Source organism: Dromiciops gliroides, chromosome 1, assembly GCF_019393635.1.
Source record: "Dromiciops gliroides isolate mDroGli1 chromosome 1, mDroGli1.pri, whole genome shotgun sequence".
NCBI lineage: Eukaryota > Metazoa > Chordata > Mammalia > Microbiotheria > Microbiotheriidae > Dromiciops > Dromiciops gliroides.
The window spans coordinates 604,634,299-605,211,014 of record NC_057861.1 but is presented as its reverse complement, the minus strand read 5'-3'; the positions used below and the strand labels follow the sequence as shown (position 1 = coordinate 605,211,014).

At 38.5% G+C, this 576,716-nt stretch overlaps 8 protein-coding genes, 1 long non-coding RNA gene and 2 pseudogenes across 34 annotated transcripts; 4 read left to right on the top strand and 7 right to left on the bottom strand.

The window, feature by feature from the left end:
- Window positions 1-69,484: 69,484 nt before the first annotated feature.
- IDNK (IDNK gluconokinase) lies at window positions 69,485-85,707 on the top strand. Of its 2 annotated transcripts, XM_043976298.1 has the most exons (5): window positions 69,485-69,623; window positions 73,695-73,725; window positions 75,074-75,160; window positions 80,305-80,348; window positions 84,606-85,707. In XM_043976298.1, the coding sequence occupies exons 1-5, from the start codon at window positions 69,574-69,576 to the stop codon at window positions 84,955-84,957; spliced, it is 564 nt and encodes a 187-aa protein (XP_043832233.1). In that variant the 5' UTR covers window positions 69,485-69,573; the 3' UTR covers window positions 84,958-85,707. The 2 variants fall into 2 exon arrangements, with proteins under 2 accessions (XP_043832233.1, XP_043832234.1); XM_043976299.1 differs by lacking the exon at window positions 73,695-73,725 and having other exon boundaries at window positions 69,491-69,623.
- Window positions 85,708-96,579: 10,872 nt separating this feature from the next.
- Window positions 96,580-148,927, bottom strand: UBQLN1 (ubiquilin 1). Of its 2 annotated transcripts, none has more exons than XM_044002762.1 (11): window positions 148,458-148,927; window positions 117,171-117,322; window positions 111,193-111,308; window positions 109,195-109,457; window positions 108,361-108,519; window positions 107,921-108,167; window positions 105,593-105,735; window positions 102,866-102,949; window positions 101,018-101,133; window positions 99,879-100,047; window positions 96,580-98,571 (listed from the first exon to the last, which is right to left on the bottom strand). In XM_044002762.1, exons 1-11 carry the CDS (start codon window positions 148,611-148,613, stop codon window positions 98,419-98,421), a joined length of 1,758 nt encoding a protein of 585 aa, XP_043858697.1. In that variant the 5' UTR covers window positions 148,614-148,927; the 3' UTR covers window positions 96,580-98,418. The 2 variants fall into 2 exon arrangements, with proteins under 2 accessions (XP_043858697.1, XP_043858692.1); XM_044002757.1 differs by having other exon boundaries at window positions 96,580-98,574; window positions 148,458-148,926.
- Window positions 148,928-231,985: 83,058 nt separating this feature from the next.
- Window positions 231,986-300,590, bottom strand: GKAP1 (G kinase anchoring protein 1). 8 transcript variants are annotated; one of them, XM_043983851.1, is made up of 13 exons: window positions 300,455-300,590; window positions 283,544-283,803; window positions 280,652-280,795; window positions 263,342-263,419; window positions 260,532-260,664; window positions 255,414-255,436; window positions 249,050-249,211; window positions 242,299-242,400; window positions 239,382-239,445; window positions 235,783-235,853; window positions 234,822-234,899; window positions 233,341-233,452; window positions 231,986-232,355 (listed from the first exon to the last, which is right to left on the bottom strand). In XM_043983851.1, exons 2-12 carry the CDS (start codon window positions 283,757-283,759, stop codon window positions 233,387-233,389), a joined length of 1,137 nt encoding a protein of 378 aa, XP_043839786.1. In that variant the 5' UTR covers window positions 283,760-283,803; window positions 300,455-300,590; the 3' UTR covers window positions 231,986-232,355; window positions 233,341-233,386. The 8 variants fall into 8 exon arrangements, with proteins under 8 accessions (XP_043839786.1, XP_043839779.1, XP_043839797.1 ...); XM_043983844.1 differs by lacking the exon at window positions 300,455-300,590 and adding an exon at window positions 299,417-299,552; XM_043983862.1 differs by lacking the exon at window positions 300,455-300,590 and adding an exon at window positions 299,417-299,552 and having other exon boundaries at window positions 249,059-249,211.
- On the bottom strand, window positions 284,678-285,361 carry LOC122740968 (60S ribosomal protein L19-like). Its single transcript, XM_043983920.1, has one exon. The coding sequence runs from the start codon at window positions 285,335-285,337 to the stop codon at window positions 284,747-284,749; it is 591 nt and encodes a 196-aa protein (XP_043839855.1). The 5' UTR covers window positions 285,338-285,361; the 3' UTR covers window positions 284,678-284,746.
- LOC122740971 lies at window positions 299,469-322,350 on the top strand. Its single transcript, XR_006354798.1, has 3 exons — window positions 299,469-299,567; window positions 316,898-316,989; window positions 322,247-322,350. It is a non-coding gene; the product is annotated as an uncharacterized LOC122740971 (long non-coding RNA).
- Window positions 322,351-324,918: 2,568 nt separating this feature from the next.
- On the bottom strand, window positions 324,919-433,755 carry KIF27 (kinesin family member 27). Its single transcript, XM_043983829.1, is given in 19 exon segments — window positions 324,919-328,566; window positions 331,753-331,908; window positions 335,447-335,645; window positions 340,417-340,623; window positions 345,006-345,221; window positions 345,888-346,064; window positions 356,063-356,179; window positions 358,584-358,781; window positions 364,854-365,059; window positions 373,215-373,370; window positions 378,062-378,195; window positions 380,118-380,287; window positions 383,180-383,386; window positions 392,395-392,538; window positions 396,804-397,780; window positions 415,326-415,473; window positions 415,475-415,527; window positions 428,235-428,625; window positions 433,629-433,755. Coding segments are annotated over 18 exon segments (4,245 nt in total). The 5' UTR covers window positions 428,533-428,625; window positions 433,629-433,755; the 3' UTR covers window positions 324,919-328,084.
- Window positions 433,756-436,777: 3,022 nt separating this feature from the next.
- C1H9orf64 (chromosome 1 C9orf64 homolog) lies at window positions 436,778-473,493 on the bottom strand. The gene is made up of 4 exons (XM_043979587.1): window positions 472,706-473,493; window positions 470,187-470,446; window positions 446,620-446,815; window positions 436,778-437,651 (listed from the first exon to the last, which is right to left on the bottom strand). The coding sequence occupies exons 1-4, from the start codon at window positions 473,040-473,042 to the stop codon at window positions 437,419-437,421; spliced, it is 1,026 nt and encodes a 341-aa protein (XP_043835522.1). The 5' UTR covers window positions 473,043-473,493; the 3' UTR covers window positions 436,778-437,418.
- A 16,233-nt stretch (window positions 473,494-489,726) lies between these two features.
- Window positions 489,727-490,654, top strand: LOC122736931 (annotated as a pseudogene).
- An 8,220-nt stretch (window positions 490,655-498,874) lies between these two features.
- On the bottom strand, window positions 498,875-512,992 carry HNRNPK (heterogeneous nuclear ribonucleoprotein K). Of its 12 annotated transcripts, none has more exons than XM_043975158.1 (17): window positions 512,847-512,980; window positions 510,230-510,308; window positions 510,038-510,121; window positions 509,284-509,381; window positions 508,690-508,746; window positions 507,159-507,202; window positions 506,186-506,258; window positions 505,556-505,627; window positions 504,939-505,052; window positions 504,424-504,552; window positions 503,243-503,550; window positions 503,061-503,115; window positions 502,443-502,547; window positions 502,023-502,038; window positions 501,866-501,948; window positions 500,899-501,068; window positions 498,875-500,149 (listed from the first exon to the last, which is right to left on the bottom strand). In XM_043975158.1, exons 3-17 carry the CDS (start codon window positions 510,093-510,095, stop codon window positions 500,116-500,118), a joined length of 1,416 nt encoding a protein of 471 aa, XP_043831093.1. In that variant the 5' UTR covers window positions 510,096-510,121; window positions 510,230-510,308; window positions 512,847-512,980; the 3' UTR covers window positions 498,875-500,115. The 12 variants fall into 12 exon arrangements, with proteins under 12 accessions (XP_043831093.1, XP_043831094.1, XP_043831095.1 ...); XM_043975159.1 differs by lacking the exon at window positions 512,847-512,980 and adding an exon at window positions 512,475-512,600; XM_043975160.1 differs by lacking the exon at window positions 512,847-512,980 and adding an exon at window positions 511,706-511,839.
- A 111-nt stretch (window positions 512,993-513,103) lies between these two features.
- On the top strand, window positions 513,104-533,559 carry RMI1 (RecQ mediated genome instability 1). Of its 6 annotated transcripts, none has more exons than XM_043975151.1 (4): window positions 513,104-513,424; window positions 520,944-521,000; window positions 522,570-522,652; window positions 530,889-533,559. In XM_043975151.1, the coding sequence occupies exon 4, from the start codon at window positions 530,918-530,920 to the stop codon at window positions 532,781-532,783; it is 1,866 nt and encodes a 621-aa protein (XP_043831086.1). In that variant the 5' UTR covers window positions 513,104-513,424; window positions 520,944-521,000; window positions 522,570-522,652; window positions 530,889-530,917; the 3' UTR covers window positions 532,784-533,559. The 6 variants fall into 6 exon arrangements, with proteins under 6 accessions (XP_043831086.1, XP_043831089.1, XP_043831085.1 ...); XM_043975154.1 differs by lacking the exon at window positions 520,944-521,000 and adding an exon at window positions 521,059-521,099 and having other exon boundaries at window positions 513,104-513,282; window positions 530,889-533,558; XM_043975150.1 differs by lacking the exon at window positions 520,944-521,000 and adding an exon at window positions 521,059-521,099 and having other exon boundaries at window positions 530,889-533,558.
- Window positions 533,560-555,413: 21,854 nt separating this feature from the next.
- LOC122752590 lies at window positions 555,414-556,189 on the bottom strand (annotated as a pseudogene).
- Between the last annotated feature and the right edge of the window lie 20,527 nt (window positions 556,190-576,716).

Genomic DNA, 576,716 nt, shown 5'->3' with positions numbered 1-576,716 from the left:
GAAAAGAAAGGAGAAAGAAACGAGGAGAGAATGAAGAAAGGAAAGGAGAAAGGAAAAGAAGAAAGGGAAAAGGGAAAGAAAAAAGGAAGGGAGGAAAGAATGAAGGAAGAAAGGAAGGGAAATAGACATTTATTAAATGCCTCTGTGCCAAGCACTGTGGTAACTGTGATAAACACTTTACAAGGATCTCATCTGATCTTTACAACAAACCTGGAAGATAAATGCTATTATTATTCCCATTTTACAGTTGAGAAAACTATAGCAAAGAGAAGTTAAGTTTCTTTCCCAAGGTCACACAACTAGTAAGTGTTTGAGGCTGGATTTGAATCCAGGTCTTCCTGACTCCAGGTCCACTTCCATCGATTGTGCCGCATAGCTGCCTTGTTTTGATTCCCCTCTACCCTTATCCCTAGCTGCTAGTGCCATCCCATCCAAGATTATTTTGTGTATGTATAACAGAAGCCTGGCCACTGAACCTTGAGCTTAAGAAAATGCACAGAGTGCATCTGATGCAATTCCCCAAGTAGAAGAGGCTGGGGAGCCTGCTTCTGAGATCATGGAACTGGTTTCACTCTACTAACCATGGGTAATGAGTAGTCTTTTTGACTGTAACAGCCAAATTGGGGAGGTGAGGGAGGGTCAGTCCAAAAGTCACTTGTGGGGGGCAGCTAGGTGGTGTAGTGGATAAAAGCACCGGCCCTGGATTCAAATCCAGCCTCAGACACTTGACACTTACTAGGTGTGTGACCCTGGGCAAGTCACTTAACCTTCATTGCCACACACACATACAAAAAGTCACTTGTGGCCTCGGGCCTTCTCTTCAGGGCTACTTCTTACTGCCTTATGGCACCCAGTGAGAGAAGAGACTCAATGCTGTGAAGGGAGAGGCCTTGGCCCTTGGAGGCCACGTGCGAAGCATGAAAAACAGCCTTGGTTCTTTGCCTTGGTATTTGTTCTTTCGTTTTAGGTGAAAGGGGTTGGAGATGAATATGATTTTGTGAACATCAAAAGGTCAAGAGAGTTAGCCACCCAAAGTCCAGAAGTCAAGTAGAAGCCAGTATTTGCAGCCAATCTAGCACTCTGGGGACTCAATCCAAATGCAGCCGAGATGAGGACTCAATTCAATAGTTATGGCACATTTGGAAATGAAGTTGGTGGGATTCATGCTATTTAGAAACAGCATCCTCTCAGCCCACTCTGTAATCTGTTCTTGCTAAATCTTCAAAGTAAATAACTCTTTACAAAAGTTAATTAATGTTAATTAAGTACATGAAACTGGGTTGCTTGTCACACTTGGAGCTACGGGAGGGCAGGACAGAGAGAACACACCTGTGGGAGCTCAAGCCAATAGAAGTAGGTGAGAGATACCAACCACAGCCCCTCAAGGGTACCACTAGAATTCTTCTTCTGGGGCAGTGAGGCCAGAGAGTACTTGTTTCATAAGTGTGTGTGTGTGTGTGTGTGTGTGTGTGTGTGTGTGTGTGTGACATGCACTTATATGAGTACATGCTGTCTCCCCTGTTAGAATAAAAACTCCTTGAGTGTAGAGTCGGTTTCTTATTTTTCTTCATTTCCCTACCATCTAGCACAGTGCTTGGCATATAAGTGCATAACAAATGCTATCTGGGATTAGACAGCAACTAGTCATAAGGTTTTATCTTTGCCAAAGTAATTGTTTCTCTTTTGACTTGAATAGGCAGGGAGAAGGCAGGGGAAACAGGGACAATTGCAAACCTTCCAGACTGATAAGGGGGTAGAAGGAAAAAACTAAAGCTACCCCTTTTTTACTCAGTTCTGAAGAGGGATCTTCACATCTGTGACTGAAATGGAAAAGAGCTACAAACAGCCTGAAAATTAAGGATAAATTGTCCAAGGAGCTTCTGATACCAAGATGATCTGAAGTCCCTGAGCCTTCAAGATGTTTAGCTCCAGCAGAAGAATACAAAATGAGCCAGGGAAAAAGCATCTTTATAAAATCTGGCCTTAAGACCAGCATTATATTCAACAGTGACTGTTAGCAGTGCAAAGTTGGAGAGAAAAGTACCAAATTATTTCTTAGAATTATTCTGTCCAAACTCACTTTACCTGTGTCAACATAATACTTAGTCCTTGATAATATTAAGTTCAGATGCTTTGATAAAGAGGTGTGTTTTGGTTTGGGGTATTTTTTAAAGATAATGAGTAGAAAAACAAGTTAATGTGGATCTCAGTTAACCATGGTTCTTTTACCCTGGCATTGCCAATCATGCAATCAAAATACTTCCATATGCCTGGTGAGGGGGCAGCTAGGTGGCACAGTGAATAAAGTACCGGCCCTGGATTCAGGAGGACCTGAGTTCAAATCCAACCTCAGACACTTGACACTTACTAGCTGTGTGACCCTGGGCAAGTCACTTAACTCTCATTGCCCCACCAAAAAAAGCATATTTACTGAGGAGCATAATAGCTAACACTTATAAAGTGCTTTAAGATTTGCAAAGTGCATTACAAATATTACACATATGCCTGGTGAGACTACATTCCCTAATTACAAGCTCACTCCTCAAGCAGTTCATAATCTTTTTTTTAATTTACAAAACAGAACAGAAAGCCTAATGGCAGAATCTAGGGAATGGATAGAATTTCAAGAGGAACAAACCCATGCACTGGAATTTGAACTATAATACACTGAGGACATGGGTTCAAATCCTGATTCTTCCATTTATTATTGTCTCTGTAACTCAAGTCATTTCAGATCTCTCAAGTGAGTTTCCGACAGATGCCAGATTAGAATCAATTCACAGTTGGATTTTCTGAGAAGTGCTTAGAAATGATATTCCATATTCTTGATTCAAGCAGGACTAAGGCTTTAGGTACTGGACCTAGGGGAAAGAGTTCCCATTTTGTTGTGAAAGTTAATGAGCTGCCAATAGATAAGTGGTAAGAGAATACAAAGAATTTCCAGTAGGAAAAAAAAAAAGTGCAACCACATGTTAAAATGGACCAAATCCCTAATAATAAGAAAGATGCAAATTAAGACAACTCTGACCCATCAAATCAGCAAAGATGATTTAAAAATTTTTGTTGAAGGGGCCAGAGGATGACAAGGCATATGAACATATTCATGATAGAGCTACAGATTGGTATAACTATACTGGAAGCAATATGGAACTACGCTAGAAAAGTGGCTAAATTGTTCATATCCTTTGACCCAACATTACCAGTATTGACCATTCCACCCAGAGATCAAAGATCAAGAAAAGGGTCCCGTTTATACCAAAATTTTTAAGCAGAACTTTTTGAGGTAGCAAGAACCTAGAGACAAAGTGGGTGCCTGTCAATTTGGGAAAGCCTGAACAAACTGTGGCATTTAAGCATAATATGATTGTGTCATAAGAAATGATAAATATGAAGAATTTAGAGAATGTTGGGAAGACTTGGATAAACTCATGCAGAAGAAAGTTAGCAAAAACCAAGATAACAATAAATATAATGGAAAATAGCAACAAAAGCTATCAGAACTCAGATCAATGCATCATCCAATTTTGATATCCTGAGAACTACTCTCAATAGAAAGATGGGACCCTCCAGATGTAAAATGATACCTATTCTGTCAGAAATTATTTAATAATAACAATCTTTACCATTCTTAGTTTCTTTATCAGTTGTAGTTTCCAAAGTGCCTGACATACATTATTTCACTGAGTTCTCACAACGAGCCTCTCATCTCTAGATTTTCATGATACTCCTCTTTCTTTGGTCTCTTCCTCCTATAGGTTTGATCATTTTCTTAGTCTTCTTTGCTGTATCTTCATGCAGGTCACACCCAATGAGGTTGATGCTATTGTCCTCATTCTACAGATAAGGAAACTAAGGCTCAGAAAGGTTAAGCAAATTGCCCAGGGTCCCAAACTAGCAAGTGTCTGAAGCATAATTTGAACAAAGTGGGGTTCTATAATATGTGTGTTGGGAAGTTGAGGGAGGATGGTAATTAATTGGGAAATGACTATCACATTTTAAATAATCAATAAATCTTTTAAATGACAAAAAATTTTAGAATAAAATGAATAAGCCTAATATATTCTTCTTTTGTTGTGAGGCAATGGGGGTTAAGTGACTTGCCCAGGGTCACACAGCTAGTAAGTGTCAAGTGTCTGAGGCTGGATTTGAACTCAGGCACTCCTGAATCCAGGGCCAGTGCTTTAACCACTGCGCCATCTAGCTGCCCCCTCCAGCCTAATATATTCTTAACCAAGTAGAAGACCAACTTCCACTTGATGGTAAGTCACACAGCTGCCTGTAGGTGGGGCTAATTTTTTTTTCTAAAGGTATCTTTCAATCGGCTTGGTTAAGTCCTCAACTGAGACCTTAGATTTATGTGGCATGAAGTATACTTCTAGTATATCTGAAGATTTTGGAAGATACTGTTTTGGTGTGAAAACCTTTTAAAAGGGCAGAATGGTAAATGGTACAAATTGCTACTTTAGCCATATAAGAATTCCCTGTAGAATGATGATTTTTAGTAGGTAGGTACCCTGTGATGATGAGACACACTAGGCCGTTGTCTAATAAATATGCCTCCCAGAAGGTGAATAATTTGACAAATTATAAGGAGTTTAACCCATTCCCTAATTCTATTCACTATTCCACTCACCACAGAGTCTATGTGAACTTTTTTATCCCTCCTTAAGCCTTTCCTATCCCACCCTCCCACACTCTCAGCTGAGGACCTTGCCTCATACTTCACTGGAAAAATGGAGGTCATTTACCCAGATGTCCCTCTTCTCTCCTTGGTCTAATCTCACATCCCTCAGACATCTTTCCCTGTTGTCTCCTCTTTCACTTGTATCGATGATTAAGAGGTGGCCCTTCTCTGTGCCAAGGCAACCTCCCACTGTCCCTCATCAACAAGTGCCCCCTCCCATTGTATCCAACAGATTGCCTTTGCTATCATTTTCACTCACTTTCTCTATAATCTTCAACCTCTCCCTATTTACTTGGGGCTTGCCATCAGCCTACAAACATATCTATGTTTTTCCTATCCTTAAAAAAAAACCCTCATTTGACTTGACCCTCCCCACTAGCTGTCATCCTCCTCTTCTCACCCTCTCAGATAAACTCCTTGAGAAAGATATCTACCCTGTGTATCTCCTCTTGCTTTCCTCTTTTCTATATCATCTGTAATCTGGCTTCCTGCTTCAACTGAAACCATCCTCTCTAAAGTTACCAGTCATCTAATTGCCAAATCTAATGGTCTTTTCTCAGGCCTCCCCCTTCTTTACCTCTATGCAGTCATTGACATTCTCGATCCTTCTCTTCTCCTTGGTACTTTCTTCTCTCTGGGTTTTCATGATATTGCTCTTTCCTGGTTCTCCTAATCTGATCACTAGCATCTTGTTTCACAGCCTCCTTGGTAAGACTACCCCCTAGAGTTCATAATTCTACCATAATGAGGTGCTACTTATAAAGAGAAGGGCAACTAGGTGACACAGTGGATAAAGTGCCAGGCCTGAAGTCAGGAAGACTCATCTTCCTGAGTTCAAATCCGGCTTCAGACACTTACTAGCTTTATGTGACCCTGAACAAGTCACTTAACTCCTGTTTGCCTCACTTTCCTCATCTGTAAAATGAGCTGGAGAAGGAAATGGCAAACCATTCCAGTATCTCTGCCAAGAAAACCCCAACTGGAGTCATAAAGAGTCAGGTATAACTGAAACAACTGAACAACAAACTTATAAAGAGCACTGAGCATTTTTTCACTTAAATCACAAGGGACTAAACAAGTACTATTAGCTTTTGGTCATCTGTACCAGAGAGACATCTGAATTTCTGAACCCCCTTCCAACCCCAAAGGCCGATCATTATTCCCCCATCCCTCTCCCAAACTGGTTTTTAATAACTTTCAAATCAATTCTTTTTATTACTACTCAAGTATTATCTTTTATTCAAGCCATCTTTTCGTTTTCTAACTACTGCCCCCAGATTATTCTCTTCAGGGAAAAAGGCATGTTAGCTTTTTTTAGTTTCATTTTGGAAGGTTTCAAAGTTAACTCCATCCCTCTTTATCTTATTTTCCTGTAAAATTAAGTAAATTATATTCCATACTTTCCAGCAGAGGGAGCTATAGAGAAGCCCTTCCTAATAGCAATAGACGGATGGAAATGGATCTGTGATTTAATCTTGGTAGGGAGTTCCAAGTGAGGAATTTCCACTAGGAATGCACGCTAGCATCTGTTCTGTAATTTATAGCCCAGGAGAGTGGCATTAGAAGCATTAATTTAAAGTTCAAAAGAGTTCTCTTCCTCCTCCATTTCGACTTTCAAGCTTCCTCTAAAATATGGCACATTTTTCTTTGTAAATTCAGATTTTAAAAATACATTTCCTCCCAGCTCGCTCAAAGGAGCAATTTACATTAATCTATTATCGTATTTAATGTCCATGACTTGGTATAAAATTCGCATTGTCACTAGAACTGATATGCCAATCCTCCAGTGGTTCTGTGATCTCATCATTATGGATATTCCCTGTAAGGATATAGAAACTCCTGCCTGCCTGCCTGTCCTGTGTCACTCTTGCACATGCCCCTCCTGTAAATGTGACACAGGGCATAGCATGCTAGGGGTTTTCTTCTCATTCTCTCCACCTTGCCCAGATACCAGTGGAAAAGATTAGTCATCTGCCAAACATCCCCCACCCTTACTTACCGTGAGATAGGTCCATCTTTCTTTCCAGTTATCCCTTGCTCTGGAAGAATCCTTTGTACCACTGCCCCCCATCATCCCTTATTTGTAATGTGCTACAGCTGGATCATGCCTACCATAGGCCTTTCCACTACTCTTTGTGGCTTCTCAATTTCAATTCTTTGATGGTATTATGGTATTATTCCAGGCCCCACAACATGACCAGCTGATACCACACAGAAATCACTGCTGCATACCATGGATGACCAAATGGTATATGTTTACCATAGTCAGCACTACTCTCAAGGAAAACAACTCAAGCCCAAGATTTTTATGTTCTGAATAACAGTTGAAATAGCATGAGGACACATCTAAAAAAGCTTTGCCCAACAACTAAAAAAGGCTACTCAACCCTCTGGTATTTTTTACTAGCTAACCAAATTTTCCTCAGTCCTTCCTATATTTGTGCATGTCATCAAAATGATGCTCTAATGGAGGGGTGTGCTGGAGCCGGCTCAAACCAGGTAGACTAATTATTCAATGTTTGTTAAGGCATTTATTATAATTACACTTACAAACCAGATTAACAAAATATTGACCAGCTGAATTAAATATTAGAAAGGTTGCTTCATTTAAACCAAATTTTAGTACACTATAATCCTTAGATTGCCTGCATAATGATACTGGATGATCCCTCTAAATATTTCTTACAGGGGCCCTTTTTTCCTTCTTTAATTTGATTTCCCATTTTTTTCAGTTGTCTCAGCCTTTTCTCTCTGCTTTTTTCTTATTCTTCATATTTGATTTCTTTCTCTTTTTAATCCAATCAATATGGTCAGTCCAAGTTTTTTTAAATTTTCAAAAAATGTTACAAATCAGGCTTGATTTGTCTTGTTGATCATCCAAGACTAAATAAGAGAAAATTCTAATAATGAAGAATAAACTTAAAAGTGAATCCTTCATACATTTTTTTTTCTCAGAAATCCAATTGTTAAAAACACTTACAGCATATCCCTGTGCTACTGATAAGGAGCACCAAGAGACTCTCACACTAGATTTATGGCCCTGGGGTCAATGATTTCTTATTGACATTTCTATTTAAAAGATTTCTTCCACAACTAAGCTCTCTTTTCAACTTTAACTAACCTTTGATCCCTGAGTCCCTGACCTAATGTTAACATATATGGTTAATGACCAGTTTCCTGCCTTATTGACATTTTTTTAAAAATCCCAGCCAAGAACATGTACCATTCATTTATCCATTCATTCAACAAGAAATTACAAAGTACCTATATGTAGCTGAGAGGAAATTGGGGTCCTGAAGTCAAGAAGGTCTGGGTTTGAGTCCAAAAATATATGTGTGTGTATATATGCGTATGAGTATGTGTATGCATATGTATATGCATATATGTATATGTGTGTATGCATGTGCATGTTTATATAAATATGTGTATATACTTATATATTATATGTACATAGAGGTTTACAAGTTGTTTCACTGATAGGAATGTGAATTCTTTGAGGAAAGATGCTGTTTTTTCCTTTTTGGGGGGTTTTCAGCACTTAGCATAGTATCTAGCATATAGTAAGTGGTTAATCAATGCTTAACTTCATTGTGGCTTTCTTTGTATCTTCAGTGTTCAGCATAGCTCTTGGCACACAGTAGGCGATTACTAAAATCTTCTTGACTGACTGACTGGCATATGAGAGTCACTATGTTATGGCTTGGTGACAACATAGGACCAGCACACTAATGCTGTTTGAAAGCAGGAATCCTCTATGTCAGCCAGGTAAGCGTCCAACAGCAGCAATGCAGGCCAAGCGATTAGGACCTGTCCAAATGGCTGCCTGAGAGTCCTTAGCCAGGAAACCATTTCTTTCTTTCATCTCTTAGCAATTTTTTTCAAAGTATAGATTGGAGCCTTTCAGATGAAGAAAAATGAGAGTCCATTATTGACAAATTCAAGCCAGATCTGTTGAAGTTCCTATAGTCTCTCTGTGACCCCAGCTATGTATGAGCTGCTGTAGACAAAGGCCATAAACCACAGGGGCTGGCTCAGACACAGAGAATGAAATGGGACTCCCCCAATCCAATTTTTGCAATCGATGAGTCTCCATAACTCATTGCCTGGTGCCTTCCAGCTCCCGAGTCACTTCGGCTGCTATTCCTTCCAAAACGTGCTCGTCTCCAAGGTTAGACTTTGCAGAAGGTTTTCTGCAAATAGCTATCAGTGGGGAAGGATGTTTCCCTTCTATAAGCAGAAACAGAGAGTAAATGATAGGTGCTGACTTTGTTTTGCCTAACTGTATTTTTGTTGGTGGTGGTGGCGGGTTTGTTTTGGGGGGGAGGTGTTTTTGTTTTTGTTTTTGTTTTTGTTACAAGGGAAGATTCGATGGAATGATGAGGCAGGGAAGCAAAGGCCAAAGTCATCTGGGAGAGATATCACTGTAAAAAAAAAGATTATAAGTAAGATTATTTTTTTTGTTTTGTTTTGCTTTTGTTTTTGTTTTTTTGCGGGGCAATGAGGGTTAAGTGACTTGCCCAAGGTCACACAGCTAGTAAGTGTCAAGTGTCTGGGGCTGGATTTGAACTCAGGTCCTCCTGAATCCAGGGCCAATGCTTTATCTGCTGCACCACCTAGCTGCCCCCACCCCAAGATTATTTTTCAATTAAAATAAATAGGTATCAGAATACTGATATAAACATTTTGTGGCTAAACTTAGTCTTTGCCTTTGTCCATTATAGTACACCATCACAGTAGGAAAAGTCTTTCCCTGTTTTCCCCATACACATTGCTGTGTGGAGGTGTGGGACTAGCTTTCAAGGTGTTTATTTATTTGGAGAGTTGAGGGAGGGAAAAAGAAGGGAGAAGGGGCTACCCCTGCAATTGTTGTTCGTCCTTCATTCTTGGGACCTACAACATTATGGAGGTGACGTCTTGACTTGCGAGTGAATTGGATTTAAGTGAGGCAGAGTCATCAGCCTCACTCTCTTCTCCAGAGTCATCAGAGTCCAGTGGCAAGATGTAAGTAAAAATGATTAGTGATGACCCCACCTGTGATCACATTAATGTAGGAAGTAGCTGGTGAAAAAAACTCCCTATACCAAAAGAGATCTCTCTGTAGACTTAGAGGGTCACCAGGAGTCCTGAGAAGTTAATTTGCCCTAAATAGCTAGTTTGTGTCAGTGCTAAAATTTGAACCCAGGTTTTCTTGGCTCTGAGGCCAACTCTCTATCTTCTACAACTTACTGTCTCTCAGAAGGAACATATCTTATAGAGTTACCTCTATACCCCAAAATAGGTCTCTCCAAATGGTATATCATGATGCCTAAAATTCCACCATTAGATATCCATTCCTTTGGGCCTAGAAGGTTTCTCATTCTTCAAAAGTTGCTTGGGGGGCCACTAGGTGGCACAGTGGATAAAGCACTGGCCCTGGATTCATGAATACCTGAGTTCAAATCCGGCCTCAGACACTTAACACTTACTAGCTGTGTGACCCTGGGCAAGTCACTTAACCCCCATTGCCCTGCAAAAATAAAAAGGGGGGGGGTGCAGCTAGGTGGCACAGTAGATAGAGAACCAGCCCTGGATTCAGGAGGACTTGAGTTCAAATCCGACCTCAGACACATGACACTTACTAGCTGTGTGACCCTGGGCAAGTCACTTAACCCTCATTGCTCTGCCAAAAAAAAAAAAAAGTTGCTTATTAAAATGTAAATGTTACTGGGTGAGGTAGTAGTAACTGAGCATAAAATCATGTGAAAATGAGATACATATCTGAGGCAAGGGAGATAGAGGAGAGGCTCTGGATAAAAAGTTGAAAAAAGGTAGGAAACAAAGGCAGTCCTGCCTACCTCACAAGTTCAGGGAAGTGGCCCAGGTCAGTTGCAGCCACATGGTTTCTAAGAAAAAAACACACATTGTTTTTAAAGTTCTCATGCTTGAAACCAGAGTTTAGTGATATTCAAAAATCATGAGGGGCAGCTAGGTGGCACAGTGGATAGAGCACTGGCCCTGGATTCAGGAGGACCTGAATTCAAATTTGACCTCAGACCCTTGATACTTACTAGCTGTGTGACCCTGGGCAAGTCACTTAACCCCTGTTGCCCTGCCCACCCCCCAAAAAAAATCATGAAATCAATTTTAGCTGTTTTTTTAAAAACATGCTCCACAATATGCAGGAGTCAATAGGTAACATTGAATCTATTATACTTTTTTGTTGGTTCATTTTGCTGAATTACATTTTTTTCTATTTTATTTTTTGTTATGAGTTTGCTCTCTGTGAGGAGGAAAAAGAAGAAATATACTGAGAAACATGGGTGATGTAAAAACAAAAGGTAGTGATAAAAATTTCTTTAAATAAAGGCATGTTATAAATTTTACAAGTGCCCATATAGATGGAATAACTATGAGTTTCATACTTACAATCTTTGTTGTTAAATTTCTTTAATGTTTTATTTGGAGAGGGCTCTTAAAAGGGTTGAGCAATATTTAAAACCCCACTAATGGCAATTCTTCTCAATTGTAGCTGCCTAAAAAAGACTGGCAGCTCCCCCACTCCTCTTCTGTTTTGGTTTAATGCTATTCAGTAGGGAACCAAGTGCCACACTGTTTCTACTAAAGGAGGCAGTTACATCTACCAGATGGAGACCTGGCCTGTGAATAGGAAATTTGGCTCTTCTAGGTCAAGTCACGATTGATTCTTCTGCCTGTCAGTCTCCCCTAATACAAAATGGAGATCTCTCACAACCAAAAGAAAGGAGATGGTCCCTTTTGTCAGGGTCACAAGATCTCTGACTGTCAGGGTCCCCCAACCTCCGATACAAACACATCTTATACAAGAGGTGATTGCTCAGAAGGTATTGCCAAGAACAAAGCTTCCACTGACCTTGTCATATAGGTTCATCAGGTCAAATCTCTTTGATGATTTCCCCTACCTACCCAAAAACCCCAGGAAGCTCATAACAGTTTGGCAAGGTAGACCTCCCAGGTAAATAGTAAAACAACCAGGAAAATACTCCAATAGACCCAAAGAGAAAGCCACCCTCACCCTACTGCAGCAAGGCCCTATTTCTCTCCTCCTTTTCCCCTAAGCCCTTTAGTGTGGTAAGAATTGGTTTCTAAATATGAGTGGGGAGAAGGAAGCCTTGCTACTCCCTGCTTATATTTCCTGGCTAAAGACAGCTGCACGTGTAAAAGAGGGTGCTTCCTTTCTGTTCCCTCTGCTCAGCTGCATTCCCTTCCCTGTTGTGATCCTGTAATGTAGCTGTTTCAATTAGCACAGAACCAAAGGCTGAAAGAAATTGGGCAAATGGCAGATTTATTAAAAATTGAAAGCATAAGCTATAATATTAGTACTATACTTCATATTATTTGAAAATATTGATGCATATAGCAAACACCTCGGGGAAATCACTTAACCAGTTGTGGCCTGAATTGCTTCATCTATAAAATGAAGAGATTGGAACAGGTGACCTCTACAATCCCTTCTGATTCTAAATGAACCCTCTACCATATCCATGACACTGATGGATATAACAAGACCAGCATTTTTTGCAGTGGTCAGAGTGCTAAACAAAGGTCAACAATTTTGTTACTGACAGGCAAGTATAAAAAAAGGCAGAAATGAGGAGAGCAGAGATCAATAAGCCTGACAGCTATACCTAGATTTTCTGTTCCTGAACCTTGCAAGCAAATCAGAGAACATTATACTTGCTGAGAGGAACCTAGAACCACACAGCTTCTGTGGAGTTTTGCTAGGTAAAGTCCCTAAAATGTGTTTGGAGGATACAAGATGATCATTAGGAGTTTAACAAGAGTTAAAATGACTTTTCTAACACCAAGTCAACAAGTGATCCAGGGAAAGAAACTTTATATTTAATAAAAAAAAGTCAAAGACATAGAATAAATCATTATCCTAGGGCTTCTATTAGTTTTTTTCTAGCTGCCTGGCTGAGTATGGTTGCTCACAGACCTAGATTCTGTACTAAAATAGCTTTAGTCCTTCTTTGTCAGAGAGAGGCTTACTAGTTATTACATCCCAGCAAATGGAAGCAAAGAGTAAAGATGACTCCCCCAAAGAGACTGAAGAGCAGAAGATAGTAGCAGAGAGCAGCACAGTGAACATAAAACCAGAAGAGACATCATATCCAACAGAGGTAATTTAATATAGAGCAGAAAAGAGATACCCAACAGAAAGCAACATTGATGACACTACCAGAATTCATTGGTAGGTCTTCTGTCAGATATGTAAATTGCCCCAGATACCCATGTACCTAGCATGTTTGTCCCTACACTAATATGCCCTGTTCCCACATAGTATACTCTATATGCATGTTGTTCATATGGATTCCTGCATGTGTACCCTACCCCACTGATGGTATGAAAACCTGCAAAAGAATATCATCCTATGTGTAAGGAAATGATCTTTCTTATCCTTGCTTTGCTATTTAATTAAATGTCTTTTCTTCCATCTAATGTGTCCTTTCTGGTTGATTTAGTAAAAGAAACACACTAGTGGGGTTTCAAGAGCTATGGTTCTTAGTTGCCAGATGGGTCAGGCCCACAACATTCCTTGAATCTGTGGTGACATTTAAGACCTATTGTGAAGAGGGGGACCCTAGCTTCTACATATAGGAGTAAGCTTGGCTGTGAGCTCTATTTGGCCCCAGAAGGCAGTAGAAGCAGTAGGGAAAGCTCAATACAAAGGAAAAGTCATTACAAGCAGAACCAGCTACTTTGGAAAGTAGTGAGTTCCTCATTACTAGAAGTGTTACATTATGGGCTAGCACTCGTCAGAGATGCTGAGTTGGGATAGGAGAGGATGGATAGTGATACCATCAAATGAAATGGGAAGTTAAGAAGAAAGGCTAAGGGAGAATAGGAGGAGTTCTGTTTCAGACAAGTTGAGTTTGAGGTGATTGTGGGACGCCCAATTAGTAATGTCTCTCAAAAAGTTGGAGGTGTTTTCCTAGAACTCAAAAAAGAGCTTGGGGCTGTAAATATTGATTTGTAAGTCATCTACCAAAATGTCATAACTGAAGCCATGAAAGTGACTGAGATCACCCAGGAATGAGGGGAGAGAATGCAAAGAGAAGTGAGCCAAGGAAAGAGCTTTGATGGAAACTCACAGTCAAATAAGCAAACTAGACATTAAATTTTAAGAACTAAGAAAAAAAATATTGCAACAAATGAGGGTGGTCAATGAAGACATAGAGGAAATGAAATGACTTGGGCCTTGAAAGTGATTGGATCTGAACTGAAGCTATTCCACCTCAGGGAATGGTATCAACAAAGATTCTGAATTGAAAATGCACAGGAAATATTAGAGTGATAGTGAAAAGGTTTTTTTGGAAGAGAGGTTAGGAAATAGTGGGAGTTAAGGCCAGAGAAGAAGATTGGAGCCAAATTTTGAAGAAAAAAAAATGGAATCCCACCTAAGCAGTTTGTACTTAATCCTATAGACAATGTGGGATGGTAGAAAGGTTTAAAGCAGGGGAGTGACGTTATGAATCAGTGCTTTAAGAAGATTACTCTGGCAACAGTGTGCAAGATAGATTAGAAAAATTAGAGTAAGGTTAGGAGTCTGTTGTGATAATCCAGGCAAGAGGTAACAAATTCCTAGAATAGATGGATAGCAACAGGAGTGAAGAAGAGTCATGCAGTAAGAAGGAAAAACTAATAGGGGTTGGGAGTTAACTGGATGTTGAGGGGCAAGGGAGGAGGAAAGTCAAAGATGACTCCAAGGTTTTGAGCCAAGAGAATAATAATAAGATTGATAGACAAGGGGGCAGCTAGGTGGCGCAGTGGATAGAGCACCGGTCCTGGAGTCAGGAGTACCTGAGTTGAAATCCGGCCTCAGACACTTAACACTTACTAGCTGTGTGACCCTGGGCAAGTCACTTAACCCCAATTGCCTCACTAAAAAAAAAAAAAAAAAAAGATTGATAGAAAAGAGAAGTAAGTGAAGATATGAAGTCCATTTGGAGGAATGAGATGATAGTTTCAGTTTTAGACATGCTGAGTAATAGCTTAGATTGACACATTATTTTCACAAACTTTAAAATGCTTTTGAATCTATTATCTCACTTTAAACTTAAGGATGCTAGAAGTTCTTTGAGTACTTGAGATGGTTTTTTATAAATTATTTCTTTTCCAGGTGGCCTTCCATTTGGAAATAACTGAGTAACTTATTAAGTGAACACAAAGGTACTTTGGAAACAGGAACATACAAAATGGGGAAGGAAGTATTAAGGCTGTGAGTCAAAAAACTACAATCTACAGCTATGTCATGAACATAGCCTAAATAGCTTTAAAAAGGGAAAAGCTTTTCTCTCTGATCATTGACATACATCAAACAAATGTGTTTAGCACAATATACATTAGAGTTATTTTTGAGTCAAAATTTGTCAGTACCATAGGCATCACTGCTGTCAGTCTGGACACTCTGTCAATTTCTCTAATAAATGATTCAGGATTCTCCACTTGTTACTGCTACCTTGCCACCCACCCCTTAACCCTTTGTTATCTGGCTTCTGACTCTACTCAAACTAGAGGTTACTCCAGAGGTTACCAATGACTTCTCAACTGCAAACCGTAAAGGCTAAATCCAATGACATCTTAATTGTTAATCCACTTGTTTAATCTAATAGCCTTTTTTCAGGACTCAGGCAATCAGAACTTCCTGCACCACTAGAAACCATGGAACAAACCTTCCTTATAAATGCCTCTCTCCCCCTCTTAACCTCCATGAAGCTGCCCTACCCTCTCCTGGTTCTCCTCTTACCTATTTAAGCATTTTTCTTTATTTGGCTTCAGCATTTATCATCATTCTCTCACACATATACATATACACAATATATGTGCACATATGTGTATACCTATACACATATATGCATGTGTATACTATGTATCTACATATATACATGTATAACTTGCTTAGCTGTGTGAACATGGGCAAGTCACTTAACCTCTGCTTCAGTTTCTGCCTCTGTATTGTTGGGGAACTCAGGAGGTTCTCTGTTGCCTTAAATCTTTCTCTTGTAAATAAATCATTTGTTTCTTTTTGGCTACATCTAATTTTCTCCTTACTCCCTTCTCCCAGTTTGTCAAAGTTTCCTGACCCATCTGTAACCTCCCCCATCTCCTTGGTCCTCATTCTCATCTTCTGCCTCTGAACTGCTCCCTTTTTCAGTAGCTTCTTCTAATTGCATGAGGAATTGGGAATCCTCAAGACATAATTTTATAACATTATATATAGTGGCATAGGAAAGTGGGAGCTCCTGTTTCGATCATATAATAGCTTCACCAACCTTCTCCCAGGATTGTATTGTAATGTTAGCTCCTTCTAGGAACCATGGTGCCTGTTCATATACTAACTTAATAAATTGCTTTAAGGTCTTTCTATTTACCTTAGCCCCTTTTCCTACAGTTACTATCTGCAGAGTATATACATCTTTATTGAGGTCTTTTAAACCTCGAATTACATTTTGTCTCGTTCTGGATCCGAGCCGATGTCTTTCAACCGGGCGAAAATTAATTAACCCGAGCTAGGAGGTGCTCAGAGTTCTTTCGGATCCTATCCCCCACCCTGGTTTCTCACCAGATCCTGTAGCACGTGCTTTCCTTTTCCCGGGGGGTCTTCTATATGATCCTCAATGACACAGAGCCTCCTACTCTGGGCACAGCTTCAACTGTCCCTCCAGGGTCCAAGTGGGGTCCCTGTTCGGGCACCAGTTGTCGGGATTGCGGGCCAATGCCCTAATGATGGGGGTTGAGGATCTGAGACGATTAATCATTGACACATCAGCACCACATTATGTGTAATAAACTGTGTGCACTTTATTATTGGGACAGCTGAGTATTTAAGGCAAAAAACCACAAAGAAATCAAATAAAGTCTCTGGAATAAGTCTAGAGAATAAGAGTAGTTTTTCAACCTTTCAGCCTTGACCTGTCAGAACTTGTTCTAGGCTTTAACAGAGGTTTGTACAGCTGATTCTTCAGACCCCTGGGAGGCCAGCCAAGCATTGTTTCTGGAATCTCTTGCTGCCTCAGTGACCATGGCCCAAGCCTGGGGAGGGGGAACTCAGAGGGGCAACAGAAAGCCTCCTGGGTTCTCCAACACTGTATAATGGTTAAAATAACAATGCCCACTTTCTGGGGCTGCTGTGAAGATAAAATAACTTTTTTTTTTTAGTGAGGCAATTGGGGTTAAGTAACTTGCCCAGGGTCACACAGCTAATAAGTATTAAGTGTCTGAGGCCGGATTTGAACTCAGGTACTCCTGACTCCAGGGTCAGTGCTCTATCCACTGCGCTACCTAGCTGCCCTTAAAATAACATTTCTAAGGAGTTTGCAAACTTTCAAGTTTTTTCAATACTAGCTATTATTACTACTGATTGTAAGCATTTTTAAGTCAAGGGATGTATTGTTTTTCATCTTCATTTTCTCAGTGCCTAATACAGTTAGAAATGTAATATATGTTTAATAGATATTTATTAGATGAATGAATGGACCAGGTAAAACTGTAAAATGGGCCAACTTTGTCATCAGAGCCCCAAGCCTTCCCCTTTCTGAGTTCTTGACCCCCTTCCTATCATTCTCTCCTCCTTCTTTGAGGATCCAGTCTTTCCCCTGTGACCCAATAAAACTTGTTCTCAAGAAAGGCTCCATTACTATTCTCCAACTGATAAATGGTCAAATGATATGAATTGACAGTTTTCAGAGAAAGAAACACAAGCTAGCAAATGCTCTAAATCACTAATAATTGTTATTGTTCAGTCATTTCGGTTGTGTTCAATTCTTTGTGACCCCATCTGGAGTTTTCTTGGCAAGGATACAGGAGTGTTTTGCCTTTTCCTTCTCCAGATCATTTTAGAGATGAGGAAACTGAGACAAACAGAGATAAGTGACTTGCCTAAGGTCACACACCTAGCAAGTACCTGAAGCTGGATTTGAACTCAGAGAAATCTTTCTGACTTCAGGCCTGGTATTCCATCCACTGCACCAACTAGTTGCCCCACTAATAAAGAAATGCAAATTAAAATAATTTGAAGTAGTACCACATTAGATTGGCTAGATTGACAAAAAAGAAAAGAAAAATGACAAATGCTGGAGGAAAACATACTTTAATGCACTGTTAGTGGAGCTGTGAACTGGTCCAACCATTCTAGAAAGAAATCTGGGACTATGCCCAAAAACCTATTAAGTTGTGCTTACCCTTCAACTCAGCAATATCACTACTAGGACTATTCCCCAAAGAAATCAGGGAAAGAGGAAAAGAATCCATTAATACAAAAATATGTATAGCAGCTATTTTTATGGTAGCAAAATATTAAAAACTGAGAGGCTACCTATCAATTGGGGAATGGCTGAACAAGTTATGGTATATATACTATTGTACTAAAAGAAACCATGAAAGAAATGGTTGCAGAAAAACCTCAGAAGACTTTTATGAACTGATGCAAAGTGTAGTAAACAGAATCAGGAGAAAAATTCATACAATAACAATATTGTAAAGATAATCAACCTTAAAAAAAAGATAATCAGCCTTGAAAAACTTAGAAACTTTGATCAACACAAAAACCAACCACAATTCCAAAGGACTCATGATGAAATGTGTTATCCAATCTAATAGAATCAGATTGCAGGCTTAATCATATCTTCTTTCCTTCTTTCTTTCTTTCTTTCCTTCCTTCTTTCTTTCCTCCTTTATTTCTTTCTTTTCTTTTTTCTTTCTTTCCTTCTTTCCCTTTTTCCTTCTTTCTTTCTTTCTTTCCTTCCCCCTCCTTTCTTTCTTTCTTTCTTTCTTTCTTTCTTTCTTTCTTTCAACAGACTGGATTTGAACTCACAAAGATGAGTCTTCCTTTCTCCAGGCCCAGCAATTCTACCCACTGCGCCACCTAGATACACTAATCATAGGATTAGAGAAGGGTAAATATTGTTCAGATTATTGCCATGAATCGAAGTCAAAGTGGCCTAGAGTTTGCATAATGCATTCTCTTCTCTTTTATTGAAAATAACAACATTTGCCCTTCTCCAGATGCAAATATTGAGCAATACAGGATGTCAGGGTCCTATGACCTCTTACTGGAACAGTTCCATATTCTCTGACTCAAATATGTTCATTAGAATAGGAGGATCCCTCAAGGAGGGACAAACACACACACACACACACAGACACACACACACACACACACAACTGGGTGGAGTAATATATTTAATCTGGGCAGTAAATGAGCCTAACACTCATCAGAATTGGCTCAAAGACCTCAATCTCATTAGAATTGGCTCAAGGAGGGAATAATGTACACAATCAATTGGGTAGAGTAATCTCTCTAACCCTGTAGGAAAATAGGAGGGGAAGGAGATAAAGAGAGAGGGGCAAAAGAAGGAAGGGCAGAGTGGGGGAGGGGACAGACAGAAGCAAATCCCTTTTGAAGAGGAATAGGATGAAAGAAGATGGATAATAGAATAAATATCATGGGGAAGGGAATAGGATGGAAGGGAAACAGTTAACAATAGTAATCATGAAAAAGAGAAAAGGGGGAAAATTGTACAAAAAATATTTATAGCAACTCTTTGTGGCGGCTAAGAATTGAGAATCGAGGGAATGTCTATCAATTGAGGAATGATGGAAGAATCTGATTGTGGTGGAATGGTCTTGTGCTATAGGAAATGACAAACAGGATGATCCCATAAAAACCTGGAAAGACTCATGAACTGATGTATAGTGAAGTGAGCAGAGCTGGGAGGACACTGTGCATAGTGATAGCAGTATTATTCAATGAGCAATTGTGAATGACTTAACTACTCTCAGCAATGCAATTCAAGACAATCCCAAGGGACCAATGAGGAAGCTTACTATGCAACCCCATAGAAAGAACTGATAAAAAGAACACTTGTGGATTGTACATATATAACCTGGCTGTGATCTTGTGGAGGGGGGAGGAAAGGGAGGGAGGGAGAGAGAAAAATTTGGAACTCTAAATCTTATAGAAATGAATGTTGAAAACTAACCTTACATGTAACTGGAAAAAAATAAAATAAATGTTGCTAAAAAAAAAAAAAAAAGAATAGGAGGAGCTCAGATGTAATAGATGCAGTTGTCAAAGATAGCTGTTGCTGGCCTTATGTTACAGAGTCATCACCACCCAGCCCTTTTGTGAACTTTGTGCCCAAAACCTAAGGCAACTTTCAACACAGCTCAATAAACAGGACTTTACCATGCATACACATAACGTAGGTTAAAAAAAAAAAAGACATATAAGAAAAAGTCACTCAATTTAACTGAGTTCCCACAGCCATGTCATTCTTCCATTAAGAGACTTACCTAGTCAAGGGCAGAGAGGTAGTGAAGTGGATAGAGCACTGGCCCTGGAATCAGTAGGATTTGAGTTCTGTGATGTTTAAAATATAAATGTGTTGTCTAAAAAATCTAATGTGTGGTCACCTTAAATTAGAAGCTTTAGCACCAGTCTTTGGGCATTAAGCATTTATTAAAGCAGAAAGTTAAGAAAATGCCTATCTAGTCTAGAGTTCCAGCCTGGTCTGGTTCTTCCTCAAGTCCTCCACCATGAGCCTGCTTCAACCATGAACTGCCTAATTATCCTCATGCCATTATGAGAAATTAAAGAATCTAATATAATTGGTAGCAGATGTCGAGGCCAAATCCAACATTGTGTCCATCATGACATCTGAGACAATTATGGGGTTACCACAAAAGAACAGAGAAGTGATGGGAGATGAGCATTCCCACATAACCTACCTCCCAGGGTTATTGTGAGGATGAAATGAGGTCATACTGTAAAGCCTATCACATAGTATGTGCTATATAAATATTAGCTATTGTTATTATTAATTGTTGTAGTATCCCTCCTTCCCACTGTGGAAATTTATTTTGATTTGGGGACCCTACCTTTAGGCTGAGATTAGAAAGCCTTAGGCCCTCAGGGTCTCTCCCCCTCCTCCTCAGCTTCAGCTGAGTGAAAAAGCCCCGTGGGCTATACAAGACACCAGGTCAGACAGCTGGGGGGAAAAAAAAGCCCCCAGCTCCGACCTGAGCGGAGCTATCTGAAGGATCCCGGATGGCCTGTGCTGAGGCATAAGGCTCGAGAGCACACACCACCACCCCCCCCCACCAGCTGCAGCTCTGGCTGGTGGATTAGCTTGGTCTGTGGGGGCAAAGGAAGCCCCGAGATTTGAGTGGAGAGAAGAAAAGGTATATATAGACCTGGGAGTTAGATAGAAAAAGAAGGAAGGAGACTAGAGGGAGACGGACTAGAAAAAGAAGGAGCGAGGATGGACTAGATAGAGAGACAAGATTAAGGAGAGAATGGCTGACTAGAGCAAGGGAGGAGACTTGAAGGACGGATTGGACGGACTAGAAAAAAAGAAAAGGAGGAAGGAGACGGACTAGATAAAGAAGGACAGACTAGAGGACAGGCTGAGGACGGACTAGATAGACAAGACTCAGGGGTTCGGACGGACAAGAAGAGGTCAAGAGGCGGCTGAGGAGACGGCAAAGATTGGAGACTAGAGACAGGGCTACAAGGATGCAGGAGAAGACGAGAAGGACTAGGAGCAGGCAAAAGAGAGGCCGAAGGGCAAACTGACAGAGCAGACAGACAGAAGGTTACAGGCCTTAATACAAACCAGGGAAAGTGTAACGTGCCCTGAGGCTGGAGGCGGCTAAGGCCCTTATTGTATTCAAGAAGTTCCAAGCGCAGCAGGTGCGAAAGAGACGCAGTGGAAAGAGATCGCAGGAAAACAGTCAGGTTGTACTTTATTTCCCTGTATTCCTAATTTGAAATAGTATCTCATAAATAAACTCTGCTTGGATTGTTTAGTTAAGAGGCTTCTTAATCCTGTGCTTATCAATTTGGGAGTAGAGCAGTGTGGTAGAACTTTATAAACAGCCCACATTAAATTAAACGCAGTCAGATAGCCAGTTAGTCAACAGTCCCCAGATTAGTCCTCCAGTCAGCTTCAGCCCCCAAAATTAGGCTAGTCATCAAAAATAGTTCTACATTTTAATGGCGACCATGAAGGGACTTACGGCCCAATTATAATTTTTCTAAATTTATCATTTTTCATAAAATCATAATTTTTCATAAATCCAATTATATATAATTTTCCAGGTTAGTTATAGTTATGAATAATTAATTTTGTACACCACCTTCCACCCCAGGAGGACACAAGCTTAAGGACAGGGATTCCTGTGGTTTTTGTCTTTATACCTCTTAGCACCAAGAACAATGCTTTATATGTGGTGGGTGCTTAATAAATGTATTTCACCATCAAAAATGTAAAAACCTCCCAATTGCCTCACCAAAACAAAACAAAACAAAACAAAACAAAATGTAAAAGCCTTCCTTATACCCTAAAGCAGAATAGTCTTCAGGAAACAGAGTACATTTAAAAATTTTCCTTTCTATTTCTCACTCAATATTCACCTATTCTGTCTTATTGGTTTATTACAATATACTTCCCGCCTACAACCAGATAATGAAATTTCATAAATGAAATGTTTTATATTTAGATTATAGGTTATCTAACCTATTTCATAATGAGAGCAGGGTGATAGCTCAAGCATGGCAGGTATATAGGTTAGTGAGTCAACACTTTTCTAGTTCATTCAGAGCTATGCAATTCTTTCAGATGAATCATGTTCAGTTCACATCTAACTTAACGAAGCAGCATAACTACTTTTACTCTAAGCCTATCTACTATGCTGAGGAAGGCTGGATGTCATAGTCAAAGGGCACTGTCTAGAGCAAGGATACTTAGGGATCCATTTTGTGCTCTGGGACCCTTTGGCAGTCTGGCAAAACCTTTGGACCCCTTCTCAGAATAATGTTTTCTTTTTCTTTTTTCTTTCTTTCTTTCTTTTTTTTTGTAGGGCAATGAGGGTTAAGTGACTTGCCCAGGGTCACACAGCTAGTAAGTGTCAAGTGTCTGAGGCCGAATTTGAACTCAGATCCTCCTGAATCCAGGGCCTGTGCTTTATCCACTGCACCACCTAGCTGCCCCCAGAATACTGTTTTTAAGTGAATAAAACAAAATACAAAGGATTACAAAGAAAACCAGTTTTACTGAAATAAAGTTGTGATTTTTTTTTTCCCATCCAAATTCACAGACTCACTGAAACCTATACATGAATTCCAGGTTAAGGATCCGTGATCAAAATGGAACCGTCACTTTTGTTCTTTCCAATCTCTGCACAGGGCTGCAGCAGAATAGAGTGGAAAGAGCACAGGACCTGGATTTGCTACTGAAGGAAAAATCAAATAGAACAAACTCTTTAAGGACTGAGTAAAGCCGATAATCCCCAACCCCTTAACAGTGGAAACTGTTGTCCTTGGATAACAGACACCGGCAGCTTTGTCCAAATGGTGACCTCGACCCTGCTATCTTAGATCGAGCAGACTTCTTCAACAACTGCAGAAGTATTGGGTTACGTCCTCTTCTTTCCTGCCCTTCAACAAGCTCCCCTTACCCCCGACTCTCTAAGAACCTTGCTTCGTATTGTACAGAAAAAAATGAGTCCATTTACCTTAAACTCTTTCTTCTCCCCTCTTCTTCATCTCCAATTACTCAGGTGCCTTCTGTCCCTCTCTCTTCCTTCACCTGTCTCACATGATGAAGCAGTCTTACTCCTTACCAAGGCTAACTCATCCCATTCCGTTTGGTTTCCCCTAACAGATTGCCCCCTTTGTCATCCTCATTTTCACTAATGTTCAGTTTCTCCATCTATTGGTTCATTTCCTACTGCCTACAAATATGCCCATGTTCATATCCTAAAAACCCTCACTTGACCCATTTTCCCTGGCTGTCCCTCACGTCAGAACACTCTCCCTCCACTGTGACTCCCCATCTCCCTAGCTTCCTTTAAATCTCAACTATAACCTCAGCTTCTCTAGGATACCTTCCCCAACACCTCTTAATTCCATTGCTTTTCCTCTGTCAATTCTTTCCTATTTAACCTTTATATAGCTTGCTCCATATGTATTTGTTTTCACATTGTCTCCCCCATTAGATTGTAAGCTCCTTGAGGACAAGTACTGCCTTATGCTTCTTTTTTATGTCTCCAGCACTCAGCATAGTGCCAAGCACATAGAGACCCTTAATAAATTTTCAACTGATTGATTCTGATAACAAATCCTATCAGCTGCATGGAAAATATTCTCTGAGAAACCCACCTTCCCTCCTCCTTTTCACTTGGCTGATTCCCCCTTTATCACTCTCTATCTCCTATGAGGGATGTTACTTTCTACCCTAAATTTCTGGGGAATTCTGCTGATTGGCCATGTACCCTAAACATGCCTGAAAAGTTATTAAAACTAAATCTCTAGAAAGCTAAAGATGCTACCACCAAGCAGTCTTCCTTAGTGTGCTAATAATTTTTTTTTCTTTTCCATTTGAGTATTCAAGTTATCTGACCCAATGAATCCAACTGGTGGGTGGAATTCTCCCTAGGCTCTACAGGAACTCAGGCTGAGAAATTCCCCAATATTATATACTGCCTATTTTACTTTGAGCAAGTAAATTGACCTCTCTGAGTATGTCTCACCTTCATCTGTAAGATGAAGGGACTGGATTAGATGAATGCTAAAGTCCTTGCCAGGGCAATGAGGTGGCACAGTAGATAGAATGCCAAGCCTGAAGTCAAGAAGAGTCATATTCCTGAGTTAAAATCTGACCTCAGACACTTACTAGCTAAGTGTGGCCCTGGACAAGTCATTTAACCTGTTTGCCTCAGTTTCCTCATCTGTAAAATGAGCTGGAGAAGGAAATGGCAAACCACTCCAGTATCTCTGCCAAGAGAACCCCAAATGAGGTCACAAAGAGTCAGATACAACTGAAAATGACTAAACAACAACAAAGTCTTTTCTAGGTTTAAATCTTATGGTGTCCCTAGGATAAAGAGAAGGCCACAGCTATTAATTTCTTTTTCATTTCAAATGAGGCAAGTAAGTGTTAAACCACTAAAAATGTACCACAAAACCACATCACATTAGTTGAAATAGAGTGATTTGTCTTTGCTACTTTATTTTAGTGACAGGGTGTCGTCTGACCCAGTCACTAGAAAATAAAAAACCAAAGCTGAGCTGAATTCTAGATGGTGGTACAAACTTGCTCTATAGCTTTGAAAAAGTCATAGAATCATAGAATGTTATATCTGGAAGAGACCCAGTGGGGTCATCTAGTCCACCACCACCACCCCATTTATTAGAGAACAGAACTGAGGATAACACTGGGAAGAGACTTGACAATGGTCAGGCAGCTAGAAAGAAGTGGAATTGGGATTAGGATCCAGGTCTTCTGACCCTCTTTCCAATGTATTGCTCATCTCTCTTTTTCTATGTACCTCTCAGATGGTGCTCCCTTAAAAAAAAAAAAAAAGCTTTAGTAATATCTATTCTTAAGGCTTTTAGGTATATAATTAACTCATACTTTAGTTTGTATAATATCCTTATAGTTACTCCATTCCATTGTTGATGATTGCTTTTTTAAATAACTGTGTCCTACATGAGGGATATATTAAGATTAATTTAAGTCTATTGCCAAGTCCTCCAGATACTTCAACTAGGCTCCCCCTAGGAGGAAGTGAAGAGTTGTAAATACAGACACCAGGAGAATAAGAGGAATGAAAGAACTAATGTTACTAAACCTGGATTTTGCTCTAGGTATTGGAGAAGTACCACAGGATTACAAATTTAGAGATGGAATAAACCTTAGTAGCCATCTGGTTCACATCCCTTATTTTATAGACGAGGAAACTGAGGCCCAGGGAAGTTTAAGAGACTTGCCCAAAATCACACAGGTAATGTCAGAGTTGAGATTTGAACTGTTGACCTCAGAAGAGCCAATACTCTTTCCACTATACCATGCTGTTTCCTAGGGAGGTGAAGGAGTTGTCATGCCCCCTCCTCTACCTCTAGAGACAGGATTCACTTTTTTGGGGGGGTCATGGAAACTTTGGGAAGTCTGGTGAAGCCTATGGGCCCCTTTTCAGATTATTTTTCTTTTTTTTTTTTAGTGAGGCAATTGGGGTTAAGTGACTTGCCCAGGGTCAGACAGCTAGTAAGTGTTAAGTGTCTGAAGCCGGATTTTAACTCAGGTACTCCTGACTCCAGGGCCAGTGCTCTATCCACTGTGCCATCTAGCTGCCCCAGATTATTTTTAAATGCAGAAAATGCACAAGATGACACAGGAAGTCAGATATATTGAAATACAGTTACCAAAGCATTAAATAATAATAATAATTTACAGACCTCCTGTAAATAGGTCCTTAGGGACTTATGAACTCCAGATAAAGAATCCCTAAGGCTTTGGGCAATTTTCTTAAAGTAGATGAAACCTGAAAAATGCAACCTTGAAGGAGTTTTGCAACAACATAGTTACCACTAGAGGGCTCAGCAGAAACACTGCATATAAACTAGTCTACAGAGAGTAGGCTCCAAAGTGGGGACCTTTTAGCACCTTAAGAGATCTAAATACTATCATTCTTTGCAGATGATATAATGGTATACACAAAGAATCCTAAAGAATCAATTATAAAACTAATTGAAATAATCTGCAACTTTAGAAAAGTTGTAGGATACAAAATAAACACAAAAATCATCAGCATTTTTATATACTACCAATAAAGTCCAGCAGCAAGAAATAGAATGAGAAATTCCATTTTAAATAATTGTGGAGTATACAATACTTGGGAGTCTAGCTGCCAAGACAAACTCAGGAACTATATGAATACAACTGAAAAACTTTTTACCAAATAAAGTCAGATGTAAACAACTGGAAAAATATTTATTGCTCATGGATAGGCTGAGCCAATACAATAAAAATGACAATTCTGCCTAAATTTAGTGACTTATTCAGTGCCATACCAATCAAATTAACAAAAAATATTTTATAGAGCTAGAATAAATAATAACAAAATTCATCTGGGAGAACATAAAGTCAAGAATATCAAGGGAATCAATGAAAAAAATGGGAAGAAAGGTAGCCTAGTTGTTCCATATCTCAAACTGTATTATAAAGCAATAATTATCAAAACAATCTGGTACTGGCTAATAAATAGAGTAATGGATCAGTGGAATAGGTTAGGTATACAATACATTATAGTAAATGACCATAGTAATTTAGTGTTTGATAAACTCAAAAATCCAAGCTTTTGCAACAAAAATTCATCATTTGACAAAAACTGCTGGGAAAACTGGAAAACATTATGGCATAAACCAGGTATAGACCAACATCTCACATCATATATCAAGATAAGGTCAAAATGGGTACATGGTTTAGACATAAAGGGTGATCACATAAGCAAATTAGGAGAGCAAGGATTACTTTTCCCTGTCACATCTCTGGATAAGAGAAGAACTTAAAACCAAACAAGATCTAGAAAGCATTACAAAATGTAAAATGGATAATATTGATTATATAAAATTTAAAAGTTTTTGCACAAACAAAACCAATGTACCCAAAATTAGAAGGAAAGAAAAAAACTTGGGGAAAAATTTTTACAGCAAGCATCTCTGATAAAGGCCCCATTTCTCAAATATATAGAGAACTGTCAAATTTATAAAAATACAAGTCATTCTCCAATTGATAACTGATCAAAGGATATGAATGGGTAGTTTTCAGACAAAGAAATCAAAGCTATCTAAATTCATATGGAAAAAGTACTCTATATCACTGATTAGAAAAATACAAATTAAAATAACTGAAGTACTACCTCACTTCCACCAAATTGGATAATATTACCAAAAAGGAAAATTATAAATGTTGGAGAGGATGTGGGAAAACTAGGACACTAATGCATCATTGGTGGAATTGTGAACTAGTCCAACCATTCTGGAGAGTAAATTTGGAACTATGCCCAAAGGGCTATAAAACTGTGCATACCCTTTGATCCAACAATACCACTGCTAGGTCTATATCCCAAAGAGATCAAAAAATGGGGGAGGAAAGGACCTACTTGTACAAAAATATTTATAACATCTCTTTTTGTGATGGCTAAGAATTGGAAATTGAGTAGATGTCCATCAATTAGGAAATGACTGAACAAGTCATATGAACAATACATACCACAGTATATGATTGTAATGAAATGTTATTGTACTATAAGAAATGACAAGCAGGATGATTTCAAAAAAACCTGGAAAGACATGAACTTGCATTTATCCCCTTCTCTCTACTCCCACAGCCACCACCCTCTTTACCTTACATCTGGACTATTGCCAATGTTTTTATAATTGGTCTTCCCACCTCCCCATTCCAATTGATCCCCTATACAGTTACCAGTTATTTTCCTAAAATACAGAACTGACCATGTCACTTTTTACTCAATAAACACTAATGGCTCCCTATTGACTCTAAGATAAAAAGTTATTTCATCTTCAGCTCATCTTTTCTCAATATCTATTTTGTCTAAAACTATAATGTGCACAATTATTAGTACAATAATATATGCATGTAATTTATCTTTTTATCATTTACATATCATGTATAAGTGAGTAAATATAAACATATTGGAGACATGGGCTAAAAATGTCTTACTGATAGGGGTTCGCCACCAAAAAAGTTTAGAGGCCACTGCTCAAGAGATATAAAGAGAAGAAAGTATTCAACTAGAAGCTATCCAAGGAAGCAAAGGACCTTAGATTAATTTGATCACCACCTTGAACTTTTAAAAATTAAGTTGTTGTTAAAAGCTCTTGGATTTTTTGGGTTGGGGTTTTGTTATTGTTTTGTTTTTTCCTTTTTTGCAGGGCAATGAGGGTTAAGTGACTTGCCCAGGGTCACACAGCTAGTAAGTGTCAAGTGTCTGAGGCTGGCTTTGAACTCAGGTTCTCCTGAATCTAGGGCTAGTGCTTTATCCACTGCATCACCCAGCTGCCCTGAAAGCTCTTGTTTTCATATCACCTTCATTTCCTAATAAATCCCTTCACCCTTCCCTGCCCAGGGAACCATCCCTCATAGCAAAAAATGAAAAAGAAAGAGGGAGGAAAAATGCAGTTCTGAAAACCAAAATAACAACAAAGTCTGAAAGTATATGGAATAATTCATGTAGATACCTCTAAAAAAAAAGAGGAAGCTACATCTTCTCATCTCTTCTTGGGGGAAAGGTTGGTCATTAAAATTAGAATGCATTTACCTTCAGGTTTTTGTTCTCTCCACTGACATTGCTATAGTCTTTGTGTTTACTGATTTCCTGGTTACTGCTTACTTCGCTTTGCATCATCACACCCACACAAGCCACTCTGAAGGCCTTATCTTCATCTTTTCTTACCATTATATTTCATTACATCCACGGACCACAATTCATTTAGCCATCCCCTAATCAGTGGACACTGGCTTAGTATGTAGTTCTTTCTTTCTTTATTGATCTATTCTTTTCTATTTGTATCCCCAGAACTTAGCACAGCGTACATGTAGAAAGTGCTTAATAAATGCTTCATTCATTCAGGGGGGAAAGTGTTGCAGTGTTGCTATGAATATTGTTCACCATTTTAACATTCACAGGAACAGATGCTAGACCCTGAATTTGAAAAGCCAAATAGAAAGAGACAGACAGACAGAGAGGAAGAAGGAGGAGGAGGAGAAGTTGGAAGAGGAGGAGGAGAAAGAGGGGGAGAGGGGAGAAAAGAGGGAAAGAAAGGAAAAGAGGGAGAGGGATGGAGAAAGAGAGGGGAAAAGACAGGGACAGACAAACAGACACTCCAGGGATATCCAGTCCCATAAACATTTATTGGTTTTGACACACTGAGAACAGCAACAAGAGGCACCAGAAAAGGAAGGGGTGTGCAGAAGTTGATCTGTTTTAGGTACTTTCCTTGGAAGGATAGCTGAATCACCGGAAGAGAAGACAATAATTGCTCATTGAAGCTCCTCAGAGCTCCAAGTGGGGTCATGCACTGGTTATTGAGACTGACTCCTAAACTGGCCCTCGGCCCTGTGCTCTACCACAGGACTAAGTATTTTTCATCTTTTTAGAACTTTGGTTAGATTTCCACATGTGGCATCAAATGCAGACCAAACAAAAGGATTCAATATTCTTCATCTCCTTCTGTGAGTCTAGATGGCTCCATTACCAGCGGGAATCTCAGTACAATAGACTGCCAAAAGCATAGCTGTCTTGGTGAAAACTGCCAGGTTTAGCATTTTCAGGAAGAGCAGACCTGGGGAAGATGGTGTGGTGAAAAGGAGGGGAGGGAATGAGGGAAGGAATTTAGACCAATGTCCTCCTTCCTCCCCCATCCTTCAGAAGGCTATCAAATTGATGGAAATTGGGGGCAGCTAGGTGGTGAAGTAGATAAAGCACTGGCCTTGGATTTAGGAGTACCTGAGTTCAAATCCAGACTCAGATACTTGACATTTACTAGCTGTGTGACCCTGGGCAAGTCACTTAACCCTCATTGCCCTGCAAAAAATAAAATAAAATAAAATAGCTATAAAGTGGACATTATATTTAGGAATTAACTTTCCAAGATATACAAGACAAATATAACTACCAAAAAAGATGTCTTTAAACAAATAAGAACTCACACTTCAGCAGCTAGTTGATGCAGTGGATAAAGCACAGGCCCTGGATTCAGGAGGACCTGAGTTCAAATCCAGCCTCAGACACTTGACACTTACTAGATGTGTGACCCTGGTCAAGTCACTTAACCCTCATTGCTCTGCCCCCCCCAAAAAAAAAACCTTCATGCTTTATATTGTTCTATTCTACCGTACTAACTCTATTTTGTATTATATTACAGAGTTATGTAGAGTGAGCTCCATGGGGACAGGGACCTTTGTTTTATTGGTAGAATGTAAGCTCTTTGAGGAAAGGAACTGTTTTGTTTTCTTTGTATCTTTCAGTGCCTAGCAAGGTTACTAGCATGTAGCAGATACTTAGTAAGCGCTCATGAATTGAACTGAATCTAAATTACATATGTTCCCCACAAATACTAGCATAAAGCTATGCAAAAGAACTTAAAGTTCTTTTCACCAAAAAATATAATGTTTTGTGGTTCCAGAGTGCTTGGATGCTTTACAAATTAATAAACATATTAATGTGACCTATTACTATTATCTCATTTTATCTTCACTGTGAAGAATAGTGGTATTATTATTATTTAACTCATTCTACTCATTTTTTTTTCTTTTCTTTTTTTTTTTTTTAGTGAGGCAATTGGGGTTAAGTGACTTTGCCCAGGGTCACACAGCTAGTAAGTGTTAAGTGTCTGAGGCCGGATTTGAACCCAGGTACTCCTGACTCCAGGGCCGGTGCTCTATCCACTGCGCCACCTAGCTGCCCCCATTCTACTCATTTTTAAGAGAGTTAAATATAAATGATTATGGGACAAATTGATACCCAGCTATTTTTCTTTGGGGGTAACTAGGTGGCACAATGGATAGAGAACATAGAGTGACAAGCCTGCTGTCAGGAAGACTTGTCTTCCTAAATTCAAATCTAGCTGTGTTACCCTGAGCAAGTCACTTAACCAGGTTTGCCTCACTTTCCTCATCTATAAAATGAGCTAGAGAAGGAAATGGCAAGCCACTCCAGTATCTTTGCCAAGAAAATCCTAAATGGAGTCACCAAGAGTCAGACTTGACTGAAAACAACTAAACAACAATTATTCTTTTATATTTAATGTTTGCTGGAGTTTTGAACAGGTGGGTAAAAAAATGTATTTTTTGTTACTGGATAAAAGTATTAGGAGGTAAACATATACTCTCTAGATTTACTTAGAGTATCCTTGGTACAACTCAAATAGCAGAGAGGGAAAAAAGAATGATATGCAACTGATTCAGTTCCCATAGGATTTTCATCTCCTCTGCTAGGTCTTTATATTTTGAAAACTTTTTGTTTAGACATGTAGGTAAACAGAGTGCTAGGCCTTAATTCTGAAAGATCTGAGTTCTAATTTAACCATAGACACTATCTGTGTGACCCTGCGCTAGTCACTTAGTCTCTCTCTTACCTCAGTTTCCTTAACTTTAAAATGGGGATGATAATAGCACCTATCTCCCAGGATTGTTGTTAAAACTAAACGAGAGGGCAGCTAGGTGGCACAGTGGATAAAGCAATAGCCCTGGATTCAGGAGGACCTGAGTTCAAAGCCAGCCTCAGACACTTAACACTTACTAGCTGTGTAACCTTAGGCAAGTCGCTTAACCCTCCTTGCTCTACACACACAAAAAAATAAAAATAAATACAAAATAAACAAAACTCTTTAACTTGATATAGATCTCTATACTAATTTCAATAACTTAAAAAAAAACACCTTTTGGGGCAGCTAGGCAGCACGGTGGATAGAGCACTGGCCCTGGAGTCAGGAGGACCTGAGTTCAAACCTGGCCTCAGACACTTGACACTTACTAGCTGTGTGACCCTAGGCAAGTCACTTTACCCCAATTGCCACACACAGAAAAAAAACAATAAAAACAAACAAACAACAACAACAAAAAAACAACCTTTGGGGGTTTTCTTGGCAGAGATAATTGGAACGGTTTGCCATTTCTTTCTCCAGCTCATTTTACTTATGATGAAACTAAGGGAAACAGGATTAAGTAATTTGCCCAGGGTCACACAACTATTAAGTGTCTGAGGTCAAATCTGAACTCAGGTCTTCCTGACCCCCGGTCAGGTGCTCTATCCACCACCATACCACCTAGCTTACCTGCCTAGTACATAGAAGGTGTTTTAAAATATTCATTTTCTTATTTCCATATAAGTTGAAGGTTATGATATTCAATATAGTGACATTTTTAAAAAATATTTTTTTCTTAAGTTTTGAAGAATAAATCTTAAGGGGGGCAGCTAGGTGGCATGGGCTGTATTGTACAGTTTCTACTGTTTCACTATATAAGCTATAATCAGCACTAATTGCAGCCTCTATGAGAATAATCTTTCTGCAATTTCTTATGGCAATGCCCTGATCCTAAATTGCCAACATAAACCCCTCTGTTTCCACAAACTAATCCATGTGAATAAACCATTTGTTCAATGCTCCTTTGTCAATATAGTGGTGGCTGAGTTCAGGTGGACATCACCCACAGAGTATCTTTTTTTTTGTGTGTGTGTGAGGCAATTGGGGTTAAGTGACTTGCCCAGGGTCACACAGCTAGTAAGTGTCAAGTGTCTGAGGCCGGATTTGAACTCAGGTACTCCTGAGTCCAGGGCCGGTGCTTTAACCACTGCGCCACCTAGCTGCCCCCCACAGAGCATCTTTTGATTCTCTTCTTGGGACCTTGGTTTTTTCATAGGTTTTATTCCATGTTCAACCACTTTTGTTAACATTGGACAAATCCATTTGTTTGTACCTGTTACCAGCCTTTACTCTTGACTGGTGAAGTAATGTCTGCTTGTTCCAAAAATATTTATCCTTATTATTGTCATTTCCGTCTTACAGATCATAGAATCACAGATTCAGAGCTGGAAGGGACATCTGAGGCCAAACCTCATTTTGTAGATGAAGAAACTGATACTCAATACAGTTAAATCACTGTTCCAATCACCTTGATGTAGGAGGCCAAAAAGGGGTTCACAGAAAAACCCAAGATCCAAGCTCTAATTCAGATATTAGCTCCAAAAGGGAGTTAGACCCCAGGTAATGGATAACTTACAAGTCAGGATGCTAGGTTCTCTTACCCAGAGAAATCCTTACCCATAATGGGAACAGAGGGAGCTAGGCCATGAAGACTTAAATAAAATGACAGGCTATAGAAATTCTAATGAAAAATGAAGATGTTTGGAAACTAGCTATGGGAACCAGGAAGAGACATGCGCAGAAAAGGCCAAATTTGACCCAGATTCACCTTATGACTTGTAAACCCTAAAAACACACCTCCATAAAAAAAAAAAAAAAAAAAGAACTGCGGAGTATAGATGCTAAATGAACCGTACTATTTCTTTTTTTTTTTTTAGTGAGGCAATTGGGGTTAAGTGACTTGCCCAGGGTCACACAGCTAGTAAGTGTTAAGTGTCTGAGGCCGGATTTGAACTCAGGTACTCCTGACTCCAGGGCCAGTGCTCTATCCACTGCGCCACCTAGCTGCCCCTATTTCTTTTGTTTTTGATGCTGTTGTTTTTTTCTATTTTGAGGTTTTTCATCATTGCTCTGATTTGTTCTCTTATAACATGACTAATGCAGAAATAGGATTAATGTTATTATGTTTATATATATATATATATATATATATATATATATATATATATATATAACACCTATATCAGATTACGTGCTGTCTAGGGGAGGGGAGGAGAGGGAGAAAAATCTGAAATTGTAAAGCTTGTATAAACAAAAGTTGAGAACTATCTTTACATGTAATGGAAAAAAATAAAATACTTTATTAATTAAAAAAAAACCACGCCTCCACAGAAAAAGATACCAGCCTCAGGGGGTTGGTTTAGGACCCCAGGAACTCCAAATTAGGATAAGCCCTACACTGTACCTCCCAAAGGTAGAGAATATTATAATGAGAAGGACAGGCCCTCCCCTGTACCTCCCTAAGGTAGAGATTATTATAATGAGATTGATAATCACTTTATCCATACTATAAATATAACTGTCTTTTCTTTCTCTATTCAAGAGATACCTTTCCACTATTCTGGTTCTCTCCCTGTGGTCACCCACAGTATTGCAATAAAACTTGGGAAACTGAGTCACTGAGTCTTGTAATTCTTTTGGGACGACTCACGATCAATTTGACCCCTAATTCTATCCCACATAAACCTAGCTAGTAAAAAAACTGCAGTCCAGATCTTATCAGTACAATGTAAGCCTCTTAAGAGCGTGACCAGAGATCTGGTTTTTTCCTTTGCATCCCTAGGCCTAGTAAAATCCAGCAGATGTGAGGGCAGCTAGATGGCGCAGTGGTTAAAGCACCGGCCCTGAGTTCAAATCCGGCCTCAGACACTTGACACTTACTAGCTGTGTGACCGTGGGCAAGTCACTTATAACCCCCATTGCCTAAAAAAAAAAAAAAAAAATCCAGCAGATGTTACAGTGGATGTCAATTTGGCTGGGAAGCAATTCCCCCATTCCTGATTCTCCCGAACCATCTCTATCTCCACCCATTAGAACTAGTTCTCTCCTCCATTTCACTTTTTCTTTCTGCAGTGGAGTGGTGGGGAAGATCAGAGGAAGTATCAAGGCCCCTTGCCAAAAGCAATCTGTTGGCTGAGATATAAAGATATTGCCTCGTGAGGATTTTAGTGTAAGGCAAGGCTCCCAGTTCTATGTGGCTTCTTTCCTCAGCAAAGTTAGAAACCATAAAAAATACAGATTATTAATATAATTCATAAAGTTCAGAGACCCCAGTAATCTTTTGATTGCCAGTCTGGAAAGGAGGGATTCCAGTCCGCTGAACTCTATGTAGTCAATTTTCCCCGGGCTTATCTCATCCTCTACAGCAAAAACACCAACTCAGGACACAGTTAAAATTGTCTAGAAAACCATTATTATACAAATAACTAATAAGCAAAATGTTAAAAAGCAGAGGAGTTAGTAACAAACCATGCCACCCATTGCATGCAACAGTAAAACAAAGAGGAAAAAAAAACAGTAGTGTTAAATTCACCATTTCCCAGCAGTTTCTCTCAGAAGAGACATTGTTGAGTCACTCCCTGGTGAATTCTCTTAATAAGCTGAAAAGCAAGCCAAGCAAAGGAAAAGCCTCTAGCCACAACAAATCTTAGAATCATTCTCCTGCAAAGCATCCTCCACCTGCTGCTGCTGTCTCCTCCAGTTCTCTCTCTCCAATCATTCCTCTCTCTTTTTTCCAGAGAAATTTTAAAACTATCGCTGCAGTTTAAAATCTCTGTCCCATAGTTCGAATCCTGGATCCTTCATTCTTGAATTGGGAAGAACTAAAACTCCCAAGGCCTTTAATGACTTACCCCACCCCCCTTGAAAGGTAGTCCATCCAATTGTTGCCTGAATGACTTTTACACTGGTGTGTTGCCTTGTATACAGCAAGTACTTAATAAATGTTTGTTGACTTAAATGGAATTCTGAATAACCTTTCCACCCTACCATACAACTGCTAAAAAAAAAAAAAAGGTAAAGAAGTAGTCTCGGGCTCAGCAGTTTTAATCAGAAACCTCTGATACATTTTAAGAGGAAATGACAAACTGAAGTGAGTCCATGGAAATTATTCTAAAATGACCCAACTATCTCTGACATGTTGTGTTCAATACAAGATACTAGATTCCACCTGAAGACCTCTAGTGATAAAGAGCCTATTGCCTCAGTAATTGTTGGGAAACTATCCCTTCTATTGATCCACAGTCGGACTTTCCATCACAGATTCCCCATCAGCTCTTTCTGTTTTATAAAGCAATTTCTTACGAATTTGACTATGTCAGTACAACTTTAGAAGATCTGTAATTTCATCAGTGTGGGCATTACCACACATGCACACCTCAACCCCTCTACACCTTTTATAAAAGGGAAGGGGAAAGGATTGAACATTTATATAGTGCCTACTATGTGCCAGGCACTACGCTAAGTGCTTTACAAATATTGGCTCATTTGGTCCTCACAACAACCCTGCAAAGTAGGTGCTGTTATTATCCCTACTTTACAGTTGTGAAAACTGAGGTAAACAGAAGTTAAGTGACTTGCCCATGGTCATACAACCAGTAAATCAGTAAATCAGATGAGGTCAGGTTTTGAACTTGAGACTTCCTGACTCCAATTTCAAAGACAATTTCATGAATCTCTGCATCCAAAACCAAATTATCAATAACCTTCTGATCATGAGCCTCTCATAACCTAACTAGAGTAGCTTTTGAAAGATGGACATACCATTCCTAGGCTTATAGTCAAAGCCCTTCCACCCTGGTAAGACCTACCAGAGCTTGTGCCCCAGTTGTTGTTTGTCCTTCATTCTTGAAGAGGACCATGGCATCAGGTGATGTCATGACTTGCACTGAATTAGATTTAAGTGAGGCAGGGCTGTGAAAGGTCACCAGCCTCACTCTCTCCTCCAAAGCCATCTGGATCCAGGGGCAAGATATAGATCAGGATGATTGGAGATGGCCCGGATGTTTAAGGCAATTGAGATTAACTAACTTGCTTGGGGTCACACAACTAGTAAGTGTCTGAGGTGAGATTTTAACTCAAGTCCTCCCAACTTCAGGGCCAGTTCTCTATCTACTGCTCCACCTAGCTGTCCCTGTGCCCCAGTAGGCTAGCCCTTAAGAACCGAGGGTCGGGGCAGCTAGGTGGCGCAGTGGATAGAGCACAGGCCCTGGAGTCAGAAGGAACTGAGTTCAAATTCGGCCTCACATTTGACACTAGCTGTATGAACCTAGGCAAGTCACTTGACCCCAACTGCCTCAAAAAAAAAAAAAAGAAAGAAAGAAAGAAAAGAAAGAAAGAAAGAAAGAACCAAAAATCACCCCACAACTCGGGTTGAGGCAATGCAATAGGTTATCAGTGCAAGTGAGGCTTAGGTAACATAAATCAGTTCCCCAGGACCCAATCACTCCAGGGTGAATTAATAAAAATTATTATTTTGAAACTACAAAGCTGAGGATCAGACCTTGATGATCTAATCAAGGGAAAAAACTCCATCAGACCAGCCTGAAACCAGCTACTGGACCATTTCTTTGTTTAAAATTGTTACAGGCATATGCCAGAAAATAACTTCAAATGGTGGTTACTCCACAGTACTACTGAGCCTGCTGCCTAATTACGCCTTTTATGTCTCCTCTATTTATTAGAACCAATTGTCTTGAAGTAAAATCCTACCAAAGAAACCACTCAGATTTCTAATTTGTTCAATCCCTTAAGGTGAGAAGGGAACATCTCTCCCAGACTTGAGTGGGTAGGCTCAGTCACCAAAGAAACAACTATACATTTTGGGGAGAACATATAGGCTGAATCTTCTACTGATTAAATATATAGGTTGTCTCCTTCTTTTGAACATCAGATTCACAATGTAGAATTATAAACCAAAGCCAGGCTAGAATGAACCTGGTTTTTAATTTGAAGAGAGTTAGTCTCCCATACAGTTTGGAGTCCCCTGCAGGGGACTCCCATATGGGACTTCCCAACACAGGAAAGGAGTTCCCTTCCTTCTCTATCCCTCAACCTGCTAGAACACCAGAGCATTAGCCCCAGGCCCACCCCATGGGGCAGAATGGAGAGAGAAGGAAAAGACTCCTTAGGAAAAAAGAAAAAGAGACTCCTACTGGACAGTAGGGCAGCAGAGAGTGGGGAAGAAACAAGAAGTTTTAGCCCTTGGGGGCGGCTAGGTGGCAGAGTGGATAAAGCACTAGCCCTGGATTCAGGAGTACTTGAGTTCAAATCCAGCCTCAGACACTTGACACTTACTAGCTGTGTGACCCTGGGCAAGTCACTTAACCCCCATTGCCCCACCAAAAAAAAAAAGAAGTTTTAGCCCTGGATAGAGCAGCTGGCTTGAAGAGTATACAAGAAACCAGAGTTCAAATTCAGCCTCAGACACTTACTAGCTCTGTGACCCTGGGCAAGTCACTTAACTCCAGTTGTCTTTAAGGAAGGGGGGGGTGGAGTGGGACAGCTAGGTGACACAGTGGATAAAGCACCGACCCTGGATTCAGGAAGACCTGAGTTCAAAAACCAACCTGACTCACTTGACACTTACTAGCTGTGTGACCCTGGGCAATTCACTTAGCCCTCATTGCACCACAAAAAATAATAATAATAATAATAAAATTTAAATTAAAAAAAAAGAGTATACAAGAAGACTACTTCCCAGTCCCTGAGAGTCCCTATAAATTTACTACAAAAGATGTTCATGCTGAAATGTCAGGTCAGGGCTTATTATTCAGGAGACTGAACAAATGACAGTGGTATACCTAGGCTGTGTGAACAAACAGTCAAATAATATGACCAACCCATTCGCCAAAAAAGGAACACAAGTAGAAAATACTTGCAAAATGGAACCTGAAATTTTTAAATTACAGATTACAACAGCACCTAGATGGTATAGTAAATAGCATGCTGGAGCCTGGAAGAGACATGTGATCTTCTTGGTCCACTGGGAAACATTTCCAAGTGTAGCCCAAACCAAGTTAAAATGTCATTGGGAATGGGGAAAGCTAGGTGGCACAATGGATAAAGCACATCCCTGGATTCAGGAGGACCTGAGTTCAAATCTGAATTTAGACACTTGACACTTACTAGCTTTGTGACCCTAGGCAAATCACTTAACTCTCATTACCCCACAAAAAACAAAAAAACAAACAAACGAACGAAAAATGTCATTGGGAAATATTTAGTAAAATCGATAAAAATACAATAAAACACATTGTTTTCCAAGTCAATATGTGACTGCTAGGATCCTTATGTATGGTTTATGACCCATTTGATTCCCCAATTGCATTTTTTATTTGTGTGTGTGTGTGTGTTTTGGTGGGGCAATTTCACCCATAAAATTGACAAAAAATAAATGGATAAAAAATAAGGCTCAGTGTTGCTCAGTCTGTGAGGAAACAGGTATATTCATAATTGTAGGCCTGTATGACACATAGGCTGGATGTGCTCTAGGCACACCTGTGTTCATATATTGTTGGTCACTTTGTAAATTGATGAAATATTTCTAGAGAGTAATGCAGCAAACGAAATAAGAATCCTAAAACTGACCACATATTTTGATCCAAAAAAATCATATTACTGGGAGTATATCACCATGAAGTAATTACAAGGGGAGGAAATGGTGTGGTCAAAGATATTTATACCCGGTTTGTAAAATAATAGAAGAAACCGGGGGGGGGGGGCAGCTAGGTGGCACAGTGGATAAAGCACCAACCCTGGATTCCGGAAGACTTGAGTTCAAATCCAGCCTCAGACACTTGACACTTACTAGCTGTGTGACCCTGGACAAGTCACTTAACCCCAATTGCCTCAACCCCATCACCCCCCAAAAAATAATAATAGAAGAAACCTAGAAACAAAATAAAGATACGACAGATGGAAAATGGTGAAAAGGCCATGAAGAATGACAAATATGAGGAATATAAATGAGATATCTATGTGTTTGTGTGTATATATACCATGTGGCACTTGGAACACTGCAGTTGAAATGCAGTTCCTTAAACTCACTGAAAGGCAGTTTGAGATTTTATTAATTATCCAGTGGGGAAGTATAATATCTGAGTTGTCTACCTGGGGGCCTTCCACTCAAGCCACCAATCAAGGGGTTTCATCCTAGGCTCTGAGTCTACCATATTGTCAAGGAAGTTCCCACACTACAATGACACATGGCTCCAAAAGATGAAAACATTATTACAAATTGAGTTATAATGTTAAAATAAAAGACCACAAAAATAGCCTCACTAAAATTATTTTTAAGATCAAAAAAAATTTCTAAAAACTCATGCTGCCTGGGCCCTGAATATAACTAAAGGATATCACCCAAAAATATTTTAAAGAAACCTACTGTTCCACCCCCTTCTCACATCTCAGTCAGTGCATTCACAGCAGACATTTGGCAGCTAGTCTGTCCACATAAGTTTAGTAAATATAATATTGAGCACTTCCATGTGGAGCCCTCCATTCCGATCATCTCCCTAAAGTCTTCCCAATTCCCCTCTCTGTTCTTCAAGTATGGGTGAGTGAATTCCAAAGCACACTTACCTACCAAACACGAAAAAAGAATAAGGGGTTAAGGAGTTTGTGTCCAGGACCCTGGTTCCAGGCCACAAAGTACAAACTTTGGAAAGCAAAGGAGGTATGTTGCAGGACATCAACTTCTCCACCTATGGCTTATCAGTTGAGTCAGGTTATTATTAGCAGATGACCATCTCCAACATTCAGAAAAACCTCTTATCTGATTTTATTTCTGCTCTCAGGTCTGGATCACCTCCACGGCATTGTTCTCAGCATTAGCCTAAGGCTTTTCTGCCTCTGGTCCCTGGCACCACAGATAGAGACTTGACCCACGAAAAGTCAGGGCCATGCAGTAATCAATACCAAAATTATAACCCTATTCTGAAGGCTCTTCGCTCCCTGCTCCCTGTCTCTTGGACAATCCAACTCTATGTTGAGATTAACAAAGGAATAAATAAGAACGTGAATAAATTAGAGAATAAAATTTTGAAGTACAATAGAAGGGAAGAGAAATAATGAAGAGAACAAAGAAAAAACCTTCAAGAAAAAAAAAAGATTCAATAAAAAGAATAAACAAAGTTGGAAGAAAGGAGAAGGAGGGAGACTCTGAATTAACCACTTAACTGAGGTTAAGAAAAGCAAGAGAAAAGGAGAAGAAACACATAACTAAATAAATGAACAAGAGAAAAAGAAATCAGTAATTTAAGTAAAACCCCTACAAAAATAGTGGAGGAATAATGCCCTAACCCCTGTCCCCATACAGATTAGGATCATTTTGCTTAAGAGGTATTAAGGCCATCCTCAAGACTTGACTGAGTCATGGGACTTAAATTGTTAATTAACATCACTTTCTGATCTCCTAAGTACAAAGTGGACACCAAGGAGTTCCAGGACCTTTCTGGTACTTGATGGACTGTTAGGATGCCGTAATATAGAGGATATTCAACAAGAATATTATAACATTTAGGTCAGGTAAATGTAGTCCCTCTGGTCTCTAGTGGGAAATGTGTCTGTTCGGCAGGGGAGGGTTTAGTGACTTGTACAGAGATAGCCAACCATAAAGCTATGACTGGGGACACCGAAGCTATTCAGTGTTCTAAGTACAAGGGCACTAATGAGAAGCCAAGTGAAGAAACCCCAGAAGGCAAGGTCAAGAAAAGAATTAGGCCACCCCATCCTTGGTGGCACAGCAGATAGAGCACCCGGCCTGGAGTCAGAAAGACCAGAGTTCAAATCTGCCATCAGACACTGTAGGTAGGGTACAAGCAACTCCCTACAGGAAATTACAAATTTGCCACAAATTCTATTGGAATTTCTGGAAGCAATAAAGCAAGAGTTTTTAAATCATAACAGAAATTAATTAAGAACTTTTACTGCTAGATTCATTCTTGAAAACATTCCTCTTTCAAAGAATTACTCATAGGGGCAGCTAGGTGGCACAGTGGATAGAGCACTGGCCCTGGATTCAGGAGGACCTGAGTTCAAATTCAACCTCAGACACTTTACACTTGCTAGCTGTGTCTCCCTAGGCAAGTCACTTAACCCCAATTGCCTCACAAAAAAAAAATAATAATTACTTGCCCAGACAATCCAATCAAAATTTAAGTAAAAATTTTTGTTATTTGGCACACAGAGTCATGGCTGAGAGAAGAAGCCTAGGCTTCAACTCCCAGGGAGGTACAGGTTTATGGCATGTTCCTTAATCAGACAGCCATAGAGGAATGGCTGGGAGAAGAAACCTGGATTTCAACTCCCCTAACAAAGGGGAAGATCACAATTTTATAGAGGCAAGAAGGGGGTGGGGGGAGAGACTTAAGACTGAAAAGTTATGACAGCCTGGAAAATGGTGATATTAGCTATTTGGATATATGAGTCATAAAAATTCCACATTTCTAACTTGAGATTATTGTCACTACCTGGTCCTAATCACATAGCAAACATGACTGGCTCCCAACTAAGCTCATGTAAATTCAAGGAGCCCAGCTTTCTGGGTGGCTGCTTTATTATCTGTTTGACCAACCACTACCTGATTAATCAACTACTTTGCTTCTCCTAGGAAAGGGTAATCTTTTTAATTTTCTTTTGGTGAGGCAATTGGGGTTAAGTGACTTGCCCAGGGTCACACAGCTAGTAAGTGTTAAGTGTCTAAGGCTGGATTTGAACTCAGGTACTCCTGACTCCAGGGCCCGTGCTCTATCCACTGCACCACCTAGCTGCCCCAAGAGTTATCTCTAACTGACCCCAGCAAGCTGATCAACTGTATTTCTCCATGGTCATAGTGTCCCCCTCAGGGCCAAAGCATCCCTAACTGGACCCAGGCCTTCCATGCTGCTACTACACAACCAAGAATAATTTGACCAAAAAAGTTGAGTATAACGTTACACAAAGAAAATGTTGTTGTTGTTGTTGTTTGTCCTTTGTTCTCAAAGAGGATCATGACATGGGGGAAGTGATGTCATGACTTGCAGTGAACTGGATTTAAGTGAGGCAGGGCTGTGCAAAGTCACCAGCCTCACTCTCTCCTCCAGAGCCATCTGGGTCCAGTGGCAAGATATAATCAGTACAACTGGAGATAGTCCCCACTGCAGTGGGAGACCTTGGCCTTTTTAAGCTAAGGTCTTTTCCAAGTCTGTTTGACTGAGGCAACACCTATTCAGTGATTAAGGCTAGGTAATAAATGGCCTATTTTACCTAGTCAAAGACAAATAAATGAATTAATGAATGGACAGATAAATATATCCATATGTGTATAGATGTAAATAGATGAACAAATGAATGAATAAATCAATAAATCTGGGGGTAGAAGATCCTCAATGTTTCTGGCCAAAAGAGAAACAATTGCTATTTATACTCACTCTGAGCCATCAAGAGGCAAACAATGGCCAAATAAGGCTTGGGCAGGCACCTATTATTGGCCAATCAATGAGAGCCAGAGTGATTTGGGTTTAAGGCATGGTCCTTTAAAAAGAAAGCTAACCTGTAAACCCCAAGACATCTTGTGAGGTTTCAGCAATCAAAACTTCTATTCCTTTGGGCAGAGCACCCCAGGTAAGGGTATCATTCCATATATGGACAGAGGAAGGGGACAGAGAGAAGAAAAAAGAGGAGGAGGAGGAGGAAGAGAAGAAATGAAAAGGAAAGTAGGAGAAACAAAAAGGAAAGGAGGAAGGGAGAGGGAAAGGGGAGGGGAGGGGAAGGGAAGGATAGAGAGAGGGAGGAAGGGAGGCGCTGCATTGCCCAACTGGAGCTTGCCAATTGGGTCCCAAGTAGAACAGCTATTATTTATAGAATGTTGGTTGTTGTTTGTCTGTCATTCTTGAGGAGGACCATGACATAGGGGAGGTGATGTCATAACTTGCCATGAATTGGATTTCAGTGAGGCAGGGCTGTGCATACCTTTAATGAAAGAGGACTTCCAATATTACTGTTGAAAAGACCAAAGCTGAGTACATACTATAAAATGCAAATAGAGGAGTCAAAAGAAATATAGAAAAGCAAACAGATTTAGAGAAGTAAAAGAGACTCTATGATGATGAAGTGTTAATATTCTTAAGGGAAAAAAGAAATGTCCCCCTTGAATCCTAATGTCTTTAAGAGTCATAAAGGGAATAAGAGAGAATAAATTGGAGTTTCATCATATTTTGATCACTTTAGGAGAAAAAAAGAAAAGGGAAGGAAAAAGGAATTATACAAGGAAATAAAGATGGAGGAAAGTAGTAGAACTTATTTCATATGATCAGGATGTAAAAAGCTATACAAAAATAGAAGAAGGGCTGGGAAAGTGAGGTATACATGAACATCATTCATGTGAATTGGACAAAAGAACATTGAATACTTACATATACATATATACACAAAAGATCTTGGTATAGAAATACATTCAAGTCAACAAAATATCAGATGGGGACAGAGAGAAAGAAGGGGATTAAAAAGGAGAATAGATTCAGAAAGAAATTACTCCAAAACAGGTAATAATGGGGATCACAGTGGGTAATAAAAGAAATATTTAGAACCTGTGATTAGAGACTAGGATGGGGAAACAAAGAGGAGTAGTGAAATTAAAGCAGATTACATAAAATATAGATTATTAGTGTTAGACACACTCCACTTTCTCAATACCCTATTCTTCATTGTAAAGAGGAGTACTGGGGAAATGGGGGGGGTGGGGGGAGTATAAAAGGATAAGATGAAAGGAATTAACACTTAACAATAAAAAATGAATGGTATAAACTTACCCACAAAATCTGAGGAAAGTAGCAAAATGAATTAGAAAGGAGAATCCAATATGGTTTTGTTTTTGTATTTTTTGTGGGGCAATGAGGGTTAAGTGACTTGCCCAGGGTCACACATCTAGTAAGTGTCAAGTGTCTGAAGCCAGATTTGAACTCAGGTTCGCCTGAATCCAGGGCCGGTTCTCTATCCACTTTACCACCTAGCTGTCCCAATATTTTTTTTCAAATAAGAAACCTACTTGAAACAGAAAAATTCAAATAGGTAAAATAAAAATCTATTTTGCTTCAGATAAGTATAAACAAAAATTATGGGTAGTGATCGTGATCTCAGACAAGACAAAACTAAAAAATAGATTTGATTTTAAAAGAGAAATGTGTAAACTACATTCTGCTTAAAGGTAACATAAACAATGAATTACCATCAATACTTAATATATATTCCCCAAATGGCAAAGCAATCTCAATCCTTAAAGGAAACCAATGATGCTTAATATACAGGAAGAAATAAACAGTAATACTGGCTGAGTACTTCCTATGTACCAGACTCCATGGTAGGCCTCTATGAGCATTTATTGATGTCTATTATGTGCCTAGCACTGTGTTAAGCTCTATGATAGATGAATATCACTAGAATTAAAATACCATTATAAACACATTAAGCTGCACCTTGGGAAACACCAAATGAAAGCTATAAAAATGGCAGCTAGGTGGCGAAGTGGATAGAGCACTGGCCCTGGATTCAGGAGGACCTGAGTTCAAATTCGGCCTCAGACCCTTGACATTTACTAGCTGTGTGACCCTGGGCAAATCACTTAACCCCAATTGTCTCACCAAAACAAAACAAAAAATGTGTTGAAAAAAGGTGGTGAAGACTTCCTGAAGGCTGAAGAACTAATCTCCAATATGTTCTTAGTCATCGTTATTGCACCCCCCCCCAACCAAGGCCATGAGGGTTAAGTGACTTTCCCAGGGTCACACAGCTAGTAAAGTGTCAAGTATCTGAGTTCACATTTGAACTCAGGTCCTCCTGAATCCAGGGCCAGTGCTTTATCCACTGCGCCCTCAGTTATTGCTTTAAGTGGCTTATGACATAGGCCTACAGTTAACTTAAAAGCAAACACTACAATTCACAGAATTTCCCTATAGCAAATATATCGACTCACAAAGGAATGAGCTGATGTTCTTACACAGCACACTATTCCATCTGAAGTACCCTGAATGTTGTGAGAGATCAGATGCTTTTCAGAAACTTTGCATGGGGCAAAAAAGCCATCGCATCCTTTCCTCACCTGGATTATTAGGTGTGCCTTGATTCACTTGTTTCACCCTGAAACATGGGCATCAGTATCTGATATTAACTGGCTGCTACCCAACCTGCCAAGCTCAGTTTAAGCCAAGTGTAAGCTAGTCATGAAACAGCTAAATTAAATTAATGCTACAGTGGAGCGATGGGTTGAACCAGGGAAGAAAGAGGGGGTTGTACCATGAGCAGAGCACAAGAACACATTTGAAAACCAAACCAACAAACAAAAACAATTGAACCAGAATTCTCTCATCCAGAAATCTCCATTGAACTGACAAACATTTCTTGCTAGCTATAGCACAACGATAATTGATCTCCATAATGATTAGCTTAAGACCCTTCAAGTAGTGCCATGGGGCATACGAGACTTGGAGTCAGCAAGACCTTGGTTTAAATCTCACTTTGGACACTGACAAATTATGTGATCCTGGGCAAATCACTGGGTGTGTTTTTTAATTCTCTCTGTGCCTCAGCTTCTTCATCTGTAAAATGAGAGGGTTAAACTTGAAGTCTCCTATGGTCCTTTCTTGTTATCTATCTATATCTACGTTGCTATCTAGCACTTCTTGAATCATCAAATTGTGAACAGGTTATTTTATCGCCATGTATTTTTACTGATTCTAATTCTTTGAAAAATGTTAACACATGAAAGGTGCGTAGGTTAATAATCCCTTAATACATATATTTGATTAATCAAAAAACATTATATTCCTCAACTATTTGCATAAATGGAGTTTTGCTAAAGCAGAAAAATTGAAAAGAGGGGAAAAAAGCAAATACTGGGGCTAAACAATGAATGATTGAGCCATTTCTATTGATTTAAGAGCTTAGGTTCCTAAGGAGAAGCAGGACTTTGGAAAAGCTGGGATTTGCTCTAAAAGAAATATTAAAGTGCCTTTTTTTCTCCAAGAGGAAAAAGAAGAAAAATATTTGGGAGAGAAATGTGGAACAAAAGTACCATAAAAAAATACAAACCTGGGGCAGCTAGATGGCGCAGTGGATAGAGCACCGACCTTGGAGTCAGGAGTACCTGAGTTCAAATCCAGCCTCAGACACTTGACACTTACTTAGCTGTGTGACTCTGGGCAAGTTACTTAATCCCAACTGCCTCATCCAAAAAAAAGAAAGAAAGAAAGAAAGAAAAATACAAACCTGTGATCTCTTTGTTGTGGGGAACTCCCACCAGGGAAATTCCTTCTACCAATGATGTTAACAAATTCATCTATAACCTGTAGTCCTAGAGTGTTGACTGGAGCACTGAGAGGCTCAGTTGACTTGCCCATGGCTAATACATGTCAGAGGCAGGAACTAGACCCAGGTCCTCCTGAATCCAAGTATGGCCTTCTAATCCTTATTCAATGCTTCCAAGCCAAATATTAGTACCGCTTTTTCCCCCAACAAAATCTGTCTTATACAAAAATTAAAAGTGATTTATAATCAGGAGCAGAAAATTAAAATAAGAGTGATAGAGATGAAGCAAGAAAAAATGATGTTTAATAGATATCTGAACTGAAAAGTACAAAAAATTCATAGTAAACATTTAATACAAAATTTTGTGCAAATATTCTCCAGTAAAATCTATAGGTTATTTGTTTTTTTCTGAACAAAGAACTCCCATTTTAGGGCACGTTTTATATTCTGACCAAGGTGGTAACTATTTCTTTCCTGCCACAGAAGGATATTAAAAGCCTCCAAAAAATAATTGCAGGGTTTTGTGTCCTCAAAATAATCATCATGATTATTATTGTGTTATGGTGGTATTGAATCAAAAGATAAGGGGCGGGCAGCTAGGTGGTACAGTGGATAGAGCACCGGCCCTGGAGTCAGGAGTACCTGAGTTCAAATCCGGCCTCAGACACTTAACACTTACTAGCTGTGTGACCCTGGACAAGTCACTTAACCCCAATTGCCTCACTTAAAAAAAAAAAAGATAAGGGGCAACCTATCTCTTTTTGATGGAAAACAAACTGAGCTAAACCAGCTGCAGCACTCATAGAGGTGATAAAGGCATTAATCACAGTTAAGGATTTGTTTAGCCCCCTCCCCACAAAAAATGTCCTAAGTAGTGACAAGAACAAAAATGGGCACCACTGAGATCACTGGCTGCCTCCGTCATGGCAGGGCCAGTTTGTTATCCAGGAGGAGTGAATTTAACAGCCTCCAAGGTACATGAGTCCACAGGGATGGAGAAGAAGATGAAAGTCAAGATCAGTTGAGATTCTGAATGAGTCAGAAGTCACTCACTCTTATGTGGTCACATAGTTGACTTTCATGCATGTGTTTAGGGAATGGCTTTTCTGGTGGGAGGCTCCTATAGATAAGCCTTTGACAACCAGGAAAAAAAAGCAATTAGGGGCAATGGGAAAACCAAGTGGCCCCTCCAGATTCAGGGGTTAGTGGGTTCCTTAGTGCAGCTGTTGGCAATTGATCTATAAAGTATCTGCCTCTCCAGGGCAAAGCAATTAGCAATAGAGTATAAGGGCTGAACAGGAGCCCACTCAATCCTGCTTCTATGTTGGAGTGAGCTGGCAGTTCGGGGTCTGAGCCTCGAATCCATGAGTGCTTCCTGCCTTCTGAATGTTCCGCAGTCCTGGTCTGATCTGCTCAATCTGCTTTTTGTAAGTTCTCGGGGTTCCGACTGGTCCCTCTAAGGCCCTGTTTTTGTGTTTGTGTTCTAGCACTTAGCACCGCACTAAAGTACTTAAAAAATGTTCTTCCTTCATTCAAGTAGAGGCACGTATAAAGTAGCTACACCAGGAGAACAGGGTTGTAGACTAACCAACCTGCTGTGTGTGCTCCTGTTCTCCTTGTCCTAATTCTCCCTCTAGTGGCTCTTTGGGGAACCCACTCTGGTCCTCAGGAGGGGAATTGTCCAAAAAGCCAGGGAGTCTCTGCCTTAGGTTAAAGCCCAGGTTTGTGATGTCAGATAGTAGCAAGAGGAAATATACCCATATAATAAACACAATTCCAGGTATGACTTAATCCTTATGCATGCAATCTAATGTTTTTTAAATTAAATTATATATGTCTTACTGGTATAAATAATACTATAATAATGCTTTGGGGAATATCCTCTCACTTGATCCTCACAACACCCCTAAGAGCTAAGGTTATTATCATCATCCCCGTTTTACAGACGAGGAAACTGAGGCTGCTAAGCATAACCTCAAAAACTAGAGTGACTCTCAGTCACAGATAATAAGTGTCAGAGGCAGGATTTTCTTGACTCCAGGTCCAGTGCTCTATCCACTGCCTCTTCACTAACAAATTCTCACGGGGAAGATTTTAAAATATGATCTTCTGTGAAATAACAGCAGCTTTTAGACGTCTGTCTCTTGTTACTATTGAAGAAACAAGTAATCAGATTCCTTATTGATTCTGCTCGTTTCTTGCCATTTCATCTCTGAGTCTTTGCACAAGTGGTCCCTTACATCTGGAATGTATCCTCAGTGGAATGTACTCACAGTTCTTTCTTTACATGTAAATATGCTCAGTCTTCCCTAGCTCCTAAAAAAAAAAATTCTTGCCACCCACACATCCTATTTCTCTCTCTCCTTCCTTTAACTGCTATTCTAGAAGGAATACTCTAAACTCTAAACCCCATCTCCAGAGGATCTTGCTTTTCATGCTGAAACAAATGCTAAAAATGTAGTCTGACCCCTGCCACCCACCTTCTAGATGAGGTGGGTAATTGAAGGCAAGAGAAGCCTCTGTTCTTGATATAGTATTTAAATGTTAACCACCCTTGTTTTTATTGATATTCTTTCTTCTCTTAGCTTCTATGATCCTAGTATCTCCTGGTTCTCTCAACTATATGATCATTCTTTTTCTGGGTCACCTTACTCTTTGGGGGGGGGGGGGCTGTGGGTAAGGCAATTGGGGTTAAGTGACTTGCCCAGGGTTACACAGCTGGTTAATGTCAAGTGTCTGAGGTCGAATTTGAACTTGGGTCCTCCTGACTCCAGGGCCAGTGCTCTATGCACTGCGCCATCTAGCTGCCACTGGGTCACCTTACTCTTGCTCCCCAACCTCAATTCTAGGTTTGCCTTCTTTTTATTCCCTTCCTGTACCTATCAGCTTCCGTGGCTTCAATTATCACCTGAGGCAGATAATTCTCAAATCCCTTCCCTGAGCATTAGTTCCATCTCCAAAAATGTGCTGAACCGAATCCACCTGTGTTTCCCACAGGCCCTCAATTTCAATATGTCCAAGAGCCCTCTTTCCAGTCTCTCAGGCTTGAAACCCAAGTCATCTTTCCCTTTCCTCTTTATTCAAGGAGGCTACTGACAATTCTGATAAATGTTAACTGAATAAATGTTGCCCCTACAATAGTCTTCTCTACTCAATGTTGCAGCTCTAGTGCCGGTCCTCATCATTTGATAGCTTGACTATAACAGCCCATAATTAATCTCCTTCACACAGGTATCAAATTATGCCTTCCTAATCTACAGGTCTGACCATGTCATTCCCTAATTGAAAACCTTCAGTAACTGCCTATAAGATAAAAATGCAAGTTGGCACTGAGCCTTGCCCTTACCCTACCCTGTACACACACATTCCAATCTCTCCATTCATGCACTTCATGCTATTATTCACCTTCACGTATTCCAGGAATCCTGGACTATTAAATCATGTCCTGTTCTCCCTCCCTGCCCCTGTGCCTGGAGCATGATGCCTCCTTACCTGGGTCTGCTGAAAGCTTTATCTTCCTTCTGCATCACATCAGTTGCTACCTCTTTCTTCCAGGAAGCCTTTTCCAATCTATTCTCTTCTTGCTATCCAGCCTTGATCCAAGTTACTTGACCTGACGTTAATTGCCTCTCTGCCTGTAAGATGGGAGTAGCCAAAGAAATCTAACCAAATACCCAAAAGCAAAATCTAGGAACCAGGTACCTGTCGTCAGGAAAGCAAAATTTGTCAAAACTAAAATCGTTTGCACTTCCAACAGGGGAAGCTAGGTGGTGTGGTGATAAAGTGCTGAACTTGGAATGACCAGGGTTCAAATCCTGATTCCAATGAGCTTTGGCTTTATGGACCCTGGGCAACTTATAACCTCTCTTAGCCTTCAATTCCCCAACTGTAAAATGGAGGGGGTGGGGGGAAGGAGGGGTAATAACACTTCCCTTCTAGGATTGTCATGAGGATAAAATAACATATAGAGGGCTTTGTGAACCATAAAGAGCTAGCTTTTGTTAATGGGGACAATGCATCCAGGATGTGATAAGACCATAAATTGGTTCAAAAGAAACATCTCTACTTGTTTAGAGACTTGTACCACACTCTTTCCCCTAAAGAGCTTTTTGACTGCCTGCTCAGAATTTCTTCAGTAATATTAACCTTCAGAAGGCTGTGAGATTTTTTCAACTGAACAAAAAAAGAGTAAATGAGTAGGTGCTAAAAATATAAGGACAAATATGAGCCTCAGTAGCAGAGACCCCCAGTAATATAGGCTTGGTTTAGGCAGAAGATGGTTCTTTCCAGCCCTAGCTATTTTCATGGGTTGAACTAATACCAAGGCCTCTGACACTACTGACCTTTAACACTCAGTACCAGGGTCGTGAAGTTCTTCTAATAAGAAGCCTAGTCTTCTAGAGGCCCAGGGTCTCTTCCACAGCAGTAAGTGCTTGATCCATCAAGCCTGTACCCTAAGTCCTGCACCTTTCCACTTAATGGACAGAATGCTGCACTTAGAGTCAAGAAGGCCTGAATGCAAAATTTTCCTTAGACATTTAATAGCTACATGACGCAGGGCAAGTTACTTAACTTCTGTCTCAATTTTCTCATCTATAAAATGTGAATAATATTAATTATAGCACCTACCTCCTGGGTCTATTGTGATGACCGAATAAGAAAACACACACACACACACACACACACACACACACACACACACACACACACACACACACGACATTCCCTGAAGGAAACTAGAGATTTTATAAGGTAGCAAAAAGGAAGGAGCACCTCTCTAGCAAGGGGGATAGCTGGCAGGTGCAGCTGGGAGATGCATCCTCACATACAGAGGACAAGTAATAGTTTTCTTTATGGAGAGACTGTGCAAGAAAACTTTGTACAATAAGCCAGCAACAATGTGGAGCCCCTGGAACTTTTGGAGCTGGCAGTGATGCAGTGAGGCTTGTCTTTTAGGGGTATCAGTTGACAGATATGGGGAAGGGTTTTTTTTGTTTGTTTTGTTTTGGTTTTTTGTGGGGCAATGGGGTTAAGTGACTTGCCCAGGGTCACACAGCTAGTAAGTGTTAAGTGTCTGAGGCTGGATTTGAACTCTGGTACTCCTGAATCCAGGGCTGGTGCTTTAACCACTGTGCCATCTAGCTGCCCCCATGGGGAAGTTTAATAACAGAAGGGAGAGACTAGAGGCAAGGAAACAAATTGGAGAGTAGCTGTTGCAATAAGCTAGAAAAGAGGAGGTAATAAAGGCCCACACTAGAGAGATGGCTGTTCAAGTTGTGGTGGCATATGCAAAAGGGACATTGGTGATGGTAGAGTAAAAAATCTGGTGACTCACTAAATAGGAGGAATGAAGAGTTAAATTTGACTCGGTGTGAACCTGGCTGATGAACAGTATGGTAGTTCCCCCCCCCCCATCAGAAGTGGGAGAGTTGAAAGGCAGGTTTGAAGGGAAAGAAGAAATACCACTTGAGTCATGTTAAATTTAAGGTGGCTACAGATTAAGTGGGAAATGTCCAACAAGTGGGTGATGATCTGGGACTCGGGCTGGACTGGATCTGGGATCCATTTCCATATATTCTAACTGACCCCGTAAAAGCTCTTGCCAATATGGTATAGAGAAAAGGCCCAGGGGAATCAGAGAATATACCCACAACTGGGGCCAGGACATAAATGTTCCAGCAAAAGAGATCAAGAAGCAGACAAATAAGAGGAGAACCAAGAGACTAATGGCATAAATCCTGAGAGGCAAGACTATCCAGAAGGGAGGTCAACAATAGCAAACATACCAGAGTCAGGAAGAAAGAAGATTGGTGGGCGTGAGGCAGGGGAGAGGGGAAACTATCCAAGTAAAAGTTGGTACCTTTAGAGAGCAATTTCAGTTAAATAATAAGGTTCGAAACCAGTTTGCAGAGTATTAAAGTGGAGGCAATTTATTCTGGGACTTTTGCTAGGAAAGTGAGGAGAGTTAAGACAGTAGCTTTTCTTCAATGTTTCTTCCCTTCCTCAAAGAAATTTTAAAACTAAAAAAAACCTTTGACTCCACAACTTCTCAAGTAAACGTCGGTTCTCTCTTGGTTCTTTCGTGATCAGACATCAAACATATAAGCTATGCCTCTTGCTTCCCTTTCCTTGATCTGCTACAACCTGGCTTTGACTTCCTTACTAAAATGGATCTTTTATAAATTAAGTGGTAGGGGGAAGGAGTGGGAGAGTGAGTGAACCTTACTATCCTCAGAAATGGCTCAAAGAGAGAATAACATATATATTCAAGTGGGTATAATAACATATTTTTTTCCCTGAAGGAAAGTGGGAGGGAGGGAGATAAATGGGGGGGGGAGAAGAAGGGAAAGAGGGAAGGGCAGATTAGAGAAGAGAGCAGTAAAAAACAAAACACTTTCAAGGAAGGTGAAGATGTTCTGCATAACTGCACAAGTATGACATATTGAATTGCTTGATTCTGTAGGAAGGGTTGAAGAGGGAGGTAGAAGAAAAATTTAGAATATAGAATTAGCTCAAAGACCTTAATCTCAGAGTAGGCTCAAAGAGGAAATAACATTCACACCCAATTGGGAGGAGTAATCTATTTAACCCTATAGGAAAGTAGGAGGGGAAGAGGATAAGGAGGGAAGGGTGAAAGAAGGGAGGGCAGAGCGGGGGAGGGGGCAGTCAAGCAAAACACTGTTAAGGCAGAATAGGATAAAAGAAGAGAGTAAATATCATGGGAAGGGAATAGGATGGAGGGAAATAGTTATGATGATTGATTATAATGACAATGTATGGTACATACTTTGCTGGGCTATTGTGAAGAAAATTCTTTGTCAGGTTTAAAGTACTATATAAACATTATGATGAACAGGATGCTATCAGAAAAGCCTGGAAAAACCTACATGAACTGAAGCAGAGTGAAATGTACTGTATACAAAATAATAGCAATAGTGTAAGATCATCTGCCGCAAAGCATGTGGTTATTTTCAGCAAGGCAATGATCCAATATAACCCTGAAGGACCTTCCAGAATTGCAACCTATCTATAGAGAAAGAACTGATGGTATCTGAAAACAGAGTAAAAGACATTTTAAGAATTTTTTTTCTTTGACAATTCCTTAATCTGAAGCTTTGTTTAACTGTTTTCTCTCACAGCCTAGCTAATGTGGGGATGTTTTCCATGCCTACTCATGTACAACTGATATTGAATTGCTTGAGTTCTTAGGGGTGTAGGCTGGGAAGGAAGGGAGGAAGAGAAGTTGGAACACAAAATTTTAGAAAATTGATGTCAACATTTGTTTTTACATATATTTTGGAAAATAAAATTCTAAACAAACAAAAAAAGAAAGTTAAGTGGTTACCTCTACATATACATGGCATTTTTATTTCCAAGATGTTGGGGGGGAATTCCTCTTTCCCCCAAAAAAAGTTATTCCCCACCCACTCTGTCTAAATTCCATAAATTGATTCTTGTGACTTAGCTTTTCTCTTCCTGTTAAAAATGGCACTAGTGGGGCAGCTAGGTGGTGCAGTGGATAGAGCACCAGCCCTGGAGTCAGGAGTACCTGAGTTCAAATCCGGCCTCAGACACTTATCACGTACTAGCTGTGTGACCCTGGGCAAGTCACTTAATCCCAATTGCCTCACTAAAAAAAAAAAAAAATTTAAAAAAATGGCACTAGCCTCAGGAATAACACTTAAAAACGTCATGAATATGCCTTAATGTAAAGGAGTTTAAAGGATCCCTTCTAAAAAATTTTATTTGTTTAAATTTTAATTTATGGAGAGGCTCTTGACAATGGGAGGGTGAAGTACAAAGACCTAGACCTCTGAGGGAGGTAGAGGTAAATGGTACCTGGAGTTCATAAAGATGATCAAGAAAGTGGAGGTTTTGGTGCTAAAGATAACTAACAGCTACTTAATAGTTATATAGTGAACCTGCCCTAATTATCAATGACTTCCCTTTTGCTAAATCCAAGGGCCTCTTCTTAGTGTTCATCTTCTTTATCTCTGTAGCACTTAATATTAACTATTCTCTGAGGCCTTCTTTAAAATGAAGGAAGATCACATGCTGATCTATGACAAGCACTGGGGTCCTTTTTGTTCTGATCCATGACAGGATATAGCTTACATGATGGCTCTGCCAAGATTGCAAACCTACTCACCCAAATAGCTCCTGTTGGAACTTATGCTATTACATTCAGCAGGGCCAACTTGAGTTACAACCCCAAAAAACTTGGGTACCTCTCTGACTACCAGTCATAAGTAAGCAATATAAAGAGATATACAGGAGGGGGTAGCTAGGTGGTGCAGTGGATAGAGCACTGGCCCTGAATTCAGGAGGACCTGAGTTCAAATCCGACCTCAGACCCTTGACATTTACTAGCTGTGTGATCCTGGGCAAGTCACTTAATACAGAGAGAGAGAGAGAGAGAGAGAGAGAGAGAGAGAGAGATACATACATACATACACAGGGAGATAAAGGAGATCCTTTGGCTCTCAGTGATTATACCTATGCATTTCTCTGTCACCTCTGCTGTGCCTGTCTAAGTCTGACTCTCCTTCCTTTAGGAAATGGTGCCTAATCTGATCAAGTTGCCTCAGTGGGGATTCTCAAGAAAAGTCCAATGTGTGTATGTGTTCATTTCTGATCCAAACTAAATTAAGTAGGCTATATTTTTCTTTAGTCTTGGTATCATTCCTTTCACACCTGGCTTGCAAGTAAGCAGGAGGTTGTCCAAATAATTGTTCTGCTGAGTAATTCTCAATGTTTCCTTTATAGTTGAGTTAATCAACTAAAGGTCTTCTGAGTCCTACTTTCTAGAACAGAGGGCCACAGCCATTACTGTGAATTAGCTTAAAACTGGATCATGGGGAGCAGCAGCATGGAATAGTGAACAAAGATCTGGATTCAAATCTTGCCTCTGATTCATAGTATCTATGAGATTAAAACAAGTCACTTAATTTCTCAGTACCCCTAAGCAACACTGACCAACTCAGAGTAGTCGTGGTTCTAATAGAGTGTTCTCACTGGGAAGCTTTGTCATTGAAATCATAGATCAAATTAAAAAAAAAAATTTCAAACCATAAATGACCTTAGATTATCTAACCCAACTTATATTCTATGATGCCCCTACTTTTTCAGAGGTCTCTTCTCTCTCTTTTTTTTTTTTTTTTTTTAGTGAGGCAATTGGGGTTAAGTGACTTGCCCAGGGTCATACAGCTAGTAAGTGTTAAGTGTCTGAGGCCAGATTTGAACTCTGGTACTCCTGAATCCAGGGCCAGTGCTCTATCCACTGCGCCATCTAGCTGCCCCTCTTTTTTTTAAATAAAGTATTTTATTTTTTTCCCATTACATGTAAAGATAGTTCTCAACTTTTGTTTATACAAGCTTTCCAATTTCAGATTTTTCTCCCTCCCTCCTCTCCCCCCCCTCCCCTAGACAGCAGGTAATCTGATATAGGTTTTATATATATATATATATATATATATATATATATATATATATATATATGCGCACACACACACATATACACACACATAATAGCATTAAACATATTTCTGCATTAGTCATGTTATAACAGAAAAATCAGAGCAATGACAAAAAACCTCAAAATAGGAAAAACATCACCAAAAACAAAAGCAATAGTATGGTTCATTCAGCATCTATACTCCACAGTTCTTTTTTTTTTTTTTCCTGGATTTGGAGATCCTCTTCTATCATGAGTTCCCTGGAACTCTTCTGCACCGTTGCATTGGTGAGAAGAATCTAGTCCATCACAGTAGATCAATACACAATGTTGATGATACTGTGTACAATGTTCTTCGGGTTCTGCTCATCTCTCTCATCATCAGAGAGGCCTCTTCTAAAGATCAAATTTTTTTTGCAAATCAAGGCTAGCCCATGAGTTGCTTATTCCTCATTCTCAGAACACCGTTGGCCTCATGATGTTGGGGTCAAGGTATAGTGTGTTTGGCTATATGTGATCAGCTCAAGATGAGTTTGGAGGGCTGTGCCACATGTCAGGCACAAGGGATACATGAGAACATTTGGGTTAGAGATGGATTTGCACAGCTCATTTCCTTTCTACTTCTGTGATACTGCTCTGCTCATGGAGAACCGTGCCTTCTTTGTGGGAACACCATGTCAACATCTCCCATGTCTCTCAATAGATACTGAAGTTTTTCAGAGAAACCTTGAGAATGTTCTTGTACTACTTCTTCTGACTGCTGTGAGTATTTGCCTTGTGTGTATTCCATAAAATACTCCTTTGGGTAATCATGGGTTTGGCCTTTGTGCTTCATGGCCAGCCCAGGAGTGGTGCTTTCTGCAGCAGAGTTTGAATGCTTGGCAGTTGAGCTCCAGAGATGACCTCCGTGTCTAGTACCTTTTCTTGCCAGGTAATCTTGAGATCTTCCTAAGATGATTCAAGCAGAAGTGGTTCAGATTTCTGGTGTGGCACTGATACTGTCCAGGTTTCGGCTCTGTAGACCTTCAGTTTGGTTAGGAAGCTTAATACCTCTTCTCTCCCACACTTTCTTTCAGAGCCTCACAAATGCTGACTTACTCCAGCAATGCATGTGTCAACTTCACCATTTACGTGGCTGTTCTTGGAAAGTATAGTACCAAGGTAAGTAAATTGTGCACTGTGAATACACAGCATTCAAAGTTTCTCCATTTGCTGTGACCAGTGGTTTAACATGTGGATGGTGCAGTGCTGCCTGGTGGAGAACCTCTGTTTTCTTATCCGTGATTGTCAGGCCAAATTTAGCCCAAATAGCAGAGAATCAATCTGTGCTCTTTCATCTCTGCTTCAGAGGATGATCACAATCATATACAAAAAGTCAAGCACCAACTCCCCTTCCACTTTGATGTTGGCTTGTAACCTTCTCAAGATAAATAATTTACCATCAGTGCAGTAGCTAACAACATTATTTTTGTCCTCAATGAAGGCATCTGATGTCATGGAAAACATCATGCTAAAAAGCACACAGTCCTGCCTCACTGTCATTTGTGAGGGCCTATGGAAGATCATAGTGAAATATGGTCGCCCAGAGAAGTTCATCAGTATTTACACCAGTTTCATGATGACATTGTCTACAAGTAAGGTTCAAATGAAGTGTGTGTGCCTGTGTCAGGGTCAATGTTGTCTGTGTCTGTCAACTCCTCACTGAAACTCTTTAAGATTATAAGTTGCAGATGAGGTGAGATCTACATTGGCAAAGTGATTTTTTCCCCCCAGGGTAACACCACCATTTTAGAAGATGCATCTTAGTGAAGACAACAAATATACCAACTTGGGTGACTATTGGGTTTTTCCCCCAGGTGGATATGTCTTCCTTTCCCATTTCCCAAACAGTGCCAAAATGACTATGGAGACTAAAACAGAGAAATCTAAAATGAGTTAAAAGGTGACCTTAGAAACTGTACTAGATTCTATTATAACTCGCAATCCTTATGATCAGTGTGCAGCTCATTTTCCCTTTTCCTTTGCCAGATGAGACCTTTGTCCCACCTTAAGGGTGGAGGAGATTAACACAGGGAGACAGTAGATTTATGACCTTATGTATATTTCTCCTCTTGGAATGGAGGCAATCAAATTTTGTCCCTGATCTCCAACCTTGGGGGCAGGGGGAGGGGTTGGATGGAAAACTCTTGAAGATTTTTAAGAACAGTTGATATCTCATTCAATCCATATTGTAGTCCTATGAGATAAATACCATAGATAAGATCCCCATGAAACTAACTTCTTAAAGAAGTTAGCTGATATAGCCAACATAGCAAAGTTGTTCAGAGGCAGAATCCATCTCTCCTATTGCCAACTTTCAGTGGCCTCAGTTGCTTCATCTGCAAAATTAAGACGGTTCAAATAGGGGCAGCTAGGTGGCGCAGTGGATAAAGCACTGGCCCTGGATTCAGGAGGACCTGAGTTCAAATCCAGCCTCAGACCCTTGACACTTACTAGCTGTGTGACCCTGGGCAAGTCACTTACCCCCCATTGCCCCTCCCCCCCCCCCACACACAAAAAGAGTTTGCTAATAAATGTTCTTTACACTGATTCCAGGGGGGAAAAGGTACACATGACTTACTTAAGTTTAATCTGCATTATTAACATTTTCTTCATCATTTTAATTCTAGATAATCAATAAAACAAGCCCCAAATTGAAGCTTTTGCCAGTTTCTGAAGTGTAAATGTTCCCACTGAAAATTTTAAAATCAGCTCTGATATAAGCTGAATCCAACATACCATTGATCCCATCTGATTTATCCAATGGTGAATTTTGAGATGTTAAATTAGATTATGTAAATTACCACAATTGCAAGGGAAGCAGATAGTATGCCTTATCCTACTATGTTTTCTTTGCATTCTTGATGACATAGCTGTAGAACACACAGGAGGTTTAGATCAAAGTGTAATAGTCTATGTAATATTTAATTATTGCAAGTATCCTTGAATTACATAAAAGGCAGCAGACCATTGCCAAGAAGACCTATTTTTACCTTTCAGACATTGTGGCTCTTCATCTTTTGTTATGAACTTGGGTCTGATTAGAACTGAGTTGCTCATTACCTTGTAGGCTGTCAGTTGTATAAGAAACTTCATTGAGAGCATTGTCGCTGAAATAAGACGGGATATTCTTCAATTCTTATCCTTTTAGTAAAAAAAAGAAAATAGAATAACTAGCATTTATATAACACTTTAAGTTTTGCAACGTTCTTTGTAAATATTTTATCCTCCTAACAACCCTGGGAGGAGATGCTATTGTCCCCATTGCATGAATGAGGAAAAAATGAATCTAAGAAGTTAAGAGACTTGACCAGGGTCAGACAACTATTTAAGTGTCTAAGGTAGATTTTGACTGACTCTAGATGCAGCTCTTTATGCACTATGCCACCTAAATGACAGAAGAAACATTCCCTCTTTGCCATTAAAAACAGTATCCCCATTAAGCTCTACTAACCTGCTGCCTGTGTGGGGAAAATGTCATCCTTTATTCTTTCCTCAGAATTTTTAGTCTTTGGCTAAATAGAAAAACCAAATTCACATTACTTAAATTAATTTCATATATTGGAAAGAATGTTGGCACACCTATTCTTGGTACCTTGATATCAAGAACAAGCGTAGTCTCCTTCATTATAACCCTTCTGGATAGGAGTGCTTTGAGCTATTACCTGCCTCATATGGCAGCAAAGGGCTGAATGAGGCTTAAAATTAGTATCTTTTAAAAATGAGGAACAACTAAATGCTTTTGAATGTTGCCCAACAATTCTCAGCAGGACCTGGTACCAGTTAAGTTTTTTTGGGGGGGTCTCTTTTTTTTTTTGCTTTTTTTTTTTCCGCTTCTTTTCCCCCCAGGGCAATGAGGGTTAAGTGACTTGCCCAGGGTCACACAGATAGTAAGTGTCAAGTGTCTGATGCTACATTTGAACTCTGGTCCTCCTGAATCCAGGGCCAGTGCTCTATCCACTGCGCCACCTACCTAGCTGCCCCTACTAGTTAAGTTTTTATAGAGTCTGTGATAACACTAAATTACTTCAGATGGGATGGGAATAAAATGTGGGATTAAAGGAACAATGATGAAATACTTTGAAGCCATGATTTCATCAGCATAAATATTCCCTCTACCCATATCGAATACTATAAAATCATAGATTTGAATATATATGCATATATATGTATGCATGTGTGCACATGTATGTAATATGCATATACACACACTTGTCCAAGGCCAAAAATCTTCCATTAAGAATATAGCAAAAAAAATTTATATATATATATATATATATATATATATATATATATATACATACACACACACATATATCTCAAATGATGGAATGCATTTTCTTTAGGATTAAGTTCAATTGCTACTTGCATTGCTATTTGATTCTGATAGTCAACTAGAGAAGGTATCTTAATTTTTAAGATTAAAAATTAAGGGGTGGGGGGGGTGTTACTATTCTATTTTCACTGTAGCCTGGACTTCTCTTCCTAAAATCCCAACTCTTGAAAATTTTCATGACGGCCAGGAGTACATCTTAAATTAGCTGCATGTTTTCTAATACATCAGACCATCCTCCTATGCATTAAAGTAAGAGTATAAAATTTTGTTTGGGATTGGAAGATCTTATCAAGTTATAACACTTCGTTATTTTATTCTCCATAACATATGGTGCGACATAAAGCTATGACTACCTTCATTGTGAGAAAAGCCTGAAAAGTTAAATTATGCATCCAAGATTAACAAACTCCAACTCCTTTATTTTTCCTCTCCAATGAGATCCTATTAGCCATTCTTCCATATAGCTACAATTTCAGTACTGGCTTTGGATTTCAATTATAGTGAATGTCAATATGGATGTTTCATTTCTTCCAGCTGTGTATGTCAACACACTTGCCAACAATACTCGGTGAAATTTTTATCAGTTAATGCTAATGATTGAACCAAAACAAGGTTTGCTTCTTTGTATCTGCCCACCTCCTTGCCTAACCTTCCACTATTATCACTATGGAAGTAGGAGACTGCATAGAACCAAAGGACTTGTGTTATTAATTGCCCTATGAAGGGAAGAATAGTATAATGGATAGAAGAGGAGTTTTGTAGGCAGGTAGATTCAAGTATAGCTGCTGCATCTCATACATACTATATGGCTCTGTACATGTAATGGGCTATATGTCATTGCCTAGGACAATTCTGTAAGACTGCATCAGAAAAATTGTCAATATGTATCAGTAGTGTTGCCACCAGAAGCTTCTTCTTAAGTTTACTTTTTGTTAACTTTAGGATCAACAACAAATTTAAGTAGACAAAGACTTGTGTGATAAATTTCTAGGGCCTACAGTTTTGTTTTGGGTTTTGGGTTTTTTTCTTTCTCTTTTTAAGAGGACCTAGGCATCATGTGACAAACAAGATGGAGGACTAAATATTTTTTCTAGTCCTCATGAACTCTCAGAACTCCCCAGAAATAAGAGATTGAAGTGTTTCCAAGGGCCAAGGTAACCTGATGAATTGACAGCAGAGAAGGCTAATTCCTAACATGCTCACCTGGCACACCTTCCCTCTCCCAGTCCCAAGACTTTAGCTGGTGATACTAATTCTTTCTTGCTGCTGCTGCTGATGTTTGTTTCTTTTCTTTCTTTCTTTCTTTTTTTTTTTTTTGCAGGTCCAAAATATGAATTATATATTTTTTCAAACCACCACATTCATTCCAAAGCCCGTTCATCTTTTTCAGCATCCCAAAGATACAATAAAATGGCAAATACACTACACTACGGACATCACAGGACAGTTGCCTATAAAACAACCTCTGTTGTTGGGCTCTAGCTTCAATCCCTTACAGGTCACCATCTTCACCCCATTCACCATCTTCACCATCTTCATCATCATCTTCATTGGGGAGTGCAGTTGTCTGAGCAATCTGTTTGTAAGTCATGCTCATGCTGGGCTGTCAATGCTGGGTCCACAACAATCTCTCTGGGGCTGCTCCTGATTCACTGACTGTAGCCCCGGCCTGTGGTACCCCGGGGCTCCTCTGACCACTAGTTCTCTAGTTAATGAGGTTCCCCCAAAGGAGGATGCTCTGTGAACCACGGCTTCTCCTTGGACCCGGGATTGTCTTTTCAACACCTGGCTATAGGTCCAGCTGATCTTCATTAGGCCATGCCAGGCTGCGCAGAAACAGATGCCCACACCGAGGACAAAGGCCAGGACACCTGTGAGGAAGTAGGCAAACAATTCAATCAAAGCCTCCATGCCCAGGGTGCTGCTGGGTCGAGTTGCATCGGGTCAGGTAGGCCCGGGCAGACAAAGTGGCGTGGCAACTGTGCGAAGGTGCAAAGAGCCACCTGCTCCCTAGACAAACTTGCTGACAACACATGCCTCGCTGTTTGTGTTTCTAAAAGCATACTATCTCCCCCCCCCTTCCCCACCTCCCCAGCATTTTGCGACATCAAGCAGAGAGGCCTCTCAGCCCACTCCCCAGTAGAAATAGAAGGTAAGGGAAAGCAGAAACATACTCAGCCTGGGTCAGAGCTCAGCTAGAGAACTAAGGAACTGTGGAAACCTGGACAGGGCATCAGCATTGTGTGGGTTGAACCAATACTGAAGGGAAGAAGGCTGGCATCCACTAGAAGTCTGAGTGCCCTCAGAAGTCATTTGGGGCTAAGACTGAGGCTAGTGAAAAGTTTCTCCTCTATATTGGAAGGAGACACCCCCACCCCCTTTTCAAAGTAACTTATTGCTTTTATATCTTTCTCCCAGAAATCATGAGGGCAATACCCAATAGAAATGGGAGTCATGGCAATGACCTTTGAGACCACCTTTGCCCTAAGAAGCCTGAGGATATCATTAGCTGAGGTCAAGATGTCTTCTTGCTTCAGTGTGTGTGTACATTGGAAAGTAGTAAGATAACAATTCCTGAGGTCTCACATGTTTCATGAGGTATGAGATAATTAGTACTTGGATTGACAAATGCCATATAGGTGACAGTGGCGGTGGTAGTAAGTGGTTTGTTTCCTTCCCCTTCCCCCTAGAAGTTATTCTTCAGTTCTGAAGTATAATAGATGGACTCTGAAGTCCTTTCTGCCATCAATTCTTTCCCTGTAAGTTCAATAAAGACTTATTTAATTCTTTCTACAATTTCAGGTTGTATAATAACCAATATGTCAAACAAAAGAATTTCCAGAGCCTTTGGAACATATCCCAAAGACTGTGTCCCAGTGGTGACACAGCAGTACTATTCTGACTGATTCTCCAAACAGAGCCAAGGGATGGCCTGTCTGACTATGAGAATAAAGCTACAACACTTCTGGAAGATGATTCAAAATTCTCTGATCACATCTGCATTATGAGGGGGACATTACAACCTGTGGTAGCAAACTTGTTCTAATTTGATGGAAAAAGATGATCTATATCTCATATCACCTGTGAATTATCAGTAATGACCCAACCAGAGATAAAATTAGTGTTTATGCCAAGCTCCTGACACAGCTATGGAGGGACCTAGTAACAAAACTGGTGATCAAAGAGGCATTGGTATCCATGCATGCATATTCCAACTTTGGTTAACCAATGATGACTATGTAAAGGGATAAGAAAACATGGAGGTTCTTTCCTCGGGAATGAAAGAATCTATTGTAGTTAACCAATCTGGATAACGGGTGATAATACAATCGGAGCCTACCTGGACTTTTTTTTTTTCTGTGAAAAAATCTCTAAGGATTCCACAAAGGATTAATGGTAAAGTGTACCATCCACCTCCAAAGAAAGAACTGGTATTGATGAAACATCGACTGAAGCATGTTATTTTTCAATTTCTTTCATTTTTCTTTTATTTATGTTTACTTGAAGGGATTCCAAAGAATGACCCAAGTAATTCCCAGCTATCGTCTCCAAAATACAACCACTTCCCTAGAACTAGTCGTTACTCAATATGCTGAGTCAAGGATCATCTCTCTAATGGTAAAGTGAAGACAATCAGATCACCCCATTCTTGTGTTGACTAGTGATAGTCAATCCCAGTAGTTATCATGGACCCTTCCTTCTCACCCCTGCCCTCACCTACTCCAGTCCTTTAAATGCTACAAAAGTAACCAAGAAAATGAGGGCTCTCCATAAGTGACTCTAAGTGTTACAAGGATACTTCTTTATACCATTGTGGAATAGCAGAACCTACATCCTAATACAAGGACCAAAACTGCAAAGCCTTTCTAGGAAGGCATTAAAGATGGTCTGGTGGGTCATGTTAGGGTTACTAGGTACTATGACGAATTTTGGTTTGTCTATCTGGACAGGCTGCTTCAGCCAAGCCAGGAAACCATGTTTTATCATTGGAATGAGGTCCAAGAGGAGTCTCTTTGTAGCAAGGCAGTTGGGTGATGTAAATTTGTGTGACCTTTGTCGTGGCAATGGAAAAGGGCAACAACTTGTATATGGATTAAGTCCATGTTTCGAACATGACGAAGTAAAAGATTATTGTAAAATAGTGATCACACTATTACAAGTGACTCTTAAGGCTGGTGATCACAGTATGGAGGAGAAAAAGTAGAATAGAAAAACTGGAATCGAATTGCATCTTGGAGATTTTGATTATGTGAGTACTACTGCTGTGCTGAGGTACTCTTAGTACATCCTCTGACAGTTCGAGTTCTTAGCCTATTAATGGAGTACACCTTTTGTATTCAGCAAGGAGCAACTTAGTACCTCAAACAGTCGGGGGGGGGGGGGGGTTGATACTCGGTCCCCTTTCACAAAGAAAGGTCAGGGAAAAACTCCAATGTTGGAGACCAGGATGATTCTAAAGCTGTTCTTATGCTATGACATAATAAACATTTGCATGCATATTCCTCTGTATAATATTTGGGTGCTAGTGTTTTCTAGGTAGTACCATGCTATCTTGATATATCCAAGCTATAAATGCTTAGATCAAAGCATTTATTAGGCACCTGCTGTGTTCCTAGAACTGTGCTAGATTATATGGATATATTGGGGGGGGGGAATGTAAGTCCCTCTCCTCAAGGAACCAGCATCCTACCAGATGGCCATATAAGTATATACAAAATACAAAGCATTGGAAAGAGGGTACCAGTAATTCAGGGTATGGGCTACAAATCAAAGAACAGGTTTGTGTAGAAGGGGTTGCTGGAACTAAGTTTGGAATGAAAAGACGCATTCTGATGTGGGAAGGAGGAACAATCATTCCAGGCATATGGGATGATCTATGCAAAGGTACCAAGATGGGAACTGATATGCTGGTGTTGAACACCAAGGAAGCCAGTCTGGCATAATTAGTTTGGGAAGGGCTTTAAAAGACAAACAAATAATTTGTTTTAGGTTAGAATAAATAAGGATCCTTTGCATGATGAGTAGGGAATTGGTATGTTTGGTGACTTGTGAAGATCTGGGATTACAGGGGTGGGCATTGCAATAGCCCAGCCAAGATGTGACTAATTATTTAAGGTAGTGGCTAAGTCCTGAAAAGGGGGAAAGAAGTGAGACATCACCCAAGTAGAATTGCAAAGACCTGGGAAATGATGAGTTATATAGAATGAGAGGGAGGCATCAAGAATGACTAGAAAGACAGCATCACCTTGGAAAGGAATAAAGATGTTCAGAAGGTTGCTTTGGGAGGAAAAACAAGTTCTGTTTTGGACACGTGTTTAAGATATCCAGGGGACAGTCAATTATAAGTGCCCAATAAGAAGTTGCTGATGTGAGACTGGAGCTCCACAGAGACTGGAGCTGGATAGATGATGTTAAATATAAATATGAATACAATTGCACCATATGAAATGATTTTTTAAAAAATGAGAGCTATACATACAGCAAAAGCAGTTGAAATTTATTTATCCAACCTCAATACATACAATAAAGGACTCTAATTTTGTACTTCATTTATATTAGCGGTAGGAAAAAAAAAGTAACAGTGAATGAAATGGGAGACTTAAAGTACTGTGATGAGGCAATTGGGGGGGAGGGAGAGATGGAAAGGTGTTTGGACGAGAGATATGTAAATGGTTACCCAGCATTTACCAATAGCTTACAAACCTAAATAAAAGCCCTCAAGTCTCTTCTCAGTCCATTTTTAATACTGTCTTTTCAGAGAAACCTGGGAAAGATTTTGAACAGAAGCCAAGTGAAGTGAGCAAAAACAGAATAACATATGCAGGGTTGGTTTTTTGGGTTTTTTTTTTGTAAAAACAAACCACTTTGAGGGACTTTAGAACTGAGCGGTGTTCTAAACAGCCAAGATTCCAAAAGCCCCCAAAAGTCAGGCAGCCAGCTAGCATTTATTAAGCACCAGATACAGTGCTAAACGTTTGCAATACAAAGAAATATAAAACACCCCAAAAAAGTCTTTGCCCTCAAGGACCTCACACTCTAATAGGAGAGAACACAAAAATAACTACCTACAAACAAGATCTAGTTAGAAAAGTCAGGAGTGGTCTCAGAAAGAAGGCACCAGAAAGAATTCTTGGAGAACATGGGATTTTAGCTACAACTTGGAAGAAGCCAGGAAGGAGAGACAAGGAGGGAGAGAATTCCAGGCATCGGCACAGCCAGCAAAAGTGCCTGTAGTTAGAGATGAGTGTCTCAAGGAATTGCAAGGAAGTGTCATGTGATCATAGACTACATGATGGGGAGTAAAATGTAAGAAAACTAAAAAGGGGATAAGTTATGAAGGACTTTGAATGGTAAACAAAGGATTTTACATTTGATCGTGGGTGTGATTAGAAGCAACTGGAGTTGATTGAATAGAGGATTGACACAGTCAGATGGGTGCTTGAGGAAAAGCACTTTGTCAACTGAGGACAGACTGAAGGAGAAACCTGAGGCAGGGAGACCAACTAGCAAAGACTGGGTGACTGGAAAGATGGTGGTACCCTGGATAGAATAGAGAAGTTTGAAAGGCGAGAGGTATTTGGAAGCAAAGATAAGATCATTTTTTTTTGACACATTTAAACTGTCTGTGGAGTATCCAGTTCAAAATGTCTAACAAACAAAAAACATCCAACAAGCAAACAGTAAGAGATTTGAGACTACAGGTGAGCCTGGGGCATGGGGGTGGGCTATAAGTTATATGATCCAAGATCCAAGGGGAGCCCAGGCTATTTGACTTGAGGTCCATCAAGTACAGAGGAAGGCTAAGTTAGGGATGGATCTGTTTCACGTAAATGAGCTAGAATAGATGGAGTAGAGCCAGAGTGAGGGATACTTAAGGCAAAAGCTTAAGCAAAAGCAAAGAAAACTAAAAGATCTTTCTTATGTTATCTGGAAGAGCTGGCTAATTTAATCAAGTTAAAGGCTTTGTTCTGACTTTGAAGCTATCTCCCTAAATCCAGTATAGATAATCCAATTAACACCACATTTGGACCTCTCTTGGTGACTCCTACAGACTAGTTATCCCACTGATGAGTACTAAAAAAACGAATACAGGGCAGCTAGGTGGCACAGTGGATAGAGCACGGGCCCTGGATTCAGGAGGACCTGAGGTCAAATCTGACCTCAGACACTTATCACTTACTAGTTGTGTGACCCTGGGCAAGTCACTTAACCCCAACTGCCCTGCAAAAAACAAAAAATGAATACTACATGACTGAATCTTGATCAGTGCTGAATTGACTTGTATTCTTGGGCCTGATCTTAGAAGTCTTTTAGCATTAGAAGGTCTTCACAATCTGGCTCTGTCCTACTTCCCCAGTCTCATGACACATTATTACCCCTCACTACACACTGCAGTACAGACAACAGCTGCCTTATTTCTCATTGACTGATCTCTATCTCCCATCTCTGTGCTATTCCAGCAGACCCTGCATTTCTTATTGATTGGCTGATGAAAATCAGGAGAAACTGATAGACAGAAAATACCATTTGCTACATATCTTATAGGTTTTTATGGTTCGGAAGATGCCAAAATCCAGCATAAGGAAACAGAGAACACAATAAGACTTTACAGCAAGCATGCTTTAAAATACTGTAGTGATAAAATGTATGATATTTGTGCATTAATGTATCAAGACATATAAAAGATTCACACAAAACTAGTGGTCCCAAGACCTTTCAGGAGGTAGAGACCTTAGAAGGGACAGCATGCCCAGCTTCTCCAGGTTTACATCATTCCTTCTGATTTATATAAAACAGGTAGCCCTCCATGCCAAGGCAGCTCAACCACATACCTGAAGGCCCATAGGTTTTTGTTTGTTTTTTTGTTTTTTCGCAGGGCAATGGGGGTTAAGTGACTTGCCCAGGGTCACACAGCTAGTAAGTGTCAAGTGTCTGAGGCCGGATTTGAACTCAGGTACTCCTGACTCCAGGGCCGGTGCTCTATCCACTGCGCCACCTAGCTGCCCCAGTCGGTAGTTTTTTTAAAAAATTGAATAGGGTACTGAGAGGTGTCCCTGGTCCGGCAGCTAGTCGAACTTCAGAGGCCAAAGTAGCCTCTAAAGCTAGCTCTCCATCCACTACTTGCCTGTCTCCACTTTTCACACAACAGGCATCTAAATGTTGAATGTTATATTGAATTGCATAGGTCAAAGCTCAGTAGCTCAAAGAGATTCCTTTGGCAACCCAGCTTCCCAAAGAAGCCCTAAGCAAATGGCTCTTGAATAATGATAAAAGTAATAAAGTAATAAAGTTCTGGACCCAGCTCTCTATCGTCAAGAATAAAGGTGGAGGTGGGGCAGCTAGATGGCTCACCGGCCCTGGAGTCAGGAGTACCTGAGTTCAAATCCGGCCTCAGACACTTAACACTTACTAGTTGTGTGACCCTGGGCAAGTCACTTAACCCCAATTGCCTCACTTAAAAAAAAAAAAGTGGAGGGAGAACCTAAAAGTTCCCAACTGTTTAGTTAGGGGCGAACCCAGTGTCTTGGGCTAGAACCCTGGCAGCTGAGCGAAGGTTTCGAGTGGGGCCGCCACCCTCCAAGTCCAAAAGCCGCTGTCACTCCCAAGCGTCCTAAAACCCTTGCCCTCTCGGAGGAGGGACTAGGGCCCAGGTGGCTTTAGGACGCCAGCAAAAGCGGGCAGGGCTGAGCGAGTGCCCGAGGGCTGGGGCCGGAAAGCTGGGGCGGAGTCATCCCGGGACGGGAGGCGGAAGCATGGAACCTCCCCAGGTGGTGCTGGTGATGGGAGTGAGCGGCTCTGGAAAGTAGGTATTTGGGTGGGGATCGCGCGCGTCCCCACGCAAGGGCGGGAGGAAGCAGGAGGTCGGGGATGAGTCTGCAGCAGGCGCGGAGTGGGTACTGGGAGCCAAGGCGGGGAGGACGGGCGCGACGTCAGGGGAGAGGAATTGCTGTGTGTGGCGGCCGAGGCAGACAGAGCGTTGGGGACGTGGAGCTGGGTCTCCCCGAGCTCACCTGCAGGCTCCAGCGGCCGCGCTAGTAAGCTGCATGGGGTCAGTTAGGGATGGCTGGCTCCCCAGGCCCAGGGCAGCCGCGCGGCCCCGGAACTAGGTGCTCGCCCCGCCCAGACCCAGGTCCACGCACTGTCACGTCACGCGTGACCGCCCCATTCGTGATTCGGATTCGCCGAGTGCACCGCGCTGACACGCTTTGGACGTGTAGAGGGCCCAAAATAAGAGCCACAATTTCCCCCTCCCCGCGCCCCCCTCCCCGCAAAAAAAACCAAAAACCCTAGAAACCTCACTGGCCGGCTCTAAGCAGGCCCAGGTGACCCACATAAGTTTTGCCACTAAAGACAATTGTGCTTGTGTAGAGCAACACCCACCCACGTGCTGAGTGAGCCACATCTTTTTTTTTTAAACAGACTTTAGCACCCTAAAGACATGACTTGGCTCTTTCCCTACCTTCTGCCTGTTTCCTCCATCCCCACTCCCCACCTTCCTTAGCTAACGTTTAACAACCCTATAGTCTAACTTAGTCTAACTAAGGCAGACTTTTTAAAAGGTAGACCAGGCAGATGGAAAGGATGGCTCTAAGGGAGTGAATTGGAGTTATTTGGGCTGTAATTTAAGTACAGGTTTAAATGAAACCCCGTGCAGCTGGTGGTTGGCACATGGTAGATAAAAGTTTAATATGTACTTGTTGATTAATTTCTAAAATGACAGTGAAAAAGTCATTTTACCTCGAAACTGAAATGTCCTTATCACCAAACAAATAATGCCACCTTCGGTTTTTTAAAATTTATTTGTTTAAATTATTTTGTTTTTATTAGACTTGAGATCAGGGCTGTCTTTTGTCCTTGTAAGACCAGCACTTGACACGGTGTGAGGGCCCTCACTCAACCTTAACTATGATTGATTAATGAAAAAGTGACTTGAATTGGCTCTTTATACACTCTAAACCCTCCAACAACTTCTCAGGCAGTTGGTAAAGAGTTGTATTTGCAATCCGGAAACCAAAGTCCCATTTTCTACTCCGACACTATCTGTGTGACCCTGGGCAAGTCACTTAACATCTCTGATCCACGATTTCCCTCTATATAAGAGGGCTAAAAGCATCTACCTCAAAGGGCTCACTCATATATGAAGACACCTTGCAAAGGCATCTTATAGCCAGGCAAGACAGGAAGCATTGATTAAGCAGTTAGGTGCCAGGCTCAGGAGTGTCGGGTGGAGGGATGCAAATACAATCTGTAACACAGGAAAGGGATAAGACAAGGAGGATGAGGGTACCTGGAGTAAGGAAATGGTGTAGAGGCCTGGAAGGTCAAAAACAGAGAAGGAAATAGATGAAGGATGAAGGACCTGGGCCCCGCCCCCCCCCAATGGAGACCCTGGAGGAACCAACCAATAAGAGAAGGGGGCTGGCATGACCGCCTTCCACCTTATGGTTCTTTCTTTCTCTCTTTCTTTCTTTCCTTCCTCCCTCCCTCCTTCCCTCCTTCCTTCTTTCTTGAGGGTTAAGTGACTTGCCCAGGGTCACAGCTAGTGTCAAGTGTCTGAGGTCAAATTTGAACTCAGGTCCTCCTGAATACAGGGCCAGTGCTTTATCCACTGCGCCACCTAGCTGCCCCCATACCTTAGGGTCTTTTGAAAGCTGCTCTGGCCAAAAACAATTCTTTAGCCAAAAGGAGCCTCTCTGAACTTTGCTGTTTTAGGCCTCAAACAACAGGTAGGTGATCCATTACCAGACCCAGGTACTCTCATACCCCTTTCAGCTCCCTTTTGTGTGTCCAGTTCTTTGATTAGAATGTAAGCTCCTAGGGAGCAGCTAGGTGGCGCAGTGGATAAAGCACCGGCCCTGAATTCAGGAGGACTTGAGTTCAAATCCGACCTCAGACACTTGACACTTACTAGCTGTGTGACCCTGGGAAAGTCACTTAACCCTCATTGCCCGGCAAAAATAAATAAACAGGGGCAGCTAGATGGCGCAGTGGATAGAGCACCGGCCCTGGAGTCAGGAGTACCTGAGTTCAAATCTGGCCTCAGACACTTAACACTTACTAGCTGTGTGACCCTGGGCAAGTCACTTAACCCCAATTGCCTCACTAAAAAAATAAATAAATAAACGAACGAACGAACGAATGAATCTTTTTTTTAAAGGGGCAGCTAGATGGTACAGTGGATAGAGCACCAGCCCTGGAGTCAGAAGGACCTGAGTTCAAATCTAGCCTCAGACACTTGATGCTTACTAGCTGTGTGACCCTGGGAAAGTCACTTAACCCTCATTGCCCTGCAAAAATAAATAAACAGGGGCAGCTAGATGGCGCAGTGGATAGAGCACCGGCCCTGGAGTCAGGAGTACCTGAGTTCAAATCTGGCCTCAGACACTTAACACTTACTAGCTGTGTGACCCTGGGCAAGTCACTTAACCCCAATTGCCTCACTAAAAAAAAAAATAAATAAATAAACAAACAAACGAATGAATGAATGAATGAATCTTTTTTTTAAAGGGGCAGCTAGATGGTACAGTGGATAGAGCACCAGCCCTGGAGTCAGAAGGACCTGAGTTCAAATCTAGCCTCAGACACTTGACGCTTACTAGCTGTGTGACCCTGGGCAAGTCACTTAACCCCAATTGCTTCACCCCCCAAAATAAATAAATAAATAAATATTTAGAATGTAAGCTCCTTAAGGATAGGCACTGTCATTCTGTCCATTTCTATGCCTTTCTAGTTTGGTAGGTTCAAAAAACCCCTAAATTCATCTCCATGAATTTAATGTGTTGTAAGTAATAATACTGCACTGAATCCCTCCCTCAATAAAATTCCATCACCTTACTTTTTAAGAGGGGAAAACATTTTAATAAGAAGCTGAGGGGGAAAAAAAAAAAGAATAGACTGAATTACCTGGTGACAAATGTAGAACTTAAAGGGACCTTAGAAGTCAAATGGCCCAACCCCCTCATTTCACAGAAGAAGAAGAAAGTGAATCCCAGAGAGATTAAATGATTTTGAAAAGACTTGCCCAAGATCAAACAGGTGTAAGCAGATATTTGTATCTTCAATAGTTTGGGGGAAAGAATGTCCAGCCTGGAGTGAGAGGGTCAGGGTTAAAGTCCTTCCTTTGATAATTAATGCCTGTATAATTTCAGGTAAGTCTTGGTAGTCTCCCTGGTCCTCTATTTCCTCATCTGTAAAATGAGGGGATTGGCCTAGATGACCTGAGATTCCTTCTAGCTCTAAATTTATGATCCTACAAATTCATCTATGATCCTTACACTCTGCATCCAGCAGCCTTTCTAATATAATGTTGCATTTTCCAGTCATGTAAGGTTTGATCAGATAGCCCAATGGTCATTGCCTTTTTTTTTTCTCAAAGCTAAAATTTATTCTGTACAAGGTTCCACTGTACATTAGACATTCTCTTTTACTCTTGATTATACTGCAAGCAAGTGTACACCATCCCCTTGGCTCAGGTTTACAGGTCTCCCTTGGAGCAGGCCTGTTTTTTGTTTTTTTTTAGTGAGGCAATTGGGGTTAAGTGACTTGCCCAGGGTCACACAGCTAGTAAGTGTTAAATGTCTGAGGCTGGATTTGAACTCAGGTACTCCTGACTCCAGGGCCGGTGCTTTATCCACTGTGCCACCTAGCTGCCCCTGTTTTTTTCTTTTTAAATTGGTAATTGCTACTTAATTCTTTGTTCAACTTACTGAGGTCAGCTAAGGCCAAACAGTTGATGATCATTATTTCTGTTTATAATATTTTAAAATTCCAATACCATCTATAGTAACAGAGAAAGCTATTTCTCCCCATCTCTCAACAATAGGGAAGAATATAAAATGCCAGTAGTCTAAACATTGGTATATTTTTTTTACAGATCAACAGTGGGATCACTCCTGGCAACTGAGGTACTGTTCTGTTCTGTGTCCTCATAGGTGTATGGGCCTGCTCTGTTATCTTTTTCTCTGTCAGCCCTCCTCCTTCTGTCAAATTAACAACCAAGGACCTTCAATTCTCCCTACCCATTATTTTTATTTATTTATTTATTTTTGCAGGGCAATGGGGGTTAAGTGACTTGCCCAGGGTCACACAGCCAGTAAGTGTCAAGTATCTGAGGCTGGATTTGAACTCAGGAACTCCTGAATCCAGGGCCAGTGTTTTATCCACTGTGCCACCTAGCTGCCCCCCCCCACCCATTATTTTTATTTTTTATTTTTTTTTAGTGAGGCAATTGGGGTTAAGTGACTTGCCCAGGGTCACACAGCTAGTAAGTGTTAAGTGTCTAAGGCTGGATTTGAACTCAGGTACTCCTGACTCCAGGGCTGGTGCTCTATCCTCTGAGCCATCTAGCTTCCCCTACCCATTATTTTTTTAACCTGACCTATCATTACATTGGTGTTCATAGCTCCTGATGAATAATTACCTCTTACAAATAAAAACTGGTACCAACTTTTCAACTTAGAGATTTCCAGGGTTACCTGGCCTACTCACTAGGAGGTTGAATGACTTGCAAGAATGAGACTTAAACCCAGAACTCCCAGAGTCTGAGGATAGCAAAGTATCCTCTTTGCTACACTGCCCCTCATCCCCTTGTTCCCTCTATATCAGGGGTTCTTAACTTAGGGTCTGTGAGCTTGGTTGTTAACAATATTTTGATGACTGTGTTTCAATATAATTAGTTTCCTTTACAGTCCTATGTATTTTATTTTACAAATTTTAAAATATTCTGAGAAGGGAGTCTTGTGTTTTACAAGGGATGCCAAAGGAACCCATGACACAGAAAAGGTTAAGAACTCCTGCTCTTACTGTGCATAAAATGCAACCACTTCTTATTTGTTTCATTTTCTATCTTGGTGTTTAAAATATTAATGCATGAAGGAACGAAACGATGCCTACAGGTGGAAAGCACCATTTGAAATGAGTGTCAGAAGGCAGAAGTTGTGGGTTTATTGCCATGTGAGACAGAGGCAGTAAGGTAGCACAATGAATAGAGCATAGACATGTGAAAGAGCCACGTTCAAATCCTGCCTCAGACACTGACTAGCTTTTTTTGAGTCTGGGCAAGTCACTTACCCTTTGTCTATCTCAGTTTCCTTATCTGTAAAATGGGGATAATATTAGCCCCTACCTCAGTGGGTATTATTATAATGGGAGAAAGTTACTATCATTGTTCTTGACCAGGCAGGGTTGATAACTTTGATGATTATAATTTGGACTATTCAGCCTCCCATGTGTGATGTTTTTATTTTTTTAAAGCTGGGGTGGAAATTCTATGATGCCGATGACTACCATCCTGAAGAAAATCGAAAAAAGATGGGGAAAGGAATACCACTGAATGACCAGGTAATTTAATGCTACACTGTGATATAGAAGAAAGAACACTGGACCTGAAGTTAGTCAGAGGATCTGAGTTCAGCTCTACCACTTAATTCCTAGATAAGTTTTGTCTTTTTGCAGGTAGGGGAGAGGGGAAAAATCATTCCATTGATGTAGGGAGTTCCTACACCATGGGCAATGCATAGTCTTATGGGAGGTGATGTCCCTTGTCCTTGTTCACATAGCCAACATGTGTCAGAAGCAGGACTTGAACCTAGGTCTTCCTGGTGCCAAGGGTCATCCTCTATGCAGTATGCCATATTTCCTCTTCAATGGAAATAATACTTGAGCTACCTCTGAGTGAAGATCAAATAAAATAGTCTAAAGGCCTTCCTTCCCTTAGCATTGAGATCAGGAGAGCATATCCTAGGATGGGTTAATAGGCTTATTTTACCTTTGCCCACCAGTCATGAGCAGAAGAGTCAGACTCCAGAACAGGGCAGATATCAAAGATCACTTGGAGGCCAGAGGGATAAAGGTAGGGAACATTCATGAAGTGTGTAAAAGGGACTGGAATCAAGCAGATGCAGACACAACTATTTTCACTTTCTGTGGGCTTGACCCATCCTCACCCTACCCCCAATCTGATTTCAAAGCCAAATTATTACATTTTCTTGGCTATTCTCTATTGTCAATGTGTTTATTACATGTGGCCCTGAACCAACATTATTAGGTCTCTCTGTTAGGTATTGCAAGGTATTGGATAACTCTGAAGACTGCACTTTCTGTTCTGTAAGGAATCCAGCCAGGGGTATGGTGGTAAATGTTTAACAGTCAGCTTTTTGGGGGGGGAGGGGGGAAATGTATCCATTATCCACTTTTAAGTTTAATTGCATTATTAACATTTTCTCCATTACCTTCTTAAATTTCAACAGTGAACTAAACAACAAATCAAGTCCTGATTTGTAGTGTTTGCCAATTTATGAGGTGTAAATGCTCGCCCTGAAAATTTAATAATCGTCTTTCTCAGCTATTTCAAGCTTGCTTCCATACCCCCATGTATATAGTTTTCTTCTTTCAGAGTATGCATCTTTGACATTCAAAATTAGATTCACAGTATTTGAAGTTAAGAAAGATAATTAGGATAAATGGAACTCCTCTTTAGATACAAGTATGTGTCACGAATAACTACAAACAAGATATGAATGATTGTGTTAATAATTTGAATGAATGGAAGACAAATCAGGGGCTGCCCTTTATTCACTTGGTTCAAGCATAGTTCAGATGAGGCCAGAGTTTCAAGTAATCAGGTAACCAATAAGCATTATATCTACAACAGATGAACAGATTTAATGAATTCATTCCAGAACCCAAGAACTATTCAGCCCCTGACATAAAGGGGACTGGCATGCAGTAGTGAAAGAACACTGGCCTTAGGATGAGAAGACCCTGGCCCAAGACCCAATTTCATTGCTTACTAGCCATGTGACCTCGGGCAAATTATTAGCATCCCTGAGACCTCAAATTACTCATTTGTATAATATAAATACTTACGCTATAGGGTTCCTGTGGGGAGGGGAAGTACTTTATAAATGTGCTATATGCATTTTTTTTGGATCCCGTGATTTCATTATTGTAGGAAGCTTTTAGTGAAGAATTTCCTCTACCAGTGTAAGATGGCACCTTTTCTGCAATTTAGAGAGTTGCTCAGAACCCAGAGAGGTTGAGTGACTACCCAAGGACACATAGCCAGTATGTGGCAAATGTGGAAAATGAACCCAGAGTCTTCCTGACTTGGAAGCCACCTTTCTATCCATCATGTTCCCCTGCCTCTCAAATTATGATTATCTATTATATTTTAGTACAATTCCTTGAGAATAGGGACTGTGTCTCAGTCATCTTTGAATTTCTCCCAGTGCATCACACATGCTTTGCACATAATAGATTGTTGATTGGTAGATTGATAGGCAGGAGAATATGGTTGGGTCAGAACAAGGCCATCATGACTATTAGAAAGAACAACTCTAATCCCTGCTGATGATGTACTAGTATTGTTAGCATTCTAAGAAAAAGAGAGAAAATTAAATTTGTTCTTTACAGTAGAATAGGAGAGTTAAAGCAAATATAGAAAACCTACCCTTTACCTAAACTTCCCAATATAAATACTGAGAATAAATTGGGCCTTTACTATGAGACCCACCTAGGTAGAGCAATGGATAGAGCACCAGGCCTGGAGTCAGGAACATTTATCTTCCTGAGTTCAAATCTGGCCTCAGACGCTGTGTGACCCTGGGCAAGTCACTTAACCCTGTTTGCCTCAGTTTCCTCATCTGTAAAATGAGTTGGAGAAGGAAATGGCAAACCATTCCAGTATCTTTGTCAAGAAAGCCCCAAAAGAATCAGACACAACTGAAAAAATAACAACAAATGAGACCCATAGTAGCTATGTGGAAGCCTCACCTAACCCCAGAATGTTGTGAAGTGGTTTTGATGCTATTTCAGCTCAACAATTCAAAAAATAAGGAGAATCAAGACACTTATGGTGGGATGCAAACATAAATAAGAAGTGTAGCATCTGCCCTTATCAAGCTTGCAATCTAGCAGGCAACTGGGTGATGCAGTAGATAAAGCATGAGATTTGGAGTTAGGAATACCTGAGTTTGAATCCTGCCTCAGACATTTACTAGCTAGGAAGACCTCCATGTTGGCTGCTCCAGCACTATGGAAAATTTAAAGGAAAACATGGTCAAGATTTGTAAAGGATAAGAAGGCATGGATGGATAGTAATCTGTCCCACTGTAGGGAATTGATGATAACAGAAAGTCAAGGAAGATGTAAAACGGTCCTTCTTATTAACTTTAGCATGTTAGATAGCTACTGAAATGTGTTTAGTCATAGAGCAATCATGATTCCAGAGGACCAGTGATGAAGCATCCTACCCACCTTCTGACAGAGCAGGATGGAATTATATTGCAGAATGAGACATAACATTTTCAGGAGTGGCTAATATGAGAATTTATTTCACTTGACCGTGCATATTGGTTATAAGGAAATTTCTTTCTTTTTTCACAGTTTATCTTTTTCTTTTGGAAGGTGAGGAATAGGGATCAGGAGGAGAGATGGGGATAGCGTTACCAAAAAAGGAAAAAAGAAAAAGAAGGATCATCAAAACATATATTTGAAATGCATAGAAGAGAACAGAAGGAAGGTCAGAGGAATCACATGAGCAGGAAAGCTTTGAAAGTAAAATGTTGAATTTGTTATATACTTTAAAAGAAAAGCAAGCTATAAATAAGAGACCCACAATTTCATCTACAATCCTCTCTTTCTGTTCTACTATCAATATGGAAGTGCTTACTGCAGTCAATATTTGTTAAGTTCAGATTTTTTTAATGGAGAGGAGGAAAGCTTCAGTGTAGTTCATGTAGCAAAATAATAAAATAGGAGTAAGAAATTTTTTGAAAGATGGAAAGGAAATTACTACTATGGCACACTTGTCTGAAAGTTAGCAACTTTTATGAAATAAAAGTTATTGACATTTGAAGCTAGGTACCTTCATTCACATCTGGGTTTGAAAAGGGGTGTGTGTGCAGTGTTTATCAATTGGGGAATGGAAAAATAAATTGTGGTATATGAATGTAATGAAATAACATTGTGATATAAGAAATGATGAAAGATACGATTTCAGAGAAACCCCTAGGTTTATAAGACTTATATGAAGAAATATAGATTAAACTATGCAGAACCAGGAGGACAATTTATACAATAACAATGGCATTGTTAAGACAAACTTTGAAAGCCTAAGAACTCTTATCAATGCAATGACTGGCCATGAATCCAAAGGACCAATGATGAAGCATGCTACTTACCTCCTCACAAAGAGGTAGTGGACTCAGGGTGCAAATTAAGACACATTTTTTTTTTTTACATAGCCAATGTGCAAATTCTTTTTGCTTGGCTATACATACATAAGGGCTTTACTTTGGGGATTTTTTAGTCAAGGGAAATGAGAGGAAACAAAAATAAATGCTTATTAATTGTAAAAAGTATCATAAGTGGGCAGCTAGGTGGTGCAGTAGATAGAGCACCGCCCCTGGAGTCAGGAGGACCTGAGTTCAAATATGATCTCAGACACTTGACACTTACAAGCTGTGTGACCCTGGGCAAGGCACTTAACCCCAATTGCCTCACCCCCCCCCCAAAAGTATCAGAAGTAGGGTTCAAACCTAGGTCTTCCTTATCCTAAGTTAGCCCACTAATAACAATAGCTAGCATTAATACAGTTCTTTAAAGTTCGCACAACGATTTACAAATATCTCATTTTATTGTTACAACAATCATGGAGGGACAGAGGAAGGTGCTATGATTATCCCCATTTTATCCCCTAATCCCCATTTTACAGATGAGAAAACTGAAGCAGTTTAAGTGACTTGCCTGGGTCATATAACTAATGTCTATGATTACATCTGAACTCAAGTCTTCTGACTCTGGGTCCAGGGAACTGCCTTCTCCTCAAGCTAATCTCAAATCTTTTAGCTATCCCCTGAAGCTTCTCATTTCCCTTAGTACAAGGCATTCGAATATGTTATGTAACACTGAAAGCATGACTGTTTTTGTACCCTGCCAGTTGCAGATTCTTATCTCTCTTCCTGCCCCACCAGCTGCAAGAACTTCTGGGTAATAGACTCCAAAGGCTTCTCTCTTGTTGCCTTTTGTATGAGTATAGACAAATGGCAAATCAATTATGATCCATTAAATACATATTTGGTTATCATCTGTGTGACTCCTTGTCATTTTGTAAATTTGCCTCCCAAAAAGGGTCATGGAATATACAGTATTTGCATGAAGAAAATGTATTCTCCAAGTACTCTTGGAGTTCTCTCCAAGGCTTGTTGGTTAACAGGTGGTACCTGACCTATATAGGTAAACATAGGTAAATGGTTTTTAAATGGGGTCACTTTCTAAGTGGGCCGATAGTCCTTCAAGTAAAGCATGTTAATGACTAATTAGACCTGTGGGTTGATTACTCACTCCTGTTCCTAGTTCCCCAGAAGTACAGGGGAGCTTTAAGACATAGTCTATGTTAGGAGCTTTGAGATCATTTTATGAAATATATACTATGAAACCAAACTGTAATAAGAAACATTATTGTTTGTTTGATTTGCTTTCAGGATAGGATTCCATGGCTTTGCAACTTACATGACATTTTATTGAGGTAAGAGAACAGCTGACCAATGATGTATGCCCATTGTAGAGAAAAGGTATAAAAGATATAAAAAGATTAACTAATCAGTAACAAAATATCCCATTGATCACGCATCCTCCAACTCTTTGGTCTCAGGACCCCTTTACACTTTTAAAAGTTATTTAAGACACTGAAGAATTTTTGTTTATGGTGGTTATATAAATAACATCTTAGTATTATTATGAAAATTGTTTTGACCTCATAGATTCACAGAAAGGGTGTCAGGTACCCATAGGAGTCCTTAGACCACACTTGGAGAACCACAACCACCCTGAGAAAATAGGGGCTATTATTATCCCCATTTTCCAGATGAAGAAACTGAGGCAGAGAGAGGTGAAATGACTTGATCAGGGTCACACACCTACTATGTATCTGAGGCTAGATTTGAAAGCAGGTCTTCCTGACTTAAGGCCTGGCACTCTATCCACTGTGCTACCCTGCTGCCTGTATGACTACAAAGCAATGACCCTGGTTTTGTGTAGTGCTTATAGGAATCAGTATCTTGTACAACAATACTTCTTTCTGTTCCCAACTCAAATTAAAAAAAACCAAACATATTTGATACAGATGTTGAGACACACTACATTATAGAGTATGGAGAACACTTATCCATGTGAGGATTGGTAGGAAGGACTAAGGATGTTTAGCTTGGGGAAAAAAAAAGATTTTGGGATATGGAGTATGGGGATATAGGAGAAAAGCTTTCAAGTGCCTGAAGGAGTATTATATGGAAGAGGAATTCAATTTGTTCTTCATTGTCCTAGAGGACAGAACTAGGAACAAATGAGTAGAAGTTGCCAAGAGGCAGGTTTTGATCTGATAGAAAGCCAGTTAACGCTGAATAGAAAATGCAATGGACCACTTTGGGAGCTAATTGGCTTTCCCCTATTAAAAAATTAAGTAGGGTCAGAGGCAGCTAGGCAGCGCAGTGGATAGAGCACTGGCCCTGGAGTCAGGAGGACCTGAGTTCAAATTTGACCTCTGACACTTAACACTTACTAGCTGTGTGACCTTGGGCGAGTCACTTAACCCCCATTGCCTCACCAAAAAAAAAAAAATTAAGTAGGGTCAGCTAGGTGGCACAGTGGATAAAGCACCAGTCTTGGATTCAGGAGGATCTGAGTTCAAATCCAGCCTCAGACACTTGACACTTACTAGCTGTGTGACCCTGGGCAAGTCACTTAACTTTCATTGCCCAGCATAAATAAATAAATGAATGAATAAATAAATAAATAAATAAATGATTTTTAAAAAAATGAATGCCTGAATAAAAAGGTATTTGTTATTACAGCGAGCCACCCAATTAACTCTCCCCATATTAAATTTGGCCCCTACATAAGGCACTGGTCCTGGATTTAGGAGGACCTGAGTTCAAATCCAGCCTCAGACACTTGACACTAGCTGTGTGACCCTGGGCAAGTTACTTAACCCTCATTGCCCCCCCCCCAAATAAAAATGGTTAGGCTATGTTGGGAAGTACTTATTTTCATTGATGTGAATGGGATATTATATATGCCTAATTGCCATGCAGTATGATAACCATTGTGCTGATTACTAAGTATGTGCCAGATCAACTTGGTTATAAGTTTTATTCAGTTACAGCACAGAACAGTACCTGCACAGTTTTTATAAACAGCTTGCTAGTCTTCAGGATCCAATCAGAAAAGTCCCCTGTGATTTCAGTGGTGTGGGGTACTTTCTCTACTAATACAGCTTTGTATCTTCTCTTCAACTTCTCTAGTTTTGAAGAGTTACCTCTTTTTTCTTTTCTTTTTTTTTTTTTTTGAGGCAATTGGGGTTAAGTGACTTGCCCAAGGTCACACAGCTAGTAAGTGTCAAGTGTCTGAGGCCGGATTTGAACTCAGGTACTCCTGAATCCAGGGCCAGTGCTCTATCCACTGTACCACCTAGCTGCCCCTAGAAGAGTTGCCTCAAAGGTTAAAGGATGTTCACGGGCTTCCACAGTACCATGCTGCCCCTCCTTTCTGCTTCCAGCTTTGGAAAAATTAAAGAGTACATTGTTTATGACACTCCCTTTAGAAAAATCCAAGGATATATTTTGCCTCTGAAACAGCTGGGTGGCAAAGTAGATAGAGCTCTGGGCCTGGAGTCAGGAGGATAGTGCCAATCTGGTCTCATACACTTAAGTGCTATGTGGCCCTGATAAGTTACTTAACCTGTCTGCCTCACTTTCCTCAGCTGCAAAATGGGAATCAGGTGGAAGTCAGCTACTATATTCTTCTGGTGAGGCAGAAGACCACCAGGGCTTACCACTAGTCCTGCTAGTATATCTTAATTAAGGTTGTGCCCCCCAATCCCTCTGCCACCTCTAAACCCTCCTGACTGCTGGAATTGCCTTCTAACCTAACGGTGCAACCTTTTGGCCCCTGGGCTTTGCAAATAGCCTTACCATTTCACACTCAGATTTTCCAGGCCTTTCCATCCATCTGACAGCTGAACTTAAGTTTTACGTTTTTCCCCCCATTAGAATGTGATGTCCTTGAGAGCAGGAACTGTATCATGTATTTTGTTGTTGCTGTTTGTAGCCCCACTACTTAGCAGTGTTTGGCACATAGCAAACACTTATAAAAGCTTTTTCAATCATTCATTCATTCATTCACTATGGACTCATGCCATAATTTCCTGAACCATTCATTATTGTTGTTATTGTAACACACCCTTTAGATTCTTGTTTATATTTTGCTGGAGTGTTTTGTAGGGAGTATCTCTGGAAACTTGCAATGAATTTGATTATTCAGAGGTTAAGGAGACAGGGTGGCAGAGGGGAGATAACTAGTCTTGGGGTCAGGAAGACCTGGGTTTGATTCCTGCCCTAGATAAAGCACCAGCCCTGGAGTCAGGAGGACTTGAATTCAAATCTAGCCTGACACTCGATGTGTGACCCTGGGCAAGTGACATAATCCTAACTGCCTCAAAAAATTTTTTTTAAATACTGGCCTAAAGGTTAAGTTAACTAAGTAACTCACTGGGACTAAAAGTTACAGAGTAAGCACCAGTGTACATCATCTGCATTAGTCAAAGAAGTTCTCCAACCTGATAAAATCATGGGTCCAAACAACAACAAAGAATTCAGAGGTTAAGTCTCTCTTTTCTCCTTCCTTCTGCTGCCCACCTCTGACCATTTCCTTGTGTTTCTCATCATTACCACAGAATAGGATAAGAGAGAAACTGAGAGATTAAAATCAAGTAAATATTGCTGTTCACTAATGATTTGTTTGAGGACAGTTACTGCAAAATCAATTAAGTTTTTGTATTCCCAGTGAACTCCATGAACAGAGACATTTGTTAAAAGGCCGTGCATAGGGGCAGCTAGATGGTACAGTGGATAAAGCACCAGCCCTGGATTCAGGAGGAACTGAGTTCAAATTTGACCTCAGACACTTGACACTTACTAGCTGTGTGATCCTGGGCAAGTCACTTAACCCTCATTGCCCCACCCAAACAAACAAACAAACAAACAAAAAAAGCACCAAGTTAATTCTTTGGGGCAGCTAGGTAGCACAGTGGATAGAGTACTGGCCCTGAAGTCAGGAGGACCTGAGTTCAAATCCAGCCTCAGACACTTAACACTTACTAGCTGTGTGACCCTGGGCAAGTAAGTCACTTAACCCCAATTGCCTCACCCAAAAAAAAAGGGGGGGGGGGCTGTGCGTAAATGCAAGGCTATCAATTCCTTGGCATCTGGATGTTATAGTGGAAAGAGCACTGGACTTGGATTCAGGAAGGCTCAAATTCACATCTGCCTCAAACTGTGTGACCCTGGTTGTCAGTCAACCTATCAATGCCTTAATTCCCTCAACAGCAAAATGGGAATCGTAATAGCACCTTCCTGGGGCAGCTAGATGGTGCAGTGGATAGAGCACAGGCCCTGGAATCAGGAGTACCTGAGTTCAAATCCTGCCTCAGACACTTAATACTTTCTAGCTGTGTGACCCTGGGCAAGTCACTTAATCCCAATTGCCTCACTTAAAAAAAAATAGCACCTTCCTCATTGAGATTTTGGGAAGATCAAATGAGAATAAATGCAAAGTGCTTTGCAACCCTTAAAACTATAAAGGTTACCTATTATTATTCTAAATCATGTCTTTGGATGTGGCTTCAATCCAATGATAAGCAAATGAAATTAAAACATCCACACATTACAGATCCTACTGACTTTTCCTGATACCCCTCCCACACACCTTATTTATTTTATTTTTTAAATAGAAATGTGTCCTCAGGCCAAAGCGTGGTCCTTGCCTGTTCTGCTTTGAAGAAAATGTACAGAAACATCTTAATGAGAGGAGAAAGTGCTGCAACTCCCAAGTCTGATGGGCCAGGAGAGAAAGAAGGCTTCCCAGAGCTGAAGCTCCTTGTGGTCTATTTGAATGGGTCTTTTGAAGTGATCTCTGGGCGTTTAGCCAAAAGAAAAGGACATTTTATGCCGCCAGAGCTGCTCCAGTCCCAGTTTGACACTTTGGAACCTCCATCAGCACCAGAAAACTTTTTGTCACTTAGCGTAGACAGAAGTGTCAAGGAAATGATTCCTTTTATTGTGGACAATATAAAAATTAAATGAGGGGGGCAGCTAGGTGACACAGTGGATAGAGCAGCGGCCCTGGATTCAGGAGGACCTGAGTTCAAATCTGGCCTCAGACACGACACTAGCTGTGTGACTCTGGGCAAGTCACTTAACCCACATTGCCCCACCAAAAAAAAAAAAAATTAACTGAGAACCCTTTGGGAGCAATCATCAGACCTGAATTCAATTTAAAGAATCATTATGCCACATCTCCCAATAACACATTCCTACTTACAAAATATCTTGATTCTCTCATCTGAATGCCAATTCTACAGTGTACTGCAGATTGCTTAGTATGCCTTTCAAAAAATATCAGAATTGTTTCCCAAAGTATTTTTGCTTCTTTCCCCTGACACCTCCTAATGGAATCCTCCCTTAGAACAAAGAAAAAGTGGGTGAAACCCAGCCAACAAAGTGACTGCAACTGGTCATATGTGCAACATTGTCTATCTGTATGTAACCCTCCACCTCTCTACCAAAAAGAGGGAGGCATTTTTCCTTCTTTCTTCTCTAGGAACAAAACGGGTCTTATTGAGTTTGGCAGCAGTCTAGTGTTTTATTTTAAAATTTGGTTATTATTGTGGTCATTGTGTATTTTGTTCTATGATCTTTACTCTGTATGAGTGCACACAAGTCTTTCCATGTTTCTCCAAATTCCTCCTATTTATTATTTCTTATGGTGTGATAATAGGCTTTCAAATTCCTTTTAAAATAGTTTGTTTTGGGGCAGCTAGGTGGCACAGTGGATAGAGCACTGGCCCTGGAGTCAGGAGGAACTGAGTTCAAATTCGGCCTCAGACACTTGACACTTACTAGCTGTGTGACCCTAGGCAAGTCACTTAACCCCAATTGCCTCAGTAAAAAAAAAAAAAAAGTTTGTTTGGGGCAGCTAGATGGCACAGTGGGTAGAGCACTGGCCCTGGATTTAGGAGGACCTGAGTTCAAATTCGGCCTCAGACACTTAATACTTACTAGCTGTGTGACCCTGGGCAAGTCACTTAACCCTCACTGCCCTGCAAAAACAAAAACAAAATAGTTTGTTTTAAATTGCTTTTAAAACAATTTGTCTATTTTCCAACTGATGGGTAACAACTTCATTTAAAGTTTTCTTACTACCACAAAGATTGTTGCTGTGAATATTTTGCTGTATATGGTATCTTTCTTATTGTCCCTGATGTCCTTAGACTATAAGTCTAATAGAGACAGATGGCTGGGTCAAAGGGAATTTAGAGTTGAATAATTTTTTCTTTTAATAATCTGTGAACAGTTTACTGTCTTGGCATAGTTTAAGGGATCTCCAGTGCTTTCAGAGATACACTGGTAATATGTATGTGGGATCTGAGGATAGTTAAAATGAAAGTTTTAATTGGGATTTTTATTCCATTTATGATGACAGCTAGTGATTAAAGAAAATTTGATTAATCATATTAGAAAACACTGCTGGAAATGGAATGGATAAATAAATTAATGAATGGATAAATAAATTAATGGGAAAGCATTTTTTAGAGTTTACTATGTTTCAAACACTAAGGATACAAATACAAAAGCAAAAATAGCCTGTCCCCTAGCTTACATTCTGTTCAATCGTTTTTCAACCGCGTTCAGCTCACTGTGACCCCATTTAGAGCTTTCTTGGCAAAGATACTGGAGTGGTTTGTCATTTTCTTCTCCAGTTCTCTTTACAGATGAAGAACTGAGGCAAACAGGGTTAAGTGACTTGCCCAGGGTCACACCACTAGTAAGTGTCTAAGGCCAGATTTGAACTCAGAAAGATGAGTCTTACTGACTCCAGGCCTGGCACTCTACCTACTGCACCAGCTAGCTTCCCCAAGCTTACATTCTCATAAGAGGAAATTATATACATTGCAGAAAGGTGGTGAAAGAGGCCATAGGGAAGACATCAACATTGTTAAATACTACAGAACGGACAAAGAGGATGAATACTGAGAAAAGGCTATTGTATTTGGTAATCATGATAAAGCAGTTTCTGCAGAAGTTGGTGATTGATAAGAGTGACTTTTGGCTAGTCATTCAACTTTGAAGAGGCAGTGTGACGCTGTAGATGAAGTGGTAGAATCAGAAAGACTTTAGAATCCCACTTTTCTGAGACTTACTTAACAACCTGGCCCAACAACCAAATGGAGACTAAATTTTTAGGGAACAAAAAAGTAACAGTATGACGGGAACCACAGCCTCCCAGCTGTTTTTGATGAAGCTAATTTCTGATTATCAGGAGGATACAGTGGGAAAAGGCAATGAACATGAATTTGAGGACCGGGGTTAAAATCCTATCTCTTCCACTTACCTGTGTGGCCTTGGATAAGTCACTCAACCCCATTGAGACTCGAGTTTCTTCATTTGTAAAATTAGAGAATTGAACTAGCTGGCCTCTGAGGTCCCTTCCAGCTCTAAATCTTTGATACTATGATGATCAGGATGACAAGGGAAAATGGTTTGTTTGGGTTGTTTTGGGTTTTTTTTTTTTTTGGGGGGGGGAGGAGGAGTTTGACTCAGAAAGGGGAAAACTCCCTAGGGAAAATGGCTAACAAAATTCCTCAGGGGCTGAAACAAATGCTAGTATTTTGTAACTATTAATTAGTCACTAATTAATTAGTTACAGCTGATGCTTTGTTTTGAGAAAAATAACATCCAAATCAACCAACCAAAAACCACCGCCTGACCAGAAATAATTAGGAACTGGTCATTTGCAAGTCATACCCAGAAGTTCCTGTAGTGCTAGCAAGCCAAACCTCAATGCGCCACAGGGTGATGTGATAACTTTCTAGGAAAATGAGAAGAGAAAAAGCAAATGAATAGTAAGCCGTCACAAATACTTTTTTCCAAAAGAAATTCTGATGTAACTACTTCAAACTGAGCCTTCAAATTGTGAGACAATTAGGTGACAGTGGATAGAGCCCCAGGCCTAGTCAGGAAGACCTGAATTCAAATATGGCCTCAGATACTTACTGTGTGACCTTCATCAAGTTACTTAACTCTCCTCAGTTTCCTTAACTGTAAAATGGGAATAATAATATCATCTACCTTGACGGATTGTTGTGAGAATCAAATGAGATAATATTTGTAAAGCACTTAGCAGAATATTTATTGTTTGCCTCCCTGAAAAAAAAAATAGAGGTAGCCCTGGGGTTGAAGAAAGAACACAGGGCTAGGCATCAAGGAACCTGGGTTACAGTTTCAGCATTGCCTGGGGGTTTTTTGTGTTGTTTTTTTTAAGGCAGTCAGGGTTAAGTGACTTGCCCAGGGTCACATGGCTACTAGGTGGCCAAGGCTAGATTTGAACTCAAATCCTCCTGACACTAGGCTGGTGCTCTATTCACTGCACCACCTAGCTGCCCCTCAGCTTTGCCTCTAACCAACTTTGATTATGTATCTTTGGATAAGTCACTTCACCTCGTATTTTTCATCTGTAAAATAATGTCTGGACTGGATTATCTCTAAGCCCCTTCCACTTCTAGTCTGTGATTTAGGTAGATGAGCTTTTTTTTTTTTTAAACAATTTTAAGATTTGGGGCACACTATCTCCTACTACTCCTTCCAAGATGCAATGTAGTATTGCCAAACCACATTTCTGAGTTACTGCTTAAAACTTAGGGCCTTTCTCTTTGGATTAACAAAGCCAGAAGACAACCTTCACTAAAACTTCTTAGCTATTCCTGATCCTTTTGCAGGAGAATAGATATGAACAGTGAGTGACCCCTGCCTGCATCTGCATCCAGGCTGAATATGGCAGCCACCCTAAAAAGGGTTGTTGAGGGGGCAGCTAGGTGGTGCAGTGGATAAAGCACCAGCCCTGGATTCAGGAGGATCTGAGTTCAAATCCGACCTCAGACACTTGACACTTACTAGCTGTGTGACCTTGGGCAAGTCACTTAATTGTCACTGCCCACCAAAAAAAAAAAAAAGACTAAAAAGGGTTGTTGACTTCTTTGTCAGGTACCTCCTCCTTCCCTTCCCAACCCCAACAGCAGTAGCTCTTTTTCATTTCAGGAAACAAGGGCACGATCATACAATGGCTTAGGTAAGTCAGGCATTCAGTCAATAATCATTTATTAGGTACCTAATAGCACTGGGGAGGCAAAGAAAGGTAAAATTCCTTGCTCAAGGAGTTTACAGTCTAAAAGGGGAGACAATATGCAAACAAATATATACAAGTTATAAATAGGTAGACAATCAATAGAAGGAACACTAGCATTAGGGAAGATCAGGAAAAGCTGCAATTATTCAGTGTCAGTGAGACTAGAATTTAGGGTTTTCTGATGCGGAGTCAAAATACATCTATCTCCCAAAGTCACAAAGCCAAATTATCACCATCATTACCATCCATCAAACAGAACGAATAAAAAACAAAAATCAGACCAGGAAACAAGATGAAAAATGAGCAAACCCTGCCCTCCGGTGGCCTAAGCTTGTAGGTGATTTACATTTAAAGATCTCTAAAACAAACCTCCGAGTAGACTTCAGATGCCATCTTATCTCCATCCCGTACCTGTCCTTCCCAGAAGAGTCATTCAGTCTTTCTCATAAGATGTCTAGTCCAGGGAACCCATTATCTCCCAAGGCATTCCAGTCCCCTCCTTGACATAGCTCTAATTGTTAGGTTTTTTCCTAACCTCAAGCCAAAAGCTTGCCCCCATCCACCCAATGCTCCTAGTTGGGACCGAGGAAAACAAGTCTAATCTCCCTCCAAATGTTTCATGACTGCCTTCATGTTTCCCTCTAGAATTCCTTTCCAACCATTCCTTCACGTCACTAAAATGTGTAAAGGTACAGTTTGATTCAGGGTTTTAAAAAATATATTCATACAGAGCTTGAGTTAGGCACCCAGCCCACCCTGACCACATTTTCTTTTTCTTTTTTTGCAGGACAATGAGAGTTAAGTGACTTGTCCAGGGTCACCCAGCTAGTAAGTGTCAAGTGTCTGAGGCTGGATTTGAACTCAGGTCCTCCTGAATCCAGGGCTGGTGCTTTATCCACTGTGCCACCTAACCTATCCCCGACCACATTTTCTACCTAGTTTTGGGGTAGAAGATGGGAAACAGAAGAGGGAAAAATATGAGAGGAAATTAGGTTTAGGGTGGTGGGGAGGAGAAATGAGAGAAATGTAAGGGTGAAGAAAGGATGTGGGAGGAACATTCAAAAGTGGGGGAGGGCAGCTAGATGGCGAAGTGGATAGAGCACCGGCCCTGGAGTCAGGAGGACCTGAGTTCAAATCTGGCCTCAGACACTTAACACTTACTAGCTATGTGACCCTGGGCAAGTCACTTAACTCCAATTGCCTCACTAAAAAAAAAAAGGGGGGGGGGAAACAAGCTTCCAAAGAGCCATCATTTCTCACCATCAACTCTGGCAAAACAAGTCAACAAAGGAGGGCACTGGGGCACAAACCACAAGTTAATGAAGATCAAAGGTACTTTGGAACCAATCTGGAAGTGGGGAAGAGTCCCACCATTTTGCCTTCATGATATAGGGAGAATTTATAGGCTTAACTAGCTGGCCTCTTGTTCCTCAAATGCATCATTGAGTCACCTAGTATATGGTGTAATAGGAGTACTAATCCTGCCTAATCTGTTCATGAACTTTGCCCTTTTTTGGTTGCATGTTTTTCGTTTTGATGCTTCTTCTTTTAACATCAGTCATTTCTCAATAAGGGCAGCTAGGTGGTGCAGAGGATAGAGGGCCAGCCTTGGAGTCAGGAGGACCTGAGTTCAAATTTGGCCTAAGACTAGGTGTGTGACCCTGAGTAAGTCACTTAACCGTATTTGCCTCAGTTCCTCATTTGTGAAGTGAACTGAAGAAGGAAATGGCAAACCACTCCATTATCTTTGCCAAGAAAACCCCAAAAGGAGTCAAGGAGAGTTGGACACAGTTGAAAGGACTCAACATTTAACCTCTCCATTATAACAAAGGAACAGGGAAAATAAATCAAGACCTCTTGCAAAACATTCCATGTTGTTCAGCTGTTTGCCATTTCCTTCTCCAGCTTAGTTTACAGAAGAGAAAACAAAGGCAAACAGAGTTAAGTGTCTTGCCCAGGGTCATACAGCTAATAAGTGTCTGAGGGCTAGATGTAAACTCAGGAAGATGAGTCTTCCTAACTCCAGGCCCAGCATTCTATCCACTGCACCACCTAGCTGCCCAATATTTAATCACAAATGATTAAATAGATGGAAAGATAGACTGAAGCTGAATTGTGAAGGGCTTTAAGTTAAGCCAGGCCTTGTGCTAGGTGCTGAGGATATAGACAAAAGTGAAGTAGTCCCTGTACTCAAAGAGCTTACAATCTAGTGGGGAAAACAAGATTTCTACACAGAGGGGGAGGGGAGAGATGTAGGAGACTCATAACAAAACAAAGTAGCCTTGGATGGAAAGGTTCTAAGAAAGGATCATTCTCTAAAGGCCTCCAACAAAAGGTGGCATTTGAGCTGTTTTGAGGAAAAACCTGGGATTCCTACAAGTAAAGGTAAGCTAGGGTACTCTGAATATTCTGGGGGATAACCAGTATAAAAAGTATGGAAATAGGGGAAGCTAGGTGGTGAAGTGGATAGAGCACCAGCCCTGGAGTCAGGAGGACCTGAGTTCAAATCCGGCCTTAGACACTTAACACTTACTAGCTGTGTGACCCTGGGCAAGTCACTTAACCCCAATTGCCTCACTAAAAAAAAAAAAAAGTATGGAAATGGAAGATGAGACCATCATTGTATAAGGAACAGCAAGCAGGCTAGGATGGGAGAAAGGAAAGGAAATGGGCTCAGGTTGTAAAGAGTTAAATGCCAGAATTGATAACTGATCCTAAAGATAACAGTGCCATTGGAGTTACATGGAGTAAAGGAGTGACCTGGTCAAACTGGTACTTTGTGTATTGAAGTACATGATGTAATGAGTAATGAGAGACTTGAGGGACATGAAATGGGTTATTGCAATAGTCCAGCAAAGAGGAATTTGTACTTTATCCTAAGGGCAATGGAAAGATTCTTGAGTATAGGCATAACATGATCAGACTTGAACTTCAGGAATATTAATTTATGGAGAATGGAGTAGAGGTGAGAAGGCTATTGACAATTATTCAGCAATTTATCTTTCCCCCTAAAACACACTCCCTCCTAATTTCCTTTTAGTCACCCAAATTTGCAACCTAGGCATCAACTTCTCAAATCCCCACATTCTTATCTCACATGCCTTTCTAACTCACACCACAGCCATCTGCAAAGTGGCAGTAGCCTTGAAATTGTTTTCTTTGTAAGGAGATCAAAAGACTGAGAACTGAGAAAAGGCCATTAGATTTGGCAATAAAGAAATCACCTAAGCCCTAGGAGAGAGCAGAAGGAAGATACTATATGCAGGGGTCAAGCTCTTTGAGAACACAAAAACAGCCAACCAGCCAATTACAGCTTGCAGGCACTTTATGTCTTTCGACCTACTTCTCCTAGCTTGCCAGAACAGTATCTCAGCTCCAAATCTCTTCCACAAGTTCCCAAATGACAACCTTTCAAAACCATTTCGAGAACTACCCTTTCAACAAACTACCAAATTGGTGACACTGGCTTCCTAGCTGTTCCACAGAGAAGATGCTCCATCTATCTCTCTGCCCTGGGGCATTTTTTCTGGCTCCCAAGCCTAAAACACTCTTTCCTCAACTGACTTCCCAAACTTTAAGTCTCAACTAAAATCACATCTTTTATAGAAAGCCTTTCCCAGTCAATCCCTGTTTAATTCTAATGGTTTCTTTCTGTTGTTTCCTATTTACCTGGAATGTAGCTTGCGTATTTACATCTATATATTATATATAAACATATCTATAGAGAGATATATTTGTTAACACCTTGTCTCCCCCCTTAGACTGTGAGCTCCTTTGAAGTCAGGGACTCTTTTGCTTCCTTATATATTACTAGGACTTAGCACAGTGCCTGGCACATAGTATGAAGTAGTATTTATTGACTTTTTCCTAAAACAATGGATCCATTTACAGCCCTTCCAAATTAAACCATTTTTGCAAATGTGGAGTCACTTGTGAAACCTGACATTGGAATTCACATTGCACATTATTAGTGATTTGGAGCTGTCACTTGGTTGCTGACAAGTTTGCAATTCTTTTGAAAATGGCTATTATTTCACTGTTTATGATGCCAATTGGTTTTGGCAAGTCACTAGCCCTCTCCAGTGATTCTAGTCTCATCCCTTCCAGCTTTGCTATTCTATTGCTATTCTATTATTTTTTCTATTCCACAACCAGGGTCAGGGCTTTTCCTTCCCATTGAATCCCTGGGAATTGTAAGTCACACTCAAGTACCCAAGGAACATATCTTAATGAATAAGCAATGGTGCTAGATGGCTTTGTAGTAATGAGGCTCATGTCCTGGGTCCTACCCAAAGATGTTTACAATCTAGTTAAGGAAACAGAAAATAATGAAAAATAGTCATGTAAAGGAGCATATACTAAGTAAAAATCAAGTTATTTAGGTAATGAGTTTTGTGGTTCACAAAGACAAATCACTGAGCTGGGGCAGCTGAGGAAGGCATCATGGAACCAACGTATCTTGAGTGACGCTTCAAGCAGACCAAACTTTAGGGGAAAAGGAGAAAGGCTTGATTGAACAAAACAAAAGCAAATAGCATGTTTGATAAAATAGCACGCTTAGGTAAGTTTGGCTCAGGCAGTTCATAAACAAGAGGCAGGGGATGGCCAGACTGTAGAGCCTTGAAGGTAGGCTGTTTGGATTTTGATCTGCAGGCAATAAAGGAGTGACTGAAGATGTGGAAGGGATGTATTTTTACACCAAGTATTTTCTATCCCAACCTCCTAACATGTCCTAAGCTTTACTGCATCTGTGGCTTGGCTCACTGCTCCCTATGCCAAAATGTTCTCCCTTTTTCATTGTCTCCTGAATTCCAAACTGACCTTTTAAAACCCAACTCAAGATGATAGCTCACCCATGAAGCCCGTCCCACGTAAATAACTACTTTCCCACCCAGACCTCACAGCATTTGTGTACTCTAATGCATTATGTTTCATAACTCTAATGCATTTGAATTTAGCCGTTTGACAAAAGCATTAAATACGTATGTGCAGGACATTGTATTAGGTCCTGGAGTTGCGAAAGCTGGAAAAAAGAAAGCCAGCCCCTATTTTGTAAGTCCTTACACTTTATTTGTGTCATTTATAATGGGTACAAGTAAGATAGGATATTTCAGAAGCGAAGGAGAGGTCCCAAATGGCCTAGGGAAATGTGATAAGGGAAAAATATTTTTAGTGGGGGAAGGCATGAAGGAAATCAAAAACTTCAGGGGCTGTACCTAGGGACATTCCAGGTACGGATGATGGACTATTTAACTGCAAAGAAGTAGTCAATCAAATTTGGGGGATATTAGAGTGAGTAAATTGAAATAAGAAGGTAGGTTAAAGCATCATCCAAGTCATACCAGCAAAATAGTTATCCCCAAGGCTGTTCTAGTACCCTCCTCCCCTCCCTCTATACTATTACATTTGATTTCATCAGCTCCCATGAATTCAATTATCTCTAATGCTGATGATTCACAGATCTATTTACCGAGCCCTAAACTCTCCCAACCTGCAATCTCCATCTCCAATTGTCTATTGGACATCTCACAATCTGCAAATCTCATAGACAACTTAAACTCAGTTATGTTTGAAACTTTTTTTTGCCCAAAACCCTCTCCCCATCTCCCCAACTTCCCTATTACTGTAGAGGGTACCACCATTCTCAAACGCACTCAGGTTTGAAACTTCGTTATCTTCTCACACTTCATCTCTGATCTCTGACACTGCCACCACCCGGGTGTAGGTCCTCATCATCTCATGCCTGGATTATTGCAATAAACTTTTGATTTATCTTAACTGCTTCAAGTCTTTTCTCACTCCAGTGTATCCAACCACTTAACTATCCAAAATAAAACAAAGCAAAAAAACCTTAAATCTGATCATGCTTGCTTCCCTAACTTTTCAATACACTGCAACAGCTCCAGGATCAAATATAAAATATTACTGAGCTTTTTAAGCCCTTCATAAGCTGACCTCTTTCCTACCTTTTCCATTTTTTATACCTTAACTTCCCCCCGCCACTCCCAACTTATATTCTACCTGTCCTCCTTGCTGTTCCTTTCTTAAGATAGCCTATCACAGGGGCAGCTAGGTGGCGCAGTGGATAGAGCACTGGCCTTGGAGTCAGGAGTACCTGAGTTTAAATCAGGTCTCAGACATAACACTTAACTAGCTGTGTGACCCTGGGCAAGTCACTTAACCCCAATTGCCTCAATTTTAAAAATTGCTCCTTGAGAAATTTTTATTATGTTCTAAGCTGGTTAAAGGTAAGTACCACAGCTGGCCATCTAAATAGCTCAGTAGATAGAGCTATGGGCCTAAGAATCCAAATTCAAATCCTGCCTCAGATACTCACTAGAACTCTGTGACCCGGGGGGTCAAGACTGTTTACTTAACCCACTAGAGAAATAAATGGCAAACCACACCAGTATCTTTGCCAAGAAAACCCCGTAAGAGGTCAAGGAAGAGTGGGACAACTGAACAAGAAACCACCTCTGAAGCCCTATTTCATATGATGTCACACACGAAGGGCACCAAGTTAATGTTTGTTATTGATGTTTTGTCATGTACAGATTGAGAATGCCACTTACTAGCTGTGTGACCTTGGGCAAGTCATTTGACCTTCATTGCCCCACCCCTCCCAATGACATAGAATTTTAACTTGGGAATCAAAATCCTATAAATCGAAGAAGGGAGGATTCTTACCACTTGGCAAAGCTAAAGAACTACATTATTTTAAATTGAACATTCTCAGTTCAGTAGTATGAGGAGTTACATTTTGAACAATTGTAATTAACAGACCAATCTAAATATAACAGTATTAAGGAGTTTCATTTTTCATGCTAAACCTAACTTAAACCTAATTAATAGAAACAAATATAGAATGACTCAATTTTGGAGAGAAAAGGTACTGGAAAAAACCAACCACCAATCCAGACCCTTTGTTTTAACAAAAAACCCGGGGGCAGCTTGGTGGCACAGTGGATAAAGCACTGGCCCTGGATTCAGGAGGACCTGAGTTCAAATCCGGCCTCAGACACTTGACACTTACTAGCTGTGTGACCCTGGGCAAGTCACTTAACCCCCACTGCCTACCAAAACAAAACAAAACAAAAAACCAAAGAGGTTGTGACTCACTCAAGGTCACACAGGTGATTAATGGCAGTTTGCCTAAAATCCAAGTTTCCTGACTTGTTCTTTCTGTTACAATCAAGTTCCAACCAATGTGTGTATTTCTACAATTTGTGGCCGGGGAGACTTTCAAAAACAGAAAAAGTACATGGAAAAAAAGAGTTAAACTTTGGGCAGCTAGGTGTTGCAGTGGATAAAGCACTGGCCTTGGATTCAGGAGGATCTGAGTTCAAATCCAGCCTCAGACACTTGACACTAGCTGTGTGACCCTGGGCAAGTTGCTTAACCCTCACTGCCCCACAAAAAAAAAAAAAAAGTTAAACTTTTAAAAAGCTTGATTGTATTTGCTGCTTTTGGGGGGGAGGGGGCTTAAAATCATCTTTTCTCACAAAATAAAGAAGCAAGACAAATGAAGTGTAAAAGCTAGAGATTTATTGTTATTTTGTGATTAATAAATTGTCAAATTGGCTATGACACTTTCCCACAACTAAATACCACCATTCACCAGTACAGAAGTTGGTACTTAACCAGACTGAGGAACAAGGCAGAAAGAGCAGACATGTGAATATCATTGCTAATTCAACTTACACTCTTCGTGCCTGTGTACTACACATTATTCCCACCAAGGAAAAGTGTTCGAACAGATTAGTGGGGCAATATGACCTCCACAACCTTTTTTGTAGCAAGCAGTTACAGAAGTAATAGAATTGAACTTCAATATTTCCCTTGATTTTATTGGTCTGCACCCATGTTACTTGAACATATTTCAGTTTTTTAAAACTATACACAAGGGAAAAAAACTGACCTAAGAGAATACTGAACCAGTCAGTCAAATATATGACTAACTTCTAGGTCATCTTTGAATTGGTCCTAAAGGAATGTACCACCCTAACAGTTTGAGAATTAGGCAAATAGGACTTCTCTGGAAGAAAGGCTGTATAAAGAAAACCCAAATGTTCTTATTATATAGTTAGGAACAGCTCTTGATCTTTCATTTGTAAATTATATTTCTATACTACCCAATATCCATTTCAATTCAAACAGAATCTTGGTTACCAGGTATGATCCTGGTCCAATTTGGAGATAGATTTCCCCCAAAATGTCTCCTTTCTAAGCCTCTGAAAAGCATAATGTTCAACTATTCTTATAGGACTACCAAAACACTTCGGAAACAAGTGGCTCACAAATCATTTTTAATTCATTTATTACCTGTGCACAAGAGAAATAGCTGATAAACCCAAAAGAAAGTTTTATTTTTACATGGTGGTTAAAAGTAATCGAAATATCACGACACTTTCAGTGAAAGTAACATTTCTAATTACAAATCATAATGCATGTTAGAATTGCTATGGTAAAGCAGAGAAGCCTTAGGCAAAAGCACTTTCTGGGAATAATATAGTGCTTCTTCAGTCTGCACAAAGACTAAAAGGTAATTTACAGTTGATCTGTGAATGTAGAGACAATGTTACAATGTAGTTTTCTGTACAATTAAATGTATACTTAAAGAGCTAATCAGGATCAGCATTTTTACTATATTTTAAATGAAGTTGCCTAAACAGCACTTTTGCTGACAGATGTTTATCAAAGTTGCTGTAAGATTCTATACAACTAGGGAAATATTTGTTTTCATATTTAATTGTTCTCTCTTTTTTTTGGTTACAAGTGTCCTGCTCAGTTATTCTATTGCAATGGATGTTTCTCAAAATGCACAGTTTCCGATGTGCATATTGTATTTTATACAAATGAAGCAAAAATGTTCAGTAAGTGGTATAAATCTTACAGCACTCTGCTAGCAAAAATACATGCCTAAGTCACAATACGCAATATTGTACCACAAATTATAGCATCAAATAATTTGTTTCTTTTCAATACTTTTTATTCTACATAAATTACTACCATAGGCTAATGTTTAAAAAGCAAATAAATTGGACAGTTGCAGGACAAAACCTGTTCACCCAACTGTAAAAGCTGATATCTTGTTTCCAAAAATCACAATAAATGCAGAACAAAGAGAAGTGTTTGATGCATGCAACACCTTTGAGTGAAAAAGCATTGATTCCCACTGTTGGAAAAAATAAACAAACAAACAAACAAAAAACCTACTGCACTCCACCTTAAAATGCATTGCATTGGTTTAGTTTTTAACAGGACAGAATTCCAAGAGTCAAAATGAAATAAAGCGGGTATTTTAAAGATTTAAGAGCCGTTATCAAAAATAAATTACATTTTTTCAAGATACAGAAATGTTGCTATGATGGCTGGGAGCCCAGTAGCCTTTCGATGGCTGCATTGATATCTCCTCCTGTTGCTATTAGAGCCTGTAAGTTTGCTTCACGGTTCAAGAAACCCATTGCGCTGAGCTGTTCCAGTTGCTGCTGAAATCTGACTTCTGGATTTTGTAACTGCTGAGAGAAAAAAGTTAACAATTTACAAAGAAAAGTTTTTGACTTTTTGACTTTAAAACAGAAGCCAATTCAAAAAGAATAAATCAAACAAAGTAGTTACCATGCATAAAAGAAACAGAAAAAAAAGGACCTTAATGGACCCCCAATTATTGTTGTTTTTTTGGGGGAGAGGACACATTTCCAAAAATTTGCTGGTGTAGGGGAAATAACAAATACTTATACATCTACCTGAGGAAAAGAACATAGCTTAATGAATGCTATTAAGTATATTTATAGATACTTGATAATATTCAATAAGTTATTCATTAACTAACCAGTTAAATGATTTCATTAAAGCATGATACTAGTGAAGGCACAAGGAGTTACGTTCAAACCCAAAGTTGCCAAGGTCTTATACCCCCCAAAAAAATTTCATTTAAATGATCACAGACCAGAAAGAACCCCTAATAGTATCCAACCATTTTGTACATCAGATGGAGATTAGAAATATCAAAACTATCACCAACACAAGTAAAACACTGTTACACTGATTCCACATGATCACTAACTCGACACTGTGTTTGGCAAAGTGGATTCAAGTATAAAGAATGAAACAATGCCTGCTCATTTTAATGAGCAAGATATGAATGTATGTATGTATATAAAAGAAAACTAATACAATAAATGCAAAAGATTATACTTTAAGTGAACATTCAAAATCCCTTTATTACAAAGAAATTTTTGTTGCAGCTATTAATTACATTTTTAAAAAATCTAAAATGGAAAAAATTCAAAGTGAATTTTATATAATCAGTAGATTAGCATTCTCATCTTTGCCTATGAAAACCAGAAGACCTTTGGTAGGGTTTTTACAATTTTACAAATAATCTCTAACTACATATTTTTAAAAGTAAGATTACTAGACAAATTCCCAGAAAATTTTCTTAAACCAGTGTTTATAGTTGGTTTGTATTACAATGTTTGTCAAAACCCGGTAATATTAAAAAAAACAGCTAAAAATTAATCAACTTTAATGATGTTAATAAACCTTCCATTATAGAAATTCCTCAAAGAATTATCTGAATTACATTGCAAAGCTTCTGGAATTTAAAATTTAATGCAATTTAGGGGTTTTTTTTGTTGTTGTTTTGTTTTTTTGCGGGGCATTGGGGGTTAAGCAACTTGCCCAGGGTCACACAGCTAGTAAGTGTTAAGTGTCTGAGACTGAACTCAGGTACTCCTGAATCCAGGGCCAACACTTTAACTACTGCGCCATCTAGCTGCCCCCACAATTTAGGTTTTAAAAAATAGGAGAGGACCATTACCTGAGGGTTTGCCCCAGCAAGAGCTTGCAACATTTGCTGAATAAACTGTTGGTGTCCAGGTTCTGTAGTTCCTGATGATGGACTTGTGTTTTCACTAGGTGCCGAACTAGACACATTAGTTCCTGTAGAGCTTCCAGTGTTTCCCAATCCCCCCAGGCCAGGAGTAAACCTGAGCAAATTATATAGAAGAGTAAAATTCACGTAGCCTATTTTTACATGGGAATGCAGCAATACCTGCCTTTTTAAGATTCAACTTCACCAAAGACATACAGAATTTCAAAGGAAGAAGCCTTATAGGGTTAACTTTGTATAACATTCCCTCAACAAGGAATTGCCTCTACAACACAGCTTGCAACAAAGAGTCCACTGTACTTCTGGTTAGCTCTGTTAGTTTTTCCTTATACTGAACCTAAACCTGTCTTTCTGCAACTTCTACTACTTCTTCCCCATGGTGTCCATTAAGGCACCAAGCAGAAGTATATATATATATAAAATTTTTTTTGCAGGGTAATGAGGGCTGAGTGATTGCCCAGGGTCACACAGCTAATAAGTGTCAAGTGTCTGAGGCCAGATTTGAACTCAGGTCCTCCTGAATCCAGAGCTGGTGCTTTATCCACTGTGCCACCCAGCTGCCTCCCAGAAGTATAATTTGACTTCCACATAAGACAGTCCTTCAAATGCTTAGAAACAACCACCACATCTTCCCTGAAGTCTTCTCTCAGGTACCCCACCAATTCCTTCAATACAATCCTCACATGGAATGGTTTTAAGTAACCTTCCCCACAGAACATGCTTCCACTTAAAAATGTCCCTCCGAAATGTTTAATGCCCTGCCAGGCATTAAACAGTACAGAAGGGAGTATTCCCTTCCTTCTGGACAATATGCTGCCTTTAACATAACCTACAAAAGTCTCTTCTTTATAAATTATGTCACCCTGGTGACTCAAACTGAGCTTTCAGGTTTCTTTTACTGTACTTTCCGGTCTAGTCAACCAGTAATGATTGCACCTATAGCATCAAAGGATAACAGGACAGCTTTAAATGGCTTCCTCTCAGAATGAAAAAAAGTACTTTGATAAGTCAAGGATTGAGGGAGAAAAAACAATTTTTTAAAAAGTATTTTTCCCTAGTAATCTTACCCTGGTATGAGCCCTGGTGCTTCTGTTGCTAATGTCTGTAGACCCTGCTGAATCTGTAACAAGGCCTGCATCGCTCTAGGGTTGGACATTGCTGATAATGTGTCAGGATTCTGCATCTAAGTAAACAAGAGGAAAAAACCCAACAGTAACAATGTGAATCAAAATATGTAAAGATGGATTATAGAGTCTTTGTTTTACTTGGTTCACGTGAAAAACTTATTCCTAAATTCTGAACTATCTTTTTTCTACCAAACAATCTATTAGGCAGTAAAATTTCAACCCTGACTGATCAAATCATTACTAATCTGGTGCCCAATGTAATATTACAGAAGATAAAACATTATTCTAGAAGCAAAAGAGATGTTATGTTTCCCCCTTTAAAAAGAAACAAATTCAGAATAACTATTCAATGAATTAAACATCAATATAATGTGACTTCAAAATTTTGTCACTGACATACTATTTTGTCAAATTTATTATTGCCTAATAATTATTCCTGAAGTTGAAGCAAATTTCAGGATAAAAGTGTTAGGATCATAAAAAAAAAAAAAGAGGGAAACTTAAAAGTCATCTAGTTCAACCCTTTCATCAACCAGTGAGAATAATAGAGGAGGAAACTGAGGCCTAAAAAAGTTAAGTGATTTGTCTGAAATTCTAACCCAAGTCTCCAAATCCAGCAGTTCTTTCTATAACTCTACATTTAGACCTCCTGAATGTCACAGAAGCATATCATCCTTGGTTAGTTGTATATGTTATGTGTTATGTCATTAAAATATCATTTAAAAAATAGCCTTTATGATTCTATATTACCCCAAATAATACTTTTGTAGTTGTGTATTAAGCATTAGGTTCCAATCCTTCCACCTCTCAAAAATGTATCAATTCATAATATTTACATTCTCTGGAAATATTAAACATGGAAAAATTAATGCCCCCTAGACTGATTTGATGTAGATTAAACACAACAGCCAACAAACTGCAGTTATAATTGTTCTACTTGTCATTAAAAAATTCTAACAATCAGTTTAAAAATTTGCCATGTTGGTCCAAATACAATCTGTCCCTTGATAAGTATAAAATGAAATTTTTAAAAGTATACAAACATAAACTGAAAAATAACATGGATTTTAGGCCACATTATGGTCCTATGCATCAAACTTGGAGAACAGAAATCTAAGTTCAGACTAATACACTACTTTAAAATACTGAACACTAACTCTAGGAAGTTCAAGGATGAATCAGGGTGCTTCTATTCCCTCCATCAATACAAACAGCAATAGCTCCCTTTGCCTTAACTGGCAGTGTTTGCAAGTTACTGTAGCCAATCTTCTGGTGAGGAGATATGAACTACATAGATCGTCTTCTTTTAATTAATTCCAAGTTTATGAGGAAATATACTCCTTTGTCATATGGGCATTATACATTGTATAAAATAAACCAATGAGAGAAGAGAATAGTTCTTTTCTATTATACTAGATACATTTGTTAATTACTTTGTTAATAACTTTAAAGTTAGAAGAGTATGTTGAAGGGTTAATAAAGCAGTAAAGTGAAAAGGTTGTATATTATTAGTGAAGCCTCCAATATGCCAGGTACTGAAAAACAAACTGCCTCCATCTCTTCAGAACTTAGATTTTAAGAAAATTAAGCAAAGAGACCTGTTTGTAGCAATGAGAAATGGTTAGAATTTACATTAAGCTAAATCATATGTAGACTGACAGCAATGACCAAATCCTATACTGAATGTTTTGCTATCTGCTAGACAAGAACAATGACCACAGTTGTAATGAACTTTTTCCAGAAAGTCGTTTTTGAGAGACAGTTATTGCAGTTATCTAGCTTACTCACTTGTTGGAGGAAAGTTGGGAGCTGTTGTCTCATTTGTTCTTGAAGCTGAGGATTTCCAGCAAATAGGGGATTATTCAGCATCATCTATGGGACAAGTGTGTAAACAATTTTAACTGGAAATAATTTGAAAGCAGTAATGCACCTTGTTTTGTATAACTTATTCCTCAAAAGCCTGCACTGGGGTTTAGGTTGAATATGTGCATGACAATAACCTTCCACAAATTCAATCTCTTATTCCAGTAGTGTTTTCTCTCAATCACAGCATTTTTTTTTTTAATGTGAATAGTATTTTGGGTGACTATGGAATGCAATGCCTTAAGGTAAATTCCTTGGAACTTTCTTTGGGACCACTATTTGTATTAGGTTGCTTGGAAAGGGCTGCTGTTAAATCTAGAAGGTGACCCTAATAAATGCCAAGAGGAAATCTAGCCCCTAAGTTAAATTGGCCACTGCTAGCAACAGGTCTCCAGGAAAAGGCTCAAAATCCTTTACTTTTTACTTGGAACAGGGCTTACTATCAGAGATGAGAAATATAACACTGTTATAATGTTCAGGCAACTAACATACATGGATGTGCAACTAAGAACTAGTAGACATGTAAAGTTTTGAGAAAGAGTATAAGCTTCTATCACTTCTTTAGTGGAAAAGTTTTAAAGTTGGTTTTAAAGCCAACCAATAGATATTTAAGGTCCCCTTTGGGGAAAATAAGACATGATTTCTATGGGAACATAGAAATAAAATTACAGATTTATGGCTAAAAGGATTGTAAAGGTCATTTAGTCCAATCCCTTTGTTTCACAGATAAATTAAGACAGAGATGTTGAGTGGCTTGCCCATGGTTATCTTGGTAACAATCTACAAAGACCAGGTTTGAATCCTAATCCACTGTCTCCAAGTTCAGTGATCTTTCCAGTGCAATACTCCTGCAATAGTGCTTAAAATAATGTATGCAGGAACAATTCCTAAAGGATTAATTCATTTGTCCTCTTCTAGTTCAAGGCCCGAAAATCTCTTGTCTTTGCTACCTTCATCATTGCTACCAGAAAAGTAAAAGAAGAGAACATGTTACCTTATACATGCTCAGTGGATGTGTACATCTGTTATAAAGTATCCAACTAGAGATATTTAGAATCAAAGCAAAGCAAACCATGCCAACACTTTCCCACTTCCTTCATTAAAAACAAATTACAGGGGCAGCTAGGTGGTGCAATGGATAGAGCAATGGCCCTGGAATCAGGAGTACCTGAGTTCAAATCTGACTTCAGACACTTAACACGTGCTAGCTGTGTGACCCTGGGCAAGTCACTTAACCTCAATTGCCTCACTCAAAAACAAACCAAAAAAACCCACCAAATTACAGCACCCACTGATCATAGCACGTTTTCATTAACCAACAGAACTGCTTTACATATGGTTACAGTTCTATCCCTTAATATTTGTAACTTATAAACTTACTATTCAATTTTACTTAATATCACATTTCAGGATATATATCATTTAAATTACATCCAAGCTGAAAAACTATTTTATAAATCTAAACTATTCAAGAAAAGCATATCTGACTTCTGTAATATTACTAATTTAAACAAAATACTAACATGCTAGAAATAAAAAGAAACAAATGCTATCATAACAATTAATGGACAAAGAAATCTTTCTTACTGGTTAAGAAGAGGTACAAAGAAAGAATACTGTCCGTTTAGTATACAGTGGACTTTAAGTCACTCAATGACTTAAAATGAAAAGACTTATTTTATTTTATTTTCCTTGATACACACAAATTAGTCTGGCCATGTATTAAATGTTAGATATTCTAAAGTCCATGTTAAAATGCCACAATATTTTTCCAACTTTAGCTGGCATTTTAGAAGCACAAAGATAGAAGTATTCTGCATAGACAACACAGATGCAAAGATGAAGGTTATTATCATCTGATCATTTACAACTGAAGAGGGGGAAAAACATGGATAAAATAAAAGCTAAATCAAGAGTACTATCTCTCAGATTAAAAAAGTGTCTCTGATACTACTGGTGGCCCAGTACCACAACAGGTTAAAAAATAAACCAGATCTGTAATAGGTTTGGTCTTTGATTGGGGGTGGGGTGGGGTATATTTTTCAGGGATAAGAATAAAAAGAAATGGAAGCAGGATCTTTAAGTGTCTGATGGGTTCTTTCTCACTGACTCCTATATATGAAAATTCCATATATGGGTGTCTGGTTCCACTTTACTCATAGCAGTTTGCCTCTTTAGAAACCAAAGAGTCATTGAAATTGAGTAAAACAATTACTTATGGAGAAAGCCTTAGGGTCATCATTTGTAAAGGTTAGTAATTAAATGAAAGGATTCCTAGTAACTTTTTCTTAGCCAGGCTAAGAAAAACAAGTTTAGACTGCATTTCTACTATTCTTAATCACCAGTTAAAAGGAAGCCTCATCTACATCTAAATGTAAATAACTTTATATTTAGCTGAATTTCAAATTCAATAACCTTGATTAAATAACAATCACAAAATACAGTCTATCCCCTCCAAACCTAGCATACTGTTAATTCAAAACTTTAGCAGGGTCTCATTTCAAGAAGGTTCTCACACATAAATTACTTGTTGGAGGGCAAAATAACTGAAGATGCATTTAACAATGTGCCCATACACAGCTATGCCTTGTACCTATAATAAAAATGACTACTCTTAATCAATTCACACAACATGGAACTTCTTGAACGTACCTGTGCAGCAAGATCAGGATTCTGGCTTAATGACTGCATCATGCTCCTCATGTAGGGTGCAGATAACATGTTCTGCATAAGCTGTGGATTTTCAGTTATCTGTTGCAATAAGCTCTGCATTCCTGGTGTGTTGAACATACCAGCTTAAAAGTAAAATAAATAAATTATATGCAGTATTTTCCTGTGGGAAATCCACCAAATTCTAACACAATTAGAATTGCCCAAATATATAAATGTTTGAAATTAATTTCTTTAGCACTTTAACTACTGTACTGTAAACTATTTTCCATATTTTAAATATATAAATATATAATGTAGATGCCAAAAAAGTATGTGGCAATCATCATGAAGGAGACATTTACGAAGGTTTATAAAGTGGGGGAAAACGACTTGCTTTGGAGAATAAGACCTGGATTCAAATCTTGCCTTTGGCACCTGTTTAATTTTGGTCAAGTCACTTAATGACTTGACCTCAGATTCCTCATCCGTGATATGAGGTCATCTTCAATAGCCTCCAAAAGCCCCTTCCAATTCTAAATGTATGACCCTATACCTATTCCTTTAAATAGCAACCATCTCCCTATACAAAATTCAGGGCAACTATAATGTCATTAAAAGATGAGAATGGCAAAGCAATAATTTCTCTCTAAAAAGGTATGGTATGTGAAACAGTATCTCAAAAAACTAAGAGTATGTTTTAAAGTATGTGGTACTGTCAAATGGTTCAACATCATCAACTGTTATGATTTTGTCAGTGGAAATAACATCAAAGAAGGAGCATAAACATCTGCTTTGTCACTATAAAGGACCATGGGACCTTTACATTTGGCCTATGCAGCTGAAACAATAGGTTTTGTCTTTCCCATTAGAAAGTGTACTCTCTTAAGAGCAGGGACTGTTTGTATTTTTCTATTTCTATAATGCTTTACACTTAGTAAGCACTTAATCAATGCTTTATTTGTTCAGTCATCTCTACAGACAAAATTCTATAAAGTATATGTCTTATTTGCCTTAAGCTCCCTTAGAGCATGAACCGTGTCTTATTTTTGTAGCTTAGAAATCAAGTATAGCTCAGTCAGTCCCTAACGCAATGCTCTACATATATATAACAGTGTATTTTTGTTTTTAATCTGGAATGTGATTTCCCTGGTATAGGAAATTCCTAATGAGGACACTTCTACAAATGCCATCAACTCTTCTACAAGTTGAAATGTTAAGAGAACTGCCTGGAATACTAAGAAATTAAATGATATCCCCAAAGTCACATAGCCATTAAGGAGACAGCATGGTATAGAAAAAGAGCAACAACTAGTCCTGGAGTGAAAGGACTTCAGTTTAAAACTGACCTCTGACTCTGAGGGTAACCCTGGGCAAAAGTCACCTAATTTTCCTGGGTTTCAATTTCCTCATTTGTCAAATGAGAGGATTACACTATATGGATTTTAAAGATTCCTCCCTTGCTCTAGTTGTATGATCTTATATCTCACTGGTGGGACTTGAAACCAAGTCTTCCTCCCTACAATGCCAAATCTCTATCCAATTAGAAAGAACAACAAGCTCTCTCTCTCCACAAAAGATTCTTATAAATATCTACAGACTCAGTGATCTAGGCCAAAACAGCCTAACACCTGAAATTTTTAGGATTGCCTTTTTTGTACCTCCTCCTTCATTTCCTTCCTTGCTGAGAAACATCCATATAAATGTTTTTAGGACATGCTGTCCTCCAGAATTTAAATCCTCCATTCACACAGAATTGAATCTACAATCCCTTCTGTTCACTTACGTCTCATGGTAAATTCTAGACACTAAACCAAAGTTTCATCCCCTGGATATTATAAAAAGACTGGATAAAACTAAACCACCTTCCTATTTAACATTGAAATATTTCTAGGAAAATGAAAAGAATTATCTCATCTTCTACAAGAAGCAGAAATCTAAATGAAGATGATTAAATTGACAAGCTTAGGATCTTAACAACTCTACCATAAATTTTATTACTTCTTTCATTGTTAGGCTCCCGACATAGAACTGTGTACAACATGTTTTCCTTCACACCATAGTAACAATAAGAGGATATGATAATGTGAAAATGCAACACAAATTTCAGTTCTCCTTGGATTGCACCACTATGACAATGAAAGAACTAAACCATATCATTGTGCACTTGGGTAATTATCATTTTATTTTACAACCTAAGCTTTCAAAATGAAATAATTTTAAATGACACAAAATACAAGGAAAATAGTGTAAAGGGAATAAAAAAGAAAGATCTTTGCACTATTTGGATAATTAAAGTTGAAAGGTAAAAAACAAACATGTTGAACTTACCTCCCACTCCAGGTCCCAAATTTGGCATAGTGTTACTTTGTCCAGTAGAACTAGTAGTGCTGCTGCTAACATTGCTACCAGTGCCACCAACACTGCTGGTGGTATTACTGCTGGTTGTTGAACTCTGGGTACCAGACTGTGGAGCCCATGGATTAGGCAAAGGATCTCTATTCTCTGTACGGGAAGGCTGACTTCCTTCACCAGAAGGTGAATTACTCACCAATGAAGCAAATGGGTTACCACCAAACTGTAGCAGGAACAGGGAAAAAAAAATACAAGGATCATCAAGTTTAAGCCAATTGCTAAAACTTTGCTTTAAATGCTGCCTCAAGGTCTTAACACAAAAAAATCTTATTATGAAATGTACCTCAGTCACACAATTCACGAAATCATAAGTAGAGCCTAAGTTTATGAAATTTGAGAGTCTATTTATTTCTCACCTGTTCTTGTGCTGCATTCAACATTGGTTCCTGAATATCAGTGTACATACGCCTCAAAGCATTGTATCCACCTGGTATACTTTCAAGATTACTCAAGGCTCTGTCTTGATTTCTCATCATTTCCTGCATCATTGCTGGATTTCTTGCAAGTTCTAGTGTCTTCAAGAAAAAAAAAAGTTCCAACTCACCAAAAAATACACTGAGGTACACATAAACTACTTTATTTCTATCCATTTCACAGGTAATTTAACAGTTTTTTTCAGTCCATTATAGTTGAAATACCTTAATGTTTTTCCATCAGCATCTTACTCTAAAGAATTCACATTAAGACTATACTTGGAAAAGCAAATAGTCTCATATCAATGACAAATACACTAACTAATAACAAACTGGATGATCAAATAAACAAATAAACAATACATGCTTATCCCACATAGATGCAGTTAGGGAAAGTCATTCAGACTTTAACTTTAGTGTTAGGTATACAACACAATTCACATACAATGTGACACTTGGTTGCCATAATGGTTAAATGTTATGTAACCACAGCCTAGTCACTTAACATTTTAGTATCCCTTAGGAACTGAGACTAAGTTACAGACAAGTGCAGATCTACATTGGTAGAGGGAGTTCCCAGAAAAAAGAATAATGCATGTTGATGAAATCATGAATTCAGAACCTGCCAACTCTATCTATCTATCTATCTATGTATATATATATATATATACATATACATGTACCCATATACACACAGTTATATACACACACATTTATGTGTATACAAATATAAATTTTGAATGGCATTTCTTGTACTGAAAAGAATTTTCAACATACTTGTCTCATTATATCTGGGTTGTTAATCATGTGACTAATCTCTGGGTTTCGTTGTATTAACTGCTGCATTTGAGGATTGGCCATAATTAACTGCCTCATCAGGTCAGGATTTGAAAGCATGCTCTGAACAAAGGGATTTTCCATAATCTGGACCATCATTTCCGGATTGGACATGAGCTGCCGCTGCATTTGACTTTGTAGTTCAGAGAAGTTGGATGTATTCAAGCCCAAGCTACTAAGACCTGCAAGACCTCCAAGGCCACCTAAGAGCAAAGTGAGGAAAGCATAAATACAAAATCAGTAATTGTAGCATTGATTTTTAAAGCTTTTTAAAATTTTCATATTTAAAGGGTTTTTCTGGTCTCCAAATACTAAGGCCTAATGTATTTTATTTATGTATTCATATGTATATAATTTATATGTATTATTTTTTATGTGTTTATGTATTTCTTTACCCCAAAGGGAATTTGTTTACTTCATTGGTTTGCTACATTGGTACTGGTTTGGCAGAAACTGTTAAATAAATTCTACAAAAGATGCCAAATGTGAAATGTGTAACAGCTGTCCTCACAAATACTAAATCTACAGAGTCAGTTTTATACCTGTTACCCTGCAGTTATTAAAAATCTATACTATAATTCTGCATTCTACTTTACACAACCAAAAGTAATTCATTTTATAAAGCACAAGGGGGGAAAAACTTTTATCTTTTCAGTTTGTGTGACTTCTATCAAATAATGAATTAATCTAATATTTAGGTATAGTGAAACAGCCAGAAAACTCAAGAATATAAGAAAATTTGAGAAAGGGGGCATGAGCATGAAAAATATGAATACCACTATAACAGCTGCCCTCTACAATAAACTCTGCCTAAAATAAATGAAACTGTTAACAATCAAGTATCAGAACAATAATATAGGCAATCAATGTTCCTAAGTTACCAAAACATAAGTTCCCAAAGGTTGGTGAATGGAATAATTCATCCACAAAAGACTTGTTCTGAAAATGTTCAAAAATTCTCAAATAGTCCAAACAAAATAAAGCAGATGGTATGGGGCTTTTCTATGTGAAACTAAGGTTTGGAACATTATTTCTCACCTACTATTCTAAGATAAACCTGAGAAGCTTATGATTTACAATGCTACTGTATACTAGATCTTGTCTTGGCAGAGACTACAGGTGGCCCGTGATCCTGATTAAGTTCATTCTAATCACTCACTGATCAATCAGCTAAGCATTTACTGAGTACCTAACTACCTGCCAGATAATGTGCACAGAGATTGGATACAAATACCGTAATAATATACAAGTTCTGATGCATAATACCTCTGTTATTAAAGGTGCTCAAGTACTGACTATATTTTGAGAACTTAAATCTATTTTTATCCCTTCCACTGGTAATGCTGTCAGTAACCCAAGAAAAAGTGATAGATGGAGTTTCCAAGTCATTTCCTAGTTGAAAAAGGTCTTGTAGATCACCTATCCAACCCTCTTATTTTAAAGTAGAAGCCATGGGGCAGCTAGGTGATGCAGTGGATAAAGTACCAGCCCTGGATTCAAGAGGACCTGGGTTCAAATCTGGCCTCAGACACCTGACACTTACTAGCTGTGTGACCCTGGGGCAAGTCACTTAACCCTCACTGCCCCACCATAAAAATAAAAAAAAATTTAAAAATTAAGTAGAAGCCCAAGTTTATTTAAATATTTAAACTTCCAAGTATAACTATGTAGGTCAAGATAGAAAGAATTCTGTCTCTCTTTTAATTCTCTGATAAAAGAAAGTTTATTCTGAAGGTATGTTTTGTCCTTACCCTTTAAAGACTAATAACACAACAGGGGTCTTCCATATTTTAATACATTTACTTCCTTTTGTAGCATTTAATTATAAATGAAACTATTTTACTACCATTTTTGTAGTAAAATACCTAGAAATTTACCAATAATTTCCCCCCTTTCCTCTACTAAAGTTTACTAAAAAAAATAATAAAAACATTTTACCTAAACCAAAAGGGTTACTATTTGTAGAAACTGGTGTGGAGTTACTATTGGGAGATGCTGATGTAGTAGAATTACTTCCAGTGGTGTTTGTTTGCTGAACTGGATGATCCTGAGGTCTAGGAGAAAAAAATTAAACCACAACTTAATTACTATTTTAAAAAGTTTCTGAAATCCATATGCCCAGGTAGTAAAGGGTCAATTTTGGGTATGTTTTTATTTGTTGTGTTAAACATTTCCCAGTTATATTTTTAAAATGTTTCCCTCTAGGCCTTCCCACACCCAGTGAAAAGGGAAGCAATGATGTCCATTTGACATGCAAAACATATTTACATTAGCTAGGATGCACAAAAAAGAAAGTGTAAAAAAAACAACAACAAAAAACAAACAAAAAAAAAGAAAGCTTTGATCTGCACTAAATTATTAATCAATTATTAAACAAAGTATAAGTCTTTCATGGTTACAATATTGCTGTTACTGTGTACAAAGTCCTTCTGGTTCTGCTTACTTAACTTTGCATCAGTTCCTGTAAGTCTTCCTGGTTTTTCTAGAACCACCCCTTTGACAATTTCTGCATCAAACAGCATCCCATCACAAATCATATACCACAAATTGTTCAGTCATTTGCCAATTCAAGGCATCCTCTCAATTTTCAATTTTTTGAGCTGCTATATTTTTGTACATATGGGTCAGTCCTTGTCTTCCTTCTCTGTTCCCTTTCAAGTACAGGATTTAGTAGTGGTATTATTACTGGGTACAGTTTTATAGCTCTCTGGCATAGCTCCAAATTGTTCTCCAGAATGGTTGGACCAGTTTGTAACACAACAGTACATCAGTTTCCCAGTTTCCTCCTTTCCAAACAGTCAATGCTCAAACTAATTCAAAATTATAAGTTAAAGAAACAACCAATTAGCATCAAAAACATAAAATAGATTGCTCAAGGGACAGTGAAAAATATTAGGAAATATTCTGAGTAATGAAAACATTTAGAGAAGCTAGCTCCACACCCCTCCCCCGAAATAAGTCAATGCCAATGGGTACTTTAATTTTAGGGAGGAAAAAAGTTTACAATAATAAAGCCATTTTAAAATTTTTTCCCACTTTTATTTTTTTTTCAATTACATGTAGTAACAATTTTTAACATTCATTTTTTTAAATTTTGGGTTATAAATTCTCTCTCCTTCCACTCCCCACCCCCACCCCTACCTTGAGAAAACAAATTGATAGATTACACATATGGAATCATGCCAAACCTATTTCCACATTAGTCATGTTGTAAAAGAAAACAGATTAAAAAACAACAACAAAAAATAATTAAAAAAAAAATTTTTTAGTGAGGCAATTGGGGTTAAGTGACTTGCCCAGAGTCACACAGCTGGTAAGTGTTAAGTGTCTGAGGCTGGATCTGAACTCAGGTACTCCTGACTCCAGGGAGTCTATCCACTACCCCATCTAGCTGCCCCAATAAAGTTTATTTTTAAAGTATCCTTTGATCTGCATCCAGACTTCATATGTAAGTCATTTACAGCTGATCATCATACAATATTGTTGTTACTGTGTAGAATGTTCCCCTGGTTCTGCTCATTTCACTTTGCATCAGTTCATTTAACTCTTCCATTTATTATAGTACAATAGTTTTCTAGCACAATCATTTACCAACTAACCAGCAATTCCTCGATTCATGGGCATCCCCCCCATAATTTCCAATTCTTTGCCACAACAAGAAGAGCTGCTATAAGTATTTTTGTACACATAGAGGTCCTTTCCACCTTTTTAAAAAACCTCTTTGGAGTACAGACCTAATAGGGAGGTCAACAGGCACGAACACTTTTAGTCCTTTGGGTATAGCTCCACAAATGGCTCTTCAGACTAGCTGGATCAGTTCACAACTCCACCAATAGGCTGTGTCCCAATTTTTCCACATTCCTTCCAACATTTGTCATTTTCCCTTTCAGTCCTATTAGCCAATCTGACAGAATTGTATGAATTTGCAGTTCAATTGCTATTTAAAGACTTTTCATATAACTATAGAAAGCTTTTGTTTTTTCTCCTGAAAACTGCCAATTCTTATCCTCTGACCAATTTATTAATTGGGAAATTACTTGTATTCTCATAAATCTAAGTTCTCTATATATTTGAAAAATGAAGCTTTTCTGCATGCATTTGTGATGTTTTTATGTCTTACTACAGGGTCAATTTTTGTGAAGGTCCCATGTATACAGCTGAAAGGTTTACTCCTTTTTCTTCCCAATTGATTTTCTCCAGGTCTATCATACCTAAATTGTCTAAAATTCTATTCATCTTCCTAACTTTCTCTTAATTCGATTTTTGCTTTCTCTGAGATCATAATTGCTACTCCTGCCTCTTTTTTTTTAAACTTCAGGTAAAACATAATAGATTCTACTCCAGTTCTTTATGTTTATCCTGTGTCTCTCTGTTTCAAGTATTTCATGTAAACAAATTATTGGGTTCTGGTTTTTAATCCAACTCTCTTACCTGCTTCTGTTTTATGGGTGAGTTCATAGCATTCACATTCACAGTTATCATCACTATTTCCCTCCATCCTATTTTCCCCTTGAAGTCTGTTTTGTTCTGAAGACCTCCTCCAATCTGCCCTCCTCATTATCAGCACCACCTCTCCTTCTTATTCCTTTTCTCCTACTTTTCTGCAAGCCAAGATAAATTCTATACCCAACCATATGGTTGTTATGTTATTCCCTCTTTGAACCAATTCTGTTGAGAGTAAGGTTAAAGCATGGGCCTCCACCACTCCATCATCTCCTCCAATTATAGAAACTCTTCTTTTTAAGCCTTTTTTATGTGAGATAACAAACCCATTCTACCTCTCCTCTCCCCCTTTTCTCCCAGTGCATCCCCTTCTCATCCCATTTTATTTTTTAAAATCATAACATCATAAGTCAACTCATATCCATAACCTCTACATATATTCCTTGTAACTGCCCTAAGGATAATAACCTTCTTAGAAATTACAAGTATCATCTTTCCATATGGTAATGTAAATGGCTTAATCTTATTAAATCCCTTTCCTGTTCACCTTTTTATGCTTCTCTTGAGTATTTTATTTGAAGTTCTAAATTTCTATTTAGTTCTGGTCTTTTCATCAGAAATGCCTGGAAGTCCTCTATTTAAATATCCATGTGAAAATCCTCTATTCCATCAAATAACCATGCCCCCACCTTCACCCCAAAGGATTATACTCAGTTCTGCTAGGTAGGTGATTCTTGGGTTTTAATCCTAGCTCATTTGCCCTCTGGAATATCAAATGACAAGCCCTGACTGTGGCTCTACAATATTTGAATAGTTTCTTTCTGGCTGCTTGCAATATTTTCTCCTTTGGAATTTGACCATAATATTACTGCAGGTTTTCATTTTGGGATCTCTTTCAGGAAGTGATCATTGGATTCTTTCCATTTCTACTTTATCCTCTGGTTCTAGGATTTCAGGGCAGTTTTTCTTGATAATTTCTTGCAATTTTATATCTATGCTCTTTTATTTATTGTGACTTTTAAGTAATCCAATAATTTTTAAATTATCTCTCCTCAATCTATTTTCTAGGACAGTTTTTTCAATGAGATATTTCAGTTTCTTCAACTTTCTTCATTCTTTTGATTTAATTTTATTGGTATCTCATGGAATCATTGGCTTCCACTTCCCCAATTCTGGCTTTTAAGAAATTATTTTCTTCAGCAAGATTTTGTACCTCCATTTCCAGTTGGCCAATTCTGTTTTTTAAGGTTTTATTTTCTTCAGTATTTTTCTGTGACTCTTTTATCAAACTATTAACTCTTTTCATAATTTTCTTGCACCACTCGTTTATATTCCCAATTTTTTCTCTACCTCTTTTATTTGATTTTTTTTAACTCTTTTTTGAGCTCTTCAAGAAATCGTTTTTGGGCCTGTGACCATATCACATTTTTCTCTGAAGTTCTGCATATTGCCATTTTAATTTTTTTGTCTTCCTCCGGTTTTGTCTTGATCTTCTGTCACCATAGTAATTTTCTATGATCAAGTTCTTTTGTTGTTGTTGTTTGCTCAGCCAATTTCTTCTTATAATGTTGTTAAAAGTTGGGCTCTGCTTCCGGGGTGGTGGGAACACTATCCCAAACTTCAGGTTTTTCATGCTGATGTTTTCAGAGCTGGTTCTGGGGGGATCCATAAAAGTTTTCAGTTCTTCCAAGGTGGTATGATCTAAAGAAAAGTGTGGTCAGTGCTCTTCTGGCCTTTATTCTGGTCTGAGAGTGACCATATGCACCCTCCTCTACCCTGTAACTGTGACCAGACCCCCGCTTCCCTGTGGTCATAAGTGTTTTCTCTTCTTATGACTGTAATTATGACTTGGGTTTTGAGGTTGCAAGTGTCAGTTCCTTGGACCTGAGACTAGGGTCACCACCCCCTGCAGCCAAAAGCCCACTAGTGGGCTAATACTCATCTATGCCCTGGGACCTGAAACTATATAGGAACAATACAGCAGGGTCCCACACCCAGCCTGGCAAAGGGTCTCCTGTAATCTCCTCATCAAAGCTGGTACTGTCCCTAAGGCCCACTACTAGCTTGCCAGGGTAAGGCCTATGCTGCACTACATTCTAGGCCACTACTACCCTGATTAGTAGATCTTTCCTGCTGACCTCCTAAGTTGTACTGGCTACAAAATATATAAAACCAAACCTGGTTTTGCTGCTCCAGAGTTTGATTTGAGGAATTATCTTAAAGTTGTTTGAAGGGGAACTGGGGAAAGCTCAACTAAGTCCCTGCCTTACTCTGCCATTTTGGCTTCACCCCTTCCCCCAGCACTTTTAAATGCAAAAGTCATCATTTTATAATGATTTTTAAAGAGTCTCAAAAACCCATGGTGGAAATATTAAAAAATGACTTCCTTCCTGGAGTTTTTGTTAGCCTATTATTTGATAATGACTTAATGAAAATCCTCAACTTCATGTAGCAAATGAATAAATGTATGTTTCTGGAGGAAAGCAGTAATTCAATCTAGTAAAAATAAATCTATTTGTCATTAAGGTTTATGTTACATATACTGTTGAGAATTAAAGTTAATACAACTTCACAGTTCCAAAGAACAGTAGCTATCTTCAAAGACTGCCTTGCAAAAAAAAATTTTAAATAAATCAGAACTACAGATCAGATCAATTACTGCCCTACCCCAATAAACTAAGAGTTTTGTGTCAAGTAAGTACATTTGTCCTGATTGCTAACATTCAGAAGAATAACCAAAATTCTCTTAAAGATTAGCATTTATTAATTTTAGTGACACTTTGAAATTTAACTTTTCTTACAGATAGCAGAAAACTAAATATACTGTTGGAAAATGCCAAATTTTATACTGTCACAGCCTTCAAGACTGATTAGTTCCAGCTATATTTTTGCCACTAACAGATTTCAAATGATAGGATTCCAGTTGCAAATATACTGATTTCAGTTTCAGTTTGTTTAAAATAACATTAGTTCCATAATTCAGTCAAAATTCAGACATACAAAACATTAATGAGTTTCAATTATCACAATATTAAAAATCAGTGTGGGGCAGCTAGGTGGTGCGGTGGATAGATCACCGGCCCTGGAGTCAGGAGTACCTGAGTTCAAATCCGGCCTCAGACACTTAACACTTACTAGCTGTGTAACCCTGGGCAAGTCACTTAAGCCCAATTGCCTAACTTTTTTTAAAAAGGGCATAAAAAAAAAAAATCAGTGTGGCAAAGTACTGGGAGTTAAAAAAGAAAGCCACCACTAAGTTATTAACCCTTTAATCACCAGCTAACCACTGGTTAATACTATATTCTTAAACAACTTTGGTCTTATAACATATTAATTATAGTCAACAGTGGTAAAAGAGGAACTAAATTTCTCAGAGTTTATAATTAGTTCCTTATTTCAGATAAATACTATATTGTCAGGAATAGGGAGATACTGAAAGAAAAACATTCCTACAATATTTATTCAAAGCTTACCTGTTTTGGGTTTTTATGACAAGGTGAACAGTAAGTCCATCATGTATTCCATGCTGGCTCAAAGTATCTTGATCTTTTAAAATTTTTCCAGCAAATATTAACACAAGTTGATCAGGATGGGACTTGAATCGTTTGGAGATTTTTTCCTTAAACTAAATAAAATAAAAAGTGAAATTAATATGCATTACAAGATTTAATGTGATTTTAAAAACAAGGTAGTAGAAAATCTGTAAGATATCCGTACGAGACTTTAGAGTTAAGATCCAGGCAATGACCAATCATGACTAGAAAACTGATGACTCATGCTTCCTACTTCTTGACAGAGATATGATGAACTAGTGGTGCAGAATGAGATGTGCACTTTCAGACAAGACCAATGAGTGGATGTGTTTTACTTGACTATACTTATTTATTATAAGAAGAGTTTTGTTTTGGAGGGAGGATAGGAATAAAGAAGGGAAAGAAATAAGAACCAAGAAAGCATTTTGATTGTACATATATAACCAATATCAGATTGCTTTCTGTTTTGGGGAGGTGGGAGGGAAGGGAGGATGGGAGAAAAATTTGAAACTAAAAATTCTATGAAAACAAATGTTGTAAACTATCTTTACATGTAACTGAAAAATAATAAAATACTTTTTATGATTAAAAAACATTTAATATACACAGCACACAAAAGGGAACACAAATAAGCAGGACAGTGTTTGAACAACCATGTTAAATTTAACAGATTTATAGTATCATACAAGCCTCCTTATAAATACATGTTCATGCTTCTTGATGTTTATTAAGTAGGAGATAATACAAATAATCTTTCTAAGAAACTGCCCACATTTTCTGATCTCTCAAGGAAAGAACTTTTTCATAATTCCTCAATTCATTATAGACCTTTATATTCTGTTTTTACTATCACCAGCAATAAGATTTGGGTGCCACATTTTAGGAAAGATATTCATAAGCTAGAGAATATCCTGATAATGGTAATGGGTAAGTTCCTACCACATGAGGATTGATTGAAGGAACTGAGGTAGTTTAATGATATCATAATATTATCTAGATTTAAGATTCACAAAAACATTCCACATACTTTATTTCATGAGCTGTACAACAACCCTGTAATTGTTCTTATTTTACACATAAGGAAATTAAGTGTCAGAAACGATTTGAACCTAGATTTTCCTGACTATAAGTCCTGCAGTCCATCAACTATTCCACAGGAGACACACTAGTCAGCCTTAAGTATTTGAAGGTCTGTCACAGCAGTGATCAGAATTGTTCTAGTTGTCCCCAGGAGAGAAAAAGAAAACAATGGATAGTTACAGAGCAGCAGACTTCAGAGTTTGACAGAAACTTCCTAATAATCAGAGGTAACCAAAAGTCCCTGGCACCTCCCCCCCCTCGCTCCCTTTCCACTTCAGTTCTAACTCTTCAAGCAAAGAATAAACGCGACCACTTATTCAAGTATTCTATAAAGGGGTTTCTTTTTCAGGTATGAGTTTGGACTAGATGGCAACTGAAGTCAAGTCCATTCAGCTCTGAAATTACATAGCACCATCACTTCTTCAAATATATTAACTCTGTCATCTCAATTTTTTTGATCACCATAAGCAGCAGTCCAGGATTCTGATGATCTCATATGCTAAAACTACTGTTAACTTCCATCTCAGACCCCCTTTCTATTTCCTACCCAAAGCTCTATCCCCCTCTAATTGACATAAATAATACCAAAAATCAACATCGTAGAAGGTTGAACTCTCTAAGCCAACTCCTTCCTCCTGGTCTCAAAATAGCTTTTCACTCAGTTCTAACATCTTCATCTCTTTTTCTAAGCCATGTCCTTCACCAGGTTACTTACTACATGATAGTCTCATTTTTCTTTCCACATCTACTCCACTCCTCTCAAATAACCTTTTGTCTAATGAATTATTAAGGTCGGTCTCTTGGACTTTTCCCAGAGAATTCCTCAACATTAAAATGCATTGTTTTCCTAATTTAGGTCACATTTACTTATCTGGGCATCTTCCAAAGTTACTTAAATCCTGCATCTTTCATTGAAACCTTCCCAAGACACTAAGTTTTCCCAAAGGTCTACACACCCTGTTTTTATTCAATGACCCATAAATTTCATCTATTAAGGTGTGTGTGGGGGGGGGGAATTAATCTGTATTGGCAGGAAGATTCATCTATATCAATAATGATAAAATCATGAGTTTCAATTTACTTTGTACAGGTTCCAGGTAATGTTCTTATAACAGATAATTTTTGTCAGGGTACGAATCTCAATGACTTTTAAACACTACAAAGCCACAAATAATGATAGTACAATGTAAAGATAATCACTGGCTCTAGAATCAAGGCACCTGGGGGTCAAATCCTACATCTGACCTCTGGGCAAGTCACTCACTAGACTTCAGTTTCCTCATCTGTAAAATGATAAGTTTAGAGTGATGGCTTCTCAAGTACTTTTGCTAATAATGGTGAATATGAAGAATTCAGAGAAGCATAGAAAGACAAACTGGTATAAAGTAAAATAAGTAGAACTACGAAAATAACACCCACAAAGACAACAACAAAACTCAGAAATGAACACTGTATAATTATAATGACCAAACTGGACGCCAAATAAGAGATGAAGAAAGGATTCTCCCTTCCTTATTTGCATAGGTAGGAACTTGAGTGTAAAATCATGCAGCTGTGGTCAGATTCTATTGACAAGAGTAAATTGTTTTTACTTTCTCTTCTTTTTTACTCTTTCTTACAAGAGTAAGGCTCCTTAAATAGTAGAGATGGGCTAGCCTCCACAATGAATTAGTAATTCTATTATGGATATAGGTGTGTATGGAAATGGGTAAAGATATAAACTAGAGTTTTAGTCCTTTTCAAATGCTTCTTAACTAAAACCTTCAAAGTGGCAGTTAAAAACAGAGAAATTGACATATTTATGAAGTCAAGGAAGTACATGGTCTTGGGAACTGTTTGAAATACAGTATTAGAACTCTACTTATGGGGGGTGATAAAGCTGTGCATACCCTTTGACCCAGCAATACCACTTTTGGGTCTTTTTCCCAAAGAGATCATGGAAGGGAGAAGGGGACCCACATGTACAAAAATATTTATAGCTGCTCTTTACGTGGTGGCAAGGAATTGGAAGTTGAGGGGTTGCCCATCAACTGGGGAATGGCTGGACAAGTTGTGGTATATGAATACAACGGAATACTATAGTGCTGTAAGAAATGATGAACAGGAGGAGTTCAGAGAAACCTGGAGGGTCTTGCGTGGGGTGATGATGAGTGAGATGAGCAGAACCAGAAGAACATTGTACACAGTAACATCAACATTGAGTGTTGATCTACTGTGATGGACTATATTCTTCTCACCAATGCAATGGCACAGAAGAGTTCCAGGGAACTCATGATGGAAGAGGATCTCCAAATCCAGGAAAGAAAAAAAAAGAACTGCGGAGTATAGATGCTGAATGAACCATACTATTTCTTTTGTTTTTGATGCTGTTGTTTTTTTTCTATTTTGAGGTTTTTCATCATGGCTCTGATTTTTTTCTCTTATAACATGACTAATGCAGAAATAGGATTAATGTTATTGTGTGTGTGTATATATATATATATATATATATATATATATATATATATATATATAAATAAATAAAACCTATGTCAGATTACCTGCTGTCTAGGGGAGGGGGGAGGGAGGGGAGGGAGAAAAATCTGAAATTGTAAAGCTTGTATAAACAAAAGTTGAGAACTATCTTTACATGTAACAGAAAAAAATAAAATACTTTATTAATTAAAAAAAAAAGAACTCTACTTATGGGGATATATATAAAGCCCACTGAGTGAAGATGTCTCTCAGGAACACGATATTAGTTCTGTTAAATTCAAATTTCACCATTTTGGCAAACATGGCATGGGGTAAGATAGGTCAGGAACTTTTCTCTGAACTAGGTTGTGATACTATATATACTCAGAACCAGGAAAAAATAAAATCAACATTAAGAAGATGACTAAATGACTAACTTTTTTAAAAAGTTCATTAAGTTCATTAAAAACCTAGTCACACAACTTCACAGAACAAAGGGAAATGCTATATATTCAGAGTAGTCTATGTCTGGTTGGTCAACTCAGATATGTCAAAATTCAGAAGAAACCCCATTAAAGGTTACTTCATGAACTCCTGAAGGGGGCTTATGTTTCTGGCTTAGATAAAATATAAAGTGGTCCTTCAGAATCTGGGCCTCACACTCTGGGTTAATGGGGAAATCACAAGGGAAGGGGGGAGGCTGAGAGCCAGGAAAACACAATGGGCTTCCACTTTTGTGTTGTACTAAATGTTAAGTGAGCACTAGATTATGGCCATTCAAGTATCAGATTCCATCAGGGTAATTTCAAGAAATGCAGGTTACAGCAATACCTTAAAGGCATGGACTATTTCTTTTTGACTTTGTACTTGCAGCACCCAGCATAAGGACTTGGTCACTTTTTTTTTTTTTTGGGGGGGGGGTTAATATTACCATTTAGTGATCACATCCATATATTCTTTCAGAAACCTAGTAATCTAAACTCAAGGGACTTCTAGGTGCTAAGGTGAATAGAGCACTAGCCCTGAAGTCAGGAGGACTTGAGTTCAACTGCAACCTCAGACACTTACTAGCTGTGTGACCCTGGGCAAGTCACTTAACCCCAATTGCCTTAAACAACTGGGGCCATCTCCAGTTGTCCTGATATATATCTTGCCAATGGACCCAAATGGCTCTGCAAGAGAGTGAGGTTAGGGGATACAGGAGGACCTGAGTTCAAATCCGACCTCAGACATTTGACACTTACTAGCTGTGTGACCCTGGGCAAGTCACTTGACTCCAATTGCCTCACCAAAAAAGAGAGGAGGGGGGTGGAGGGGGGGGGGGGTAGTGACCTTGCTTGCACAGCCCTTCCTCAAGTAAATTCAATTCACTGCAAATCATGACATCACCCTGTAATCACAGGCCTTTTCAAAAACAAAGAACAAACAACAATAACAATCTAAACTCAAGGGGCAGGTAGGTGGAACAGTGAATAGAGCACTGTCTCAGGAGTCAGGAGGACCTGAGTTCAAATCTAACTTCAGATACTTACTAGCTGTGTGACCCTGGGCAACTGCCTCAAAAAAATAAATAAATAAACAAAAGAAATTAAAATCAAACAATAAACTCAATGACATCAACTAAATGCTTTCTTACCATCCCATCTTAGGGTTTTATTCTCTAATAACCCTTTCCATTTTATTATTCCCTGCCAAAAGAACAATCACTTTGGTAAGAGTTCAGTAGTTCTTCCTTTTCTCTATCAGGTTAGCACTGTCCTTATCCTTCATTATTCATCAGCAGCCTGGGCAGATCTTGAACTTCAGCCCTCTGGACACTATTCTTACAGTGTCTTTATTTTTGTATTCATCCACAGCTACCTGTCCCTATTTACATATTCCATGAATTTAAAAAAATATATGGGAGAGAACGGTTTCTCATTTCTTCATCTTTACCCTCAATCATTTTCTTTCTCAGAGAAATCATTTCTATTTGTACCACGAAAAATCTGTTCTCAAAAAGTTACTATACACCTTGAGTTGGTTAAGCTCTATAAAATCTTGGGCAGTGTCCTTTCTTTTGTTAACTCTAAAATGTCATTTCCTTCCAAGGCTTCTGCTATTGCTACGAGTACAAATTTTTCCTTTTAGATCAGTATCAAGTCCAGAAGAGCAATTAGTGTCGTTGCCCTCCCTCTTCACCTTTTTTAAGAATAAATTGTAAAGAAGTTAAAAAAAACCAACCAAACAAAAAGAACTGGGGGCAGCTAGATGGTACAGTGGCTAAAGTACCAGCCCTGGATTCAGGAAGACCTGAGTTCAATTCCAGCCTCAGACACTTGACACTTACCAGCTGTGTGACCCTGGGCAAGTCACTTAACTCATGGCCCCACCCAAAACAACAACAACAAAAACTTGCACTAATTGCTAGAACACTCCGGGAAATATGCAAATATTGGAATTTTTCTACCACTATTTTCTACTATTTTGACAAATTTAAGAACCGCTTCTAGAACTTAGTCATTTTTAATTGCTGGGTCAAAGGTTTGTAATTGCACTGCCACTAAGATACTGTTTCTGTTTTGTAACAACTGGAGTGACGCCCCCTGCTGGAGAGTTACTGTAGGAAAGTTCTGCCATGAGGAGAAGGTGTCTGAGGGCAAGCCATGTGGCTTGGGAGGTCAGTTTCTTGGCATCAGAAGTGATGTTTGATGTTTCCAATTGAGACAGGAGGCTTGTGGGACAAAGAAGGGGCAAGGCACACTCTTTTCATCAGGCCTCTCGTGGAGAGTGGAGCAAAAATGCTGACTCCCTGAGATAGATAGATGTAGGCATCTAGGCTTCTTTCTCTTCACCAAATTCTTATGCTCCTTAATAAATGCTTAAAAATCTAAACTCTTGCTAAAGCTTCTAATTCACTTACGATCACTCATCAGATTTTTAGACAGACTAGCTAGAATTTTAGCCCCTTACAGTTTCTCTGATTCATCTTCATTCAAATACTCTCCAAAGCCTTCCTTAGCCCACATTGCCTTCCCCGACCCTTTGCTATATTTCCTCCCAGAAATCATCTTCGTGTATTGTACTACATAACTTCTCCTTGTAGTGTTATAAGAGCTAACGTTTTTACAAAGCTTTAAGGTTTTAAAGTTTGTAAAACACTTTACAAGCATTACCTCATTTGATAAAACAACCCTGTGGTTGTTGCTACTATCACCATATTAAAAATGAGAAAACTGAGACTCAGAGAAGTTAAGAAACTTGACTTGAGTTACACAAGTTTGCAAGATTCCAAGGCAGAATTTGAATACAGTTCTGTCTGGCTCCTTATCTAATACACTATCCACTTCCCCCAAACTGGCACAGGAGGTACAACTGAATTAAACCTCAAGAAATTCATTGAAATTCTCTGGGCTTCAAGTCTTCCTTTGAGGGTTAATGCCTCTTTTTATTATGGTTCCCAAGAATGTTAATGTCTTGCCCAGGGGTTGGCAAACTACAGCCCAAAGGCCAAAATTCAGCCAACCTCCAGTTTTTTACCACCACCCCCCAACCTAAGAATGGCTTTTACATTTTTAAATAAAACAAAACTTATTTTGGAAACCATTTTTAGCTCAGCCTTACAAAAAGTAGTTTGCCAACACCTGGTTTAGCTAAAGACCAGGGCCCTAGAGTCAGAAGCCTTGCAACAAAATAAGGATTCTTAAATTTTTTTTGTCCTAAACTTCTTTGGGGTAGTCTAGTGAAGCCTATAGATGCATCCTCAGAATGTTGGGGTTTTTTTGTTTTTTTGTTTTTTATTGAGGCAATTGGGGTTAAGTGACTTGTGCTCAGGGTCACACAGCTATTAAGTGTTAAGTCTGAGGTGGGATTTGAACTCAGGTACTCCTGACTCCAGGGCTGGTGCTCTATTCACTGTACCACACCTAGCTGCCCCCTCAGAATGTTTTTTTAAATCCATAAAATTACAGGATTACAAAGGAAAGCAATTATATTGAAATACAGTTACCAAAATATTTTAAAAACCAATTCAGGGGGCAGCTAGGTGGCGCAATGGATAAGGCACTAGCCTTGGATTCAGGAGGACCTGAGTTCAAACCCAGCCTCAAACACTTACTAGCTGTGTGACCCTAGGCAAGTCACTTAAACCCCACTGCCCTGCAAAAAAAAAAAAAAAAATTTCAGGGGAACCTCCTACAGTAAATAAGCTTCTCTTAAGAAGACTTGAGGCAGCTAGGTGGGGCCCAGCTATTGGTTTTTTTTAATTGGGGGGGGGGGCGGGGCGGGGCGTCGACGGCACTATGGAATTAAATCCTAGACAGCTCTTCAATCTCCAGTTCCACTTTCTACTTGCCTTTTCCATCTTTGTTGCATTACCCATCTGGTGGGGCAGCTAGGTGGCACAGTGGATAAAGCACTGGCCCTGAAGTCAGGAGGACCTGTGTTTGAATCTCTCCTCGGACACTTACTAGCTGTGTGACCCTGGGCAAATCACTTAACACAGATTGCCTTAAAAACATCCTGGGCCATCTCCAGTTGTCCAAGATACCCAGATATCTTGCCACTTGATGGCTCTGGATTAGAGTGAGGCTGGGGTCCTTACACACTTAAATCCAATTCGCTGAAAGTCATGACATCACCTCCTAATGTCATGGTCCTCTTAATGGTCGAAGGACAAACAACAACCCATCTAGCTTTGTTAATCTTTGTTATAATCCAGCTTTTTAAATTATTTTATTATGTCTCAATCTCCTATATAAAACTTCCCATGGTAATATTCAGGATGACCACTTGAAGATCATGAACCACATAATTTCTCAACTCCAAACAATTTCCTTCTCCATTCCACTATAGCTCCACACCAGTATTGGTCATCCCAGGGACACCACCCTAAAGATCCTAAAACACTGAAATTTCTCTCTCCACCACAAACATCTAACAACAACCATGGTTATGTTCTCTTTGTTAATTTCTTTATCCTCAATGTAGCCTCCAGTCCTTTACCCCTTCCTTATTCTCCCCATGCTAACTATGCTTTCACCCATTTCCACACCCAAGTAAATACCCAGAGTCAATTATTTTAACACTACCCTACAAACCATCTAACCTTTGTCTTTACCCTAATTCTCCCACTTGCTAACCCTTAAACCTGGGTTACTCCAGCCTTTATTTCTCCACTCCAGCTATTGGGTTGATAAATTAAACAGAATAGAGCAAGTTATGAAAATCAAACTAATTTTACCCATCAACATGATGTGTAAACTCACCTGGTCTTTCACTGGTGCCTAAGTAATCCCTTCTACTCTATTTATGGACTTCCTCTCATTCCATAGCACTGTTCTAAATCATCTATATGCCCAATAGTGCCCAACACTTCAATGAGGTGATGAGGCTTAATGACAAAAATCTTCAGCAACCACTCCTAAATCACTCTATATGGTCATCATCCTCATCTCCCTATCCCACCTCACCATTGGGTATCCAAGCTGATGGTGACCTTCAACCTTATCTTGCAGGAGGTCAAGTTTCCCTTCTACTTCCTAGCCATCCCCAGGTGCTCTTTCCAACTACCCTTCATGGTATTGTCTTCTATTAGAATGTATGGAAGGCAGCATATAGTAAGCAGTTATCAAATGCTTAGCGTATCTATAACTATTCTCTTTTCTCCTATATGAAGAAATACTTCCAAGTCATAGTGAATGAATGAAAATGCATTTATTAAGCACTTATGTGGGGATACAAAAACAAGGAAGTGAGTCTTTGCTCTCTTAAGCGCTTTCATTTGGGGGGAGGACAAACCCACCAAAGGGGAAGTGGAGCTGTAACCTCAAGTAACAGAGCTTATAGTAAGACTAATCTAATTGAACATGTTTTTTATACAACGTTCAATTCAAGTGAATGCCCTCCCAACCCCTTTCAACCTCTTCCAATGCCCTCCCAACCTCTTGCTCCAAAGATGGAGCCCTTCTCTCATCTCACTTCAATTGCCATGCCCAGCTCCATTTCACTTTTTAAAATCTTGTAATATAGCTTCTGTCCCCATCACATGAGGAAAATGGCTCTCTCAAAAGGTCACCAATGGCTTTCTTAACAAATCCAGTGGCCTTTAGCACCATATAGGAACATCCCCTCTTTGTGGAAACTGTTACCAGATGCACCACACCTTCCTAGTAGCTCTCTCCTATGTCCCTAACTACTCTCCCCTAGTTCTCTTTCTGATCGCTTACAATAGGTGTTTTCCTGACCTATTCTCTCCTCTCTATACTCTCTCTCCCTTAGCATCCAAACCATAAGTGGATAAAAATGAAATGTATTCCTTTATTTTCCAGCTATGCTACAGGGTGCCATAGCGACCTGACACCTGGGATTTGTGGAGCTCTGCAATTGGTAGTCAATAAATACCTGCTGACTGGCAGAAAAGTTGTGCAGTTAATTAACCTATTCTAGTTAAAAAATTTTTTATAAGAACATGGGTTTTTAACAGAAAGGCAGGTGTCTTGCTCACAGTTCATTTTTTAAAACCTACATATTCCTCCAAGAAAGACTGTCAGATAATATGTTTAAGTTACCTGCCTGAGACACTTTTCTTTGAGCAAGATCACACAAGTAACAGGCAAACTGACTAGATTAGACATTGGATTCCTCAGTGTGGCACAGTGGAAATAACAAAGGATTTGAAGACAGGGACTTAAGTTTGAATGCCAGTTCTATAAATGACTAAGTGAACTTAGGCAAATAATTTTCTCTCTCTAGGTTCCAGTTTCTTCCATTTGTAAAATAAGGTCTTTAATAGAGGACCTCTTAGGTCCTTTCCTTCTCTATCCATCTCTAAGTCCTATGATGCTGTGCATTAGGGCTAATTTACCCTAGCCAGAAGAATAAATAGCAATTAAAAAAAAAAAAGTTACCCAAGGAAATGTTTAAACTGCTCTTAGACAAATTGTCATTTATAAATAGCTATTTAAATATAAATAATGTATATACCAATTATGTTATCATTACGTATATGTCAGGGCAATACCCCTAAATACCATTCTTTATAAACACCTAGTTTGCTCAGTTCTAGGTACTGTTTTGTTCCTGAGAGAACATTTCTTTAAAAATATTCTCGAAGAGGGGCAGCTAGGTGGCGCAGTGGATAAAGCACTGGCCCTGGAGTCAGGAAGACCTGAGTTCAAATCCGGTTTCAGACAGTTGACATGTTCTTGCTGTTCCTCACAAGACACCCCATCTACCAATTCTGGGCATTTTCACTGGCTATCCTCCACTCCTGGAATGTTCTTTGTCTTCATCACTGCCTCCTGGCTTCCTTCAAGTCCCAAGTAAAATCCTAATCCTTCTTCATTCTAGTACCTTCCCTCTATTGATTATTTCATAAGTATTCTGTATACTGTTACAGCTTGTTTGCACACAGTTGTTTCCATGTTTTGTCTCTGCCATTAGATTTTGAGCTGTTTGAAGACAGGAACTGTCTTTTGCCTTTCCTTATATCCTTAATGCTTAGCACAGTGCCTGGCACATAATTGATGCTTAATACTTGAAAAAAGAATCCTCTCTACAACATTCCTGACAAATGGTCATTCAGCTTTTTTGAATGACAATTTCCGATATGGGAAAACCCAGTTGTACCATTCCACTTTTTGATATCTCTTAACAGTGAGGAAGTTTTTCCTTATGTCAAGAATAAATGTGTCAGGAGCAGCTAGGTCGCAGAGTGGATAAAGCACTGGCCCTGAATTGAGGAGGACCTGAGTTCAAACCCAACCTCAGACACTTGACACTAGCTGTGTGACCCTGGGCAAGTCATTTAACCCTCATTGCCCCACCAAAAAAAAGAAAGAAAGAAGAAGGAATGTGTCTCTGCAACTTCTACCCATTCCTCTTAATTTCTCCATCAAGTATTTACAAAGCACCTATTATGTGCCAAATATTTTGCTGAACACTCTCCAGTTTATCACCTTTCCTAAAATACTCCTTGTGTGGTTTGGCACAGCATACAAAGTACAAGAATGATATTTCATTACTCCAGGACAACACGCCTCTCCATATAGCCTAAAGTTATTCACTTTCTTGGCTGCCATATCACATTGTCAAATTATACTGCATTTAGACCCAACTCGCTATTCTATACTTATGAAATTTATTACCTAATATAAGACTTAATTTCCCTATTAAAATATTACTTTATTTTTTATTCAGTGTGCTTGGCTATCCTCCCCAGATGTCACCTACAAAGTTGGAGACCATGCCATCTATCTATCAACAGCACTGGTTAAAAAAAAAAAAAGCTACACATATAACCTATATCAGATTGCTTTCTGTATTGAGGAGGGGGGAGGAAAGGGAGAGAAAAAAATTGGAACTAAAAATCTGATGAAAACAAATGTTGAAAACTAGCTTTACATGGAACTGGAAAATAATAAAATACTTTTATGATTAAAAAAATAAGTTCCAATGATCATGGTTCCCCCAAAATAATAGTTCATAGGTCTACATCCAAAACAACAACATTATTCATACAAAGTACATAACTGTACATGGATCTATTAAAGTGTTTATGATTTGGGGGAAAAAATGCTAACTGCAAAAGGCAAAGCGTATATACCTGGGCCACCTCACTGGAAACTTCCTTTCAAAATAATGGTTTATCCTGATCTGCCTATTACCAATCTTTTAAACATTTTTCTTCTGGTAATTCCAATATGGCTGAAAATCAGAATCAGACTTGCAGGCAACTCAAAAACTAATGGAAATATACTAGATCCAAGTAGGCTAAAGAATATCACCAACAATAATCCAGGGGGGGGAATATCAATGACATATATGACCAAAAAGGAGATAAACTGAGTAAGGAGAGTGAGGGAATAATATAATAGATGGATAGCCTGACCGGTGCACTGTTGTCCACAGAATATTAAAAAGAAGCAGTAGAGTCGGTGTGCTGAGAACGTCAAGAGGAGTTCTGAAAATGTATGTACAATCTACCTCCTGAGATGACTCATGATACAGAATAAGACATATTTTTTGTACCTGGCCATTGCAGGAATGTTTTGCCAGATTGTGCATATTTGTTACAAAGGTTCTGTTTGGCTGTAAATTTCCTCAATGGGGTAGGAGAGTTGGAGGTAGATTATTGTTCATTGAAAATAATAAAAGGGGGGAGGTGCAATAATTACATAAGATAAACAGTAACATAAAGTTGTAATCTGACTCAATAGACAAGAGTTAATTGCACTAATTGTGAATCCACTGCTATATAGTGTATAATGGGGAAAAAAGGCTGATACATAATCTAAATAGTCAATCTTTTATAAATTCCATTTTGCTTTAAATGTAAACCAAAGCAGATATATCTTCTTAATTGTGTTTTGTTTAGCTTAACATTAAAAGTATTTTGCATTCCAAAAAGCATTCCCCAAAACTGTACATTCCATTTGAATCTATAATACTGTTACTAGGTCTATGCTCCAAAGTGATCAAAGAAATAAGAAAAGGATCCACATGTATAAAAATATTTATAGCTGTGATGGAAAATAATCTGAAATGGGGAGATAGATGCCCATCAACTGGGAAAGGGTTGAATAAATTATGGTATGTGGATATAACAGTGTATTCTTGTACTTTAAGAAATGGAAAATTACTTCAGAGAAATCTGGAAAACCATGTACAAACTGATAAAAAGTCAAGTAAGAGGAATCAGGAAAACAAGGCACAGAGTAACAATATTATAAAGATAAATAACTTTGAAAAACTTAGTAACTCTGATCAACACAATGACTAAACAGATCTAGAGAATTCATGGGAGAACATGCTATCCACCTCCAAATAGAGATATGATAGACTCAATGCAGACTGGGATGTATTTTTTTTTACATGACCAATGCAGAAATTTGTTTTCTTCATTATAGATGATTGTAACAGATTTCATTTTTCTTGTTTTCTCAATTGGAGGTAGAGAGTGGGGTGGGGAAAATGTGAACTTGAAAATAAAATAAAATTGAATGAAAATAGAACAAGTCTAAGTGGGTATTAATGAATATTTTGCCTACTGACTTAATAATCCACCCAAATTAAAAGTTCATCCTCAAACCTGTATTGCCCTTTTAGTCCCCGAAGTCTATAAAGTATGGGTGATCGATCATCTTTTGAGTTTCAAAGACCAATTCAGTACTCTACAGAAGTGTTTTTAGCACACCTTTGATGCAAGGAAATGCTGGACTGGAATCTAACAGCAAAAGACAAAGCAGAGGCAAACTTAGGAACACACACAAAGGAGTTCCATTCCTCACTGAAACAAATGAAAAATTAACAAGTTGTCAAATATTTAAAAGTTTAGGACAAAACCTACTTCAGTTATTTATTACTACCACAGGGGAGGTCTCGGAATAATATAAGATCCTGGAGGTCAACAAATGGTTTGTTGTTGGAGGGGAGAAGGGGAGAGTTGTTCTTTGTATTCCCAAAACCTAGACTTGTTTTGTTTCCTTTAAGTCCAGTGAAAAATCCCCCAAATATGAGTTTGCTAATCATGACACAGACTTTGAAGATAAAAATTTGGTTATCAGATACATTATCAAAGAGACTGAAGAATGAGATAACAATTTTACACTTACACAGGAGAGAGGAGGAGTGGGAAGGGAGGGACACTCCCTTAACCTAACCTTTCTAGTCTTATTACACCATATCCCACTCTCAAATACTCTGCAATCCAGTAATAACACTGGCCTCCTTGCTGTTCCCCAAATCAGACACTCCATCTACCAATCCCTGGGCATTTTCCCTGGCCATCCACCATGCCTAGAATGCTCTCCCTCATCTCTTCTTCCTGACTTCCCTGGCTTCCTTTAAGTCCCGGCTTTTCCCAATCCCCCTTAGTTCTCGTGCCTTCTCTCTGTTGATTTCTAATTTATCCTGTATACAGCTGTTTGGACAGTTATATACTGTCTCCCCCATTAGACTATGAGCTCCTTGAGAGCAGGGACTGTCTTTCACACCTTTCTTTGTACCCTCAGTGCATAGCAAAGTGCTGGCAAATAGTAGGTACCTAACGTTTCCTCTGAAGGACTCATATTCCCTTATAGCTCTCTGCTTATCTACCTTATCAACTTGAAAAGTAGCATCTTCCTGTCAGTTGTTTCCAGTTTAATCTTAGGTGCAATTACTAAATCTGTACAGGATATAATTTAGTGTTTATAGTCAAGTTAACTCTTAGCCAGTCAACGAACATTGCTACAGGTCTACCATGTGCCAGAAACTGTGTTGAGTAATGGAGACAAAGAAAGGCAAAAACACTGTCTCTGTGTTCAAAGAGCTCACATTCTAACAGAGAAAATACGGAAATAGAAGGTAATATCAGAAGTAAGCAACTAAAGAACCCAAAAAAGACCATAAACAGAAGATACCACGAGTTGAGTCTTGAGGGAAATGAAGCATTCCAAGAGGTGAAATGAAAGAAGAGTGCACTGCAGGGATGGGGCAATAGCAGCAGAGGCCATCATTTCCAACTCCCAGACCCACACTCACATTCATTCTCTCTCTCTCTCTCTCTCTCTCTCTCTCTCTCTCTCACACACACACACACACACACACCCTCCTCTTCCCAAGTTAGAAGGAAGATCAGAGAGCTCAAAAACCAGTGAAAATGGTACTGTAGGGGGCAGCTAGATGACGAAGCTGATAAAGCACCGGCCCTGGATTTAGGAGGACCTGAGTTCAAATTTGGCCTCAGACACTTGACGCTTACTAGCTGTGTGACCCTGGGCAAGTCACTTAACCCTCATTGCCCTGCAAAAAGAAGAAAAAAAATTGTACTGTAGAGTGCATGGAGAGTAAACTGTTGTTCAGTTGTGTCTATCTCTTCATTATGCCATTTGAGGTTTTCTTAGCAAAGATACTGGAGTGGTTTGCCATTTCCTTCTCCAGCTCATTTTACAGATAAGGAAACTGAGGCAAACAGGGTAAAGTCACTTGCTTAAGTTAAGTGTCTGAGACCAGATTTGAACACAGGAAGATGAGTCTTCCTGACTCCAGCCCTGCCATCCTATCCACTGCACCACCTAGCTACCCCTGAGTAAAATACAGTGAGACTGAAATGGTAGTAAGAGGACAGATTGTAAGATTTTAAACATTCCCCCCAAAAGCTTTAATTTTTAAACTCTTTAGCAAGTTCAAATTCTAACATAAACATGTCAGTACAAGGTACTCTGGGAAAGAAAAAGGAATTAAGTACTGCTAATGAAATAAGTATTTCCAAAGAGACTCACTAAACAAAGTTTTGCATTACTTTTTCTAAATTAGTGCTTTCTGTACTTTGTAACAATTGGAATGACGCCACCTGCTGGAGACTTACTGTAGAAGAGCTCTGCCCATGAGGTGAAGGTCTTTGAGGGCAAGACCATGAGTCTTTTCTTTGGCGTCAGGAAGTGAGGTTTGCTTGTGGGGGGAAGAAGGGGGAGCCTGGCGCTCTGACTCTTCTCTTTCCTGTGGACTTTGGTGGAGAGCGGAGCTAGAAATGCGCTCTCCTTTTAATAGACAGATGAATGTAGGCCTTTCTCTCTTTCTTTACCAAATTCTTATTCTCCTCAATAAATGCTTAAAAGTCTAACTCTTGCTAAAGCTTATAATTTATTGGTGACCACTCATTAGATATTTTAGACAGACTAGCTAGAATTTTAGCCTTTAACAACTTGACACACTGAAGACATTAAATACAGAAAAAGTAGTGATGCCCTCTATTTTACCAAAATAGGCTATCATGAACTTAGAACCTCCTGATTTATTTGAGGTGCATAAAGATATAGATCAAGAATGAAGGAATCTAGAGCCAAATACTGTTTGTCATCCCATTTAGAACACAGAGGCACTGAATAATATGGATAAGTGTTTTCTCTTACAGCAATGATGTATAAGCTGTTTTATCTCATAGTTAGATAAGGGGTGTATGTAGTAAGTAAAGAGATGCCTTCTCATTCAAATACAGAGGTTACTTTAAGCAAACACTTCATCAGAGGTTCAAAGGTTCATTATTAGGCAGTGGTCCACTATGGTTTTTATCAATTATCTCTTTACTCATTTCTTCAGTCTTTCTCTATTGATTCCTTTCCCCCAGCCTACAAACATAGTCAGGTCTCCCATATCTTAAACAATAAACATCTCTGTAGGTCATCCTATCCCTTGTAAAAAATATTTTAACACCAATCTAATCTGTGAACTCCTACCTGACTCGCCATTAAATGTAAAAAATATATATATTAACTGCCTTACTAATCTGAAAACTTATAACTTGCTGAAAAATTATAACTGACCAGTAAGTCCTGCCGCAATGGCCATTCTGTAAAATTTTATAACTGCCTTAGCTGTAATTATCTTGCTGGCTATCTGACTGCTTTTAATTTAATATGGGAAGAGCCAATTGGGAGGCTCCCCTCCCTCACTGCATCTCCCCACCTGATTAGAAAAAGATTAGGAAGCCTCTTTTCAATTTAAGCAAATACCAAGGTTTATTGCAGTGAATAAACTTAGGGGAAAAGACAAAGAAAAACACGACCTGTAACCTTAGTGGCTTCGCCTTTAACTTTCTCTATCCCCCTGCATCTCTCACCTTGTGGGTATGGCTGCTGTTACTGTCTCCTTCTCAGGTAGCTCTGAGGTCCCAGTCTCCATTCTCCGAAGCTCTACATCTCCCTGCATCTCGTCTCTTACCTTCCTAGTCTTCACTACATCCCCCTTTCACTCTTCCTCTGCAACTGCCAATCCTCCCTTCATAGCTCCCCTCCTGCATTTCTTCTCCTACCAACCGACCCTCTAGCCTCTCTACCCCCCAGGCTATATACCCCTTCTCTCCCCTCAAACCTCTGGGCTAGGGGTGTTGTGTGAGGCTTGTGCCTGGGGCAGTTTCAGAGAGAGCAATCGAACTGGGGGAGGGGCAGCCCTTTCACTTACACCCCTAAGTTCTAAATTGGATGGCAAAACATCTGGCTCTGAATTCCAGAGCCCCAGATACACATAAGTCATTCACAATTCAAGTCCTTTTCACTATGAAGACTCTTGAAAGAATAGTCTATAAAATTGCCACCTATACTTCCTCACCACCCACCCACTCCTTTTAACTAAAAGCAATACTAATTCCATCCCTATATACACTCTACTAAAACTGCTCTGAGAGCCATGGACTCTGTTACTGGACCTAGCATCAAAAAACCTGGATTTGAATACTGGCTTGAATACTGTGTGATCTTGGGCAAGTTACAACATTCTAGATCTCTGTCTCCTCACCTGTAAAATGAAGGGGATGTACTAAATAACCTTTGTGGATATAAATCTATATTATGATCCTTGGGTGGTCTCCCAGATTTCCATTACTTAAACAATTGCTTCTATGCATATGATTCCCAAACTGTTATCTCTAATCCTTATTTCTCTCACCAGGAACCGACTCATATTTCCAAATGGTTTGATGTTTTATTTCTTTTGGGGGGAAAGAGGTCTTTATATCACCAGAACCTTGGAGGGAGGAATGGGGAGTGAGAGAGAAACAGATAGATATGTTCTCTGGATATCTTCTAGGTATGACAGTTATCCAAAATAGAGGTGGAAGAATATAATAAACTTGTTCTCCATGCCTTCGAAATTACAGGAAATGGGGGCGGCTAGGTGGCGCAGTGGATAGAGCACCAGCCCTGGAGTCAGGAGTACCTGAGTTCAAATCCGGCCTCAGACACTTAACACTTACTAGCTGTGTGACCCTGGGCAAGTCATTTAACCCCAATTGCCTCACTTAAAAAAAAAATTACAGGAAATGTTATGCCAATAACCTATCATGTAGTATTGTTCTTATATTTTAAAATATATCTGAAGACTTAGTACTTAAGCTAAATATTAATAAGACAAAAAAGAACTAAAGAAATAATTAGAAAAGAGGTAAAATTATCACTATTTCAGTTTACATGATGGTGATTTACTGATAGGAAATTCTAGATTTTCAGGAAACATAAATGTTTAATATCTTAAAGTAGCAGGGTACACAATTGATCTACAAACACTAAACACCCGCTTATGTGCCATGGACTGTGCTAGGCATGGGGATACAGATACAAAAAAAATGAAACAATCCCTACTCCCAAAGAGCTTACATTATACCAAGGTAGACATGTACATATATAAACATATACAAAATAAATACTGAGAATATTTGTAGAATAAATTACAAGATAGTTGAGACAAGGCTTCATTGCAGAAGGTGGCGCTTAAGCCATGTCTTGAAGGAAGAAAGAAGTTTTACAAGGCAGAGGTGAGGAGGAAATACATACAAAAGAACAAAGGCAGTAAGAGTGCCATGTGTAAGCAACAGAGGGAAGAGCTAGTCTAGCCAGTTGGTTGTAGTTTGTTCTTTGTTCCAAGAGGACCATAACATCCAGAGATGATTTCATCACTTTCAATGAACTGGATTTAAGTGAGGCAGGGACATGCAAAGTCACCAACCTCACTCCCTCCAGAGCCATCTGGGTCCAGCAGCAAGACACAGATCAGGACAACTGGAGACTGTAGTGTAAGAGAAGGGAAGTGTATAAACCTGGAAAAATAGGTTGGGGTTAAACAGAAGTTTTTATTTTATTCTAGAGACAGTAAGAAGCCAGTCATCAAAGTTTACTAATTAGGGAATGAAACCATCAGATCTATGCTTAAGAAGAAAACATTTTGGAAATTGTGTGAATGAATGGACTAGGGTGGACTAGGGTGGACTAGGAGACAGGTAAACTAATTAGGAAACCACTGCAGTAGTAGTCTGGGTAAGAAATGATATAGGCCTGCACTCAAGTACTGATTGTATGAGAAAAGGGGGCCAGATGGAAGAAATGTTTTGGAGGGAGAAACAGTAAAATCTGGCAGCTGACTAGATCTCTGGGGTGAGAAACAGTGAGGATTTATTAAGGTAACAATGTTGTTATGAACCCAGAAGACTAGAAGACCAGTGGTGCCTTTTGCGGATATTGTAATGATTGGAATGACGCCACCTGCTGTAGACTTACTGTAGAAGAGTTCCACCCATGAAGCGAAGGCCTTTGAGGGCAAGACCAGGAGTCTTTTCTTTGGCGTCAGGAAGTGACGCGGGCTAGTGGGAGGAGGAGGGAAGAGACTGGCGCTCGGTCTGCCTCTTGCCTTTGGACTCTGGTGGAGAGCGGAGCTAGAAATGTGCTCTCCCTTTAATAGATAGGAATCTAGGCCTTTTCTTCTCTCTTTACCAAATTCTTATTCTCCTTAATAAATGCTTAAAAGTCTAACTCTTGCTAAAGCTTATAATTTATTGGTGACCACTCATTAGATATTTTAGACAGTTTAGCTAGAATTTTAGCCCTTAACATATAAAGAAGTTAAGAAGATAATTAAGTTATGTTTTGGACATTTTGAGTTTGAGATGCCTTTGGAAACACGGAGTTTAAAATGTCTAATCAGGGGCAGCTAGGTGGCGCAGTGGATAGAGCACCGGCCCTGGAGTCAGGAGTACCTGGGTTCAAATCTGGCCTCAGACACTTAACACTTACTAGCTGTGTGATCCTGGGCAAGTCACTTGACCCCAATTGCCTCACTAAAAAATAAATAAATAAATAAATAAAATGTCTAATCAGAGTGTGTGTGTGTGTGTGTATAATATGTCAAGAATAAAGGGCACAGTAGAGAATAAACTGAAAATAGAGAGGTAAAGGCATCATAAGAGATGATGTACTTATCAAGAGATAATGTGGAGAGGAAAAGAGGGAGCCCAGGACAGTGCCTTGGAGGAACCCCTATAGTTAGGGATGAGATAGCAAAGGATACTAAGGAATGGTCAAACAGGTCAGAGACAACCCAGCAGAGATTAAAGCCATAAAAACCCAGAGAGCTGAGAGTATCCAGTAGGTGATAATGGTCAACAATGTTAAATGCAGTAGAGAGGTCAAGAAAGGTGTGAACTTAAGACCCATATAGTGATGGAACTATACCTGTGATTTCACTAGACTAGGAAACTTCCAGATTTTCCACTAAGAAAAGTGTCAAAAATTTTGATCAAGGAAATGGAACACTTGTGGATAGTAGTTGGACACAGGGTGTGATTGAGGGTGGGTGCGTTGGGGGGTGGGGGGTGAAATGAAGGATTAAGAGATTAAGGAATAGGGAGGTCAGGGAATATATCAACATGAATGATGAAATCCCTTTGAAGAGATAAGAGGAATTGGGAGGTTAGCGAATATCGAGATTAATGTTTAAAATCACCTAAAATAAAAAAGGGCAGGGGTTGAAAAGGAGAAGACAGTGAGGTGCTGTGACCTGGGGTCTACTATACATCATCCACCAAGGTCTGTATAAGGTAAAAATGTTAAAAGAAATTCAATAAAAATTATCAGAATTTCTATAAAGTACTAACAAAAATCAGGAGCAAAGGATAAGATTTCCACTAAAATAATTACAAAAGGAATATAACATCTAAGAGTTATCTCACCAAACTATATGCAAGTGTTTTGTTTTAATTACAGAATTTTTTTTATAGAAATAAAGAATGTTCATTGTTCAAGACTGGGCCATGGCAATAATAAAAATTACATTACATTAAATTAAAAAAAAACCACATTAAATCACAGATTTAACACCATACCAAACTAATTCTACTTCAGACATCTGGATGGAATAATTTTTAAAAATCATTTGGGCAAACAGTCAAGAATTTCAAAGGAAATAAAGACTAGGAATGAAGGAAGCATAACACAGTTCTAGATCTGCAACTTTACTACAAATACTGAAATACCCTCAAAGAGACTGAGGAACTAGGAGGTTAAGGAATACCAAATCTGAATGTTTAAATCACCTAGAATAAAGGCAGGGTTGAAGAGAAGTACTTGGAACTAGTTAGTAGGAGTTTTTTTAAGTACTTGGTACTAATTAAAAAACACAGAAAAGGGGCAGCTAGATGGCTCAGTGGTTAAAGCACCGGCCCTGGATTCAGGAGTACCTGAGTTCAAATCCGGCCTCAGACACTTGACACTTACTAGCTGTGTGACCCTGGGCAAGTCACTTAACCCCCATTGCCTGCCAAAAAAAAAAAGGGGGAAAAACACAGAAAAGCAAACAGTAAGGCCTAAAAGACAAACAGTACTCCACAATTTGATAAATCCTAGTACACAAATTACTAGGGGAAAGATCTCCTGTCAAACAAAAACTGCTAGGAAAAGTATAAAGGAATCCCCAGAAAACATGCTTAGACTATCTCCAAAAGTATAAATGATCTAAATATAAAGGGTCAGAACAGTAAAAATAACAACACGTAAAAAGGCAAACTAAAGCATATGAAAAATACTCTTCAATCATAAGAGAAGTGAAAATTAAAACCACTGAGATTTTTAATCTCACATCAAAGAAAAAGACAAAAACAATATTGGAGAAGCTGTGGGAAGACAGGTACAGTAATATACTGTTAGTAATCTCTAAACAGGATCAATCACTCTGGAAAGCAAATTGAAATTGTGCAAAGTTATTAAACTTTAGTTCATAATTTGTGGCCTAATGATCATACTCCTAGGGAATACCCCAAGAAGGTCAGATAAAAAAGCCCCATGAATAACAAGATATTCAGAAAGCAACATTATTAGCCATAGCAAAAACCAGAAATGAAACAGAGTGGGATTAAAGAATGGCTGAATAAATTCCCATATATAAACGTAGTATTGCTGCATAGTAGGAATGATGAATATAAAGAACTCAGAAACAAGAGAACAAGACTTATATGAACTATTCAAAATTGAGAAAACCTATAAAAGTACTTCAATAATAAAATTGAAAAAAGATTAAATGCAATGACCAAAGTAGGGTCCAGGAACTGATGGTAAAACACATGTCCTTTCACTTAGTAAAAGTTCTGCACCTAGTCTGTTACATATTCTAGTAGTTGAAGTTGATGTTTTAAACTATTTTACTTTGTCTTTTTTTTTAACTCAAGAGGGGGGAGGGTTTGCAGGGTATTAGGAAGTGATTATTTTATAAAAATAGATATAAATGGATGAGTAAAATGTTAAATTAAATTTTCCTGTGTCCGATTTGGTTCTCTTTTGTACCCTGAAATTGAAGAAATTGTTAGAGGGTCCATGGGACAACTTATGATGTGATCAAGCTTATCTCTGTCCACCCAAAAAGATTTTTGTCCATACTTCTCTCAATTCCTTGCTAACAAAAATCACTAGGTGCCATAAAATGCAAATCAACTCAAAGCCACATTAAGTGCATAAATAAAAGGCAACGTGCTGAATATCCAATACAAGACTGCCTCTCCCCTCAAAAAGCTTCTTTTATTGGGGGACGGGCGGGGTGAATGGGGGGGGGTGTTAAGGTATATAATACAATAAAAAACTGCTAAATACAAGGAAATTTGAGGACCAAGAGAATACTAACAACTAGGTGGATCAGAAAAGACTTGCAAAAGATGGTACCAGAGCTGAACCTTAAAGGTAAATCAGAATGGTAGAGATGAGAATGGAGGCATATAAGATAACTTAGATGAAAGCATTAGAGGCAGAGATGGAATGAATGGCCTGTCTGAGCTTCAATTTCCTCATCTGGAAAATGGGGATATTACCCCCCAGATTTTACCTCAGTTTTAGTGAGTCAAATGAGATAACATTTATAACACCCTTTGTAAAGCTGAAAGCACTATATAAATGTCAATTACCATATTAGTTCACTTTTTTGTCATACCATCCATGAAATTCTTCCCTTTTTCACTTAGTACAGCATCTGGGACTAAGTAGACACAATGTTTACTGACTAATTTGGCATCTTCTTCTCTGAGTTATCTTAAAAGTTTCTTGAGAGCCTTCAAATCTGTGTGAGATTTGGTTTCTTCTGGGTATTTGGTCAAGTCCTACAACTTTTCCTTTTTATTATCTTGTTAACTGCCACTTCCATCTTTGCTACTTCTCTCCAATAGGAATGCCTCCCTTCTCTCCTGATAATGCTACCACTTTGGAGCAGGCCATGATCACCTCAGCCCTGGAGCTGGTGGGTCTGCCTGGCTCAGGTCTCTCCCCATTCCAATCCTCCACTCAGCTAAAAATGATGTTCCTAAAGCATGTCACACTCCTACTTAATAAGCTCCAGTGTCTCCTTATTGCCTCCAAGACAAATATGAAATCTTCTGGCATTCAAAGTCCCTCATAACTTAGTCCCCTCCCCCTCTCCCTTCCACCATATTTCAGTTTTTGTACACCCTTCTTAGCCCCCTCTTCAATCCATTAAAACTCTGACCTCCTTGCAGTTGGGTGAACAAGGTAATCCATCTCTTGGCTCCAGGCTCACTGTCCCCATGACACTCCATCTCCTTATCTCCATACTTCCTGGCTTCCCTAATTTCCTTCAATTCCCAACCAAAATCCCTCCTACAAAAAATCCTTCCTATCCTTCCTAATCCCACTTAATTCTAGTTCTTTCCGTTATTTCTCATTATCCAGTATATTGTTTATTTGTAAGTATTTATTTACTTGTTAGTCTCCTCCATTTGCTTTTGAGCTTCCTTGAGGGCAGGGACTGTCTTCTGCCTCTTTTTGTTATCCCTAATGATAGCCTAGTTCCTGGCATCCAGTAGGCCCTAAATAAATGCTTACTGACTGAAATCGGATGCTCAAAGTCCAAATGTGATAGTTCCATATTCATCAATGCTTTGAATAAAATATCATGGAAATACCAGTTCTACTTTGCTTATTCTATTTTTTTTTTAGTTCATCTATAATTGCTCTTGGGATGATCTACACCTTATGTCTCTTCTCTTGGTCTCTGTCTCTGTCTATTCTCTGGCTGTCTCCTTCTGTTTTCCGCAGATTTTCCCCCTTCACAGCTTTTTATTATTTTGTGAAGCAAAAAATGTTCATAACCATTACCTTAAAACTGCATTGTCCTTGGGGGATCACACATCTACTTGGGAAGAAGGTCAAGTCATAAGTTATTTTAAAATACTTGCCATTTTAAGATATAGTAGTCTGCTATTTAGTTCAGAACTAAGTTCCTGAGTTAACAGTTTTTCTTCTTCTAAAATAACATTCAATACACCATAAACAATCCATATGCATGACAAAATTCTCCCCACCCCCACCCCTCAGCTAAGACTACTACAGGTTCTCTTAATCACCAGACATTCTGGATGGTCAACAAGCACTTAAGAAAGTAATGGGGGACAGCTAGGTGGCAAAGTGGATAGAGCACCAACCCTGGAGTCAGGAGGACCTGAGTTCAAATCTGGCCTCAGACACATAACACTTACTAGCTGTGTGACCCTAGGCAGGTCACTTAACCCAGATTGTCTCACAAAAAGAAAAGAAAAGAAAGTAATGAGGATGGAAAGGAAGGTTGCTGGATATGGGGTGAAGTCAGAAAAGGTCTTACCACTGATCCAACCATTCTGCAGAGCAATTTGGAATTATGCCCAAAGGGCTATAAAGCTGTGCATACCCCTTGACCCAGCAATACCACTACTGGGTCTTTTCCCCAAAGAGATCATAAAAAAGGGGAAAGGACCCACATGTACAAAAATATTTATAGCTGCTCTTTTTGTGGTGGCAAGGAATTGGAAATTGAGGGGATGCCCATCAACTGGGGAATGGCTGAACATGTTGTCGTATATGAATGTAATGGAATTCTATTGTGCTGTAAGAAACGAGCAAGCAGATTTCAGAGAAACCTGGAAGGACTTTACATGAACTGATGATGAGTGAGATGAGCGGAACTATGAGAACACTGTACACAGTATCATCAACATTATGTGTTGATCAACTGTGATAGACTCGATTCTTCTCAGCAATACAACGGTACAAGATAGTTTCAAAGGACTCATGAAGGAAAAGGCTCTCCAAATCCAGAAAAGGAAAAAGAAAAAAAACCTGTTGAATATAGATGCAGATTGAACCATACTATTTCTTTTGGTTTTGGTGCCGTTGTTTTTCTTTTCTGAGGTTTTTCCTTTTTGCTCTGACTCTTCTCTTATAACATGACTAATGCAGAAATGTTTAATGTTACTGTACATATATAACCTATATCAGATTACTTGCTTTCTTGGGGAGGGGAGGAAAGGGAAGGAGAAAAACTTGAAACTAGAAATCTTATAAAAACAAATGCTGAAAACTATCTCTACATGTAACAAGAAAATAATAAAATACTTTTATAATTTAAAAACAAACAAACAAATAGAAAAGGTCTCGCCATTCGAGCTGAACTTTAAAGGGAGCCAGAAACTCTAAGAGATGATGCTGAGGCTGAGTATTCTAGCCAGGTTGGACAGTCTAAGCAAAAGCAAGGAGTAGAGATGAACTTCTGTGTACAGGGAACAGCAAACAGGCCAGTTCAGCTGGAACACACTGGGAGAGAGTAATGTGTAATAAACCTGGAATGGCACACTGAAGCTAGATTGTGAAAGGCCAAATGCCAAACCAAGAAGTCTAAATTTTATCCTGGAGCAGGGGTTCTTAACCTGGGGTCTGGAATTCTATTTACAAAATACTGATAAATATATTTCAATGTCATTGGTTTCCTTTGGGATCCTGTGTATTTTATTTTACTCATTAAAAAACATTCTGATGTCCATAGACTTCATCAGACTGCAAAAAGGGTTGGGGAAAACAAATTCTGTTGTTTAGGGACATGTTGAGTTTGAGATGCCTATGATACTTCCAGGTAGAGATGGCCAGAAAACAGTTTATTGAGGAACCATCCAGTCAGTCAAATATTATCAATTCACCTTTATCAAGTACAAGAAAAAGCTATACTAAGAAACATAAAATTTACTTAGAACTGGTCTTTTAAACCTAACAGTCCTCTGAACTATTATGACACAACATATTTGTAAACATATTTGCACACTAAGAAACAAGCAATAGTGTGCAAGTATTTCTGGTTACAAGGACTAACTTTTACATTTATATAATGCTTACAAAACACCTTTCACCACACACTCTAGAATACTCTTGCCTTTGTACTTTAATTGAAAAATGATTCAAGCAAAGCCATGTTTCAATGTATTTGAATTTCTAACCAAAATGCCAAAACATTTTTTCCTCACAAAATATGCTTAGAAGCTATAGATAAACCGAAATAATGCCAAACATCTATAAAAAGTACTTTAAATTACATAATTTTAAACAAAACAGAGATTATATTAGCTAATTTGTTTCTAAATTTTAAAATTTGAACGTACAATTTCATACATACGGCAAACTCCTAGTATGAGAACATTTTTCAGTAATATAGATCAGCAATTCATTTATAATTTTCAGGATTAGAGAGTTCCCATGGGTACAGAGAGATTTAAGTGACTTGCCTATGGTCACAAAGGAAGTGTCTTGTCAAGACCAGCCAGTCTATCCACTATTTCAGGCTGGTCTTCTCCTATATACAGGATGTCCTAGAAGACTTAAGATTTTTCTAGGACACTTTTAAGTACTTAAAAATAAAACCACAAATATCAAATAATTAACCTCTAAACTCACTTGATAAAGTAAGGGTTTTTAATCTGGAAAAACTAAGTTTAGCAGTTTATATATTGGGATTTTTCTGTAAAAGCTGGAAACCATGAACAGCTAAAATAAACTGCCCAACTAAGAAATAGGTTTTATTCACCACTATAATGACTTTAATTTGTTACAACAGTTTTTGCAAAAGACTTTAGTTAACTTGCTTTAAAATAGTTCATCTTAGTGGATTTTTTTTTCTAAGTTGAAAGGTGCTAGCTTTGAAAAGACTGAAATATAAATATGACTCTTCAATAAAGTAAAAAAATAGTATCTTCTCAAAGAAAATATATGTAATGGTAAAATACTCCCAAGCACACATAAAACTTTATTTCCTAATGACACACAAATATTTTAAAAATGAAATCTTAGTAGAAGGCATGTTAAAGATGATATGGTCATTAACTGAATTCTCAACTAACAGAAAAATTCTCAACTAATAAAAAGAACACTTTTTAAAATTTAAGGCAGAGGTCTAAATACTAGTTCATAAACATTTCATAATGGAGTTTGGATCATTTTTTCCGAACTCCAATTTTGAGTCGAAGGCAAATTAAAAGGAAAAAAAGATGACCTTCTAGAGTCAAATCAAGGTTATGGGTGTGCCCCTAGGATTGATAGGTATTCAACCTAATCTTTTTTGTCTCCTGCATAAGGTGAAATAGTATAGAGTAAAGAGCACAGGAAAGGAGTTGAGATCCCAGTCACCATTTGGTCATTTACCAATTGGTAATTTTGTCACAGTCTCTCAGGGCCTCAGTTGCCTCAATTTGTAAAATGGAGCTAACGTTTGCTCCCCACAACATCAGAGAGTGGTTGTTAATCAAATACTATATAAACTGCAAAATTCACACAAATGTCAACTATTATTGTAAACAACTGCAAAGAAATTCAATGGCTTTGGGGTCAAAGGACAAAAGTCTGAATCCTGACTAGGAAACTTACTGTGAGACCATGGATAAGTCATTTAACCTTCCTAAGCCTCAGTTTCCTCACCTGTCAAATAAGGTAATGGTCTTTTAAGCCCCTTCCAGCTCTAGATCTATGACTCTATGAATTAAAGTATATTATACCATTTTTACTAAAGCAAGAAAACTTATCAACATATTTTTGCAAGATACTTTGTGACAAATATTTATTAAACACCAAGCATGTTCAATGTACTGCACTAGGAACTAGGATGAGACTTTTCTAAAACTACTTCATTTCCCAAAGCATTCCAGGTAATAGGAAGTCATACTCAAAAATTGGCTACATTTATCTTATTAAATGTATCTTTGGCAAAGCACTCAAAACATCCTAACACTTGTTGAACATAAAACTATTGTGTATTGAGAATTGACATTCAAAAAACTAACCATTTCAGATTCTGCAAGACCCCCTGAAAAATGTTTGTCTTTTTAGTGCAAATTAACATCCACCTTAATAATGTACACAAAAGTAAAGATCAGCATCAAAAAAGCAGCATTAAGTACTCACTCTATCAGATACATAGCACCACATAGAAAGTTATAAGTTTCTGCGCTTTGCTCACCTCTAAAGGAAAACAACAGACTTGGACAAGACATTTTATAAATACAAAATAAAATATAAAACAAATTAAAGAATATTACCTAGAACCATTAATGTAGAGCAATTTTTAAGTTGGATATAATCTTATTTACTTAATAAAATGTGAAAGCTTTAAAGGTCCCTTCTCTAGGGGCTTTCCCCACCCACCCCAAGACAAGAATTCTCAGGATAAAAACTGAAGTATAGGGGACAACATCCAAATAGCATACCTAACCTAGAAACTTTAAGGCACCGTCTCTCTCATTTCTTGGATCTGTCATTGCACTTTTTGTCCCTCTCCCATGAACATATCATATGATAATTTGTATCATAGTTATTTGTGTCCCTGTCTTACCTTTTCTACTAGATGTAAGCTCCTTGAGGGAAAGAGAAGTGTCTTATTTGTCTTTGAATCCCCAGCTGCCTTGTAAATTGTAGGTGGTTAGTAAATATTTGCTGAATTGCAATGATCCTAACTTCTTTCTTAATCTCATTTTTGGATTGTCTCCCTAATGTCAAAAACAAAAACAAAAAACGATGGAAAAACCTGTGGCAGATAGCCATTTCCACTTTGGTTCAGTTTTCATCCTAATGGTTCAAAGTTTGCTGAACAACGCTTTTGATAATATTCATTTTACTCCACTTACTCCAATAATTAAACTGCCTAATACATATGGGCACCATTAATAATGGCTACTTATAGAAGAAAAACATTCCAGGTGAACATGCATATTTTTAGTACTGAATGAGGACTGGAACACAAGTCTTTTGATTCCAAATCCAATACTACTTAAAATACTACACTGCCTCCTATAGTACAATTGATAAAAAGGTAGAATTGTTTTATTAAAAAGATTAGAATGAATCTGTAGCAACCTGAGGATATTATTTCTTTATAATTAAATGTAAAAGCTCCAAGATTAAATAGTACTTTATTTCAAGATGGTATTCGAGAACACTTTCTTCTAATGAACAGCTGCAAATTTTACTCTTATGTACTTTACCCAAAAAATGGTCTGTTCTGCAATTTCAACCAGTTTCACTGAATATATTAAAAATACATCGACTTGTACAATATTTTAACCTTCAAACGAATTCTATTGTCTTTAAAATTCTTAAGTCTTAAAAGGAATGTTATTTGTAGTCTTGACAACTATCAAAGATCAGTGGATTTTCATCTATGCTAACACAGGTTTTACAGTACAAGAAAAAAAATAAAGGCTCACAGATTTCAAAGTTTTAATTTCATGTATGTCCTAACACTGAAAATTGGTAAGATCCTTATAGGCTCAATATCAAAAGCTGACTAAAATGGATTTTCCAGTTTATATAATTTTAGCTGTAAAGTTACACTGTAAGTAAAAGACGGTTCCTTCCTGATTACTTGCTGAGAGAATCATCAAACTTAGTGAAGTGAGGAGGCTAGCGTACTGGAAAGAAAATGCTGGGGCTTCAAACAGTAATTTGGAAATTCAATAGATGGCACACTTTGCACTAAGCTGATATTGATTCCGTCCGGTTCAGGGTAAAGAACAAAGTTGGGAGATGTATATCAATACTTCATAAACCTCTGGTTATGAGTCTCTAACACCTTACAGTGTATACTAAGCTGTTTCAGAAGCAGTCGACTAATTCCTTTCATTAGTCAGTGAATGGCCTTTAGTTCTTTGGAGCTAAATACCAAAATTAAAGTTAAGGTTGGGGGGGGGTTCCAGTTTTTAAAATTAGTGATCTGGAACCAAATCGGTGGGGCCCAGACTGTTTAGGTTATTCTCAGCACCAAGATACTGCGGAAATCAGATTTTAAATTGCTTATCCATTCCTATTCAATCTATACTGAATTCATACCACTAAATTCTACATAATTAAAAAACCGTCCTCCTTCAGATGAACACCTATGCCCAAATAAATGTTTTAAAAAACAAAACCCAGGTGAAAGAAAATCATTCAGCCGGGTAGTATTTATTCTTCAAATTTGGCCGGGCGCAATTTCTACGTCATCGAACTCAAAAAAGAAAAAATGTTAAGAGGGGTGGAAGCGATTTCAGCAGTCAAAAGGCAGAACTGCACACGTGTTCCTCACCCCAAAGCCTACCTTAACCCCGTAGGCTCGACATTCATCCCTAACAATGAAACTTTTCTGGTCGGCAGCTACCCCGGGGAGTCGAAGTAAAGGCAAACCTCCGCCCCCGCCTCGCCTTTCCCCACCCCCGCCAGGCCGGGATAAGAGCCCAAAGCCAGTCCGTCCGATTCCTTTGTGAAGAGTACGGTCGGGGAGGAGGGGGGGAAAGGACCGGCGGCGACCCCCTCCTTCCTTTCCTCTCTCTCGCCAGCTTCGAGAGAGGCCCAAGCCGGTTTAAACAACCCCAGGATGGGGAAGGCCCGCGGGCAGGCGGGCGCTACGGGGCCGTCCCCTCCACCCGGCCCCGAGGCTCGGCCGCGGGCCTGGAGATGGAGGCCGCCGCCACCCCACCTCCCCGCGCCGTCCCCAACACGCTCAGGCCGGACCCCCCCCCCACGCCCGCCAGACTCGGGCGTTCTCCCGTGTAGTGTCCGGGCCTCTACCGAGCTGCCCCGGTTCCTCTGCGGGAGCGCGTGTCGGTGGGCCAAGAGGCGGAGGTTACAGGCCTGGGGAGGGGGGCCTCACCTGCTGGACGGAGCTGGTCTCGGGCACCGCAAACTCCTCCTTCTCCTTTGGGGTCTTCACAGTGACTTTGATGATCTTGGGGTCGCCGGCGGGGGGCGCGGCACCGTCAACTGCGGCGGGGCCCGAGGGGCCGCTGCTCTCGCCGCTTTCGGCCATGGCGGCGGCGGTGACTCAGGCGAGGAGCGAGGCCTCGCTGCGGCGGCGGCGGCTGCTGCCGGGCCCGGAGGCTGAGGGGGGTGGGGGGAGGGGAGGGACGACTACGAAGGGGGGAGGGGGGAGCGGTAGGAAGCCCCCCCCCGCGGGTTGAGGCGCTGTAGGGGCGCTGGCGCGGGTCCGGCCCTCGGCGGCTGCTGCTGCTACTGCTACTGCCGCGGCCACCGTTCGGTGCTCCGACCCCGCTCACACACTCACTCGCTGCGCGACACCCGCCGCCGTCGCCGCCGCTTCCTCATCCCCCGCCCCCTCCCTCCCCTCCTCCCCTCCTCCCCTCCTTCCCCCTCCCCTCTGCCCTCGGCGGCGCCGCGCGAGGCACTCTGGGAAACGAAGCCGGCGTCGCCGAGTCACTCTGGGCCGTCACCGACTTTAGTTTCCATCCTCTCCCTTTCCTGTCTCCCCCAGGCTACTTGACACACAAACTCTCCACCACCCGAGCTAAGAACTTTCTAGTAACTTCTCCGGGCACGGGGCGAGATCTGGGGTTTGTTTTTGCAGGTGTCTGTGCTGTTTTTCTTTAGATAAGTAATCGTAAAAAATGAGAATGCCAGCCTCCGTAGCGTCGCACAGAGATGACATCACAGGCCGGGGAAGGTACTAGAAAGGGGACTCGTCCAGGAGGCAGGGTGGGCAAGCCTGCGCCTGCGCAAGTGTTTTCCTAGCGGTCTTCCCCACCGGTGACCCTGACGCCTCCACGTTACTCCTCCTCCTCCTCCTCCTCTTTTACCCTGTCCCTCTCCCTGCTCCACCGAAAGCTGGGATACCCGTCCCGCCGCTTTTATATCTATTCCCAATAGAAGAAGCGAACGATTGTTTGTGTCCTTGTCTGCTTGCGACGTCATAAGAGAGATGCTGCCACGGGGGTCCAGGGTGGTGTGCAAACTCGCTTTTAAGGACCTGACCACCCTCTCCCCGCCCCCACGTGGAAGAGAGCAGACATTCCTAGGCGATCGTGGAGAAAGATGCCATAAACGCCTGCAGTCCAATGTATTACGCAACCTCCCCGTCTTCTTTCTTCACTGATAGGACTTTTCTTATCTCTCTACCCGGGTTGGTCAAGCAGATCAGACCACTTGTGTTGAAAGAGTGCCCTCTGCTCGCCCTAGTTAACTAGCCTGAGTCTACTGCGGCTTTATTGTTGCTGCTTCCACCGGTCATACTTGTCTCCAAGATTAGTTTGGAGCTGGAGGGAGAACGGAATGACCCAGCTTTGGCCACCCACTTGGATCAATTTCAGGCCACTGTTGTTTTCATTCTCTGTTTCTGTGTGGCAAGCGAATTGCTGCCGCATTCACCTTATCTATGGTGCTGAAGATAAGGTTAATGTCCAAATGATCATTTTCGTGGTAAATTTGAGGATGGATATTAAAAATAGTTCCTGAGTAAATTTTTAATGGGATTGTTTTCTTCTGGGAAACTGTAATTGGTAGTTAAATAACTTGACCAAAAAAAATTACCATTTGCAAACCAGAAACGACCATTTCCCTCAATTTTGGGAGTTGTGAATATGAAAATGCCATTCTTAAAACTTTGAGTAAACAAGAAAAAAGGCATTATATTTTGGCTAAGTGTGGTCCGTGTACCTCACTTTTCCATCCCTCCCGAAGGCAGTAGCAAGTTATTGCACCTTGCTGTAAGAATACTGCTAGAACAATTCAGGAAAAATGCTGCAGAGCTCCTTTGAAATATGAGGCTAGCCAATAGTGAAACAAGAGAACAATAACAATGTGTTTAGAAGATATTAATTGCAATTTGGTCTCATCGATTTCAACTAAGTTTCTGCCTTCTAGTATTATGAAGCTATCTGATCGATAACGTGTCTTTCTTGCAAGGCATTGAATCATGTCTTATTTATCTTTATATCTCAGTTCTGTTCAACTGAACAGTATTCAATAAACATTAAGCTCTATAATGTGCGTGATACTATGCAGTCAATACCCCTACTCCATAAACTTCCTCACATGGAATACAAAATATATAAATAAGTAAACGAATTTGAGAAGAGTTCTAACAACCGCACTCATAAGGAAAGGTTTCCTTTAGAAGGTGGCACCTGAGCTGAAACTTAGAGAAAATAATAGGCAGAAGTGTGGAGGGGGTGTGCATTCCAAGCATATAGGACAGTCTGAAAGCACAGAGACAGGATTACTGGGAACATTTAGTAGGCTAGTCTGGCTGGAACTCTGTGCAAAGGAGAATAATATGAAATGTCTGGAAAGATTGTATAACCCAGGCTGGTCTGGGCATGCCCAGTTCATATGACATAGAGGTGACCTGAGGGGCATATCAGGATTACCGGCCATGGAGTGCTTTGGGTCCCCTATGTGGGTGTGGGTGTAGGTAGCCTTCTTTGATTGGCTGCTACTTCTTTAAACCTGGTGAACTGAGTCATTGGCCTCTTTTCTTTGTGCTCTTTTCTGCCACCCTTTTCTGCTACTCTCCTTTTGGCAACACTTGTCTGCTACTGACAAGCCATGAACTGACCTGGTGAGAGAGGAGGGATTCTTACTTTTTCCTCTCTTTTTTCCCTGCTCTGAGAAAGGGGGGTTGGGGGATGGGGAAGGTGTTTCTGTTGTGTTGTTTGTCCTCAGTTTTTTGTGTCCAGAAATGATCCTCACAGCACCCCACAAAAAGTTCAAGCCATGGTGATCTTGGAGCCAGGATTGAAGGCAGGATGGATGGATGGTGCTGTTTAAGATGCTAATGGAACATCAAGGTGGAGATGGATTCCACTTTCTATCTACAGCTGTTCTTGGTTTCAACTTCATGGAACAATATACACCTGCTTGCAAGCTCTCTCTGTCTCTCTGTCTCTGTCTCTCTCTCTCTCACACACACACACACACACACACACACACACACACACACACACCTTCCAGCTTTCTTTTATGTATATTGCCTTCCTCCATTGGATTGTAAGGTCCTTAAGGACAGTCACCTTTCTTTTTCTCATTTGTATCCCCATTGATTAGCACAGTGCCTGGCATGTAGTAGACACTTAAGAAACATATAGTGAATTGAATTGACTAACCCAACTAGCATAAGAAAAAAAATAGTTGAATGAGGAAAAAAATCTTTTCATCAAATATCTCTAATAAGTGTCTGATATCTAATGTTACAGGCAACTGACTATAGGCAACTAACAAATATATAAGACCAAAAGCCATTTCCCAATTGATATATGGTCAAAGGATAAGAACATACTTCTTAAAAGAGTAACTAAAGACTATTTACTAGTTTTTGGTGCCAAGCTTGGCACCAAAGAAGAGATGTAAGAATTTATCTTCCTCTTTTTTACAGAGGCAAGGACTATAGAACAATTCACATATAATCATACTTAATTGTATTGATTGGTACTGCTAAACTGGTTTGGGTTTTTGTTTGTTTTTGTCCTCTTTTTCAATACTAGAAGGGGTAGTTGAAAAATGGTATCTTTCAAAAAGAGCCAAATTTTTATGAGTTCAGGAGAATGGAAAGAGGGTGAGAGAAAATAGTCTAAGATAAAGGATGAAGAGCGATTCCTTAATGATAGAACAAGGATTGTAGAGTACATAATGGAAGAGGAACGGAATAAAGAGAGGGGGGTAGAGACTAGAGTTGGGAGAGAGCTAAGTCAGTTAAGGATTAGAGAAAGGAGAATGATTGAAGGGGAAGGGGGTTTTCACCTCAGGAGATTGTTATTTAGATTCACTGGGTGGTAGGATTTTTCTGTCCATAGGGCAGGTTTCCCTATATATAGTGCTAATTGCTTGGAACTCCCACCTTCCAGAGTCCCTTTTAATAGGGTGGTACCAGCTTATTCTCTAGCTAAACACCAATGAGCAGGGAATTGAAGCAGGGGAAAGAAAAGATCAGTCAACTAGACATTATAAATAACTGCTGGTCAAGTTCTGAGGGAACTAACCATTCATATATAGCCTTATTCTGAGATTGTAGAAGATAATACATATACAGAAGATACTCTGAACATAGACCCACATGTAAAATATGTACCCTTTGGACCTGACATCTTGGTATCTGAGTATTTAATGGCTTCAGAAGGTGTTTTTCTCAGGCCATTCAGTGAAGGAAGAATAAATACTACTTTTACACATGAAAGTAGGTTTCAGGGTGAGGAGGTTTTTAAATTTAGTCCCAGATAGGGGTTGGCCTTACCTTCTTGGATCCAGAGACAGTGAAGGAAGGAGAATGTTCTGGAGGGGAGGAAGGATCATCAGCGGCAGGCTTTGCCTAGCCTGGCCCTTGGTAGGAAAAAACAAACCAAAAAAACATGTTTTCTTAGACTGTACTGGGAGGCGCAGGGAAGAGTAGATTTTTCTACCACATGTTGCAGTCTACTACCATCTACCTGGCCCTCATCCTCTCCTGGAGATTATCTAGTCCAACCTTCTCATGTGAGGGCAGCTAGGTGGCACAATGGATAGAGCACTGGATTTGGAATCAGGAAGACTTATCTTCTTGAGTTCAAATCTGGCCTCAGACACTAACTTTGTGACCTTGGACAAGTCACTTAAACCTGTTTGCCTCAGTATCCTCATCTGTAAAATGAACTGGAGAAGGAAATGGCAAACCACTCTAGTATCTTTGTCAAAAAACAAACGGGGTGACAAAGAGTCAGAAACAACTGAAATGACTAAACAGTAACAAACTCCTCATGAAAAAACTGAGTGGAGGAGCTCCGTGATAACAGAAGCTAAAGCTAAGGTGGCAGCATCTTCTTGGTCTGGATATGCTGAACAAGAAAAGGACAACCTCTATTCATAGCAATAGATTCTGAGGTAAGACCTTGAATTCAGTCCCTGAGAGGGAGCTGGGGCTTCCACCCTCTCAGGCTCCCTCATATGTTCCATAAGGATGTCAATTTGCCTTCAGTATGTTTGACAGAAATTTTAAAATATAATTTACAAAGAAAAAATAACCAATTCCAAACGACAGAAGCTCCATATTAAACCCCAAGCATGGAGTATATATTTCTATTCCATGCCTGCAGAAGGCAGCTAGTCATTATGTCCTAAGTCATGATCACTATAGCAATGTCCTAAAAGTACTTCAGAGCCCCTTTGGAATAGGAGAGTAAGCAATAGGAAGACATGAAAGAAGGATAGCAATGTGTGATTTTCTCACCTTTTGATATAAGCTAAGTTTCTGCCTCATCAGAGGCCCAGTTCTATGAGGAAATCAATTGATCTATAGTTATTGAATGCCCTTCTACATTCAAGCACTAAATCATGTTTTATTGATCTTGGTGTATCTCTCAGCAGCAGGCATAGTGCTTTGCACATACTTAGTACTCAATAAATGTTTGTTGAACTGAATTGTAATAAAGCTGGAAAGCAATAGGAAGAAGGTTGGGATTTCTGCAAACATATATTGGCAAATCTTCAGCATAAATATGGAAAATATTTTGGCTAAATCATCTTATAGCATCCCTTTCTAACAGTCACTATCAATATTTGACTCAAATAGCTATCATACTATGTGCCATGGCAATGGTCTGGACTCTAAATCAAACAAAAGGTGCAAACTAGGGACTGATCACTTCTTACTAGTCTACCACTTGTCAAATTCACTTTAAATCAAAACAAAATGTGAAAGCAGAATATGGTGATGGTGGCAGTTTGTTACTGTTGCTGTATTTCTAGAGTTTCTGTCACATCATAGAATCATAGAGCTGGAGAGAACCTATTCCTATCCTACAGATGTAGAAAATAAAGTCTAAGGATGTTAATTGATTTCCCCAAGATCATACATATAAGTAATAAAACTAGGACTAGAACAAAGGTCTTCTGAATACTTGAACACTAGTCCAAAGCTTTTCTACAATACTACTTCCTTTTACTAAGCATTTTGGATAGAGTAGAGATTCTGTACCATTACCAACTCATAAGAGAGTGGCACCAAAGGCAGTAACAATTCAGAGATAACTTCAGAACTCTTTTTTTTCTTACAGTTGTTTCTCCTGTTGTTATCTTGAAAAATATATAACATTTAATTTTTGTCTATTTGTCTCTTTGTGATTTTAATTTAAACAACAACAATAATAGCAACACATTTCAGTGGTCTAACTTGCAAGGGTTTTGTAAGATTAGAAATATGTCTAAAGGGCCTTAAAGAAAAGTGTTGACCATGGATTATAGAAAGACACTGATCCTTGGAGTCCAGCAGAAAGCTACATTAACGGAGGCCCACTCTCCCAACCCCTTCATCCATGGCTGAATAGTCTTATCACACACCAAAACAAAGTGTAAGAAGCCAATGGCAAGTGAATATCAATCAGAAAAATAATAATAGCTGATTTTAATATAGTGCTATATGGTAGAGAAAGGGCCTTAATTTTATTTTCACAACATCCTATAAGATAAGCAATGAAGTTATTATTGTTCCATTTTACAAAAGAGGAAACTTTCAGGTCATGTGACCAACAAGATGTAGACTAGACATTTCCTCCAAACCTCATGACCTCTCCAAAACAGGAATTATGAACAAGAGATAAAGCAATTTCATCTGTCTCCATGATCTATGATAATAAAAACCCCAATAAGGTAACAATCCAATGAATGAACAACAAAGAAGGTTAATCCTTTTTCCTAACAAGGAATCCTCATTAGTCTATCCTAATTCCTAACAAGATCATTCAGCACCCACTCCCCAACTGCCCACCATGTTCCAGCAGAGCTGTATAATCCAACATATACACTTGCAATAAAACTCAACTCTGCTCTCTCAGTGCCAAAAAACCCCACAAATCAAAAGACAGAAGCTTGTCCTGGAGTACAAAGGAGCTCAAGCAAGAGAACTGAGGAACAGAAGAAATTAGGGCAGGACACATGACTGTGGCTATATGGTATTCCACTAAGTCTGAAAGGAAAAAACCAGTTCTGTTCCCCCAGAAATCACTTAAGGCAGAGAGAAATGAGGCTAGTGAAACATGAATTTGCCTAGTGTGGGAGGACAGATTTGAGGTTTAGCCTCCAGGGAAGCTACCATTAAAGAAAAGGAGTCCAAAAGTGAGCAATAAAGGAATATAAGGGGAAAAGACAATTTATCAAAAATCTCAGGAGGAAGAAAATTCAGTTAAACACTTTGAACGTAAGCCTAAACTACATTGTGCTAAAAGGAACCATAGCCAACACACAACACATATCCATATTTAACTTATTACTATAGTTATTTTATTATATTAAATTATTTAAATTATTACTAATATTATGTGCTCCAGATGCCTTAGCATCTAAATTCATAAAGGAAACATTAACTGAACTATAAGACATAGATAATAATACAATAGTAGCCGGATATTTTCACGTCCATTCAGTTGTATGTAAATCTAACAGAAAGATAAAGGGCAAATAGAGAATTAAACAAATTGCTGGAGATCACTTGTTGTTATTGTGTAATTTAAAATTCTAAATGTGGGTTCTAATCTGTCCCCGCAGTTTTGGAGGGAAACCAACTAAAATCACTGATAAATGAATTTAGGTTTTTTAAGGGTTTATTAAAAGATAGTAAAAAAAAGAGAAAGATTGAGAACAGATTTCTTAATCTGGCAATCCTAGCCTTCCTAAACCTCCCACTTCCGAAGTTCTCTGCCACCATGCCAAAGTCTTGCAACAAAAGAGAGAGAACTCTCTTGCCAGCGTCCACTTCCTCTTTCATCTTCCCCTCCCAGAAATGGGAGGTTCTTCAAGCTGATTGGCTAGTGTCATTCAAATTCATTGGTTCACTGGACCTGAAGGTGGTCTCGATGTAAAGTTCAACATTTTTAGCTTCTGAGAACAATACCTTCTTAAGTACCCTTAAATACCAGCCAGATGTGCTTACAATCTAGTAAGCCACTCAGCAGTCAGTCGTTCTTCCCCAATTCAATCAGTTTGGATCAATCTCCAGGTGGGCCCCTGAATATCTGCTAAATGTCATCCATCTATCACATTCCATTATCTTGACACATTATCATTGCTTTGTTCTTCATTCTGAAAGAGGACCAGGACATCAGGAAGGTGATGTCAAAACTTGCAGGTGAATTGGATTTAAATGAGGCAGGGCTGTGGAAGATCACCAGCCTCACTCCTCCAGAGCCACCTGGGTCCAGTGGCAAGATATATATCAGGATGACTGGAGATGGCCCTTGGAAAAGGTAAAGCTAAAAGACTTGTGGAGTCTTCTAAATTGGGGTCTTTAAAGAATAAATGTATTTCTCACCAGCACTTGGAACTTTTACAAAAATTGACCATGTATCAGGACATAGAGATATTGTAAACAAATATAAAAAGACAGAAATAGTAAATTCATCCTTTATGGACCACAAGGCAATAAAAATAGTAACTAGTTCAAAGAGCATAAAGAAACAACACAGATTCAAATGGAGACTTAACAATGAAATCTTAACTAATAAGTGAGTCAAAAAATAAATCGTACATACAATAATTGTGTAAAAGAAAATGAAAATAGCCCAAAACCCCAAGAATCAGGGGGTGGGGGGGAGGGGAGAGCCAAGATAGCGGAGGAGAGACATTAAACACACAGAGCTCCTGATACAATTACCCAAAAATCAACAATAAAAGAGCCCTTGGAACAGAAAAACGCATAAAAATATGGACTGAGATTGTTCTCCAGTGATAGATAGATTACAGGGGGCCATGAGTAAAGTCCAACTGCACAATCGTGCTGACAGAGACCCCATCCATGCCACTGGAAGAATTTACCCCAGAGCCTCTGAATCAGCTACAGCACCAGCATCTTCTAGAACTGAGAGTGCAGTGGGGTGAGAGGGCTGAAGGCCTGGGGGGCGGGGGGAAGAGTGCAGGGGTACCAGCGGGACCTAGGGAGGAATTTGGTTGTCCCGCCCCAGTGGGGAACCAGGAAAAAAAATCCTGAATGGTGGGAGGCCCAGGTGGGGGAGGGGCACAGGCTTGTTGAAGCTAAGAACCACACCACAGAAAGCTTTGCTGATTGGTTGTTTAGTAAGTAGGCTTGGGGGTTATCTTCAGACCAGAAAACAGGCCAGGCAAGAGTAAAACCTGTCCTCCCTCAAACCAAAACACCTGGGACCCTCTGAAGCTGGGAACAGTAGGGGAACCAAAAAAACAGGGCCCCCCAGTGGAAAGTTTAAAGTCAAGTAAAAGATGAGCAAGAAGAATTATAGAAAGCTTATTCAGTGACAAGGAAGATCAAGGGGCACCATCAGATGAGGAAATCAACTACAAGGCCTCTACATCCAAAACTTCCAAGAAAAATATGAACTGGTCTCAGGCCATGGAAGCTCTCAAAAGGGACTTTGAAGAGAAAGTAGGAGGGATAGAAGGAAGATGTAGAGAGAGGGAGGAAAGAATGGAAAGAGAATGAGAGCGATGCAGCAGAGTCATGAGAAAAAAGTCAACAGCTTGAAAAGTCAAATGGAAAAGGAGATTAAAAAAACCTGTCTGATGAAAATAATTGCCTAAGAATTAGGATTGAACAAATGGAAGCTAGTGACCTTATGAGAAACACAGGCACAGTAAAACAAATCCAATTGAGTGAAAAAATAGAGGGCAATGTGACACATCTCCTTGGAAAAACAGCTGACCTGGAAAATAAATCCAGGAGAGATAATTTGAAAATCATTGGACTACCTGAAAACCATGACCAAAATAAGAGCTTAGACACCATCCTCCAAGAGATTGTGAGGGAAAATTGCCCTGATATTCTAGAAGCAGAAGCTAAATAGAATTGAAAGAATCCACCTATCATCTCCTGAAAGAGATCCCAAAAGGAAAACATCCAGGAATATTATAGCCAAATTCCAGAATTCCCAGGTCAAGGAGGAAAATATTGCAGGCAGCTAGAAAAAAGGAATTCAAATACTGTGGAGTTCCAATAAGGATAAAGCAAGATCTAGCAGCTTCTACGTTATAGGACCGGAGGGCATGGAATGTGATATTCCAGAGGGCAAAGGAACTGGGACTACAGCCAAAAATCATGTACCCAGCAAAAGTGGGTATAATCTTTCAGAGGAAAAAATGGGACTTCAATGAAAAAGAGGACTTTCAGGCATTTGTGATGAAAAGACCTGAACTGAATAGAAAATTTGACTTTCAAATACAAGACCCTGGAGAATCGTAAAAAGGTAAACAGGGAAAAGATATCATAAGGGACATTAAAAGATTAAACTGTTTACATTCATACATGAGAAAATAATACTTCCAACTCATAAGAACTTTTTCAGTAAGGAATACACAGAGGACTCATTCTGAAATGAATATGAAGGGATGGTATTTGTAAAGCATTTATTTTTATGTATCCTTGTTCTTTGTGGAGCAAACCGGGTGGGCTGTCTTATGTCTGGAGCCAGATTTGGGCTCTGGGCCTCCTGGGCCCAGGGCTGGTGCTTTGTCCATTGTGCCACCTAGCTAACCCATGATGACATCTTTAAAATAGGGGTGAGGGGTAGGAGGAATAGACTGGGGGAGGGAGAAGGGGAGAGGTGGAATGGAGAGAGAGGCAGCTAACATGAAGGAAACAAGAAAAAAGCCTATAGAGGGGAGGGGAAGAGGAAGAGACAGGGAATGAGTGAACCTCACTATCATCAGATTTGGCTCAAAGAGGGGATAACATACATACTCAAGCAGGTATAGTAATATATTTTTGCCCTGAGAAAAAGTGGGAGGAGAAAGAGATGGGGGAGGGGGAGAAGAGGGGAAGGAGGGAAGGGAAGCTTGGGGGAGGGAGCTGTTAAAAGCAAAATACTTTCGAGGAAGATGAAGATATTCTGCATAACACCACATGTATGACATATATTGAATTGCTTGATTTCATAGGCAGAGTTGAGGAGGGAGGGAGGAAGTAAAATTTAGAAAGCAGATTTAGCTCAAAGGCCTTAACCTCATCAGAGTGGGTTCAAGGAGGGAATAATACACACACCCAGTTGGGAAGAGTAATCTATATAACCCTACGGGAAAGTAGGAGGGGAAGAGGATAAGGAGGGAAGAGTGAATGAAGGGAGGGTAGAGCTGAGGAGGGGGAAGTCAGTAGCAAAACACTTGAGGAGGATTAGGGCAAAATAAGATAGACAACAGAGTAAATATCATTGAAAGGGAATGGGATGGGCAGCTAGGTGGCACAGTGGTTAAAGCACCAGCCCTGGATTCAGAGTACCTGAGTTCAAAATCCAGCCTCAGACACTTGACCACTTACTAGCTGTGTGACCCTGGGCAAGTCACTTAACCCCCATTGCCTGCAAAAACAAAAAACAAAGAAAAGGGGAAATGGGAATGGAGGGAAATAGTTATGATGATTGACTACAATGTCAAAAACCCCAAAAATTTCCAGGATACACCTAAAGCAATCTTCAGTAAAGGAAATCACATTCTAACAAACATACATTAATAAAAATAGAAAAAATATTAATGAACTGAATATGCATTTTTAAATTATCCAGCTAATAAATAAACTTAAAATAAGCAGAAAAAAATAGATATTAAAAAATTAGGAGGAGACAGATATGCTGGCAACCAAAAAAACCCCATAGGAACAAAAAATAAAACTGGTTTTTAAAAAACCTTGATTTAAAAAAAAGACTATAAACTTGATAAAGTTTTAGCCAATAGGATAAAAAAATCAAATCAATAAAAAGCAAAAAAAAAAAAAAAAGGTGAGTTCCCCACAAAAAACATTTTACAGATAAGAAAATGAGGCTCAAAGAAATGGAGTGAACTGGAACTGGATCCAAATCCAGTGCTCCTTCCACTATAGCACAGCTATCTTCTATTCACAAGATAAAAACATCTCAGAATATAATAATGTTTTTTAAAAAAAGAAATAATAATGTAAGTCAATGGACAAATTATTTTATATTTCACTGGTCTGGTTTGTATCTATATTGCATTAAGCTAGATCAATTTTGTAAATTAATAATATGTGTATAGCCCTTTGGCAAAATTTTCTCTAGTATGGACCAATAATTTTATGGGTATAAGGAACTCCAAATAAGCAAAGTCCTTCTTTCTCCAAATGCTATCTGTAACTACCTGCAACTTAAAGTCTTAGAGGACCTACCTGGGGCACTATGGAAAGGTGAAATGACTTGACCAGTTTGTGTGAGAGATGGGACTTGAACCCAAGTTTTCCTGACTCCAAGGCTGGTCCTTGGAGCTACATCTTGCTGCCTCTCTGTTGCTTATTGTTATTTAGTACCTCTGTGGCTTATTGTAAATGGCTTTGAATATAGCAAGAGTCAAAGCAGGTACTCTCAAAAGTATTAGGATTACTTGGAGAAAAAAACCCTGATGTTATAAGGTCTCCCAAAACCAGTATTTACACTGCATTTCATAATGACATCATAGGATAGTGAAGAGTCCAGGATGACTCCTAGATCGTGAGCCTGAGGGACTGAGAGGATTGCGTTGTCTTCTACAGTGATAGAGAAGGTAGGAGGTGAGAGGGTTTAGGGAGAAAGGTATGAGTTCTGTTTTGGACATTTTGAGTTAAAGATGTCTACCTGAAAAACCAGTTTGAGATGTCTTGTAAAGCAGTTGGAAATGTGAGACTGGAGGGTCAGCAGAGAGATTAGGGCAAGACAGACTAGAGATGAGAATTATCAGCATGGAGATGGTAATTAAATGCATGGGAGTTGATGAGATCACCAGGTGAAAGCGTGGAGGAGAAGAAGAGAATAGAGCCTGGGACAAAATCCTGTGGGACACTTTATGATCAGAAGACATGACCTGGATGAGGATCCATCCAAGGCAATTGAGAAATGGTGATCTGTCATGATGGAAAATGCTATCTATATCCAGAGAAAGAACTGATGGAGGCTAAATGCACATCAAAGCAGACTTTTTTCACTTTATTTTTTCTTCTTCTTTTGCAAACTATAATTTTTTTTGCAAACTGCTTCTTCTTTCACAATATGACTAATATGGTCTAATACATAGGAAATGAACCAGAAAAGAGTAATGTTCCAAAAATCTAGAGAGAAGAGAGTAGCAAGGAGAAGAGGGTGATTAAGCAACAAAGACTTCAGAGAGGTCAAGAAGAATGAGGACTGAGAAATGGCCATTTGATTTGGCAATAAAAATCATTGATAACTTTGGAGAAGGTAGTGTTGGTGAAATGCTGTCAGAAGCTATGCTGTAAGGGGTTAAGAAATGAGTGAGAGGAGAGAATGTGAGGTACCTATTTTAGAAAGCCTTTCCAAGGAGTCTGACCACAAAGGACAAAGGAGATAGAAGACAATCATTAGCAGGAAAGGAAGGATTAGCTAAGAGTTTTCTTTTTCTTTTTTTTAACAGGGCAATGAGGGTTAAGTGACTTGCCCAGGGTCACACAGCTAGTAAGTGTCAAGTGTCTGAGGTCAGATTTGAACTCAGATCCTCCTGAATCCAGGGCCAGTGCTCTATCCACTGCGCCACCTAGCTGCCCCTGAGAGTTTTCTGAGGATGGGGACGTGACATGGGCATGTTTGTTGACAGGAGAAAAGGGAGCCAGCAAGTAAAGTAGAGATTGAAATAAATAATAGTGTAAGAATGATAGAAGAAGCAATCTGTTGGAGGAGAGAAGACGAAATGGAATTACTTTTACAGATAGAGTGGTGGACCTTACTAAGGAATAAGACCACCTTTTCATGTGAGATAGGGGTGATGGAGGAGAGAGCAGTAAAAGGCATCTGAGTGATTGAAGATGAGGAAGAGGTAAGAAAAGGAAGCTCATAGTGAATGCCCTCAGGCTAAGGACTAGCAGGGCACAATTGACAATATGTTAAGGGGCCAGGGACTCAAGAGAAGAGGACAATATAAACTAATTTACCAAGTGTTCAAGATGAGAAAAAAGAGAAGAGATGGGCTAGTGCAGAGAGGGCTTAGGAGAGAATTGAGGAGTTGAGTGATTAGAGATTGAGGGAAGAATGAAAAGTGGTATTTGGTAAGTGAAGGGAAAGGGAGAGTGGACAGTCAATTGATTATGGTCAGATAAGTGGATTTCAGAATTCTTGAACATGGAGGTGGTATACTTGTGGGTGATGCTCAAGAATATGACCATCTTGGGAGGCAGCTAGGTGGCACAGTGGATAAAGCACTGGCCCTGAATTCAGGAGGACCTGAGTTCAAATCTGGCCTCAGATACTTGACACTTACTATCTGTGTGACCCTGGGCAAGTCACTTAACCCTCATTGCCCTGCAAAAAAAAAAAAGAATATGACCACCTTTGTGTGTGTCTAAGTTTGAGTGAAAGGAAGTGAGGTGATTAAGGAACTACTGAGTGATTAGGGTATTTGAAGGAGAATCAATACATATGCTGAAGTCCTCTAGTATGAAGGCAGGAATTGGGGAAGAGAGAAAAGTTGTGAACCAGGTACCAAACTCATTAAGGAAGGAAGAGGAGAGGGGCAGCTAGGTGGTGCAGTGGATAGAGCACTGGCCCTGGATTCAGGAGTACCTGAGTTCAAATCCGGCCTCAGACACTTAACACTTACTAGCAGTGTGACCCTGGGCTAGTCACTTAAACCCAATTGCCTCACTAAAAAAAAAAAAAAAAGGAAGGAAGAGGAGAGGAGTGACTTGGAGGTCTATAAACAATAGCTACCAGTGGTTAGCTCATTACTTGTAAAAAAAAAATCAATTGGTAAAAAACTCCAAAATTTAAATATTAGGCCTAAATTACTAAACCCAGGCATTGTAAAATAGCTGGTTTGGCCATCTACACCATCTTTCTGGATATGTTAGCCTTATTAACTCTAGCCTGTTAAAGATCCTAAAGATCTTAGAAAGGATTTTTAAAATCAAATGGGGCAGCTAGGTGGCACAGTGGATAGAGCACCGGCCCTGGATTCAGGAGGACCTGAGTTCAAATCCAGCCTCAGACACTTGACACTTACTGGCTGTGTGACCCTAGGCAAGTCACTTAACCCCAATTGCCTTACCAAAAAAAAGCAAAAACAAACAAAAAATCAAATAAGAGATTGAAGAAAAATTTGGACTGGTTGTGGACATCTTTTAAAAGATTTAAATTGGGATTTCTTGAATATTGTCATCTTAAGAGAAATTAAAATGAATCCTAACATCAGATCTCAGCTATGGCCCTGTGAGTACAGTACATGAGCATCACCAAAAAGCTCAGAAAGCTAAGAATCATATAACAAATAGCATAACATTTTTTTAAAAATCTATTCAATTTCTCTTCAGTTGTCTGTAAAGTGCTTGGTTCTTCTTCGGAAGCTAAGGCCACGTTGAGGTGAACCCTCACTTCAGCCTGCGACTAGCACCACTACAAACAAGTCTCTCCTCATCCATCTCCTGAAATGGCCGTCTCCGAGCTCGCTTGCATTACCCTGCCCTCATCCTTCACGACAATGAGGTTATAGTCACAGAGGATAAAATTAATGCCCTCATTAAAGCAGCAGGTATAAATGTTGAACCGTTCTGGCCTGGATTATTTGTAAAGGCCCTGAACAATGTAAACATTGCAAGTCTCATCTGCAATGTAGGAGTTAGTGGACCTGCTCCAGCAGCTGGTGGTACTGCCATTGCTGGAGGTGCTGCTCCTGCTAGCACAGCTGCCCCAGCTGAGGAGAAGAAAGAGGAAGCAAAAGAAGAAGAATCTGAGGAGTCTGATGATGACATGGGCTTTGGTCTGTTTGACTAAATATATTTTTGAAACATTAAAATAAAAAGCTTAACTAAAAAACAAACAAAAAAACTATTCAAGTTTAGAGTCTTAAAGAAATTGTGGAAAAATAGAAGAATAAGGAAAGAAAATACCTAGGTAGTAATAATCAGGAAACTATAAATTCCCCCATAAATAATCTAAAATAACGCCTCTAAATTTTAGAGCAGCAGAAATAATTAAAAGTCAAGGTAAAGAAGTCATCCAACCTAAGTCAACTTGGAAGGGCTTTAGAAAAGATCTGACCTCTCAGTGTGATGGTCTAGTCTGAATGAAGATCTAATACCTGCAGGCAGACACTTACCTAGTCAACAAAGAGCAAGCCTTGGGGGCAGCTGTTTGGAGTGGCAGCTTTAGCCTTGAGAGCTTTATCATTACTAGGTAGTTCATTTTAAGTAGTATTTTATTTTTTTCCAATTACGTGCAAAGATAATTTTAAACATTCTTTTTTTTTTTTTTTGCGGGGCAATGGGGGTTAAGTGACTTGCCCAGGGTCACACAGCTAGTAAGTGTCAAGTGTCTGAGGCCAGACTTGAACTCAGGTACTCCTGAATCCAGGGCCGGTGCTTTATCCACTGCGCCACCTAGCCGCCCCACATTCATTTTTTTTATGTAAAAATTTGAGTTCCAAATTTTCTCCCTCCTTCTGTCCCCTCCCTCTTCCCTAAGATGGTAAGCAATTTGATATAGGCTATATACGTGCAATTGTGTAAAACATATTTTCATATTAGTCATGTTGTAGAAGAAGAAACAGAACAAAAGGAAAAAAATGAAAATAGTATGCTTCAATCTGTATTCAGACCCTGGAGATGGAGCCAAGATGGCAGAGGAAAAGGCAGTGATTTCCCTGAGCTTTCTCCAAGACCTCTCCAAATACTTTCAAATAATGTCATAAGACAATTCCTGGAGAAGCAGAAACTACAAAAGGACAGGGTGAAATCATTTTCCAGTCAAAAACATCTTAGAAGGTCAGCAGAAAAGGTCTATTGTACCAGCATGAGAGTGAAGCACAGCCCCATGCAACCCACACCAGCAAGAGCCAGCCCAGGCAGGGCACCATAGAGAACCAGGCCTTGGGAGTCTCTGAATCAGCTACAGCAACAGCTGCTTCTGGAACTCAGCCCACAGATGGTGAGGGGGTCAAGTAGTTGGCCAGGGGGAGATTACAAAGGTCTCTTTGCTGGTGCTGAGGCAGGACTCTTTTGTTTTGCCTATGCTCAGATCCAGGTTGCAGTCTTAGGTGATGGCCCAGGTGGGGGAGGAGCACAGGCACACTGGAACTTGCAGCCACAATACAGCAGGATTCTGTTCCAGATTAGAGGACAGAGAAGAAGGCCTATGGTTGCTTACAGACCAGAGCACAGGACAAGGGAGTAGTGAACGTGCCTCTCCTTGAATCATACCACCTTGGAGGAATTAGGGACTTACAAATTCCTAGAAGTATCTTAGAGAACAGCTGCCCCTGAAGCTTGGGACAGTGCACCCTCCACCCTGGAAGCAGTGCCCCACTTTAAGAAGGAATTAAAAGTCAAGAAATAGGCTGGGAAAATGAGCAAACAGAAAAAAATCCTGACTTTAAAAGTTTCTATGGTGACAAGGAAGATCAAAATACACCCTCAGAATATAACAAAGTCAAAGCTCCTACATCCAAAGCTTCAAAGAAAAAAATGAATTGGTCTCAGGCCATAGAAGCACTCAAAAAGGACTTTGAAAATAAAGTAGGAGAGGTAGAGGAAAAAATGGAAAGAGAAATGAGAGTGATGCAAGAAAATCATGAAAAAAAAAAACCTCAACAGCCTACAAAGCTGAATTGGCCAAATGGAAAAGGAGGTATAAAAACTCTCTGGAGAAAATAATTCCTTAAAAATTAGGATTGAGCAAATGGAAGCTAATGACTTAATGTATTCAAACCCCATCAGTTCTTTCACTGGATGTGGATAGCATTTTCCATCATGAGTCTTGAAATTGTCTTGGATTGGGGCAGCTAGGTGGTACAGTGGATAAAGCACCAGCCCTGGATTCAGGAGGACCTGAGTTCAAACCCAGCCCCAGACATTTGACACTTACTAGCTGTGTGACCCTGGGTAAGTCACTTAACCCTCATTGCCCCTCAAAAAAAAATAATTGTCTTGGATCATTGTATTGCTGAGAAAAGCAAAGTCAATCATAGTTGATCATCACACAATGTTGCTGATACTGTGTATAATGTTCTCCTGGTTCCTCTCACTTCACTTTACATCAGTGCATGTAAGTCTTTCCAGGTATTTCTGAAATTCAACTGCTTGTCATTTGTCAAAGCACAATAGTATTCCTTTACATTCATATACCCCAACTTGTTCAGCCATTCCCAGTTGATGAGCATCCTCTCAATGTCCAATCTTTGTCATCACAAAAAGAGCTGCTGTTACTAGGGTAATTCAAAAGAATATACATACATAGAAGACTTCAAGTTAAGTTAATTATGATGGGATTATCCTAAAAAATAAATTTGGGTGGAGAGAGGTAAAATGGAACAAATTATCTCATCCAAAAGATGCATAAATAGAAGAACTACATCAATAAAGAAGAGTAGAGGGTAGAGAGCAGGTAGTAAAAAAAGGTGAATACACCACTAATGAAAATGAAATTAAAGCAATTATTAGGAGTTATTTTGCCCAAATATATGCCAATAAATTTAACTATTTAAGTGAAATGAAGAATACTTACAAAAACTTAAGCTGCCTAAGTTAACAGAAGAGGAAATAGAATATATAAATAAACCCATTTTAGAAAAAGAAATTGAACAGGCCATAAATGAACTTCCTAAGAAAAAAGCATCAGGACCAGATAGATTTACAAGTGAATTCTACCAAACATTTAAAGATCAAGTAATTCCAATATTAAATAACTTATTTGGAATAATAGGAAAAGCAGGAGTCCTTTTATGAAACAAATATATTGCTGCTACCTAAACCAGGAAGAACAAAAAAATAGTAAAAAGAAATTATAGACCAATTTCACTAATGAATATTGATGCAAAAATCTTAAATAAAATACTAGCTAGGAGACTACAACAATATATCACAGAGATTATACATTATATCCAAATGGGATTTATACCAGGAATGCAGGGTTGGTTGAATATAAGGAAAATTACTAACATAAATAATTATATAAATAACGAAACTAACAAAAAATCACATGATAATATCAATAGATGAAGATAAAAGCTTTTACCAAAATACAATACTCTTTCCTACTAAAATACACTCAAAAGCATAGGTATAAATGGATTTTTCCTTAACATGATAAGAAGTCTACCTAAAACCATCAGCACGCATTTATCTGTAATGGGATAAGCTAGACACCTTTCAATAAGATCAGGAGTGAAACAAGGATGACCATTATCAAAAGTATCATTCAATATTATACTAGAAATGCTAGCTATAGCAATAAGAGAAAAATTATTTGAAGGAATTAGAATAAACATGAGGCAATGAAACATATCTCTTTTTGCAGACAATATAATGATATACTTGGAAAATGCTAGAGATTCAACTAAAAAGCTAGTTGAAACAATTAATTATAGCAAAGTATCAGGATATAAAATAAACTCACATAAATCATCAGCATTTCTATATATCATCAACAAAGGCCTACAAGAAGAAATAGCAAGAGATAGTTCATTTAGAATAACTGTAGACAATATAAAATGTCTGGGAGTATATCTTCCAAGACAAACTCAGGAACTACATAAACATAATATTAAAATATTTAAAAACAAAGTCAGATTTAAATAATTAGATAAATATTAGTTGTTTGTGAGTGGGCCAAGCCAATATAATAAATATGACAGTTCTACCTAAATTAATCTACTTATTCAGTGCCATCCCAACTAAATTACCAAAACATTGTTTTATTGAACTAGGAAAAAATAACAAAATTCATTTTCAAGAAAAAAGGTCAATATCAAAGGAATTAATGAATAAATGTAAAGGAAGTAGGTCAAGCAGTACCAGATCCTAAACTTTATTATAAGGCACTAATTATCAAAACTATCTGGTAATGGCTAAGAAATAGAATGGTGGATCAGTGGAATAAAGTAGATATACAATATGTAGTAGTAAATTATAGTAACCTTGTGTGTCATAAATGTAAAGATTTAAGCTTTCAGGATAAGAATTCACTTTTTGGTTTAAAAAATTGTTTGGAAAACTGAAAAACAGTCTGACAGAAACTAGGTATAGACCAATATCTTCTATCATTTTCCAAGATAAGGTAAAAATGGATACATGACCTACATATAAAGGGAGATATAAGTAAATTAGAAAGACATGGAACATATTAACTATCAGATTTATTGATAGAAGATGTTTATGAATAAACAAAAGATAAAGAGGGGGCAGCTAAGTGGCAACAGTGGATAGAGCACCAGCCCTGGATTCAGGAGGACCTGAGTTCAAATCCAGCCTCAGATGCTTGACACTAGCTGTGTGACCCTGGGCAAGTCACTTAACCCTCATTGCCCCGCCAAAATAATAATAATAATAATAATAATAATAAAAGATAAAGAGCATTGAGATGTAAAATGGATAATATTGATATTAAATTTAAAAGGGTTTATACAAATAAAACAAAAATTAGAAGAAAAAACAGAAATTGGGGGAACTTTTATAGGTAGTTTCTTAGAGGCATCATATCTCAAATATAAAGAGAATTTTGTTAAATTTATAAGAATACAAGTCATTCCCCAATTGACAAATGATCAAAGGATATGGACAGGGAGTTTTTGGAGGAAGAAATCAAAACAATATATAGTTATATAAAAATGCTCTAAATCATTGATTAGAGAAATGCAAATTAAACCATTTTGAGATATCATCTCACATTTATCAGATTGGATAAAGTGATAGAACAGAAGAATGACAAATGTTGGAAGGGATATGGAAAAATTGGAATAGTAATACAACATTGATGGAACTATAAACTGATCCAATCATTTTGGAGAGCAATCTGGAATTATACCCAAAGAGTTTTAAAACGATGTATACCCTTTGCCTCAGCAATGTCACTTTTATATCTATTTACCAAGGTAATCAACAAAAAAGAACCTATATGTTCTAAAATACTTATAGCTGCTCTCTTTGTGATGGCAAAGAACTGGAAATTGAGGGGATGCCCATCAACTGGAGAACAGATTAATAAGTTGTGGTACATGATTGTGATGGAATCCAACTGAGTCATAAGAAATGATGAGCAGGTTGGAAAAACACGAAAAGACTTATATGAAATAATGAAGAGTGAAAGGAACAGAAACAAGAGAACATTATGACCATGTACCTTTTGCATAATAACCAGTGTAGTTTGGTCAACTACCTGAAAAGTTATCTTCTCAACCTTTCTCAATAGCTATTCAGTTTCTGTCCTTTATTTCTAGTGGGGTCTTTTGAAATACTTTACTGTAGACTTCATTTACTTTTCAGTTTGAGGAACCCACTGTACTGTGGCCTATAGAAACTGAGCTTAAAAACAAATGAAAAAACCCCAAAGTTTGGGAAAATATTTGGTTCAATTACCAAACCTAGAGCCATATTTCACCTTTATTTTTCATTTTTTAAGGGAGTAGAGGAAAAAATGTTTTATTAGAACCCAATCTGATGTAGCAATAAGCCAAATTAAATTGAGATGTATTTATTCATTTCCATGGTAACCAAGTAATTTAAACTTTACAAAACCAATTTAGCACCTACTAGAGAGAAAGAGTAATAGTTACTATCAGTTCATTTTCTAGACTTTTCATAAAGATTAATATGGCACTGCTCAGAGAAAATAAAAATCCAATTTGATGTTGTGTTTGGTTGGTCATAGATCCTCTTCCCTGGGGGAGGGGGACAGGTTCATATTAGATCTATGGGAGGTGTAAAGGGGTGGGAAAGAGATCTAATTATTATTTAAGCATTATCACTGTGGCCTAAATGCCTTAGATCTGTGATTTCATTTTATGAGTTCATAGATCTAGAACTGGAAAGGATCTCAGAATGTTATCTAATCCAACCTCTTTATTTCACTGATGAAGAAACTGAGGCAGAGAGGGATTGAATGACTTGTCCAAGATCCCACAAGCAGAATTGGATTAGAACCCAGATCCTCTGACTTTAGTATAGGGTTCTTTTCCACTGTTGCTGGCAGTGAGCACCCTAGGCTGGACTCAAATCCAGTCCCTCTGATTCTAGAGACAGCATGCTTTTCATTGCAGCACACTACTTTTATCAATATGGGTGCTCTTTCTACCAACATAGCTCATAATCCCTGCTTGCTTTTATAGGTGATTTTTCATGAGTTGCTATGGCCCCCCTCAAAAAAATCATATTGGGGGCAGCTAGGTGTTGCAGTGGATAAAGCACTGGCCCTGGATTCAGGAGGACCTGAGTTCAAATCCGGCCTTGGACACTTGACACACTTACTAGCTGTGTGACCCTGGGCAAGTCACTTAAACCTAATTGCCCTGCACCCCCCCCAAAAAATCATCTGATAGCCAACCTAGAGGGAAGCTTAGTTAGGTCAGTCTTTGGACAGTAAACACATATAGTATGTTAATAAGCCTTTGTAGCATGGCAGGAATTACCAGAGCTCATGCTCTACTAGCATAGCCCTTGCGAACACAGGCCCACCTTAATATCATGATGAGTCATCTGGAACATTACTTAATTTCTACCACCTCAGTTTCCTCATCTGTAAAACAGGGGTGATAATAATAGCACCTACCTCCCAGGGTTGTTATGAGGATAAAATGAGATAATATTTGTAAAGCACTTTGCAAAGGCTAAAGCACTATATAAATGCTAGTTATTGTGATAATAATTATGATTACTTACTTAATTTCTGTATTTGCATAAGCTTCCTAATATTAATAGCAGGCCTAGCCCTGATCAGAAAATAATTCATTTTCCAGAATGCCAAGGTCAGAAGATTCATGTTCAAGCCAGGGGTACTAGGAGAAAGCACCACAATAAGGAGAAGAAAAGGTTTCTGGGCAATTCCTCAGCAAGTAGTAGGAGCTTCTAAGATGAGACCAGGTAGAAATAGCCATGAGAGAGGGGCAGAAGAGTTCCTGGATCAAACAGAGCCAGCATCAAATTGACCCTCTTCAACAAACACCACTCTAGTTCTTATTGTTCATCTTTCATTTGCAGAGAAGACCAATGGTATCATGATGGGTAATGTCTTGACTCGTGAGTGAATTTGATTTAGGTGAGGCAGAGTTGCACAAAATCATCAGCCTCACTCTCTCTTCCAGAGTCATCAAAGTCCAGTGGCAAGACCAAAAAAGTCTGTGATGGCCCAGAAGCAGACCTTGGTGTCTTCAACGTCTGACCAAGCTCTAAGCGCTCCACAACACTTGCTTCAACCACCTTTATGTCAGTTGGAACAAGTTGCTGTCATCCATTAGGTGATTCCATTAGGTGAAGTCTTCACATGCTCGGGGTTGTACACCCCTAACTCACCAATGGGTGTGAGGTTTGTTGATTACCCTCAACCTGGTTTGGCCCATCTGCAAACACATTTCATTGGGGTGTGGTCATTGCATGTGCTACAGCTTTTTGGAGCCACAGGTGAGAATTGGGTGACAGGTGGACACCAAAGGGAGATGAGCAATGCTGAAAAGAGCTAGGAAGACCTTATACCAGAGGTGATGGCCCTCCCTAAACACTGTATAAACCCCACTCTAGTTCTAACCTGTGTATTTGGGGAAGATACTTAGAAAGAAGGAGAATGTGGCTGATACTGTATATAAGCTGTCTGAAACTTTCAAGCCTTCAGAGGTGCCCATAAAACTTCCAGATGATCTAAGATTCATTTATTTGCCAGAGCCTTTCATTTGTTTGTCAAGGCACAACACCCTCCCCGAAATTCACCAACCATTTCACATGTTGTGATATCTATAAACAAGGTTTTCCCTGCTTTTATTTTTTTTTCCTTCCCACTGATGTTATGAAATCAGTCGCATATAAAGGATATCCTCCTGACCTTGACTGCTCATATTAGTTGAAAGATACCTATGAAGCAGTTCTGTGGCTATGGAATTCCCATGAAGATTTAGGACAAGAGTTTTTTTTTTGGAATGTCTATTGGTTAGAGATTCAGAGGGATTTAAGATTTAGTTTAGTACCTTAATTTTAGGCAAGGCTTCAAATAAACAGTGAAGAACAGTATTCTCACAAGTTAACCAACACGCAGATAGGGAATATTCAAAATTTTGGGAAATTTCCCTTTTTCTATGTGGGGTTTTGATTTTTATGGCATTCATTTGTCTGGGTCCTTTTCTCCTCTTTGACACCTGAAGTTATGAGAGTTGTTAGCCACATGAAAAGACTTACCTTGGCCCTAAGGCTTACAGGTACAAAATGCAGGATACTCCTATCATTCTGTACTTGAATTCAAAGAAAATTTCCAGTGGTTAAAGAAAAGAAATCCAAGTCTAGGAATTTATACATAAATTAATCTACATTACGAGGCAAAGGCCCAGGGAATTGTTCATTTCTCTCAGCATCTCCTTACAATGTCTCAACAGGCTTCCTTCAAGCACTGCATTTTGGAAGTTTTTCTTTTGAAGCAGTTAATAACAATAATCATAATAATAATGGCTAACATTTATATTGCACTTTGAGATCAGCAAAACACTTTATAAATATTAACCTATTTTAATCTCACAACAGACTTGAAAGGTAGGTTCTATTATTATCCCCATATTACAAATGAGGAAGCTGAGGGAGGTGGCAGTCATGTGATTTGCCCAGAGTCACACAACTAGGGAGTATCTTTGGGAACATATTTGAACTCAGGTTCTAGTTCTAGCACTCTGTCTACCTCACCACTTAGCTGCCTCTTAATTGAATCATCTCTATGCTTATAAGGCAACTAGGTGGCTTGGGGGATAGAATATTGTGCTTGTAGTCAAGAAAACCTCAGTTCAGATCTGGCCTCAGACTTACTAGCTGTGTGACCCTGGGCAAATCACTTAACCCTGTTTGCCTCAGTTTCCTCATCTGTAAAAGGAGCTAGAGAAGGAAAGCTCAAATCACTCCAGTATCTTTGCTAAGAAAACCCCCAAATGGGGTCATAAAGAGTCAGATACAACTGAAAGGACTGAACAACATAGACGTGCATTAGAATCTTTCTGACTTTGCATTTCATTTCCTTTTGCTGTCCTCGAAGACTACCCAAAAGATCCTTATGGACTATTTGAGGTTTACAGGCCTCTTGTATGACAGCAGCAACTCTGGGGTTGATAACATACTTGAAACAGATTCCAAATAAAATTGTTTTGTATTCTGTTTTATCAGGTTAAAGGATCCATGAAGATTGTATTTGAAGAAATATAATCTGAGATTGAAAGTGACTCAAGCTAGGAAAATATTTCCTCACAAGGTATCTATGATCCCAGCAAAGGTAGGTTACACTACTTCTGCAATAAGTGTAAGACTTGCCCTCGAGCCTATGTATCTGTTTGTCACTAATTGTACCAGTACCTAACCCAGTTAGCTGAGAAGCCAAGGGAGTAAGTGTGAGAACACTGAATACACAGGAAGGTAATAAGAGTTGAGAAAAAAAAATGTTAATGGCTTAATTGTAATCTTATGTGCAATACTCTTGTATGTGAGTCATACAAGAGAATGAGTATCATTAGTTCCAGTCTGAGTCATTTTGATCATGATATCAGTTGAAAAGCATTCAGTGAAAACACACTAAATTTCGCATTTTCCCCCAAAGCAGAATCTGTACTACCTGAAAAAAAAATTATAAAAAAGATATCTCACTGTGGCAACATCTGTGCTGCCCTTGCTCTACTTTCCTAATCCTATCAGTCAATCAATAATCAACACCTACTATGTGCCAGGTATTGTACTAGGCCCTGGAGAAACAAAAATGAAAATGAAACAGCCCTTCCTTTCACGTAGCTTACATTCTGTCAGGAGAGGTAACATGTACTTATATAAGTGCATTGTGGGTTTGCTTTAGCCACACTGTCTGAGGACCTAGTCTGTTACATTATTCTCCCTCACTTCAGGCCCCTGGAATTTTCTGGTACCCTGAGGGAGTCTGGAGTAGTCTCTCTGTTCTCAGTCATTGGCTTGAGATACCATTAATTGTGTTTTGTCCATTTGAAGGGCCCAGTGATTAGACCCCAGTCTCATTAACAACTATCAGATTAGCTTTTATAAAGGAATATTTGCTTAAAAAATATAGCAAAAACAAACATTTAATCATTTCACCTCCTCAAGGGAGAAGAGGGGGAGAAGGGAATAATTCTTCCTCATACTATCTCTGTATCTGAAGAAGACAGGGCGATCAGGCTGACATCTTAGCTCTGTTCCTTCATAGCAATAGTCCCACCAAGTTCAAATCCAAAGCTTTTTTGGTTTAGTGTTCTGGGTTCCTAGTTTCTCAGGACTTCCCTGCTAGGTTGCCTACTAGGCAACATCAACCTGGAATCCAGGGCTCAAGATTCCTATATCTCAGGAACTTAGGGTCAGGACTTCACTCCTTACACTTAGAACAAGGGCAAAGGAAACAAAAGCAAAACCCCAAGCCTATTTCTCTGAGCCAAATGGCCTAAGGGAAGGGTGGAGTTGGGTTACTGGCCTCATCCCTCATAAAATGAGATCAACTTCTGTGAGTAAAGGATTCCTTCACTCCCTAGACAGAGACTGCTCAGTTAGGCAGTAGTAGTTTTTTCTTGCAATCATGGGTTTGTTTTTGTTTCTTTGTTTGTTTGTTTTGAGGGGCAATGAGGGTTAAGTGACTTGCCCAGGGTCACACAGCTAGTAAGTGTCAAGTGTATGAGGCTGAATTTGAACTCAGGTCCTCCTGAATCCAGAGCTGGTGGTTTATCTACTGTGCCACCCAGCTGTCCCTGCAATCATGTTTTAAAAGCCATTCTGGTTATACTGCCAAAGGGGGAATAGTCTGCACTTAACCACATGGTAATCCAATACATAATGTCTATGCAAACAACAGTTCTCTACCAGGAGCAGGTACCAAGTGTCTCCATATGGGTAATGCCATTTTAGGTGGTCTAGATGCATGCCAAACCCTTTTACTTAAGTACATCTATGGAATAAATACAAAGTCAGTCCAAGGTAGTTTAAGGAAGGCCTCAGGAAAGCTTTCAAGGTGGTCCTTGAGTTGAATCTTAAAGAAAGAGAGGCACTCCATGAGTCGAAGGTGTGGAGGGAGTGCGTTCCCAGGATGGGATCCTGTCAATGGAAAGGCATGAAAATAGGACACAGAGTATAATATGTGAAGAGCAGCAAGAGGGCCAATTTGACCAGATGGTAGGTATGGGAAGAAAAACAAAGTATAATGAGGCTGGGAAGGAGTCTTTTACAAGTCTCTTGAAATGTAATATGATATATTGCTTGCCTTCTCAATGAGTGGGAGAGGGGATGGAGAAGAGAATTTGGAACTCAATTATTTTTTTAAAATGTTGAAAAAGCAAAATAAAAGAATAAAAAAAATACTGTTTAATAAAGTGTCATGGGGAAAGAGATGGTATGGAGGTTCTTAGGTATTCCTCTTTAAAGAATTACACCTGGGCAGCGAGGTGGCACAGTGGATAGAGCAGCAGCCCTGGATTCAGGAGGACCTGAGTTCAAATCTGCCCTCAGATACTTGATACTTACCAGCTGTGTGACCCTGAGCAAGTCACTTTACCCCAATTGCCTCACAAAAAAAAAAGAAAAAGAAAAAAAAAGAATTACACCTTTTGCACACAATCCAATTGCAATAAAATATCTTTATTTGGGTGCTTAGAGAAAGTGACCAAAGGGAAAACTTCCCTCTTGAGGAGGAGATGGCCTAGAGACAGACATCTTTTCTCCTCCTCCCCAATGGAGGGGAGGCCAAAGCTTTTATAGAGGGTGGACCGGATGACCGACCACCTGACAATGGAGTGGTGGTGATCCTGACTTCAGGAGTTATCTCTGTCCCCTAGTGCAGGTCAGGCAGCAGCCATGCCTAATGGGCTTATCTCTCTTACTTCTTAGGTGTGTCTGTCCTTTAGCTTCTGAAGGAGAGTTACTCCAGACCCATATCAAAAGCATTCAAATCAATGAGATCATTCTATTTATATCTTTACATTTATACTTTACATTTACATATATATAATACACACACACACACACACCATCTCACAGGGTTGTTGTTAGTCTCAAACAAGATATATAAAGCTCTCTATAAAACTTTTGTAAAAGGAGAAATGTAATATGATAAAGTAAGACTTTCTGGAAATTCTATATACCCCATTGTGTGTGGGGTAGGTTAATTTTAACCAAGTACTCAATAATAACAACTCATATTTATGCCATGTCTTAATAAGTCTGCATTAAGACGTATATGTGTTCTATACTATAAAGTGGCAATCATAAAAACTATTTGGTACTGGCTAAGAAATAGAGTGGTGGATCAATGGAATAAGTTAGGCACAGGAGACCCAGTAGTAAATGACTGTAATAATCTCCTGTTTGATGAACCCAAAGACTCCAGCTTCTGGGATTAAAACTCACTTTTTGACAAAAACTGCTGGGAAAATTGGAATAGCATGGCAGAAACTAGACATAGACCAACATCTTACACCATATACTAAAATAAGGTTCAAATGAGTACATGATTTAGACATAAAGAGTGATACCATAGGTAATTAGGAGAGGAAGGAATAGTTTACCTCTCAGATCTATGGAGAGGAGAAGAATTTATGACCAAACAAGAGATAGAGAATATTATAAAATATAAAATGGATGATTTTGATTACATTAAATTAAAAAGGTTTTCTACAAACAGAATCAATGCAACCAAAATTGGAAGGGAAGTAGAAAGCTGGGAAACAATTTTTGTAGCCAATGTTTCTGATAAAGGCCTCACTTATAAAATAAGTAGGGAACTAATCCACATTTATAAGAATGCAAGTCATTCCCTAATTGAGAAATGATCAAAGGAAATGAACAGGCAGTTTTCAGATGAAGAAATCAAAGCTATCTATTGCCATATGAAAACATGCTCAAAATCACTGTTGATTAGAGAAATGCAAATTAAAATAACTCTGAGGTACTACCTCACACCTATCGCATTGACTAATATGACAAAAAAGGAAAATAATAAATGTTGGAGAAGCTGTGGGAAAATTGGAACACTAATGCATTGTTGGTGGACTTGTGAACTGATCCAACCATTCTGGAGAGCAATTTGGAACTGTGCCCAAAGGGCTATAAAACTGTGCGTCCTCTTTGACCCAGCAATACCACTATTAGGTCTATATCACAAAGAGATCATAAAAAAGGGAAGAGGACCCACATGTACAAAAATATTTATAGCTGCTCTTTTTGTGGTGGCAAGGAATTGGAAATTGAGGGTCTGCCCATCAATTGGGGAATGGCTGAATAAGTTGTGGTATATGAATGTAATGGAATTCTATTGTGCTATAAGAAATGAGCGGGCAGATTTCAGAGAAACCTGGAAGGACTTACATGAATTGATGCTGAGTAAAATGAGCAGAACCAGGAGAGCACTGTACACAGTACCAACGACATTGTGTGATGATCAGCTGTGATAGACTTTGCTCTTCTCAGCAATACAATAATCCAAGGTAATTCCAAAGGACTCGTGATGGAAAATGCTCTCCACATCCAGAAAAAAAAAAAATGAACTGTGGAATCAGGATGCAGATTGACCCATACTGTTTTTACTTTTTTTGTTTTTTTTTCTTCTTTGAGGTTTTCCCCTTTTGTTCTGATTCTTCTTTCATAAAATGACTCATGCAGAAATATGTTTAATGTGATTGTATATATATAACCTATATCAGATTGCTTTCTGTTGTGGGGAGGGGGGTATAAGGGCTAAAATTCTAGCTATACTATCTAAAATCTAATGAGTGGTCGCCAATAAATTATAAGCTTTAGCAAGAGTATTTAAGTATTTATTAAAGAGCATTAGGATCAGAGAGAAAGGTAAAAATCTAACTATTTCTAAGAGACCCTATCATCTGACCCACCATGGTGAGGTCAGAGACAGAACCCCTCCCCCAGGGTCCACTTCCTACTTCATGTCCTCCTCCCAGAAATGGGAGGCTCCTCAAGTTGATTGGCTGGTAGCCTTGACAGACAGTACCCACAAGCAAATATCATTTCCTGACGCCAAAGAAAAGCCACATGGCCTTGCCCTCAGAGGCCCTCTCCTCATGGTGGAGCTTTCCTACAGTAAGTCTCCAGCAGGTGGCATCATTCCAATCATTACAGGGGAGAGAAGGGAGGGAGGGAGAAAAATTTGGAACTAGATATCTTGTAAAAACAAATGTTGAAAACTATCTTTACATGTAAGCGGAAAATAATAAAATACTTTTATGGTTAAAGAAAAAAGAAAGAAGATAAAAAATTAGTGCCCAGCTTAGCTGAGGAACTCATTTTGCTGTCAAAGTCTGGGCTCCTTAATTAATGATGTATAGATAAAATAAGACCATGTTCATAATCACTTGACATATTTACTACATTTGTTTGTTTCCTGTGAGATCAGTAAATATTACATGTAAAAGAACATTCAAGAGGAGTGTTTGATATACTTCAAAACAGATTTGGTTGTTGGTCTTTTAGAATTAAAGAGCAAAGCTCATGCATTTTAAATAAATGTTTTTATTTCCGTTTTGTTTTGTAACCATCTTAATTTCTGAGAATCTTATATGGTTCTTAATGAATGTAGTTTTGAAGTTTACTGATAATATATCTGAATGGAATGGAGAAAAAAAGAAGTATTTATGTTCTAAAAAAGTTATTTGCATTAACTCCCCACCACCCTCCAAAACTGCTTAGACAAATTGAGAATTGCTGACCTATTTAGAATGTACCTCATTGTGCTGAAGTGAATTAAGCTGGAATTACAGTAAATGCCTATCAATTAAGGAATGACTAAACAAATTGTAGTACATATATACATATATATTATACATGCACTATATACAATAGAATATTACTCTGCCCATAAAATAGGATAATTATGAAGAACAGAGATAGGCCCAGGAAGACATATGAATTGATATAAAGTGAAGTAAAGAGAGCTCAGGAAAACAATATACACTATCACTATGACAGTTTAAATGAAAGGCCTTTTTTACAGTGGTGGTGGACTGTGGATATGAAATATTGTATATCATTCTGCTGATATATGTTGGTTGGTTTTGTTGAACTGATTTTTTTTATCTTTCTTTTTTATTCTTTTTTTTTTTTTGTGGGGTAATGAGGGTTAAGCGACTTGCCCAGGGTCACATAGGTTTTGGATTTGAACTCAGGTCCTCCTGAATCTAAGGTCAGTGCTTTATCCACTGTGCCACCTAGCTGCCCCTTTTTTTATTCTTTGTAATAAGGAATTGGTCTCTAGGTAGGTGGGGAAGGGGGAAGGAATATATTTAGAAATAAAGGTGATGGATATATTTAGCAATAAAGGTTATATAAAAACAAAAAATGTAAATTAAAAAAAAATATTGAGTTCTAAAGGGTCAAAGTATGAGAGCCCTAACTCTGAATAGAAGTGAACTCTAATACAAATTCATCTGATATTAGATCTCAGCTTTTCATACTTAAACTGGTTAGTAGATACTAGGATTTCTTAATAATATCCATGTTTATAAAGATATCAATATATTAAGTAAAATCCAAACCTTATAGATATATATTTCGTTTTCATCATTATTTAGAATCTACTTAAAGATAAATTGAAATTCCAATCTTTCTTCTTGGGTTCTAGTCAACCAAGTAGGAATTTTACCTCTTCTGGGTTGAAATAATTTGCCCTTTGTGCCACTTTCAAACCAACTTGTCATCTAAGTGGTGGCTAGTCACAAAGACTGCCCAGGGCTAGGTGGCGCAGTGGATAGAGCACCGGCCCTGGAGTCAGGATGTGACCCTGGGCAAGTCACTTAACCCTAATTGCCTCACTAAAAAAAACAAAAAACAAACAAAAAACCCCAAAACAAACAAACAAAAAAACCCAACAAAGACTGCCCAGGCCTGGAGTGGGCACCCCAGTTGAACTAAATGATCTGATCTGAGGCTTCACCAGATCTGACACTTCAGAAGTTGTCTTTGTGGTCTCCCTTCTGAAATGATTCAGGATAAAGACTTGCTGCCTTATAACAAGCTGGTAGTGATTCTATAAGGGTGGCACAGTCATGGATCCTGTTAACACACAGATGAATTCAGTACTGACCAACTGTTTATTGGTATCATCAGTCACAACCAAACATGAAATGTCATTTTCTTTGGAAAATTTTGTTCTCCTTAAAGTAATATATCATAAATCTGATCTGATTTTTCTGAAGGTATAGGTTTGCATCCAGAGAATCTCTTTCTAACTACAACAGTATTAATAAGCTGCAAGAAGTCTTATCTTCCAAAAAAAAAAAGTGTTCTGGCACTTTGAATAAATTAGGATAGTTACCTGTATTGGCCAAGAGCCACTGAAAAGCTAATCTCCCATCTCTATAATCATTCAGGGACAGAAGGGGAAAGGAAAACCTTCCCTTTCTGATATTTGCAGAAGAGATTCCAGAGCTGGATTCACTCCATTATCTGGGTAAAATTGACAGTGCTTTTGTTTTAGAGCATCATAAGGCTTTAAAGGTCTCTCTGTTTCTTCTGTTTTTGGTACTAATCGCCCCTCAAGCAGAGTCTTCTGTAGTCTAATGAAATGTCTAGAATAGACAGAAGGAACTGAGAGTGAATAATGTGGATGTATCTACATCAGCAAAATGCATGAAAAATGTAGATGAAAATTAGGTGCCTTTTGGGGACTGCTTATCTTCTTTTGAACCAATGGGTCACTTCTCAGCAAAATCGTGCTTCTGGAAAGGGCATGTCAGTTGACTATCTACTAACCATCCCTCTGACTTCCCAGAGTCAAATACTATACCCTTCCTTCTACTCTGTTGTGTCAAAGTCTTTCCTCCTTGAGGGAAGGGATGGTTTTAGTCTTGTATTTGCATCTCCATTACCTGGCATATCCTAAGTGCTTAACAGATACTTTTCTCTTCATTTATTCAACAAGCTACACTTGTCTTTCCTAGCTTTACCTTCTGTATAGTTTTCTGTCTCCATGCTATCATCCTCTTCTCACACATACACATTCCAGACACCAAATGTCTTTCTGTTCTCCTCCTCCCTTCTTTTATTGAAACTTTGTCTCTGGGAAGAGTATCTCATTACAGTGACTAGTACTTTAGTGTTTTAGTATAAGTTTAATTCAATGTTACCTCTCCTGACAATATTTGCATTAAAAGCCCTATTTCAAATTGTGGAATGAAAGACTTTATTCACTGTGAAAGGAATTTCAGGTATCAGGGAACAGGGGCTATTTTGGAGGGTTCAAGGAGGCTTTTCCCAATGTCCAGGACAGTGGGTCACATAGATGATTGTTTTCTCCATCCACCCTCAGGTCAACTCATCTAGTAAGGGAATAATGAAAAGCCCATTATGCTCGAGTCAAATCAAATCAATTCAACAAGCATTTATTAAGAAGTAAGCTAAAGGGGCAGCTAGGTGGCACAGTGGATAGAACACCAGCCCTGGAGTCAGAAAGACATGAGTTCAAATGTGACCTCAGATACTTATTAGCTGTGTGACCCTGAGCAAGTCACTTTACCCTAAAAGCCTTGCCCCCCCCCAAAGAAATGAGCTGAAAACATTCCCAACAGTTTGGAGACCTTAAACCGGATCAACAATGAATATATACAGAGAATATCTTTCTGAAACCTTTTCTTCTTTAAGCTTTAGCAAAGAGAATTACTGAGATGTTATAGTAAAACCAATTGGTACAGAACGCCCCCTCCAGCGCACCCCCCCAAAAAAGCCTTGGGCATACTCTCCCATAAATCAACACAGGTCCATGGAACTAGGAGGCTCAAAAGTAGAGTAAGGTGGTAGTGAGGCATATGTGTAGGATTCATACCTGGCAAAGGGAACTCTAACTCCTGGTACTACAAGTCCTTTCTTGAGTCCACAGCTTTTCTGGTACAATGAATGGGTCATGCTCTTTGAAGCGGTCTCCTTCTTTGCATGACTGTTTTTCTTCTCTGAAACCTTTCCTTCATAGCTGAGATATTTTACTGAATCAAACTATTACCATGAAACTGGGGTTAACTCCTTAGACTAAACAATTGGAAATTCCCAGCAATTTTCACTACAAGCACACATCAGTTTTGATTGAGCATGTATACTTTAGGAAGTGAAACAAAGCACCCTCAGAGGGTTATAGAAGACCCTGAAATTTGATTTATAAACCACACCTCAATTTACAATTAATGTAAGTCTGGAAAAACATCTAGTAGAAACATAAACGGGAAAATAATTGTATGTCATCAGGTCTCCTGTTCAATGAAAGAAGCCTTGATATAAGGAACAAAACTAAGAATTTCTGGGTAATATTTATCAGTTGTCAAGACTGTTGTGAGGTAGTCATGTGGCGAGGATGAGAGATGGTAGCCTGAGAATAGCCCTGATATCCTTATGATGTCAAGAGAAATTGAGGGGCGGCTAGGCAGAGCAGTGGATAGAAAACTGGGCCTGGACCTGAGTGCAAATTTGGCCTCAGACACTTACTAGCTATGTGACCCTGGGCAAGTCAATTAACCTCTACTGCCTCTTTTTAAAACAAATTACATCAAGGGAAATTGAAAGGGGCTTTCAGTATATCAAATGGACCTTCTATGGCAAACTTATGGGAGGATCCAGAGCTGTATGGGATCTTTTTTTTTTTTTTGTGAGGCAATTGGGGTTAAGTGACTTGCCCAGGGTCACACAGCTAATAAGTGTTAAGTGTCTGAGGTTGGATTTGAACTCAGGTCCTCTTGAATCCAGGTACTCCTGACTCCAGGGCCAGTGCTCTATCCACTGCACCACCTAGCTGCCCCTGTATGGGATCTTACAGGCTGTTGAATGTTGGTCTAAGTCATAGGGAGGGGGAAAATATCCTCATTAAATACATGAGGAAACCCAAGTACAGAGAAATGAAGGGTCTTGCCCAGGGTCACATAGCTAGGAATTTTATCTCAGACCTTCCTGTCCCCAATTCCAGTGTGACTTATCAACTGTGCTAAACTACCATGGGTCATGCAGGAAGGACAGGCATGGATGAGCTGCAATCTACATTCCACATCCAAATAAATGAGATCACAAATCCACTGGATGGTTGCTTTAGTATCAGTATGATTATCATGTGATACCACTCTCCAGGCACAGTTGCTCTAATACAGATGGAAGAGTTCTCAAGCACAATAAAATAGGACATTCTGTCTTGTGTGCCTGAGAGAACAGTTCATCTAAGCCCTGATGGATTAGCTCGTTATCACATTTGTAGATCTTAGAATAGAGGAGAATCCTGGAAAACAAGAGTCATTGTGGGGTGCAGATGGGGAGGGGGAGAAGGGGAATCCTTTTCTCTAACTGTGTGGGATCTCTGAATTCTGATAGATTGTAGGACTGCAAATTTATTATAAATTTACTAATTTGGAGCAGCTGGTGGTGCAACGGATAGACAACTGGCCCTGGAATCAAGAGGACCTGTGTGAGAAAATGGATAGTTGTCTCCTCTCAATGTGGATATAACAGTCAATCATACTCCTCCTGACCTGTTTGTAGGACAAAGGTCTCAGTTCCTCTCCTCCCCCTCAGGCTAACAAAATCACATGGTTCAAGGAGCCCTGGTCTCAATAAGGTCTGCTCCAGAGTTGTGTCCATATAAGGAAGTATAAGGTCCACTCCTGAGTTATGCCCATATAAGGAAGAAAGGTGGGAATACTGCATTCCGATTAACTAGTTTTTGTGCATAGATTGTAACCCTTGAGTTATCAGACCAATGATGAAAAAGGGGAAGGTCCATTCACGTTAGAGACTAGGGTATAAAAGAGGGCCTGCAAGCCCCCTTTCTTTGCACCCACTAGCTGCACACTAGGGTGCCTCCTCATGAGAAGGAAATAAAAGAGCCTTTGTCACATTGCTGCTGAGTTCCTGAGAATTATTGAGAAGAGGATTGATTTTCTGATTTTCCCTCACATGGGGCAGCTAGGTGGCGCAGTGGATGGAGCACTGGCCCTGGAGTCAGGAGTACCTGAGTTCAGATCCGGCCTCAGACACTTAACACTTACTAGCTGTGTGACCCTGGGCAAGTCACTTAACCCCAATTGCCTCACAAAAAAAAAAAAAAAGAAAAAGATTTCCCCTCACAACCTGAGTTCAAATATGACCTCAGGGGCAGCTAGGTGGCGCAGTAGATAGAGCACCGGCCCTGGTTTCAGGAGTACCTGAGTTCAAATCCAGCCTCAGACACTTGACACTTACTAGCTGTGTGACCCTTGGCAAGTCACTTAAACCCCATTGCCCCCCCCCCAAACAAAACAAAACAAAACAAAACAAAACAAAACAAAACAAAAAAACAAATATGACCTCAGATACTTCCTAGCTATGTGACCCTGGGCAAGTCACTTAATCCTGATTGCCTCCATAAATAAATAAATATCCAAATTTAAGTGCTCTATAACTGCTAATGATGTGCTCTATTAAACCTAAATTAATATTGTACCCATTCACCTATTTCCTATAGTGCCTTTTCTCCCTGCTAGGTGGCCCAATGGGTAGAATGCTGGATTTGGAGTCAGGAAGATTTGATTCTAGATAGCCTTCAAATCATGGTTGATACAATTGGCATCAGTCATGTGACTGCTTGAAAATAACATCAATTATTCAACTGGCATATTTCATTTCTAAACTGTTATAGGCTATCTTTGTTTCAGTTAGCCTTGATAAAAAGGTCAGATGTTTTCTTCTTGAGTAGTTTTAGAAATAATTGTATTATTATGAAAATTATGTAAACTGACAAGGGTGTGGGGTGTGTGGGGGTGAGGTGGGGTATGTAGATGGGCAAGTAGATGGGCAAGTAGATGGGCAAGTAGGTAGGATAGCAGGTAGGATAGCACATTTGACCTGAAGTCAAAAACCATGTTCAAATCCTGCCTCAGACACTTACTAGCTATGTGATCCTGGTCAACCTGTGTTTGCTTCAGCTTCCTCATCTGTAAGATAAGGCTGATACTAACAATCCCAGGATTGTTGTGAGAATCAAATGAGATAAAGTGTTTTGTAAACCTTAAAATGATATATAAATGTTACTACTACTACCACCACCACCACCACCAATACTACTACTATTACTACAACTATTACACTTTCACTTTGCTTTCCTCCTCAGGACAGCTTATGACATTCCAGAGAATCAAGTAGTCACAAGACTAGAAATGACCTTAAGAATCTGTTTCCTCAGGGGCAGCTAGGTGGTGCAGTGGATAAAGCACTGGCCCTTGAGTCAGGAGTACCTGAGTTCAAATCCTGCCTCAGACACTTGACACTTGCTAGCTGTGTGACCCTGGGCAAGTCACTTAACCCCTATTGCCCCGCCAAAAAAAAAAAGAATCTGTTTCCTCCATTTCCTAGCCTTCATGCAGAACTCTCGTCAAACAGTCCACAAACTACCTTCATACTACATTTGAGTGTCTCATAACTTTTATGTTGCCTTTAAGACACTTTAATTAACTAAAAAAATGATGAAATGTGAATTCAAGGTATTATGATCATTTGCATTGTTGCAGGGAGAAGTTAGATTTCTGAAAAATAAATACATCTTTTAATTTTTTTAGGTTTTTTTAACTTCTTTTTAAAATTTTAAATGTTTATATTGATATTTTCTATTTCTTATATTACCATAGTATCTCATGTATCCTTATCCCTCCCTGTCCCAGAAAGCCAATCCATAAGACAAATAATATTTTTTGGAGAGGAAAAAAAATCTGCACAATTTATTGATACATTGCAAAAGTCAGAAAGCACGTTTGTTGTGTTAACACCTGTGGACCTCCCACTTCCTCAAAGCTCCTCATCTCTCATCTCTCTTCATTTGAATCCTACTCAGTCTTTATACTTTTGTTACATTTACTTTGATTTTTCTGATGGGTATTTGTTTCTTTCATTTACATTATTGTAATATATATATATAATTTTCTTGGCTCTGTTTACTTCACTCTGCATCAGTTCATTAGATCTTTCCATACTTCTCTGTATTCATTATACTTACAGCCCAGTTACTTTTTTTTTTTTTTTTAAGAATAAGGTGGTAGTTTATTTAGGGGCAAGGGAAGGGAAGGGAAGGGGGGGGCGGTGGGTGGGGAGGGAAACCATGAAAGAAATCCTTGGACTTCTCATGGGGAGATAGGCACAAAGCATGTGGCTCAGAGGTACCAATCTCCTCAAGCAGGAGACTGGAAGGTACTTTTATAGAGGACTGATGTGGGTGGACCATCTGCCTGTGGAAAGTTCCTTTAGTGAGGGAGGACCATCCCCCACTGGCAGTGACTGGAGGAATTGGGTGAGGGGTAGCCATGATCTCTCTTCAAGACACAAAGGCTGCAGCCACACCCAAATTTATCTCCCCAGGGGTAAGGGAGACCAGAATGAAGGGTGGAGGGCCCAAAGCTAGCTCAGTCCAAACTGGTTCCACTTATCTCTCTAGGGTATCTGTCCTCTGGTTTAGTTTCTTCAAGGAGAAGATTCTTTGATGTGCCCCAGAGAACTTCTGGGGTGCTTTGCACCCCATGACATTTTCCCACTTCTCTATATATAAGGAAAGAAGAGGAAGATTCTTCTGAAACTGCTTCCTGCTGACCAGGGGTCGAAATCACAGCGCAAGGGAGGGGGAGGGGAGAGAAGAGAAGTGGAGAAGGCCTAGAATGCTTGGAGCTATGAGGGGCCCAGAGAATCCAGAGGGTGGGAGGCGATACATAGGCACAATGGGTATCTGCCGTGAATCCTTGAGCCTAGATGGAACAGACTTAAACAAAAAAAAATTAAAACTGACCAGAGCAAAAACGAAAAGGGACTTTATCAGATTAGGAGTAAAGTGTGACTGCTTTTTTTTTTTTTTCCAGTGGAAGGTGGAAAGGCTGAATGCAGGACAGGGTATGGCCTAGTTCCGTGAGGGGCAGTGTCTGTCTACATTTCGGGTCCTTTTATCCCATCCCCACTTTGTGCCTTGATGGCATGCTAGGACCTGAACCAGAGAGTAAGACAGAGGTCGCCCCAAAACCATTCCTAGGCTTGCCTCCTATGTCCAGCTTGGTCATGGGCCTGACAAACTGCTGGCCAGGAGAGCAAGCTGTAGAGCGCTGGATTTTCACTAAGCCGATCTCTTGGGTGCTGCCCTGGGGACAAAGAGGTAGGAGAACTGGCCTCACCTTCATGCAGCGTCCTCCACTTCTGTGTCCCGGTTTACTGCAGCTGCCAGAATCTCAGCCAGCCGGAATTCTGCTGGTAGCAGATGTGGTGATGGCTGCTGCTATTATAGAAGCTTGGTCTATGGAGCGGGCATGAGCCATCTTTTCTCTCTCTTTAGCTACTGCAAGGTCGCTGTTATTAAAAATCTTAAAAGCAATATCAAAGAGTTGTGAGGATGGGATCTGGGGACCCCAGTCTAACTTCTGGAGTTCTCTCCTAATGTCAGGAGCAGACTGGCTGATAAAATGAATATTGAGGACAGTTATTCCTACATCTCTTTGGGGGTCTAGGTTGGTATATTTCTTCAGAGAGTCCACTAAGTGGCTCATGAAGACAGCAAGATTTTCGTCAGACCCCTGTGTTATCTCCCTCACATTTCCATAATTGACTTGTTTCTTAACCCCCCTTCTCATTCCCTCAACCAGGCAGGTGACCATGTGATTTCTATGAGCCCTGTCTTCCCTGTTATCATAGTTCCATCTCAGTTCTACAACTGGGACAACTGTAAATCCAGGGACCCCAACCCAATTTCCAACCTGCGAGTGTTCATCCCCAACTTGTACCGCCAGGTCCCAAATCTGTTTTTTCTCATCAGAGGTACAACAGCTGGCAAGAATAATTTGCAAATCGGTCTAGGAGAGGTCAAACTCCAGTGTCACAGACTTAAAGCCATCTATGAACTTTGTGGGGTTTTCTGAGTAGCTCCCCAATTTCTCTTTAATCTGAGATAACCCAGAAACATGTAGTCTGAGGGTCTGAGCGTGGTTCAGACATCTAGGAGTCCCAGGCTGCTCTCTGTTGTCATGCAGACCGTCTCTACCTCTCTGTGACTCAAACGGAAGGTTGAGTCCGGTGGGAGAGGGAGAAGAGAAACCCAGAAGGGAGGGCCCTACCTTCAGGTTTTGTGTGCCAAGTGTGGTCCAGACGTCTGGTTGAGCTTTCGGGGAGGGAGGGAGACTCGGACTGCTCTCCGCTGTCGCGTGCGAAAGCTGATCCTCTCTCTACCTCTCTGTGACTTGAATGAGAGGTTGAGTCAGGTGGGAGAGGAAGAAAGGAAACCCAGAAGGGAGGTTCCCACCCCCCAATTTTGTGTGCTAAGAGGAAAGAGGAAATTCCCCGTGTCCCTTTGGATGTTTGGGCACCAAAATGTAATGGGGGAAACGGGGTACGGGGTAGGATTAGGGGTTGGGGTTCTTAGGAATTCCTCTTTAAAGAATTACACCCTCTTGCACACAAAAATAGAATAAGGTGGTAGTTTATTTAGGGGCAAGGGAAGGGAAGGGGCGGGGGAAGGGAAACCATGAAAAAAATCCTTGGACTTCTCATGGGGAGATAGACACAAAGCACGTGGCTCAGAGGTACCAATCTCTGTCCTTCATTCTTTAAGAGGACCATGACATTAGGAGGTGATGGGATGACTTGTAGTGAATTGGATGTGTTATGGGCCTGGGGTACCTCAGAAGTTTTCTGGGGGAAATCAAGGAAACTTCTTGAGAAACTAAGCCAAAGGACAGACACACCTAAAGAGATAAGCAGTACCAGATCTGGACTGAGTTAGCTCCAGGACCACCACCCTTCATTCAGTCTCCCCCACCCTTAGGGGAGATAAGATTAGGTGTGGTTGCTGCCTTTGTGGCACGAAGGGGACAGAGATGACTTGAGAGATCAGAGCTGCCTCTCACTCAACTTCCCCCAACTACCACCAGTGGGAGATGGTCCTCCCCCAATAAGAGAACTTTCCACAGTCAGATGATCACCCCATTGAACCACCGTAGGTCCTCTAAAAAAAGTATTTGCCTTGGGGGCAGCTAGGTGACACAGTGGATAAAACACTGGCCCTTGATTCAGGAGGACCTGAGTTCAAATCCGGCCTGAGACACTTGACACTAGCTCTATCACTTAACCCCAGTTGCCTCACCCCCCCCCATCCCCCACCAAAAAGAGGAATTCCTAAGAACCCCTACTCCAAACCCCCATGGATTTCTCCCATAACAGATGGAAGTGATTGAGGGCTGTGCAAGGTCACCAACCTTAATCTCTTCTCCAGAGCCATCTGGGTCCAGTGGCAAGATACATATCAAGTTGACTGGAGATAGCCCCAGATGTTTTTATGGCAATTGGGGTTAAATGACTTGCCTAGGGACACAGAGCCAGTAAGTGTCTGAGGTAAGATTTGAATTCAGGCCCTCCCAACTTCAGGGCCAGTGCTCTATCCACTGAGCCAAACCATTTTCCAATTGATGGGCATCTACTTTCTTATTCTTAGCTATCTGAATTTTTTCTTATGGATGGCTTCTTTAAGGTATTAACTCAGTAATGGATTCCCTGGTTCAAAGGGTATGGATATTTTAATTACTTTATTTGTATAATTCCTAAGTGATTTCCAAAATTGTTGTACATTTCACAGCTCCACCAAAATGCCTATTTTTTGACTGTTGCCATTTTGGGTGGCCAGGGGTGGTGGTGTCATTTTTGCAAATTTGCAGAGCATAAGGTGAAACCTCGGGACTTTTTTGATTTGTATTTCTCCTGTTATTAGTGACTTGGAGCAATTATTTCACATGGTTGTGAATACTTTTAAGTTTCCTTGAGGATTATTTATTCATATCTTTTGGAGAATTATTTGTTCACATGTCTATTGGGGAATAGCTATTAGTTTGTGTATGTATGTATTTATATATGTGTACATTTGTGTATATTGTGTAAATACATAGTTTATGTATCTTGATATCAAACCCTTATCAGAGAAATTTGATACAAAGATTTTTTCCTATTTGATTAATTCCCTTCTTATGCCAAATACATTAATGAGTAAGCTTTTGAATATCAGGTTCCCTCTTTTGCTGTAAACATGGTATTATGTTCCTTCAGTTATTTTACTTCAAATTTTTTTAAGTTGGTCTTGCTCCTCACTAGCTCTCTTCCCTTCACTGTTGCCCTCTTCTTACCTGATGTCCCTTTTCCTTCAGCATTTTATTAGTTTATTTTTCTGTCTTTCTTTTATCTGGTAATATATGTCTTCTTCCTCTTCCTGTCAAGTTGATTCCTTCATTTTCTTCTCTTTAGCCAGTCCTCTTGGTTTTTAAATTTATTTTTTTGTATCCCATACAAAAAATATTTCTCTCACTCTCTTCATTGTCTCTTTTCTTTCTGTTTACTCTAGACTTTCATTCTCTGATTCAAGAGTCCCATAATTATCTGGTCTTTCTCTTTTCTCTATTCTTCATGAAATCAAAGTTCCCAAGGCATCCATTCTTCTTCTTCTTTTTTTTTTTCAGGACAATGAGGGTTAAGTGACTTGCCCAGGGTCCCACAGCTAGTAAATGTCAAGTGTCTGAGGCTGGATTTGAACTCAGAACCTCCTGAATCCAGTGCCGGTGCTTTATCCACTGCGCCACCTAGCTGCCCCTTTTTTCCTTTTTTTTTTCTTTTTTTTTCAGTGCTTTATCCACTGTGCCACTTAGGTACACCCTAAGGCATCCATTCTTTAGACTCTTTCCTCTAGGCAATTTCTGCCACTGCCTTCTAGGACTTGCCCCTTGGATCCCCCTCTTCCATTGTGCCTCATTTTGAAAACAATTACAATTATTGCAGGTGTTAGAGAGGACACTGTCCTATGGTAGGGCTCCCTCCATCACCCTCTCCCTGATAATCCTTCCTACCACTGATCTATACCCTCTCTTGTTGACTTTTTTTTTCCTAGATTTGCTAAATCTACATTTCCTCCTTGTGTTTGTGAGAAGTTAGAATCCCGTGTCACTTATTTCAAACAGACAGCAAAGCAACCTCTGTTCTGGCCCCTCCTCAAACATTCCTAAAGGGTCCTGTTGTGAGTAAAACTATATGTGGGGGGCAGCTAGGTGGCGCAGTGGATAAAGCACTGGCCCCTGGATTCAGGAGTACCTGAGTTCAAATCCGGCCTCAGACACTTGACACTTACTAGCTGTGTGACCCTGGGCAAGTCACTCAACCCCCATTGCTCCACCAAAAAAAAACCCAACTATATGTGGTCGCCTTATTTCTGTCCCAAGTGTAGGGAAAATTAGCTGGGGTTCATCATATATTTGTTACTTAGAAATCAGAAGCTTTGGCTCCAGTTTTGGGCATTAAGCATTTATTAAAGCATACTACGTATTAGTAAAAAGAGAACACTTGGGTCAGAAAGTTAAGAAAAGGCCTATTTAGCCTAGAGCTGCCTCCTGGCCTGCCTCTTCCTCCAAGTCCTCCACCACAAGCCTCTTGGAGGCCAAATTGAGAGTGGAAGCTTCCTCTACATCTTGAGGAGAGGCGGTCCTTACACACTGCTTCAGACTAATTGACTAGCATCACCCAAATCCATTGATTCACTGGACTTGAGGGTACTCCCATGCTGAGTTCCGAGTTCACACCCTCTGAGAACACACCCTCCCAAAGGCCAGGGAGGTGTGGTTTTAATTGAATCAACTTTAAGTGAGTTAATCAGCAAAATCAGTCAATCCAATCAATCTTTTTTTTTTTTTTAAGTGAGGCAATTGGGGTTAAGTGACTTGCCCAGGGTCACATAGCTAGTAACTGTCAAGTGTCTGGATTTGAACTCAGGTCCTCCTGACTCCAGGGCCAGTGCTCTATCCACTGTGCCATCTAGCTGCCCCAATCCAATCAACCTTAATCCAATCAATCCCCTCAAGATGGAGCCTTTGGCCTCCAAAACCCGTTATTTTCTTACAGTCCTAAAGTAGGAAAAAAAAAACTGGCTGGATCTGGTTGGTGCTGGTTGAGGTGGGCTAAGTGAACTTTAGTAAACCCAATTTCTTTCTGCATATGCTTCATAAGTATTAATGATTTCATGAATATTAACTTTGCCTCTGGGGGGAATTTGACGACAATTTTCTGAACATGTGATGTATGGAAATGTATATAATAGGGGGAGAACATATGAAGGGGTTGAATAGGTAGACTTCCAAGAAGACTGTGAACTTCCCATCCAATTGGAAAAAGAAGAGCTATCTTAAGATATATAAGCTTGTCTGTGGCTTTGTTCAAATGCACTCTTCTGAGCATAGACAGGGGTGCCTATTCTCTTGAGAATGCAATAAAAAGCCTTCATCCATGCTCTGATGCAGGTCTGATTATTTGTAAATAATTTACTCCCAACAGTGTCCATCCTTTGCTCCCCACTCCTCTAGATGCCAGTTGTTCCCAGGGGTTGCAACTCCATACCCATCTCACAGGACAAGTAGACTTTTCTAGCACCATCTCAAAGGCTCCTCATCCCGTGTAAGGTCCTTATCTTCTTTCAAGGACCATCTCTTTTCACCCATAGGAGCATTCATCATTGGCATACTCTCCCACCTCAAAAGTAAGGCTTCCTTCCTCCTCTCCTCCCATTTTTAGTCTTTCTTCCTTCCTCCTCACCCACTCCCCTGCAGGCTCTTTTCTTTCTGAGACCACAGAGGTCCCCTTTTTCTCTTTGCTGGTACTTGATTAGACTCTGGCACATCATTCATTCCTCTCTATACCCCTTGCTTCCCTCCCTCCTCTGACTGCTACCTTCATATGCAGTAAAGTAGTTCCACCAAAAAAACACATCAATTCCCCTGAAGGCAGAGTGTTGCCATGGTCTTTCTTAATAGCTCCGGTTCATCTCTTATTGCTACCAGATTTCTGCCTTCACCCCTGTGTACATTTAGAAAGAAGTCTCTTATTGGTATCTCTGTTGTCACTTTGTTGCAGTCACAGTCCTTGCCTGCTGCATATATTCACTCCTGAATCTCTGTTGTCTGGGGTGTTTTAGAGGCAAATAATCTCTTCTGGTTTTCTGCATCTTCTTTTTAAGATTAAGCCTATATTACAGAAATGGAGGAGATAGTAAGAGTGCTTATTTTTGAAGGGAACTTCTCTAAATGTTACTGAAAAACTAATCTAATTTCTTTCTTAAAAAAAAAAAAAGGACCAGTGTAATAAAAGAATGATGGCCACACAAAATCAAAATTGGAAGAGATTGGAACCAACCCCTTTAGATGAAACAGGATAATCCCCTTAACAATAACCTAAGGGGGTAGCTAGGTGGCTCAGTGGATAAAGCACTGGCCCTGGATTCAGGAGTACCTGAGTTCAAATCCGGCCTCAGACACTTGACACTTACTAGCTGTGTGACCCTGGGCAAATCACTTAACCCTCATTGCCCCACCAGAAAGAAAGAAAGAAAGAAGAAAAGAAAGAAAGAAAGAAAAGAACAATAACCTCATGTAAGTAGTCATTTAGCCTATCTCTGCTTGAGCACTTCCAACAAAGGAGATGAAGTGTCTTATCTAGAGGGAGGTAGACCTTGGGGAAACAAATATTAGGAGCTTATTCTGGACTGTGCTTAGAATCCTCTGGGTTTTCCCTGCCCATGTATTTCCCAAAACTTTCCTAAGTGGCTAGACCTTGGATTTTTTTTGGGGGGTGGGATGGGGCTTGATTTCCTACTCTTATATGGGCTACCGTCTAATGTTGGGCTTCTGTCACTGGATTCATCTAGCCTGGTTAACTATGTCATTGATGCAGTGGTCTACACCAATGCGCTCATGAAGGAAAGGTTCTTTCAGGGCTCTGCTAGTGAACAGAAAGAGAGTTTAATTAAAATCATCTCCAGAATGGTCCATGAGTTAAAACACAGCTCCTCCCTCCCTCTCCCCAAGACAAGGACCCCTTTTCTGCTGGTCAGTTGGAGATGAGCACTATTTTCCTGCTAGTGAAGGACTTCCTTCTGAGAGCACTTTTCAGGGTCTCCACCTTCTTCCTGGGCTTGGGCTTGGATCATTTCGGTACTTCTGGATGCTTTCTAGGTATCTTTGGATGGGCAGCATTTCCCGCACCAGTGGTTCAGCTTCCCCACTGGTCTGTAATGAATGAATTTCTTCAGGTAGTCACAGAGGTGGCCCAATTTCTTCTTGGTCTTGGCTGCTGCTTGTATCAGCTCCTCCCTCCTGCCTGGAAATCCTCCTCCCTGCTTAGGGGATCCCTCCACCAGTCACTTCCCAGGTGTTCTCTGCTGTTCCTTGTTCTCCTAGGATATTTCACCTGGACCCCATCCAATTCATAGATTCACTGAGCACTGAGATTGTCTCAAATAATCACACTGGATAAGTGACTCCTGGGTAAAAAAACATTTTCATAGCCACCTCACTGGCATTCATCAAGTTGAAGAGCACAGGAGTCTTGATATGGGCTGGAATTTGGGGTCAAATTGATTGTCCCAAAAGAATTACAAGACTCAGTGACTCAGTTTCTCAAGTTTTATTGCAATACTGTGAGTGACACAGGGAGAGAACCAAAATATCGGAAAAGTATCTCTCGAATAATGAAAGGAAAGACAGTTATATTTATAGTATGGATAAATTGATTATCAGTCTCATTATAATAATCTCCACCTAGGGGTGTTTCAGGGGAGGGCTTATCCTAATTTGGAGTTCCTGGGGTCCTAAGGCAACCCCCGAGGCGGGTACCTTTTTCAGTGGTGGTGTGTTTTGGGGGTTTACGCGTAATAAGGTGAATCTGGGGACAAATTTGGCCTTTTCTGTGCATGTCTCTTTCTGATTCCCATGGCTAATTTCAAAATATAATCATTTTTCATTAAAATTTCTATAGGTTGTCTTTTTCCTTTATTGTTATTTTGACCTGACCCATTCTGGTCTGTTATGGATGTTGATCACTATGGGTACGAGAACCTAACATAAGTTATCCATTAACTGGGATCTGACTCCCTTTTAGAGCTAAAATCTGAATTAGAGCTTGGGTCTTGGGTTTTTCTATTAACACCTTTTTGCCTCCTACATCAGTCTGAAGGTACTTGGGCTCTGTGAACACCACCCAGGGTTTCCAGACCAAGGGGATCTTGGTGCAACACAGTTCCATAGGCTTGTCCAGAAGCAGGTGGCATGCAGACAGGAGCATGGCCATAGTTGGATCAGGCAGGAACACTAGGGGTAGCTTGGTGGCACAGTGGATAGAGCACCAGACCTGGAGTCAGGATGGCCTGAGTTCAAATCCAGCCTCAGACACTTACCTGTTGTGACCCGGGGCAAGTCATTTAACCCTGTTTGCCTCAATTTCCTCATCTGTAAAATGAGCTGGAGAAGGAAATGGCAACTCACCCTTGTATCTTTGCCAAGAAAACCCCAAATAGAGTCACAAAGCATCAGACAGAACTGAAAAAAAATGACCAAACTGAACTGAATGAGAGAGAGTTCAGGTAACTTTGAGGAAGGATGGAGATGCTAAATTGAACTCCTTCCCGGGTGAAAAGCAAGCTGCTCTAGTCTTAGCAAACTGACTAATCTTAGGCGTAGGATTAGAGAAAGAAGTGTCAGGGAAATCAGTAACCCCATATCAGTCATCCTGGGCCTGGGCTACTTGGTTTACAACATTGACAAGGGCAGGAACAGCTGTAGTGATAGATATAATGACTTTGTTCAGCTCTCTAGAATACACTGTAAGCTGCCAGATGCCATATGCCTTTCTTATAGGAAACACAGGATTATTGTAAAAGGAGATGATATAATGAACTTCCTTCATCTATATCTCAAGAAAAGAAATATCTATCTTACACACACACACACACACCCCTACAGACCACATATTGGTTTGGGTAATTCTCAGGGTTTCCACTTGGCCCTCCCCACAGAAATATGCACAGAGGTCACTGAAAGAACCTGCACACATAACAACTCCCAAGATCCTTCCCATGATGCCCCTATTCTCCATGGTCTGTCCTCTGTAGCATCCCTTGAATGATCCAGATAAGGCAGGGGCATTAGAGATTCCTAGGCTTGGGTGAGATGCTCAATTTCTCTACAGTTTTGCTAGCACTTCCATGGACTGGCTATCAGTTTCTTTCTTTTGTTTGTTTGTTGTTGGTTTTTTTTTGCGGGGCAGTGGGGGTTAAGTGACTTGCCCATGGTCACACAGCTAGTAAGTGTCAAGTGTCTGAGGCCGGATTTGAACTCAGGAACTCCTGAATCCAGGGCCAGTGCTTTATCCACTGTGCCACCTAGCTGCCCCTATCAGTTTCTTTCTTATGAACTCCAGTTTCAGGAGTCCTACTCAAATATTCCTAAGGGAAAGGGTATCTGTGCTCTCTAACCTTACCTAGAGGGGCTCTGTGACTTCATAGAATTACCCCTAGAACCCAAGTAGCAAATTGGGCAAATAAGGTAGGGGAGGAGGTTAGGGAGAGAGATGTTGTACAAACAAAACACCATATGAAATCCAAGGGAAAACTTAATTACTAACTATGAGGATCAGAGAAGGGGATCAGCACATCTTTGGTGTATAGATTGGGATTTTGGTATATAGATTGGGAATTGGGTTTTGCTGTATAGATGGGAATTCAATGGGCAAAGAATTCAGGAGTGCATCAGGTTGCTCTCCTCTGGACTACTCCACCATGTCCCAGAAACCTATTCATCTTGGAACTTACTTCTCAAAAGTGTCCTCTGTCCTTGGAGCCTCTCCTTCTGATTGGACGCCTTCTCCTAGAACATTCATTTTAGCAGGGCACTTAGGTCAGTCATCTCTTCATTTCCCACCAGACAGCACTTCCGTGGACTATTCCATCATATCTCCTACCTTCTCTCCCCTCCACCCTTTGCAGCTTCCTTCTATGTACTGTCTTCCCCATTAGAAGGTAAGCTCCTTAGGGGCAGCTAGGTGGCGCAGTGGATAGAGCACCGGCCCTGGAGTCAGGAGTACCTGAGTTCAAATCCAGTCTCAGACACTTAACACTTACTAGCTGTGTGATACTGGGCAAGTCACTTAACCCCAATTGCCTCACTAAAAAAAAAAGAAGGTAAGCTCCTTGAGGTCAGGGACTCATTTTTACTTGTATTTGTATTCCCAGTGCCTCGCACATAGCAAGTGCTTAATAAATGCTTGTTGACTTACAGACTGAATGTGCAGGATAGGGGAAAGTGAATATTCCAGACATAGAAAAGAACATGAAGAAAGGAATGGAAGCAGGAGAGGGCAGTATGTGTGGAGGAGATAACAAGTTTCCCTATCTTTCTAGAGCAGTAGTAAGCAATTTTTTTTTTGATCACATACATGCTCCTCTCAATAAGAAAGGTCTGAGCACACTCCTCATCTTTGTATATTGACTTATTTATGTTACGTATACATATTACTGTGCTAATTTTATGTGTATTATAAAACTTGAATAGTACAAAATAATCTTAAAACATGAATTTGAAAAGGAGGAGATAAACAAAGAATAATAGTTAACCCTAGAGACAGTAAAGAACCACTGGAATTTATTGAGTATCAGAGTGACATGGTGAGGAGTGTACATTAGAAAAAACACTGGCTACTGGGTGAAGGATAGATTGAAGAGGAGAGAGACTTGAGGCAGGCACACTGATTTAGAGGCTTTTGTAATAAATCAGGGAAGAGGTGATAAGGGCCTGAACTAAGGTGGTGATGTGATTAGAGAGAAGATGAATGTGAATGATGCTGTGGAGGTAAAAACAACAAGTTTGGGCAACTGACTGGATATATGTGATTAATGAATTTGGGTGCCTGGGAGGATAATGATGAATGGGTTTGGAAGGGAAAGATAATATAATGAGATCTGTGAAGTAAATTGCAACTCATCCTATGTGATTGATTTTGTTCCACCTAAAACAAAAGTAGTATGGGAGGAGACTCTTACTCCTCAGCAATTGTCCTAGGAGACAAAGCCAGCTGAGGGGGCGAATCCTGCATAGTCACAGTGATGTTGTTGTTGTTGTTGTTGTTGATCCTTTCTTCTCAAAGAGGACCAGTGACATCACAGGATGATGTCTTAGGATGCAATGGGTGAGCTTGGCCTTTCTAAATTAAGTCTTTCTCAGGTCTCAGTTCATCTGAGGCAACACACGCTCAGAGGGTGGGACTAGGTAAGAATTGAGACAAAAGTTGGCCCAATTTACCATCACAAAACTATCAATTTGGACAGGGAAGACCCTTTACTTAGTCAAAACAACATTAAGTCAAGATAGGAAAGTACTTAATTTAAAAAAATGTTTATTTAATATTTCATTCTCCAAGAGGACCATGACATCAGGGTGATGTCATGACTTGCAGTGAATTGGATTTAAGTGAGGAAGGGCTGTGCAAAGTCACCAGCCTCACTCTATCCTCCAGAACCATCTGAATCCAGTGGCAAGATATGTATAGAGATGGCCCTAGATGGTTAAGGCAACTGGGGTTAAGTAACTTGCCCAGGGTCATAGAGCTAGTAAGTGTCTGAGGTGAGATTTGAATTCAAGTCCTCCCAACTTCTGGGTCAGTGCTCAACCCATTGTACCACCTAGCTGTCCATGACTGTACTGTGTACTGGGAATAGAAAAAGAGGCAAAAGGCATTCTCTGACCTGAAGCTGAAGGAGTGCACGATATAATGGGAAGACCAAAAAAAAAAAAGCTATATTTAAGAAAAATAGGAGGGGCAGCTAGATGGCGCAGTGGATAGAGCAACGGCCCTGGATTCAGGAGTACCTGAGTTCAAATCCGGCCTCAGACACTTGACACTTGCTGGCTGTGTGACCCTGGGCAAGTCACTTAACCCCAGTTGCCTTACTAAAAAAAAAAAAAGAAAGAAAGAAAAATAGGAAATAATTTGGTTTGGCGGGGTGGGGGGGTTTGCGGGGCAATGGGGGTTAAGTGACTTGCCCAGGGTCACACAGCTAGTAAGTGTCAAGTGTCTGAGGCTGGATTTGAACTCAGGTACTCCTGAATCCAGGGCTGGTGCTCTATCCACTGTGCCACCTAGCTGCCCCCAAAATAGGAAATAATTTAAAATAATAGTTTAAGGAGTTTTTGTGTGTGTGAGGCAATTGGGGTTAAGTGGCTTGCCCAGGGTCACACAGCTAGTAAGGGTCAAGTGTCTGAGGCCAGATTTGAACTCAGGTCATCCTAAATTTAGGGCCAGTGCTCTATCCACTGTGCCACCTAGCTGCCCCTAAGGAAATATTTTTAAAAGGAAGGTACTAGAATTAAAAGGGCTGAGAAAGGTTTCCTACAGAAAATGATGTTTCAGTTGGGACTTAAAGTAAACCAGAGAATCATGGAAGTGGGGATGAGGAAGGAGAGCATTACAGGCAGGGATGATGTAATCAAAGAAAATGCCCAGAGCTGAGAGATAGAGTGTCTTGTTTGAGGAATGGCATGGAGGCCAGTGCCACTGGATCAGAGTATGCGACAGGGAGTAAGGTATAAGAAGGCTGGAAAAGGTAGGAGTGGGGTGGGCTATAAAGGGTTTTGAATGTCCAACAGAACATTTTGTATTCGATCCTGGAGGTTATTAAGTAGGGACAGTGATGTGGTCGGACCTGTGGTTTAGGAAAACCACTTTGTACACTAGATATCTTTCTATTCCTCAACTTAGGAGGCAGCTAGGTAGCACAGTAGATAGAGCACTGACCCGACTTAGAGTCTGGAAGACCTGAGCTTAAATCTGGTCTCTGACCCTGGACAAGTCCCTTAACTACTCTGTCCTTCAGTTGCCTCAACTATAAAATCAGATAATAATAGGGTCTACCTGCAAGAGTTGTGAGGATCCAATGAGATATTTGTAAAGCATTTAGCACAGTGCCTGGAATATAGTAGGTAGCACACAGCAGACATTTAAAAAATGCTTGTTTGGGACGGCTAGGTGGCACAGTGGATAAAGCACCGGCCCTGGATTCAGGAGTACCTGAGTTCAAATCTGGCCTCAGACACTTAACACTTACTAGCTGTGTGACCCTGGGCAAGTCATTTAACCCCAATTGCCTCACTAAAAAAAAAATGCTTGTTTATTTCCTTCCTTGGGGAAAAATGAGCTAGAATCTAAGTTTTAAGTAAATCTTCCCCAGAGCACTGGTAAGGGTATAACAAAGAATATAAGAAAAAGGAACCTGACCCCTTTCTTTACTGGCCAGGAAGGATCCCCCAAACTAACCCTAGTTTGAATTGTGTGTAAGAGTCCATAGAAGATGGGTATCTCAGTGTAGAAGGTACAAAGGCAAGTGGGCCAGATCCTTTATGCTAGCAGTGGTTAACAAAGAGAAGTTTTATAGATTTTCATCAAAGTTCACTTATTAGATTCTCAATGATTAGATGTGATTTCCTAACATGTTAACTTCAATTTTATAAGAAAGAAATAGATTTATGGAGTTTCTCTTTTAATTAAAAGACTGTATAAATTATGCTGGGTCATTTGACAAATTAGTCCAATAAAGACAAAAACATGGAATATTCTGGATAAAATAACTGATGAAGTCAAGACAGGAAAGTACTTATTTTTAAAAATATGTTTATTTAATATTTAATTCTTCCCCCCACCAATTCCATTTAAAAACAATTTTTAACATTCATTAAACTTTTTTTTTTGAGTTCCAAATACCACCCCCCCCTACCCCCCACCTTTTTTCTCTTCCCTCTTCATTGAGAAAGCAAGCAATTCGAGTGCAGGGGGTAGCTAGGTGGGATAGTGGATAAAATTCTGGGCCTGGAGTCAGAAAGACTCATCTCCCTGAGCTAAAATCTGACCTCAGACACTTGCTAGGTCTGTGACCCAGAGCAAGTCACTTTTTAAATTATTTTTTATTTTTTTTTTAATTTTTTATATTTTTTTGTTTGTTTTTGGTGAGGTAATTGGGTTTAAGTGAGTTGCCCAGGGTCACACAGCTAGTAAGTGTCAAGTATCTAAGGCCGGATTTGAACTTGGGTCCTCCTGACTCCAGGGCCGGTGCTCTATCCACTGTGCCACCTAGCTGCCCCCAACTCACTTTTTTTAAAAGAAAATTTTTATTTTTTATTTTTCTCAATTACATGTAAAGACATATTTTGAGTTCCAATTTTTTCTCCTACCCTCCTTCCCTCTCTTTTCCTGAAGTCAGCAAGCAATTTGATGTTATACATTACTATCATTTTAAACATATTTCTACATTTATCAGAACAAAAGGAAAAAAATACAAGAAAGAATAAACAACAACAACAATAACAACAAAGCAACAACAAAAGTGAAAATAGTATGTTTCAGTCTACATTCAGACTCCATATTTCTTTTTCTGAATATCAAGAGCGTTTTCCACCATAAGTCTTTTGGCACTGTCTTGAATCATTGTTTTGCTGAGAAGAGCCAAGTCAATCACAGTTGATCATTACAAAATGTTGTTGATACTGTGTACAATGTTCTCTTGGTTCTGCTCATTTCATGCAGCATCAATTCATATAAATCTTTCCAGGTTTTTCTGAAATCCATCTGCTTATCATTTCTTACAGCACAATAGTATTCCATTACATTCATATACCAAAACTTGTTTAGCCATTCCCCAATTGATGGGCGGGCATCCCCTCAATTTCCAATTCTTTCCAATACTTTACAAAAAGAGCAGCTATGAATATTTTTGTATACATAGGTCCTTTTACCTTTTTTTATGATCTCTTTGGGATTTACCTAGTAGTGGTATTGCTGGATCAAAGGGTATGCACAGTTTTAAAGCCTTTTGGACATGGTTCCAAATTGCTCTCCGGAATGGTTGGATCATTTCACAGCTGAGCAAGTCACTTAACCCTGTCTGCCTCAGACTCTTCATCTGTAAAATGAACAAGCAGCTAAGTGGCACAATGGATAGAGTTCTGAGCCTGGGGTCCGGAAGAGGCAAGTTCAAATCCTGCTTTAAACACCTTAAACACTGACCTTGGGTAAGTCACTTAACCCTGTTAGCTTCAGTTTCCTCACCTGTAAAATGAGGAAATGGCTAACCATTCCAGTGTCTTTGCCAAAAATTTTTTTGAGCAAAACAGGGTCACAAAGATTCAGATACAATTAAAAAACAACCAAACTAAATGTGTAGTCACATAACAGATATTTTCATATTAGTCATGTTGTAAAAGAAAACACAGGACAACCTCCCCCCCAAAAGAAAACCCCAAGAAAAATAAAGTAAAAAAAGTATACTTTGATCTTCATCTAATCTCTGTCAGTTCTTTCTCATGAAGATGGATAGATAGCATTTTTCATCATAAGTCTTTCAGAATTGTCTTGGATCACTGTAATACTAGGAATAGCTAAGTCATTCAGAGTTGATCATTGTTACAAAAGTGCTGTTACTGTGTACAATGTTCTGCTTCTGCTTATTTCTTTTTGCATCAGTTCATATAAGTCAAGAAAGTATTTTACATAAAGAATGGGGAAGGCTGCTATCCTTCAAATGTCCTTAATTTAACATGAAAGAAAAGAACAAAAACTGATTCCGTCTCTACATTTTTATACATGGTAAGTGGAGACAGTGTTAAAGAAGTAGGAAAAACTACAGTAGAAAGAACTAAGAGGACTCTGGTTCAAATCTCATCTCTGATACCTACAACGCATATCACCTTAGGCAAGTCACTTTCTCTATCATCTGCATTTCATTTTTTTCTCATCCTGTAAAGTGAGGTGATTGGACTCAATGGAGGTCCCTTCTAGCTCAATATCCAGAATACTATTAATATAGGCTATATAAAGTTTGACTATACTTAACTGAGAGTATATAGAAGCTGTATCAGTGATAATGACCCTTCCACACATGAGACTATTAAAAAATTATTCTTCCTTGTATTACTGTCATTATTAAGCTCTAGCCTGATTGTGTGGTCTGTCATTTAAATATTCCAAGTCCTGTGTAACCTCTCCATTTCTCCTATTTACACATGGAGTCATCGAACCAGATGGGGGCCATTTTTCCAACTCTTTCATTTTAAAGCTGGGTAAACTGAGGTTGGGGGAGATTACATAACATGTCCAAGGCAGTCAAGATTTGAACCCAGCTCTTATCATTTTAGAGCTCCTGCTTTTTCCACTAAATAACGCACGCTTCTCCTTGTTACTTTCCTGAGTTTCCTCTCCAACTCAATTATCCTGTTTGAACTGTTAGCCTCTTTATCATCTTTAAAATGCTTGATATTTTTCATCAGAAAATTTGTCAGAGAACCTTGGGTTCATCAGAAAGGAGACAAATTTCTATTTGATCATACAATTTTCATAACCCCTGTCTCAGGACTTCAAATTCTCATAGGTTTGGTGAGCCCCCCCCCCACCACACACATGTTCAAAAAATCTTTAAAATTCTATTATTGAGTTCAAGTGACCTCTTTTTTTGTTTGATTAAATTTTTTAATTTATCAGAAAATTTCAAATGAGAGATCAGATAGCTTGAGAATACAAAATAGATTTAATATCTTATAGGACAATAAACATACCTATATGGCTTTTTCAGTTAAAAAAGTGTGGTAATTTCTTCAGAGTGTTATGGGAAGAATAGGTGGGGGTTTGGGATAGGGGTATGGGATAGGTGTTGGGGTTTAGGGTAGGGGTTCTTAGGCACTCCTCTTTAAAGAATTACACACTTTTGCGCACAAATCCAATTAGAATAAAATAATAGTTTATTTAGGGTGCTAGGAAAAGGAAACCAAGAGAGAAATCCTTGGACTTCTCATGGGGAGAAGGCATGGCACAGAGCGTGGCTCTGAGATACCTATCTCCTCAAGCAGGAGACAGGTAGATATTTTTTTTTTTAATTTTTGCAGGGCAATGAGGGTTAAGGATCTTACCCAGAGTCACACAGCTAGTAAGTGTCAAGTGTCTGAGGCCGGATTTGAACTCAGGTCCTCCTGAATCCAGGGCCGGTGCTTTATCCACTGCCACACCTAGCTGCCCCCTTCAGATACTTTTATAGAGGTCCGATGGTGGTCCGATGAGGTGATCGTCTGACTGTGGAAAGTTCCCCTATTGGGGGAGGACCATTCCCCACTGGTGGAGGCTGGAGGAAGTTGGGTGAAGGGCAGCTCTGGATCTCTCAAGCCATCTCTCTGCTCCTCAAGCCACAAAGGCAGCAGCCACACCTAATTTTATCTCCCTCAGGGGTGGGGGAGACTGGTTAGGTGTGTCTGTCCTTTGGTTTAGTTTCTCAAGGAGAAGGTGCTTTTGATTTACCCCACGAAACTTCTGGGGTATCCAGGGCCATTCAAATGAGGTACCCAGGGCCATAACAAGAGAGATATTGATAGAAGTTTGGCTTTTTTTTAAAGCTCCAAAAATCTTTCCTTACTGGTTGTTGTTTTTTTAAATGATACTATTCTCTCTGATTTATGTAACATATAAGTCATATTTGCCAGAACCAATTAAGACTCGTTTTCAGGTATCTGATTCAATAAGTCATCAAAATCTGTCATTGATGATAGAGAATAAATAATACACAAAGGTTTGAGTAACTCTTTCTTAGGCAGCTAGGTGGTGCAGTGAGTGGATAGGATGCCAGAGCCTGTAGTCAGGCAGACTCCCCTTACTGAGTTCAAATCTGACCTTAGATACTACTTAGCTGTGTGACCCTGGCACTATTTGCCTTTGTTCCTTCATCTGTAAAATGAGCTGGAGAAGGAAATAGCAAACCACTTCAGTATGTTTGCCAAGAAAACCCCAAATGGGGTCACAAAGAGTTGGACACAATTGAAAAATGACTCAACAACTCTCCCATAACAATATAGGATGAGTAATAGTCCTATTTGATTCAATGTTTCACCCAAATTTGGGAACCAAGGACAGGGGTTTTATGGGGTAACAGAACAAAAGGGAACTTAATGTAAATGAACCCTTAACAAAAGAAACCATAGAACTGCTCCTGAGTTAAGTATAGATGCTACTTAACTCTAAATAGAACCTTCTTAATGTAGGTGGACCCTTTTACATAATAACTCCAAGGAGTAAAATGAGGAACCATTGGGAGGGGATAGTTTGCTTGGGGGAAGATGGGGGAGGTCCATAAGTCAATCAAGAGTCTGGAATTGACAAAGATTGGTTAGCTCCAGGCAATTTATTTAGTTCAATCCTTCAAAGGTTAGTAAAAATAAATATTTTTCTTTTCCATGTGAGTTCATGGAGCCCCTATGTGGATACATGTATTGATACATCTCTTCCATGCACCGCAGGTTAAGATAGTCCAATTCCCTCATTTTATAGATGAGGAAACCGAGACCCAGCTAAATGAAGTACCTTGTCCCAGTTCATACAGGTAGTTAGTGACAGAATCAGAATTTGGGATTGGATCATTTGACTCCATAGTTGTACTGTTTCCATTTGGGGTGGCTCTGATGGAAGCATCCTGTTAGATCACATATGATTTTCAACAAAAATGAGGCCCCAGCTTCTAAAGACACAGTTTTACTCATCTCCATATGGAAAGGAACTAATGGTTAGTAAGGTAGAGTGTTGTGCTTTTTAAAATATTGTGGGGCTATGGGGCAGCTAGGTGGCACAGTGGATAGAGCACCGGCCCTGGAGTCAGGAGTACCTGAGTTCAAAGCCGGCCTCAGACACTTAACACTTACTAGCTGTGTGACCCTGGGCAAGTCACTTAACCCCAATTGCCTCACTAAAAAAAAAAAAAAATATTGTGGGGCTAGCCTGTTTCTGTTCTAAATTATTGGGGAACTTGGCTGGGTTTTTTCTAATATATTGCTACTTATAAATTAGAGGTTATTACACCAGTTTAGGTAGTAAGCATTTATTATTAAGATCACATATTACTAAAGTATTGACCGTGTGTCTGACTAACTTCCTCACTAGTTACATACCCAGCACATTTTGCCAAGAGGGCGCAAAGAGAACACATAGTTCATTGAAGCAGGTCCCAGGTGGAAGAGAGAGCATTTATTTGTTTTGGTTTTGGGGTGGTTTTTTTTGTGGTGCACTGAGGGTTAAGTGACTTGCCTAGGGTCACACAGCTGGGAGAGCATTTATTAAATCATATTAAATATTTGGAAAGCATTGACCCCATTTAGCACAAGCTGAAAACCCCCCAGCACTATATTGTCTCCAAGAGAGAGCACATGGCCCCAAGCAGAGTTCAGAAACCTATATTTCCTAGAGAGCTACCAGACAGTCTTCATCACCTATCATGCCACCCAGAATGGTGTTCACTTCATGATCCCAGTCTCTTTTCCTCTTCTGATAGAGGTGGCTCTTACATACTGATCAAAGCTAATTGGCTAGCATCATTCAATTCCATTGGTTGACATGACCTGAGGGTGGTCCATATTAAAATGAGCTTTACTGTGAGAAAATTATTAATAATAGGGGTTGCTGAGAGAGCTGGGCCTGACCTCTCTTAAGGTCAAACCAGAGTCAGGAAGTTACCTCACTCAAAACCACACCTACCTGAAAGCCTTGTTCCCGCCAGAGAATCTGTTCTTTGACCTCAGCATGACCGCACATCCAGTGAACCAATAGATTTGAGTGACATTAGCCAATTAGCTTTGAACAATGCTTATGGGAGACTCTGCTCCTGCCTTCAGCTAGGGCCCTTTGGTGCAGGAATGGGGTGAGAGCAAATACAGCCCTCTAGGCTTCCCCATTTTCTCTCTTCACTCTCTTCTATTTCCTGGCTAGGCTTTCCTATCTTTCAGAGCCATGCATGCTCTTTACTAATATTTAATATACTTTAATAAATGCTTAATGCCCCAAAACTGGTGCAGTGGCCTCTAATTTCTAAGTAACAAATATATTAGAAACCCCAGCTAATTTTCCCTACATTTGGGACAGTAATTAGGGCCACCATATATAGTTTTACTCACCACATTACCTATGACCTAATGATGTAATAATGGGGAAGTGTGCAAAAAGAGCAGCTCTGAATAACAAGGCAGATGAAGCCCAGGTGTGGCTAATCTCATCTAGTCAATCTCCATTTCTATTGATCCACTCTTGGGCTCCTCACTGGTCCCAAAAGAGATTAGTTAAAGTTTCTACAAGTGGGGGTGAAGTGAAAGCTGACTAAGACTGTGTCCCTGTGTCCCCCCCACCCAAGAAATCCATTATCAAAAATTATTTTCTCACAGTGTAGTGATGCTTAAGTGTTCAGACTTCATGTTTGTGGGACTTTTTAATGTCCTTAGGTGACCAGGAGTCTGCATCAAAGGAGGCAGGGGCCAATCCAGACTCCAGGTGTTCTTTTAGGAAAAACTTACCCCTGGAAAGTGGAAGGGAAGAGGAGAACCCTGGTAAATATTGGCCCTATCATTCCATTGCACCAGAAACTATAGAATATTAGGTCCAGAAGGGCTCTATACAGATCACATAGTCCAATTCTATCATTTGAAAGATGAGGAAACTGAGGCAAAAGGTGTGTGTCAAGATAATGGAATGTGATAGATGAGATTTAGCAGATACTCAGGGGCCCACCTGGAGATTGGTTTAAACTGATTGAATTGGATAAGGTGACTGATTGTTGACTGTATTACTGGTTTACTAGATTGTAAGCACATCTGGCTGGTACTTAAGGGTACTTAAGAAAGTAATTGTTCTCAGAAGCTAAAAACTTTGAACTTTACATCGAGACCACCTTCAGGTCCAGTGAACCAATGAATTTGAATGACACTAGCCAATCAGCTTGAAGAACCTCCGATTTCTGGGAGGGAAAGATGAAGGAGGAAGTGGATGCTGGTGAGGGAGCTCGGTCTCTTTGGCTGTAAGACATCTGCATGGTGGCAGAGAATTTGAGAAGTGAGAGATTAGTTAGTAATGTTAGGATTGCCAGGTTATAGGAAATCTGTCCTCAATCTTTCTCTTTCTTTTACTATCTTTCAATAAACCTTTAAAAAACCTAAACTCGTTTATCAGTGATTTTAGTCAGTTTCCCCCTAAAACTGGGGGGACAGATTAGAACCCACATTTAGAATTTTAAATTACACAGGTGAAATGACTTGTCTGGGTAATGAATCTACAAAGCAAGGATCAAAAGACCAGGAAGGTCATAACATCACAAGAGTTGAAAAGGACCACAAAGGTTATTCTGCCCATCCTTAGTTGATGTAAGAATTTATAATTTATAATCTATAATGTCCACTTCAACAAGTAAGGTGTACAACTTATGTTTGAACTCCTCTAATGGTGTTCTAGATAGTCTTTTCCCATTGTTGAACAGTTTTGATTTGGTTCTTAGAAAAAGTCAATATCTGACTCCTTTTCACCAATGGATTTTAGTTCAGTCCTTCAATGCTACATGGAATTCACCTAATCCTTCCTGTGACACACAATCATCAAAGTAAAAATTTTTTTTAAGAAAAATAATTGCTCTTCAGGCTCCACTCCTTATTTTCAGCACTTTTTCTGCCATACCATAGGAGCCTCTTCATCATAGAAGTTCACTTCCACCCCTGAATTTCTCAGACCACAAGTATACTCAGTTCCTGTGCCCCCTTCCTCTGATTGGTTTCCCCTACAACTTCCATTTTAAGGAAAACATCCAGGTCAGCCCTGTCTTCATTCCTTCCCAGGCTCGATTCCTGACTCCCCTGAATTTTACTATCACATTGTTCCCCTCCACCCCTTCCCAATGCACAGGGTATATTTGATGAGTAGTCTTCCCTCATTAGAATTTAACCCCCTCCAGGGCTGGTGCTCTATCCACTGCGCCATCTAGCTGCCCCAGCCACCAGTCTTCTAATAAAACTTGGGAAACCAAGTCACTGAGTCTTGTAATTCTTTGGAACGCCTCAAGATTGATTTGACCAGGGGGCATCTAGGTGGCACAGTGGATAGAGCACTGGTCCTGGATTCAGGAGGACCTGAGTTCAAATCTGGCCTCAGACACTTGATACTTACTAGCTTTGTGACCCTGGGCAAGTCATTTAACCCTCATTGCCCCGCTCCCCTCCCCTCAAAAGATTGATTTGTTCAATCAAACCCAGCCCCTACATTAAGGGGCCTCAGTTTCCTCAATCATAAAATAAGGAGGTTGGACAGAGTGATTTGTAGTCTTTTCTACCTCCAGTGTTCTCATATCTCTGTTATACTCTCAAGAATGTAATAGAACAAGGGGAAAATTGAGAAGGATAATAGTAGAGTAGGTAGATTCATGGGAACTATACTCGCAAAAAAACATTTTATAGGACAAGGATTCTTAACTGTCATGGCTCACATGGACTTAAAGATTCTAAGCTTTAATAAAACAAACAAAGACAAACACACACACACACACACACCCCTTACATTTGCTTTCCTCCCAGGAATGTATTGTCAGGTTTTTGTTTTTATTTGTTTTGATTTTTATTTTTGAAAGAACCTTCAGAAGACTTTTGATGCTGAAGAAAACTTCCAATGCATTTCTTTCTCTATCTGGGTTTAATTAATCAAATTGATCGTGAGATGTCCCAAAGAATTATAGGACTTAGTGACTCAGTTTCTAGTTTTATTAAAATATTGTGAGGCCACAGTGAGAAAAGTAGGTTATGTCCTCATTAGCTTAACCTCCTCCTTAGGGAGGTTCATATCCTAATTTGGACTTCCTGGGGTCCTAAGACATCTTCCAAGTCAGGTACCTTTTTCACTAGGGGTGTGTTTTGGGGGTTTAAACATTATAAGATGAACCTAAGGACATATTTGGTCTTTCTGCTCATGTTCCTAAAGACATTTTCAAACTTGTCAGAGCCCAAGGGTCCCTCTGTTTAGGATATCTCTTTACTTTAAGATCTAGTTTAGGGGGCAGCTAGGTGGCGCAGTGGATAAAACACTGGCCCTGGATTCAGGAGGACTTGAGTTCAAATTTGACCTCAGACACTTGACACTAGCTGTGTGACCCTGGGCAAGTCACATAACCCTCATTCCCCCCCCTCCCCCAATCTGGTTTCTAGGTACAGTTTCTGTTTCCTGTCATCTGGGAATATTAATGGCTATTAATGATCCCTGGTTACCTTCCCTAAGCTTCTGTTGATATTGTTGGTTGATAGGGACTTGAACCCTCTTAGTTACTTTATTATTGATAAAATCTCAAACCTTAGTTTCTCTGTTAACCCTTTTAGCTACTATTGATCAAGTTTTAGGTTATCTGTTAACTCCTTTTTAGCTACAGTTGATAAGAACTCAGGTCTTAATTAGAACTCAGGTCTTAAGTTATCTGTTAACCCTTTTTAGCCTCCTCCATTACTATTGTACAGAAATCCCTTAAAATGCCAAATTTCAAGTCTTGTCAGATTGAATAACTATTCAGCTCAGAATCTTAATGTCAGATTTTTCTTTTTTCATTATAAAAATGATGGGTTAGGGCAGCTAGGTGGTGCAGTGGATAGAGCACTGGCCCTGGATTCAAAAAGACCTGAGTTTAAATCTGGCCTCAGACACTTGTCACTTACTAGCTGTGTGACCCAGAGCAAGTCACTTAACCCTAATTTCTGGTCCCCCCCCCCAATGATGGGTTTTTCTTTTTCTTTTAGGAGACTGGGTTGGGAAGAAAAGTGCTGAGGGAAGAAAGACTTAACAGGGGGGGTTTCTCCCTGGTTTCTTTGGGCCTGTAGGGTTTCATTTTATTTATTACACAGGGAATCTATTAATGACTTTTTAATTTAACAAATTAGTTATAAGAAAAAAGATTTTACATCCTTGTTGGAATAGATTCAAATCAGAGGGTGTTTTTTCCCTTAGAATATTGACTTTTTGCTCTTTACGTGGTAGCAAGGAATTGGAAGTTGAGGGGGTGCCCATCAATTGGGGAATGGTTGGACAAGTTGTGGTATATGAATACAATGGAATACTATTGTGCTGTAAGAAATGATGAGCAGGAAGAGTTCAGAGAAACCTGGAGGGTCTTACGTGAGCTGATGATTAGTGAGATGAGCAGAACCAGAAGAACATTGTACACAGTATCATCAACATTGAGTGTTGACCTACTGTGATGGACTATATTCTTCTCACCAATGCAATGGTACAGAAGAGTTCCAGGGAACTCATGATAGAAGAGGATCTCCAAATCCAAGAAAAAAAAAAGAAAGAAAGAACTGTGGAGTATAGATGCTGATTGAACCATATTATTTCTTTTGTTTTGGGTGCTGTTGTTTTTTTTTTCTTTCTATTTTGAGGTTTTGCATCACTGCTCTGATTCTTTCTCTTGTAACAGGATTAATGCAGAAATAGGATTAATGTTATTATGTGTATATATATGTGTGTGTGTATATATATATCTATATGTATATGTATAGAGATATATAGATATAACCTATATCAGATTACCTGCTGTCTAGGGGAGGGGGGGAGGGAGGGGTGGGAGGGAGAAAAATCTGAAATTGTAAAGCATGTATAAACAAAAGTTGAGAACTATCTTTACATGTAATGGAAAAAATAAAATACCTCATACATTAAAAAAAATAAAAAATAAAAAAAAGTAGAACTTAAAAAAAAAAGAATATTGACTTTTATTTGTTCACACCCTACTTAAAACGTGTATTTTTGTGGATTACAATTCATTTTTCCTACAAAATTATGTAACTATTTTATCCCTACTATGCTTTCCTTATTCTAATACAATCCCTTGTCTCAAAGATTTACATGTAGCATAGTATGTTCTTAGGGCTTCTAACACCTTATGTTATATGACTAAGGCCTTGAAAATAAGCAATTGGGGTGGGGGAGGGGGGCTGTCAAAACACAAATTGTGACATTATAATAATGCTATTTTTGTTGTTGTTGTTCATCCTTTGTTTTGAAGAAGACCAATGACATCCAGAGATGATATTTTGACTTGTGTATGAATTGGATTTAATTGAGGCAGAGCTGCACAAAGTTTTCAGCCTCACTCTTTCTTCCAGAGTCATTGAAGTCCAGTAGCAGAACAAAAGTCAGGGCAATTGGTCCTGGATGCCATAGTAAGTGTAGGGGACAGAGTTGATTTTATAATCTGGAAAACCTGAGTTTAAATTCTACCTATGACAGTAATGGGGTTATAATGCCAGAACATCTTTATTCTTTATTTTTGTTGTTGTTTTTTTTTTTTTTTGCAGGGCAATGAGGGTTAAGTGACTTGCCCAGGGTCACACAGCTAGTAAGTGTCAAGTGTCTGAGGCCAGATTTGAATTCAGGTCCTCCTGAATCCTGGGTTGGTGCTTTATCCACTGTGTCACCTAGCTGCCCCCTATTCTTTTTTTTGGTTTGGTTTTTTTTTTTTTTTTGCAGGGCAATGGGGGTTAAGTGACTTGCCCAGGGTCACACAGCTAGTAAGTGTCAAGTGTCTGAGGCTGGATTTGAACTCAGGTACTCCTGAATCCAGGGCTGGTGCTTTATCCACTGCGCCACCTAGCTGCCCTGCCCCCTATTCTTTAGACTTTAATGTAATTAAAATGATTAAGTAACTTATTTCATGCAGATGCCATTTCCCCAATTGCTTTTTATTTATTTTTTGCTTTGTTACTTATTTAAAAAAAATAAACATTTTTATTTATAGTTTTGAGTTCCAAATTTTATCCCTCCTTCCCTCCCTCCCCTGCTCCCTGAGGCGGTGAGCAATCAAATATGGGTTATACATGTGCAATTAAGTCAAACATTACCATAGAATCTTCACCCCTTTTCCTTACATATAGAGAAGTGGGGAATGTTATGGAGTTAGGATTATTAAAGTTTAACTGGCCAGCTGACACAGGTCTTTTCCTTGAGATAAACCTTGAAGCAAGAGAGATAAACCCATTAGACGTGGCTGCTGCCTGAGTGGCACCAGGGGGACAGAGATGGCTCGAGATCGGAGTGACCTCTTGCCCAACTTTCCCCAGACAACGATACCACCAGTGGAGGACAGTCCTCCCTCGGTGATCACCCCGAATAAGGGAACGTTCCACAGTTAGATGATCACCCCATGGGTCCTTCCACCATCAGTCCTCTAGAAAAGTATTTGCCTTTCTCCTGCTAGAGGAGATAGATATTTCAGAGAACTCACATCTCTGTGCCATGCTATCTCCCCATGAGAGAAGTTTGACTTCTCTCTTGGTTTCCTTTCCCCAGCACCTAAATAAAATATTCTATTCTAATTGGATTTGTGTGCGAGAGGGTGTAATTCTTTAAAGAGGAATTCCTAAGGACCCCAATACCCTTACCCCCAACCATTTCACCCATAACATTACCCAGCTGCATTCAGGAGATCTTGTAAACACCCTTCTTCTTCTTCTTCTTCTTTTTTTTTTTTTTGCAGAGCAATGAGGGTTAAGTGACTTTCCCAGGGTCACACAGCTAGTTAAATGTCAAGTGTCTGAGGCTGGATTTGAACTCAGGTCCTCCTGAATCCAAGGCCAGTGCTTTATCCACTGTTCTACCTAGCTGCCCTTGTAAACACTCTTCTGATATCATTACTCCCCACAAATTGGATACGAGTGATCAGGGGTTCTGATTGGTCCCTTAGTTCTTGTGATTTGAAGGAAGGGTGGTGCCGGCTGCATCAAAAAGCAATTGAGTCGGGGGCAGCTAGATGGCGCAGTGGTTAAAGCACTGGCCCTGGATTCAGGAGTACCTGAGTTCAAAGCCGGCCTCAGACACTTGACACTTACTAGCTGTGTGACCCTGGGCAAGTCACTTAACCCCCATTGCCCCGCAAAAAAAAAAAAAAAAAAAAAAAAAAAGCAATTGAGTCAAGAAGAGCTCTGTGAGCCATAAGGATCAACCAGAGCTAGCTACCAGTCTTTTTTGAAGGAAGGCTTTCTGTTAGCACAGACAGTGCCAGCTTTCTTGTGGACTTCCCACAAGTGGTGGGAAGGGAGTTCTCTCCCTTCCCCCTGCCCCAGCAGCTATGGAGTCACATGTGGCAATGGGAACATGTGCTTGCCTGGGTGAACCTGAGGCTAGACCTCAAATCCCTGGCTGCTCCGTCTGTGTTGTGTTCCTTTCCCTATGCGCAGGTAGCCAAATAGTGAGCCCGAGAGATGAGCATTTCCACTCCTGATGGCTGCTTAGTTGGCACAAGAGTTTGGCAATTCTGGAATTGGGGGCTGACTGCCAGGGGCAGGTGATTCTTGCCATTGCAGTGCTTCTCAGGGAAGAAAGAGTACCATTGGCAGGAGGCTTCTGAAGCAGCCTACTTAGAGGGTAACCTGTATACCCTACTGGGCTCCGGACCTGTGAGCTTCACAGGCAGGTCAGACATGAAAGTAAAATGCCTGTTCAATATTCCCCAAAGTGTTTTAAGCTTTAACTATTAATGCATGCTTATGAGTCTTTTGTGTTTTAAGCATTTCTTTTGTGATAGAGAAAAAAAAGTTGCTCTATATCTTAGATCTACTAGTTTGTACGGTGCATAACTTTCTAAAATATTTAAGATTTTCCCTACCCACGACTCGGTGTGGGGGACATAATGAGCCACAGAGAGAAAGAAAAAGGTCCCTCAAGACTGAACCTGGTCTACCTAAATCCAGAGCAAGAACCCTTTTTCAGGAATGGGCATCCCAACCATGTGTGAGAAATAGACATTAAAAAGATTAAAAGATTTAATGTTAGATTTTTAGCCAGAATGATATGTAATCAAAACTTCCAAATGGCAACAAAAACTTATTGCATTTCATTTTCTTTAATACTTAGGTCAAAGAATAGCAAAAAGATATAGTGGATAGAAAGCTGTGTTTGGAGTTGTTAGGGTTCAAGTCTTGTACCTGATACATACTCACTGTGTGACTATGAATAAGTCACTTCTCAGTACTATAGGCAATTCCCTAAGACTAAGTTATAGGTGAGTTGCTAATCTATACTGGTGTATTGAGTTCCCTACACTAACCGATTCTGATCCTTCTCCCCAAATAGGAAAAAAGGAATGAAAATCAATTCTAATGGAATCGGCTGGATAGTAAACAATTAAAACAAAAACTATCTGCTTTAAAAATGCAGGTGTTCCCATTAAAAAGGCCTAAATTTTCATAGATTGAAGCATTCATAGATTATACTAAGCATCCTTAATGGTTACTTTATGAAAAGAATCTTTAGCAAACAACTATATATGGTAGTCTTATTTATTAAATCAAATTAAGATAAAAAAAAAAACCCTTACGGGCAGCTAGGTGGCACAGTGGATAGAGCACCGGTCCTGGACTCAGGAGGACCTGAGTTCAAAGATGGCCTCAGATACTTAACAGTTACTAGCTGTGTGACCCTGGGCAAGTCACTTAACCCCAATTACCTCACCAAAAAAAAAAAAAGTAAAAAAACCCAAAAAACCCTTACAACCAAAAACGTAGCCTTCCCAGATTCATTTAAGGAACCATGAAGTGTGTTTTGCCCCTAAACCTGGAAATAAATCAGGAAAGGACAACCTATGGCACTGGTAAAAATGAATGTGTTGCTGATGTAATTAGTGATGGTGCTCATATTCCTATTGTGCACCCTTCATGATTTCTTCTCCAACTTTTTCCTTTTTCTCTGAAAATGCCTTGGTGTAGTTCTTGGTCCCAAAAGTGACATTTAGAGATAAAGAAGAGTTGAAGACTCATGACCAAAACATTTAAAATCTTTAGTGACCACCTCTGTATTGGATCATCTCTTCTAACATCACCTTCAAGGTTAAGGTTTCCTTCTGCCTAAGCAAATTATCCAACTGCATCTCCTCTTAGTCTGCCCTCAGTGGAAATGGAAGGTCTCTGATGTGATCATCATTATCAAAGGCAAGGGGTCTAATGAGCACTGAACTGAAACTCGGGAGACCCAAATTCTTATTTCAACTCTGACACCAGTTGACTTTGGTTGTCATTTAATCTCTTGACCATGGTTTACTTTATCTATAAAATTTTGAAGTTGGCCTAGATTTGTCCCCTTCATCTGTAAAATTCCATAGAAATCATTAAACCTTTCAAATTTTCATATTTACATTTTGTATTGGTTTCTTATTTTTAAAGAGGTATCAAAGGAAATTAAGTGGAAAAGAACTGCTAAGTAATGAATTATTTGCTGGATCACTAGAGGGGAAATTGCTTATCTTTAGAAAGTAAAAGTCTTCTCATTGGTCTCCCTGCCTCAAGTCTCTCCCTGTTACAACTTACTTTTCACTCAATTCTCAAAGTGATCCTTCTAAAGAGCAGGTCTGACAAGGTCAGGCACTGCACCCCTCTCCCCCTGTTATTAAACACTAGTGGCTATTATCTCCACCATCAAATATAAAATCCCCTATTTAAAACACTTTGCAATCTAGCCTCTTCCTATCTTTCCAGTTTTATTATACTTTATAACTTTCCATCTACTCTGTGATCCAGTGACACTGGTCTGTCTCCTTGCTGTTCCTTTTGTTTTGTTTTAGTGAAGCAATTGGGGTTAAGTGACTTGCCCAGGGTCACACAGCTAGTAAGTGTTAAGTATCTGAGGCCTGATTTGAACTCAGGCACTCCTGACTCCAGGGCCGGTGCTTTATCCACTGCACCACCTAGCCGCCCCTCCTTGCTCTTCCTTATGCAAAATACTTTATCTCAGGACTGGGGATTTCCACTGGCTGGTCTCTGGACCTGGGATTCACTGGTTTCCCTGACTTCTTTCAAGTTCCAGATAAAGGCCCACTTTCTGCAAGAAACCTTTCCTGATTTCCCTTGGTGCTAGTAGTGCCTTCCTACTGAGACTACCTCTAATTTATTCTGCATATATTTTGTTTGTATACAGCTGTCTTTATGTTGGACTGAGCCCCTTGAGAGCGGGTGCTATTTTTGCCTTTCTTTGGGCATGGTAATGGGCACATAGTAGGAACTTAATGCTTGTTGACTTGACCAAAAGCTGCCAACTACACTAGTAGGGAATTATTTTCCTCTGGCTCCCTTCTAGTAAAGGTAAATATTAGTCATTAAAGGAAGCATTGACTGCAACATAAATGTTGTCAACTCAAGAGCTAGTGGCTGCTTTTTTTGCTGTTTTGTTTTTGTGGGGCAATGAGAGTTAAGTGACTTGCCCAGGGTCACACAGCTAGTGTCAAGTGTCTGAGGCCCGAACTGAACTCAGGTCCTCCTGAATCCAGGGCCAGTGCTTTATCCACTAAGCCACCTAGCTGCCAGTGGCTGCTCTTTTAAAAAGAGTTGACCTCTCACTCCTCATACCATGGGCCACCTTGAATAAAAAGAATTTAGTGAATCACACTCATAAAATATGATGGTGGATAAGATTAAGAAGCATATGAAGAAAATATTACAAAAGTGATTTTTAGGAAGAACTAGCTGATCACTGCAAAGAAATAATTTCTTGTAATAACTGCCAATTTCACACTTTTAGTAAAGGACCTTTTATAACTTTTATAACTTGAGAGAAAGCCAAGTAAGTGGTCCAGGACTGACTTAATAAAAAGGGGGTATTCTTATTACCTAAAAGCATAGTGGTCTATTAATGTCACAAAAATTATGTGATAGGAAATGTGCATTAACTAGAGCAACTTTAGTTGCTGAATTTGTAGTAGCCATGGCAACTTACAGCAATAGGGATGTGATACAGGTGCTATTGTAATGATACTAATTTTCAAACAGTGTTAGCATCCCCTAGCAAGAAGAACAAAGCTAGACATTACTTTTCAGGACCCACAAACCACCTCTAACTCCCATCATTGTAACTTAGGGATAAAATAACTTGACTTCATTAGAAGTGTGTATTAATAAGATGGTTAAAATCTATGAAAAAGACATTTTTTTCATTTTCCTTCCCCCTGAGAGTAAAAATCAATGTCTTTTATTTTAAAAGACGGCAATCAGTTTTGAACAGAAATGTATGGATTGTTGGGAAGAGATAGAAAACACTCAAGGAAAGCAAGTCTTTTAATCAACAAACATGCAATGGGGAAAACATTTCATTTAATGGCAAGAACTTGAAGATAATCCCAATAATGGAAGTACAAGTGTTGTTGGGAAGAAAAAAAATTACAATTGGAAAGCTGCCACCAAGAAAACAATATGGCACAATACAACTGCTGGCACTTGTAACCCCAAGGTACTAAAATAAAAAATAAGCAGTAAAAAGTCTTATCCCTTTACAATAAAGGAAAAATAAAGTTGGAAATAATGAAGTTATTTCCACACTCCACTAGATGGATCATGCTAATTAATTACTTTGTAAATCAATTACAGTGAATTCTTTACAACAAATAATTTGGTACAATGGCTCTTCCTCATACCAGACTAACAAATTTGTCTTTAAAATAACAGGACAAGACTATAACATTATACAAACATTACTGTAATTTTATCTCATGCCTAGCAATTTCAAATAATTCATTAACAATGTTACAGATTTATTCTATAAAAGTTAAAATTCTTGTGCTAAATTTCTATCTTCATTTTATCTTTGCTGATGACTCCCACACCCACAATCCATAATAGTCCAATGGATTTGTGATCTCATTGATATGTGTTTCTCCAAAGATTCATTCTTTGTCTACATATTAACTGGATACATGTGTGTGTTGCCCATCTGGAGACTTATTTTTATCATCCAAAAGGAATATTTATCCTATTTGGAGTTTCTGCTGAACATCCTTTATGACAGTGGTGAACACTTGTGGAAACCATGTAACTCAATGTTTGAGCACTCATTTATTAGTAATCAGTGAGCTATCAAAACAGTTCATTTCTTTATGCCTGCCCTTCATATGCAAATCTTGTCCACATATTCCCATAAATCCACCACAGGGGGTGCCCCAGTACCGTGAGGGGAACTCTGCATGTTCTCTTAGCATTGCGTGACTTACCAGTGTGGTTTATAGTATGTTCACTGTTTATTCTTTGCTTTTATTTTGTGACCACCCCATTTTTTTCTACTAATTTCTCTGATAACATCCATTAACTACTTCCTTATTCTTTATTTGTAATGTTATTGCAGCCAGCTCATACCCTTCATGCGCCTCTCCATTGTCCTTTGGGTGATTTTCACTTTTAATTCTTCACACATTATAATATCCAATTACAGCCACCCAGCACTAGAAGAATACTACTGAAAAATTTTTAGTTTTTATTTCTGGGAGGAGCTTGGTGTCACTTAAAAAAACTGCCATTTCCAATATGCATTCTAGTTCACTTTCTTGTTTCATTTTAATTCTAGGTCCAGTTCATTGTTTTTAGTGTCTAAGAGGTATGCACTGATGAGCTAGCTTTACGGGTTAGCCTTCCACCTACGTATCATAGTTTAAATGATGGGCATTTTTTTTCCATTTTTCTTTTTTATTTTTGCGGGGCAATGAGGGTTAAGTGAATTGCCCAGGGTCACACAGCTAGTGTCAAGTGTCTGAGGCCAGATTTGAACTCGGGTCCTCCGGAATCCAGGGCCAGTGTTTTATCCACTGTGCCACCTAGCTACCCCTCCATTTGTCTTTTTCTATGTGGATAGTTAGGCTGAATTCTTTTGAGTAATTAGGGATATGAATTAGGGGACTATACAATGTTCCAGAGTTTAAATTAAACAGCAGCATCTACAAGGCACTTCTAAGTTGTATGGGCAACTTACCCATATTTTTTCTAAAGGGGATAATACTTACAGTCTGTCCTTCGTAGGGTTGTTGTAAGGATCAAGTGATGAGATAACGTATATAAAATTGGTTTAAAACCTTAAAGTTATGTATAAACTTATTAAAGTTTTCATCTTGGTGGTGGAGTTAAAATTGAGATAATGGGGCAAATCACTATCCAACTCTTTTAATGTTTCTTATTTTACAGACAACTGAACAAGGGGTATAAAACAGCTTTTTTATAGCTGAATAGAAGTATTAAGATGTAGGCTCATTTTGTGTAGGTTCCCTAAAAGTAGCCTTAATTCCAGTATCAGACAGCACAAAGGGGATGATGTGTACTTCATATTGTTCCTATGTGCTCTTGATTCCTTTGTCAGGTCTCTTCATTTATTTATTAATCAATTTTTTTTTTTTTGGTGGGGTAATGAGGGTTAAGTGACTTGCCCAGTCACACAGCTAGTTAAATGTCAAGTGTATGAGGTTGGATTTGAACTCAGGTCCTCCTGAATCCAAGGCCAGTGCTCTATCCACTGTACCACCTAGCTGCCCCCCAGGTCTCTTTATTTAAAAAGCTTTTCATTCCATGTGGCTTGGAAATTATTAGCATTTTACAAGGTTACATCTATTAAAAACACTTTTTATGGATCAATGGTGACATCCAAGTGACTGCAGCTAAGTTAGTCTGTGACAAATATGGGGGGGGCAGTGCTCAGAATAGTTCCTGAGAGTTGATTGTTAAATTTTCAGTATTAGGAATTGGCAAACACTTCAAATTCAAGCTTGATTTGTTGTTCTGTTAATTGTATAGACTAACTGATGGAGAAAATGTTAATGAAAATTAAACTTAAAATTGTATTATTTGCATTCTCCCCTCCCCCTGGAAAACTGATTGATTATTGAAGATTTACCAGTATACCCACAGTGATAATGCTCCACTTTCAATTGTTTATTGGTTGGTTTCTCAAAGATACTTTCAGATCTCCAGTTTTAGCATGGGGATTTATGGTCGTTTCTGATATATAATTCTAGACACTAAATCATGTCTTGCTAGTAATTTGTTAAATGCTTAAGCCTATTTGCACAGCTGCTACCTTTTCCTTACATATTCTGCACTGATAAATGAGTATAAGCTCCTTAAGGTTAAATCTTCTGTAATTTTTAGTGTCTATCAAAGTCCTAAAATTTTCCATTTCCATAAACAAATTTGCATGTCTCATTTTATTCCCTGATTCTTTGTCTATCACTGGCTGAATTCTTTTTTTTTTTTTAAGTGAGGCAATTGGGGTTAAGTGACTCACCCAGGGTCACACAGCTAGTAAGTGTTAAGTGTATGAGGTCACATTTGAACTCAGGTCCTCCTGACTCCAAGGTCGGTGCTCTATCCACTGTGTCACCTACCTGCCCCAACTGGCTGAATTCTTGTGTATGTTGCCCAATAAGAACCTTATTATTATTATCCTTAAGGAATATTTATTCTATTTGGAATCTTTGCTGAACATTCTTTTTTTTTTTTTTTAGTGAGGCAATTGGGGTTAAGTGACTTCCCAGGGTCACACAGCTAGTAAGTGTTAAGTGTCTGAGGCTGGATTTGAACTCGGGTACTCCTGACTCCAGGGCCGGTGCTCTATCCACTGCACCACCTAGCTGGCCCTGCTGAGCATTCTTTATGACAATGATGAACACTTGTAGCAAGTATAGATGTTTTTAGCATTAATTTTATATTAGTAAACAGTGAGTTGTCAAAACACAGTTCTCTCTCCTTACATCATTTAAGGAATTTTATATGATTTTGATATATGCACGGGAAGCATCTTATTGGAGGATGAGCCATTAAGGCAATGTTTTGCTCTAACAAATCAAATGCTTTTTATAGTAAGGAAATAATATTCATAGTGGGACCTGGTATTCTCAAAACGTTTCAATCAACTGTATTGTATTAAAATGTGTTCTCTGGTAAAATGTCATTTAAAAAAACCTGACTACTCCCTTTTTATATCTTCATCAAGAATAACAACAGTAATAACAAAAATAGCAATGAACAATAAGTAATTTATAGGAACCACTAAACTTAATTTAACTAAAGTTTTGATATAGAATAATACAAATAAAAACTCAGATCCTATCTTATATCACAGCTGAATTATCAAAGATAACAAAATATGATGATATTCAAAGTTGGATTGGCTATGGTAAAGCAGGCACATAATTAAACTGCTGGTGTAACTGTGAATTGGTCCAATCTTTTTTTTGGAAATCAACACACACTTATATACTAAGAGTTACAAAAATGTGCATATCCTTTGACCCAACTGTCCTACTACTAGGACCATACCTTAAGGGGATTACTAGCAAGAAAAAAAAAGACCTCTGTACAAAATGTTTAGCAGCAAATCACCCCCAGGAAAATATCGCAGATGGTTGAACACATTGATAGTATGTGAATGGAAAGGGATATCATCTTGTGGGAAATAACAAAAATGAAGACTTCAGAGACATATGAAAAGATGTAAAGTGAAAGGAGAACCAAAGGAACACTATACCTACTAACCACAACTACGTAGCTATAAGCAACAAATCCATGTTAATCAGATGATCAAAAGGGATCAGATAAAAAGGAAAAAAGTATATGGGAAAATATTAAAATCAAAATGTACAACTTTTTGGATGGGGTTAACAAAAGGTAAATAATTTTAACTCTTATATCTACGGTCATTAACAATGTCTTCTTTTAGATTTATTTTGGTTCACTTTTCCCTTGTTTCTAGTACTGTTTATCTAAATGCCTATAATTGTCAATGAAATTTGAATAAAATTTACATTAAAATTCTGATTAAACTTTTAAAAAAATGTTCTGATATCTGAAAAGGAAGCTAGTTCCTTTTCATACAAGGCAGTTCAAATCTGAAGCAAGTTTATTTTATAGTTGTATGATAAAATTCCCATTGTATACACATGGCAAATATTTGATGGGAAGAAGCAGAAGATTACCTTAAAAAGGACAAAAATATAGGAAGGTAACTGAGTGAAGAAAATCTTTTGGGTAGAAGGCAAAGGGGCTCAAGAGAACACAGCATTACTATGTCCTCCCTGCCCCCGCCTCCCCATCTCTATAGAGAGAACCATGAAACTTAGAAAAGGGGAGGCTAAAGGAATTATAAAGTTATGCCTTTATTAATGATATCAATGAGGGACAGTTATTTTCATAAATAATCAAATTTGTTGAATGAATGATTGAATGCAGATGAGCAAAGCTACTTATAAAGACTTCTGCCACCCATTTATTCTGAAGTTTTGGGACACTGTTAGGAGCCTTCTGATTTTCTGAGAGATCCTCAAGTTAGAAAGTAGTGCTGTTGTACACCAAAACTCAAGATAAAGCCTGATTATAACATGATTGATAATGACTAAGGATTGTACCTAAATGTTGTTTAACTAATTTAATTTAAATCATGTTCTATAATTCTATGTTTTTTCACATTGGAAACGTTAAGAGCAACATTTTTATTTTTAAAGGCATCTTATCGCTCTCAGTTATTTATTGCAATGGAAAGCTTGATCATTCTGTTCAAGGATCATATGATCAAGGCAACACTGCTTACCTTGCAGTAACATCTAACAATGAATAAACAACCTTTTGTTATTTTTGTTTTTTGCAGGGCAATGAGGGTTAAGTGACTTGCCCAGGGTCACACAGCTAGTAAGTGTCAAGTGTCTGAGGCCAAATTTGAACTCAGGTCCTCTTGAATCCAGGGCTGGTGCTTTATCCACTGCGCCACCTAGCTGCCCCTAAAAAGCTTTCTTATAGGACGGCTATCTGAACTGAACCTTGAGGAAAGGTGCAGCCCTGGGGACAGCCTAGACAAAGGCATCAAAGTGGCATGATGAGTTGAGCAAACAGTGAATAGATTGCTTTGGCTAGAAAGTAGACTGAATAAATAGGTATTGGGCAGCAAGGTGGCACAGTGGATAGAGTGCTGGGCCTAGAGTCAGGAAGATCGGAATTCAAATCTGACCTCAGAAACTTATTAGTGCTGTGACCCTGGGCAAAGCTCAGGGTTTGCCTCAGTTTCCTCATCTGTAAAATGAGCTGGAGAAGGTAATGGCAAACAACTCCAATTATCTTTGCCAAGAAAACCCCAAAATGGGGTAAAAGAGTCAGACATGACCAAAATGACTAAACGGCAACAGACTACATGAAGGAGAATGATGTGAATTAAGGCTGATAACAAAGTCTGCAGCCTGAATGTTAAACGTTCCAATCTCAAGATAAGAAACTTAAATGTAATTTTGGAGGTGATAGAAATAAAGTGTTGCCAATAATTTCTGAGTAGGGCTACAACATGATCAAAGGTATGTTTTAGAAAAATTATTTTGGCAGTTGTGTGGAAGATGGATTTTTTGACGGCAATGTTACAGACTGAAGATATTCTGTGGAGGCAGAACTGACAAGACTAGGCACCTGAATGGATAAGGGACATGGATACCTGGGTAAGATTACCTGGCTTCTAAAACTCTTAACTGAACTAAAATTGTACCCCCCATAGTTACCAACAATCTTAATAGTCAAATCTTAGTCTTTTCTCAGTCTCATCCTTCTCTACCTCTCTTGTTTTTTTGTTTTTTTTAGTGAAGGCAATTGGGGTTAAATGATTTGCCCAGGGTCACACAGCTAGTAAGTGTGTGTTAAGTGTCTGAGGCTGGATTTGAACTCAGGTCCTCCTGACTCCAGGGCCGGTGCTCTATCCACTGCACCACCTAGCTGCCCCTCTACCTCTCTTGTATTCAACACTGTCAACAATGTTGCATCTTCTTCTGGATATTATCTCTACCCCAGGTTTTTGTGAGACTGTTCTCTCCTAGTTTTCTTATTTGTCTGACTGTCACATCTCTACACAGGAGACTCCCAGGTTCTATATATCCAGCCCTCGTCTCTCCTGAGCTTCCATTTTGCACCAATCAATCAGCAAGCATTTACTATATGCCAGGTATTGGATTAAACACTGATGATATAAATAAAAGGCAAAACCAGTTCCTGATGGAAGGTTAACTACAGAGGGGAAGCCATTAGTAGTTGGTAGTACTGATGCAAGGGGAATCAGCCTAGGTGGTAGGGGGGAATAAGGACCAAAAAAGGAATCCTTTAGTAGGTAGCGTTTGAGCTAAGTCTTGAAGGAATCCAGGGAACTGAGAGTAGCATCACAAAAACGATCAGAGGAGAGAGTTATCAGGAAGAAATAGGAAGAAGGGTGAAGAATGATAGGGCATACCCCTGATTACAGTTTAGAAGAGACTGGGGACAGGAAATCCAGGCACCTAATGTACATAGCTTTTCCAAGGAGTTTAGCTGGGAAGGTAGACTGCTAGCAGGATCTAGAGGTATTGTTTTTTAAGGACAGAGGTCGAGACCTGAGCTATTTGTAAGTAACAGGGAAATAAGCAATAGGGAGAATCTGAAGATTAGAGAATTGGGGCAATCTGCTGGGAAATATGGGAAGCGATGGCATCAAGGGTCTATGTAGAGAAGTACCACTTCATCAAAAACTATACTGAAGAAGATAGTTGGAGAATGATGTTAGGGGAATGTGAAGTTAGGAGAAGGGGAATAGAGGCCCCATTTTTACAGCCAAGTATTATGTGAGATCCTCAACTGGATGAGGACAATGGGGTGTTCTGGGAGGCTTGAGGAGAAAAGGGGATTATGGAGTAAGACTGCTTTGTTGTACTGAGGGCCCTACTGAGATTAGATAACATAAATTTATAGTAGATGCAGCATAGTTTTGTGACTTCTTGCTTCATTCAGCAATAATGCAGGACTGAGGTTTAGTTTAGTCAGCAAGAGGACAAGCAAGCAAGGGAATTCAGAGTTGAAGTAGTTTACCCAAAAGGTGATACTGGAAAGAGAAGAGGGTGTAGCCAGAATAAAAAGGATGGCTTGGGAAAATATGGCAAGTTGGAGGGACTGAGGTCATGGTAAGAACAAAGAATGAGGTCAGAGGTAATAATCAATGGGGAGAAATGGAATGACAAAAGATCATGATAGGATCTATAAGGAAACTTCTGAGTTGTTCAGTCTGAAAGTGCATTGAAGCAAATGAGTGAAAGCTGGAAAAAATAACTTTCTAACACATAATCTAGTAGAAACTCTGAGAATGATGATATATTACATTAGGAAGATTATACTTTAAATAGGGGTTGAACTAACAAATTAACCAAGTATATTCTTCTTTCATTTTCCACTTCCCCTGCAGTGGGTAAGAAGAATTGTGCTGGTTAGACTGAATATAAGAGGTACATCATGGAATCTCGGACTACATAATTTAAAGAATAGATTACCTTGTAATAGCAAGAGATGGAAGTTTGATTTTAACATCCACCTACGTAATGTGGCAGCTAAATTTTGTCTTATGACAATGATAAATCATACTTAAATGCAGTTTATTAAGTAAAAACTGATTCTATGTGATGGTTACCTTTCAAATACAGTAAGGAACTTTTCTGATGTTATGCACTTGAATGTGCTGTAGGCATCCCAAATACAGTAAGTCCCATCTGGAATTACCTTCCTACCCAGACCCAATCCTTTCCTAATTCCCTATTTCTGCTGGGAATACTAACATAGTTTTAGTCAGTGAAGTTAGCAACCTCATCAGATTCAGCCTCTACACTTCCCTTTCTCTGATACCATCACCCCATATCCAATCTGTTACGGAGTCTAGTTAATATTTACATAGAAGTTTATAAAATCCTTCTGTCTTATACTCTACCATAGTCACTGTCCCCATTCAGGTACTCATTACTCCACCCCTGAACTAATGCAAAAGTATTTTAATTTATCCCTGCTTCCAATCTTTCCCTTTTCCAATTCGTCCTTCAAATACATCAAAATAATCTTCTTAAAGCACAAATCATCATTCTTTTCCTTGAGAAGCTCCTTATTGCTTCTAGGCTAAAATATAAATTTCTCACTTAAAGTCCTTCAGTCTGGCCTTTTACATTACTCCCCGCCATATGCCCTACATTCCAGTCAAACTAACGTGCTTATTAACTCATCTAGCATTCCTTTTTCTGCCTCCATGACTTTTGAGTAGGCTGCACTGCATGCCTGCAACATACTAATTTCCAACTTCTGAATCCTATAACCCTTAGTTTCCATTAAGGTTCAATTTAGGTACTCCTTCCTACAACAGGGAATCTTAATCTGGGATTCAGGAACTTTAAAAAAGTTTTTTGATTAATTAAATTTCAACTTAATTGGCTTTCTTTTTAATCTTAGGAATATTGTTATTATTCAATGCATTAGAAAACTGAATTCTAGGAAGGGATCCATCCAGAGGCTTCATACTTTACTAAAGGGATCCATGAAGAAAAAGGTTAAGAATTTCACCCTTTGGGGAACACTGTCCTGACCCTCCTAGTTGTTAGTGGGTTTTTTTGTTTGTTTTTTTAGTGAGGCAATTGGGGTTAAGTGACTTGCCCAGGGTCACACAGCTAGTAAGTGTTAAGTGTCTGAGGCCAGATTTGAACTCAGGTACTCCTGACTCCAGAGCCAGTGCTTCATCCACTGTGCCACCTAGCTTCCCCGTTAGTGGGTTTTTTAAAGGTGAAGTTTTTCTTCTCTTTTCTTTTTTGGCAGGACAATGAGTTAAACTACTTGTACAGGGTCACACAGCTAGTGTTAAATGTCTGAGGCTGGATTTGAACTCAGGTCCTCCTGAATTCAGGGCCAGTGCTTTATCCACTTCGCCACCTAGCTGCCCCCTAGTCTTCTCTTTTTTAAGTTTGTTTTTGTTTTGTTTTTTTAAATCTGTGTAAATGCTATATTCCCCTAGTGGAATGTAAACTTGGATAGGAACTTTGTTGGTTTTCCCCCTTGATTTCTGCACCTAGTAGTATCTTACACATAGTAGTTAGATTAGACTAGTTGCTTTGGACATGTGAGACCAAAACCTAATGAAATAAATTTGCTAGTTTTAGCAGGAAATGTTAAAAGTTCAAAAGAGCAAAAGTTACTATATATGAGAAGCCACAAAAGAAATCACAAGGTTAAATGCCGATTATACTTGCTGTTTCCACCACTGTTTTTATAACTCTATGAGCCCACATTACAATTCTAACTACCTCAATTTTTCATTACTGACATTCTATTGATTACCCAAACTGTCATCCTGAAGGATGTCTCAATGATTATGGATTCATTAGTTGACTTGGACACCTGCAATTCCAATTCCAACAAACCATGCTGTCTGACTCTACATTTTCACTGGCTGTCTCCCTGTGCTAGAAGTTCTCTCTCTCCTCACTTCCATCTCCTAGTTTCCTCTTGGTTCCTGATAAAATCCTTCCTTCTACAAGGCTTTCCTGATCGCCCTTAATGCCTGTGCCTTCCTGGGCTTATGGCCAATTTCTCCTCTATACTGTCTGTACCTAGCTGTTTACATGTTATCACCCCCATCAAAAAGCTTCTTGAGAGCAAGGACTTCCTTGCCTTTCTTTGTAGTCTCAGTGCTTAGAACAGTACCTAGTCTACACTTGTTGACTCCACTCCAAGATGAACTACTGTAAGTGGTTTATTGTTTAGTCATTTCAGTTGTTGTCTGATTCTTTATGACCCTATTGGGGATTTTCTTAGCAAAGATACTGGAATGGTTTGCCATTTCCTTCTCTAGCTCATTTTACAAATGAGGAAAGTAAGCAAACAAGGTTAAGTGACTTGCTTGGGGTCATAGAGCTAGTCTCTGAGGCTGGATTTGCACTCAAGATGAGTCTGTCTGATTCCAAGCCTGATGCTCTCTCCATTGCGGTTACTAACCTTCCCCCTTTGGTACTTTTCTCCCTCCTTCCCTTTTCCTACTCTCCACTCCGTCATTAATGGCTGCTTTGAGACAGAGGCACATGAGAATTTCGTGTGCTTCAGGGTTACGAGGCTCAATTCTGGCTCTAAAGTTCCTTACTCAAACCTTGAAAGAGCAGTGATTCTACCTGTAAGCTTGAGACAGCATTCCTGGAGAAAGGAATCTTGCCTTCTCAAGAGGATGAGAGCTCCTGAATGCCAGACTCTTCCATTTATTACCTTTAATGCTTGAGAATGAGATCTGGAGACTTAACTGGAAATTTCCCAGAGAAAACTCTGGGAGGAAACATAATGAGCCACAAGGTGTTTTAATGAGGCAGCACATACTATCAGCCTTGATGGTAGTTCTAGAGCAGAGATAACATTTTTCTTTTCAGAACACTTATACTTGCAGCATACTTTTAAAGATGATATTAAAGCTGAGAGCAGATATGGATTGCTTTAAACCATTCATTTCTGTTTTGGGCTCTATTTTAGTCATGAGACATAACTCCCCTCAGAGTTGCTCAGCAATTATTCTTTTCTTTTATTACCTAATTCTTCAAAACTGTTCAAACCTTACCCACTCTTCTCAAACTCTCAGATTAACCTTGGGATCTTGGCAAAGTAGTAAATAAGGAATCTGATCTAAATTTTCTCACAGGTGGTGTTCCTACTTACCAAGATAATCTGCTCCTCAATCCTATTCTACTTGCACTCTGGCTCTGGAACTGCTCAATCACCCATTTTTTGTTTTCTGTGTCTGCAATCTCTACACCTCTTTGGACATTTAGTCCTCTCTAGCCCACCTGATCGATCCCTTAGTCTAAATAAAATGTTCTCTCAATCCAGTTACTCTCTCATGGTCCACATGTGCTGCCATAACCTTTTCACTCAATCCTTTGCATTTTGGCTTCATCCCCTATATCTGATTGGAATTGCTCTCAAATGTTATCAGTGACCTCCTAATCACTAAGTGAAATAGCTTTTTCTTAGTTCTCATTCTCCAGGACCTTCTGAAGCCTAATGCCCTCTTTTTGGATCATCTCTCCTCTCTTGGCTTCTACCTCTCCTCCTCTTACCTCCTCAATGAAAGCCTTCCTAAGGTTCAAGTGAACTCAACTTTTGTTGTCCATTAAGAGCACAGCACTATGCTAAATGCTAGCCATACAAAGACCAAAAGCAAAGTCTGTGCCCTCAAGTTACTTACATTCTACTAGAGGGAACAAGTACATGGGAAAAAAGTAAACACAAAATACATATAAGAAATAACTTTTTTGGGGGTGGGGGAAGAGCACAACTTGGGGATTAGGATTCCCTTTGTAGAAGATGGCAATTAAACTGACTTGCAATCAGTCGAGACCTCAACTCTTATTTTGGCTTTAACATTCCCCAGCTTTATTAAGTGGCTTTCCCTCTTTGAGTGCCCCCCATTTTGTTCATGACCCTCTCTTCTTCACACGCTCTTCCTTAGTGCTCTTATTTGAGCTGCACACCTGTGTTTCCAAACACCTATTGCCCCTTGGTTACCTACCTTTCAATTTAGCATGTCCCAAGCTGAATTCCTCATTGCTCCTCTACAACATGGTAGTTCTTCTGACTTCCCTACTATTAATAGCACTATGATTTTCCCAGGAACCCATACTTGTAATATGTTAGCTCATTTTTGATACCTGCCTAATATCCCAACAACCTGCTAAATGCTATCAATTCTATCTCCTTAATATCTCTTCTGTTCACCTTCTCCTCTCCATTTGCCGTTACCTCCAACCTTGTGCTGGTCATTTTCCTTTTCTTTGACCACTGTGTAACAGTCATTAACCATCCTAATACATAAGTATGATGATATTGTCTTCTACTGCCTCACAAAGTTCAAAGTTATTGAGTTAAAATCTTTGACAACCTGAATCCAGCCTGTTCTTTAAATTTCACTTCACCACTACTTGCTTCATATTTCCAGTACTTTAGTCAAACCAGTTTTCCATGGTGCATATCCCCACCCATGTGCCTGTTTTTTCTGTTCCTGAGGCCTCAAGTCTCTTCCAGTTTACATGATTCTCCCTTCAAAGTTCAGTTCAAACTCCATCTTTCCCATGCAACTTTCCCTAATTCAAAGGATCAACCAAAAACTCATCCTTTCATCCTGTAAACTGTTACAGCATTTTGCAACTCACTCATTTTTATACGTCTACTTTTTTTCTACTTACTATATTGTAAAATTTGAGGATGCTAAAAAAGAGTTGTGGGATTGCTTATTGAACTGCAACCCAAGCTATTCTTGTTGATCTAATGGCCCAATATTATATTACTCATGTTGATAATAGTACTAGAAACCTGATTTTATTATACGTTGCATTGAAAGGCTCTCTCTGAACACCACTGCACACTGCCAGTTAGTTACTAAGAACAAAGAACTCCTGAGTGAAGAAGAGCACATCAGGGGCACACTGTACCAAATAGCTCTGTCTCTCCTTTTATTACCTTTCCCCCTAACTTTATGGTTATCTCAGTTCATTACTTTGTTCTTACACAACCGCAGGGAAGTCACTCAACATTTCTTGCTTTAAATTGCAAAATCTTTAAGACAAGTCGGTTGGACTAGGTGGCTGCTGAGGTCCTGTCCTGCTCTAGGATTATGGTCTTACATGTCATTTATTTTTGTCTTATTAATTGTATTTTGCAAAATAGGTTCATGTGCTATATTAAAACAGAACTCCTAAATGTGACAGAGAAGACTAATATTCCTTGTTTAGCCTGCTCTTACATATACACCCACCCACATACATATAATATGTATTCAGGCAATGTGACATAATGGATAGAGAGTGGGCCTCAAAGCCAGTTAGACCTGAGTTCAACTCCTGTCTCTGATATATAATGGCTTTATTTTTTTGGGTAAGTCATTTAAAATTCTCAAGGCTTTTTAGATCATTCTTAGGACTTCAAGTTGCCAAGAACATGATGAGCTGCAATGACAGTGGCAGTTTCCTCATCTGGGAGTTCTCTAGACCAATGAAATCACAGATCCAGGCCCTATTTGTATCCCTCTACTTACATCAGACATCTTGTACTTAGCAGTTACCTTTGCAGGGGCATTATTTCCTCAGGGAGCATGTCTCATAATGAGTCACACTATAATAGCATCCTACTGTATTAAATTAATTTAAAACAACTAGAAAAACATCAAGCAGATAAACAGCAGCAGTTATAGCTTTGGTCTAATGTAGTTTATCTTGATAAATACTAAGCTAATACTTCCACACATTACTGGGACCTTAAAAAAATCAAACATACAAATGGAAGAGTAAATTTTATTGACTGATGAAAAACTAAAGTGATGAGCATGGACAGCAAACAGTAATGATTCACTGAGTTTTTCTGGAATTCTACTTTCCTACTTTTCACTTTAAACAACAGAAAAATGAAATAGTTTTAGATGGTTAATCAATTAGTCATTTTAGTTTTCTTCCCCAACAAAAACTGCATAGTTCAGCAGTTGTACAGCATTAAATATATACATTTCTTTCAAAACCCTGAAAAGTTTGTGCGTGCATGTGTGTGTGTGTGTGTGTGTGTGTGTGTGTGTGTGTGTGTGTGTTGATGTCAATGGCTAATGGGATCACCTACACTGGTCAGACTCGGAGTTTCTTTTCCCTTTTCTGCCACCCTGTAAAGAAAAATGAAGCAAATTATTTAAGAATTTTCTTCTTTGGACATTTTAATTTTAAGAATGAGCATGATCAAGGAAAATTTCTGGTTTAAAGAAAAGGTAGCTTCTCTGAGGTCATTTTAAATTTGAGCACTTTTACTAGGAAAAAATGTAGTTGAACATTTTTACAGGTTAAAGTGGCTTTTGGGACAGTTTTATCAACTCAAACCATGCTTAGTAAGTTCTGTTTTCATAACCACAATATTATTTTTTAAAGGACAATTTTTTTTCCTATATCAAGATTAAAAGAAATTTAAACAATATATCCACAACTTAATCCCTCACACCAGAGGCAAAATCTTTATTGAACTGGATTTAGGCAAAAGAAAAACAGTTTTAAGGCCTAAAAAGCGATCAAATAATTACTTCAAGGGTTTTAAACAAGAGTAGCTTCCAGTTAAAAGATTAATTTTAAAATCATTTAGTGCTTTGTGTTTCTTAAAATACTGGGTATGTATTAAGTTTTACTGGGTCACATCTGGCTCAGACTTGTTATCTGTTACAAATGGCTGCCTTTTCTATTCCTTCTACACACTCACCAGGAGTCTGATTGCCTCCTTTATTTCCTACTGCTCTGCTCTTTGTTCCCTTCTTCTGAACAACCATTCAAGAACATTTAGGAAGTATTCACTAATACAATTTCCCCCAAAATAATTTCTAACTGGATAAAAATCCTACTATACTTTTTATTTTTTTAAAGGAACAGTATGAAAAAGATTGGTATGGGCTGTGAGAGACCTTTGTGGATTGTAGAAGGAAACATTTGGAACCAATAATCTACATAATTAAACTGGGGGAAGAATGGAATTTTATTTTCCCTCATAAGAAGAAAAGTAGAAATAATGAATGCTGCTACCAAAAAATAGCTCAGTGAGGTATATTTTATGCAAACTAGGAACCACTTGCAAACCACTTGCATGCTCATACAGCATAAAACTCTTACCTTGCTTCTCAACTGGCAACAGTTTTTCTATAGGCAGAGGCCTGGATCAAGGGCCTGTTCCCAAGGCCTCCCTTCTCCCTGGGCTGGCAAACTTCAAAGCTAGGGCTGTAGCCTGGGGAGCACATTGGCAGCACAATTTTCACTGGTCCTGGGATGTCCAGGCCATGGAAAGGAATCTAACTCTAATGTAAAAAAGTTGGGCCTGCTCCAACCTTGGGTTTTATAATGAGGGTTTAACATGATGGTAGTAGGTGGGGCTAGTGTAGGCTACCAACAAAAAGCCACTGCTACTGATCTCAGTTGAGAAGCAGCCCAAACCATGACTTGACTATGTTTGAAAGAGTGTGTACTTTTTTCCTCCCAAAAGATTTCATTTGTTACTAACAGATTTTAAAATGCCTTAAAAAATTTAAATAAAAACCACACCCACACCCACACCCATACACCACACCTATGTATGGGCTAAAATAAAATTTTTTTCTTCTAACTATACACTTTATTTATAAACTTTTTTTTTGGTGAGGCAAATGGGGGTTAAGTAACTTGCTCAGAGTCACACAGCTAGTAAGTGTTAAGTGTGTGAAGTCGGATTTGAACTCAGGTCCTCCTGAATCCAGGGCCCATGCTCTATACTCTATGCTATAAACTATTTAAATGAAGAAATTATTGCTGTGTAATGAATTGTGGGTAAGTTAACAATCTGTGGAAATGGTAGCTGAAGCTAAAAATAATTGCTCTTGGCTTTCATCATTACTTAATACTTAAAATGTACTTCTATATTTCACTCCAAGCATCTGTAATTTTATTTGTTTAGGAACCCCTTCCATTTATACTTATATCCCTCTATAGATTAGTAACTAAAGTTGCCACGGCTGAAAAATACTTCACCCCATGACCAACCTGGCTACAAGCCTCTCTGAGCTCAGCTAGGGGCTTTTGTCTGGTCCGCAGACAAAGACATACAGTCTGTCATGGTTTGGTAAAGATTTCCAAAGTTTGTACCACTGGCAGGGCCTCTGAGAACCCAGGGTGACCTCTATAACATTATCATGGTAGTAGGACTTTAGTTGAAGGGACATATTGCATACACTTTTAAAAATAGAATATTTCATAGAATTCTGAATAGCATTATCCCTTCTCCTGAGTTGAAAGCAAAATCCTTTAGTGTTTCTTAGATTTTGAGTTCCCTCAGTTATTTCTACTTGTATCCATAAAAATAGCCTTAAAATCTTCTTAACTTTTAATATTACCTACATAGTAATCAATTTTGTAACATATTTGGTAAGTTGAATAAAATTTAACTGTCACATAGTTTCTCACAGATCCCTTACTTAAAAATATAAGTTATGCATCCTGATCTCTATGTCTCAGTTTCCTCATCTGTAAAATGAGGGGGTTGGAATTGATAGTCTCTAAGGTCCTTTACTACTTCTCCATCTATGATCCTCATGAAACCTTTCACAGAATCATAGTAAGCTTACCTGGTATTTTGTTAATTCTGCTTGTAATGCCTTCACTTTTGATCTTTCTTGCTCTAATGCAGCATGAAGTGAAGTCACCTGCAACCAAATAATCAGTGAGAAAAAAAAGTACTTCCCTTTACAAAAATGACTACTGCAAGGATTGTAAACAGTGACTGACAGGAATAATTTTTAAACACACACACACACACACACACGTCATATCAAGTTCTAGAGAAGAAAAACAACTCATTTTTAGAAGACAGCAGAATGGAGGCCATCTAGTCTAACCTCTCAATTCTATAGATTAAAAAATGAGGTGCAGTACATCTTATTTTGATATTTTTATTTCATTAACTATTTCCCAATTACATGTAAACATTCAGTTTTAAAAATTTTGAGTTCCAAATTCTCTGACCCCCCACCCCATTCCTTCCTTGAAAAGGAAAGGAATTTGATATCAATATATATGAAGTCATGTTAAACATATTTCCCTATTAGCCATGTGGGGCAGTAAATTTTATATTTTAACAGAGCTATAGCTCAGAATATTTTCCCTATGGTAAAAAACAATTTTCAGGGTTGGGGTAGCCAATGGTGGCACAGAAAGAAGTTTGACTTGCAGGTATGGATGTGCCACGAGAGAGAGGCACTATAACCCTTGTCCCTGGTTAAGAAGAGAACCATTTTCTACAACAGGGCTGGCAGCAGCTACATAGGCATGGAGGGACTAAAACCCCATGGGGGTTGAAGGAAAATGTGGATCCTGCAAAAGGAGCACCATGGTGATAGGACACTGTGGGAATGGACCTGGGGAAGTTGAAACTCAAAAGTGTGGGTCAGAAGACTGTACGGTAAACATGGTGTTTGCCAGAGGGAGGAAGATCCTCCCCCTCAAACCCTTACCCCGAGTCATGTCCATGCCCCAGAGCGAAGCCTTATTTGTTCTATGGTCAGACTTAAAAATCACAAATTTCCTTACCTGTAAGGTTAGCTCATTTTTAATACTTTGTGATTCATCAACTTGAAGAAGTATTTCTGCTTTATCTTTCACTGACAAAAAGGAAAAAAAATAGGAGTTTTAAAAATGCCAAATGAAGTATACACAGGAGTCAGGGTAAGTTTGTCTTAAATATTAAAATTCAGCAGTTCTCACACTGTGTTTTGGGGACCCCCTAGGGATCCCCAAGACCCTTACATAAGGTTTGTGAGGTCAAAACTGTTTTCATAATAATGCTAAGATTATTATTTGCTTATTAAAATACTACTCCCTTTTCCAACTACATAACTGTGAGACTAGATTTTCTTAAGAGACTTCACTCAAAAAAATATATTACAACAGATTGAATATGAGAATCCAGCTGTCTTTTATTAAATCAGGCATTAAAAAGATCTGCAAAAATAGGTCCAACAATGGCACTCTTTTCACTAAATCATTTTGGAAAACAAATTTTTAAGAGTGTTAAAGGGGTCCTAGGACCTAAAAGTTTGAGAACCACTGCTTAAATTTAATCAAAAAAGTTATTGACAACTGAATACTTAATATCAGTTTGCCATAAGTTTCTGGGAAATGTTCTTTTCAAGAGAGCTATGTCATATATACAGGCATATTAAGATATTTTAAAAATCATTCTTCCAGTTAAAGAAGAGGGGAAAGAATGTAAACAATTGACCTGGGGCAGGTGGGAAGAAACCTTAATTAAATACCCTATTATTTAACCTGGATTTAAAAAATAGGTTGAAAAGTATTCCCTGTCAAAAGATTTTGCTGTGCTTTTGTTTATGGTACAGACAGTTTTTTGGTCTATGGTAAAAAAAAAAAAATCTAATCCAATTTTTCAAATAACTCAGTGTAGATGGTAAAGACCATAATAGTTATCTTGAGGAATTCTGTTTGTTTGTGTAAGGATACTTTATATTTATGGAATGAGCAACAGGATCCATTTTATGACCATTCGTTTCACAGGAGTTTATTACAACAAAACAATACTCCTCCATTTGGGACAGAAAGAGTTCCTTAAGTCTTATGATAAGAGAGTCAGCTATAGAGAAGCATGGAGAGACTATAGCCTCAACTTGAGAAATCTGAATACAAAGAAAAATGGCCAAAAAAAAAGCTCCAATAACAAAGATGCTCTATACCAGTGATGTCCACTGTAATTTATGCTGCTTTCTTATTTTGTGGATATCAGCTCACTCATTACAGTTAAGGTAAAGTGTTTAACCAGATTTGGAACACAAGAGGAAATGTACATAAGGGAAAAGTTCACTCATTTTCTAATTCAGTACAAGAAAGTACTGATGTCATCACACACACACACACACATATGCATACATAGTAAAATCATATGTATAACTTAGATCTTAATTTCTCCAGCACTTCAATTATTCACTAGTTAGATAATGGTGGTCAATGTTTTGTATTTTAGAAATCTTGATATGCATGCTAAATATTCCAAGTCTCCTAGTCAGTTCTGATCCTATAAGCCCATGTTCAGTGATAATCTCCTGTACCACTCACTAACAGTTCTTTCTTAATATGAATCACAATATATATTCTTTGCAACCTTTGGCCCTTAATTTGACTCATTTGCCCTTTGCATCTTTGTTCCCGATGGGAGACTGACTCTTAGTCGGTAGACTAAGGTAAGACTTTAGATCTACTTAGATGCCCTTTCCATATGTTGCTTCTATAATCCAATACAACAATAGAGTCCCATTACAAGAAGAGAAGAAATGTCCTCAAGAGCAAAGGAGTAGAAAGAAAGTCTCTGCCTGGAGGACTGTTATAGACTCTAATGTAAACTGAGGCTTTAGCTACAATTCCTAAAGAATGTCCAATTCAAATGCCTAATCACATAAGATGTGATCTTGGTGCTATGATGGATGAAGTTATTATTGGAGATTAAGTCTTGGTAAATCAATAACTTCTAGTCTACAGAAAAAAGAAATATATTGCAGTTCGGGTTAAGATGGTGTTCAAGGAAAAAGGTTAAATCAATACTTTAATGTGGTGCCGACATATGTTAGCCTATGTTCCTTTCATGAGGTATAGTGAAAGACTTTCCTCTTGGCATTAATAGCTATATGGGAAAGGAAAAGGGAAGGGATAGTCTTAGATCATATGTTCCTTATTTGTTCTTTCACATGATTTACTCATATGTAACATCAGACAAATAGAAAATAAAATCCCTCCCAATTCTGTAAAGATTTGAGATTTTGCTTTTGGTTATTTGCTAGCAGACTATTCTGGGCCTTTTTTTATTGGCCATTGCTTTAGTGACATCTGTGATCAAGCCACTTGACTTTACCACTGCTATATAAATTTCCACCTGTTAAGCAATGAGCCAAGTCCTTCAGTAGGAGTGGATCTATTAATTACTAAAACTGAAAATGAAACTCCAATTTTGGAATATTTCTTTCCTCACTAGGACGAACACATATCTATAACCTTTTTTGTTTGCATATAGAATTAATAGATCACAAATTTAGAGCTAGGAGGGACCTTACATGGCATCTGAGCCAACATTTTCATTTTACAGAGAAGGAAATGGAGATCAAGAGAGACTTATATGCCCAATATCAGGGACAGGATTGGAAACCAGGTCCTTTTTGACTCTAAACTCATTGTTCTTTCTATGTATCACATTGCTTATAATCGCTTAGATTTCCTGTTAGAGGTTCAAGTCCTCTCTCCCTTTACCTTATAACATTTGTTAAAAAACATTATTCCATAGACTTTATCCACCCCAGCCCAAACGCTAATTAAAGGATATCTTTAGACTAATTATAAGAAATTGCCCTCTCTTTCAGTTAATAACAGCCACTTACATCTAAGGTTTCTGAATGTCTGGTCAACACCAAGCTGCCCAAAAGAATAATCCTGGGTTCCTAAATATTATCCATGAGCTTAGCTACCTGCACCTTGGACAATCTCTCGCTCTCTCTCTCTCTTTCACTCACACACACACACACACACACACACACACACACACACACACACACACACAAACTGCTCTCAAATTGCATTGCTGCCGAAAATTCATGGTTGCCTATCCTCTACAAACATAGGAGTTCACTGTTGGTATGGAAACATTAATGTATCACTAGCCAAGGAAATGCTTCTCTGGAGCAGCAAGTGGCATAGTGGATAGAGCACCAGCCCTGTAGTCAGGAAGACCTTAGCTCAAATCTCGCCTCAGATACTTACTAGCTGTGTGACCCTGGGGGCAAGTCACTTAACCCTGACTGCACTCCTCCCCCCCCACATGCTTTACTTCTCTCAGAAGTAAAAGAAGCATTCTCTTAAGGTATATTTGAGAATCTCTCTATAGGTTACAGTTAATAATCTCTAAGAAAGTGAAATTCAAAGATCCTATCTAGTGTATATCATCTTAAAAGGTAGTGAAGTCTTTCAAGCATGGCCAGTAACAAAATGATCAAAGATGATTAAGTATGACTATGTGTTTGGGAATCTGTGGGTTAATATTGTTAAATTTATAAATTATATTTTAAAAATAGGAAATATTCCAAATATGATTGTTTTAATCTAGAAAATATATGAAGATATAAATTACTTACTTTCACCTTCTTGTAGCATTTTCAATAACTGAGCATTTCTTGCTTTTACTTCTTTATATTTTGCCTAATTGTCAAAGAGAACAAGACTGTTTAGTTTTAAAGGTAAACAGTAAAGCATGTGAATCAAATTACAGCAACTTGTAAAATAAAAATTCTAGACTTCCTCATGGACGTAATTTAAGAGATAATGACTTATGCAGGACATTGTCTACATTCTCAACTAAGGACCTGATTTAAAATGACTATATAATATCTGTATAAAATATGCAGATATTAATGTTACAAATGACTCAAAATGAAGGGTGAAGGGATGAGGGCAAAGGAAAGAAGTTAATACAAGAGAAAATTTTCCTTAAGGGATTTTCATTTTTTATTTTCAAAAAGAAGTCCAGACAAGAAAGTAATTTATTTTCAAAATTATTTCAGATAACACAGACCACACTAATTAAACACATTTCTTTTCTTTTTTGCAGGGCAATGAGGATTAAGTGATTTGTCCAGGGTCACACAGCTAGTAAGTGTCAAGTGTCTGAGGCCGGACCTAAACTCAGGTCCTCCTGACTCCAGGGCTGGTGCTCTATCCACTTCGCCACCTAGCTGCCCTTAAACACATATTTCAAAGCACAAATTAGTTCACAAGTTGAAACCTATGTGACTGAAATACAATAGGAATTTACTGAAATAGGCCTGGTACCTCCTTTTCAAATGTCTTGTGTACTCTTCTTTCACTCTAACAATTATACACAGATAAATGTTAATTTATGAACATAAAATATTGAAAACATTTCTTCAAATTACTGTCCATACCACAAAGACTCTTTCACAAATTGTCTTAGACGAGAAACTTAAGCTGAAGTCCTGTTACAGGTTCCACTAGTAAGGATAGAGATTACTAATAAATTTAGGAAACTGCATTTTAAAAAAAACCACCTAAAACTGTTATATAAGGAATTTCTTTTTTCCCCCTTAACACATATTGAAAAGCACATCGGTTATTTGATAACCTAAGTTCTCTCTATAATCAACTAATTAGTTAATAATATCTAATGAATAACAGATATAAAGCACTGCAAAGGATTTGGCACTATGGTAAATATAAATAATTATAGTAAAAGCTATAATTTACATGCCATTTTAAAATTTGCAAAATGTCTTATTTATACATTGTCTCATTTGAGATTTACAACCAACAAACCCTGTGAGGTACATAAAAATGGTAGTATTATCATTATTTTATAGATGTGGAAAACTGAGGCTCAAAAAATCTGAATGATTTGGTCACTAAGGTAGTATCACACAGGATCTGAACCCAAGCCTTCCTAACTCCATGTCCAGAATTTTATGAACTATGGCTTAGAGGAATTGTAAAGACTTGAACCAGAGCAGCAGTTCTTAACCTGGGGTCTGTGAATTTGTTTAATATTTCAATAACTGTATTTCAACCAAAAATGGTTTCCTTTGCAATTCTATATATTTTATTTTATGCACTGTTCTGAGAAGTCCATTGGTTTCACCAGACTGTCTGGACTAAATGGGCTCAAACAGCCCTTCCAGCTCAAAATCTGAGTTTTAAGCTTAGAATTTAATTAAGGAGGTATGCAATATAAATACAAAAATATAAGAGATCAAGAGGCACGTATAACATGTTACAGTGGTACTACTATATAAAGTACACAATTTATATATGATCAGGTAAATGCAAAGGCTAAATGAGAAAGATGTTGCAAAATCATGAGAAGTTTCACCAAAGAAGTAAATCCTAAACAGATTTGAAGATGGGGACAGACATACTGGAGGGCTATGAGAAGTAGGACCCCAGGGGGTCCACAGATAGATTTCATGGGGTTTGTGGACTTGAAGGAGGAAAAAAGACATCTTTTTTTTGGTTTTTGAGGGACAATGAGGGTTAAGTGACTTGCTCAGGGTCACACAGCTAGTAAGTGTCAAGTGTCTGAGGCTGGATTTGAACTTAAGTCCTCCTGAATCTAGGGCCGATGCTTTATTCACTGCCCCACCTAGCTGCCCCCCAAAAGACATCTTTATTTCAATATAATTGGTTTCCTTTCTAATTTTATATGTTTTGTTTTATGCAGTTAAAAACATTATTCTAGGAAACGGTCCATTAGGTTTCACTAGATTGCCAAAGGGGTCCATGAAAGAATAAAGGTTAAGAACCACTGCCTTGGAGGTAGGAAAAATTCATTGCATGGGGTGGAAGACAATCAATCAATCAACAAGCATTTATTAAGTACCTATATGTGTTAGGCACAAGGGATAAAAAGAAAGGCAAAAGCACAGTTCTTTCCTTCAAGGAATTCATTCTAATAGGGGAGACAACATACACAGAACTATGTACATATAAAATTTATTCAGAATATATTACAGGTAATCTCAGAAGGAAGGTACAAATAGTCGTAGAGTGAATTGTGAAGGGGCTTCTGCAAAAGGGAGGATTTGAATCTGTCTTGAAGGAAGATAGGGAAGCTAGGTATCAGAGGTGTAGAGAAAGGTAATTTACCCTGAAGGGTAAAAACCAGTGAAAACCATAAAGTCAAGGGATGGAGTGTTATGCTGAATAACAGTCAACTGATCAATGTAGTTGGAACACAGAGTTGGTAGAAGAGTAAAGTATAATTAGATTGGAAAAGTAGGAAAGGCAAGGTTATACAGGGCTTTAAAAGCCAAAGATGATTTAACATTTGATCCAGGAGATAAAAGGTTTGTAGTAAGCCTAAGTATGATTACAATTCAGATATAATATCACTGATTATGGTTTTTGAAACTCACACAATGATGGAGCTAAGAAAAAGACTCTGCTACCCATGAAAAACTCTTATAATTACTTATAACTAGGCCAAATTTAAGAAAACAAAAATAAATAATACATTTCACCTTGCAATAGTAACTAAACACAAACCTCCCACTGAGTGATGTTACTTTTCAATTTCTGAATTTCAGCATCTTTCCTTTCAAGTTCCAACTTTAGTCTTTCAGTTCTTCCATCTTTCAAGTATACCTCCTAAAAAACAAAACAAATATAAAATCCATTGTTTAGAAGTAGAATTTTCCCATTATGCTTTGTTTTAAAAAGTCCTTTTTTGGAAGTAAGGTTTAGCTAAAAAGGAAAGCCTTGATTTGGGTTTCTTTTTCAAGAGTAAACTCAAGTTCCCACACTCCCATTTCCAGAGGTTCACCTTTTTCTCTGTTAATATATCAATAACCATTTATAATCTAAATTAAAATTTTGTAATCTAAAACTTTAAGTATATCACATAACAAAATCTCATCTCTGAAACATTTGTAGCTTCCTGAAATAATCACATTAGGAATACCCTGTTGCTTTTTCTTTCCTCTAAAAGAAAGCCTTCATAACTATGAAAAAATTCTCTCTGCTCTTCCTTTAACACAACTGAACAGAATAGTATCAAAGCAAAAAAGTGTCTGGATTTAGATTTCATTCGTTTAGGAATATACAAGAACAGAATATATTTTCATTAACAACTTTCTGAAAAATTACTCTTACTCTTCTCATAGTCCTTATTCTTCAATGCATCATGTTCAGTTAGGAATAAATGTCAGCACAACACATCTTTGTGGGTATTCCCTCCATAAATGCAGACAAAAATCCATCCATCTAAACATCTTCTACAGTTATGGGTGATACTCACTCATAATCCATCCTCCACAGATAATCTGCTAGTTTGCAGGAGGGCTTCCCCTAGGTCTCATATCTCAGACCATTGCAGAACTCAAGTATTTCCTCAGCCTTGTAATTCTTGTCCTTATCACAGATCTCCACAATGACCTTATGCTATTTCTAAGACTTACAGAATCACTGGACATATATCATAGCCTATATCTGCCCAAAATAAACTCTCCATGTTTTCTGAAACTTCTTATTTTTCAGAGGCTGGTCTTCTAAGATTCACAATCCTATATCATCACCAGGAAAACATCTGTGTCAAATAGGTGAGTCTTTGTGCCAAGAATAGCTTAGAAGTGATGAAAACACTGAACAATATCCCAAGTATAGGGGCAGCTAGGTGGTACAATGGATAAAGCACTGGCCCTGACTCCAGTTCGAATCTGGCTTCAGATACTTGACACTTTGTAGCTGTGTGACCCTGGGCAAGTCACTTAACCCTCATTGCCCTGCAAAAGAAAAAAAAAACCCTGTATAACCAGCCCATTCTTTTCTTCAAATTCAAGTTTTGGATCCTTATTGTCCATGATTTTTCCATTCTTTCGATATCCTTCCCACCAAGATAGCTTATAAAATGATTCCTCAGCGCTTCAAGATTATGTCACCTCCAGCGCAAATGTCCTAGGTGTGTATAGATCATCTGCCTGGTTTAATCTTTTGACTTCAGGTGCCATTTTAACTTCCTCATGTAGCATATTAGAAACCAGCAAATTAAGAATCCAAATGTGTTGGTTCCACTGCCACTGATGATGAAAATAAATTCTTATAAGAAATTGTGACATCTATTCCTTTTTCCATTTAGTGTTGTCTTCATTCCAGTTTAATATATGAACACTCTTGGGATGCTGTGGCTCAGTTGGGTCTCAAACCCAAACTTTCTATAGACTTGTTTTTCTTAAACAAATCTACAGAAAACTCTATTTAAAATCACGCTTACCTGGGTTCTTTAAACTTTTCTTTTTCCAATTTTAATCTTCAGCTTCACTTCCAACTTAATATTTTTTGAATGTGCAACAAGAAAGATGCTGTCTACTCTCCATTCTGTCCAAACTAAAGTCAGAAAACCTTTCACTCATGTACTGTCTGTCATACCTTTAAAAAGCAAGGAAACAACTCTGCAAAGTATTACTACTTGTCTGCAGACATTCCAAAGTGATGTGCTGGGTAAATGCTCTTCATTCACCAAACTTCTAAAAATCCTAAAAGGCTCAGTTTTCTCATATTTCCTATAAAAGTCATTTTTTATCTATGGAGTAAAAACACAGTGAGATGTTTTAGACTATGATACCATTAATACATAAAAATACTCAATGCTGAATTTAGATGCCAGTGCTTTTCCTTACACCTGACCACAAAGTAGGAAAAGCCTAATATACATTAAATAAATTTGTTAAAATCTGCAAAGGTTAAAAATTCCACAGAGAAATACAAGGAGGTAATATTATCTACTATTAAGAATTTTTATCTAAACATTCTTAATCAGAATCCTAATTATTGCTTCTCAAATTCAGAGTTAGAAGAAACAATTTATATTGATTTTTAGACCCCACACCTTATTTTCCATATGAGAAAACTGAGGCATAAGGATATAAAATCTTTCCACAAGGTCACTCAGAGGCACAACCAATGTTAGAGTCTAATTCTCCCAACTCCGTACTAACCATTCTCTTTTATTTATTTTTGTTTGTTTGTTTTGCGGGGCAATGAGGGTTAAGTGACTTGCCCAGGGTCTCACAGCTAGTAAGTGTCAAGTTTCTGAGGCCAGGTTTGAACTCAGGTCCTCCTGAATTCAGGGCCAGTGCTTTATCCACTGCACCACCTAGCTGCCCCAACCCCAACCCTTCTCTTCTTTTTTTTTTTGGGGGGGGTAAGGCAGTTGAGGTTAAGTGACTTACCCAGGGTCACACAGCTAGTAAGTGTCAAGTGTCTGAGGCCACATTTGAACTCAGGTCCTCCTGAATCCAGGGCCAGTGCTCTATCCACTACTCCATCTAGTTGCCCCAACCCTTCTCTTCTATATCACAATGCTACCCTTAAATTCTGAAATGGCAGAGCTTATCCTCATAAAAGATTTTTTTAATCTTTTTTTTTTTTGGTGAGGCAGTTGGGGTTAAGCGACTTGCCCAGGGTCATACAGCTAGTAAGTGTCAAGTGTCTGAGGCCAGATTTAAACTCAGGTCCTCCTGAATCCAGGGCCAGTGCTTTATCTACTGCGTCACCTAGCTGCCCCTTTATAAAACAAGTTGTTATTATGATCTACTATGAGCAACATTTTGGATGAATTCCTTAAATGTCTCAGGTCTCATTTTTCTTATCTGTAAAATGAAGGGGTTCACACATTGATTACTTCTAACACTCCTTTCAGCTCTAATTCCTAGGAATATGATTTCTGATTGATGCAGATATTACTATTCTAAAATTTTCACATAACTGGTCTTAAGATTATTTTGTTATACTTATTTTAAAAGGATTCAGCCTTTTTTTTTGCCTCTTCTGGCATCAAGGCATTTTATTGGAAAGTACAGTACCAATCTACATGGTTTTGACCTCAAAATATAAGGATAAATGCCACACACTTCTGACCCCCATCTTTACTACTTCAATACTTTAAAGGACCCATGATTTTGTCAATACAAGCCCTTCCTCCACTAATGCAGAACACAACTTTTCTACTCTTTTAGTATATGGTTTTGGGGCCATGGCCAAAAAAAGCACTTAAAAAATAAAGTTGACGAAAAAGGTCAACTTGGGCTGATTCTCAAACAATATACAGTCTGTAGCTGGGCACATATGAGCAACCCCTCCAGCTTTGTAGTACCTGCTAGAATTTGTGCTCTTCTGGAACAGCATTCAAACAACCAGGTCAACTTGACAACTAAATGAAGCCCTAGATAGGATCTCAATATATAACTTCCACTCTATTAACTCAACATGAATCTAACATTACTTAAAGCACTCTTGAACTTCCAGCTGTACCTCACCTTAACCATTTGTATTCTGAAACAGCTTTAAAGAAAGCAATATTTTGCAAATTATATTATATTTGAAATATACCAAGGGAACTTGTTATTCAAAGGCATTCTAAAATCATTTTATAAAAAAAAACTTTGTAAAGCCCCCCAAATTTATGTCTAATTTGGCTGTCTTGCAAATTTGGATGTCCACACACTAGGTTTTAAATGGAGTTCATCTATATTTCACATTTCCAACTTCAACAATTCCCAAGAGTAATTAAAGGTATTGTTTAATAAATGTGTATTTAAAGACCTTCTTTAAGAAAGCTCTTACAACATATTGACATATTATTAACTTTATGTAAAGTTAACCTTATCTTAACATGATTAACAGGGATGAATGAGGCTTTTGTTCTGGCATCACTAAAGAGGATAGAAACTTGACCACTTAATCAGTCCTATTATGATGGTAACATTCACAGGCATTTCTTCATTTCTAATCAAGTTAACACTTGACTACACTCTTAGATTTGGCCTTCAAAAAGCAGAGACTAGAGGGACAGATATAAGACATTGGACATAGACTCTCTGGTTTCTCTGTAGGGAATTCTATGCTATTATATAATCACTCAAATGCATAAAGGAACCAAGTTGTCCCAGAGATAACAGCATGTGAAAGTAACAGTGAAGCCATCCAGGAGTTCTTGGACTTAAGACTTTTGAACCAAAGCCCCTAGATCAGCAAAGACTTTGGAAAATGGGAGGTGTCTTGGGAATAAAGAAGGCAAAGGGTGTCTCAATGTGGGGGGAGGAAGACGAGAACAAACAGTCTTCAAACTGTAGGCCATATGGCTTGATTTCAATTCCTCAGAAAATCCTATAACTCATTACTAAAGAGAAAAAGAAATGGTGTAGAGAAATGGTACAAAGAGCCAGAATGCTTTCATTAACAAGTCACACCAGACTAAATTATTTCAAGCTAGTTTTGTGGAAAAGACAGAAAAATTGGATTAAATGATAATACAATTAGATGGATCTGGAATTGGTTGAATGGCTGGACACAAATAGTATTAATAGTTCAATGTCAAGAGGACAGAAGGTCTCCAATGGATCATCGAAGGAGAGATATGTGCTTGGTTCTGTGCTGTTTGACATTTTTATCAGTGAGCTGAATAACAGTACAGAAGGAATAGTTATCAAATTTTCACAGATGAATAAACATGGGAAGAATAAATAACATAGAGAATAAAAGAATAAGCTTTCACAAATATATCACACTAGGATAAATCTAATATAATGAAATTCAACAGGGCTAAACATAAAGTCTTATATTTGGTTTTACAAAATCAACTTCATTAATACAGAATGAAGGAAATCTATTTTAAGAATATCTTGAGGTCTTAGTAGATTGCAAGCTTAATATGAAATTGGCAATATAATGTGGGAGCTAAAACAGCAAATGTGATTTTAGGCTGGCAGAAGAAATAGTTTGCAGGAATAAGGATGTAACAGTCCTCTCACACTCTGCCTTAGTCACACCAAATCTTTAGCAGTGTTCAGTTCTGAATGATAATAGTTTAAGGAGGACACTAATGAGCTAAAGCAGAAGAAGGTAATCAGGATGAAGGAACCTGGATCCATGTCATGAGGATCAAATATAAGAATCGGGAATGTTCTACCTAGGAAGAAAGCAGGAGGGATATGAGAGCTGTGTTCAAATATTTCATGGGCTGTAATGCTGCAGAGGGATTAGAATGGTTCTATGTAGAAAAACCAGCAACAATGGGAGGGAGTTGCAAAGAGACAAATTTTGGTGTAATGTCATAAGAAAAACTTCTCAACAATTAGAGCTGTCTAAAAGTAAAATGTATTACCCATGAAGGGTAGTGGGTTTCCTTCATTCATCTTCAGGAAGAGCTTGGATAACTTACTGGTTATGAAACTACAAGGAATTTTTTCACATATGGGTTGAACTAGATGGTTACTGAGGAAAACCAAGGTAAAGATCCATTCTGTCTTGATTGCTTATGGATTTCCCTTAGCAGTTTCTACCTTTTGTATGTAACGACTGGAATGACGCCACCTGCTGGAGACTTACATGTATAAGATTAAGTAAAGGTTGTCCTATATCTAATAATTGGTTACATGAGTGCTCACATAGGAACTGAGGGCCCTTTACCTTTTTCTCTTTTTGTATAGCTATTGCTAGCACTTAGTATAAGATAAGCTATTCTGCTAAAAGTATGAATAAACCTTAATATTGGCTTTTATCAACTAATTCTAGCAATATCTTCTACTGAACTTAAAGGAAAGGTGACTTAGAAATATTTTTACATTTTATAAGTGTTCAATAGGGAAAAAAATGAATGTAATGGAGCAAAGTGGCAATACAAACAAAAACACCCCAACAACTCATACACTGAATTACAATTAGTCCCATTCTCAGCACTACCCCCAAACCTCTTAGCTAGTGTCACCTTTATAGTAAACTCCAATCAAATGAACTCTTTGCCCCAACTGTCCAGTGAAATAAACATTTCATCTAAAGGTGGCAACAATTTTACAGACCTGAATCTAAGAAGACCACTTTTTTACTATCTTCTCCCTTTATCCATTAATTCCTTCAGCCCAAGCCCCAGTCATTTCTGCAAAGATTTTCATGGAAGCAAAAATAGCTAACATATATACTTAAAAGACTTTTAGGTATTATTTGATCCTCATAACACTGTGATGTAGGGTAGTAAAAACATTTTGAAGTTGAGGAAAATGAAGATTAGGAAGTGAAAAGATTTGTCAAAGGTCACAAAGCTAGGAGGTGGACAAAGCTGGAATTTCTGGAACTCAAGGTACATATGCTTTTCTTAAACTGAATTTCGAAATAAAATGATAAGGTAAACTTAAGGAGGGCTGAAGCAGCTAAATTTTTTACTCTAAAAAGTTATAACTGAATGCCATTGATTATATCTGGAAAATACACATTTTAATTTCACTAGTAAAATGTTCGTTCCTACTTTACATGCCTGGCTGTGTTCATGGGCTGTACAATTATCTGTTCCGTTATATTCTGTGAGCTGTTCTCTTCTCTTTTCTCTAATAAGAATTTTATGAACATCATCTTCCAGTCTATTGAAGAATCCTCCATCATGTGATAAAGTCTGGGAAGAACTCAATTCCTGCCAAAATGAATTATGATTTACTATCATTCCACACATAAAGGTCAACATAATAGAACTACCCACCCACCAAAAGTAGGGCAGAAAATGAAAAGCTTAATGCTACTATGTATAGAAGTAGTCCCCAACTTCTTCCCTTCCTTTTCTTGCACCTCCCTCCAGAAAGGAGAAAGTAGAGAGGCACAGAATGCTACTCAGGAAGCAGCAGAAACACAATGGCCTTACAACTATCTTTGGTACTTCTTGAATGCATAGACAAAATGGGTAGGTTAAAGAAAATTTTCCAAATATTTTCCCAACTATGTACTGCTAGAACTTTCAGTCTCTGGATAGATATCTCACTTCTCCCCCTACCTTCCTATTTTGGAGATAGAAAGGTGAGAAAAGGCTAAGCGCCAAGTCACTTTTATTCCCTAAATTATACTTAATTCCTGTTTTCAAATAAGGCTGCAGCACCACCAGTTCCTCCCAGTTTTTGATAGGCTTAATTCACTCATTACTGAGGCTTTTCCCTCCAGTTTTTTTTTTTAATGCAAAGTGTCTAAAGGCATTTGTTTTGTATATTCATATATTTCAAACTTCAAAAGGTCTATAACTTCATTGGAGAGATTATTACTATTAGTGGAGACTATTACTCCTTCATTCCTTAGTCTGACATTTAAGTCCTTTACATTCTGGTCTTTTCCTACTGCTCCAGGCTTTATTGAAATTACTACCTTCCATATACTCTCAGGACTAGCCCACTTGCTGTTTCTCATACATGACACCTGCTCTCCCACCTCTCTGTATTTGTACCAGGCTGCTCCCATGTCTAAAATGCACTCCCTTATCTTACCTCTGTCTCTCAGAACTCTTCAAGGACACCTAGGTGAAAAGTCTTTTTTGATCCTACCAGTTGCTAGTGCTCTTCCTCCCCAACAACCTTTTAACCATATTATATAAATTCTGTATAAACTAATCTTATTACACATATATGTATGTTTGTCCTTCCCCTGTCCCAGCTCCTACCCTTCCCATTAGAAGCTCCTTGAGGGCAATGATTATTTCTACTTTTTCTTTGCATTCCCATTGCGTAGTATAGAGGCAAGTGCATAGTAGGTGTAAATGCCTGTTGACTGATTTAAGTAATTTCATAAGTTGCTGTACCCCTAATTCTGTACAATTCTGTACTAATCGCCAAAGTTTAATAGAATTAAGATAATTTAACATTTGAATTGTTTTCAAAAAACAAATTTCCAAAAAAATATACTATAACAAAATATCATTTTAAAGGGACTAAATGCTTCTCTGCTCCATCCAACATCCCCAATTCCATCTTCAGAACTAAACTTACAAATGCCAATGAATTTTATTTTGATATACAAGTTTCTTAGCAGAGGACAAATAAAATGAAAGACAACATAGGTTAATTCACCAATCTAATTTTCTTTATGTATATATTAATTTTAATTAGTGAATAAAACAATGAAAATTATTTTGAAGAAGCAATTCAAATTACATTCTTTAAATATTCTTCTAATGATGTTAGATCAAGGATCTATCTGGGGGGAAAGGCTGCTGACAAAATTTAAAAGCTCTCTTCTGCCCACTTTGGCAGTTTACAACTTGCTTCACAAGCACCTAAACCAAAGACGGGTGGCATTTTGTTGTTGCTTTTGAGAAGTGTAAAAAAAAAAAAATTAACTTGTCCTAATCTGTAAATTTTATAACTGGACTTATATGAAAAATTATAACTTTAGAAAAATAATTGGGTCTAAAAACCTTTCGTGGTCGCCATTCAAATGGCAGAATATTTTATCTAACTGGGCTCTAAACTGACTGGGGAGACTAATTTGTGGATGTTTGACTGGCTGGCTATCTGACTGCTATTAATTTAATATGGGCCGTTTATAAAATTCCCCCACATTTGCTCCTCCCAAATTGATAAGCAAAAGAGGATTAAAAATGCTTCTTTTAATTAAAGCAAATATGGGGTTTATTTAGGTGAATAAACTTAAAGTTAAATGTACAAACAATGACAACAAAATCACAATATGACCTGTGAATTTCTGCCAACAAACTCATTTGCTGTGCCTGCAACTTTCTTAGCATTCTCCTGCATCTCCGGTACCAAGCGACCTTCTTCTAGCGTTCCCCCTTATCGTCTAACTTCCCTCTCTGTACATAGTTTCAGTCTCCTTAATGACAATGTCCACGAACCCCCTTTCTGTACTTCCTGATGAACCCCTGCATCTCTCTCTCGCTGATCTCCCTCTTTTCTCTTAGTCTTCCGGCGTCCTCCCTCTGTCTGTCTCTCCCCAAAGCGTCTCTAGCATCCCTTTTTATTAACTTTCTCAGGTGAAACTCAGGGCTGGTGCTGCCCACAGGCCAGCTGAGCCCCATGTTGCTCAGGGAGCTGGGGCTCAGCGAAACAAACCCCAGCGTCCCTGAGGGTTTCCATGGGCCTTTCTACACCACACCCATGGCTCAGGTTTTTTGGTGTGCACAGCTTAGCCTAGCTCCCTTCTCTATAGGATCCCTTTATGTTGCTACCACCTTTTCTTCCACCTAAATTTTTTTCTACCCACTATCTGAAACATGTCATCTTTCATGTAACCTTCCCTTATTCTCCTAGCAATTGATTTGTAAGTTCTTGGACTTCTCATGCAGCACTTTTTATGCTTCTTAAGCACCTACGTAAACCAGTTATTTGTGATTCATATATACTTAATAGGCTGTAAACTCCAAGAGGATAGGCACAATGTTTTATCTAAACTTTATACCTCTTCCAATCCCAGCACCAGGATATAATGGGGAGGGGGCAGAGAAAATATCTGATGAATTCAATAGTAATCCTCTAAATTTTTAAAGGTTTTTACTGTTATCTAGAGGGAAATTGATAGGTATTTATGAAATTACTAAATTTTTAAAAGCTAACTCTGATCTTGAATCATATGTAAACAGCCCTATGCCTGACCTTTCTTACTTCCTCCTTGTTCATGGACTCGTTTTTGTTTCTTGTTCCTGAATTTACCACATCCATACCTTCTATATACTTTTTAAAGTCCTTTTCTATGTTTCTTCTATACACACCATGTCCTCCCATGCAGAACTTGCAGACCCCAATTTGTAACAATGCTAAAAATAAACACTAATAATATAAACTGAAAAAGAGATGAAATCACTTTATATTTCTTTTTCTTTCTTTTTTTTTGCAGGGCAATGAGGGTTAAGTGACTTGCCCAGGGTCACACAGCTAGTAAGTGTCAAGTGTCTGAGGTCAGATTTGAACTCAGGTCCTCCTGAATCTAGGGCCGGTGCTTAATCCACTGTGCCACCTAGCTGCCCCCCCCACTTTATATTTCATTTAAGAGAAAACCCCCCAGACTGCCCTATCCATCTTAATGTCTACCTTTCTTCATGACAGAAAATTCTATCAGATCATTCCCTGTAGAAGTTTGAAGGCATTAATAAGTTCTGGGAAGGGCAGCTAGGTGGCACAGTGGATAGAGCACCGGCCCTGGAGTCAGAAGGACCTGAGTTCAAATCCGGCCTCAGACACTTAACACTTACTAGCTGTGTGACCCTGGGCAAGTCACTTAACCCCAATTGCCTCACTAAAAAAAAAAAAAAAAAGTTCTGGGAAGACTTCACAGAATAGACTAGATTTTGAGGAGAGGAACAGGATTTGCATAAGTGGAAAGGCAAGAAAATGACATTAAAGGGAAGGGATACAACAGAAGTAAAGGCAGACCAGAATACAGAGAGTAGTGAGCAGCCTTGTGGGAAGGGTTTAAACAAAGTAATATTAAAAAATACACTTAGTAGTTATGGCAGGGTGAGATTATGAACAGCCTCGTAAGTAAGGTAGAGAGTTTAGATCTGATGTATTGGTCAAAAAGAAGCTACTGATGATTTCCAAACAGGAAAATTACATGATAAAAAAAAAAAAGTTGCTTAAAGAATTGGCAGAAATTTATAGGATGAACTAAATGAAGGAACACCTAACTTTACCTAAGAGATTGCTGCAATAATACAGACTGAAGTAATAAAGTATAGTAATAATATGTTCAGTTTTAGGATATAAATCAGTAATACACTTTTGTTAGAGCCATCTGCAAACGTATAGTAGCTCTGATAAATTCCTGAAGAAATGGTATAACCTACATAGATATTTAAGCATTCTAGTCCTAGAGAAATTAAGAATCCCAAATATAATAATTTAACTTGATGGTATATTTTAAATAAATATGCATAATCCTTTGACTAATTTTCTACAGGGTTATGCAAGAGAACTAAAGGTAAATTTTCAAAGGTACTAAGTTCCTTCAACCATATTTCTTGTTCAGATTTCAGTCGTGTACAACTCTTTATGACCCCATTTGGAGTTTTCTTGGCAAAGACAGTAGTCTAGTAGTTTGCCATTTCCTTCTCCAGCTCATTTTACAGAGGAGGAAATTGAGGCAAACAGGGTTAAGTGACTTGCCCAGGGTCACTCGGCTAGTATCAGATTTGAACCCAGGATGAGTCTTCCTGACTCCAGAGCCAGTGTTCTATCCATTTTACCATTTAACTCTTCCCTTAACCATATTAGGATTCTCATAGAAGTTATCCATTAACAGCCCACTTTTATTCTCTTAGAACACATTTTAGAAATATAGCAAGCAATGGAAAGATAGCCAGGGATGGGTATATTCAAGATAAACACCTATTAGGGGGCAGATAGGTGGTGCAGTGGATAGAGCACTGGCCCGGGAGTCAGGAGGACCTCAGTTCAAATCTGGCCTCAGACTCTTGACACTTACTAGCTGTGTAACCCTGGGCAAGTCACTTAAACCCAATTACCTCACACACACACACACACACAAAAAAGATAAGCACCTATGCCTAATCTGGTGGCTAGCTGCTTATTTTCCAGGTTATATTATACAAATTGTAAAACAGTTTTAAAATAAGTTAAATAATAACTTAATTCCACATATACACAAAATTTTCCATCTCCAAAGATGATCAACACAAAGTGATCATTTTAAATTGTATCTAGGCTCATAAAGAATTCTGCATGACTTTACATAAACTCTAAAAATTATGATTAGATAAAAAGATAAATTATTGTGCTTTAAATTTTAGATGTTCTTTTGTAAAAGTGTTATTATAATAATTATACATAATTATAAAGTGGTTTTTATAATAATAATAATTTGTAGATTTTTTCCCTTGGCCTAATAACTGAAAACAAAGTAAAAAAAAACCCATTAAAATAAAAATATATTCTAGACAGAAATCAAAATACATTAATAACAAATTAATTCCTTATTTGTGTTGATGATGGGGACTATGTTAATGATAAAGACTGCTGATAACATTATACACAGACATGTAGAAAAGCAATGACACACTCAATCTCCCTAAAAAGAATTCAGAAAATGACTAATATTTTGTCAGAATTTAGTTATTTAAATAAGACAATCCTTAATTAAAAGAACAAGCATAGTTTCCAGCAGCAATACTCCCCAATCCTATCAAATCTGTAGAAGCTATAGGGAAACTAAAAAGCACTAAGCCACACCTCAACAAACAGCTCTCTGGAATAGAAAATTATGTTAATCTGATAGATGGTGGAGGTTTGTACTGCCCTCTAATGGTAAAGAGATATAAATCACATTGTCTTATAACTTCCAAAGTTTCCTTTCAAACATACATTTCGCTTCCAGACAAGTTCACTTCCGTAGAGACCAGCACAGTATGTTTTAAATGGCTACATAAAAATTATTATTTTCCTTTACTACAGAACTCCTCACTGAAGTTTTGACCTTAACTGTGTAATACATTCTGACTAAACAGGAAAGGCTGCTGTCAGTACTTTATATTAATATGAATTTTCATATTTACTAAGATGTAGTATATTCCTTTTTTTTTTTTAGTGAGGCAATTGGGTTAGTTAAGTGACTTGCCCAGGGTCACACAGCTAGTAAGTGTTAAGTATCTGAGGTCAGATTTGAATTCAGGTACTCCTGACTCCAGGGCTGGTGCTCTATCCACTGCACCACCTAGCTGCCCCTAGTATATTCTTTTTAACTCTTCAAAATTGTTGCTAGTTTTATTCAAGATAGCATTATGATTTAATGAATGATTCACTTGGCAATGTGACAAAATCATTAAATATTAAAAGCTTTTAATAAAGAAAAAGTACCTCCTGTGGCAAATGCTAGTTAAGACTTACCTCAGTTTTTTTACTAAGATGATCTGTAAAAGAAAAGAAAAAAGATAACTCCCTAAATAAAATGAAAACATTTATAATTTAAACATATTGTAATCAAAATGAATTCACTAAGTATCTTCTCCCACCTTCATACACATACCCAGGATATGCCTTCATTCCCAGAAGTGACTCCTTTCACATCTACTTATTGAAATCACCTTACCTTCCTTTAGGTCCTATATTGGGTACCACCTTCTTTACTAAAACATCCCTTTTCTAAATTATAAGTCTGAGAAAATTGAGTGTCTTTCTCTTTCTCTCTCTCTCTCTTTTGCTGGCCAATGAGGGTTAAGCCACTTGTCCAGGGTCACACAACTAGTAAGTGTAAAATGTCTGAGGCCAGATTTGAACTCAGGTCCTCCTGACTCCAGGGCTGGTGCTTCATCCACTCACTGCACCACCTAACTGCCCCTAAAACATCCCTTTTCAAGTTATTTTTCGCTGTTTATGTTTCTTTACAATACTCTATCTAGGCTCCTTCTCTTTACTTTTATCTTAATCTATTCTTGTACTTATCGAAAGACAGCATAGATTATGTTTTTCATCTTTGTATCCTCACCACCTAACACAATGTAGTTGCTTAATAAATGCTGAATTGAATGAATGCAGTTTGATCCTAAGCCAGGTTTTTAAGAGATATTTCAGTTTTTGTATTTTCTCAAGACATATTATTAATTTTTAAACAAACTTTCCTCCTCTTCAAATCAATTTAAATTTTTATTTTTAAATAAAAAAATAACAAAAATAATAATGGCTAATATTTATATAGTATGTAGTACGTGCCAGGCACTGTGCCAAGAGCTTTATAATTATTATCTCAGTTCATCCTCACAACAACCCTGGGAGGCAGGTACTATTATTAACCCTACTTTACCGATGAAGAAACTGAAACAAACAAAAAAAAGGTTAAGTAACTTGCCCAGGGGTCACAAAGGTAGTCTAATCCTATGCAAGGGGAAACATGGCATAGTAGAAAGCTGGTCTACTAGTCATCAAAGACTTCAAAAGAAGTCCCCCCATTTCTGACATTCACTGGCTAGATGAATCTGGGAATGTCAGTTAACCATTCAGTGCCTCAGATAACTATCTAATTCTACAAGGTGTAAAGCAGTTGCTGAAATGGGTTTCCTCACCAGGAGTTCCTTACACCCAATGAAATCACAGGTCTACAGATACAGACAGATAGATACACACACACACACAGACACACACACACACACTCACACTCTCTCTCTCTCTCTCTTCTCATAAAGTTACACTGCACTGTACAATATTAGGGAGCGAAAGTCAGAAAAATCAAACCATAGCTTTTGTCAACTCCCCAAAAAGCCAGTTAAGAGTTTTCAAAAACACTTTTTTTATTCACTAATTTCATGGGGAGAAAATTTCAAAAAGTTCGAAATATTAATTTTGGGCTCAAGTCTTAATATTCACAGATAAAATAAAAATAAAGACCAATTATTTTTTTAAAGAATTTTTAAAAATAACTATATATAGTTAACAGCATTAAACATTCACTGGGTGCTACAGTCCTGATCAGAATTTAAGACACTATACAGCATCTGACACTGTAAGTTATAGACCACAGGTCAATCTGCCTTAGTAGTTTTCTTCTAAATAGGAGCTCCATATACCAATAAAATCACAGATGTAGACCAAAAAAATCAAGTGTAGAAGTTAATTATACAATCCACACTCTAAAAGGACCTTACTGGTTATCTCTTCTATCTCATAACTATTGCCATTTTCTTCTCTAGCTCATTCTACAGGTGAGGAAAATGAAGCAAATGGGGTTAAATGACTACCTCAGAGTCATATAGATAGGAAGCATCTGAGGGTGGATTGGAACTCAGGTTTTCCTGACTCCAGGCTCTGCACTCTATCTACTGCTACACCCAGCTGCCTTGCCTGGCACATAGTAGTTGCTTAAAAAACAATTACTGGTTTTGCTTGACTAAGGTAATTATTAGGAAAGATTGGGATATGGGAATCAGAGAATAGTAGAGTCATCCAGAAATGGTAGTGATTTTTAAAATATCAATAAGCATTAAAAATATATCATTAAGGGGGCAGCTAGGTGGTGCAGTGGATAAAGCACCAGCCCTGGATTCAGGAGGACCTGAGTTCAAATCTGGCCTCAGACACTTGACACTTACTTGACCTTGGGCAAGTCACTTAACCCTCACTGCCTGGCCAAAAGACAAAAAAATTAAAATAAAAAATCATTAATCTACTTCTTTTCCAGACACCTAGAAAGTGTTCCTCCTTTCTTATAGAAATTCTAATAATAATAATGGTGATGATGATGATGATAGCATTTTTATAGTGATTTAAGTTTTACAAAGCACCTGCAAATATTATCTTATTTTATCCTCACAAAAACTCTGGGAAGGAGGTGTTATTATCCTCACTTTATAGATTAGGAAAGTGAGGTGAACTGATTAAGTAAACTGGGACAGGGTCATGTAGGCAGACTGTATTTGAACTCAGGCCTTCCTGACTACAGATCCAGCACTCTATTTACTATAATAGTTACTGTGCTCTGCTATGTGCTTCTCTTTGTATAATACCTCCATAGACAGAAAAGTGGGGGCTAATAAACTACCCTTCTAAAACAAACACACACACACACACACACACACACACCCCAATTACTGACTGACTTCCATCCCATAGGTCTCCCCTAGGTGTCTCTCAAGGCTCTCTTCTGTGCTCTGTTCTCTTCCGGTATACTATTTAACTTGGTGATCTCACTAGTTCCCATGAAACTCAATTATTTTATCTAATGATTTTCATTTTTAATGAATAAAGATGATTTTCAGAGTCATACATCCACCTGCAGTCTCACATTACAACCTCTCTCAGACATCCTGAAAGGGATATCCCATCAGCATCTCAAACTCAACATGACGAAGATAGAGCCAATAGTTTTTTTCTTTAAAATGTGCTCCTTTTCAACCTTCCTTATTACTATTAAGGGCATCATTACCTTTCCCAGGGACCCAGGTTGACAAACTAGGTGCTATCTTCTCATACTCCACATATCCAATCTGTTGCCAAGTCTTCTTGTTTCTACCCTCACAATATCTTTCCTATACATTATTTTCTCTCCATTCTCACAACCAACATCCTGGTGCAGGTTCTCATTACCTTAAGTTTGGACCACTGAAATAGCCTGATGGTTAGTTTCTTGGTCACAAGTCCCATTCCAGTCCATCCCCTGCTCAGCAACCAAAGTGATCTTCTAAATTCAATTCTAACAAATCAACCCTCTCCTTACCCCTCTCCCCCATCACTTATTCAACAGACTTTAGTAGCTTCCTTTTACCTGGCCCTTTCCCACCATTCCAATCTTTTAATGCTTACTTCCCCAATCCATGGATTCTAAGATCCAGAGAACAGTGGCCTTCTTGCTGTTCTTCCCCCATAACACTCTATGAACTATATACCCTTTCACTGACTGTTCTCCATGCTTGGAATGCTTCCTCCTCACCTCTGATTCCTGAATTTTTTACTTCCTTCAAGACTCAGCTCAAACCCCATTTTTTGCAAGAGGACTTTGCTGGTCTTCCTCCCTCTGTCTCCTTCAGCTAGGGCCTTCCCTCTGAAATCACCTCCTCTTTACATTGTATATGTCTTATATGTGTATATGTGTGTGTATATCTATGTACATATAAGACATACACAAATACTCACACACATGTGCGTGCACACATACATATTAGCTTAAATGTTGTGTCCTCCCTTAGAAGACAAGATTCCTGAGGGCAGGGACCCTAATTTTTTAACTTTATTTACACTATCAGCACTTAGCACAGTGCCTGGCACACAGTAAGTTCCTTAATTGGCTGAAACATCTAGGTTGTAATGACCTCTTCCTTCTGCCTTAAAATTCACATAAAACTTTGCTTTTAAGTCTCAAATGAACTCACCTTAGGATACTGTATATCATACTGCTCTATGCTGGTTTCTTATCCTCTAATTATATGCCCCTTGAGGGATGAGATTCTGTTTCATGTAATTACGTAATTTTTGTACCTCCCTCAGCACCTAAGCAAAGTGCTCTCTGCAAATAATGCTTTTTTTTATTTATTTATTTATTTTTTTAGTGAGGCAATTAGGGTTAAGTGACTTGCCCAGGGTCACACAGCTAGTAAATGTTATGTGTCAGAGGCCAGATTTGAACTCAGGTACTCCTGACTTCAGGGCCGGTGCTCTATCCACTGCGCCACCTAGCTGCCCTCAAATAATGCTTTTTAAACAGAAGTCTAGTATACTATAGAATATCCTACACTTTTCCCCCTGAGTTTATTACTGTGGCATTATTTTTGTTTGTTTGTTTGTTTTTTTGATACTGTGGTATTATAAACAAGGCCAAAACAAATACTTTAATTTTAAGACTAGGTTAATAGTAGACAAATAAATTTCTCTATTTATAAATACAGCACATTTGCTAGCATCCATTTCATGATGGGTTTACCACTTCCTATATTAAAAATAATGTGGTTTTTTGGGTTTGACTTAAAAACCACAGTGAGTAATGTAATTCCCCTTTGTACCCACTAGACACACTAGCTAAAAGTTAAACACTATTAAGGTGGTCCATCATAAAAGATTTCTTATTAATAAGCTCTATTCTGAAACTAGCTATTTTAGTCTATTCTATCCCAAGACAACTTCAGGAAAAAGTTGATAACAGATGCAGTTGTTTTGGGCTAGTGCAACATATCCAAAGTAAAATGAAAAAAATAAGCATCTCAAGATTTCATTTTATAAGCACATGATTCAATTTCATTTAATAAGGCTAATAAGATGACAGATCAAAGAATTAAAGAAAACACTGCTATGTATTAAAGCATTTTGTTTTAAAATAAGTATTAAAATTATCTGAATACTTTGAAATGGGTTTTAGCATATAGAAACTGATTTTTTAAAATGTAAATTGTTTACATGGAAACAAAATTCATATTTTGGGAAAATTCAGGAAAGTATTTAAAAAAAGGTTTTTTAGTCACAGATGAAACAAAAAAAATTATACTTAGAACTCTGAATGTTTAATTCACATAAAACAATGCATACCTATATTTGCTTCCGACTGAAAGTCTTTCAGCGACACTGTGAGTGGTTTGTCTTTCCCCTGGTGATTCTTTCTTTTTTCTTTTTTATTCATACCTTTTGATTGAGGTGAAGCATTTTCAACATTTTCATATTCCTGAGATGGATTAAACATAAAAACAACTGCACTAATTTTATTTTTCAAATTCAATTAATCAATTTGTAATTAGGTTATCACTAATGTTGTATGTTCCCAGGAGAAAAAGTATCATACAATGAATTTTACCTTGGGTTTAACTAAATGAAGAGTGACTGTCCCTATTCCAATACCTGTTGTTATTGGGGTTTTTTAAACAGACCGACTGAAAAAAAGTATTTTCCAGAGTCACAAAGGTATAAAAGAAAGTATTTTCATAATATAGTATCTTAAAATAACAAGTAGACAGCCTGAACTATTCACTGACTTCTTCAATATCAAGAGAAAGTGAGGAAGGCAAGAGAACAATTTACACAATGACTATAATAATGTAAAGAAAAACAATTTTAAAACAACACTGGACTTTGATCAATATAATGACCATCATGACTTCAGAAGGCTAATGATGATGAAGCTTACCACTCATCTTCTGGGAAGAAAGGTGATGGACAAGGAGCATGGAATGAGACATACACTATCTTTTTTTTTTCTTCTATTTTGGGAGGCAATCTGGGTTAAGTGACTTGACCAGGGCCAAACATGTCTGAGGCCATATTTGAACTCAGGTCCTCTTGACTCCAGGGCCACTGTTACATCCACTATGCCACCTAGCTAGCCCGAGACATACATTATCAAACATCACTTAGCTTAATTATGAGTAAAATCTCCTTTTGGGGGAGATGGGTGAATTAGTGGGTAGTGACAGAGATGCAAAAAAATATAGGAAAAAGCATCAATAAAACATTAAAAATACATACAAGTAAAAGAAGTTCAGAGGGGAACACCTCAAGGTAAAAATTTTTTTTTTAAGTGAGGCAATTGGGGTTAAGTGACTTGCCCAGGGTCACACAGCTAATAAATGTTAAGTGTCTGAGGCCGGATTTGAACTCAGGTACTCCTGACTCCAGGGCCGGTGCTCTATCCACTGCGCCACCTAGCTGCCCCTAAAGGTCAATTTTGTTACAACAATATTAAATTAATAAACACTTCTAAAAATCCTCAAACTGTGTTAGCAAAACTCAGTTTCATACATAATCTTTTTTCTCATAATATGTGAAAATGTTCATGTTTGTGGATAGTTATTAGGTTTAAAATAAAAAGAAGTTTAAATTTAAAAATAAAATAAAACCAAAAAATCAAGGAAGGCCTCCATCATGTTGGGTGGACCCCTTATGGTGAACTTATGAAAGGATATGGAGAAGACACACAGGATGGGCAAGCATAGATGGATTGTGACCTGCATTATATAAGGGAACATCCAAAACAATAAAATATAGGTGCATTTTTATTTTAAATTACACAAAATTAATGGTTGAGTCTTTTGAACTATGAGTTGATTAGAAAGCTGCCTTCCTTCCTTACTGTCATCTTATCAATCAAAATTCACTGTCACCAATAAATGAAACCCTTACTGCAAAACTTATTGTAAATACTACAAATACTGAATTTGAATATTAGATCATGAAAATAACTTAAGACGACCATGTTTTATAGAATCATTTACTCAAGAGTGTACTACACACACACACACTTGCGCGCTCTCTCTCTCTCTCTCACATGACACAGCTAAGGCTTCAGCTTTAATGTTAAAATAAGAAATCAATAGTCTTATATTCTATTTCTTAAACGGAGTTAGAAGCTTTCCAGGGAAACTTGAGTCTAAGTAATTAAATCGGTATAGTAGCTTATTCATGTTATTTTAGCAAATGTTTCATACGCCTGAATGTCAAAGTAACAATAAGTATTACAATAAATATTTTTAGTAAGAGAACAAAGGATAGGAAAATGAAAGTAGAAATATTTTAAAACAAATTTCATTCTTACTACTAGCTTTAACCTTTTTCTCTAAAATGCCAAAGAGAAAAATATATCAAACTTCACTTCCTCTCTTTTCCTTAGTCTTGGATACAAGGATGAATGGACAGTTAAAAGGATAAAAAAAGCAAGTAAGAAGGAGAGCAAGCAGGAAAGGCAATGGATAAGAAGCCCTGCCTACGCCATTAGGAGGTTAGCTGTTTTCAAAGAAAAACTTAATAAGGTTACCTTTTTTAAAAAAAATTAAGTCAATTTAATATGAGAAATGCACGCTTTTTTCCTAGTTTAAGCAGAGCTGATCAGCAATAATCTTCTTTTTAAAAACACTTCAACACACAACAAAAGTTTCTTTTAAAAAATTTAGCTCTAAGAAGCATGTCTACACAGTGTCTAATATTAAAGATGAGTGACAGTTATAAATTCTGAGCCCCAAAGGCAAAAATATCAGAAATGGCTTCCTTTGACCTTTGTTAATCACAAATTAAAGGGCTCACCAGGAGAGAAAGGTCCCCTCTTTTCTGAAGTCCCTATATTGAAACTGATTTGCAGCATTTCGTACCTTTGTTTAAAGATACAAATTAGAAAATTACAAGTTATTTCCTTTCTTCATTTAAAAATAACAGCATTTAAAAAACAGATATTGCTCAACTTACGCTTCTTTCATTCTCTCTAAAAAGGAATGAGAACATGTAAAAAGTTCATTATAAAAGAATTGACTCAAGATAAAATTTTAAAGTTCAACTTAAGACTTGAGAATCTGATGGTCAAAGCTTTAATATTAGACATGCATTTCTAAAATCTGCAGCTGAATTAATGTAAATACCTTTTTGTGTTCTTCATATTCTAGTTTGCTTAGCAACAAAGCCTTTTCAAGATCAGCTTCAAACATTTCAGATGTCAACTGAAGGTAAGGAAAGAGAGACTTATGATTAAGTCAAATGTCAAAAGTAACAAGTATTAAGTTGTACAATATGTCCAGTGTAGATGTACAATATACAATATGTATGTGTACAATGTATCAAATGCCCAGGTAAATTCAACATTTATCCAATGCTTACAATTTGCATGGTACTATAAATGTGTAAAAAAAAAAAGGTAAATGTGCATAAGATTAGGAAGCAAATAGGTTAAGCATAAAGGGAGAAAAAAACAGAGAATACAGGAGAATTCTCCCAAAAGGATTATACTAATTAATCAATGTGGCTAAAATAAAAGTACCTTAATTTTATCAAAGAAAAAAAAGTCTTCCAAATTTGACATCTGCTTTCCCCTTCAGTTATGAATGATTTGCTATATAGTCTTGACCTCATTATTAAATTTAAAATAATAAAACAGAAAGTCTAAAAATAAATCCTTTGTTTAAGGCAACAACGATCAAGTTATATGACAACATGGGCAGAAGAAAGAACCTGTGTCTGACTTAATCTGTTACCTCAGCAGGTCATTTCACTTTCTCTCAGTTTGTTTCCTCACCTGAATGAAATGGTCTCTCACACCTCTCCCCAGCTCTAAATTTAGGATCCTATTAAGCTTTATTACATAGTATATTATTTCAAAAGACCTGCAATTTAATAATTGTGGATATTTTCTTCATCTACAAATACAGATCACAACTCTACCACATCCTAACATGGTCTTTGGCCATTTACCACAGGAAAAAAATATCCGGTAATCACTCCTCTGAAGAAAATCTCATCTGAACTTAGGTATGGGGTCCTCAAGCAACAGGCATACATCTGTGGGCCAGTATCTTCTAGAAACTGTAACTCACCAGCATAGTCTTGGACACTTAGGAGTCCCTTTTACACCCGTTACAAGGCATAAGAATAGGACTGTAGTGGAAAATATGAAGCATTACTTAAAATAATTCGAGAGAGCAGTTTTTATCCTGACAACCAATTATGTTGTCCAAGGTATTTATCACAGGTACAGAAATTTTTAATGAACATCTTATAGGAAGTGATTCTCCTACTACCATTTCACTTCCTTACTGTGCTCACTATCTTGACTTTTTACACTCTTTCCTTTGTTCTCTTTACTAAGACTACACAAAGTAAATACCAGCTCTTTTACTGAATATCTGTGTAGCCTTCGGCAAGTCCCAACCTCTGGGCCTTTTTTTTTTTTAATCCCTAAAAATGAGAGATTTGGCCCAGACTGTGATTAATTTCCTTGCCAGACTGCTGCCAAACAACATCGGATTTTATAATTACTCATTTTGGTTTCCTTTTAGTGATTTTCCCCCCAATTTATATTACTGTAGTCATTGTGTATATTCTTTGAGTTTTTCTTATATTTCAGTTATCAGTTCACATAGAACTCCCCTTGTTTCTCTAAAATTCTTCTTTTCATCATTCCATACTGTATAATAGTCCATTACTCTTATATAAGTTTGTTCAATCATCCCCAAATTAATGCATACCCACCATTCCCAGTTCTTTGCTATCCCAAAAAGTGCTGTGAATATTGTGGCATATTGGATCTTTCATTCTGTCTTTGATATCCTTGGAGTACAAGCCCAGTAGTGAATAAATTACTGGGTGAAAGGGTGACTTTTTCTGAATATTTCCAAACTTTTTGCCAAAATAATTAGACCAATTCTGGGCTCAAGCAGTATATTAATACATATCCACATAGCTCTTCCAACACTATTTCTGGTTCTTTCTATCTTTGCCAATTTGCTGGTTGTGAGGTTAAACTTCAGGATTGTTTTAACATCTATTTCTTAATATGAGTGATTTGGAGAATGTTTTCATAAGGTCATTAATGATTCGCAGTTCTTTTGAAAATTGTTCATATCCTTCAATATATTATATATATATATTTGATATACTGGGAATGGCTCTTAATCTTTTATATTTGTGTCATGATTTCAGATATCAGACTTATTATTGCTATTTAATGGAAAGATCCAATCCCCCTCATTTTAGCTGATAGTTTCTCTTCTTATTCTATCTATATTGTTTTTGTTAATTAAAAAAAGCTTTTTAAACAACCGAAATTGTCTATTTTGTATTTTATACAAAATCTTATCGCCCCAATTGGTTACAAATTCTACCCCAACCTATCATTGTGAAAGCTACCTCTTTGAGCACTCTATTTTTTAAAAAATGATGTAACCATTGTTTAGGTTGTATATGCTTATGGAGCTTATTATGAATCATGGTCTTAGATGCTGGCTTAAATCTAATTTCTGTTAAACTGCTTTCCAGTTTTCCTAGCAGCTTCTGTCAAACAGGGGTTTCTATTTCTATACCCTCTCACCCAATAATTTAAAATTCTTTGGTTTATCAAACATTAGACTTCTACTTTTAATTGCTTCTAGTTCTTATTTATCTAGTCTGTTCCACTGATCTACTTTTCTGTTTTTAAACTAGTACCAAATGGCTTTGATTACTGCTTCAAAATTACCCCTTTCTCATTCCTCATTATCAATGATAATTCATAGCATTTAATATTGATTATGAATAAAATTAAAACTAACTTGATCCATGCTTTAAATGAGAGGAAATATTGGGAATGAGAAATTTTTGAGGGTAGTATTAATTTTATAAATTTGTTATTTTACATTACATAAATTATATGTGATAGAAGAATGTATTTATATAATTTAACTTTCCTTAGGGATCTATTTTATAGCAGGTTCAGTTAGGCAAAAACTCTGATCCAATTATTTTTGGTAAGGAACATATTGAAATACAATATTAAGCAAGTGAATGCTTAGATTGATACTCCCTCTGTTCAATGATTTGTAAAATCTGTTCATTTTAGCATGTCACTTCAGGGACAAGAAGGTACTATACTGATATGGTTTCTAAGGGTATATAAGTAACTACTTTTTTTCCCTTTCTCTCTCTCTCTCTCTCTCTTTTTTTTTTTGGCAGGGCAACGACGGTTAAGTGACTTGCCCAGGGTCACCCAGCTAGTAAATGTCAAGTGTCTGAGGTCGGATTTGAACTCAGGTCCTTCTGAATCCAGAGCCAGTGCTTTATCCACTGCACCACCTAGCTGCCCCCAGTAACTACTTTCTTAACCCCTTTGAACATGAAAACTCCTTTATAAATGAAACCCAGATGTGGTAATTCATACTCCAACATCAATTTGTACTGAAAATTTTAAGGAGGTTAATTTAACAAGATGTGAGTTCTAATATGTTCCTGTTATTTCATGTAGTTTTCAGCACTTCTATTGAGTATGGCTACATGAAAATAACATGAATAGTACTAAGATGGGAAAAGCAGCCAAACAATCAAAGCATATATAGGGGTAATATATGCAGAAGGGGGACCCACTTTGAGGGCCTTCAGGGATCAAAGAAGGGAAGATACCTACTTTCTCGGTTCTATAAAATCTTTATGGCAATTCTTCTGTAACTGTGTTGAAGGTATCCTTAAGGAAAATATGAGGAACACAGGCTTTGATGATTTAATTTTCCACAGCAGATAACTTCACAATTACCAAACTGACCAAAAACTAGAAAATCCCAATGTGTGGCTTGTTGATTTAGAAAAAGGATTTGACATATTACAGCAAAATTGGTCTTTAAAGTCCCTCAACAATCAATTTCCCATGCATATATTAAGATCATTAAAGATTTCTTGACAGATACTACTACAAATATACTTTTTTTTTTAAGTGAGGCAATTGGGGTTAAGTGACTTGCCCAGGGTCACACAGCTAGTAAGTCTTAAGTGTCTGAGGCCAGATTTGACCTCTGGTAATCCTGACTCCAGGGCTGGTGCTCTATCCACTGCACCACCTAGCTGCCCCTACAAATATACTTTTATTCAATCTTCTGACTATAAATTATCAAGCAAGAAACAGAGGAAAGATGTATGCTTTTGGAACGGCTACTACTCAACTCTGGTTGCCACAATTCATTTCATATCTAGTTTGTGGTTGCTATCATTCTTCCTATAAGGTATAAAAGTATATATTTTTGCACTTGCCCTCTCTTTCCTTTGCAAGAGTAAACAAACTGGTATTGTTTGCTAGAAAATGTACATGCAAAGACACACACCTATAATCAATTGCCTTTTGACATTTAAAACTCCCTGATGCGAATGAAGTAGAACTGCACAGGAGAGTTAAGAGTTACATCATATGAGTGAGATGAGCAGAACCAGAAGAACATTGTACACAGTATCATCAACATTGAGTGTTGATCTACTGTGATGGGACTATAGTCTTCTCACCAATGCAATGGTACAGAAGAGTTCCAGGGAACTCATGATAGAAGAAGATCTCCAAATCCAAGAAAAAAAAAAAAAAGAACTGTGGAGTATAGATGCTGAATGAACCATACTATTTCTTTTGGTTTTGGTGCTGTTTTTTTTTCTATTTTGAGGTTTTTCATCATTGCTCTGATTTTTTCTCTTATAACAGGACTAATGCAGAAATAGGATTAATGTTATTATGTGTATATATATGTGTATAGAGATATATATCTATATATATGTATATGTATATAGATATATAGATATAACCTATATCAGATTACCTGCTGTCTAGGGGAGGGGGGAGGGAGGGAGAAAAATCTGAAATTGTAAAGCTTGTATAAACAAAAGTTGAGAAGTATCTTTACACGTAACGGAAAAAATAAAATACCTTATATGTAAAAAAAAAAAAAGAGAACCCAACCAGGCTGGAACTCTAGGCTAGATAGGCCTTTTCTTAACTTTCTGAACTCCATGTGAATACCTGTATGCTTTAATAAATGTTTAATGCCCGCCCCCACCAAAAAAAAGTTACATCATAAACCCAGGCCATAGACTTCTCATTCTTCATTTTACCAGGAGGCTTGTTATGAGCTCTCTACTACTGAGAGGGGATGACTTCCTGGATTCTTGGATAGTTTCTGAGCCTAGCCAAGGTCATAAGGTCAAAGCAGGCCCTTCCTTATCTCAAGGAAAAGCTGTCCAACATACCAGACAGGTGACCCTTCCTATGTAAAAAGAGAGATCTGGTAAGCCAAATTGGTACTGGCCAACTATCTTCCATATTCATAAGCAATAAACTGAAATTCAGGTCATTCCGATTCTCATGGGGGAGATCTGAGAATCTGATGTAATTCCCTTTCTCCAACTCTCCTGAAGCTATAGATCATTTCACAAATCTATGCATGGGTTTTATTTCTTTTTGCATAGTATGGATACTAATTTGCCACAAAATCATTAAATTGGAGAGGTACTTGATCCCAATTACACTGGAATTAAAATGGTAGAACTTGATAGATTCTTGCTTTCATTTTAAGAAAAAAATCCTATCAAAATTAATTTTAATTTGGTTTTCCCAAAATGCTTACCACTATCATGGTGGGTATATAGCAGATAAAACCTATCAAAAAGGAATTTGCTATGGATGGCAAGGTCCTCTATATATAGCTCCTCTATTTCAGAAAACACCATGCAGATTATGCCAACTATACCAAACCCTGAATGGTACAGAGACTCCTGAATAAGAACCACTATCACTCAAAAGAGGTTATCCTAACAATCTACACAAGAAAAATAAAGTGGATAAAGAATGTCAATTATCCAGACTATGAAATACAACTGGATGAACAGCTTCTTGACTTGGTCCATTAGTACATAAATCTTAGGCATAACAAATGAACAATAATTTGAGCCAGAATTAAACAGGAAAAAAGAGAGCTGGCTGCCTTGAATATGGAGAGCTGTTTAACACTTTGAATGTACCCAACTTGCTCTCTGAAACAAATATTTTTAATTTCCATCTTTTTAATTATTCTGCATTTCACAACCACCAAATAATATATGCATTTCCATGTAGAAAGTATAACATAAAGAGGATTATACATGAAATTGTCAATATTATGAAGTTACTATTCTTTTAAAATACATAATAATTTGGGGGGGGGGGCAATGAGGATTAAGTGACTTGCCCAGGGTCACACAGCTAGTAAGTGTCAAGCGTCTGAGGCCACATTTGAATTCAGGTCCTCCTGAATTCAGGGTCAGTGCTTTATCCACTTTACCACCTAGCTGTCCCCAAAATACATAATATATTAAAAACATAATACTTCAATGACACTCTTGTCTTTTCTTTCCTCCAGCCTAAGTTGATAGTCACATAATGCTAAAAAGGCCGCAACAAGGCATTTATCAAACACTGTAATGTAATCTCATGGAAGATTTTCAAAATATTATAAGGCAGAATAATTTTTCAGGATGTCACAGGCCAAGAGTAATAAAGGACATGTAGATGGGGCTGTACCTTTGAAGAAATGATGGACCAAGTATCTGTGATAGGGCTTTTGGAACAGTGTACTGGAAAATGGTCTTATCATCCCATTTCACACTGGAAATATGACTTATGTATACATAATAAACATATCAATTTTCTTTTTCTTTTTTTAACATAAAAATTTTCAGCTGAGAGTATTGATCTATAAAAATTTAGTAGCTTTAAGTTTTCATTTGTCCTTGAGACATTTTCCAGAGGCATCCTATTATTTCAAAGATACCTTAAGGAGTAAAGTTAAAATACAATTATGGAAGACCAGTGATGAAGCCTGCTATCCATCTTATGCCTAAGAAATGGTGTTCTCAAATTGTATAATGAAACAAATTTTTGGACATAGCCAGGGTGGTAAATGGTTTTGTCTGAATATGTTTATTTGTTATAAAGGTTTCATTTTTATATTTTTCAACATAATGCAGGGAGGGGAGTGAGGAATATGAGAGAAGCTAGGGATATGCTTGCCAAATTTAAAAAAAAGACAAGAAAAAAAAGGTCAGTGAAATGTTTTTGAAAAAACAGATGGGAATAGGAGGAGAGTCAGAAGGAGAAACAAGATGAGCAGGTCAGCTTTGAAAGTAGTATTGAAATTATATACTTAAAAAAAGTTAAAAAGAAAAGTAAGCTGTACGTAATGGAGATTTTTTGTTTCATGTATAACCCTCTTTCCTGTTCTGCTGTATATTCAGCAATGTTTGTTAGATTCAAAAATTTTTAATGGAAAAGATTGGGACAATAGTTTACTCAAGATGGTTCATTTAGCAGAAGAGTCACATAATATGAAGAAGCAGGTAGGGTATTTCTGGGGGTGGAGGGGAGAAGGAAGCATGTGTTCCAGTGAATAGATACTGAACTTGAAGTCAGGAAGACTAAATTCAGGTCCTGCTTCAGGCATTTATTAGTTATGTGACCCTGGGCAAGCCATTTAACCTTCCTGTGCCTCAGTGTCCTTATCTATAAAATGACAGGGTTAGATTTGATGGTCTCTAAAGTCCTTTTTAGTTCTATATCTATGATTCTATGACTCAATGAAGATCTGACCAGTTGTCACCAGCAAACCATTTTAAAACTGATGTTGCCATAATGACTAACAATGCAAAACAATAAAAAAAAGAACAACCTGAACACTCTTATTATAATGAACAACCTTGGCCCTGAAGAAGAGATCGAAAATGCCCCTCCCTTTTTTTTTTTGCAGAGCTGGGGGCTTATTGATATGTAACACTGAATATACCCTCTGACTTGGTTATGCCATTTACTTGTTTTGGGGTTTTTTTGCAGGTCAATTAGGGTTAAGTGACTTGCCCAGGGTCACACAGCTAGTAAGTGTGTCAAGTGTCTGAGGCTGGATTTGAACTCAGGTCCTCCTGAATCCAGGGCTGGTGCTTTATCTACTGTGCCTCCTAGCTGCCCCATTTACTTGTTTTTAAACTTAAGTTCTTTCCCTCTCCCTGTTACAGCACAATTGACACAGAAAATACTCAACCAGGTACTCGAGGTAGAGAGAGAGTTTATTATGTGCAGACCCAAAGGGGGTTTCAAGCCTCCAACAATGGGTGCCAAGTATTGTAGCCCACCGGGTTATATGCAAAAAGAGTAGGTATGGTATAGTGGCAAGTTTATCGAATGAAGATGAGGTCAGTGTTCACTGAACAAAGAATGCATAGTGGCACCTAGTGGTTTAGTCATCATTACAGGAATACCTAAAAATGAGGTCAGTGAGGCCAGAGACTGTCTGAGACAGACAAGGTCAGAAGGCAGAGATTACAGGCCTGCAGCTGTAGTTGGAACACAGCAAGGCCAGGGTCTGTTTGAGACAGAAATGGTCAGAGGCTACGTGTGATTTTCTACATCATCCCCTCCATGGGAAGGGAAGGAGAGAGAGGAATGACATATTAAGGGAAAGAGAAAAACAAAATCTATTACTTTTTTTTTTTTCAGGGCAATGAGGGTTAAGCGACGTGCCCAGGGTCACACAGATAGTAAGTGTCAAGTGTCTGAGGCCAGATTTGAACTCAGGTCCTCCTGAATTCAGGGCCGGTGCTTTATCTACTGCACCACCTAACTGCCCCTGCCATTAATTATTTTTTACAATTATCATTGATATCAGTTATCAAAAAACCCCAACTAGATCACTAATAATTAAAGAAGTACAAATTAAAGCAACTTTGTGGCTCTACCTCACACTTATCATATTAGAAAAGATGATAAGAGTAAAATGACAAATGTTGAAGGAACGGTTGTGGGAAAACAGGCACACTTTTGTACCTGTAGGTAGAAATTAATTAATCCAGATAGTCTGGAAAACAATTTGGAATTAAACCCAAAAAACAAACCAACTTTGAAACTCTTTGACCCAGCTATACCACTACCAGCCTTATGCCCCAAAGACATCAAAGAAAGATGAAAAGAATCTACATGTACAAAAATATTTATAGCAGGTCTTCTTATGGTAGCCAACAATTGGAAACTAAAGGTTAGAGGTGGAGTCAAGTTTAAGATAAAGAAATTATGGTATAAGAAGTAACAGAATATTATTAGGCATGAGAAATGATGAAATGGACAATTTTAGCAGAAATAGGGAAAACTTAATGAAATTAGGTAGAGTGAAATGAGAACTAAGCAAATGATTCATATACATGATAATGTCATCAAGAAAAACAATTTTAAAAGTTCTTAGAACTCTAATACAAGGATAAACCATGAGTACAAAAGAATGATGAAAGATGAAACATGACATCTTTTGAAAGAGATATGAAATTTTAAAAGAGACATTTTTAGACACGGCTAATGTAGGGATTTATTTTCAAGATTAGACTGATATGCATTGAGGGATTTAAAAAATTTGCTTAATGAGAGAAATATACAGAGGAACAGATTAATAAAAAATATTTGGGACATATACAGGTGAATGACCAACTCAGTTTTTCAGTACTTGTGGCAAATTTCTAAGTCTTTAAGTTGCAGAATTTCTCTATTAGTGAAAACAGAGGTCCAGGCCCCATCCACTGGGAGATTTGCCCTATTCTGCCCCTCCTCTGATCTCACACATTTAGTAGCACAGCCAGACTTGTGTATTTTTCATCTTATATTGTTCCTATCATTTACCTCCTAAACAAACCTTATGCTTTTCAGCTTCCAAATCTTTGCTCAGGTTCTTCTATATCTACTCCCAAGGAGGTTCATTCTCACTCTTCTCTGCATATGAAAATTCTAAAAGTATTTAAAGTCTCTGTTCAAATCCCCCAATCTCTGAAGCCTTGCCAAATCACTCTGATCTACAGTGAGCACTCCTGCTCATAAACTCATAAAGCACTTATAGAGTCTGTATCATTCATTTGGTAATTAATCATTACTACCCTTGTGACATTTCTATTACAGTATTTAACTCAAATGCCACTTTTTCCATATCACTTTCCCATCTTCCCTAATTTACACGCTACCCCCTACACTGAACCTCACATATTTTGTAGCTGAGATATTTAGCATATAATTTTCCATTATAATTAATGTGTAATTGTGTGGCTGCATAAATATACTTCTACACTCCAAGTTATCAGGGAGAACTTTGCATCTTGAAAGAATGGAAGTATTTCAAAGAGAAAATACTTTTTTCAAAAAAGAAGGGACATAAAGAGGCAGATGGGAATTCTCACCTAAGTCAGAAGGTTAAAGGATAGGAAAATGTTCCATAGAGAAGAAAAGGAAGAAGAAAAGAACCACTGATCACTTGGAGCTATAGATCAGGTATAAGGGAAACAATTTTGATAGAAGCCGGAAGGCAGGACACGAGTCACCAGCTTCACTTCACCTCACCATTACAGTCACACTATGTAAAAAGATCATTTCCTTAGCATGTTGGAGCAATTTTCTTACCTCAACCAAAATAATAAGCAAGACTAGGAGAGTGACCACTGAGACAGAAAAATAAATGGATGGATAGATGAATGAATGAATGTCTGGCTGGCTCCCTCTGTGCAGCTGTCAGTCTGATTCACAGAAGAGCAAGAACACCACAGAGGTTATGGCTTAAATATGACCAGTCCTTTGTGGGGCTGAAGCTTTATCCCAACTAGGCCAAGGAGACCACCAAATGAAACCAAGTAGTGACAGCTTTGGTGGCAGGGAGGAGCTCTAATGAGGATGTATACCTAGAAGCACAAATTGTCCTGACTACATCTTTTCCCTCACCCACCAACATAGGATTCTGTGGGAGAATATACATACCCTTTTGGGGGGGTTGGAGGAGTGTTCTATTTTATCTTGTTGTTTTATGTAATTTAATGGATTTTGTTTTGAATTAATGTGTTCTCTGGTTTGGCAGAAGAGCAGTACACAAGAAAAATGAAGAAAAATGGGTGCAAAGAAAGCTCCCTGACAAACTCATATTTGAAAGATGTGTATAGAAAGCCAACTAACTTAGGATGAATATAAATGAGTAGCATGATCCTATAAGAATAGTGTCAGGAGTGCTAAAGCTCAGAATGAGCTGAGTCTAGCAATGAACGGTAAGGACAACAAAGAGGTTTTATATAGCTGAGTTGGGGAAGAGAAAAGGAACAAAGAAGGGACATGACTGCTGCTTGGGGTAGATAGGGTAATGCTAAAATGGATAACAATAAGGAGAATCTAAAATATTCAACTCTTATTTTGCTTCTGTTCCTTATAATTGTCATAATCACTATAAACTAGGAAACATTAACTGTAAGTATAAAGTATAACAGTTTTTCCTCCCAAATATACATACCCAAACTTATATTTCAAAATGAATACTGATCCATTCATAAGTATGATTTACTCAAAATATTTTGGGAAATGGAAGGTAGGGGGAAGAAAAGAACTGAACAGCCTTCTTTAGTATATCCTCAATGAAGTGGAACGTTATTTTTTGAGGAGGGCTTTTATTTTTATAAAAAGCGATCAGATTCAAGTATAAAATGGATAAACTTTGATAAAAGATTTGATAAAATGACTAAAAATTAAGAAGTCTAACTGTTTTAGTCTAGGTGGTAGCCTCCTCATAATCATAATTCCAAAGGAGGATATTGAAAAAAAAAATTAAACCTATAGAAGTATCATTATGTGCCCTGGAACCCAGGGTGTCCCCTGGCCCCAAAGGCCCTGGTTCACATAGAACTTTAGATGCTGGAAACTGATTCCTCCTCCCCCAGTAAAAAAGGCCATGATATATTTTTGGCTGAATATAGCCAAATGGTCAGCTAGGAGAAAAAAATCTTTGCAGCAACCTTCTCCAATAAAATTTTCATTTCTAAAATATAAGAAATTGATGCAAATTTATAAGAGCTATTCCCCAATTGATAAATGGTCAAAAGATATGAGGAAGCTAGATGGCTCAGCGGATACAGTACTGGGCTTGCTGTCAGGAAGACTCTTCTTCTTGAGTTTGATTCTGGCCTCAGACACTTACTAGCTGTGTGACCCTGGACAAGTCACTCAGCCTTGTTTACCTCAGTTTCTAATCTTAAAAATGACCTGCAGAAGGAAATGGCAAACCACTCCAGTATCTTTGCCAAGAAACCCCCAAATGGGGTCACAAAGAGTTGGATATGACTGAAAAACAACTAAACATAACACGAAAGATATAAACAGATAATTCCCAAAGGAAAAAAATCCAAGCCATCAGTAGCCTCATGAAAACTGCTTTAAATTCCTAAAAGATAAATGCAAAGTAAAACATTTATCAAATAAAGAAGTATTTACCAACTGAGGAATGGCTGGGCAAATTATGGTACATGAACGTAACAGAAAACTATTATGCCATAAGAAATGATGTAAAGGGATTGTTTCAGAGAAACCTGGAAAGGCTTGAATGAAAAGGAAAGTAAGCAGAACAAAATCAACAATTCATACATCAATATTGTAAAGAAAAGCAATTTTGCAAGACTTAAGAACTCTGATGGACACAATGATTCTACAGTACTGAAAGATGAAAAATGTTACCCCTCTTCTGACAAGAGAGGTGATAGATTTAATATGCAGAATGAGACAAATGTTTGGTCACGGACAATGTGGGAATCTGTTTTGCTTAGTTATATCCATCTGATATAAGGGTACTGTCTTTTTCTTTTGAGAGAAGAGTGGAAAGCGAGAGAAAATAAATGCTGGTTAATTGAAAAAAATAAATTGAATTTTAAAATTATCTTTTTGGCTCCCATTTGCAGTTTCTCCTGAAAAATCTAGTATATTCATAATGTTGTTTATGTTCAAATTTCCCAAAATATGAATAAAAGGGGTCCTTAACTTCCCTTTAATCGAGGAACCAAATAAATACTGGGTACAGGACAGTCTAGAAAAATATTTATGATATAAATGACACAAGAGTCCATATACAGGCACAGAAAAATACATAAAGTACTCAAATATCTCATCAACTTCTCCAAGAAGGGAACTCACACTGGCTTGCTACGAAACAACACTTTGACACCCTGGTGCCTTTTTCCATTCATGGAGTTCATAACCAACACTAATATTACTCTATTGTTGAATTCCTTCAGAAGGTAAATATACTCTGGGGGCTGTTGAATAAGCAATCCCCTTCCCATAGGAACTTCACCGTCTGAATAACTCACTAGCTTTGTTCTCCAAATAGAATGTTGAACAGAACTGTATGTAGATGATCCCAGTCTTTCTCTATTAAGCACACTACATGAGAAAATCCCTTTCTTTTGAGAATAGGGGTTCTTTTTTCTGTTTAGAATTTTATTTTCCAAATTACATGTAAAAGCAAATTTTGACATCAATTTTTTAAAACTTTGTGTTCCAACTTCTCTTCCTCCCTCCCTTCCCACCCCCAGCCCAAGAACTCAAGCAATTCAATATAAGTTATACATGAGTAGTGATGGAAAACATCTCTACATTAGCTAGGTTGTGAAAGAAAACAGATAAAAACAAAACTTCAGATTAAGGAATTGTCAAAAAAAAGTGTTTCATTCTGTTTTCAGATACCATCAGTTCTTTCTCTGTAGATGTACTGCAATTTTCATAAGTCCTTCAGAGTTATAGTGGATCACTGCCTTGCTGAAAACAACCACATGCTTCCCAGCAGATCATCTTCTTTTGAGAATAGGGGTCCTTAATCTTTTTTTGTGATAGACTCCTTTGAGAATTGCATAAAGCCTCCTCTTTACCAAATAATGTTTTTAAATGAATAAAACAAAATACATGCATTGCAAAGGAAATCAATTATATAAAATACTGTTATCAAAATCTTTAGATTGTAAACTCACTTAAGGCAGGGACTATTTTTTTTATTAATTGTATCCCCAAGTCCTTAGCACATGGCATGGCACAATACAGGTGCTTAATAACTGTTTATTGGAAAATAAAATAAGTTTATAGGTCCCAGGCATAAGGAATTAATTGTGATTTGGAGTTTTTATAACCCCATCTTTGCTTCATCATGGTCAGACCGAAAAGATGCAAGCTTCAAAAGCATAAGAGAAGATGGGTATGTACTTTAAGAGATTATAGAACAAACAACACAAAGAACATTTACTGAGTCAAAGTATCAAACTAAGTATCTAACACCCCCCCCCACACACACACCTAGGAGTTCCCCCAAGCCCACAGGGGTCTGGCCAAACTATCATGGGGACAGCTTGGGGGGTATGTTGAACCAATTGGAGACTCAGCATTGCTATAGAACCACCCTTCCTGTGAGAGAGGCAAGAAGGGGGAGAGTACTCAGAGAAGGAGAGGAAGAGGGAGAGAGGGGAAGAAAGGGAGAGAGGAGCTGGTGTTTTTGATCTTCAGACCTAACCAAGAGAGACTGCAAAGCTGATTCTTATTAGAACTACAGATTCCAGGTGGCGGTGAGTTTCTGTTGTTGGAGCCAGGCTAGCTCTTTGAGCTAGCGGAGCTGGAAACAAGTTTAGGGTTTGAGTTAGTTTTTGCCAGACCCAAGCTGTTCTGAGTAGCTGAGGAAGTAGAGGTACCTGGGGGCCTTTTTTTACCACAGAGATTTAGATTCTAACCATCTGGGAAGAGGGTCATATTTTTCCCTTTCTCTATCCCCTTTCTCATTGTCTCTGGTTTTATTAACTCCACTTGTGTTGTACACTTGTTCCCATTAATAAAACCAGATGTTTGTGGAAAAGAGGCTATTAATCTCCTTTCTTATTAGTCTGGGAGACATAATTGAGAAAGAGGCAGTTTGGAGAAAGGGAAACTCTGGACCTAGAGGTCTCTCATTATTTTCTGAACCCAATATTACGGCAAGCCACCCAATTAACTCTCCCCAAACTAAATTTGGCCCTAACAGGTCAAAACCCCATGTTTCTAGAAGGTTGAGGCTCTTGAACTTGGTAATTCATGTCTTTATAAGGCTACTCCCCAAAACTTGCCAGCTCCCCTGGAAATCTCCCCAATCTGCCTAAAAAGTTAGATTATAGGATAACGCTGCCTAGGGAATTTGAAATTGCTCTGTTCTCCATAGAAGCCAGGATTCACAAACACTGTCAGTGAACTACCCATAACTACTGTCTCAGACAGACTGTGTTCAAGTATGTTTATCTCTACCCTATGTTTCTGCAACTACTGCCAATCAAATTGCTCCATATGGGGAGAAAATTCCACTTGGGCAGATAACTCCAACACCACTCCTGCCCCAATGCAGGTCTACTCTGCTTTTTGTCGGTCTGTCTTCTGAATGGGGGAAGTCTAAGAACAATTAAAAAAAATAAAGATAGGGCAAAGGGCTCAGCTCTTCTAGTAAGAGTCCATCCTTTTGAGACCCAGCCCACCAATCATCCTGATGTTCCTGTGTCCTAAAAACAAAGTGCCAGTAGACATACCTATAATAAATAGTGAAATTCCTCTCAGGCGATTCCAAAGGCTTATACCCTGAAATTTCATCAAGGTGAATGAAGAACTCATCAAAAAGAATATCATCTAAACAATCTAACAATTAGAACAGTACATATCTTCATTAAACAAATTTGAGGATCAACACTCAGGTGAATATATAAATTATGAAAATTTTCAAGTAATTATTTCTATAGGGAAATTTTTTGCAATAATATTTTAATGATATTATTTTTTTTTAGTGAGGCAATTGGGGTTAAGTGACTTGCCCAGGGTCATACAGCTAGTAAGTGTTAAGTGTCTGAGGCTGGATTTGAACTCAGGTACTCCTGACTCCAGGGCTGGTGCTCTATCCACTGCGCCACCTAGCTGCCCCGATATTAGATAATTTTAAAGACATTTAATCCCTACACTTTTCATAGTATTGAAGGACTGCAATTTTTTACAACAACTGGCTCAAAATGTGATTCACTATGTTTAAAAGTACATGTTTGACTAGTTATTCAGTATATTGTGTGATACTATACTTTAATTTCAATCTACAATGCATTGATACTTCCTTGGTAGAATCAGTACTCAATTCACAGAGCACTGAGCAGTATGTGCATTGATTTGCTGTCTATCCTCCTAGGTAAATTGATATAACTGACCTCAAATCAAATTCAGAAGAACTTTTGGTGCTCGGAGCTTTGAGTCAACAACTACTGGTATGTTCTAGATGTATGCTACATCTTAAGCACTACTGGATATATCAACAAGGAGTATGGTTAATAAATACAATGAGCCTCAATTTTTAATACAACCTTACAGTTTCACTACAGACTTCATGGGATGGGATTCATGATTAGAATTTGGCAACAAAAGATCTTATTTTCAATAAAAATAAGTCTGACAGGAAGGGAGTGGAGTAGGCATTATAGGTCAAAAAGATGCACATGTATATACAAAAATCCACTTGAGGGAAAAGAAGCATATTAGAGGACAATTATTTTGCATATACTAGAGAATGCCCCTCAAGATGGAAAATATCAATCCTTTCCTAAAAAGGAAAAAAAAATTTTTAAACTGGTACACTGTTTAACTATTCCTGTCCTTTCCTGGCTCCTTTTACTCTCTAAATTAGAAGTACTCACTAAAGTTCTCTTCTTGACTCTTTTTTTTCTCTACACTTTCTCCACTAGTAATCTCCTATCTTCCTCTATTCCTTTAGTCTTCTCTTTCTACAATCTATTGTACTGTAAAGTCATCTTATCACATAACCATCGATCAAAAATTTAAAAATTTCATGGTTCCCATTATTTAAAAGCAGCAACTCCTCAGTCTAGCATTCAAGACCTTCCAGCATGTGGCTTCTTCCTACCTTCCCTTTTTTTCATACTAGTCCCCTTATATATACACTACATTCTAGGAAAATGGGACTACCATTCCCAAACCATTTCCTTCCTTTTGTTACCTCATGCCTTTACATGCATTTTCCCACGTTTGGATTCATCTGCCCTACATTTCTTCATGTTGAAAACTGAGTTCAGGCGACACACCATGATTTTCTTAATCCTCTATGGATAAATTATCCCTTCTCCCTCAAACCTCTTATGTCACTTACAATACAATGGGGAATATAAGACACAAATAAGTTAAACTATGTCATATATAAGGAATGTTATAAGAAATTGAGATGTTTAACTTGGAAAAGAGAAAATTAGGAGGGGGAAAGGAAGAAGAGCTCATTATAGGTTCCTTCAAACATTTAAGGTACTGTCATATGGAAGAATAGGATCACACTCATCTAATACTGATACAGAAGATATTTCATGGGAGCAGCTATTGACAGAATTTTGGTATAAAAAGTAGCACAACCTAAAGAATTATACAAAGCTGTGGGAAAACTTCACTCCATTACAGTAAGTATAATTACAATTATTCATCAACATATCAGTAGCAAAAATGAAGATATGCTATTAATTCATTTCTATGTTAACATGAAATTCACAAATTCACATTAGTAATTCCACCAAAGAATGAAGAAAAATAATGATCTGGTAAACTGTACCTGTTCATCTCTTTGTCTCCACTCTTGCCAATTTTCTTCTTGTAAATCTTTCTGTACTGGGCTTGGCAACGAAACCTCATGTTGAGAGCTACAAACCACCTGGGAGGATTTCTGGGGAATCTTCTTAAAAGCAATATTCCTAAGCTGAAAGGAAAACAACAACAAAGCATGGGTATTGCTATCAGCTAATTAACCCTAAGATATCAGTGACTAGAAATTAAAATTATTCTGACTAGTCAACCAGTTATTAAAACCAAATAAAATAACCATTATGTTTGCTGAAAACTTTATGGGCACTAATAATGTTACTTTGAGAGGCCGTGAGACATAGTGGTAAGAATACTGGTTCATCAACATCAGAATACTTGTATTCCAGTTTCAATACCAGTAGGAAGCTATGTGCCATTAGGCAAATTACTTATCTGTATGTGTAGCATCCCCAATTTCCTCATCTGTAAAAGAGAGAATATCTTCACTATTTAATTCACAGATTTGTTGTGAGGTTATAATGACTCAAAGTATATTATAAACTGTAAAGCACTATACTATGATCATAGGATTTATGACTAAAAGGGACTTTAGAAATCAAGTCTAATTTTTACAAATGAGAAAACATAAAATACAATAATGAAATACTATTTCTTAAGTTCCAATTTTCTGTTTACTTTTATGAATTCTTTAATTCCTTTTATTTTAAAAGTACAAAATTATTAAGACTGGAGAACAGAAAAACGAGTGTACTTTTAAGATAAAACTACTGGCATAAAAAGAATTACTTTCAGATGATTAAAAAAAATAAAAAATCTGTTTAATAACCTGATCCACCCTCGGTAAACTGACCACTGATATCCTGGATGTGATGAATGGAGTAAATAATTCTTTAAATTAATAGAAAATTTCATAGTAGTTCCACTTAAAAATGAAGATAAAGGAGCTGAGAGAAAGGGAAGAAAAATAAAAGGCTTTTAATTTGACTTTTAAGGTAACTGGGATGGGAGCCACAGTAGGGTTCTCAAGATAATCCAAACACCATTACTAAGATAATATTTATACAACATTTAATAACTAAGTGCTTTACCCAGATTATTCATTTGATCCCCAAAAACCCAGTTATGGTATGTAGGGCAAGTATTATTTCCAATTCACAGATGAAGAAACTGATGCTCTGAGATGCTAAGTGACTTATTCAAAGTTAAACTATTTATCAAGGCAAAGCCAGAACTTAAACCCAAATCTTCTAACTCTAAATAATAGCTGTCAACCTGCCTGACAAAAGAGAGATACTGATGAAGACCTGAAAAGATGATATATATTTATGTTCCTTCCATTACAGTGCAATTACCTCAGATATTTTCATTGCATTATTTTCATGATATATAGGACAGCATGGTAGGGAGAATGAGCGGAGAAATGAGACACCAGGTAATGAGGTTATTATGCATAAGCCATACAAAATAAGGATCCAGAATAAGTGTGGTTACAAGAATGGAAAGAAGGGAAGAAGTTCCTTAGGCTCAGATGTTACTGCTGAAACTTTCACCCTCCTTTCCAGTCTGATTTAGAAGATAATATAAGGCCCTTGAAATTGAGTACCCTAGTCCATTTTCTAGCCACATTCTAGTCAAGATCTTAACTTAGGCACAAGATCTACAAGTAACCCTCCTTGATGGTGGGCCTGTTTTCAACCTATTTTTTCCTGTCAGTCTGTCCTAGATACCATGAAAATATTCCAATTTTAAATTAATAAGCGTAACTATTTTGTAAGATACTGTTTTAGTATCAGAAGACCTATGTTTTACTCCTGGCTTTCCCAGTGACTTAATTTGACTCTCTGTAAGTCATCTAACACTTCCGAACCTCATTCTCTTCATCTATAAATTAGAAATGACTACCACAATAGTAGATATATGACCCTACATTCTGTTTTTCACATTCCCAATTTCAAGAGTAACAACCATGCAGCACAATAGTATGATAGCACCCAAAAGTTCTAAATGAGTGCCAAAAAATGTAAGAAAATTTTCTCTTTCAAATTATCTGAGGGAAAACGTTTTTAAACAGACACAGAAAAAAGTAGCCGTGGTAGAAAGATCACTCTTAAAGACTCAAATAATTAGTTGAATAAATAAAAATAGTATGAGAAGAAACAGTGATTTGATTAGTTTTTTCTTTTTTGTGTGTGGCAATGAGGGTTAAGTGACTTGCCCAGGGTCACACAGCTAGTGTCAAGTGTCTGAGGTCAAATTTGAACTCAGGCCCTCCTAAATCCAGGGCCAGTGCTTTATTCACTGTGCCACCTAGCTACCCCTAGTTTTTTCTAAAATAAAACAAAACTTCATAGTTTTTTATGTGTGTCAAACGTTTGTTTGTTTTTAACTCCCTCCATTATTATTTGGGGGAAGGAGGAAGGACAGGTGGTCCAGACCTGTCACTAGGAGTAGAGAGAACTCCCAGTGAGAAAATTCCCTCTACTAACAGGCTTTTCTCAACCTTTAAAGTCTTAGAAACTTGCCTGTGAACCTGAAAAGTTAAATAATTTGCCCAGGGTCACACAGCTGGTAAGTGTCAAGTGTCTGAGACCAGATTTTTGAATCCTCTTGAATCCAGGGCTGGTGCTCTATCCATTGAACCACCCAGCTACCCCTCAAAGGCTAGTGTCTTGAATCTAGGTCTTCTCAAGTTAAGGAATGCTTTTGCCCATCCATATGGAAGGTTATTTTTCTATATTTTTCCCAATTGAAAAATTTACTTTAAAATGTTCATTATGCAAATAATACTTAAAAATAATATTGAAAAATTTTGGAAAAACTGTCAAGTCTTCCTTAATAAGGAAAATAAGTAGGTGGACATGGGTCTTCAGACAAATTAAAAAAAAATAGTTTATTTTTATACCTCATTTGCTTCACTCTGCTGCTGTTCCTTCTTTTTTCTTCTTTTTTCTTTCTTCTTTTCATTTGTGGTTGGTTTGCTTCCCAATGTTTGAGACTTTCCAGTGTTCCGACCTCTGCCCTTCCCAGGCTCAGAATCAGAACCACTGCCGCTATCTACTTGCAAGAGGGCGAAACGAGAAGCAGTAGTGGGAACAGAACTGATCACAGCTGAAGCCATTGTAAAGATGACTCTCTCAATAAAAGTCTATTAGAGAATAATTCCTGAAAATGCAAGATAAATAAAAGGAATCAATGTAAGATGCCCTCAAAGAAACCTGTTTTTCCTTTCCATAAGTTTAGTTAACCCAGTGTTAAGATACACACACAGACCTGTTGGTAAAATATGTATTTTAAGAAATGAGTGCCTAAAACAAGGCATGAAACAGCAACACAAAAGCAAAAATCATAACATCTGCTATAATAATTAAGACTATGGAAGGGTTACTACCACAGTAGTTAAGTAGGTACTTAATTATTTCTAGAGTTGAAGTAAATGCATTTTTCTAAACCTATTCCTCCCCAAGTTCCTAGAAAAGAAGACGGTTCTTTATCCTATAAACACTTATAAGACATGTAAAAGAATTATCCATTTCTAGAAAGAGGAGAGTTGCAAATTTTCAAATAATTTCACTCATCTTTACAATACTGTAGTCAGGAAGATAGATGACAGAGTAGTTTATTCATCACTAGACAAATATATAAACACAATTGTGAGAATGTTTGTAAGCACATACACTGTGTGTGTGTGTGTGTGTGTGTGTGTGTGTGTGTGTGTGGGAAGAGTTTGAGTAAATGGGTTAGAGGAAAAGTATATCAAGTCTTAGGCTCTGGTATACCCTTCTTCTAACCCCTCTCCCCAATTTCTGGATTAGCCATAGTGGTTTTCAAGTATTTGGAGAATTGTTGTATGGAAAAGGAACTTATTCTGCTTGAACGTAAGGGACTTTTGCTTGTCTATGATGTTTAAAATTTTTATTATTGACTTGAATTAAGGAGTAGATGGCATATTTATCAAATCTATAGATGACATAATCTGGGAGGGACAGCTAACACAATGAATGGCAGTCAAGACCCAAAAAGATTTTTTTTTTTTTTGGACAGTCTGTCAAGTTTTATTTTATGAGCCAAATAGAAGGGTACTATGTACAGAGGAGATAGGGGAGAATCATTTCTTGGTCTCCTCCTCCTTAGACAAAGTCTTGATGATCTCCTCCTTCTTAGCCTGTAGACGCTCTTCCCGACGCTTTCGTGCTTCCTTAGTCTTGGACCGGCGAGCTTCAGCCTGGTCAGCCAGGAGCTTCTTCCGGGCCTTGTCTGCCTTCAGTTTATGAATGTGCTCCATGAGGATCCGCTTATTCTTGAACACATTACCCTTCTCCTTCAAGTACAGGCTGTGGTACATATGGTGGTCAATCTTTTTGGATTCACGGTATCTTCGGAGTAGCCGCCGTAGAATCCTCATTTGCCTCATCCAGGTCACCTTCTCAGGCATACGAGCATTGGCAGTACCCTTTCTCTTACCAATGCCCATGTGCCTGCCCTTCCGTCGAGCCAGAGTATTTTTTCGGCATCTGGCACGGGAGTGCACAGTAACAGGCTTCCGGATGATCAGCCCATCTTTAATCAGCTTCCGTATCTGCTGACGGGAATTGGCGTTGGCAATTTCATTGGTCTCATTGGGGTCAAGCCATACCTTCTTTTTTCCACATCGAAGGACACTAGAGGCAAGCCTCTTCTGAAGCCTGAGCATACTCATGGCTGCAGCCGCAGCGCGGAAAAGGAAGGGCACCCAAAAAGATTTTAACAGGCTAGAACACTGGGCTGAATCTAAGTGTTCAAAAAAAAGTAGTAAGAGTGAGAGAAGGGGCAGCTAGGTGGCGCAGTGAATAGAGCACCGGCCCTGGATTCAGGAGGACCTGAGTTCAAATTTGACAACACTTACTAGCTGTGTGGCCCTGGGCAAATCACTTAACTCCAACTGCCTCACCAAAAAAAAAAAGGAGTAAGAGAAGTATGACCACAGTTTGCCCATGAAGTCAGGGGATCTTAGTAAACCATGAGTTCAAAATGAGTCAACAGTGGGGCTTGGCAACTGATAAAGCAAACATAATCAGATGTCATTTATATGTACGTCCTAGAAACTGGAAGTGATAGAATATTCTATTGTACTTTGCCCTGGTCAATTAATCAGTACATGCTCTGTTTAATAATACCTGGCATTTACATGGCACTTTAAGGTTTATAAATTGCTTCACATATGTAATCTCATTTGATCCTCACAAACAGCCATGGCAGGGAAGATGCTATGACCACCATTTTATAAATGATGACATGGAGATACAACTGGTTAAGTGACTTGCTCAGGTTCACACCACTATTAAGTGTCTAAATCAGGATTTGAACTGCAGTCTTCTTGATTCCAAGAGTTTAACCTTCTATGAATTTTGCCACCTAGCTCCAAGTCATGGTTTAAGAAGGATATCAATAGGGGCAGCTAGGTGGCACAGTGGATAAAGCACTGGCCCTGGAGTCTCTTGACTGAGTTCAAATCCGGCCTCAGACACTTAACACTTACTAGCTGTGTGACCCTGGGCAAGTCACTTAACCTTAATTGCCTCACTAAAAAAAAAAAAAAAAAAAGGATATCAATAGACATCCAGAAAAGGACAATCAGGATGGTGTAATTTCAAGTTCAGGCTGTATTAGGAGTGGTTGAAGGAAATGACACACACACACACACACACACACACACACACACACACACACACACACAATTATCAGAATATACATAATGCATAAAAGAATCAACATAAAGCAATTTGTTGAAGAGGCACCAGCAGCTGGGGGAGGACATCAGAAAGGGTCATGTAAAAGTCGAATTCTGAAAGAAAAAAGAGATTCTAAGAGAAAGGAGAAGGGATCTCTTTCCATTTAAACAGAACAGATGTACAAAGGCATGCGATGGAATGTCATACATGAGGAACAGTAAGTTCAGTAAGTCAGTTTTCTGGAATGAAGTATGTGTGAAAGGGAATAATATATGATATGTCTGGAAAGGCAGGTTGGAGCCAGGTGAAATACTTTAGATTTTTTTTTTGAGGGTTAAGTGACTTGCCCAGGGTCACCAGCTACTAAGTGTCAAGTGTCTAAGGCTGGATTTGAACTCAGGTCCTCCTGAATCCAGGGCTGGTGCTTTATTCACTGTGCCATTTAGCTGCCCTGGGTGAAAGACTTTAAATGCCAAACAAAGAAGCTTGTGTTTTATCAAAGCAGTAACAGGAAACCAATGGAACTTAACAAACAGGGGAGTCACATAGTCCTGTGTCTTAGGAATATCATTTTTCTTTTTCTTTTTTTTTCCCTTGCTGGGCAATGAGGGTTAAGTGACTTGTCCAGGGTCACACAGCTAGTAAGTGTCAAGTGTCTGAGGCCGGATTTGAACTCAGGTCCTCCTGAATCCAGGGCTGGTGCTTTATCCACTGCACCAACCAGCTGCCCCCCCTAGGAATATTATTTTGATAGCAACATGGAGGATGAACTAGAGAAAGGGAGTGTGTAATTTAAGATTCTAAGTGTGGATTCTAATCTGTTCCCCCAGTTTTGGGGGAAACTGACTAAAATCACTGATAAAACGAGTTTAGGTTTTTAAGGGTTTATTGAAAAATAGAAAAAGATTGAGAACAGAATTCCAACAGTCTGGCATTCCTATCTTTCCTCAAATTTCCTGTGAAGTCCTCTGCCGCCACTACCACCATCAAGTCAGGAACCCAAAAGAGAGAGCGCTCTCCGCGCAGGTCCTCTTTCCTCCTTCCTGTCTCCTCCCAGAAAACAGGAAGCTCCTCAAGTTGATTGGCTGGTAGCCTTGATAGACAGCACCCACGAGCAAACGTCACTTCCTGACGCCAAGGAAAAGCCACATGGTCTTGCCCTCTGAGGCATTTTCCTCATGGTGGAGCTTTCCTATAGTAAGTCTCCAGTAGGTGGCATCATTCCAATCATTACAGGGGACTGGAAGCAGGAGACTAATTCTGAGGTTACTGTAACAGGTGAAAAGACATGAACTGAATTAGGGTAATGTCTAGTTGAGTGAAGAAAAACGGACAGAACTGAAAGAGGTGGACATAAAAACAAGTCTTAGCAAGTATATATTGGTTAAAGGAGAGTAAGTAGCTGAGGACGACTCCAAGGATTAAAATTCATGTGAATCCAAGGGTGACCTATCAGAAATAGGGAAGTTTGCAAGAGGGAGACATGGAAGGTAGGGGTGGTATGGAGAAATATATCAGGGAATAAGTTCTAGAAGGGATATACTGAGTTTGATATATGCAATTAAGAATAATTTGTCTTGTGCCTAGACAGAAGAACTAGAAAGGGCAGAAGCTGCCTAAGGCAAATTTAGGTCTGAAATAAGAGACATTTCTGAGAAAGGAAAACTATTAAAAATATACAGGATCTGAATCCAGGTATTTATTACTCCCAGGCCAGACCTCTTATCCACTATACAATGCTATATCTCCTAATTATGTTGTTTTAGACCTTTCTAAAATTTTCATAGGGAGACACAATTAAGGATCTTTAAGACATAAGAATTCTGTCCTAAATTACCTGTTTCTAAAATCAATCTGTATATATTGATTAATCTTGCTAAAATGAAAGTGGTCAGAAACAAACTTATGCCAAAATAAAAACATTTTAATTTTAGCAAGAGTAAGATCAAAGAAGGAATAAGACAATAAGACTGCCTTTGCCACATGTGTTCTACCAATAGAAGGAAAATAACTCTTCTCTGCCTTTTCTTTACCATGGAGAACATGTTTGGACTAGAAAGGATAAAACCAAAATGGTTAACAGGGAACTGAAACCTGAGAGGGAAATTAAATAGCACATCTAGCTGCCTTCAATGAATTCAATTTTCCAGACCTAGAAAACTACATTTGGATGTTGTTCTGAATTGGCACATGTGATTGCTAAGCTGCTGATCTTTGAAAAGGTACCACAAGACTGGAAATAAATGCTGTCCCAATTTTCAAAAGGCAAAGACAGTGCAATCCTCAAACTACTGAAGGACTTGACATTTTTGGCAAAACACTAAGACATATTAAAGAGATTGTGAGCATTTTTAGAAAAGGAATCAGTGATCCCTAAGAGCCAAAACAGGTTCATCAAAAATAGGTCATTCGGGGCAGCTAGGTGGCACAGTGGATAAAGCACTGGCCCTGGAGTCAGGAGTACCTGAGTCAAATCTGGCCTCAAACACTTGACACTCACTAGCTGTGTGACCCTGGGCAAGTCACTTAACCCCTACTGCCCAGCCAAAAAAAGTCATTCACCAGATTAAATTTCATGTTGACAGAATTACTAAACTACTGGAACATAGGACTGCCAAAGACAAGAAATACCACCTATATTTTAGCACAGCATCTGATAAAGCCTTCCAATGAATCACTGTTGACAAGACTGAAAAACGTGAGCTAGGTTCATAGAATAAAATGGGATTCAGACGTTCGAATGAATAGACCCCAAAATAAATTAATGGGCTAATACAACCTGGAGGAAAATCTCTAACGATAACTCCAGGGGTCTGTTCTTGGCTATTGCTTACAAGTTTACTGAGGCAGCAGTAAGATAAAAAGGCACGAAGTTAGCTATACAGATACAAGTGAGGATACAAGAAACCATCAGCTGTCCAGAACAATGGTCAAATCTAAAAAGATGAAATTTAACAATTAAATTCCTATCCTTTGATTCAAAAAATCAATAGCACAAATATAGGAGAGAACATAGCTAGAAAACTGCTCATGTGAAAAAGATTTGGATATTTTAGCTATCTGCAAATCACTGAGACACACTAACCTTTCAAGAAAGTTAATAGATCCTTTTGGTGGCATGAAAAGGTATAGTATATCAAACAAGAAAGGTATGGGGGCAGCTAGGTGGCACCGTGGATAGAGCACTGGCCCTGGAGTCAGGAGTACCTGAGTTCAAATCTGCCCTAAGACGCTTGACACTTACTAGTTGTATGACCCTGGGCACATCACAACCCCAACTGCCTGCCTGCCTCCCCCCACACACACACACACAAAAGAGAGAGAGAGAGAGAGAGAGAGAGAGAGAGAGAGAAACAAACAAACAAACAAACAAACAAAAGGTATGATTACTACTACTACCATTACAATACTCTGACCTGATCAAGCAAGATCTGGAATATCATACTCAGTTCAGTATGCTATATTTTAGAAAAAACACAGACTGGAGTACATGATAAAAGGCTTAAAGACCATGCTTAATAAGGTTCAAATGAAAAAATAAGTTTTCTTCTCTGGACGAGAACAGACATAAGTAGAGAGCACCTATGGGGCAAGCAAACTAGTCTAGCAAACGTAGGGAAGCGACAGGAGGAGACTTGTGCCAGACAAGGGAAGCCACTACTACCACTCAACCACAACATCCCTGAAACACTGACAGAAGCAGCCTAGGACCCTGAATCCAAGTTTTAGCAACAGTAGTAGTGTTCCCCAATGTACACAGTATCAACAACATTGGGTGTTGATCAACTCTTCTCAGAAACACAATGGTCCAAGATAGTTCCAAAGGACTCAGGATGGAAAATGCTCTCCACATCCAGAAAAAAGAACTGTGGAATCCAGATGCAGATTGAACCATACTATTTCTATTTTTTTTTAATTTTTCTTTTTTGAGGTTTTTCCCTTTTGCTCTGATTCTTCTTTCACAGCATAACTAATGCAGAAATATGTTTAATGTGATTGTACATATATAACCTACATCAGATTGCTTGCTGTCTTGGGGAGGGGAGAAAAATTTGAAACTAGAAATCTTATAAAAACAAATGTTGAAAATTCTCTCTACATGTAACTGGAAAATAATAAAATACTTTTATGAACTCTTTTTAAAAATCAGCATTTCCCAAATTATTTGTCCTGCTTCCAGACCAATCAGTGGAGCCATCATCCTGGGAAGTAGCACCCATGGAGAAGTGGCCCAACAACTGCTTCTGTAGGTTCTGCAGTGACAGCTACTACAGGCTCAAAAAAAAGGAAAAATTCTTGCTACTACAGTACTTAGCACTGGTAAATGGTTCACTATCAGGAACTGATATGGTTTTTATCAGTAGAAATGACAATGAAATTGATATACTACCATCTGCTTTGCTGTTGCACCATAAGGACCATAGGACCTTTTCATTTTACTTGCAGGTGAAACCTTGTATATGTGATACTGCCCCCATTACAAAGTGAGCTCCTTGAGAATACAGACTCTCTTTCTATTTCTATCCCCAGTGCTTAGCACATATAAATGCTTTTTCTTTCATTTATTACTATGGCTGTTTTCAAGTATTTGATGGGCTATAATCTGGATGAGGGTCAGATTTGTTCTGCTTGGTCCTAAAGGGAAGAAAAAGGAACACGTTAGTCAATAAACATTTACTAAGCAACTACTATTTGCCAGGTACTGTGCTAGGTGCTAGGACAAAGTGGACAAGTTACCAGGAAGCATATTTTGGATCAAAATAAAAGTAAAAATTTCTGATAATTACAACAATCTATCTCAGAATGTACTAGAATTCCCACTGTTTATTGGTCTTTCTATTGAAATTAATGTAAATCATAATAAATAAAAGAATTCCAGGAATACATACTTCATAGAAGTGCTTTTCTGAATGTAAGACATTGTACATAGAAAGGAAGATAGGCTTGGACAATGCATATGAGCAGGAAGTCCACAGTTGCATACATTATTGAGCTTACAGAGCTCAATATAAAAAAAGCATTTTGGCAAATCTAGGATTTTTTGATGATATTCCATGACTGGTAGTCCAGAGAGAAAGAAGGTACAGAAGCAATAATAAAATTTCAGAACTGAAAGGGTTCTTTAAGGCAGAGGCATCCAGTCTGTCTAAGACCTATATAGGCCAGATGATGCTCACAACATCCTGGGCCACATTTAAATAAAATTGGGAAATATCTAATAAAATAAATTAAAATATGACAAAATGTAAGCAATATTAATAGGTAGTTTTCTAAGTCAATATGAAGTCCACAGGGATCTGTAACAATTGGAATGACGCCACCTGCTGGAGACTTACTGTAGGAAAGCTCCTCAATGAGGAGAAGACCTCTGAGGGCAAGGCCATGCAGCTTTTCTTTGGTGTCAGGAAGTGATGTTTGCTTGTGGGAGGAAGAGGGGGCGAGGCTGGCTCTCTTGCTCTCTTTCCTCAGGACTCAGGTGGAGAAGGGAGTTAGAAATGCGCTCTCCCTTTGATAGATAGATGAATCTAGGCCTTTCTCTTTCTTTTCACTAAATTCTTATTCTCCTTAATAAATGCTTAAAAGTCTAACTCTTGCTAAAACTTATAATTTATTGGCGACCACTCATTAGATATTTTAGACAGACTAGCTAGAATTTTAGCTCCTTACAGACCAAAGAAAAGCTGCAAGGCCTTGTCCTCAGAGGTCTTCTCCTCATGGTGGAGCTTTCCTACAGTAAGGCTCCAGCAGGTGGCATCATTCCAATCGTTACAGATCCTTGTGCATGGTTTAGGGGGCCTCTATTTCTCTTGGCTTCTAACTTCCACCTTTAAACTTTTAAACTTTCACCTTTACTTTAACACTTCATTCTGTCCTATCAGGTAGTAGTAGTCCGGTCCATGGAAATATATGAGTATTAGACAGATTATTACCAAGGAATGTTGAGAGAATTCCAAAAGCAGTTATAATTTAGATCATTTCTAAGGTCCCTTCTGAGTTTCCATTCCCTGGGTAGAACTTTTGGATTAACTGAGTAGGTAATTTCTGACTACAGAAAGAACTAACCTCCTCTATAATAACAATATAATTTTAACATTTCCTGGAAGGCTGTGAGAAAGAATATATAAAAATTTGCAGTTTAAAGTAGTGAAGTCAAACCTTGCCCCTGAAATTTACTGGTTTTTGACCAGACAGGTCACAATTTCCGTGAGTCTGAGTTTCCTCATCTCAAAATAGCTAATACTTATAGTATTGTATACCTACAGTATAATACCTGACTCACAGAGATGTTAAATAGACCACATGAAATAAAGTATGGAAAGCACTTGAAAAATCTGTAAAATTTAAAATGTTTTATGTCAGCTTTTATTATTATTATTATTGTTAGAAGCAGCTGAATCTGCCAACTATCTCAAAAAAAAAAAGGTACTAAGCATCAAACATAGACAAGGGATAAATACTAGATCTATAATTTCATTAGAATAGGTAACTCCTGGGTGAACACAATTCCACAAATGCAGCTTGGCACCTTTTCTGCAACTCACAGTCTGAGAGGTTAAGAGACTTGCCCAGAGTCACAAAACCATCAAGTGTCAGAGACAGGTTTTGAACACAAGTCTTCCTTGGCTTTGAGACTAGCTGTCTACTACACCACAGGATGTCTTTTTGCAACATGCCAAAATTAAAATGATCAAATTTGGCAAACTTTTTCCAACTCTTAACTGGATAAAAAATAAATAACTACCTATATTCAATAGGTCACTTCTTTTATGTACTTGGATGAGGGAGGGAGATGCATGTTTAAGTTAAATGATCTTGGCAGATCCATTGAGATAAGAGTTTTACTTGAAATCAGAAGTCCAACTAGAAAAATGACTTTCTTTTGTGGTTGAGACATCTCAACCACATCTGTCCACAAAATTGCTTAGGCCAAAAATATCTCTTCTATGGAAGAGGATTCTGTCTCAATTGAGAGCTTGAGAAAATTCCAAGGTCCTAGCTGAGGAAATTATTGCCTTTTAAATGTAGGAATCTTTGTAGCCAGCCCCCGAACACATCTGGTCCTCCTTATATATGCCATATGCTCCATGACTCTATGCGAATTGAGGGACCTGCCAGCAGATTTGTGACTTTAGCTTAGACTCCAACTCTCTTTCAGGTAATAAGTCCCTACAGATGCTTGAGTCTAAAGACATACTTGTCAGTGTAAAGAAAAGCTAGGCTCCCCTATATTTTTAACAGAATAGCTACTTTGCCTTCTGTATATTAAATGTACACTTTTATCACTCTTCAATCAAAAGCTGACAAAATTATCAATCTAGTTTCTCACATACTTCAACTCTGCATTGTTTGAAGTCTTGTAAGGTTCAGTTCATGCATCTGGAAAAATGAGAGGTGAGAGAGGGGAGTTGTGGTAGGGGAAAGAAAAGAGGAAGAGATGGAAAGAAATGTGAAAGGGAAGAGATGGGGGAAATGCCTCTGATGAACATATTAACTATTTATTTCCCCAGTTTCTAAGTTCTTTCCCTTTTCCTTTATTATGCTGGATAATCAGAAAGAAAAAAAAACCATACCCAGCTTACCTTAGGACCCTGCAGAAATACTTCTGTCAATTATCTATACTATGCTCCAGCTTTTTTAAAAAAGGTTGGTTATCAGCATTACTGATTTAAACAACGTTTGTGTCTTTTGCAGAATCAGTTGAAGATTTGTTATCCAGTATCCTTTATATAAGAACCCACACAACACATTTCTCCAATGGGTCAATACTAGGAAAAAAAATTCCTCCAGATGATTTGTATTCTCTCTTTTATCAGAAAATAAGAATAAAATGCATACATTTCCCATCTTTTCCTTCTTTGCCTGAGCTGCCGAGAAATTAAGAGCTATATTCTTTCTCAAGTTTTCTAACTCATTCCAGGTACCTGGTAATAATAATTAATATACTCCTTTTGACTAGTTTTTGTTTTAAAAAATTGTCCTTTTTATACACTTAATTTATAAAGTAATGTAATTAAGAAACAAAGTATAAATTCGAAATACCAGGAAATAAAATATTGAAACAGCTGCCCAAAAGATTTATGAGTCATTTAAAGATTGACTACCAACAGATATTAAACAAAATTATATATATGTACATATACAAATTCTCTATTACAGTTCTAATGATGTGAAAATAATTTCTTACAAGATCATACCATCATAATGCATGCTTTGACAAATTCCATACCAAGCTGAAAAGGTACTGGTAGACTACATGCCTTTTGTCCAGGGATCAACCTAGGTTCAAATAGCTTTGTTGCCAGAATGTTGGCCATCAGGTGATAAAATGTTTTGGCCGCAGCAATTCACAAAAACAGTCTATGAAAGTATAGAATGGTCATAATATGCATCAGTGAAAAGAATACAAACACTGGTGAAATAATGAATCACTTAAATATGTAAATATCAATAATTATAGTCTAAGAGGTGTCTGCTGCACCTATACTCTTCAGTGAAGCCAAACCAGATTAAAAAGTAATTGGGAAATATTTAACAAAATAAAAAAAAATACAATAGAACATAGATAATATGTGTCAATATGTGGCAGGGATTCTTATGTATGGTTTAGTGGCCCCTATTTCTATTGGAGTTTGACACCACCATTCTAAAAGAATATTACTGTTGGTAATTACCATTTAATCTTATCACCAAAACATCAAATTCAAAGAATTGGTAATTTGAGGGTGGTATCACACCCATGTATTTTATTTTCAAGTTTCAAGTTTTCCTAGAAGCATGTGTATTAAAGATTTTCTGGTTGATAATCTGAAGGGGGGTGGGATTTGCAATGTGGAAAATTATCAATCTTGCTTCCCAACTAAAATATGCTTCACATACATTCTGCTTCAAGTTTAAGTCAGATGACTTATTTAAAAACTGATAAAATTCTGTAAGTACTATAGGTACTTCAAGTACAAATTGAAGACAGTATTTTGATTGCAGTCAACATTCTAATTTTTTTTTTTTAGTGAGGCAATTGGGGTTAAGTGACTTGCCCAGGGTCACACAGCTAGTAAGTGTTAAGTGTCTGAGGCCAGATTTGAACTCAGGTACTCCTGAGTCCAGGGCCGGTGCTCCATCCACTGTGCCAACTAGCTGCCCCAACATTCTAAATTTTAATAATTCTAAAATTACTATTTAAAATGGCCTGCAAGTTGCACAACTCAATTTTAAGAGTTGTTTGGTCCAAAGCATTTCCCCAGAGTTACTGCTAGAAATAATTTATTTCCATGTCTTAGATCCAATAACTCGAGGCCCTAGGAGGAAAGATAGCCAGGACATGAATGAACGTGTTAGACAAATAAGAATAAAATCATGGCAGAAGTCACTTAAAAACAACTTTTCTTATACAGTAGGCATACCTAACTCTACAACTAAGTATGTTTAAAGTATCAAATGTATAACTTCAGCTATGGGCTATCCATCTACGGTCCCAGAAGATGTCAGGTTCCTGGAATGGCCCTAAACATAGATGTCACCCCCAAAATTATTTGGCAGGCAAAGAAGTAGCCACTGAACAAATGTCAACAACAAATTTTGCTGAGAAGAGCCAAGATTACATCTATTACTGTGTGAAAAGTTCAGGGAACTTTGTGTAGAAGGGAAAGGTGTGCTCTAATTAGTTAGCAAGGTTTATAAAAGGCCAGGCGTTTCCCAATTATAAAAGTAACAGAATATCTAAAATTAAAGAAATTAAGCAAAAGTGGCAGATGGCTTAAGTAGCCACTGGAAATTAGAACCATAAACAAGGTGGCAAGCATTGGCCACTGACAACAAAAACAAATGACAATTTATACAGAAGAGAGAACATCTGCTAAATTCAATGGGGTGAATAGACACCTACTCTACATTTCTTTATGGCCGAAGGCCTCTTTAAAGTTGGGGGCATATGAGGTAGATAAGGAAGTATGGTGTGGGTGGCTTTTTGCTCAGCATCCTTTGAAGATACCAGTGTGCTGCCCAGAAGGCATACTAATCAATACAGTTCAACAGTTTAGAGGGATATTCATTTTATTTACAAGCTAAACCCTGTTCTGTAGCTTATAGGATAGTGAATCACAAACAACAGAGCAGAACAAGGTCTATCAAAGAAATCAACCTACAATAAAGATTCTAATCTTCCTCTGGTGAAAGCAAAAGAATGAAGCATAATAAAGGTATATTAACCTTAAGAGAAAATGGACCTTGGTAGAAAATCTGAAAAGGGCAAGCAAGGAAAGTTCAGTATAACACATGCATAAACTGAAATTTATCAAATGTTAAGTGTTCATTATGAATACCAAACTGGAATAAACACTAAGGGTAAAAGGACAAAAATACAACAGTCCAGGTCTACAAGAAACTTATCTTCTATTGGGCAAATCCAAGAACAAAAGAAAATTAAATCCAAGATGCCTTTTCCTCCTCAAATGAACAACTTTGACAAATTAACAATCTTAATACTGAACAATCCTGAAAGGTAGAGGTGAAAAAAGAGCATATCCTAGGAATGGGGGCAGTATGTTCAAATGCAGAGAGGTGAGGGGAAGGAATGCTGAATTCTGGGACTACTTAATAGTACACTTAGGTTAGAACACAGAGTACATTAAAGTAAAAAATGTGAGATAAGGCTGAGATAAAAGAAAGAACAAGTAAGCAGATGGAACACAAGGGAAAAAATATCAAGAAATGACAACTTTTAGAGATATCAATAAAATGTTTCAACAAACAAGACATCAGGGAAGACTATAAATAGTGCAGAAACTTAAATACAGAGGTGGGACTAGCATACATCTTAGTACCAGTCCTCTATTTCTGCTGAGCACATTACTGAATGTCACTAGACTACTTTAGATTAAAGAAAATTGTCGATGTCAAAATGTTAGGAAATTCTTGCTCTTAGCAAATCTTAAATACCAGCAATTATTTTTAACTATAATAACTGAAGTAAGCAAGCCATTGAATTAGTAATCCCTAAATCCATCTATATTTAATATTTGGAATATATTTATTAATTTATTTTCAAGACTGCTGTGACAAAGGGGTTTTATGAATTTTTAAATGTTAGAAAAATGAGTTATTGACTGAAAGATCTAATTCTAGATGTATGTTGGAAAAAGTTTAGAAGTGCAAAGTTGCAAAAGAAACCTAGGAATTTACTATGGGTGATATATATATATATTATTATGACCAAATCCTTCTATGTCTCCTGAAGATCTATCCTGATGCCTCATCACAATGTGAAAGTGGCCATAGCTTTTCTTTTTTTTTTTTAATGTTTCTTTCTTTCTTTCTTTTTTTTTAGTGAGGCAATTGGGGTTAAGTGACTTGCCCAGGGTCACACAGCTAGTGTTAAGTGTCTGAGGCCACATTTGAACCCAGGTACTCCTGACTCCGGGGCTGGTGCTCTATCCACTGCGCCACCTAGCTGCCCTGTGGCCATAGCTTTTCAAAGGTGAAGCATGAAATCTCCAATGTTGGAAGGACTCACTGGAGAAAACCTCCCAGCTAATGAATAATTTTTAACACTGTTATGGAATAGCACTAATTCATTTTTTTTAATTTTATTTTTTTTTGCGGGGCAATTAGGGTTAAATGACTTGCCCAGGGTCACACAGCTAGTAAGTGTTACATGTCTGAGGCCAGATTTGAACTCAGGTCCTCCTGAATTCAGGGCCAGTGCTACTAATTCATTTTTTTTTATTAATTTTTTTGGGGGGGTGAGGCAATTGGGGTTAAGTGACTTGCCTAGGGTCACACAGCTAGTAAGTGTTAAGTATCTGAGGCTGGATTTGAACTCAGGTCCTCCTGACTCCAAGGCCAGTGCTCTATTCACTGCGACACCTAGCTGCCCCAATTCATTTTTTAAATAATCAATTTCTACAAGAAATAAAACAAGAGGAAAGAGCACTGGACAACCATAATGAAAAATTTGGTTCTGAAAAAGAGTTGAGAAAATGTGTCTTTCTGTGCAGAGATAGGAGAGTATGGATATGGATATGGGTATACATAGTCAGAAACAATACATTGGATAATTTTCAATTAACCTTTCCAAACTTTCCAGCCCCTTTTTTATTTGTTCTTTGTTATGAGGTGGTTCATTGGGTAGGATAAGGAAGAGATATTTTCAGAAATGAAGATGACATAAAAAACAAGATATAAATTTTTAATGTTTAAAGAAAAATGTAGTTAAGACCCAGCAAATAGAAATTTTTTAAAAATCACGATTATCACTATGAAAAAAGCTCTGACCTTTAGATTTCTAAATCTGGCTCCAGTTGACCCTTACACAGCCTTATTTATTTCATCCTCTTCGAAGCTATGCACCCACCAGGATTTGTTTCCCAAATTCAACAGTCTTCTGCCTTAGTGCTTTTGCCCAAACTTTCCCACATCATTCCCACACTTCCCTCATCATCACCTTTCAAAATCTCTCCTTTCCTTCAGGAATACTCAGATGATGTCTTCTGAGGATTTTTCCTCATCCCCTTGCAATCTCCTTTGTATAAATTCCCAGCCTTGGCCCCTCATAGCTAGCTCTTTAAAGGCAGGAACTGCTATTTCTGCCTCTGAATTCATCCTTAAGGTTTATCACAGCCCCTTGCAAACAGCAGGAGCTTAATAAAGGCTTTTTGGATCATGACAGTATTATCTACCTTTCTTAAGTATCAAAACTGTCTGGGATTAAGGGATTGAACAAGAGGAAGAGGATGCAAAGGGGAATTGAATTTCTTATTAATTTAGGATTAAATGTTTTAACGACTCAACTGCACTATGTGTCAAATAATTATATCACAGTCTTGTCAAACAATTATTTAGATACTTTGAGAAACATTTACTATGTTCAGGATATAACACCTGAAATGGTACGAAACGCTGAAAAGTGTTTTGGGGTTTTTTAAACTCCAGTTTCTAAAGATGCCTAAAAACCTGGCAAAAAATTTTCCAGAATTTCCATCTTCAGGGAAAAGAAAAGGTCTTTATCCAAGTCAAACTCAATCAACTGTGGGAGGCAAAACATCACATCATCAAAAAAAGAGTAACTATACCTCATTCGTGAACAAAAGCCAACTTTTCCACTCCTACGGTGTTAACAGGTGCCCAGAATCTTATTAGCACAAGGCAAAGCAAGGAAGGAATCTGGCTGGGCTAGACTTAAGTCCGGCATGAAGGAGAACTCAACACCTGAGGAAAAAAGCCGTAAGTAAAACACACGCGAACGGCCGCTCCCGGTGCCTCCCTTAGCCGAGTCAGCCTGGGGAGAGCGTCCAAGGAGGGTCTGGGGGCTCGCAGGGCCGCCGCCGACATTCAGGCACCAAAGCGGGGGAGGCACCTGCAGTCAGGAGAGCGCCCCGCTTCCCAAGCCTGCGGGCATCTTCGGGACACCGAGGCCGGGGAGGGGACATTCCTCCACAGGTCGACAGCCCCGAGAAGTGGGGGGGGAGGCCACAAGGCAACAACCTAAAGAGGAAGGGGGGCTTACGGGACAACAATCCGGAAACGGAGCGTGGGGGCTCAAAGGGCAACAACCTGGGAATGGGGGCCTCTCGACGCAACAACCTAGGAACGGGGGGGGGGGCCCTCACTCAGCGGGCAAAAACTCGATAAGGGGCGGCACTGGGCATCCACCCGGGAAAGGGGGAGATCAGTGGGCAACAATCCGGGAGGGGAACTCATGGAGCAACAACCCTAGGAGGGCGAAACAATCCGACTCATAGCAGGGGGTCTGGCATCGGAGAATAGGGATATACCTGGGAAGAACACCCCTTCCCTTTTCCTTCTTCCCCAATGACCCCAGGTCAGGGAAGCCTTAAATCATCCTCCCTCCTCCTCGCACCCCCAGTTTGGGGATGAGGATAAGGCTGAAAGGGGCAGGGTGCGGGCTGGGGGTAGCGGCTCCCGGGCGGCCTGGGCCCTCCGGCCGCCTCCCCATCCCTTCGGGCGAGGTCGGGCCTCGCCCCCGCCCCCGGGTGCTGCCCCGGGCGCCCTTCACCCCAGGCCGAGGGCAAGGCTGCGGGGCCTGAGGGGAGGCGGGTCCCTCCCGGCCAGCTCGCCCAGACTCGGCCCAAGTAGCTGCTCGAACTCACCGCGTTCCCTTCCACGGCTTCCCCACCCCGGGGTCTGTCTTGCTCCTCTTCCTCGGCTAGCTGGCCGCGGCGGCGACTCGTCGGGGCCGGCCGCGCTGGGCGTTGGGTCTCTGGCTCCTCGGTCAACTGGGAAGGGAAGGGAGCGGGAGCGCGGGCGCGGGGGAGACGGGAGAGCGCGCGGAGCTCGGCGGCGGCGGCGGCGGCGCGAGACAGTCCGAAGTCGGGAGGGCGGGGGGGAGGGGAGCCAGCCGCTGGCTGGGGGGCGGGGGCGGGGGGCGCCTCTCGGCCCTGCGCCACACGCGCACTCTCTCACGCCAGGCTCGCTCTGCGCGCGCCGCGGCGTTTTTCGCAGGGCCGCGGCGGGGAGGAGGGGGTGGTGTATAACGGGTCCCGGGCGACAAGAAGAGGCCGAGCTGCGGAGCCGAAGGGTGGGGGGTGGTGGTGGGGGCACAGAAAAGCCCAGTGCGGGCCGAGGTGAGCGAGATTTCACGTGGCGGGGAAGGAGAGAACGGCAGGCACACTGGCGGCGAGCGGCCCCCGGGTCGGTGCTGGATGGACCTGGGGTGGGGGGGGAAGAGAAGCGTGAAGGGCGGAGCGGAGGGGAGGGGCCTCGCGCGCCCCAGCGGTCCGTTTCGGGGTTTGTTTATTTTCTCGGTTGGTTGCGGCGGTGGCGCGTGGGCAGAGGTTCTCAAGTGACGTGAGCGGCTGGAGTTGGGGGAGAAAACCAGAACCACCTGCTGGAGAAGGGGAGCTACGGGGGCCGGGCAGGGTCGAAATAGCTCCTAGAGACAGTGTCGCCGCTGACTTCGGGGTTGTGGGGAAGCGAGTCCCCCAGAGGAGAGGCCGGAGAGGTCGGAGAGGTCGACGCACAAAAGATTAAGACTATCCAGAGCCAATGAGCTTTTGTATTGGTGTCTTTGAGCCGAGCTAGGCTTGCTTTGTATTAATTCGGGAGCCAACCGGCGTTTGCCTGGTTACTTGTAGAATAGGCTGCCCACTCTTAAGGGAATGAGTCTAGGGGTTGCGGTATAGGAGGGGCTTGTGAACTCTAGTGGTTCTGGGAGCCAAGTGTCTGGCCTCTTTGCACCATCCAGTTAGCGCTGGATTATTAAACAGATCACGATTTTGGGGCCAATGTTTCCATTTATCCCTAGTGTCATGCTAGCCCTGAAAAAGCAGTTTTTCATCCGTATTACAAGTTCCACAAAGGCCAGCTGTAAGCTGAATGTTACGCAAAGTAACCTGAAGTCCCTTATAATGAACCTTCAGGTTTTGGCCTCTTGTGGTGCAGTGAATAGAGCTCTCTGGGTTCAAGACCCGAGTTCAGATTCCGCCTCAGATACTAGCTGTGTGACTCAGGGCAAATCACGTAATCTCTGCCTGCCTCAGTTTCCTCAGCTGTAAAATGGGAATAATAGCAGCAGCTACCTTGCAGGATTATCGTAAGGATCAACTGAGATGTTTGTTAAAAAAAAAAAAAAGACAGCTCAGGGGCAGCTAGGTGGAGCAGTGGATAAAGCACCGGCCCTGGATTTAGGAGGATCTGAGTTCAAATCTAGCCTCAGACACTTAACACTTACTAGCTGTGTGACCCTGGGCAAGTCACTTAACCCTCAATGCCCCACAAAAAAAAAAAAGACAGCTCAGCACAAGTGCCTGGCACACAGTAGGAGTTACATAAATGCTTATTCTCTTATTCTCTTCCCTTTCCCCATAAAATCAGTGCCTCCAATTGGCATGACCAAGTAAACTCAAATTCAACATGTCTAAAATTGAATTTACCATGTTGCTTCTTAGTCCCTATATCTGTTGATAGTATTAATTACCATTCTTCACTCCTTCATCCATCTTGTCTATCAGTTGCCAAGTCTTATCTCATAACTGTACCACATAACATTTGCTTCTGTAGTGAGGAAGGAAGGGTTTGATTCCTTTTGTGAGCCCAGAAAGAAGCAGATAGAGAGGATGTGTTAATGTGTTAACCTAATTGCAAAAAACAAAAAACATTCCTGTTATTCTTTTACAAAGTGTGAATAGCATCAGTAGGCTAAAGATTGGCTATGTCTAGGTAACTTAAAAAGCTATCTGCCAGCCCCAGTAGTCCAGAGGTAAGCTGCAGAAAAGACCACATCCAGTGAATCTTAGTGACCTGCCCAGCTAAGATGTTTTGGGGGAACAAGAAGAGGGAGAGGAAGACACCACAAGAAGAGAAGGGACATCAGGGCACTAGGTACTACAGAGGAACTGCCTTGGCCCCCTTGTGTTCCCTAAGGTATGCCTTACTACTACTCTAAGTTTTGCCTGCTGTTTCCACTGACTGGGAGAGTGCACCTCATTTATGGAGAAGACTGGTATTTTGTAGCTATTCTTACTATGCTCTCAGTAAATGCCTTGGTTTTGAGCTAAATGACTACTAAAGGTAAGCTCACTAATGGGGGCTTTCGAACTGTAGTTTTAGGAGTAAAGACCCAGAGGGTACTTAAGAACCCTGGAGAGATTCACCTCACCCAGGGCTCCCAATCTATAAATCTTTGAGTGCTAAATTAGGGAGGTAGTCCAAAGGAGGACTACACTTAAGTACCTTTCTTTTCACTTCCCTTCATCCCACATCACTCTTTCATACCAACTCTAACCTAGCTGACCTCCCTGCCTCAAATTAATCTATCAACAAACATTTAATAAGCACCCATTACATGACAGGTTCTGTACTAGGCACTAGAGATAAAGAAATTAAACATTCCCTGTCTTCAAGGAGTTTATCTTTTATTGGGAGAAAGGACATATATCTACGTATATATACACATAATACACATATGTACATATATAATAATAAATACAAAGTAATTTGAGAAGCAGATTATCTATTGAGCATGCATTTATTTATTAAGCCTGTGTGTTAGTCAGGGATATAAAGACAAAAATGAAACTTCCTACCCCAAGGCACTTAGATGCCATCTTGGAAGACAGCATACATTTAAAAGTATATTCAGGGGGCAGCTAGGTGGCGCAGTGGATAGAGCACCGGCCCTGGAGTCAAGAGTACCTGGGTTCAAATCCAGCATCAGACACTTAACACTTACTAGCTGTGTGACCCTGGGCGAGTTACTTGACCCCAATTGCCTCACTAAAAAAAAAAAAAAGTATATTCAGAATTAAGTGTCATGTGGGGAGAAATGTTACTAGCAGCAGTTGGGGAAATCAGAAAAGGTGTCTTGGAGAAAGTGGCACTTCAGCTGCATTTGGAAGGAAACCAGGGATTCTAAGGCAGAAGTAAGGGACTGCATGCTGGGCAAGGAGGACAGCTAGTACAAAGTTACCATGGAGTTTCACGTGTGAGAAACAGCAAGAAGGCCAGTTCGACTGGACCATGTCTAGAGAAAGGGGAAAATGTAGAATGAGGCTGGAAAGGTCGGTTGGAGCCAGGTTGTGAAGGGCTTTAAATGCCAGGGGAGTTTATATTTAAACCTAGAAGTAATAGGGAGCCACTGTATATTGAGTAGGGAGTGATATGGTCAGACATGTGCTTTAGGATAATTCTCTTTGGCAACTACGTGGAGAATGGATTGGAGAGAGGAGTGGTGACTGATTAGGATGCTGTTGCATTAATCCAGAAGAGAGGTAACAGGTGTGTGGTATCTGGAGAAAGGAGAAAGATGGGAGACACTTATATATGGGAGAAAGAAAATTATTAAATGAGTAGAGACTTTGGACACTGCAAACCTGGATGACTGGAATGATAGTTGTATTCTCTACAGAAATAGAGAAGTTTGGAATAGAGGTAGGTTTAGGGGGAAATATAATGGATTAGGGGAAAATATAATTGGACATTCAGTTTGGGATTTATTGCATTTGAGCTGCCTGTGTGGCCATTTCGGCCAGTACACAGTTGGTAATATGGCACTGGTGGTTAGGAAAGAAATAAGGTCAGATATAAAGATCCTGGAGTTATCTGCATAATAAATATGATCATTAAATCTATTGTCTACAACTCAGTCAAAGTATAATCTTGCTAATATGTGTTTGACCACATTCATCTACCCAAATAGTGGCTCCCCATTATGTGCAGAATAAAAATGCTAACTTATTAGGCTGACATTCAAGATTTCCCATAGTCTGGCACTTTCCAGTCTTTCCAGCCTCATGACATACTACTCCCCTTCAGCCACACTGGACTTGCTTTCAGGATTGTTGTGAGATCTAATGAAACAATATATGTAAAAATGCTTTACAAACCTTAATATGCTATATAAAAACCAGTTACTACTATTGCTATCATTATTTTTATCCTGCCTTTTTCTCCCCTCACATGCCAGGACCAAACTTCTGCAAATTTTCAGATAGAAATTTTTCCCATTCCTTCAAGGCCTAGTTACCCATACTGATTTTTCTTGATTAACCTTACTTCCTTCCTATCAAAATTTTCCTGGCCGTTGGCCTATCCTTTCAGGGTGATTTTAGGGGATTAGAAATAATGGGGGGGGGCGGCTAGGTGGCACAATAGATAAAGCACCAGCCCTGGATTCAGAAGGACCTGAGTTCAAATTCTATCTCAGATCAGATTTGGGGGGGGGGCAGGGCAATGAGGGTTAAGTGACTTGCCCAGGGTCCCACAGCTAATGTGAAGTGTCTGAGGCCACATTTGAACTCAGGTCCTCCTGAATCCAGGGCCTGTGCTTTATCCACTGTGCCACATAGCTGCCCCACGATCTGTATATTTAAATTTGAGTGTTAATGAGCAATAATGGCTTGTGTTATGCTTCCCAGATAAGGAAAGGATTTTAACAGGGGCTTTTGTTTCAAATAGCTGAGGCAGAAATTTCTGGAACCTCTTTTAAGCCTTATCAGTACAGGTAGCTACCACCTCTCCCTATACTATTATGTGATGGGGAAAAATGCAAATATAGGACAAAAGGTATGTTAGGAAGAGGCAGACTCCCTCATCCTTTTTTTGAGGTTCCTTTATAAACTTCATATTCTCCTTATTCCACTGCCACACCTAGCCAGTAAGAGTACTAACAATGATTTTAGGTCAGCCATGTCAAATAGAAATTATTAAAAACCTAAGATGGAGATCAAAATAGTAGTAAATGTGGGTTGATCAAAAAACATTAGTTATAAAACAGAAAACAAATAAGACTGCCAGAAGGCTAGAAAGTGGCATACAATTATAAATTATTCTAATCTGATTCTTATATAGTTTTTTAAATAGTTTCCTCATCTGGATCATTAATAGCACCAATCTCCCAGTGTTATTGTGAGGATCAAAGGAGATATTTGTAAAGCACTTAGCAAAATGCCTGACAAATAGTAGGGACTATAAAAATGTTAATTATCACAATTAATATAATTATAAAATGCAAATTTTGGGAACTTATAAAAAGACAGATGAAGCATTAAAGTTGTACTTCCATGGTTTTCATTAATAACAATCTATATTAAACATTTAAGTTTTAAGAAGCAAACCATTGTTTTAAGCAGTAATTATTCTTTATTACTGGGGGTTTTTTGCACATGAAACTGCAAATTTACTATACACAACTTACTATTCCTTTCACATACACAATAAAAGTATCATGTAATTTTTTTTTCTTCTTTCTTCCCTACCCCCAGAGATGGGCATGGGTAGCATTTATATATATGCAAATTTATCCTATAGATAATTTTATCAGTTCTTTCTCTGGATGCATAGTGTCTTTCTTCATATGCCCTTTATGTTAATTTCAGTATTTATAATAGTCAAAATAACTTACTCACTTTAGCCATTCTTAAAACATTATTGCTATTATTGTGTATAGTCTTTTCTTGGTTTTGCTCATTTTGTTCATTATTTCATGCAAGTCTTTCCATGTTTTTCTAAGAACACTGAGCTCACCACTTCTAACAGCACAGTCATATTCCATCACAATCGTATTCCACAACTTGTTAACCATTCCCCAATTGATGAGCATCTATGCAATGTCCAGTTCTTTGTAACCACAAAGAGAGCTGCTATGAATATTTTAGAACATACAGGTTCTTTTGCTTTCACCCAGTTATCTTTGGAAATAGACCTAGTAGTGGTATTGCTGGGTCAGAGGATATAGGTAGTTTGATAACTCAGGGCATAATTTTAGACTGCTCTCCAAAATGGTTGGATCAGTTCACAATTCCACTAACAACTAGTGTCCCAATTTTTCCACATCCCCTCCAACATTCGTTCCTTTCCCCTTCAGTCAATATTAGCTGTTAGGTATAAAATGTTATCTCAAGCTTGTTTCAATTTGCATTTCTCTAATCAATAATGATTTATAGCACTTTTTCATATGACTATAAATTATTTTGATTTCTTCATTGGAAAACTGCCTGTTCATATCCTTTGACATTTATCAATTAGGGAATGACTTATATTCTTATAGATTCTTATAGACCAAGTTCTTTATATATTTTAGATATGAAATCTTTATCTTAGAAACTGTCAATAAACATTTCCCCCTCCAATTTTCTGCTTTCCTTCTGATCTTGGCTGTAATTTGTTTTATTTGTACAAACCCTTTTTAATTTAATGTAATCAGAATTATCCATTTTACATCTAACGTTGCTCTCTATCTCTTGTTCATAAATTATTCGCCTATCTACAAGTCTGTTAAGTAATATGTTCCATGTTCTTCTAATTTTCTTGTAATCTCTCTTTATATCCAGGTTATATATCTATTTTGACCTTATCTTGGGCAAATGGTTTAAGATACTGATCTATGCCCAGTTTCTGCCATACTGCTTTCCAGTTTTCCCAACAATTTTTACCAAATAATGAACTCTTATCCCCAAAATCTTATTCTTAAAATTCTCATCCCATAAGTCTTTATTAGTATTTAAAGTAAGGCTAATAACAGTATTTTAAAAATATGTTTAAAAGTATTTTAAATTTTAAAATATTTTTAATTCAAGAAACTTTGATGTCTGTCCTACCTATCTCAAAGTTTTTTAGAAGTCTAATCCAAACCCTTCATTTTATTTTTTAAAGTGTTTTGTTTAAACTACAGTAATTTCCAAATATATCCCATCCCTTAAAAAAGATTTTAAAAAGAAACATTAGAAAAGCAGTTCATCAAAACCAGCTAACACTCAAGATATGTCATGTCTGGCAGAATGTGCAATATTCAACACCTTTAACAAATGAAGAAACTTTAGTAAGTTTTAAAAGTACAATGCAGCTCTAAATTTTCTCTTCATTTTTTGTCCTAGATTCATCAATGAATGCTGCTAAAATATTAATAATACTTACCTACCATTCCAAATTCTTGCCTCTTTTCAGCAGGTACACACAGTATTTTTATATATTTATTTTATTTATCTGGACTGTTAAGAATCCGTTTTTGAATTACAAATTTAATTGGGTAGGGGAATGGAGTCTGGGTCTTCTCCTCTCACCCAGGCTGGAAGTGCAGCTGTTGCCGCTGTTGAGGAGCGCAAAGCCTTGACCTCCTTCTCTGACCTAGACTGTTTCGCCCCTCCTCCCAAGGGCCCCCACCATGCCCCAGGACTTAGTGCAGAACTCTTCCCACACACACCCAGGTCCTCTCAAGGAATCAATACCAGTTAGCCCTGAAACCCTTTGCCACCATGCCTGCCTTAATATTTTTTAAATAGTGTCATTACTTTTAAGTCACTTAGAAAAACATTTTTTAAAAAAATGCATTGGGTAACTCAAAATTAGCTAACAAAGTGTTATCTAAGAGTCCCTGCTAATGAATAAATAGGAATAAGGACTGAATAATTAGTATTTATGTCATTTATATGTAGAGGATACTTCTGAAGTGATTGATGCTGCTTGAAAAGTTTTTATCCTTTTATTATTTTAAATATTTCTCCAGAAATATTTTTTACCGAAATAATTTGTACTGTTTATGAAAAGTTTGTTAAGCAAGGTAAACTTCAGCCCAACTCCCAACTGAATTACAGGTGTGGGGATAGGAGACTGAATTTGGGATAATTGATATAGAGAGTTCCTCTGTAAAAAAAAGAAAAAGTCCCTCTAACCAAAGCGCTCTCGATTAAATTGTCAAGGAACTTTAATGTAGCTTTACTATACCATCATTCTTGCAAATCTTCAGTTGATCTCTGCAGAACAATTCTTTGACTTTGTAGTAAATGCTAAATAAACTCCATTTTGTGGACAAAAAATTGGGACAGAGGCTTTTTTCTATATATTTTTCAGTTAAATGAGAAAGATAGCATTTGAGAGATTGGGGAATTGAGTCTAGAAATGATAACTATAGCTCATATTTATATACTGTTTTACAGTTTACAATGTGCTTTTCTCACAACAACCTTGTGAATGACCAACAAAAACGTAAAAGCTTTCTTGAAGCCAGGGATTTTTGTAACACATAACTAAAACATCAGTTGTTGTATAGAATTTATTCACACAAGTTTGTGTCTATAGACACAGCTTAAGTGCCTTGACAGAGAACTTCATTCATTCAGCAAGCATTTAAATGCCTATGTTGTCATATTCACTTTGCTAGGCATGGGATATAAAGGCAAAAAACTAAACCATTTCCAGCAATAGCTTTAGGAAAATGCTTTGTACCAAACAAATCTAAAATTAAGCTGTGGAATGTGAAGTTCCTTTTTGATAATGAATAATTCTAACATTTTAAGATTTAGCACATTGACAACAATCAAACTTTTGTCTTCAGTATATGGTACTTGTAGTACCTGTAATAATTATAAGGTCCTACTAGTTTTAGATAAATTGTTAAACTTCAATCAGAATTAATGCAAATGAGGCATATTTTAGTTTGGAAGCAAGTTTAGGAATTTTCTACATTATAAATTTTTTTTCCCTCCTTAGATCATCAAACCAAAAATCTTTATTACACACTCTTCTAGGAAAACTTAAACCTTGAAAATATATAGGACATGGTGTCTCCAATTATTATTCCTTGAATTTCATAATATACTTCAGTAATATTTAAAGGGTTGTTTTGTGAATTTCTATGGTCAAAAATCACCCGATGATGAACCCATCTGAACTTTGATCCTTGGACAAAAGGTACCTAGTCCACTAATGGTTTTTGAGCTTGGTGTAAAATCTGCCATATATTCTGATGATATAAGCTTTTGAGAAACTATTTTCACATTATTACAACTTTATGTATGTACACAGATAATTTCTCTTCAATATCTTCTGGAAGTCTTAGTCTTCAAATGACTCATTTGGTTCTAAGTATTCTGGGCATCTGTTTCAGTGTTTTATTTCTTTAGTTTATTTAGGATTTATATCTTGTTTCTTCTAAAAATGTTCATTTATAAAATTAAACATATAAAACAGGACAATTTTTAAAGGAACTAGTTTTTAATTTTAATGTTAAAGGAATTAGTTCAAAAGAGTACAAAAGTAGATGTTAAGGGGGCAGCTAGGTAGCACAGTGGATAAAGGACCCGTCCTGGATTCAGGAGGACCCAAGTTCAAATCCAGATTCATACACTTGACACTTACTAGCTGTGTGACCCTGGGCAAGTCACTTAACCCTCATTGCCCTGCCCCCCCCCAAAAGGAGATGTTAACATGTATGTAGAATGGGTTTACATTCTATTGTGGGGAACACATACAAATAAATATAGATAAATACAAATTAATGGAGTGGAGAGGGGGAGAAGAAGCCACTAGCAACTAGAATAATCAGCAGAGATCTTGTATAGGAGTTGGCACTTGAGCTGAATCTAGAAAGAAGCTATATAGGAAATCTAAAATACAGAAGGTGAATAAGGAATACATCTCGGGCAAAGAAAACAAACTGCAGAGGTGCCAAGGCAGGAGATAGAATGTCATATATGGGAGCTGAAAGTAGCCAAGCCATGTGGAACACACTGTGGGGAAAGTGCAATTAAGGCCCGGGAGTGGGGGTGGGGTGGGGCTAGGTAGGTGTTGCAGTGGATAAAGCACTGGCCCTGGATTCAGGAAGACCTAAGTTCAAATCCAGCCTCAGACACTTGACACTTACTAGCTGTGTGACCCTGAGCAAGTCACTTAACCCTCACTACCCCACAAAAAATAGATGAGGCTGCACAGGGAGCTAGCATGTAAAGCATTTTAAATGACAAAAAAAATTTTATCCTAAAGAGGAAAGTTTTCTAGAGCTTTCTGAGCAGTGGAGCAATGTGGTCAGATGCATACTTTAAGAATATCAATTCAATTATTGTGGTATAAGAAATAACAAGCAAGATGATTTCAGAAAGGCTTGGAGAGACTTGTATGAACTGATGTATAGTGAAGTGAGCAGAAACAAGAGAACATTGTGCGCAGAGACAGCAATATTGTTTGATGAAGAACTGAGAATGACTTGACTATTCTCAACAATACAATGATCCAAGACAATCCCAAAGGACTAGTGATGAAACATACTATCCACCTCCAAAGAAAGAACTGATATTGATGGAACACATATTGAAGCATGCTATTTTTCACTTTCAGTTTTTTCTTTGATTTGTTTCTTTTACAAAATGACTAATATGGTAATGTTTTGCATAATCATACATGTATAACGCATATCTGCTTACTGCCTCAAGGAGGGGGAGGGAAGGAAGAATAAAATTTGGAACTTAAAGCTATAAATAAAAATGTTTATTATTGAAAAAAAGGAATATCAATTCAGCAGCTATGTAGAGGGTGGATTGGAAAGGGAAAAGCCTTGGATACAGAGACAATTAGGAAGCTATCAGAATATCCTCCACGAGTGGGGTGGGGCATGGTTTCTGACTTTCCTGTCAATTAAAGAAGTTCCTGTTACAGGATCCATTCTTAGGGAAGGCAGCCTGAGAAACAATTGGATTGTCCAAAGTACAAGTTTTAAAACATACTTCCATCAGTCATAGCCCAGGTAAGAAATGCATTAATCACTACTCTGCCCAACAGGCAGAGATGGATTAGACATGATTTCAGTGCTGTGGGAAAATGTGCCTTTATGTGTATATGTGCTGTCCTAAACAAAAAACCCATTTTTTACAAAAAGTAAACACCTAGTCTGTTTCTCAGCACTGTGCTAAGCTCCAGAGAGAAGGAAAAGTTTAGGAATTATCCTATCCCTATCCTCTTGGAGCTTGAAGCTTAATAGGAGGAAGACTATAATTGATAGAACATTGGACTTGGGAGTCAAGTCATGGTAACTGAGGTCAAATACTCCTTCAAGGGGTAGCTAGATGGTGCAGTGGGTAAAGCACCGGCCCTGGATTCAGGAGTACCTGAGTTCAAATCCGGCCTCAGACACTTGACACTTACTAGCTGTGTGACCCTGGGCAAGTCACTTAACCCCCATTGCCTGCAAAAAAATAAATAAATACTCCTTCAAACATTTATTAGTTTAGTAACCCTAGGCACAGTCACTTAACCTTTCCATGTCTCAGTTTTCTCATCTGTAAAATGGGGATAATAGGTTGTCATGAGGAACAAATGAGATAATAGGTGTAAAAAGCTTTGCAAATCTTCAAGTGCTATATGTTAGCTATTACAGTTTTCATAGCTCTTTGTACATGCACAAGTAGTGACTAGGTATATTTCACAGGCTTATAAAATTTGATTTCAATTTTGGTATAGGCAAAAGCCCACATTGTTTGAGTATACTTACAGCACAACTTCAGTATTGAGATGAACTACACTATATTGCTATTAAGATTTCTGCCAATCTTATGTCACATGGACAGGCATCACCTTCATTCAGCCAACATGTTTTACTATCAATTACATTAAATTTGTTAATGATTATTATTTTACACTAAAGTCTGACTTCCAAGCCTTGTCATGACCTAGAGGTGGACAGGGAGAGAAATAAGCATTTCTGAAGTGCCTACTATGTACCAGGCACTATACTAAGCTCTTTACAAATCCTGTCTCATTTGATCGAGTAGTTCTGATGAGCTTCACTTGAGAGAATGTCCCCATCATCAGAATCTTTCTGCATATTCCCTTGATCCCATACGTCACTTCCCATCTTCTCCAGCAGATTAACCCTCTATCATTTCCCCTCTCTAATCTTCAGTCTCTGCCTATGTACTGGTTATATCCCTGCTACCTCCAAAGCATATCTCCTTTATCCTTAAAAAAAAAAAAAGAACAATCCTCCCTTAATCATACCATACCTGTGGCTATTGTTCCACACATCTTGTCCCCTTTTTTGACTAAACTCCTCGAGAAAACCCTTTGCAATGGGTGTTTCTATGTACTCTACTCACTTGATTCTATATCTTCTACAATCTGACTTTCAACTTTGTCTTTTTTTTTTTTTTTTGGGTGAGGCAATTGGGGTTAAGTAACTTGCCCAGGGTCACACAGCTAGTAAGCGTCAAGTGTCTGAGGCCGGATTTGAATTCAGGTCCTTCTGATTCCAAGGCTGGTGCTCTATCCACTGCGCCACCTAGTTGCCCCCTAATTTTGTCTTTTTATTGAAATTGTTCTCTCCCAAACTACCAATGATCCAAATCTAATGGACTTTTCTTACTCCTCATCCTTCATGACATCGGTAGCTTTTAATACCACCAGTCACTCTGTTCCTGGCTAGTCTCTCCTGGTTTTTCATGACATTGCTCCCTTCTGCTTCTCTTCCTGTCTGACTATTTATTCCTTCTCATTCTGCTTTCCTGGATCCTAGAATCTGCTCTTCTTTCCTCCTCATCCTTCCACACCCCTTTTCTCCTCTCTTCTCCTGCCTCTAGACTCTCTCATTAGCTCCCATGGATTCAACTTTTATCTTTATGAAGATTTTCAAAGATATATAGATATAGATATAGATATAAAGCTCTAATTCAACTCCTGACCTCATCTCACATCACCAACTACCTACTGGACATTTTTAACTTTAAAGGGGATCCCATGGTGTTTCAATTTAACACGTCCAAAAGAAAAGTTATCTTTCCCCTCAAACTCCCCCTTTTCACTCCATATATCCAGTCCATTGCCAAATTTTGTTTGTACCTTCTATTCATGTCCTTTTCTCTATTCACACAGCCACCACTGCTGGACCTCCTGCCTCTGGCCATGTAGCTAGTAGGTGTCAGAACCACATTTAAGTCTCTTAATTTCTAGTCCATATGTCTTTCCAAAATTTAAAATAGAATAAATTACAGGAATAAAACTAAACTTTTGTTTAATGATTTAAAAAACACTTAATGCGGGGGCAGCTAAGTGGTGCAGTGGATAAAGCACTCACCCTGGAATCAGGAAGACCTGAGTTCAAATCCGGCCTCAGACACTTGACACTTACTAGCTGTGTGACCCTGGGCAAGTCACTTAACCCCAATTGCCTCACCCAACCCCCCCCCCAAAACCACTTAATGTAACATACTATGACTATAAATACCCAGTATTGGGCAGCATTTGTATTTTTCTCATAATTGATCTGTACTTTAAAAAAATAAATTCCTGGTGTCATCTCTTCAAAAAAAAAAATGTTGTTTCCTCCCCATTCCAGTACGTCTTCCACTCCATCTATCAAAGTATCAAAGTGACCTTTCTAAAGCACAGATTTGACCATGTTTTCCCTTCTACCAGTCAGTAAGCTCTACTGGCTCCTTATTAATTACAGGATCATATATAAAATCATCTTTGGCTTTTTTTTTTTTTTTAGTGAGGCAATTGGGGTTAAGTGACTTGCCCAGGGTCACACAGCTAGCAAGTATTAAGTGTCTGAGGCCAGATTTGAACTCAGGTACTCCTGACTCCAGGGCCAGTGCTCTATCCACTGCGCCACCTAGCTGCCCCCATCTTTGGCTTTTAAAGTCATTCACAGCCTGGTGCCTTCCTACTTTTGCAGTCTTTTTATATTTTATTCTTCCCCATGTACTCCATGATCCAGGGACACTGGTCTTGCTGTTCCTCACATAAGACACTCTATATATCTCAACTCTTGGACTTTTCACTCACTCTCCCATTCCTAGCAGGCTCTTGCTCCTCACCTCTGCCTCCTGGATTCCTTAATGATTTGGGTAAAATCTTACTTTTTGCAAAGGTGGCCTTCCCAGGGTCCTTCACATATAACAACTTCCTTCTGGTATTGCCTTCATTTACAACATAGTATGTTACATGTATATAGTTGTTTGCATGTTATCTCCCCCATTAGAATGTTATGAGCTTCTTGTGAGTCGGGACCATGTTTTTTACTTTCTTTGTAACCCCAGTGCTTAGCACTGCGCCTAGCATATGTAGTAAGCACTTAATGTTTGCTAATTGATTGATCATTGGCTTCATGAATATTGGATGCATTAAAAATCTTTAAAAATTATGCAAACTCATTTATGTGGTATTTTAAGATATTCAAAATGCTTCCCTCATAGTACCTCAGTGATATATGTGTCCTACTATGTCAAGTTGCTGTGTTGTCAGAACTATAAATATGAATGAAACAGCCTTTGTTCTCTCTGAGTTTTTAAGTTCCAGAATGTCATGGGCTATATATTAGCAAAACCTAGCTTCTTTAGCATCCCATCTTGAAATAATTTTTGCTTCCATCAATATTTGAATCCTGAGTGAGTTATATAGGTCATTGAGTTGTAATGGCAGTATACCAATCATCAGGAAATTAATTTTCCAAAAAAATCAAATATGTGGATTAATTGTTTTTATACAGTGCTCTTTGTATACAGTAGACCAGCAGCTCTTAGGATGTGGTATATTCTAAGATTCTTTTCAGGGCATCCCCTAGGTCAAAACTATTTTCATAATAATACTAAGACCTCTAAATTTCTAGTATGTTAAATATCAATAGCATAGTTCACATAAACAAAAGTTCTTTCCTGTCTTCAGTAATTTTTAAGAGTATTAGAGAGTCCTGAGACCAAAATGCTACAATTTTTACAATTTTACAATTAAATTGAATAGAATCAAAGGCAGAAAAATACTATAATTGTAGAGATAGGGATAGAGAGGACCTTTGATTTCATATAACTCCCAGATGCAGAGATTCGTTGTACCAGTGGAGGTCAGCAGCATCTCTGAAGCTTCAAGTTTTATAGTTGCCCAGCCCTGAGATACTGAGAGGTTGAATGATTTGCTCACTGTCGCACAGCCCATGTATGGCAAAGGAAGGACTTGTGTCTAGTTCTTCCTGACTTGAAGGGTAGATTTCTGTCCACTCTCACCATAATTGTAATGTTTTAAAACCGAAATTTAAAGTTATCAAATTATGGAGGGAAGAATTATATCCTAATTAGATATAACAATATAATATAAACATAGAATTTGCTGGAAAGCAAATTTTGTGCTGTTTGTGGAAAGCATAATCCTTGGACTACAAGTACTTATCCCTCAGAAGATTCACAGGTTTTTTTTTCCATCCTGTAGAAAAGATAGTACATATCTTTGGTCTGGCAGTGCTAGCACCAGTCCTGAAAGACCATTTTTGGGAAGGGGTATTATGACATGATCAATAAAGCATTCATCTAATGAGGTTGTGCCATGTACTCTAGCCTCTTTGGGATGGTCTTGGGGATGCTAATTAGGTTTGTAATAAATTTGGAAACTAAATACATTTATGGTTACTAATAGGAACAGCTAGATGTCTCAGTGTGACAGAGTGCTGGGCCTAGAGTCAGGAAGATGTGGCCTCAGTAGTTCTCTTTTGAGTCATGATGATCGTATTCTCCCACAATGACTTATGTGCTCACAATACTTTAGAATACTTGTGAAAGTGTGTTCCATTACCCTTAACATCTTGCCTTGCTGTCTCTTGACGCTGACACTTTTTCTTTGGCAATGATCAAATTAAGGCAAGGTATTTCTTACTGCTGATAATTATTTGCATCTCTTAATGGAAATGTTCTTCATGCTGCACATTTATAAAGGAGAAGCCATTATTTTAACATCAAAAGTAATTTTAACGCTTTGTATTTATGTAGTATGTACCTCTGGATACCTAATGTCTAATAATATTGACTGTTGGTAGCATAAACCTGAAAAAAGTTACTGTTTTACTTGGTTTTTAGGATACAAATCTTCAATTTTTTAAAGCATTTTTCAACAGCTCTTGAGTAATTGAATCCCCTAAATTTAAGATCCTGTTGAATAAATTTTAAAAGTACAGATAAGATTCAATTCAATGAATTAATATTGTGCCTAATATGTGTGAGACAATGCTAAATGCTGAGATACCCAAGCTGCCTTTAAAAATTAATGCTAATAGGGGCAGCTAGGTGGCGCAGTGGATAAGCACCAGCCCTGGAGTCAGGAGTACCTGAGTTCAAATCCGGCCTCAGACACTTAACACTTACTAGCTGTGTGACCCTGAGCAAGTCACTTAACCCCAATTGCCTCACTAAAAAAAAAAAAAATTAATGCTAATAGAAAATTAAATGATGAAAATGTAAAATACTTTTCCTGATTGCCCTATAGAACTAATTTTATTCTCAGTTTAAACAATGATTATCTTCTATATTGTTCATCTGTAACCAACAACTTTCATTATCTCCACTTAGCTGAATAAAGAGGCCATACCATAGCCAGAGGCTAGCAGTCAGAATCATGATGAAGACCAGATGACTCCTTGATTCTCAGTCCATGTAAAGAAGTAAGTGCCAAAAAAAAAATTATTCATAAGAGTAAATTTTTTTTGTTTTTATTTTCCTTCCCAAATTCACCTACTACTTCCCAGGAAACAGGAAAACAGTTCCTCCCACTGTTGCTGAACAAACTAAATAAAATAGATTTTCTATGTAAAATATATCATGCTTGGATCTCCCAAAATATTAATCCAAATTTCATCCCATGCTGACAGTCAACACCATGGAAAACACATTTATAGTAGTAATATTCCCTCTGACTAGCAATGAACATTATCAAAATGCTACTTTATTTGATAACAAATACAATATTTGGATTAGAGATGTGATTAATTTTAATTTTTTATTTTTCAGCAACATACATGTATTTATTTATTTATTTTTTTGGTGAGGCAATTGGGGTTAAGTGACTTGCCCAGGGTCACACAGCTAGTAAGTGTGAAGGGTCTGAGGCTGGATTTGATCTCAGGTCCTCCTGAATCCAGGGCTAGTGTTCTATCCACTGTGCCACTTGTTACCTGTTTCCCTTCCATCCTATTCCCTTCCCCATGATATTTATTCTATTATCCAAAAGGGATTTGCTTTTGTCTATCCCCTCCCCCACCCTGCCATTCCTTCTTTTGCCCCTGGTTCTTAGATGACCCCAGACCAACTTGCTAATCAACCAGCTTTGTGTGTTGTGGTTGTTAGCTCTGACAAACCTGTGCCCCTCCCCGACCTGGGGCACTGCTTCTCAAGCCTACCTCCTGGTTCTCAGCAAGGGTGAAAAATCCAAGTTCTGCCTCAGCACCAGCATAGACCCCTGTCGTCTCCCCCCTGCCCAGGGCTCAGCCCACTCACCAGACTGTGACCTTAGTTCCAGATGACACTGGTGCTTCAGCTGATTCAGAGGCTCTGGGGGTCTCCTTCTCTGGTGAGGCCTTCTTGGGACTGGATCTGTGTCAGGGTGACTGTGAGGTTGGGCTTGATTCCTGTATTAGCACAGCAGCTCCCTCCTTCTGACCTTCCAAACCGTCTTGGTTAGAAGATGATTTCAGCACATTCTTCTGTGAGTTTTGCTGCTCCGGGCATTTTCCTATGGCATTATTTGGATGTTTTTTGGAGTGATCGTGTCATGAGTTCCAGAAATGTGATTAATTTTAAATGTAAGAAGCCAGTAATACAATTTTTAGCTCTAATTTTGCTGCTTGACTTAGACAATATACCCTAATCCATTACTTTTTAGTGATATGTATGATATATATGTGTAAATATATGTATATTTATGTGTGCGCCCCATTCATAATAGCCATTGTTCAAAAACCTGATTTTTAATATCTTAATTTAACTCCCATTACATGAAAGATTAAAGCCACATTTGACTCCACAAAATTTTTTTAAAAATCTTTCCCTACCACATTTTCCTTTAGGGAAAAATTTGCATTAAGAATTAACAGGGGGGGCAGCTAGGTGGCACAGTGGATAAAAAAAAAAAAGAGAGAGAATTAACAGGGGCAGCTAGGTGGTGCAGTGGGTAAAGCACCGGCCCTGGATTCAGGAGTACCTGAGTTCAAGTCTGGCCTCAGATACTTGACACTTACTAGCTGTGTGACCCTGAGCAAGTCACTTAATCCCCATTACCCCGCCAAAAAAAAGAAAAGAATTAACGGGGTGGGCAGCTAGGTGGCACAGTGGATAGAGCACCGGCTCTGGATTCAAGAGGACCTGAGTTCAAATCCGGCCTCAGACACTTAACACTTACTAGCTGTGTGACCCTGGGCAAGTCACTTAACCCCATTGCCCCGCCCCCCCAAAGTCACTTACTAGCTGTGTGACCCTGGGCAAGTCACTTAACCCCCATTGCCCCCCCCCCAAAGAATTAACGGGGAGGGGGGGCAGCTAGGTGGCTCAGTGGATAAAGCACTAGCCCTGGATTCAAGAGGACCTCAGTTAAAAGCCAGCCTCCAACACTTGATACTTACTAGCTGTGTGACCCTAGGCAAGTCACTTAACCCTCACTGTCCCACAAAAAAACAGAAACAAAAAACAAAACAGGAATATTCTAGTTTTCTTTTTTTTTAACCACCTATCAGTTAAACTAAGAATATTAAGAACATAATGCTAATTAAATTATCTTTGTTTACTTTTATATGGAATGTTACTATTACAAATCAATAACAGCAAACGAGCGATACAGACATATAATTTGATTTGTGAATAAATATCTTCAATTCTTTTTAGGAAAAAGAAAATTCAGGAATGTTTTAGACGAAGAAAAATTGAAGAAAATGGTTGGGATAGTTTTGGGTCTGTTTTATAGATTAGACCTGTCAGTTTTATCTTAAATGATTATATAATCATTTGTGGTTGTATTATTCTTGTTTCTTCCCATTTCATCAGATCACTGTATCTGCCTTTTCTTCATTTTGAATCTGTCCAAAATTATCATTTCTCTGCTGAATGGCTCTATAGTCATTCATTGGTCATTATTCAGTGTGGTTTTTTAAAGCCTTCAATTTCCCACAATAAATCATTCTAATCATTCTGTAGAGAATTATCTTAAAATCTGGAGCATGCTGTATCATATCATATCTCCAAATGAAATAAAATCTGATTCTAATCAGAAGGAATGTATATATGTATATACATAGTTGTTATTGTTCAGTTGTTTGTCATATCTGATTCTTCATGACTTCATTTGTGGTTTTCTTGGAAAAGATACTAGAGCGGTTTGCCATTTCCTTGTCTAGCTTATTTTACAGATGAGGACACTGAGGCAAATAGGGTTAAGTGATTTACCAGGATCACACAGTTAGTGTTTGAGGCAGATATGAACTCAGGGAGGAGTCTTCTTGACTTTCAGGCCCAGCATTCAATACACTGGGCCACCTAGCTGCCTAGTGGTACTTATAATATAGTAGTATATATGGTACACATACATACATACATACATACATGCATGTGTATATTAGTATTTGTATATCCATAATAGTACTAGACAGTACTATATATAGTATACATACACATAGTGCATATACATATATACCCACACACATATATTCCTTCCAATCAGAATGTGTATATATAGTGTATATGTACTCATGTAAGATACAGTTATTTATACATCTATATCTACCTATATAAGGGTTTGAGATAGCTAAATATAGGAATACATTTGAATTATTTTGCATCAATTTAGAAAAATTTCTCTGTTGGGTATAAACAAATGCAATCCTTTTTCCAAATTTTATAGTTATAGCACTTGAGTAACACCTTTAACTGAAGGGTCTGTTCCTATACAGTGTTTTAATATTTACAGATGCAAATAGTTTGTTTTAGGAGGAAAAAAAATTAGGTATGCAAAAGTCATTACTAACAAAACATTACCAGTTTGGACATACAAAATCATATCTTGTTTTATGTAACTAATTTTGAAGTGATAAACAATAATACTCCATGTGAAAAGGAATCTTTAAAAATATCTCATATACCGTTTTTTATTCATTTAACAACTATCAAATACCAGATACCAAAATTTTAACATGTCTGAGTTATACATAGAATAAAATCCCATAATAAATTGCCTTGCTATTCTAAAGATTTGGTTATGCTATATATCCTCTGCACTTATTTGGTAGTATCCTAACCATAAAAAGGAAACCATATGTGGTATAGATTATTCTTATAAATCTCAAGATTAATGTTATAATAGGGTTTTAGTATATTAAAAAAATCTAGGGGCAGCTAGGTGGCGCAGTGGATAGAGCACTGGTCCTGGAGTCAGGAGGACCTGAGTTCAAATCTGGCCCCAGACACTTAACACTTACTAGCTGTGTGACCCTGGGCAAGTCACTTAACCCCAATTGCCTCACACACACACACACACACACAAAAAAAATTCTAGTGTGATTTCATTAATGTATGAAACTTGTGGCATAGAAACTCCCTCCACTAATGCAGATCTACAACCAACATTTATTTGTTTTTTTAAGGTAATAAACATTTTTATTTATAGTTTTGAGTTCTAATTTTTATCCCTCATTCCCTCTCTTCCCCCACCCCCCTCCCTGAGGTGGCAAGCAATCAGACATGGGTTGTACATGTACAATTATGTAAAACATTACCATACTTACAACTGTCATTTATGAAGAGAATTGCTTAGGACACTGAGATTAATAGGACTTGCCTGTGATCACATGCTAACATGGATTAGTTTTAGGATTTGAACCCAGGTCTTCCTGATTTCAAGGCCAGCCCTCTATCCATTATACTCTATTATATTTGAATTTACCATACATTATATATTAATGAATAAAAATATATGACTAAATTTTTAAAAAAAGTAAAATATAATGCCCAAGCTTAATTTAATCATTATTTGGGTATAACAAATTGCCAGCATTTTAAATAGTTGCATTTGCATTAATCATGGAAATTCCTACATGTATATTTTTCATACAAAAGTCACAAATAAGGACCAATCTGTGATAGCAAAAGTATAATTGAAAGTAAGGATTGTAGATACGCTTTTATTTTACTGTATATTCTTTTTTGTATAATCAGACATGACTTTGTCTTTTCCATACAACCTTGCACATTGGGGTCAAGACAGAATAGCAATTTTTAAAAAAACCAACAACCTACTATTTCAGTATTTGGTACTCAAAGAGCATGAATATATATTTCTTGAATAAGCCTGTCAAATTTTTTATGCAAATTAATAATATTGTCATCGCCAGTTTCTCCTACATTTGCTTCTCAATCAAGTATTTAAGCACCTACTATGTGTCAGATACAAATATGATCAATTAAATTCCAGTGTTTGTTCAAATACCTGCATGGTATTAGGACTTCAAATGTGATTGATTTTGTTTGTACTGAATATAAGAGAAAAATTCACATAAATTGAAAGAGAATTGTATATATAGTAATATAATATAGAATTTTAAAATTTGGGTACTATGCTTTATACAAAATTACTTAAAAGTGCATTCAAGATAAATCACAGATTCTTAAGGAATTAACTTGAAATAACATGACATAATTCATGACAGTTTATTTTTATTTGGGGGGGGGTGAGGCAATTGGGGTTAAGTGACTTGCCCAGGGTCATACAGCTAGTAAGTGTCAAGTGTCTGAGGTTGGATTTGAACTCAGGTCCTCCTGACTCCAGGGTGGGTGCTCTATCCACTGCGCCACCTAGCTGCTCCAACATGACATAATTCAACAGACATTGAGAACTTTGTTCTCCCCAAATAAACTGAGGAGTTTATTTTTTTATTCCAGGGGCAATAAGGAACTACTGAAGGATTTTGATCAGAGGAAAGACATGGTCAGAACTGTGCTTTAGCAAGATTATTTTGGCAGCCGTCTGAAGGATTGGAGAGGACAAAGGCCAGAGGTAAAGAGTACAATTAGAAGGGTATTACAATTGTCTAGACAAAATATGAGGAGGCCCTGACGTGGGGTGGTGATGTGAATGGAGAGCAGTAGAAGCAAATGGGATCATGGATATAGAATCCACAGGTCTTGGGCAATAAGGGGTGAAAGGAAAGAGCCATAGATAACACCTACATTTTATACCTGACTAGGCATTTTTGGCACCAACAAATGGAAAAGGAAAGGCTAGGAAGAGGGGTAAGTTTAGTGTCCTTGTTAGGACTGTAGTAGAGAAAATTCTTGTTCAGGTCTGTCTGTCTGTGTACTAGAAAAGTCTCTGAGGTTCCTTCCAAATCTGAGATTCTGTTGCCACTATGCAGAGTATGATAATACATCTAGTAGAGATTAATAAAAGGCTTGCTGAGCAGCAGTAAGGATCCAGTTGAGGTTAGAACCTGCGTTTGTAGTAGTTCCAGTACGTACAGTTTTATTACTTATTCCACCAGTATTTATCCTTTTGTAAATAGGGGCATAGGAGGTGGATGATACACAGCATAGAGGATTAGTAAGATACAAAGACAAGAAATTCAAGGGGGTAAGACTGCCTTGTTGAACGTGGTTAACCAGAAGGATGAGACAATGAAGGAAGGAAAGTGAGGCCAGAAAGAAATGGACTCAGAACAGGAAGGGTTTTATAGATGAACTGGAGGTTGTGGTGAAGAATAGCAGTAAGAGACGTGGGAAAATGATACAACATGAATCTTAGCATTCTAGTTCATGAAAGTGGAAGAGTTTGCCCATCTTGCCTGAGGATCAGCATAGATGCTGAAGAAGCCTGCCAGCAGGGTTTGTGGACTGGAGAAAACTATGGTTATGATAGTGGAATTCATTGAGGAAGAAAAAAGGGACCTGAAGATCACAGGTGACACAGCAGCAAGGGACCAGAAAAGGGTGATGTCATCAGATACAGTCAGGTGGCATGGACTTCAAATGAGGAAAAGGTTGCTAAATGATCAGAGGAGGTTTGGAAGGGGTGTGAGTGGGGAGTAGGGGACAGAACAAAACGTATGCTTATTTCTTGGGAGTAAGGGATGATGGGGAAGATGAGGAAGGGAACAGAGCTAAAAGAAAGGGATGTTTATTAATATACTGGGAGAGGGGGTATAGGTGGCATAGTGGTAGAAGGGGATAGGACGGGAGGGCAGGGATTGGAGCTGGATCAGGATGAATGGGTGGGCAGGAGAGGTGTAGCTGAAGATAAGGGAAACAATGCCTCTGATCATAGAGACTGGAAGAACTGGAGGGAAGATAGGGCAGGGGAAGTATTTGTAGGAAGACGTGTAGGAATGTTTGCAGAATGTACCAGTCTCAAAGATCTAATGGAGGCTGAAAGTGACACTCTGCCTTTGATGTTTCTCAGGTGGAACCTCTTCAGTTGTCTAAAGCAAGGGAGGTTAGGGCCAAGGGTGTCCTGAGGCTAAGATATGTAAATCTATACATATCTCTATAATACATATCTATTTATCTATCTTGTTTTGTGCAGAGGATGAGCAGAGTGGAACTAATGTGAAAACTCCCTCTACTAAGGGAAATGGACAGTTCATCTCTAATTTATAGTTTTAGAGATTTGCAAGTTAATTGCCTTTGGTGATCTATCTAATGTACACCAGAAGAAGGTCCTCTTGATTCTGCTCACCCTAACCTGCTAGTATAGACAAGATTCTTCGTTGTGAGATAATTTTGTTTTTACTAAGGCGGGGGACTGATAAAATCTTATGTTTACAAATCATCTCACACACATATTGTGTGGGTTTCTGCCTCATGATCTAAGTTATCTAGGTTTACTATTGATGACTCAGTTTTTCCCAGAAGAGTTCACTCATTCCTTTTCTACAACTTAGTTGTGAAGGCCTTACCTTTTCTTATATAAGAGCCCTCTTCCTACATCAGTCAGTTTACTGGCCTCATGTAGGCAAAGACTGGGATAATGGCCAGTGGGTACAAAGATTTCATTTTATTAGGTGGTATAGACCCAATGGATGATACTTTCTTGTACCCTGAGATTACTAAACTGGACAGTAGGAATGAGAAAAAATTAAAATTTGAGAAAACTCTATAGAGGATATGATATTGCAGAATAGAACTGCCTTCTGCTACATTTTAGTCATCTGCAGGTGTTTTTCTCTTCATAATCTAATGATCCAGAGACCAGGGAAGAATCTAGCACTCTACAGCACCAAATTTCTTGACCGCCATCTTCTCTTCTCTACTTCTCTCATTATTTGGAACCAAAAGCTTAGAAGGAACTTTTGGAACCTTAAAGGCACAAACACATGCAAAATTTTACTCCCCTCTACAGGCTCTGTATTTCATATAAACTGGCCATACATGACACCCTATCTTCTTTACCCCTACCTAGAGACCACTCTCCCCCTCACTTTCACCTCCTGGAATTATAAGCTCCTTTTAAGGCTTGGCTCCAGTGCCATTTCCTACAAGACTTTGACCTTCCCTGTTGTTGGGTCCCAGTTCTGAGCTCCACTCACCCCATGAGAATTAGTTTCTGATTAGAATTACTTTTTATATTTACCCCATGGTCAGACTTTATTTTGCATTTTTATATCCCTGGGATCTGTTTGGCATTTAATAGACAATTAAAATGCTTGTTAAATTGAATTGAATTTACACATATGGGAAATAGTGACACAGCTGCAACCTAGAGTCAGGGAAACATTTTTTAAAGTTGAATTTCATTTTAATGGATTTAAAGAAAATTTTACTTGGCTTATTTGGAGACACCTTATTCTTTCTATTGTATAGTGGAGTCATAAATACATCAAAATGCCCAGGGTTAATCTTAAAAATATGTTAATCACTACATTTATATGGCTCTATGTCAATTTACCTTACATTTGCTTTTTTGGTGACATCTCTTCAAGGAGAATGTGTACATAAGTAATTAGTTCTATCAAAGGTATAATAAGTTTAACATATAGTGACAGGGTGAAATTATTCTTTTTAGGGTATTCTTAATATTTCTATTATGAACTCTAATCACCATTGCTTTGCAGTAAGCTAACTTGGTCTTACTAGTTTTCAATAAAACAGAATCAGTAATAATGGATACTATAAAGTACTGATAGTGTCTTACTTATAGACTACTAAACCACCACTGCTGTGAAAACCTTTCACTTTAAAAGCAGTATTAATCTACCTTTAGAAACTCTGAGTGAAGGGACTGAAAAAACACAGGAAGCTCTCAACTTATATACATCCCTTATTTATGAATAGTCATCCTAGCCACAATTTATTCAAATATACAGTTAAGGAATAGGGTCTTACTTAATCTTGCAATTAATTATCCTTCACAATTGAATGGCAAAGGCCTTCATTAATGACATTACTAAATGTTGTCCATTGTTAAAGACATCAGTCTTTTATCCTAACAAAAGAAGAGAATGAATAACTTAATACTTGCATATCTGAAGTCAGTCCAATTTACAAACATGTTGTGTTCCAAAAATCCATTATTTTTTTTGTGTAGTGTTTATAGGAAACTGACCAACCACACTTTCTCATAAAAACTATGTTATAGAGTGTTTAGATTAGAAGGCAAATCCATAAGAGGTTATAGTACTAAACCTATAACTTAGCTGAACTAGGTATGTAGTATTATATTAATAGTACTTTTGGAATGTTGTGTTGATAGGAAAACTTACTCCATTTATAGTTCCTTCTACATGTAATATAGAGCATTTTCCCCTCTTATACCTGCTGGCATAAGAACTAGAACAAACTCCCCAAGGGTCTTGTGCTGCAAAGAGTTAGTCTAGGCCAACAGTAGGGTAGGAGTGAATTTGAATTTTGGGTAGTGGGCTCTGGCTTGGTAGTGGCAATAGGACTAGGTCAGAGACAATGAAAGGAAAAAAGAAGATAAAGAAATTATTTAGTAGCAACAATACCTAGGAAGTGGCAGGTCTCTCAGAGGCCAGGATGGTGAGAAAAGAAAGTAGTTAACTATATTTGAGTAAATGTGAAACAGGTAAGTCCTGTTTGGAAGTGTTGTTTGTAAGAAAAGTGATATTTATAAATTGCTGGGTGCTTTCCAAATAAGACTAATGTAATAATAATGCAGAATTCCATGTACTGACTCACTATATTTGTTCATATCTTGTTTTACTAATTCAGTATGTCACGAATATGTCTTTAAATTATATGAACATAATACATAGAAAACCAACAACTTGCAAATCTATCAATGCTGAAAAGTTGGAATCTTTTTAAAAGCAGTAAAATAAGAACATTGATATTGCAAAGATAAGAGGACAGTGCTGAAAATAAGTTTTGTTCACCATTCCTAAATGAAAGTACAGGTCAAATCCCATTACAGTTAATACCATCATAACAAAAATATTAGTTAAAAATAAAGCTCATTACATTCTAATCAACATTTTGTGGGTATACAATAATATTCAGTCCACTGAAAATTCACAATATTTAAGTAATTTAAACACCACCCCTTTGATATTTTCACTTTTCTGGGATGTGGCCTATGATTTAATACAGAGAAACATAAAATGCATTGAGAAAGTGCCAAGTCTGTATGATAGGCAAATCAGTGTCTAGCTCTTAATTCTAAATTTGAAGTATACATTATATATAATTCATTGAATAAAATTCTTTAAATCTTCAAAGAATGTTAAACAGAAATGTCACTCTTTCACATATTATAGCCCAGATGTACATCTGTGTGTGCCCAAATACAATCTACTCTGCCAATTTACAAATAAGGGGTGGATTCAGGGGCAGGGGAAAAGACCTTAATTCTAGGATTAGGGAGGATAGACCTAGATTTATTAATGATCTTTTGCTAGCTAACAACAAATTGTAGTATTGCTCTAAGCAATTAAACCATATAACCATAACCCAGTGCTCTTTTCCTTCAACTGTCACATAGTGTATTATATTGCTATTATCTTACTGCTACATGGAATATATTTTTGCATCTTTTACTGCTCCCTGTGTCTCTTTTTCTCCTGTGCCCTACTGGCATAAATAAGAAATACACAGAGAAAGAAAAGGCATGGAACACATTTAGTATAAACATAATAAATGACAACAAAACAATTTAAAGAAAAGAAAAAGAAAAGAATACAAGACATGGTTAAAACATAAGGAATAGGATGCCACAAACTGAAATCCACCCAAAGTGCCCTAAAATAATTAAAGTCTATATTAAATCTATATTGCAAACTGGAAGGCTAGATTACATTTGGATGCAAACTTCTATATCATATATAGTAGTTATTAGCTTTATCCATAACAGACAATAATAATTTAATTGAAATATGTTCTGAACTCCTTTTAACTATATTACACTTTGACTAGCAAATACCTTCTGGACACCTTTTGAAAAAGATTACACTTTGGCTAGATTTTAGTGGATTAGTTTCTGAAAAAATGAATATCCTTAGGGGAAAAGATTTTAAATAAGAAGAAATATTTGCATGTTAAAACAGGAAAAACAAACCCTCTGTTTTGTGAAATTACTATGAAAATGTGAATTCAGAGCCTTTAAGCAATAAGATTAAAAAGATATAGGGAATTGTGAAAGAATCTATGTGGTTTTCCCCCCTCTTCAATAGACAGAACTTATTAACTTGTTTTAAAAATATTATACAAAAAGGGAAGACATTTAGACATCTATTAAAAATAGAAAGTATTACTTATGCTAAATAAAAATGTCTAAGTCTTTAAGTCAGTGGATTTCCTGGAAACTTCAATTGAATCAGCAACCATTGAGCCAACCCCAACTCCAAGATTGGAGCGCCGTAATGACAATTCTGAAGCAGAAATCTGACGTAACTCTCGGCGGCATAATTTTACAGGAGTCACCCCTGCTAGCTGTGTCACATTTACAATTGTCTTAGGTTGAGATAACAGTTGAGTGTGAGATTTTGTTAACTGATTTTCATCGGTTTCTGTTTTATCTTCATTGCTTAACAAATGCCCACTTTGTGCCAAAGAGCCTGATGTCTGAGTTACTTCAGAAACATCTTCCCAAAACTTATGTGGATTTGGTTGTGTTCTTAAGCTACTTGCTGGGCTTTCTGTTTCTTTTACTTTTCCAAGGGGTTTGATATTTTCAGTCCTGGATGCCCACTTGAATTCTTCTGGAAAGACATTTGCATCCTCTTGAGACAGGATTCCATCTCCAACATCATTATCTAAAAGGAAACAACCCAGGAAGAAAAGAGTTAAATCACTATATCCAAATAACACTATAGGAAAATGCCCAGAGCAGCAAAACTCACAGAAGAACGTGCTGAAATCATCTTCTAACCAAGACAGTTTGGAAGGTCAGAAGGAAGGAGCTGCTGTGCTGATACAGGAATCAAGCCCAACCCCACAGTCACCCTGACACAGATCCAGTCCCAGGAAGGCCTCACCAGAGAAGGAGACCCCCAGAGCCTCTGAATCAGCTGAAGCGCCAGTGCAGTCTGGAACTAAGGTCACAGTCTGGTGAGTGGGCTGAGCCCTGGGCAGGGGGGAGACGACAGGGTCTATGCTGGTGCTAAGGCAGAACTTGGATTTTTCACCCTTGCTGAGAACCAGGAGGTAGGCTTGAGAAGCAGTGCCCCAGGTGGGGGAGGGACACAGGTTTGTCAGAGCTAACAACCACAACACACAAAGCTGGTTGATTAGCAAGTTGGTCTGGGGTCATCTAAGGACCAGGGAACAGGCTGGGTGAGTGAAGAACCTGATTCTCCTTATATCATAGCACCTGGGACTTCTTGAACTTGGGATACTGCAGCCTAGAAACAGTGCCCCACTTTAAGGAGCTAAAAGTCAAGTAAAAGAAAGGCAAGATGAGCAGACAGAGAAAGGGTTAGGACCATAGAAAGTTTCTTCAGTAGCAAGGAAGACTGAGGGTCACCCTCAGAGGAAGATGTCAACATTAGGGCCCCTATATCTAAAGCTTCCAAGAAAAATATAAATTGGTCTCAGGCCATAGAGGTGCTCAAAAAGGACTTTGAAGATAAAGTTAGAGAGGTAGAGGAAAAAATGGAAAGAGAAATGAGGGAGATGCAGGAAAGACATGAGAAAAAAGTCAACAGCTTGAAAAGTCAAATTGGCCAAATGGAAAAGGAGGTACAAAAGCTCTCTGATGAAAATAATTGCCTAAGAACGAGGACTGAACAAATGGAAGCCAGTGACTTTATTAGAAACCAAGACACAATAAAGCAAATCCAAATGAATAAAAAAATAGAGCGCAATGTGAAATATCTTCTGGGAAAAACTGCTGACCTGGAAAATAGGTCCAGGAGAGATAATTTGAAAATTATTGGTCTACCTGAAAACCATGATCAAGGAAAGAGCTTAGACATCATCTTCCAAGACATTCTCAGGGAAAATTGCCCTGAAATTCTAGAAGAAGAAGGTAAAATAGAAACTGAAAGAATCCACCAATCACCTCCAGAAAGAGATCCCAAAAGGAAAACTCCTAGGAATATTATAGCTGAATTCCAGAGCTCTCAAGTCAAGGAGACAATATTGCAAGCTGCCAAAAAGAATTCAAGTACTGTGGAGCCCCAGTCAGAATAGCACAACATCTAGCAGCTTCTACATTAAAGGACCTGAGGGCATGGAATATGATATTCCAGAGGGCAAAGGAAATGGGATTACAACCAAGAATCACCTACCCAGCAAAACTCAGCATAATCTTTCAGAGGAAAAAAATGGGACTTTAATGAAAAAGAAGACTTTCAGATATTTGTGATGAAAAGATCTGAACTGAATGGCAAATTTGACTTTCAAATACAAGACCCTAGAGAACCATAAAAAATTGGAGCTGGGGGACATACCTGTGGTCGTACAGTGGGCGACTGTCTTGTGTCTGAGGCCGGGTTTTGGCTGGGATCCCCCTGGGTCCAGGGGTGATGCTTTGTCCACTGTGTCACCTAGCTAGGTGATGACATCTTTAGGGTTAAATTGAGGGGTGAAGGGAATGCACTGGGAGGAAGGGGAAGGGCAGAGGTGAAATCCTACATGAAAGAAACAGGAAAAGGCTTATGGAGTGGGGGAAGAGATGGGAGAGGAGCAGGGCAGTAAATGAATTTTACACTCATCAGAAAAGGCTCGGGGCAGCTAGGTAGCACATTGGATAGAGCACCAGCCCTGGAATCAGGAGTACCTGAGTTCAAATCCAGCCTCAGACACTTAACACTTACTAGCTGTGTGACCCCAGGCAAGTCACTTAACCCCAATTGCCTCACTAAAAAAAAAAAAAAGAAAAAAGAAAAGGCTCAAAGACCTTAAACTCATCAGAATTGGCTCAAGGAGGCACTAACAGACACACCCAACTGGGTGGAGTAATCTATTTAATCTGGGCAGTAAATGAACCTAACACTCATCAGAATTGGCTAAAAAACCTCAATCTCATTAGAATTGGCTCAAGGAGGGAATAATGTACACACTCAATTGGGTGGAGTAATCTCTCTAACCCTGCAGGAAAATAGGAGGGGAAGGGGATAAAGAGAGAGGGGCAAAAGAAGGAAGGGCAGAGTGGGGAAGGGGACAGACAAAAGCAAATCCCTTTTGAAGAGTGATAGGATGAAAGAAGATGGATAATAAAATAAATATCATGGGGAAGGGAATAGGATGGAAGGGAAACAATTAAACAATAGTAATCATGAAAAAGAGAAAAGGGGGAAAAATTGTACAAAAAATATTTATAGCAACTCTTGGTGGAGGCTAAGAATTGAGAATCAAGGGAATGTCCATCAATTGAGGAATGATGGAAAAAGCTGTGCTATATGATTATGGTGGAATGTCTTGTGCTATAGGAAATGACAAACAGGATGATCCCAGAAAAACCTGGAAAGACTAATGAACATGGATATATAGTGAAGTGAGCAGAGCTGGGAGGACATTGTGCATAGTGACAGCAGTATTCTTCAATGAGAAATTGTGAAGGACTTAACTACTCTCAGCAATGCAATGATCCAAGACAATTCCAAGGAACTAATGAGGAGGCTTACTATTCACCCCCATAGAAAGAACTGATAAAAAGAACACATATGGATTGTACACAACCTGGTTGTGATCTTGTGGAAGGGGGAGGAAAGGGAGGGAGAAAAATTTGGAACTCTAAATTTTATGAAAATCAATGTTGAAAACTACCCTTACATGTAACTGGAAAAAATAAAATAAATGTTTGTTGCTTAAAAAAACAAACAAACAAACCAACCCATAAAGGGCTCTTTCACATTTGTTACTTGTTGATTTTTCCATTGTTCTCATTACATATAGGAATATAGACCTGACCTGGTAGGTCAGATTTCTAGGACTTAGAATTATAACAGCAATGTTAACATACTGGAAAACATTAGTAATAATACTAAAAATCTTACGTCCAGTTAGTTGCCATTGAGGTGTTTCTACTAACTCCTTAAGCTTCTTCTTTAGTTCTCTGCTGGTTTTCTTATAGAAATAAAGATCTTTTTCTAGCAGCTGAACTTTGTCCTCATAGGCCTTTGAAATTTCCACAATACCTTCTCCATCTTGATCTATAAAACACAAATTTGAATGTCAAGTTAAATCACACACAATAGCCAGACTACACACATATAGATGTAATAGTTTTGAGCTATTAAAATTTAAAACTTCACTAAGACTTTTTCTTTTCTTTTCTTTTTTTTGGTAAGGCAATTGTGGTTAAGTGACTTGCCCAGGGTCACATAGCTAGTAAGTGTGTAAAGTCTGAGGCTGGATTTGAACTCAGGTCCTCCTGAATCCAGGGCCGGTGCTCTATCCACTGTACCACCCAGCTGCCCCTTTCACTAAGACTTTTTGAATATCTAGTATTTGAGATGTATAAGTCTCTCTGAGTATGTAATTCCAATAACCATCATATCTCTGTAAACTGAATGAGTTTGCTTCTGGTACAGTTTAAATTCTGGTCTCTACCAAGTACTGTAGTACTTATAGTGTCATATGTGCTCAGTAATGGTCTAGTTTGGTGACCTCCAGAAAAGCAGTACTGGCTGACATTGTTTATAACTCCCAATATCTACAAAACTGTTCAGTTGGTTCACTTATTTGTTTTAAAGTTATTGATAGTTTAAAAATATATTAATTATATTTCTTTTCTTTTTTAGAAAGATGTCAATATTCTCAGGGGCCATGGTAGGTATAGGTAGGTTTTACTTTGACCAAAACAGATCACAACCTTTCTTAATTTAAGTGGATTTTTATATCCCCCACCCTCCACTCTGTGGCTAGTCTTCTAGTGACAAGCCTAAAAAACCAAAAAAATTTATATATATATATACACACACACACATATACACATATGTTTATACATATATAGTGAAAAATATAGATAGTGAATAAGTAATATATTGTATAATTAATGTTAAGTAATTAAAATTACATAATATATAGTGAATACACACACACACATAGAGTGAAAATGTTTCCAACTTGTTAGGATCATCCAGAGATTGTATTCAACTGGTATAGCCTTGGCAAATCCAAGGTCATCTCCATGGTAGGATATGAGGTGTTAAAACGGGATTTTAGAGGAGATATACTAATCTTGTATTTTTTAAAAATCAGACTTTATAATGCGATAATATTAATGGCATTTATTTAAGTGCTTTAAGGTTGGCAAAGTGCTTTACAAATAGTATCTCATTTTATCCTCAGAAAAACCCCAAGAACCTGCAATTAACTCCATTCTACAAGGTTACACGGGTAGTAAATATATAAGGCTAGATTTCAAATCAGGTCTTCCTTACTCTTAAGTCTAGCACTTTATCCATTGTGTAAATTAGCTCCTTTATCTGATTAGGGAGCACCTGGCAAGGAGCTCTCTCTACCAAAGTGGGTTGGGACATTCTCTGTAATTTATATAATCTTAGAGAGCTGCCTAGGCCCTGGGACCAATTATGGTCAGTAGAGGACAGAGGCAGAGCTTGAACCAGGTCTTCCTTTTTCAAGGCCATCTCTTTTATCCATTATACTGGACTGTCTCATAGATTGTATATTAAAATTTTAAGTTCATTATTCAGAAAGAAACTAGGGGGGCGGAGCCAAGATGGCGGAGGAAAGGCAGTGAGCTCCCGAACTCATGACATGATTGCTCCAAAAAACATCCAAATAAGGTCATAGGAAAATGCCCGGAGCAGCAAAACTCACAGAAGAATGTGCTGAAATCATCTAACCAAAAACGGCTTGGAAGGTCAGAAGGAGGGAGCTGCTGTGCTGATACAGGAGTCAGGCCCAACCCCACAGTCACCCTGACACAGATCCAGTCCCAGGAAGGCCTCACCAGAGAAGGAGACCCCCAGAGCCTCTGAATCAGCTGAAGCACCAGTGTCATCTGGAACTAAGCTCACAGTCTGGTGAGTGGGTTGAGCCCTGGGCAGGGGGGAGAATACAGGGGTCTATGCTTGTGCTAAGGCAGAACTTGGATTTTACATCATTACTGAGAACCAGGTGGTAGGCTCGAGTAGAAGTGGCCCAGTTTGGGGAGGGGCACAGGCTCATCGGAGCTAACAACCACAACACACAAAGCTGGTTGATTGGCAAGTTGGTCTGGGGTCATCTAGGACCAGGAAACAGGCCGGGCGAGGCAAGAACCTGATTCTCCTTAAATCATACCACCTGAGACTTCTTAAGCTTGGGATACTGCAGCCTGGAAACAGTGCCCCACTTTAAGGAACTAAAAGTCAAGTAAAAGAAAGGCAAGATGAGCCGACAGAGAAAGGTGAGAACCATAGAAAGTTTCTTCAGTAACAAGGAAGACCAAGGGGCACCCTCAGAGGAAGATGTCAACATCAGGGCCCCTATATCTAAAGCTTCCAAGAAAAATACGAATTGGTCTCAGGCCATAGAGGTGCTCAAAAAGGACTTTGAAGATAAAATTAGAGAGAAGAAACTAGTTTATAACTGGTTTCTAATAAGACTCCTTTTTGTACCCCTGTAAACCACACCCAATTTTTTGTTACTGTATCTCTCCTGCATGCATGGTTAAAATGGATGTGTATTGGCAGAGCTTTAATAATTTTTTAAGTTTTTAAGTAAAACTCATGGACAATATATAACCACATAAATAATGTAAAAAAGAATCATATTTAGCTTGCATAGATAGTGCTTAAAAGCAGTAATAATTTAAAACAGTATTTAAAATACCACTTTCTAAACATTTAAAATAAGACACAAATTAATTGACTGAGATCCCTATATGGGTATGTTTGAATGTAGTAAATTAAATGATTCTAATAAAAATCTCATCTTGGAAGTAACTGGTTGCTTCAGTTACTTGTCACAGCTTCTCTTTTTTTTTTTTTTTTTTTTTTAGGCAATGGGGGTTAAGTGACTTGCCCATGGTCACACAGCTAGTAAGTGTCAAGTGTCTGAGGCCGAATTTGAACTCAGGTCCTCCTGAATCCAGGGCTGGTGCTTTTAACCACTGCGCCATCTAGCTGCCCCACAGTTTCTCTTAACATTCCAAATCACTATATCCTTCTGAACTAACTTTGTATTTACATTTTTTTCTTTTGGGACCGTCTCAGTAACTCATTCCCAGCATCACACTCAGGGGAATCAGGACTAAACAAGGGGAACCAAGAGGTCCGTGGTAGAGGTTCTGTCACTAGCACAACTCTTTTCTTTACTGTACTGACCCTCTGACTAGGTAATATGACCACCACCTGCAGGAGAAATACTCCATGAGAGCTGACCAATGGTGTGTGTGCTGACAATAGGTACCTATTAATGGACTATCGCATTTCTAATCAACTGGATATATGAAGAATTTTAGGAGCAATCTAGCTAGAGGTTCTAATCACTCTGCTATCTCCTGTCATAAGTAGAAAATTATTTACCTTCTGCTGAAAACGAATATCCTCTGCCTGAGCCTGGCAAAAAAAGCAACGACTGCCATAAAAGAATAATGATTTTAACACTGTACATTTCACAGATGTGCATTACTTTGTCTCTTGTATGCTTATGGCTCCCTGACATGAAGCCTTTTTTTTCCTGTACACCCCGCCCCTTCCTGCTAGAATTCCTGTGTTTCACCAAATAGAAAAAAAATACCTTTGAAATACTGCAGGAGTAACTGCATCTTTTGCTCATGCTCCTTCCGTTGAACTGTTAGCTGTCTGTCACTCTGCAGCGTGAGGTGCTCTAATGCAGATTCTAGCTCGCGAATCATGTTGTCTTGTTCCTGAACCTTCATTTTAATTTCTTCATTTTCCAACTTTAGTTTACGCTCGGCTTCTCGCAAACTAACCACCTGCCAGATATATAATATTTTAACTTTTTAATTATGTGTCAGGTTATCTGATTAGCCTGTTTTCCTTAGTCAACAACATAAAGATGACTTTGTGGAGTTATTCTATTTGGGTTCTTATAAGATTTATCTAACATCAGTATAAAAGATTTTTGCATTTAGTAGCATTTGTTACAAATCTGAATTTCTATTAAATTTCATTCAACTCGAAACATTAAGTGTCTACTTTGTATAGTGCTTAGCACATAGCAGGTGCTTAATAAAATACTTATTGACTAACTGCACTGCACTGTGCTAGGCACTAGTGATACAAAGAATCAAACACAGTCCCCATTAAGGAAGCCTATAATTTAACAGAAAAATAGCACTTGTCCATAACTATAATATAAATTAGATGGTAAATACAAAGGGAGAGATATGTATAAAGTGCTATAAAAAATTAGAGATTACTTCTAGATTTGGGGTGAGGAGGTGTTAGAATGGCTAAAATGAATGTTGGATAAAAGGGAGTATTGTGAAAGACAGGTGGAAAAGTAGGTTGGAACCAGACTGTGGAGGGCTTTGAATGCCAGACTTAAAGAATCTGTAATTTACTTGTACATAACTGGGAGTCACTTATACTTTATGAGCATGGAAAGTGAGGTGCTCAGTTCTGTGCATCAGAAAGCTTATGCATATACATGGTGGTATGAAGCATGAATTGGAGTAGGGAAAAGCCTAGAAGTGCAAGGGCCTTTAATCAGAGTAGTAGGAATTAAAAAGAAGATAATGAAAGAATAAATAGGATTTAATAATTAACTAAATAAGCTGGGTGAGGGAAGATGAAAAGGAAAAAAAAATCCAAAATTTTAAATGTAGGCTGTTAAGAGGATGGTAGTGCTTTCAACAAAGATAGAGAAGATAGGAGAAGAGGGAGGTTTCAGGAGTAAGCTATTCAACCAATAGTTAGAAAGATGGGACTGAGGAGAGGCCAAGGAAAGAGATAATAGATCTGGGAGTTATCCACATAAAAGTATTCACTGCAGCCATGAGAATGTTTGAGATTGCCAAGTCAAGGCTGTAAAAGAGAAACTTATCAAGGACAAATCATTGGGCAATATCTACCTCTGGCCAATGGGCTCCAGTGGTGGGAGTGGGTAAATAAATAATCAGAGAAGAAAAATAAGGAATAGTTATTTAAATATTAAGAATTGTCTCCTCTCTCCCAATGAGTTTCTCTGGCATGATAGTTTCAATTTGTATTTTGTACTTTTTTGTTTTTAGCACTGTTGCTCTTAAAAGAAAATTAAGATGTTAAATCTTTTAAAATAATTTAATAAGACTATTTCCCAGCTTAAGCCTAGAAAATGGGTGTTGACAAAGTTGAGTGCCACTTAATTTCAGACTCTCTAGTAGGTTCTTTCTGTGCATAGACATATGTTGTAACTGTTTTAAGTATACCACAAAAATAGCTTTTCTAAACTGTGCTATTTAACATTTTTTACAAATGACTTGAATAAAGGAAGTAATCATGCCCATCAAATGTGCAAATGACACAAAAGTAAGTGGGTATAACTATATATTTGATGAGAGTCAGGATCCAAAAAAATCTCTACAGCCTAGAATGTTGGGGCTGATGAAACCCAATAGGAATAAATATAAAGTCTTTACACTTAGATTTTTTTTGGGGGGGGGCAGGGCAATGAGGGTTAAGTGACTTGCCTAGGGTCACACAGCTAGAGTCAAGTGTTTGAGGCTGGATTTGAACTCAGGTCCTCCTGAATCCAGGGCCAGTGCTTTATCCATTGCACCACCTAGCCGCCCCTTTTACACTTAGATTTTTTTTTTAAGTGAGGCAATTGGGGTTAAGTGACTTCCCCAGGGTCACACAGCTAGTAAATGTTAAGTGTCTGAGGCCAGATTTGAACCCAGGTACTCCTGACTCCAGGGCTGGTACTCTATCCACTGCGCCACCTAGCTGCCCTACACTTAGATTTTAAAAGGCAAACTTCACAATTATATGATGGAGAGGTATGGCAGAGCAACAGAGTATCTGAGAAGGATCTGATGGTTTTATTATACCATAAGCTCAGTATGAGTTAAAATTGTAATATGGCAACCTGAAAAAGCAACTGGGTTACATTAAATGAGGCATAATGGTTAGAATGAGGGAAGGGATAGTCCTTGTTGTACTCTGGTTTAGACCACATTTGGAATTCTTTGCTTAGTTCCTATATTTTAGAAAGGATACTGAATAAGATGGAGTAATTCTCTTCAATGTTCAAGGGCCATATGAGGGAAAGTTGAAGGAAACAGAGATGTTTAGCATGAAAAAAAAGGAAACTTGGGAGACTTGTAATAACTGTCTTCAGGTATCTGAAGGGTTATTCTGTGGAAAAAGGATTAGATTTGTTCCACCTGGCTTTAGAGGGCAGAACCAGGGAACAATGGGTAGAAGTTAAATAAAAGTAAATTTTAGTTTTAAAAGGAAAATTTCCTCCAGCTATTCAAAAGTGGAGTGGACTGTCTTGGAAGTTGATTTCCCCTCATTAGAAGTCTTAAATCAAAGCCTGAATAACCACTTCTTAGTTATGTAGTAGAAGGGATTCCTGATCAGGCCTAGATGGCTTAAGAGGTTCTTTTCCAATTTTGGTAGTCCTCTCTGAATCCTGCCATATGCTTCCTATGTATGCTGATTCAAATTTTATACCGATCATGAGTTCTCTTCTGTTTTCTTTTAAAAGCCAACCCTTGTAGAAGTGATGTTTATTCATTCAACAAATTTTTATTAAGCACTAGTATGTGTAAAACACTGGCAATAGAAATAAACATTGTACACAATATAGAGTCATGATAGATACAGCACCATATGCCATAAGTTTTTTGGTTTTTTTTGCTATAATGTTACAACATACACCATACATTCTTGAGATTTCCTCCTCCCAGAAGGTTATATTCTAAAAATTACATACCTTTACCCTTTTGTCCAATTGGGAAAAATGTAAAATTAGAAATTGGGAAACAGTAGCCAACTAGAGGTAATTTCGTAAATTGAAATTCTGGCCCCTAAACAAAAATTAAAGGTTCTCCCCCTTCAGTATTTCACATATTCATAATTCATTGTTATGGGTACATTCCCCATCACTGGCTATTGCTATGGCCAAAAAGATATAACTTGTTGGTGATTACAAGCCTTGCTGAAGTTAACTGGTTGGTCCTTAGAAAATAGGAATACAATCAATTCATTGCTGGGCTCACTGTGAAAGTCTCTCCAGCTTGGGCAAACCTGTCATCCAAATTGACACTGGGCAGCACTCTGGTGTCACTGCCAAGCTTTCATGAGGCATCACAGAATAACTTTAGTGAAAGCTTCCCCTATTCTCTAGTCATTAAAAAATAACATCTTTCTAGGAGAAAAAAGAGTTTCTTCCTTTTATGGACCCCTTTTGGATTTATGGGTAGTTAAGCAGTATTAATACCTATGGTTGGATGGGAAGTTGTTAACTCTCTAATGTATCTTTTACTAGGGGTTTATAGCAAAATACGAGACTGATTGATACTCATTTGCTACTAGGCTACTATCCATTACTAGGATCTTTTTAAATAAAGTTTTCTATAATAACATTTAAAACACTAAATGTTCTAAACTTTCATCATTACATTTGTTAAGAGAAATCATGATTTTGTTGTTATATTTGATGTTTTATTTTAAATTACCTCTTAAATATTTTTTCCTGTTACTTGGCTTTATTCTGAAGTTAATATTAATTAATCCACTCTTTTAAGAAAAGGACAAATAAAATGGGAGATTAAAAAAAATTACAAAACCTCACAAGTTTGTATTAAATGGGAGACAGGTGGAAAAGGATTTGCTAAAATGTTCAGATTATATAATAACAAAATAAAATAGTAATAAGATTAATTATTATATGTTCAAATAAAGTTGAACTATATTATTACTGTTCCTATGATACATGCAACTCTGAAATCTCATCCTAATGTCTACCTACTAGGGGGGAAAGGAGCTAGAATCTGGTGAAGTTCCCTATTTGTCATTAATTCAGACAAAGTCTATAACTTTCTTTCTTTCTTTTTTGGTGAGGCAGTTGGGGTTAAGTGACTTGCCCAGGGTCACACAGCTAGTAACTGTTAAGTGTCTGAGCCCAGATTTGAACTCAGGTACTCCTGAATCCAGGGCCGGTGCTCTATCCACTGTGCCACCTAGCTACCCTCAGACTTAAAGTCTAAATATGTGGCATTTTATTTTACTAGAAAGAGCCAACAAATACACAATAATGGTCAAAGGTTATAATATGAATCTTTTGATACATATTTTCAAAAAGCCTCCAGTATCAACCTTAATATCAGTTTGGCTAAAAATAGAAAAGATATAAAGATCTTATAAATTTAGGGCTGATAAAATATTTTCTTTCTTTTTTTTTTTTGCGGGGCAATGGGGGTTTAGTGACTTGCCCAAGGTCACACAGCTAGTAAGTGTCAAGTGTCTGAGGCTGGATTTGAACTCAGGTACTCCTGAATCCAGGGCCGATGCTTTATCTGCTGCGCCACCTAGCTGCCCCCTGATAAAACATTTTAACAGCTTAATCATGATTTCACTGTTAAAGCAATGCTTATATTTGTAGCCAAGGTAAGGACTATTAGGATTTTAATAAAATATAGACTTTAACCTTTTTGAAAAAAATTTCAAATTGAATAATTTGGTTGATGTTTCTTTGTATAAACTATGCAATTAAAATTAACTGCAGTTAATGTTAAGTCACTTAAAAAAACAAACCTTGTTGAAGTATTTGTAAAGAATAGCTCTGATCTCAGCAGGAGTCAAGCAAATCAGCTTTTCCATAACATTTGCCTCACTCTGGGTCAGGATTTGGAATGAGGCTCTAAGTGAATGCTGACGACTCTGGATGTTTTCATTCTTGTAATCAATTGCAGCTTCCAGTGCTTCAATCCCTTCTTCAAGCTGGAAAAGAAGATGTTCTTCCTAGAGATAAAACACAATAGGAACCACTGAATTTCAAATGAAAAGGTTCTATAATTGGGCCTCGTCACAATCTCTCTAATACAGCAAAACATTTCCGCTGTATATGCTGCTGTAAAAAGAAAAACACCTGATAACTAGAGCACTCACCAACTTCTAATAAGTTTAGCACTATTTCATCTCTGCCTTGCAGAACACCTAAATTAAAGTTCATATTCTCTTTTCTGTAGTGGCACTTGGATCAGAAAGTACTATGAAAAGGTAAAACATATGAATTATCTAAGCAGAATATTAATAAGTAGACATCAAAGCAAACATTTTGAAAAGGAAGAAGAGAAAGCAACTTATTGTTTATTAAGTTGTGTCCGACTCTTCATGCCAGGCCCTTCTATCCTCTGCGCTCTCCCAAAGTCTTCCAAGCTCATGTTCATTGCTTCCATGACACTATCTACTATTTCATTCTCTCCTGTCCCCTTCTCCTTTTTGCTTTCAATCTTTCCCAACATCAGGGTCTTTTCTAGAGTCCGGTCTTCTCATTATGTGGCCAGAGTATTTCAGCTTCAGTATTTTCCTTCCAATAAGTAATCTGAATTAATTTCTTTAAATACTAATTTGATCTCCTTGCTCTCCAAAGGTCTCTCAAAAGTCTTCTTCACCATCACAATTTGAAAGCATCAGTTCTGTGGCATTCCCCTTTCCTTATAGTCGAACTTTCATAAGCCATACATTGCTACTGGAAAAACCATAGTTTTGCCTATAATATGTACCTTTATTGGCAAGATGATGTCTCTGCTCTTTAATGTGCTATCCAGATAGTTTTTCTTCCAATGAGTATACATCTTTTAATTTCATGACTGCAGTTGCCGTCTGCAGTGACCTTTGAGACCAAGAATATAAAAATCTGACTTCTCTTTCCTCTTATTTGCCAGAAAGTGATGGAACCCTTTGCTGTGCAGCAGTAAGGACTTAATATATGATAAAAGACTGGACTTTTTTTAATCTTTAGGATATGCTAGGAAAGGAAATGTAAGAACTCAGAATGAATTTCATGTTGACAAAAGGAAAACTTTGGGAATCACCGACAATCATTTTCTTAGAAGTTCTTGACAACTGTCTTGATATGTGCTTGAAATAGCACCAATTTATATACTGTGACCCAAAGAATACAACTTTTACTTCAAGCCCTACCAATGAGAACAGATTGGTGACAGTGTATGTGTATGTAGGGGGGAGAGGCAGAGGGAGAATGTCATTATATGACTCAGCAAGAATCTGAAATATTTTTGATCAAGTGGGAAGAGATATGCTGACATCTAGAACTTTATACTGGAAATTTAGAGGAACAATACATGTTAATGTATCTCTCCCAGATGTTTGAATAAAACCTTTTATAACACAGTTTTAAATTAGATCCTGAGAGGATAAGTGTTGAAAACAATGTTCAGTATTCATTCTAGTTTTTTGAAGTCACTTAAGTATCAACAACATAGGGATTTGAATAGTTACTTCATAGGGAACTACATAATATTCATCATTATCAGAAAGTATTTTTAAAATTCACCAGAAAGGGCTATTTTTTTTAATATAATCAACTAGATTCCTAAATCCATATGGAACATTGTGTGGATATGTCCTAATGAATTAATACAAAAATAATTTGCATTTTATGCATATTTTGTAGTAAATGTCATTCTCATTTTTTACCTGGATTAATATAAAATTCATTCACACTCTCTCACACACACACACACACACACACACACACACACACACACACACACACCTGTAGCACCTTTAAAAAACCTGGTAAAGGGGCAGCTAGGTGATGTAGTGGATAAAGCACTGGATTCAGGAGGACCTGAGTTCAAATCCAGCCTCAGACACTTGACCCTTAACTAGCTGTGTGACCCTGGGCAAGTCACTTAACCCTCATTGCCCTGCTAAAAAAAAAAAAACCCAACCCCCCCCCAAAAAAAAACCCTGTTAAAGCTGGAAGCTGGATGATGATGATCCCCATTTTACAAATGAGGCCCTGAAAGATGACCACACAAGGGTCAAAACTAGGAGTCAAATCCAGGCCACAAAGCAGGCTTGGGGTAACACTAGTCCATCCCGCCCTGCCCTGTGAATCCATGAAGCAGCTCTACCCCCAGAGCCCATGAATAACAAGGTTCTATGGATTTAAAATGTGTGCAGTTCTTGAGTATATCTTGACCCAGAGGAGGGAGAAGCAACTTCAATAAATTGATGCTAGGTAGAAGGGGAGAATCTAAGTTGTGATAAAAAAAATGAAATGGAAATTCACCAAAGAGATGTATACACATAGAGTAGTCAAAAGCTTACTTCATGTGCTTTGTCTACATTAAGTTCAAATACTTACAACTTTAAATAAAAGAGGGTTCATTTGTCAATGTCCAAACTTAAGCATCCTGTACCAGAAGAGATAACTGGGAGTTCTATCATTCATGTGAAGCGATCCAACCAGAAAACTTATAAGGGGAAAAGGATCATTTTGAGAAGAAAAAGTATTCTCTGAACCAGTTTTAAATGAGTTGTCCAAATTATAGATCTACACCTAGGCATATGATGGTGGTGGCTTTGTATCATGTTAGAGCATTAGTGTGTATGATTTATCATCTTCAACTGGCTAACCTCTATGGCAGTACTGATATCTTTAGAAAAGGATGGGTTGCAAGTATCACCTTTAAAGCTGCCTGAAGCAAAGCATAGTTATATTAACATAGAATATAGCTATTAGGAACTCATTTTATAAAATCCCAGTGAAAGAGCTCAGCAAAATGCCAAATTCTGGGTTGCTTCCAGACACCTATTAAGAAAATGATGAAAAAAAAAAAGAAAGAAAATGATGTATCTCTTCTCCCCTGAACACCACTGGCTCCCCTCCGCCCTTTCCATTTTGAACTTCACCTACCTTCAAGTTTTACAAGAAATTTTACCATTCACTAGACTCCTGTCAATTAATGAATCAAATTAAATCCTCAGCCTAACATTGAAGGTCCCCTACCAATTGACTCTCTTCCCACATTATTACCCATCATACTCCTTCTGCTAATGCCATATCCTCTACATAAACATTAATATGCATTTGTGTATGATGATCATCTTTCTCTTCTATGAACATGTCATACCTCATGACTGTATGCCTTTTACCTGACCTAAATTAGATGTATACAGACCCTTTCTCCATAAAGTCAAGTCTTTTACCTGTTTTAAGATCTGGCTCAATGCACTGCCTTAAAATTATTGCCTTGCTATACATTCCTTGGCACCAATTTATCATTTGTGTCATTATCCATAACTTATTTTAGATTTGGAGGGGAGGGTAAATTGGAAACTCTTTGAGGGCCAGGACTATGTTTCATACTTTTGTTTTTTTCCATCGGCCTGATACAGTTCTGGGCATGCAGGTGCTCAGTAATGCTTATGTGATTAATTCTAGTCTTTTTTATGCTCTTCTATTTTCAATAGCATGGAGCTCTAATTTTATACCATTACCCAATTCTGCATGGAAGACCAAGCTGTATGGTTTCAAAAGCCTTGGTGGGACACTGTAGACTTGAAGTATTTCAGAAGCCACTTATTCCTCAATCAGTCTGTTTCCACATAACCACCAACAAAGCTGGTCTTAATTACCATAAAATAATTTGTTTCATACTGGCATGTCTTCTATACCACAAATATGCCCTTACCTTCCCTTGGTTTCCCACAGCCCTCTATGACAAACCCCAAAAGCCTCCCCATGACTCATTCTTCCCAGCCATTCAACTTCTCTTGGATCTCTTATCCTGTCTTTCAGTTATGACCAGAAACAGACACTAAGTATTTTGGAGAAATTTCTGCTTCAAGAAGCCACTTCTGATTTTCTGGTAAAGGAAGTAACAAGGGTTTTTATCAGCAGTTAAAACTTCTGAGGTGGCAGAAACTGCTTGGGAATTTGGAAGTTAGCTAAGACAGCTAATAATTTATATGGTTAAAATGTTTATGGGAAGGAGGGAATGTGATCCATAATAAAAATATTTATACCTAAAATTTATTATTTGAATATGTATAAATGGCTGGACACACTATTGAACAAGTGAGAACAGGCTTGTGACCCTTGCCTGTGGAGAACGCATTAGCCCTACTATTTCTAGTAATGCCAGCCAAGAGCTATGTCCATAAAGCTCTAAGAGTGAGGACTCCACAATATGTGTACAATCATGCTTTACTGTATTAAATTGATTTCACTTGATGAATTCATTACAGTTGGAAATTCCAATGAATTTTAAAATTTACCAGATTTTATGTTTACCTGACAGAGACTGAGGAATTATTCAAGTTATGCATTAGTACAGCACTTCCAGTTCCAGTGAATATTGACTTACTTCAGGGGATAACACTCTACCATTTTTAAGTTTCTCATCGATACTATTTCTTCTTCTTTGTAGCTGATCCTTTTCTTTCTGAAGAGCCTGGACTTCTTCTGAAATCTTTATTTGCTCCTCAGCTGGAATGCTCTGGAGCTGCATGCTTTTATTAGTCAACTCTTGGTCCAACAAGTTCAGGCGAGTTGATATTTTCAAACTATCTTTGTTTAAAGCCTAAAAGACACAACCCATCCCACCCCTCAAAAAGTTATTAATTCAAAGTGTATATGAGTATTAATAAAAATGTTGCAAAAACTAAATCAGAAAGTTATGTTTCGTTTTATATAGGTATTAGATGCAATCAAGGCTAAGAGTTATAGCTATTTATATAAGCATTCCCATTAACTACTTCAAAGGGTGGGCCTTAAACAAAAATTTCTGAAAAGGCCTTCTATGTTTTGTTAATTGTAAAATGAAAACCTTCCTTACACAAGACCTCTCTCATTTGATAGGTTCCCACAAAACAAAACAAAACAGCTTACAAAAGAGAATGATAAGAGAGTCCTGATAGGTGGTGACAGTAGTTATTCCTGTGCTACATTTTCAACTGTCTTTTTTACCCAATAACCAATGTTCACTATGAAACTTCTAGGGATGCCTTTCCTTCACAACTTCCATGAAAGTTCAGCAGCCAAACCACTAACTTTGCAGAACATTAAATATTTTACAAGTTTGCTTATATATTTTAGTCTTCAAAAATTGGGCCATTTGCTATTTAATAAATGGCAAAAAATAAATTTGAGAACATGAAAATTTTATTCCTTCCACTTCTTTGTAGTGCAGTGACCCACTTGTAAGAGAAGACACATTTTATACAACTCTCAAACTAGAGCTAGGTACCTGACTAGATCGCAACTTCTTGTTTTCCAAGTGGCTCTTCTCTTGTAACAATGCTTCTTTCTTGGAAACAATTGCCTCTCTTTGCTTTAAGTCCTCTTCCAGCTCAGCTAATTCTTGATGTTGATGGAGAACTCTTTCCACTTCTTCATCTAACCACTTCTTTTGTTCATCCAGTTTCTGCATTAAAAATCCAGACACATGTCATTTGTTTCAACTTTCTCCTGTGTCAGCCACAAAAGTAAATTAGAATCTAAAGAGTAGCATAAATTCAGATGTCTGGAATCATGAAAAAAAAAGTTTTAAGTGTCACTAGTAGCCGAATTATTTTATGGAATTACAAAGTGGTAGCGCTAGTTAATACATTTAGAATGAGAGAAAAATTTCTATTTAAAAGGAATTAGGATCTATCTTTCTTTTCTTTTTTTTTTTTTTGCAAGGCAGTGGGGGTTAAGTGACTTGCCCAGGGTCACACAGCTAGTAAATGTCAAGTGTCTGAGGCCAGATTTGAACTCAGGTACTCCTGAATCCAGGGCCGGTGCTTTATCCACTGCACCACCTAGCTGCCCCCAGGATCTATCTTTCAAAAACAGACATTAAGATATATTACTCAAAGTCAAAGGGGTAATAATTTTATACATTTAAAGTTAGTTCCTAGAAGATAATATTATGCTCTTATTTTCATTGTTAATAAAAGCAAATCATCACAAGATACCATCCTGTCCATTTTAAATAGGTCAACATAAAAGAGCCATAAAAATGAAAATTTTCTCTAAAATAAAGAGCTTATTTACTCTTCAGAATCAAGGAATTCTAGCAGTAGGAATGTGTACTTGAAACATTAAATTGTGGACCCCTTGAACCTGAGCTGTTGGCTGAGTTGCTATGCATAAGCCTGGCAACTCAAATGAAAGATAGTATCCCAGAAGCTGGATTATTACCTGAGGTTCATCCAGAAGGAACAACAGCAACAACAACAACAACAAAGACAATGTCAGTGGAGATCCAAGGAAAAAGAAATGGAACTAGAAGCAAGGAATTGGGTTATAAAGGAAGCAATATACATAGGAATCTATCACTGCCAGGAAGTGAGATTTGTATGCCTTGATATCATCCATAGTATATAGGTATTTATTATATGTGTAATATGCCTGATGGTGCCTATGATTATCTTCCGCATCTGTGGCAAATAGGCTCTAATTCCTTCCTCTGAGAACCCTTCCCCACAACCCCTTAGACTGTAAGAGAATTGTGTTAGTGCCAAATATGGAAAGAATATGTGGTATTGTAAAGGTTTGAGTTATTAGGAAAGGACCAATGTCCTGGTCTTCCAATTTCCAGAAAGGTTATTTGTCAAGGTAGTTTCTGATTGATTAGGAACCAAACCCAGTCGCTAATCTTTGAGAGTCCATTGGTTTATCTGTACGTAGCCTATAGCTTTTTGATGGTCTCTGAATAGTGGTAAATCATGAAGGGTGGCAATAAATGAAAGTGGAATCTATAGTTTGAGTAAGTGGCATGTTCTTAATGGAAGCATTAAAGTCAATGACAAGAAATTATTAGATAATGATTAAAATAACAACAATAATAAATTTAATAAGATGAGGCAGTTATCCTAGTGATAATGAAGCACTGAATGGTTCCCTCTACCTGGCTGTGAGTTGGGAATGGTATAGGGAGATGAGTAGTAGGCTAGAGCCTGATATACAGTACAGAGAAAAAAGGCTGAATTCCTTCAAGTCTTAGCTAAAGTTACACCTTCTGTATGAAGCCTTTTCCAGTTATGTTTAATGCTGGTGCCTTCCATTATCTCCATTTTTCCCATATCTTGTTCATACCTAGTTTATGTGTTATCTCCTCCATTAAACTATGAGCTCCTTAAGAGCACAGGCTGTTTTATGCCTTTCTTTTATGCCCTTTGCTTAGCACAGTGCCTGGAACATAGTAGTAGGTATTTAAATGCTTGTCGACAAGAAATAGAAAATTAATTATGCCCCACTCCCAGCTGGAAGTATGATGGCTAAATAAATCATGAAGCCAGAAGAACCATGCTGCTGCCTCAACAGTTGCAGGTAGGGAAATGGCCAGTTTTAGTCAGTGTCCACCCCCACATATTGACAGTACCTTTACCTGAGAGGGAGATAAGTCTGTAACAAAGTTCAGGGCTACTGAGAACCAGAATCACTTGAAGTTGGGAATAGGCTTGAAGAAGCCACTACTTCTAGAGTTTTATTTTAACCCTCTAATAGTCTAGCATAAATTCTAAAAATTCTAGGATGGAAACTGTCTCTTACTGTAGTTTTCCATTGGATTTCTTGATTATTTGGTCTGGTGGTGATTTCAGGTTTTCGATGAAATAGGTGTATGGGAGCAAGGTAATCTGCTTCCTATGTAGGCAGCCATCCTGGCTGGAAGTCTAAATTCACACTTTTAATTCACTTTAAAAAATCATTCATCCATGGTCAGTTTTCTGGTACTTATCCCATTTCCTATTTTGCTTTTGTTTTGTTTTGAACAACATAGTACATACACCCCTGAAATTACATGTGCTTGTAGGTCCATGGTCAAGAAATTACAGGAATTATATCAAGATATTCCTGCTCTATTTGACAGTTCCTCAAACAACAATTGATAGGCACACCAATCTAATGATGATGCTATAAGTTGGTCCAACCAATTCATAAAACAACCTGGAATTATGAGAAGAATTACTCAACTATCATACCTTTTGTCCTAGCAAACCCCTTATTAAGCATATACCCAAGGAAGACACAGAAACAGTTCCTGTATACCAAAATATCTACAACTGAATTTTAGATAACCATGAATGTTTGAATAAACTATGGGATATAAATATAACAGAATATTATTATGCTGTAGGAAAATGACAAATGTGAGAAATTCAGAGAAGGATGGAAGACTTGTTTGAAGTGGATACAGAAGCAGAACAAAGTCTATGATAATATAATGTAAATGAAAGCAACACTGAAAGACAAACTCTGAATAACTGTAATGTCCAATTTTAGTTCAGGAGAATAGATCAGAGGTGTAGAATTAGAAGGGACTTCAGAAGTCATCTAGTCTGACCCCCTTATTTTACAGATGAGAAAACAGAGCTCCCCCCCCCCTTCTGGAAGAGTAATTGACTAGTACAAAGTCAAACAGGAATTCAAAGTCAAGATTTGAACCTGGGTCCTGTAATTTCAGAGTTGGCATTCTATAGAGATAGAGGACTATGAGTATACAATGGTGCATTCACTGTCAAACACAGTTGCTGTGATGATTGGTTTTGCTTACTTTGTTTTCTTTGTAATAAGAGAGCATTCAGTGAAAAGAAGAATAAATTGGGGAAGTGAATGTAGTTTCAAAGCAAAAGGCATCAATAAAATTAGAAAACTGCTGGACTTTTAAAAAATTGATCCTGGGGGCAGCTAAGTGGCACAGTGGATAGAGCACCAGCCCTGGATTCAGGAGGACCTGAGTTCAAATGCGGCCTCAGACACTTGACACTTACTAGCTGTGTGACCCTGGGCAAGTCACTTAACCCCCATTGCCCCTCGTCCAAAAAACAAAACTAAAACTTGATCCTATCAGCTTAGTTATATTCTGATGACTACTAAGCAAATTTGGATGTATTGAGAAATTTGCTGATATAGTAAGTCTTAACCATAATGATAATTTATATCAGATAGAGTTGATGGTCTAATTTTTGGTTTCTCCCTCTTCACTAATGGAATGACCAGGGCTATATAACATTTTCATTCTTGTTCAATATATTTTATTAATCTAAGCAAAATAGCATAATGAATATGAAGTATGTATATAACATGAAAATGCCAGGCCTCTGGGAAAATCAACATGTAGACATACATAGACATAACAGAAACACACGATTACCAGAAGCTATCGTTCCAGACAAGGCTCTGCCACTAACTATGTATGATACCCTGAAGAAGTCAATTTCTACCAGTTTTCTTTTCAAGATGACCTTGAAGATTCTTTCCTACTTTGAGAATTGGACATGCAACATATTATGGGCCATTCACTAATTCAGCCCAGTTCTCTAAAGTGAAACAAAATACATGTACACACCTAGGTGGTCATATAGCTTAACAGAAAGCTTACAGGCAGTCAATCCAAAGCTGAAAACTAACCAAATTTTACTTTTAGAAAAGTTTCCTACTGTGTAAGTTGACCAAAAAGCTTGAGTATCTGCGTTTCTGACATAGTTTTTAGGCTTGGACCATGTTTACATATCATCTGGCTTCTTGAAACATTCCACTGGCATAATCAATAAGGCATATAGCAAGACAGTATCCCCAGTAATACTTGATAGAATGCATGTAGTCAGCCAGAAGCAATGCTCCAACGTGTTTCTATTGAGTTGGATGGTCATGATGAGTGACACTAGAAGACACAACAAGCTATGGTAGGGTCAGATGAGAAGAGTAACCCTGAATTGAATATACTATCTATCTAGTGTATACTTAAATGTGACATGTGACAACTTAATTAGGGAAGACAGGACAATGAAAACAGATGATAAACAGAAGGCAAAACTACTCATATGCCTATTTTGCTTCTGTTTCCTCAATATCAAGAGGAATGTCATAGTGAGGAGGTATCCTTGCCAAAGGAGGGGAAGCTAGTTCTTACTATGCTGGGAAGGCTTTATAACCTGGGCTGTGCTACAGAGTGAGCATGCTGTCTGAGGACTGGTCCATCTGAGTAGGGAGAGAGTCATCACCTCTTGGTGGCTGATTATGCAAGAATCTGACTCAGCTGAGCAAAATAGAGTCTCTGAAAGGACTTCATCCAAAGCAGTATTCTTTTATGACAACACAAGATTCCTTGAAAGATGTAGCCGTAAAAATGATCTTCTGATTATCATCTTGATATTAATATTGAAACACAAAACTGCTCTTTAAAACAATAACAATAAAATTAATGCTAATTCCAGGGATATTCCTTGCTGTGAATTATGGAATCTCATAATCTCCAAATAATCAAAAGTGTGGATTACTCAAAGGGTAATGAAAAAAATATATATATATATAGTGTGTAAACAGGGTACAGGCTGTTTCTGATGAATATTTGTATGCAAAAAGAATAGTAAAAGTCATTGTCAAAAAGATGTATGACTAGTAAGAAGGCTGGCTGATCATATAAGCTAAAGTTAAAGATAACATATAGATACCCTGTATCTTGTACCCTGACAGATGTGGCCTAAGAATCCTACCAGGGGCTATGATATTAAATGAAAAATGCTCTTTGTGGAAATGCCTTTCACATCTATAGTTGGGGGAAGAGTTTTTAATTAAATAGGGTATAGAGAAAATAAATGGAACTAAAATGGAAAATTTTATTACATAAAATTGAAAGACTTTTGTACAAATTTGGTGCAATAAAAATTATAAAGGTAATAGCTAAATAGAATAAAAATCTTTGTAGCATATTTCTGACAAAGATCTGATATGCCAAGATATAAAATCCAAACCATTAATAAATGAAAGTTAAACTAGCTCCCAGGTTTCACACTTCACACCTAGCAAAACAGCAAAGATGACAAATAAGGAAAATGACAAATGTTGGAGAAACTTTGAGAGACACTAAAATGAACTGGCCCAACCATTTTAGAAAGAAGTTTGGAACTATACCCCCAAAAGTCACTAAACTGTAAACTGGATTATGCCCTTTGTCCCAGCTATAACTCTAGGAAGCTTATTTGCACCACAAAGATAAAAGAGAAAGGAACCATATGTACAAAAAATACTTAATAGCAGCATTTTTGTTTCAGCAAATTGAGGAACAGCTAAGCAAATTCTAGCATGTGAATGCAATGGACTGTGATTGTGCTGTAAGGAATGACAAGAGACAAATTCATTTCCAGCCCATTGCACTCTTTTCTTTGGGCTCTCATGCCATCTATCTTTTTTCTCCCCAGCTTTTCAGCTTCCTTTTGTGTGTTGTCTTCCCCTATTAGACTGTAAGCTCTTTGAGGGCAGGGATGCTTTTCTTTTTGGTATTTGTATCCCTAGTGCTTAGCACAATGCCTGGCACATAGCAAGTGCTTATTAAGCCAGTTTCCTGGCTGGCTGATTCAGAGAAACTTGGGAAGACTTGTATGAAGTGATGCAGAGTGAAGTGAACAGAACCAGGAAAAAAAATATATGACTACATTATTTTGAAGGAAAATAACTTTAAAAGACTTAACTCTTATCAATGCAATGAACAACTATGACTCCAGACCCAAAATGAATCAATCCTTCTTCCTACCTCTTGACAGAGAAGTGATGGACTACACGTGCAGAATGAGATCCATTTTACTTGACTCTACTTGTTACAAGAAATGTTATCTATTTCAGGAGGGGGGTAAGAATTTTGGGGGGATAGTACTATCAATACAAAAAATATAAGAAAATAAAATAATAGCAATGGAAGAGAGCACATACAAATAGCACAGCATTAGAATGACTGTTAAACTTATGAATTTTAAAATAGCTTTGCATAATAGATGTTCACAGTTTTATGTAGAATTCTTCTGATCTTATATATGGAAATGATCATGTTTGCCATGTTTATAATAAATTTGAAAAAAATTATGGTATATTTGGGGCTCTAGATTACTATAAGTTACTTGTGGCAAATATTTTCATTTAACATTAATTATTTTCTTTTAAAATAACTTTTCTCAGACATGTTGGGGCTAGCAAGTTTCCTAGTAAGAAGTAGAGATTGACCCTTTGGGTTTAATGATGGAAAGATCTCCCCAGAATGGAGAAATTTCAAGCTAAGTACTACAACACTCCCCTCCCCAAATAATTAGATCTTTGTGTGTCAGTTTCCCTTCTACCTCAAGTTTTTCAGAGGAAAAGGATTTCATATATCCTAAGTTTAGATATAAGTTCAACTCCCCATAATTATAGTTTACGATCACTTGGTCATTATCAAATACTAACAAAAATTTAAGTCAGGGTTGATTTATATCCACTTGCTAAAACAATTTCCAGCAATGCTAACATTCTTTTTTTTTCTTTTTTGGTGAGGCAATTAGGGTTAAGTGACTTGCCCAGAGTCACAGTGCTAACATTCTTAATAAATTAGGTGTCAGAATTGGAATTTCCCTCAGATAGTAGTCAGAAACAATTTCTCTTCTGTGACAGACTACACAAGGGTTATGTGATGTCCCTTCCTACTACTCACCACTAGAGTTGGGCATCTCTTTCTTGTTTGTTTTTTGCGGGGCAGTGAGGGTTAAGTGACTTGCCCAAGGTCACACAGCTAGTAAGTGTCAAGTGTATGAGGCTGGATTTGAACTCAGATCCTCCTGAATCCAGGGCCAGTGCTTCATCTACTGCACCACTTAGCTGCCCTGTATCTCTTTCTTAAAAGCATTTGTTACTATTTGAATGTGAGGAGAAGATTAAGTTGTTAATTGATTTTCCTGCCACTATCATAAGTGAGGACTTTTGATGAAAAATTTCTGTCTAAAACTTAACATTTCAAGAAAATTCTTATTCATATTTTCTGTTCATAAGGTTTTTCTCAAAATATTGGTATACAATAAATACAAATCTAAAAGTTCACATTTCTAGAAAATTCTTCTTACTGTGTTTTTTTAAAAATGTTACCCAGGGGCTTTGCTGTACATCAAAACATTCTGCATTATTTGAGCCTGTATTCATATTTTAATATGTTTTACTTGTATATGGTTAAATTATAATTTTGAATAATTATGAGCTTTTTACTTTACTATTTTTTTCTTTTTTAAAAACACTATGGGGCAGCTAGATTGGGCAGTGGTTAAAGCACTGGCCCAGGATTCAGGAGTACCTGAGTTCAATCCGGCCTCAGACACTTGACACTTACTAGCTGTGTGATCCTGGGCAAGTCACTTAACCCCCATTTCCTGCAAAAAAAACCCCCAAAACAACACTATGGCATTTTAACATTCTTTGTAGTAGCAAAGAACTGGAAAAAAGTGGGATACAGTCCAAAGAACTGTGGTATGTGAATTAATGAAGTATTATTATGTAGTAAAAATAATACTGATAGCTAACATTTATACAGCGCTTACTATGTGCTAGACCCTGTGCTAAGAATTTTACAATTTTTAGCTCATTTGATCCTTAGAACAACCCTGGAAGGTGGGTGTTTTTATCATCCCCATTTTATTTTTTATTTTGGTTTTTTTGGTGAGGCAATTGGGGTGTTAAGTGACTTGCTCAGGGTCACACAGCTAGTAAGTGTTAAGTGTCTGAGGCCGGATTTGAACTCAGGTCCTCCTGACTCCAGGGCCAGTACTGTGCCACCTAGCTGCCCCCTATCATCCCCATTTTATAGGTGAGGAAACTGAAGCAGGCAGAGGTTAAGTGACTTGTTTCTTGTCACATACCTAATAAGGGTCTGAGTTTGGATCTGAAAGAATTTATTTGAAGGATTAGAAAAAAACATGGGAAGATAATGGTAACAACAACGGCAACATTTGTATATCACCTAGTATGTGACAGACCCTTTACAAGAGCTTTACAAATATTCTCTCATTTGATCCTAACAACAATCCTGGGAGGCAGATGCTATTATTATCTCCACTTTACAAATGAGAAAACTGAGGCATAAAGAGGTTAAATGACTTGCCCAGGGTCTTGAGGCCAAATGGGAACTCAGGTCTTCCTGACTCCAGGCCTGGTGCTCTATCTCTATCTGCACCACTCACTTAGCTACCCCAAGATTTGTGTGAACTGATGATGCAGAGTAAAATTAACACAGCCAAAAGAATGGAAATGAATGAACAATACTGTAAATGATAAGGAAGTCAAATTCTGAGTAACCAAAAGAAACCCAGTGATGGTCCTAGAGATTGGATAAGGAAACATATTTCCTTCCCCACAGCAATAAGGAAGGCTACCTGGGCAGAAGTTGTACAAACCGTCAGATGCAGTCAGTATACCAGGTGTGTTTGCTTAACTATTTTTCTTCGTTATAAGCAAGAGTTCAGTCTAGAGGGGTAAGGTTGTTGGTTTCCCCCCAGAAATGACTGGAATATAAAGACAAAAGCTATCAATAAAACATATTTGTAAATAAATACTTGGCATTTCCAACATAGGTGAGAGTACGTTTTTGTCAAATGCCTACTTTTATGCATATATAAAACAACTAAAATTTTAGGAGAGGACAAAAAACATCCTTGAGTTTTATATGTTTAAAACACTATTCAGGGGTGGGGCAGCTAGGTGGCACAGTGGATAAAGCACTGGCCCTGAATTCAGGAGTACCTGAGTTCAAATCCGGCTTCAGACACTTAACACTTACTAGCTGTGTGACCCTGGGCAAGTCACTTAACCCCAATTGCCTCACTAAAAAAAAAAAAAAAAACCACTATTCAGGGGCAGCTAGGAGGCACAGTGGATAGAGCACCAGCCCTGGAGTCAGGAGTACCTGAGTTCAAATCTGGCCTCAGACACTTAACACTTACTAGTTGTGTGACCCTGGGCAAGTCACTTAACCCCAATTGCCTCACTAAAAATAAAAAAAATAATAATAATAATAATAATTAAAAACACTATTCAGAAATCTTGAAAGATAAACTCTTACCATTTTAAATAACCTAAGTTTTTAATTTTAAGTATTACAGCTTCCTTCTGGAAAAGGAAGACAATTTTACAAATGCCCTTGTGGACTTAAGCTTAGAAATATGTTTTTTTTAATTTGAAACTAGTTTAATTTTCAGTAAGAAATGCCTTTGAAGTCCTTTGTCATACATAAAAAATTTAATGCACAAATCACACAAAGTATGCAATCTAACTAAACACACTTGAAATGTGGAGCTCTAATTTTTTCTGTGCATTTATCTTTGTACTGAAATAATAAAATTATATTTATGTTAGTGATTATGACACGCTGTCCTGTCCCATTTATATATAAAAAAAGCATCAAATAAACATCTATCCCCAGAGGTGGGAAGAGCATTTACTAAATATTAAAATTGTTTTTTAGCTGTCCAAAAAGTTTCAGGGGAAATAAAAGAAATTTTGCAAGCTAAGTAAATAGGCCACCACAGAATTTTCAAAATTTAAGCTTAGCACAACCATTTTAATCTATACTTAACATTTTCAAATTGGCAAGACAAATAGCAAAAGCCCAAACCAATCAACCAGATAAAAGTTTAATGGACATACCTGGAGCTGGTCTATATTTCCAAATGGACTCTTTTGTTTTCTCCTCCTAAATGCATCAAACTCCTCAGATTTCATTTTTAGCATCTTTTCTTGTTGCTCTGTCCTTAACTGAAGCTCCTATATGAAAACAGAACATGAAAATACCTTTGATAACTTCATCTGATTAGCAGCTTGCATTATTAAACAACTAAAAGTCAAATTTTCGGAGTGTGAGTTGATTACTTTAGAAGACTGAAAACGGCAGCTATATAGCAGGACTCAGCAGCAGGGTGGATGGCAATGATAAGTACCCTCAAAAGTTTCCCTCATATTTTTCCTCAATTTGCCCTCAAAGCCACTTTCCCTTGGTTTTTAAGAGCTGCTCTACTAGAGGCTCTTACTGCTTACCTCTGTCAGGTCCAACTCAGGCAATCTCTGGATGCTCCAAGAAAGGCACCCCAGCCTAAAGAAACTGTCCTAAAATGAAGGTGGAATAAGGGGGAAGGTGCTTTTGACGCCACTCTTCCAAGCCCTGAACATTACAGCTCCTGCCAGGCTTCAGCCACTTTTCAGGCATTGGCATCACTGTATTTGCTTACTCTAACTCGTGCTCTTTCATTTTTATCCTTCTTTCCTCTCCCCCTCCTTCTACTTTGTTCTTTGTCCTCTATTTACTGTCATCTTCAGCCTACTTCATTATAGATCTTGTTCCTAAGAGTTTTTAAAGACTGAAAACAAACACTGGTGTCTAACCATCAACTTCATCTTTGAGATCCATTCTATTGAGCCATTTTATAAGTAAAACTGATTTTTTACATTAATCAGTCTTGAATAGAGACAGACTTCATCTTTATGCTGAATTCTACTGTGTATATAAAATGGGTCTGAAACCTCTTCCTAAAATTTTTGTTTTTTATTCTTCCAAAGCTTTGTAATCACTGATAGTAAAGACACATGGAAGAGTATAAAAGGGATGACTGTCATGACCAGCTGCACTCTCCTCCATGATGGGAATCTCTACAAGTATTTCAGAATAGGCCTGGCTCGATGGCAGTTGACTGAGGGAAAGTGAGCCTTGGACCCAGATGAGGGGAGGGAGGGAAAGGGGGAGAGAAAGAGAGAGAGAGAGAGAGAGAGAGAGAGAGAGAGAGAGAGAGAGAGAAAGAAGAAAAGAAATGAAATACCACTCTCTTTTTGGTTCAAAAAGAAACAAGTTCTGAGACCCCAAGTAAATCAAAATGGGCCAAATAATGTTAGCTAGTAAAACTAGATAAGGAACTTTGAGAAACCATCTAGTGTTCTCTACAATCTTTCTATAAGTGTATTTGATTTCTTGAGCCTTATCATTAATGTCTATAAAAACTCTTTTCTAGGAAAAAAATACTTGTGACCTGCTATGTGCAAGGACAAAGAAAGAAAAGAAAGATGAGCTGCCAGAAACCAGAAATCCAGATACAGTGTGGCAACAAGTGGTTTGGGGGAGGATTCAGAACCACACTCACAGTTTTAGTTGCTTCAGCTGCATAGAGCTAGATATTAGCCATGTGTGTTTTTAAAGTACAGTATATTTAAGAAGGAAGCCCTAGGGGGCAGCTAGGTTGTGCAGTGGATAAAGTACCAGCCTTGGATTCAGGAGTACATGAGTTCAAATCCGGCCTCAGACACTTGATACTTACTAGCCGTGTGACCCTGGGCAAGTCACTTAACCCTCATTAACCCCACCAAAAAAAAAAAGAAGGAAGCCCTAGCTAAGAGAAAGAATTTCAGTCCAGAGAATGAAGTTATCTATAGGGCCAATAGGCCTTCCCTCTAAGTGTATAGTTACAAAAGCTAGCTTTCTGATTATATTCAAAGATGTCTTCCACATCTACTGGCTAATTCAAATTGCTCCAAATGGTTGATGCCACAGTATTATTTCAAGTATGATGATACAAGTCTGATATATTAAATTTATAATGCTAAATAACTCTTATGAGCTTAAGAAAATTACTTGATCATCTTTCTCCTTATTTTTGTAAATTATTTGTTTAGAAAAATAATGGTTATAGTTTTTTATGTGTTGGTTGAAGAAAGATGATTGGGCAATGGAAACTTAGAACATTAACAGAATTTTTCCTAGCAAATAATATAAATTGGGAACAAGAAGCATAACCCCCAAAATGTAAAATTTTTTCTGAAACTTAAAAAGAACAGTGATTTCATTAGCTGTCAGTACTCCCTCACCTTAGAAGATAGTTTCATGAGTTGCTGAGGGCAAATTCTTGTCCAGAAAGAAATACAGCTAGCTCATCAGTGATACCTGAGAAAGCTACCTATCATGTTTGATAAAAGAATGCAGAGACAGCTAGGTGGTGCAGTGGATACAGCACTGGCCCTGGAGTCAGGAGGACCTGAGTTCAAATCCGGCCTCAGACACTTAACACTTATTAGCTGTGTGACCCTGGGCAACTCACTTAATCCCATTTGTCTCATAAAAAAAAAAAAAAAAAGAATGCACTAACAGCTGCATGTTCTCTATCAAAGATAAATGAAGCTTTCTTACTTTGATTTTTTGTTGATCCCGCTTAATCTCTGCATCCAGTTGCTTCTTTTTTTCATTTTCTTCCCGAAGCCTCTTTTGCAGCTGTGCTTGTTGATATTTCATGTGATCTACATTCTGTTCAAGTTCAGAGGCATGTTTCTCATTTTGGGCAGACAATGATGCCAGCTTCTTAGTATCCTGTTGCTTCTTCTGCAAGACCTGTGATCACATAATATATCGGAAAATATGGGTAATGGAAAAATGGGCACCTCTATCCAATTTTATCAAGAAATCTAAGAGGTCCATTTCACTAACAAAAGTGAACATTTTTCCTAGATTAAAAAAAAATCTATTTCTTATATTTTGATAGCTGCACAAAGGAATTATAACCTAAGAATTCTTATTTTTTCCATTTCCTCTTCTATTTCTTCCCGGGTAAAATAGGAAAAAACCAACAGTTTAACATAATGTACTTACTATACACATATAAGGAACAAGAATTCTTTATGTAGATACAGCTTTTCACTAGATTTATGAAAATGGCAGTCAAAAACCTAATGTGAATTTTCAGAAGGGGTAAAGGGGTAATCCTTTCATACAAGGGTTTTCCCCCTCTTCAAAAGAAAATTAGGGGGCAGCTAGATGGCGCAGTGGACAGAGCACCAGCCCTGGAGTCAGGAGTACCTGAGTTCAAATCTGGCCTCAGACACTTAACACTTACTAGCTGTGTGACCCTAGGCAAGTCACTTAACCCCAATTGCCTCACTAAAAAAAAAAAAAAGAAAAGAAAATTAGATTTTTCACAAAGTAAAAATATATTGATGTGAGAGGACTATACTATCATAATGGTTCTAGAAACTGAACATATGAAAATGGCAAAGAATGATCATTTCTGAAATGTCAAATGATTCCTATTATAACTGAAAAAATCCAGTAAAAATAAAACTTAGTTGCAAATGTAAATAAACCTGTAATCATTTTCCATGAAAATGTTGAAGATCAACTCTAATATTTACTTTACTAATTATTTTACATTAAACAACAAAAGAAAGGAAGAAAGGAAGAAAGGAAGGAGGAGGGAAGGAAGGACAAGAAAGAAAGAAAAAAGGAGGAAGGAAACAGAATATTGTGAAATGATAACTTCAGGCTTGGTCCTGAAAAATGCATCTTCCTACCTTTGCAAAGGATAAGAACATGTATAGAACATTGCATAAGATATTGGTTAGTTTTGTTTTACTGATAGTTTTTGTTCATTTTTAGATTCTTTATTATAAAGGATGGCTCTCAGAGAAACATATTGGAAAATGCAAGTGATGTGAAAACATGCTAATAAAATTTTTAAAAAATAGAATTAGGCTTCTCAGCAATACAATGGTCCAAAATAGTTCCAAAGGACTCATGATGGAAAATGCTCTCCAAATCCAGAAAAAAAAAAAAAAGAACTGTGAAATATGGATGTAGATTAAACCATACTATTTCTCTTGTTTTGGGTGTTGTTGTTTTTTTCTTTTTTGAGGTTTTTCCTTTTTGCTCTGATTCTTCTCTTATAACATGACTAATGCAGAAATGTTTAATGTTACTGTACATATATAACCTATATCAGATTACTTGCTGTCTTGGGGAGGGGGGAGGGAGGGAGAAAATTTTGAAACTAGAAATCTTATAAAAACAAATGTTGAAAACTATTTCTATATGTAACTGGAAAATAATAAAATACTTTTATAATTAAAAAAAATAGAATTAGGATTTGAACTTAAAACTTCCATGTCAGCCCTCATCCCACTACATCCTACAGCTTCTCCTCTGACATGTTTTATCACGTCCTTTATGTAAAATATTACATCCCTTCTCAAACAAATAAAAACAATACACCAAAGCATTATCCTTAAAAAATGTCAAAAGTTCTTAACATTTCCAAGCCTATACAAAGCCAGCAGAAAGTCACAAAGTAACTCAAAATCCTTTTTAAACAAGTATTTATTTAGTAAGCAGCCAACATAGCAGTGCTAGTAATTTGTTCTCTTTCAGTTACTTTTTTAAAAGCCTATTCACATATAAAATATTATTAATCACATTTGCTCATTTTCCTCTATGTTGCAACCTATTCAACAATAAACTTTTAGGTATGTCATAGGAAACAGGCTATATGATTAAATTAAAATGAAAAGGTAATTTTAAAACTTTATTTTACCCACCAGTTTCCACCTTTTTTTCTCTCAAATCTTTAATTAAAACTACAAATTTGAGTTTTACCTCTTCTCCCTTCACCTGTCAGAGTGAAAGATTCAAAAGCAGAAAACGGGAAAGAAAAGACTAGACATAGAAAACCCACCATCTGTATAAATCAGTCTTTGAAAAAATGAAGTAACTCATTGATCCAATCCACATTATAAATACTAGAACCAGAACTGGAGCTAGCTTGCTATGAGACTATGCAATTTGAGATAAAAGCCCATTTGCTTTGTTTAAAAGAATGCCATGTTGGTTTCAGTAGAATCCTATTCTTGCAAACTTCACTTTCTCAGGATGTAAAAGATCAAAAGAAGAAACAGCTGCTGCACAGTCTTTCTGTAGTGAATTAGCAAGGAAGAACAAGTGCTCTGAATCCAGCAGGGGTAAAGTAGGTTGTTTCATAAGAGTGATGGCCATAGTATACATTTTGGACAGACAGAACATATTTCAAGAAAATTAAGAATGCATCATTTTTAGGTCTACATGTCCTAACTTTTTGTTCAGAAAATAGTTACCACTTACTAGCTGTGTGACCCTGGGCAAGTCACTTAACCCCAATGGCCTCACAAAAAAACAAAACGGAAAACAGTCACCATCTATGATGTACATTCACAACCACCATACCTTTGCTCTAACATGTAGTGCTTAGGTTTGCTTTTGTAGGTGATATGAGAATTTAAGTAAGTTTTTATGGCAGAAATGATGAGGTAATTAGGGTGAGTATAAGGTGAGTTTGAAGGGCTGTTGCTATTCCCTGATAGAAAAATAAAACTGAATATATACCTCATTTAAAGCATTAGCCCCATCACCCCCCCTAAAAAAAAACCCAAAACATCGCAAAAGTTTGGATGTTAGGTGAATGAGGAATTTGAGGAAGCATTTGTTGTACAAGATTATTTGTTGTAGCAAATTCATTAAGATAATCTGATAAAAAACTGTCATTGTGGTTGCCTGCCAAGACACGAAAATGTTTGTTTTTTTTTTAATACAAACTCCTTTCTTGTAATAGTCGATAGATTTTTACTTTTGGTTATTTCTAAACCTATAGCTAAATTATATGATTAAGAAATTAGAGATTAATTATAATATCTGGAACTGGCATGACACTTCATCTGCCAAACCCTGGGCATTTTCACTGGCTGTCCCTCATTCCTGGAATTCTATCTTCCTCAGATGTATCTCCTTGGCTTCTCTGGCTTCTTTCAAGTCTCAGTTAAATTCTGACCTTCTGCAAGAGACCTTTCCCAATTCCCTCTGCTTTTTTTTTTTTTTTTTGCTTTTGTCCCCTCTGCTTTTTAAAATACCATCATAGATATCCTAATTATTTCTTCCCTTTCCACCCTCCAAGAGAGCCATCTCATATAACAATATTTTTAAAAGAGGAAAAAAATAGTATAATTAATCAATACATTGAAAAAGTCCAAAAACATATGGAATGTTTATGTATATGGGCTTCCCATCTCCAGAAAGGAGCAGGTGTGGGGGGGTGTCTTTTCATACCTCTTTATTCAAATCATATTTTACCTTTATAATCTTGCTATAGTCACTTTTAATTTTTTGGTGTGTTTTTTGTTATTTCCATTTCCATTGATGGAGTTACTGTATATATTTTCTTGGCTCTGCTTGCTTCACTCTACATCAGTTCATATAGATATATAGATCTTTTGTGCCTCCCTGGATTCATCACATCATTTCTTAAAGTACAGTAATATTTCATTACATTCATGTACCACAATTTGTTTAGCCAATCCCATTCAATGGGCATCTACTTTGTTTCCAATTCTTTGCTATCATAAAAAGTGCTGCTAAAAGTATTTTGGAGTAGATGGGTACTTTTTTTATCAATGGCTTCCTCAGAGGTATAAGTCTCTAGTTCACTTTATTTGCATTAATTCCAAAATGCTTTCCAAAATGGTTGTGCCATTTCATAGCTCTACCATTGTGTTATTATTGTACCTCTCATTCCATGAACATTCCAAAGTTGAATGTTGCCATATTGGGGGATCATCTTTGCCAGTTTTCAAAGTGTGAGGTAAAATCTCGTGGTTGTTTTGATTTGTATTTCTCTTACTATTAGTGTTTTAAACCATTCTTTCATGTGGTTATGAATACTTTATAATTCTTCCTTTGAGAATTGTTTTTAATAGCTTTTGATGATTTATTAGTGAATGACTATTAGACTTACATAAATTATTTCTATATCTTAGATATCAAACTCTTATCAGAGAAATTTAATATAAAGGCTTTTCCCCATTCATTCTACCACTTACCTTCTTGTCTTAGAGGCATTAAATTTGTCTGTGCACAAGCTTTTCAGTTTCGTGCTAGTCAAAGTTATCCATTTTATCTTTTGTAATTGCCTCTAGTTTTTATTTGGTTAAGAATGGATGTTCAACCTATGGCTATGAAAGACACATGATTTGCTTTTCTGATTTTTTTATGTTATGATCTTTAAGGCTGTATATCCATTAAGAATATATTGTAGGGGCAACTAGATGGCACAGTGGATGGAGCGCCGGCCCTGGAGTCAGGAGTGCCTGAGTTCAAATCCAGCCTCAGACACTTAACACTTACAAGCTGTGTGACCTTGGGCAAGTCACTTAACCCCAATTGCCTCACTTTAAAAAAAAAGAATGTATTGTGGAATATGTTGTAAAATGCTGATCTATGCCTAATTTCTGCCAGACTGCTTTCCATTTCCCCCGGAAGTTTTTAATGAAATAAGGAGTTTTTTCCTAGGTAATTTTCCACTTTATCAAATACTGGGTTATTAAGGTTCAATGTTTCTGATTTTCTCATATCTAATCTATTTTCATGGATCTCTCTTATTTTTTTAACAAGTACTGGATAGTTTTGATGACTGATGCTTTATATTATAGTTTGAGGTATGGACGTGCTATTTTCTCTCTCTCTACTTTTTTTCATCATTTCTCCTGATATTCTAGATATTTTGTCTTTCCAAATTAATTTTATTATTATTTTTATTAGGTTCTATATAAAGTATCCCTTAGTAATCTGATTGGTAAAGCATTAAAAGTATAAATTAACTTTGGTTGTTTTGTCATTTTTATTATATTGGCAAGGCCTAGCTATGAGCACTGAATATTCCTCCAACTATTTAAATTGAACCTTATTTCAGGAAGGAAAGAAGGAAGGAAGGAAGGAAGGGAGCGAGGGAGGGAGGGAGGAAGGGAAGGAAGAAAGGAAGGGGGAAAGGAGGGAGGGAGGGAGGAAAGAAGATTAATTTATTGAAGTTTCTTTAAAATGTCCAAAAAGGAATGTAATTAAGTTCAGAGGTAAACACAGACAAGCAGGACAGCTTTGAAAATGATATGTTAGAAAAAATTTATTTTTATCTATTTGAGTGTGTGTTACATATGTACGTATATAGGATGGGCCAAAAGTCACAAAGGGGTCTGATATTTTCTTTATTTTTTGCCATTTACGGAATCTGATTTTTCACACATATGCTAAATACATTTCCTATATATACTGTATATGATGCCATGGTATTGTAAATTAAAAACAAAAATAAAGGAATTATTAAATATTTGTGACTTTTGGCCTACCCTATATAACACTTTTTTATTTATTTTTGGGGAGTGGGGAAATAAGGGTTAAATGACTTGCCCAAGGTCACACAGCTAGTAAGTGTCATGTATCTGAGGCCAGATTTGAACTCAGGTTCTCCTGAATCCAGGGCCAGTGCTTTATCCACTGCACCACCTAGCTGCCCCCTATAACATATTATTCTTTTTTTTTTTTTTGGTGAGGCAATTGGGGTTAAGTGACTTGCCCAGGGTCACACAGCTAGTGAGTGTCAAGTGTCTGAGGCCAGATTTGAACTCAGGTCCTCCTGACTCCAGGGCCGGTGCTCTATCCACTGTGCCACCTAGCTGCCCCAGATTTTTTTAAAAAAGGAAACCATTCAATTTCCCTTATTGTCTTTTCCTTGTTCTACTAAAGACAACAAAATCTCACCACCCTTCTTTCTACTCACAATCCCAGAAAGAAAAATGCTTGGCTAGAAGGGTTAAAATACTTTTTCTGCTCAATCACCTGTACTTTCAGTTTTGCTGCATCCATCTTTTTCCGGAACTCCTTTTGCAATCTCAGCTTCAAAGCAACATCCCTCAGATCCTTGTTTTCCAGCTCCTGCAGCTGCTTCTGTGTTTCAGTCAATTCCACTTTGGCCTGTTCTGCCTCATGTGCCAGTTTTGTTACTCTCAGAGAATACTGCTTACTTACAGCCTTGGCATCATTACCTTAATACAAAGAAATTTAAATGATTCAAAAATCATTTTCAGAATTCACTTTAATGATAACATATAGAAAAAAATATTAATTAATTAGATAAAAGTTGACAATGCTTATCAAAATCTATAGGTTTAATGCCATACTGATCAAAATACCAATTGCAAGTTGTATAGAATTAAGGAAAATAAAAAATTCATTTAGAAAAACAAAAGGTCTTGCATAATCATACATGTATAACCCATATCTGATTTTTTGCTGCCTGAGGAAGTGGGGAGGGAAAGAAGGATAGAAATTGGAACCCCAAATTATAAATAAAAATGTTTATTTTTTTTAAAGAGAGAAAATGGGATGGTTATGTGGTGAAGGTGAGGACTGACAGGTAGATGACCAGGATGCTCCACTGGTACCCTTGAAATGTTAGGAAAAAACAAGAAAGGCCTCTAGCAGTTTGAGGGTGCCCCTCTCCCTTCAGAGAACTTAGAGGAGGACATAGACAACAGATGTATAGGAGAAATAGGCATAAATGGATTGTAGATCAGGGGTGTGGGGAGCCAGCTAAGGCTTACTTGGCAATTGTTAAATTTCCAGTTGGAGCATTTACACTTTGGAAATCCTCAAATACTATCAATGAGGGCTTGATTTATTGCTTTGTTTATTGTCTGGACTTAAGAAAGTGATGGAAGAATTGTTTAATCCATATTAAACTTTTTTTTTTTTTTTAGTGAGGCAATTGGGGTTAAGTGACTTGCCCAGGGTCACACAGCTAGTGTTAAGTGTCTGAGACTGGATTTGAACTCAGGTACTCCTGACTCCAGGGCCGGTGCTCTATCCACTGCGCCACCTAGCTGCCCCAATATTAAACTTAAAAGTGTTTTGTGTGCAAAAAAAAAAAAAAAAGTCAAGACTATCAAAGGAAATTATGGGGGGAAAGGATGAAAAGGGCTTTCACTCCAAGATGTCAACTTATTTGTAAAGTAGTAACTATCAAAACTTTCTGGCACTTCCATGCCAAAAGCCAAATTGCTTCTTCCTTGCTTTTTTTTTTAGCGAGGCAGTTGGGGTTAAGTGACTTGCCCAGGGTCACACAGCTAGTAAGTGTCAAGTGTCTGAGGCCAGATTTGAATTCAGGTCCTCCTGAATCCAGGGCCGGGGCTCTATCCACCACGCCACCTAGCTGCCCCTTCTTCCTTGCTTTTAAAATTTTTATTAGAAGAAATGGCTCTTTGTGTAGGGGAGAAGAAATATATTTAGAAATGAATGTGATTGGGGCAGCTAGGTGGCTCAGTGGATAAAGCACTGGCCCTGAATTCAGGAGTACCTGAGTTCAAATCCGGCCTCAGACACTTGACACTAGCTGTGTGACCCTGGGCAAGTCACTTAACCCCAATTGCCTCACTAAAAAAAAAAAAAAAAGAAATGAATGTGATTAAAAAAAAAACAGAAGATATGAATACAAATAAGATTAATTTTATTTTAAATATAAAGTGGTGTATTAAGACCTTTCAGGGATACAGGTAAAACTGTCCTTGGGGAAAAAATATCTCTGAAAACATTTAGCTAAAAGAGAAAGAAGAAAAAGAAAGAATAAATTTATTTTTTTTAATTTGAAAAATCCAAAACAAGCAGAGAAGAAGAAATCTAAAAAATCATAGGAAACATAGAGGAAATAAAGACTATAGAAATGGTAAACAAAACTAAGGTTTCTTTTTTTTAAAGACTATCAAAAAAAAAAAGATAAGTTAACCTTATGAGAGCTAGAATGAGAGCAGAGAGAGAGAGCAAAAGAAAGGAGAGGTAATTGTCAAATTGCTAAAATTTTTTTAAAAAGGTAAATTCACAGTGATCAGAGAAGAAAAAAATTAGAAGCTATAATGCACAATTACATATGAGCTAACCTGAGAACTTAAAGGAAATGGATGATTATCAATATAAATATGAAATATCCAAATTAACAAAATTATTCTAAATATAATGTTAAATAACTCTCTCAGAAAGAAACCAAACAAGTTCTAAATGAACTACCAAAGAAAAAACTCAGTTCAAAAAGATTTGCAAGAGAATTATATCAAATGTTTAAGGAAAACTAAATATATATTCTACAGAATTATTCATAATAATTTGTAAAAATACACTCTACCAAATTCTTTTTTATGTGACAATTTAAGATCCCAAATTACAAACTAAGGAGAGATAAAGCAGAGAAAGAAAATCATAGTTCAATCTCACTAATGAATAACTGCAAATTCTTTGAAAATTCTAGTAAGAAAACTATAGTAACAGATACCTTAAATTATTTGACCAAGACCAAGTTGGATTTATACCCAGGATTGTTAGAATGATATTATATTAATAAAATTAATTAGCATAACCAATCATATAAACAATAAAAGCCACATGACTATATCAATAGTTGGAGAAAATAAAGCATTTATTTATGGTAAAAATTCTAAAAGACATAGATCATAAAAATACCTATTTTTATTGTGACTAATGTAGAAATAAAAAAAAAAACAAGTATCTACATTATTTGCAACTGAGAAATACAGAAAGCTTTTCCAATACCTGAGTAAAACAAGAATATCTTTTTCCCTAATATTTCACATAGTTCTGAAAATACTAACAAGTTATAAAAGAAAAAATTAAAGGCATAAATATCATAAAATAGATAAATCATCTCTCTCTCTCTCTCTCTTTTTTTTTTTTTTAGTGAGGCAATTGGGGTTAAGTGACTTGCTCAGGGTCACACATCTAGTAAGTGTTAAGTGTCTGAGGCCGGATTTGAACTCAGGTACTCCTGACTCCAGGGCCGGTGCTCTATCTACTGTGCCACCTAGCTGCCCCTCTTTTTTCATATGATATTATAATTTATCTAAAAAAGAAAACCAGGAAAGAAAGTAGGAGAGGAAATAAAAAGTTTCAGTAAAATCCATAAAAATCACAGCATTATTTTACTGTGCTAACAAAACCCAGGAGAAATAATAGTAATAGAAATTCATTTAAAACAAATTATAAAGTACACAAAATGTCTGGGTGTCCTCTGGGAGACAGCAGAGGGAATAAAAAATTAAGAAATGAATGTAATACAAATATATACAATGTAATACAAAATTCTTTATAGAAACAAAGGAAAACTTAAATGGAGATATATAAATTCACTGTTCTTGGTTGGGCCATAGCAATATAATTTGTTTAATTTGGTTTTTTGGTTTGTTTTTTTTTTGCAGGGCAATGGAGGTTAAGTGACTTGCCCAGGGTCACACAGCTAGTAAGTGTCAAGTATCTGAGGCCATATTTGAACTCAGGTCCTCCTGAATCCAGGACCAGTACTTTATCTACTGCGCCAGCTAGCTGCCCCAGCAATATAATTTTTTAAAGGATTTTTAAAAGCTACCAAGGGGTAACTCTGTATAATCAGAAAAAGTGATAACAAAATTCATTTGAAATAAAAGGTTTAGAATATTAATATAAATAATGAAAATAGGAAGAATACAAACTCAGTGTTTCTAGACTTCAAAATATAAAAGAAAGCAATAATCATCAAACGTATTCTGGTTAAAATACAGAAAAGTCTTATTAGTGGAACAGAATAAATGTAAATTCATAAGCATGAACCACTAGGACAATGAATGCCTAGTCTAAAAGAACTGCTGGGACAACTGGACAGATGTTTGAGAGAAACTACATTTAGACCAGCATCTAATACCATAGTATACAATAAATTCAAAAAGGAAACATGACCTAAATATAAAAGGTCATGTTATCAAAAAAGAAAAAGAAAACAGAATTAGTAGAAAATGGAAGGTGGTAGTATCTTTCACAAACATGGGTAGGGAAAATTCTTAAGCAAAGGACAGAGCTCATCATAAAAGATAAAAATACAATTCTAATTATAGAAAATGAAAAAACCATTTACATGAACAATATCAATGAGACTAGAATAAGAGGAGAAGCTGTGGAGTAGGGAAAAAATGTCCACAAATATGTGATAAGTTTGATATCCTAGAAACACTGAGAACTGACAAAACATATATTTGACCAAGAGCCATTCTTTACTCTATGTGGTTAAAGAATATAAATAATTTTCAAAAGAAGAAATATAAACTTTAAAAAACTGTCTGGGAAAATGCTCCAACTCATTAAAAGGATAAAGCAAATGAAAACAACTCTATACTTTCCTCTCACACCCCTCAAAGATGGCAAAGATGATACAAGACAGAAACAGTAAATGTTGTAGATGTTATGAGATGATAGGCCCACAATTCACTTTGTAGAGTTATAAGTTAGTCTAAATGTTCTGAAAAATAATATGGAATTAGGAAAAAAATAAGTAAAATGTAAAATTTCCATTACTTTTTGACCCAGCAATCCTGCAACTAGGGATACACCTCAAAAAGGTCTAGGACATAAGGAAAGGTTCCACATTTCCCAAGGTAGTCTTAGAAGCACTTTTTTTTTTAAATGAAGTGGAATAATCATTAACTGGAGAATGGCTTAATTTAAAGTATATGATCTTTATGGGATGTTATTGTGTTATAAGAAACAATAAATATGAAGTATTCAAAGAGACAGACATCAGAAATAATGCTGGGGGGGGTGGAGCCAAGATGGCAGAGGAAAGACATTAAACGCTCCTGATGCCGTTACCCCCAAAACAGCAATAAAAGAACCCCTGGAGCAGAAAAACCCACAAAAATGTGGGCTGAGATTATTTTACACCTATAGATAGATTAAAGGGGGCAGTGCTGGGCTGTGATTAAAGTCCAACCCCGCGATCGCGCCGACAGAGACCCCAGGCATGCTGTACAAGAGAAACTTAACCCCAGAGCCTCTGAATCAATTGCAGCACCAGCATCTTCTAGAACTGAGCATGCAGTCGGGTGAGAGGGCTGAACAGCTGGCCAGGGGGAAAGTGCAGGGGTATCAGCAGGCCCTAGGGAGGAATTTGGCTGTCCCACCCCAGCAGGGAACCAGGTGGGGGAGGGGTGCAGGCTTGTCGAAGCTAAAAACCACCACAGCGCTCTGCTGGCTGGTTAACTAGCAAGTTGGCTTGAGGTTATCTTAGGACCAGAGAACAGGTAAGGTGAGAGAAAAACCTGCCCTCCCTCAAACCAAAACAACTGGGACCCTCTGTAGACTAGAAGCAGGGCCCCCTAGTGGGGAGTTAAAAGTCAAGTAAAAGATGAGCAAGCAAAGAAAGTTCAGAACTATAGAAAGTTTCTTCAGCGACAAGGAAGATCAAGGTGTACCCTCAGAAGAGGAAAACAACCTGAGGGCCACTACATCCAAAGCTTCTAAGAAAAATATGAACTGGTCTCAGGCCATGGAAGCTCTTAAAAGGGACTCTGAAGAGAAAGTAGGAGAGATAGAAGGAAGACGTAGAGAGAGGGAGGAAAGAATGGAAAGAGAAATGAGAGTGATGCAGGAGAGTCATGAGAAAAAAGTCAACAGTTTGAAAAGTCAAATAGAAAAGGAAATAAAAAAGCTGTCTGTTGAAAATAATTGCCTAAGAATTAGGATTGAACAAATGGAAGCTAGTGACCTTATGAGAAACCAAGACACAGTAAAGCAAATCCAATTGAATAAAAAAAATAGAGGGCAATGTGAAATATCTCCTTGGAAAAACAGCTGACCTGGAAAATAAGTCCAGGAGAGTTAATTTGAAAATCATTGGACTACCTGAAAACCATGACCAAAATAAGAGCTTAGACACCATCCTCCAAGAGATTGTCAGGGAAAATTGCCCTGATATTCTAGAAGCAGAAAGCAAAATAGAAATTGAAAGAATCCACTGATCACCTCCTGAAAGAGATCCCAAAAGGAAAACCTCCAGGAATATTATAGCCAAATTCCAGAACTCCCAGGTCAAGGAGAAAATATTACAAGCAGCTAGAAAAAAGGAATTCAAATACTGTGGAGTTCCAATAAGAATAAAACAATATCTAGCAGCATCTACATCAAAGAACTGGAGGGCATGGAATATGATATTCCAGAGGGCAAAGGAACTGGGACTACAGCCAAGAATCATGTATGCAGAAAAGGTGTGTATAATCTTTCAGAGAAAAAAATGGGACTTCAATGAAAAAGAGGACTTTTCAGGCATTTGTGATGAAAAGACATGAACTGAATAGAAAATTTGACTTTCAAATACAAGACCCTGGAGAATCATAAAAAGGTAAACAGGGAAAAGAAATCATGAGGGACATTAAAAGTTTAAACTGTTTACATTCATACATGAGAAAATAATACTTCCAACTCATAAGAACTTTTTCAGCAAGGAATTCACATAGGACACAGGTCTGAAATGAATATGAAGGGATGGTATTTGTAAAGCATTTATTTTTTATGTATCCTTGTTCTTTGTGGAGCAAACAGGGTGGGCTATCTTATGTCTGGGGCCAGATTTGGGCTCTGGGCCTCCTGGGCCCAGGGCTGGTGCTTTGTCCACTGTGCCACCTAGCTAACCCATGATGACATCTTTAAAACAGGGGTGAGGGGTAGGGAGAGTAGACTGGGGGAGAGGGAGGGGGAAGGGGAGAGGTAGCTCACATGAAGGAAACAAGAAAAAAGCTTATGGAAGGGAGGAGAAGAGGGGGAAGGAGTGGGGGAGTGAGTGAACCTTACTATCATCAGAATTGGCTCAAAGAGGAAATAACATATATACTCAAGAAAGTATAGTAATATATTTTTGCCCTGAGGAAAAGTGGGAGGGGAAGGAGATTGGGGGTGGAGAGAGAAGAGGGGAAGGAGGGAAGGGAAGTTTGGGGGAGGGAGCTGCAAAAAGCAAAGCACTTTTGAGGAAGGTAAAGATGTTCTACATAACAGCACATGTATTACATATATTGAATTGCTTGATTTCATGGGGAGAGTTGAGGAGGGAGGGAGGAAAAAAATTTAGAAAATAGAATTAGCTCAAAGACCTTAACCTCATCAGAGTGGGCTCAAGGAGGGAATAACACACACACCCAATTAGGAGGAGTAATTTATTTAACCCTACAGGAAAGTAGGAGGGGAAGAGGCTAAGGAGGGAAGGGTGGATGAAGGGAGGGTAGAGTGGGGGAGGGGGCAGTCAGTAGCAAAACATTTTTGAGGAGGAATAGGGCAAAATAAGATAGAAAATAGAGTAAATATCATTGGAAGGGAATAGGATAAAGGGAAATAGTTATGATGATTGACTACAATGTCAAAATGTATGGCACCTACTCTGCTGGAGTGAAGAAAATTATTTTGTCAAGTTTAAGGTACTATATAAAAGTTATGACGAACAGGATGCTATCAGAAAAACCTGGAAAGACCCACATGAACTGAAGCAGAGAGAAATATACTGTATACAAATGAACAGCATTAGTGTAAGATGATCTGCTGGGAAACACATGGTTATTTTCAGCAAGGCAATGATTCAATATAACTCTGAAGAACTTATGAAAATTGCAATCCATCTACAGAGAAAGAACTAATGGTATCTGAAAACAGACTGAAACATTTTTTTTGACCATTCCTTAATCTGAAGTTTTGTTTTTATCTGTTTTCTCTCACAACCTAGCTAATGTAGAGTTGTTTTCCATGACTACTCATGTATAATTTATATTGAATTTCTTGAGTTCTTGGGGCTGGGGGTGGGAAGGGAGGGAGGAAGAGAAGTTGGAACACAAAAGTTTTTTTAAAAATTGATGTCAAAATTTGCTTTTACATGTTATTTGGAAAATAAAATTCTAAAAAAAAATTTAAAAAGAAAGAAAAATAGAAAATATAGAAATAATGCAGAGTGAAGCAGCAGAACCAGGTGATAACATACATGGTGACTAAAATAAGCAAATGAAAAGAATATAAAGATGCAGCTGAACTGTGATCAATTGTAATGACCAGTCCCAGTCCCAGACAAAAGAAGTCAAACCCTCCTTTTTCCTATTTCCTATTTCAGTAAAAAGTTGGGAGACTCTACAGGTGTGAAATGCTGTATACCCTGTTAGACAAGTGAGTTATTTTTATTACAAAGGAGGATACACTGCAGGGTGTGATGAATATTGACTTAAAAAAATTCTATGTTCTATTGAGTTGGATCATAGTGAGACTATGGTATGCATTGAAAAAAGCAAAAAAAAAATACCCTATAATATTAACAATGAAACATTGTTGCATATGAGCTGGCTTACAAAAAACTATTACCTGTTTTAATTAATTCTTTAATGAGTTCTTCCTTCATCTTGATATTGATTGTAAGTTCTCTCATTTTTTGCTTAGCTTCTGTAAGTCTGAGTTCTGAATTCTTCAATTTTTGTAAGTTTAATACCTGACTTTCCTGGAGACATTCAACCTTTACACCTTAAACATGAAAGAAACAAAATTCAATTCAAACATTTATTAAGCACCTAGTACATGCAAAGTGCAGCATTAAGTGCTGAGACTACAAAAAAGAAAAATAACACCATTTCCGCCTTTAAGGAGATTACAGTCTAATAGGGAGATGAGAAACAAGAACAAATACATATGTATATATATGTGTGTGTGTGTATCTATATATCTATATCTCCACTGTATACATGTGTCTACATACATCCATACAGAGAGAGACAGAGAGAGGAAGAGAATGTGAATGTGATTAGGGCAAAAGAGAGATGAGACTACTTTGGGCAGGAGGAAGTAGGGGGGTTTCATAAAGTAGGTATTTCTTTTTTTTTTTCAATTAATAAAGTATTTTATTTTTTTTCCGTTACATGTAAAGATAGTTCTCAACCTTTGTTTATACAAGCTTTACAATTTCAGATTTTTCTCCCTCCCTCCCCTCCCTCTCCTCCCTCTCCCCTCCCCTAGACAGCAGGTAATCTGATATAGGTTATATATATATATATATATATATATATGTATATATATATATATATACACACACATAATAACATTAATCCTATTTCTGCATTAGTCATGTTATGAGAAAAAAAATCAGAGCGATGATGGAAAACCTCAAAATAGAAAAAAAACCAACAGCATCAAAACCAAAAGATATAGTATGGTTCATTTAGCATCTATACTCCTCAGTTCTTTTTTTTTTTTTCCTGGATTTGGAGATCCTCTTCCATCACGAGTTCCCTGGAACTCTTCTGTGCCATTGCATTGGTGAGAAGAATATAGTCCATCACAGTAGATCAACACTCAATGTTGATGTTACTGTGTACAATGTTCTTCTAGTTCTGCTCATCTCACTCATCATCAGCCCACGCAAGACCCTCCAGGTTTCTCTGAACTCCTCCTGCTCATCGTTTCTTATAGCACAATAGTATTCCATTGTATTCATATACCACAACTTGTCCAGCCATTCCCCAATTGATGGGCACCCCCTCAACTTCCAATTCTTTGCCACCACGTAAAGAGCAGCTATAAATATTTTTGTACATGTGGGTCCCTTTCCCCCTTCCATGATCTCTTTGGCAAAAAGACCCAAAAGTGGTATTGCTGGGTCAAAGGGTGTGCACAGCTTTGTCGCCCTTTGGGCATAATTCCAAATTGCTCTCCAGAATGGTTGGATCAGTTCACAGCTCCACCAACAATGCATTAGTGTTCCAATTTTCCCACAGCTTCTCCAACATTTATTATTTTCCTTTTTTGTCATTTTAGCCAATCTGATAGGTGTCAGGTGGTACCTCAGAGTTGTTTTTATTTGCATCTCTAAAATCATTAGAGATTTAGAACATTTTTTCATATGGGAATAGATAGCTTTGGTTTCTTCATCAGAAAACTGCCTGTTCACATCCTTTGACCATTTCTCAATTGGGGAATGACTTGGGTTCTTATAAATTTGATTTAGTTCCCTATATATTTTAGAGATGAGGCCTTTATCAGAAGTACTGGCCTCAAAAATTGTTTCCCAGCTTTCTGCTTCCCTTCTAATTTTGGATGCATTGCTTCTGTTTGTACAAAAATTTTTTAATTTAATGTAATCAAAATCATCCACTTTGCATTTTATAATATATTCTATCTCTTGTTTGGTCAAAAACTGTTTTCCTTTCCAAAGATCTGATAGGTAGACTATTCCTTTCTCTCCTAATTTACCTATGGTATCACCTCTTATGTCTAAATCGTGTATCCATTTTGACCTTATTTTAGTATAAGTTGTAAGATGTTGGTCTATGCCTAATTTCTGCCATACTACCTTCCAGTTTTCCCAGCAGTTTTTGTCAAATGCTGAGTTCCTATCCCAGAAGCTGGAGTCTTTGGGTTTATCAAACACTATATTACTAGTGTCATTTACTACTGCATTTCCTGAGCTTAGCCTATTCCATTGATCTACCACTCTATTTTTTAGCCAGTACCAGATAGTTTTGATGACTGCTGCTTTATAGTAGAGCTCCAGGTTTGGTACCGCTAACCCACCTTCCTGTGAATTTTTTTTCATTATTTCCCTGGATATTCTTGATTTTTTGTTTTTCCAGATGAATTTTGTTATTATTCTTTCTAGCTCTATAGAATAATTTTTAGGTAGTCTGATTGGTATGGCACTGAATAAGTACATTAATTTAGGCAGTATTGTCATTTTTACTATATTAGCTCTGCCTAGCCATGAGCAATTGATATCTTTCCAATTATTTAGATCTGATTTGATTTGTGTGAAGAGTGTTTGGTAGTTATGTTCATAGAGTTCCTGGGTTTGTCTTGGCAAGTAGACTCCCAAGTATTTTATATTATCTACTGTTACTTTAAATGGAATTTCTCTTTCTATCTCTTGCTGCTGGACTTTGTTGGTCATGTATAGAAATGCTGATGATTTATGTGGATTTATTTTATATCCTGCTACTTTACTAAAGTTGTTAATTGTTTCAAGTAATTTTTGAGTTGATTCTCGAGGATTCCTTAAGTATACCATCATATCGTCTGCAAAGAGCGATAGTTTTGTTTCCTCCTTGCCTATTCTAATTCCTTTAATTCCTTTCTCTTCTCTGATTGCTAAAGCTAACATTCATAGAGTAGGTATTTCAACCATCTGAGTTAAGAAAGGGATACATCCCAGGCATGAAGAATGGCTTGCTGCATGAACAAAATGAGCCAAGAGACAGCACTGACAAGATTGCTAGGGGACAGCAGTAATTTAACTTGACAAGAACTTAAGAGTACAATGCCAAGCTAAGGAGTTTTATATTTTCTCCTATAAACAATGAAGAGCTACTAAAGTTTCTTCAACAGGGAAGTGATATGGTTAAATTTTGTGTATTAGTAACATTATTTTAGGGTAGCTATGTGGCACAGTGGATTGAGTGCCAGGTGTGGAGCCAGGAAGATTTATCTTCCTGAGTTCAAATCTGGTCTCAGATACTGTGTGACTCTGGGCACGTTATTTAACGCTGTTTGCCTCAGTTTCCTCATCTGTAAAATGAGCTGGAAAAGGAAATAGCAAAGCATTCCAGTATCTTTGCCAAGAAAACCCCAAATGAGGTCACAATGAGTCAGACTGACCATGTCACCCACACAAAAACTTCACTGCCTAAAGCAGTGGTATCAAACTCAAACAGAATTGGATCCCAAAGGATACATATTGACTTAAAAAACTTCAAATTAACATTAACTATGTTGTATCTTTAATTATTTTGTTAAACACTCCCCAGTGACATTTTATCTGGTCTTTAGGAGCTGCCTTTAGGAGTTTTGCAGGACACTGAATTTGACACCTTGGCCTAGAGGACAAAATACAAACTCCTCTTCACAAGCTATATCACACCTGGCCTTCTAGCTTTAGTTCTCCCTATTCCCTTTCCCACACGCTATGTTCAAACTAAACTGCATTACCAGCTGTCCTCCAATTTTATTCTGTTTTCTGCTTCCATGACTGTATTCAAGTTTTTCCCCATATCCAAAAGGCCTTCATTTCTTATCTCCACCTGTTGAAATTCTTCTCTCCTTTGAGGCACAACTCTGATATCACCTACTCTATAAAAGCTTCTCAGATTCACTCACTCCTCCCACCCCCCCCCCCCAACTACAGCTGAAAGTGATTTCTTCCTCCTTTAATTCTTTTTTTTTTTTCATTACTTTTCTGGGATCTCTCCATTGCCCTTGTCACGGTCTATCTTGTATAATGTTTATTTGTGTGCATATCATATCCTCTTTATCAGACTGTAAGATTCTACAGGGCAAGGATTAAGTTGTTTTTCTTCTTTCCTCAGCACAGTACCTTATACTTTGTGATGTGTTTAATAAATTTTTCTTGAGTTAAATTGTTGAACTGTATTAAAAATTGCATGCTCCAAGCAAATTAATATCAATGTCTTTTTGATATCATACATAGACATTGTAACAAACTCATAACAGGTGATCAAAAAATAATTTACAATGGACTTACTACATCACCTAGCTCAATATGGGCATTGAATCAATATTAAAAAGATTACCTTGAAAGAAAAGTACTAAATCAGGTTAAATATACAGAGATGTAAGTGCATAAGCCTAATGAAGATCAAGTTTCTTTCTGATCGAGGTCAATTATATCAATGGTGTGAAATTATAAGGGTATTCTAAAAGGCAGTGATGTAGTGTTTATTCAACAACCATTAATTAGCCAGCTACTAAGTACATTGCATTTAGGGGTTTTACAAAGATAAACATGGTACTAATTCCTGCCCACAAAGGAACTTGTGAAATAGTGTAAAAATATCAAGACAGATGCAGGTATGTTATAGTGGAACAGCTGCAGTGAAATGCTTTAGAAACACATTTTCTGTTAAGAGATCACAACCATAGAAGAGCCAAGAATAAATTGTTTACAGAAACTCTTCCTTTGGTAGATATGACCTGATGGGATTTTGGCCTCTGCCTAGATGTAAATTATCCCAGTGAAAAAATGTTTTGATCCATGTAAAAGAGGGATCACAGAGAAGCGGAGTTGATAGCATAAAGAAGAAGGTTATGCTAAGCAGAAACCCAAGCCTTTTAATTCCCCTTTTTTAACAATCTTATAAGATCCCTTATAGCACAGCTTCATAGAGATTAAAGATTTTAAAAAGCCTAACAGTTGTAAATGCCATCATTACCTGATAAACTTTCTGTAGGTTGTGGGCCTTCACTCTGCAAACTTGACTGTTGTTTTTGATTCGGAACATCACTCATGTCCAGAAGAGAACAAATCGAGGTTGGCTTTCGAATCCACCTAAGATTTCTAGGTGCTCTAAAATTAGTTGAAGAACAAAGATAACTTTAACCTTGTTAATTAATACTGGTCTGCCTCCAAAATTATCTCCCTTATCAGGAGGCATTAGCTTAAATAGGAGATTTAGCCTGGTATTATTATTCCTCCAATAAAAAGGGTTACTACTCCAGGGTTAAATTCTGATAAGATTCACCAGTTCTACTACCCTAATGGCATTAGTAACATGGTCTTCTATATGCCTCATCACCTCTTCCAAAAATACAGTTCCCCACCTCTCTCAGGTTCATTAATCAACCAACCAACAATAAACAAGCATTTGTAAAATACCTACTATGTGCCAGATACAGTGCTAGGTTCTGGGGATACAAAGACAAAAAAGGAACAGTACTAATCCTGATAAGATAAAATCATCTTTGCTTTAATTTGAAGTTCCAGTCCAATTAACAGCACCACCCCTGTTCTCTCCCCCCCCAAAAAACCCCACATAGCTAATGAACACCAATTATTTGTTATTCAATCTTTCTGCACTGTGAGCAACAGGAAAGTTGGGAAGTTTACAATTCTAATCATATGGATCTGATCCCCTTAAAACAAAACAATTATACAGCAACATGACCTCCTGTGAGAAGGAAATAGTACCAGTACCAAGAAAATGAAGGGAGGAAAAAAACCACCAGCTTTTCATATGAAAATGAAGAGAATGGGGGCAGTTAGGTGGTGCAGTGGATAGAGTGCTGGCCCTGGATTCAGGAGTACCTGAGTTCAAATCCGGCTTCAGACACTTGACACTTACTAGCTGTGTGACCCTGGGCAAGTCACTTAACCTCAATTGCCTCACCAAAAATTAATAAATAAACAAACAAACAAACAAACAAACAAACAAATAAACAATAAAACAATAAATAAATAAATAAATGGTAAGTTAAAAAAAAGAAAAAGAAAATTAAGAGAATGCATGTACCTGAATTAGTTACAACTGTAAACAATAATGATAAAGGGCCTTTGACAACAAAGAGATCAAAGTAATCAATCAGGCTAAACAAAACTGCTCCTTTTAGGATTAAGATACAAAAATCAAAGTAATATTAATGACCAGGTCTATGATAGAACAATATGAAAATTGATAATTAAATTCAAATCAGAAATTTCAAATTTATACAGTGTAATAATACTCAGAATCTCTGTTATTGTCATTCAGTGTAACTGGTAAAAGGTAGGAGAGTTACACCACACTTAGAATGCTACTTTCATTGAAATTAAGTCTTTGCTATTACATATTATGGATATTTCTAAACATGTATGTGAAAAGTATGCAGCTAAGAGGCAACTGGATTTTAGGGATGATGTGCAGTCACTATAGGTTACCCACAATTTTTGATAAACTGAAAAATCTTTCCTCCATCATGCTGAAAAGTTAAAGCACTATTGGGAGTGACTTTTCAACAAAGTTACTTCATCATAGAACAATAAGGTATTGTCCCTTTGTTATCAGCACTTTGGCATTGCTTTGCTGAGTTTGTGAAGGATAACAAGCCATCTGGAAAGGAATTAAGTTTTAGAAACCATCCACAAAATGATCTGAGGGTTATGTAAACTTGGTTTTAAAAAAGGAAAGTGAAATTCTATCCAATTTACATATATGATCCTCAGGAGATTTTCCTCTTTTAGATTCTCATGAAAAGTGATGGCTTGAGTTCATTTTTATACTAATGCACACCACCTGCATGATATACAGGGTGTCCCAGAAAAGTCTTCGTGCTGAACTAGCTTCAACAGTTTAAAACTGCATGAAGACTTTTCTGGGACCCCCTGTGTTAGTACTTATCACTCTTTTGAATAACAACCACCAAAAAACCTATTACATTTACGAAGAAAGATGTTATTTACATGTATTTAAAATGTAATAGTACTCTACTATTAAATCCATATTTTTACTATACCGATATCCAGGTTTCTCTTGATTTTCTGTATCTTCTTCATCACTGTTATCAGAAAACTCACAATGAAGGACTTCATCTTGTTCTTCTATGTGACCCAATAGCATCTGACTTCGGGTTCGAAATCCAGCTACCACTCGATCAAGTGAATACATAGGAGGGCTTGTGTGGACCTTTTAAATGATTCACCCACCACCCCCAACAACAAATAGTTAATATAAGCTCACTTACACTTGCTTAATAATAATTAGGAGGTGTTGTAGTTTCCTGCATTATAGGTATCTTGTCTAAGTTCCTACCAGTTTGCTCTTTCCTTTTTTTTGTAAAATGAATCCCTTCTTCAATGGAATTATTGTTTAATTAATTTACTCATTTAAAAAATTGATCTTACTGTTATTTGTATTGTTAATCTCTATTTCTGTTGTTACAACTGTTTTCTAGGTAGGTTTAATTAGGGGGAAGCATTCCTGTTAATCTATCAACTTCCCTGTTTTCTTCAACATGAATAAATTAAACATCATTTGATTCAAAGTTAAAGGGAACACATAAGGAATGTCTATCAGGGAAGAACAATTAGCCAATTCAAACTGATATATGTTAATAATATTGTGAAGGATAATAACTACTTAAAAGTTATTTGCATTTATATGTGAACAAGTACATTTTCATTATAGTTAATAAAAGAAAAATGACAAATGAAAGCTCAATATTGATAATGTATGGCTTTGACTATCAATTGGGCATTGTAACGACTAGAATGCCACCACCTGCTGGAGACTTACTGTAGGAAAGCTCCACCAAGAGGAGAAGGCCTCTGAGGGCAAGGCCATGCAGCTTTTCTTTGGTGTCAGGAAGTGATGTTTGCTGGTGGGAGGAAGAAGGGTGAGGCTGGCTCTCTCACTATCTTTCCTCAGGACTCAGGTGGAGAAGGGAGCTAGAAATGCGCTCTCCCTTTGATAGATAGATGAATCTAGGCCTTTCTCTTTCTCTTTACCAAATTCTTATTCTCCTTAATAAATGCTTAAAAGTCTAACTCTTGCTAAAGCTTATAATTTATTGGCGACCACTCATTAGAGATTTTAGACAGACTAGCTAGAATTTTAGCCCCTTACAGCATGAATTAATGCTATACGAGTATTATTTTGGAAAGCTAATAGGATCATAGGACAGTAGATTTGGAACTGGAAGGGATCTTAAGAGGCCATCTAGTCCAACTCCTTCATTTTATAGATGAATAAACTGAGGCATAGAGGTTAAGTGACTTGTTAAGTGTCAGAATGAGATTTTATGTCAGGACCCCTGGCTCTTGAAACTATTGCTCTTTCCACTTCTAATCCATGTAGGATTAAAAAATTCCGAGTAAGTATATGGCAATTTCATCTCTATCTAATGGGTTAAAAAGGTCGAAAAAATATGCAAGCACAGGGCCTGAAGTGATCTGAAGATGGAATAGCAGAGGAAAATTTTTTTCCATGACACCTCAAGGGTATTAAACAGTTCCTTTAGATATTTATTTCCATTTCTATTTTCCTCCAAACATTTCTACAATATAAAAATATATCTCAATTTTAAAGTGATTTATTAATGAGAAAAGTGATTTTTTCTATTATATTAGTAACCAATTATTAAATTAGGATTGAGGTTTTTCCTTTTTATTTCCTTATTAAGAGACTAGTCCCTGCATATCAGTCAGTCAATCTCTGAAGGACATTGTTGACAGATGAGATTGCCCAAATCCTCATGGTACATGCTCTGTGATCTTGGGTGGGACCCAATCCAACTAGAAGACCCTACAAACAAAATCTAATCCAGGTGAATTCTTGCCCTTAGGAAATAGGCCCATGACATGCCTCCATTTAGAGTCTAGGGGAACCCAGCTTATGAAGGAGAGAACCAACCAGAGTGGTCTGGGTAGAGACGGATTCCTTTGTCCAGATTACTTGGAGATGGCTGAGTTGAATGATTAAGTTGCGTTCTCAGCAAGAGGAAATAAAGACTTTTAGCCCACCTCCTCATTAATATGTCTACCCCCTCATTAATTGTTCATCATTCGGCGTTGATATTCACCTGTCACAGGTACTTCCTTTTCTAAAGGTATTTAAGCATTTAGGGATCTCCATGGTTTTGTCTTTTTTTTTTTTTAATTTTTTTTTTTTTTTTAGCGAGGCAGTTGGGGTTAAGTGACTTGCCCAGGGTCACAGAGCTAGTAAGTGTTAAGTGTCTGAGGCCGGATTTGAACTCAGGTACTCCTTAGTCCAGGGCCGGTGCTCTATCTACTGTGCCATCTAGCTGCCCGGTTTTGTCTTTAGTTAGTGAACTACTGACGGTCAATTTATTGATTATCAGCAAGCCTAATTAATAAATTGTTTATTAATTACCTAGAAACTCTGTCTCTCAAGCTTTTCATGTCTCATTAATGATAGCTGACATTTATATAGCCTTTTAAGGTTTATAGAGTGTTTTAGAGGCATTAATCTAATTTGAAAGTTTATCATATGGAATAAAATTCTAGCATGTGTACAAGCAACAACCGGGAAACATTCCATAAGATAGACACTTATGGTTTGACATATCTAGGATCAATACCACTATTATGTATGACTATATAAAATTTAGCATATCTATAAATTCATCAACGTAGGCATTCCTTCCATGGTGCAGAACAAAACCCATCCACACTTCCTCACCTTGTGCAATTGTTATCTATGTTCTATCACAGACCCTTGATAGAGGTCAATATGCTATTAGAGGTCTCACTCCAGGATTTTGTTTTTCCTTTTACATTTTATGGGTACCAGGACAGTACATGGGCTATTTGTTATCCTTACTATCTTTAGCCCCATTTCTTGTTCAAAAATATACTCAATCCCTTAGCATTTTTTGCACATTAGGGATACTATCCATGTATGCCATATAATACAAATATGTATACATACACATACGAATGAATCTGTGTATTTTGTATGTGTAAGATTCATATGTAAAATGATATGTGTATGTGTATTAATGCATAGTATATATGCACAAAAATCAATGGTAAAGTATAAGAAATATTTAGACTTTACCTTTCGGGCATCTGGCCATGTTGGAACATAAATATAGTGTCCAAAACTGTTATCAAGCGGTACAGTGTATGGCCTCTTTTCTGTTATCTTGGTATCTGGTCCATCTCCACAAGTTCCCTTGGATACAGAGGCTATGGACATGTTAAGCTTCATGAGTTCTTCATTGAGTTGATTAACAAGAAGTTGCTGTTCCACTATTTTATCATTCTTGGTGAGGAAAAGAAAAAAAAATTTACATGTCAATAATCACATACTTATAGATGAACATAGTAGTTAAATATCAGTTTTACATTAATGAAAGAGCCTAATTTTAGTTAAATTCTTATGTATCTGCAACTCAGCCTTCTGGCATCCTCCAGGGAAGGAAACAATGAATGGAGGTGAGCAAAAAAAAGTCTGTTAAAAAAAAAAAGAAAGAAAAGAACCTCTGAAAAGTAACCACAAATATAAATAGAAAGATTACAGCTAATGCATCAGGATTGGCCAGTATTTCAACCACACTGAAAGGAGGGCTTTAATGGTCTGCCAATGTCTATAAAATATTAGCCTTTTTACCTCACATCCAAAAAGTGTGGGAAAGTGAATAATAAAAGACTGAAATATGAGAAAAGCCAGAAGATTAAAGAACAATTTAGAGCAAAAACAACAGCATCAGGGGGCAGCTAGATGGTGCAGTGGACAGAGCACTGGCCTTGGAGTCAGGAGTACCTGAGTTCAAATCCAGCCTCAGACACTTAACACACTTACTAACTGTGTGACCCTGGGCAAGTCACTTAACCCCAATTGCCTCACTTAAAAAAAAAAACAGCATCAGAGATTAGAAGGAGCAACAGAGACTCTTGTCACAATAAACACTGTGTCAATGGACAAGAGCCCTAGGCCTTCAAGAGCTAGATGATAGAACGGTTTTGCAATCCAGGGCTTAGGAAGAACAAGCACCATCCACTAACTCAACACTTGGAAGATCCTCCTTAAAACTGCAGGTATTAGAAATAGCTACACTGTGTGTAAGGAGAGTCCTTTAACTTCAGTAGGTTCTAAGGACATCTTATACATCATACTGAAGGTGTATTGTAGCCCTCATGTCACATCAATGACATGCCAATGAGTCTTATATGAGTCACACCATCCACTTCTCAACATCAAGTGATGTTTTGTAGAATCCTAAGAGTCAGAAATCATCTTGGAGGACATTTAGTTAAATCTCCCACCAACACAGTAATTCCTTTCAACAATAAAATGTTCATAATGATATCAATGAGTCATTAAGAAAACATTAGAATTTGTTCAAACTATATTACAAAATGGTAATCATCAAAACAATTTGGTACTGGGTAAGAAGTAGAGTGGTGGATCAGTGGAATAGATTAGGTGTACAATATACAGTAGTAAATAACCATAGTAATCTAGTGTTTGACAAACCCAAAGATCCAAGCTTTGGGGGGTAAAAATTCACCATTTCAACAAAAATTGCTGAGAAAGCTGGAAAGCAGTTTGATATATACTAACATCTCACACTGTATACAAAAATAAGGGTAAAATGGATAAATTATTTAGACATAAAGATGATATCATAAATAAAATAGGGGACCACAGAAAAATTTAACTGTTGGATATATAGATAAGAGAAGAACTTATGACCAAACAAGAGATAGAGATTGATAATTTTGATTAAATGTAATTAAAAAGCTTTTGCACAAACAAAACTAATGCCGCCAAAGTTAGAAGGAAAACAGGAAAAAAACTTACAGCAAGTTTCTTTGATAAAGGCCTCAATTTTTCAAATAAACAGAGAACTGAGCTAAATTTATAAAAATTAAGAGCCATACCCCAGTTGATAAATGGTCAAAGGATATGAAAAGGCAGCTTTCAGAAGAAATAATCAAAGCTATTAATAGTCATATGAAAAAATGTTCTGAATCATTATTGATTACAGAAATGCAAATTAAAGCAGCTCTGAGGTACCACTTCACACCTATCAGTATTGGTTAACATGACAGAAAAGGAAAATGGCAAATGCTGGAGGGGATGTGGAAGAATAGGGACATTAATGCACTGTTGGCGAAGTTGTAAACTTATCCAACTATTCTGGAGAACAAATTTGGAACTATCCCCAAAGGGCTATAAAACTATGCATGCCTTCAACCCAGCAATACCACTACTAGGACTGTATCCCAAAGAGATCAAAGGGAAAAGGACTCAATAAGTACAAAAATATTTATAACAACTCTTTTTTGCAGTGGCGAAGAATTGGAAATAGAGAAGATGCCATGATTTAGGGGATGGCTGAACAAGTTGTGGTATATGACTGTGATGGAATGCTATTTTTTGTTCTGTAAGAAATGACAAGCAGGATGCTTTCAGAAAAACCTGAGAAGACATATATGAACTGATGCAAAGTGAAGTGAGCAGAACCAGGAGAACAATATACACAGGAACAGCAATATTGTGTGATGATCAACTGTGATAGATTTAGAAAAAAAAAGACTTAGCTACTCTAATCAATACAATAATCCAAGACAATTTCCAAAGGACTTAACAAGAATAACCCCCCAAGAATGACAAACATGAAGGGTAAAGCAAAATTGGAGGTCAGAAATGGAAGCACAGAGTTGGGAACTAACAGGTTCTAACTAACTAACCTCTAGAACTAACAGGCAAGAGGAAGCAAGAAGACACACAAGGTACCAGCATCAGACCAGATCAGAAGAATCCTTCACACATTGTCAGAAGAGGAGACAATCTCAGGACATGAACAACCAAAGGTTTACAGGTTGGAGATAAAAAGTATTGTGTTACAAGAAGGCTAGATCCTACTGTACAGATTCCATTTTCTTTAGTGTCCTTTGGATTTACTAAAATTTAAGGCCTAAGACAACCTCTTAACTTGTTAGTCTTCTCAGTGCCTGACAGTTTATGCTTAATAAATACTTGTTGACTTGAAAATGTGTGCTATTGATTTATTGTTGCTGTTGGTTGTTGTTGTTGTTTTTAGTGAGGCAATGGGGGTTAAGTGACTTGCCCAGGGTCACACAGCTAGTAAGTGTCAAGTGTCTGAGGCTGGATTTGAACTCAGGTCCTCCTGAATCTAGGGCCAGTACTCTATCCACTACACCACCTAGCTGCCCCTGTGCTATTGATTTATAATGAATTTAACTATAATTCAATTCAACAAACATTTATAATGTCCTATTATGTGCAAGTAATTGCACCAGGTCCTGTGGATACAAAGACAAAAAAAGAAGGAGTTTACATTCCACTGCAGGGGGGTGGGTTGGGGGGAGCTAGGAAGGGAGGCTTAAAAACATATACACAAGTATGTATAGTACAGGGAAAATGGAGAAAGCACTAACCACAGAGAAGAATCAGGAATGAGGTGGTACCTGAGTTGAGTCTTGATGGAAAACAAGGATTCTTAGAGAAAAGAAATAGTGTTGAGAGTTTGGGAGTCAGGTACTAGAGGTCCAATTAGGCTAAACACAGTGTAGCCCGGAGCTACATTGTAAAGGACTAGGGAAAATTTTTTTTATTTTATCCTATAGGCAATGGGAGCCACTGAAGATTTTTGAGGAAGGGAATGGCATGGTTAAACCTGTGTCTTAGGAAGCTTATTTAGGCAGTAGTGGAAGTTGGATTAAAGAAGAGAAAGCCTGGAAGTAGAGAGATCGAATGGAGGTTAATACAGTAAGTCCAAGGAAAAGGAAACAAGGGCATTAACAAGGGTGGTAAGTAGGTGAGTTAGACATGATATACACATAAAAATTGGTAACTAGATATGAGATGGTAAGGGGGCAAGATGAATCAAGGGCAACACCAGGAGGGCAACACTGGGAAGATAGTGAACCTCAAGCAAAAAAGGGAAATTCAGAAGAGGAACAGGTTTAGAAAAGAAGATAATTTTGTTTTAGAGATACTGACTATGAAATAGCTATGAAACATCTAGGAAGAGATATCAAGTAGGCACCTAAGAATGTGGGATTAGGGCTGGATAAAAAAAAATTGGGGAGTCATATGTAGAAAAATGATTCTTGATCCCTTGGAAACTGATGAGATCTCCAAAAGAGAGACTGTAGAACAGGGTTTATTAATCTGGAATCTACAAACTAGGGGTCAATTCATAGATTTCAAGTGTCCATTAACTTAGATTGAAATTACTAATCTGAAATTGAAATTTAGCATTTCCTTCAATTATTTTAAAACATTATTCTTTGAAAAGGTTCCATAGCTTCAAACTGTCTAGGGAGTCCATGATTTAAAAAAAAAAATTTAAACCCTTGCTACAGAGAAGTCCCAAGGGACACCTGAGGAATATTCAAGGTAAGGGGGTATGAGATAGATGATAATCTGGCAAAGGAATGGTCAAACAGGTAGGAGAACCAGGAAAGAGCAATATCATAGTAGTAATGGGAAAAGATAATGTCAAGGAGGAAGGAGTAGTCAACAATAAGAAAAACCTGTTGGTTGGTTGTCCTTAGTTCTCCAAGAGGATAAAAATGACATCACTAGTCAAGTTATAGTGTATTCCACTATTGCTGATCAGACCAATATGAGCTTGGAATTCTCTACCACAGGTCAGGCACAAATAGTCTATGTGAACATTTGGGGTGGATTCTCTAAATCTGCCCATCTTGTGTTTTTTTTGGGGGGGGTATTATTTGGGGGTTTTTTGGTGGGGGTATTTGGCTTTTAGGTGGTTTTTTTTTGGGTGGGGTAGAGCTACTTCAATTCTAAAGGTCAAGGAGGAAGAAGCCTAAAAAAATATTATTGAATCTTGCATTGAAGAGATCACTGGTAAGTAGTGGAATATGGAGTGAGTAGAATATGGAGCAGCTTGCGCACAGCTGAGATGGGCCTTCAAGCTCAGGAGGAAGAAAAATGAATGAGACGCAGGAACCGACGGGCAACAGAGGGCGCAGTTTTCTGATGTCCTCCTTGTGCCAGGAGCTGAGGCTCCCGTATCATACTACACAGCCACACTGTAGCCTGTGGCTCTTCAAGGCGCTGATCCATGGTTGTCCACGACTGGTGGAAGCCTACTATGGAGTAAGAAGCTAGACCATATAAGGTAGAGAAAAGTAAATGAGTAAGGAAGCCAAGGCAGAGCTAACAGAGATATTTCTAAGAGTTTAACAGTGAAAAGGAGGAGATGTAAGACAATATCATGAGAAGATGTCAGAGTCAAATAAAGGTTTTATATAGATAGAGTAGACTTGAATTTGTAGGTTGGAGGAGGGTCCTATAAAGGGCAAGGAAAGACAGAAATGAAAGAAGAGTGGTTCCTTCAATCAATAGGGCAAATTCTTTAAGAGACAAGATCAGGGCTCTTTATCTCAAGTACATGATCTTGTTTTCTTGTTTTGTTTTTTTTAATACTTATTTCAATATAATTGGTTTCCTTTAAAATCCAATTAATTTTGTGCATTTAATAACATTATTTTTGTGTTAAGAAAATGGATTTAGGGGCGGCTAGGTGGTGCAGTGGATAAAGCACTGGCCCTGGATTCAGGAGTACCTGAGTTCAAATCTGGCCTCAGACACTTGACACTTACTAGCTGTGTGACCCTGGACAAGTCACTTAACCCCCACTGTCCCACAAAAAAAAAATTTTTTTAATTAAAAAAAAAAAAAGATAATGGATTTAGCAGATACTCAGGGGCCCGCCTGGAGATTGATTTAAACTGAATAGTTTAACTGAACTTGTTTTCTTTTTTCTCTCACTCAGTCTAATGGCATGGTCAGAACCCATTCATCTATGGCCTAGCACAATCACTGGCTGTCTTGAAACCATGAGATGTGGTACGATAACCTTTCCATAAGATTTTCAGGTGTCATGAACACATTACTAAATTTGGCTTTGATCCAGACACATGGTGGTAAGAAGTGTTATAGATTGCATAACTACCTCAACCCTGTATTATATAAAGGAGGGGGATGTAATGGAATGTATTAATTTGATCGTTGACAATGCTATGCTAAGGATAAGTAAAAAAAATCCAGCAGCTCAAACAGCTAAAGAAGAAAGTCCAGCTTTCCAGAACAGAGACCAGACCAGAGTCCAGTTTTGTCCTGATGACATCTTACCACTGCAAGAAGACAAGAGAACTCAGAGACTTTAGATGAATAGTTTTGTTTTGTTGATTTTGTTTTCTCCTTCTGTTATTATATACTTGCAGAGGCCCTCCCTCTGCAAGACCAATGTTGAAGCATTGGTCCATGAGGGACCACCCCTCTGGACAAAACTTTTCTCTCTCCCTTTTCTATATTGTTATTTACATATTGTTTGTTAGCATAGGGTGTGTTTCATCAAGGAACACCCTGTTCCTAGAAGAAACAAAGTGGAGAATAATGTGTTAAGATAATGGATTTAGCAGATAGCAGGGGCCCACCTGGAGATTGATTTAAACTAATTTAATTGGACTTGACTGTTGACTGGATTAATGGCTGACTTCTAGTTAACTAGATTCTAAGCACATCTGGCTGGTATTGAGAGTACTTAAGAAAGCATGATTCTCAGAAGCAAACAATTTTGAACTTTGAACACCTTCCGGCCCAGTCAACCAATCAGCTTGAAGAACCTCCCATTGCTGGAAGGGGACAGGAAGGGGGAAGCTGAGCCTGCGCAGGAAGCTCGCTCTCTTTTGGTTCCTGACATCACGGTGGCAGCAGAGGACTTCACAGAGGAGTTGAGGAAAGATAGGATTGCCAGGTTGTAGGAATTCTGTTCTCAATCTGTGTCTTTCTTTTACTATCTTTCAATAAACCCTTAAAAACCTAAACTCATTTATCATTGATTTTAGTCAGTTTCCCCCAAAACTGGGGGGACAGATTAGAACCTACATTTAGAAATTTAAATTACACATTCCAAAAAAGGGTCTACAAGTTTCACCATGTGGCCAAAGGGGTTTGATGACATAATAAATACAAGCTAAGAATCCCTGGGATAGAGGGTCCAAGGAAAAGGGGTGCCTTTACCAAGGAAAAGAGGCATCTATTTCTCAGAAACAGAAATAAAAGAGGAAAGAAGGGGGTCTCTGGGGTGTCAATCAAGGGGTTTTGAGATATGGAAAGGAAGAGAAGAAAGAATTAGAAAAAGAATATCTCTTTTAATAATACAATGCTATATGATATCTATTTTAATAACATGTAATATTACATAGTATCTGGCTATTTTATTCTACCACTTGACTATAAATTCCTTGAAGAAAGCAAACCATGTCTTATCTAAAATTTTTATTTCCATAGCAGCTGGCAAGCTGCTTAGCATATAGTAAATACTTAATAAATATTTGTTTAATAAATATTTTTAATCTGAATTCTATTAGATCAATGTAAATCAGTTACCATTACAAAAGATAAATTCACTATCTATTCACACTAAGCATAATACAAAGACCTAGTAGTGATAGATGAAGTTGATTCCCCCACTTGCCCTTTCTGAAATCCATCCAAGCCACCCTCTTCTAGTTGCTCCCTATCCTCCTCCCCTTCTTGTACTTTGTCTTTCTCTCCTTTTCCTTCTTAAAACTAATTTTCACAAAAGGATCCAATATCAGCCATTTATATTTTAAATTAATACCAAATCTATCTCTTCTAAGGGTATGTGCACTTTAAATCATATCTCTACTTGTAAATGAAAGGATTTTTATATCTTATTAAAGGATTTTCAGGCATCAAAAATCATAGACCAGGAAAGGAAGGAGGTAGGAGTTCTTTAGCCCAGAAATATTTTACCAATACCACCTACATGAAAGTGTGGAAATTTATTTTAATTTGGGGACCCTACCTTTAGGCTGAGATTAGAAAGCCTTAGGCCCTCAGGGTCTCTTCTGTGTGAGAGATGCTGGTGCCCCTCCCCCTCTGCTTCAGCTGAGCCAAAAAGCCCCATGGGCTGTACAAGATGCCAGGTCAGACATCTGGGGGGAGGGAGCACTAGCTCCCTCCACCCTGAGCGGAGCTATCCGAGAGACATCCTAGGCTCGTCCAGGCCAAGCTCTGGCGTAGCCTGTGCTGAGGCACGTGATGCTCAAGCATCGTCCCCAGCCCCAGCTGCAGCTCTGACTGGTGGATTAGCTTGGTCTGTGGGGGTGCAAAAAAAGCCCCGAGATTTGAGTGGAGATAAGAAAGATATATATAGACCTGGGAGTTAGACAGCAAGAGAAAGGGGACTGACAGGAGGACTGGAGACAAGGCTGACAGGATAAGGCCCTTATTGTATTAAAAAAGTTCCAGGGGCAGCAGGTGGAAGCACCAGAATGGGAACGCAGTAAGGTTGTACATTTTATTTCCCTGTATTCATAATTTTAAATAGTATCTCATAAATAAACTCTGCTTTGATTATTTAGTTAAGAGGCTTCTTAATATTTTGCTTATCAATTTGGAAGTGGAGCAGTGTGGTGGAACTTTATAAACGGCCCATATTAAATTAATAGCAGTCAGATAGCCTATTAGTCAAAATTGCCCAGATTAGTCTTCTAGTCAGATTAGCCCCCCAAATTAGGCCAGTTAATTTAAAATATTTCCACAAAAGGTTAGCCCAAATACACAATTATTTAATCAGGAGCAAAGGAATTTTCAAAATGAGAGTTAAATAAGATATAAGAAGGAAGGAAATATGAGAATATTTTAAAAGAAAAAAATGACTGGACGAATTGTTATTTTTATCGCTAATAGTAAAAAACACAGTATCTTAAAAACCCAGGGAAAAGGGGGCAGCTGGGTGGCGCAGTGGATAGAGCACTAGTCCTGGAGTCAGAAGAACCTGAGTTCAAATCCAGCCTCAGACACTTAACACTTACTACCTGTGTGACCCTGGGCAAGTCACTTAACCCCAATTGCCTCACCAAAAAAAAAAAAAAAAACCCAGGGAAGAAAGGATGAAGAAAAGCATTCAAAATACACAAAGATAAGCCACCACAGCCCATCTCATCATTGGACATGTATAAAATGTAGATTAAGTCGTTTTAAAGAAATATTTTTTAAATTTTTGTAATGTTCCAACCTTGAAAAATCAAATCAACTTTAGCCAATATTGCATTTAACTCTGCTAGATGTTTAGAATTCTTCAAATCCTGAGTATTTTTCTAAATAGTTATGAAAGACATTAGGTTGAAATGACCTGAGACCATTCTATGTTATCCTTATAGTCATCTTCTAATATAAGCATTAAATTTACATATGTGTTCTATTGCTACTAAATGGGCATGATGAAGTCATACCTGTAATCTATTCACTTTTTGTGCCTCTTTCAAAGACAGCAAATGTTCTTTGTTTTCCTGAGTCATCGTTTGCATTTGATGCTGTAATTCCTTCAATTCCAGTTCCTTCTGATTGAATACTACTTCATCAGCAGCTAGAGCACACTAGATGTAAGCAAGTAAAACACAATGAATCGCAATGGAAGAAAAAGATTAGGGTTCCTGAGAAAAGACTAACTCTCCTAAGCCTGAGGCACAACCAACCCTCCAACCCATACCCTCAAAACCTTTCTAACAGTTCTTCCTGCAGGCCATAAACCCTGTTCAGCTCTACCCTATCCTTAAAAAACTTGAAAATATTTAACCCTGGTACAATGTGTGACAGGAAATTTAGGGATTCAGGGGCCAAATTACCCTGAGCAATGAGGCAGTGACTTTTAACTTGAAAAAGAATTTGGATTAAAAGTTTCAAAAATCTCAAGGACTTTTTTTCCTCCTGCATTACTTTTCTTAGCAATTAAACAGAAGAATTAACCCAATGCTTCTATTTGTGAGTGGAGCTACTAAGATTAAAGCAAAAACCTTAGAAACAGAAAATAAATTATTCACTTTACAACAACATTCACAAGCAGTCATATACAATTAAAATTCTCTAAATAAGAAATTATCCTGGCACATTAAAATATTAGCTATAAAAATTGTCATGTACACACAGCCCTTCAAGAGGCAGTATGGTATAGCAGAAAGGGTACTCTGCATTGAAGTTCTAGTCCTAGGTCTTTGTAAGTAGTAGCTTTGTAACCCTAGATAATCACTTTACCTCTATAGGCTTCAGTCTCCTGATGTGTAAAATAAGGAAGTCAGACTAGATAAAAGCCAATGTTCCCTTTCAGTTCTGAAATTTTATGATCCATTGAATAATATCATAAAGTGAAATAAATACACATGTAATTTATATCATGAATAGTGTTTCCATGCACAGGCAAGTATCCACATTAAATTTTCACAAATATTTTTAAATAGAACCTACTGACCTACAAAGGTCAATTTGATTTAAACAAGCATTTATGAGGCACTTATTAGGTGTCATGAATTGTGGGAGGTGTTAAATACAGAAAGGAAATGTTGCCTTGTCTTCAAGAAATTTATAGTCTATCAAAATGCATTTCATTACAAAGTGACTTAATATTAAAATTAAAATTACTGTCATGTTTGCTGGGATGGTTATTATCAGGAACACTGTAATTCAGTGCTCTGACAACACAACAATTTATATAGCATGTTAAAGTTCAGCGGGTAGCACAAGTATTATTCTCATCTAACAGATGAGGAAACTAAGGCTTTGAGATCCTAGAACTAGCAGTCTTCTGAGGAAGGAATTAGAACTCAAATCTCCTGACTCAAGTCCAGAGCCCCATCTACTACATTATACAATGAAGAGTCTATATTTTTAAAACTCACAAATATTATGTATACCTTTTAGAAAACTAACAACAAAGAATATTGAGCAAAGTCTTAAATCTATAAGCTACTGATTCAACTTAGTTTAAACATCTCCATCTATTTATTAACAGGTTTAAGGTATTTGCTCTTCTAGTTCTACATATTTTTTCCATTCTTCATGCTATATTACATATACTGATATTCTGTTTAACTTAACATTCATTAAAAGAAAATTTTCATATTAAGATACCTTTAGATATAACTCCTGATTTTCTAAAAGTTGTAGGCAAAATGCCTTAGAGGTATAGAAAAGAAAATGACTAAGCTCACAAGCTCTTTTCCAGTTACAGTATCTTAATCATCTAACATGAACTAAGAAGACTACAAAAACATTCTGCCAATTTCTTTTTTTGTTGTTTTTTGTTGTTTTTTTTAGTGAGGCAATTGGGGTTAAGTGACTTGCCCAGGGTCACACAGCTAGTACGTGTCAAGTGTCTGAGGCCGGATTTGAACTCAGGTACTCCTGACTCTAGGGCCAGTGCTCTATCCACTGCGCTACCTAGCTGCCCCTCTGCCAATTTCTAAAACCCATACTGGCCTATAATGTCTGAATCCCTATCACCTCTTCAATAAAAATCCTGTTGGAATCATACTTCCTTTAAAATTATCATCTTAGCAGGAAAATGGAAATTTTATGGTAGCTCAAGTCAGAATTCTGATGATGCCTGACAAAGTTATAAGTATCAGGGGTGTTAAGAATTAAGGAATAAAAAGAAGATCACTGTCAAGAAAGAAATCAGTCCCAGCTCCCTAGGTAGTAACTCACAGGAGCTAACTCAATTTTCAAATCGAAGAAGTAAACTTTTGCCTTGTGTCTGATGCCTGAGTCCCAAGTATAAGAAGGGCAGCTGTTATCTTTTCTCCTTCTCACAATATTTACCTTGCCTACAGTCTCCCCAGGTATCCTATAGTTTCATCAAAGCTACCAGTCTAGTAATTAATCCTGAGGACAGAAGTGCATAAATGTTTTCAGCTGAGTGCTAATTTGTTACATCTAAAAAGTAACAGATTAACAGGGAGGAATAAAAAGAAAAACAAAAAACAGAAAAGGGAGAAAAGGAAAAAGCAAAGAGCTTTTTTAACATAAAACTAAAGAATAACTTTAGGTAACTCAGGCTCAGCTTAAAATGCAACTCTTCAGGGGCGGCTAGGTGGCAGAGTGGATAAAGCACCGGCCCTGGATTCAGGAGTTTCTGAGTTCAAATCTGGCCTCAGACACTTGACACTTACTAGCTGTGTGACCTTGGGCAAGTCACTTAACCCCCATTGCCCCGCCAAAAAAAAAACAACTGCAACTCTTCTATGACATCTTTCCCAACCCCCCAATTAGCATCAATCCTATTCAACCACCAATCAGATTTCACAAAGCACTTGGTGTCTGCCTCTGGTGTGAAATCATCTAAATATATGATTTTGGTTTTGAGTTGTAAGTTTCTGTGTCACAGCTTCCTTCTATACTGTGAATTCCAAGAGAAAAAGAAGTTTTTAACTTACCTAATTTTTGTAGCTCTCTCATGACTTAGCACAGTTCTTTATGTGCTGGAAGCGGGGAAGGGATTGAATGAAGTTTTATTATAATGGAAGATACCACAGTTTGTCTACTACTATTCCTAAACCTAGAGTAGCAATAGTAGTAGATGGAGAGAGCAACTTTAACTACAGGTGGAAAGGGGAAGTTCCTCCTCCCCTTGGATATGAACTTTGTGGAGTTCAGGTCACAGGCATTTTGGGAGCCCAAAGGGAAAAAGTTCTTCCTCATCTACATGCAGATTCACTACTTCCATGCTCTAATAATTCTCCCTTCCCCTTCTGCCCTTCGAGGTAGTTCACTCTCCCTGGGCCCTTGGCCTGGTTTAAGGCCAAGTCATGTTACTGTCCCAAAAAGTCTATGTGATAGCTAGAGGGTTAATCAGAATTTACTACAACAATAGCACTAAATAAATACTAATATTAAAAACCCAGAAAATGTTGCAAATGTGTTTGAGAAGCAGAGATATAGCATTTAAGACTATTTTGGGGGGACTGGACCTGTGATTTCATTGGCAGGTATAGGGAGCTCTTGGTGAGAACCTTTGTCTAATGACTACAACAACTTGATTGTCTTGCAGAGCTGCCTGGGGGTACTGACAGGTGAAGGGACTTGCCCAGGGTCTCACAGCTAGTCTTTGTCCCAGGGGAGACTTGAACCTACATCTTCCTAATTTCCAGGCCAGCTCTCAAACCAGAATGTCACCATGCCTCTCCTGTTTTAAGACAATGCTACATTTAAACACATAAGACTTACAAAGAGAATATAGCTTTCTCTCTCATGTGTAATTATAGCTAGCTAAAATGCTAAATTTTCTTACCATGTTTTTTACTTTAAAAATATATATAATTCAGGGGCAGCTAGGTGGCACAGTGGATAAAGCACTGGCCCTGGATTCAGGAGGACCTGAGTTCAAATCCAGCCTCATACACTTGACACTTACTAGCTGTGTGACCCTGGGCAAGTCACTTAACCCTCATTGTCCTGCAAAAAACCCCCAAAACCCAAAAATATATATAATTCAGGAATAAGAAATCTCTTTTCTTTTAAGGATCACATAGCCCCAGGGGAGAGGGAGAACATACCTTGTTGCAAACCACATAAGTCAAAAACAATTTAATTCTGGGATATTTTTAACTACAAGACAAACACTTTTTAAATGTACCAGTTAATTGTCCTATGAACTAAGCACAGAGTATATAAAACCCTTAAATACAATATATATTTCCATTGCATATTAGGTTAAGTTAAAATAGGAATAAGGAGAGTTGATGGAAAAAGAAGAGGAAAACAAAAAACGATTAAGATTTTCTCATGGTCCTTTAAAGTCTCTAAAATTTTCTAAAATATTCTCCAAAATTTCCATTTCAATTTAGTCTTTAAGGTTATATCTAAATACCTGGCATTTTTTAAGTTCCCTCTTCAGCTGGAGAACTGTAATGTGGTGTGGTCCATCTTGCACATGGCCCATTCCTTGGTTACTTTTGAATGGGTTTGAAATGTCCTTCTTCATCTCCTGGGTCATGTTGAACCATTCTTGTAATCGGTGTTGCTGACTTTGTGTTAAATTAACAACGTCTTTTAGGTCAGCCAGGAATGTAAAGGCCTCTTCAATACAATTTTGGTAACCAAAACACTCGCCTTGAAGCTGGGCTACTTGCTCTTCAAGAGAATGGATCCGACTCTTATCTCTGTTCACATCCTGGGATAGCTGAGTAGCCTGGCTCAGGGCACTGGCTTGTTGACTCTGCAAAGCTTCTCGAAGCAGTTTTATCTCAAATTCCATCTCATCCATCCTGTCCCAGTCAGGGTTGTAGTTTACAATAGGTTTGTTTCTGATGTTCCTTGCTCGGTTAGCGTATTTGAGAGAATTGAGAGATTCATCAAAATCAGAGGACGACGGGCTGATACATGTTATCATCACAGTCTTCGCATTGCCTCCCAGGGAGTCTTTTAGGATCCTGGTAATTTTAGCATCCCTGTATGGGATGTGTGTGCCCTTCTTGCGTGGGTCTCCAAGAGCACTTATTACATTTCCTAAAGCCAGCAACCCACTGTTGATCTGAATGGACTCTTTGAACCGTTCACCTGTATTCCCAGTTTTAGTTGCTCTTTCTGACCCAGCCAGATCCACAAAGTGGAATTTTGAAACAATTTGTCGAGCAGATTGCTGAGATATATCTTGAGCCATTTCCATACTTTTCCGACATGGTGAAAAATCCTGTTGGCTAATGCTGATTGTGAAAACAGCATGAGATCGACTAGAGTGCTCATTCATTTGCGTTGTACCTGTGTGACGAGCTGCATTACCCATTTCCAAAAGGCTCATCACTTCATCTGCATTCTCCACTGAACATTCTTTGGCACCAACAATCACTTTAAAAAGTAAAAGAGTTTTAAGAACCACTAGTTTTCAGTCAAGATTCATTATAAATTTTATTACTGGACAACAGTCCTAAATTCTAAGACTACCCATCCAACATAGCTACCACAAAAAATTGGGAATGCTTTTAAAGTATTACAGGAATAGTTTGTAATGAGTGGTAGCTTGACATTTGAGGGGGGGAAAGATGTATTTTAAAAGAACCAACATTTAAACTTTACAAAATTAAATGCACAAATTATAAATTCATGGTTATAATCACAATTTTAAATATGTAAGTTAAAAACATTCTAACAGCAGTTATTTACTAACTATAGAATATTATTTTTTTGTTATAAACCTTTGTATGTCTATTGTACTTAAATGTGGCAAAACTGTTACTGGCATTTTATATCCTATTAATTTTCTAACAAAATTAACAATTTTTAAATAATAAAAGCGAGATTCCACATTTATTCAGTATGAAATGCACAGTAAAAGTGACGTTTTAGAAAAACTCTTCAGTTCCTTAAGTAAAAAAATACAAATCAACTTTGCATGGTGACCAATACTTTAACTGCATATTTCAAAGATGTGTGCAATTTCATCAATGTTGGTATTCCCTCGCCATTGAAGACTATAACCCCTGACACACATTAATAAAATGTCTTCGAGTTGCTATACCCCTCAAAAAGTCGTCACTTCCTGGTCAGCCTTCTGGTGATCAGTCGAGTAGACTGATTTTAGCTAGTCTAGTCCTTGGATGGCAAAGCCTTTCTAGTTGAAGAGGTAATGTGGAAGAGAGGGAAAAGTGTCAGACTTGGAGACTGAAAGACCTGGGTCAAAATCCTGATACTATCTGTAAGACAGGGTGGGGGTATGGGGGGGTGTAAGACATTTAACATCTGTGTGCCTCAGTTTCCTCATCTATAAAAAGGAGATAATACTTATTGAACCTGTCTCACAGGGTTGTTGTGAGATGCAAGTAAGATAAATAGCTTTGCAAACCTTGTAAGACACTATATCAATTTCAGGGTTTATTATTATTAGGTAGATATTCCAAAGCTTGTAATCTCAGCTAGTTCAGCCTTCAAAGGCTGAATATAAAGTATGACTGTTAGCTTTAGACATGGACTTTAGACTGGAATAAAGCCTTACTGGAGAATGAGCATTTTATTCATTTTCAAATATCCTAAGAATGACTAAATAAACTTTGGCTGTGACTTACATAGAAAAGTTATAAGAATTCAGATAAAAGAATGCATTTGGATGTATTAAAGCTTACAAATTGATACCTGCATAGACTCCCAATCTTTTTTGGGAAAGGAGCTACTTTTAACTTACTTAACTGAAATCTGTAGGTTGATTGTAAGACCCATGAGCAAGTGGCATGGATGTAGTACTCATGAGCCACTAGGAAGCCAAACATTTCCAACATAATTCTCGTGTTATTTCAATGCAGGGAAGGAGTCATGAAAATGGCTAGCAGCTAGGCAGCACAGCTTATAGAGTGCCAGGCCTGGAGTCAGGAAGACTCATCTTCCTGAGTTCAAATCTGGCCTCAGACATTTACTAGCTGTTTAACCCCGGGCAAGTCACTTAACCCTGTATGTATAGTTTTCTCATCTGTAAAATGCGCTGGAGAGGGGCAGCTAGGTGGCGCTGTGGATAGAGCACCAGCCCTGGAGTCAGGAGGACCTGAGTTCAAATCCAGCCTCAGACACTTAACACTTACTAGCTGTTTGACCCTAGGCAAGTCACTTAACCCCAATTGCCTCACCAAAAAAAAAAAAAAAAAGGGCCGGAGAAGGAAATGGCAAACTACTCCAGTACCTTTGCCAAGGAAATCTCAAATGGAGTCACAAAGAGTCAGACATGACTGAAAAAGACTGAACACAAAAACATGTTAGTGGTTGGCTCCTAGTCACACCTTCCCTCTACCTATTAGAAACTCACACTGATGGTTTCCACTTGGGCTCCAAAAATAGATCCATCAATCCATACTGACCATTTGAGGACTACTGTACTATGTGATTTACAGCAACCAAAATTAAGTGCCAAGTACCTTAAACCCTCTACATTACTGGTATCTGTGACCTCACAGCACAGGATTATATTAGCTTATTATCAGCACCAGTACCAGTCATTCCAAGACAATTTCAATGGGTCATTCAAAGAGACCTCAAAATTAAACCTTTAAAATATCCTGCCATAGACTACTGTCAGAAATAAGCTGATCAGGGGCAGCTAGATGGCGCAGTGGATAGAGCACCGGCCCTGGAGTCAGGAGTACCTGAGTTCAAATCCGGCCTCAGACACTTAACACTTACTAGCTGTGTGACCCTGGGCAAGTCACTTAACCCCAATTGCCTCACTAAAAAAAAAAAAAGAAAAAGAAATAAGCTGATCCTTCATGACCTACAAGCAAAATATGGCATGGATGTGACATCCCTTTTACATGTGATATATGTCATGGATTGTATGCAGCAAGGCAAATCTCAATTTAGAGGTGTTTAATTTCTGGCTATCTGGACTTGAGGCACTCAGTGACTAATATCCATGATATAAACATACAGCAGGCAAGCAGATAAACCACAAGCCAATTTATGTATATTTGCTTGATGATAACATTCATTCTCCCTGGCTCTCGGCCTCATTTGACTAACATAGCCCTAACTATGGTCCAAATCTCCCCCATAAACCTCAGATTCAGTCCTTCTCCCTAAGGCCCTCACAATTTCTTATCCTGTGTAATTCTTTTTCGTGTCCTCCCATATCTTCTCTGCAAAAAGATTCACCCAGTACCAGGGAAGAACTTGGGCTATCCAGCCTTCCAAGATCACTATATAACTATATAGTTAGAACTCTATAACCGGCCCAACTTCCTTTTCCTTTCAGAATTCTTCTGAATGATAATCTTTTATGACACATTTTGTACACAAATCAGCACCAAGAATATGCTGTATTCCATTTGCACCCACCACATGTCTCCAATGCCCTTGAGGTCATCCAAAAATGTCATTCTCCAAAGATTGTTATGTTCTATGATTTTCAGCTGCAGAACATCAGATGTAAGAGAATAATGGTGTTAAAAAGGAGACATTTTTTGTTTCAGGGAGCAGCCTGCAATTGCTGAACACACCACACAATCTCCCAAGTGTAATCCAAACCACTCCCTTCCTCCTATTCAGTTCTGGGCATAGCTCCCAGCCCTTCTACCATGACTGCCCAAGATATATGTATTGTTAGACTAACTTAATGGGTGGTCCATCTGATTACATAGGAAAACCTGGAAAATGGGTGTTCTTCATTCACCTGGTTTTTCCTACGTGTACTGTTAGGCTGAACTCTTCTGAGATGTGAAGTTGATTTAGGAGGTTTGATGAAATCAGCACAATGTTATCTGTGAACATAAGCATCTAGAAAGCCTCACCATCTAAGCGGGCCAACTTTTCCATTTGAACTCTAGGCTAAAAATCTTCAACGACAAGGATGAAAAAGTTTGATGAGCTTAAATTCTCCTTGTATTGTGCTTTGCCTAATATTGATAACCAGGGAGTATGCCGTTAGGACTACCTTTGTTCTACTGTGTCAAATTTTTTTTGTAAATCAACAAAAAATAAACACAGCAAGTTCTTATATTTTCTATATCTTTCATAGGATCACTCACTCAATCATGTACCTGGATTTTCATAACAACGCTCTTTCCTGGTTCTCCTCCTACTTGTCTGTCCACTCTTTCTGTCTCCTTTGCTGGAAATTCTATGTCCCATCCCCATCCCTATGGGTGTCCTCCCTCATCTTTCCTCTAAACTATTGCAATATCCTCCTCATTGTTTTCCCTACTCGAAATCTTATCCTTCTTCAATCCATCTTCCACTCAGCCATCAAAAGTTGTCTTTTCCACGCTTAAGGAGTTTCAATGATTCCCTGCTGCTTCTAGGATAAAACTCCTGTATTTGGAACTAAAAATCTTTCACAATCTGGCTCCCACATACCTTTCCAGGCTGATTTTCTATTACACTCCCTATGTGCTTTATGTTCTAGCCAAAATGGCTTCCTTGCTGTTCCCCATCCATGACCTTCCATCTCTTGCCTCCAGACTTTGTAATTATACCCAGAATGGACTCCTGTCTACTACTCTTTGCCTGCTGTAATTCCTAGCTTCTTCCTTCAAGGCTCCATCTAAGTGCCACTTCCTTAATAAGGCCTCTCCTGATCTCAAGGTATTAGGACCTTCTCTCTTACCCCAAATCCTTTGTATATAGTTTGTATTTACTCATTTCTACAATGGCTGCATTCCTTGTCCCAACCCCTCCACCCCCTACCCCAGGTCCCACAATCATAGAATGTAAGCTCCTTGACAACAAGGGCTGTTTCATTTCACATTTGTATCCCCAGCACTTAGCACACTGTAGACACTTAGCAAGTGTTTATTGAATAATTAATGAATCCTTTGGTGCCATTTTCACTTCCTTTATATAAGGGAGGAGCGAAATGTCCAAGTCCAGAGACAGTGATTCAATTATCATCAATGGCGAAAATAGCTTGTCATATAAATGTCAATAGATCTACTCAATTTTTCATTTGTCTGTTGTCTTCCTTTTATCTTTAACATGATCTGAAGCTAAAATGTCTTCACTCTTCTCACATCAAACTTTCTGAACTTATTTTTCCCTCTGCTGTTCTCCAATGTTTTATTAGGCAAAACTACTTGTTATCTTGGTGGTGAGGTGGCATTCTGGATAGAGTCAGGAAGATCTAAGTTCCAATCCTGTCCTCACACACTTAACTGGCTATGTAATCAATGTATTTTGCCTCTGTCTACCTCAGTTTTCCCAACTGTAAAATGGGAATAATAATTGCATTCACCTCTCAAAGCTGTTGTGAAGATACAATTAGATAATATAAGCAAAGTATTTTGCAAATCTTGAAGCACTATATAAATGCAGGTTGTTATTATTATTATCTTCCAATATTATCCTCCATAAGACTTTTGCAAATGACTTTCTATTCTAAACCAATGAAGCCCTTCGCTTCCACATTTTTCCTATGGCTGAGAGGGTCTAAGGGATCTTCTGGCCTCTTTATTTTGGCAAATGATTTGACATTGATTAAACATCTTAAGGAAATGCCAATAGTCTTCCATATGTGTCTTTTTCTTTATCCACTTATTTTTCAGTATCAATAGCTTTTTTTTTTACTGTTAATTTAGATCTATTGTGATTGTAGGCTATATCTTCATCTTATATTTGTTCTTTTATGTTGTTATTGATTTTTAGCATTTCCTCAAACTATACAATGTTCTAGATTACATATTGAAGCAGATTTGGAAATGATTTTACATTATTAGTCAATTCCTATCTGCTAAGATAGAGCCAAATTAATTTTTATACTATGCTTTGCCAAATCAAGTAGCTTCTGATTCTTTAGTTGAAGAAAACATCACTGATACATAGACGTGAGATTTCTGAGTATTCCACATGCTTTATTGTTTTTTTCCTTAAAATCCCGAACTGTGTTTTTCCAATATTTCCCAGCATCTTCCCCTGTACCTGAGAACTCTGTATAAACTGACATAGTTTGGATAATCTCATCAAGTTATTTATCAAGTTTTTCTAATTCTTTACCATCTACCACAGATACTGGCACACAAGTTATAATTAAATTATCTTCATGGTAATCTTTTTGTTTATGCTCAACACAAACACTGACCGAGATGACCTCTTAGTCACCCACAAAATACTTCATATTGCTTTCAGATATAAAAAAAAAAGGTGCTTGCCCTCCAAGGAAAAACAGTAGCTGTCCTTCCAATTAGCAATATTGAGGTTATCAATATTTATGTGGTTTCATTCTTCTTTTTTTTCAGGGCAATGGGGGTTAAGTGACTTGCCCAGGGTCACGCAGCTAGCAAGTGTCAAATGTCTGAGGCTCGATCTGAACTCAGGTCCTCCTGAATCCAGGGCCAGTGCTCTATCCACTGTGCCACCTAGCTGCCCCCGGTTTCATTCTTCTAATAGAAAGAACTGGAATATTAGTTGTATCCAGAACTGAAAGTCCTACTTTTGAGTCCTTGGCTCAGGTTGGTAAACATTCATCTTGCCCAGTTTCAGGCCCACCGAGCCATCTCCTGGATGTCTCCACGCTGTGCCACTTACACTACACCTTCCACCTCTATCTAGAGCTGAAGGTCGCCTCCACCTATGATTCAAGACTTTTCACCTCATTGTACCTAGTCTCACATCCCACCATACCACTTATGCCATGATGCTTCACATGAAGCCCCATTGCTCTCTACTCCCAACTCTAGCTCTGAAAACTAATCAATGAACACTGCTATTCCTAATATGGACAAGCTTATTAATCAGCCTGTAAATCCAAATATCATTCACTTTGTCTTCCCTGTCCAAAACACTCCTAGATGTGTGGTATTCCTCTATTAAATATGTACTTTTTTTTTTTTTTAAGTGAGGCAATTGGGGTTAAGTGACTTGCCCAGGATCACACAGCTAGTAAGTGTTAAGTGTCTGAGGCCGGATTTGAACTCAGGTACTCCTGACTCCAGGGCCGGTGCTCTATCCACTGCACCACCTAGCTGCTCCAAATATGTACTTTTAAAGGGCAGAGATTATTTCTAGCTTGTTAGTATTAGTACCTTTAGTGTATAGTTTGATGCCTGCCACTTAGTAAACACTAAATAGATTCTGTTTCATTCGTTTATGTCAACCAAATGATTGTTGAACAAAGATCTCGAATTTAGAGTCCCAGCTATTAAAACAATGTTTATAAATGGTTTACCAATTCTAATTCCTACTACCCCCTCTGCACCTTCTTCTCTATTCTGCCACCACTACCATGGAAGTATTAAAGGGCTACACAGAACCGAGGTACATTTTGTTTTTCACTGTCTCACTAATGATCATGGGCAAAGAATCCATCTTCTAGGGATAAATCTATTGTGACAGCTTTCTCCACATTTAGCTAAGCCAATGGTCTTTGCATATATGCTTAGTATACTCTGGACACAACATTCAAAGCCCTGGCAACTTAAAGAACTTATCAAAACTTGTATTCTGCTTGCATAGTTTTTGAAAACACAGAACTACCTCCATGCCATAATCAGGCATCAAGGAAAGGTTCAAATTATTTAGAAACCATTCCCATGTTATGTTCAATCTTAAAAATGACTGCTAATGAGGGAAAATGCAGGTTTTGTTGTTAACAGTTGGTATTTACTATTATAAAAGGCGAAAAAAATTAGGCTTGTGGCTAAAATGACAAAGCTTGATGTTTCAGTATCAAACTCAGTGCTGAGAGCCTTTGAGCTTGGCCAACATTCTATTTAAAACTTTGAGGTGTTTTGACAATGTTAAACAATCATATGATTGAGGGATCAAAGAATGAAAATTTCATTTCAAATGAGGTTGATTCATGCATTTTAAAAATGCAATTCTAAGGGGGCAGCTAGGTGGTGCAGTGGATAGAGCACCGGCCCTGGATTCAGGAGAACCTGAGTTCAAATCCAGCCTCAGACACTTAACACTTACTAGCTGTTGTGACCCTGGGCAAGTCACTTAACCCCAATTGCCTCACAAAAATTAAAAAATTAAAATGCAGTTGTGTCCTCTATAACATCAGGAGGTACAAAGTAAAGCTGCTGGGTTGATCAAATTGTAATTCAAGAAAAGAGAAAAAATTTGCTCTTGAAAGTCAGAAGAATCAACCTGATCTCTAAAGTCTAATTTTTGATACTAGGAAATCTGTAACAGGGAAAAAAGGCATGACCACAGAAATCCCTAGATCAATACTTCATGAGGAACAGGCCTGTGCTCCTTATGAAAACCTTCTGAATTCCCTGTGATGAAAGTGTTCCTTTCGACTCTTTTTTACATGTAGAAATAATGAAGAAATTTACCAGAGATGAGAAGAATTCTGTGAGGTATACTATGTTAGGGTATCATTCCAAGTGGCAAGGAAATAACTATGTTGCCCTGTACTATGACCATTTTGGAAAATCTAATACTGTACAGGTGCTACTTGTACTTAATTAAATATGCTACTTATAGTTATTTCTATAAAAATATGGAAATCAGGCCTTTGGTCAAGAATATAACCTGAAATGTTTAAACCTTAGAATAGGCTACACAAGATAATACAGAAACTTGGTGACAAAGGTGGCATTTTCTTCTCTTCTGTCACTTGAAGGTCACGACTTTAAAGGAGTAAATGGGAAGGAAAATAGCAAGATAGAATGCATTCAAGTAAAAAAATTGATTTTCTGGATTTTAATTTGCAGTATTTTTATGATAGGTTCCTGGGTAGGGACTGAATATATCCAAAGTCCTAGAAGAATATGGTCAGTAGAACTCTCCAATCTAAGCAAGAGAGTTTTAAATGAAAGTGTTTCAAAGAGAAAAATAACCACATAAGCTGTAAAAATTGATACCAAGGTAGAAACAATAGGAATAGGAGAGAAAGAAAAACAGAGGTGGTACTCAGTCATTCATCAGAAAATGTAACCAGAAAGAGGTTGGGACTAATACTTGTGAACTTATGGTTTTATGTTCCAAAGTACAAAGTACAGGTAATAAACAAAGTAAACTTGAAATTTTAATATAAAGAGGTAAAAGCAACTTCTTAGCTATCTCAGAAATTTGGTAGAATGGTACTCAACTGGAACACGTGAATATATACCACTATGAAAACTGGCACTTGATCAATGAGAGAGAGAAGTGATATTACTATAGAACTTTACATAACAAATTGCTTAGACATAGCAAATAAGATGTTCTCCCCACCCCAAAAAAGAGTAACAAAGTGGAAGTAAAAAGGTCCTTGGATGAAAAATGAGCATGCATCATGCATCCTTAGAGTTTGTAATAATCAAAGAAAGACTTAATCAGATCTATTATGCTCCATACATTAGGAAAGCATATTTTAAAGTTCAGCAAAAAGCTAGACAAATGTGATCTCAGAGCCAGAGTCTCTAAAACAAAAGAATTTTAGATGGGAAAGTCTCAAAAATCTTGACAATATAATCACAAATGATCCAAACAAGAAAGAAAATAGAGAATCACATAAAATGTGGCTATATATAACAGTGCATGTTTATTTCAGATTTTAAAGTAACAGGCACACAAGATGGAAGAAAGGAGGGACATGTAACTAAGAACAGGGCAAGGAATGGCTCAGAAGTATAAGTGGAGTCCAGAAAGGTGCAGTTTTGGAGTTAAGACTTGAAAAAATTATAAGGAAATTTTTTAAAGTTTTTTAAAGGATTGTATGGAACAAGCTAAAAAAACCCCTCAAAATTAGATAGATTCTCTGATTAGGGCAAATGATGTTAACAGACAACAGAGAGAAAGCAGAATGACTCAAGTACTATTTTACTTCCATCTTCTTTGAAGGAGGCAAATGACTTCCAAAGTATAAAGAGTTCCTAATGCAGAAATATGTTTAATGTTATTATGTGTATATATACATATACATATACACACACACACATATAGATATAGCCATAGATATAAATATAGATATAACCTATATCAGATTACCTGCTGTCTAGGGAAGGTGGGAGGGAGGGGGAAAAATCTGAAATTGGAAAGCTTGTATAAACAAAGTTGAGAACTATCTTTACATGTAACGGGGAAAAATAAAATACTTTATTACAAATAAAAAAAAGTATAAAGAGTAAAACAAATATGGTAAGAAACCACCTCATTGCTTTAAATGAGTTCAAGTCTTTGAGCAAACTTATAGGAACTGATAATGACTGAAATAAGCAGAACTAGTGGAACAGTTTACATGATGACTACAATAACAACAAGAAAAACAGCACTGAACAAATTTAGAATTCTGGTCAATGTGGTATTCAATCATAATGTCAAACTGGTGATTGTGAAATAGGCCTACCATCTCTTGGCAGAGAGGTGAGAAATGAGGCATACTTTTCAGAATTGGCCTATGTCTTGATTGGTTTTGCTTAATTATACTTATTTGTAACAAGTGGGGAGAGAAAGAAAGAAGCCACTGGAAAGAAACAATATTTTTAAAAGAGGAAAGATCAGGGACAGCTAGGTGGTACAGTGGATAAAGAACCAGCCCTGGATTCAGGAGGACCCGAGTTCAAATTTGGCCTCAGATATTTGACACTTACTAGCTGTGTGACCCTGGGCAAGTCATTTAACCCTCAATAACCCCCCCCCCAAAAAAAAGGAGAGATCATCATTTAAAACATTTAAAAAGAAAAAAAATTATTCAATTCTCCAAGCCCAGAGTAATTATATCTCAGAATACAAAAAGCACTATTGTAACTACAGAACCCATCAATAATCTTTGAAGAATTATCAAAGGAGACATTAGAAGAATAGAGACAAAAAATAATATTCAAAAAGGAAGGAACAAATACATAGATCCTCAAGATGATAAAGCAGTGAATCAAATCAACAATATCCTATAAAGAATTATTAAATATATGGCTTATGAGCAACTTAGAAATAGTGATGACTAGGAATCGGTATGTTTTTTATAAATTCAGGTCATGTCAAACTAACATTTCCTTTTTTATTAGGATTACTACAGCAGGAAAATCTACAAACAAAGTAGATGTAGAATTCAGCAAGGCTCTGACAGTGTCTTATGTACTTGTCAAGGATATTGAAAGGAACACTCTTGTTCAAGTAAAGGTGGCATCACATGACTTCTAAGATATATTCCACCCTTTAAAATCCTGTAATATCCTTGAAGAATTTGAAGAAATGTGGGCCCAATGACATATTTAAACAGACTGGCATGTGGCTAAAGATCCATACTCAAAGTGTTAATAAATGGATCAATTGTGAAGGCAGATAACTTAGTGTCATGGAGAGGCTTCAACTCAGGCCTATTCTGTTCGCTATTACTAATGTTGTAGATGAATATACCAATACATATTCATTCACACACCCATATACACACATGCACATCACACTGTGGCATCATGAATCTATCTTAACTGGTGGTTAGAGTAAACAATCTTATTAAATACTGTATGTAAAATTTTTTTAAATTATAAACCTGTAATAGAATTTCTAGAAAATTATTTCCCTTAAAATACCAGTGATGAGTCTGCCCAAGGAGCTTAAGGAAACAGATCTGGATACCTCATCACATTCCTTTACTGACAGAAAAAAAGTACATCTTAATCAACAAGCATGATAATGTGTCTGCTATAAGCCAGTCACTGTGCTAGGAGCTGGGGATATAAAAAGAAAGCAAAACCAAAAACTATGTCTATACCTCGAGATTATATTCTAATGGGGGAGACAACATATATATGTAAGAGGGTGCTCTGTGAGACTTCAGCAAAAGCTGAGGTCAGAAAGGGCTAAAGGAAGGCCTAATTCAAAATGGGCATTTTCAAACCAACAAAGGGATGGAGGACTGTGTAGCTCAATTACATATACAGACACCAGTGAGTCAATGGCCTTGCCTCCAGGGCATTATTAACTGCATTTATAGCTAGGTCTCTAGTTACTCTTCTGAATAAAATCCTCCAGGGAGTATGGGAAAGGAGTGGATTAAATTGGGACTGCAGACCCCAAGGCAAAAGGTAGAGGAGGACTTCACCGAGGAAGGGGCTTTTCAGATCTCACTGGCCTCCATCATTGAGATAATAACAACCTCAGAGTTGAAGTTCTGAGGCAGTTAAAGGAAAGAGCTCCAGCAAATTGTAAGGGGTACTTGCCCTAGCCTAAAGAGTACTACAAAACTCCATTTGAAAAGAATACCACCCAGCTAAAGAGAACCCAATACCATCCAGCCAAATTACTGGCTGAAAGTAGAAAAGACTACAGTTGTCTATCAAAGAATGAGCCCAAGTCCAATGGGTCACTCTACCAAGGAGAGATACAGCACCCTGCAAAGAGCCCAGAGACCAAATACTCTCCCCAGTCCAGTTGAGCAATAACAGCTCAGTGGCAGCACAGCCTGCCTGATACTGTCTGGCAGCTGCTGCCCAGTGATAGAGTGGCCTGATTGACCCAATTCAATAGTAGTCAAGCCCAGTAAGGAGTCAGAACAAAAAACTAAACAATCTGACTGAGCCATCCCAAGAGCAAACTGGACTTTCCAGCCAAGATACCATATCTTACAAGGAACAAGCTCAGTTGAGCCACTGTCTGTCCAGTGAAGACACTGTATCCCATGAAGAGATAACCCAGTTGACGGGGCAGCTAGGTGGCACAGTGGATAGAGCACCGGCCCTGGAGTCAGGAGTACCTGAGTTCAAATCCGGCCTCAGACACTTAACACTTACTAGCTGTGTGACCCTGGGCAAGTCACTTAACCCCAATTGCCTCACTAAAAAAAACAAAAAAAAGAGAGAGAAGAGAGATAACCCAGTTGAGTAGTGGAATGACTTGTTTATCAACAATAGCACATAACGCACAATTAACTTCATATTAAATCTGGAAAGAAAAGAGGACATCAAAACCCTGCAATTCTGAACTTGTAAGTTACCTTGGCTACATATGTTTCCTATATGTGGACCTCACTACCACTATACTTTAAGTTTATGGCCATTTTTCCTGCCTATGAGTTCTGTATTTCTCCCTTGGTGCTAGGGGAAATGTTTTATAATTCTTGGTCTTAATATGTCACTTGAGTAAATGCCTTTCCTAAGTACCAATCTACTGGCTGATTATTCAGAGTAAACACACTGGAGGGGGCTCATAAGCTAGGCTTGGGAAGATAGCCATTTACAGGGTTCCCTTTATAATGCTGAGAGTAGTACTACCAGCTTTTGAGGATTTAACCTGCCAGTGTGAATGGTGGTTGGATAAGTGAGCCTGGAGTCTGGAAGAGGGACTACACATACATTGAAAGATAAAAAATAGAGCAGATAGAAGGTAATTTTTTTGGGGGGGGGGTGAGGCAATTGGGGTTAAGTGACTTGCCCAGGGTCACACAGCTAGTAAGTGTTAAGTGTCTGAGGCCAGATTTGAACTCAGGTACTCCTGACTCCAGGGCCGGTGCTCTATCCACTGCGTCATCTAGCTGCCCATAGAAGGTAATTTTAGAGCCAATGATACTAATAGTTGAGGAAGTGGGATCAAAAAATGAGCCCAAGTCCAATGGATCAGTCTACCAGGGAGAAGTACAGCACCCTGCGAAGAGCCTCCTGGAATAGATAACACTTAGGCTGAATCTTAAAGAGCTAGACCAGGCATTCCAAGAGTCACAGGTTGGAAGGAGAGCATTCCAAGCATGGGGAACACCAATGAAAAGGCATGGATATGGGAGATGAAATCTCTTGTGTGAGGAACAACAAGGAATCCAGTATGGCTGGATCACAAAGTATGTGAAGGGGAGCAGAATGTAAGATAATGGAAAAGACAGGAAAAGGCCAGGTTGTGAGTAGCTTTAAAATGAGGAAAAGAGAATTATACATTTGACCAGAAAGCAATAGGAAACCACTATATTTTATTGAATAGGTGGTGACATGAACAGATATATACTTCAGGAAAATTCCTTCTACAGTTAAGCGGAGGAGGGTAGAGTGGCATAGAGGAGAGACTTAAGACAGGAAGACCAATTTCCCTGTATGTGAAATAGCCTGAAGGCTATTTCAATTGTTCAAGTGAGAGGCAAAGGAAGTCTGAACTAGGGTTGTTGCTGTGTGAATGGAGAGAAAAGATATATGTAAACATTATTAGAGAGAAAGAAATCACAAGATTTGAAAACTGACATATGAAATAAGAGAGAGAGATTTTGAAAAGTTGTGAACCTGAGTAACTGAAATGATGGTTTCTCAAAGTAGAGATAAAGGAATAGTTTTCAGGAAAAGATAATGACTTCTGATTCGGATATACTGAGTTTGAGATGCCTACAGGATAGTGGGACTGGAGCGCATGAGAAAGATAAGGCCAACCAGTAAGACCACTATTAGGTCTGTATTCCAAAGAGATCATAAAAAAGGGAAAAGAACCCACATGTATAAAAATATTTATAGCTGGATATTTATATGTCCTTTTGTGGTGGCAAAGAATTGAAAATTGAGGGGATGCCTATTAATTGGGGAATGGGTGAACAAGTTACGGTATATGGATGTGACAGAGTACTATTGTGCGGTAAGAAATGATGAGCAGGCAGATTTCAGAGAGTTTTATTGGTCTGTTAGTTAGAGGATATTATAGTTACATTTTGCTTGATCCTGGAGATACAGGAAGTGACTAGAGTGTACTGAGTTGGGCGTGAGGGAGATAAGAGGAGGCTGAATGTTAATGTGGTCAAGCCTACACTTTAGGAATAGTCATTGGCAAACTGAGTAAAGGGAGGATTGGAGTGGGAAAAGACTTGCAGCTGAGACACCAATTAAAAGGCTATAGCAATGGTTCAAGTAAGAAGTGCTAAGGGTCTGAACTAGGGTGATGGCTATGTGAGTGGAAAGAAAGGGATATATGTGAGAAATGTTGTAAAGACAGCAAATGAAAATAAAGAATAGGTGATCACAAATGATAACTGGATAATTTCAATTATATAAGATGGAAAAGCTCTTGAAAAAGCAATAGAATTGCAATCAGAATTAGAATTAGAAGGTAAATAGTTAACTTGGAGAAAATTTTCACAAAAAAGTCTACTATCCAAGCTATACAGAGAATTGATACCTATATGAGGATATGGATAAAAAGTTCTCAAATAAAGAAATGTAAAACTATTAACAACCATATAAAAATTATCCAAATCACTAATTATAAGAGAAATGCAAATTAAAACTGAAGTTTCACCTCATATCCAGACAGCAAAAAGGAAAACAGCAACTTTTGGAAGTGGTTGTAATGGGACAATAAGCACACCAATGGTACGGCCATAAATTGCTTTAATATCCCAAAATTAATTAGTAACTATAGCCACAAAGTTACTAAACTATGCATATAATTTGGAAATACTACTATTGGGCTTATATTCCCAAAAAGTTTTTAAAAGAACAGATGGGAAGAACCCATATGTACAAGAATATTTATAGCAGTACTTTTTGTTGTAGAAAAAACTGGAAACAAAATACTTACAATAGGTACTCATCAAGTGAGAATGCTTGAACCAAGTGTGAAATACAGATGTCATGGAATTTTATAAATTGATGGAAAATGAAATTAGAAGAATTAAGAGAACAATTTAAGCTCTAACAACAATAATGTAAAGGGAAATTTTGAAAGAACTCAAAACTCTAATCAAAGCATCACAACACAGTAACTTCAAAAGACTCATGATGAAACCCGTTTTCTAACTCTTGGCAAAGAGGTGACAGACAATATATGTAGAATGAGATACACATTCTCTGACATGGCCAATGTAATGATTTGTTTTCTTAGACTACAAATATTTGTTATGAGAATTCTTCCACTCAGAGATGCTGAAGGTGGTAAATTACCAGATAAAGACAGGCACAGAAAAAGCTTCAGTAAAACATTTCCTTTTAGATGCAGAGAAGAAAACAAAAAGATGCAGAAGGAGACGCAAGCAAAGACCAGACATTTTTATTACTATCTTGTTAAAAGTAAAATATAATAAAGTTCCAAAATCAAAACTGTACAACAGAAGTTTTAAGTTTCTTGTGCAATCCCCTTTCTTGTTCATCTTTGTTTACTGAAAGATTTGTGTTTGTTGATCGTTAGGTTCACAATAAAAAATAAAAAGAACATTTAAAAGAAAATTAATTTCTAGCCTGATATACTTTTTGCTGTGTACTGCAACTAACTGGTAATAAAATGTGATCACTGATAAAAAAAGGAAAAAAAAATTAATCTAAATGTTGTAGATGAGGGAAAAGATCATTCACTAGACAGAGGCAGCCTGTAGAGAGGGATACAATGACTTCCAGCCAAATAAGACGAGAGCTGGTGCAGGGGACTAATGTGAAATGAGCCTGGGAAGGTAGGTTGAGGATCATAATGGCAGGTGAGCAAGTTTCCATTCATTCTCCTGAGGAGCACCAAGAGCCACTAATGAGTGCTCTCCTATCCTGCCTCTCCATCCACAAAGGGGCACTGAAATTAGTTTTGAAATCCATTAACTACCATACTTTTCCTGAGTTCCCAGTCTGTGCTCTGGAAAAAACTAGAATAAAGTAAGGAATCAAAAAAAAATCACAACCCTTTAGGGACTCTCCATTTTATAGAGGAGAAAACTGAGATTCCCAGAAGGGTCTTCCCAAAAGGGGAAAGAACTTGCCTAAAGTCACAAGTATATAGTGGTAGAGCCTAGACTATAACCAGACTTTCTGAACACAGAAGTGTTTTCTATCAAGAAAATTATAGGGAGTGGCTAGGTGGCACAGTGGATAAAGCACCGGCCCCTGGATTCAGGAGGACCTGAGTTCAAATCCGGCCTCAGACACATGACACTTACTAGCTGTGTGACCCTGGGCAAGTCACTTAACCCCACTACCCCGCAAAAAAATAAAAAAAATAAGAAAATTATAGTCCTCCCATCCTACTTTTTTTTAAGTTTCTAAATTTAACAACTTGGTTTTAATCTGACAGTAACATATTTTCTGGGATACATAGTACTGTGGATGTTTGGTCCAAAATTGAACAGGAGGAGCAGCTAGGTGGCACAGTGGATAGAGCACTGCCTCTGGAGTCAGGAGGACCTGAGTTCAAATTTGGCCTCAGACACTTGCCAACTTACTAGCTGTGTGACCCTGGGCAAGTCACTTAACCCCAATTGCCTCACCAAAAAAACAAAAAAGAAAAGAAAAGAAAAATTTAACAGGAGAAAGACAGAAGACTATGCTGTACTTGGGAAACTACATGTGTTTTTTTTTTTCAAATCCTAAGCACAAATACCCTAATTTTTAATGCCAACCTTCTCCTGCTGATGTCATATGGCTGTGAAGGTAGGAAAACCTTGATCTTGAAACAATCTTAATTGAAGGTGACTCAAAGGGCAATGGGAAGGAATACAGTACATGTAAACTGGCTATAGCATGCTATCTGTGCACAAACAAATGACAAAGAATATTAGCAATGATATGTATGACTAAGAAAGGAGGTGAGTCAGTAGTGTTGTAAGAGTGAAGGATAACAAAGTTCAAAATAAACTGTCTCCTTTACATTTCTACTATTAATTTCACTTAGGCACAGCCCTGAGTGAAATTACAATAACTGAGTAGGTAAAAAAAAAAATTTAATAAATAACCAATTCTAAGCTTCTATTTTCTTATCTACATGGTTTATCACAAAGTCTACTAGTAATTTATAAACCATTTGCCTTGTTTTGTTTTGTTTTTTTGGTGCAGGGCAATGGGGTAAGTGACTTGCCCAGGGTCACACAGCTAGCAAGTGTCAATTGTCTGAGGTCGGATTGAACTCAGGTTCCTCCTAAATCTAGGGCCCGTGCTTTATCCACTGCGCCACCTAGCCGCCCACCAACCATTTGCCTTTAAGGAAAGGGAAGAATATTTTTGCACATTACTTTCCTTATTTTTTAAGAAGTGAAACAGAGCTAGGGACAAAACTTTTAAGAATTATTAATTAAACATACATCATTGAATTCACTAAAAGTAGGTTTCTTTACCTGTGTTTCCTTTTTCATCTTCTCTGATGTGTAAATCTTTAATTGATGTTTCCAATTCTAGCAGATCTCGGAGGTCTTCCTTATAGACTTCTATGTAAGATACTTTTATGTTAAAATCAATGCTGCTATTTTCAGAAATGCTTTGAACATAGGTCTTGGATGGCACGTGGAATGATACCTTTTTTATCCTCCGCAACTGATGCTGAAAATGTAGAAAAGAGGATGCTACCATAATCTTTTATGAAGACAGATATATGGTGGACATGGATAGGCTGTGAAATACTACCAACAAAGAAATGCACGAGAAAAGCAGCATAAGGATGTCTTTGGAGAAAGGTACAGCCAGAAAAGACAGTAGGACCATCATATGATAAAAGAGAAGGTGAACAATGGCCAGCCCTTGTATTCCACTGAAAGCTATGCAACTGGAAAGGATTCAGAGAAAAGTCCCCACCACATAAGGTGAATCCCCATAGAGGATTCACGGGAAGACATGAGTAAGAGTCATATGACATGAGACAGGGTGGCTAGTTAGGCTGTGATCTACACCAGTAGAGATGTATCTAAATGGAAAAAAGCACAGAGCCCATCAAAATATCAAAGAACACTAGAAGATAAAGGAAATTATGATTCATATTTACGTATATCTCAGTCAAACTTCTGACAAAATCTCTTATGCTACCTTGGAGGCAAGATAGAGAGATGTGGGCTAGGTAGAATGAGAGCACAGATCCATCAAAATACTAAAAAGTGGGGCAGCTAGATGGCGCAGTGGATAGATCACCGGCCCTGGATTCAGGAGGTCCTGAGTTCAAATCCGGCCTCAGACACTTAACACTTACTAGCTGTGTGACCCTGGGCAAGTCACTTACCCCAATTGCCTCACTAAAAAAAAATAAAATAAAATACTAAAAAGTTCTATAAAAATCAATTTCTTGTTTATCAGTTTTTAAAAAATCAGATTTCTAAAGTTTTATAAGTGTTTTAACATATGCATCAATATTGAAAACTGTGAAAGGTGATTTATCTAGTATTCCATAACCTCTGCTATTCATCAATTCTACCTTCCCAATATAACTATTAAAAGTAAAAAATTTTCAACTGACTGAGCTCCAACCTTGTACCTGGCAATATAGAGAGCACAAAGAAGTCTAAGGCCTCATAGGGCCTAAAATCTAGTTGGAAGATAAGATGGATGTAGTAAAAGTTAAAAGATAATGTGGGGGGGCAGCTAGATGGCGCAGTGGATAGAGCACTGGCCTTGGATTCAGGAGTACCTGAGTTCAAATCCGGCCTCAGACACTTAACACTTGCTAGCTGTGTGACCCTGGGCAAGTCACTTAACCCCCATTGCCTTTCAAAAAAAAAAAAAAGATAATGTGGGGCAGCTAGGTGGTGCAGTGGATAAAGCACAGGACCTGAGTTCAATCTGGCCTCAGACACGTGACACTTAACTAGCTGTGTGACCCTGGGCAAGTCACTTAAATCTCATTGCCCGGTTTAAAAAAAAAAAAGACAATGTAACATTTAAACAACACTTGATTTGTCCACCCCTAACCTCTCTCAGTCTCCAGTCTCACATCTACAACTACAGACTGAACATCTTGAATTAGGATGTCCAAAATCCTCCTTTCTTCCTAACTTTCCTATTATCGTAAAAGAGACCATTATCCTCCAGTCACCCAAGCTTGCAACCTAGATGCAATTTCATCATCAATTCTTCACTCATCACCACCCTTCCTCCCAACATCCAGTCTGTTGTCTTTCCAAATATCTCTCCTATTTGTCTCTTTTCTCCTCTGACAGTGCCACCACTCTGTTGCAGGAGAAAGCCCACATCACCTCACACCTGGACTATTATGATATTCTGCTAGTTGGCCTCCAGGCCTCAAGTCTCTTCCCACTCCAGTCCATGCTTTACTCAGTTGCCAAAGTGACCTTAAAGTGCAGATCTGACCCTGTTACCAATCAAATGTTGTGGCTCCCTATTATATCCTGTATTTAATAGAACATCCTCTATTTGGCTTTTAAAGCCCTTCCAACCTGGTCCTTTCCCAGCTTTTCAGTATTCTAGCACCTTACTCTTAGCCCTCCACATACTTTATGTTCCAGTGACACTAGCATCTTTCCTGTTCCTCAGACATGACACTAACATTTTTAACCAAAACTATACAATTCTGATTATTACAGCTTTATAAAAGTTCGAGGTTTGGCAATACCGGCCCCCTTTCATTCCTTCTTTTTTCTAATTTTCCTTGAAAGTAAAGACAAAGTTTTGTTCCTCCAAAAGAATTGCTATGTTGTCTAGGTCTAAAAAGTATACCCTTAGTAATCTGATTCGTATAGCACTTAATCTACAATTTACTTTAGATAACACCAACATTTTTATTATACTGGTGCAGCTCATCCATAACTAATGAAAGCTTTCCAATTACTTGTCTTCCTTAATTTCTAAGAGTGTTTTATAAATACAGTGATATAAACTCATGTGCGTCTTAGTAAGCTAAAGCCAATACATTTTGTGGTTATTTACTCTATAGGAATATTGATGATTTATGTAGATTCATTTCATATCTGCTACTTTACTGAAGCTATTAATCATTTTGATTAACTTCTTTGCTATGTTCTCATAGGTGCACCATGATGTCTGCAAATAGGGAGAATTTTGTCTCATATCTGCTGCTGTGCATATTTTTAATTGTGTTTTTGGTCCTGTAATAGCCAGCACTTTTAGAAGTATGTCAAATAATAGCAGGGAGCAGACACATGTTTGCTTCATCCCTATTTGTACTGGGAGAACTTCTAGCATTTCTCAGTTGCAAAAACAAACAAAAAACCCAAAATATTAGTTGTTGGTTACATACACACACACACACACACACACACACACACACACACACACACAGAGCTTAATTTCTTAGTACTTTGGTATAGGGAACTTGACCAAGGGAAACTCTACTGTGCAGTTTAAGCCCATTATACAGAGCTGCTCACGATACAAAATTAAAGTGACTTGCCTAAAGTCATATAGACAAGTACAGGCCAAATGCACAACTTGGAACCTGAGCTTCTTGATTTCAAAGTCAGCTGTATATACACTTACTCCAGTAATACCTGGGATATATTTAAGAGGTACCCTCCCATAACTATACTTTTTTTAAAGGTTTTATAAACATGAATACAATATTTGGTTATGAAAGGCTTTTTTCCCCTCCATCTATTGAACTGATTTTGTGTTTGTTATTAATGTGATTAGGCTAATTGTCTTCATGTTGAATTACATTTTTGTACCTCTGATATGAATCCAATTTGTGAATTTTCACTATACCCTGTAGTGTCCTTTTAATCACTTTACTTAAAATATTTGTATCAATATTCATTAGTAAGATTGATTGAAGGTTTTTGCTCTTTTGGCCTCTCTGTGGTTTGAGTATTAGGATCATATTTCTCTCATAAAAGGTGTTTGCTTGAGTGCCATCCTTTTCTTTTTTTTTTTTTTGGGGGGGGGGGCAATGGGGATGAAGTGACTTGCCCAGGGTCACACAGCTAGTAAGTGTCAAGTGTCTGAGGCCGGATTTGAACTCAGGTACTCCTGAATCCAAGGCCAGCGTTTTAACCACTGCGCCATCTAGCTGCCCCGGAGTGCCATCCTTTTCTAAATAGTGAAGAATTATTTTTATAGCTTTAATTGTTCTTTAAATGTTTGACAGAATTCATTTTATAAAACCATCAGGTCCAAGGGTTTTTTCTTTGGAAGTTCATTTATAGGTTATTCTATTTCTTTTGCTTAGATTGGGTGGTTTGGAATCCATTTTCTGAACTTAGTTTATATATATTTTTTTGTAGAATTTATCCATTTACTTTCAATTCTCCGTTTCTCAGGCATATAACCATATGTGGTAAGTTTGAATAATTCTCTTTATTTCTTCTGTACTTGTTATGAATTAACCTTGTTCTTTCTTGTCTTGTTCAGTTATTTTTCAGTCGTGTCCGACTCAGTGATGCCATTTGGGGTTTTCTTGGCAAAGATACTGGAGTGGTTTGCCATTTCCTTGTCCAGCTCATTTTACAGATGAGGAAAGTGAGGCAAACAGGGTGAAGTGACTTACCCAGCATCACACAGCTAGTAAGTGTCTGAAGTCACATTTGAATTCAGGAATATGAGTCTTCCTGACCCCAGGCCCAGCATTCAATCCACTGACACCTAGCTGCCCAACTTTATTAGCTCTCTCTTTTAATCAGAGTTTATTAATCTTTTTTTAAAAAACTTATCAATATTATCATCTTTATTTTCAATTTTCTATATTTCACCTCTAATTTTCAAATTTCTTCTTTTGTATTTGTTTCAAAATTGTTAGTTACACTCATTCTTTACTTTATAGTAATAAGGAAAATAAATGTTAATGGCTGAATTTTCCTTACAAATAATGCAGGGTGGCCATCTAATGGACAAAAATAGTGGCTGCAAGCTAACCTGTATGAGCCTACTCCTTACTAACAGGTTGCTAGGAAACCCTCCTTTTTGACCTGGTGCCCAAGAAAACATTACATGGTTAAAAACCGAGTTGGCCTATCCATTCTAATTTAGTTCATACATATGTAGTTGGCTATAATTCTTCTGTTTACAAGAATATTTATGTTTAATAAGAACATCCCATTCATTCTCTAACCTTGCAAAATATAATTCATTATTCATTCAAACTTGAAATACTAATAAAGAGCTAAATTTCAGAGCAGACATATAATAGTTCCTGAATAAAATCCTAAAAAACAAATATTGAAAAATCTTAAAAACAAATTTATCTAAGTACCTACAATTCTTTAGTTTTTAGAAACTTATTAGCCATCTGCCATTTGTTCTTTAAAATAATATGCAAAAAATTATGTGTGAAAAATATTACAGAATGTAATATTTGAAAAAAGCCACATGAAATAAGGCAAAGAAAGTAGAACCAGAAATAGGAGTAGGCACCTTATGACTAAATAAAAGGAAAAATGTAGAAAGAGATATAGAGGCAAACGGACAATGAATTGAAGGGAATAATGAGATCACAATGAACTGTCTCAGGGTTTTCATTACTGCTGCCAATAAAAGGCAGATGCTTTGGGTTGGGGGAGAATTATGGTTAAGAAGATGATGCTTCTGACAGAATTTGGATTCTCAATCATGGCTAGCAATATAATGCTTTTGGCAGGGAAGGAGTACTAAGGATAACAAAAACAGATTTTGAGAACTCTTGCAATTTGGTTCAGAGGGCTTTGAATAGAATAAGGTTGGGGAGGTGCGGGAAGCAAGAAAATAGTTTACGAATATTTTATGAAGTTAAATATCAGAGAGGCCAGCAGGTAACAAAGAAAGTGGTGGGGCTGCTAGGTGGTGCAGTGGATAGAGCACTGGCCCTGAAGTCAGGAGTACCTGAGTTCAAATCTGGCCTCAGACACTTAACACTTACTAGCTGTGTGACCCTGGCAAGTCACTTACCCCAATTGCCTCACTAAAAACAAACAAACAAACAAACAAAGTGGCAGAACAGTAGAAAGGCACAGTGATGTACAAGAAACCAAATCCAAGGAAGGAGTCAATGATCAAACCAATGACTTCAGATATACCAATATATACACAAACTGTGGGATATGTGGTGAACTTGAATTTTTAATGCTAAGTAAAAAAAATGACCTCATAATTAAGTTCAAAGATATTTAATAGAACGGGACTCCTCACTAGAGGGTTATACCTAATTGAAAAGGAAAAGAATGGAAGGGAAGGAAGTAAAGCTGAAGCAAAGTAGTGCTGTATACCAATAAGAAATACTCATGTAAAAAGATCCATAAATAAAGGAGCTAGAAAAGGGGAACCAGCACTTAGGGAAAGCTAAATGGAAAGAGAAACAGAAGCAATACTGCTGTGAGAAAATACCAAAGACAGAGGAAGTGTCAAATACCTGTTACCTAGGATATGCTGCTCACAAGTCTCTCCAGTGCTACCCAAATCAGATTTAAGATGTAATTGGAGGGGCAGCTAGATGGTGCAGTGGTTAAAGCACCGGCCCTGGATTCAGGAGTACCTGAGTTCAAATCCGGCCCTCAGACACTTAACACTTACTAGCTGTGTGACCCTGGGCAAGTCCACTTAACCCCCATTGCCCGCCAAAAAAAAAAAAAAAAAGATGTAATTGGAAGGGGCAGCTAGGTGGTGCAGTGGGTAGAGTACCAGCCTTGGAGTCAGGAGGACCTGAGTTCAAATCCGGCCTCAGACACTTAACAGGTACTAGCTGTGTGACCCTGGACAAAGTCACTTAACCCCAATTGCCTCACCAAAAAAAAAAGATATAATTGGGAATAGGGCAGCTAGGTAGCTCAGTGGATAAAGCACCAGCCCTGGATTCAGGAGGACCTGAGTTCAAACCTGGCCTCAGACACTTGATACTTAACCCTCATTGCCCCACAAAAAAAAAAAGAAAGAAAGAAAATGTAATTGGGAAATACTTAACCAAACTAATTAATTAAATAAATTTAGATAAATAAAAATATAATTAAACATAGATAATATTAATATGCGGTTTTCTAAGTCAATATGCATCCTGCTCTAATCCTTATGTACAATTCAGAGACCCCTATTTTTTTTGAGTTTGGCACCACTACCACAGAACACCTGAAGAGGAGGAAACAAATAATTAAGGATTCTTTTTTTTTTTTTTTTAGTGAGGCAATTGGGGTTAAGTGATTTGCCCAGGGTCACACAACTAGTGAGTATCAAGTGTCTGAGGTAATATTTGAACTCAGGTCCTCCTGAATCCAGGGCCGATGCTTTATCCACTGTACCACCTAGCTGCCCCCATAATTAAGGATTCTTACTAAGGCACATAATAGAGCAGTGACATCCTCTCAAACGGTGAAGAAAGTGACAAGGCAAGTATTAACCTAGAACCAATACTGATCAATATGGAAAAAATGGTTGCCAAAGAAGAAATGACACGATTTTTCTTATCATAGAGAAGAGAAAAGATGGGATTAGGATGACATATCCTAGATTGCAGAGAAATAGTATTTTGGATCCCAATGCCCAATATGCTACAGGGAAAGTCAGTTCAAGAGGACTGAGTTCTCAAAAATTTTATCATGAAAACACAAAGAGAAATAATTTTTGATGAGGTAGAAGTGCAGGAGCTGCCTAAAGAGATGAATGTGGATATATACCTAATCAAAAGATTTTCTGAAGATACATATATTAGACAGAAGTAAATAGTTATTGCACAACTTCTGGAATTTCATTAAATCTTTATACATAGTCCAGTAGATGCAGCTTGTTCTTCCTTAATCCCTTATGATTGTTCATTTATGTTTACCTTTTTATGTTCCTCTTAATTCCTGAGTTTGAACTTCAAAGCTTCTCCACAGTTCCGGTCTTTTCATCAACAATGCTAGGAAGTTCTCTATTTCATTAAAGACCCATTTTTTTCCCCTTGAAGCATAATACTGAGTTTTGCTGGATAAATTATTATTGGCTGTCAGCACATATCCTTTACCTTCCAGAATGTTATAGTGCAAGTTCTCTGCTTCATTATAGTGATGGCTCTAAATGATGTGTGATCCTGACTGTGGCTACATGAATTCATTCTTTCTTGGTGCTCACAGCATTTTATCTTTGACCTGAAAGCTCTGGATTCTGATAACGATGTTCCTGGAAGTTTTCATCTTAGAATTTCTTTCAGTGAGCCATAGGTGGATTCTGTTTGCACTATGTCTTCTAGTTCCAAAATATCTGGATAATTTTATGCTGCTAGATAGTATAGTGGCTAGAAGGCTGGTCCTAGAATCAGGAAGATGTGAATTCAAATCAAGCCCCAGGCACTAGCTGTGTGACCTTGGGCAAGTCATTTATCCTCTTGTTCGCCTCAGTTTTCTCATCTGTAAAATGGGGGGGGTAATAATAGTACTTACCTCTCACGTTGTTGTGAGGATCAAATGAGATAATATCTATAAAGTGCTTAGCATGGTATCAGGCACATAGTAGGCACTACATAAATACCATCATCATCATTATCAACATCATTTCCTGAAATATAATGTTCTAGGCTCTTTTTTTTTTGGTCATGGTGTTCAGGTTAGTCCAATGATTCTTAATTTTCTTCTTCTACATCTGTTTTCCAGATCATTTGTTTCTGCTATGAGATAACTTACATATTTCTCTATTTTTTCAGTCTTTTGACTTTAATATTTCTTGTTGTTTCATTGGTGTCTATCCATTTGAATTTTCAGAAAATTTTTTGCTTGGATAAGGTTTTATATCTTTTGTGCCAAGCTATTAATTCCCTTTCCAACTGGTTCTTCTATAGCTCTAATTTATTTTCTATTTTCCCCTTCAGCACACTCATTTATAAAAACATTTTAAATTCTTGCTTCATCTTTTCCCGGAATTCTAGCTGAATTTGTGCCCAAGTTGTGTTTTTCTCTGAGGCTTTATATATGCATTTTTGGGGGTCCTTCTCTTCTGGGTTTGTATCTTGAGTGTTCCTGTCAATACAATAAACAGCTCTTTATGGCAGGATTCTTTTTTTTTTTTTATTTGCTCATCCTTCCAGCCTACTTACTGACCTTACTGACTTCGGATTTGATCTTAGGACTGGGCTCCCCACACTTCTGGAGAGGTCTGAACTGGTCCTCTTTCTGTTTTCTTGAGGTTCTGAGTGTTGTTTTACCCTAGGATTTCAGACACAAGTTGGAGACCTGTAAACTTTCAATGTGCTCAAAGTGGTCTGATGAAAGGCAGAGTCTGATTACTGCCCCTGTGGTCTGAGCTTTGCAAGTTCCTGACCTGGGTTTGGGTCTGAGCAAGAATATACTGCTGCTGTACTCTGCCCCTACGAGCCAGTTGGGAAGCTCTACCAGTTCAGATGGCCAAAACTGAAGGCTCCCCTTTGGTCTGTAATTTCTGCCCTAGTTATACCTCTTCAAACTTCAGACTGGGTTAGATGCTGGGAGTGAGCGCCTGCTCTGATTCTGGAGTCTGAGCTACATCATCAGCTGCTAACTTGCCTAAGGCTTTCAAACTTAGGCACACAACACAGAACTCCATCTCAACCCATTCTAGATACGTGACCCATTATAAACCATGCATTTGATGCCCTGGTATGGTTCTGGGACCTTCCTGGTACACAGCCTCTCCCTGGGCAACTAAGTGTTCTATGTAGGATGTGCTCCATTCTAGGTCCTGTCCCCAGAGTCCACAGACTTCTCTGTGTCCCTATGTCAAACTGGGCTGGACAAATAATACATTGTGACTTTTCTTGAATTTTTCCATCAGGATTTGGTCTGGTGCATTATCTAGCTCTGTATGGAACAGAGTTGTTTTGGGGGGGGTTTGGGGTTTTTTTGGTGGGGGGAGATTGGGAAGGGTGTAGAGGATAGAGCTTGCTGTACTTCTTCCTGCTATTCCACTATCTTAGCTTCCCTCAGTGCTTTCTCATCTGACCACCAAAGAACTCCTGGAAGTCGTAGTCTCTCTGAGTGTAAGAAGTTTAGGACCAATAAACAAGTGCTGGTTTTAATTTATAATTCCCTTCTTCATTACCTCTCAATAAAAGTGTTAGGCAATTCTGAGACACTTTAAATACAGGTTAAGTTTTTCTTTCTTAGAAACACAAGTTCTAGAAAGCATTTTTTCCCCAAAATAAGCCTGTTTGATCCACATTAAAAACACATTTTGCTCCACATTTGATCAGTGTATCATCCATATTCTTCAATGACCTTCTGCAATGAGGCTATTTAGAAGCTGTATTCTTATTTGCAGTGGCCTTCTCTCAAGTAATTTCAATATTATGCAATTAAACTCAAATTTTAAAGCAAAACTGAACAACACTTCCAGTAAAGTTTCTTCACTATCTACTTCTTTTCCGTTTTCCTTCACTGCTTTAAATAAACCTGAAGATTTTTGTCTGAATGGCTGCTCAGCTGAGAAATGCATTTTTTACTGTAATCTTCAATCCATTTAGCTAAATGATGCTTTATCACTACAACACTTCTTGCAAATCACAAAAAGTTGGATACAATTTTGCCTTTTTCTTTTAGTTTGGACTGTACCACAATTTCAGGCATTCCAACATCTAATCCTACAGCTTCTATGATTTAATTACATCAAATTTTTGCTCTAATGTCTTAACAAACTCTTTTTTACACCAACAGGGTTTTCATGTAAAGCATTCTTCCTTTTGTTTTTGGCTCTTTAAAAAAAAATTAACATAAGTGTTAGTAATATGATATACAACAGCAAATCACATCCACATGTGATGATAGCCAAGTGCAAAATGACGACCTAGTGTGTTAAATTCTCAGTATTCCATTAGCTGAATTTTGGTTCACATTAAATGCAACTCAGTATCATTTTATAATTTGCCTAAAATTGAATGACACATTATTCAAACTCACATTAATTAAGGCTTTGATATATTTACTAAGGTAAATATAAGGTAAGTGAACAGTAAATACAGTTAGTACAAAACATGCCCTTTCTCACACACACACACACACACACACACACAAATCTGACACTCTGCCACAAGTACATATAAAGTTCAGGGGAAAGTGGGCTCAAGATTAGAGAACACATGTTACAAAGCAATAACTCATATAAGTCCTGGTTGCTAGTAGAAGTTCTTTTCTCCCCTTTGTGGGGGTATTCATAAGGTTCCCTTTAGGAATGGTAGAGCTCTTCTACTAGCTCTCAAACTCCAAATATTATTAGGCTAACACTAACTATTTGCCCACCCCAGTTGAGATCAAGGACCAGCTTACTCCACCCTAAAATATCATCTCAATAAATTTGGCTTCAGATACCTAAATTTTATATGCAAGTTCTCTTTTATATCCCTAGTAGCGAGTCTGACTTAACACAAAAATCACCCTTTTGGAGTGTTTTTGCTGCTAAGTAGTATGGGAGGCCACAAAGCTCCACTGAAATCCTTTTGTTTCACTGGTATTCTTTTGGTGTATTTCAACAAGCCTTTATTAAGAACCTACTATATGTGTACCAAGAACCAAGGATACAAAGATAAAAGCAGAATAGTCCCTGTTTTCAAGTAGATAACATTCTACTTATATACAAAATCATTTCAGGGGGAAGAGCACTAACCACTGATGGGGAATGATAGGAAATAGGAAATAGCACCTGATTGGAAACCAAAATTTGAAGAGATGAAGGGTGTTTGGTTGTTTTTTGTGGGGGTTGTTTCTGTTTTCTTTTGGGAGAATAGTGTTATCAGAAAGTGCCTTTCATATTTAAGAAAAGGCACCAATAAAATTTAAAAGAAATATATACATATAGTTAGTTAAGGAAATAAGGACCTACATTATTTTATCACACTACTTCTAAGTTCTCTTCTAGTTCTAAATTCTATTATTCTATGATCCTTCCTTTTCTAAAACTAGAATGTTTATATTCATGAAAGGTCTGATTGTAAGGCAGTTAATGTTTAAAATACCAACAGGATATCTAGCAACTGAGGAAATTTACATGCACTATAATGTTGCTATATTATCTTGCTTTAGATTTGTTTATGATTAAATATTAAGAGCCACAAAATTATCTGTTTAAAAAACCTATCATTCTGGGGGCAGCTAGGTGGCGCAGTGGATAGAGCACCGGCCCTGGAGTCAGGAGTACCTGAGTTCAAATCTGGCCTCAGACACTTGACACTTACTAGCTGTGTGACCCTGGGCAAGTCACTTAACCCCAATTGCCTCACTAAAATAAAAAATAAAAAAAACCTATCACTTCCTGATTAGCATTTAGACTATAAAGTACTAACAACTAGTTCCAATAAAAACTGTCAGTGAAAGATAAATATTGCACTGTAGATGATAATTACTCATGTATATGGTGCTTCACAATTACAAAGTTTCTATATCTATTATTTCCTCTAGTCTTTTGTAGCTTATGAGGCAGATTGTACAAGCATTATTATCTCCATTTTACAAAAAGAGAAATTTCTTTCCATCCATAATTGTTATTCTAAATGACAAAAGAAACAAAGTTTAAATAACAACTGCTAACAGATACCAAGGCAAAACTTCCCATGGTATTAGATAGTGAATCCCTCATCACTTGAAGTATTCAACCAGAGGCCTGATAGGGATTTTTAAAGGAAAATTTCATATTTTGTGAGAGTGATATTAACAAGAAGTTACCCTGACTCCTCTAATTTAAATTGTCAGTGTTAGGCTATGCCAACTGTAAAGGAGGTTACATATTTTTATGGTCCTACTTCAACTCAAACCTAATGACAACCCTTAATACAGTTAAACTAGATTTATTTACAAATTAGTTCTCTTCATAATGACAATTTCAATTAGTTTTTAAAAATATTCACATACATTATTAGCAATGTAGACTGTGGCATTACGAAAACTTTGAAACAAAATGAATAAGGGCAGATCAGAATTTGAGAGCACCCATCTCCTTTAATTTGAACTTCTTTTCAGTTAGCCTTTAATGGAATGTCAGAGTGGAAAGGGTTTTTCGAGATCATTTAGTCCAACCCCTTTATTTTGGAGATGAAGAAATCTAGGCCTAAAAGAAAAAAATAATTTGCCCAAGGTCACACAATGCGTTAATGACAGAAAATAAGACTAAAACACAGGTCTCCAAGCTTCTAGGAAAACACATAAAGTGCTCTGCACATCCTAAAGTGCCATTTAATGGGAGCTATTATTATTATCATCAGTCCCATGCTCTGTCCAAAGTCAACAGAAAGCACACACGCAAAAAATTCAAATTCAGTAGTCAAGACAAAGCCTTCAAAAGTTGTAACTTCATGATCTTCTATCTCATTTCTCTTAGTCTCACTTCATAGTTTGCTTCTTGGTAGTAAATCAGATAATCATATATAAGTAAAAGGAGCTTAAGGATCTTACCAATGTGGCCTCCTCCAATGGTGTATGTCTTCCCAGATCCAGTCTGTCCATAGGCAAAAACTGTAGCATTATATCCCTCAATCAATGATGCAACAAGAGGTTTAATACAGGTGCTATAAACTTCATCTTGGGTTGAATTTTTGCCAAACACAAAATCAAAAGTGAAGATGCGATCTTTCCCAATGATAATTTGCTGGGTATTCGGAATCAGTCTCACACATACTTGATGATTATGAAGAATTTCTTTGCAAAGAAGAGGTCTGACTCTTACTGCAACTCTCACTGGTATTTCTTCCATGGTACAATAAATTCCAGTGAATTGGTTTCCTAATTTTTAATACCTAGTGTGTGAAACATCCTTCTTATTTGTGTTTTCATAACAGCTTGAATCCTGTATATAAAAATGACAAAAAAATTTATTTTTTCTTGTCAGAAATCTTTTTGATCAAACAAGAATAACCACCCATAATGGAGAGAAGACACCATTATAGTAAATTAAAATAGCTATATCAAAATAGCTTACAAAAAATAAATTGCTTAAAACAAAATATTAGTCAAATAGCTTGTCATCTTATAGGAAGAAACTCAACACTTTTCATTAGACAAAGAGGCAGTATAAAATAATCCATGAAAGAGGGATTAGATTTGTTCTCTATGGAGTTCCTGAAAGCAGAACTAGGACCAATGAGTAAAACTAATATGGAGGGTAAATGGAGTTAGAAAGAACTTCATAACAATTGAAGGAGTCCAAAAAATGAAGCGAGGTGCTTTTTAGATACTGAATCCCTTATCACTTGAAGTATTCAACCAAAGGTTAGATTTCAACTCTCAGGGCACTTGTAAGGGCTGAGGAGGTATCTTTCATAACTGGAAAGCTGGCCTAGATAACCACTGAAATCCTTCCCAATTCTATAATACTAAGTACAGTAAAATATCTTGCCAGTTCATAAAATGCATGTTTAGACAATTGTAGCTCTTCTATTAGATTTTCCGGATGTGTATTCAATTGAAGGCACCAACATGCTCTTTGCAATGAAGGAATAAAAACAAGATCCACAACTATAAAGTTTACATTTCTGAAGAATTCTAAATAAGAAATCAGATTTTCTCAGTTCTGTGTCATTTTATGATGTTGAGAACTGTGCTTTCTGAAGATCCTAATGTTGCATTACCAACATAGAAATAAACGAAATTGTTTGAAGTCAGTAGTTTAACTATTAATATGTAAAACTGAAGCCATTTTCCCCATTCATTCAATAAGCATGTAAATACTATAAGTTTAAAAAAGAAACCACCTATGGAAAGGAGAACAGTTTATGACCAAAGAAGAGATGGAGAATATTATGAAATGCAAAATGGATGATTTTGATTACATTTAATTTAAAAGGTTTTGTACAAACAGAAGCAATGCATCCAAAATTAGAAGGGAGGCAGAGGGGCAGCTAGGTGGCGCAGTGGATAGAGCACCGGCCCTGGAGTCAGGAGTACCTGAGTTCAAATCCAGCCTCAGACACTTAACACTTACTAGCTGTGTGACCCTGGGCAAGTCACTTAACCCCAATTGCCTCACTAAAAAAAAAAAAAAAAAAAAAGAAGGGAGGCAGAAAGCTGGGAAACAATTTTTATAGCTAGTATTACTGATACAGGCCTCATTTCTAAAATATATCAGGAACTGAATCAAATTTATAAGAATCCAAGTCATTCCCCAATTGAGAAATGGTCAAAGGATATAAACAGGCAGTTTTCTGATGAAGAAATCAAAGCTATCTATAGCCATATGAAAAAATGCTCTAAATCACTATTGATTAGGGGGCAGCTAAGGTGGCGCAGTGGATAAAGCACTGGCCCTGGATTCAGGAGTACCTGAGTTCAAATCCGGCCTCAGACACTTGAGAATTACTAGCTGTGTGACCCTGGCCAAGTCACTTAACCCTCATTGCCCTGCCCCCCCCCAAAATATATATATATATATCACTATTGATTAGAGAAATGCAAATTAAAACAACTCTGAGGTACCACCTGATGCCTATCAGATTGACTAATATGACAAAAAAAGGGGGGAAAAAGGAAACCACCACAGTCTTTACCCATAAGGAATTTACAATTAAGTAGAAGAGACTAGACTCAGATAGACCATAAACAAATACAAGATCTCTACAAACACCACACATTTACAGAATATGAAGTACGTCAGCAATTATCAGTCGTGATCTGAGGTTGGTCCCTGAAGAATCCTCACAAAAGGTGAGTCATCCCTTTAATGGGTTGTTGTTAGTAATTAACTATACAGACATGTGAAATGAAAAATTTTGGTCAATTACAAAATATAGAAATTTCAATGACTAGTGATATTGAGGTTTACGATATACTACTGTCAAAAAGCATGTCCATCAGTAATTTTATTTTAAAAAATTAACAAAACAAAACATTTCCAAGATTTCTGTACCTTCTGGTACTTATGTCCCCTGAGGACAACAACAACAAAAATAGACTCCCTTGGGCAGTGATATCTCCAAACAAAAAGTCAATCCACTAGTAATAGCCAAAGATAAAAACATATATAACTCTAAGAGGTTATGAATATTCCATCCTTAAGAAAGTTTGAATGGAAATAGCCCCTGAGTTAGATCTAGAAGACCTGGGTCCAAATCCATGTTCTGACATTGACTAGATGTGTCAATTCACCTGAGCCTCAAACTTGCCAGTGAAGGAAAATAATTCTTGCACTACCTATCTTATAGTGTATTGTGAAGCTTTGAGAACTAACAGGTGTGAATTACTATTCAAATTAAACACTAAAAACAGTATGATGGAGGGGGGGGGGAAGTCTTTGTTAAATACTAAAACTAGAAAATTCTGGGACATTACCTGGAAAACTGTGTTCAAAAGAGGAAAATAGGGTAACTAGGAAAATTCGTTATTTACAAAAAAACAAACTGACTACCTATAATACCTGAGGTAATAATTATTCATGCTTGTTTATAATATCTCACTACTATAAATACATAGGGCAGTAGATAGGGCAGCTAGGTGGTTCAGTGGATAGAATGCTGGACCTCGAGTCAGGAAGACCAGAATTCAAATCTGGCCTCAGACACTAGTAGAGTGACCCTGGGCAAGTCATTTAATCCTATTTGCCTCATTTTCCTCATCCATAAACTAAGACAGAGAAGGAAAACCCCAAATAGGGTCATGAAGAATCAGACTACTAAAACTGAACAACTACTACAATTATACAAAGGCAAGGGCTGTGACCTGTTAGCCAAGTCAAATCCTTCATTCTAGTTCAGCTTGTGAAAATGCTATAATAAAATGTAATAGTAAAAAAATAATAATAATAAATAAATGTAATAGTAAAATGTTGTTTGAATGATGCTTTTGCTTAAAAAAAATAGGAATAATTATCTCATCAAGAATTTGACCATAAAAGGCAACAAAGTTCACCTAATCTAGCCACACAAAATTAACAAGGCCACACAAATGAGAGGATATAAATCAGCATGAAAAGAATTTGAATAAATTGAATAATTGAATAATACTGATCCACAGCTTGCTCAAATGCTGTAGCTAGATGCTTTTTGTGTGTGTGATATGGGAGTCACTCTGGATTCTGAAAAGCTGTCAGAATGGCCCAAATTCTAGCTACACCAACCTATAAAATCAAGAGCTCTAGGTCGTTCAAGGAGGACCAAACCAATTCAGAGAGGTCCACCACCAAGTTGGAGTCTGTAATCTCTGATGTCATGAGAACTAATCAAGTTTGTGTAATCTCTAAATCTTTCTTCTATACTTTCTGTGTCCTTGCATTTTCAAGATATAATCGTTTTGTCCAAAATTGTAGCTTAAAAAAACTGCTCTCACAAAAAATGTTTTCTTATAAGTGATAAAATTTAAAGCATTAAATGCATATAATCATAAAAAATTATAGGTCTAGAAAGGACCTTCGCAGTTATTTTGCTCATCCTTTCATTTTATAAGGAAAGAAAGGTTCAGAGATAATTGACTCAGTCGCATTCTTATGAAAGAACCATATATTCTAACTCCCAAGTCCAGTCAGTGTTCTTTCCACTGCACCTCCCTGACCTTGTAACTTATTTAAATCACAGGAGTATATTTGACTCCGATGTCTCAAAGAGTATTGTTATTTATAAGAGAAATAACGAATTTTTTTACAGAGGGAATGAAATTAATATAGATTTCTCCTTATTTTACAGAGGAGAAAATGCAACTTGCAGAAGGTTACAGAATCAGAATATGAACACAAGTCCTCACGGCACCACACTGCCACTTCCTGAATTGGGCATGGTCCACAATAAGTCTATCTTAAACAGTAATGAGAAAAGACTGTTCACACTACACTAGAGAACCTTAATTACAATAAATACCTAAAACGCACCACGGAAAACCTAATGACTGTCAGTCATCTTTCTCCTGCACTTACAGGAGCAAAGACAAACTTGCAGTGACTACTTTACACGTGGACTGGTGCCTGAGCCACTAACATCCCCATGTCGCCCAACGTACTTCCCTGTACTGTCTTTCCTTAATTGAGAAGGGCACAATTTATTTCCTTTTGGATAAAGTGCTCTCCCCCTAAATAGGCGAAATTGAGAAGTGCCTCGGTATCAAAAATCTTTTTAGTCTTCAGTGTATCATGGACTCTTTTGGCAGTCTAGGGAAGTCTAGGGAAGTCTAGGGACCTTTCTCGGGATGTCCTTAAATGCACAAAATCGAACACACAGTATCACAAAGGAAGCCAGTTACATTGAAAAATAAAGTTAGGGGGGCCCACGAACTCCTGTTCCACGTCAAAAGTGGGTGCTAGAAGGATACCTTGTCACAAGGAGCCCCACGGATGTCCTCAGTGATTTAAAGGCAAAAGAGGGGGCAGCGTGGGACCCCCAAGACCTTAAAGGATCCCAAGACACTAAAAGACCCCCAGTCTTTCTCTCGAAAAGGCACAGTCCCACTTCACCCACCTCTACCCCCAACTGCCAAACAGGCTCCCAAACCGGAGAGGACCAGATTTACGGGGGATGGTCGGGGTGGGGTGGATTGGTGGTTAAACGGGATGGGAGGGTGGGCTAGATTAACCTTGGTTTTCCAAGCCCCCCCCCCCCAATCCTGGACCAGGCCTTTCCCCAACCCCAAGGCGGACTTTTGGATACCCCGCCCCTTGGAGAAAAGCCTCCCTCGCCTTCAATAACGACGCGAGCCAGACTCGGCTGAAGCGGACGAAGGGAAGAGCGGGCCTCGGCGGGCCCGGCCTCCATAGCCGGGAGAGGGAGAGTTGGCGGTGGTACAAAGTGCACCATGAAGAAGAAGGAGGAGGAGGAAGGGGGGAGAGTGATGGGGAAGGTCCAATTGCCGCCGCCACAACCTCCGGGCACTGACCGGGCTCGGGAGAAAGCCACCCTGCAGCCGAGGGGAGCAGCAGCAGGAACAAGAGCGCAGCCTCGCTCAGGCTTCCGAGCCTCTTCCTCTTCCTCCTCCTGCTCCCCTTTTGTTGCCACTCGTTGCCCCAGCAACGGGGAAACGCCGTGCGCCCTCTCCAGGGCAACGGCGCCTGACAGCCAGCGAGGGGACTGGGCACAGGGACACTCCCGGCAGAGCGCCGCTGTCCTGTCTTCAGGTCTCTCACCCTCCGCGGACAGCGACCCCTGCTGCAACTTCGGAGGGAAGCCATTTAGGACCACTTAAAGGCATTCTAGCCAAGACACAAAAGGTGAGCCGCTCACCAGGAGTAAGGGGTGTATGCTGGTCAATGTTTAACAACTGGCTCTCTGGGAAAACAAAGAAAAACATAAAAACACTATGCAGAACACACTTTTAAGTTTAATCAGCACTATTATTAAGTCTAGACAATCAACAAAACAATAAACCATGCTCTGTTTTATACTGTTAACCTATGTCTGAGGTGTAAACGGTCATGCTGAAAATTTAACAATTGTCTCTTCAGTTAGAGTTGGCTCCAGCACACCTCTACAGGGAAACCTTTGTTCAAAAAGGCTATATTTTACCTTATTGGACCTACCAATAAAACTATAAGGAAAAGGGAAGAAAACTCATTTATATTCAACTCTACTTCTGTAAAGGGGTTTTTGCATCCAGATAATGTCTACAAGGAAGTACTGGGCTAGGAGAGTGCTGAAGGACACACAGAGTTATACTTTTCAAGAGAATTTTTAAAATTGTTTTGAATTTTAATTAAAATTATAGCACAATAATATTCCATATAATTTTGTTAAAAAAATCAATCACCCAAAGATCCAAGCTTTTGGAACAAAAACTCGTTTGACAAAAACTCCTGGGAAAACTGGAAAACAGTATGACAGAAACTAGGTATAGACCAACATCTCACACTATACTAAAATAAGGTCAAAATGGGTACATTATTTACACATGATGATGTATGGATGATAGCACAAGCAAATTAAGGGAGTATGGAATCGTTTATCTGTCAGATTTATGGGCAGGGGGAAAATTCAGGACCAAAGAAGATATAGAGAATAAAATAAAATGTAAAATAGATCATTTTGATTATATAAAATTAAAAAGCTTTTGCACAAACAAAACTAATGTAACCAAGATTACAGGGGAAGTAGAAAACTGGGAATTTTTGAAACAAGTATCTCTGATAAAGTCCTCATTTCTCTAATATACAGAGAACTGAGTCAAATTTATAATAAATAATAAATGGTCAAAGGATATGAACAGGCAGTTTTCAGATAAAGAAATCAAAGCTATCTATAATCATATGAAAAAATGCTCTAAATCGCTATTGATCAGAAATGTAAATTAAAACAACTCTGAGGTATCGCCTCACACCTATCAGAGTGGCAAATATAACAAAAATAGAAAATATTGGATGTTGGAGGGAATGTGGGAAAGCTGAGACTCTAATCCACTGTTGGTGGGATTGTGAGAAGATACAGCCATTCTTGAGAGCAATTAACTATGCCCAAAGGGCTATAGAACTGTGCATATGGAGCTGCTATAAATGTTTGTACAAATAGGTATTTTTCTCTTTTGGGGATATCCCCTTTTTGTGGTGGCTGAGAATTGGAAATCAAAGGAATGCCCATTAATTGGGGAATGACTAAACAAACTGGTATATGATGGTGATGGAACACTATTGTGCTCAAAGAAATGACAAGCAAGAGGACTGCAGAAAGGCCTGGAAAGGCATGTATGAAATGACTGCAACAAGTTTTCCAGCTGCCTTTTTGTTTTTGTACATCAGTCACTTCCCGAAATATCCTCCCCACGCCCCAGCCCCCAACCCCTTCCCTGGAAATAGAAGGTTCTGTCATTTCTCCGATTGATTCTCCCTCCTTAATAGCATTTAATGTAAATTATTATTTTCCCCGAGTCCGTCAGAAAAAATAAATCATTGGAGAAACCGCCCAAAACGCAACTCTCAAATTTGCCCGGCAACACAAGGCCTCAGCTAGGGAAAAGGTGTAGAATATATATATGTACGGAATCCAGAGGAAGGAAAGGAACGCAAGCCTTCCGGGCCAGCGCTCGCGCGCTGCGCATGCGCGCCCCTCAAAGAGGACCAGCCCCCTCCGCCCACAAACGTCCCTCTGGAAGAGGTGCTGAGTAAACGTGGAATCACTGGTGGGGCACACTAGCCTTTCCCCTCTCGACCACGCCCCACGATAAAACCTCAGTGCCCTTCAACCCTGGCCCCAACACCAAGGTAGTAGTAACTGAGTCACCATGGAAATGACCTCAGGGGAATGCAGCGGAAGTAAGGAAAGCAATCCGCAGCTAGTGATTGGCGGAGAAGGCGACTGCTCCGGTAATGCTTTGAAATCTTGACCTTGAGCTAGGGTTTCTCGGCTCCCTTCACTGCAAGCGAGGGCCTGTCTTACGGCAGCTCAAGTAGCACCTGTGTTTCTACTGGCGTGTGCGAAGAGCGGCAGCACAGGGGTCAAAGTCCCCTAGCACAGGTTAAGTCCCGAGCCCGATGGGCCTTTTCCGGCCCCCTCCCCTCTCCACCAAGGCCAATTACGATAACGTGCCCCATTTCGAAAATCTAGGTTGGTAGGATTTGGAGCAGCAGGAACAAAATCATCTAGTCCGATTCTCTCACTTCATAGGGGCACAAGCCCGGGGTTAGGATAGGATCATCCAGGTGGTCCAGTGGCTTGGATTCCTACCCGTCTTTTGACTCTAAACCCAGTGCTCTTTTCCACTTTCCTTTTTCCTCATGGGGGCAAATTATGAGACAAAGCAGGGTACAGTCACTGGAGTCGAATTTTTAAAAATTTCCATAACCAAACTCAGAATCATATTTTAAAGGTACACTTGGGGCTCTTTTGTTAAGTGTCTGGCGCTCAAAATTACAAAATGACTATTTTTTTGTAAGTGAGGCAATTGGGGTTAAGTGACTTGCCCAGGGTCACACAGCTAGTAAGTGTTAAGTGCCTGAGGCCGGATTTCAACTCAGGAACTCCTGACTCCAGGACCGGTGCTCTATCCACTGCACCATCTAACTGCCCCAAATGACTTTTTAAAATAATATGACATTTGTATCAAAAACTTTATTCAATTCCAAATCAGACATTTATAAGTTATATTACATCAAAAGGAATCTTTAATCTTCTAATCTCTGTCGTAGACCAAATATAGTTATAGTTTTAAAAACTTCATCCTTTGATTTTTGCAACAGCATCCTTATTGGTACAACAGTGTCATTAAAATACACACTTTCATGTGTATACATACACTTCCCTTTTTTCAACTTATACAACCCATGATTATTAAAATACACACTTTCATGTGTATACATACACTTCCCTTTTTTTCAACTTATACAACCCATGATTGCATACATATGTGAAAATTTTGAACAGATGAGCATAGCAAATGGTAAATGGATATAAAATAAGAAAGATTACAAACTAATAAATGGTAGAAAAATCCCACTGAAAATTGATCACATTTAAAAGGCATGATTATGAAAGAAATTTTGCAATAAGAAAAATTGGAATATTGAAACGATCAAACAAAAAGTGAAATTTGGAATGCACAGTAGTAAGGAAGGTCAGTAAGAAAGTGAAATAATCCTTTTTCTCCCCCATAATTTGTGTTACACTTTTTTCTGGTTAACCATAATAAAAGACAAGGTGCACAACTGATTATTAGAAAACTCAGGTGTCTGATGAACTTATAATCAATAATATATGCATCGTGTGTGATGAAATGGAATTCCTTTCATATCTTCCCTGTGATCCCGGGCATAATCCCATAAATAATAATCAAGAAGAACTGAATTTATTTCTGCACAGATTTTTACTCCCTCTTTTTCAACAAGTTCTAGAAGTCGATCTCGAATCAGCTCAACACACCAAACAGAACAGCCTCTGATTTCCACCTCTTGTTTATCCCCAGATGGAATCATTTCTCCTACAGGAAAAACATTAGAAAAAATATTAAAAACAAGCGACACAACCACACAATAATAAAAATATAGACTTTGTAACTAAATTTATACTTGCAAATACTGTAACTATTTTTGAGATTTAATCTATTAAAAAAACAACAAAGTAACAAGCATTCTTCATAGTATGAAATTAATATTGATGCCAATATTGTAAACTACTATTATCTGAGGTAGGGTGTAAATTTGGGTTCAAAATTAGCACAGTCTTCTATGGAGTGGCAGTCATCTGATCACAGAAGAAATTGCCAAGAGGAGGATTAAGTAAGGAATTAACTTTTACAACAACGGAAAGAATAAAAAGATCACAGCACATCTTTGAAAAATTACATATTGAATTTATTATATACATAAAAGAAAAAGCAAAATGTACATACTTTGTGTGTGGAATTGCTCAATTAAATTCAGAATAAAAACATAACAAAAAACTTAAAAAACTACAGGCTTAAAATAAAAAGGGGGAGAGAGGGAAAGAGAAAAGAATCTGAATAGAAGTTATAATTGATTACAGAGGAGTAGATGAGATCATTGAGAAAGAAAAAAGAATGACAAGACAAGAGGACCAAGGGCAGACTCTTAAGGAACAGCCACATTATTGGGTTAGGAAAAAAATGAAGGAGAACTATGAATGTATAGTTGGAAAGAGGGGATAGTCAACAGTGCCAATTTCAAACACTGCAAAGAAATCAAGAAAGGAAAGGTCAGAGAAATGTAAAGGTTACATTTAGTTTAAGTTGATGGTATAACATTAAGTTTGCAGTTGGAAATAAAAGACTAAAATTTGGATGAGAGATAACTAGTAATAACAAGTAGACTAACAATTGAATGAGAAAGGATGAGGAGAAGGTTCAGAGAGAGAAAAAGTTTAAGGACTGAACTCTAGAGCCTAGTGTTTTAAACTGTGGATTGTGATACCATATGGGGTCAAGTAACTGAATGTGGGGGGTCACAAAAAAATTTGGCAAGAGCACAAGATTATGTATACCTATTTTATATACCTGGGGTTGTGTAAACATTTCTTGGGCAAAAAGGGGTCACAAGTGGAAAAAGTTTAAGAGGTCCTTTTCTAGAGTTACACATATCTCCCCAAAATTGAGGAAACTGAGACCCAAAAAGCTTAAATATGTTGAGCAAAGTTATACAGGGAGAAATGACTATGGTCTCTCTAAGGTTACTGAGTTCTACTAGCCTATGGCCCTAAGAGGTAATATCTATGTTAGATTTTAAAGTGTGGATAGAATTTCAAAAGGTGGGAAATGGAAGAGGAGGCAGTGAAAGAAGAGAGGAGCCGGTTCAGGGTTAAAAAAAGAATCGAGGTCAATAAAGTTGTTAGTGGTCATCTTCCAAACAGCAATTTCAGAAGAGTTGTACGAGGTTAAGGAAAAAGTAGATAATGAAAAAATGGAGGCAGTAAATTTAGACTCATGTTTTAAAAGTTTAAGAGCAAAAGGAAGGAGACTAAAATAAGACAGCTAAAGGGAACTGAATCAACTAACTTTAAATGAGAAAAACTATATGTCTGAAAACAGGAAAAGAGTCAGTGAAGATGGAGCTATTAACTTTGGAAGCAATGTCTTTCAGGAATCAGGCAGGAACAGTATCTAGAGTACAGGTAGAGTGGTTAGTCTCACAGAAAGGTCAATTATTCTTTCCTTTGACAGGACAGAGTAAGAAAATGTGGAGGCTGAAGATTATCTATCATGTATCTCTCATTAGAAAATTACTCTGACCAAAAAAGGTAATTGGCATATTTTCAAAGTATGGAACTTTGTAACAAGTTATTTCTCACTTTTTCTCCAAGAACTAAAAAAGAAAAAAAACACTTTCCAGGATTTACAAGGGGCAAACATTCTGACAGTTGTTTTAGTCCATTAGATTCTAAAAGCTCAAAGGAAATTACAGCAGAAAGATGTTTTATGAATTGATAAATGTTATGTTTATCTAATGACTGAATATAACATACATACCCACCATAAAAAGGTTGCCAAATAACAAAATATGCATTTCATTATCTTGAGAAGTATTTGCATTTTAATCAATTCCTTTTTGAATTCAATTTAAGAAATGCTAAACTGACAAATTTTCTATACTTCAATGAATTAGTACCCAAAAGAAAAAATATCAAATTAGTTTAATATAATCATCTTTTAAATAACCTTTCAGTTAATAAATCAGAACACAGACATTACCACATAAGGTGGCATGAGTTTTTTCAAATAGGTTAATACAGGGGCAGAGTAACTTGCCCAAACCCATATAAAAACCCCATTAAAATATTCAATTCTTTTAACCTGTAAGACATTAAATCTATTTTATAATCTAGTCATAAAAGGAATTTATTCTGAAAAGGAAATAGGAAAAAATACCACACAAATGAAAGAAAGTAGAATGAGTATATAATAAAGTATTACATAACCAATATACCATCATATATACTGTTGAAAAATCTAAGGTCACAGAAACTGTCACTAACCTCACTTACTCCCTCCATCTACACTTGTCTTTTCTGGGGGGAAGCCAGACCTATAATTTCACCAGTCTAAAGAAACTTCCAGTGTGTAAATGCCCATCATCAATGCCAGTCATCCTTACTACTGAGAGAAATGAAATAGTGTCACACCAGAAAAATGCTGTTATCTCAGAAAAACGAGACAAGGAGGGAGTCTGAGTAAGGAAGGAGAATTGCAGAAAGGGGCCTCAAAACCAGTAGTCTAGCTAGTCCAAATGAATGTGCCAACAGTTAAAGCTAGTCTGTACTGTGCTTGCTTAATTAGCTTATGCATATTAACTGCCAATACTCCAAAGGCAGAGACTGCCACCATTTTCAAACATTTGATGTATGTAAACAGAAGGGGGAACATGTTAAGGAGAAATATGTAGGAAATATGCTCCAGGAAGATTGTACACCTTAGTCCTCAACCAATGAGATGAAGAGGGAAGAGACTCTGCATTACATTTAGGGATAGAAAGAGAAGTTTGCTGTGACAAGCATGTGCCACTTTTCTTTATAGTGCATGCCCATTCTTGCAAGAAGGTAATAAAGCCTTCAATAATAAATAAATAACAAATAATAAAGCCAAAAGGCAAAGTCCTGGGTTTTTTTTCCTAACACTACTGAGCAGAAAATGGTGAGGAGCTGGGAGGGGGGGAAAGAAGAATAATCTCTGGGGTTTTCTGTCTTCATATAAATATATTGATCCACTATATGGACATGAACTTTGGGGGCAATCAATCAACAAATATTTATTAAGCAGCTACTATGGACTAGGCACTATGCTGGGTGTCAAAAACAAGACACAAGTGAAAATTATCCTTGCCCTCAAAAAGTTTTCAAACCTAGTCAAGAGAAACAACATTTACACATATAGGTATACAAAAATACACAAGGTGATGGGGAAGGGGAATCAGAAAGGGTCTCATGTAGAAGGTGGTACTTGAGCTAACCCTTGAAAGAAAACAGGGGTTCTTCGAGGGAGGAGTGTTTTCTAGGCATGGGAATAGCCAATGCAAAGGCAAGGAAGAAGAAGCTGGAGTGCTCTTTATAAGGATTGCAAGAAGACCAGTATGGCTGGACTGTAGTATACATGGAGAGTAATGCATGATGAAGATGGAAAGGTAGGTTGAGACGGTAGTAAAGGGCTCTAAACACCAAACAAAGGAATTTAGAGAAAATGGGGAGGCACTGGGGGTTTTCAGTAGGACAATGGTATGGTCATATTTGCACTTCAGGAAAATCAATTTGGTAGCTGTGTGAAGGATGGACTAGAGACAGAGACAAGAAAATCAACTAGAAGGCTTATTGCAGTATTCCAAGAGAGAGGTGATAAGGGCCTGAGCTAAGGTGGTAGCTCTAAGAGAGAGAGAGAAGCAGATGGATATAAGAGATTAGAAGAAAAGCCATGATGCTGAATGGATATGTTTGTTGGATGAGAGACAATGATGAGTTGAGGATGACTTCAACTTTGCAAATCGGGATGAATGGGGGCAGCTAGGTGGCGCAGTGGATAGAGCACTGGCCCTGGATTCAGGAGGACCTGAGTTCAAATCCGGCCTCATACACTTAATAATTACTAGCTGTGTGACCCTGGCCAAGTCACTTAACCCCAATTGCCTCACCAAAAAAAAATAATAATAATAATAATTTAAAGAATTTTAAAAATCTGGATGAATGGCAGGATGGTAGTGCCTTGACTGATATAGGAAGGGATATATGAAGTTCAGGATAGGGAAGAGTCTGAGGAGAAAGATACTCACTCCCCCCCCTCCCAAAAAAAAAAAAAGAAAAAAAGAAAGATATCGAACTCAGTTTGAGGTATACTAAATTCAAAATGTCTTCATATAGTCATGTAGGATGGTAATTCAAGAAATGTTATCGTTGATTCTGGAAGTAACAGGGAGCCACTGGGGTTATTAAAAGGTGACAAGGTCAGGTCTGCATTTTAAGATCAATTTGACAGCTAAGTGAAGAATGGCTTGGAGAGGGGAAAGAGACATGATACAAGAAAAGCTATCATTAGGTTATTGCAATAGTCCAGATGTGAGATGATGAGAGTCTGCAATGGGTTGATACTGATATCAAGGTGAAAGGGGGACATATACAAGAAGAGAAGTCCAGACATTTTTTGTTAATGGTGATGGGTAGGGTTGAGCCATCTACATTCTTTCAGCTGGTCAATAAACTATAAGAGCTTACTAAGTGCCAGGCACAATATTAAGTAGTAGGGATAATACAAAAGAAAAAGAAAGTTCCTGCCCTCATCTAAATGGAGAAAGACAACACACACACACACACACACACACACACACACACACACACACACACACACAAAAAAGAAGCTGAAAAGGAAGGGAAGGGGAGAAAGTATTCTTCAGGAGGTCTGTTGTTTGCTCTCTGAGTCTGAAGAGGACCAAAATGACATCATGACCAGGGTGAGTCAATGTACACTCTGTCCTACTGTGGCCGATCAGAGCAATACAAGCTTGGAAGGCTGTACCACAGGTTGGGCATAAATGGTCAATATGAATATTTGGAGTGGAGATGTCTCTAAATTTGTGCATTTCATATTTCTTTTGAACTGCTGAAATTTGGCTTTGCTCATAGAGCACAGCATCTTCTTTGATGGACACCATACTGGGAGTTCCTGTGCTAGTGTCTCTCATGTCTCACTATCAATTCCAAAGTTCTTCGGAGGAACCGCGATCATGTCCTTGTATCATTTCTTCTAACCACCATGTGAGGCCCTGCCTTCTGTGAATTCTCTGTAAAATAGTCTTTTAGGCAAGCCTATGTTTGGCATTCGGAAAACATGGCCAGCCCATATGAGCTGTGCTCTCTGCTGTAGTTTGAATGGTTGGCAGTTCAGCTTGAGAAAGGACCTCAGTGTTGGAACCTTATCTTGCCAGGTGATCTTCAGAATCTTTCTAAGACAATTCAAATGCAAGTGGTTCAATGTTCTGGCATGATGCTGGTAGATTTTCCAGGTTTCACAGGCATACAACAATGGGGTCAGCACAATAGTTCCATAGCCCTTCAGTTTGGTAGGCAATCTAATAATACCTCTTTTTTCCCAAACTTTCCTTTGGAGGCTCCCAAATGCTGAGCTGACTTTGGTAATACGTGCATAAACCTCATCATCTATGTGTACTTCCCTGGAAATTATACTGCCAAGGTAAGTAAATTTGTCCATGGCATTTAAAATTTATCTATTTGCTGTAACTGATAGTTCCATGGATGGATGGTGTGGTGCTGACTGGTGGAGCACCCCTGTTTTTCTGTTGTTGTTAGGCCAAAATTAGCACAAACAGCAGATAATCCATACTTTGTTGTATCTCAGCCTCAGAGTTTGCATTGAGTGCACAATCATTTATGAATAAAAAGTCAAGCTCCAACTCTCCTTCCACCTTAATCTCGGCTTGTAGCCTTTTCAAATTAAGTCTTTACTGACAGTACGGTAGTTGGGGGCATGATGAAAAAAAATCAAAGAAGTACAGCCTGTCAAGAAAAGAAGAGATAGCTAGCCAGAGTCACCTCCTTAAAGAGAGGATGTAGAATTCATGGAGCTACCCTCCGATCAAAGAGGTAGAGGTGATGAGGTGTGAAAACCAAGGCTGATTGATCTTCCAGGATGATGAGGTTCCCTGGACTATGATGGAAGAGTCCAATGGAGTACAGTCAAGTGAGAAAAAAGATGTTTCCCTCTCATCTAAGATGAACAGCCAGAGTGTCAATCAATGAACATTAATTAAGCACCTACTATGTGCTAGGCACTGTGTTAAGTACAAGGGATACAAAAAGAGGCAAAAGGCAGTCCCCTGCCCTCAAAAAACTTACAAACTCATGGGGATACAACAAGTTAGGAAGGGGCTGGGCTTTAAAAGTCAAAGAGAAGAGTTTATATTTGATGTTGGAGGAAACAGAGTGGTTACTTCAGTGGTTACTGAAGCTCAATGATGTAATATGGTCAGACCTAAACTTTAGTAAAACCTTGGTAGTTCAGTGGAAGATGGCTTGAAGAAACTGAAAGATTAACTATGTCCTGAAAGGACTTACATGAAATGATGTTGAACGAGATGAGCAGAACCAGGAGAACATTGTACACAGTATCAACAACACTGTGTGTTGATAAACTGTAATAGACAGGACTCTTCTCAGCAATACAATGATCCAAGATAGTTCCAAAGGACTCAGGATGGAAAATGCTCTCCAAATCCAGAAAAAAAAGAACTATGGATTCTAGATGCAGATTGAACCATACTATTTCTACTTTTTGGTTTTCTTTTTTGAGGTTTTTCCTTTTTGCTGATTCTTCTTTCACAGTATGACTAATGCAGAAATACATTTAATGTGATTGTACATATATAACTTATATCAGATTGCTTGCTGTCTTGGGGAGGGGGGAGGGAGCAAAATTTAAAACTAGAAATCTTATAAAAACAAATGTTGAAAACTATTTCTACATGTAACTGGAAAATAATAAAATACTTTTATGAAAAAAAGAATAACTGTGTGACCATTGTCAAGTTACATAATCTCTCTCTCAGCTACAATTTTCCCACCTATAAAACTTTAGGGAGGGAAACAAACCAGAAGGCAACTAGTAGTCCAAGCATGAAGTAAGGAGGATCTGAGCTAAGGGTGTAGCTGTATGAGTGGGGAGAAGGGGATATATATGAGAATGTTGTGAAGGTAGAAACAAGATTTGGCAATGGACTAGATATGTAGAGTGAGGGATGATAAGGAGTCAAGGATGACACCCAGGTTGTGAACCTGAGTGACTAGGAGTAAGATAATGGCTCAACAGAGACAGGGAAATTTAGAAGAAGAAGAGTTGGGGGAAAAATAATGAATTGTTTTGGATATGCTGAATTTTACATCCAGTTTGAGATATCCAAAAGGCAATTGGAGATGTCTATAACCCACTAGAGAGACTAAGACTGGATGTATAGCTAGAAATCATCTGCATAGAGAATATAACTGAGCCCCTGGGAGCTGATGAGCTCACCAGATTATATAATACAAAGCAAAATGGAGTGGGGCCCAAGAAGAGACTTGGAGGCCCCCATATTTAGAAGCCATGACACAGACAAAGAATCAGGAGACTGAGAAGTGGTCAGACAGATAGAAGGGGGAAAAAGGAAAGAGTTTTTTCAAAGAGTTTGGCCATGACAGAGAGAAGAGATAAATCAATAGCTAGCCAAGATGGTTGGGATCAAGTGAGGTTTGTTGTTTGTTTTTTTAAAGGATAAGGGATACCTTACTATGCTTGTAAGCAACAGGATAGGAGCCAATAGGGATAGTATAAAGACAGTAGGGATGATGATGGGGAGGGTGCAATTTGCATGAGAATATATAAGGAGGTGAGATCAAGGGTTAATGTAAAAGAGTATTCCTTGGCAAGGAGAAATGTCACTCCTTCATTTAAGGCAGGAGTAAAAGAGATAGTGGAGAAAGATTTCTGAGTGATATGAGATGAGGAGAGTAGGGGATTTCTTAGTGAATGGTCTCATTCTTCTTGACTATTTTTTCCCCAATAAAGTAGAAGGTGGCCACACACACAGAATGGAAAAAGTCTTGTTTGCAGAATAGCTTAGCAATGAAGACAGTTCTAAAACAGGTCCCCACTGAGATGGAAATCAGGCAGTGACATCCCTGCTCCCTAGTTGTGGTACAAGAAAAGGTCCAAGAAGAAGCCAGTCAGTGGAGATGAGTGCCAGAGGTCTTGTCCCCCAGCCCAGAACTGCTGCAAACAGCACTGGCTCAGTGACTAACTAGAAGAATGACAAAATAGGTTTGCAAAGCCTTTCGTAAATATTACATCATTTGATCCTGACAATAACCTTGTGAGATAGTTGCTAATAATTAGTCCCATTTTATAGATGGGAAAACTTGGGCTGAGAAATATTATATGACTATCTAAGGGTCATACAGTTAGTATTTAAAGGAAAGATTCAAACTCAGATCTTCCTGACTCTATTAGGTAAGAGTCCAGAACTCTATCCATGATATCATCTAACTGCCTCTGGTCAATCTGTTCATTCACAATCCAAAGGGGTATGAGATGACTTTCAATATTATCTATTTAGATTTAATATGATCACTGGGAGTTTGTAGCCCTAAAGATAATATTTCTAATATAAACTTTGCTATGGATTTTGCATAATTTCCATACAAAAGATATTAATGACCAAATATAACCATATATTGAGTAAACCAGCTCACAAAGTGCATATTAAGAACCCATAGAGGGGCAGCTAGGTGGTGCAGTGGATAGAGCAGTGGCCCTGGAGTCAGAAGGACGTGAGTTCAAATCTGGCCTCAGTCACTTGACACTAGCTGTGTGACCCTGGGCAAGTCACTTAACCCCAATTGACTCACACACAAAAAAAAGAACCCATAGAGTATAAGCAGAGTTATATTATAAACAAGTTACAAACCTTTAAGAAGTTTCTTCAATAGTTCATCAGAGTATCTTATTGCTCCCAAGTGAGCAAGAACCTGAGGTAGTCTGTAGTCAGCAAACATAGTGATACTGGAAATGTCACTGAAACAGCCATCTCCTTTTCCTTCTAAGACACACCAAATATCTGCCACAAGTATCTGAGCCCGTTTGTAAAATGAAATCTTTTTACCCTAATAAATGAGAAAAAGAAAACTATTACTTGGGTATTAAGTTTCATATACACAAAAATGACATACCTTAAAGAATGTTTTATTGGTCTTAGTTGTAGTTTGTTGTTTTTTAAATAGTGTTTAATTTTTCAGTTTAAGTCAACATTGATTAGACCCCTAATGTGTTTGAGAAACTGTGCTAGGTACTGAGCCTATTATAAAGACAAAAACCAAAATGGTCCCTCCCCACAAGGAGCTTATATTTTTAATGGGGTGAAATAATACAAACAATATGAACAATAAGTAAACAGAAGATAAATTGAATCAGGAGACAACAATAACTAAGGGGATTAAGGAATATTTCACAGAGGAAGTGGCACCTTCTAAAAGGTGGCATTCAGCTTCAGTGCCACTCTCTACATTAAATCTTTCTTGATGTCCCCAGCTGTGTGTGCTCCCTTAATTACCTTGTATTTATTTTGTATATGAAAATATACATTCTCCCTTGAAGAATGTAAGCCCCCTGAAGGCAGGAGCTGCTTCATTTTTGTCTATGTATTCCCTGTACCTAGCACAGTGCATGGCAATTGCAGTTGCTTAACAAACACCAGTTAACCTACTAGGTAGTTTCTATAACATCCCTGACAAGTAGTCATGTAGGCCCAGGAAAGTTTTCAAGACTGAGTGACCAGCAGGAAGGCTGTACCATCAACAGAAATAGGTAAGATATTATAAAGGGTAGGTTTTTGTGGACAGTGAAATGGATATGTTAAGTAGGTAGATAGAAATATGGAATTGAAGTTCAGGAAGAGACTTGGGGTTGAATATGTTGATTTGGGAGTTACTGAAATATTAAGCTGCAATTGAAGCTAGAAAAATGGGTGAGACAAGATGAGAACATAGAAAAAGGTAAGTCCAGGGAAAAGGCTTGGAGCACCCCTATACTTAAGAATGGGAGGGAAAAAAAAATCAATCAAAGTAGGTTGGAAGAAACCTAAAGAACGCAATTCCACAGAAGCCAAGGAAAGAGAGCATCTAGAATGAAAAGTGGTTTGCAGTGATAACTGTTACAGAAAAGTCAAGAAAGGTGAGACATGAGAAAAGGCCTTGTCATTTGGTCGGATTCACTGATGAGCCTGAAAAAGACCTTGGTGTTCCCCCCAACAACCTCTGTGATACAGTGATATTCCTCACACAAGCCATTCCATATCTAGGCATTTTCACTGGGTGTCCCTGATCGCTAGATTTCTCTTCCTTCCTCACCTCCTCTTCATGGTTTCCCTGGGTTCCTTAAAGACCCAGCTAAAATCTCACCTTCTACAGGAAACCTTTCTTGATCCCCCTTGATTCTGCTGTCTTTCCTCTTTTAATTAACACCCATTTATCCTATCTATGTCTTGTTTGTATGTCATTGTTTTCATGTTGTCTCCCCCATAAAGCTAAGAGCTCTTTGAGAAGAGAGTCAATATTTTGCCATTTTTTGTATCCTCAGAGTTTAACACAGTAGCTGACACATATTAGGTACTTAAATACTTACTGACAGAGAAAGCAGGTTTAGCAGCTTGATAATAATGGAAGCCAAATTGCAGACAACTAAGGAATAAGTGATTGGTAAGGTTATGGAAGCATAGATTAGAAGTATATAAGTATAATTTGGGGGGGGGGGGCAATGAGGGTTAAGTGACTTGCCCAGGGTCACACAGCTAGTAAGTGTCAAGTGTCTGAGGCCGGATTTGAACTCAGGTACTCCTGAATCCAAGGCCGGTGCTTTATCCACTGTGATACCTAGCTGCCCCTAAATTATTTTTTTAATAGAATTATAGCACTGAAGAAGAGATTAAAACAAAATTCAAAGCATCTTCTTTTCTAAGGCAAATACTTCTTTTTGAAAGCCTATTTTGGGGGAGCAGCTAGGTGGCACAGTGGATAAAGCACCGGCCTTGGATTCAGGAGGACCTGAGTTCAAATCCGATCCCAGACACTTGACACTTAACTAGCTGTGTGACCCTGGGCAAGTCACTTAACCCTCACTGCTCTGCAAAAATAAAAACAAAACAACAAAACAACAAAAAAAGAAAGCCTATTTTGCATTAGCCCTTCAGAAGCAAAAGTCTCCCAGAGACTGCAACCTATACGTACCAGCATTTCAAAGCACTGAAGTGCTGGTATTGGGCTAAAGAACTGAGAAACAAAGGGCAGCACTCCAACAAACCTGAGGTAAAGAGCACAACATCCACCTGGGGCCAATTCTAACCACCCAAAAATCAATTGGGACAGAGACCTAGTTGGGTGAACCATGAATTTCTCAGTATGAGAGAAGGCTTAGATACTTTGAGATCCAACCCCCAAGGAAACCACAGAGGGGGAGAGAGTCAGGAAGTGAGTGACAAGGAAAAAAGGGATGAGGGGAACTGAAAGTACCAAAGATTTCAGGAAAAAGAAATCTCTAACACCTTGAACATAAACAGATAAATCATCAAGAAAAACAGTAACAACAAAAGGAGAAATGTAGCCTCCAGTTCAGGCATCTATGAATACTGCAAATTAAAAGAAAATTATTTGGGGGGGGGGGGGCAGAGCCAAGATGGCAGAGGAAAAACATTAAATGCACAGGGCTCCTGATACAATCACCCCCAAAATAGCAATAAAATAACCCTCAGGGCAGAAAAACACACAAAAATACTGGCTGAGAGTTTTCTCCAGCTATAGATAGATTTCAGGGGGACGTGCTGGGCCACGAATAAAGCCTAACCCCACAGTCGGGCCAACACACCAGACACCCAACCGAGGAATTTGCCCCAGTGCCTCTGAATCGGCTGCAGCACAGGCGTCTTCTGGAACTGAGTATGTGGTCGGACTGAACGGCTGGCCTGGGGGGTAAGTGCAGGGGTACCAGTGGACTGGGGGGAAGGATTCGACTGTCCCACCCCAGTGGGCAACCAGGAAGAACTCCTGAGCGGCTGAAGGCCCAGGTCGGGGAGGGGAACAGTCTCATTGGAAGCTGAGAACCACACGGAAAGTTGCTGGTTGGTTTCTTAGTAAATAGGCCTGAGGTTATCTCCAGACCTGAGAACAGACCAGGTGAGATTAAAACCTGCCCCGCCCCCCCCAACTCCAAACACTTGGGACCCTCTGAAGCTGAGAACAGGAGTGGAGCCGAGAAGTAGCACCCCCCACCCCCCCACCCCCACCCCCAGTGCAGAGTTTAAAATCAAATGAAAGCGAGGCCAGACAGGCTGAGAAGAAGAAGCCCAACCATCGCCTGGGCCTTGCTGTAGCTTGAACAGTGTGTCCTGGAAGCAGAGCCACACTTTAAGAAGGAGTTAAACACCAAGAAATAGTAAGCCAGGATGAGTAGGCAGAGAAAGCAGAAGACCATCCTTCTTTGGGGGTAAGGTAGACCACAGTACTACCTCGGAAGAAGAAGATAAAAACAGGGGCAAAGCTCCAACATCCAAAGCTTCCAAGAAAACTATGAATTGGTCTCAGGCCATGGAAGCTCTCAAAAGGGACTTTGGGGGGCAGCTAGGTGGCGCAGTGCATAGAGCACCAGCCCTGGATTCAGGAGAATCTGAGTTCAAATCCGGCCTCAGACACTAAACACTTACTAGCTGTGACCCTGGGAAAGTCACTTAACCCCAATTGCCTCACTTAAAAAAAAAAGGGACTTTGAAGAGAAAGTAGGAGAAATAGAAAGAAGATGTAGAGAAGAGGAGGAAAGAATGGAAAGGGAAATGAGAGCGATGCAGGAAAGTCATGAGAAAAAAGTCAACCGTTTGAAAAGCCAAATGGAAAAGGAGATTAAAAAACCATCTGATGAAAATAACTGCCTAAGAATTAGGATTGAACAAATGGAAGCTAGTGACCTTATGAGAAACCAAGACACAGTAAAGCAAATCCAACTGAATGAAAAAATAGAGGGCAATGTGAAATATCTCCTTGGAAAAACAGCTGACCTAGAAAATAAATCTAGGAGAGAGAATTTGAAAATCATTGGACTACCTGAAAACCATGACCAAAACAAAAGCTTAGACACCATCCTCCAAGAGATTGTGAGGGAAAATTGCCCTGATATTCTAGAAGCAGAAGCTAAAATAGAAATTGAAAGAATCCACCGATCACCTCCTGAAAGAGATCCCAAAAGGAAAACCTCCAGGAATATTATAGCCAAATTCCAGAACTCCCAGGTGAAGGAGAAAATACTTCAAGCACCTAGAAAAAAGGAATTAAAATACTGTGGAGCTCCAATAAGGATAAAGCAAGATCTAGCAGGTTCTACATTAAAGGACTGAAGGGCATGGAATATGATATTTCAGAGGGCAAAGGAACTGGGACTTCAGCCAAAAATCACATACCCAGCAAAACTGAGTATAATCTTTCAGAGGCAAAAATGGGATTTCAATGAGAAAGAGGTCTTTCAAGCATTTGTGATGAAAAGACCTGAACTGAATAGAAAATTTTACTTTCAAATACAAGACCCTGGAGAAGCATAAAAAAGGTAAACAGGAAAAAGACTTCACGAGGGATATTAAAAGATCAAACTGTTAACATTCCTACATGGGAAGATAATACTTTGAAATCATAAGAACTATCTCAGTAAGCAATTCACAGAAGACAGGGCTGAACTGAATATGAAGGGATTAATCTGTAAAGCATTTATGTTTTGTTCTTTGTAGGGCAGACAGGGTGGGGTATCTTATATCTGGGGCTGGATTTGGGCTTGGGGCCTCCTGGGTCCAGGGCTGGTGCTTTGTCCACTGTGCCATCATTAAAATAGGGTTGAGGTGTAGGAGGAATAAACTGGGGGAGGGAGGAGGGGAGAGATGGTCTGGGGAGAGGTAGTTCACATGAAGGAAACAAGAAAACCGCTTATAGAGGAAAGTAGAAGAGGGGGAAGGAGTTGGAGAGTGAGTGAACCTTAATATCATCAGAACTGGCTCAAAGAAGGACTAACATATATACTCAAGTAGGTATAGTAATATATTCTCGCCTGGGGGGGGAGAAAAGGGGAGGAGGAAAGAGGGGAAGGAGGAAAGGACAGATTGGGAGAGAGAGCAATAAAAAGCAAAACACTTTCAAGGAAGATGAAGATGTTCTGCATTACTGCACCACTATGACATTGAATTGCTTGATCTCATAGTGAGGGTTGAGGAGAGAGAGAGGAAGAACAATTTAGAAGAAAGAATTAGCTCAGGGACCCTGATCTCATTGGAGTGGGCTCATGGAGGGGATAGCTTTCATACCCAATTGGAAGGAGCAATCTATTTAACCCTGCAGGAAAATAGGAGGGGAAGAAGATAAGGAAGGAAGGGTGAAAAAAGGGAGTACAGAGTGAGGGAGAGGATAGTCAGAAGTAAAATACTTCTGAGGAAGAATAGGAAAAAAAAGAAGAGAGAGTAAATGTCATGGGAAGGGACTGGAATGGAGGAAAATAGTTATGATGATTGATTATAATGGCAAAATGTATGGTACCTACTTTGCTGGGCTTTTATGAAGAAAATTCTCTGTCAAGCTTAAGGTACTATATACAGGTTATGATGAACAGGATACTATCAGAAAAACCTGCAAAGACTTACATGAACTGAAGCAGAGTGAAATGTACTGTATACAAAATAACAGCAATAGTGGGGGATGATCTGCTGGGAAGCATGTGGTTATTTTCAGCAAGGCAATGATCCAATATAACCCTGAAGGACTTATGAAGATTGCAGCCCATCTGCAGAGAAAGAACTGATAGTATCTGAAAACATATGGAAACACATTAAAATTTTTTTTTTCTTTTCCTCTCTGACAATTCCTTAATCTGAAGTTTTGGGTTTTTTTTTTTTTACTGTTTTCTCTCACAACTAGCTAATATGGGAATTTTTCTATGACTACTCATGTATAACTTATTTTGAATTGCTTGAGTTCTTGTGGGTGGGGGGTGCAAATGGGGGGGGGGAGAAGTTGGAACACAAAGTTGTTTTTGTTTTTTTTTAGTGAGGCAATTGGGGTTAAGTGACTTGCCCAGGGTCACACAGCTAGTAAGTGTTAAGTGTCTGAGGCCACATTTGAACTCAGGTCCTCCTGACTTCAGGGCCAGTGCTCTATCCACTGCACCACCTAGCTGCCCCAAACACAAAGTTTTTTAAAAATTGATGTTAAAATTTTGTTTTTTACATATATTTTGGATAATAAAATTCTATTAAAAAAACACAAAGAAAAGAAAAGAAAATGATTCAACACAGTGAACCCTATGGAATTTGAGAACATGGAACCACAACACACTGTTTGTTCCAGAGTGGTTCAAAAGAGAAATGAGAATTGTTACAGTAGAATTTATGTCCTGAACCACAAAAATAACAAGCAGAATAGAAAAACTAGGATCGGGGGCAGCTGGGTGGCACAGTAGATAAAGCACCGGACCTGGATTCAGGAGTACCTGAGTTCAAATCCAGCCTCAGACACTTGACACTTACTAGTTGTGTGACCCTGGGCAAGTCACTTAACCCTCAATGCCCAGCCAAAAAAAAAAAAAAGAAAGAAAGAAAAGAAAAACTAGGATTGGCAGTGGCAGAGAAACAAAAGAGAATAATAGACTGGGAATGCAAATACATAGAAATGAATGACAAGCTAAAAAAGAGAAGCCAAAACCAAGATCATTAAAAGAAAATATGTTCACTATGCAAGCAAAACATACTGATCTAGAAGATAAGATGCACAGAGACAACCTAAGGATCACAGGTCTCCCAGAAGAACATGACAGGACAAACAAACAAAACCCAAAACTTAACATCATAAAGAAGGAAACAGGAAAAGTGCTTAAAACTTAGAACTTAGAAAGTGAAATTCTAATTGAGAGGAATTCACAAATCACCATCCAAAAAACCAAACAAACCCCAAGGCTGCAAATTCCAAGACACATAGTGGTTAAATTTAACAATTCAATTCAGAAACAAGTTCTACATGCCACCAGGAAAATGACCTTCAAATACCAGGGAAAGGACATTTGAATAACATAACACTTCCTTGACACTAGAAAAAGGAGGAATAGAACAATGTGTTCTAAAAAGCACTGAAACTCAGGATACAGACTAAGATCTATTTTGCAAATCTGAACTTAACCCATGCAAGAAAAAAAGATGGAAATTCAATAAAAGAGTTTGAAACATTTTTAGAAAGAACTGAACAGAGTATTTGCCATCCCCTGTACCACTCCAACACCCCAAACAACAGAAATGCAAAAAGAGTGAATAAATGCAGCAGGCAACAACAGTAAGTTGAGAGTAATAAACAGTAAGCAGAGAGAGTAATAAAAGACTTCTTTATAAATGCACAGGAAGAGACAGAGGTGAAGGCAGGAATCTGACAGAGGTAACAGTGAAGAGGTGGGCAGGGGGGCAGTATAGACAGAACCTGGTAACACCCTGTCCTACAGGTGAAACGGGTTTTTTTGGTGGTCAAACACATGAGAGGGTGCATGGGGTAGGGGTGGGATAGAGAGGAGTAAGTGATGTGCCCAAGTCAAATCAAAGAATAGCATTGGGAGAAAAACTGACCTCTGTAGTCTCAGAAAACCTACAGGGAAGTAGGTGAGGGGGGCTGGGCAGGGGGGAGACACTGAAAAGGAGAAGAGAGTGAAGGAGGCCTTACTCTGGAGGTGGAATGCTTCTATGGGTGAAAAGAGATGGCTGGTGAAGAAAGATGAGCTTGGGTGAAGCCTGGGGGATCTGGAGCTTGAAAAGTTTACTTGTCTTGGAAGGGGGAGATTTGGAATCCCTTGGGGTGGCTGGCACCTGGAGGATTAGAGAGCATAGACCCAGGGAGATTTCCAGACAATAAAGAAAAATGGTCAGCAAGAGAAGGTATATAAGTGGTAGTGAGGGTGTCCTACAATGGGGAATTGTCCTACATAATTGGTATTGTTCTGGGAGCCAGATACACTGGAAAAGGGGAATACACAGAGTAAGCACTACAAGGTAGTGGCAGAAAGCACCTAGAGACCCCAGAATGGATGTCTTGAAAGGTTTTTTGGGTTTTTTTTTTTTGGTGAGGCAATTGGGGTTAAGTGATTTGCCCAGGGTCACACAGCTAGTATTAAGTGTCTGAGGCTGGATTTGAACTCAGGTCCTCCTGACTCCAGGGCTGATGCTCTATGCACTGCACCACCTAGCTGTCCCCCGTCTTGAAAGTTTTAATTGCATGAAGAAACTGAATGAGAGAATCAATAATGAAGAGAGTGAGATATCCTTTTTGGAAAGGGGCACAAAAAGTGAAATTTTAAAACTAATGAACAGGGGGCAGCTAGGTGGTGCAGTGCATAGAGCACCGGCCCTGGAGTCAGGAGGACTTGAGTTCAAATCCAACATCAGACACTTGACACTAGCTGTGTGACCCTGGGCAAGTCACTTAACCCTCATTGCCCCACAAAACAAAACAAAACAAAACCAGAAAAAATAATTATTAAAAAAAAACAACTAATGAACAGGACTAGCTGGAAGGGAAAAGACGATGAGAGAATCTACTTGACTATGAGGAAATACAAGAGGGAAAAATCTACATCCAGATAAAAGCAGTAGAGAAAAGAACAAAATTCTAAAGAGAAAGAAGGTATTAATTGAGAAGAGGTGAAAGGGTGAGAGGAAGAGAGTCAGTGGAAACAGGGCTACCTTAAAAAAAGATTAAAGTTGCAGAAATATGTTTAATGTGTTAAAAAACCTATATCAGATTGCTTTCTGTCTTGAGGAGGAGGGAGGGAAGGAGAAAGAACTAAAAATCTTATGAAAATAAATGTTGAAAACTATCTTTACATGTAACTGGAAAATAATAAAATATTTTTATGATTAAAAAAGTTCAAGTAACTGAAGGAACATAATACTGTGTTTACAGCAGGGCAGAACTTGAAACTGAAAAGCTACAGCATAGACATTAATTTATCTGGGATAAAAAAGGAAGTGGCCAAATGAGAAAAAATCTTTGTATCAAAATTCTTTGGGGGAAAAAAAAGCTTCCAAATAACTAAAAATAAAGAGGAGGCAAATCAAAACAAGCCTTTGGTTTTATCTCACACCCAGCAAACTGGAAAAAATTGCCAAAAAAATGGTAACAACCAATGTTGAAGAGGTTGTGGAAAGATTAGCATATCAATAAATTGTGAAGCTGTAAAAGGGGACAATCATTGTGGAAAGCAGTTTGAAATTGTGCAAATAAAAGTCACATACTCTTTAAACCAGATACTATTCCCCAAGGAAGTGTAAGGAATTAATTGTGATTTGGAGTTTTTATAACCCCCTCTTTGCTTCATCATGGTCCGACTGAAAAGATGCAAGCTTTAAAAGGCTAAGAGAAGGGGCAGCTAGGTGGGGCAGTGGATAAAGCACTGGCCCTGGATTCAGGAGGACCTGAGTTCAAATCCAGCCTCAAACACTTAACACTTACTAGCTGTGTGACCCTGGGCAAGTCACTTAACCCCAACTGCCTCACCAAAAAAAAAAGGGGGGGGTAGATAAGATAATTTTTTTAAAAAAAGGCTAAGAGAAGATGGGTGTGTACTTTAAGAGATTACGGAACAACCAACACAAAGAACATTTATTGAATCAAAGTATCAAACTAAAGTACCTAAAAGGGGGGGGGGGGGAAGAGGGGAAGAAGACAGAGAGAGGGGGAGAGGTTGAGAGAGAGAGAGCGCAAAGAAAGCAACTTCTCTGATCCTAAGTAGTCTTCAAGAGATGTTATTCCATCTGTCCCCCCAACCCCAGCCCAAAAAAAGCATCAGCTAGTAGGCTAACCTTGTGATGAAACATTCTAAATTTAGTTAAGAAGCCAGGGTCACCTCCAGGCCAAGATTAAGTATCAAAGGACTCTAGTGGAGGACAGCAAATATAGCTCATTCAAAATAGTTTACCTCTAACATTTTAAAATGTTAATAGAAAAACCTTATGACTACAAGCTAATATAGTTTAATAAGTTGTCAGTGCTACTAGCAGTTATATGAGTCAAAAGATTCCAAATGTTTAGAGATAAATTTATAATTCAGCTCAGATACCATATTCTGCAAGGAGCCTGTCACTCCCCACTGCTAGTGACTTCCCTCTGAGATTACTTCCCATTTATAGTTTATATATCTTTATATATAGATAGATAGATAGATAGATAGATATACAGATATATATACACACACACACACATATGTATGTATGTACGTATACATACACGGACACATACATACATACACAAATGTTTACATGCTGTATCTTCTATTGGAATGTAAGCCCCTTGAAAGCAGGGACCATATTTTTTACTTTCTTTGTATCTCTAGCACTTAGCACAGTGCCTGGAACATAGTAAACACTCAATAAATGCTTGTTGATGATAATGATAAAAATCAAATTATTAAAGAACTCAAACTGTCTACAAATGTTTGTTGATATGCCTGGCCACAAACTATAGAAGCAAATTCATTAATTAGGAAACTGCTCACACCTGTCGTATTAATCATTTTCTTGTCTTAATTAAAATTTTCTTCCTTCATTAGTGTTAATTACTGAACAATCTCTCCGAATTTCAAGTACACGTTAAGACTAAACAGTTTTCATACTTAGAAGTAAGGATCAGAGTTTAATCAATATTTTTATATACACTGATAGCAAAATTCAGAGTTTTACTTAAGCTAATAAAAAGTTATCTTTTACACAAGAAATAAGTAAGAATTTAATTTATGAATGTATTCATTCATTTGACAGACATTTGGTGCCTACTATGAAAAATTCACTCTTCTGAAAATGGGAGAATATAGTATAAAATTATGATCCTTGTTCTCAAGAAGTTTTCCTTCTACTAGGGGAAAGTAAGACATGCACACAAATAAATATGATGCAGAGCAGATATAAACAGACTAAAGGACCAAAAATGCTATCATATCTGATGAGAACACAGTCCCTTCCAGTTGAATGATGAAATAAGCCTTCCCATTCCCCCCATCCAACTAGTTGCCAAGTCTTATCGATTCCACCTCCAAAATGTATCACATGGGGCTGCTTTTCTCCAATTCACATCATAACCAGACTAGTTCAGACCTTCTTCACCTCTATCCTAGTCTATAATACTCTTAATCGATTTATCTGCAACTCTCCCCTCTCCAGTGACTGTACCCACAGCAGCCAAATTGATCATCCAAAAGTACAGAGCTCTCTCCTACCGAGGAAGCTCCAGAGGTTCTTTCTTGCCTTTCAGATAAAATACAAACTCCTCTATTTGGCTATTAAAGCCTCTTACAATTTCTCTCTAATTTACCTTTCTTTTTCTTTTTTTGGGGGGGGGTGGGGGTGGGGAATCAAGGTCACACAGCCATTAAGTGTCTGAGTCAAATTTGATGTCCTCTGACCTACAGGGTCAGTGCTCCATCCACTGCACCACCTAGTTGCTCCCTAATTTACCTTTCTAAGTTAACTACAGGTTAATCTGCTTCACATATTCTACATATCTGGCAAACTGTCCCATTTGCTGTTCCTATATGTGACATCTCATTTTTCATTTCATGCCTTTGCATAGGCTGAACTTCATGCCTGGTGCCACCTTTTACAGAAAGCCTATAGCCATTCTCTTTGGTAATTCCCTTCCCCTGGAAATTATTTTTGCATATATTTTGTACTAATTTTCTATGCATGTTTCCCCCATGGAATGTAATTTCCTTAAGGGTGGGGACTTGGGGGAAGGGGACTTGTATTCCCACATACTATTTAATAAATGCTTATTTAGTTGAACTGAATGTGCAAGTACTAGTCAGTTCCAACTCTTAGTCTGAGATTTAATGGCCTTCAATTAACCAAACTAGGTTTAATTTCCCTCCTACCTTATCTCTGCCTTGTCCTAGTAAAGGGGCTGGCAAAGCTCAATGAAACTATGAGCTATCACAAAAGGTGATCCACTGGCCAAGGAAGTGGAAAACCAGTATCTTTGCCAGGAAAACCCCAAGGACAGTACTAAAGTGATAAAAAGGATGACACTGGAAGATAGGTCGCCCAGGTCAGAAGGTATCCAATACACTACTGAGGAAGAGTGGAAGACAGCTACAAGTAGCTCTAATACAAATGAAGCAGCTGGGTCAAAGCTGAAAGAAAGGTCAGTTGTGAATGCATCTGATGATGAAAACAAAGTCTGATGCTGTAAAGATCAATACTGCATAGGAACCTGGAATGTAAAATCTACATTTCTATCATATAAACATCAGAACAAAAGAAAACTTCATAAGAGCTGTACCGCAGTTGTAGGCTAAAGGACAGATTTCTTTTTTCTTTTTGGTGAGGCAATTGGGGTTAAGTGACTTGCCCAGTGTCATGGGGCGCAGAGCACCCCAGAATTTCTCTGGGGCACACCGAGGAATCTTCTCCTTGAGAAACTAAACCAGAGGACAGATAACGCCTAGAGGAACCAAATCGGACTGAGCTAGCTTGGGATTCCTACCCTTCATTCTGGTCTCCCTTATCCTGCGGAGATAAGTTTGGGTGTGGCTTCGGCCTTTGTGTTCTGAAGAGGGATCTGTAGCCACCCCTCACCCAATTCCTTTAGTCACTACCAGTGGGGGATGGTCCTCTCTCACTAAAGGAACTTTTCACGGGCAGATGGTCCACCCCCATCAGTCCTCTATAAAAGTACCTTCCGGTCTCCTGTTCGAGGAGATTTGGTACCTCTGAGCCATGTGCTTTATGCCAAATTTCCCCATGAAAAGTCCAAGGATTTCTTTCATGGTTTCCCTCCCCCCCACCCTTCCCTTCCCTTGTTCCTAAATAAACTATCACCTTATTCTAACTACGTTTTGTGTGCAAGAGGGTGTAATTCTTTAAAGAGGAATTCCCAAGAACCCCAACCCCAACCCGTACCCATTTTCCCACTATATCATCTTGCTCCCCGTCGGCGGGGATACTGACCACTATACCAAACTCTAAAAACAACCCTTACTAAGATCTGTACAGAGGCAAAAATAGATTGGGTCCAGGCACTCCCCATTGCTCTGACTAGAGTACGGATGGCCCCTAGGGCTAAACTGGGTCTGAGCCCTTTTGAACTCATGTATGGTAGACCATTCTTTGTAATGGATCTCCTCCTCGACCCAGACACTCATGCTATTACTAGTTTTTCCAGACAGCTAGGGTCTGTGCATCAGGCCATACGGGAATACGCAGACCAAATACTTCCTAAACCTTCACCTCAGGATGACTCGGGCATCCAATACCCTGCCCAGCCAGGAGACTTAGTGTTCCTTAAAGTCTGGGACACAGGCAGGGCCTCAGACCAGCTAACCCCTCGTTGGGAGGGGCCTCATCGGGTAATCTTGTCTACCCCTACAGCAGTAAAACTGGAGGGGCAGCACTCCTGGACTCATCTTTCTCGGATTAAACCTTTCGTCCCTATAGCACCTGATACAGAAGACACAGCTGAATATTCATGCGAACCAGTCGAGGACCTGAAGTATCTATTTAAAAGAAAGAGCTGATCCTGAGACAGCCTGCGACTGGTCTGGTACCATCATCGGTGTACCTTCCCCTCACTTTATTATGTTATCTCTCACTGGATGAGGGACACACGTGAGCAGCTTTTCTCTCCTCACGCAGGTTCCTGGAGTTCTTGGTTCCTTTCTTGGTTCACTCCCTTCATTCCGATAGTGATATTAGTTATTGTTCTTCTAATCTTTGGCCCTTGTCTCTTTAACCTTTTTGTTAGATTTGTCTCAAGCAGACTCAAGGCTTTCAACCTTATGGCAGCCACTACCCCGGCCTACATGCCTCTTTACTCCCTGGACCAGGCCCATAATGACTTCTGCTGTACCCCCAATGATTCAGGGACATCTCTACATCCATAACCAGCAGGAAGCAGTTACAGAAGATGAGACCGCCGCCCTTTTTCCCTAGATATAAGAAGGGGGGAATGTCATGGGAGGATTATGGGCCCCGGTCACCCCAACAATTCTCTGGGGGGTTCAAGGAACCTTTTCCTTGAAACCTCAGGGGTTTTCCCTTGAAATCAAGTAGGCCTCTCCTTGAACACAATCAAGGACACACACACCCACCTAAAGGAGATAAGCGGCACAGATTGAACTGAGCATGCTCCAGGACCATCACCCCACATTCCAGTCCTCCTAAGCATCTGGATGAGGTAATCCAGGAGAAGACCACCTGGAACCGCCCATCAGCAGACTGCTTAGACCCATCAGGACAATGTTGACACCCACCACCAGATCTCTCACGAGGGATTCTTCCTACCACAGCGCAATGCGGGAAGACCACCAGCCCCTCACCCAATAAGAGACTCTTACCCACCCCCCATCTAAACCCTATAAAATGGCACCCCACAAGTCAGTTGGGGGGGAAAGCGTTTTGTTCTGGCAAAACCTTCCTCCCGGCCGGTTTCTCTTGTACCCCAATAAACCTGTTCTCTTATTCCTGATTAGGTCTTGCGCTAGAGTGTAATTCTTTACAGAGGAATCCTAAGGACCCACGTGCTTTCTCCTATCGGTTTCCCCATATCACCAGGGTCACACAGCTTGTAAGTATTAAGTGTCTGAGGCCAGATTTGAACTCAGGTCATCCTGAATCCAGGGCCGGTGTTCAATCCACTGTGCCACCTAGCTGCCCCTAAAGACAGATTTTTTAAAAGACCCTGGTAGGATGGGGCAGCTAGGTGGCACAGTGGATTGAACACCCGGCCCTGGATTCAGGATGACCTGAGTTCAAATCCGGACTCAGACACTTAATACTTACAAGCTGTGTGACCCTGGGCAAGTCACTTAACCTCCATTGCCCTGCAAAAAAACAAAAGCAAAAACAAAAACAAAAGACCTTGGTAGGGGCAATTATTGTTTAAGCAATTATTTAATGATTAACTCATAGTCATCTCTGGGTTTTCATAATATTGCTTTCTCTCTCTCTCTTTCTCCTCCTTCTTCCCAACCCTTTATCTTACCTCCTACCTATCTATCAACTTCTTTCTCCTTCACTACATCCTAGCTTCTTAAACTGTGGGTCAAGACAACATGTGGGGTCGAATAACTGAATATGGGAATTGCAAAAAATTTGGCAACAGTAAAAGGTTATATATATCTATTTTATATACCTATACACCATAGGTTGCGTAAACATTTCTTGGGTGAAAAGGGGTCAAGAGTGGACAAAGTTAAGAAGCCCTGCACTAGATCATGATCCAGGTCATACCCACCCAGTCACTAGGGTGTTCCCCCAAGAGTCTCTCCTGGCCTCTCTTCTCTCTGTAATCTCTCACTCCAGTTCTACTTTCTCTTCTAAGCTCCAGTCCCATCTTACCAATTACCTATTAGACATTTTGACCTAAATCTTCTTTAATCATCTCAAAACACGACAAAAATGGAACTCATTATCTTTTTCCTAAAACCAACTCCTCTTCTGAATTTTCCTGATATTGGCAAGGGTAACACCATGCTTCCAGTCACTCAGGTTCAAATCCTGAGCATCACCCTTGACTCATCACTCTAAACTAAATTTATACTAATATATAATCATTTTCCAACCCTTGTCAATTCTACATCCACAATTTCTCTAAAATAAGTCCTCTTCTCTCAACTCACACTACCGCACCCAAGTTCTGGCCCTTATTATCTCTCTCCTGGACTAACGAAATGGTCTCCTCATGGTTCTCCCTCCCTATCTCCAATCCATTCTTCAAAGAGCTGCCAAAGTGATTTTTCCTAAAGCAGAGGTCTGATCATGTCACCGCATCCCCAACTCCAGGTGCTCCTTCCCTAATGTTAGATGGCTTCTAAAAGTTCTTTCTGGTTCTAAATATATGTCCCAGCACTGTTACAGTACCACTGCAACCCCCAAAATAATTTCTTTCCAGGTTAGGTGCTATGTGGTTATCTTATTTAGAAGTCTAAGGGGCAGCTAGGTGGCGCAGTGGATAGAGCACCGGCCCTGGATTTGGGAGGACCAGAGTTTAGATCTGGCCTCAGACACTTTACACACTTACTAGCTATGTGAGCCTGAGCAAATCACTTAACCCCAATTGCCTCACTAAAAAAAAAAAAAAAAAAAAAAAGAAGTCTAATGAAAAAGGGAACGGTTGAAGAATTATATTATGACAGAGTAGTATTAAAAGTAATGGATTCAAAGTCTAGAGATCTAAGTTATATTGTGATTTGAGGTAAGGATGTCTCTCAGCCCCACCTCCACTTCTAGTTTATAAAATAAAAACATTATTTGCTCTGTCCACTTCCCACATGTTTTAGGAGTGGTTCAGGATAAAATTTTAAAATGTTAAAGTGATTGACAATTCTACAAGTACTATGTAAAGATTTAGGTGTTATTATTATGTTAATTAACCTTACAAGAGGCAACCATTATACTCAGCTCATAGCCCAAGAGAAAAAAAAAAAAGGATATGACAAAATGAATTTACTTGCCAACAATTAGCTGAAAATGTACTACATGTCTGTCTTTATGATTCTGATCTTTATATCCCTAGCATAATTTCTGGCCCTAGTAGACACTTAATAAATGCTTGCTGATTATTCTTAATTACATATGCAGACTAAGAATCTGTCCTCCATTTGGTAATATATCTCAAATTATCAAAGAAATCAAAAGAGGTAAGTCAATCAATCAATAAGCATTTATTAAGTTCTTGTATGTGACAGGCATTATACTAGGTGCTAGAGATTATATACGAAAGAAGTATGCATATACACATAAATATAAATTCTTATACTGTATACAAATTCTTATACTGTATACAGAGCCTTGAGTATTTAAGGGTTACAATGAAAAGAGGAAGTCATAAAGGAGGGGAAAATGTCTGGTCCCATCCCCAAAGGGAAGGCAAAGGGCTGAAGAAAGGGACAGGGAGCAAGAGTAGGATGGCAGGAGCAGAATCAGTCTCTTCCCCTCTTCCTCCTCTCTGGAAACTGCCACATCATGGAGGGAGGATATTTTGCCTATCTGAAAGGGTCCCAGATGAACAAACAATTTATCAGTCTGAGCTAGACTGGTTGGAACCAGGTTTACAGTACTCAGCTTTAAGGGCATACAGAGTTCTGTTAGGGTTGAAAGTAGCAAATTATGTCAGTTCAATGAAGAAAGTGGAAAGTCTAATCAGCCTATAAATAGAGTTGAGAGCCACAGTCCAAGGAATTTCAAGGGTTAAATAAGAGTCTGTATTGTAGGATGTAGGGAGCCCCTGAAGCTTCTTGAGCAGGGGAATGACATGTTCAAACTTATAATTTAAGGATCTTAATTTGACAACAGTGTAGGACATCGGAAAAAGGAGAAAATGGAAGGAGGGAGATCAATTAGAGGGCCATTATAGTAGTACAGATGACAGTTAAGGAGCTCCTAAATTAGAGTGGTTGTGGTATGAGAGGAGATCAGGTACAAAAGATGTTGAAGAAAGTAAATTGACAAACCATGGCAGCTGACTGAATGTAAAGGATAAGGAATGACTTTGAGGTTGCAAACCTCAGAATGAAAAAAATAGTTAACATTCTCAACAGGAACAGGGAAATGAGGAGTATTAAGGGGGTTTAGAAGAATGATTCAATTTACCAATGTTCTGTTAAGGGCTAAAATTCTAGCTAGTCTGTCTAAAATATCTAATGAGTGGTCGCCAATAAATTATAAACTTTAGCAAGAGTTAGACTTTTAAGCATTTATTAAGGAGAATAAGAATTTGGTAAAGAGAGAGAAAAAGGCCTAGATTCCTATCTATTAAAGGGAGAGCACATTTCTAGCTCCGCTCTCCACCAGAGTCCAGAGGAAAAGAGCGCAAGACTCAGCGCCAGTCTCTTCCTTCCTCCTCCCACTAGCCCGCGTCAGGAAGTGACGCCAAAGAAAAAGACTCCTGGTCTTGCCCTCAAAGACCTTCGCTTCATGGGTGAAACTTCTACAGTAAGTCTCCAGCAGGTGGCGTCATTCCAATCGTTACAGTTCCCTTTACAGTATGGCTCGCTTGAAGGATATCCAATGTGTATATATTTAAAATATTACTTAATTTATCCAAAATCATTTACATGCAATTTCTTAGGGCTGTAACTAACACATAAAACAAACAAAAAAGGGGCAGCTAGATGGCACAGTGGATAGAGCACCGACCCTGGAGTCAGGAGTACCTGAGTTCAAATCTGGCCTCAGACACTTAACTAGCTGTGTGACCCTGGGCAAGTCACTTAACCCCAATTGCCACTAAAATAACAAACAAACAAAAGCTACTGAGCTTAAAGTAAATTTTCATTCATTTCACAGATTTCATTAAACGCTTGATGAATTGAACCCTAAAACAGTGATTCATCTATAAAATTTAACTGTTTTCTTCCTTCCTTTCTTCCATGATACTAGGAATCCATGATTCCATGACAACAGAATCTATGACAACTAAAGGCAAACAGAACTTCAATATGTCTTGAATTTACTATGTCCTGAGGTCTCAGAAAATTTAACTCAAGTCATTGCAAGACCACAACCATTGTGGCCCCAGGATACATTAAGGGGTAAGAGGGAAGTCTCTTTGTAAAATACTTAATACTATTAACAACAGCATATATTTTGGACCAAGAGCTATAACTGATCATTTCATAGGTACCACCAAGCTAATGGGAGCTATTAGTACTTCATAAATTTAAAAAACCACCAAATTTGGAATGATCTTGAAAAAGCAATGAAATTATCGAGTCAGAAAGAGGACAATATTCAATACCAATAAATACAATGGAGAAAATATATAGTTATCTCTCAATTTATAGCCCAGATTTAGCAAAACTTATGAGACTAAATTTAAAGTATTTATTATATATTAATTAGATTAACATAAGACATTTTCTCCAAGATCCTTTTTGGGTGCTATTTCACCATAGTTAGAGAATTTTGTAAACAATTTTCTAAGAGCAGTTCTTTTTGTGGTGGCAAAGAGTTGGAAATCGAGGAGATGCCCATCAACTGGGTAATGGCTGAACAAGTTGTAGTATATAAATGTAATGGAATACTATTATGCTATAAGAAATGAAGAACAGAATGATTTGATTTTTTTTCAAAACCTGAAACGACTTACACGAACTGATGCAAAGTGAAGTGAGCAGAACTGGGAGAACATTGCATACACTAACAGCAATACTGAATGGTGATTAACAGTGAATCTATGCACACGCTTTGACTCAGCAATACCATTACTAGGTCTGTATCCCAAAGATATCATAAAAAAGGGAAAAGGGCCCACATGTACAAAAATATTTAGAGCAGCTCTTTTTGTGGTGGCAAAGAACTGGAAATTGAGGGATGCCCAACAATTGGGGAATGGCTGAACAAGTTTTGGCAAATGAATGTAATGGAATACTATTGTGCTATAAGAAATGATGAGCAGCTTTACGTAGTAGCAAGGAATTGGAAGTTGAGGGGGTGCCCATCAATTGGGGAATGGCTGGACAAGTTGTGGTATATGAATACAATGGAATACTATTGTGCTGTAAGAAATGATGAGCAGGAGGAGTTCAGAGAAACCTGGAGGGTCTTACGTGAGCTGATGATGAGTGAGATGAGCAGAACCAGAAGAACATTGTACACAGTATCATCAACATTGAGTGTTGACCTACTGTGATGGACTAGATTCTTCTCACCAATGCAATGGTGCAGAAGAGTTCCAGGGAACTCATGATAGAAGAGGATCTCCAAATCCAAGAAAAAAAAAAAGAACTGTGGAGTATAGATGCTGATTGAACCATATTATTTCTTTTGTTTTGGGTGCTGTTGTTTTTTTTTTCTATTTTGAGGTTTTGCATCACTGCTCTGATTTTTTCTCTTGTAACAGGATTCATGCAGAAATAGGATTAATGTTATTATGTGTATATATATATATATATATGTGTGTGTATATATCTATCTATCTATATGGATATGGATATGATATATAGATATAACCTATATCAGATTACCTGCTGTCTAGGGGAGGGGGGAGGGAGGGAGAAAAATCTGAAATTGTAAAGTTTGTATAAACAAAAGTTGAGAACTATCTTTACATGTAACGGAAAAAATAAAATACCTTATATGTGGAGAAAAAAAAAAAGAAATGATGAGCAGGAAGATTTCAGAAAAACCTGTGAAGACTTACATAAACTAATGCTGAATGAAGTGAGCAAAACCAGGAGAATATTGTATAGAGTAACAGCAACATTGTACGATGATCAACTGTGAAAGACTTAGCTCTTCTCAGCAATACAATGATCCAAGGCAATTCCAAAAGACTTATGATGGAAAATGCTCTTCACATCCAGAAAAAGAACTATGGAGTCTGAATACAGATCAAAGTATACTATTTTCACTTTATATGTCGTCATTTTTTTTCTTTCTTGTGGTTTTTCCCTTTTGTTCTGATTCTTCTTTTACAACATAACTAATATGGAAACACGTCTAACATGATTGTATATATATATATAAAACCTACATGTGGTTGCTTGCCATCTTGGAGAGGGTGGGGATAGAAGAGAGGGGGAAAACACGGAATTCAAAATCTTACAAAAATGAATGTTGAAAACAATCTTTACATGTAATTGGAAAATAAAGTAAAATGCTACAAGAGAGAAAAAAAGGGAAAAAACAAAACAGTGAATGACTTAGCTATTCTCAGCAATAAAATTCCAAAGGACTCATAATGAAAAATGCTATCCACCTCCAAAGAAAGAACTGATGGAGTCTGAATACAAATTCAAGCATACTATTTTTTCACTTTATTATTTTCATGGTAGTTTTTTGTTTGTCTTATTTCACAACATGACCAGTATGGAAACATGTTTTGCATGTATAACCTATATCAAATTGCTTACTGCCTCAGAGAAAGGGGGCGGGGGAGGAAAGGAGAATTTGGAATTCAAAATTTTGAAAACCAAGTGTTAAAAACTGTTTTTACACTAATTGGGAAAATAATAAAACAGTATTCAAAAAAAAGCCAACCCCAAAATTTTATAAGTAACATAACTCAAGTGAACATCTTGTTGTTTTCTCCATAAAACTTAATACTGTTAAGGTACTTCAAAGTATAAAACAAAATGCACCATGTAGAAAAACATTTAAATCTTACAATAATATTATGTTATAGAATAGAATTTGGTATTAGACAAATTTATCTTACATTCCATCCACAATTATGTTACTGGAAAAAATAAGCAGGGGTAAAGTATAAAAAACTAAGAGAGAGAAATTAAGGCAAGAATAAGAACAGTCAATATTGATAGGAAACAGAATAGAACTTTTAATCACTTTAGTAATAAATTTGTTACTGCATTTTGTTCAGAGAGAATTACTCATGAATAGAAATTGGATTATTATTTCAAGACTAAGAAAATGCTGAATAAGCTTCTGGAATTTATTGAGGTAAGTTTTCAACTAAGTTTAATTTAGGTTCTTATTTCCCATTTAGATGCTACTTAAATTAAGATAAAATTTTTAATTAACTAAAAAACATAATTCAGCAAGTAATCACTGGACAGCTATCTGACAAGGCATTGTGGAGGATATGAAGATTATGATAATATGGTCCCTATTTTTAAGTATTTTATATCTAGGAAAGGATAAATATAACAAAAGGTAGAATGAATTAATTGCACAAGAGCTACAAAGTGCTATGGGACAGATAGAAAAAGAAGAGTTTACTTTTAACTGATGGCATCAAGGTAAAGATTTTCATGACAGAAGTAAAATTAGAGTATTATTAAGCGGTGAAGGATTTTGACAGGCTGGAAAGAGAGATCCCAGACAAAGGGAGCAGGATTAGTCAAGGTAGGACAGCATACCATCATTGTAAGGCATGGTGAATCGCTTGATTTGTCAGAAAGCATAGAGTAAATATATACATGTAAAGGTTTGGAAGATAAAGCTGAAAAACAGGACTGTAATCAGGGGATGCTGGGCTAAAGAGTCTCGACTTGATTCTACAAGCGATGAGGATAGATGAGCATAGATGGATAAGAGTTGTGATTGAGGGAACTAACTCAAGACAGTAATGTACAAAATGGATAGAAAGAGGGAGACTAGAGAAAGGGAGGCCAGTTAGAGGTCTACTGCAATACCCTTGATGAGTGGTCAATGGGGCTGAATTGGGTGTGTTACTTCACAGGTGGTACAGCAGAAATGTAAAAAAGGGATCAAGATAACAGACACATGGGGCAGCTAGGTGGCGCAGTGGATAGAGCACTGGCCCTGGAATCACGAGTACCCGAGTTCAAATCTGGCCTCAGACACTTAACACTTACTAGCTGTGTGACCTTGGGCAAGTCACTTAACCCCAATTGCCTCACTTAAAAAAAAAAAAAATTAACAGACACACTTGAGGCAAAAGTCAAAGGGTTATTGATTGGATTCGAAAGGGAGTCTGGGGAAGAGGGCAAAAGAAGTACCAGAGATGGGGCAGCTAGGTGGTGAAGTGGATAGAGCACCAGCCCTGGAGTCAGGAGGACCTGAGTTCAATCTGGCCTCAGATACTTGACACTTACCAGCTGTGTGACCCTGGGCAAGTCACTTAACCCCAACTGCCTCACCCCCCCCAACCCCAACCAAAAAAGAAGAGGTATCAGAGAAGACCGACATGACTGTTTTTAAGCCCAGAAAGAAAATGACACTGTTAACTGAAATGGGGAAATTAGAAGAAAATATTTTGGGGCAGAAAGCAATGATTTCCATTTTGGACATGTTGACTTTAATGGTGGAATAGCCAAGAGGAGTTATAAAGTAGGAAAGTGGAAATGGTGGACTAAAGCTTGAGAATTAAGTCACTATCACAATGGAAAGAATATTGGTTTTGGTATTGGAGAACTTGGTTTCAAAGCATGGTTCTACCATTTCCCACCTGTGTGACCTTGGGTAAGTCACTTAACCTCATTAGGCCTCAGTTCCTCATCTGTAACATGAAAGAATTAATGTTCAGTGGCCTCTAGGGCCCCTTCCTAAATGGCAACAAAGTTCATCCATACAAGGTCATAACAGAAGCCATGGTAGTAGATGATGAGGACTGAGGTCAATATTTTGGTAGTTAAGGGACTATATGTATTTCATAAAATAAAAAATTAACTATAAAATCTTTGTTTATTAATATACACATAGCAAAAGTATAATGCTTTATGGTTTGCAAAGCACTTCGCCTATATTAACTCATGGATTCTCACAAAAACCATGAGAGGTTTGTACTATCTGTTTTACAGATGAGAAAACTAAGGCTGAGAGAGGTTATGTGACTTGACTAGGGTCACAGTTAGTAAATGTATGAAGCAGGATTTGAATTTGAGTATTCCTGACCCAGATCCAGCAGTCTATCCACTGTACCATGTAGCTACTTACAATGGCATTTTTGTCCTTTAAAATTTAAGTTTTTGATGTAAATTTGAGAAGTGTTCTGTAATACAACAGTAACTCACCTGATATACAGCTACATCTCTATAAGAAGGGAAACTTTCAACTACCAGGGACAGGAGTTTTTGTGCACTTTTGTCACTTTTGCGAACACAGTTAAGAAAAGACCCTCCAAACTTCTCAAGTAAAATTTTTCCAGTTTCATTGAGAATCTGATGCCTCTCTTCTATCAAAGGCATAGGCACTTCTGTGTCAGAGCGCAAAATATGCTGAAGCTGATCAAGGGTAACCGTGGCATAGTATGAAGCTCTAGTGAGGGGTATTCCTTGAAGGGATGAGGGGAGAAGAAAAGCAAAAACAAAAAAATACATTTCAAAGAACAACTTGAGACCTTTACATACATATGAAGACAAAAAAATAACTCGAGTTTAAATCCTATTTTCAATATTTTGTTATGATCCTATTCAAACCTAAATTTCAATCTAAATTATAAAAGCAATGCAAAAGAAATTCTAGCAAGAAAATATTCATATGCAGAGGGAGCCCACATTTCCCGAATAACTACTCTTGTGACTTTTAGTTTGTATGGAATCTTGATAAGACAAGTGGTATTAAGGGCTAAGAGTTTTTCACTTATTTTAATGATGCAAAGTATAATATTGTCGATTGAATCATAGACCCAGGGACAAAAGGAATTTCAAAAGCTACCTAGTCTAATCCCATTTTAGAGATGAAGAAACTGAAGCCTAGAGACTGGGTTAAGTGACTCAACCAAGGTCACATAGGTAGAAAGAAGCAAAGTGATAAAGGTCTGAGCTTCCCTCCAAGTTTGCTACTGCTTCCACAATACTATTTGTCTCTGAAGAGATGTATAGGAATTTTGATAAGGCTTGTTTTGATTCAAAGTACCTTCGGGACTGCAAGAAAGCTTGCTTTAATCAATGTTTTTAGAACAAGTACATTATTATTGTTCCGATATAACTATAATTCATATTCTTTACAACCAAGAGACATGTATGTTTTAATTTTAGAAAATATATATACTATATATTTGAAAGCAGTGATTTACTATGCTTTGCAAGTTGAAGGCACTAAGGCTAAATTCATACCTCAAAGCTTTCTGGTGCTTAGAGTTCCACATTCAACTATCACTCCACAGGGACACAAAGAAACTATGTGGGGTTGAATCATGACTCTTTCCTAGTCATTTATATTATTGGCTAGTGGAAGATAAAAACAAATACTTAAATTGCAATTCTTCTCAGTAATAATTTCAATGGAACAGCTACTAAAGCAAGGAAATTTATTTAGAAGGAAATAGAAAATTATGGGCATACATACTTCCAAATCTGCAAAGTAAGATTTTACAAAAGCAAAAACTGCTTTACTGTTTTATTGTTTTTATTCTTAACCTGTGGTTCCCAACCTGTAACTGTGGAGGGTCTCAAAAAATTTGGCAACAGTAGAAGGTTATGTATGCCTATTTTATATACCCTATATAACGAAGGGTCAAGTAAAAACTTCACAGGCAAAAAGGGGTTGTTGAGTAGAAAAAGTTTAAAAAGCCCTGTCTTATTGTTCTCTATGCTATGTTAAATACTGATGCTTGAACAGCAAAGTAAAAAATGATGAATGTGGAGCAATTGTGGAATAGTAATGGAAGAAGTACTGGATTGGCAGTCAGTGGATCTGTATTCAAATTCTAGCTCTGCTGTTTATTACCTGTTGTGACCCTGAGCATGTCTATTTCCCATCTATGGGCCTCAATTTTCTCAACTGTAAAAAGAAGGAGCACTAGATGTTTTCTGATGTCTCCTCTATAACAATTGCACTGCACTACTCAAATCTTGTAAGTACCTATAATACATCAACTTGGGGAACACCTTCCACCAAGAAGAATTCCTAAAGGTTAAGTTGCTTTCCCAGAGTTACACAGCAAACAAGTGTCCGAATTGGGGTGTGAACTCAGGGTTTCTGGACTCCAAACCTAATATTGTATCCACTAAACTACCATTGCTTCTTGGAATGTGCTACTCACAACAAAAATGCCAAAGTACCACCTTCAAAAGCAAAACTATACTTTCATGCTCTATTAGAAATATTTATGTGAAACCAAATAAATCTTACAGAAAATCCACACGAAAAGATACACTAATAGCAATATATATATATATATATATGAAAAATACTAATCTTAGGTCTCTACTCTCCACTTTTGTTATCCTTAACAGGCCTTACAATAGAAAATCACTTATGGCAACATTTCGATTATTTTAAAGGCATTTCTATTGATTTTATCATTCTGTAACTAGAACACTTGTACTGTTTTCCTAGGTGTGCCCTTTATTGCACTGCAGCTTAGCACAGTGCCTAGCATACAGGTGGTATTTAATAAGTGCTCACTGATGGGTCATTTAAATACTTCGGGAGGTGCTGCTCAAGTGTCATCCCACTTGCATGGGATGTAGCTGACACATCATCTGCTCGGCCTAATTTAGGGTCTCCCTCTGCTCACGTCCCTCACCTAGTCCCAAGCCACACTTAATTCCGAGGCCCTGCTTCGGGCCGAGGCCCGGGGGCTAACCTTCATCCAAGGCTCGGTTGATTGCAGCGCAAAGGGCCCAGTAACCGCTGTAGGTTTTCCCCCGGTACTTCACCCCACACTTGCGATCTTCGCTTTCGGACCAAAAGGAGAAATTGAGTGTGTCGGCCACAAACACCCAGTTGACCGCGTCTTCATCGGCCGCCTGAGGGTTCAGCTCGTGCAAGGACTTCCAGCCCCCCAAGCCGAATTCTCGGCCGGGGACCTTGTCCAGTAGCATCTCGGCCACTCGCTCGACTCCGGCTCTCTCGACAAACACGTCCTGGCTACGGCGGGCCACGAATTCCGCGGACTCTCGGGGGGCTAAGGGGACTTCCATGGCGCCTTTCCTCCGAGATTGTGAAATGGAAAGGAGAAACAAAGGAAACGCCCAAGTCCCTCTAGCTTGGCCGGCACAAAGCTTCCCACCGCCTCACGTGCAATTTTCTGGCCTGGCCCGGACCTTCCTTCCCCCCACGGCGTCTCGAGCTCCCGGGACCCTCCCTCTTCCCCTTCTCCTCTAGAGTGGAAGCTCGATTCTAACGGGCAGAGCGCGCGACCGCTGTCCCTCCTCCTGCGGCCCGCTCAGAGGACGTCGGTGGGGAGGGGCACGAACCGGAGGGGCGGAGGGACCCGGCCGGGGCAAGGGCGATCACGTGTAAGGGGGCGTCTCGACACAAAGTCCACGGCTCAGCTGACCACGTGCGCTGCACGCATTCCGTGAGGAAGAGGAGCGCTGGGTCGCGGGGGTACAGGGAATGGACAACCGCGAGCCCCAGACTTTGAGACGTTTCCGGCTCAGGCGCTCCTTCGACCAATCGCCTGCAGCCGCCGGGAACTCGGGCAGCCTTAGTCTGGAACGCCCTGGCCCGTTTCCATGGTGACCAGGGGCCAATGGGATGGGGCAGGAAGCTCGGGCTCCAAAGCTGCCAAAGTGTGCAGGAGAATTGAGGGCAAGTGGGGCGTGGGGGAAGCAGAGGAGAGTGGATCTGTCCGCCATTTTGTTCCCCGCCTGGCGTCAGGCACGCCAGAGCGATGTAGAAGTTCCTCAGAATTATTCTGCTTCAACGACTTGACTTGACTGAGGGGAGGGTGATGGGAAATGAGGCGGGGTCGGGGGCGGGGGGAGGGGAGAAGGGAAGTGACTGCTCCAAGGTCGCAGAGATAGGGGTCGAACTGGGAATAGAATCTGGCCATATGTCCGGAGGGCTAGGTTGGAGGCTCTGCCTAGGCTGCTGGCGCCCTTCCTCCTCCCTCCCCACCCTAGTTAACTGGGAATGGTTAGTGCATTTTGGACCCGTATGTAGTGTCCCGGGTCTCTGTGCTATCGGGGTGCGGAAGGCACGGGATTTGGCGTTTAGTAGCAGTGCTGGCGGGCAGACAGCCCGGGGAAGCCCGTACGCTTGTAGGACTCCTTCCTACTTCGTGCTTTTGATTGTTTTCCTTTTTTTTTTTTTTTTCCCTTTGGCCCCTAGCCAGAGCTCTGCAGCTGGAGGCAAATTGTAATGTTTGGTTTGTACCTGCGAGATTCATGTATCGTTTGATGAGCTGAAGCTTATGAGGAAACAATTTGCCACTACTGATTTTTGCCTAGATGTTTGGAGGGAAACCAATACACCAGCTTTTTTTTTTTTTAAGTGGCAGTGGGGTAGGAAGGATGTCATATTGGTGACCAATTAAATAATCTAAACTTGGGGTCAAAGACGTGCGTTCGAATTCTGTGCCCGCCCCACCCCATAACTGCAAGCCTCTTTGCATGAGTCTGTTTCCTAAACTGTGAAATGAGAGTACATACTGGGTTGTTATGAGGAGTAGGTGAGAGTGAATTCGAAAGCTATCAACAACAATATATTAAGCTCATACTATATGCCAGGTATTGTGCTAAGTTGTGGGTGCAAAGAAAGGTAAAAACAACCTTGACCCTCAATAGTTTGTATTCTAATGAGGGGGATATCATGTTTTACACACACATATGTACACCCATATACATACATACATTTATTGTTTATTTGTTACGTGCGGAGTAAATGGAAGGCGATTTTAGAAGGGAATGTCAGCTGCTATTATTGTGCCTAGACCACTTAGTTGCCCCTTTCCTAAAGTGTTGAAAGAAACTTGAGGATCAAGCCGTTAATATGACTGGATGACTTGATAAGTGGGCACCTGAAAATTCCATATAATATCAAACATGCCCCAAGACTAGAGATTAGAATGATCATCTGTTTATTTAAAAAAAAAAACCCAACCACTGAAATCATGGCTTGTTATAACTAACCATTAGTATAATTGAACTCTAGTCCCATTGGAGGTCAAACTAAAAAACTATCTGAAACTGAGTAGGCTGGTAGCATCTTGGTGTCTCAGTAGGATGACTTCCATTTTCTAGATTCCTTTTAAGGAAAAAGTTGTGGAAACTCTCCAGTGACTATAATTAAATTTTCCAGAAAAGGTCAACACTGGAATATCGACTGAAATGAAACATTAGCAAAGATAATATAAGAAGGTTGGTGATTTGCCTTTAGGTATTCCCAGCACTTAAAACAACCAAAGAGACTAAATTAATCAAATAGGAAAAAAGCAAGTAGACTGCCAAAGAGCTCCCTGATAAAGGTTGTAAATGCAGATACTTTTCCTTTGCCCCTGTTAATCACTGTCTTCTACCTAAGTCAACAAATGTTTTCAACTGTGTTGGCACCATGGCAGTACTAAGTATAAGATTTGGTCCCTGTCACTAAGGAGCTTACTGTCCAACTGGGGAGATAGATAAGGACAACCATTTAATTTAGTAAACAGAGCCCACTTTGTGCAGAACACTGTGCTGACAATTCAGCCCCTAATGGGTAGCATTCCAAATATGATTTGACAAAAGTAGAGTACTTGACCAAAACTACTTTTTGGTTCTCCCTACTTCTGGATATTATCCCTCCCTTAGTAAAGCCTAAGAGTGAAAGAACTCTTAGGTGGTGTATCATACTTTTGATTCATTCATATAAGACAAAATTGCTGGCCAACCTTGTCTTATGACTTGTGAAATTGATTTTTTGGAACGTAAATGTAAGACTTTATATTTATGCCAATTATATTTCATTTATTAGATTGTAACTTGTCGTGGTCTTTTTGGATCCCCATCATCTGAGACATTAGCTATCCTTCCCAGCTTTGTGTCATCTTCATATTTGATAAGTATGCTTTTATAGAAGTCATTTATAAAAATGTTAAACTGGGATACTTCATTGAAAACTTCCTTCCCAAGTAGATACCAAATTGCTTATGACTATTTTCATTTGTTGTTGTTGAGTTGTGTCTGACTCTGTGATGCCCTGGGAAAGAGATAGGAATGGTTTTCCATTTTCTTCTCCAGCTCATTTTACAGATGAGGAAACTGGGGTAAACAGGGTTAAGTGACTTGCCCAGCGTCACACAGCTAATGAGTATCTGAGGCCAGATTTGAACTCATAGAAATGAGCCTTCCTTACATCAGGCTCTGGCACTCTATTCACTGAACCACCTAGCTGCCCAATGACTACTCTTGGGGTCCAGCAATTTAACAAATTTAAATCTTATTAACTCCTAACATCTAGCCTGTATCTCTCCATGGCCATCTATAGGTGATGTGGGACTAGAAGGAAATTGAAAGACTGAAGTTGGATATACAGATCTAGTAGTCAGTTTCATAAGGTAATTAAACTTATAGAAGCTAATGAGTTGTGGATGATCGAGAGAATGTAAAGAGTATATAGAGAAAAGGTCCCAGGACAGAGCCTTCAGATATACTCATTGTTAGCAAGTAGGACATGAAAGATGACTCAGCAAAAGAACATTAGAAGTAGTAAGACAGGAAGCAGGAAAGCCTAGATAGAGGGCTACCATAAACCCCTTGAGAAGATAGGGTATTCAGGGAGAGACCAGTTCAGGGAAGGACTAGACCCTGAAGTGATTAGATCGTATTAGGGTTCCTTTGATTACTTCAGTTAATGGAAATATCTTTTGAGTTCATCTTTGATGGGCTGGAAAGGGGAATTCTTGTAGGGAGCAGCCAAAAAAGGATCAAATGGTTTCAGAAATATGATTTTCCAAGGATGTGCTGGAAATTGTGACTTGTTCTATTTGGTGAAGCAAAATGTTAACAGAAATTTATTCAGAACACTGTAGCTGTTTTATCTCATTGTGAAATTTTCTATTGTCCAGAAATGCTAGATTTGTAACTTCAAAATGTCTTGGTTGAGAGAGATTTTTAGTCATGGGGTGGCTGTGTCAGTTTTTGATCTTCTAAGTAGAAATACTTAGATTGGAATAAAAATTGATTCCAGTAGGATTGTGCCTATAATGTAGTATGGAATTGTTTTCCATAGCATCATTTTCATCCTAACAACCACATCTTTCTTGTTGCTGAGGATCATATACAAAATAGAATTATCCCTTCCTGGATCCTCCAATTTTTAGAGCATAAATAATAATGATGACAATAATCTGACATTTATACAGTATTTTAAAGTATTTGCAAAGTATTTTGCATGTTCATGTCCTTAGCTTCCTTTTTTACATGTTTGCTATCTGTTCAGTAGTATAACTTTTATATATCACTTTTAGATTTACAAAGCACTTTATAAATATTACCTCATTTTATTCTCACGACAACCCTAGGAGATAGGTTATATTATTATCCACAGTTTATGCATGAGTAAAATGAAGATAAGTGACTTGCATAGGGTCACAGATGATGAGTGTTTGAGGCAGAGAGAACACACCATCCCCCCCTCCCCCCTTCCTCTGCAAGTGGCTAAAGACAGTTGAGGTCTGCTACTTTTGACCACTAAATGGTGAAGTGAGGGCAGAAGCTAGTGTGCTGAAAGAGACTATAGCAGCATCAGGGAAATGATTGAGTCCAAGCCTATAGAATGCCCTGCTGAAGAATAAAGGTTGGTGGGGAGAGGGGATTCAGAGTAAGGTTGTTAGATATTGGTGGTCTCCACTGTTCATTCATAAGGCTTCTTAGGTTTTTGACTTATGAAGACAGATGTAATTGTTCTACCATTGGAACATAATTCCTCCTTTGTTTTGGAAGGTAAGGTTTTTAAGTTAGTGGGGACTGGTTGATTACCTGGCCTGGAAGTTTCTATATGATCTCTCAGTGGCTTCCCAATTGCATCCTTTAGTTCTTTAGTACTCTAAGATGTAGTTTATCCTGGCCTGGTAACTTGAGCTTATTGAGGGCAACTAGGTTATCATAGGTAGCAATTTCTTATTAGCATTTTTTTTGTTCTTTTTCTAGTACAAAGCTCATTCTTCTTGTCAAAACAAAACAAAACAAAAACACACAAAACAAGAGTTGATGTGCTCTGCCTTCTCTTTGTCCTTTTTAATCAGTCTCTCATCTGTCCTAAGAAGGGTCCGATCCTTCTTTGTTCCTCCTCTCTTCTCTAATATAGCTTTGAAAACCTTTTTGTTTTCCTTAGCATTTCTTGACAAGTTAGTCCATTAACCCTACCTACTGACTTATTAAATGAGTGAATGACTATGTATTTGTTAAACGTCTACTGTGTGCCAGGAACTAGGCATGGTCCTTCCTCTCAAGGAGCTTCCATTCTGTTAGGAGTGGAACACATGTAAGGGATTGGTGGTCAGGGGAGTGACAGTATTGATGAGTGGAGTCACAGGGCAGTTGATTGTCATGTTCTTTTCAGAAGCAGGAGTAATATTGATTTGATTACTCTGTCTTGGGTAAGAAGTGGAGGAAGAGGGAATGGGTGGGAGGGACAGAGTGGTAGAGAGGTAGCTTTATGCCACAAGATATTAGGAATGGATGGATGTGAAGCATGGTCTGGCATCAGCCGGATTTTGTCCTTGGGGCAGGTTTTCACTCACTAGCAATCAAGTTCAACCCCAGGTCCAAGTTGAGTAAATTAATTCACCCTGGGAGCAAGACATAGTTCATTCTGAGCTTTATCATATCTGGATAGGATAGTGCCACACTTTTATATTCATTCTCATTACCTGCCCATATTTCCATCTTCTCGTTATGAATTTTAAAATAAAAATTGGTTGATGAATTACTTGTGCATCTCTTTAGATAAGTCCCTATTTTCCTCCTCATTGGAATTGTTTCTTCTTGAGCCTTAAGAATTTCATTCTTGAGAATTTCTCATCCCTTTTGGACCAACTTCCCTTGTAGAATTTTAATTCATGATAACCTATGGTAGGGGTGGTCACTCAACTCCACCTCATTTAAAGTAAGTGATAAGATGCCCAGTCAATCATAGGCTTTAGACCAAGTACAAAAATGCTTTAAACTTTAGAATTGTGTTCAGATAGGCTGAGAAAACTGGGCCATGCACCAGGGATACTCCGTAAATTATGGAGCTAGAGAAGTCATTCCAGATATTGAAATAAATAACAGTATGGCTTTCTAGCACACTCCTGAGGAAGAAGAACCCTTAGCTTTGTAAAGCTTTGTAAAGACTTGGTCATGTCTTCTTCCCCTCCTGTATCACTTTGACCAGAGCTTTTGAGCTTCAAAGGGTCTAGAAGACCTAGTACTATCTCAAGATCAGCTGATGTCAGTGTCTGCATTGGTAACCAAGGACAAACTGCACATACATTAACCATGCTTTAGGGTAGTGGTTCTTAAAGTTCCATCCAGGGACCCCTGGACATCCCCAGGACCCTTTCAGAGGGTACATGGGGTCAAAACCATTTTCACAATAATACTAAGACATATTAATTTCTAATACAGTAAATGTCAAGAGATATAACCAGGGGTATTCTGGTAAATGTTTAAAAACTAATTTTAAGTTTGATCTGCATTATTAACATTTTTTCCATCTTTAATTAAGTCTAAACAGTTAAAACAATAAACCAACCCCTGATTTATAATACTTGCCAATTTCTGGGATAGAAATGCTCACACTGAAAATATAATAATTACCTCTTGTGATCGAGTTTGAACTGACTCCAACACACCTTTGGATATAACTCTTATTGACAAAAGCTCTTTGGGGAAGGGACTTCAGTAATTTTGCTTTGGGGAAACTTTTTGAGCACCTCACAAATGGAAGAAAAGGACTTCCAACAACCAGGAGCTATGGATTACCCCCTTGCCACATGTGCTCTCCAAACTTGAGCCCACTTTCCCCTGGACTCTGTTACTACTATGCTATCTTAGTAAATACTCCTTTCTAAAAACTACTTAAGAAGGCAGACTAAAGTGATTCTTAATTCCACTTGAGTGGAAGCAGATAATCACCTCAACTTCTCAAGGGTACTCTTAGAACCATAAGCAAGAAATGTAACCTTGTTCTGGGAACATTGTTCTGGAAATGACATTTTATCTCCTGCATGTAGAGAGGCACCAATTAGCTAGTGAGGCTGCATGGGTTATGGTAGTTTCTAAGAGGGAAGGTTCAGGGTATGGCAGAGAAGAGAGTAGTAGTATCAAGGCAGATAAAGAGTTTCTTGGATAAAGGTCTCATCTCAGATATATAGAAAACTTTGTCAAATTTATAAGAATATGAGTCATTCCTCAATTGATAAATGGTCAAAGGATATCAATAGGCAGTTTTTCAATGAGGAAATAAAAAAGGGTCATAAAAATGCCCTAAATCACTGATTAAAAATGCAAATTAAAATAACTTTGAGGTATCTCACTTATCAGATTGACTAAAATGATAGAAGGGATGTGGAAAAATTTGATCATTAATATGCTATTGGTAGAAATGTGAATTGATCCAACCATTTTGGAGAACAATCTAGAATTATGCCCCAAGAATTATAAAATTGTGTATACCCTATGACCCAGCAATACCACTATTAGGTCTTTTTCCCAGGCTGATCAGGGAAAAAGGAAAAGAACCTACATGTTCTAAAATATTTATAGCAGCTCTCTTTGTGGTGGCAAAGAACTGGAAATTGAGGACATGCCCATCAGTTGGAATGGCTAAACAAGTTGTGGCATATGATTGTGATGGAATTCCATTGTGATGTAAGATGATGAGCTGGTTCATTTTAGAAAAACATGGAAAGACTTTTATGAAATAATGAAGAGTGAAATGAGCAGAACTAAGGAACATTGTATGCAGTAACAACAACCAAATTATTCTGAGTATTATAAATACTCAAATCAACTACAAAGGACCTATGAAGGAAGATGCTATCCACCTAGAGAAAGAACTGATAAATACAAGTATACATAGTATGGTTTTGTATATATTTATATGTGTGTCAAATTGTGGCCTTCTCTAATATGGGATGGAGAAGGACAGAGGGAGACAGTTCAGAATTTAAAATGTAACAAAAAAGGAATTAAAAAAAAGAAAGAAAGAAATGAGCAAGACAGAGGTATTAAGAAAGAAAAGTGGAGTTCGTCAAGAGAGGTGACAGCTTGTTACAATAAAAGCAAGGTCCCATAGGTTTTTCAGACTACCATCATTTAGGAAAACAAAAAATTGTCATTTAAAAATCAAGGTGACCTTAAGCAAATCCTCAAGAGAATGCCTAGCTTCTGAACAACTTTGGTTTGGGAACACAGCAGGAGTAATGGGAGATCCTTGGAAAATCCAAAGTGGTATATGAGATCTGAAGGCAAAAGTCTACTGACGGGGGCAGCTAGGTGGCGCAGTGGATAGAGCACTGGCCCTGGAGTCAGGAGGACCTGAGTTCAAATCTGACCTCAGACACTTGACACTTACTAGCTGTGTGACCCTGGGCAAGTCACTTAACCCCAATTGCCTCACCAAAAAAAAATAAAATAAAAGTCTACTGACCAGGCAAGTAAGGAAAAGCTTTTTCCTTAGATTAAAATTCTAATCTTTAAGAAAATAGAAGAATTTACATAAGACAAAATAGCCTATATGAACATAAAGAATGTTATATAATAAGCAATACATCAAAATTAATACTGGTATACTGAAAATGAAAAGAACCATATTGGGATAAATCTTTGTGGTCTGATAAAAATTATACATCCACAATCCACGAGCAACTGATAAAGTTTCCCACCAGAAAAATACCTGATTTAAAAATATGAGTCAGCAATTCTAAAAGGAAAAACCCCCCTACAAATTGTTAATAACTGAAAAACTGTTCAAATTATTCATCAAAGAAATTAAAACTAAAACAATTAAAATTTTCTTTTATTTTTTTAATTATAAAAATATTTTATTATTTCCCAGTTACATGTACAGATAGTTTTCAACATTTGTTTTTATAAGATTTCTATTTTCAAATTTTTCTCCCTCCTTCCCCTCTCTAACCCTCCCCAAGGCAGCAAGTTATCTGATATGGGATATATGTACAATCACATTAAACATATTTCTGCATTAGTCATGCTGTGCAAGAAGAATCAGAGCAAAAAGGAAAAACCTCAAAAAAGAAAAACAACAGCACCAAAAACAAAAGAAATAGTATGATTCAATCTGCATCCATATTCCACAGTTCTTTTTTTTTTTTTTCTGGATTTGGAGAGCATTTTCCATCATGAGCCCTTTGGAACTATCTTGGACTGTTGTATTGCTGAGAAGAATCAAGTTTCTCACAGTTGATCAAGACATAATGTCGATGATACTGTATACAATGTTCTCCTGGTTCTGCTCATCTCACTCAGCATCAGTTCATGCAAGTCCTTCCAGGTTTCTCTGAAATCTGCCTGCTCATCGTTTCTTACAGTACAATAGTATTCCATTTGTGACAATTGGAGTGACACCCCCTGTTGGAGAGATACTATAGGAAAGCTCCGCCATGAGGAGAAGGCATCTGAGGGCAAGCCATGTGGCTTGAAAGGTCAGTTCCTTGGCATCAGGAAGTGACGTTTAATGTTTCCAGTTTAGACAGGAGGCTTGTAGGATGAAGAAGGGGCGAGTCGCTCTCTCTTTCGTCAGGACCTCATGGGGAGTGGGGCTAGAAATGCTGGCTCACTGAGATAGATAGATGTGGGCATCTAGGCCTCTTTCTCTCTCTCCACCAAATTCTTATGCTCCTTAATAAATGCTTAAAAGTCTAAACTCTTGCTAAAGCTTCTAATTTATTGGCGACCACTCATTAGAATTTTAGACAGTATAGCTAGAATTTTAGCCACATTACAGAAACCAACCATTCACATTACATTCATATACCACAACTTGTTCAGCCATTCCCCAATTGATGGGTAGCCCCTCACTTTCCAATTCCTTGCCACCACAAAAAGAGCTCCTATAAATATTTTTGTACATGTGGGTCCTTTTCCCGTTTTTATGATCTCTTTGGGAAAAAGACCTAATAGTGGTATTGCTGTGTCAAAGGGTTTATACAGCTTTATAGCCCTTTAGGCATAGTTCCAAACTGCTCTCTAGTATGGTTGGATCAGTTCACAAGTCCACCAACAATGCATGTGTTCCAAAATTAAAACAATTTTGAGAGCATTTCAGCAATACATTAGAGTGAATGGTTATGACTAAGCCCAGGTCCCTTAAACAGTGTAAAATAAAATATAAGGCATGTGTGGGTGGTAGTTCTCTAATATCTATATGGCTGACTGGAACGTGGCATAGATGGAGATCTGATCTTTAATCTGGCCACCTCCTCTCCAAAAGAGATAGAAGTTTCCATCCTTTTGAGGAACAAGAGAGACTTACCAGCAGGAGTCTAGTGGAGGAAGGGCGGGCAGGCAGGATCCGGGACTCATACGATGATCTCCCCTTCACTCTCCTATCTCCAAATGGAGTATCAGTCTAGTATTGGATACAACAGTGAATTAAAATAAGGGGGACAGCTAGATGGTGCAGGCCCTGGATTCAGGAGGACCTGAGTTCAAATCTGACCTCAGACACTTGACACTAGCTGTGTGACCCTGGGCAAGTCACTTAACCCTCATTGCCCTGCCAAAAACAAAAACAGAACAAAACAAAATAAGGGACAGTTGGTGGCACAGTGAATAGAGCACTGGCCCTGGAGTCAGGAGCACTTGAGTTCAAATCTCACCTCAGACATCCCAGGCAAATCATTTAAACACAATTGCCTTAAACATCTGGCGCCATCTCCAGTAGTCCTGATGTATATATTGCCACTGGACCCAGATGGTTCTGGAGGAGAGAGGTTGGAGACGTTGCACAGCCGTCCCTCACTTAAATCCAATTCACTGCAATATCACCCCAATGTCCTGGTCCTCTTTGAGAATGAAGGACAAACAATAATAACAACAGATTCAAAATAAAAGCCACCTGTAGAAGAGATAATGGATATTATACCATTCAAACCTTCAAAATAGTTTAAATGTTCAATAAGAGATATGAAGGAAGATATTAAGAACATCTATTCAATTGGAAATAAAATTGCTAAAGGAAGGATTCAATAAGCAAACCACAAGAATCTACAATATAGACAAGATAGTGGAAAATTTTGATGAAATGTACTCTGAGGTGCAAAATGGTTCAGTAAAACATAAAAAGGCAGCAATGGAAGGACAAACAATAGAGCAAACTGGCAGGTTTAGACCTCTACAAAACACAACAATTAGAGGATAAAGTTTAGGGACACAACTGGAGAATTGTTAGTCTTACAAAATAGCCTAAAGAAGCAGTGCGTAAAATTCTATATTCCAGTATAACATACAAAAAATTCCCAGAAAGTATTAAAGACCCAAATCAGGGTGCAAATTAAGGGTATCTGGAAGACACTGACAGGAGCTCTGTTTACCCCAATGAGAATTACAGTAACTAAGTTCAAGAACCTTAACTTTAAAAAGATAATCTTACACTCAGCTAGTAAGCAACAATTTACATATCAAAAAATTACCAATTCAAATTGCTTGACTATTAATATATGATCAGAGATGAAAGACTAGCATGATATATGCCAAAAAACAAGGAACAAAAACACAACATGTTTTATTATGTACAATTTAATATCTCCATTCTAAGGGAAAAAAGAATTTTTCAATGAGGTCAGAAAATTTGAATTTTCTTTTGAGAAATCTAAAATTTTAAAGACTTGATATACAAATTGACCACCAGCTAAAAGATAACAAGATAATCTAGAATTTAAGTTTATACAAGTTTGTAACAAATATGACTCAATATTTTTATTCTGTAAAGAAGTGTAGCTTCTAAGTCATACCTAGTATAAAGGCCATTGAAAGCATTAAAGCTAGGAATTTGGGAAAATTATCCATGGAAAATGGAACAGGAAGGAATATCTGGAAAGTTGAATCATAGGATCATCTGGAACAGCAAGGAACAATCCTCTTAATTTACAGATGAAAAATTTGAGCTTCAGGGAGGTTTAGGGACTAGCCCCAAATCCCACAGATAGGAAGCATCAGAGGTGGCATATGAAACCTGTCACTTCTACCTTCAGAGCCAGCACTCTTTCCATGGTATCACCCTGCTTCGTCAGGGAAGGGGTGAGGAAGAAGTGAAATAATGCTGTTTATCATTAGGTACTACAAGTGACAGGTAACCAAAGAAAGAGATTGGAGATAGGGGAGGAGGGAGAGAGGAGGAGATAAAGGGTAGTTCCTATACTGTATGTTCTTACTTAGGCTATTGGAAAAGTTAAAAAATATATTTTATCAGAAAAAGTATAATCCGAGTATAATCCTAGGTTCAATATCCACAGGGACTATGGATACTCCTACTATATCTTTAAGAGGGAATAGAATCTCAAGAGTCTGGCAGTTTTTCTCGAGTATGAATTGTAAAAGCTGGAAAAGAGAGTGGAAGGACAGCAAGGTCTGAGAGAACTGTTTTAACTCCTAACTTGTGAAGAAACATTATGTAGAGCATTCCTGAGAAGAGACTTGAATTGGTGGCTGAGAGGACTGAATGGTGCGTCGGTTTTCAGAATTGAGGTGTCAGCAGAAGTGATGTTGCCCCAAACTCTGCTGACCTCCATTTTCACATTTCCAGCTGCTTTTCAGACAGTTCAAACTGGATGGCCAGTAGACATCTTATACTTAACATGTCCAAATCCAAACTCATCTTTCCCCCTAACTCCTACCTCCCCTATTACCGTAGTGGACAACATTATCCTCCCAGTGCCTCAGATTCACAATCTAGGAGTCATCCTGGTCTCCTTACTCTCTCTCACACCTGATATCTAATCTGTTGCCAAGGCCTGTTGATTTCACCTTTGCAACATCTCGTAGAATACTACTACTCTCCTCTGGTACTGCTGCCACCATTTTAGTGCAGTCCCTCATCACCTCATGCCTGGATTATTGTACTAGCCTGCTGATGGATCTGCCTGCCTCAAATCTCTCCCCACTCTGGTACATCCTCCATTCAGCCACTGAAGTGATTTTCCAAAAGCAAAGATTACATCACTTCCCTACTCAGTGGCTCCCTATCACCTTCAGGAGCAAGCACAAAATGCTTTCTTAGGCATTCATAGCCTTTCTTAACCTAGCCCACTCTTACCTTTCCAGTCTTCTTCTTCTTTTTTGTGAGGCATTTGGGGTTAAGTGACTTGCCCAGGGTCACACAGCTAGTAAGTGTCAAGTGTCTGAGGCCAGGTTTGAACTCAGGTCCTCCTGAATCCAGGGCCAGTGCTTTATCCACTGCACCACCTAGCTGCCCCTTCAGTCTTCTTATCCCTTACTCCCCAGTATATACTCTTCAATCCCATGACACTGGCCTCCTGGTGGTTTCATGAACAAGATGCTTCATCTCTCTTGGCTTTCTCTGACTGTCCCTTATGTCTGAAAACACTCTCCCTCCTCCACTCTGCCTTCTGACCTCCCTAGCTTCCCTTAAGTCCCAACTAAAATCCCATCTTTTACTGGTAGCCTCCTTCAATCCTTAATTCTAGTGCCTTTACCTCAGTTAATTATTTTGTACTTATCCTGAATAGAGCTTGCTTTGTATACATTTGTTTGTATATTATCTCCCCCATTAAATTGTAAGCTCCTTGAAGGCAGGGACTGTCTTTTGCCCCTTTTTGTATCCTCAACACATACACAGTGCCTGGCACATAGTAGGTGCTTATAAATGTTTACCCATTGATTGTTGTGCCTAGTGTGATGTTTCTTACATCTGATACATTGTAAATAATTGTCTTTTTAAAAACAATTTGTTAAATTGTAATAAATTGTGTAACCAGTGATCGTAATGTTTTTTAAGCCTAAGAGATTAGAGGGTGTGCTGTAGAGATGAGCAACAACATGTGGAAAAGGAAGTTTCTCCAGTTTATTTAATAAATAATTTTTGATAAACTGAGGTGGAAGCTTAAAACTAATTAGTTAATGAGAATGTTGCATTTTTTTGTAATTAATGAGATATTAAAACATATACCTTAAAAGCCTTAGAACCGGGGCAGTTAGGTGGCACAGTGGATAAAGCACTGGCCCAGGATTCAGTAGGACCTGAAAAAATGAGCCAGTATATATAAAGAAAAGAGTGACTATTCCATCTAGGCTTCATATAGGGTAATCATTCCTATATGCATTGTTACACTGGGATATGGTTCTGGCATAAGTAGGAAGTAGAAGAGTATGGGAAGTGGTGGTTAAGATTGGATGGTTGTGAAATAAGAAAAGCTTTAGCTGTTAATGGCAGGAAAGAACTGTGTGTTAGTTTGGAAAGGAAGATTGGGCTATTAAAAACAAGACAGACAAGATGATACTTTATGCCCCCCAAATAAAGGTAATGTAAAAGGATCTAATGTAAGAAAAAGACCAAACATCATTTCTAACCTTGAATATCAATGGGCTTAGTTCATCAATAAAAGGAAAATTAATTGTAGAGTAAATTTTAAAACCTACTAATTTTTTGTTTATAAGAATGTAGCTAAAACATAGGGAATTCACATGACTTATAAGTGGAGAGATACAATTATACAATTATGATTTTGGATAATATTATAGTGTATATAGATACCATGAAGATTACATTATCATTTGAATGAGATATATCAATATTAAATGCAAATAAATAGCATGACAAATAAGTTCTTAAAGGAAAAATGAACTGAAATGTTAAAAGATGTACATAACAAAATACTAATTCAGGAGGATTTTAACATTCTTCTGTGAGAATTTGACAAACCAAATAGATAAACAAAAAGGAAATTATAGACGAGTAAAATACTAGAAAATTGGATTTGAAAAACATAAATTTACAAATTGAAATAATAGAGCATATATGTACTTTACAGTATCCCAGAGAATTTACACATAAAAAACTGATTTGTTGCTAGGACACAAAGAACTCGACGTGATAATACAGAAAGGCATATATCTTAAATGCCTTATTCCAAAACATTTCATATTCTACTTCTGGTTTCCATGGGAGAAGTCTGTGTGAAAAAAGTATAAAGTGAAGAAGGACCTATTACAAAAGGACTTTAAGTTAAAGGAGGAGAAGATGTGCTTGAAGAAGTAGAAGATTTCCAGGAAGAGAAGATAATTGATAAGACAAGGTAGGTAAGACCAGTTGACAAGAAGAAAAGAGGAAATATAATTTGGATGTAGTTGTTAGAGTGCTAATAAGTGAGAAGCAGAGTGACCACTTTGGTGTTAAAATGTTCACAGGCAATTTGACACATTAGCTCTCCAAAGGAGCTACTAGATAAAAAGCAAGAACAGAGCATTGCGTTTTGAATTTTAAAAAAAGAAAACAGATTTTAAAATTACCCACCCTGTCTGCTTTTCTTTCACAACCAAGTGTCTGTTTAAAGTTTTAGTTTTATGCCTCTATTAGAAGATAAAATAAAGAGACTCAAGGGTCTCCAGGAATGAAATATTCCTTAAAAAAAAACCACAAGGTGACATATACAAGTTTTCATTAAGTCTCACAGAAGCCGCCCCATCCCTCTTTTCCTCTTCCCTTAAGCCATCCTAAGTAAACATTTAAAATGGTAAGGTGCTTTATCCAGAGAACCCCAGAAGATTATGGGCTAAGAATTGGGGATCCCAACATAAAAGCAAGACTCTTAAGGAGCTCTTATCCTAATAGGAATTAGAGCTCAAGTGTGAGTTCAGCTTGCACAGTAGAAGGGCTTGGAGAGAGATGTTTTATATTTTAAAAAGACACTCCCTGGGGCAGCTAGGTGGCACAGTGGATAAAGCACAAGCCCTGGATTCAGGAGGACCTGAGTTCAAATCTGACCTCAGACACTTGACACTTACTAGCTGTGTGACCCTGGGCAAGTCACTTAACCCTCATTGCCCCCCTCCCCCCAAAGACAGTCCCTGACTTCAAGGAACTTACATTCTGATGGGGAAAACAATACATATATAAGGGTGTTCTGTTGTGGGAAGGTAGAAGAGGGAATTTAGAGTCATCTTTGATTCTTCCTTTTCGTTCATCCTCCAGAGCTAAATAGTCACTAAGTCCTATTGATTCTTCTTTCATAATGTTTCTTGTATCTTTTTGTGACCACTCATTTGGCACTTTCAATTTAATCATTTATTAACTCCTTATTGTAGGCAAATATAATATCATTTAGTGCTGTAACCTTTGTATAAGGGCACCAGAGCCATGAAGGGCCTAAGGTGCCTATCAGGGGAATCGTTTTTTGCTTTTTTTGTTCAATTCTCCACCCCAAATTCTGGGAATTTACTACCAATCCTAATACCTAAATCCTAATACCAACCCCCCATTTGCAAGACATTTGGCCACAATGCAGCAAAGACTTTTTATTGAAATATATAAATCAGGCCGCGCGTCTCCCCAGTCTAAGACTGTGACTTTTTAGCGACCCAACGGAGAGCCAGGCAGCCGCTCCAGCCCCCTGGACTCCGGACTCCGCCGCAGGGCTCGTGCTTCGCCGCCGCTGCCTCCTCGTTTTCCTTTACGGTCCCGGGTACATAGTATGATCATTAGGTGTTCAGTTTCCCAGCAATTTTCTATGGAAAATCAAGGGAAGTGGGCCATGGATGCTGTGAGCAACTTTGAAGAGCGGGACACCTTTAGAGAAGCTTGATCAAGGTGCCATCATCGTGAGACTCTCCAAGTCAGGACTCCGGCAGAGTTCCTCTATCTCGTCTTAATCATCGGAGGCCATCTTACCATTTCTCCTCTGCCTCCTGGGAAGTAGCAGAAAACCAGCGTCGAATCATGGTTGGATTTAAGCCTACAGACGTGCCCCCAACGGCCGTCGTCAAGTTCCTTGGGGCTGGCACTGCTGCCTGCATCGCTGACCTCATCACCTTCCCCCTGGACACAGCCAAAGTCTGGCTGTAGATTCAAGGAGAGAGCCGGGGGGGCCATCCGAGGTTCCTCTGCCACTGCCCAGTATCGGGGTGTCATGGGCACCATTCTGACCATGGTGAAGACTGAGGGCCCTGGCAGCCTGTACAATGGGCGGGCTTGCAGCGCCACATGAGTTTTGCCTCTGTCCGCATTGGCCTCTATGACTCTGTCAAGCAGTTCTACACCAAGAGATCTGAGCATGCAGGCATTGGGAGCCGCCTCCTGGCAGGCTGTACCACAGGGGCACTAGCAGTGGCCGTAGCCCAACCCACAGATGTGGTGAAGGTACGTTTCCAGGCCCAGGCTTGTGCAGGTGGCAGCTGGAGGTATCAGGGCACACTGGATGCCTATAAGACTATCGCCAGAGAGGAGGGGCTTCGGGGCCTATGGAAAGGAACTTCAACCCACTGTTGCCCGCAATTCTATTGTCAACTGTGCTGAGCTGGTGACATACGATCTCATCAAAGATGCCCTCCTGAAGATCCACCTCATGACTGATGACCTTCCATGCCACTTCACATCAGCCTTTGGGGCTGGCTTCTGCACCACCATCATTGCCTCCACTTCGGACTTGGTCAAGACGAGATACATGAACTCTGCCTCGGGTCAGTATGCCAGTGCTGGCCACTGCGCCCTCACCATGCTCCGGAAGGAAGGACCCCAAGCCTTCTACAAAGGGTTCATGCCTTCCTTCCTCGGCTTGGGCTCCTGGAATGTAGTGATGTTTGTCACCTACGAGCAACTGAAACGGGCCTTGCTGGCGGCTCACACTTCTCGGGAAGCTCCTTTCTGAGCCCTCTCCTGCTAGCTCTCTGCCGTACACCCCTCCCCTTGGAATCCAGACCCCCAGCCTGCCTCCCATCCCATTTTTCTTCCCTCTTCCTCTCCTCCCCTGAAGAACCCCTCTGCCCTAGAGTTAGCTCCATTTTATCCTTTCCCATTGCAGCCTCACCCAGTTCTTAAGCTTTCCTTACTTCTAATAAAGCCAGACCAGAACTCCGCCCCCCCAAAGAAAGAAATATATAAATCAGAAATGGGAAGTTATTATTGTAGAGGTTATGGAAAGACAGGAATGTTAATACTTTGTTGGTACAACCATTCTAGAAAGTAATTTTGAATTATGTGAAGAAAGTGAGTAAAATGTCCATATGCTCTGATTCAGAGCTATATGTCTCAATGAGGTCAATGCCAAAAAGAAAGACCCTATGTAATATCATAATATTTATTGCAACTCTTTTTGTGGTAGCAAAGAATTAGAAACAAAGTATATGCCCACTGATGGGGAAATGGCTAAATAAATAGCGATACATGAATGAAATGGAACAAGAGCAATCATGAACATAATGAATACAAAGAAGTATGGAAAGACTTTTATGAACTAATGAAAAATAAAGTAGGCAGAAGCAGGAAAACAATATGGACATAATGACTACAATAAAGTAAATGGAAAGCAACAACAAAATAGTTGCAACCAAATTATGTGAAAGTATAATGACCAAATTTGGCCACAATGAAGAGGTATGAGAAAACATCTTCCTCCATTCCTTTTCAGAGGTGTAAGTCCATAATCCATGGCTATGCAATACTGCATTTACCATCTGTTTTTTTTGATATGTTGGTTAGTTTGACAAAACTTTTTTCTTTATTTTTCCTTATAAGGGATGGCTCTCTGGGAGGAAGAAGGGGAGGAACACAGTGAGAAATATAAAACCAAAAATCATCAATAAGATTAGTTTTAAAATTAATTAGAGAGGAAGAAAGGGAGAAAATATAACTGTAAGTAAACACAACTCTGAATGCTCCTGATCATGCCTCTAAAAGTTCTGCTCACAGTTGGAGGATTAATTTTAGCTTCTTCCTAACTCCGTGATTGCAGCTTTATATATGAGGTGAATGGTACAGGGAAGTGAGTGTTGGACTAGGATCTCAGGAAACCTAAATTTGCTACCATTCAATAGCTTCAAGAACTTGGGCAAGTTCCTTCCTTTCTCTATATCTCATTTTCCTAATCTTTAAAATAAGGATGATAATAACATTTGAGTTACCTACCTCTTAGGGTATTGTGAGAATCAAATGAAATGCCACACACTTTGAAATTATAAAGAACTATAACAATGTTAGCTAGGGGTGTGCTGGAGCCAGTTCATACCTTCTCAAGAGAGTAAATTGTTAAATTTTCACTGTGAGCATTTATAGATAGGAAGTGAGAAAATGCTACAAATCAGAGTTTAATGTGTTATTTTGTTGATTATCTAGACTGAAGAAATTGATAGAGAAAAAGTTTTTGTTAATTTTACAGATGTTTGTTAATTTGCAGATTAAATTTAAAGGTGTATACTGATCAGAGAGATGATAGATGCAGACACACATTTTTATACTTTTTTTTTTTTGGTGAGGCAGTTGGGGTTAAGTGACTTGCCTAGGGTCACACAGCTAGTAAGTGTTAAGTGTCTGAGGCTGGATTTGAACCAGACACACATTTTTAGCACAACCAATATGGAAGTTTGTTTTGCTTGATTATGTATATTTAACATACTTTTAAAAAATTGTTACTTCCAGTGGGAGTGAGGTAGAAAGGAGAAAAAAAGAATGCTTGATAAGTAGAAAAAAAAAAATTAATGAGTCATTGTCATTACCTTGTTGACTCCTTGTCCCACCTCATTTAAAAGTAAGATTTCAGTGTTACCTCCATCAAGGGGCACACTCATCTCTGCCACAGTTATTCAAAGTGACCATCTGTGATAGCTTACAAGCTTTTGAATTATATTACCTCATGACTTAGCTTTTTATATGCATTCATCTACCCAACTAAGTTTTAAGCTCCTTCAGCAGGACACTTTTATCTTTCTTTGTGACTTGTACAATATTTTAATATTTGTATATTGATAATTGAAAGTTTATTGTACCTTAAGCCTGGGTGAAAGTATAGGAATTAGTTTTCTATTCTCCATTATTATATTTTATTTCCCCATTATATTCATTCACTCAAAAAATAAGTACCTTCTCCATGAAAGACATTGAATTAGATGTGGTATGGAATCCAAAGCTATACTTACAACTAGGTCCTGATTACTGTGAATAATAAATCCCTTGAAGTGGTTCCAAGCATTCAACTTTTTACTATTTGAAGTTATAATTATGTAAAACACTGTAATGGGTTTGAGCCCAGTGGAAGTATTTGGTAAGAATTAAAATAATGTGACCATTTCAAGGGATTCATTATTTCCACAAACATGGTTGTTTTGTCCTCAAAGAGCTTACAACCTATTAAGGGAGACAAAATATAATCAAATAAATATAACAAAGCATTATGTGATTTCTCCACAATCACACAATCTGTAGATCCCAGGAAATTGTTTTTCAAGGTCTGAATCTGTTGAATGCTTTAATAAAGAAGTATTTTTCACTTTGAAAGACTTAAAAATTCTGGTCAAAGCAATGAAGCAGGAAATTTTTTAAAAATGAAATAATGGCTCTTGAGGAACAAGTTGGAAGGAAAAATAGATTAGAAGAGAAAGTGGTAAACCTTACTCAAAATGAAATCCCATAAAACTAAAATAGATTAAACAGAAGTTAATAATGCCATGATGCAGTAGAAAAAATTTAAATAAAAAGATTTTTTTAAATGGAAGATGATTTGATTTTCAGTATGTTTTCTTAAAGTGTAAAACAAGTTAAAGATAATTTTAGAATCACTGGGCTCCTGAAATCCTTGACAAAACAAAAGCCTCATCACTATATTTTTTAAAATTATAAATGGAAATTGCCCAGATCTATTAGAAAAAGAAGGCAGGGTAAAGTTGGAACGAATCCATCAACCACCTCCTGAAAGGAGCCTTGAAAGGAAAAATCCCAGAAATGTCCCTGCCAAAATCCAGAGTTCCCATGTCAATGAAAAAATGCTGCAAGCATTCAGAAAAAGAATGAATGCAATAACAAAAAACTATAGTCAGCATCACACAAGACCTGGCAGCTTCTATGAAAAACTTGAGAAGATCTTGGAATAGAATATTCCAAAAGGCAAAAGAGATAGGTTTACAATCAAGAATAACTTTTTCTGCAAAGCTGAGTATAATCCTACAGGGAAAATGGATTTTTAGGGGCAGCTAGGTGTCGCAGTGAGTGGATAAAGCACCAGTCCTGGATTCAGGAGGGCCTAAATTCAAGTCTGGCCTCAAGCACTTGACATTTAATAGCTCTGTAACCCTGGGCAAGTCACTTAACAACCCTCATTGTCCCAATTTTTAAAAAATTGGCTTTTGATGCAATAGAAGATTTTTAAGTATTTCTGATGAAAAGACTAGAGTTGAGTAGGAACTTTGAGTGAGTCCAGAGAAACCTAGAAAGTTTCACCTATGCTAACTTTCTTCCTTATCTGCCTTCCAGTTTCACCACCCTACTCTTAATCTGGATTTCTATTGATTTACTGCTTGAGGGGGGGAAAAATCATAAATCAAGTATAGGTCTTTTTGTAGAAGAAAACTTTTTTTTTCCCCTTAAAGACCAGAATTAATTTTGGTGATGGACAGATTTATGAAAACACAATTTCTTGGTTATAAAATGTTTGTCAGTGTCTAGATTATGAAACCTCGACCCTGGGCAAGAGGACAAAACCGAAACCTTGATTGGACTCTTTCTTCTACTTGTACTGTGAGTAGTACATCTTCCATGACTTTGGAAATGAAACCTGTTTCATACCTCACTTGATTGCTTAATAATACTCATTATCACTGTTATCTCTGATTGCATCTATCAGGTGATCTTGGATGGTCATAGCATAAATGATACCTAAAACAATACAAAAACCCCACAACAACCCCTGCTCTTAAGGATCTTATAGTCTAATGGCAAATGGTTACTTCTTTTTGATATCAACAATATGTCGAGTATTCACTTCTGATTTATGGAACATTTGTAGACAATTAAAAATGTTTTGGTAATTTTGAGCAAGAGTCCCTTCAAGCTCTGAATCTATAATCCTATTTATGCCATCTTGGAAAGTCTATTCCAATTCTAGATTCTATTCTATGACCCTATGACCTGTTTTTGTCATCAAGGCCTTAGGGCTACACTACATTGTTTCTGGGTTATTTCAATTATATTCAATAATCATTTATGGTCTGTAAGACATTATGCCAGGTGCTAAAGATACAAAGAAAAAAAATAATCCCTGCCCTCCAAGAGCTTACATTCTACTTAAGTGATATTAGTACATATAGACATGAGGAAATAGAAATTTGAAAAGGGAAAGAGCAATAATAATTTAATACAGATTAGAAAAGGCTTTATGAAGATTGTAGCCCTAGGATGAGCCTCAAAGGAAAGTAAGATGGCTGAGATGTATTGAGAGGCAGAAATGAGGAGGAAGTACTTTACAGGCATAGCAAATATCTTGTGCCAATGCTTGAAGGGAGGAGATGAAATGCTGGATTTGGAAAAAAAGCAAGTAGTTCAGTTTGGCTGGAATGTAGATTTCCTGAACAAAAAAAAAGTGAGTTAAAGCTGAAAAATGTAGATTGAAGCCAAATTACAAAGGGCTACAAATGTTTTGATTAGAAATTTGTATTTTATCTTTAAAGCAATAAATAAGGGGACACTGAAGGGTTTTGAACAGAAGTGAAATGGTCAGACCTATGCTTTAAGAAGATATTTTTAGTTGTATAAAGGAGGATTAGAGAGAAAGGGACTTCAAACCAAGAGATCAATTAGGAGGCTCTTTGGATAGGTAGTTAGAATCTGACCTAAATTGAAGTCCATGGAGGGTAGAGAGAAGGGGACAAAATACAATTTTTCTACTCTAGTACTTTAATGGTTTCAAAAGGTTATATTAGGGGGCAGCTAGATGTCGCAGTAGATAGAGCACCGGCCCTGGAGTCAGGAGGACCTGAGTTCAAATCTGGTCTCAGACACTTAACACACTGACTAGCTGTGTGACCCTGGGCAAGTCACTTAACCACAATTGCCTCACACACACACACACACACACACACACACACACACAAAGAGGTTATATTAGTAGATCAGATGACAGGCCCAAGGGTCTGCAAGGAATAGAGACTGGAATACCTTCATGTCAGCAGAAGAATAGTTGGTGACTCATACCTTATCCATATCTTGTGAAGTCAAATTGGATGGGTTCTAGGATCAACCAAGGTGAAGGGTGTCACTTTTTTCTCCAGAGGAGAGTCTAATGAAACTTAAATGTGACAGGTACTTGCAAACTAGATGTCAAGTGAATGATCCTTTCAGGCCTCCAACCCTTCTTACACTTTATTAGCCTGAAGATCATTGGTTAGATAATGACCCTCAATCATCTTTGACACCTTCCCCTTCCCACGTCCAATCATTTGTCAAGTACTAATTCTACCTCTCAAATAGCTTGAACATTGTCTTTCCATTTCTACTATACCTTACAACTTACTGCTTGCTACTAATGTAACACTAATAGCCTTCTAAAGTCCTTTACCTCATATTGTTCTTTACCAGCATAATTTCCCAAATGCATAATTCTAATGTCACTTCCCTGTTTCAGTCTGGGCTTTGTATTGCCTACAAAATGAACTACAAATTCTTTTGCATTCCATTTAGGCCCTTCATGATCTGGTCCCCAAACTGCCTTTATCTTTTCACTATACTTCTCTTCAGAGGCAGGTAGGTGGCTCAGTGGCTATAGCGCTGGGTCTGGAGTCACAAAGACCTGAGTTGAAATCTGGCTTCGGACATTTATAGCTGTGTGACCCTGGACAAGTCACTTAAACTGTTTGCCTTAAACCACTGGAAAAGGAAATGGCAAACTACTCAGGTATCCTTGTCAAGAAAACCCAATGGACTAGGGTCCACAGGGTGAAGAGTTGGACATAACTGAACAGGGGGCAGCTAGGTGGAGCAGTAGATAGAGCACTGGTCCTGGATTCAGGAGGACCTGAGTTCAAATCTGGCCTCAGACACTTGACACTTACTAGCTGTGGGACCCTGGGCAAGTCACTTAACCCCAATTGCCTCACTAAAACAAAAAACTGAACAAAATATTCTTCACCTAGCCCATACATTGAACTATTAACTAAATATGAACTAAACACTTCTTCCTATTTCTATATAGATCTTTACTGAAGCTATTCCCTTTTATTTAAATTTTTTTTTGGTGAGGCAGTTGGGGTTAAGTGACTTGCCCAGACAGCTAGTAAGTGTCAAGTTTGAGTCCAGATTTGAATTCAGGTCCTCCTGAATCCAAGGCCGGTGCTTTATCCACTGCACCATCTAGCTGCCCCTATAGTTTTGGGTTCCAATTTTTATCCTTTCCCTCCCTTTCCTCCCTGCTCCCTGATGCAGCAAACAATCACATATGGGTTATACATGTATGATTATGTGAATTACTGAAGCTATTCTCTTCATGAAAGGTCCTTTCCTTCAAATTCTACTTACAAAATCCCACTTCCTCACTATTTTATTACCTCCTTCTAGTGCCATACTTCTTCTAAATCACCAAATTTATCTTTTATCTCCTCCTAGATTTTAAATTCCTTAAGGGTAAAAAGCAGTTTTGAGTATCCTTTCCCAGTCCTACTAGTGTCCTGTTGTTCATTTGTTTTGTCCAGCTGACTCACTTGGGATTTTACTGGCAAAGATATTGGAGTGATTTGCCATTTCCTTCTCCAGCTCATTTTACAGATGAAGAAACTGAGGCAAATAGTATTGTGACTGACTTGCCCAGGATAACTACTATTGTCTGTCACGTTTGAACTCGGGTCTTTCTGATTCTGGGTCCCATGCACTATCTATCCACTATACCACCTAGTTCTCCCCTACTAGTGCGCTACCTACATAAGCCATCAGTATATGTCTTAAAGTAGTCCTTGCTACCTCAGGCAGAAAGGAGGCTCAGATCGATCAGTGGGTCCAGAATCCAACCTTCCTTACTAGCTGTGGCACCCTGGGCAGTCACTTAATCCATTTCCTGTAATCCACTGCAGAATGAAATGGCAAACCACTCCATTATTTTAGCCAAGAAAACCTCATGTATAGATAGCTCTAGTGCTAAGGTTCACCAGGTCAGCAACAAAAGTTCCTCTTCTCACCTTAACAGGGTCAATTGTTTTGGCCTAGCTTTAAATGCATTTGATAAAGTGAATAGAAATCAAACTGGCATTCTAGACCTATAAGAGGGAAGGCTATTGAAAAGCTGATAATTCTAGACCCCCCCTTACATTCACTAACCACAAGTAAATGAAAAAAACAAAAACCCAGTTGTGGGGTAAACACCACATTCATTCCCACCCTAAAATTTTTTTTTCCCCCTTCTGAAATCATCTGTAGGAAAAACCAGGCTAAGTAGTTTCTCCTATTTCATGTGGTTGGGCGCTATCAAGATCATAGCAAACTAGTTAGCAGTACAGCATCACCTTTGCTGCATTTTTAGAATGATAATCATCTAAAACCAGCAAAAACCCAGTGGGTCAAGTTGTACAGGATAATTCCACAAAGACTTAAACTTTGATAGCCTCTGCAGTGCTGGTGCAACATGCTTAATTTTTATTAATCCTCATCAGGACTCAAATGTCAACTTAATCATTTCATAGTCTTAAGTAACTTCCTTTTATCTAGACTGAGGGGTGGAACTTGATTTCCTCACTGCCTCCCCCCCAAACCACTGAACCTCTCCCCCTTTAAGCCCCTGAGTATATAGACAATAAGAACATACTACTAATTACACCACTCAGAATTCTACTCATTACCATAGTGATATAATAATCAGCTATTTGGGGTTAAGATCTTTATATACTTTAAGTAACCTAATGTAAAATCTTTTATTCTTGTTAGGTAAAAAAAATTTGCTCCAGTTGCAACCATCATACCAGGACTCAAAAGAATTATCTAGACTAAAATCAACTAGTTGGTATGAAACATTTAAAATTCCATACAAAAAGTGTAATTTAAATGTAAGATTGTGTTTCCTTAAAAGAAAAGATTCAAACAAACTTAATAACAATGTCACTCATTCTCCAAACTGGGCACATCAAATCCAGCATTGTGAGTTTATTTTTATTTGGAAGTGAAATTAGAACTTTTAACTATTAATACAAATGCCAAGATACTACACAAAACATCCACAGGTACTTTTTTTGTTTTATCACTTTTTGAATTGTTCACAAACATTTCCTACATAATCCAACATACAACAGAGAAATGGTACATCTTTCTTTCAAATCTGCATACAATGGAAAACAAGTATATATATATATATTTTTACAAAGTTTAACTAGTAGACACCAGGCAAGTTGACAGTTTTATAGTCTACAAGTGAGGAATTATCTAAAAATAATCAGAATTTATTCAGCTTCAGTCATTTTCATAACCAAGTGTTATTCTGATTAGTAAAACTTGCTGCTAATCAGGCTTCAGGTGTATACCTATACCAATTTATGGTACTGCTCCCAGCTTGGTTGTTCTTCACAATTACTAATATAGAAAATTGTGCTGCAAGTAGGGGCAAGCATTTGCAAAAACCAGCTTGTTGCATGAATGAATGTGATGCAAAATTCCTTCCCAAGCAATGGACTTTCAAGCCATCAAGTTGTCACCAGGACTATTTGCTTATTATGTGTCCAAGAAGATACGCCTATAATCCACAGAGGAGCTGAAAATCAAACTTAGTGTTTAATTAGTGCTGCTTTTTTTGTCTAGGGGAAAGATTTACCCATTTGAGATTTAATGTCTTAAAAAAAATGACCACCAAAAATAGGTTCACTAAATTTATTTTAAAAATCATAAAACGTTTCTTACAAAAGAGCATTACATTCTGCACACTGCTCTGAATGGATGCCAGGGACACGTGGACTATTGATACTCTTTCTCCCCTGTCCCACCCCCCCCCAAAAAATTACAGTGACCACAAAGCAAGGTGTTCACAATAGTTACAGGAGGGGAAAAAAATTATTATTATTATTTTTTTTACCACCAACAATGAACAAAAATAAAATTCACTCTCTCTGCTGCTGTTTCAAAATTTCAATGTTAGTTTTGCGCGCCCTTCCCCCCCCCACCCTGTTTGTAAGGAACTAAAACATTACATCTGGTGAACAGCAAAGATTTCACTACACCTCAAATGCAGAACACCTATGAAGCAGAGGAATGTTGGCTTTTTAAACAGAAGCAGATAAAAAAAAAAAGATGCAGGACTCCTTCAGTTCTTCACTAGTCTTAGAAAAACTTTCCAGAATACTGCTTCACACTATAAAAAAGAAAAAATATCTTGCATTAGAATCCTTCAACATCTGCATACTGCTTCACACTATAAAAGAAAAGAAAAAAAAAATGCGAATTAGAATTTTTGTACAGAACATCTTGCATCAACATTAAAAAAAAGACAATAAATTTAATGCTAAATTAAAATGACAAACTTGTCAATTAAGGTTTAAATGTAATTTAAATTTGAAAACATAAGCAATTAAAATTAAAGACTTAAAGTCCAACAGCAGAAAAATGCTTCTTAACAACAGACAGCATAGCAGGATTAAGAAAATGAAATTTTAAAAAGCTGTTAATATTTGGCAGGAAAGACAAAGAAATGCCAGGTGTGAAATGCTGCATTAACAGCACCAATCGTTTTCAACTTGTCCTGTAGAGGCATGGCCTGTGCCATATGGCAGACTGTGATTTGTTGTCGTTTTAGTTATCTAAAAACAACAAAATCACTAGTCTTCCACACAGAACTAGGCCAATATCCAATGAAATCTTCCATATTTTCTACAGGCTCTATATAATTTATTACAAGTAGTTTTTGCAGCAGTTTTCACCAGAGAAATGAGAGGACTGCTTGGTTAAGGCTTCTTCCAGCAAGATTAGTATTGAGGGTGTCTTCATTTTAGTAAGAAAGCAGAAGAAAATGAAAGCAAACTACAAGGATGTTTAGAAGTTAGGTCCCCCAAAATAGATTTGAGATACCATGGCTTCTAAAAGTATCAATTGAGGGGGAAAAAAGCTTCAAGTTTTAGTATGTTAAAGTGAATTAAAGTAATTTAAAGATTAACTTCAACCTACCTGTTTTGCAGTAAATACTGTGCATTCTGTATCTGGTCCTGTGTTCCTGTAATGGTAATAATTCGATCCTCAGATCCTTCCAAAGGCTCATCAATTTTGATTGATGCTCCAGATTCATGGCGTATTTGTTTGATTCGCTGCCCACCTTTGCCAATAATAGATCCAGCCAACTGAAAAGTATAAAAACTTTCATAATCAATAATTTATTCACAACTCACAGAATCCTATACTCTATTTTAGTACCTTAAAAAAGCTATACAAATTTATTACCCAGGGATACAAAATAGCTCAACTGTTTATCAACAGTTCAATTAGTTAAGTCTTAGCAAAGAAATTCTGAATCTGGGTCCATAACAATTACAATATAATTAATTTCCTTGGCAATCCCATTTTTCAGCATTTAAAAACATTCTGAGTCCAGGCTTCATCAGATTGCTAAAGGGGTCACGGCACAAAATATGGTTAAGCATTTTTTTTTTTTTACTACAAATCCGCATTTTCAGTGAAAAATCACACCCAACTTCCTGGGCAGAAAACTTACTCTAAATAGTGTCAATAGGAAATAAGTTGCCAATTTCAAATTAAAGATCAAGTAAGTTTCAGGCAACTGTACACTAAAAAGGATAAAATTAGGAAAGGTGTTAACACAATCCCCGTCACATACTTTGGATTATGTAACATTCTTTTACATTGATCTTACAATAATTAGGGTTTTTAAATTTTAGCCACACATAATAACTGGGTTACTAATAATTATGATGTACAGTTAGTTGTAAAGAGAAATTGAGGACTCAGATTAAGGAATATTAATGAGTTGTTTATAAAACATTCTTCTTTTCCTCCTAAAATAACAAAATTTTCATGCTCTGAAGATCAAGTCAATAAATTCAACCAATTTTGCGAAATTACTCTAAATTTTAGAATGATTAAAAAAAAAATGGGAGTAACCAATACTGGAATTACTTACATCTTTGGGAATAGTTACTTGTGTTGTAATAATAGGTCCACCAAGATCACCGTAAGAGCCACGGCCCCCTGCATAGGAATAATCTAATTTAAATCATAAGCAGCAAGTTCTTTATCAAACAGGAAACTTTTAACTCAAGAAGGATAAAAATACTTACCATATCCAGAACCACCCTAAAGATTGTGGAAAGAGAAATGTGAAAAATTATTCCATAAAACAAGTATTTATATGAACATCACTTAAAAAAAAAAAGTTCATGCATTTTTTTTGATCAAACAACCCATGAAATCAGTCTTTATTCTGAAGAAAAAAAGTTTCCCCCTCCACCCAAAAGGTATTATTATATTAAGTTATTTCTAATTTCAGAAGGATTTCTACACCTTTGGAATATAACAGTCTCCAAAGCTTTATTTAATCCCCAGCATTTACTAAAATAACGAGGATCCCAGTTACATTTATTTCTTTATGAAAACAAACCCCATCCCTTTGCTAATTAATTTCAAATCAGAGAAACCACTAAGCACCCACACCAATCTATGATTCAAATAAAGTTAAGACTTAAAAAAAAATGTAATACCGTAAACTCATGGTACTCAACCTGTGGTTCATAAGCCATCTGCCATTCGGAAGGACTCCATGTATCTATTGCAGAGTCCCAAGTCTCATCAGCACTAAAACCAACCTGTATTACAGTTAACAGTCTCAATTAATACAAACACTATATTAATGAAGCATTTCACTCTCAAATATTCCAGTGATAGTTCAATTTGTGATTGATTCATTTATCTTTCCCCATTATACAGTACAGGTACTTTGTGGGCAAGGAATACATGGTAGGAATTCTATATAAGCCTAAGTAGGAGAGTGCTCAATACAGCTTCTGGTGTAAGAGATGAGCCCATAATGTTGCACCTTAGATGATGTATATGTGGGGGCTATGGCAGGTGCATTTTGGCACTGGGATATGAAAAGAATTAGTTTCTCCAATCTTGGCTGAATTAATGTTAAATGTATATATAACATATCCTATAACACCTCAAACTCCTAACAGCAATGTGCCCTCCAGTGTTTTCCCCAAATTAATTTCAAAGTTCACTTCTTAGGACATGAATTGCTATTTAGCCTAAATTGCTACAAGGTGACTTAGGTAACTATATGGCAAGGATAACTTTATGTAACAAGTCAAAACTCCTACCATGCCATCATAACGGTCACCAGGTCTTCCTCTTCTGTCATAAGCCATAAGATCTCTGAAAGCAAAATACAGAATTATGTTTAATTTTTTTAGAAAAACTACAATAGTCAGAACAGTATTCTGGCCTTCAATCCCTTAAGTACTATATAGACAATATCTGGTGGTCTCAAAACACAACCTACCCTCCTCTAGGTGGTGGTGGTGGAGGAAGAGGAAGATTTCGAGCTCTGCTACCACCCCTGCCACCACGTCCAGGTGGAGGTGGTGGGGGTCCTCTGCGAGGGCTCATGTCATCATAATCTCTTCTAGATGGGGGCATAGGACGCCCGCCACGACCTGGAGGCATTCTGTCAAAGCCTCCTCTACCCCGCATGGGAAATCCTACTGGGCGCCCTCGTCGATCATCAAACATCATTGTGAAACCACCATAGTCATAGGTTTCATCATAGAAATTGGGATCATAGGGTTGTGCACGTCCTTTGATAGGAGACTAAACCAAAGAGAAAGAGAGAAAAAAAGATTATACATCACACATAAATAAAAGTATTAAATGTCCTAATGGCAGAGCACTCACTTGCCTAGCTGTTTGCACGTATTTCTTTCAATGTGATTTAAGAAATCAAATCTAAACAAAATTTATGATACCCAACCCCCTAATTGTCTGCTAAAGCAATTTTAATACTTAAAGAAGTGTGACAGAGACAAATTCCCACAAGAAAAGTTATTTGGTAACCTTTAGAACATCAGCAACTTGTTTATTTCTTTGAATATTCTTGATGAATAAAGCTATGATTTTAGAAAAGGACCAACTAAACATTAATCAACATTAGTCAACAAGCATGACTACCATGTGCTAGGGATACAAACACCACTATTTCATTTTTGCATTTATGCTCAATAACATGTTGCCTAGCATCTTTTACCCTACTTCCTTTAATGTGAATGCTTTCCACTTTTCTTTGCATTATTAAATGTCACCCAATTATATAGTCCTTTTAAGCCAATTTTTAAAACATGCTCAAGACTAGGGTAAAAAAAAAATCTAGCCACAACTTAATACAGATAGTTGAGTGAATATAATTTGTTTATATGTGTGTTGTGGGTAATAATAAAAAGGGCAATATTGTGACACTATTTTTTCTTCTCCAATCACCAACCTAATCCAGTGACTCAAGTCAAACAAAGGAAATCTTAACTTCTAGGTAAGAAAAGGTAGCTTGATTGGGAAGTTGCTAGTGAAGGAGATACAAAGTATGAAATATATTACAAGATGGTTGTTAACCATTTCCCTCAAAATAATCTTCAAATACAGATGGACCAGCCCTGCTTTCTCCAAATTAAACCTCAAAGACAGTGTTTTTACCTCAGATATAAGATCCAGTATGATCTTGATGCACTCCACAACCCTATCAGGCTTTCCACCGATAAGAACAACTCTATCCGTGGAATGAGGACAGCATTCCTGGAAAAGCTTGATAGTTGTCTGAGTGTTCTGTAGAAGTTAAAAAAAAAAACCCCAATATTTTTATTAAAAATGATTATGTCAACTAACTTACACTTATGAGAATACTAGTTTCTGAAAATATTACATTTGTACAAAATGGTAAAGTCTAATATTGAGGGCTTGTTTGTAGTACTAAAACACCATGGGACTTGGTGCTACAGTATAGCAGTGTGAAAGCCTGGACACACAACCTTTATTTTAATATAGCTGGCCATATCTGCCCAAATATTAAATTGGATGGAAATAATAGGGATCGAAGGGAAAGAAAACCCCCACTTTTATGACAAGTGAAATTATAGACAAAAATAGATCTTCTAAAACCTTTTCTCTCTGGTTAGGAGTAAGGTAGGAGGAAGAAAAAAAGGTGCCTTTACCTCTCGAAGTTCTTTGATTTTAGCACCTTTGACCCCAATAATTCCTCCTGCCAGACTCTGGTGAATCAACAGTCTTAACTCGCAGTCAAAGTCGCTTCCTTTATAGTGTTGGTACTGCAGATGGAGATTTATAAAACTTTAGTGCAAATTCAAAAAAAATCCCCCAAATAATCCATCTTTTATAAGCATAATCACAATATACTGTTGCAGTGAACAACCTGAAGTTATATTTCAATAACTTTACCAGTTATGTGCTTATTATCCTCAATAGCCAGGCCCAAAAAGGACATTCTGCACCACCTTAAAAAACTATTTTTTTTTTCAGGTCCTGCAACACCATACCCACACTGCAGCCATTTAGCATGTCGCTGTTACCACAGAAATTATTAACAACATTCAAATAACACCATAATATAAATGACTGCAAAGCACTTTGCAAATGTAGTTAATTCCCACTGCAGCATGGAGCAGGGTCAACAGTGAGTTGTAAGACCATTCATATATCTTATTTTCAAGCATTTTCTCTAGAGACGGGAAAAGTACACTATGTTAAACGAAATTGATCCTATGGGCCAGGCTCCATACTTCAGTGGGGGTTCAATGGCACTATGACATACATTTAAGCATTCCACAGCATCAGATTCGAGCGGGAGCTGGCTGGTTGCAGTGGGTGATGGCAACTGCAGGCCCTGAAAGTAGAAAAATAAGAGTAATAGGTTAAGTGTCTAATGTGATCAGGCTATTGTCGCATATATTGGTAAAGCTACTACAACACTTTAACTTAAATATATTTATCTAGGCAAATTTCTTGTTTAACTGAACTATTTTAACAAAACTTCCTCATACTTCTTCTAGACACTCAGATTGAAGAACTTGCAATAAAACGTTACCCTCCCAACCACCCCCCAATTCTAGCTAACTGAAGTCTGAATTTCCCTATCTCAACTAAAACCGAATTCTAAAGAAGGCTGTACATATTATTTAATGGCAATAAAAGGAGACACTGACAGTAAGCATGTCCATAAATGATACTCCACAAGTCCCCAGTCTTCGTTTCTTAATAATGACTGTAGTAGTGCTGTACATTTTGCAGAAAGCTTGGGCAATTGTATCATAAAAATAAATTACTGCACCCAAAGTACTAATATACTATTCTGTTACTTCACCCCACTGGCTCAGGGATACCTGTTTTAAACTAATAATCCCCCCTTCATTCCAAATATACAAATGAATAAAAATGAGCCTACCTCTTCCAAGGTAGGGATGATTTTCTTCAGAATTTCTCCAATTGTTTCAATATCTGCACTGATACTCAATATGCTGTCAAACATCACAAATACCAGAGAGTACAAAAAAGGTGGAAAAGAAAAATGAGTTTTGTGTTCATCACAGAAAGGCAAACTTCACAGAAAAGTAACACATGATTATTTAATATTCCCCATTTAAAGCAGTTTATTTACAGACTTTTCACATGCATTGTTTTACGCCCAAAACAGACATGATAAGGTCTTGCAGAGATAGACAGATTGAAAGAAAGAAAGAAGAGAAAAGAGAAACAGACTAGAGAAGAGTATGACTTTTGGAAGGGCTCAGATTAAGTGGGCAACAAATTGACCAGAACTGAAGCTGAAGTGAATGTTCCCCGCCACCACTAATTTAAGGATACCCTCAGCTATTACATTGGAAAAATTGGCACACCTTCTCATAGAAGTGGGGGAGAGGGGCTATATGCAAGTGGTGAACATTATATTTGGAATAAAGTTATGAGACCAGTTAGAAATTAGATTACTAATGGGCTCTGCAAGAAAACAAATACAAATGCAGGACAAAACAAAGACAACACAAATGAGAAGTGAAGTAAAGTGAACCAGAGTTAGCGTTTCATCAGAAAAAATTATGAACAGGCAATGTTGGGAAGCAAGGTGGGCCACAAAGACAGAGAGCGAAAGACTATTTTGAAACAATTTGATTTACAATGCAGCAAATATGCAACACTTGAAGCTGTGCTCCTTCCATCGAAATAAAATTAGTGGATCGTTTGGGTGGGCAACTCACGGTAAAAGTTCAGTGACAAAAAGACTTAATGGGGAAAATAAGACAGAAACTTGAAAAACAATACACCGTCTAAAGGGGATACTATTTAATTATATAAAAGGCAGGTAATAAAATACATTTCTCTCTTTCTAATCAGGCAGTGAGGCATAAACTGTTGGGACATACCGCTCGGGGCCACTGCTGTCTGGGACTGAAACACTGGCATTGTACTGCATTGGTCATTGGCGTTCGTGGATGTTGGCATTGGGCATGGGCATTCAATCAGAAGTTGTCAAGTATGGTACCCGTTTGGCAACGAGCACATTTTTGGGCATAGCCAACCAGGGTTTTCACATGGGCGTTCAGGGGCGGATGGGCCAACGTCATGGTGGGCAACGCAGGGGTAAGTCGATCCAGTACATGGGCAACGGAGATATATGGCCAAAAAAACAAGGAGAGGGAAAAGGGGGAAAAGCAATAAATTTTAATTTAATACAAACTATACTCATTACTCTCAATTAATGAAACAAGCTTAAGTTGTTCTGAAGACTAACACAATAATGGACTGCTCTACATCTGACTGCCTTAACATTTAAGGACCTTAAAATGATGGTTCTAACTAATTATTTTTTAACAAACGTTGTTTCAGTAGCAGGCTGGCTCATGAGGGTAGACACAAAACCTGTCATGACTTGTTTTATTGAAGTCTTGAGGAAACGGGGAAATTAATAACCCAGATAATGATAGACAGCATCTGGATTAAGAGGAGAGATGTTTATTTAAGGAAAAAAAGTAAAACAAAAACTCCACACCACCAAAAATCCTGGCTACTAAAAAGTTTGGTTTTTGGATGTTTAAAACTTATTTCTGGGTCCTAATAGGCAAGTTTGAAAACTTTAAAAGCAATTTTTTGAGTTCAGTTTACAGTAATCAAGAGGAACATACAAAGATCTGCGACCGAAAGAGAAACGAAATACTGTCAGATAAGTATTCAACACAAAAGTCATTATTGCCTTAATTTTAGCAAGATGTTAAATATAAAGGGTGTAGACTATGAGAAATAATTTAGGCGCTTTGGTGTAGTCAAGTCCTATAAATACACACTTCTGGGAGATGCCGTATCAAATGTGTCTAATCACAAGAGTCAACCCACTATAAAATTTGAACACTCAAGTCATAGCCATTGACAAACTGCTTCCCAATTATAGAATAAAGTTCCTACACTAACCTATTCCCATATTTAAATCATGCAATTGCCTTAACATTAATGTTTTTGTGCTTCATGTGCAAGCTGTTAAAGAACAGATGGACAGTTTTATCAAAGGAATTAAAAATCATTGGGTTAAATCAGCCACCTGCAATGGTTTTCAGTAATACTGTAATTGATTCACACATATGGGAAATGGTGCAATTAAGGGTTTTTAAGCTTTGTCAATATTTCTAATTAAGATGTTATCTTGCTTGAAGTGTATAATTTAGTGGAATCTTGTTAGAAAGCGAAGAGGTTTAATATAAACCTCCTCCCACACGACTCAATCTGGGTTTTAATTGTAACAGGAATGGCAAAACTTGAAGGTTTTTTTAAAAACTATATATTAAAAAATCATTACAAATGGCTTTGTACCTAGACTATTAAATGAAGTCTGAAATTTAAAAATTTCTAGCAACATGTAAAAAGAAGCTGACCGAATTGTAGTTTGAAGTCTTGAATACTTACGTCTGTACGAAGTGCTTTAATATTTTTGCCTCCTTTCCCAATCACTGCTCCAGCATTCTAGAAAAAATACAAATGCTGTTAATCTAGACGTGCAGTTTGAAAACCACTCAATCTAAAGTTCTTTAAGGTCCATTAAAAAAAAAAATATGTTGGCAAAATTTCCACTGGCCCTCAAATCACTTATCTAAGCAAACCAGAGAAATAAAATTAAGTATACACAAAACCCATTCCCCCCCAAATCTCAATTTATGCTTTTACTTTTAAAATGACATTTAGCCCCTTCCCAATAAATAAATGCAGAACAAAAATATTTTTAAATGCAACTGAGAACAATCTCAATAATGGATAACCATATATAGTTGTATAGAATTTAAGATGTCAACTTCTGCTCCTGCTAATTTTCTTCAATTTCAGGGAAAGAGATACTCAAAACTTACAATTACCAAAATAAAAGTCTTATTCATTCTGAACCCAATCTTCATTAGACATTGGCCCCCCCATTACTTTCATAAAATATAACTAAATAAAAATTTAAGAGGTTCCATTTTGATAACTGTTGGTCATATTTAAGCCAATTTTTAATTCAACTCATACCTTGCTTTGAAGCAAAATGCGCAGTTCAACCATCTCGTCAGTGTTTCTAGATCTTTTAAAGGCCTGCTCCTCCTCCATATCTTCAGCAGGGCGCTTACCTAAAAATTAGGTGTTTTGAATGAAAAAGAATGTCTAATTCTCTTAACTGTCATCCTTTCAACAGTTTCATTTGGAGGATTACAAACAATTTTATAAATTAGAACAACCCTCAAGCTGAAGTGACTAAAATGTAGATGGTAACTCCTATTCAGATGAAATAGTTGCTAACTGCAAGTGTTGCCAAAGGGTTACAAATACTGTTACATTCTTTTCGAAGTCTGGTTGGGATCAAATGTTTTTCTTCCCCCCATATAAAGTCTAGTAGCCATCAGGCATGGTATGCACTGACTAGATCCTTAAAATCAAGGCAAAAGTCTTAATAGATTTTTAAATTTCCTGTGTGTGTATGACACACACTTGTTGGAAAAGGCTGCAAGAAGTCAGCATTTTTCTTAGATCAGCACAAAGAGAGTTAAGTTTTCTATTAATAAAAAGAAATTTTAAAAAGGCACCAAAAGGAGAGCACTAAATGTAACTAAAAGTAACATGGACGTGGTTAAGTTCTTCTAATAATGACACTGGAAATTTAATTGAATACAGAATGAAAATTGTATTTAACATTCTATAATGCTCAACATATTGCCACTTCCATTTAAAAATCCACACCACAGTCTTACTACTCACAACTGGGAAACAAATACCAAAATTTACTCACCAAATTCACCATTGGTTTCAGTATTGGGGAAGGTTTCTTCAGGCTGCTCAGTCTCCATTTTCTCAGATTAAATGGGTAGACAATCTGTCAAAGAGTAAACAAGCTAGTACATCTGGTTCATTGGAAAATAAGCTGTGTATATCTCGCTAAAACTGAGCAAGCAAAGAAATGACTCTTGCTTCTAGAACGTACCAGTATTATATATCCTTGCAGGGCAGAACTGAAGTGTTCTGGGCGGGATCAACAACTGACACCCTAGTGCTGAAGTAGCCTATAAAAACCAACATAAATCAGTTTTGATTTTTCTGTTACTGAATACTAATTCTGACGTCAAATTTAAATTGAATTTTAACCTTCCTATTTCTGTGATTTTTTTTATGTCCAGGGCACAGCTAGGGCCCTAAATACAACAAAAAGCATAATGTTAATTCTAATTCGATGGATATTTCAAATTTATTCCATCATCTAAATAGTTTGATGCTTTCTCTCCAAGGAAAATGGCTATTTTATAAAAATATTAAACGGGCATGGTATTTCAGATTACTTCTCTTGGTAGATACAAAATTTTAAGAAATTCTAAGTTACAACTAGCTATTTCTACAAGAACCTTTTGGGTATGCTACATGCAGTGCAGAACACTGATGTCAATTCTTCCATTTTGGTTACTTTATAAGGACCAGCTTTAGCTTCAAGTAATGTATCTTGCTAAAACTTGCTAAAACCCCACCTAGACTCTAGTACCATTGAAATTGTTTAATACTACAACATACCCCTTATCACATGAAAAGTTCTTAAAATGTTAAAGAAAAATTTAAAAGCAGAAAGTAGAATACCAGTACTTCTATCTTGATTCCAATTTACTTAAAACTAGGAAGAGCCTTGTAAACCTCAAAGAGGGCATAATAACCAGGTCAAACTTCTGGTAGATATGCTAGCCTGGTACAGGATTTGCTAAAAAAAAAAAAAAACAAAAAAACAACAACCCCAAAAACCAAAAACACAACGTGGTACTATATTCATTCTTGCTCATCAACGCACCCACCCCCTTAACTAGAACTAAGACAAAGCAGCAACAAGGCAAAGATGTTATTTTTTAACATTAACTTGAATCAAGCATAATGATCCACGATAAAATAATGGCAAAAAAATTCATCGTGGGCATCCTGACTGGTTTCTTTTGGGTTATAACGCCTCATATAACCTAGTGCCATAACCTAAGATAAACACAAGCATTTAAACTTAAATTTCACGGGAGAAGCTCCTTTAACAGCATCTCATGCCGCGGTTTAGAGCGAAATTTTCTGGCACAGTCTAACCCCTACAAAGAGAGGAGACCACAGAAAAGACAGCAGGAGACGCCCTCTATTCTGACTGGCAGAAAGGTCGACACGTGGCCCACTGAGCCGAGCGGCGGCCAATTGGTCTGGTATAAGAAAGGGTTAAAAATCCGCCAGCGTTAATAACTCATATTCTTGTAGCAGTTCTCTACAAAACGTTCCCTCCTTTCCCTGCATCTAAGAAGCCGACCTAGGATGAAGAATGAAGAAAAAAAATCTTAATTTGGCGAGGTTCGTACATATATGTAAAGCGGCCGCTGCCCATCTTAAGGCCTTTCTCTTTGACGAGCTACCTCGAAATTTCGGCTTAAGTGGTTCGCCAGTTCCCTACCAAAGTTTCTATTCGTCTCCGAAAGCCCACCGGCACAACGGTGGCGCCTGTCCCCAAGATTCAATAATTGAAAAAAAAAAAAAAAGGGCGAAAGGACGTAGCAGAAACGCAGAGCCTCTTTCCTCACCAGAATCCGACGGGAAATGGCGGCCCCTGTAATGGCGCCTACGTGCTACTAGGCGGAGCCGAGAGCGCAGCCCCCTCCCCCCACTCACCACGCGGTCAGGAGGACTTCATCCCCCGCCCCCTCCCCCCCCCCGCATCTCTCCCCCTCCCGCCACAGCGGGAGAGACAAAGCAGCGGAGCCACCATCTAACAGTTATTATAATCTCATGCCCCTCACCCGTACCGCCAGCTCCGGTGAAGTAAAAATGCGGTAAGCATCCACACAAAGGGGCTAATCTCGCCAAGATATCAGGGATTTTGTGTCTCCTTCCAGACCTCGCAAAAACCCGCCCCCTCTTCGCCACCCTCCTGCAGCCCCCGCCGACAAGGCCCCAATAACAGCGGAAGGCTCTATCTCATCTTTTCGGGGCCTGTTCCATAACTTCCCGGGAAAAACTGAGTATTAGTACTCTATGGGAGCGGGATCAGGGAAATGGCGGAGATTGGGGGGAGGGGAACAAGGCAACGTTCTCTTCAAAGAGGTTTGCCAACCCCCGGGCATGCGGAGACACCCTGAAAGGGACTTTTGCAAAAAGCGAAGAGAATTAGTCTCCGATCCGGGCCCTAGCACCCTCGCGACGCTTTCCCCAGCCCAGGTCCTTACCGCACGAGGCCGCCTTCTCTTCTACGCCGCCGCTGCCCCAGTCGGTCCGAGCTAGACAGAGAGCGAGCGCAGGCCCTCACTCCCCTCCCCCACTGCCTGCGCTCCCCCTTCTACCTCTCTTCCCTCCACCACCATCCCTCATTGGCTACTCAGCCTTCAGCGGTGGCGCGAGGGCGACGTGATTGGCCCAAGGCGCTGTCAATCCCAACGCAGGAGGAGGCGGCAGCCCCGCCTTCCGCCGGCGCCTCCCTTCGGGCTGAGAGGCCGCTCTGGCCCTAAAAACCCCCAGTTAGAAAGGCCGCTGAAGCGCTTCAGAGGCATCAGTGCTTTAACTGAAACCACAAATGCAGAGACCCCATTAACTCCCATTACCTGTAGGTTTAAGAGCAAGCGAAACGCCAGCCGACAGTGGTCGATGCCGTAGAGAAACAGAGGATAATGGCGTCTGCAGTGCTGTCGCCTCGAGCGCCCTCCTCCTTCTCCCGTTCTCACACACTAGCCCTGACGGGCCGGCATCTCGCGAGATCTAAAGCATCTCTCGCTTGCTAGCTCGCGCGCGGGGGTGGCTAAGGAACAGGGCGTGGGGGGAGGGGCGCCCCTGCCGCGTGAGCTAGCAATTTGGGGGAGTTACAGCCGGGGGGGATGGGAGAACTAGGGTAGATGCGCGGGCGTTCTCGTTCGTTTGCTCGCTCCCGAGTGCGGCGGGCCGCGAGACTAAGAGGGCGCGAAAAGGAGAGAGAAAGAGGGAAAAAAGGGTTAGGGCGCGCGGGGCGGCGGCTAGTGCTGTGGTTCGGTGCGGCTGGAAGACGTAAGCCGGGCTGCCGCCCAGGGTCTGGAGCAGCGCGAGGGGTGGGAGGGATGGCAGCGCCAAAGCCGAGGCTCCGCTTTCCTCGCCTCGCTTTTCCCCCTCCCCTGCCCAGCTGGGGCCTCGAGCTGCGCAGAGGCGGAGGGTAAGTGTGCGCGCGGAGGGCCCGCACTGCCCACCCACCCTGCCCCCTCGAGCCCGGGCCACTCGGCCTCCCGGGCCGGCCTGGGGCGGGGCGTGGGGGGGCATCTCTGGGTTCCCTGCGCATCGAGCTCGGGGCCGGTTTTGGGGAGAGGCCGCGGGGTGTGCCCTCCGGCAATCGCCTCGCCTAGGTTGGAGAGGAAGCTGCCTGAGGCTTTGAAAAAGCTGCTGATCCGAGCTCGGAATGACCCAGAAAATGCGGGTGCCTCCCTAGTGGCGCCCCCCCGCACCCCCCCACCCCGGGCCGGGCGGACCGCGGGGCTTGTGGGCCGGTTATTCGCGGTGGCTGGAAGTCAGAGGTAGCCTCCTTCCCCTCCGCAGCACGGGCTCTAAATCTGGTATGAGGCCTGCCTGGGCCCATTCTCTGGAGAGCGTTTTAAATAAATACACGAAATACATACGAGCACAAAGGAAAAACAAGGACAGTGAAAACAAACGTCATCTTTTCACATCCAAGTTCACGGGCCCCCAGAAATCTATGTAGGCCCTCCCCCGCCCCCCCGTTCAGAATGCCCTGCCTTAAAGGATGAACCGAGCACTAGTACCTTAACTAAAGGCACAGAAAACCCTGGGAAATCTGGCCTCTTAAATTTTGGGTCTTTGTTTCTCACTGTTCCTAGTAGGGAATTTCAGTGTATTCGTGTTGTAGTGCTTAAGTCATTCTATTACATTTTAAAACATTTGCATTTCCTATGCAATTATACACCTTTGTTCTTGTTTCCTGAGGCACTGGGCCACCTTGGGAGAAAAGCTTTATTGAGGTTCCTACCTGAACTTAACAATTATTAATTTTAACAAATTTGTTTGGACTGCAGTTATCTTGCCGTAGCGCCCACATTCTGTCTTGAGTCTTACGTGTGCGTGGCAAATATTTTTCTTAACTAGTCATTTCAAATGTAATTGGGTAGCTTAGGATATTATAAAAACGTGCTAGCCAGATCTTATTTATTTTTCTAGTCACGGTAATGTGCTGGAGAACCTCATCGACTGTTTAGCTTTTTAAATATTAGTTCTTCACTATTGCAGAAAAGCACACAGTGATTAAACTTACAACTTAAAAAAAGGGCAACTGTTAGGAATTCACAGTTTAAATTAATTTCTCTTTTTCTTAAAACAGTTGAACAGACAAAACATTTCCAAGAGCTTTCAGTGGGAAGCATTGCTTGGAACTCTGGGCAAAAGCATCTTGTGTGTGCATCTAAATTGATTAGAGTTTCAGTTTTGTATTTGTCTTGTAAACAAGGTTTTAAACTTAGTGTGATAAATATGAAATTTCCAGTGCATAGTACTGCTTTTTTTCCCATTTTTCTCCCTACCTGTTCTCACTTCTAGACATCTAACTAGTTGTCTCCATGACCTCCAGACATAAATACATGTATAGACGTCTATCCCTTACATAGGTGGTCTAGTAAAGAGAGCCTTGGACCCAGAATTGGAAGACTTGGATTTTGGACTTAGTGTGATTATGAGCTCTTGGTTCTTGGCAAGTCACTTAAGGTCTCTGTCCCCATTTCCTCATTGTAAAATGAGAATATTTGGATTCCTTAATTCACAGGACAGTTGTGAGGAAAGCATTTTGCAAACTTTAAGGCACTATAACCTCCTGGGTCCCTTTCAATTACTACAATCTGTGATTCTACCATAAAAATAAATGCAATTTAAAAAAAAGAAACAATAAAGCTAATGCTGCAGTTTCACCAACAGTAGAACATCTTCTGTAGTAAATCCTGCCTTGAAGTTAGGTGACCTTAGTTTGAATCTCTGCTATGACACTGGTCAGCTGTATTACCATAGGCAAATCCTTTAGCTTCTCTCAGTCTGTTTCCTAATTTGTAAGGTGAGAGAAGCAAAATACATTTCAAGATCTTAAAGAATCAAATCCTTTTTAAGTCTAAAGGTACTATGTAAATATAGATGTTGTTATTCCACTAATGGTGAAGGATTTTTGCAGATTTCATTTTGTTGTTGGTTTTGTGTGTGTGATTTATTTGGAAATGCATGGCAAATACCAACTACATTCTGTCCTTGTTACCTCCATTTACCTCCATCTTTTACCTAGTTGGTAAAAAAATGTGACAAAGGAAATGATGGCATACAAAGAATTTTGTGAAGCACCAAAATATCTTTAGGCTATGGTGGAAAGAATATTTAGCATTTGCTATAGATGAAAATTATGCCGGACATTATGGGGAGACTGTGAGGCTTAAGATTGTCTCTGTCCTTGAGTACAGGCTCTTTTTAGCAAGATAAAATTTAAATGTGGAATTAAAAGAAGGTAACCTGATTACTTGCTGAATGTTTGGTACAGATTTTTAAGGTACACCTTTTTCAGGGCATTAGCCTTTTAGGCATGTTTCTTCAAGTGAAATGGACACAGTAGATGCTTGGTAAAAGTTGATATCAATGCCAGGGACTCCCTTGTAACCTTGAGCAACTCACTTCCCTTTTCTAGGCCTTAGTTTTTTCATTTGTTTGATCTTGTGGTTGTACTAATTGGATTCAAAGGTCCCTTTCAGCTAAAAAATTCTTTGGCATTTTTTTTAATGATGAGTTATTCCTCAGAATATTGTAAATAGGTGAGAGGTAGCTGGGTATAGTAGGAAAACACATGAGAGACCTGAGTTTGAATTCTGCCTCTAACATACTCTTGACCCCATTTTATAGATTGGAAAGAGAAGCCATTGATTTGCCTATGTGATTTAGCTACAGAAAGAGTCCACTTGCTTCATTTCACAGATGAGAAGACTGAGACCCAGAGAAATGAAATGATTTGACCAGGATCTTTTAATAAAAATAAATGCTAAACATAATTTGGTAGATTTTTAAAAGGGATAGGCACAACTCTGTGGGAAGAAATTAGACTTTGATTATTAATTTCAAGGTATATATTCTTCTACCCTTAATTCCTTTCCTCCTTTCCCCATTCCTATAACCAAAGAGATAAAATAGGAGGTTCTGTTCCTCTTCTTGCCAATAATCAGCTCTCTGACCTGTGGGCAAATCACTTCAGTTCTCTGACATCTCAGTTCCTCTGGTACAGAAGGACTGAGGGGTTTAGACTAGATGATCAGGAAGGTACTTTCCAATTCTGAAATGCTGTAATTTTATTCTTTATGGAATAATATACTTCCACTGTATTTTTTAAAGAGAATTCTATCTTTTAAATAATTCTATTTATTTAATAATTGTATCTTTTACTGCACTAGCTAAATCTGTAAAGCAGGGGAAAGGAAGTAACAAGAATATGGGAAAGACTAGCAGTATGAATAGGAACCATTTTTTTTCTCCTGTGTTTCTGTCTCATAGGATTATTTTCTTTCTTAGGTTTATTATTTGCATGTAGAGGCTTTTGCCTTTCTTCCTTATTTCTCCCTCATCTTTTAAGTTCAAGCATTTATTCCCAAAGCTGTGTATCATTGCTCACTCAAGGACTTCATTAATAATGTAGTGAACTTTGTTATGATCACTTCATTGCTTTGGACCTTGAATGAATTGATGATGACTGACAAATAGTTTTACAGGGTGGTGGGATTTTTCTGTGATAGAACATAAACAGATCAAAGTGTTTGGTTTGGGTGGGAACTGGAGATATGTGATTGGAAGAAAATAAGAAATAAAATTTGTAGGAAAAATATTTCTTAGGTATTAACTAAGTTGTGATAATTTGAAATCATTTACGATATTGCATCAATGGTACTAGGCTAAAGAAATTTATGCATGAGGATTTAGCTCTTGGATTAAGCAGCATCTAGTTGACCACTGACAACTATATCGTCATTGTCCAGCAGCTTTAGGTACTTGGTATATATCTGAGAATCTGAATTGAAGGAATCTGAAGAATAAGAAGCCAAAATAATTGCTTTAAAGTTTACATACTTAAATGAGAGTCTCACTTATCTATTCACTCATATTATAGAAATTCTAACAATGTGCTTCCTTTACTCATTCCCTATGTATAGCAGGATAGAAGTGCTACTTGATGGAGTCACATTGTGCATACTGTGATGCAGTCATACAGTAAGAGTGACTGCTGCTGAGAGAATATGCAAGAACTAAAAATGACTATCTAGGCTACTTTTTATATGTCGGAGAGACTTATTTATCTCAGGCTCTCCTGAGCTAGTCCAGGTATTAAAGCATAGTATGTTAATTGATGGTCATTGTAATCAACAAGCATTTATTTAGAATCTATTATGGGCCAGGCATTGTGCTAGGTGCTAGGAATACAAAGAAAAAATTAAAATCTCAGCTCTCAAAGAGCTTAAATTCTATTGGTGGGAAACATGTACATATATAAGTACATATAAAATAAATGCAAGGTCAATTTGGAGGGGTGGGTGAACCTTAGTAGCTGGGCTTAAAAAGTTAATCAAAACTTTAAATTATTTCCTTCACGTGCTTAAGAAGACAGGGATGTTTTTAGTTTTAGGTTTTTAGAAGTATTTCTGTCCAAATTATTAATACAGAATTGTCTTGGGGTAAAGCCGTAAGCTTCAGTTAATTTGGAAAATAAGCATCTTCTGTGGAACTGCTTAGCTTCTGATGCTGAATAAATAAGGTATTATGGTAGTACCTACTGTATCTTCACTTATTCTCAACATCACTGAAGTAGATAAGAAGTTAATATTAACTTTTTTTTTCTTTTGTAAGCAAAGGTAATGCATAGGCAAGTTGTGCCTTTAATGTTTAATAGTATTTTTTATGTAACAGCACTGCAAAAGGTTACATAGTACAACTAAAATGATGTGCTTTTAAATTTTTGAACAAGAATTTGGTTCTGTAAAGCAAACTCGGAAACATCCAACTCTCCTTTAAGTCTAGTATGACTAAAACATTTCATGGCTTAGAGGATTTTCCTGGTTTCCTTTGTGTATCCAGAGCTTTTTCTGTTTCTTTATTCCTTTTGTTGGCAACCTTGCATCCAGCGTAGAGCAAAGATGATTACTTAAATGGGCTGCTGCATTGCCTATATTAGTACACATTTACAACTGTTTATCAGTTTAAAAAAACCACACCAACTATTCATATTTGTTTCCCTTAATTTTCTTTTTGGTTAAGGGTAGGTGACTATCTTTCATTTGAAACACCTGACTACTACTACCACCTAGGTTTTTTTCAACCCATTGCCTCTGCTACTATTGCAAAAAAAGGGGGGGGAGTGGGAGGAGTCAAGAAATTTTATAGACCAGTTAATGTAAGAAAGCAATTAATTAATTAATTAATTTCCTTTTCTTTGTCCCAAGTTAGATTTTACTGCTTGCTTTACTTACCTCAGCTCTCATTTTTAGAATGGATATTGTTTATTACACTATAATCTTAAAATTACATAATAATATGGTAATTCATAATAAAGTATGTTATTTTCATTTAAATTATTAGATAACATTTCTCTTTTGATTTGAAGATCAAATCCTGTCTTTTTGAATACCACGTGATAATATCTGAGTAGATAGAATTAAACTCCTTTTGTCTTAAAATGATGATGGGGGGGGGCAGTGAGGCAGTTGGGGTTAAGTGACTTGCCCAGGATCACACAGCTAGTGTCAAGTGTTTGAGGCTGGATTTGAACTCAGGGCCTCCTGAATCCAAGGCCAGTGCTCTATTTACTGCATCACCTACCTTCCCCCTGATGATTTTTTTTTAAGAAATGTGTTTATCAGGTTTAAATAGAATCTTTTTTGTTAGTGTCTTCTAGGCTGCTGGTGCTAAAGGGACTATTTGGTGTTCACTCTCTTGGCACTCTGGGCTTCAGACTTCTTACTGTGGGTCTTCAGGTGTTGCTGGGTAGAAGTGCTGCTTAATGCAGGCACATAATGAAGAGTAAGAAAGAGTGTGATCCCTGAATACAAGGAAAATGCATAAGAACTAAAAGTGTGTATAAAACTTAAGCCCCTAAGGCTCACATAACTTATTCTAGGCGCTAATGGGAATCCTCATGAACTCTGCTGGAGCTGATAGTCTTCTTAGGGCACCATCATTGTATGAGCTACCACTTTTTGCCTAAAAGAAACCAATTTGTGAAACTTCAAAGCCAACAAAACACTTTGAAAAATGTATTCCATGTTATTAAGAATATTTTAGGGGCAGCTAGATGGCGCAGTGGATAGAGCACCGGCCCTGGAGTCAGGAGTACCTGAGTTCAAATGCGGCCTCAGACACTTAACACTTACTAGCTGTGTGACCCTGGGCAAGTCACTTAACCCCAATTGCCTCACTAAAAAACAAACAAAAACAAAAAACAAAAGAATATTTTATATAATAGCATTCAGATACAGTTACAGCAGGACAAAACAGCATCAACTTGTATGGACATCTTTGCTTTGAAACAAGCAAAACATCACTGATAATATTTATAAATATTCTATATTCCTATTCTACTTCGTAGACATATTTGACATATTGACATAGACATATTTGAATGGGATTTTGATAAAATTCCAGGATCCACTCCAATCTGTGTTAATATGAGATTATATATACCACAGATATTGTTATAGCAAACCTTATTTATTTATTTATTAGTGAGGCAATTGGGGTTAAGTGACTTGCCTAGGGTCACACAGCTAGTAAGTGTCAAGTGTCTGAGGTACTCCTGACTCCAGGGCGGGTGCTCTATCCACTGTGCCACCTAGCTGTCCCACAAACCTTATTTATAAAAAATTGTCTCAGTATCATGTTTATAACACACCATAGATATGTCTTACTATATGCAATAATGTTTCTGAAAAGTTGTGGAAATGAAATAATTGTAAATACCCTAGAAGATTTTTTCATTTAAAAGATCCCTGAAATAAATTCTTTTGTAAAACAGATAATTATTTTGAAATGTGAATTTTTCTTTTGGTAGAAAGATTTTTATATATTGGACTTAATAGTCCAGACTGTGCCTAAACAAAAATCCTGTCTAAAACAGTAAAGAGGAATCTGTTACCTCCTGAAACAGCCAGTTCCAATTTTGTGCAGCACTAATGGTTAGGAAGTTTTTACCCCATATTTCAAATAGATCTGCCTCTCTGCAAATTCCCTCCATTGTTCCTCATTCTTTATTTGGAGCCTTTTGGGGAGTAGAGCTGGGGAACTAGATTCAATTATGCCCATCCTCTTGGATATCTTATAAGAACTCCAGATTTTGGGGGGAAACACAAAATCCAGTCTTAGTTACCTTTCCCTAGCCTTTGTAATCTGTAAATTTGATGGGGCATGGCATTATACCTCTCATCTAAATTACTGATAAAATGACAGCCACTCACCAAAGACTCTAGATACTCCTCTAGAGACTTCTCTCAAAGTTAATCTAGACATAATAATGACTGTTCTTTGTGTCTAGTCATTTATTTAATCCAGTATTAACTCTTTATCTGCTTGAAAGTGAGGATTGTTCTATTTTTTTTTGGGGGGGGGGCCCTGGTACACAGTAGTTCCTTAAATGCTTATCAGTTGATTATCTAACTTATGTCTCTCAGGATCTTGTCCGTAAGGATAGCACAGAAGATTTTGTTAAATGCTTTGTGAAAGTCTAGGTATGTTATATTTACAACAGTCTTTTAATAAGTTTAATAACTTTTTTTGTTTTTTCAGGGCAGTGAGGGTTAAGTGACTTGCCCAGGGTCACACAGCAAGTAAGTGTCAAGTGTCTGAGTTCATATTTGAACTCAGGTCCTCCTGAATCCAGGGCTGGTGCTTTATCCACTGTGCCACCTAGCTGCCCCTCTGATAACTTTTTTTTTTTTAGTGAGGCAATTGGGGTTAAGTGACTTGCCCAGGGTCACACAGCTAGTAAGTGTTAAGTGTCTGAGGGCAGATTTGAACTCAAGTCCTCCTGACTCCAGGGCCGGTGCTCTATCCACTGCGTCACCTAGCTGCCCCCTGATAACTTATTTTTAAAAAGGACATGAGGTTAGGCTAGCATGACCTCTTTTTGATCAAGATATACTAGTTTTTTGTGATCATTGCTTTTATTTCTAAAAGTTCACAGATCATCCTTTTAATGATGCTATGGAATTGTGTCTGTGTCAGAGGAATCACATCTTTGAAATAAGTAACAAGCAAATGAAATTAGAGATTACATTTTAAAAGTTTTTAAGTTTATTTAACTTGGAGCTTATTTTCCCTGGAAATAAAAGGATAGTTACCAGGAACATCCCTAAAAGCCTATTTAAACCGTAATATAGTTGAACATAATAGTACTAATATCTCTGTGGAACCAAATCACTATTTGTAGTAGGGATTCTTAACCTGGGGTCCCGTGAACTTGTTTCTTAAAATATTTTGTTACCTGAATTTCAGTGTAATTGGTTTTCTTTATAATTCTATATATTTTATTTTATGCATTTAAAAATATTATTCTAAGAAGGACTCCATGGGCTTTACCAGACTGTCAGAGGGGTCCATGACACAAAGTTCAATTATTTCTATGAAAAAGTAAATTTTAAATTCTACTAGGTATATGTTCTGCTACCCTCAGCTCTTACTCCCCTTCTGTATTGGCTTGTCTTCAGGGAGTCCAGGGCTTGGGCGTATTGTTTTTGATGAAACCTTACATTTAGTCTTAGGGTGAAGACTCAGGTTGGGAAGAGGTAATAGTTGTGACTTTCAGGGAGTGAAGGGGAAGAGAATTTGGATGGGGTTTGGAAGCAGCTTCTTGTATGTGCTGGTTGTTTAAAAAGCTGAATGTTAATAAATAACAACCATATGTTTCTTTTTTTCCCCCCTTGAGGCAATGTGGTCAAGTGGATGCTGTTCATTTGTGTCCAACTTCGGATCCCTTTTTATTTGAGGGGGAGGGGGAAAATGGGACAGCACTACTGGAGTGGTTTGCCATTTCTTTCTCCAGTAGATTAAGGCAAACAGGTTAAATGACTTGCCCAGAGTCACACAACTGTAGTGTCTGAGGCCACATTTGAACTGAGGTCTTTCTGACTCCTGGCCCAGTGCTCTGTCCACTTGAGCTACCTAGCTTCACAGGACTGTAAATCCACAGGCTACTTCTGTCACTCACTGACTGGCTTTAAGGGTATCAAAATCTCTATGTGGCAGTTTCTTGATGTATCAAATAAGAATTATAATACCAGTCCTGCCTACCTTTACAGGTTTGTTCTAAGGATCCACTTCAGTTCAATAAACAAATGAGATGATAAATAGGAATTTACATTGAAGGTTAAGTTTTCCAAAGGTAAGATGCTACTGTTTTACATTTCTCTATTATACTTAAGATAACTTTCCTTGCTACTGGATGATCTCACTCCCAAAATCATGCTTGTTTTTGTCTTAAATCTTAATCTGATCATTCTTTTTATCTTTTTTCCCTGTCCCCTTCTGTGCCCCTCCCCCCCTTTCTTTCTCAGCAGCAATATCTATCAAGTAGGAACAGATTTGGGTAGAAAATAGCCCATAGTTGAGAGGCACTAAACTGTCTCTTAGTGATCTAATAATGATATAAAAGGTTTGATTATGATTGTGACCTGTGAGATTGAACAATTTGCCTCTCAGCCTTGCTGCTCAGAGTATACTTTTGGCAGATTAGATTATGTACTTCACAGTTCTTATCAATGCTTGAATCTAGTTTTGTAGATAATATTGAGCCTAAACAACATCAGGCCCTAGAGAAGTAAAAGTGTTGACACACACTAAAAAAGTTACCTGCAAACACTTACCATGTGAGGTAATTTCATTGAGGGCAGGGGCTTTTTCTCTTTGTACCCTCTCTGTCCAGGCCACAGTGCCTTATACATTGTAGGCATTCAGTAAATATTTATTGAATTGAATTGCTTATTCATAGTTGGTCATTGCTGTATCTAAGGATAAGAAAAATATTTTTGGAAACATAGGATGTTTGAACTCGGGCTCTAACCAATTAATTAGCTTTGTGACCTTGGACAAGGTGCTTAACTCTGTGGGCCTCCATTTCTTCATGAAAAGAAGTTGTGATTGGGTTAAATGTTCTCTAAAGCTCTTGTAGCTTTAACATTATTTTCTGTTATTTTATCAGTTTAGATTTGAACTGTCATTTGGGCACAGTGTTACATTAGATAGTGTTGATGGTATCCTAGTCACAAACCTGTAATACTTTGATAGAAGATCAAATGGATCAATAGTCATCACCAGTAGCATTGACTACTGAGATGGGTAATTCTTTTAGATTCTAAAATTAAAACAAACTTTTTAAGGAAATAAGATGGCAGGGTACAATTTTGTATCTTTCTAACTAATATCTCTTCAGTTCACCTTGATTTTTATTTTTCAAATATGGTTTCTAGTTCTATGTTGTTTTGGCCCAAATTCTAAGGACTTTTGGGCAGACTATCTTGATTTAGTCAAAAACCTTTGTACCAGCTCTCTCATGTAGGCTTAGTTTGGCTTCATATGTTGCCACCTACTTATATATTAGCCTTAAATACCTCAGCAGTTGTGCTATGGGGCTTGTCAGTTACCCAGAGAACAACTTTAGTGGAAAGAGACTAAATGAGTGATGGTTCTTTGCTTTTCTTCCTGGTCACTTGGGAATAGGAGAATGAAGATGCTACAGAACTCATAACTCTAGGCCTTATTTCCCCTTCCCTCCATTTGGATGATGTTTATTTTTCTCTTATTTTGTAAGTTAGGAGCTGATCAGATTAATTTGGTTGTTACCTGATTAAGTCAAGTCATCAGTCATTTATTAAGCACTAACTATGTGCTAGGCATATGCCAAGAACTGTGATACAAAGAAAACTGTCCCTGTTCTCAAGGGATTCACTTTCTGATAGGGGAGACAGCGTGCAAAGAACTATGTACAAACAGGATGCATATAGGATAAATTGGAGATAATCAACAGAGGGAAGGCATTAGCATTAAGGGTAATTTGGAACGGTATCCTGTAGAAGGTACTTTAAGGAAGGCAGGAGGTGGAGATTAGGAAGGAGAGTGTTCAATTGAGTTGCCCTAGGAGTGTGTAGCAATCTATAACTTTCAGAAACTAACTCAGAAGATCATGTATCTCCCCTTTTTTGGGGGGGTGGGGGGGTAATTTTTTGCAGGGCAATGGGGGTTAAGTGACTTGCCCAGGGTCACACAGCTAGTAAGTGTTTGAGGCCGGATTTGAACTCAGGTACTCCTGAATCCAGGGCCGGTGCTTTATCCACTGCGCCATCTAGCTGCCCCCTATATATCTCCCTTTTTAAAAAATAATTTTATTTTTCTATGTTTAATGTGATTGTCCATATGTAACCTATATCAGATTGATTTCCGTCTTGGGGAGGGGGGAGGAAGGGAGAAAAATTTGGAATTTGAAATCTTATAAAAACAAATGTTGAAATCTTTATATGTAACTGGAAAATAATAAATTACTTTTGATTTTATCCATTTTTAAAACTTTATTTCCAAATTCTCTTCCTTCTTCCCTCTCTACCTCCTCTCCCCCCTGTTAAAAGGCAAACAATTAAATATAAGTTATACATGTGTAGTCATGCAAAACATTTCCATATTAGGTTGTGAAAGAAAAGAGAAAAAAAAACCCTCAAGAAAAATAAAGTAAAAAAATTATGCCTTAGTCTATTCAGATACCATCATTTTTCTATGGAGACAGATCACATATTTTATAAGACTTTCAGAGTTGTCTTGGATCATTATGTTGCTGAGAATAGCCAAGTCTCTTTCAGGAGGTGAAAGGTGAATTCTTTCAACTTCCATTTTACCATCTGGTTCTAGAATATCAGGGCGGTTTTCCTTGATAATTACTTGAAAGATGATGTCTAGGTTCTTTTTTTGATCGTGGCTTTCAGGTAGCCCAATAATTTCAAAATTATTTCTCCTGGATCTATTTTGCAGGTCAGTTGTTTTTCCAGTGATATATTTCACATTATCTTCTATTTTTATGTTCTTTTGGTTTTGTCTTATTTTTTCCCGATTTCTCATAAAGTTATTATCTTCCATTTGCTCAATCCTAATTTTTAAGGAGTTATTTTCTTCAGAGAGCTTTTGTATTTCCTTTTCCATTTGGCCATTTCTGCTATTCAAGGCATTTTTTTCCTCATTATCTTTTTGTGCCTCATTTACCATTTGGCCTTGTCTGGTTTTTTTGTTTGTTTGTTTGCAGGGCAATGGGGGTTAAGTGACTTGCCCAGGGTCACACAGCTGGTAAATGTCAAGTGTCTGAGGCCGGATTTGAACTCAGGTCCTCCTGAATCCAGGGCCAGTGCTTTATCTACTGTGCCACATAGCTGCCCCCCTCATCTGTTTTTTGTTTTTGTTTTTGTGGGGCAATGGGGGTTAAGTGACTTGCCCAGGGTCACACAGCTACTAAGTGTCAAGTGTCTGAGGCCAGATTTGAACTCAGGTACTCCTGAATCCAGGGCCGGTGCTTTATCCACTGTGCCACCTAGCTGCCCCCCCCCCATCTTTTTTTTTTTTTTAAGTGAGGCAGTTGGGGTTAAGTGACTTGCCCAGGGTCACACAGCTAGTAAGTGTTAAGTGTCTGAGGCCGGATTTGAATTCAGGTACTCCTGACTCCAGGGCCGGTGCTCTATCCACTGTGCCACCTAGCTGCCCGCCCTCATCTGTTTTTAAGGTGTTATTTTCTTCAGTATTTTTTGTGTGTCCTTTACTATTGATTTTTTTCCATGGTATTCTTTTGCATCACTATCATTTTTCCCATTTTTTTTCCTCTACCTTTCTTATTTTATTTTCAAAGTCCTTTTTGGGAGCTTCTAAGGCCTGAAACCAATTCATGTTTTTCTTGGAAGCTTTGGATGTAGGAGCTTTGACTCTGTTATCTTCTTCTGAGGGTGTATTTTGAGCTTCCTTATCACCATAGTAACTTTCAGTGGTCAGAATTTTTTTTTCTGTTTGCTCAATTCCCCAGCCTATTTCTTGACTTTTAACTCTTTGTTAAACTGTGGCATTGCTTCCAGGGTGGGGGTACACTGTCCCAAGCTTCAGGGGGTTTGTGTAGCTGTTTTCAGAGATACTTCTAGGGATTTTAAAGTTTTCATTTCTTCCAAGGTGGTATGATTTTAGGAGAGGTATGTTTACTACTCTCCTGGCCTGTGCTTTGGTCTGCAAGCAACCACAGGCCTGCTTTTCTGCCCTGGAACTACGAGTGTCCAGCTCCACTGTGGCTGCAAGCTCTGGTGTGCTAGTGCTGCTCCCTGGTCTGGGACTGCCACCCAAGACTGCAACCTTGATCTGAGTATGGGCAAAACAACAGAGTCCCGCCTCAGTGTTAACAAAAAGATCCCTCTAATATCCTTCTGGCCAATTGCTCAACCACCAAACCTTCTGTAGGCTGAGTTCCAGAAGCAGTTGCTGCTGCTGCTGCTGCTGCTGATTCAGTGGCTCTCAAGGCCTGCTCCTGGTTTGCTGGGGCTGCGACTGAAGAACTTCTAAGTTGTCTTTGGCTGGAAAATTATTTCACCTTGGCCTTTTATGGGTTCTTCTGCTCCAGGAATTGTCTTATGGCATTATTTGAAGGAGGGGTTTTGGGGAGAGCTCAGGCAAGTCACTGCCTTTCCTCTACCTCCCCCCCATGTAACTCTTTTTTTTTGGGGGGGGGTGAGGCAGTTGGGGTTAAGTGACTTGCCCAGGGTCACACAGCTAGTAAGTGTTAAGTGTCTGAGGCCAGATTTGAACTCAGGTCCTCCTGACTCCAGGGCTGGTGCTCTATGCACTGCGCCACCTAGCTGCCCCCATGTAATTCTTAAATATAGATTATTACACAAAATTTTAAGAAATTAATGGAAAATTTTAAATTGCTTTTATTCCAGGGACTGAGACTTTAAAAAAAAAATTGTATTAAGGCATGTCTAAGCTCCCTGTACTATACATGTAGAATCTATGATTTGCCCTAGTTTTTAAGATTATAAAACCATTTGTAGCAAAATATTGGGAATGGCAGTGTTAAAGTAGGTCTTATATTAGTAGTTCTCGAACATTTTTCACTTATGGCATAGTATTCTTTGTCATGAAGAATCTGGAAGGCTGTGGGAGAGTGGGGCTTGTAATTACAAGTGTTAAATTCCATAGACTTGTGCATGTGCATTCCCCATTTCAGGTGTAAGTTCCATAGCTTCAAGGCACACCTAATGAAATTCTGGGGTGTACCCTTTTAGAACCGCTATGTTAAGTGATTGAATATAAAGCTCTCAGTCAAGGCTTAAAATGGAATCTAGCTTCTTCTTCAATTTTTCTTTTTAATTTTAAGTAATTAAGTAAAGTTGGATGGCAAATGAAACATTTTTAGCTTAAACATTTGGATATAAAACTATGACACACACACAAAAATTTTAGAAATTTAAAAAGGGGCCTCTAGGTGGCCCAGAGGACACTTATGAGCTGTGTGACCCTGGGCAAGTCACTTAACCCTCATTGCCCCGCCAAAAAAATATAAAATTAAATAAATAAAAAAAACCCTATAAGACAGGGGCAGCTAGGTGGCACAGTGGATAAAGCACTGGCCTTGGATTCAGGAGGACCTGAGTTCAAATCTGGCCTCAGACACTTGATACTTACTAGCTTTGTGACCCTGGGCAAGTCACTTAACCCTCATTGCCCGGCAAAAAGCAAAACAAAAAACTATATGACAGAACAATTCCAAAACATGTACCACAAATATAAATGAACAGATAGTATTCAACTCAGAGGGAGTGGCTTTAAAAGATGTTTAAATTCTCATTATTTAAATAGGAGCAGGTGGTATCTCCGTTTTGCAGATGAGGAAGTAGATGTATCAAAAGTTTGGTTTTGTTGGTCTTTTATGAAAGATACTTTATCTAGAAAAACCTTATGAAGATGAAAACACCAGGTTTCCTTGCTTCTCTATTCTGTTGATTTTTTTTTTTAAGGCAATGGGGGTTAAGTGACTTGCCCAGGGTCACACAGCTAGTAAGTGTCAAGTGTCTGAGGCCGGATTTGAACTCAGGTACTCCTGAATTCAGGGCCGGTGCTTTAACCACACTGTTGATTTATTTAAGGAACTATTTCTTGACAGGTCAGGAGAGTGTGAATTTCTCTTAGGGAGGCCTGCTGATTTGACTACAAAACTCACTACATTCACACTGAATAGGAGTCCCTCCTAGCTCCTGAATTCAGTGCCGGTAGGCCCATCAGTGTATGAATAAAAGGATCTTAATTTTTCCCTTTGAGAAATTGTGCTTTCCTTAAAACTAATCATGTCCATAATTTGGAGGTTTCTGAAAGCCATTCATTTATTAATCAGTTTTCAAATCTGAAAACAGATTTACTCCTAAGCAATCTAACAATGCTTATAGAGAATTCTAGTCCACCTGTATTTGTCCTTATTTTGAAGGAATTACAAGAAAAAGATGAAACCTATTGGTTTCATATCCCCCAGTAAAAACATACTTCCAACCATACATCATTCCTGGCACTCTTCCTCCCCTTTACTTGAAATGTTTTTGTATTATAAAAATCACCACTTCCCTTCCTTTCCTCGACTCCACAACTCAGTGATTTTACCTGAAGTTACTTTGTTGTTATTTTAATAATAATGATACTCATGATGATAGATAGCATTTATATAGCATTTTAAGGTTTGTAAGGTACTTCATAAATATTTTATTCTCACAACAACCCTGGGAGAAGGGTGCTATTATTATCCCCATTTTATGGTAAACTAAGGCAGGCAGTTTAAGTAACTTGCCTAGGAAAACTTTTTTAGTTTTATTTTAGTTCTGTTTAGTTAGTGAGAGATGCTTCTTTTGTCCTCATTCCTAGGAATTGTACTGGGTTTTTTGTTGCTGAGATGGGTAGTGGGAAATACCTTGTTTGGCTTGGGAGCTATGATGAGAACTATATTTGGAGGTCCTGGTTCAAGCTTGTGGTTGTATCTTAGCTTCTAGCTTTGTACCCTTTTCATAGTGAGCCCCAATAAATGTTTAATTGAATTAGACTGATTTCCATAAGCATTTTTGAGGCAGGGAGACTGATTAGGAGGCTTTTATAATCAGGGCTTGAATTAGGGTGGTGTTTATGAGACTAAGGGGTGCTAGTTGGCACAGTGGATTGAGTGCTGGTTCTGAAAATCAGGAAGACTTACCTTCCTGAGTTCAAATCTGGCTTCAGACACTTTGTTTGCTTCCGTTTCTCATCTGTAAAATGAGCTGCAGCAGGAAATGTCAGTCAGACCACTTAATTATCTTTGCCAAGAAAACCCCAAATGGGGTCATGAAGAGTTGGACGCAACTAAAGCAACTAACAACAAACTATGAGAGTAAAGAGAAAAAGACAAATTCAAGAGATGTTACAGATATATAATAACAAAACCGTGACAACTTGTCAAGGGGGTTCTTACATGGTATTTTCCTTGGCTGCTTTTTGGAAAGTAGTTCAACAAAATAAGTACATATTTTGGTATGGCACCAGTAAGATCAGGGTATACCGTTGTTGGACAGAATCATACTAATTTTAAGCTGAACAGTTTCAGAACAGCACAAGTGTATACTGTTCTTGCCTTAGAGATAGCATGAAGTATGAATCTCTTTATGTCAAGGATAGCCCTGGCCTTTTCTTATGGATAGTGACTGGTCAGTTTCATACTGTGGCTCTTTATAGACTCTCTTCCCCCCCCCCCCCCCCCCCCCCCCCCCCGCTTTCCACCACACTCAGCAATTTAGGAGAATAGCTATTTCTGTAACTGTGGATCTTATCCTTATCCAAATAGCAGTATCTGAACAGCAAAGGATGAGAAATAACTTGGGTAAATAAATTCCCAATGGATATGTACTCATGTGCAGAAGACTCTTGACTCCGTTTTCTGCTAGTGATTTGCTGTTCAACAGTGAGACTGATACCCCTGTTCTGTAGGATTTGTGAATTTGAATAACCTTTTAGATCAGTGGTACTTCTTGGGCTCAGGAGATTTCAGCTTGCAGTTGCTTTATTTTATCCTTACACCATTGTTTTGGTGCTAAATATTACAAACATAGTGATCCAGTTTTTAGCTTCAAAAGACCTGCATTTTATTTTATGTGTGTTTTTCTTATTTGTTTTATTGATAACCTTCTTTTTCTGCATCAGACTCATTTTTTCATACCTTCCATATCCAACTTCTCCCAACCAACCCAAAATCAAACCTTTGCTTATAATAAATAAAACTTATTTGACAAAATGACTGCATTTGAAAACATTTGCAGCATTTCACAATGGCAGTCCCCTCTGATCTAATGAGAAAAGGAAAATGTATTTCAGCATCTGTTCTCTGGTATTGGAGACTTGCATTTTAGATGATTGAAGTCTGCTTTTTTGTTGTTTGAATTATAAAATTGTGGAAAGTCAAGAAAATTTAATATGCTGAACAAAGTATGTCTTCTAAAAATATTTGGTTTTAGAATCTCTTTGATTGAAATGTACAGCCTAGAGAATGGAAGAATATTATTCACAATTTTGATTGAATTTTTTTGTGTGCTTCTTTGCAGGACATTGATTCAGGACATTAATTTAAAAAATGAATCTATCTAGTATAGCATTAAGAGTGGAAACTTGGCTTTCCTCTGCATGGCATATTAAAGTGCCCATGACATGGCTAGAAGCTTGTATTACTTGGATTCAAGAAGAAAATAATGATGTGAATTTGACTCAGGCTCAAATTAATAAACAAGTGTTTGAACAATGGCTTCTTACTGATTTAAGAGATTTGGAGTATCCTATTTTACCTGATAAGATTTTGGAAGTTCCAAAAGGAGAACTAAGTGGTTTTTATTCTTTGCAGATTAATTCATTGGTTGATGTTAGTCAGCCTATGTATTCCCAGTTACAAAAGTTGAGAGGACTGAATAGGTCAAATGATCAAGTAACAGCTGAAACACAAATATCCTTAAAGCCTTGGGAAGCAAATCCTACACGAATGCTAATGTTGCAGATAACTGATGGAGTTAGGCAGATACAGGGCATGGAATATCAACCCATTCCAGCTCTTCATCATACTGTTCCTCCAGGTACAAAAATTCTCATCCATGGAAATATTTCTTACCGTCTTGGTGTTCTTCTGCTGAAACCGGAAAATGTAAAGGTTCTAGGGGGTGAAGTGGATGCTCTTGTTGAAGAACATAGCCAAGAAAGAATACTTGCAAGACTAATTGGAGAGCCTGATTCTTTAACTTCAAGCAAACCAAATCATAGCCAGTGCATTCCTACACTTGATGGAATAGAACCTTCCGACGCAGAACTCCTAGCAAGCCTTGATGAAAATGATGCGTCAGTAGTGGTCAATAATGATATTACTTCAGAGAGTGGGTATTTTAGCAGAAGTTCTATTTCAAACACTATCAGCAATGTAACTACAAGCTCAGGACTTTCTATCATTTCACCAAGAACAGATGAAGACCTACCAAATCCATCTGTGAATTTCACTGAAGGGGATTTAGATGATTTTTCACTAGAGGATGTGTTGTTTTTAGAGGAAACTGTCCAAAAGGAACTTCAAGAGACAGAAGAAAGGAATTCATTGACATTGAACAGAGGCAGTGACAAAAATATAGAAAGACATTCACAGAAACCTAACGTTACAGAGGATTTTTCTCTGATTAATACAAAAGAAAAAAATGTTCAGAATGAAAAGATATTGTTTGAACAAATAGCCAGTAAAGACAAATCTTCTGGATCTCTCTCTGTTAGAGATCAAAATTCTAGGAGTATTTTGTCATTTGAACAGAATGCACAACTGCCCCAGGATTTCATAGTTAAACATAAGAGCTCAGGAGTATATGAGAAAATTAAACCCTCCATTAGCAATTTAAAAGACTATATACTAAATGATAAAACATTAAACACAGAACTGGTTAATGTACCAAAGCGAGTTTCAGAAATCAATCATGAAAGCAGTTATATACATCCTTGTTCTTTAATATCATTAGAGAACAACATGGATCTAATTTCTTTTGCTGTCGATTTGGATTCTCCACCTTTTACTTATATTTCTGTCCTATTAGCCAGAAATCTCAATGATGTAACAACTGTGAGAGTCAAAGCATTTATTGTAACCTTAACTGGAAATCTCTCATGTTGTGATGGCTTTTGGAGTGTAACTGCAAAGATTTCTGATGGTACTGCTTATCTAGATGTGACTTTTGCAGATGAAATACTAAGAAGTATGATCGGTTTTTCAGTATCAGAAATGAAACAGTTGAAAAAAGATACTAATCAGCATAAAAATTTCCAGGAAGGTTTACAGAAATGTCAGAGAGCTCTAATAGACTTGTGCTGTCTGATGACTGTTACATTTAATCCTTCCTTGTCTAAAGGCATAGTATCTGTTCTGCAAGATGTAAATATGGAAGACCTACAAAACTTAAAGAGACGCTTGAATAAGTAATGTCAATTTTGAATAAATCCATAAGTTTTGAATAAATAACCTACTAAAGCAATGATAGAAAATAATCAAAAGGACTCATAATTTTTTAGGATTTGATCTAAAGGACAAATGTTAACATTTTAAATGTTCTCTTTTATTTCATTTTTGGGAATGAAAGAAATAAAGATCTAAAACTAACTTGTAATTTAAAAAACCCCACCAAACCTCTGTTTTAATTTTAAGGAGAAAAAAGATACCGATTTGAAAGAATGTTAAAGTTTAGACAAGCTGGTTTTTGTTATCCATCACTTCTGAAGATCATTCCTAATTTGTCAGCTGAAATGATTTCTGAAGTATTGTATTAATGTCCATTGTTGGGTTGTATTAATAAAGAATTGATAATCCTAAGTAAAATGTTTAAATTTTAAATTATTTAACATTTTAAACAGAAATTATCTATCCTCAGAAAAAATGGATGTAATCCCAGGGGACCAAAGTGTTGGTTTTCAGATTAGAATTATTTCTTGATTTTTAGTTTGCTGGTACTTGTTTTTGTGATATGAAAGGTAAACTTTACAATGTTATGTATGAAAAAGAGTAAATTATTACTTATTTTGAAGGATATTCTATTTTCAAATGGTACTAAAAAGTTAATTTTCAAATTCAGCATGTTTGGATAAAAAGTTTTTCATCTTTGTTTATAGGTGGTGCTGATTATTTAAAGATTACAAAAGTACACATGAATTTACTGAGTTTTTTTTCATTTTTTCATTTTGCTTGATTACCTGTTTTTTTTCTTTTAATTTTTTTTGGTGGGGCAATGAGAATTAAGTGACTTGCCCAAGGTCACACAGCTAGTAAGTGTCAGGTGTGTGATGCCACATTTAAACTCAGGTCCTCCTGAATCCAGGGTTGGTGCTTTATCCACTGTGCCACCTAGCTGCCCCCTTGATAACCTGTTAAGAGAAATAATCTTTTTGAAAATTATAGATATGATGCCTTAAATTTTAAAAATTGACGACATATAAGAAGTAAAAAATAAACCTGATTTCCTTTTAGTTTTTTAATGGGAATAAAATTTTAACAACGAACTCTTTAAACAGGTCATTTTAATTTCCTGGTTTGGTTAGATTTCTTTTATCTGATATATCATCATTAATAGTGTTGATTTACAATAGAATTCTGTTGGTTCCTAACTTTGTAGTGATCACTCTAGTGGTGGCTTAAAGAGTAAGACATAAGACAGTGCTTCAGGAAAAGTCCACTTCCTTGTGCCAAGTAAGTTAAGTGCTTTAGCACAACCTTTGACCACTTAAGTAAACACTGTGTCTCCTATGAATAGTGTACTGTGCTAGATGTTGGGAGAGAGAGAAAAATAATATGAGGTTGGAACCTCGGAGATTATCTAATTCTACTCTCTGATTTTCAGATGAGGAAGCTGAGGCCCAGAAAAATTAAGTGAATTGCCCAGAGTTATGTGGGTAGTAAGTGGCAGAACTGAGATTGAAACCCAAGTTATTTGAGGTACAAATCATTCTGGACCACGCTATTGCTACCTCTTTAAAGAGTTTATTATTTAAAGGAGTAGTAGAGGGGATAAAATACATAGTGGCTGTCAGTTTGTCATGTAACTAGTAGTTAATTTACCAAATAAACTTGGTTAATAAAATGGTCTCTTCCCTCAAAAATCTCCATTTTAACAAATTTCAATTACCTTTGGCATTCAGGCATGTTTTGGGAACACCTTTTTAATTTTTCCTACCTTACAGTATTCTAAATACATGATAAAAAATAATTTTGTCACACTTTATTTATAGTGCATGTATTCCTGGAGTCTATACAAAGCTTTTTATAAGTAAAAAAAATTGAAATGTATCAAGAGAGTTTGTTACTTCAAGGAATCTGATGGTAAATATTTTATACAACAAAGAAGCCCATTACAAAGTGAATTATCATGGGGGCAACTAGGTGGCACAGTGGATAAAGCACCGACCCTGGATTCAGGAGGTCCTGAGTTCAAATCCAGCATCAGACACTTGACACTAGCTGTGTGACCTTGGGCAAGTTACTTAACCCTCATTGCCCCCACAAAAACAAAGGGGATTATCATCCTTCTCCCCTAGTTGATGTTTTGTAAATTGGAATTTAAATATATTGGAGGTGTATAACCTGGTATATTCATATTTGTGTCATTCCTAAACATTGGAGACTTTTTATATTCACAAACTGGGAAAGGGAATATATTATTCTGTATTTGCAATGCTTTGACCTTTAAGCAACTAAGGTGCATTATGATATACAAAAAAGTGTCAGTGACCTGAAGAACAACATACTCCTCTAAAAATTAAGTTTCAATTTTTTTATTGATGTGATCAACTCTGTCAGCATAATTTCTAGTCCTAGATGGCAGTACTCTTCCCCTTCGATTGCTTTGAAAGGGGGTTTTGAAATAGAAAAGCCAGAGGAAATAATTTAGGGAAAGGATACAGAGGAGAATAATGAGATTTTGGGGGGTTTGGGGCAGGGCAATGAGGCTTAAGTGACTTGCCCAGGGTCACACAGCTAGTAAGTGTCAAGTGTCTGATGCTACATTTGAACTCAGGTCCTCCTGAATCCAGGGCTGGTGCTTTATCCACTGAGCCATCTAGCTGCCCCATAATAATGAGATTTTAAAAATCCAGTATTGCTGTCTGGAAAATGCTTTTTGTATAGAAGAATACAAAATATAAAACTTAACTGAAACAAAGCTGCACAGTTGTTAGGTAAATTTTATCTCCAATAAAAAGACTCATGCTGAGTATGTACCTCCACTACATGTTGTACATATGTACCCAATATATTTAAATTCTCTTGGAAATCACATCTACCCTGAACTGTTGCTGTAGCCTGATATTTGATCTCCCTTCTGCATGCTGTTCCTCTCTCTATTCTATCCTTCAAACAGCTTCCAAACTGGTCTGTCCATGTCACTCCTCTACTCAGTAAACTCCAGTGGTTCCCTACTACCTCTTAGTTCAACTTCACATCCTGGAACCAACCTACCCTTCCAGCCTTATTGTGTGTCACTCTCCTTTTTGACCTCTGTGTCCTAGCCAAACTGGCCATTTTATTTCCCATAGAACATTGTATCTTCTGTGTAAGTTTTTGCACAAGCTGCACCCCCATGTCTGTAATGTTTTCTGCTCACCTCTGCCTCAGTTTCCTTCAAAGTGCAGCTCACATGCCATTTCTTACATAAGACCTTACCTATGTCCCATACATATCCTATCCTGATTTCAGTTTTGTCCATCTTATTGCTACATACTGTACTACTGAATCTCTTAGTGTAGAGACCAGGTCCTGAAGGATTTAATCTACTCACTTTTAGAACTCCTGTTTGTGAGGTTTAGCTATTCTGATGGGTGAGGGCAAGGTCACATGACTCAGACAGGCTGCTTACTTATGTGCTCTTCTTGCTCTCAGATCAGTAATCAAATCAGTGCCACATTACTTCTGTCAGTCAATTACTGTGCATTAAGCACTGTGTACCAGGCATCGGAGTAGGGCATTTCAAGCGTTATGACACTCTATTCACCATCCTTTGACTACTTAGACCAAAACATTCTTCCTTGATTATTTCTTTAGATCATACATCTCATTAGACCATATGTCTAATTTCCCCCTATTAGATTGTAAACTCCTTGAGTACAGGGACTGGCTTGATTTTCTTTTTGTATCTTTAGTGTTTAGCACATCATGCCTTGTAAATTTTATGTCATTTGATACTCACAACAACCCTGGAAAGTAGGTGCTGTTAGAAACTGTGCCATTCCAAGGTTAAGAGACTTGCCAGGAGTCACTAAGCTAATAAGTATCTGATGTAGTATTTGAATTCATGTTTTCCAGATTCAGGGACCAATGCTTTATCCACTCCATCCCCTAGCTGCCCTTGCATGTCCTAAGGGTTGTCTCCCCATATAATATAAAAACTTCTTGAGGGGAGGAACCTGTTTCATTTCACTCTTTTTGTCTCCAATGCCTGGCCCATAATAGGCACTTGAATGCTTGTTGATTGAAGTAAGTGTTTAAATATGTTCTTTAGCAACTACATTAAGCTCAAATACCAGAGATAAAAGAATAATAGTGTCAAAAAATGTTTAAAATTAGTACTTAACATGTTGGCATAGTTTTCTGTGTTCCGTGAGCTTAGAAAAAAGGCATCCTAGACCCAGAAAATCTGAATAATTTAAATTCACCAAAATAAAAGAACAACTCAATTTAGTAAATCTCTTTCTCCAAGCGTTTTACCAACAGGCCTAAAAAAATAAGACAGATAGAAGGGCATGTCTTTTTTTTGTTTGTTTTAAATGTGCTGATCATCCTTTGAAAATGGGCTCTGAGTAGCGAAATGAGCAAAAGTCAGGGAAAAGAAGCAGCCTTGGGAGGTTGACTATTAGAATTTGGTTATTGTATAATTTTGATTCTTTCTAATATATTTTTTTCTTTTAGCATAATATTACTTCATTTCACATGATACTTGAAGCATTAAACTAGTTTCTGTAGAAAGACAGTGGGGCATATTAAACAGAGAGTTAGCCATTAAGCCTCGAGGACCTGGCTACCAGTCCTAATCCACATACTCATACTGTGAGACCCTGGGAACTATGTAAAAATATACTGCCAAAGTGCTGAATTTCTTCAGTAAAAAGGTGTTTACTCATCTCAGAGTTCTCGTACTGATGATATCATAGGTCCATCCCCTATCCTATGTCCAAGTTAGCAAGCATTTATTAAGCAGCTGGTGTGTTCTGGGCACTGTAGTAAGTGCTGGGGACACAGAAACAGACAACAGATCCTGCTTTCAAGGACCTCAAAGTCTAGCCAAGGAGACAACATGCAAATGACTGTGTACAAACAAAATGTGGAATAAACTGGAGATTATCTCAAAGGACAGATAACATTAAGGAGGATTGTGAAAGGCTTTTCCTGAGACTGAAGGAAGCCAGAGAAGCCAAGAGGTAGAAATGAGGAGGGAGAGTTTCAGGCACAGAGGACAGAAATCCTGGATTTGGGAGAGGGAATACCTTCTGGGAAGATCAGCAAGGCTTGTCACTGGATGGGGGGTTATGTGGGAGGAAGTAAGGTATGAGAAGTCTGGAGCAGTAGGAAGGGTCCTATGTCATCACGAATACTTCAGAAATACAGTAGAATTGCTCTGGTTACTAATTCACCCCAAAAGATTCCAGTATAGGACAGTAGACAGTCTTCAAAACCAAAAGACATTTTTATGAGTCAGAAAATTTTTAGAAGTCACTGGGATGTTTGAGTTCTATACCTGTTGATGTTCACCTTGGGTAAGTGTTTTAAATACTCTACCCCTCCTTTAAAATAGTTATTATACTTCTTGAATTAATGCCCATAAAGAACGTTTGTTTACATGAAAGATACTCTTTTTTTTTGTTTGTTTATATGAAAGTTCCTTAGTTGAATTGACTGGATTATCTGCACTAATGAACATCATTCTCAATGCAAGTGGGCAGAAATATAGACCCATAAATGGACCAGCTATTAGAGGAAAACTAGCCCTAGAGGATTAGCCAGGACCCAGGCGACCCACAAGTACTCTAGGTCTAGGGAACAGGAATGAAAACAGTTCTGGGACCAATCTTGATAATCCCAAAGTGAGTAATCTTTGAAGCTAATTGATAGTTTTATTGCAGAAGGAGAAGCCATAATAAAGAATTGGTTAAATGAGAGCCATCAGTTTAATGGAAGTGAACTGTGCTAATGAGCAAAACAAGTAGCATTTAATTGTAGGTGTCAGCCACACCTTCTTTACTGGTATTTTAAACTCATTAATGGATGAAAAGTACCTTGGGGAAGTTCACAGATAGAAAAAATGATCCTCTGACACAGCCTTGGAGACCCCAGGTTGCCTCCTTGCCGTGGAGAATTATGGGAGTGGGAATTTAAAAGGGTTAATTTGGAAGACTTGCTAAGCATTCTAAGCTACAAAGATAGCCCTTTAAAAAATCTTCCTTGGCACCTAAGAAAATAAAATTGAAATATGCTTAGAAAAAAGTTAAACCTGCCTGATTTTGGCATCTCCTGGGGAAGCCTCACAATTCTGCTAAATTTCTGATTATACACATTGTGATATATCCACAAGCAAATAATCATTTCCTGTTTTAAATTTATTTATAACATTCATTTTAAAAGATTTTGAGTTCCAAATTCTCTCCCTCCTCCTCCTCCTCCTCCTCCCCCATTCACTGAGAAAGTAAGCAATATGATGTCATTTTTTTTTTTTTAGTGAGGCAATTGGGGTTAAGTGACTTGCCCAGGGTCACACAGCTAGTAAGTGTTAAGTGTCTGAGGCCGGATTTGAACTCAGGTACTCCTGACTCCAGGGCCGGTGCTCTATCCACTGCGCCACCTAGCTGCCCCTGATGTCATTTTTACATGGGAAATCATGCAAAACATTTCCATATTAACCATGTTGCCAAAAAAAAAAGACAAAAATAAAGTGAAAAAAGTATTCTTCGGTCTGCAATCAGAGTTAATTCTCTCTCTGGAGGTGGATAAGCATTTTTCATGGGTCCTTTGAATTTGTTTTGAATCATTGTCTTGACCAGAGTAAGCCAAGTTTTTCACAGTTGACCATCATTACAGGTTATTCTGAAACACCCTGCTCATTAAAATTTCTTCCTTCCTTCCTTTTTTTTTTTCCCCCCCGGGGCAGTGAGGGTTTAGTGACTTGCCCAGGGTCACACAGCTAGTAAGTGTCAAGTATCTGAGACCAGATACGAACTCGGGACCTGAATCCAGGGCCAGTGTACCACCTAGCTGCCCCTCATTTCTTATAACACAATATTCCATCCCAATCATTCATATCCTACAACTTGTTCATCCATTCCCCCAACTGATGGGCATCCCCTCAATTTCCAATTCTTTACCACCACAAAAAGAGCTTCTGTAAATATTTTTTGTATACACACACACACACACACATGTCCTTTTCCCTTTTCTTTGATCTTTTTGGGATACAGGCCCAGTAGTGGTGGTGGTGGTTTGTCCTCTGCTCTGGAAGAAGACCATTACATCAGGGTGATGTCATGACTTACAGTGAATTGGATTTAAGTGATGGAGGGCTGTGCAAAGTCACCAGCCTCTCTCCTCAAGAGCCATCTGGGTCCAGTGGCAATTGCTAGGTCAAAGGGTATGCACAGTTTTATAGCCCTTTGGACATAGTTCCAGTTTGTTCTCCAGAATTCTTAGACCAGTTCACAACTCCATCAACGGTGCATTAGCGTTCCTATTTTCCTATATTTCCTCCAGCATTTGCCATTTCCTTTTCTGTCTTTTTAGCCAATTTGATAAGTATGAGGTTATACTTCAGAGTTGTTTTAATTTGCATTTCTCTAATCAAGAGTGATTTTATATGTGTGTGTGTGTATGTATATATATATATATATATATTTTAAAAACCTATATCAGATTACCTGCTATCTAGGGGAGGGGGGAGGGAGAAAAATCTGAAATCTTTACATGAAACGGGAAAAAATAAAATAAAATACTTTATTTAAAAAAAAAAGTGATTAGAGAGGAAAGGCAGTAAGCTCCTGGAACTCACAACATGATCCCTCCAAAAAACCTCCAAATAATGCCATAGGACAATACCTGCAGCAGCAAATCCCACAAAAGAAAGGTTGAGATCATTTTCCAGTCAAAGACGGCTTAGAAGGTCGGCAGGAGGGGCGGGGGCTGCTGTGCCAGGGCAGGAGTGGAGCCCAACCCCACAGTCACAGTGATACAGATCCAATCCCAGGCAGGCCTCACAAGAGAAAGAGACCCCAAGAGCCTCTGAATCAGTTGCAGTGCCAGTGTTGTCTGGAACTGAGCTCATGGTCTGGTGAGAGGGCTGAGCCCTTGGCAGGGAGGAGACTACAGGGGTCTCTGCTGGTGCTAAGGCAGAACTTGGGTTTTTCACCCCTGCTGGGAATCAGGAAATAGGCTAGAATAGCAGTGGCCCAGGTTGGTGAGGGGCACAGGCTTGTCAGGAGCTAATAACCACACAACATAAAGTTTTGCTGTCTGTTTAATTAAGAAGTTGGCCTTCTAGCTGTGTGACCCTGGGCAAGTCACTTAACCCCAATTGCCTCACACACACAAAAAAAGAAGTTGGCCTTAAAAAAAAAAAAAGAAGTTGGCCTGGGGTTATCTACTGACCAGGGAACAGGTCAGGCAAGTGAAGAACCTGCCCTATCTTAAATCATACCACCTGAGACCCCCTGAAGCTTGGGACAGTGCAGCCTGGAAACAGTGTCCCACTTTAAGGAGTTAAAAGTTGTATAGAAGACAGGCAAGATGAGCAGCATAGAAAGTTTCTTTAGTGACAAGAAGATCGAGGTACACCCTCAGAAGAGGATAGCAATGTCAGGGCTCCTGCATCCTCAGCTTCCAAGAAAAATATGAATTGGTCTCAGGCCAATTTTGAGGCGCTCAAAAAGGACTTTGAAGATAAAATAAGAGAGGTAGAGGAAAAAATGGAAAGAGAAATGAGAGTGATGCAAGAAGGTCATGAAAAAAAAGTCAACAGCTTGAAAAGTCAAATTTACCAAATGGAAAAAGGGCACAAAAGCTCTTTGAAGAAGATCATTGCTTAAAAATTAGGATTGAGCAAATAGAAGCTAATGACTTTATGAGAAATCAAGACACAATAAAAAGAGTGATTAGAGCAATAAGAATTATGTTCCGGGTAAGCTAGGTGGCGCAGTGGATAGAGCACCGGCCCTGGAATCAGGTACCTGAGTTCAAATCAGGCCTCAGACACTTAACACTTACTAGCTGTGTGACTCTGGGCAAGTCACTTAACCCCAATTGCCTCACTTAAAAAAAAAATTATGTTCCATCATCATCTGTGATAACCTGACTTAAAAATTATCATCCTTTTATTCATTCTGCAACTAAAATGGAATTGAAAGAGCAGAGGATTGAGGAGAGTCCCTCCTCCAATAGTACATATAACACCCTTAGACTCCTAACTAAGAGTTATTGTGTTAGTAACAAGCTCCATGGATCATGCTTGAGGCATGTGACAAGAGAAAGCCCTAGAGGAGATCCTTATACTTCCCAACTCCCCCCCCCCCCCGCCCCCCAAGGTAGGGGGAAGAAGATTCCATGATACTGCTATGAAGACGCTTGAGGAATGGGAGAGAGACAGAAAAATAGTTCACTCACTCTGGCTCCAAATTCAACACTTTGGGGCAAGGCCCAGTTGACCAGCCCTAGTTAACTTGTCCCTAGGGAAGGTGTGAACTAGATTATTGTTCAGTCTTTTTCAGTATGTCCTTCCTGATCCCATTTGGGATTTTCTTGACAAAGATACTGGAGTGATTTGCTGTTTCCTTCTCCAGATCATTTTACAGGTGAGGAAACTGAGGTAAACAGGGTTAGGTGACTTGCTCTGAGTCAACTAGCTAGTAAGTGTCTGAGGCCTGACTTGAACTCAGGGAGAGGAGTCTTCCTGACTCTAGCCCCAGCACTCTATCCAGTGTATTACCTAGCTGCCTTGAACTGGATTATGGAAAAGGAGAAATAAAGTTTAATTAAGGGAAAGAAGGGAAGGACAAAAAGCCTTGATTAGATTGTTTTCTTACATGAGTCTCAGGGTGCTCTGCTCTATACCCAGTAAGAAATTAGGAGACTGAATAATATCCAGGTATTCCTAAATTAAGTACTCACACTGTAATTTTCTCAGTTTGTTTTAGGAGTTGTGAATTTCCAGAACATTTGAGGTGTTCTAGTCAAGGTAAGTATAAGTACTTATTTTGGAGTCAAATCCAAACTAATTTTGGATTACCCATAACATTACTCCTTTCTATTAGTGTAGATAATCATGAGTTAACTAGTAATTAGCTTTGCAGAATAAGCTTACATGAAATTAATGTCATATTAGGAATGTTTATGCTGTTGTTTTTAGCATTTAAAAGTCCAGGTTGGCTTTACACATTCTATGGGTATTATCTGACATTTTTCATAAATGCTAAATAAGAGGTTGCATATACAGAAACTATTTTTAAAAAAGGTAGAAAGATTTAGGGGCCCAGGAGTTAATTTCAAGTCAAATGCACACATAATTTCATAAAGCATTTGATTTAGTTCTTTTTGTAGCCTAGGGGATAGTTTATTCATAAAATTTTGATGCTTCGATATTTTAGCAAATGTTTATGTAGGCCTCAATCTAGATAACAATCCCTTTCTCTGATAAGGGTACCTAAATATTTTTTTAATTATACATTTTTATATTGTAGAGGAGGACTAATATGGATTTGAATTATTTGCAGGTCTTTTGTCTTCAAGAAAAGTAGAAATTTCTCTTAAATTCTCCTTTACCTTATCCTGTGTTATCTATGATTGATATTGGACTCAAATATGACTACTAGAAAAATTCTCCTAAATTTGTGGTGTTCTGGATTTGACAATAGCAGACCTAAGTTTGGATCCCACAGCTGCCATTTATCCTCAGTATGAGCAGGACATTAAATCTCTGTGCTTAAATTTCTTCATCCATAAAATGACTTTTGTTTAAATCAAGTATGTGCTGGTAAATGTTTAACAACTGGCTCCCCAAAAATGTATCCACAACACACTTTTACATTTAATCTACATTTTCTCCATTTTTTTTTTTAAAGTGAGGCAATTGGGGGTTAAGTGACTTGTCCAGGGTCACATAGCTAGTAAGTGTTAAGTGTCTGAGACTGAATTTGAACTCAGGTACTCCTGACTCCAGGGCTCTATCCACTGCGCCACCTAGCTGCCCCTATCATTATTTTCTTAAATCTAGAATTAGACAATCAACAAAACAAATCAAACCACAGATTGTAGTTTTGTGACTTCTGAGTTGTAAATTCTCACACTGAAAATTTAATAATTGGATAACCCTTTAAATTCACATCTAAATCTATGATTCCAAGAAGGCAGCATGTTAGAGTGGAAAAAATAATGGATTTAGAGATGGAACTGGAATCAATGGAATTTTCAAATGTATCAAGCACCATAATGATATAACCCATTTGTGTCATGGTCTATTGATTGACAGTAATGGTGACAGATTGGGTCAAATGACTCAAATTTGACCTTTTTAATATATACCATATTAAATAATCATACTTCATTCATTCAGTTGGAATGAATTTGCTGTTTTAATCCTGCTTTTATCAAATGTGATTTGAACTTTGTTTTCACTGAAAAAAAAGCAAATGTATTTAAGCAGGAGTTGTAGTCAAAATACCCAATAATTTCGGCCAACAGTCTTTTGTACCCCCAGTGGAATGTACTCCATGATTTGGAAAATTCTGCCTTAGTGATTTGACTTGTACACCTTGGGGAGCTAAACAACTAAAAGAAGGGTACACAAGAACAGAGGTTAAGAACTGGATGGGATCTTAGAGTTTATGTTGTCCAACCCCTCCCCCTCCTTATTTTATAGATGAGGAAACTGAGACTTTAAGAGGTTAAGTGATTTGCCCAAGACAATATGGGTAGTAAACAATGGAGCCAAGATCTAAACCCAAGCTTATGGATTTTAAATACAGGGCTCTTTTTTACCCATTGCTGGTTTTACTGCTGCCATAGTTTGGCCTAAGGAGAAATGAAGAAAGGAAAAATAGGGGAATGTCAAAGAAAAAACTTTACCTAAATTGCTAAGGGAGGCCCTGGTGGCCACAAATACTTTCCCCTCTCCCTTGCCCTAAGGTGGCTCCCTACAAGTACTTTACTTGTTAACTTTGTAGATTAAATTCTACATTTATCAAGAGCCTACCTTGGGTCAGATACTATGTTAGGTACTAGGGATCCAAAAGCAAAGAAATAGTTCCTGTCCTTAAAGGGTTTACATTCTTCAAGGGTAAACATGCACCCAAATAAGTAAATAAACACACACACACACACACACACACAATCTATAGGGAATAATTTGGGAGAGGAAAACACAACTGGAGGGATTAGGAAAAGTGTCTTGTAGGAGCATGCCCTTCCTCTTGTAGCTAGTGTCTTCCTGTGAATTACTAAAGTAATTCTTTGTATTTGGATCAGTTTCATTCTTTTCTACTCTGAGGTTGATTAGTAATCTCTTCCACTCCCCTGATCCCCAGAATTCACAAATCAGAAAAAGATTGGAGACCATTTTCAGCTTGCAATTCTGCATTATCAATTATTAGGTTGTATAATACTGCCACATTGTGTAAAATGAGTGAAGAGGCTCTACCGTTAATTATCCTGCCAGCTGTAGCAGTTTGGGCCAAAAGGCATAACTGGATGTTGGTATTTAAGTTGAGGTTTAGCATCTGAAAATGCACCTCTTTCTCATATATTCTCAAATATTCATCCATACTCACATACGATCCCAACTCCATCCAAACAATCTTGTTTTGGTTTCCATGGTCATAGTTGCATGTTATTTCCTGTACTGAAGAGTCAAGTTCCTGCCCCCAGCCTTGGGGAGGCATTATTATAATATCTCAGTTTAAGACACGGCAACTATGCAGAAGTGAGCCCTGTGGTCTGGGGGGGGGCGGGGGAAGGGACTCCTGAACCACACTTTTCTGGAGGAGTGCTGATAATTCCCAGACCTCATTGTGAGTAGAAGAAGGGAGCTCCTGGGCCATCAATAGCCTCTATGAGAGAGAAAGGGAACATGAATGTGGCTCTGTGGAGCATCAGTGCAGTCTAAGCAACAAGATTTTGTTGTTGTTCAGTTGTTCAGTCATTCAGTCATGTCTACTCTTTGTGACTCTGCGAATCATAGCACTCCAATATTGTCCATGGAGTTTTCTTGGCAAAGATATTGGAATGGTTTGCCATTTCCTTCAGTGGATTAAGGCAAACAGAGGTTAAATAACTTGCTTAGCGTCATACAGCTGGTTAGTTTCTGAGGCTAGCTTTGAACTCAGGTCTTCCTGACTCCAGGCTTAGTGCTATTTCCACTGAACCACCTAGCTGACTAAGCAACAATTTAGGGACCCAAAAGTTCTAAATTTTTCACTCTGTTATTACCATAAGTCATTAAGGACAGTGTAAGTCCAAATGGGATGGAGGAAACTCAAGAGTTTCAAACTACTTCTAGTTTGTTTCCTTCCAGAGGAGTCCCTTTGGCTAATACTGTGAGCCTGGAGGACTTTAGGACTCATTGGACAAGGAGAATTGTATTGGTTGTGGTTTACTATTAGCCCTTGATGTGTTTTTTTTACATTTTCTGTGAGATGGAGAAAGGCTGCCTATGCTCAATCTATGCATTGTTGCCTTGAGTGCTTGTATGGGTTAATCATATCTGTGGAGACCTAGTTACAAATTCCATTCAGAAATCTCTCAGTCAAAACAGATCAAGGAGGCTCTAGTCTAGCCAGTACCTGGCTTAGAATCACTTGAGTAGCATCCCTTACAAGTTAATGGGATCATACAGGATCCAGTCCATCATCTTGAGGGTAGCTCCAGACAGACACTAATAAGATTTAGAACTAGAAGGGGCATTAGAAGTCATCTAGTCTATCCCCTTCATTTTACAGATGAGGAAATGGGCAAGAGTTTTCAATTTGTCCTAGATCATGCAGGAAGTGAGTGGTGGAGATTGGTTTCAAATGTGGGTCCTCCAACTCCCAATACAGTGCTCTTCTCATTGTTCCAAGCCACTTAAAAAAAAAAAAGTTTTTATTGCTGTCTTTTACATCACCATAATTTCCCCCAGTATTCCTCTCCAGAGACCCATTCCATATAACAATCGAATATTTTAAAGGACAAAAAATAAAAAAAAGTAAAGGAAATGTCAGCCTAATGGATCAATATATTGGAATAGGCTAAAAACATGTACAATGTACAATACTTATGGACTTCCTGTCTGCAAAGGAATAGTGTGGGAGTATCTCTTTCTTTAAACCATGCTTGTTCTTTATAATTTTGAAATGTTAACTTTGGACTTTTTTATAATTTTTTTAACATTTTGTGCATTATTAGTTAATGTAGACTTTCCCATTTTCCTCTATATTCCTCACTTTTGTCATTTCTTGCTGCACAGTATTCCATTCCATTTGTGTTCCACAATTTTTTTGTCATTCTCCGATTGATGGGTATCTTTGCTATCACAAAAAGTGCTGCTATAAATATTTTGTTGTTTATGGGGACTTCTTATCGATGGCTTTCTTGGGGTATAAGCCTACCAGTAGAATCTTTGGGTCTAAGGCTATGGACATTTTAATCACCTTATTTGCATAATTTCAAATTGAAGCCAGTGGATTTCAATGTAATTTATCATTATCAGTATTATTATATACAGTATTAAGCACACATCTGTGCATAGCCCTTAAAAGATTTTACTGATGTCATTTCTTTTTTTCAGCATAGTCATTTATATACCTCTTTTCCTTGCATCCCTGAAACCTTTCCTTATAACAAAATATCCCAGCACTGGTCCTGGATTCAGGAATACCTGAGTTCAAATCCGGCCTCAGACACTTGACACTTACCAGCTGTGTGACCCTGGGCTCACTTAACCCCCATTGCCCTGCAAAAAAAAAAAAAGAGAGAGAGAAACAAAACATCCTATTAAAGCCAATGGGCATGTTAACTGTATCTGATTATATATGCAATCACCTACACCAATAAATCTTTCCTCTCTTCTCTGAGACCAAAATAGGTAATTATAACTATGCTGTGTTCAGTTTTATTTTATTTTTCTTTTCTTTTACATTGATGTAGTCATTGTGCATATTATTTTTCTAGTTCCATTTACTTCAATACATTCATCTTCCCATATTTGTCATTTCTTAAATGGCTAAGAAAAGTAATAGTAATATTCCTTTTCATTTGTAAGGGAGGTGGGTTTAGTGCTCCTCTTCTTTGGTTGATATAGTTTTAGAAAGTAAAAAGTAGTTAACATCGGTAATTAGTTATTAATGTGTTTTTCTAAAAGGTATTATTTAACATCTGGTGATCCCTAAATGCAAACATCTTTCTCTGATGGTATTATGGGAGCAACCTCATTGGATGATAGATGGCTATTATGGTGAATGAAGGCCAGGAGCTACTTGGGGGTGGAGGGATAGAGGAGAGGTAGGGTCTTCTTTTTGTTCTTTCCCAGAGCCCTTACCCAGAAGGAGAGACCACATTTAACAGTTGGAGAGTTTGAGATAGTTCTTGAACTATCCGTCATGTGAATAAAGACACACATTCCAGACAGACTTGGCTATAGAGAGGCTATCACTTGAAGGGAGGAAGAAGCTTTGAGGCATGAGAGCTGGCAGCAGCAAAGAGCCATTTGTGGACTCCTGATCTAGGCCTGGCAATTGAGAGTTGAGTTGTGGAGAGTAGTAGACCCTGGGAGGCTGGCTGAGCAACCTGCCCAACAGAGATGTCAGTGAGCTTTGTGAGGATTCCACAGAAGGGAAAAGACTTTCAGAACCTATTTATGATTTGTGAGTTTTCTTATCCCTTAAGTGTTCTTCATGTTTGTATTACCTGCATAATCTTAAGCTTGTGCTTGTGCCCACTATTTCCACGGATGCTGTACCTATTTGGGAGAGTGAAGAGGTAGGAAGGAATGTTTTTAAGCTATTCTTTTTAAGCCCTCTTAGTAAATGCATTTTCTATGAACGTTTAGTATATATGGGACAATTCCCCCCCCCCCCGCCCCCATCTTTGATTCTTGGGTCTATGTCTAGCAGTAGGAACTCTGGGTTGTGAAATTCCAACTTGTTTTCCAGAATAGTTAGATCACTTCACAGCTCCACCAAAAGTGCATTAGGGTTTTGCTTAGTTGTTTCTTGAACTGTCTTTGAATGAACAAAGCAACTGTAAATTAAATGGTTTCTTATATCATAGAACCAAAAGCACTTAATGCATACCATCCCCTCCAGTTCAGCATCTTGCCTCACCATTTCTTCCTTATTTGCCTGGGCTTTAGTAGATCTTGCTGACCTTTTTAGCCACTATGCCTTCTGACCCCTAACTACTTAAGAAAGAGGAGGGAGTCCCCTACTCAAAAGTCAAAGTAATCCTCCTACCTGTCTTACTGTGAGCTGCCTGTCCATGTGATCTCTTTGTAAGTCTTTCTTTCTTTTTTTTTTGGTGAGACAATTGGGGTTAAGTGACTTGCTCAGGGTCATACAGCTAGTAAGTGTCAAATGTCTGAGGCCACATTTGAACTCAGGTCCTCCTGACCAGTGCTCTATCCACTGCACCATGTAAGTCTTTCTTGCATGCTTACTTTAAAGTAGTAAGTACCCTTTCTTGCTTTTAAATGCTTTACTCAGAGTAGCTTGATAGTTATGCATGTGCTTGGCAACTCAGTTTACTTATAACAGCCAGATAGGTAAAGCCTTGTTTGGTGGGACCCTGTAATATTGCAGTAATCCTTTGGTGACTGATGGCAGTGGGGAAGGGAGAAGCTTCAGGAAGCTTGGTCACTGAGTCAGGACAGACAGTTGCTCTCTATCCCTCTGTTTCTCTATGTGTAAGGGACTGTCTTTCTATAGGAACTCTTGTGAATCTCCCTTCTGGTAGTGATGGCACTGGTTCTTCTTCATGGGCACACATGCTGTCTAGATTAGCCTGAACCAGGATCTTGGGCCCCTCTTATTGTCTCTTGTAGCTTTTAAGTTCTTTCCTGGAGTACAGGTGACCAAACAGTAATCCTGGAATGGTTCTTTCTGGCCTTAGAGACAACTTCATTTGTTTGTGAGGTTAGAACCTTCTGTGTCTCTCATTTCATCCCAGTTACATCGAAGGAGGTACTTTATTCAACTCTCTCTTCCCAGAGGGGTAGCAGTGGATAGACTACTGGCCCTGGAGTCAGGAGGACCTGAGTTCAAATTGGACCTTAGACACTTGACACTTAACTAGCTGTGTGACCCTGGGCAAGTCACTTACCCCCTATTGCCCCCCCCCCCCCCCCCCGCCCCTGCCAAAATCTACCTTTTGGCAGAGTATAATAAGAGTTATGGGTTGCTGTGTCGTGCTTTAAATCTTTGTCACTAGGTTCTTGTTAAATCTTTTGTATCTTATGCTCTTTTTGGGGTGCAGGAGAAATAACTAGCCACACTATGTCTGATCTGCATTGTACATTAAGAACCTTTCTACTGCCTATTAAGGAAAGTCTAGATATAAGCCAAATATTAGCTTAAGTGATTTTTCTGTAGTGGGGGTGGGAGCATAAAGAGCCAGAGAGGAAAAGAGTCTTCTCTCTTTTGAAATCAAGTTGCCCCCTCAGGACTGAACCTAGTATCCACTTGAGCCTAGAGCTGGAGACCCTTAGTGTGCCAGAGCAAGTGAACCAGGCCCTCTAGATACAGGAGGGTTATTATTTATGTTAATTATTTAAGGCTATATAAACCACAAGATAATTCTCCTCTTTTTAGCCTTCCAGGTGGGAAAATATAGGGAAATGCTAAAGAAAAAAAGCTGGCCAAAACAGGTATTAGAATAATTGTATTTAAAAATTAGGCTCAACTGTAGCAAAGAATTGAATGAAAGGCCACTTTTCCCATGATTCCTTTACTTTTTCTTTTGGGAAAGAAAGGTTAAGTGAATCTAGTTAGAGGAATGATAGAGAAAGTATGTACTGGTAGTAGTGGATGAATCGCTGATTTTTCATTTTGTGCACTGGCAGAGTTTAGACATTCCCAGAACACTCTAAATTGAATTATGTATTTCAAGAGAATAAATTGAAATTGTGATTGTACAATGGGTTCTTAATGTAAAAGAAAAGCATGATTTGTAATCATCCAAAGGAGAGCCTCTTTTGCTAGTAGAGAATGAAGTGATCATTTTAATTACCAACTAAATGCCATTCACAAAACTGTCTTTTTAGGGATATTAAAAGCTTACATCTGTTATTTGAATTTGTGTCCCATATACGACAAATGTTAGTTATAAATTCCATTTTGGCCAGCAGGAAAATATTATTATCCTGTGTGTGTAGAGTCATTTGTGGTGCTGTGGACAAGCATCCCAGATTGGGAGTCAAATGAGCTGTATTGGAATTTCACCTCTGTTATTTCTTGTATACGCTTGGACAAGTTAGCTCTTATCCTTTCTAGGCCTAAGTTTCATCTGTAAAATTAGGGAGGTGGACTAGATGATCTCTGAGGTTCTTTCCAGCTTTAGCACTTAGCACAGTGTTTGGCACACGTTGTTCAGTTGCTTTTTTCAGTTGTGTCTGATGTTTCATGAGCCCCTTTGGGGTTTTCTTGGCAAAGATACTAGAGTTGCCATTTCTTTCTCCAGCTTATTTTACAGATAAGTGTAACGATTGGAATAATGCCACCTGCTGGATACTTACTGTAGAAGAGTTCTGCCCATGAAGCGAAGGTCTTTGAGGGCAAGACCAGGAGTCTTTTCTTTGGCATCAGGAAGTGACGTGGACTAGTGGGAGGAGGAAGGAAGAGACTGGCGCTCGGTCTGACGCTCTTTCCTTTGGACTCTGGTGGAGAGCGGAGCTAGAAATGTGCTCTCCCTTTAATAGATAGGAATCTAGGCCTTTCTCTCTCTCTCTTTACCAAATTCTTATTCTCCTTAATAAATGCTTAAAAGTCTAACTCTTGCTAAAGCTTATAATTTATTGGCGACCACTCATTAGATATTTTAGACAGACTAGCTAGAATTTTAACCCTTAACATAAGGAAACTGAGGCAAATGGGGTTAAGTGACTTAAGTAATATAAGTAGGATCTGAGGCCAGATTTGAACCCAGGAAACTTGAGTCTTCTTGACTCCAGGTCTCGTGCCACCTAGCTGCCCCCTGGCACATAGTAGGCACTTAATAAATGCTTATGTTCCTATTATTTTCCATTTTCTCCTTTAAAACTCTTGGCCTGGGCAGCTAGGTGGCGCAGTGGATAAAGCACTGGCCCTGGATTCAGGAGGACCTGAGTTCAAATCTGGCCTCGGACACTTGACACTTACTAGCTGTGTGACCCTGGGCAAGTCACTTAACCCCCATTGCCCCACAAAAAAAAAATTTAAAACTCTTGGCCTTTTGAAAATAAATATGTTAACAATCATCAGCTTCCCATACTGAGAGTTTTCCAAAGGAGCTTGGGAGTGGATGTGTGATGTTGTTTGTCCTCGCTCTCTTTTTTTTTGTTGTTAGGCAATTGGGGTTAAGTGACTTGCCCAGGATCACACAGCTAGTAAGCGTCAAGTGTCTGAGGCTGGATTTGAACTCAAGTCCTCCTGAATCTAGGGCCAGTGCTTTATCCATTGCACCACCTAGCTGCCCTTAGGAGTGGGTAGAGACTGGGGTCTGAGGTTCTAGATGGCCATACCTGTAAGACAAACTGGGCTCTGAAACCCTTTTTCCCCAGTGGAGAGGCAGATTTTGGCTTGATTTAAGGAAAAACTGTGAACCAATTAGACTATCTCAAAGTGGAATAGCTGCCTCTAGATACAGGTATACCTCAGACATGTTGTAGGTTCATTTCCAATAAAGCAAATATCAAAATAAAGTGAGTCACATGAATTTTTTGGTTTCCCAGTGCAGATAAAAGTGATATTTACACTATACTGTAGTCTATTTAATGTGAAATAGTATCGTGTCTAAAAAAATACACACCTTAATTAAAAAGTACTTAATTGCTAAAAAAATGCTAACCATCACCTGAGCCTTCAGTGAGTTTAATCATATTGTTGGCGGAGGGTCTTGCCTCCATGTTGGTGGCTGCTGAGTGATCAGGGTGGTGGTTGCTGAAGGTTGGGGTGGTTGTGGCAATGTCTTAAAATAAGACAACTCAGGGGGTCAGCTAGGTGGCACAGTGGATAAAGCACTGGCCTTGGATTCAGGAGGACCTGAGTTCAAATCCAGCCTCAGACACTTGACACTTACTAGCTGTGTGACCCTGGGCAAGTCACTTAACCTGCCAAAAAAAAAAAAAGACAACTTAGCAGTTTGCTGAATTGACTGACTCTTCCTTTGACTTGAACACTTAGAGGTCATTGTTGGGTTAGAGGAATCAGAACACACTCAAGTTCACTGTCTTTGCTGGACTCAGTTTGTGGCTCCACAAAACAATTACAATAGTAACATCAAAAGTAAATGATGGGGGCAGCTAGGTGGCGCAGTGGATAGAGCACCGGCCCTGGATTCAGGAGTTCCTGAGTTCAAATCCGGCCTCAGACACTTGACACTTACTAGCTGTGTGACCTTGGGCAAGTCACTTAACCCCCAGTGCCCTGCAAAAAACAAAAAAAACAAAACAAAAAGTAAATGATCATAGATCATCATAACAGAAAAAATAATAATTATGAAAAAGTTTGAAATATTGCAAGAATTACCAAAATGTGACACAGAGACACAGTGTGAGCACATGCTGTTGGAAAATGTCGCCAATGGACTTGCTCTATGCAGGGTTGTCACAAACCTTTAATTTGTAAAAAAAACAAAACAACACAATATCTGTGAAGTGCAGTCAATTGAACCAAAATAAAATGAGGTATGCCAGTATAGTAATGGGTCTCCCTTCACTAGAGGTCTTAAAGCAGAGGCTGGGTAATAATAACAACTAGTATTTATATAGTACCTACTACAAACATTGTGCTAAGTGCTTTACAAATATTATCTCATTTGAGCTTCACAACAATCCTGAAAGATAGGTACTATTATCCCCATATTGTAGGTGAGGAAGCTGAAGCAAACAGAGGAGTGACTTCCTAAGGTCATACAGCCAGTAAGTGTCTGAGGCCAATTTTGAACTCTGTTTTCTGACTCCATGTTCAGCACTCTTGTCTACTGTCCTCCTCACTGCATGTGTTTAGGACAGGGAAGTACTGCTCAGGTATATAGCTTGGGCTAAATGCTGCTGAGAACCCTCCCAGCTCGGAAATTCTAGGGCCCTACTTAGAAAATTATGGTCTTGGGTCCTTTTCTTTCCCTGCCCTCTCACGTTTTGATGTCTGCTGCAATATGGTTAACTCTTCTCCTTGTGAGCACTTTATTCTTTAATCATTATTGCAATTTATTTTTTCCTTTTTAACTTGCTCCCATCTTCCTGTCCCCATGACTTGGGAAAAAACACCATAAAAAGAAAAATAACCCTTCATATACACCTGGCCAAAAAAAAAATCAACTTTTTAAAAAGACCTAATATGATAAAACTTTTAGTTTTCTAGATAATTGTAAATATGTTAATTTGGGGGGGCAGTAAAAATCCTTGGGGAGACAGAGCAAAACAGAAAACATCTGTGTAAAATATATTTGTTCTTACCATTTTGGTTTTTGTTCCTGTCTCATTTTATTATTGACTAGAAAGAAATAACACCTCAACTCAGATACATAAAAGCTTCCATTTTGATTTGCCTTCTGACATTGAAAGTGTACATGGCTTTTGAGGGCATTTAGTTGATGAATGATTTTGAATGAAATGACCAAAGTGAGAAAATCTGAAGTTAAAGGCCTTATTTCTGTACCCTTAGTAAACCTTGCAGTGGTTCCTGGAGGTCATTGTAAATGGGTCAGAATCTGCTAAGCAGCATATTCTCTTGCTACCAATTGCTTATAACACTGTTAACGGGACAGCATGTGCAGAAAGTGACTGTTTCCTAAAAAGCAGCACAATACAATTCATCTATTAGTGTTTGACATGGAAACTTCTACCACTTGGTCCAATATTGTTTCCTTCTATACTAGAAAGAAATAATATAATTTGATTGTGGTACCATCAGGGCCAATTAAGGTAGGGACTGGAGAAATAAACTCACTGCTGCAGCTGTGAAAATATCAGATATTAGACTGACTCTATTTGTTTCAGTAATAGTAGCAAAATTCAGTTTATTTTGGATTCAGTGATTAAGGACATTAGATTATGAAGTTAAAAATAGTGACAGTGATAGAACTGTGCTAATTTAACAGTGCTTCCCCCATGACTTCTTGGGTGCTATTAACTAGCAGGTTGGAAGGTGGCTGCTACTTCTATCCTAGGGAGCTTTTGAGGAAGCTTGGATTATGGGACAGTTTTTTTATACTACAGCTACCAAGCCCCAACCAATGTGTACTTCCTGAATTGATTGTAGTTAATATCAATTAGTCAGTTAGGATTATCTTTTAGAACAGGTATTTACTAAAGTGGTCTAAAAAAACAGCTGGTATAAAACATCCTCCCCCCCCCCCAACAACTCTGGGGCTCAGTCTCTAATGAGTACATAAAGTCAAGGGAAAAGTAGATTCCAGCTTAGAGCACATAAGTTGTCAAACTTAGAGACCCTGAAGTCCTTTTATTGAAAGTCTTTGTCACCAGGGTAGATCCCTTAGGGCATTCCCCTTTATGGATGGTGTGGCTTTTTTTTTTTTCCTGTCAGGGAGACTTTTATTTCAACACACATCTTTGTTTTTGTTTAGAAAACAAGTCAAGTTCCCAATGTAGAATTCAAGAATTGTTTATGGAAGAATCACTCAGGAGTTTTTGCTGGCCCCAAGAAGGATGGAAACTGCATTTTCTAAGTTTTATTAAGAAAATGAAATCCCTATGTGTTCATTCTCAAGAAGGTGATGGCTGGTGCCCTAAGGAAGGAGGTCCTAGACTTGGAGCTGCTGGGGCTACAAAAGGTGTTAGTTGGGAAGGGCAAGGCCAGGTCACCTCCTAGTAGGTAAAGGGGAAGATGGCATCCTTGAGGAAATCAGTTCTAGAAGCTTAGAATCCATATTTGGCTTGGGTCTGCCAACAGTTGAACTTGTTCTCTGATCAGGTATTCTTCAGCTCCAACTCTCACTCCTTAGCCTGGTGAATCAGATATGTGACTAGGTGTTTTTGCCTCTGTTGGCCTGTTGGCTGCTCACCCTTCCTCTTGCTGAATGGCTTCATGTTTTTTTCTTCTGTCAAGGACTGTCATCCACTGCTGAGTCAAAGGTGCTGGTCTTCCTCTTTGATCTCCACAAAGTTAATCTCCTCCCTTTCCTGGTTCCACTTGCTCTGATAGCTTTTGAATGCTTCATCACCAATGAAGGTGAGTGTGGGGTGATCTCCCGGGGAGGGGGAGTTAAGGCTACATCAGGGCAGTACTCACTACTGTAATTATCCTGATAGTAAATGCCAGTGGCACGAGTCTCTTCATTTGTAGGGATTTGGTTGTAGGGATGACTGCTGTAGTCCTCCCCAAGCTTAGGCACCCACGGAGCCCCACTTGAGCCAGCCACCATCTTGAATTCAATGGGAGCATTGACTACATGGTCCTGAGAGGTGGGATCTGGCCCTGTGCTGGGGGTGGCTCTTTAGAAGCAGCAGGGACAGGGGCAGGGTATGGGGCTCAGCCGTGATTGGAAGAGACAAGTTTTCAGGGGTTACTTTCGCATCTCTGACATCCTCTCATGTGAGCATCTGCTTTGATGCCGAGGGCTACCGGGCAGTAGAGGTGGCACCTGCAACAGGGGCCTAGGGCTGATATTAGATCTTGATGTTGGCAGAGCCATCAGCGAGTTTTCGGGAGACGGCGTGAGGCAGGAGCGATGGGCGGGTCTCTTTTGTGGTCCGGTGTTTGGGTTGAGGAAGCAGAGTGGATAAGCCAGATCCCCCAAAAGTTTTTTTCCTTTTAGGTCCATCTTCCTCTCAACCCGAATTTCCCTGACGCAGCTTGAGCGCCGGTTCCGTCCTCTTCTTCGGACTGGGGAGTTCCAGAGGGGGCCCAGCACTGGCGATCTGGGGGGTCAGCCTGAGCCTCAGAATCCTCCAGGCCACCCTTGCTGGAAGGAGCCGCCTGACTGAAGCCTAGGGTGTACAGAGGCCTAGCGGGCAGTGTGGGGAGGACCGGCCTGCTCTGCTCTCTGAGGCTTGGCCTGGAGCCCATGGCTGCGGTTTTACGTCCCCTGTCGATCAACGCCTCCTTCTTGGCTTGGGCTCCTGGTCCCTGGCGGCTCCACACGGGTAATGGATGCATGGTGTAGCTTTCTTCTGTACACCTCATGAATCCTGAAGCTTCCTTTCCTCAGTATGGTTGGCTTGTCCTTAGCTCCTGACACAGACAGTGTTGACACTGCTGCCAGTTTGGAGACACCTGATAAAACTCTGATGAAGAGTCCAAATCCTCCTATCATTTGAAGTTCGTGAAGTCAAGGGCTAGGGGAGGAGACTGAGGCTCTTCTCCCTTCTTCCCAGTGATGCCCTCTCGCGGGCTTGGCTGGAATTGCACTAGAATGCTGGAAGCTGAATGGTCTTGCTATTTCATAGAAGACACCCCCCCCCCCCAGTTACAAAACATACATTAAGGTAGGTAGATTCAGTAGAATAGTTCTCATCTGTAAGTGTATCGAAGCTAGAGTATATCAGTTACTTTAAGTGAGTGAGGTAATTGACTCAATCAAGCCCTCTCCCTTAAACTTGTGTGTAGTATATATTGTTTCCCTCAGCCTCTTAATTCAATTATACCTGTGTCCTTTTTACAATTGTCTGCTTTAGATCTATGTTAGGGTTGATTAAGGGCGTTCCTGCAATTATCTTGATTAGTTTCCACAGCTTTGAGCTTGTAGAATTGGGAAAGTACTTCCCTTTGGAGATGTCCATTGGCATCTCGATGAAAAGGACAAAAGACAACTCTTTATTTGTTTCCAGTGACTCTTGTAACTCTTGTTGGAAAAACCATCCCTCTACCCCATGCTGGCATATTAAAAGAGAATGCCAGACTAATCTTAGTGCTTTTTAATCTTTTCTCGTTACTTTCTTCTGAAGTCGAGTGGGGGTGGGGGACTTCTTTCTTCCTCTATCCTCTCTTTCCTCCTTCCTCCTTCCTCTTTCCCAGGAGTTGCTAATTGGGCCTTTTTGGAGAAGCACGTGGTGAACTATTTGTGCTTGCTCAGGTGGCCTGAGAGAAGTGTTGCTGGCTTTTCTGTTTCCCTTTCTGAATAAATTAGAAACTGTAAAAATAAGAATGAAGCCTCCCTGCTCATGAAATATAGCATATGGTTAGAAGCACATGATGTATACTGTTCCTACATTTAAAAAACAATTTCTTCTCTAAATCTCTGTATTTCAAAAACTTTGTTCCATGTAGCTTGGAGATTATAAATATTTGGTCTAATGTCACCTATTGAAATGTTCTTACATTTTAATTGATCAGTGTATTTCTGGGTGGTCATGGATACAAGTTCTGTCTGTGTCTATACCCTGAGTCAAATAGAGTTTATTTGCTGAATTCTCCGGGATAGAAATTGTCAAGGACAAATCTCTAATTCTGCTCATACTCTTTTAAAGGAAATGTCCTGCAGGCTATTACATGGTTGGATAAAATTGCCTTTTCTATTTGGGTTTTCTTTTTTTAGTTTATAAAGGTTAAGAAGCTTTTAGTGTATTATTTTAGTTACCTAATTATGCCTTTCTTTTTATCTGATATGTTAAATTTTTACAAACTTCAGTGATATGTTGTAGATTCTACTACTTTATTGCATAATTTGCATCAATTAATATATCCACTCTTCAAGGATGTTTTTGTAATTTATGTATAATTTGTCTGCTCCTGCAGAGATACCATAAACCATTTCTTCTAAATAAGTATATGTGCATGATTTACCTATTTGTTTGACATATCTTTGTCAAAATGTTGGCTGAGTTCATGTGGATCTTGTTTGTGAAGTGCCTTTAAAATTTTTTAAAAATTTTATATTTTGAACTTGACAAACATCTAATAAAATAAATATTTCCATATACAAAGTAAAATAGAAAAAGATGATACATGAAATTTCAAATCTATTGCAGTGAACTTTTCCTTTTTTTTTTGGTGGGGCAGTGGGGGTTAAGTGACTTGCCCAGGGTCACACAGCTAGTAAGTGTCAAGTGTCTGAGGCCGGATTTGACCTCAGGTACTCCTGAATCCAGGGCCAGTGCTTTATCCACGAACTTTTCCTTTTTACATCAAATTCAACACATTTACTTTTCCCTCCAGATGTAGTAACACTGAATTTATTCAGAGCAAATCATTTGTTACATATTTTCCATTTTTTAAATTTTTTTTGTATGTTTGCTGTCATTACCACCTGCTCCCATTTCAGACTTTTATGTTCTTGGTATGAACTGGCTTAATTGGTCTCAAGCCAAGCTTTCTGAATTTTCTCTCTTGCACTATCCTTCACCATAAGATTCTGCAAATAGATTTAATAAAGTAGTATTTTGCTGCCATATCTCTTTGTTTGTCAACCCTATCAAGTGTTTGCTCATTGAAGCAGTTTCTAGGATTTGTTGGTTTCCTGTTGTGGTCATTGTTTTACAATGGTTAATCTTCTGTAGGAAATAGCACTGGTCTTGAAATATGTTCTCCTTTATTTCACTTTTGGGGGGAATTTAATATTATTGTTATTTAGTATTAAATAGCATTTAAAATTGAGCAGATTGGATCTATTTAAATTGTAGACCATATTTTATCAGCTTTACTCTTTCTTCTAATTTGGTGTTGACTTTAATCTTTGCTATAACAAGTCAACTTATGACCTTGTATAATCAGCTTTTCAAAAGTGACTCCCTGTCCATCAGTAGCTGGCTACTTCTAGCATGGGATAGTATATACAGTACCGGAATTGGAGCAAATGAGAGGTTAAAAGCCCATCTCTAACCCCTAATAGATAAGGACTTAATAATCTCTTAATATATGTTTGCCAATTACCACAGAGAAATCAACTAAACTCCCTAAGCTTTAGGTTTTTTTTTCTCTTTAAAACAGGGTTATTAATTTATCACAGGTATTAAAATATCTACTGTACAGGTATTAAAATAATTAGCCTATAGCAATTATGGTACCAAAATACCTATGCTACAGGTATTAAAATAATTTTTGCCCATTTGTTAATAGAAGGATCAGAATTTAAGAATACCTCAAAGGTTCAAGTTGCATCATATGGTAATGCATTTGCACATATTAGAGATAGTAGAATGAAAATGTTTATTACAATGTAAACATATAATGCCTTTGTAATCATTTGTAGTTAAATTACATTTGTACAGATAGGAGAAATTAAAATTCTTGAATCAACTGATGCAATTGATGTTCCTGGTAAGGTAGAGTCATTTAATTTTTTTTTTTGGTAATGTTATGCTATGCTTGCTGTGTCTAGTATGTGCTAACTCTATTCTTTTTATTTTATTTTATTTTTTATTTTTTGATGAGGCAGTGGGGGTTAAGTGACTTGCCCAGGGTCACACAGCTAGTAAGCATCAAGTGTCTGAGGCTGAATTTGAACTCAGGTCCTCTTGAATCCAGGGCTGGTGCTCTATCCACTGTACCACCTAGCTGCCTCTAACTCTATTCTTTTTAAAAAACTATTATTCATCTATTTTTAACACTTTTCTTTTTAAATTTTGAATTCCAAATTCTCTCCCATCACCTCCTTCACTCATTGAGAAAGCAAGCAATATGATATCAATTATACATGTGAAATCATTCAAAACATTCACATATTAGCCATATTTTTATAAAATAAAGAAAAATAAAGAAAATTATAAAATTATACTTCAATTTATACTCATATTTCATCATTTCTCTCTCTGGAGGTGGGCAGCATTTTTCATCATGAGTTCTTTGGAATTGTCTGTGGGGACCAATTTTTCAATTGGGGAGTGTTAGCTAAGCGGCTAGCTGCAATATTGGGGCAAGGAAGGAGACCAGCAGCCTCCCTCAAAACAGAACAGGATTTATTTTAACAAGAATGAACTTAAAAAAACAACACACACACACACACACACACACACACACACACACACACACACACACACACACACACACACACACACACACACAGGATCAGTAGGATCAAGGGAAAGGAAATAAAATGGGGAAAGGGAAATTATACAACCTGCAAAGATACCACCGCCCAGGAAGCAGCTGAGAATATGCAGCAGAGCTCCTGTCATTCCAGCGTCCAGCTAGAATGCCCAATTCTCCTCCCCCAATCCCAGAAAAACCCCACACAGCCAATGGAATGGCCACTCTGACAGTCACATGACTGCCCTCACTAGGCTTCCAATCATTATAATTTTGCCAGGCCCAAGTAGGCGTCGGTGAGTAGTGATGATGTGAGGTGCCAGCGCCATGGCAACAGCTACAACCAGTGGGTGGAGCACCGTGCGGTTTGCGGAGCCCCAGGCCAGTGGGAGCTGAGGCATAAAAACCTCAAATAACAATTAATTCTTTACATTCCCCCCCTTTGTTTCGTCAAGAAACACGGGGTGTTTCCTTGACGGAACAATAAATAATAAACAATAAACAAATTTTAAAAAATAACAGAATATCATAACCAATGCTAACAAACAATATAGGAAAGGGAAAATACATATTACAGATGATGTATATAGTAACAGAAGGAAAAACAAAAATGTCCATTTAAAGTCCTTAAAATCTTGTCTTCGAAGGAGGGTTGAGATGTCATCAAAGGGAATTGGACTCTGGTCTGGATTCTGGCTGTCTCTGGATTCAAATTATCTCTGGAACTGCTGGATTTTCATTAATCTTTAGCATAGCATTGTCCAAAAATGTTCAAATTAAACAATGAAAGTTTTTCAAAATATACAAAACAAGTTTAAACATGATATATATACAGCATATTGGAGTCCCCCCTTTGGAGGATACTTATATCTATACGCAATACAAAATTGAGACAGTTATGACATTACTAACACTTTTTACCACTATATGTCTGGATTAAGGCCAAATTTAGTTATGTGTCCACGATGACACCTGAAAATGTTATGGAAAGGTTACATACCACATCTCATTGTGCATATATGTCTAATAATTGTGTTAGGCCTCAGGTGGATGGACTCTGACCATGCCACCAGATTGAGTGAAGAAGCCAAGTTAAGTTAAACCAGGTGCATGCATTGGGGTTAACATGACACCAGAACATTTTTGGAGTGAGAGAGGAAGAAACTGGACTATGTCCAGCAATTGTGCTCTACATAGCTGCTCTCATAAGCAAACTATGGACTTCCTGAATGTATTTGGCTATTCTGTCAGCCTCCATCAGGGTATCTTACATGTACCTGTCTCTCCTCCTGTTGTACATATATTCTCTCCAGGGCCTGCAGCATGGAGTTGAACCATCTCCATTAAGCTCATTGTAAGAGCAATTAGTCTCTGAAATGGTAAGTTTCCATAAATCATAAATCTTGTATTAATTTCACCAAAGACAATTTGATGGTAAAAATGCGTGCTACACTGCATAACTTAAGATATACTTGAAATATATATATAATCCCAAACCATACCCAGAGTATACATAATCACAATGACATACAAACGATGAACGTAAATGGCTGATATTATTAAACATTATTACAGAATCTTCATTAAGCAAGTAAACCACATCATCTTGTCCATGAATTCTCTATCTAGTACAATGACAATAACAGATACTTGAAATAATAAACAATTTATCAAAAGGAAATAAAAACATCAGCGAGACTCAATATGTTCATTAATTGCCTTATAAATCAAACAATAAGGTTCAATAACCCTTTCTAGAAGACAGAGCCATGTTCTCTTGGTGGAGAAGTTCTTCACCTGTAGGAGGAAAAGCTTGTTTAAGGTAAAAGCCTATGATGCTAGAATTTGGGGTACACATTTTTTAAACTGGTTCCCCAATTCTCTGCATGCCAAAGTGGCAGGGGTTTCTGAATCATCACTGATTCTTCTAATGCTGTCATAATGACCATTATGGTAGAAAATATGGAGTTCTTTAGCATTGACTTTGTCTGTGCCACAAATTTGCCATAGAGGTTCGTTCAACTGGTGAATGATTACTTTCAGTTGGTTATGTTTGGCAAAGGCTACAATGGCATAGTAAGAGGGCCTCTACTTCATGGGGACATTGTATTGTAAGAGGATTACCTAGGACCAAATCAGAGGCTTTTTCTACCAAAAGGGCTATAGCTGCCACTGCCCTGAGTCAGGGTGGCACCCCAAGAGGTCATGGAATCTAGTTGGCTGGAATAATAAGCTATTGGACACTGGACAGGTCCTAATGATTGAGGCAGGACCCCAGAATCCACTCCCTTCTGTTCATGCACAAAAAGAGTAAAAGGCTTACTGTAATCTGGGAGTCCTAGTGCAGGTGCTGATAACAATGCCCACTTCAATTTTGTTATAGCTGAGAGATGCTGGGAATCCAGCAGTAAAGGTTCTGGGACAGAATTTTTGGTTAGAGCTATAAGAGGCTTAGTAATTTCACCAAAAGAGGGTATCCATTGTCTGCAATACCCAGCTGCTCCCAGAATGGCCCTTAACTGCTTCTTAGTAGAGGAAGCAGTGAGTTGTTGAATAGCCTGGACTTGCTTAGGAGAGACAGAGCGAGTTCCAGCAGCCAGAATAAAGCCCAAATATTCTACCTGAAGTAAACACCATTGCACCTTTGACTTAGACACCTTGTGGCCTCTCTTGTATAGTTCTAATAATAAATGGCGGCTGTCTTCCTGACAGGTGTCAGCATCAGGGGAGGCTAAAAGTAAATCATCAACATACTGCACTAAAGTAGAACCTTTAAAAGTAATAGAGGCCAGGTCCTGTTGTAAAATTTGAGAAAATAATGTAGGACTGTCCACAAATCCCTGTGGGAGTCTAGTCCAGGTCCACTGTGTATTTTTCCAGGTAAAGGCAAATAAATACTGGAAGTCCTCATGCACTGGTATAGAGAAAAAGGCAGAGCAGGGGTCTACCACTGTGAAGCATGTAACCTCACATGGGATTGAAGAAACTATGGTGGCAGGATTAGGGACTATAGCATGTCTAGGAATAACATAATTGTTAATAGCTCTAAGATCTGGTACAAAATGATAAACAGGTTTGCCATCTTGGCAAGGCTTGGGTTTTCTAACTGGCAAAATGGGAGTATTACATGGAGAATGATGGCATGGGACAATAATACCCTGACTTTTCAGAGCCTCGATTATAGGGGTGATCCCTTCTATAGCTTCTTTAGACAATGGATACTGTGGAATGTATGGAGGTGGTCCCCCTTTAATTTTAATAGTAACAGGCATAGCAGATTTAAGGAGCCCCACTTCAGTAGAGGATGAGGCCCATAGGGACTCAGGAATGTCAGAGGGGATTTTGGATGTATCCCCTACTGCTCCTTGAGCATCTGAAATCAAAATTGGTAATAAATGAACAGTATCCTCTGGCAATTGCAGAGAGACAGCCCCATCTGGAGCTCTAAGTTTACAAAGGAGATCATGACCTAATAAATTTACAGGGGCATCAGGCATAAGTAAAATTGAATGTTCTACAGTTAAAGGCCCCATAGATACCATGCAAGGGGTTAATTCTGCCTTACCTGAGACTCCTACCACATTTAAAGATCCAATAGCATTGCATCCAGGGTCTGGTTTACACACTAAGACTGATTTAGAGGCTCCTGTATCTAACAGAGAATCATAGGTTGATTATTCTACCTCTTTAACCTATGCTTAAACATAATAAAGCCTCGGTTTTTGTCTCTATAATTTCTGCCTTGTGATAGATTTATTTTGGCAGAAGTAACCTACCACATGAAAACAAAGAGGAGATATTTCTCCCATAACTGTTTCTATAAGCTAATTCACACAAAGTTGTTGATCACTCTTGAGGGCTTAATATGTTAACCTCACTGGATGAGAGGCGGTAGTAGTGAAGTAGAAAGAATACTGGGGAACTGGAAGAGTAGGATTCAAGTTGGGGAGAAGCGTGCTATGAAACTGGGCGGGGAAAGTCATCCTATAGAGTAGTCAAAAGGGAACCATTATAGGTTCTTGAATAAGGGGAGTGGCTGATGAAATGATTCATTTCTGAAGCAGGAAATAAGATGTCGTGAGCAAAAGATGGATTGATTCAATAAAAGAATCTCCAAACTGGATTTTTGTTCTTATATTGATGAAAATATTCCACCTATTTACTCCGGCAGCCTCTCTGATTGGAGGGTGGGGCTATGAACTCCAAACCTCCATTTAAGGAAAAGAGCTTCTTCAGATATCTTATTTCTACTTGGCTGTACTACTTTGGGACTTCTCCATCATGCCCTTGGAAACTCATTATTGAGATAACCATCATTCCTGTAAGATCTCATCAGCCTTGGTACTCTACCTCATCACCACCTTCTGCTTCTCTGATCGGAGGGTAGAGCTATGAACTCCAAAATGCCATTTAAGCAGAGTTCAGTTCAGACAACTTCTCATTTCTCACTTGGCTGCACTAGCTCTTTGATTGATGCCTCCACCATGTCCTCACTTAAGGCAGCTTCCTCCTTCCACACACTTTTACATTTCCTTTTGTGTGTTGTCTTCCCCTATTAAATTATAAACTCCTTGAGGGCAGAGACTAGATCTTTCTTTTTATCATATTTGTATCCCCAGTGCTTAGCACAGTGCCTAGCACATAGTAAGCACCTAATGAATGTTGATTGATTGATTAAAGTTTCAGCGGATTTTCCTTCTTCAGGTATAGTCTGCTTAAGTTCCTCTTCCACAATGCCTATAAGAAGCAGAGTATTTAACATATATCTTCTTTGGCCCTAAATTTTTTGTCTATCCATAAATCTGATAGATAAAACAATTCCATTCTCTCTTTCTTTTTCCAGGGCAATGTGGGTTAAGTGACTTGCCCAGGGTCACACAGCTAGTAAGTGTCAAATATCTGAGGTCAGATTTGAACTCAGGTCCTCCTGAATCCAGGGCGGTGCTTTATCCACTGCACCACCTAGCTGCCCCTCCATGCTCTCTTAATTTGCTTGTGGTGTCACCCTTTTTGTGTAAAGTCATTCTCTTGCAAGCAAAGGAGAAAGATTGCTAAGGAGATTGGATTGGTCTACTGGTTTGGTCTCACCTGATATCTTATTTCTACCTGGGACTGGGATTTCTACTTTGGCACTTCTCCACCATGCCCTAGGAAGCTCATTATTGAGATAACCTCATCAATCCTTGAAGGTTTTGAAAGCTCCCTTTTTTTTTTTTCCCTTCTTAAACCACTTGCTCTTGATACACTCTAGTGCTGTTCCTCTAATCCTGGCTTCTGACCCAATTCATCTCCCTCACCATGGTCCCTTTGATGTGTCCACCAGAACAGTAGCAACAGCAGTAAGGCATGACAGCTACCAACAGCATTTCCCAGATAACTTCAGTGTTAGGACAAAATAGCAGTGTCTATCCCCTCCATACTCCATGTCCAATATTATCTCTCAAAAAACTCTCAAGGACAAAGGGGAAAGGGGCAAGGAGTCAGACCTGTTCATTTGTGCACAGAAACTCACTATATCCCCTAATCTCTCATCCCTTCAAGAGGCTTCTTGCCAGCTATGAATGTACAAAGAGGGCAGATTCCCTGTGATAGGATTGATGGAGGAACGATCCTTAGCAGCTGCATCTCTACTCAATCTCTTCAAATCAAAAGAAGGCTCCATATACACCAAAATATTTGTAGTAGCGCTTTTTTATGTTAACAAAGAATTGGAAACAAAGTAAATGCCCATCAATTGGGAAATGCCTAAACACACTGTAGTTCATGAATGTAATGGACTATTATTGTGTTGGTAGAAATAATGAACATGATGAATACAAAGAAGCATGGAAAGACTTAAGTGAACTGATGAAAAGCAAAGTAAGCAGAGCCATGAAAGTGATAGATAAAATTGCAACAATGTAAAGAGAAAGAATAACTATACAAGTGAAAATTAATGTTGCAAAATTATAAAGATACTTGGCTCCAAAGAAGAGATATGAGAAAACACTTCTCTCACTCCTTTGCAAAGGTAGAGGGGCAATGGGTGTGGAACATTGCCTATAATGTCAGATTTTAAAATATGTTCATTGATTTTGCTAATTATTTTCCTCTTTCTCTTTGCATCGGTCACAGGAATCTCCTTAGAGGGAGTTCCATAGAGCGATGAGATGGCATATCTGGCCTTCCTCCCCACCTCCAATTATTATTATTGTTGTTGTTATTGGCATTATTGAGTGAAAGATAAGACCTTAGTCTAACCCTGGTATGACTCCCTTATTTTACCAATCAGGAAACTTATAGGTCAAGTAGAAATTTAGAATTTTATGGATATTCTCCCAGTGTTTCTACACAAGGTTGTGAATAAGATAATATTTGTCTTTGTCTTCCTCTTTCCTCCTTTCTCTCTAGTTGGTCCTTTCCCTATTTTGGATGCCACTGATAGCCTCACCTTTACCAGTCTATGAGGTAGCCTTCATGCTTGTCCCCTTTATATAAGTCTACTCATACGCAGCCTGTTAAGGCTGGAAGGGATCTTAAAGTTCCAACCCCCTGATCTCACAGATGAGCAAACAGAAACCTGGAGAAGCTAGATAACTGGGCCATGGTATTTGTATCCCTAGGGCCCAGCACAGTGTCTGGCACATGGTAAATGTTTGATAAATACTTGTTGATTGATTGACATGTCAACTCAATAATCTAGTGATCTATATAAAGTCAACAGGGATTTATTAAGCACTTATTAGATGTCAGTTACTGTGCTAAGTGTTGGCTCCAGTACCTATTCTCCCTTCCCTGCTGCCCCCTGATTTTTAAAAAAGTATGTACAGGGAGAAAGGGCCAGAGAAAGTTCTTTTATGACACCGAGGAAGTAGGTATCCAGTGTAACATATTGTCTTCAGTGGTGATTTTAGACCTTGCTTTATACAGAAAAATCACTACTCCTTTTTTTCTAGCAGAGATAGTTGTCAGAATTTGTGGAATATTCAGCCACAGTTCTCCTCTCCTCTTTCAGTTTTAGCTATTTTAACGCTGATTAGCCTCTGTCCATAGGTCAAATAAAAGAAGGGAGAGGAGGTGAAATTTAAGTAATCTCTTTTTGCTCTTTATTAATTCTCCAAAAGGTTTGATAGGCTGAAGAGGTTAAAACTAATGCATTTACTCATTTATCCCTGCCCCCCATTAGAACTAATATGGTAATGGAATACTTTATTGTATAGACTGATGCAGCAACTTAAAGTAATTATCTGTAGGAAATGATCTACATGTCCACTGATAGCCAGTGCACCTTTTTTTGAGTGTTACTAATTTTATTTTGGCTTTGGGGAGTAGATAACTGATTTTGGATTAGATGCAAATGAAGTATCTGGTAGATGTGAAATGAGCCCTAATAATCACTTCCTTGTCCTCTAGATTCCTCTCCTTATATAAATGTGTATACACACACACACACACACACACACACAATGTGTGTATATGTGCATGCCCTTTGAGCTGATGAGACACTCTCTTTATTGGTTCCTGAGAACAAAGATGAGAGTTTGTATTTTGTATGGAGAACTGAGGGAAGTTCCATTTAGCTGCATCACAGAGTGCAGAGTTAAAGTAATGTACAATGTGTCTAGACAGATAAATTGTGGGTAGGTTGTGAAGTTTAAAAACTAAGAAGAAGAATTTATCTTTTATCTTAGAGGGAATGGGGAGCCACTAGATTTACTGAGTAGGGTGATGGCAGATCCTGTGCTTAAGGAAAATCACTTTGACTTCAGTGTGTAGGATAGACTGGAGGTGGGAGAGATTTGAGGCAAGGAGACCAATCAAGAGGTCACTTCAGTAATTAAAGCAAGAGGTAATGAGGACCTCAACTAAGGCCCACATAGCACTTGCTGAAACCTTTGTTAGCACCAGTATTCTAAAAATTGTTGTATACGGGGCAGCTAGGTGGCACAGTAGATAAAGCAGCAATTTTGGATTCAGGAAGACCTGAATTTAAATCCGACCTCAGACACTTGACACTTACTATCTGTGTGACTCTGGGCAAGTCACTTAACCCTCATTGCCCTGGAAAAAAAATAAAAATAAACAAACAAATAAAAAATTTTGTATGGTTCCCAATAATGGAATACTACAGCCTCCAAGCAGCTAGGTGATACAGTGGATAGAGTGGTAGGTCTGAAGTCAGGAAAACTCTTCTTCCTCAGTTCAGATATAGCCTCAGATACTTACTTACTAGCTGTGTGGCCATGGACAAGTCACTTAACCGTGTTTGCCTCAGTTTCCTTATCAGTAAAATGAGCTGGAGAAGGAAATGGCAAATCACTCCAGTATCTTTGCCAAGAAAACTCCAAATGGGGTCAGACACTACTGAAAATGGCTGAATAGTGACACAGCCTCCAAAGAATTGATGTTGAATACCACCCAAAAGACAACAGAGAGGTGCATGGTGGGCCATGGGCAGGCTTCAGGCCATTACAAATGAAGGCTTACACAGAAATATGAAGGACATCATCATATAAATACTTTAATAGATAAAAATATATGTCACTCATGTAACAGGAGCAATGGATAATCAAGTCTGTGTGCTCCATTGGTATTCTTGCAATGGCATGGGAATTCAAGGAAGAACCACAGTACAATGGTTGGTGAATTTATGGGGATCCATGTATGAGAGCTACACAGGATGGGTAGTCCCAGATTTATTTTGATCTATACTGTCTGAAAAAATACCCATGTTGATGAGATTCCATATCCATTGGAATATTCTCCTGGTAATGCCGAATGACTCTGAATCATGCAATACCACAGTGTTGAAGAATCAAAATTGTGGGTGACAAAGGTAGCAATGAAGAAGTTCATTTTGAACTTTGAACTTTGTAGTGTATTACCAAGAATTATGGGTGCCAAAAGTGTAATGACATATATTATGCATGAGTTATATGATTGGAACTGGAGGTGTACTGTTAATGTAGGGAAAGCAAGGAATAACAAATGGACAGTACCCATTATATGTACACTACTATGTACTATATATACTATATACTATACATCATGTGTATAGTACCCACTATATGTTGTTGTAGTTTTTTGTGAGGCAATTGGGGTTAAGTGACTTGCCCAGGGTCACACAGCTAGTAAGTGTTAAGTGTCTGAGGCCAGATTTGAACTCAGGTCCTCCTGACTCCAGGGCCAGTGTTCTATCCACTGTGCCACCTAGCTGCACCCCCCCCACTATATGTTAAAAGACCTAGAAGAAGGCCCTTGGGGTGACTAGGTGGCACAGGGGCAGCTAGGTGGCGCAGTGGATAAAGCACCAGCCCTGGATTCAGGAGTACCTGAGTTCAAATCCGACCTCAGACACTTGACACTTGCCAGCTGTGTGACCCTGGGCAAGTCACTTAACCCCCATTGGCCCGCAAAAAAAAAAAAAAAAGGCCCTTAGCAGGTTGGATAGAACCCTTATATGGGAAGGACATGGATAAGAACCTCACAGATAACCAAATTTCTAGAATAAATGGATTACATTTGATGCCTTCACTTTCTTCTGACTCATTTTTCAACAGCTTGTAATGTGGCTTTTGTCTCTACACTCAAATGAAACTACATTCTCTAAGGCCCTCAATTATTTTTTACTGCTAAATCCAACAGCCATTTCTAAATTCTTATCCTTCAACACTGTGTTTTTTGATATTATCATCCATCCCCTTCTTTTGTATTCTCTTTTCCCCGGGCTTTCGTTTTGTTATATCATTGTTCTCTTCCCACCTATCAAATTGATGCAAAATTATCATCCATATTTTTCCACATATGTATGGACATATCCCAGAACTCTATCTTGGGCCTTCTCCTCTTTCTTCTTTCTCTTAGTGCCCTCATCACATCCCATGTATTCAACTATCTTTTTTATGCCTATGATGTCCCAAACTACATATCCAGCCCTCATCTCTCTCCTGTGCTCCAGTACCTTATTTCCAACTACCTTTCAGACATTTCCATTAACATGTCCCATAGACATTGCAAGCTCAACATGTCTGAAACAGAATTCATTATCTTTCTCCCTAAACCTACCACTACTCTTTTTTTGTTTGTTTTTATTTTTGTTTTTGTTTGTGGGGCAATGACAGTTAAGTGACTTGCCCAGGGTCACACAGCTAGTAAATGTCAAGTGTCTGAGGCTGGATTTGAACTCAGATCCTCCTGAATCCAGAGCTGTTGCTTTATCCACTGTGCCAGTTAGCTGCCCCCACCACTACTCTTAACTTTCCTATTTCCATTGAAGGCATCATCATGCTTTTAGTTACTCAGATTTTCAACCTAACAATTATCTTCAACTCTACTGTTACTCATGTCCCATAGCCAGACAGGCATCAAAATCATGTTATTTCCATCTCCTCAACTTTAAGACTTCTCTCACTTATGTCTACTCACATCACAACCACCCTAGTCCAGGCCTTCATCACTTCTCACACATACTATTACAACCAGAATCCTTAATTGGTCCCCCAGTATAGATCCTCTTCCCTCTCTAAAAGATCCTTTGCATAGCTGCCAAATTGATATTCCTGAAGTATCGATCTGACCATGTCACGCTCATGCTGAAGGAACTTGAGTATTCCCTCTTCCTTTTGGATAAAATACAAGATCCTCTGTCATTTAAATCCCTTCCCAATCTGGCCAGCCTTTCCTTTCAAGCTAATTACATATTTCTTCCCTTCATTCTATGTCCAGACGAACTGTCCCACTTGTCCTACTTGCTGTTCCCCATATATGACATTCTACCTTTTACCTCTGCGTTTGAACAAACTGTCTCCCATGACTGGAATACTTTCTCATCTCACTTCTGCCTCTTAGAAGCCCTTAGCTCCCTGAATCCTCAGCTCAATTACCACCTTCTTCAGGATGTCTTTCCTGATTATCCTAGTTGTTAGAACCCCATATCAAATGACTGTGAATTTGTTATGTATATTTTCTGTGTTTATTTATCCATGACTGTAATTCCTCATTTGAAATTAAGTTCCTTTCTAGGATGATTATTTCATTCTTTAAATTTCTGTACCTAACATCTAGCACAGTGCCTGGCATGTAGTAGGTGCTTAATAAATATCTGATGGTTGATAAGAGATTGGTTGGATTGTGATGCAATAATTATAGTGAAAAAAATTAATTTAACTAATCCTAATCTAACCTGAAAAATTTATAACTGTGGGCTATATGAAAAATTATAACTGCTGCGGTCGCCATTCAAATGTGAAAATATTTTAACTGACTAGGCCTAATCTGTTGATGACTAATCTGACTGCTATTAATTTAGTATGGGCCATTTAAAAATTTATCCACACTTGCTCCTCCCAAATTGATAAGCAAACAGCCTCTTCCAATTTAACAGCAGGGGGTTTATTTACGAGATACAATTTAAAATTAAGAATACAGGAAAATAAAATGCACAACCTGAATGCTTTCTGGCGCGTCTCTCTCCATCCAACATGCCTGGAACTTTTTAGCCTCCTCCTGCGTGCCAACGGACCTTCTTCTAGCGTTGCCCTCACTAAAAAGCCCCCCAGCTCCATACTCTTGCCAACCCCCCTGAAAAGCCTCTTACTGTTGCGTCCTCCATCCTTGCTCTTAGCTTTTTGTCCATCTCCCTTCTCGGTTTCTTAGGGTCCTTGTACCAGCCCCCTTTCTGTCCTTTCCTCCTTTACTGTCTTTTTAATCTTCCGGCCTCACCTCACTGTCTTCTCCCCTGTATATATGTTCCTTTTCTCCCCTCAAACCTTGGGCTCCCTGTGCCCCCGCACATGCCAAGCTAATCCATTGGCCCCACTAGGGCTGTGCCCAGCAGGGCTCAAGGGGCCCATGCCCCCTGCTGCACACCTGGGACCTTCGCATGAGCTGCACTAGAGGCCGGCCTGCATGAGCTCGGGATCTCTGGGGTAGATCACCCCAGGGCAGAGCTGGGGCTTTTTCCCCCAGCCATCTGACCTGGCATCTTGTAAAGCCCACGGGGCTTTTTGGCTCAGCTGAAGTGGAGGGGGAGGGGCACTAGCCCCTCTTACACAGAAAAAACCCTTGAGGGCCTAAGGCTTTTTAATCTCAGCCCAAAGGCAGGGTCCCCAAATCAAAATAAATTCCCACAATAGGAACACCCACATAGATCACATCACATGTGTAGTGAAGTATTGCAATATGGCATTGTCACTACTAAAGTTATTTTCATTATAATGCTTTAATTCACAGAAAAGAATCCTAAAATTTCAGACTCAATAATAGGATTGAAGTATTTTTGTGTGCAGATGCCTTGAACCATAAAGGCAATTACTTATGCTCATTCATAAAGCAGACTGTATATTTGGAGATCTTATAGTAGAGAAAGGGGACAGCTAGCTAGGTGGCACAGTAAATAGAGCACTGGCCCTGAAGTTGGGAAGAGGACCTGAGTTCAAATCTCACCTCAGGCTTTTACTAACTATGTGACCTTGGGCAAGTCATTTAATCCCATTGGCTTAAAAATCTGGGGCCATCTCCAATCATCCTGTTATATATCTTGCCACTGGACCCTGATAACTTGGGAGGAGTGAGGTTGGTGACCTTGCACAGCCTTCCCTCACCTAAATCCAATTCAGTGCAAGTCATGACATCACCTCCCAATGTAATGGTCCTCTTTAAGAATGAAGGACAGGGGGCAGCTAGGTGGCATAGTGGATAAAGCACCGGCCCTGGATTCAGGAGTACCTGAGTTCAGATCCGGCCTCAGACACTTGACACTTACTAGCTGTATGACCCTGGGCAAGTCACTTGACCCCCATTGCCCTGCAAAAAAAAAAAAAAAAGAATGAAGGACAAACAACAACAACAACAATAGTAGAGAAAAACTCATAGAGTTGAAAGAGATCATCTAGTCCTACCCCAAACCTAACGTTTTGCAGCATTCCGGGCCATTAAGCATCCAATTTCAGATCGAAGACCTCTCATGATGGGGAGCCCACAACTTCCCAAGGCAGCCCGTTCCATTTATGGGTAGCTTTAATTGTTTATTTATTTATTTAATTTTTTATTTTTTGGTGGGGCAATAGGGGTTAAGTGACTTGCCCAGGGTCACACAGCTCGTAAGTGTCAAGTGTCTGAGGCCGGATTTGAACTCAGGAACTCCTGAATCCAGGGCTGGTGCTTTATCCACTGCGCCACCTAGCTGCCCCCTTTTAAAAATTTTTTATTTATTTATTTTTTTGGTGGGTAGCTTTAATTGTTAAGAGAGTTTCCCTTCCATGGAGCCTAAATCTACCTTTTGGCAACTTCTACCCATTGTTCTTAGTTCTGCCCTTTGGGGCTAATGGCTCATGACCTGCTCTGCAAATACTCGAAGACAGCTTCATATCTCTCCATATACTGCCCATTGCCCCCCAAGCTTTACTTGTCTAGTTCCTTTAACCAGTCCTTGGATAGAATGGTTTCCAGACTGCCACCATCCTGATAGCCCTTCTCTAGACATGCTTTAGTTTGTTAGGGTCCTTCTCAAATTGTGACTCTCAGACTTGAACAAAGTACTCTAGACCAAGGTTTCTGAAACTTTTCCTATTCGTGATCCCTTTTTGCCCAAGAAATTTTTATGCAACTCTGGGTATATAGGTATATAAAATAGGTATCCATAATCTTTTACTGTTGCCAATTTTTTCATGACCCCCACATTTAGTTATGTGACCCCAATGGGGTCATGACCCACAGTTAAAGAAGTTAGAGTCTAGACCAAGGCAGAGTACAGAGCCATTACACACTAGAACCAAAGCATGTAATTATGGAAATTATAATAATTATAATAGTAGTTATTTATATAGTACCTTAAGGGTTTTAGAGTGCTTTACATATATTATCTCATCTGATCCTTGTAATAACCCTGTGTGGTTGTCAACAAACATTTAATAAAGGCTTACTGTAGGCCAGGCACTGTGATAAACTTAGGGATACAAATAAAGACAAAAACAGGTCCTGCTTTTCAAAAGCTTACAGTCTAATGGGAGTGACAACATGCAAATGACTTTGTACAAAAACAATACAGAGAGAATAAACTGGAGATCAATAGAGGGAAAGCCTTAGCATTAAGGAAATTGGGAAAGGCTTCTCATGGAACGTGGGGTTTTAGCTGATACTTGAAAGAAGCCAGGAAAACCTGGAGATGGAAAGAGTGAGAGAATTCCAGGCATAAGGGACAGAGAATGAAGATGCTTAGAGTCTGGAGATGGAATATCTTGTTCAAGGAATAGCAAGGAGGCTGGTGTCTGTGGATCACAGGGTATGTAGAGGAGATTCAAGTGTAAGAAGATTGAAAATCTAGGAAGGGGCAGGTTTTGAAGGGCTTTAAGAGCCAAACAGAGGATTTTATATTTGATCCTGGAGGTGATAGACAGTCAGTAGAGTTTAATGAGTAAGGTGTGTGTATGGAAGGTACATGGTCAGGATGACCACTTTGATGATATTAAATTGAGAATGTTTTGGAGCAGGGAAAGATTTGAGGCAGGTAGACCAACCAAAATAGTGCAATCATGAAGCAATAAGGTCCTGCACCAGGATAGTGACTTCTTCATGAGTAGAGAGAGAAGGAGACACATAGTAGTAATGTGAAGGTAGAAATGATGGGACTTGGCAGCAAGTTGCATAAATGGAGTAAGTGTGAGAGAGGAATTGTGGAGGACACCAAGGTTTTAAACCTGGGTGACTTGGGAAGATGGTGGTGCCCTTAACAGTAGTAATAGGGAAGTTGGCAAGAGGGATGGGTTTGGGATTTGGGTGGGAAGATAATGATTTCTGTTTTGGACATGTTGAATTTGAGATGCCTATGGGACACTTAATTGAAAATGTCCAGGAGGCAGTTGGTGACACAAGATGGAACTCAGGAGAGATGTTAGGGCTTGGATATTTAGATTTCAGAAGCATCTGCATAAACATATTAAATGAGCCCATGGGAGTTGATCAAGATCACCAAGCCATCATGTAGAAGAAAAAGAGAAGAGAGGCCAGAACAGAACCTAGGGGGAATAAACACTAAAGCTGAGAGAAGTAAATGACTTGCCTAGATCACAAAGCTAATAAAGGTCTGAAGCAGGATTTGAGCTCATGTCATCGATTAGCACTCTATCTACTCTGCCACCTAGTTTCCTTTGCATGTGCAAATTATCTTTTTCTTAAGTGTGATTTAAAATTTTCTTTTAGTTGCACTGGGCTTGTGTCCCTTCCTTTTGTTCCACTCATTACCTATATTTGAGGTGAGCTTACCACAGGTCCTTATTACTTCAGTATGTTGATGGATCTGTAATTTCACTGATATGGGTTCTCTCTTAGTTGGTGCTGACTGCAATCTATCCATGTCTTCATGGATAAACTGAAAAATGTCCAGAGGAATGCAACTAGAGTAATGAAGGGTCCATGACATATGAAGATTGGGAATATTTAGCCTGGTGCAGACTCAAAAGCGGGACATGATAGTTGTCTTCAAGTACCTGAAAAGAAAGATGTTATTTTCTCTACTTGGCCACAAGGGAACAATGAAAGGAAGCTGTAAAGTTGTAAATAGGTGCGTTTAGACTTGAGAAAAGAGAAAACTTCCTAACATTTAAAGCTTTCCTAAAGCAGAATGGGCTAACTTGGCAAGTACTTGGTTTCTTTTCACTGGAGGTCTTTAATTAATTAATTAATTAATTGATTTTTTTAAGTGAGGCAATTGGGGTTAAGTGACTTGCCCAGGGTCACACAGCTAGTAAGTGTTAAGTGTCTGAGGCCGGATTTGAACCCAGGTACTCCTGACTCCAGGGCTGGTGCTCTATCCACTGCGCCACCTATCTGCCCCTTTATTTTTTTTAATGTGAATTTATTTGTTTTTAATTAATTATTATTATTAATTGGGGGGAGCAATGGGGGTTAAGTGACTTGCCCAGGGTCACATAGCTAGTAAGTATCAAGTGTCTGAGACTGGATTTGAACTCAGGTACTCCTGAATCCAGGGCCAGTGCTTTATCCACTGTGCCACCTAGCTGCCCCCTATTTTTAATTTTAAAAAACATTTTTTCCAATTACATGTAAAGACATTTTTGACTTTCATTTCATTTAGAATTTTATTTTTCCCAAATTACATGTAAAAACAAATTTTAGCATTGATTTTTTTAAACTTTGTATTCCAAAATCTCTTCCTCACTCCCTCCCCACCCCCCTTAAGAACTCAAGCAATTCAATATAAATTATACATGTGTAGTCATGCAAAACATTTCCACAAAAATGGACTTTCAAATACTTGA

Excerpts from the sequence above, each read along its gene's own strand:
- IDNK (XM_043976298.1), top strand. The coding sequence starts at position 69,574 with ATGGAACCTCCCCAGGTGGTGCTGGTGATGGGAGTGAGCGGCTCTGGA. Across the intron at positions 69,624-73,694 it reads GGAGTGAGCGGCTCTGGAAA|ATCAACAGTGGGATCACTCC; the intron begins GTAGGTATTTGG and ends TTTTTTTTACAG. Across the intron at positions 73,726-75,073 it reads GATCACTCCTGGCAACTGAG|CTGGGGTGGAAATTCTATGA; the intron begins GTACTGTTCTGT and ends ATTTTTTTAAAG.
- UBQLN1 (XM_044002757.1), bottom strand. The coding sequence starts at position 148,613 with ATGGCCGAAAGCGGCGAGAGCAGCGGCCCCTCGGGCCCCGCCGCAGTT. Across the intron at positions 117,323-148,457 it reads AGACCAGCTCCGTCCAGCAG|TTTAAGGAAAAAATCTCCAA; the intron begins GTGAGGCCCCCC and ends TATTTTATTTAG. Across the intron at positions 102,950-105,592 it reads ATCCTGATCTTGCTGCACAG|ATGATGCTGAATAATCCCCT; the intron begins GTACGTTCAAGA and ends CTTGTCCCATAG.
- GKAP1 (XM_043983851.1), bottom strand. The coding sequence starts at position 283,759 with ATGGCTTCAGCTGTGATCAGTTCTGTTCCCACTACTGCTTCTCGTTTC. Across the intron at positions 260,665-263,341 it reads AATATGAAGAACACAAAAAG|GAATATGAAAATGTTGAAAA; the intron begins GTATTTACATTA and ends AATCCATCTCAG. Across the intron at positions 233,453-234,821 it reads CAGAATTAACAAAATACCAG|GCTACAGCCCTAGCTTTGAA; the intron begins GTAAGCTTACTA and ends TGTGCTCCCCAG.
- LOC122740968 (XM_043983920.1), bottom strand. The coding sequence starts at position 285,337 with ATGAGTATGCTCAGGCTTCAGAAGAGGCTTGCCTCTAGTGTCCTTCGA.
- C1H9orf64 (XM_043979587.1), bottom strand. The coding sequence starts at position 473,042 with ATGGAAGTCCCCTTAGCCCCCCGAGAGTCCGCGGAATTCGTGGCCCGC. Across the intron at positions 470,447-472,705 it reads CAACCGAGCCTTGGATGAAG|GAATACCCCTCACTAGAGCT; the intron begins GTTAGCCCCCGG and ends CATCCCTTCAAG. Across the intron at positions 437,652-446,619 it reads ATTGAAGAAACTTCTTAAAG|GAGAAATGATTCCATCTGGG; the intron begins GTTTGTAACTTG and ends TTTTTCCTGTAG.
- HNRNPK (XM_043975155.1), bottom strand. The coding sequence starts at position 510,095 with ATGGAGACTGAGCAGCCTGAAGAAACCTTCCCCAATACTGAAACCAAT. Across the intron at positions 508,747-509,283 it reads GCATTTTGCTTCAAAGCAAG|AATGCTGGAGCAGTGATTGG; the intron begins GTATGAGTTGAA and ends TATTTTTTCTAG. Across the intron at positions 504,553-504,938 it reads AAATCAAAGAACTTCGAGAG|AACACTCAGACAACTATCAA; the intron begins GTAAAGGCACCT and ends TAACTTCTACAG.
- RMI1 (XM_043975153.1), top strand. The coding sequence starts at position 530,918 with ATGAATCTATCTAGTATAGCATTAAGAGTGGAAACTTGGCTTTCCTCT.